The sequence below is a fragment of the Hyperolius riggenbachi genome, chromosome 12, assembly GCF_040937935.1.
Source record: "Hyperolius riggenbachi isolate aHypRig1 chromosome 12, aHypRig1.pri, whole genome shotgun sequence".
Taxonomy (NCBI): Eukaryota; Metazoa; Chordata; class Amphibia; order Anura; family Hyperoliidae; genus Hyperolius; species Hyperolius riggenbachi.
Genome location: NC_090657.1, coordinates 51673666 through 52246308, shown reverse-complemented (window position 1 = coordinate 52246308; position 572643 = coordinate 51673666). Strand labels below are relative to the sequence as shown.

At 44.5% G+C, this 572643-nt stretch overlaps 4 protein-coding genes across 16 annotated transcripts; 1 reads left to right on the top strand and 3 right to left on the bottom strand.

The window, feature by feature from the left end:
• Positions 1–14190: 14190 nt before the first annotated feature.
• Positions 14191–16910, bottom strand: LOC137541259 (uncharacterized). Its single transcript, XM_068262468.1, has 2 exons — positions 16424–16910; positions 14191–15555 (listed from the first exon to the last, which is right to left on the bottom strand). The coding sequence occupies exons 1-2, from the start codon at positions 16448–16450 to the stop codon at positions 14200–14202; spliced, it is 1383 nt and encodes a 460-aa protein (XP_068118569.1). The 5' UTR covers positions 16451–16910; the 3' UTR covers positions 14191–14199.
• A 24381-nt stretch (positions 16911–41291) lies between these two features.
• Positions 41292–129938, bottom strand: LOC137540851 (ras-related protein Rab-37-like). 3 transcript variants are annotated; one of them, XM_068262022.1, is made up of 10 exons: positions 129744–129938; positions 121396–121506; positions 71934–72044; positions 69397–69438; positions 64841–64907; positions 58040–58092; positions 52301–52366; positions 46919–46975; positions 46738–46814; positions 41292–44253 (listed from the first exon to the last, which is right to left on the bottom strand). In XM_068262022.1, exons 1-10 carry the CDS (start codon positions 129801–129803, stop codon positions 44145–44147), a joined length of 753 nt encoding a protein of 250 aa, XP_068118123.1. In that variant the 5' UTR covers positions 129804–129938; the 3' UTR covers positions 41292–44144. The 3 variants fall into 3 exon arrangements, with proteins under 3 accessions (XP_068118123.1, XP_068118125.1, XP_068118124.1); XM_068262024.1 differs by lacking the exon at positions 71934–72044; XM_068262023.1 differs by lacking the exons at positions 121396–121506; positions 129744–129938 and adding an exon at positions 92144–92286.
• A 128048-nt stretch (positions 129939–257986) lies between these two features.
• Positions 257987–321082, bottom strand: RBM39 (RNA binding motif protein 39). Of its 5 annotated transcripts, none has more exons than XM_068263947.1 (20): positions 320956–321082; positions 320782–320864; positions 314783–314826; positions 313490–313571; positions 293610–293670; positions 291823–291872; positions 283080–283277; positions 279068–279139; positions 278940–278990; positions 277469–277586; positions 274841–274993; positions 270449–270586; positions 270292–270357; positions 270010–270214; positions 269830–269907; positions 269678–269710; positions 264497–264623; positions 262184–262289; positions 260386–260464; positions 257988–258860 (listed from the first exon to the last, which is right to left on the bottom strand). In XM_068263947.1, exons 5-20 carry the CDS (start codon positions 293658–293660, stop codon positions 258760–258762), a joined length of 1626 nt encoding a protein of 541 aa, XP_068120048.1. In that variant the 5' UTR covers positions 293661–293670; positions 313490–313571; positions 314783–314826; positions 320782–320864; positions 320956–321082; the 3' UTR covers positions 257988–258759. The 5 variants fall into 5 exon arrangements, with proteins under 5 accessions (XP_068120053.1, XP_068120048.1, XP_068120051.1 ...); XM_068263950.1 differs by having other exon boundaries at positions 321005–321079; XM_068263952.1 differs by lacking the exon at positions 320956–321082 and having other exon boundaries at positions 257987–258860; positions 320782–320858.
• Positions 321083–321165: 83 nt separating this feature from the next.
• Positions 321166–567295, top strand: LOC137542203 (rho GTPase-activating protein 39-like). Of its 7 annotated transcripts, XM_068263945.1 has the most exons (13): positions 321167–321262; positions 335298–335423; positions 364421–364701; positions 377652–377672; positions 470663–471094; positions 508468–509710; positions 520810–521362; positions 529087–529179; positions 538704–538777; positions 553787–553986; positions 556964–557055; positions 558363–558532; positions 564894–567295. In XM_068263945.1, exons 5-13 carry the CDS (start codon positions 470706–470708, stop codon positions 565086–565088), a joined length of 3009 nt encoding a protein of 1002 aa, XP_068120046.1. In that variant the 5' UTR covers positions 321167–321262; positions 335298–335423; positions 364421–364701; positions 377652–377672; positions 470663–470705; the 3' UTR covers positions 565089–567295. The 7 variants fall into 7 exon arrangements, with proteins under 7 accessions (XP_068120041.1, XP_068120044.1, XP_068120047.1 ...); XM_068263940.1 differs by lacking the exon at positions 377652–377672 and having other exon boundaries at positions 321166–321262; XM_068263941.1 differs by lacking the exon at positions 377652–377672 and having other exon boundaries at positions 321199–321251.
• Positions 567296–572643: the final 5348 nt, after the last annotated feature.

Below are 572643 nucleotides of genomic sequence, written 5' to 3'. Positions count from 1 at the left end.
TGCTGGTTGTCTGCCGTTGCGAACACTTACGTGGAAGCACTCAGACCTTAGTCAGATCCAACAGTGTGTTTGAACCAGGAGGACCTGGGAATTCACACTGAGCCAGATTACTTCTGTTTGTTATTGTGTTATTATTCTGTTATACCTCAGACTAGTTCCAGGGTGTCGAGACCACGGACCTCACACCCAAGACTAGGGACTTGTGTTACCATTCTGTTATACCTCAGACTAGTTCCAGGGTGTCGAGACCACGGACCTCACACCCAAGACTAGGGACTTATGTTATCATTCTGTTATACATCAGACTAGTTCCAGGGTGTCGAGACCACGGACCTCACACCCAAGACTAGGGACTTGTGTTATCATTCTGTTATACCTCAGACTAGTTCCAGGGTGTAGAGACCACGGACCTCACACCCAAGACTAGGGAACTTGTGTTATCATTCTGTTATACATCAGACTAGTTCCAGGGTGTCGAGACCACGGACCTCACACCCAGACTAGGCATTGTTTGATATCTGTTATGACTTATTGCTTTCCTGACTGTACCTCTGATCACTGATTCGGTACCTTGCATATCTGATATTCCGTTGCCAAACCCTGCTTGCCTTGGATACAGAATCAGCTTTCTGTCTTTGTACTTTGTCTGTCCGTGTGTTGCCGACCTGGCTTGCCTGACCTCGAGAGCTATCTCTCCCCTTAAGAGATAGTCTCCGGATCAGATAGTGGCATCCACCTTCTGGTGTCACTCACCCTCTGGTCCTTCCTACCTCCAGCCTGACTCCACCCCTTGGAGAGTCTCAGGCTGCTGGAAGGTTCCTGTACTCTCTAAAGCAGTATTGCCTATACTGCCTAAGATCATCTGCTCATCATGTGTGTTTCTCAAAGTATTACTGTTACACCAAACACTCTTATATACATAGGTGTCCAGAGGTTAGTATTATATCTGTATTATTGGCGATTCTGCAGATCATCCATAATCCGGTAAATATCTGCATTCTTGGTGATACTGCAGATCACCAATAATCAGATTCTCTCTGCGTGCTGACACCGATCGTTACAATTGGTCTGTCACGTGAAATTCCAATAAAATTGATTCATGTTTGTGGCAGTAATGTGACAAAATGTGGAAAACTTCAAGGGGGCCGAATACTTTTGCAAGCGACTGTACGTTCACTCTGTTGCCAATACTCTACAGGTGGCCCAGGGACCACTGTTCACTTGGGGGAGGAACTGGGAAGTTTGCTAATGCTATTAAGGTGGGTTCAGGAACTAAGAGGGGCACATTTTTTGTTAGGGGAGGAGGTGTGAAATTTTTGCCTAGGGCTCCACTGTCGCTAGACCTGGCCCTGTCTGGGTTTCATCCGTCTTCTGCTGCAGCTGCCCACTCTCACACAGCCGCTGTGCAGATTATGCAGAACATGTCCTGTGCTGCAAATTCTGGTGGATTCTGTTAGTAGGTAAACATGTTACTCCCGGCCCGTGCAGGCACCCCGCCTTTGGCAGACCTTATTATTTGTCCATCTCCCACAGCACATACTTGGGCCTCTTTCCCTCTACATGCAGTTTGAGCCAATCATCGAAAAGCATGCAGTTTGCCGATTGCAAGGACATTGATGCGGTAATAGTAAACCATGGTGAAACATTGCCACTAGTTCTCTGTGAATGCTGAATTCTTGGTGTGATGCGGTTCAGCCCAGAGTTGCTAAGTCATCCCTTTAAAGGGAATCTGTAACTTTCATTAAAATAAAAATTAGGTTCCTGCTCTGTACAGCGGACCTGATCGGGCTCAGCTATTTCCGCCAGAGCCCTAGGGGAAAGCCACTACTGCATCTGCCCGCACCAGAGACAAGCGGGCTTTTGGGGATCCCACCGCTGGACCAACTCTGCTGAGGAGTACAGGGGAAACCTCTTTAGGATCCAGAGGCTTCTCCCTCCTGTGGAAATACCCCCCAGGGGCACTTTTTTTGCTTTAGGTACACTTCGAATACTGACATTTCTAAGTTATGAAGGTTCTGGGGCTAACTAACTAACATCTAACTAGCCACAAGACCTTATAATTATGTGTGTAAATCTAGCCATACGCTGGTCAATGTAACCAAAAGATAGATCCCTCTGAGATCATAATCTGAGCAGAGAGGGATCTATCGGATCGGATCCATCCACACACTGCACATTCATTTATTAATAGACTTCAGAATGAAATCTATCAATGCAATGCAATTATATGGCTGCCGATCTACCTCCACTCCTGACTCAAATTATCTTCCATCTAATACAATTGTTCAATTCAATCTATTTTGATTGAAAATCGATCTGATGGTCAATTGGGCATCAATTTCTACCATGTTTGGCTGTAAATTGACTGGAAAATGTTGTTTTGTATGGACAGCTTCTCGAGGTACGTATCTCTCCCCGCTGCCCCCCGGGATACTTACCTTGGGACTAGGAAGCCTCTGGATCCTGATAAGGCTTCACTGGCTACATGCTTATTGCAGGGGTGTGACTCAAATGCAACTAAGGCCTACAGTGTGCATAACAGCCAGGCAAATGGCATTGTTTAAAAGGTATGGCAGCATCCAAATTCCTCTCACTTCAGGTTCTCTTTAACACAGCTGATCAATTCTCAACTTAGTCAGGAGAGTACTTTGCAGTGTGAACAGCATGATGATACTGAGCCATAGAGCCTGTCATTAACTACATCAGATGGGCTGCTTAAAGGACTCCCCAGGCGAACAGCGAAAGCTATCTTCACTTACCTTCTTCCCGGCCCTAGAAGTCATTTGAGTCCCTCTCCGCAGCTCTGGTCCTCCTCGCTATCCCACTGGCCGCATGTAAGGATCGCCGACCAATTGATGGATCGGCGCTTCTGTGCATGAGAGCACGCTTGCACATTACCGATGATGTGGGCACATTTGCACATGGGTGCTTGCATGCACAGAAGCGCCGACCTGCGGATGGCACCGAGGAGGACCGGAACTGCAGCGAGGGACCCAAATGACTTCTAGCTGTTGGCAGAAGCCCCAGATATGTAAAGATAAATTTCGCTGTTCGCCTCGGGAGTCCTTTAAAGAGAAACCGTAACCAAGGATTGAACTTTATCCCAATCAGCAGCTGATACCTCCTTTCCCATTAGAAGTCTTTACCTTTTCTCAAACGGATCATCAAGGGGCTCTGTATGGCTGATATTGTGGTGAAACCCCTACCACAGTGTGATGTCAGGACTATGGTGCTGACATCACACCGTGAGAGTCTTGTTGCATTGTGGGAAATAACAGCTGTTTCCAACTGCCCAAAAAGCAAGCAGCAGCTACTTCCACTGACATCACCTGCCAGCAGTAAAAATGTCACCATGTGATAAATGTCAGAATGTAAATCGGGGAAAGGAAAGATTTTACAATGGGCAATGACTGACTAAATCATTTATACATAATTATTGTAAAAAATTAAGCAGTTTTGTTCATTACGTTATTTTCACTGGAGTTCCTTTTTTAGATTTATGGATAACATCTCACAAACCGGAATATTTAGCTGCGGCAGCCTCTTCTCCCATAAAAGAGGCAACAGTTGTGTAATCTGCTCGCTCAGCTGCCTGTTCTCTGGATCTCCTTCTTTCCTACCCGAGAGAGGAGGGTGGTGGAATATTTCAGTTTTCGAATGCAAATTTACAGAACTCCATGGGAGGACAAAGAGCTGTCTCATCACTTAGAAGCTATGTGACAGCGAGGGGAACAGAAGGGCTGGTGTTTATATTACTGCGTAATTAGTGGAATCAGCGCTGGGACTTTGCTCCCCGGATTAATGAGCAGCTTAAAGTATCCATGGAATGCTGGGAGGAACATACACACCGTGCAGACAGCGGCAGAAGGCCGATAACGTTAGCCAATGAATGACCTAGATAATTTTACACTACTTCAATAACCCTCTGCATTTTTCATGCTTCAATAGGGTTAAAGGATAACTGGACTCTTCATAGTTCAGTTCACAGGATAGATTTAAAGGAGAACTCCATCACCAAGTGTCGTTGGATCAGGTGCTGGGCCGCTTAAGGGGCACTGAGGAAAACTTAAGTGGGGGCCCCCATACCCCTTACCACCAATAGTTCCCCCCATGATAGTGTCCCCCTCCCCCACTGATAGACACTACCCCACTGCCCCCCCAGAGCTGCTGCACATTAGCTGCATACTCACCTTTCCCGGCGGGTGGCACCATCCATGCAGTCTGGTAGGGTCCAGCAGTGCAGGGGCCACTGCAGAGGTCCGGATGCCTTAGGCAATTGCCCCCTTCGCCTGTATGATCGATCAGGTGTCCAGCACGTTACATTTGTAATTCATACCTTTTTAATTCATGACCAGCATTTGAGATCCAAGCTTTACACCAGCAAGTGCAATTCAAGGTGCCGGATGCAGTGATGTAAACCACGCCGCCACTGGACTCTAGAGCCGTGAAGACATGTTTTCTGGAGTGAGAAATCGCTCCACTTTATCTGGCAATCCGATGGACGAGGCTATGTTTGGCAGAGTCCATGAGAACTGGACTTGCCTGGCTGCATTGTATGGGTGATTATGGTGTGAGGTCTTTTATCTGGGTTTGGCCCCTTAAAGAGAACCCGAGGTGGGATTGCATTATGTTAGTGGGGCACAGAGGCTGGTTGTGCACACTAACACCAGCCTCTGTTGCCCCATGGTGTGCCTCCATGTCCCCCCTGCGCGCCACTATACCCCCGTCCGTGAGGAGTAAAAACGGATACTGATGTAGGTAGAGGGAAGCCTCTGGACAGTCAGGGCTTCCCGTGTCCTCCTCGCACCCAAGGTTGCCGAATATGTTCTTTTGGCCAAGCTCAAGGCCGGATTTATACTTTTTCTGCCCCAGGCCAACTTTCTTGCAGCCTCCCTTCCGTGTGCAGCCCCTTCCTATTCCTTGTGCAGCCCCCTCTTCCATGTCTAACATTCATGCACAGCAGCCTCCTTCAGTTCTATACAGATCCCTTGGGCAGCAGCTCCCTATTTCCATGTGTTGCTCCTTATTTGCAACCTTTGTATTCCATTTGCAGCCTCTTCTTCCATATGCAGCAATCTCTCTTGCATGTCCAGCCGCCTTTTGGCCTTCTGTCACCCAAGGCCTGGGCCTTAGGGGCCTTTCCAGAAATCTGTCCCTGGCCACGCTCCCCTTCTTGCATGAGCATGGCTGTAGTGCACCTGCGTGAGTATGGCTGTGTCTACTCATAAAGCAGAAGGTAAAGGCGAGGAGGACAGAAGCCTCTGGAGGAGCCAGAGACTTACTTCTTCATAATTACCTTTTTTTTTTTCCTCTAAGATTTCACCTTGGTTCTCTTAAAGAGGAACGTCAGCCTAAACAACCATACCGTCATTAAGGTACATTAGTTATGTTAATTAAAATAGATAGGTAATATAATCTCTTACCCACCCTGTTTTAAAAGAGCAGGCAAATGTTTGTGAGTTCATGGGGGGGCAGCCATCTTTTTGGTTGAAAGGAGGTGACAGAGAGCATGAGACACAGTTCCAACTGTCCTGTGTCCTGATCACTCCTCCCAGCTGTGCAAAATTAGCCTTCAAATCTCAAATTCAAAATAACAAATTTGCACCAGAACAGCAGAAGGAGAACAACAACATCAGAAATCCCATCATGATTTGCACAGCATCAGGGGAAAAATGCCTGGTCAGTTTTCTTCTGTGCAGCTAAAAATGAGGCTTGGGTAAGAAAAACAAAGTTCTGATGCCGTGAAACTGTTAAAGAAACACCAAGCCTTTTCAGTGCTGCTGAGTAGATTTTTAGTCTGGAGGTTCACTTTAAAGTCCCTTACTCACACTAGATGGAGATCAGCCGAACAGCCGATAGCGACCACCTCTGTTGAGAATCTATCATGTATACAGCGGCCCCTGATGCTCCCAAATTAATGAATACATTTCCATTAATATAGATGGGATAATAAGTATTAGCACAAATTCCACCTTGCATTGAATGAAATGCCTTCTATTCTACCATAGCGTCCCACAACACAAAAATGTTACTACTTTTCTCCGCCTCATGTTTACTTCTTTGCCCATGCTAATGTACAATATTTTTGTTAGTCAAAAAAAGCAAACGTACTCAAGAAAGCCAATTAATTTTACCAAAATTTGGAATCTGCTCAGAATTTGGTTCAGAAGCCTAGAACAAAATAAATCATTGGAAATTGTCAATTTTGCCCATCCCAACTCATGGGTTTTGCACAAACCCAAGAATAAAAACTGCGTTGACAAACAGGTCATCTATGTAAAAAGTAAACATCATTTAAGTAAGTTTATTATCCTGCAAAAAGCTTATTTAAATCTTTTGCCTGGACTCCTGCTTCATGAATGAGGAAGAGCATTGCAAACATAGAAGTGAAAATGTAAGTGAAATTGTAAAGGAGAAGTTTGATAAAAAATAACAGTGAATGGAAGAGGAAGAAGAACAGTCACATTAGCAGGACTAGGGTGGGAATCGGATGAGGGCAAGTGACTGGGGTCAGGAATGCTGTTTGTAAACTTCCTGTGCCCTGGCTGCAGATGAGGGGACTGGTGACATTCCTGCCTTAGCACGCTCTGTGTAGGTTTGATGAGCAAATTAGCAGCCTGCCTCTGAATTGCAGAAGATGATCTAAAGTTCTTTTGATGACCTTATTGATAGGGCACTGCAGTAATCCAGGCGGGGAGATACAAATGAAATAATTAGTTTAGCTAGGTGGACTATAGGCACAGGCCGCACTTGTGCCTGTGCTCATTAATGGCCAGGATCGCGCCCATGAGAACATATTCCACAAGGCTTGTCAAATATGTTCAGAGGGTCCCAGTGTTGGGAAGGTGGGGTTGAGGAAGATGGGGAAGCCTCTGGACTACCCAGAGGATAGGAGGAAATATTATGACGGGGGAGGGAGGAGGCAGCACAAGACCACCACAGAACATTATAAGAGAGGGAGGAGTTAGCACTAGATCACCAGGAATTATTATAAGGGAGGCTCCACTAGACCACCAGGGATTATTATAAGGGAGGGAGGAGGCGGCACTAGACCACCAGGGAATATTACAAGGAAGGGAGGCGGCGGCACTAGACCACCAGGGATTATTATAAGGGAGGGAAGAGTCAGCACTAAACCACCAGGGATTATTATAAGGGAGGGGGGAGGCGACACTAGACCACCATGGATTATTATAAGGGAGGGAAGAGGCGGCACTAAACCACCAGGGATTATTATAAGGGAGGGAAGAGTCAGCACTAGACCACCAGGGATTATTATAAGGGAGGGGGGAGGCGACACTAGACCACCATGGATTATTATAAGGGAGGGAAGAGGCGGCACTAGACCACCAGGGATTATTATAAGGGAGGGAAGAGTCAGCACTAGACCACCATGGATTATTATAAGGGAGGGAAGAGTCAGCACTAGACCACCAGGGATTATTATAAGGGAGGGAAGAGTCAGCACTAAACCACCAGGGATTATTATAAGGGAGGGAGGCGGCGGCACTAGACCACCAGGGATTATTATAAGGGAGAAAGGAGGCGAATAATGTATAATTGGAAGAGTAATAGTATTCATTTAATACTACAACAGGGGCAAACCCAGGATTTTCAAGGGGGGGTTTCCTGAAAGGTCTCCCTCAGCCACGCACAATACAGTATAATAATATGGTAGGACATCATGCTGGGTACACATAATGCAATTACCCGTCCAACTAACATGATCTGACAATTATTTCCTAAATGTCCAATTTGCTCCCAATCGACAACGGGATTGATCAGGAGCAGTTTGGATACAGATAATAATGAGGACAGCCGACATTGGTAATAAAGGGGAAAGTGAAGCATTCACACAGCAGGGGCACAGGGCTTTGCTTATACCTGACTCTGTTAAGTTTCCCAGAGCTGCTCCATGCTCTATACACACACTGCTGCTCCATGCTCTGTACACACGCTGCTGCTCCATGCTCTGTGCACACACTGCTGCTCCATGCTCTGTAAACATGGTGCTGCTCCATGCTCTGTACACACGCTGCTGCTCCATGCTCTGTACAAACTCTGCTGCTCCATGCTCTGTACACACACTGCTGCTCCATGCTCTGTGCACACGCTGCTGCTCCATGCTCTGTGCACACGCTGCTGCTCCATGCTCTGTGCACACGCTGCTGCTCCATGCTCTGTAAACACGCTGCTGCTCCATGCTCTGTGCACACACTGCTGCTCCATGCTCTGTGCACACGCTGCTGCTCCATGCTCTGTAAACACGCTGCTGCTCCATGCTCTGTGCACACACTGCTGCTCCATGCTCTGTAAACACGCTGCTGCTCCATGCTCTATACACATGTGGCTACTCCTTGCTCTGTACACACTCTGCTGCTCCACACTCTGCCGCTCCACTGCACCAGCACTGGTCTGAGGGGGGATTCTGGGCAGCTGTAATCCCCCCTGCGTTTGCCTATGTACAAACCAGGGTTACCAATTAGGCAACCACTGTCAAAGCAGGTGGGGAGATTGTCCTGATCCCACTCAGGATTAAAAAGTCGCTCTCTGTAGTAGAAGGAGGAAGGGTACAACCCTCCACCAAGGGTGGACTTGATGTAGATAATAGGACAACAGAGGCGCCAACAGGATAAAAAACACTAAAAGAACTTAAAAACCCATCTTGGTAATAGAGGAGGTAGTGGTGGACTTACCTTCTCCAAGCAGAACATACGACTGTGGATTTTCAGTCAAAACAATTTTATTGGATACTCCAAATAAAGTGCAACGCGTTTCACGTTGTACAGACCCGCTTCATTAGGCAATAACAGATAGGAGTAAACAGCATCTGCCAGTATCATCAACACAGAGGCGCTCAGTGTTGATGATACTGGCAGATGCTGTTTACTCCTATCTGTTATTGCCTGGTGAGGCGGGTCTGTACCCCGTGAAACGCGTTGCACTTTATTTGGAGTATCCAATAAAATAGTTTTGACTGAAAATCCAGTCGTATGTTCTGCTTGGAGGAGGTAAGTCCACCACTACCTCCTCTAATACCAAGATGGGTTTTTAAGTTATTTTAGTGTTTTTTATCCTGTTGGCGCCAGGGTTGCTCTCAGAATTCGCAAATTCAAATTTACCCGTAGTATTTTTTGATGAATCCAGAAGTTGAATTCGAAGATCGATACCGATCACGAATTTGAATTCGATTGTATCAGAATTTCACTCTCGAATTCATGATTACGAATTCGGATTCAGCTACCGTCGTCCAAAACACGCCGACTTTAAGGGTTAAAAGCAAAGCCCCCTTAAATGCCAGAATCACCAAATTTGCAGGTTATGTTAAGAAGAAAAGTGGGAGCAAGGGGAATTTTTTTTTTTAAAAAAAAGACCTCATACTTTTTGAGAAAATCGATTTTAAAGTTCAAAGAAAAAAACGAAATCCACAGTGTATGGCTTTCACCAATGGGAGAAATATTTGCAGACGTGCTTTGACTCCACAGATCCGTGCACATCAGATCCCTCAATAGATGAACGTCCAAACTGAGTCAGCACCATCTTCTGTATAAATAAGCTCTTTTATTAATTTAAAAGCATAATGGCAAGCATATCCAGCTGGATATGCTTGCCATTATGATTTTAAATTAATAAAAGAGCTTATTTATACAAAAGAAAAAAACAATACATTTAAATGCCGGTCAATGACAGATCGTGAATCTGTACAAGTAATCCTGCGCTCACATGTATCTCCTCCACTCCGTGGTAGTATTATATATAAAAGAAAGAGAAAAACACAAAACATAGCATAATACTGTTTCAATGATCTATATCTTTTATACAGTCCCCAATGCCTTGCATGCACTCCTAATTCCACCAGCGGTCAATTATCATAGGCCTCCACCGTGTGACACCATCTGCCGCACCACAACCAACCGAAAGGACCCTGTGCAGTAAGTACTCAGTCAACCCTGGCAGAACGTGGTACAAACAGGCACCTCCGCAGTGATTACTCCACTCATAGGGTCTCACAGGTCCTCACCCTCCACTGTGGCTGCCCAAGCACAGACAGCAGTAAAAGCACAGACCCACGAGCTCGAGCCACCTCCTCCTGTGTGTCGGTTATTAACCACCACCACTAGCCTCTCACCTTTCAGGCCGCTGTCCAAATTATAAGACAGCAACCACACTTTAGGTTTTTATCCCCGGCACTCTCCTCAGCGTTTCTTCAGCGGTATAAAAAATCTCCCAGAATAAAATCCATCCAACCTAATGATGTGAGGACAGCTGGGGCATGAGGCTGGCTTCTGCTGCTGGTCCTGGTGGAGGAAGCAAAGGATGGCTTCTGCTGCTGGTCCTCCTCCAAGTAGACACACAACCACATATGTGGTCAGTAGAAGCACCAGGCACATGTGAAGAATCCAGAAGTTGAATTCGAAGATCGATACCGATCACGAATTTGAATTCGATTGTATCAGAATTTCACTCTCGAATTCATGATTACGAATTCGGATTCAGCTACCGTCGTCCAAAACACGCCGACTTTAAGGGTTAAAAGCAAAGCCCCCTTAAATGCCAGAATCACCAAATTTGCAGGTTATGTTAAGAAGAAAAGTGGGAGCAAGGGGAATTTTTTTTTTTTAAAAAAGACCTCATACTTTTTGAGAAAATCGATTTTAAAGTTCAAAGAAAAAAACGAAATCCACAGTGTATGGCTTTCACCAATGGGAGAAATATTTGCAGACGTGCTTTGACTCCACAGATCCGTGCACATCAGATCCCTCAATAGATGAACGTCCAAACTGAGTCAGCACCATCTTCTGTATAAATAAGCTCTTTTATTAATTTAAAAGCATAATGGCAAGCATATCCAGCTGGATATGCTTGCCATTATGATTTTAAATTAATAAAAGAGCTTATTTATACAAAAGAAAAAAACAATACATTTAAATGCCGGTCAATGACAGATCGTGGGAAAACCAGGATTACGACCTGGTAATTCTATTTTTGACAACCCTCCAGGACAGTGACATTGAGATTTGGGCTCCGCCCCCCAGAAACAGGAAACACCCAGCGTGAGCTCTATAAATCTGTTCCCAGGTATCCACACCTCAGTTGTGCACAAGACCTGAACCTAGTCATACTGGATACCCTAATACTTCTTACCCACATCAAAATACATGATGCTTAACGGGTGGGAACTAAGGACTGTCCTGGAGGGTTGTCAAAAATAGAATTACCAGGTCGTAATCCTGGTTTTTTCGTCCAACCCTCCAGGACAGTGACATTGAGATGATAAACAAGGAATCACCCACCTTAGGGCGGGACCACAGCCTGTAGAACTTTCCTCCCGAAGGACTGTTCTCCTGCTGTCATCAGATCTAGACGGTAATGTCTGACGAACGTGTTGACACTCCTCCATGTTGCTGCCCGGCAGATCTCTGATGCCGATGCCCCAGCTCTATAGGCCCAGGAGGTTGCCATAGCTCTAGTAGAGTGTGCTGTGATCTCTTTAGGTGACTCCAACTGCCTCAATTTGTAAGCTTCCTCAATACAAACCTTGAGCCATCTTGCTATCGAAGCTTTGGTCATTTTTTCTCCCACTTTATTTCCAGTGAAATTAACAAATAACCTGTCTGTTTTCCTGAGTTGCTTCACTCTTTTTAAGTATATTAGTAAGCACCTCCTTACATCCAGCTTGTGCCACTGCTTCTCTTTTGGATGAACTGCTTTATTGCAGAAGGTAGGCAATATTATCTCTTGCCCCCTATTAGACACTGATGATACTTTAGGTAAAAAATCAGTTACCGTCTTCAATATCACTCGGTCTTCAAATATAGAACAGAATTGTTCATCACTGCTTAGTGCCTCTAATTCGCTTACTCTTTTTGCAGAGGTAATCGCTACTAAGAATATGGTTTTAATTGTAAGATTCCTTAACGAAATTTCTTCTAGAGGTTCGAATGGCTCTTCCATAAGTACATTGAGAACTAAAGATAGGTCCCACCTAGGACATGATTTCTTAACTATTGGCCTTGATCTTTCTACCGATTTCATAAATCTGATCACCAGGGGATCTAAGGCTAATTTCTTATCAACGAAAACAGAAATTGCTGCTACTTGTACCTTAATTGTACTTAAGGCCAAACCCCTCTCAATTCCATCTTGCAGGAACTCAAGAATTGTCGGTAATTTATTGTCTTTAACTTTATTTCTCTTTTTCCAGTCTAAAAAAGTCTTCCAATACTTAGAATAGATCGATCTGGTTACTTTCTTTCTGCTATTCAGAACCGTCTTGATCACTCTGTCTGACAGGCCCTTGGACTTCAGAACATCCCTTTCAGAAACCACTCTTTTAGATGCAGATTTGGAACATGTACCCATCTGTGTTCCTCTTGATCTAAAAGTAATTCCTCCTGAGGGAGGAGTAAAGGATCTTTTTTCAGCATTTTTAGTAACAACGGGTACCATGATCGTTTTGGCCAATCTGGTGCTATTAATATCAGAGTCATTCTGGACAGTTTCAACTTCTGTAATACAAGAGGAATCAAGGGGATTGGTGGAAAGGCATATGCTTTGCTGAAGATCCAATCTTGGGCCAACGCATCTATTGCACATGCTCCCTTCGGATCTGGAGAGAAAAACCTTCTGCACTGAGAGTTCGTCTGATTGGCAAAAAGGTCTATTTCGGGCCACCCCCATCTGGCCGTTATCATTCTGAATACTTCCGGGTTGAGCCTCAGCTCGGAATTTGACAGTCTTTGTCTGCTTAGAAGGTCGGCCATTCGATTTAATGTCCCTTTCAGATGGACTGCTGTTAATGATAGCAGATTCAGCTCTGCCCAATCTAAGATCTTCAGTGACACTTCTAGGAGTTTTCTGGACCTTGTCCCTCCTTGTTTGTTCAGATAGGCTACTACTGTTATGTTGTCTGAACGAACCTGAAGATGATGCCCCTTTAAACACTCTGATGCTTGTAATAGGGCCATATGAACTGCCTTCATTTCTCTGAAGTTGGATGACTCTCCCCTTACTGGGTCTGTCCATGACCCTTGCAGGTATAGTCCGTCCACATGGGCTCCCCAACCCATCAAACTTGCGTCTGTTGTTATAATCTTTGTTGGAGGAGACCGCCATAGTCTTCCTAACTGAAGATTTTTTATATCCATCCACCAAGGCAGTGATTCCTCTACCCAGGTTGGTATTGATAACACGCTTTCTAAATCGCCCTGATTTCTGTTCCAGTTTTCCAGTAGCCAGTTCTGGAGAACTCTTACGTGAGCCATTGCCCAATCTACTGCTGGTGCTGTTGAGGTTAGAAGACCCACTATACTCATGCACTGCCGTACTGAGATGGTGTCTGCCTCTAGAAGGCTGACTATTGTCGACTGCACTTTTGTCACCTTGTCCTCTGGCAAGAACAGTCTTTGAAGGGGTGAATTTATTATGAACCCCAAAAATTTGATCACCTGGGATGGATCCAGATGTGACTTTTGGTAATTTACTAACCAACCCAGGGTTTCTAACTGACCTAACACCCTCTTCAGATCTCTTTGAAGCAGTACCGCATTGTCTGCTAGAACTAATAGGTCGTCCAGATAAGGGATTATTATAATGTTCTGGAGATGAAGATTTCCTACCACCTCTGCCATTACTTTCGTAAACACTCTTGGTGCTGAAGATATTCCGAAAGGAAGGCACGAGAATTGATAATGCAGCACTCCACCGTCTCCTTGTACACTGAATCTTAGGTACTTTTGAGACTCCCTTCTGATTGGGATGTGCCAATAAGCGTCTGTCAGATCTATGTTCACCATAAACACGTCTGCATTCAGTAAGTTCCTCATCGTATACACAGTTTCCATTCTGAACTTTTCGTATACAATAAAGGGGTTTAGTGGTTTTAAGTTCAGAATCATTCTGAATTTTCCGGTTGGCTTTTTGATCAGAAAAATTCGAGAATAGAACCCTCGGTTTCTTTCCTGAGGTGGTACCTCTTTTATGACATTTCTGTCCATCATGTCTCTTAGTAATTCCTGTAATGCCATCCTGGCTTCTCTGTCTTTCAGCATTAAAGTCTTTACAAATCTCACCGGGGGCTTTTTTATGAATCTTATCTTGTACCCGTCTTTTATTAGGTCTAAAATGAATTGATTCGAGGTTATCTTTCTCCACTCTGGATAAAAGCGAGATAACCTGCCCCCTACTTTCAGCCTGGCGTCACTGGTGCTTGCTTTGGGGCTCTGCTGGCTTATGCAGCGGAGTCCTCCTAGGCCCTTCCTTATTAATTGGCCAAGTCCTTCTTTTTTGGACCCCTTTATCTCTCGCCTGGTTATTGCGGCGAAAAAAGGGCCTATTCGGCTTGAATTTCTTTTTCTTCGGAAATGATAATTTCCTGCTTGCCGTCTTCTCCAAGACTTCTTGGAGCTGAGGGCCAAATAACAGATCCCCCGTAAAGGGTAGATTACATGCCTTAGACTTGGACGATTGGCTACCGTCCCATGTCTTGAGCCACAGATTTCTGCGGGCATTATTAACTAGTGCTGTTGTCTTTGCTGTAACTCTTAGTGACTCTGTTGAAGCATCAGTAACATAATTATTAGATTTCTTAACAACACTCAGAGCTTCTAAAATGTCCTTTTTAGGAGCATCAGTTTTAACTAATTCTTCCACCCTCTCTATCCATAATAAAGTGGTCCTAGAGACACAGGTGGTGGCTGCAGCAGGCTTAAAGTTAGTTACTGCTGCTGTATAAGCTTTTTTAAGTGACAAATCAATTTTCTTGTCTGCTGGGTCTTTAAGGAAACCCAAATCCTCAAAAGCAAGTTCATTCTCCCTATTCATTAGACTGAACGCTGCGTCTAACTTGGGACAACCTTCCCATAGTTTTGCATCTTCTTCTGAAAAGGGGAATCGCTTTCTAAACCCTCTGGAAATAAAAAGTTTTTTCTCTGGGTATTTCCATTGCGTATTAATTAGGTTTTTTGTTGAGGGATGTACAGGAAAATTTAAATGTGGTGTGGGATCCATACCAGAATATAATTTATCATGTATGGACACAGGAGCGGGAGTGGTCTGATTAATATTCAAGGTAGTGTGAATAGCCCGCACTAATTCATCAGTCTCTTCCACCGGAAATCTGAATCTTGAAAACATAAGTTTCTCATCCGTATCACTTTGATCTGACATATCATCCTGTGATAAATCCCTGTTAACCTGTCCTCCAGGAAGAACATCCTGTATTTCCTCTTCTTCTTCTTCATCTGAAGAAATTAAACGTCTTGTAGTTTTTACAAGAGCTTTTCTTGGCTTAGGATTCTCCTTGGGAATAACTGCCACAGGAGGTACCACAGGAGCTGACCCTGTAGGCAGATTTTCCCTGAATGCTCTAAATGTCTCTACCATTTCATGCCTCATGGTAGTCATAAACTCTTTGCAGGAGGCAGTATTCTCTTCATTAATTAACTTTGTAATACATCCTTGGCAAGATGCTTTTGTCCAGCTAGTTGGCAAAACAACCTTACAGACAAGGCAACTCCTGGACCTGTTAGAGCTATCGGATAAGTCCGAAGTCTCCTGAAAAACATATGAAGAGAATAATACCATGAGATTAATTACTATAATTCATTAAAGCCTGTAATTAATCACATAAATCCTCTCCTGAACAGATGTGATGTTTATTCATATATACTCTGTGTATATAGTGAGCTGTTTACCAAAAAAATGAATATCATTATCTGTAAAATAAGCTTAAGTACAGCAATCAGACAGATAATTTAGGATGCATATCAATTCAAGTGTAGCTCATCTAGACAGAATGTAGATGCATACAGCTGCTAAAATGTATTGCAGGAGAGAGAGAGGAAAAAAAAAATTTTTTTTTTTTTTTTTTTTTTTTTTTAAACTTAATATATTTGGTGATACTGCACCAATAAATCCCTCCTGCAAACTTAGAAGGAAAACATCCAACATCATATGCAGCTGACCCAGTAACCAGCTCACTCCCCACAATGAATGCACCATGTAGTTAACATTCATTCAGGTAGCTATGCAACAATTACTTATGCAAAACACATTGAGCTGCACAAAAACCAATCAGTCACATGTGAACAAATGCTTTTCTGAACTATCAGGACTTTTACAATACTTAAACTGGTAACAAACATCTTGCTCCATTTAAGTAATCAAATCACAAAGTAGTCTAACATGCTTTTTCTGATCTATTAATTAAACTTAAGATCAGTGCAGTTATCCATGTTTAACTGGTTTTAAACAACAATGTGCCACCACAAAAAGACAGCTTCAGCAAATATCCTTGATCTAGCCACTGTCATTCATATGCTGACTAAATACATCTGAGCAGCATAATCAAACCTCAGACCAGTGCGGCGACCAGTCAGACCGTGATCAAACGCGGCTCCCCACAAGATCTCCGCCGGCTTACCTGATCCTGAAGTTTTCGTGCGTCCATCCTCGGCAAAGGCCAAACGCTAAGTGCCACAAGGAACGCACACAACGCTGTTTTGCAGCCGCGCAAAATGCGGAAGTGAAGTCACTCGTCGGCGGAAGTACCGCTAGACTGGGGGCAAAGCCATCCTTCCTCCGTGCAGAGCCGATATTCCCCCACCGCTGCGTCCAGGACCTCCGTCAGGGCTGCTCCGCGTTGTCCTCCCTCTAGCACGCACAGCCGCTCAGGTGGCTGCTAGAGGGGAAAAACCTGTTTAAGCAGGTAAGGAGCTTTCTGCTGCAACAATATTCCAACCCTCCAGGGTAGTGAAGCAGGCTCCCTCAGGGAACTATTACCAGCCTCAGCACTCCCAGGCTGCTGACCAGCTAGCTCCCTTTACAGAGCTCATGTTCCCAGGGAAGGAAACACACAACTGAGGTGTGGATACCTGGGAACAGATTTATAGAGCTCACGCTGGGTGTTTCCTGTTTCTGGGGGGCGGAGCCCAAATCTCAATGTCACTGTCCTGGAGGGTTGGACGAAAAATATTTCCCAGCAGTTAATAGCAAAGGCCCCTTACATCCTAGCAACACCAAATTTGCAGGATATGTTAAAAAGATAGAGGGGAAACAATATTTAAAAAAAAAATAAAAAATCTATTTTTGGGGAATGTTCTGAGTGTGGGAAATCTGAAAAAAAAATGGCATGGGGTCCCCCCTCCTGAGCCTCTGTAACCCCTTGTCCCCCATGCAGGCTGGAATAGCTAGAATTCGGAGCCCCGACCGACTGGGGCTTCGCACCCTGAGCTATACCAGCCTGCATGGTCCATGGTATGGGGGGCTCTTGGTGAGAGAGGCAGCCAAGCCTTCCCCTCTTCCCCGAGCCCTTGTCCAATCCATGGACAAGGGGCTCTTCCCCACCTCCAGTGCCCCAGGAGGAGGTGGGGGTGACGACTCCCTGGGGGGGGGGTTCATGGTGGCATCTGGGAGTCCCCTTTAAGAAGGGAAACGCAGATGCCCACCCCCCTCCCAGGAGAAATGAGTATAGGGGTACAAAGTACCCCTTACCCATTTCCACAAAGGGTTAAATGAAATAAAAACACAACCACGTGAAAAGTATTTTATTATTCTAAATTAATCATAAATACTTACCTGTAACTTTAAAAAAATGTTCCCACGCCCATATCCTGATCCAACCTATACAGTATCCTCCAATCTTGCGATCTTCAATTAAGTTGATTGAAGATCTCTCCTGGCAAGAACCTATGCTATACCATAGAATGCGTCCTGCCGACGCATAGCGCCGACTCCTGCTGTTCTCCCCGCCTCCTCACCTCTCATGTGCTGACTAATAGGACTCCTGTCCCTGCCAGTCTCTCACACAAGTCAGAAAGTAGCCCTCCTGGAGTCTAGGGACTGTCAAAAACTTTAACTTGTATAACACCTTATCCACACATGCAGTCATAATAACAATAGGGAGAGACCAGACAGATGTTTGCCCACAGACCCTCCAGGCAAGCTCTGCATCATGCTGTGTATATTTACCAGCTTGCCTGTCCTCTGATTGCACTTTTTTCAGCTAGCCTCAAGTTTCACATTGCCTTGCAACAAACCCAAATACACCAGACCTGCCCTAAATCACTGAATAAAAGGCCGCCTGGGGGGAGATTGCCCCCTTCCCCCCTGGCCAGTCTGCCCCTGAACTATACTGGATACCTATACTGGAGGCACCTACCTGGCTAATCTATACTGGGGGCAATTATACTGGGGCACCTATGCCTGGCTACCTATACTGGGGGGACCTATAGCCCACTACCTATACTGAGTGCAACTAGACCTAGCTAACCTATACTGCAGGCACCTATACCTGGCTCCGGCACGGGGGGGGGGCAATTTTTACACTCTCGCACTGGGTGCATTTTAGCCTAGAAACTGCCCTGTTTACATACACCAATTAACATATACACACGAAGCTTAAAATAAAAGGGAATAATTATAAAAGGTTTACTTAGCCAAAATGCAGTCTATGTGGGGATATTTCCTTCTGGGAAAACAAATGCAAAGTCCTTGGTTTCAGAAGAATCATAGGCCTTTAGGTATATTTTGTAATCCAAGCAGATGTTACAGTTCCAAGATGGCTGTTAACCACATGGTCCTGTGGTTAGCAGCAGCAGGCTCTCATGAAGATGGGATTTGGAGGACTGAAGTCCGCCTGCTGGCAATGTGCTTTTGATGAAGCTTGTTTGGGGTTGTGGCAACGCCTGCCCCCTCTGAATTATCCACCAATGACAGTCCACCTCCTCCTATGAGGATTTTGAGCTTAAATGGTAAAACACTGTAACTCATAAACTATACATGTAACATGTCATATTGAGGTGGATAGCAGATTCATACTTGTCAGAAAATACCAATTAATATGACATCTTGCATGAGTGCGTTAGGCTATCCTGTCCCCGAGAAGGGTCGTACACCAATAACCGGATGGGTTATGGTTATGAATTTTATATCAACACATTGGGCAGATTTTAACGAATAAGACTATATTAATTTCATAGCTGTGCTATACACGGCTTTCATTTAACAGACCGAAATCAAAAACCATATGCATTTAAACCTGTTCCCCAGCGGTGCCTCTGTGTCTGAGGTTGGCAGTGGACCCCTAGGGAGCTAGCTTCCTTTGGCTTCACCTGGATGATAGGACCTGTTGGTGCTCAATTAGCAGCTGAGTGTGACCAGCTAGAACAACCTTTGACATATTACACCAGGCTAGGATTTTACACCCCTTGGCTGGCTAATTAACAAGTCATTGGCCAGCAAGCAATTCCTTTTCAGTGTGGGTGATGGGTTTGCTTTCACTCAGAAGAGAAGGAAAAGACATCTGTTGTACGTCTAAACAGAAAGTGACATTCTGCTCTGCTTTGCTGAACGATACCGAATCACTAAACGTCTTGACTTCCACATCATTCATGACATAAGGATGGTAAGAGGGGGCACTAGACCACCATTATTTAATATTATAAGGGAGCGAGAAGAGGGACACTATACCACCAACATGTACACACATTCTATGGGCAGGAAAAGGGGAGGGCTAGTGGGTTGCACCCCACTGTGGGGACTACAAAATTGTCAGCAGTGGATTGCACTACAGGGGACACTGGAATACAACATGAATGACCCTGAAAAGCCAGAAATCCATAGAGTAATTAACGCTGCGGAAAAGATCATAGGATCTCTCCTGCCACCTAGATCTCCTTCACACTGCCAGAATGAACACGAGGGGCAACAGGAACTCACGCGACCCCTCCCCCTCAGGCAATCGCTTCTTCGATCCTCTTACACCAGACCGCCGTTTTGGAAACATTGCCTCCAGGACCATCAGTCGCAGACGCACTTTCTTCCCCCAGACTGACTTCCAACTGAACTCCAGCCCCCCCCCCCCCCAATCAGGCTGCAACACTCTAGCCCTTGGGAAGCATCACCTCACCTGTCTCCTGGACTGTATGTGACGTCCACTCTGGACTCCTATGCAGACCTCTCCCTACACCCTAACTCATGAACTGTTTCTCTGATCAGTGCATAATTCTATTGTCTGTACCATGTATATTCTCATGTCGACCGTGTGTTGTCATTTATTGCTATTGCTGCCATTGCCATGTGTACCACATACAATTCCGAGTACGTCATTCGGCATACTTGGCAAAATAAAGATGATTCTGATCAGGGCTGTGGAGTTGGTACAAAAATCATTCAACTCCGACTCCTCGGTTTATGAAAGCACCAACTCCAAGTCCAGGTACCCAAAATTGCTTCGACTCATTTTTACAAAGGCTGTGGATTTGGTTCAAAAATCATCCGACTCTGACTCCTCAGTTTATTGAAACCACCAAATCCAGGTACCCAAAATTGCTCCGACTGTTTGACACCAACTCCACATCCCTGATTCTGATTCAGAATACATTATGGGAACGCTGAAATATACTGTGCTATGCTAATGCTATGCACCCTGAAACAGAATTTCATGAATACAGAGGGTGCTGTATTTGGCCTTGTACACTAGAGGGCATCCAAGGCCTTTGCCTAAACAGCCTGTGCACAGAAACAGCCCTGCTTTGTTACATTATTATTCCTACATTAATGCCATTAGTCTGCTTCTCCTGCTACCTCCACACTCATTCTACTAGGCAAATCAGCCAGCTGGCTCGAGGGCAGGCTGGGCAGCTGCTAACTTTTGGAAGGGCGAACAGTTTAAAAGTTAGAAATAGCAAATATTATTACTATTCAAAGCGCTAACTTATGACACTTCATGATGCTCTTTTATTTACATAGCATCTAAGGGACAGAATTGAAAATAAAGGGGGAATGAGATTTTTGGATGCCACTCATCCCTGCGTCATTCACAACATGCAAACGTGACTGGCTGGCATATTAAAGACTCCCATGGCTTTGTAAATCAGACTCGCTGTGTTTACTGAGCCTGGAGCACCTTGTTGTACCTGTCATAATCCACCCATTCATTACAGGCTGAGCGTGAAAGCCCAGGAAATACAGTTAGTGTTGCTCAATTTCTAAATGGGATTTGATTATAAGAATTCTGCCTTCAAGAGGAACTGTAACCAAGGATTGAACTTCATCCCAATCAGTAGCTGATACCCCCTTTCCCATGAGAAATATTTTCTCAAATAGATCATCAGGGAGGTCTTTATGGTTGATATTATGGTAAAAACCCCTCCCACGGTGTGATGTCAGCACCTAGGTATTGACATAACTCTGTGGAGCCTTGTTGCATTGTGGGAAATAACGTCTGTTTCCAGCGGCCTAACAACCAGTATTTCTCTCTGACCAAATGTATAACTATAAAAAAAAAAAAACCTTTTAGCCATTGTTAAGAGGGTGTGGTTATAGATAATTGCAGTGGGTGCTGTCTGGTTTTTTTTTTTTTCCATGTCTGTCAGTAGTAAAAAGTTGCAAAAATCTTAAGATGTAAAATACATGTAAACATATGCATATAAGAAGTATGTTTCTTCCAGAGTAAAATGAGCCATACATTACTTTTCTCCTATTTTACTGTCACTAAGGCTGGTTTCACAGTGGGACGTTACAGGCGCACGTTAGAGCAGCCTGTAACGCAGCCCACCGCACAGTACTGAAAAATCAATGGGGCTGTTCACAGTGCGGACGTTGCGTTACATTGTAACGCTGCGTCACAAGACAACGTACTGCATGCAGTACTTTGGACGCGGCTGAGCCGCGTTAGACTGCTTGCACATGCTCAGTAATGTTGGGGAGGAGCGGAGAGCGGCCAGGCACATGGCTAATTAATATGCACTGCACGTTATGACGTGCAGTGTTTACTTCCTGGAGCAGCCGCTCTGTGCGGCGATTGGCCGGCGGGACCACGTGATGCCGCATGCGCACAAGAGTGCGCATCACGGCATCACTGACGCCAGAGTGAGCTGCACAACGCGGCTCACTCTGACGTCCAGATCCAGCACCACCAGGCGTTGAGTTAGGGGGACGTTATGCGACCTTAACGCCCCCTCTAACGCAACGTCCTGGTGTGAAATTAGCCTTACAGTAAGTAGCAGAAATCTGTCAGAACCGACAGGTTTTCAACTAGCCCATCTCATCATGGGGGATTCTAAGTGTTTTCTTTATTTTCAAAAGCATTTCCTGAATGGCTGCTGCTCCGTCCAACTGCCAAATAAATGTGCAGTGAGCAGGCTGTCCAGCATCTCTTTATAAATCTTTTTCAAGAATTGTCTTTATAAAGAATAAAGGCCATGCTAAGAATCCCCATGAGGAGATAGACTAGTCTAAAACCTGTCAGTAATGTCAAATTTCTACTACCTACTGTAAGTGACAGCAACATAGGAGAAAAGTAATTTATGGCTCATTTTACTCTGGAAGAAACGTACTTCTCATGTGTATGTTTACACTTGTATTTTACATTTTAAGATTTTCACGACAGTGGTCCTTTAAGTATTTATTTTATTCTTTCCAAAAAACTAAAACTCTATAAAAAGAACCTATATAAGAATGCCGGCTGACCTCCCTCTACGCTTGCATGCCATTTTGGCAGTTGTACTGAGCAACTGTCGTTTAGCAAGTGCTTTTTTTTCTTTTTTTTTTAAAGAAAACCCTGAGAGTCCTTATGAGGAGATGGACTAGACTAAAACCTGTCAGCTCTGTCAGTTTTTTACTGCCTACTGTGACAGTGAGATGGGGAAAAATGTAATTTATAGTAAACAAATGTACGTTTTATACATATGCACACACATGCATCTTTAGTTTGACAATGCTTTGCGATAATGGTTCTTTAATATTGTGTGTGTGTGTGTGTGTGTGTGTGTGTGTGTGTGTGTGTACAGTGTGTGTGTGTGTACAGTGTGTGTGTGTGTGTGTGTGTGTGTGTGTGTGTGTGTGTGTGTGTACAGTGTGTGTGTGTGTGTGTACAGTGTGTGTGTGTACAGTGTGTGTACAGTGTGTGTGTGTGTGTGTGTGTGTGTGTGTGTGTGTGTGTGTGTGTGTGTGTGTACAGTGTGTGTGTGTGTGTACAGTGTGTGTGTGTGTGTACAGTGTGTGTGTGTACAGTGTGTGTGTGTGTGTGTGTGTGTGTGTGTGTGTGTGTGTGTGTGTACAGTGTGTGTGTGTGTACAGTGTGTGTGTGTGTGTGTGTACAGTGTGTGTGTGTGTACAGTGTGTGTGTGTACAGTGTGTGTGTGTGTGTGTGTATGTGTGTGTGGTGTGTGGTGTGTGTACAGTGTGTGTGTGTGTGGGGGGGGGGGGTGCACCTCTGCCTACACCCCTGATTCTAGTCTTGAATTATTACAGGCCAACGAAAACCAATTCTGAACAGGGCAAGTTCTTAAAGTGTACTAGAGCTGAACAATTAAAAAGATTTTATACATACCTGGGGCTTCCTCCAGCCCCATCAGCATCAGGAACCGGGTCCCCACACTTCTGTCAGTCTGAGCCAGTCTAACGTAAGCAGCCACTGGAGAGATACATAGAACATAGAGGGCGCACTTCTCCTGCGTAGCTGGCCGTGACCGACGGCAGTGACGGGACACGGTGCCCAAAACTGCGGCGGCGGCGTGGGAGCAATTGGAGCAGATGGGGCTGGAGGAAGCCCCAGCTATGTATAAAATCTTTCTAATTGTTCAGCTCTGAGTCCCTTTACGTGCAGTAATGTCATATTGACAGTGATAGACAATGAAATGAGACAACAGCTCACCAAGGATGTGAAACCAGACAAGAAGTTTGTAAATTAACAAGAGCAGAAACACGTATGGCAAAAACACCTAAAAGAACAGTGGTGGCTCCTGAACTGCCAATCATTAAAGAGACTCCGTAACAAAAATTGCATCCTGTTTTTTATCATCCTACAAGTTCCAAAAGCTATTCTAATGTGTTCTGGCTTACTGCAGCACGTTCTACTATCACCATCTCTGTAATAAATCAACTTATCTCTCTCTTGTCAGACTTGTCAGCCTGTGTCTGGAAGGCTGCCAAGTTCTTCAGTGTTGTGGTTCTGTGATGCATCTCCCCCCTCCAGGCCCCTTTCTGCACACTGCCTGTGTATTATTTAGATTAGGGCAGCGTCTCTCTTCTCTCTTATCTTTTACAAGCTGGATAAATCCTCCTCTGAGCTGGCTGGGCTTTCACATACTGAGGAATTACATACAGGCAGAGCTGTCTGCACTCTGCAGGAAGAAACAGCCTGACACTTCAGTGGAAGATAGCTGCAGGGGGAAAGAAACACACAAATGATCTCTTGAGATTCAAAAGGAAGGGTGTATACAGCCTGCTTGTGTATGAATGTATTTTCTATGTGTGGACATACTGTACATCAACATACTTCCTGTTTTGGCGGCCATTTTGTTTGTTTATAAACAAACTTTTAAAAACTGTTTTTCACCACTTTTAATGCGGCGAGGAGTGGCGAAATTGTGACAGAGGGTAATAGGAGATGTCCCCTAACGCACTGGTATGTTTACTTTTGTGCGATTTTAACAATACAGATTCTCTTTAAGGTTGACCAACAGACAGCTCTCTCTCTGATCTGAGAAAGATCTGTTGGCCACCATAAACTGCAGATTCCCGATTGATTTTAGCATGAAATCTTTCAGCATTCAGCCTCATGACACCACTTCATCACCCACAACCACTGTCCCATAATGTACATGTAAACGCCCCCCCCCCCCGTAATAATACTTGATCTGCCACAGTCTGCCGCTGTTCCTGGAATCCTCTTGGTTGCCATGAGGGGCATGTGTGTGACATCACGCACACGTGCCCTGCGTGCAATGCGCCGGAAACCACGTGGTGCGCAAATCCAGAAGAGGAGTGCGGACACAGCGGCAAACAGCAGCAGGTATAGTGTTAATGCGGGGGCACCAGGGGTGTACAGGTACATTAGGGGGGACAGTGGCCGGGGACAATTACCGCACGCAATTACCGCCACACACCTGATCAAGCATGTCGACCTGAGATTTTCCAGCATGTGCGATCGATACATGCCACCAATTTTTTCCCAAAATGAGTTTGCTTTGTCGATCGATCATGCTTTTTATGGTGGCCCCGATTTTTATCCAGTTTGATAAGAATAGATGGTTGATCGGCCGCCAAATCTACAGATGCATGGCCACCTTTAGTTCCATCCCTGAATCTGGTCTGAAATCAATTTCCACCAATCCTACCAATAGCCAGGGCCGTTTCTTGGGCAGTGCGGGCAGACCGGCAAGTAGAAGGGGGGCACAGGCAGAAGGACATAACTGCTAGGAAGTTGGTGACATGCAGCCAAAGAAAGATCACCAGCACAATCACCTTCCTCGACTCCTCCTGGACTGCCTGCGTCAGACGTCAAGTCATCATCACGTCACCACCACGTGATGACACCTGATGTCCTGTAGCGGTACTGCAGGCACTCAGTGCGCGGCACCCATGGAGAAGTCGGCTTTCCTCCTGGATGAGCGGCTGGTCACTAGTAAGTAGGCAGATCTACTTGTGACCTGTGGTTGTGTGACTGTCCCTAAAGAGTAAGGGTTCGCAAGTCCACGGGGGGGGGAGGGGGGGGGGGGGGGAAGGGGGCGCAATTTTTACTCCATCACCCTGGGTGCAATTTAACCTTAAAACTGCCCTGCCACTAGGTATCATAATTTGTGTTTGTCTACCCCTCAGACCATCATGAACATGGGCAGACCAACAGAAAGGAGCAGTGATCTTAGATATGGGGGTAGTAGGGAAATGAGAGAACGTGGCTACCTAATCAGCCGTTGCACAACAAAGCTAATTAGATATTTTGGTTTCTTCTTTTCACATTATTGCAGCTGGGCAGCAATCCTTTTGCTAGTGGATGTGGCAATCATTCAACTGAGGCCCTAACTCAAGTTTTTTTTACTGTTTCTTAGGGTAGTATGTTAATTATTGACAAATATTGTTCATGTTATTGTTATTAAGTTTTTTTTATTATCTTTCTGTAAAGTTCATACAGTTATGGACGGCAATAAATAAGCATCATTCCTACATTAATTAGAATGAGTAATTCTTTTACCTCATGACCTGAACTTTAAGTTCCAATGAAGTCATAAACAATGATAAAAACATGTCTGGCTTTTCCTTCTCTGCTAGAAAGGTGTTTCTTTGCCAGCTGTGAGCGCTCTCACTTGCTGTTTGGATGGCACCTACTGGTGAGACAGAAAATAAGGATAAATATAAAATATAGCATGAACAGGGCCAAAAAAATGTGGGAAATGTGATCTTTTCTACTCCCTTCAAAAAAGGAAAGAAAAAAAAATGTGTATAATTTCACATCTTTTCAATGACTCCAAGGCTGTAGCGATATGGTGATCCTGGGTCCTCCCTGGTCCCTCGCTCAATTTCATGCACAATTGCACGCAGATTCCATAAGGCACTGTAGACACATGCCTACGGGCGCTTTATGTTAGATAGGGGGCGCCTCCTCCTCAGATCACTGACCTCCGTAGCTTACAGTCTAATCCCTGCCTCATATCACTGACCTCAGGCACTTACATGCTAATCCTTGTCTTATGTCACTAAGGATGACATTAGACAGGGACTTATGTGTAAGAGTGTAAGGACAGTTAGTGACAGAAGGCAGGAATTAGGGTTCAGAATATTTTACTTGTGGGTGTGGCCTGTGTTCAGGGGTGGAGTTTAGGGCGCCAGCATGCCTGTGCCTACTACTGGCCTCTGAGTTTCTTTACACTATGCTACACTTTATCTCTCTGTTTTGTTGCACTTGCGTATTGAATTTATAGGACTGTCATTTGCTTTTTACAAGTTATTTATTTACATGCTTGTTTGAGACAACACTCTTTATTATTCTTTTGCAAGCATATGCATTCAATTTATTGCTGCATATTATTTTCCCGCTGTTGATTGGTATTTGGGGATTGGTGCTTTGTTACATTATTGGAATATCGATCTATTGGCTTTGGATTGGGAAGATCCTATATACATTAATATCTATTTTTGAAGTGTACACTTTGTCGTTGTGGTCACCATCCCAATCACCAGCAGATGTTTTTTTTAATATTGTGTAATTATTATTCTCAATAAAATATATTCATTATTTTGTACCGGATTGGTGCTGTTGAGGGTAATAAAATACATTTGTATGTGTTGCCCATAGTAACTAGTCTTTCTCTTTTCATTTCATAAACTATGCTAGAATAAAAATTCCACCCACAGTCTGGTTGCTATGGCCAACCAGCTTAATTGGTGGACAACTTCCTTGTATGGGCAAGCATCATGTGCCACAGTGTAGCGATGGGCAAATATGGCCATCTTTGTTTTGCCATAATTGTCACAAAAATCACATTTTCGCGCACAAGGATATTTGCAACAATATATGGCTATGAGAAAACTTATTTTCATCAGATGCATAATGCATTGAAGTCTATGGGCATGAGGAAAAAAACGTACCCTCTCCACTCCTAACACTAACCTCGCCCCTCTCCACACCTAACACTAACCTTCCCCTCATGCACACCTAACACTAACCTCCCCCTCTCCACTTCTAACCACCCTCTACTCCTAACACTAACATCCCTCCTCTCCACTCCTAACACTAACCTCGCCCCTCTCCACACCTAACACTAACCTCCCCCTCATGCACACCTAACACTAACCTCCCCCTCATGCACACCTAACACTAACCTCCCCCTCTCCACTTCTAACCACCCTCTACTCCTAACACTAACATCCCTCCTTCTCCATTCCTAACACTAACATCGCCCCTCTCCACACCTAACACTAACCTCCCCCTCTCCACTTCTAACCACCCTCTACTCCTAACACTAACATCCCTCCTCTCCATTCCTAACACTAACCTTGCCCCCAAAGAAACCCTTCAAAGAGTTTTGGATCTCATGGAACCCATGTATTAGTGGAAGGAGTTGGGATTTATTTTGCAGGCGGCACACTTAAAAAGCAGGTGTGGCTAAAACTTTATTAACTGTAACAGCCTCATTGCCCCCATTCCACATTCCCCCTCTATAGTGCTTTCTATTACAGTAACCTGTGGTGAGGTTTCTTATTATAATTCCCACAATTATGGTGCACCCTTATAAAAGGGATCTTTATTATACTGCCTTACTATCATACTGTTTTTTCTATTACTTCGCTCCTTATTATACTGATTCTCAATTTAGCTCTTCTTTGTATAAAGGAGCCAAGGAGGTACTGAGGCCAGTCTCACCAGAGGGGGAAATGCCAGGGGACCCTTGCAATGTCCCCTGGCAGAAGGAACCCTGGTTGAGGGTCTTGTTTGCAACAAAAGAACTCCTGCTCACAAAACACTACCAGGTAAATGAAACATTTGTAATACTTTATATATGTGTAATTCAGTATATGGCAAGGTTGTCCAAAGTCCTGCCTGAGGGACAAATGCAGCCCACCAAGCCTTTTTTTCAGTGGCCCTCAAAGCTCCTGTGAGATTTTTACATTGAATGCAGACCACGGGCTGTTGCTGAGGCACCATATGCACCAATGTTTAGGGCTAACCTGTGTCACCACTCTGCCTCCCCCTCCGCTCTCCTGCAGTCCCATTGAAATAAGTATAGAACTACAAAGAAATGGCCGCCGGAGTGCATACTCAGTTTACAATGGAAAACATCAGCTATTTTTTGTAGTCCTATAGCGATTACTATGGGACAATGGAAAATGGCCGCAGAAGTCCTGGTGGAAAGGGAGGAGAAACAGATACATGGACCTGGACTTGATGAGTGCAGCAGAGCCACTAAACAACTCATTAGCAGCCACCACTGCACATTGAAGGGGATATATAGACAGCACACATGGCATATGGTTTATTTCCCATAGAAATGTTTTATTGGACAAAACTATAATAGGCATACTGTGCCTAGGGGCAAGCAGAAAAAAATGTTGTTTAATTTTGCTAGTTCGGCCTCCTGGCTATCTGAAGACCGGTAATATGGCCCTTAGTCCGAAAAGTTTGGTCACCCCTGATATATGGTAAATTGGATGATCCATTCACTTTAAAGAGGTGCTGTCAGCCATACTATCTCAGAAAAAAAAATATATAAACACTTGCTCTACTTACATATGTATTGCACTGTCCACATTTATTTTAATGATTTTTCTATAGTAAAAATCCTTCTTAGGATTCTGCATTTTAACTGTGCCTATTTTGAATCCTGATGTAATTTCCTCCCTTACTCTCCTCTGCCTGACTGTGTATGCATTGCCCGCCCTCCTCCAAGTCTTCAGGCACTCCCACCCAGCTCTGCAATAGAAAGTGCACTGTCTCAGCATGAGAAATATTGGCCAATCAGAGAGGAACAGTGGTTGTGGGAGGGGAAAACAGGAGGGAAAGAGGCTTCAGCCAATCAGGTTTAACTTCCTTTGTGCGGCAATGTACCAAATAAGAGTCAGGTAAACTGGGGAATGATCATTTATCAGCAAAAAAAGTTATAGTGATTTTTAACTTTTGGATTGCCTAGTTAGCATCCTTATTACTTGTTTACCAGATAAAATTAAAGAAGTGATTTTTGATTTAATGCCAGACGATTATACTTTAAGGCCAACCATATTAAAATACGTGTCACAGGATAAACACTGGCCAGTGCATCATCTGACTCTCGTTTGACCACATTACAGTTTCTTGTCTATTTTATGTAAAAGGTGCTACAAGCTTATAAACCATCGCTATAAATAAAATATCTGGACTTACGTCCATGTTTGTAACGATCACAAAGGACACCTGCATTTGCAGTATGTTGTACAAATTGGATCCTGTATGCTGGTAAATGATTTATGAAATCCTCTGAAAATCTACATTCTTTGAATTATTGATGGAATATGTAGTCAGAAACTAATCCAAAATAATGATGCACTAGATGACCTTAAAGGATACCCGAAGTGACATTTGACACAATCAGATAGACATGTGTATGTATGTACAGTGCCTAGCACACAAATAACTATGCTGTGTTCCTTCATTTCTTTCTCTGTCTGAAAGAGTTAAATATCAGGTATGTAAGTGGCTGACTCAGTCCTGACTCAGACAGGAAGTGACTACAGAGTGACCTTCACTGATAAGAAATTCCCCTTTTTATCTCTTTCTTGCTCTCAGAAGCTATTTTCTGCTAGGAAAGTGGTTTATAGTTTGAATTTCTTATCACTGAGGGTCACACTGTAGTTCCTTCCTGTCTGAGTCAGGACTGAGTAAGTCACTTCCATACCTGATACTTTCAGGCAGAGAAAGAAAAAAAGGAACACAGCATAGTTATTTGTGTGCTAGGCACTGTACATACACATGTCTAGCTGATCATGTCACTTCGGATATCCTTTAAAACCAAAGTTCAAGCAGATGTTCTACATGTGTTTAATATAAAATTATTTTGAACAGCTCGCTTACCTGCCAAATTGTGCAGGAACAGCATGCCTAGCTACTGAATTGTGCAGGAACAGCTTGACTACAGTGGGCAGCGCAACACTGGGGCACTGCCCCCTCCCCGGGAATCACTGTGCCCCTCTTAGTGCCGTAAACCCCCCCACAACCTGATCAGATACATACAGCCTCGTTCACACTCAGTGCGCTTCTGTCCGCATTTTATCAGCACACCAATGTTACAGATTGTTACATATTGCTAAAAAGCGAACAGATGCGCACTAGCGTGTACAGGCAACTTTTCCCATGCTTCAGCAGCATACAGTGAACAGGATAGGGTCTGTAAAAAACTCTCCATGTCAGCCTGAGTCTATGCAGACGTTAAGTAAACCAAGGGTCATATCTACTTGCCATAAATACCTCACAATCCTTTCAAGATCCCTTGTAATTAATATATATGGATGACACAGGAATAGAGTCTGAAGAAGGCTTACAAGATGAAAGCTTACTATTTTCTTTTAAATTAGCCAATAAACTAGAGCTTGTATTTTATGGACAGGAAGTTTGGATTCAGGATAATCTTGAATCAAAACTTCCTGTCTGCAAAATACAAAAGCTCTAGTCTCTTGCAATGCTTAGCTACTAGGATACCGAATTTCACACACAGTGCTTCTCTCCCTGCTGCCTCTTCCCGCTCCCCTTGCTTGCAGTCGTGAGACACAGGCTGGGGTCTGGAGTGACTTGTCCGTGATCTGTCCACACAGGAGCAGCTTGCTAGCAAGTGAGGATTAAAGGATACCTGAGGTGAGAGGTATATGGAGGCTGCCATATTTATTTCCTTTTAAGCAATACCAGTTTCCTGGCTATCCTGCGCATCCCCTGCCTGTAATATTTTTAACTATAGACCCTGAACAAGCTTGCAGCATGTTAGGTGGTTCTGGCTGTTCTAGCAAGATTAGCTGCATGCTTGTTTCTGGTATAATTCATGCATTACTGCAACCAAATTGACCAGCAGGGCTGCCAGGCAACTGGTATTGCTTAAAAGGAAATGCATATGGCAGCCTCCATATCTCTCTTGTTTCAGTTGTCCTTTAAAGTTTGCTAGCAAACTAACCAAGTTCTTCTGTAGCTAACTTTTCTTCAATAATAGCACCATCATTTGGACAATCTGATCTGCTCTAAAGCCCTGGAGTTCTTTTTGTGATGTTAACATATACATCATTGCTGAACTAGTTAGCCTTAATTTTAGCACTCGAGTTGGGCAAAAAATATCTAAAGTTCGCCAAAAAAACAAAAATGTTGAAGCTGGTGGCTACCTAATGAATTCTGCAGAACAGTATGCTTATCTTATGAATTCTGCAGGGACAGCATGCCTAACTCCTGAATTCTGAATCTCCGCAGAAGCAGATCAATGAGATGCAAATATTTCGAAGTTCATGCTGGATTATGTAAATTGTTATGCAAATATATGCAGCTTGAAAGTATACCAATCAAGTCCCACCCAGATTTAAAACCATTGGTCCATTTTCAAGCTCCATATATTTGCATAAAAATGTACAAAATCCTGCATGAACTTGGAAATATTTGCATCTCATTGATCATCCCTATATATGACAATGGTAGGGAGTAGATTGTGAGCCCCAATGAGGGACAGTCATTGACATGACAATGTACTCTGTACAGTGCTGCAGAAGATGTCAGGTCTATAAATAATGAATGTTTGAATGCAACATGTATCGAAAGGCATGATAAAAAGCTGCATTGTCCTAGTTCTGTGACTGGCAAAACACTATAAAACCATACCTTGCCATCTTTTAATAGATCAAGATTAAAAAAAATATGTTCCATATTATGTAAGCATCATGTATAACATTGTAGAGCCAAACTCACAACATCCTCTTACACAATGCTAGTTTACCCATAAACACCTTCACACACGGTGCCTTGTCCAATATTCAATGTCACTCATTTTTTTTTCCATTTTTTTGTGTATCAACTTCCTGCTAACCAGAATGATTTTACATTTTCGTGCCCAGAATGGTTCTAGGCTTTAGGACTCAGACACTAATCCTGCAGCCCTCCAGCACCCACCAGAGCCATATCATCCACAAGGCAAACCTAGGCAGTTTTCCAAGTCCTGGGGAGACTCTAGGAGCCTGGTGGATGTTAGCCCCTTCCAAATCTTATTTTCAAAAAAAGCCAGGTGACCATCAGCAGTGGGCAAAAACTGCTATCTTGCCTAGAACTCCATTTTATCTTAATCCTTCTCTGGCACCCATTGTTCAGTTCCTAGAATGTCTGACCCATTGGAAAAAAATAATAGTTTCTTCCAGTTGTCTTCTTCCTGTTGATGCGGAAGTGAGTGTGCAACCAGGATCTGAGTCCCCTAGCACTAGGGATGGTCATTGAGATAATAAATTAATATATTAACCACTTCAGGACGAGAGCAATTTTCACATATCAGCGCTGATTCCATTCATTTGCAAATAACGTTATTACTACTTATGACACCTAAATGATCTACAGTATATATTGTTTTTCTCAGGACAAATTAGGCTTTTAGTCCAAGAAAAGAGAAGATGATGGGCATCTGCTGCATAAAAACCCTTTATTGTGGTGGGTAGACACAGTGGTTACAGCAGTGGGGGGAAAAAAAGTGATGTCTGACAGCTGTTTCGCAGAGGTGAATTCTGCTTCTTCAGAGAAGTCTCTTGGTCTCTGAAGAAGCAGAGTTCACCTCTGCGAAACAGCTGTCAGACATCACTTTTTTCCCCCACTGCTGTAACCACTGTGTCTACCCACCACAATAAAGGGTTTTTATGCAGCAGATGCCCATCATCTTCTCTTTTCTTGGACTGCAATTTGAACGTTTGTGGAGCACACTGCAGGTAAGACCACTTGTGGTTATATCCTCCCTGCTGCATTTAGTGCCGGTGCTTTTTTTCTCACTTTGCATGAATCAAATTAGGCTTTTAGTGTGAAAAAATAAGGCAATTACTAAACAAATTTTTCAATGGATTTTAAAGGGAAAATAAGGGGAAAAAATAGAAAAAAAAACCACACTATTTCTCCAATTACATCTATTATATAGTTAAACCTACAAATTGCTTATCCATCCTGGTTATTATAACATTTAGATTATGTTCCTTGTACAATGTATGGTGACAAGAGTGTATTGTGTTTTTCCTCATACACTATCAGTGATTACAAGACCCTTTTAAAAAAAATAATAGTAATATACCCTCATGGCATACATATTTAAAAAGCCAAGTTCCTAAGGTAACATACGTTTTTTTCTTTTATATTCTGTCACTTTGTTTTCCTTTTACAAGTCTTTTATTTTAGTACAGAATATGCAAAAATGTAATTGCTTTTGATTCTGTTTGTGACTAAAAAAAAATACACAAGACATGGGCCTCAAGCCCTCAACCCTAAAACTTTCTAAACTCTATTCTACTGCTTATCACAGTTAAAATGTTACCACATATGTCTCTTGTAGTTTTGCTAAGGCTTTCCCAAGTTTGATCATAATTTTGAAAATCACTTTTTTTATGTAGGATTTAGTTTTTCCCTACCTATTTTTTATGTGACATGGTTGGAAGCTTTAAGACACACCAAAATGTATTCTACAACTTGTCACGGTTAAAATGATACCACATGTGCCTCATTTACTAACAAACTGGGGATGCACTCTCCACAACTATACTGGACAAATATATCTGTCCAGTTGTCATTAAAGGACTTACGAGGCCAAAATGGCTAAAAAAAAGCTAAGTACCTTTAAGATGTTTAAATGCACGGAGGACGCCGTCCGCGCCCTCCGTGCAGTTCCGCCGGGTCCCCTTCCTGTGATCGCCCCCCGTGCCGATCGCGACCCCACAGGCCGGGTCGGGCTCTCGTTCCGCTCCCAATATGGCCGCTTCCTCTGGCCGCGGCTGCGCAGTCCGCCTGGCCGCTATTGCGGCTGCGCAGCTCTACGGCCAACCCCCCGAACCACGCACTGTAGCGTGGATCGGAGGGGTTGGCCGTAGAGCTGCGCAGCCGCACTAGCGGCCAGGCGGACTACGCAGCCGCGGCCAGAGGAAGCGGCCATATTGCGAGCGGAACGAGAGCCCGACCCGGCCTGTGGGGTCGCGATCGGCACGGGGGGCAATCACAGGAAGGGGACCCGGCGGAACTGCACGGAGGGCGCGGACGGCGTCCTTCGTGCATTTAAACATCTTAAAGGTACTTGGCTTTTTTTAGCCGTTTTGGCCTCGTAAGTCCTTTAAGTAGTTAATTAATTAAAATACATTTTGAATTGATGCAGCGTTATGCAAATTTTGTATGCTAATTTATGCAGCTCGAACATGAACCAATCAAATCCTGTTGAGATAAAATTTGATTGGTTCATGTTCAAGCTGCATAGATTTGTATACAACATTTGCATAATACTGCATCAATTCAAAATTATATGCATATCATTTATAATCCCTACCTAGCACTCTTTTTTGCTCTGGTGCAACACACTCCTGCCCTCCAACTGGTGCAGAGGCCTGCGCCAGAAGTACTGGACCAGCTTAGCATGCTGGGCTGCTCAGAGCAGCTGCCTTCTCAAATTTACAATGATATCATCATGCATGAAGGCAGGGCCCAGGGGAGGCACAGAGGAAGATACAGATTGGTCCCCTCACAAGTGAGAGTCGGGGGGGGGGGGGGGGGGGAGGGGGAGCAGAAAAAATATATATAATAAGATAATAAGACCATTTCACAAGGGCAGCTGCAGGTAATGCATTCACCACTTACTCCCATGCAGGCCATATCTACTGACTGGGAGGGAGAAGGCGCCCCAAAAAAATAGGTGGTGGTGGATGGATGGTATATCTATATTATGTGACTAAAAATAGCAAAAAAAATATAAATAATAAAAATGGCTCACCTCAAAGGAAGGGGCAAAGCCAATTTTAAAAAAAGGTTTATTATTTATCAAACACTATCAATGATAACTCGTTTCACAGAACAGTCTTCTTCCTCAGATCAAATACAAAGCAGTGTCTTCAGAGCGCCTAAAAAATATCTACTACTGAGTTATTCCTGGTTGCCATGCCCACTTAACCAGTATTCTATGAAGAATCATCTTTTCTTCAACATTTTGTTCTTCAGGCCACGTTCACAGTGGCCGTTCACGTTCCCTGTGACGGCAGGAATGAATGTAACACAACGGATGTGGACAGCAGCGCCCAGAGGTGTATCCAGGGTGGTGAAAGGGGAGCTATGTCCTTGGGCACAGCAATGTGGGAGCGCTCAGTAGCCACTTCTGGTTTGCCAGTTTCTATGGGCAGGGGAGCGCACACAGCTGGAGCTACTGCAATATCTCACCTCTTCCATCCACGTGCCGCATATATTTTGTAAACCACAAACTGGAACAGAGGTGCCAAAAGAGTAAAAGCAATCATTTTAAAAAAGGATAAAATGGGAGGTAGTGGTGGACTTACATCGCCATAGAAGATGTAGATGTGAGTTTAGTTCAAAAAACTTTAATTCATAACGCTACAGTGCGACTTGTATCTACTCCAGTCTTCTATGGGGAGGTAAGTCCACCACTACCTCCCATTTTATCCTTATTAAAATTATTGCTTTTACTCTTTTGGCGCCTCTGTTCCAGTTTCTTCTTTACATTGCTAGTCCACCCTTGGTGGAGGTGCGTTTCCCCTTTTTGTCTTTAGAGAGCGAATATAACGTGAGTGGAGTCAGGTTTATACTCCCCACCTGCCTTTACAGTGGTTGCCTTTATGTTGTCCCATACCTCTGAGTATAACTACTCAATTTTATTGACTGTTTGCCAATTGTGTTATAATCTGCACCATCAGGGGCTCTCGGTTTTCCTTTTTGTCTCCTCATATGCATATATTTTATCTCTAGGCATCCCATATCATGGTAACAGTGCCTTGTATGGGAATATGTTCTCGCAGCAGGCACAAGTAGGGCCTAAGCCTGTGCAATAGTACAGAGCCCCTCAAGCACTGCTTTTTTCTCTGTGCCCAAGCGTCTTTATGCTACTGCGTATGCTTTACTTGTGAGAACAAGAAGAAAGCTCCAGCAAGCAGCGGTGGGGTAGTGCAGGATTGATTGGAGATACCTCTAAGATCATCCAGAGGCTTCACTGTACTGACGTACACAAGTATCTTATTTTTTTACCCTACAAGTATGCTTTAAGGCTCTGTACTCCAAGGAGAGAGGAGGATCCAACTAGCAGAACATAATCCCCTCCCTTCATTAACAGCACTAATAACGACCTCAACACACACCTCCAAGACAACCACTGCCTTGCTAAACAAAAACTGAGGGTGAAAGTCTTGGACTGCCCAAGCATGTCTTCAGACCTAAACCTTATTGAGAATCCATGGGGCAACCTCCAATGGAAGGTGGAGAAGCGCAAGGTCTCGAACATCCACCAGCTTCTTCAGTGAGGAGTAGAAGAGGATTCCAGTGACAATTTGTAATGTTCTAGTGAACTTCATGCCCAGGAGTTTAGGCAGTGCACTGAAAAATAATAGCGTGCACACAAAATATTTACACTCCTACATTAGTAATCACTCATGCTGATGGTTGTGCTAAGTCGTTTATTGAAATATAGGATTACACTATGTTCACAGCTGGCTCCTGCACAAGTGAGGAAGTACTAAGCATGCACACATACAAGTATGTACTTGCCCACTACAATGAATTGCTTGTAAACAGAATAAGTGTGCATTTTTTAATTCTCGAAACACCGACCCAGAGGCTGATCTGGGGTAGGTACATTTTTAAAATGGAGTACCTGCATGGGCTGGATTTCTGGAAAGGCCACAGGCCTTGGGTGGCTGCAGCCCAAGGGGGCACCTGAATATTAAAGAAGTTGCTATATGTGAAAGAGGAGGCTGAAAATGGGGAGCAACACATGGAAAAGGGGAAACTGATGCCCGAGGGAGCTATACATGAAAGAGGGACAGTACATGGATGATACATATGGAGGAGGGGAGCGGCACATGGAATGGGAGGGGCACTGCTGCAGATAAAGGAGCAACGTCATACATGTCCTAGGGGCACAAAATGTATAAACCCGGCTTTGAAGACCTGAGATTCAGTATCATCTAGTGACCAAATGAGATAACAGGCGAGAAAGATGATGCCAGTTCGAATCTGCAGGTGATAAGTATATAGAATAGAGCAATAAAAGTTGAGTGGCGGTGGGAATAGGAAGGAAAGACATCTATACAACAAGAACATCTCCCTACAAGCCCAAAACATATTCTGGAAATGGTAGAACTTAGAATCAGGACTAAATACTGTTCAACGTAAACTGATAAGTCCTCTCCAACTATGGCCTCAATATTTTGTCAGAACATGGCTAGAGAATTTGAGCCATATATGTAGGTTTGCGGAGTGGAGGAACACAGCTAACCAATACAAACCCTGACTCAGAAAAATTCCTTTGAAGTCAAGTAATAATAGAACCTCCAAGGAGCTTGGCCATCAATTTCTGGTGTTTAGATATGGTGTCTACTTCAATAAACGCCAGTAGCGCCACTGAGATTCCCGGGAGGTCGGGCAACACCCTGGCAGTCATTACAGTAACCTGGCTTCACGGAGATGTCAACAAGACATATTGCCTAAACATGGAATGAAGAGTCTGAGGACATATTTACAATGTAGCAGAGTAAGAAATGCACACGAGTTCTGGAGTAAAGTAAAGCCAAGTTGTAGGCCTAGAACGGGAAATTCTGTTTTCATGTTGACAATTCACTGTTCACAGAGCAGGGGGTCCAGTGTGACATTTCCACTGCTTTTTCCAAGGGCAGATCACAAGCACAGCTTTATATGCCTGAGGAAACTCCAAAGTGAATTAGTGTAATCCCTCTGATGTAACCTTGTCTAATGCTAGGCATCAGGTGTCCATACACTAGGGCTCAGTCACACGGAGGGCCCTTTTCCACTACACAGCTGAATCGCAAAATCGCTAGGGTTGCTACTTTATCATGAGAAGTATTTTCCACTATAGTGATTCAATTCGTAAATCGCAATGACTTTCTGGAGCGATTTTAAGAGGGATAATACAATGCAAATGAAAAATCACAATCGCATAACAAAATTAATGAAAAATTGCAATCGCTGGCATTTGTGATTGCAATTGCTAGTGGAAAAGTGCTCTATAAGCGCTGATCTGAGCACTTTGTGATTGATTAGCGCTTTGAGCACTTTTTAAAAATCCCTCCCATTCATTTATTAAAATTGTGGTACATATCGCAATCACGTTAAAAAAAAAAAAAAAAAAAATCGCAGCAATTTTTCAAGTTAATGGGAACGATTTTTAAAAAGCATTGAGAAAGCGCTAATCACAAGCGCTCAGAAAAGTGCTTATACTGTGGCTGAGCCCTTACAGATGGGCACCTGACATGGTCAAAAGATCAATCCCTCTCAGATCAAAGAGAAATCAATTCCTGCCACACATGGCCCTAATTCTCAATTCCCCAATAGATTTCAGCATGTAACCCAATTCAGTGACCATTTTAACCACTTCTCTACCACAGGTTTTTCCCCCTTGAAAAACCACGGCAATTTTCACATTATGCTCCTTCCATTCATTCACCAAATAACTTTACTGCTATTTATCATATCAAAATTACCTACACGTTTTTCCCCCACAAAGTAGGCTTTTTTTTGGGGGGGGGGGGGGGGGGGGGGGGTACTTTTTGCTAAGAATTATTTTATTTTTTTATGCATTTTGAAAATAAGAGATTTGTAAAAAGTCATTATTTCTCAGGTTTCGGCAGCCATTATACCATAGTTTAAAAATAAAAGTGCTACTGTATGGCACTAATATTTTATTTGGAAATAAAAGATGTATTTTTTCTATTTAATGTTTTTTGTTTTTTTTTACACTATATAAATAATTCAAAGCCCTTATTTGCCAAAAGAACAGTAATATATCCACATGACATACCTATTAAAAAATCCAAAAGGTTTAGTTTAGTGGTGGTTTGTTTTTTTTGTTGCTTTTTTTAAATGATGGGGTTTTTTTTTTTAGAAGTTTATCTTGGTAACTATGGGGTAAGGGTGAAAGGGGTTAATATTTAATTTTGTATATATTATAAGGTATGTGAGTGTAGTTTTATTTTTGTCCACTTTTTTTGTGTACTGTAAAACAGCACACATGAAGTGCTGTGGATGAGTGTTAGACTTTCACTTTTGTAATGAATACCAGCATCTCATTCACTACTAGCACCTTAATTGCCTTTGGGAAAAAATTTCCCGTTCACCGATCGTTGGGACAGCGACAAGAATGCACACAGGTGCAGTCACAAGTGGCAGTGAAAACAATCAGATAGATGTATTCATCTGTATATGAAGTATCTGTGTATTGATATAAGAAAAACAGGCTTATTATGCTGGATTACTATAATATGAAAGACCTAGGCTAAGACAGCTCAATTGCATAAATAAAAAATAAATAAAAAGGTTCAAACGTGACAAAACTTACAAAAAGCTAAAATGTATATCAAAAATATGTGTACTGAGCAGTTTTTGTGAATGAATCTGAATTCTCCAAATTTGATATTTGTTTTCCAAGTTTTGGTAGCGCAAATTCCTATAGTCAGTGTAGGAGTTCGTATCTACATTCTTGAAAAACGTTTGGATTTGATGGTATGTTTTTTGATATATAAAGTTAGGTCTTGGAAATATATGGTTAGTGTATCTCTAGTCACGGTAAAGGATCGTCCCCAGGCTTTGTTGATGAGATCGACAAATTAGTGTATGGTTTCTCTGTACCCCTCCCAAATGATTATGATATTGTCTATATATCACCCGTAGTGTAAAATATTGTTGGAAAATGGTTTATGGGTAAGAAATCATTTTTCGAACAGTCCCATAATTAGATTTGCGTATGAAGGTGCAAAATTAGCCCCCATGGCTGTGCCCTGGATCTGTAGGTAAATATAATTTTGAAAGGAAAAAAAATTATGTGAGTGTATGAATTGTGTAGCACGTAGGAGAACGTTTTTTTGATGAGTGAGGATGGTGGAATCAGAATAGAGAAAATGAGCTATAGAACAGAGACCAATATTATGTTTAATGTTGGTGTAAAGAGCGGATACGTCCAAAGTGACCCAGTTAGGTGTTCTAGTAAATTACTGGAATAGCAAAGAAAAGAGGGTAAAAGTGATAACATTTTTAAAGGAATGATGTAGATATTCATATGTAGCAGATATGATGGGGTGGCCAGGGTGGATGGTTAATAATTTATGGATCTTCAGAAGGAAGTAGAAAAATGGTAGTTGTGATGGGAGGTGATGAGAAAGTCTTTCCTGTTTGGAGAGAATGCCTTCTGTTAAGTTGAAGCTACACAAAGGATACAATTTAAAATACTGGTCACCTCTTCTCAGTCCAGCTTACAAGACTTCTCTCTATCCTTTCCCCTCCTTTGGAACACACTCTCTCTCTCTACACATACGCCACTCACCTATACTTTTATTAGACGCAATCTGAAAACTCACCTCTTCAGGCAAGCATACTCTCCTACCTAGGTCACTGCCCACCGACGACCATTTCTACCACTCCATATACTGCTTCTTTTTAACTAATGTCCTATACCTTAAACCTTGACTGTAAGGTCTTTTGGCCAGGGCTCTCTTCCCCTTTTGTCTCACAATGCTGTGTAATGGGTGTACATAGCCCCCACCACTGTAAAAATATGTAGTTAATTTGTTCACTGCATTAGCCGTTATCCACTCGTCTTGTATTAACTGTTGTATTGTTTATTTTGTTATACCCTGTATGCTGTTGTACAGCGCCACAGAAGATGCTGGTGATATATAAACTAATAATAAACCAAAGAGGAGGATCTGCAGAGTAGGTTGACTTAAGGAAGTTTTGATTATTTTCTTCTGTTGGGAGGTTAGAAAAGAATATTTATAAAAAAAAATTAGTTTGTGCAAAAAACACAGTTGAGACAAAGTGAAACGAGAGGAAAGCCACAAAGAACAGTATTCTTTATTACATCAAATGTAAACAAGCAGTGCTGTGCAACTTCAGCAATACAAAACAAGGAGAATCCTAGAAAAAGGGAATTCAGGGTACCATACACACACACACACACAACCAAACACGCAAACTTCCATGTAAAACTTTGTTCAACTATTTTTGGCACAGTAATGAGATGCTACAGTCTTTTAAAGATCTGTTATGTCTGCCTGATCCAATTAATTAATGGAGTTAAGACTTTATTCTAAAATACAGTAGGCCACAGAAGACTGTGTTCAAGTTGACTGTCACAGAACAAAGTCTGGACCAAAGTCTTTATTTTAGGACACCAGCCCTGTCTTTCAAAGAGTGCAGCAAAATAATTAGCTGATGTCGAGCAGGGGAGGAGTGGAGAAGATGCACAAATTAAGCTAATGGGAACTTACAGTATTCTTGTAAATAGGTTGTTGTAAGAGAAAGTAGCACAACTGTATGGAATCCACCATTGCACAATGACCATGCTGTGTTGGTCCTGCAGACCTGGGATTGTCCTCTAGCATCTATAGACAGCCCTCTTGGGGTGAGGGAATTTGACACGCAATCATGAGTAAGGAATGTACCCACAATGCGCATTTCAGCTCTCCTGCTAACACAAGCTACGGCAGGCACATTTTAACAATGAATATCTGCAGGACAATTGATCAGGGGCTAGCACAGATTTCCCCATTAGTTAAATTTTCTGCTCAACACTAAGGGCAAGCTGAAAAACTGACTGGTTAGTGTGATTTTTTTATTTTTTTTTTACCCCTAGACTAGCTGGCACCAGAGGCATCTGCTTGCCGGTAGAATGCCCTCAGAGCAGTGGAAGAGTGTTTACACTTCCAGCAGGTCAGTAGCTGTAGGTCTAACAAGGGACAGACTTGAAGCTTAGTTTGTTGCTGGTCACGTGACCAATACCAAGACACTAGTCATGTGATCTCCACTGATGCAGGAAGATTGCTAATCAGTGGCTCTGCCTAAAAAAAGTAATCTATGCTGAAAGTCATCCCCCAAGGGAACCATCACATGGATGACTAGTGCTAGCTACCGTAGGTCAATGAGACACTAAGCAATTGATTGGTCCTCAAAATGATAATCCATAGTGCTAGCTACTAGTTATCATTGAGGACTTAACTACAATATAGGTCTACTTGCAGCAACTAATTGCCATCAACTCTGGCAACGATGCTTTGACACCATGAAGGGGGTCTTTAGTAACCATAAGCTTTATAGTTTGGTTTTCACATTTCTGAATGAAATTAATCCTTTTAAATTGTGGCTTTGGCAGGGTAGGGTGGGTCAGCTCACTCTTTCCACCTATAGCGGATGCATTCCACATCGTGTTCCATCTATTCAATACTTCCTCCTTCAAACCTGGGAGGAGGAAGTATTGGAGTGATGTGGAACACTACTGAACACAACATGGAATGCATTTGTTATAGACGGCAAAAAGGGGTAGTTAACACCTTCCCCCACTACAAGTTTAAAGGCTCCGTTTTGTTCGGAATGTGGAAGTGTCTTGTGTCCTGTGCAAGACAAGGTGAAATCCACTACTGTCCTATACAATGCTGCAAGTCCAAAGACTTAAAATTAGAAAAAAAAAATACAGTAAGTAAAAATGGGACAGAGGCTGTGTAAGAGGACAACACTGGCAGGCAGACAGGCTGGTGGACCTGTGCAATAACCAAAAATTTTTTATTTTTCCCTGTGGAGGATTGGGGGGGGGGGGGGGGGGAATATTGGCTAAAAGATGGAGATAAAAGAAACTAAAGGGAAAAGCAGCTTTACTCAAAGGCTCCTCCAAAAAGTGATCACTGCCTGTTTAGCAACACTGCATAGCCAAGAGTTTGCAGAGGGAAAAGCAACTGGTAACCCAATCACATTTTCTGAACCAACTGAAAACCTCAGCATTAGTGACCGGAGATTGTCTGTGCCAGTTGATATCCTACTAAAAAATAAGGCAACAGTCCATCCCTGCACAAAGATGAAAGCAAACCTATTTATTTTTTATTTTTTTAAGGCTCAGTCCAGCTCAAACTGGCAATATGGTTATGGGGTGGCTGTCTAGCTCTAATGCCCACTGGCTTCATGGTATTTATAAGTTGGGGGTTCCTAACAAAGTCTGCCTGTAAGGTTAAAACTCTGCCCCTTTCAAGTGGGCCCCATTCTACTGTATAGCAACTCAGCAGGTGGGCGGAGCTAGAACCTCAGATACAGTATTTTTTTAATTCATTACACCTCAACCTCTCAAAATTAAAGCAGATTGACCATTTAGATATGACAACTGGTGACACTGAGTGAGGTTATACTTACCTATCCCCTTTATGGCAGCAGTCTAAGGGCATACCTGATTAAGGTCTCAGACCTCATTCTGTGGTGTAACCATACACTGTACAACCAGTGTCTGCTAAGGCTTCAAAAAGAGGCCCACAATTGATGTCACATGACCTGGGGTTTACAGTCATGTGACTGCCATAACACCACCCAGGTGCTCTGTTTCTCAGACATTTCTAATACATCCATTCTAAATTCTGGCCTGTTTTACCATATGGATTGTAAACCAAAAAAACTAAACAAAACATGTAACAGTTTCATCTCCAAACACTCCTTAAAATATTAATAATAGTATGTGGCTAAGAGGTCCTAAAAAGTCCTGAGTAAAACCACTTGGAAGAGCTCTGCTCATCCCCCAAGTCTTGGCAGTTTTAAATAATTAGTTTCCCAGTAATGTGTCCAGAGGTGGTTCCCTTCATCATGGGGTAAGAACAACCTCCAGACAACTTGTCCTGGGAAGGGGGACAACGGGCTTTCGTGACGACCCAGTTCATAATGAGAGGAGACCACAGCATGGGTTCTTCTTCTTCTGTGACTCGATGTATTCGTGGATCTGGAAGCTCGGCTCATCTGGTTGGCTGGACCTGTGCTTCAACTCCCTGGGTGGAGAAAAAAAACACATTGCACAGTGAACATTTCATTTACTTTTGGATAAAATAAAATTGATGTCCAACAGCTGTATAAACAAAAACAAACACAGAACATTTATATCGCTCTTTTCTCCTGGCAGACTCAAATTGCCAGAGCTGCAGGCACTAGGACGCGCTCTACAGGCAGTAGCAGTGTTAGGGAGACTTGCCCAAGGTCTCCTACTGAATGGGTGCTGGCTTACTGAACAGGCAGAGCCGAGATTCGAACCCAGGTCTCCTGTGTCAGAGGCAGAGCCCTTAAAGCAGTAGGATCAGCCATACTGTTCCAGGGAAAAAAAAAACACATATATAAGTAGATAAATACTTGATCTAGTTACATAACACATGTATTGTACTGTCCACGTTTTGATTTCAGTGAATGCTGTATAGTAAATTACGAGAATTCTGTTAGTGGTGGGGGCCATGTCTGTTGCCCACAGTAAAGGCTAACTCGTGATGTCATTTCTGCCCTTTACTTTTTTTTCTTGCCTCCTCCAATCACTGAGTCACCTCAGCCTTGCTTGTAAACACAAGTCAGTAGGGGATCAGCTTTCAGATAAGCAGCAGACAGGGAAATAAAGGGAAGAGGAGGAATATATTATAGATAAAAAGAACCCCCAACATGCAATTCTTTGGCACTGACTACTAAAGAGCCAATGCTCCTAAGGTATATAATAACTCCAAATCTTAACAGCAGAAAATGTTTTGAAAGTTTTGAATGCAGGATTTGCATCTTTCACTTAATACACTCAGACCAGTTGCTGTTGAAATTTGATTTTTATGGTGACGATACCGCTTTAAAGAGACACTGAAGCGAAAATAAAAATATGATATAGTGAATTGGTTGTGTACTATGAATAATTACTAGAAGATTAGCAGCAAAGAAAATATTCTCATACTTTTATTTTCAGGTATATAGTGTTTTTTCTAACATTGCATCATTCTATAATATGTGCAGATTACACAACACTCAGCATTCAAAATGAGTCTTTCAGAGCAGTCTGAAGTAATGACCTCTCCTCTAGCAGAGGAAAAGTAAATAGTCCAGGAACAGTTGAGATAATAAAAGTCAGATAACAGCTCTCTCCATGACTAACTTGGTCGGAGAGCTTAATGGCTTGTTTGCATAGAGATAACAACTGGAGTTTCTCAACTCTTCCTGTACTGGAAACAATTACACTGATGTACCTGATCTTAATGTTTTATTTCTTAGCTGTGCTACACATACAAATCATAATATCATTTTTTTTCGCTTCAGTGTCTCTAAACATTACACCATCCAGCAACCTTTGTGCTGTCCGTGGCTATAGCCCTCAAGTGCTTGGAGTTGAAGGGCATGCTCAGTAGGCCACTCTGGAGCATTAGGCAGGGAGTCTTACCCAAGGACTCCTTACTGAATAGGCACTGGCTCCAACCAAGATTCACCCCCTGGTTTCCAATGTCAGAGGCAGTACAATATCGAAACCAATCTGCAAATTCTACAAATAAGACATGGACATTTCTACTTGTATCCTAGAAATTTCTACTTAATCCCTAACTGAATGGTTTCCTAAAGCTATGTACACGCAGGCAATAGCTATCACCCAAAGGTAATGGGAAATGGTAACATTTCAAATACATATTTTTAAGAAGGGCCATATTTCCCAGACCATAAGACACCATTTCTGGCCCAAAATTGGGGCCGCTGTTCTGCTCTGTAACTGGAGAAGACGGCCTTGAGGGGGGGGGGGGGGGGGGAGACCACACCTCTGTTATTGGGGCTAATCACTGCACTTGCTGAGCCATTCAGTAAGTGCTTTTGAATAGAAGGAAACCCTTGAGAGTCCCCATGAGGAGATGGACTAGTCCTAAACTCGTCAGATCCGTCAGATTTTACTGTATACTGTAAGTGACAGCAACATAGGAGAAAAGTCATATGTAGGGCATTCTGCTTGTGAACAAATGTACATTTTATACAGATACACGTGCATTTTACATTTTTTTGTGATAGGATAAACCCGTGAGCACCAGCCCTACGCTTTTTACATAGCGGTTTGTCTAGTAAAGACATAGGCTATATTAGATTTTTGTCCAAAGCAGGGAGCACCCTTTTTTGCTTGTAAGCGCATACATTTTGCTGCATATGCGCTTTTTGTTTTTATGTGTTTTGCTACATAGCGAATTTGTGCGTTTCAACAATTTTGCTTGTGTGCTATTTGCTTATCGGTCTGGCTCCTGGGGACTATAAGAAATGCATCACCAGATAGGATTTACATTTAAAAAAGCATGCGCATAAAATGCAATACATTTGCGTCATGATAGGCATACATCGGATACGAGACACATGCGGTCTGAGGAAAGAAGCAGAAAACTGCGTGCATTTGTAGTTTTGGATTTCTTTCCTGCTAAAAAGTCAAGCCCATTACAAAATCGCATGCGATTCCTAGTGTATCATGTAATTCAGCAAACGCTTACCTTGCTACAGCCATAAACGCCAGCTCCACATTTAAACCTGTCTTGGCACTGGTCTCCATAAAGGGGATGTCGTACTCCTACAATACAAGCAGGTAAAAGGTAAACAGCAAAATCAACCTGCTCTCTGCTGAAGATACAGTGCTGATAAATACATATTACTGTACAGAATGTAAACGCCAACCTTCGCCAGAGACGCCCCCTCTTCTGTCCGGACGACTCGGGAGCTGCTCATGTCACACTGCAAACAAGACAGCACAAAAGCCTTCAGAAGAAAAATGTGCTCTGCATACCCTACGAAAGCGCCAACAAGTCCAAAACAATCAAAAAGGATCTCATGTCCAAGAACTGCTGATAGCATTTAGAAATATGTAAGTAAAAGTTCTCATTCCTGAAAAGAGTACATTCCATTCATGCACGTTTACCCTGTAGGTCATGTTTCTATGTTAAGTCACCTTTTTAAAAGCCCATTTTCATAAACTATTTTTCGCATCCATTTTTTTTCTGCAATATTGCGCAACATCCTTTAAAAAAAAAAAAAACTTGTTTAGGACTCACACCACCCATGGCAATCACTCATTTTTGAACGACCCAGGGGTCCAATTAAATCATGGAGGATCGTTTTGATCCTGATCGACTTCCGGGGGTTTTGCCACGATTGTGTAAATAATAGTTTACATGATCGTACATTTCCGATGCCATGTCGATTCGGCCAGATGGGTCAGGGAACAATTGTTCGTGGTGGAGATCCCCAATCCATTTGGCCGTGATCTGCCACTGGATACTTGGCTTAAACTATAAACTGAAGTTGAGGGTCATTAAAGTGTACCTGAGACACAGAAAAAAAATAAAGTGAATAAAAAAAAAATTATACATACCTGGGGCTTCCTCCAGCCCCCTTCCGGCTGATCAGTCTCTCACCCTCTTCCTGGGCCACCTGGATCTTCCACTAGGCAGCCTGGAAATTCCACCAGTCGGCATAGGCACAGTCAGGCTGCGCACGCTCGCCTGTTCCGCCCCGACGGGCAGAATTACCAGCCCACCTACAGGGGGATCCAGGCGGCCCGGGAAGAGGGCGAGAGACTGATCAGCAGGAAAGGGGCTGGTGGAAGCCCCAGGTATGTATAATATTTTATGTGTTTCTAACTCTCAGGTTTCTTTTAAGGTCCGTAGAAAAAGGGAGGGGGGGGGGGGGGAGGCACTCAGACAACTGCTGTATTAAACATCCATAATTCCATTAATGTGCTGCAAACAGTACACCTCAGAAGATAGCTACGTGCTCGACTGGCAGTGCAGTCCAAAATAATCCAAGATGAGAATTTTTTTTTGGCACTGTAGCTTTAATAAATACTTGCATACAAACATGCAATAAAGTGCAATGCAAGTGCTATAGCACACTTGACATGTAAATTTCCATGAGTGTACTTCTTGTGGGCATTCTGCTGGGGTTGGAGGAGGCAGCTGTGGGCACCAGAATTACCAGCCCACCTAGAGGAGGATCCAGGCACCCCAGGAAGATGGCGAGAGACTGATCAGCTTGAAGGAGGGGCGGAGGAAGTCCCAGGTATGTATCATTTTTAACATTTTTCTGGGATCGAATCTGCTGCAAATCGTTCGCGGTAATCGCAGCCGCCGATCCGATTTCCTCCCGAAATAGGATCGGTCCGTCGATCGCGCCGTGCGGGAAATTACCCTCGATCGCCCGCGGGTAGGGAGAGCGTCGCTAGCGGCGGCCGATCCGATCAGGTATACATTACCTGACGCTGGCTCCCGGGCGTCTTCTCCGCGCTGCACGGCTCTGTTCCGGCTCCATCCATCACGGCGCTTCCTGTGTCATTGCAGTGACCAGGAAGTTCAAATAGAGGGCGCTCTATTTGAACTTCCTGGTCACGGAGTAACACAGGAAGCGCCGGGATGGAGCCGGAACAGAGCCGTGCAATGCGGAGAAGATGCCCGGGAGCCAGCATCAGGTAATGTATACGGGGGGGGGGGGGGGGGGGGAACAGGCGGCAGGAGCAGCTCAGCAGATGGTGAATCGGTTTCAGGCTGAAATCGATTCACAATCTGTTTGCAGTAAAGGCAGCCATACGATCCCTCTCTGATCAGATTCGATCAGATAGGGATCTGTCAGCTGGTCGATCTAATGGCACATCGACCAGTGTATGGCCACCTTAAGAGGTCTCTTAAGGTTCATTTAACCCCTGCAATATGACAAAACTGAGTAAACAAACTGATCACGGCAAGTTTATCTTTGAGAATTTTTTTTTCCTTTACTGCAGTCAAAGACATCAGCAGGACTGCCAGGCAAGTGGTATTTATTAAAAGAAAAATATGGGAGCCACTATATACTGCTCAGTTCAGGATCCCTTTAAAGGATCTGCTGCCGATGTGGTGCCAGATACCACAGGACACCTTCAGGGGTTTTGAAGAGGCTATGCCTAGGTGGGTCAGAGATGCTCTATTGACGCAAGGGACACTTGCACAATGCTATGCAAGTGGTTATAAAGGGGAACTGAAGTAAGAGGTATACAGAGGCTGCCATATGCATTTCCTTGCACAATGCTATGCAAGTGGTTTTAAAGGGGAACTGAAGTAAGAGGTATACGGAGGCTGCCATATTTATTTCCTGTTCCTGCTAATCAATACCAGTTGCCTGGCAGCCCTGCTGGTCTATTTCTCTGCAGTAGTATCTGAATAACACCAGAAACAAGCATGCAGCTAGTCTTGCCAGATCTGACTTTAAAGTCTGAAACACCTGATCTGCTGCATGCTTGTTCAGGGGCTATGGCTAATAGTATTAGAGACAGATGATCAGCAGGGCTGCCAGGCAACTGGTATTGCTTAAAAGGAAATAAACATGGCAGCCTCCATATACCTATCACTTCAGTTCCCCTTTAAAAGGAGTGGTCAGCCATAAAATGCTGCCCCCTGATATACATACCCGGGGCTTCCTCCAGCCCCTTGCAGCAGACATGTCCCATGCCGCATTTCCACTCACAGCCGCCGGCTTGGGGTCCCTGCCGGTACAGAGGCAGTACTCCGCTAGTGCGTCTGCGCAAGTGCCGCTGTCAATCAGGTCCATGTTGTCCAGTGTACTGCGCAGCCGCAGTAGTTTTGTGCCTGCGCAGTACACTGCGGACAACATGGGCTTGACTTACAGCAACACTCGCGCTGGTGCACTGGAGGACAAACTCAAGGTTGCCCTCTGCACCGGCGGGGACCCCAGGTCGGCATCTGCGAGTAGAGATGTGACGTGGGACATGTCGGCTGCAAGGGGCTGGAGGAAGCCCCGGGTAAATATATCAGGCATTTTATGGCTAACAACTCCTTTAAAGTGGACCTGAACTCTTGCACAGGACACAAGGAAAACAGGGAAATGCACCTTGTATGTATTTAGAGAGTTTAGCCTGTTTAATTCCACCTCATTTGTGTCTAATCACTAGTTGTAATTTGATCCCCCCGTGTCACATGAGGGCCATGGCAGATAAGGCAGATAAGCTCATTTGAAAGCTCAAGATGTTAATATATCTGCTTCCATGAATCAGGAAACAAAAACAATGCAGATTTATTGCAGGATTCTTATCAGCTGTAACAAAAATGTTTTTTATTTGAAGATTATGATGCTGTTGCACATTTTTAAGCCCCATGTACACCATACAATTTTTTGTGTGTATCGATAAGTCCGATCGGGATTTGATTAGATCGGTAGTGTGATTGATTTGCCATTGTTTTGCAATGACATTCGACCACACTATCGAATCGAATCCTGACTGGACATGTCGGATTGAATCGAATCGCACCACAAACTATACGGTGTACATGGTGCTTTAGACCAGAGAGGAGGTCTGAGTTCAGGTCGATTTAATGAGTTGACTGATCAGGATACATCGCTGTGTAAAAAAATGTCTATTTATACATACACTTGCGCCCTCTAGTGGATGTCGCTAAAAGCAACCTGTGACTTTCTAAAATCCAGAAAAGTTAGATAATTGCCGCAGTAGGGGACTTTTCGGATCCCTCTTGAGCCCACTGCTGGTTGCAGACATCCTGTTTTCCTTTGCGGCTATGCTCCTGTTCATGGACGAGTGTGGCCACACTGCAGGACCTGCACAGCAGTATGGAGCCGCTTGTTTACGGAAGGAGAAGCAGTGCAAGAGCGGCTCCGTGTTATCGCACAGACCATTTTGCATACAAATCCACAGCGCTTGGTACTCAAATCGGCATCTGCAGTAACCCCACAGTGCTCAAAAGCATATTTCCACAGTGACCATCACCAGAAATAAATTGAGAAAGTTCACTTCTCCATCCAAGAATCACAAACATTTATTAGAAGCTGAATCTACATCACATATACAATGACTTACTTCCAGGGTCCTTTTGACAGGGACCCTTAGTAGTTAAAAGCTTATAGTGTAACCCAGTACACATTTAAAATCCCAAAAACGATCTCCTATAAGTTGCCCAGTCTCCAGTTCCTACCGGTTTCGGCCTTGCGCCGTCATCAGGGAACAGTGATGTAGATTCAGCTTCTAATAAATGTTTATGTGATTCTTGGATGGAGAAGTGAACTTTCTCAATTTATTTCTGGTGATGGTCACTGTGGAAATATGCTTTTGAGCACTGTGGGGTTACTGCAGATGCCGATTTAAGTACCAAGCGCTGTGGATTTGTATGCATTTTTCTTGGAACCGATTGTGGATGTGGTTTATCCTGAGCAGCTGGTGGAACATACACATGAGATAACGTTTGGATCAGCACCTGTATATACTACAAAAGAGACCATTTTGCGCCTGTGCAATGCGGCCGCACTTGTACACAGATGGAATCGCAGCTGCGCTAACCTATTTCACAAGCCCCTGTTGAACAGGTTTGAGGTTCCCAGCACTGGAACAGTGCGTTTGAGGGGAATGCGGCTACATAGTAGCAAGGAGAACCTGTCCCACCGCCAAGTTGAGGTAGAGTACGAAGCTCCTGCCACTACTCCCCAATCCAGGGCTGGGCCCTCTTTGGCAACACCTCCCCCCGGGAGTCACGCTATTGTTACGCCCCTGAGGGTTTCATTTCAGACTTCATATGCTTCTCATTTGTGTTGAACAGCAATAATTTACATTTGAACGTCATCCTATTTCAGTCAGGAAAGGATATCAAATGCATGAAAACAGGACAAGCTGTGTTGAATAAAATGCACCCTGGGATCTACTGCAAAAATCTAAACTGCATTTTGAACATGCCTCTTAAGTGCTTTATAAAAAATTTAGATCAAAGGCAATAAATGAAATAAAAAATGCTGATGTACACTAGACCTATGACATTACCATGCTAAACAATATTAGCTGGTCTTTTTTCTTTTGAGATGACATGATTCGTGTACATATACCACAGCCCTACAAGTGTTTGCCTCAGAGTAACCTCAGGAAATGCATAGCGATTGTATCCGCGCATCGGCCATGCTGCAGCTTGTGCACAAGTCAGTGTGATTCAGCTATTCTGCACGTTATGTGCAAAACTAAACCATGCAGAGTTTCACAATTCAGAGAATGGCAGGCTGGCAGGAAGTTACACTCGCCTTGTTGCCAAGCAGCATGATGACCACATCCTTGTGAGCGTATTCGTGCACCTCTGTAAGCCAAGCCTGGGAAGAAGAGAAAAGAAAAAACATTTGAATTTTTTTTGAGCTGGTAAGATAAATTAAAATTTAAAAAAAAAAAAAAAAAAAAAAAACACCCCAAGGCGAGATATATGGAGGCTGCCATATTTGTTTCCATTTAAACAATAATAATAATCCGAACATTTATATAGCGCTTTTCTCCTGTCAGACTCAAAGTGCTCAAGAGCTGCAGCCACTGGGATGTGCTCAGGCAATACCATTTGCCTGGCAGTTCTGCAGATCATATTGGCTGCAGTAGTATCTGGATCACACACACTTGAAACAAGAACGCAGCTAATCTAGTCAGATTGTTGTCAGAAACATCTTATCTGCTGCATGCTTGTTCAGGGTCTATGGCTAAATGTATTAAGGCAGCCATACACTGGTCGATTGCCACCAGATGGACCAGCAGATAGATCCCTCTGTGATCTAATCAGATCAAAGAGCGATCTATTGGCTGCCTACACTGCAAACAGATTTTGAATCGATTTCACTACGAAATCGATTCACAATCTGTGGAGCTGCCACCAGCATACATTACCTGATTCGGCCGGCGCGAGTTCCCCGGTCTCCGCTGTCTCTTCTCTGCACTTTAGCTTCACTTTACTTCCTGTCAGGGGAAGTTTAAACAGAGAGCGCTCTACTGTTTAAACTTCCCCCGACAGGAAGTAAGGGAAGTCAGCCGGAGCCCAGCACGGAGAAGGGACTGCGGGGACACGCGCCGGCTATACAGGTAATGTATTGCCGCTAGCGTCAGTCATTCGAACGCCGCTACTGACGCACTCCCGACCCGCCAGCGATCAACCAAAATATTCTGCGCGGACGGATCGATTTCGGACGAAAATCGGTCGATCGGTCAGCGTTTGCGCACCGATTTCATAGCAGATTCGATCACAGTGATCGAATCAGCTGTGTATCGGCGGGAAATCAAGTGTATGGGCACCATTAGGGGCAGAGGATCAGCAGGACTTCCAGGCTGAGACAGGTGAAAACGGCGCTGGACATTTTGGCAGCGCCTTAGACTGTAATGCGATTTACAGCTATAGTAGATAGCAGTGCTCAGAGGGAAATTTGGGTGTCGGCAAAAGACTGAGCACAACTTACGAGAAAAAAAACAAAACAGTGCAATTCAGCAGTCAGCAGACTTCCATCTTACCCAGAGTCCATGGCGGCCTGGAGGGGGAATCGTAATTTACGCCGCCGGAAAATTGCAATAGCAGGGTGAGCTATTTTTGCATGTTTACCTCACAGGCAACTTGCATAATTTAACATAAATAGGACAGCCTAAATATGTCAGTTACTTCAGATTCCCTTTAAGGGGCAGTATAGAGCTCATGTTTATTGTTTGCAACATTTACTGCCTTAGGAAAGGACCATCTCTAACCTAATCTAAGCCAATAAGCAGAGTATCTCGAGTAACTGAGGGCAAACGAAGAAGAGGACGATAGAGGTCAAGATGAATAAACAGCATATGTGAAGCTATGAACATACCTATGCAACAGCTGAAAGAAACAGCAATTGCCAGACACAAAGTGAATCAGAGATGAACTTTTACTCATTGCATAATTGTGTTCCTTTCCTATTGTTTATAGGGCATTCTTCAAGCCAAATACTTTTTTGTTTTTGTTTATTCAAGCTACAAACAAGGCTGGGACCCCTCAAACGCTCCTTACTGCCACCACTAGCTGTTGCTAGACACGTCCACTCAGCTGTCGAGTGTTCAGCGCCCAATCCGCGTTTTCGTATTCAGGTCAGCTTTGCGCTTTAGACCAAATACGGGAACGCCACGCACATACACACACAGTACAGTTGTACAGTAACCCGGCACAATCAGGCACTGACTTGTAATGCAAGTTACACTGTCGTGCAGCAAAAGCACTAACAGTCGTTCCGAACGATACTGTTCGCCACTCTGCTGTCGAGCGCAAAAGTGCCCCATACACACAATGCAATTACAATCTCGTACGGTAGTGTTGCCCAAACGTACAAACAGGCATGGACTTACACAGTTACACTTCAGTCTCTTCTAGGCTATGAGTGCTAGTTTAGTACAGCAGAAGTCAAACTTATTAAATAACGATTTAATATTCCAGGAAAAAGTGGAACAATGCAGAAAATAATATATACAAAAGATTTACAAAAAAACAGTAAAAGTTACAAAAGTAAAAAGTTGCAAGGATAAAAGGTACAAGGATACACACAAGGCTATTTGCTTACCCAACATAAACAGGGATCAAGATAGAAGAACCTTGGACTTGGTTTTTGTGGACGGACCCAGTTCTGGTTGGACCAGGAGCCACTTAGCTTGGACCGGGAAACCAGCTTCAGCTACCGTCAGGAGTGGACTGATTTTAGGTATCTGCTCCTGCCTTTTATGTTGGAATATTTGCCTTGAGGCTGCAAGCCCGTTTGGACGGGGGAACTAGTTTAATTAAATCTCAGACATAATTAAATTTCCAGAGGTACAAATTGTATCAAAAGGACTTCAACCCTTCACCCATTTCCAGTAGTCTGTCATGTAAATTTCAAACATTCCTGTTCCTATTCACCATCAGTCACCTTCAGGTGCAAATGTAGTGGTCATTGACAAACAGACCATCACACCTGAGACAGCAGATGGGCTAGAGGCCTAATGAGCCATTTCCTTGCCTCAAGCTAGCAATTCCAGGTAACAGCTTCCTTCTAGCAGACAATGGTAGGGTTAATTTACATGTACATACAGAACTCCAGGAAGCCAGCTGCTAGCCTGGCATACCTACATCTCTGACCTACCGTAATACACAGCAGATAGAAAAATGAAAATATATTTCTGTATTATCCCAACCTTATAACTAGCTGCTATATCATGACAGAGGGGGGGATTAGTTTTTTTTGCTCAAGATGCAGATAAGCCTGTCTCTGGTTAATGTTTACAAACAACATGACTGCTGACATTGTATCACAGGAATAATCAATCATATTATGTTAAAGCTGTATGCAGCTAGATTTGCTGTGTAAACTATGTAAACTTAAGATAAGATATATAGACAAGTTACTTGTTATAGTTAGTTTTTCAACTCGGATCCGCTTTAAGCATATTTAACTACATATGGTCATGAATAGGGATGATCAAAGAGATGCAAATATGTCCTAGTTTATGCTAATTTTTATATTTGCAGTTTGAAAATGGACCAATCAATTTAAACCCAGGTTTAAACTGATTGGCCCAACTTGAAGCTGCCTATATTTGCATACAAATTTGCATAAATTCAGAAGTATTTGATTCTCCATCATCCCTAGTCATGAAGAGTCGAAGCAAAGTACTCTGAGGAGGAGGAGTATTGGAACCCAATATTCTATTATGAACAGCATCTCGTACCCATTTTACCAGGCACCATTTTAATTGTGCTACACAGCAAGACCAGTTCACAGAATGGACCAACAAACATGTTGAAAGGGTCCATGCTTTCCTGTGAGCCCATTCACTCATGGCCTTTTAGGTATGCAGTTTTGTCTGTTGCTTTACTCAGGTACAGGTCTCGGACGGTGAGAACGTTTGGGACCCCACTCGTTTTGCGCACCAGTGCGTTAGTTTTGAAATGTATTTTTCCCACAGGTAGGTTAGCTCTCAAGTCACATACGGTAATGGTGGTAGGACGGGGGTGTGGAGACCGGCTGGCCACACCACCACTGCTACCACGTAGATAAACGTATGCCAAGTTCAGTCCACTGATGGACAGACGTGGTCTATGCTCAGTGGCACCTCTGATCTAACTGCTGGATGATCAGAAACTACCAAAAGGCATCATCGGGTGTGGAGGTGAAATCAGGTGGCATAGGACCAGCCTCGTTACTACTACAGGCAGAATGGTGGAAAGACCAACATTACGATAGAGGGACTAAGTGTGGCCGATTTAACCACTTAACGACCGCCTAACGCCGATAGGCGTCGGCGGGTCGTTAGTGGTACAGCATGGAAACGGCTCCATGCTAGTTCACGGAGACTGTCTCCGTGAACAGTGTGCGAGCCGCCGATCGCGGCTCGCACGCATAATGTAAACATGCGGGGAAGAAATCCCCGCTGTTTACATCACACGGCGCTGCTGCGCAGCAGCGCCGTGACGTAGATCGGCGATCCCCGGCCTCTGATTGGCCGGGGATCGCCGGCATCTGATAGGCAGAAGCCGATCCTATCAGGCGCAGGACGGACTTCCATCCTGCGCATTACTGCTGTAGAGGGAGAGGGAGGTAAGCGGAGGGAGGGCGGAAATGGCTGCGGAGGGGGGCTTTGAGGAGCCCCCCCCCGCTACTCCGTAATAGCCGGCGGCGAACAGACTCCCTCAGCAGGACATCCCTCTAGTGGGGAAAAAAAAAGGGGGGGGGGGGGGGGAAGTCTGATCGCCCAGCCACAATCCTGATCGGTGCTGCGGGCTGTAGAGCCCACGCAGCACCGATCATTAGAAAAAACCCTGGTCCTTAAGTGGTTAAACATGATCAGTGCCGGATTTACCATATTGCGCTGTAGGTACATGCCTACAGGCGCCTGATGATGGAAGGGCAGCTACCTCCCCTCAGAGTGCCTCCCTCTCTGCTTCCCTATGCAGAGTCCGAGTGGAGTGTAAATGAGACATTCCTCACCAGACTCAGCATTCCACAGATGAGATCTACCTTCAACTTAGGGCACCTCTACCTACTTAACCTTCCTGGCGGTAAGCCCGAGCTGAGCTCGGGCTATGCCGCGCAGGAAGATATCTCAGCCCCTGGTGGAGCGATTTGCTCCATTTAAAATGCTGTACGCGCAGCTAGCACTTTGCTAGCCGCGCGTACAGCTTGATCGCCGCCGCTCTGCGGCGATCGCCCGTACGCAGCGGCGCAAGAGGGCCCCCCGCCAGAGCCCTGCGCTGCCCGGACCAATGAGTTCCGGGCAGCGCTATGGGCTGGATCGGAGGTGTCTGACGTCAGGACGTCGGCTGACGTCCATGACGTCATTCCGATCGTCGCCATGGCGACAGGAGAAGCCAAACAGGGGAGTGCGTTATATACGCGTTCCCCTGTTTGCTATTGATGCCGTAGAGGGACACATGCGCCCTCTAGTGGTGTTTCATGTAGCTACCACTCTGGTAGCTTTACATGAAACACAAAAAAAAAAAATTTAAAAAAAAAAGGATTTTTGCCATTTTGTCAAAAAAAATTAACCGCCAGGAGGGTTAATACTTTGAGTCACCTTTTGCTACTTAATACTGAGAGTACACTTCTGGCCAGGGCTGTGGAGTCTGTACAAAAGTCATCTGACTCCAACATATGAAACCATCGACTCCGACTCCAGGTACCCAAAATTGCTCTGACTCCACATGCCCCTGTAGGGCTGTGGAGTGGGTACAAAAATCATCCCACTCCCAACTCCAGTACCAAACAATTGCTCCGACTTCTCGACTCCACAGCCCTGCCTCTGGCTACTCAATATGTTGGGCAAGTGAATTAAGAGAGGAGTGACAGCTGGGTCAGCCAGGTCCAGGACACCTGCGGTGCGGTTTGGCTGGGGTCTGTAGGTTCACGTAGGGCAAAGTCTAGTGCACCAGGACATCTGTGCCTATAGTCTCATGTGATTTAATCCTGTGCCTGTACGTGATGGATGCAGAAATACTCATGTTAGGGAAGAAAAGCGTTTTTGACACTTACACGTATGTTGTTGAAGGACTGTCTGTTGGTGACATCATACAACAGGAGCAGAGCTGCGAAGGGGGGGGAAAAAAAAAAAAAAAAAAAAAAAAAAAGGATGAGTTACCACTGTGAAGCTACATACATATTTTAGACTTTTGCCTAAAACAATCAATGATCCTTTTTAGTAGCAAAAACGTATATGTACTTAAACGCTGTCCTCTTTCATACACAGCTTTTTCTTCCAAAAACGTTGTTCTGAACTATACAGAAAAACATCTTTCTGTACTTTTTAGTAACTGCAGTATATTAGTCCCTATTTATTTATTGTATTTATAAAGCGCCAAAATATTACGCAGCGCTGAGACCAGATCATGAGTACAAGTTAATGCTTAGTCACTGGATGGGAGCAGGGAGATTAAGCAAGTTAGGTTCACTCAGATGCATAGCATGGGTTCACAGTAATGGAGGTGCATGATCAGGTAGGACACAAAAGGAAGAGGACCCTGCCCAAAGGCTTACAATCTAGAGGGAGAGGTAAGGACACAAAAGGTAGGGGACCAGAATTCAGCTGTGGGTTTAGAGCACTTGTGAAGGGTAGTAGGCCAGAGTGAAAAGGTGAGTTTTGAGGGCCTTCTTGAAGATGTTGAAGGAGGGGGCTGCCCTAATGGGTGGAGGTAGGGAGTTCCATAGTGTTGGAGCAGCTCTTGAGAAGTCCTGGAGGCGTGCATGGGACTGGGTGATGCGGGGGTGGTCAGGCGAAGATCATAGGAAGAGTAGAGTGAGCGGCTAAGTGTGTACCTCTGAGTATGATCGGAAATGTAGGTTGGACAGGTTTTGTGGACAGATTTGTAGGTCAGAAACAGTATATTGAATCGGATTCTGGGCTGGATAGGAAACCAGTGGAGGGATTCAAGGAGGGGATCCGCCGTGGTGGAGCGAAGGGTGCAGTCGATAATTCGGGCTGCCGCATTAATTCATGATGGACTGCAGTGGGGCTATTCGGGTTATAGAGAGACCAGACAGAAGGGCATTGCAGTAGTCAAGGCAGGAAATTATGAGAGCATAGATGAGGAGTTTGGTGGTGGCAGAGGTCAGGAAAGGGCGAATCTTACAGATGTTACAAAAGTGGAAGTTGCAGGACTTTGTGAGGTTTTGGATGTGGGGAGTGAAGGAGAGTGCGGAATCCAGGGTGACACCAAGACAGCGAGCTTGAGAGGTAGGGCAAATGGTAGTGTGGTTAACAGTGACATGCACATCTGGGAGGTTCATGGATGGCAGCAGTGGGAAGATCATAAATTCTGTTTTGTCTAGATTTAGTTTCAGGAACCTAGTAGACATCCAGGAGGAGATGGCTGATAGGCAGGAGGAGACCTTGTCCATGGTAGTGGTGGATATGTCAGGTGTGTGGAGGTATATCTGGGTGTCATCTGCATACAGATTGGTTAAACCCATGGAGGACATAACCTTGCCAATGGAGGATGTGTATAGAGTGAACAGTAGGGGGCCAAGGACCAAGCCTTGGGGGACTCCCACTGAGAGGTGGTTGGGGGTGGACGAGGACTCATTGAAGGCGGTCGTGAAGGAGCGGTTGGAGAGGTAGGATGAAAGCCAGGTCAGGGCGAGATCGTGAATACCCATGGACTGGAGGAGTAGGGGATGATCTACTGTGTCAAAAGCTGCTGAAAGGTCAAGGAGGAGGAGAATGGAGTATTTACCTTCAGCTTTAGCTAAGGCAAGGTCATTGACCACTTTGGTGAGAGCAGTTTCGGTTGAGTGGGCCAGGGCCGCCATCTGGAGGGGGGGGGGGGGAGGGGAGGCGACGACAACAATGAGCCCCGTGACGGGCCCCCGCCCGCCTGAATGTCCTGGGGGACATGAGATGACACTGGGAGTGGGGGGAGGGGACATTGATGACACAGGGGAGGAGGCTAGGGGGACATGAGATGACAAGGGGGGGAGCTGGGGGGACACGAGATGACAAGGGGGGAGCTGGGGGGACACGAGATGACAAGGGGGGAGCTGGGGGGACACGAGATGACAAGGGGGGAGCTGGGGGGACACGAGATGACAAGGGGGGAGCTGGGGGGACACGAGATGACAAGGGGGGAGCTGGGGGGACACGAGATGACAAGGGGGGAGCTGGGGGGACACGAGATGACAAGGGGGGAGCTGGGGGGACACGAGATGACAAGGGGGGAGCTGGGGGGACACGAGATGACAAGGGGGGAGCTCGGGGGACACGAGATGAAATGGAAGCTGCGGGTCAAGAGAAGATATGGGGAGCTGGGAGGACATTGATAGAACTGGGGGACGAGAGGTGACACGGGAATGCTGGGGGGACAAGGTGACAAAGGGAACCTGGGGGGACAAGATGGCACAGGGAGATGGGGGGACATTAATGACACAAGAGGATGCTGGAGGGACAAGAGATGACATGGGGAAGCTGGAGAGACAAGAGGTGTCATGGGGAAGCTGGGGGCACTAGAGGTGACAGGGGGAGCCAAGGGGCACGAGGGAAGCCGGACACAGACCGACAGAAAAACAGAGGCACATGAGGTGACACAGAGAGGGACAAAAGAGACACGGGCTCAGAGTTAAAAAAAAGGCCGAGAAGAGACAGAGGTAACACAGGGTAAAACAAGTGATACAGGACAAGCGGACAAAAGAGAAGAGATTTTTGGACCCTGTTGTCATGATAGCATCATGCAAGTAGCCAGGCTTACTCTCCACATATCAATCACGAGTAACCACGGTGGTTACTCTTGATTCAAATTAGCTCTAATTGCCGCAGCTGAGCGGCTAGATGCGGCGGAATTACCCAGAACGCCGCTCTCCGCCTAACGTTTCAACGAGGTGCAAGCGTACGAATAGACGTTTTGCAAGCCTCGCTATGGAGGCACTTCCTCCTTCCGGCTTGGAGGAAATGCTCCATAGCGAGGCTTGCAACGCTTCCATTCGGACACTTGCACCTCATTGAAATGCTGGGCAGAGAGCGGCGTTCTGGTTAATTGGGTTGGGTTTGGTCAGAAGAGTTAGAGTAAGGCATTTGAGGAGGGTGCCTGTGAGAGTAGGGTTAGGTTTAGCTGAGTAAAATATCGGTAATATTTACTAATATTTTACTATTGTAATTACCACTGTTAATCATAGAATATCAGTAAACGTTACGGTTTTCTATCTGCAATTCCCCGGCGCCCAAGTTTTTATACCTATGCTGTTTGTTTCTTACTCACTACAGCACCAAGGAAGATGAGGAGTTATATAAAAAAGCCGCTCCAACACTATGGAACTTCCTACCTCCACCCATTAGGGCAGCCCACCCCTACAACATCTTCAAGAAGGCCCTCAAAACTCACCTTTTCACTCTGGCCTACTACCCCTCACAATTGCTCTAAACCCACAGCTGAACTCTGGTCCCCTACCTCTTGCGTCCCTACCTCTCCCTCTAGATTGTAAGCCTTTGGGCAGGGTCCTCCTCCTTTTGTGTCCTACCTGATCATGCACCTCCATTACTGTGCATCCATGCTATGCATCTGAGTGAGCCTAACTTTTCTAATCTCCATGCTCCCCTCCAGAGACTGACTAAGCATTACCTTGTACTCATACTGTGCTGTGTGATCTGGTTTTTTTGTATTCCTGTGTTGTCATATTGCTGTATGTGACCCCTAAATATTGTCTGTAACCTAAATTAATGTCCAGCGCTGCGTAATATGTTGAAGCTTTAGAAATACAATAATTAATAATAATAAAATACTACAGTCAGAGCTAGAACACAGGAACACAGGGTGCTATAGCACATTCTGCCACTAGGTGTCAGGTAGCTCACGTCCAGGTAACAGGCACTGGGCATGCAAGAATTTTTAAGGGGCTTTCTAAAACACACAGATATAAAAATCTGTGTGCTTTAGCATGCTAACTAAAATCAAAATTAGGGAGTCTCACCAAAGAACTCCTTATTGAAAAGGTAATGGGTACTGAAACTGACATAGGAGACCTAGATACAAAGCAGCCCTGAACTCAAAACTTCCTCTCTGCTCTAAAAGAGAAGCAACATAACATTTGAAGAAAAACCATTAGTTACAGCTGAATCAAATCATACAATAAATCTGCAAAGTGTCTACTTCCTTCTTTCATGGAAGCAGACATAGGGTTAACAGCCTGTGTTTACAAATTAGCTGCTCTGCTGAGGCAGCCAGCTGAAATAGCTGAGGGTTCAAATTACAGTTGTGATAAGTCACAGATGAGGGGGAATTAGACAGGCTAAACTCTCTAAATATATTTAGGGTGCATTTTGGTTTTCTTTCTGTCCAGTGCAAGAGTTCAGGTCCACTTTAACCATTACACTATCCAGCCACTGTAGTTGAGGTATGGGTGGTAGGGGACAACCTGGAAGGTTAAGATTTGGATGGAAAAGGGTAGGTCGAGAAAAAAAACAAAGTCTTGTAAAAGTAAAACCTTTTAATGGCTAACTGCTAAAGTTAAATGATGCAAGCTTCTTGGGATCTAGTCCCCTTCAGGCATATTTCCAGATATTAGCTGAAGTAAAACGCTGATGCCGGAAAATAGTAAACGTGTAGATGACAGTTGTGCTGGTTGCGGTTTAGTAGTTAGATGTCAGGTGATCAGCAGGCTGGAGCCAGTGAGTTTATGCAAGCAAACATGAAATCTAGCAGATTTCTGAAGATCATGAAGCCAAGTCAATCATGTAACATAAGGAGTCATGAATCCTATTCCACAATTTAAACCTTCTGTTAATGTCTTAAACATTTTCATAAATTTGTACTCTGAAATCTTTCTTGCTTGTTCATTTTTGAAGTTACTCTTAAAGAGAACCTGAACAGAAAATAAAAAGTCAAAATAACCATCCACAGGTCATACTTACCTCCTGTGCGGTTTACTCCTTAATATTTTTCTCCTCTCCTGCGTCCCATTTGTCCACTGTGATTAATGGAATTCTCCATCCTCCATTTTAAAAATGGCCATTACCCCATAACAGCTTCCTGGTCAGCACACTGTTAAACTGTAATATCACCCGCTTGAGCCATAGGGAAAACTGACATTACCTTGCACATTCAGTTGTAACTGACAGCTGCTGATATATAACTGACAGCAACTGGTATATTTCATTCCTGACAAAATATTGTCAGAACTGGAAGGGATCACTGTAATAAGAAAATGGTGAGCTTCCGAGAGGAACGGACTGAGGTTAGTATGTAATATTCATTTGCAGTTACGCTACGTGTTTATTTTAAACAATTTTACTCACTTCAGGTTCCCTTTAAGAATAAATACTTTGAGATCTTGCATGCGGTGTTCTGGCTCACACAAGTGTTGGAAAAGGAAAATGTTTAAGACATTAACAGAAGGTTTTAATTGTGAAAGGAAGCAAAAGACAGGAGGAGCGCTCCGTAGTGTGATACCGTTTAATAAAATGAAAACTGCGCAATAAAAGATACACTTACTAGATGTGTATGAACAGTAGGCATTTAAAATTGGCATATAGCCCAGAATAAAAAGGACATCCCCTCTTGGGGATGTTAACTGACGAAGGCGTGGACACGCCGAAACGCGTCTTGACGTAACCTGCACACAGTCACCCCGAAGGGACACCTGTCATCCATTTATCATCTGGATCCTTGCTGCCGCTGGCCACTGCAGCTTCAGGTTTCGCTTCCAAGAGGGGATGTCCTTTTTATTCTGGGCTATATGCCAATTTTAAATGCCTACTGTTCATACACATCTAGTAAGTGTATCTTTTATTGCGCAGTTTTCATTTTATTAAACGGTATCACACTACGGAGCGCTCCTCCTGTCTTTTGCTTCCTTTTCCAGTAGTCCGCTCACAGCCGAGTGTTTGAGGAGCTGCCAGTGTGTGATCAGTCTGCGGTCCACTTTGACCTCTCACCTGCGTTAGCGCAAGATTGCACATCTTTAGGTTTTAATTGTGGAATGGGATTCATGACTCCTTATGTTACATGATTGACTTGGCTTCATGATCTTCAAAAAACCTGCTAGATTTCATGTGTGCTTGCATAAACTCACTGGCTCCAGCCTGCTGATCACCTGACATCAAACTGCTAAACAGTAACCAGCACAACTGCCATCTTTGTGTTTATTATTTACCTGCATCAGTGTTTTACGTCAGCTAACATCTGGAAATATGCCTGAAGGGGACTAGAGCCCAGAAAGCTTGCAACATTTAAAGAGGAACTCCAGTGAACATTTTTACTGTTGGCAGGTGATGTAGCTGCTGCATGTTTTTTTGGCAGTCCGAAACAGCTGTAAACAGCTATTTTCCACAGTGCAGCAAGGTTCTCAGACAGGAAACTGCCAAGAGTATGTACTTTTCTTGTTTCTTGTGGGAGTGGTTTCACCACAATATCAGTCATACAGAGCCCCCCGATGGTCTGTTTGTGAAAAGGAATAGATTTCTCATGTAAAAGGGGGTATCAGCTACTGATTGGGATAAAGTTCAATTCTTGGTCGGAGTTTATCAGTTAGCCATTAAAAGGTATTACTTTTACAAGACTTTTTTCTACCTGCATAATTTGCTTTGCTAACACGAAACAAACATTTTTACTACCATCATGATGGATAAGGGCAATGCAGTGAATTTGGTCAGGATTTATGGCCCAAGAATTTGTAATGTTCTTGTCAAAGTAACATTAGGCTGACCACACACAGCATCTTATTCTGCAACACCGGTGTAACCGTCCCCAACAGTAATGGGAGTCAGACCTTCACCATAGTCATGATCAAGTAGTCATAGGTGTTTCAGATATTTGGGGGGGGGGGGGGGGGGGGGTGTCATTAGTGACTTACCCTGTGCATCCCTGTAATAGGCATGAGTCACACTGCGAAACCGTTCCTGGCCCGCCGTGTCCCAGATCTATGGGATGACAATTGTAAAAGTCACAAAAACATACTGATATGGAGAGACTGATCATACATTTGTGTGTTTGAAGTAGATTTGCCTGCAAATGCATTTCCAGGAATATTCCACTCCCCTCCATCTTTATCATACACACACTGGATGGTTCTCGGAGGAGATCCGGGTGACAGAGGGTGGGAGTACGGTGGCCTCAGTGCTACGGAGAGATCCAGAGCGCCGGATCACCTCAACTGAGCCCACCGTTCCCCTTCTTACCCCTCCTGCACCATTGTGCACGGCATAGTCATCCCTCCATAGCAACAGAACAGGTCACTGGCCTATATGCTAATGACACATCTTGCCCCAAACGGTCACCTGCTGGAATCAAATCCTGATCCCCGCAGGTGATGAGTTAGGCGTGGTTCCCACTTAAATAGATGCAAAGTGACACGGTTAAATAGAAGACTAGAGGCCATCAGAAAGCGTGGGGCTTCCCAATGGTTTACAATAGACCAATATCCCCCCCCCCCCCTGGCAACACAGAGGATTTTCCTAGGTCCATCCTGAACAAATACTCCCAAGTTGCTGAGGATTCTCATTGGTCTTTTATAAACCAATGGATAGCCCCATGCTTCTGTCAGGCACTGATTTTTTTAGTTTATTTTTTTTACACATGGAAGCAGATCCTATTTTTTTTCCTCAACATTAAATTTTTGAACAAAAAGGCACATACAATGTATACGTACCAACACCACACATTAACAAAACCAGAGCACTCTTGCATTCAGTGAAACTTCACAACGATTCCTAGAGTACTTTTGTTACATTTATGCACAAAATACACAACCAAGCAAAAGGAAAAAACTAAAATAAAATTAAAGGACAAAAAAAAGAAAGGAGGAAAAATAAAGATAAACTATGCAGATCACAACATGGGAAGATTCATAATATGCACGTAAACCATCTAAACAAGAATCCCAATAGGCCTGAACCTAGGGCCCAATATACCCAGATAAATTCAAACTGTACCTTTGGCCAAGTTTTTCACAATTACATCCATACATAAAATCTTTCAGGGTTAGAATTAGGCCACATACACACATCAGACCATAGTCTTTGGAAAATGAAAGATCACAGACCAATCTTACCACCCTTCATGTAGTATGAGAGCCATACCTACACAGTCTTTTCTATGGAGCTGAACTCCACATCAGAAAAAAATCTTTGCAAGATGCTGCGCACACAGATTCTGTACAGACACAAAAGATCAGTATCTGCAAAAGATCTGTTCCTGCCAAAAATCCATTCCTGCAAATTGCAATGATAGTCTATGAGATCTGCAGATCATCATACACACATGATTTAACTGACATTCATCTGCAGATCAAGCAATCATCTGCAGATCTGAAAATCCATCCTGGTGGATCTGATCTGCAGATGAATGTCAGTTAAATCATGTGTGTATGATGATCTGCAGATCTCATAGACTATCATTGCAATTTGCAGGAATGGATTTTTGGCAGGAACAGATCTTTTGCAGATACTGATCTTTTGTGTCTGTACAGCATCTGTGTGTGCAGCAACTTGCAAAGATTTTCTTCTGATGTGGAGTTCAGCTCCATAGAAAAGACTGTGTAGAGTATGGCTCTTATACTACAGGAAGGGTGGTAAGATTGGTCTGTGATCTTTCATTTTCAAAAGACTATCGTCTGATGTGTGTATGTGGCCTTACCCTAGCCTTCCACTCAGACCAGACCTCATGAGAACAACCCAGGCTGAAGTCAAGGTTACCAAACAGACTCCAAGCTGGACCACTCCCTAACGATCCAGAGTTTAAGCAAGAGCTTTCAAATCTTTACCGAGTCCCCAATATTAGCGGGAAGCTGGGAAAAGTCAACCACAGTCCTACGAGTCCACAGTACTCCCGCCAAGGGCTGACCAGAGAGATTTCCAAATCTATCCAGCGAGCATGCCCCTTGGGAAGCATCCAGTGGAGAAGTTGGGCCAAGTGGAGCAGATCCTATTTTTTTATAACAGGACCTGCTTCTTGCGTTTCTCGGAGGTGTAGAAAAAAACATACTGAACAAGGACAGTTTCTATACATGTGGAAACCGAGCCTTATTGTACATGCGCAAGCAAAGTTTATAAGTGGGGCCCAGATATTACCTAGCCACAAAAAGCAGATGCCACTTAGAAAAAAAAAAAGTGAGGCTCTACCCAGCATTACTATATAGTTTTCCCTCATAGGAACTTCGGTGAGTATTTCTGGAAGACAACACAGAAGAGACTTAGGCAGGGAACACACTTGTCTTTCAGTTTTCTGCACGCATTTTTCTACGTACTTTTTCTGCACACCAAGTGTATTTCTGTGCAGGAAACGTGCATGTTTTTTCACAGAAGCTGATGTAATTGATAGAGAAAACTGACAAAATTGCAGTTGTCATGCACGTCAGTTTTTTTTCTGCGCGCGAAAGTGTGAACTAGCTTATTGATTAACATGAGTTCTCCGGTTTTCTGTGCAGAAAACGCGCATGAAAACTGTCAAGTGTGTTCCCTGTCTGAATTATACACCCACTCTCCACTCCAGCCTCATCATAACAGCCCCGCCCCATTCACCCCAACAACAGGTCTCTTCAGTCACAGGTAGAAACTGAGGGGGCTTCATAAATCAAAGCTTAGAGGCGATAGACATACAGAGAGGCAGTCAGCAGTTCGGCAAACACTTGACAGACACTCGCTGCTGTTTTGCATACAGTGCATAGAAACAAAAAGGTCAAGAAACAATGTGCAGGAAATGGCACATGAGATGAAAGACAATACAGCCAGCCCGCTCTCTTCCTGCCAACCTAAATATACTGAGGTTCTGGCACGGCACCATCTACACATACAAGACACAGCAAAACAATTCAGCTGTGGGCAGAAGCTCTGCATGCCTGCCACAGCAGTTACCACAACTCTATGGGCGACACACGAGACAATCTCAGCACATCACTAATCTGCTCAGATGAGAGATTAAAGAGCAACTGTACAGAATACAATGCAATAAAATTGCTCTTTTTTCAGTATTCATTTATAGATTTAGTCAGTGTTTGCCCATTGTATAATCTTTCCTCTACTTAATTTAACCTCCTTAGGTAAGCCGCCGTGGAGGATTGCTCAGGCCCCGCTGGGCCAATTTGCATAATTTTTTTTTGATACACGCAGCTACCACTTTGCTAGCTGCGTGTAACCTCTGATCGCCGCCGCTCCGCGCTGATTCGCTGCTACCCACCGCGTTATAGGGTGCCCCCCCCCGAGACACCGTGTGCTGCCTGGCCAATCAGTGCCAGGCAGCGCTGAGGGGTGGATTGGGACTCCCTCTGACGTCACAATGTCGATGACGTCGGTGCCATGGCGACGGGGGAAGCCCTAAAGAAAATCCCGTTCAGAGCGGGATTTCCTGATCGCCGGAGGTGATCGGAGGGGGTGGGGGGATGCCGCTCAGCGGCTATCATGTAGCTAGCGCAAAGCTAGCTACATGATTTAGAAAAAAGTTTTAAAAAATAGTGCTGTGCTGCCTCCCTGGCGGATTTAATTGACCGCCAGGGAGGTTAAAGGAGTCATCAATCAAAACAAGCCAACCCCCCCCCCCCCACACACACACACACACACCTTGGGCTTTCTCCAGCCCCTTGCAGCTGACATGTCCCACACGCAGCCGCCAGCTCAGGGTACCTGCCGGTGCAGTGGCCGACCTCTACTGCACCTGCGCAAGCGCCACTGTCAATCAAGTCCCCACTGTCTGCGGTGTACTGCGCAGGCACAGTAGTTCTGCACCTGCGCAGTACACTGAGGACAAAGTGGGCTTGATTGACAGCGACCTCAAGGTCAACCCTCTGCACCGGCGGGGACCCCAGGCCAACGGCTGAGCTGCGGTGTGGGACATGTCAGCTGCAAGGGGCTGGAGGAAGCCCCGGGTAACTAGAAGGGGGGGGCTTGTTTTGATTGATGACCCCTTTATTTTCTGACATTTATTACTGGTTTGACATCTTTATCCTAAAGATAAGGGTACTGAAAGTTCTAAAGCCAGTAGTAAAGATCTCTGGCCTCCCAGAATACTCTGGGGGGAGAATTCTGCATAATAAATAGCCTAGGCTAAGCCTCCCTGGGAGGGCAGGGCTGCATACCAATAAACAATATATAGATATAGGAAGTGTGATGCTGAAACCAGGAAAATTTACATAAAAGTAGACATCCTAATTGTACCAATTAGTATCCTAGTAGGCATCTCATACGGTATGTGAAAATATAGAACAGGCTGTCAGGTTTTTTCCACGCATGCAATTGCTGTTGCGAAAATGTGCATGAAATGGAAACTAGCTCATTCACAATCAGTTTTTATACAAATACAGAAAAGTGATAACCTAGCCTCAGTCCCATTGGTTTTGCCCCTTTATTGTTCCGCAGGGATGCCTTACCAATTCGGCTGTACATATGTGCAGTATAGGCGAGTTTAAAAGCCACTTACCTGCAAATTCACCCTCAGGTCATCTACTGTAATGATCTTGTTCTGGACAGAAAATAGAAGTAAAAGGCTGAATTTTTGTATTCTTACAAATAAGGATGAGCGCGCGAATGCGAAATGCATTGTTGCCTGAGGTGGAACTAATTCTGGCTGCGGCTGCACGTGGGCTGCAGATTGAGGTGTTAACTTGCCTACGTTACTGCCTCTAGTTGCTGTGCTCTGCGCTGCACTCCATCCTCCCAATACTTCCTCCTTCACAGAGTAAGTTCTTCTGTGAAGGAGGAAGTATGGAGAGGATGAAGCGCAGCGTGGAGCACAGCAACCAGAGGTGGCGACGTAGGAGAGTTAACCCCTCAAGCCACAGCCACCAGTAGTCAGGTTTGTTTACCTCCTGTGGAACTGCATTTTGCATTTGCCCTTCATCCTTAATGACAAACAAGAGAGGCGGATATTGATTACTGTGTAGAGTGGCGTAATCAGAAAGTTTATCTTATGTGATGTATGTGGTAGAGAGAAGGGTAATAATAAACAAGAAATAAAGTGAAAGGGCATGGTTCAGTGCAACAAGAAGTGTGAAGACATTCCCTGCCACCACTAGCCTCCACTTCTGCGGTCCGCCAAGATGGATCGCCTAGCCCAATTTACTTTGTGGGAACTTCCTTTTGAAGTTCTTGCAGTAAACAGAGCGGTCCTGCGCATGCATCTGCCCCACCCCCCTCTCCATAGGAAAGTACATGCCGCTCTGCAGGAATCAAAAAATGTGTCTGCACATCGATTGTTCCATAACTGCAAACCAAAATGTGGACCAGGCTGAACTGACATGCGACTAGATAAACATGGGTACATATAATACTGCTCCTGCTAATAGCTATTCTGTGGTCCATTTTTATTTCTTCATTGCAGGGGAAACAAACAAGTGTTCCATGCAACTGATGCGGTCAAACAGCAGCTCTCCTGAAAGTAAACAAGACTAAACACTTCCGTTTGGTTGCTAAAACACTACAGACAACATTTTTGTGCTGAAAAGTATGAGATTATTGCTGATTATTTCAGATTCTATTATTTCAGACCATTCTAGCTCATGGCTGCTGTTCAGCCCTCAGTCTTAAAAATTAAGCCTTTAAACTAAAAATAGGACTGGAAAACTCAAAGAAAGGTCTATTTACTATTAGTACTACAAATACAGTTACAGTAATTCTCACAAATGTATGCCTGGCGTTCTATTAAGATCGCCAGGCAGGCTGCGGGAGGGTTTTTTTTAATAAAAAAAAAAAAAACTATTTCATGCAGCCAACTAAAAGTTGGCTGCATGAAAGCCCACTAGAGGGCGCTCCGGAGGCGTTCTTCCGATCGCCTCCGGCGCCCAGAATAAACAAGGAAGGCCGCAACGAGCGGCCTTCCTTGTTTTGCTTACATCGTCGCCATAGCGACGAGCGGAGTGACGTCATCGACGTCAGCCGCCTCCGATCCAGCCCTTAGCGCTGGCCGGAACTTTTTGTTCCGGCTACGCTGGGCTCAGGCGGCTGGGGGGACCCTCTTTCGCCGAGCGGCGGCGATCAGGCAGCACACGCGGCTGGCAAAGTGCCGGCTGCGTGTGCTGCTTTTTATTTGAGCCAAATCGGCCCAGCAGGGCCTGAGCGGCAGGCTCCGGCGGTACTGGACGAGCTGAGCTCGTCCAGACCGCCCAGCAGGTTAAGTTAAAGTGTACCTGTAGGGAAAAAAGTGCCTCAAATAGATACTCACCTCAGAGGGAAGCCTCTGGATGATCGCCCTTCCACCCCACCGTTCCAGCGCTGGGACCTCTCCCCCATAGTCCTTGACAAGGGCTTATCGACTGACCGATGACACTGCGCAGGCTGTCTCACACCTGCGTTGAAGCATGGAGACCCTCAGGCTCTGCTTTTTCTGCCAAGCATGAGCAGCTCAATACTACTGGGCAGGCGCAAGCTATTATGCGCCTGTGCAGTGTGGCCACACTTGTTCACAGATGGGAGCTTAGCCACAAACTTTCAGAAGGTCCTGGCAAGAAGCAGTGGTGTGGTCTGGAGGAGGACGTGGGAAGACTATGAAGGATCAAGAGGCTTCCCTCTACCGTGGTAAGTATCTAACTTTTCCCTTTTCTAAAGTCACTGGCTTTATTTAAGTTCAAAAGTGCAGTGACCTCCCGGTTCAGGTTACTGGGGCAGCAGACATGCTTCCATCCTAACCAAATATAATCCCAGAAGTGTTTTTTCCCTCCCGTTCCTAAACTGAAGCCAACCACTCAAAGATTTCCAGTAGCCTATTCATCAGCAGACAGTATGGCTAGACCATGATGAAGAGAAGTGATCTGGGAAAGACTGGTGGATGGCCAAAAATAAAAGCAGATTAGCAAAAGTATAGGAATAGTGAAAAGCGGATTGGTAGATAAGATGAAGGTCTTCAGCAAGCTCAGATATAGCAAGGCCCAGGCCCAATACAGCAATGATGTGCTCAAGGCACAGAGGTATGATAAGATATGAGGAATTTTGAAGGCCATATGAGCTAAGAGGGATCCTCACCCGGAAATCTATGCCCACTGTGGCCAGGAAGGTGCCCGAGACAAAGGCTCCATCTTTAAACTGGATAAGAAAACAAGTCTTGCCGACACCAGAATCTCCAAGCAGCATCACCTGCGAGATAAACATCAAGTGGCATTAATGTCACGCCACAAATTTCTCCTGCCATGGACTGGTTATAACATTAGAAGGACAAGCACATCACCATCCCGGAGTTACAAGAAGAGGCGAAGCCCAGAACATAAAACTTCTGCAGTAGTGCCTGCTAGAAACCCACAGTGTTATGGATGATGCCTCTGGAAAGGCCAGGCAACCCTGAAATTCAATGTGAACTGCTAAATAAATATATTAAAAAAATAAGCAGATACTTACTCAAGGAGAGGGAAGGCTCTGGGTTCCATAAAGCCTTCCGACACATTTCTTGGTCCCCATTCCAGCTCTCTCTGCCTAGGAGGCTTCAGAAGACCGAGTGCTCCTGAAGACAGGGTACTCCATACTGTGCACGAGTGATCACCATCTCGCATGCGCAGCTTGGAGCTGCCCGTCTTTGGGAGGACTCGGCTCCCGAAGACTTACAAAGTCCTCCGCAGCGGGGGATTCAAAAAGGGGGAACCAGCACTTAACGGAGGGGACTCGGAAGGTTCTATAGGACCCAGAGCCTTCCCTCTCAAAGAAACAACATTTTCAGCCTCATTTCTTCTATCCTATAAGTTCCTATACCTGTTCTAATTTGGTCTGGATTACTGCAGACTTTTCTAGTTGCACTGCCTCTGTAATATATCTAATCTTTTCTTTGTCAAGCTTTTGTCAACCCAGGGAGGAATGGGCTGTCTCTGTTGTAATGAATGCAAGTTATGCACGCCCCCTGCAGGCTCTGTGTGCTTTGTTTACTCCTCAGTTTGTGAGGCTGAGGGGGGAGGGAGCTGCCTGCCACATGCTGAGAAACTGTGGGAATCGCAGACTGGAGTGCAGATAATTCACAATGTAATAAAAACTTGTGGTATACTGCAAATATTAATAATATATATTTACTTTTATATACATTTTGAGCGTGCATAACCACACCCACCTGTAGCACAGTTAAGCATATAAATGAGTGAAGCACAGAGTTCAGTCAGTAGCTAGTAGAAGGTTACCGTATATTCCGGCGTATAAAACGACCCCATGTATAAGACGACCCGGTGTATAAGCCGACCCGGTGTATAAGCCGACCCCCCAACTTTTCCAGTTAAAATAAAGAATTTGGCATATACTCGCCGTATAAGACTACCTTTTTCACAACATGCCTCCTCCATCCTCCTGGCCCACCCGTGTATACCTTTGCAAATTACTGTGTGCCGCAGTCATCCAGGGGAGGGAAAAAGAGATCAGGGTTTGATTTTTAAGAGCGGGGTGTCAGTATTGTGGTAGACAGAGCTTACCGGGTGCAGCAGCCTTGGAGGAATGGTCCGCTCGTGTCCTCGGTTCTATGTCCTCCACTGTCCCCCTGCATCATTTATGTCCACGTCCCCTGTGTTTGAAAATTCAAAGCTGCAATACCATAGCAACTTGCGAGCAGCCGCTCGAGTGGGTAACACGGCAGCTTCCTGATTCCGGGTCACCTGAGTGGTGACTTGCATAGGAAGAGAAACGGAATTGTGGAGCGCACGTCACCAGTCAGGTGACCCGGAATCAGGAAGCTGCCGTGTTACCCACTCGAGCGGCTGCTCGCAAGTTGCTATGGTATTGCAGCTTTGAATTTTCAAACACAGGGGACGTGGACATAAATGATGCAGGGGACAGTGGAGGACATAGGACCGAGGACACGAACGGACCTTTCCGCCAAGACTGCTACACCCGGTAAGCTCTGTCTGCCACAATACTACCACCCCGCACCTGACACCCGGCGTATAAGACGACCCCCCACTTTGCAGAAGATTTTCAGGGTTTAAAAAGTCGTCTTATACGCTGGAATATGCGGTAGGTGTTTTTAATTTCCTTTTTCCCCCATTTAGTTGACTCTTGGGCTATTGGAATGGTTCCCACTAGAACGCTAATGAAAACTAGCACTTTTGCATGGTTAGAGTAGGACTCACCAGATTGGGGACACTTTAGCGTAGTTGGTGAGCTTAAAAGTGTTAAAGCGTAACCAAGAGCCCCTGTCACTGTTATCCTGTTGTGTGCTGCAGCCCGTGTGTGCGTGTAATTATATACATACATACATACATACATACATACATAAAGAGGAATCCAGGAGATCACAGTGACTCGATTGGTATGTTTTTTATTGTACAAATCGGACAGTACAGATTCTCTTTAAAGAGGAACTCCAGTGAAAATAATAAAATGTGTAATAAAAAAAGTGCTTAATTTTTAAAATTATGTATAAATGACTTCGTCAGTGTTTGCTCATTGTAAAATCTTTCCTCTCCCCGATTTACATACTGACATTTATTACATGGTGACATTGTTACTGTGGGCAGGTTATGTAGCTGCTCCTAGCTGTTTTGGCCGTTGGAGACAGCTGTAAACAGCCATTTCCTGTCTGTGAACCTTGTTACATTGTGGCAAACTGTCAAAAGTACCGCTGTCCTCAGAGCTTCTTGTGGGAGGGGTTTTACCACAATATCAGTCATACAGCGCCCCCTGATGGTCTTTTTGTGAAAAGCAATAGATTTCTCATGTAAAAGGGGGTAACAGCTACTGATTGGGATAAAGTTCAATTCTTGGTTGGAGTTTCTCTTTAAGTATCTGCTTCATTTTTTAGCTATTCCCAAAGACTTTAAATTAACCTTTTCCAATTTTAAACTATTGTTAAAAAGGACTTCTGACGAATTTATGGACTTGCATATTACACTTCACGGTTATGAAAGTGAAGCCCGTTTCATAGCTTTTTATTAGTCTCATATTTTCTACATAGTGGGAATACGTAATATTTTGTGTTGCTGTAAGTGCCTAGCTTGTAGCTACGACTACAGAAATGGGGCAATACCCATACGCAGCCTACTAAGTGCACCCCGTGCACCCACAAGGCCGTGCACAGCAGCCATGACCAAGAGCATTCCGGGGATGCAGGGTTTGGAGAGAATGTGAACTGTGCATCCCCAGGATGCTCTCAGCCACAACTGCTATACACAGCGATGCTGCACAGAGAGGACATGTAGATATTGTGCATGCGTCCTGGAGAACCCACCAGAGTTCCAGAAGAGGCCTACAGCAGCAATAAAGGAGGTAGGCAGGACACAATATGGAGCCTGGAGGGATCATGAGGTAAGTATGTCTTAATGCTTTCTTCACCATCTCAGTACATAGGCCACAAGGATCAATCCTATCCCCTCTGCTGTTTGCAATCTACATGTTGCCACTCGGCACACTTATCCAACGACATGGCCTGACGTACCACTGCTACGCCGATGACACACAGCTATACCTGTCCTTTAAACCTGGTGGAACAGACCCTACCCCAAAAATAAACTCTTGCTTAGCTGAGCTACAGGCATGGATGAATGATAACTGGTTGAAACTGAATGCTGACAAAACTGAGGTCCTGTTTGTCCAAAGCCAGTGCCCGCCATCAAAACAGCTCTATCCTAAAGCAACACCAATCAGGATTGGGAATTCAGACATAAACAGCTCCAACTTTGTGCGCAGCCTTGGCGTACTAATCGATGGGGAATTGAGTTTCAGAAACCAAATTTCATCTGTAGTTAAATCCTCCTTTCATCTGAAGAACATTGCAAGGATTAAACATCTGATTCCCCCAGAGGATCGCCCAACCCTAGTCCACGCCTTCATCACATCATGTCTGGACTACTGCAATGCCCTTTATGTTGGCCTCCCCAAAAAGGACCTGCGTCGCCTGCAATTAGTGCAGAATTCTGCTGCCAGATTGCTAACAAACCAGCCTCGCCACTGTCATATTACACCGATCCTTCGCTCACTGCACTGGCTACCAGTAGAATGGAGAATACTCTTCAAGATTGGACTGCTGACATTCAAATCCCTGCACAATCTGGGCCCTGGATACATGAAGGACTTGCTGAAGCTGCACCACACCTCTCAACCTCAGATCAGCAAGTTCTGTAAACTTGGTCACTCCCAGAGTGCACCTCAAAAAATCTGGAGATAGAGCCTTCTGCCATGCTGCCCCTACTCTCTGGAACTCCCTACCACACCCAGTAAAGACAGCACCATCCCTGGAGCTATTCAAATCCAGACTGAAAAGCCACCTGTTTAGCCTGGCATTTCCAGATTTATAAAATGTCTTCCTCTGTACCACGATGGTCTGAGCCATGCTTATGCGCTTTGAGTCCCACGGGAGAAAAGCGCTTTACAAATGTTATTTGTTGTTGTTGTTGATAATATATAAAGGAAACTTGATGTGTAAGGCATATGGCAGCTGCCATATTTACATCCTTATCAGTTGCCTCCTGGCAGGCCAGCTGATTATTCTGGCTGCAGCAGTGTCTGAAACAAGCATGCAGCTAATCCAGCCAGACTTTAGTCAGAAACGAGAGCTTCATGCTTGTTCAGGGTCTATGGCTAGAGGTATTGGAGACACAGGATCAAGAGAACAGCCAGGTGATATGCAATGGTTAAATGAAACAAACACGTCAGCCACAATATTCCTCTCATTACTAGTTTCCTTTAAAGAAGAAAAAATGTTGGTTAGAGATCCCCTATAGTTAGCCCTGTTGATAAACGTTACACACTGTGACAGTCTCTAAAAACAAATAACGTCACTTAGGAAGAACTATGCCCCAGACTATTGGTGGTAAATGAACCTGGTTACTTCTGCTTTTAAAAGCTTTATGAGTCATGTATAGAGTACATTTCACACCACATCCCCAAATGCACACAAAACGCATCCAGTGTGACTGGTCCCTCCCAAATGCAAAACATCTACCTGAAACCGCACACCTGCCACGTCCCAACCCAGCCAGACTGGCCTTCAGACAACCAGAGGGCCAGTGAAAGGAGACATGTGGATGGACAGTAGGACAATACACTGAAGACTGATCATTCAGAGTATGTCCATATAAAAAATGTGGCTTGCTGGTTTAGGGGACCAAGCAGGAAATCTCATAGGGAACAGTTCTCCAATCCCAGCACCCTTCCCTGCAGAAAGCGTTGCGATTAGCTGAATAGTGTGGGCATATTTTACTATGGATAGTAAAAGGACACCCGAAGTGAAAATAAACTAATGAAATAAAGGATTGTATCTATCTTCCTTCTCCTAAAAAAAAAAAAAAAAAAGGGACTTAGATATTCCAGTTTTATTTTATGTTTAAATCTATTTAAGTTTTAAACTGTTTTATTGTTTTTGCTCAATGGCACATTCATTGAAGTATGCCAGAGCTAAAATCTATGAACTATTGACCCTTTTTATCGCTTTCCTACTCTCAGAAGCCATTTTCTGCTAGGAAATTGTTTTATAGTTAGAATTTCTTATCAGTGAGGGTCACACTGTAGTCACTTCCTGTCTGAGTCAGGACTGAGTCAGCCACTTACATGCCTGATATTTAACTCTTTCAGGCAGAGAAAGAACACAGCATAGTTATTAGTGTGCTAGGCACTGTACATACACATGTCTATCTCATCATGTCACTTTGGGTATCCTTTAAAGAGACTCTGAAGCAAAATAAATTTGCTACATTTACCTTATAATTCGCTTCAGAAGTCTCATCAGCGCTAAACTGACGCATTACTCCCGAAAAACGAGGGCTGCAGACCCCCCAAACCCCCGGGCAAACATCCATGACCAACTTGGTTGTGGATTGTGCTGCCCTGAGAGGCAGAGCTATGAGATGTAGCTCTGCCTCTCCTGCCGTCAATCGCGACACGGATCGCGGCCTCTCCCCGCCCCTCTCTGTTAAGGAAGAGTGAGAGGGGCGGGGAGAGGCGGCGATGCGTGGCGATTGACGGCAGAGTTACAGCAGAGAGCTCTGCCCCTTCCAGGAAGCGCTGGCCTTAGCCCCCCGTCCCCCCCAGGGATTTGGGGGGTCTGCAGCCCTTTTCTATCGGGGGAAAATCCGGCGGTTTAGCGCAAATGAGACTTCTGAAGCGAATTATAAGGTAAATGTAGCAAATTTATTTCGCTTCAGAGTCTCTTTAAGGGCTCTGCCTCTGAAAAAAGGAGGATCAGGGTTCGAATATCAGCTCTTCCTGTGCACTGTGTAAGCGAGCACTTTTCAATAATGAGACCATGGGCAACACTCCCTAATGCTGCTACTGCCTACTGAGAGCCACTAGTGGCTACAGCTCTGGTGCTTATAGTGTACCAGGAGAAAAGCGTGATGTAAATGTTCGGTGTCTGTCTCTACTACAACCTGACAGCCGTTTGTGATGGTGCTGTCCAACCAATTATGTAAGTGGAATTTCCCTATGAGATTTCCTGCTGGGTCCCCAAACCAGACTACTGATTGGAAATTTTACGGCGCTAATTTGGGCACAGTGCATATAACGGCTTTGCCATTACCGTTCAACCTGACACTTGTACACCTAATACTGACCCCCACCATATACCTGTTAAACCCCCCCCCCCCCCCCCCATCTACACAGTAATTTACTCCCTACGTACGCCTAGCACCCTTACTTGTGCCTGCACAGCGTGGCCCTGCTTGTAAATGGATGGGAGCATGGCCCAACATATTCAATAATATGTTGAATATGTTTGGAGCTCCAAGCACTAGTTCGAGGGCGAGGAGGATTGGAAAACTCTCTAAAGCAGGGCTGTGGAGTCGGAGTAATGTTGGGTAGTCGGAGGTCTCAAACTGAGGAGTCGGAGTGAGATGATTTTTGTAAAAAAAAAAAACTCCACAGTCCTGATAAGAATTAGACTTAGGAGTTGGAATTGAGGAGTCTGAGTAAAATTTGGGTACCTGGAGTTGGAGGTTTCTTAAACTGAGAAGTCTGAGTTGGAGTCGGATGATTTTTGCACAGACTCCGCAGCTCTGCTCTCAGGTATCCAGAGACTTCTAAAGTATTTGTCAAATAGAAAAGGTTGGTGTGGCACTTCCCCTTTAAGAGATATTATCCACCACATGAAAAGTTAAAACTGGTGCTGTTGAAACCACACCCACCTCAGTGGATCCTAAAAAACTGAAGGTGTAAGCGGGGTTAAAGTGATCAACACAGAAGCCATTGTGGACTGACTGTCAATATCAAAACTCTGGGCTCAGCTCAAAGCAGATCTGTGCTGCAAACCAACTTCTGCCCCTGATGCAACTACTAAGTGGTTTGGTCCTGAAGCCCGACTTCTTTGCAATGGTGTTGACCCTCATGCTAACAATATGCAGTGAGGGGTCAGCAAACACCTCTAGACAGAGACCCTCAGATTATGGATTACATTCTGCTGCTATCACATGAATGACCACGGCATATCTCCCAATTTACTCAATAAAAAGGGACACAAAATGCTGGGTAGGGACTACAGCAATCAGCACGACAGACAAGGTCCAACACTGATCTGAAGAGGACACTGTGCCAAATTGTATCCTGCAACAGCACCATCCAGCAGCAGCCACTTCCATGTCAGACTATGTCCTATATTGGACCTATAGAAGTAAATGACAATGTCAGCCATAGCCGATACAGCATGGGTAAGGGTTAGCACAAGGCAACCACTTTTTGTATTTTGACAGATCTCTCCATTGGACCAAGAAGGACAACAGAGAGAAAAAGTTTTAGAAGCTACTGGATTCTGGTCCTTTAGTCAGTAAACAGTCACAAGAGACTGACATATGGATGAAAACCATCAGTAAGCGGTGTTGGCTCACACAGCAGAGGAGGCCCAGAAATACATGGAGACCAGACTGCTGACACAAGTTACACAGAAGTTACATGGGCCACTTGCTTTCTATGTGCCAATCCACATCTGCGTTATCTAGAAAGCACTTCCTGTACTAGGAGACTCATTTCCTTATTTCTTCACGTGCACAAGTAACCGTTGAAGCAGTGCAATCATGTTGCTACTTAGGAAACCATATGCTCAGTCACAGCACAGGGAACTAGCATACAGCTCCAGGCACACCAGTTCTCCCAGCCCTGTGCAGTACTCTATGTCAGCTCAGTATTATCTGTCATATAAGCTCCTCGATAAGCGGATGTCAGATGTGGAAAAAAAAACAAAACCTTTCTAACACTTTCCAATGCTGTTTTCAGACCACCCATGTTCCCACCCCCAGCAATTTTACATCCACTGTGGAGGGGGGGCGGGGGTGTATGAGGATTGTGAGCAATCTGCCTGTGCTGCTGCAGGGGGTGCCAGTGGGCTCTCTACTTCCTCGCACTGGTGCAAGTAGGTGACCGGTCCATCAGTGGAGGGGAGTGGCCTGTACGCAGCACAGCGTGGTGTCTAAGGCGACCAAAGTTTTGGACTTTCTCTGAAACTTTGATGAGTAGCCAGTAGGGATGTTCAATGAGATGCAAATAAGTCTAAAATGATGCAAATATATGCAGTTTGCAAAAGGACTAATCAGTTTAAGCCTTAAATTGATTGGTCCATTTCCAAACTGCATACATTTGCATAAAAATTTGCATAAATTTGCCTCAACTCTGAAGAATTTGCGTCTCTTTGATCATACCTAGTAGCCAGACGCAGTGTTATATAAGATCCAAGTGTGGCACAGGCATTGGGAGCCCACATAACACATGGCTTAGCGAGAGCCAGTGGTGATCAGTTTCAAACAGTCAGACACTGACTGGAAGAGGTTGAAGATGTGTTGAATTATTCCCAACAGCACCCCTAACGACATCCATTATGCTACTTGTCCGACAGTGGAGCCAAATGGAAAAAAACCACCACTGTTGGACCAAGTCAGACATTGGTCTGGAGAAAGGGTTAAAAGGTACTTCAAGAGAACCTTTCATACACATCACTATGGAAGCAGGGGGGGAGGGGGGGGGGTATCTATAACCAAAGTCCACATTTTCATTAGTCAATGCCTCATGATCAATATTTACAGCTAATCCCCCCCCCCCCCATTTTACATGGAGGTCAGCAAGCAACTAATCAAATCATTCCATTTGGATGCACAGGCCATTCATTAAGTAAAGCACCGCCATAGACCGCAATGTAAATTTGTGACTTTCATGCCGGGGTAAATTGGGCACCAGGGTTTTCCCATAAGTATAGAACTTAACTTTGGGTGCCATTGTAACAGGTCAAATTTGACCACTTCCATGTAGGACAGCTTACCTAAACAATCTGTTTATGTTATTCAAAATCTGTAGGTCCTCATTCTACGTGGAGGTGGTAAAATTGGCCAGCGATCGATTGGCAAATCAAAATTGGATGCAGTATGCACCCTCACCAGGACACTATCGGCAAGGCCCTTGTAGGTTTTTCTTGCGTTTTTTGGGTTTTCCTTTTAAAGTCTCTTGAAAAACTCATAGCACTCTTCTTGAATAAAATAATATTAACATGTAACAGATCTCCTTGCTAACATCGTAACAGAACTACGGGTCGGTTCACTCTTGCTTTAAAAATGTATCCGCGGCCCCATTTTTTGGCCCAGACCAAAACCGGAGCCACGGATTCCAATGTTAAAAATAGCGACCGTCTTCACACACTTCAAAACACCGGATCCGTGGCCGATCTGGGTTGAAAAACTGAACAAGTCGTCTGAATTTTCAGGTTTTTCACGGACCCCAGATACACGCAGGGGCAATGAAAGGCAATACAAAAACGTATCTCCCTCTACACAGAGAACTTTTGCACACAAAACAGAGGCAAAAACTGATTGCCTACTGCCTGCTCCTCCCCTCAACATCTCTTATCCAATAGAAACACATGAAGAAAGGACATACGTTTAAATGGACTGGAAACATATGCTGCAAATCAATTTTGCATCAGTTTTTAGAAAAACTGATCCGTTTGAAACGGATCCGATCTCCAACTGGACAAGTGTGGACCGAGCCTTAATGACAATCCCCAGATTATACATATCACCCCTTTTCTCTTTAGCATCTAGAACAGGGCAGCATTCCTCTATGCCACCTACAGCTTGAGTTTGTCTCCTCCCTCCAGCAACTAGAGGGTGCTGTGCTTTAGATGGCTTCTGCATTTCTATGCACGACCACAAGGTGGCTGGAAGGGTTAGCAGTATAAACCTATACAATTTACACCGCAATTATAGCAATTGCAACTATTCCAGAACACTGCTAAAGGTGCCCAATATTGATCCAATTACCCAACAATTGACGCAAGATTGATCAGATGCAGTTAATAGTGCCGATTGATGGCAAGTGATCATTCCGTTGATCCAAATTTCTTCAGAATTATTCTTTGTCGTCTGATTGGATTACTCGTTTTACCCTTCGCTAGTGGGCCCGAATGATAGTTTCCATTCAATCGCAACGATGGGATCGGACAGTCGATTGCTCAGGAAATTGATTCATTACTGGGCTCCTTAAAGGACAACTGAAGTGAGAAATATATGGAGGCTGCCATATTTATATCCTTTTATACAATACCAGTTGCCTGGCTGTCCTGCTGGTCTATAAGGATGCAGTAGTGTCTGAATAATGCCAGAAACAAGCATGAAGCTAATCTTTCAGATCCAACCATGATGTCAAACACCTGATCTGCTGCATGCTTGTTCAGGGTTTATGGCTAAAAGTATTATAGGTAGAGAATTAGCAGGATTGCCAGGCAACTGGTATTGTTTAAAGGAAATAAATATGGCAGCCTCCATATAACTCTTGCTTCAGTTGCCCTTTAAAACTACCATGATTGTTGGAAGGGGACACGTTTTCACTAAACTACACACCATTTCTTGTTCCTGGCAATGCCCGTATAAGAGCGGTCAGGCGGAATGCCCTTTAGCAGACAGCGCTGATGTCACAGGAGGATAATTCCACATCATCCAAACAACAAACATGTCACATTGTTAAACCCCCTAACATAATATTTACTTATGATTGTGCAACTATTTCCATGAGGGTTAGACAGAGACAAGTGACAACTCAAGACGTGTTGTAAGCTTCAGATTAAAGCAGGGTTATGTTCAAATGTAAAGTGCTTAGCCAGGTACACACTATGCAATTAAAACAGACATGAACTCAGAACTTCCTCTCTGCTCTAAAAGATAAGCAACAGCATAATAACACTTTAAGAAAAAACATTTGATTCGTAGCTAGGTAGATGCAGGTAAGGCACTGATTATGTGTAAGTAGCCTCAGAACCTGTAGATAACTTAGATGTGTCAGTAATTAAAGGGATGAGGTGTGTGTGTGTGTGTGTGTGTGTGTGTGTGTGTGTGTGTGTGTGTGTGTGTGTGTGTGTGTGTGTGTGTGTGTGTGTGTGTGTGTGTGTGTGTGTGTGTGTGTGTGTGTGTGTGTGTGTGTGTGTGTGTGTGTGTGTGTGTGTGTGTGTGTGTGTGTGTGTGTGTGTGTTAAGGGATTTACAGTATTTGATTCCCCTATCTCCATGTCCAAGTGATGGCACGTCATTAGGACAGAGGTGTGGAGTTTAAACCAAAATGGTAACCAAAATTAAAGTAAAACCTGGTGGTGTCAACCATTTATTCTGTCCTGAGCAATGTCTTGAGTTTGCTTTAAAATGGACCAATCCCGTGAAGGTGGAGTTCAATTGGTCCACTTTCAAGCTGCATAAGTTTAAATACAAATTTTGGATAATTCTGCATAGACTCAAAATTATTTGCATCTCACTGACCATCCCTAATGAGCACTACTTCACAAAGAAGCCACACTAAAGCCTTGTACGCACGCTAGAAGGTTCAAGGCCAAGGTAGCCAACCTTGGCACTCCAGCTGTGCTGGAACTACAAGTCCCATGAGTCATTGCAATATTCGCTAAACTCAACCATAAGAACAAGAACCACCTGACAATTAATTGGAAAATTCAGACAGCTCTAAGCATAACTCAGGGAGGCAGAGGCATGATGGGATCTAGGGTGTTCACACCCTCCCCGACGCATCGCTGAGAAATCCGGAGTGCAGAAGCATCTGGCTGACAGCATTGTCCCATACACCCCTCCTGCTGTAAGCCACTACATCTTGCACAGCGTCATCATCCCTCCTCCTCCTCCCGTCATAACAAGAGAACCCAATGCTTGCCTGTAGGCTAGTGATGTATCTTTACAGCGCTCTGCCACAAACTCTGAGGGGTTGAATTCCGATCCCTGCAGGGGACTTTTTTTTTCATGTGCCTTTACACATAGCGGTCAAAAATTAGACACAACCTCTAATAACGAGTTTGTCCACCTGATGACAGCTGATATTCTTCTTGGCATGGACTCAACATGATGCTGATACCGTTGCTGAGGAATGTTAGCCCATGCTGACATAATGGCAGCTCTATTTGGGTCAGATTGGATGGTGGCCTTTGCAAACTTTGAAGCGATCTTTCGACTTTGTCCCACAAATGCTCAATAGGATTGAGGTCAGGAGACTGAGCTGGCCATGGAAGCAGGTTAAACTCTGATGTTCCTCAAACCAATTTGAGACCAATAGAGTATAGTGTCAAGGGCACACAACAGGTGTTTTACTATTCTTCTGTGATACCAAAGGAACACTTGATTGTCTCCTGCTGCTAAAGTCCATCCTTTACAAAGTCCATCTTCTTATGTGATGGGATATGCTTTGTGATGCGCCTGTATTGAATTCAGCTTTAATTTGTCATGTTGCCCTTCTGTTGCTGCAGACTACGCGTGCCTATGCCATGAAGTTTTTTGGTTCCAACTGCCTCTCTCTAAACACCCGAGATACTGTTGAGAAAATCCTAAAAGAGTCAAAGATAATAGCTCTAACAGCTCTTCTTGCACAGACGATCATCCTCATTCAAAGTCACTTAAATCTTTCATCTGACATTAACTTCTGTGATAACTACGTGGTCTGAAGCAGAGCATTCCTTATTTAAGCAACTCTGCCCTATTACATCCCTCTAGGTCACTGCTGGACTGGTTTACTTTCAAATAAGGGGTGTCTAATTTTTTGGCCACTAAAAGTGCGTACACACGCACGACAGCAGCCAACGACGGGTCCGTCGGCAGCTCCCGCTGGGCGGGTTTTCAGCAGACTGTAGTGCGTGTGTACGCACTGTCGACGGACTGATAAGGCTGTTCCTGAACGATCCGCCCAGCAGATCGTTCGGGAACAGCCTTATCAGTCCGCCGACAGTGCGTACATACGCACTACAGTCTGCTGAAAACCCGCCCAGCGGGAGCTGCCGACGGACCCGTCGTTGGCTGCTGTCGTGCGTGTGTACGCACCTTAAGTATATATAGTCCTGTCTGACTATTTAGTTTAGTGGACAATAAGATTACTCCTTCAGATCACAGTGACTGGAACAAAAGCCATTTCTAACCAGGGCTGTGGAGTTGGTACAAAAATCATCCGACTCCAACTCCTCAGTTTATGAAACCACTGACTCCAGGTACCCAAAATTACTCCAACTCCTCAACTCCTTGGTCTAATTTTTACAAAGGCTATGGATTTGGAAAAAAAAAAAAAATCATCCGACTCCTTAGTTTATTGAAACCATCGACTCAGACTGACTCCAGGTACCCAAAATTGCTCCGACTCTACAGCCTTGTTTCTAACACACAAATGTGAGTATCAAAATTGGCGCCCAGGTCATTGGTTTAGTTTAGATATTTCTCCTGCCCAGAGTTGACTCCAGCAGCAAGGTGGCTGATTCTAGATTGGTCTCATGGCAACAGGACAGTAAAGAGAATACTGCTGCCGAGAACAGATTTGCGTTTGCGCTCAGCTTTGCACAGTCTTGCTTGGTTGGAGACCAAAATGGAAAGAAAATGGAAAGTTAAAGGACAGAAAACACTTGCGTAGCTCTGATCTTGCTCTATGGCAATTTTATGACGAAAGTGGAATTTCCTTGTAAAAGAAGATGGAGATAAGAGGAACTGTGGGTGGCCATGATGGTCTTTCTAATAATACTCTGCACCGCTGTGGTGTTTTGTGAGTCTCTCGGCTGGAACAGTTTAACAGAGCAGGAATGTTACTGGAGCGTCATCTTTGTCACAGCACGCCTCATCTGCATAGCAGCCCCAGGTGACACCATTCACACCAGGGGAGGGGGGGGGGATGCAGTGTGAGAGCTGGGAAACACTGCATTTTATGGAACGCATTTATTTAATTTTAAGGAAAGAAGGTGCATCATCAAAATACATAAGTAACAAAGGTTTAGCTACTGCAATATATGATGTAAAATCAGTAAAGGATCAATGTGGAGGAAAAGCTCAATTACAAGGGCTTAATTGGGAGGGCTGAGGTAACATCGTTCAGTTTCCCCGATGACCTCGGCCAGTGTCCCCCCAAGTGTAGGTGTCCGCCCCCCCCCCCGCATTAGTATGTCATCAGTGCAGGGAGAGTAGAATGATGGCTCTCCCTACTGCTGCTACACTTAGAGACACTGAAGCGAAAACATTTTTATGATATAATGATTTGTATGTGTAGTACAGCTAAGAAATAAAACATTAGGAGCAGATACACGAGTCTAATATTGTTTCCAGTATAGGAAGAGTTAAACTCCAGTTATCTATGCAAAAAAGCCATTGAGCTCCACGACTTTCAAAGTCGCAGAGAGCTCTGTCTTCTGAACCTTATTAACTCAAGTGTTAGTCATTGTATTGTTTTTTTTTCCTGCAGAGAACAGTTCAAAAGTTCAATGGCCTGCTCTGTGAAATCATTTAGAATGCTGAGTGTAAACTGCACATATTAGAGAATGATGCAATGTTATTAAAAAAAAAAAAATCTATATAGCTAAAAATAAAAATATGAGAATATTTTCGTTGCTACTAATGTTCTACTAATTATCTGTACTGCACAACCAATTCATTATATCATATTTTTTTTCGCTTCAGTGTCACTTAAAATACCATTTCCCCTCTGAGTCATTGCAACACGGAGGGAGGTGTAATTCAGGGTCCATCGACCGCCAGAGCCCTGAATTACTGTTAATGTTAAGCATAACAGTGCTGCTATGGGGCACCAAAACCACCTTCTTTTGTCTCTACCCCAGCCAACCCAAGCCCCCCGTGAGTGTTGAAGGCTCACCTGTCACAATGGCATGACTTTGGGCCTCCTCCTGTGTCCCACTGGCATCACTGAGCACCTGTACCAAGTGACGCCAGCGTACGTAGTGATGTCACTACATATACCCTGTCCCATGGTACAGGCGCTTGCAGTGACTACAAGAGGAGGCCAGGTCTTGTGTCAGCAGAGAGGTGAGCCTTCAGCACGCTCCACATGGTGGCACTCACTGGTGGCAGATCAACAGGTGTATTCCCACCTTTTGGCTTCAAAGCTTAGTATGCAAAGTATATAACCCTGGGTATAAAATCATCCCTATCCACATCCTAAACTGCCTGCCAATGACCATGAAGTTAGCACCCTACACGGAACTAGTTTGTAATAAACTGAACAAACCTCAGAGCAGAAATTCCATAAAACATTTTCTGAATTTTGGTAGCTATAAGCTTGTAGAACGCCGGTCTGCATTTCTGTGATATTCTGGTAAAAACAAGACTAAGAAATGTTGTCCTGTGATCACCCCGAAGGCTCAGAAAAACAAAAAAGTGAGTCACCTGTTTCTAGTAAACCACAACTCCCAACATGCTGGTGTAAGGACTAGCTGAAAATAGCACCTCAAGCAGATTCCACTTTCCTTCCCCTCATACCAGTATGTTCCAATAATGAAAAAAGGAGGCAAAAATGATTGCGCATAAAATATTGTCAAAGTAGGCGTGGCAACCAAAAATAATCCAGAAAGTCTAACCTGCCCCTGCAGAAAACTTTCTGTAATTGGTGGGAAAACTGGGAACCTCCCTGCTCTTCTGGAAGATAGAGAAGGAGTTAAACCAGGCTGAAGCATGCATGCTCACAGGCTGTGCATGCACAGTTGGGCTTAAGGGGCCCATACGTTTAACGATTTTCCCGCCGATATACAGCAGATTCGATCACTGTGATCGAATCTGCTGTAAAATCGTTGCGCAAATGCTGACCGAACGATCGATTTCCACCTGAAATCGATCGTTCCCATCGATCCGTCCGTGCGGAAGATTTCGCTCAATTGTCGGCAGGTCGGGAGTGCGTTGATGGCGGCGGTCGTATGTCCGGCAACCAACGCTAGCAGTAATACATTACCTGATCCGGCCGGCGCGTATCCCCGCTGCTCCTTCTCCGCTGGGCTCCACTTCTTCCTGTCCCGACAGGAAGTTTAAACATTAGAGCGCACTCTACTGTTTAAACTTCCCTGGACAGGAAGTACAGTGAAGCTGAAGCCCAGAGCAGAGGACAGCGGAGACCGGGGGACTCGCGCCGGCCGGATCAGGTAATGTATGCAGGGGGATTGGCGGCAGTTTCACAGATGGTGAATCGATTTCATGCTGAAATCGATTCACAATTTGTTTGCAGTAAAGGCAGCCATACGATCCCTCTCTGATCAGATTCGATCAGAGAGGGATTTATCTGTTGGTCGATCTGATGGCAAATGGACCAGTGTATGGCCACCTTTAGACTGGAGAAAGTTACAGGGCCAGTTGCAGGTGAACAGACAGGCAGAAGAGGACGGCGTGAGAGTGATCAGGCCAGAGGGGGCTGGAGAAAGCCCCAGGTATGTATATTTTTCATCTAAGGTAAAGTCTGAAGTATTAGGGGCTGCCGTCAGAAGACCGGGACAATAAGCACCGTTAGCACCAGCAGCGCAGCGTCAGGGCGAGGATTCAGCACAGAGGCATCAGGCTGGCAAAACACGAGTCACATCACAGTGGCAGTTATTACTGCAGGCCAGGCCATATGACTAATCAATTATCTATCACAAATATCAAAACCACATTCTTCGCTTAGCTCACATGATCAACTGTGGTTATAGGAACTTCCCTTTCAATCCCCAGATCAGAAACTTTTTACAAGTGTTTTGATGGTCACTTTTTAGGTCTATTCAAAATACTTATTCACGGGAGAAAACTTCAGCCAGGTTTTTTGCAAAGCCTGTTGGGCGCTCAGAAGGTAATTTGGGTGCCGGCAAAAGGCGGAGCTAAAAAAAAATAAAAAAATTAAAAATAGTGCAATTCAGCCTCCAGCAACAGCTGTCAGCTGAACTGCATCTTTCCCCTGAGTCTATGGCGGCCTGGAGGGGAAATCGTAATTCATGCCGCAAGGAAATTTGCAATGGCAGGGTGAGCCGTGCTTCGGCTTCACCCTGTGCCCAAATTTTCCCGATGCCCTATTTGCATGTATGCTTCTGCGACCTCCGCCTGTATACTTTACCTGCATCCAGCAGAGGACAGGTCCCTGCTACTCCAGCGCAGCCCCGCTCAGTACAGTCTATCCCTTTGCGACTCCTGATGCACGTCACATGATGTGCAGACATGGGAGCTGCAAGGAGATAGACTGTGGACAGCCTAAGAGAGAAGTGAGGACCTGTCCTGTCGCCAGAAGTAAAAAAAAAAGGTCATGCTCTGCTGATGCTGTTCTGCTTTACCTTGGGGGAAAGGGGGGAAGCGTGTGGGAAACACATGGATAACCAATACTCCTATGAGGGGTGGTAACTGCTACCTATTGCAGCTATGTGAGTAGAGAGGTGGGCGCAAAGGCTACCTACTAATGATGGAGGTCAGAAACAAGGGGCGGGGGGAATCAATGAGATCAGGAGGTGGATGGTCCCGTCTGAAATTCTTTAATTATGCCCCCTGCATGCTTTAGAAGATAAGGCTAAAATCAATATCAACGCATATGCGTTCTTCATGCGTTTTTATATTTATGCAAATCACTAGAAAGACAACAGGAAGTGGAAATACACCACTAAACAATTTTTATTTTATTTTATTTTTTGGGGGGGGGGGGGGACGCATAGAAAACGCATACCATTGCGTTTCCATTGACTTTCATTATGTGCATTTTTGATGCATTTTTGCATATTATGCAACAAAACCAGCGTTTTTGCAAAGGCACATATGCTTTTTTATATGCATTTTTTTTCCTGCAGCCCATAGACTTCATTAGCAGCAAAAATGCAGTGTTTTCCACAACGCTAGTGTTTCTGCTATGTGTGCACCTAGCCTAAATGACAGCTTGATCAATCAGAATATCCATTAATAATTTGCTCCCAAATTTGATTAGCCATGTGCAAAGATGGCTCCTGTACATGAAAATAATTTGCTCATCTCAATTGCATTATTTATTCCCCTATTTTTTTTTTTTTTTAGGGCCACACTTTAAGCACACGAGTCTAAAGACACTTAGGCAGGGTGCACACATTGCGGAAGCTGCAACTTTTTTGCATACAAATTGTTCAGATACTGCTACGTTCCTTTGTGTTTCACACGGGTTCTTTCAGAGTAGCTAATGAAAGCCAATGAGAATTCGCATGCGGCATGCAGACTTATGTTGCAAGATGTACATTTTTCTCACTCATGCGAAGCCCAGGGTTCTAATCTCTGCTCTTCCTGTTCAGTAATCCAGATCCTATTCAGTAAGGAGATGTTGGGCAAGACTCTCTAATGCTGGGTACACACTGAGATTTTCTGGTCGATTTACTGTCACATCGATTATTTCCAACATGTTCGATTTGCTTTTCGATCGTTTTCCGAGCATTTTTCGATCGATTTCCGTGCACTTTAATACACTGCTACCGTCTATAGAGTGAGCCCTAGTAGCTGCAGCTCTGGTGCTTTGAGTCTACCAGGAGAAATATAATGCCAATGCATTACCACAAGACATGCATGTTAACAATGAAGCATACTTTTCTTGGACTGCATGCAACGTGTGGATAACGTGCATCACTGTTTTCTTGTTGTATCCCTGCGATTACAAGGAATGCAACACCAACTGTGAGCCTAGCCTAAAGATGGCCATAAACTATACAATCCTGATTGAACAATCACATTGAACAAGGACCAGCGGAGTGAGAATACTTTGGACAGTTTAGGTAAGATTTTGTACCTGAAGTGTAATGCTCGGCATACACAGCTCGTTTCTGCGCCGGTATCGAGCCAGCGGCTTGATGCCGGTGCAACACCACTCGTCCGCGCGTGCAAGCGGATCGATCCCCGCTCGTCCCTGCGGGCACTTCCTGCTCAGCGCTTTGTTTTTGCCTATTGTCCGCCCGCGGGGATCGAGCCGGGAATAGATCCCCCGCGTGATCGGACATGTCGGAAATTATCAATCGAGCCGTCAGCGGCTCGACTGATAAGAAGAATCTGGGCCGTGTATGCCCAGCATTAATTGGCCACACATACACCATACAATTTGAGACTCACATTCAACTTTTCTGATTGCAGCATTTCAAAAATCTGACCAATTCTCTCCCTCAGCAGTTGCGAGCCAGTGAAAAGACAGCCAAACTCTCAACTGCTTGCTGATGCCTGGTAACTGCTCGCTGAGCGTGCAGTTCAGCCACCTGTGGAAAAGGGCCCTAAATTGCTGCAGAAGATGTTAGCGTTATATAAATACGTGATAATAATAATATGGTAGGACACAGGGCAGTGGAGTCGGAAAGTCTGAGTCAGAGCAATTTTGGGTACCTGGAGTTGTCAGAGGTCAGTGCTATATAAATACATAATTATATGGTAGAACAGACTAGGACTATGGTAGGATTAGAGTGTGAGCTCCTCTGAGGACAGCCAGGACATGACTATGTACTCTATAATGTGCTGCAGAAGATGTCACCGCACTGCGCATGCACCGAATGGCCAAAGATACCGGGTCCTTATGGAAAATCGAGGAGGCGGAGGACAGCACTGAGGGAGCAATTAGGCCGGAGGGAGCTGGAGGAAGCCCCAGGTATGTAAGATTTTTTTTTATATATTAATCTCTGGGACACTTTAAAACTATCCCTGTATATCCACCTGCTTACTTTGAGCTTTGCAGGAGTTTGCCCTCCCATTCACTCACAGTAATATACAAACGGGACCTGCATCCCCCAGTGTGTCTATGCATCCTGAATTCAGTGAGAAGAGCCTGTGTGTACAGACTGACCAGAGAGAGGAAAGGATCGCACTGCTGGTCACAGCAATCACACTGCCTGACATTCCTGCACAGCACACAGTCTGCAAACTTCACCATTCATCTGCTTGTGCTGAACACCATGCTTCCTGCTTGCTTTACACTCCTGCTTGCAATGCAGCCCCCAATGCCAGGGCACGCTGGGAGTTGTGGTGCCACAGCAGCTGGAGAGACACAGGTGGGGACCTGTCACCCTAACACACCCCCTGCAGCGATCCTGCACACAGCACGGCACGCACACAGCACCTTGAACACCGCATCGTAGTCGAAGCCTATCTTCTTCTGGCTGCCCGGTCGCCCATTAGCGAAGCCCCGGAGCTCCCCGTTCATCGCGGAGGACAGTTCAGCGGGTCACGACTCGACCCGAACCAGGAACTGGGCGGAGAACACGCCGCACGATGTCCAGCCAAGGGGTGCGGCCGGCAGCCGGGGCACGCCTTGTATAAAGGAAGGCACGCCCACTTATGTTAAAACTCTCCGTATGGCCCCTCTCCCTGTCATGCTCAGTGTTGTCATAGGTAGCTGTGTGTGTTGGAAGCTGTAGGCTTAGTGACTGCTTGCTTTCAGGACTGCTATATAATACTAAGGACTGGGGCGTAGCAATAGGGGATGCAGAGGTAGCGACCGCATCAGGGCCAGAGGGGCCCCGAAGGGCCCTCCCTCAACTACAGTATTAACTCTCTATTGGTCCTGTGCTCATAATAATCACTTCTATAGATACTTTGAATAGTGGTAATCATTAACAAACTGCTCCCCATCTGCTTCTTGCACTTCTGACACTGTAGTTGCCATTGGCAGGTTTTAGTGTGCCGTATCAATTTTTTTGTATAGAGTGCTTGGAGGGGCCCCAACGTAAAACTTGCATCAGGGCCCACAGCTTCTTAGCTACGCCACTGTAAGGACATAATAATAGCTACTAGTCTTATGCTGGGAATAAACGGTTCGTTTTGAACCGTGTAATCGAGCCGCTGATGGCTCGATTGATAATTTCCGACCTGTCCGATACCCCGCCGGATCGATTCCCCGCCCGATACCGCGGGCAGGACAATAGTAAAAAAACGAAAAGAAGATAAGCTGCCTGCGGGGAAGAGCCGGAATCGATCCAGGCGCCCGCGGGGACGCGCCGGAATCTATCAAGCGACTCGATACAGGGTTCAAAATGAACCGTGTATTCCCAGCATTACTTTACCTGTCACCATGTGATCAGCTCTGTTTGTCATCCTGGAACTTTTCAGCTAGCAATGGGCTTCTCTACAGGCTGACCCAGGAATAGTGATGTTGCGAACTGTTCGCAGCGAACCGGCCATAGAGAATGACCTGGGGGTCATTTCCGCATTCTCATATTACGCATTACTGTGCAAATGCTTTCCCTTCGGCCACACGTCCTTGATTGGTTGCGCGCCTGCAGCCGGGAGTGCTGTTCGCATGTGCATGACGTCACGCAGAGCACTCCCAGCTGCAGGCGCGCGACCAAGGACGCGTGGCCACTGAAAAAGCGTCTGCGCAGTAAATGCATAATATGATGAATGCGGAAATGACCCCAAGGTCATTCCCCATGGCCGATTTGTCGAACATCTCTACCCAGAAACTACCCTGTCCACTATCAACACTCAGTCATGTACGTTATACAGATATCACAAAAATGCCCCCGAGTACCCATAGTTTGAACAATAATTGCACACAAAGGGAACTGTGCTCATGTTAAAGCGGACCTGAACTCAGAACTACCTCTCTGCTCTACAAGATAAGCAACAGCACAATAACCTTAAAGGACTTACGAGCCCAAATCCTAAAAAAAAGGTCTGTACCTGTATGCCGTTTGAAGGCACGGAGGACGCCATCCGCGCCCTCCGTGCAGCTCCGCCGGGTCCCCGCTGCCTGTCCTCCCCCCGGCCGGACGCTACGTAGCGTGGATCGGGGAGGGAGGCCCTAGAGCTGCGCAGCCGCACTCGCGCCGGTGCGGACTGCGCAGCCGCGGCCTCCTCCAGCGGCCATATTTGAGGAGGCAGCAGACCCAGACCCGGGCTGGGGGGTCGGGGTCCGGCCGGGGGGAGGACAGGCAGCGGGGACCCGGCGGAGCTGCACGGAGGGCGCGGATGGCGTCCACCGTGCCTTCAAACGGCATACAGGTACAGACCTTTTTTTTAGGTTTTGGGCTCGTAAGTCCTTTAAGGCCTCTTGCACACTGCAAGTGATTCAGATTCCGCTTTTTAATCAATTTTTACATCCGATTCAGATTCCGATTTGCAGTTTGCTCCCTGCACACTGCAAATCGGAATCTGAATCGGATGTAAAAACTGATTAAAAAGCGGTATCTGAATCGGAATCACTTGCAGTGTGTTAGAGGCCTTAAAGAAAAATATTTGTTGCAGCTGATACCTATAATAAATCTGCAGTGTTACTACTTCCTGCTTTAATGGAAGTAAACATACTGTTAACATTCTGTACTTTCAAATTAGCTTATCTGCTGTGATAGTCAGCTGATGCTGTGGAGAGATCAAATTACAACTTGTGATTAGACATAAATGAGGGGGAATTAGACAGGCTAAACTCTCTATACATACAGGGTGCATTTCTCTCTGTTTTCTTTCTGTCCTGTGCAAGAGTTCAGGTCCACTTTACAGACCGCCAGGTCACAATTGAGGGAATCGCACAGGTTTTATGGTCCTTCCGCACTTTACACATTGTTTCTATAGAGACAAGACAAATTTCCCAAACCGTGGAGCTGGCCAAGTATGTGTCACCCACATGGAGGGGTCTGACCACCTTGTACCCATGCATGATGAAAAATCGCTCTGTCCAGGGGCGCAGTTCACTCTTCAGTATACTCTATGGCACGTTGTTAGGGCTGAATATCATAGTTCCCCGAACCTTAGCGGCGCTGGCATTCGTTGCTTAGGCAATAACGCAGCTCTCTTCTTTCTCTGCTTCCCCCCTCCCTCTGTGTCATTGCAGTGGGCAGTCAGCTCTCACACACCTGCCACAGGCTCCCGCGATGTGTCCCTCTGTCTTCAGCACCAGCCGGCTGCTCTCTGACGCCTAATCTACAACATATCGCGTAATCACCTGAGGTGCAAAGGAACCAGGAAGTAGTGAGCAGCTGACTGGTGCTAAACACAGTGACAGAGGGACACATCATGGAAGCCTGTGGCAGGTGAGCAGGGCAGTTTCTAGGCTATAGAGCTTCCAGGGCGAGGGTGTATAAATTTCCTCCCCCCCCCCCATAGACTGGGCACACTAATGCGATGCGGTAGCATATAGCTAGCCAGAGGTAGCCCTCAGTATTAGCCAGAGGTAGAGCCCCCCCCCCCCCATATAGGTAGCCAGATGCAGTCCCCAGTATGAGAATAGGTAGCCAGGGAGCCCCCCCCCCCCTCCCGTAGGTAGCCAGGGAGCCCAGTATGTAGATAGCCAGAAGTCCCCCCCCCCCCCCCCCCGTTTAGCAAGAGAGCCCTCTGTATATCAGAGAGCCCCCATTTAGGTAGCTTAAGAGCCCCCCGCCCCATGTAGTCAGAGAGCCCCCTGTTTAGCCAGAAAGTCCCCCAGGTAGTCAGAGACCACCATATAGTCAGAGAGCCCCTTTTTAGTCATGGAGCCCTCAATTTAGGTAGATTAAGAGCCCCAATATAGCCAGAGAGAGGCCTACCGTTTAGCCAGAGAGCCCCCTGCCACCCCATTTAGCTATTCAGAGAGGCCCCTGTATAAGCAGAAAGCCCCCCTGTTTATCCAGAGAGTCTCCAAGTTTTGCTAGAGAGCTCCTGTTCAGCCAGAGAGGCCCCCATTTAGGTAGCCAGAGAGCCCCCCCCCCCCCCCCTGTTTAGGTAGGGAGAGAAATCCCCCATGTAGTCAAAGACCCCCCACTTAGCCAGAAAGCCCCCCATGTAGTCAAAGAGCCCCCCCCCCCCTTTTAACTACAGTCCCCCTTTAGGTAGCCAGGGATAAGACACATTTAGCCTGAGAGCCCCCCCCCCCCCATGAGCCAGAGCCCCCCATTAGATAGAGCAGGGGGGTGGCGCAGCAGGAGCAGTGGGCACCTGTATGTAGCCAGACTGCAGGAGGGTGGGGAGGGCGCTTGATGAGTGGCTGCAGGAACATAACTCACTTGTCCGAGACACACACGCGCTGCCCGCATCTCCCTTCTCTGCTTCTCTGCTTCCTGATCACTGGTAAAAGCGCCCCCTGTGGTCATGCTGTTACCAGTTAGACAGAAAGCCGAAGAGCAGGAAGGGAGATGTGGGCAGCGTGTGTGCATTTTAGACAAGTGAGTTATCTTCCTGCAGCCACTCTGCAAGCGCCCTCCCCACCCTCCTGCAATCTGGCTACCTAGAGGTGCCCACTGCTGCTGCCGTGTAGCAGAGCTCTGGGCGAAGTCCCGTTCTCCCTGCCCCTGCAGGTGAGTGAGAGCACTATTGCCGGTCAGGTGAGCTGTAAGAGGAACCAAGAAAATTGTGCCATTGGCAGACCGGCCAAGTTTTACGTTTTCGCCGTGACACTAACAATTTGCAGCCTCTATCACGGCATCACAGGGCACTGGTCAAATGTCCCGACCTCTTCACAGAGCAGGAGAGTTTGCAATGAACTGTTTCACTGCCCAGAGTCTTTGCAGAGAACACTAAAATACATGCATCACATCCCACTCTGCAGCTTTGCCTCACGCTGAACTTCATCAGCAGCACAACAACATAAAACTCCAGGCTCAGCAAGGAATGTCTTTGAAGTTGAGAGAGAGTGAGACGGGGATCTCTACCCTTGCTATCTGGTTACAGAGCATCTGAATAGTGAGGCGGATATTTTATCTTTCAATATGCTTGTGAAGTGCTAGAAATCCTGTATGGATCAATCATATTGGTTGCATTCCTCTGTGCTATTGCTCTTATTAATAACCCATACCATGGCACAAGATCCTTAATTAGGGATAGTTGTGCGATTTTATGCACTTACAGCCCTGGAACTAGAGTTATGCACTTGTAGAAACAATCGATAGTGCAATTTTCTTGTGCTGCAGTGGAGATGCAATACTCCTGCCACAATCCACGGCAACGTAAAAATAACAAACTTATGACCCTTCGGCAGGGTGCGCCAACAGGGTCATATGCATAGCGCCACCCTCCCCCTCCCGAGGTGAGTACCCCCCAGGGGAACTTTTTGATGGTACAGTGTCTCTTTAAAGTGTACCTGAGGTGACATGTGACATGTAGAGATGTAGAGAACATGTGTATGTACAGTGCAAAACATATTAATAACCAGGCTTTATTTTGCTGCCTGAAAGAGTTAATTTTTAGGCATGGAAGGGACAGCTTCTGTCTTGTCTGTACCTTGTCAGGAATATAATAAGCATCACTGATAAGCAAATTACAGCCATAAAAGTTTTCCAGGCAGAATACAACTTCTGAGGGCAGGGAAAGATAGAAAAAGGTCAATAGCTTATGTATTTTTACTCTGGGACACTTAGTAGGCTGCCACTGAGCAGAGACAACAAAACATTCAAGCTACTTTGTACATGTTTAAATATAAAATAAAACCTGGGGAAATCAAAAAAAGGTAATTTTTTAGGAGCAGGAGGATAAATACAATTGTTTATCTCATCAGTTTATTCTCACCTTGGGTTCACTTAATATCCTTAGCCTCCCTAGCGTTCTGGACGAGCTGAGCTCGTCCAGGGACGCTAGAGGGCGCCGCTCAGGCCCCGCTGGGCAGATTTTGATAATTTTTTTTCAAACACGCAGCTAGCACTTTGCTAGCTGCGTGTTTGCTCCGCTCGCTGCCGCTCGCCGCCGATCCGCCACTACCCGATGCGAAAGAGGGCCCCCCCCTCACAGACCCCGTGTGCAGCCTGGCCAATCGCCACCAGGCTGCGCTTTGGGGTGGATCGGGAGCAGGGCCAGGCCGAGGCATAGGCTGGAGAGGCTCCAGCCTCAGGGCGCAGTGTAAGAGGGGGCGCAGAATTCATCCATGGGGATACATGGCAGTGACTGCAAGCCAGATAACTACATATTAAGGTGTTGGGGAAGTTGTGGGCCCTGCGGCGCCTCTTAGTCTAATAGCAATCATTGTGTGAGGGCCGGGGTGGGAGGGATGGAGGGGCGCACTTTGGTGTCTCAGCCTTGGGTGCTGGCGGACCTTGTCCCGGCTCTGATTGGGAGTCCCTGTGACGTCGATGACATCACTTCGTTCGTCGCCATGGCGACGGGGGAAGCCCTAAACGAAATCCCGTTCAGAACAGGATTTCCTTATGGGCGTGATCGCCGGCGGCGATCGGAAGGGTGGGAGGGAGGGAGCAGGAAGGGGAGAATCATGTAGCTAGCGCTAGGCTAGCTACATGATTAAAAAAAAAATCGGGAGCAAAAAACCCTCCCAACCCAATTAGAACGCTCAGCAGGTTAAAGAACTAGTCGATTGGCATAGCAGGTTTTATGCATGCATACGATCATAACTGGTTTTGATATAGTGAATATCAAACTAGCTATCCCTTTATAAAAGTGGTGGTCATTTCAGTTGATTGATTGATTAAAGAGTACCTGGGGCGATAAAATAAAAAAATGCATAAAAAGAGGGAAGCCTCTGGATCATGCAGAGGCTTCCCACAACCTCCTGCCCCCCACCATTGCCAAGCGCAGACCCCGAAAGAAATCTGACAAGAGGTTGTCAGACTTGTGGTGGCATCCCTGCTCCTTTTCATGCATTACCAATCAGCTGTACTGCACCCAGAGTAGGATCATGCACCAGGCAACCTAGGCAAGTGCTTGGGTCCCAGTGGGCAGAAAGGGGTCCACCTGCCATCTTCAACCTCTTTCCACTTCAGCTTACCAAAAGAACCACAAGGGGGCCCCAAATCTACTACCTTGCCTAGGGTCCCCATTACACCTTAAAGAGACTCTGTAACAAAAATTTGAGCCTTATTTCTTCTATCCTATAAGTTCCTATAGCTGTTCTAATGTGCTCTGTCTTACTGCGGCCTTTCCTAGTTGCACAGTGGCTGTGTTATCTTTGCTATACGATCTAATCTTCTCTCCTCTTTTGGCTCAGGCAGTCAGGCTGGAATGTGCTGTGCTGCTTGTGATTGGATAGAAGCTATACACACCCTCTCCAGGCCCCCTGCACGCTCTGTATGACTCACACACTGAGCTACTCTCAGCCTATCATTTGCTATGTCTTTTGTTTGTAAACACTGCATAAAACTGACAATTACAAGCCAGGATTGCAGCAGGGAGTGGCAGAAACAGCACAGAGGGGCACAGGAGAGCATAATGAATAGAATGGTATGCTTTTTATTGTAAGAATTTTACAGTACAGATTCTCTTTAATCCATCTCTGATATAATAGACACAAACTGCGCCTGCCAAACCAACTGTAATGCGATAAAATAAAATCAATTCATAAAAACCAATGCATAAACTGTCCACAGTGTACTAAGTTGTTTTCAGCGAGTATTCGCTATCACAAGTCCTTGGTTCACAGTCAATGTTAAAGTGACAGCGCTCCTCTTCCTTTCTAAAATTAAACAGAAACATATAGCCGCACATAGTGCATTACTGCAATCATAATTCAACACATTTCAAGGTCCCCACACGTGCAAGAGTGCCCAGAAGTGCTCCACTCGTGATCTCTATCCCCCTCCACGCTAGCAGCTCACCAGATTGACACCACCTCGCTTTCCAGGTGTGTCTCGCATTTAGCCTTAGAGCGGCCAACTCAAATGACAGTTTCCACACGATTCTGGCTCTCAGTTAAAAAGATCCACATTTAATGATCGATTTCCACATGTAAAAATAAAATAAAAGCATACATAGCGTAAAACAGTCTATTGACAAGTCTAGGCCTGCGCAATATCAGCGCACTCACGTATGTATGGGAATAACAGGCATCTCGGGCTTCCTAGCCCATCAGTAAGTCTCCCCCACTGGCGGCACCGGCGTCCCGATATTTCCGCTCCTCGTGGCAGCCTATTCCCTCACCGTCCGTGACTCTCCGTATGCCCGGTGACGTCAGCGCTCCTGGTCACGCCCCGTGACCAGGAGCGCTGACGTCACCGGGCATACGGAGAGTTACGGACGGTGAGGGAATAGGCTGCCACGAGGAGCGGAAATATCGGGACGCCGGTGCCGCCAGTGGGGGAGACTTACTGATGGGCTAGGAAGCCCGAGATGCCTGTTATTCCCATACATACGTGAGTGCGCTGATATTGCGCAGGCCTAGACTTGTCAATAGACTGTTTTACGCTATGTATGCTTTTATTTTATTTTTACATGTGGAAATCGATCATTAAATGTGGATCTTTTTAACTGAGAGCCAGAATCGTGTGGAAACTGTCATTTGAGTTGGCCGCTCTAAGGCTAAATGCGAGACACACCTGGAAAGCGAGGTGGTGTCAATCTGGTGAGCTGCTAGCGTGGAGGGGGATAGAGATCACGAGTGGAGCACTTCTGGGCACTCTTGCACGTGTGGGGACCTTGAAATGTGTTGAATTATGATTGCAGTAATGCACTATGTGCGGCTATATGTTTCTGTTTAATTTTAGAAAGGAAGAGGAGCGCTGTCACTTTAACATTGACTGTAATCCATCTCTGACTGCACCTGCACAAGTACAGCCACGAAGGTGCAGCTTTTTATTGGTGTTATGCTGATAATGAACACCTTTATATGTGCTTTGAATAGTTTCTCTTTACATTCTGACATTTATTACATGACGACATTTTTACTGCTGGCAGGTGATGTCACTGGCAGGAGATGCTGCTTGTTTTTTTTTTGTATATCAAAAAACAGTGAGATAGAGGGGACAAGTGGGTATGACCCGGTTGAGCACAAATCACAGATAATCAGTATTATATCAGAAAAACTTTATTCATACAAATATATAAATATCATAAAAAAGACCATAATGTTTAAAAATGTGCCCGCCCCGCACCCCCAAACATCCTCCCCACTAGGATGATCAGCTAGCTAATCCGACCCCACTCTCTAGTGTATACCAACATAGAATCTGATCAATAAGATAGTGTTTCACCACCCAAAATCCTGGTTGATAGGAAACATGGTAGCATGCCCATCATTTTAGATGGAACCATTATTGTGAAGAAACATTGGATGTCAATCCTCTGACAAGTCACATCCGCTGCATTGCAGACACTACAGGAGCACATCAACAGCACATCCAGTGCGATCAGTCTGTAGGATAATGATCCAGTTAGTTGGCAGCCATGCACCTAAAGTTCCATGTGAGGTGGGGTTAGTGTAGCAAAATATAGCATCAGCAGTTCAGCAAGCGTGACCCATCCAGCCCTGCACAGGCTTGCAACAAACGGGTCAGGTAAACATGCAATGTTATGGTTAATCTGTCTGGCACCAGCCTGATTCACCAACAGCGTAATTCCATGCAAAAGCCAAAGCCAAAATACAGCAGGGTTGCTTAGCCACAGCCGCTAGTCATGCAAAGATGCTGGTCCAGCCAAAGGATAAACACATGTGTCTCAAGATACACCCTGTGTCAGAGCGGCCTGCTCCGTGTAACTGGGATGCAGGTATAAGAATAGCATCAGGCAGGCATGCTGGGCAGAGTTCATGTCCCAGAGGGACTGGCTTACGTGTCCCAAGAGTGGCTGATGGGGTCAGGCTGGAGTACTGGTGTGTCCAGAGAGTCCACGGAGTCCGAAGACCATCACTGAGTCCGCATGTGGGAGAAAGATGGAGGCCGGGACGCAGCACATGCGTCCTCGACCGGTTTCGCCGGACTTCCGGCTTCTACTGGAGGCTGTGCGTCACTACAGAACCTTCCCCGCTTGGAGCTCTTATCCCTCCGGCGCCGGCCAGGCGTCACCGACGGGCCGGCCACGCCCGCCCACCCAGGCGGCCAATGCCGGGCGGATGGGCGGGGCAGGCAGACACGACGGCAGGTCCCCATAGCAACCCACCGGCGCGTCCGCCACACCCCGCCCAGCCGCCCGAACGCCGCAAACGGGGCGAGCGAGGCGGGCGGACAACGCGGCAGAGAGCGGCCGGACCGAAAAGAACCACGCACCGCCCCCAGCCGCGACATCCACCAGGCCCCACCCGCCCCAAGCGGCACCACCAGGGGGGACGGTCGAGGCCGGCGCAACTGCAAGCCAGGCCGGGCAGAGAGGGGAAAGAGCCCCACCGAGGTATCAAACAACAAATGTAGAAAATAAATTAAAAATGAAAAATGTATGGTGAACCCCAAAGGAAACTTAACAAAACGAAAAACAGACAATAAATAAAGCTAACTTAGGTAACAAACGGATTGTTGGTTAATATAGCCCAAATCTAGAGTTTAAACGAAGAGGTATATCTACTTGCACACCTCCTTATATTATAGATGCACAGGGCATCTCTAATCGTACAAATAAGATTTTAAGTTTAATAATCAGGGCTGGACAATGAAAGAGAGCGGGGGACACCCTCCCCCAAAAGGGTGTAGTTAATACACCCGCAGATGTGAAACTCGAGCACCACAGACACGCCGGTGCGCCTGAAAAGAATCAGGAGCATCAGACAGGGAGAAAGGAGGCATAACTGGTGTTTTCATTAAGACCTGGAGGTGTCGTAGCCTCCAGATCAAAAATCCATCTAGACTCACGTTGTAACAGCAATCTATCCATGTCACCACCTCTTGGGGAAGCATGAATACGATCAAGACCGATAAAACGCATCCTGGCGGGATTGCCAGCATGCATGGTCTTAAAATGCCTGGCCACCGGGGTAAGGTTGGACGCATTTTTGCTCCTTATGTTGGTCACATGATCAGAAATTCTGGCACGTAATTCACGTTTAGTTTTGCCTATATAAAATGCACCGCAAGGGCACAGTAACAGATAAACTACCAATGTGGTGCCACAATTTACGTAGTGAGCCAATGTCCACTCCCTACCATCCGGTAGCCTTACACTTCGTCCAACCTGCACATACCTACACATGGTGCAACCACCACATGTGTATGTGCCCAGTGTCTTACAATGTTTCGCTGTCACTGTAGGATTCACAAAATGGCTACTGACCAGTCTATCTCTGAGGGAAGGAGACCGTCGAAACGAGAATAAGGGTTTTTCAGGGACATATCTACCGAGCCTGGTATCATTGGTGAGAATATGCCAATGTTTGTTGACTATATGACTGATTTGTTGATATTGAGCAGAAAATCTAGTGCAAAAGCGCACAACGTCTCCACCATCACGTGCCCCTCGGAACTTGTCGGAAAGAAGAGATGTGCGGCTACTTGCGTCCGCCCTCTTGAATGCCCTTCTGAGAGTACCCTCAGGGTATCCCCTTTCCCTGAACCTGTGCCTCAGTTTATTAGCCTCAATCTGGAAGGTGTCATCATCTGAACAATTCCGCCTCACACGTAGATATTGTCCCATTGGTATCCCTCTCACGGTATGGGTGGGGTGAAAACTGTCTGCCCTGAGGAGAGAATTAGTAGCCGTCTCTTTTCTATAAAGCCTGGTGGACACTGTTCCCCCCTCCCCCAGTGATATAATAATGTCAAGGAAAGGAATCTCAGAGGGGCTCCATTGCATAGTAAACCTAAGGTTCCTCGAATTGTCATTCAGGGCTCCTATAAATTGCTGCAGGAGGTTGGAACCTCCTGTCCAAAAAATGATGATGTCATCGATGTACCTGTGCCACGCAAGAATGTGGCACAGGTACATCGAGAGGCCATCACTCGAAAAAAGCTCCCGCTCCCACTCCCCCAGGTACAGGTTTGCATACGACGGGGCACAAGTTGTCCCCATCGCCGCACCCTGCACCTGTAGGTAGTGGGACCCCTCAAAAATGAAAATATTGTGAGTAAGTAAAAACTCCAGCAAGGACAGTAGAAAACCGTTGTGCGCCGTGCACTGTATCCCCAGCTCACTAAGGAATACTCCCACAGCCCGGACACCAAGTTCATGAGGAATACTTGAATAGAGAGCCTCCACATCCATGGCCACCAATAGCGTACCTGGAGGCAGCTGCAGTCCCTCCAATATCCGTAACAAATGCGACGTGTCACGGACATATGAAGGGAGAGACTGCACGTGTGGCTGCAGGTAACGATCGACATAAATACTGGCCTTTTCAGTCAAAGACCCACGACCTGACACAATTGGACGGCCAGGCGGTCTTTCAAGTTTTTTGTGGACCTTAGGTAAGGCATAAAAGGTCAGCAAAATCGGTTTATCAACTTTTAAAAATCTAGCTGTATTTTCATCAATTACTGTTCTTGCCATAGCATCATCAATAATCGCAAACAAATTACGTTGGCATGAAGCGGCCATGGATGCGGGGACTCTCCTATAACAGTCACGCCTGCCCAGAATCTCCATGCACATATTCCTGTATAGCTCAACCGACATGACCACCACATTGCCCCCCTTATCAGAAGGTTTGATAACCCATCTACTCTTATTCTCAATTATTAGGTTAAGGGTGTCACGTTCAACGTTGTTCAAATTGTCAGAGGACGTTTTTTGATTTTTTAATTTCATCAAATCCTTTTCAACGACATTAACGAAGGTTTTGAGATTCGGACTCAGGGTGAAGGGAGGGAACTTCTTAGATCTATTGTGCAAGCCAATGTCGTCCAGCTTAGGCAAGAAATAACGGGGACCAAAACCGAACGTGGCGGCACCCTTCCCCCCACGTGGCCTCAGGTGTGGTCTCAGATGCTAATTCTTGTAACTACTGAAGGGCGAGTAGATCCTCATCCGACCAAGGTCTGTCATCCAGGGTCGTAATTGATTGTTTGGGCATATCACCAAACATAGATTGTAGTAGAAGTCTGCGTCCAAATAGATGCAGATCCACCACTGTTTCAAAAATATCTGCATTGTGGGTAGGACAAAAACCCAAACCCTTGGATAACAGAGTAAGGTACGACTGAGGAATCGTCTCACCCGTCAGATTAATAATCTGTAGACCATCTGAACACGGCTGCCGCCCAACCGACAGGGAACCACCAGTTACCTCGCCGGACACGCATTGGCTAAAAAAGAAGAAGATGATGAAACGGATGACGAGGCTGATGCAGAAGCTATTGGGGTAGTCGAGGTGTGGGCCGGGTCTAATAGACCCGCCGCCACTGCGACCATTACTGTGTCCCCCAGATCTCCCTGGCATGATGGACCGTTCTTCTTAGATTTTTTCTCCCTTTCTTTTTGTTTTATAGATCTAGAGGGGTCGCGTCCCGACCTCGTGTCGTGTTTACGCGAACCCTCCCCTGCTGATATAGAACTATCTGAAACTGTGCTCACTGGTTCCACAGAGGAATCAGATTCCCCTGTTTCTGAAGGACGCGGTTGTGGGTTCGCTCCCGCTGGACCGCGAGGTTTAGGTCTCCCTCTTGGAAACTTACGAGGGGGACCGTTCCAAAGATATGCAGTACCCGTTTTATAGGCTGTTCTGTCTCTAAGCACTTTCTGATCTCTCTGCACAACGAGCTTTTTATTGAATTGTGTTATGTGTTTTTCTAATTCATCACTTCTGATTTTATAGAGTGGATCGCCCTTGAAGGGTGCTAGGGATTCAGATAGTTTATTGATCTCTAATTCTAGCTCTGCCAAGTCATCCGTGTCCAACTCGTTCATAAGCGTAAGGCAAATTTTTGCACAACATTCAAAGTTTCTCTCCCATCTTTTCTTAAAGTCCTCACTCAGATTGCGCCGGTGTGGAAACACCTGAAAGCGCAACCAAAGGGGGGCAAATTGGTCATCTAAATAGGTTTTATTGTATTTGAGATTCCACCACAGTCTCGATTTCCTCTCATACAGCCTGGTCAATTTCCTGAATCCTCCATTGATAAGTTGTTGTGCGTCCCTGTTACCCTGTGTCTGCGAGCACTCACGTTCCACCTCTGCAAGGAGGGTGTCCCACCGCAACATTGCCAATTAAATACCAACAAAGAAAACCAAACTCATAGAAAAACCCCCCTGGCTCTAAGAGCCAGATTTAAACCCGTGTAAATGGGGTATTAATCTCCTAGGGGATATGAGTTTGTCACATCAATTTGTAGACACTCGGGCCATCCCACTGGTTCAAATGTATATCAAAAAACAGTGAGATAGAGGGGACAAGTGGGTATGACCCGGTTGAGCACAAATCACAGATAATCAGTATTATATCAGAAAAACTTTATTCATACAAATATATAAATATCATAAAAAAGACCATAATGTTTAAAAATGTGCCCGCCCCGCGCCCCCAAACATCCTCCCCACTAGGATGATCAGCTAGCTAATCCGACCCCGCTCTCTAGTGTATACCAACATAGAATCTGATCAATAAGATAGTGTTTCACCACCCAAAATCCTGGTTGATAGGAAACATGGTAGCATGCCCATCATTTTAGATGGAATCATTATTGTGAAGAAACATTGGATGTCAATCCTCTGACAAGTCACATCCGCTGCATTGTAGACACTACAGGAGCACATCAACAGCACATCCAGTGCGATCAGTCTGTAGGATAATGATTCAGTTAGTTGGCAGCCATGCACCTAAAGTTCCATGTGAGGTGGGGTTAGTGTAGCAAAATATAGCATCAGCAGTTCAGCAAGCGTGACCCATCCAGCCCTGCACACTGTTTTTTTTTGGCAGTTGGAAACAGCTGTAAACAGCTATTTCCCAAAATGCAGCAAAGTTCAACAGACAGGAAACTGTCAGGACCTTACAGTTCCCAGTGGGAGGGGTTTCACCACAATATCAGCCATACAGAGCCCCCTGATGATCTGTTTGAGAAAAGGAAAAGATTTCTCATGGGAAAGGGGGTATCAGCTACTGATTGGGATGAAGTTCAATTCTTGGTCACGGTTTCTCTTTAAAACTTTATTTTCTTACTCCATATTACACATTTCTGACACTGCAGCTGTCTATGGTAGATTTTGGGACTCCATATCAACAGAGTGCTTGGGGTCTCTGTCACAAGCCCCCTAGTGGCCAGACCGCACAATGCCTCCCAATCGGTTTCAGCACACAGACCATGCAATCTGTGGTCGCAATTGGTGTGCAGAAACCGCTGGGATTTTGGCTGCAGACGGACTAGAAGGGAGCTTGTGAGTTACTGTAATACAATTTCCACACTATTTCAGGGTATAACTGCCACCACTCCTACAGATAGGAGTAGGAGTCCTAACTATACTGAGACTAATACCTGCAAATAAAACGGTTAAACACACATTTTATCTATCTACCAACAATAGTAGCGACTCTTCAGAAGCTAGAGTTCAGTTTGTGCGGCTGAATAGCAGGGGTAGCTGAACAAATAAAATGACTTTATTATAAGTGCAATATAAATAATTGATATATACAGAAAATCATTAACTCAACAATTATGGAGACAATCGTAGCACAGTATAAAGAAATAAAAAGGGAAGAAAATACTTAAGTTCGTGTGGAAATATGTCCTTTCTGGAAAAACACGTGCAGTTCTTTGTTTCAGTTCAGGAGCCAAAGTTCAGACAAGATGGCCGCTGCCCATCGTCAAGGCAGCAGCAGGCTCACATGAAGATGGAATTGGAGGAAAGAAGGAGGAGGCTCTGGCAAACACTTTTGAATAAACCACAATTTTGGGTGGAGTCTCAGGTTCAGCCCAAGGGCTGGACAGGGTGCGGCTAACCTCCTGGGTGGGTTTCTAGTGCCCTCCAAATATGACAGTTTTCATATCTCGGCTTACACTTCCTACACATACATAACAGTCACGGATTCATATTCCTCAGAATATGCCAGTTCATATGACATCAAACATGGGTGCTTTCGCATGCCCGGTTACAAAGTAGCGGAATTCCTCGGGTTCTGGGTATGTCAGTGGCCTCAATTTAATATTAAAATATTCACCAGATCCGGACCAACAGAATGAGATAACTTTCATACCTCTCCTATGAACGGTATTCCTTAAATCGGCTGAAAATCATAAACTCCATGTATTTCTAAGCTGTCTACATGCCTCCGGTGAGTCTGAGCCCTTGCTGTGAGGGAAGCTCCCTTTGCTGGGGCTCACCAAATTGTATCTTTTCCAAATGGCAGTCTCTGACTTAGCTGTGATCTGCCTGTGACAGGAAATCCTTTGTTCCTTGCTAATTAAACAACACCTTGGGACAGTCACAGACAGAAGAGCTTCATGAAAAGACTTCCTCTAGCAGCTATGAAAGTTAGATTTCCAAAAGAAGACCCCCCTAGACATAAAATCTTGATTTGGCAACGCAACGACAATCGGTTCAGGAAACCGATTGCGATTGCGTTTTCCGGTCTCACGGCTCTTCCGTGACACAATGTAGAACTCCCACCGGGGCCCCAAGCTTCTTAGTTACACCACTGGGTGCAGCCATACTTGTGTGGACACAGTATGGAAAGCAGGTTGTTTCAGCGCACGGCACTCAGCACCGGAACTAAGCACCGCTATAGCAGCAATACTATAGTGCGCGGGGAGTGTAAGGGTAATGCAGGGTTAGCCTGAATTACATCTCCCTCTGAGTTGCGATGACTCGTAGGAAGAATAGTATTTAACGCCGCCAGGGATTTGAGCATCGTTCGCCTCACCCTGTGCCCAGCTTACCGGTGGCGTAATAATAAGTACGCACAGTACGGCCACGCTCGCACATAAAGAGGAGTGCAGTTGTGAAATTAAAGAGGGTCAGTCAAGGGTCATGGCAGTAGGAACAAGGAGGACACAGGAGGCCTCCTGAGGCTTCCATCTACCTAGGTAAATATCTGTTTTCTTGGCCAAGGTACGCCGGGTTACTTCAAGAATAAACTTCGGTCTAAATCTGCTGACTGAAAATATGATTGTTAACTAAAAAGCGCACCATTAATGGGCATCATAATCAGGGGCGTAACTAAAACTTACTGGGCCCCCCTGCAAAAATGTGGAGGGGTCGCAGCATGAGGGGATAGCTTGATAGCACATCGGTGGGAAGGGGGGATGCCCCCCCCACCTCGGGCTCTCCCCTCTGCGCTCCACTCCAGCATTGAAAAGTGCATTTGCAGGCGGTGGGCAGCGGCAGATATATACCTTCCTTGCGTTCCAGCGCTGATGTTTCTCCCTCTAGTGTCTGACGCAACTTCCTGTTTATACAGGAAGTAGTGTCAGAAGCTAGAGAGGAACATCCATGGAATGCAAGGAAGGTATGTATCTGACGCTGCCCGCCAGCTGCATACACACTATTCAATGCTGCAGGGGAGCGCAGAGGGGAGAGCCCAAGGTGAGGGAGCAGGTTCCCCCTCCCCATCGACATGCTACCAAGCTCTCCCCTCATGCTGTGACCCCATCCAGCCCCCCAAAATGGCCCTGAGCGGCCCCGGGGGGAGGGGGGGTGTCACGGAACAGCCGTAAGAAACGCAGGCAAATCGGGAAGATTTGCGCAGTCAATTTTCTGATCGCTTCTTGGTTAGATTTGCCCAGTCATTGCAGCAACAGAATGACATTCCTTCTTTTAAAAGACAGTTCTTTTTTCTCCTTTTACCAAATGGCAGGAAGCTTCAGCAGAGTGTCCCAGGCACCCAGCTGTGCTAAGGGCCCATCCATCAGATAAGTAGCCTGACAGAACCAATTTAGAGGAAGGACAGTGAGACTCCCTGGCCCCGATCACAGCAGGGAAGCCGACACGTAGCCTGCTGTCCTAGCTTCAAAGAGCCTTCAACTAAAACTGACCTGCTGTTACTCCTAGATGTATATAATATTCCATAAACTGCTATTTGTGTCATATTTACTGCGTTGCCAGGCTGGCAGGCCCTCCAAACTCACAGAGCATGCCGGGCCTTGCCAGGCGCTGGTACTGAAAAAGTTTCAGAACATTCTGAGGAAAGGGCTGTGTAACATCTGCAACTATGGCGGCTGCGGACATGCAGGGTATACCCGCAGCCACCTTTGTTCCCTGTTCACAGGCCTCATCCGTTCCGTCGGCGTCTAGCACGCCGGGAACGGTACTGTCTCTTGCTCATAGGGTCGCTGTATCGCGCGGGCGCGCGCGGAGACAGGACCTTTATGCTGGAAGAAGGCGCGTCAGCTGACCTGCCGGTCGGCTGACGTCAGAGGTGACTTACGCCACTTGGATTGGTTGATTGGTAAGGGGCGCGGCTGTGAGCTCTCCTCGGCTTCTTAAGCCTTCACTGGTCATTGGCAACTTGCCTGCTGTTGCGAATACACTCGTGTTAGCGCTCAGACCTTAGACTAGTATCCGGTGTGCTTTGATCTGGGAGGAAACCAGGGATTTCACACAAGACTAGGACTATTATTATATAGTATTACTGATTACCTGTGTATGATTCTGGCTATACTCTGACCTTGCTATTGCTTATCGTTTCTGTACTTCTGCCCATCTGATCTTGCTGCTGAACCTCTGCCTGATTATCTACTACTCTTCTGCCTCACGATTCTGTACTGTATCTGCCTCTCTATTGCCGAACCTTGCCTGTCTGACCTCTCTACTCACCAGTGGGCCCTCGCCACTGGTGAGGTGCTCTTCTGAACGTACCCACCAGCTCCTCTGGCGAGGTTTAGTTTAAACTATTCAGTTACTGTGATTGATAGTGCTTTACCAGCTCCTCTGGTAAAGTCTAGCCAAACTATACAGTCACTTTTGCAGATAGCACCTTGCTGATAGTACCCACCAGCTCCCCTGGTGAGGTCTCATTAAACTATCAGTTACTCTTACAGCTAGTACCCACCAGCTCCTCTGGTGAGGTCTAGCGTTATTACAGATTGTGCTCACCAGCTCCTCTGGTGAAGCCTAGCCTTGTTGTTGCGGAGAGTGCTCGCCAGCTCCTCTGGTGAGATCTATCTATTTATTCTACTGTGCACCAAACGCCATACACCTTCATATATCTGCATTCTATACTTGCATTATTGGTGATACTGCAGATCACCACATAATCAGGTATAGAGTCTGTATTATCGGTGATTCTGCAGATCACACAATAATCAGACGTCTGAGTTGCAACACCCAATCGTTACAGGCTGCCAGTTAGGCAGTTCGAAAGTGCCCTGATGATACCACAGGGGTCCTACCCCTAATGTTTGGTATCAGGGTGCTGGGTAAATCGGGACGGATCTGAAAATGTTAGTAAATCTGCCCTGACCTGTACGGTTCTGAGAGATAGAGCCCATATATGGTTAGATATGATTTTTGGTCCACAGGGGAAGGGGGAGGACTCATCTCATGTTCTAAGGGGGTGTGCCCTACTGGATCACGGGTATAAGAATGGCAGAGGACCCAAAATCAATGTCCTCCACTTTGAACATCATCCTGATTACATCCTTGCCAGCTTGAGGACATGCTGGCACCTGGTTTGTTTGGACTTTGCTACTGAACTGAACTGAACTGAAACCAAGAACTTTATGAGTTTTCCCAGGAGGACATATTTCCACGAACTCTAAGTATTTTCTCCCTTTTATTTTCATACTGGCTATTAATGTTTCTATGATTGTTGATTTTAATAATTTTCTGTATATATTAATTATTTATATTGCGTTTTAATAAACAACGCTAACGTCATTTGTTTATTCAGCTACCCTGCTATTCAGCCGCACAAACTGAACCCTGACTTCTGAAGAGTCGCTACTATTGTTGCTAGCTAGACAGAATAGATTGTGTTTAACTGTTTTATTTGTAGGTCTAGAATCAGCCAGTCAGTGGGCTCCTATGTCCCATGATAACAGAGGTGGTGGCAGTTATACCCTGAAATAGTGTGTAATTTGTATTACCGTAACTCACGGGCTCCCTTCTAGTCGGTCTGCTGCCAAAATTACCAGCGGTTTCTGCGCACCGATTGCGACCACAGCTTGCATGGTCTGTGTGCTGAAACCGATTGGAAGGCATTGTGCGGTCCGGCCACTAGGGGTCCTGTGACAGGGGAACCGCTCAGAATTTCTGCAGGGGGGCCCGGTGATTGCTAGTTACGCCCCTTATTTACACTTTAAAGGGAATCTGAAGTGAAAATAAGCTTATGAGATAATGACTTGTAGTGTAGTACAGCTAAGAAATAGAACATTAGTAGCAAAGATATGAGATATCTCATATTGTTTCCAGTACAGGAAGAGTTAAATTGGACCTGAACTCTTGCACGGGACAGAAGATAAACAGAGAGAAATGTGCACTGTATGTATGTAGAGAGTTTAGCCTGTATAATTATCCCTCATCTGTGTCTAATCACAAGTTGTAATTTGATCCCTTAGCTGTGTCAGCTGACTGCCACAGCAGAGAGGCTACTTTGAAAGCACAGTATGTTAAAGAGACTCTGTAACAAAATTTTGAGCCTTATTTCTTCTATCCTATAACTTCCTATACCTGTTCTAATGTGCTCTGTCTAACTGCAGCCTTTCCTACTTGCACTGTCTCTGTAATAAATCTTATCTTCTTTCCTCTGTCGGCTCTGTCGGGCTCAGGCTGGAATGTGTGGAATGTGCAGCACTGCTTGTCATTGGCAGAAGCTTTACACACCCCCTTTCAAGCTCTGCATGAGTCACACAGTAAGCTGTTCTCAGCCTATGATACTCTGGTTAGAAGCCAGTCTTTTGTTTGTAAACACTGCCTAAAACTGTTAATTACAAGCCAGGATTGCAGCAGGGAGTGGCAGAAACAGCACAGAGGGGCACAGGAGAAAATAAGGAATAGCATGGTATGCTTTTTATTGTAGAGTACAGATTCTCTTTAACAGTATGTCTGTTTACATGAAAGCAGGAAGTAGATAGTGATACACTGCAGATTTACTGCAGGGGGCACCACAAAGCTAGTTTTAGCTCACTGTACTTTATGGAATTCTTACAGCCAACTGCTAGCTCCACCAAGAAAGAGATGGATAGTAATTTGAACACATAAATGGCACTGCTGTGCAAATTGTTGCAACTCTGATTGGATTTCCACAGGATAATATTTTAACCTGTAAAGACCCAGGGTATACATAAACACTATCATGTTTATAAAATAGATACACACCCCTCAAAACAGTTATTGGAAGTGTTTGTTATATGGGTTCAGTGAATTTGGGCCAGTGAGATGTATATGGCCTGTTAATTATTTGCGTATCCTTGACAAATTTATTTTGAGAAACAAAATTGTTTCTGTGTAAACTACTGTATCCATTTCCTATTGGTGCTCAGAAAAGTAATTGATGTAAGTTATGATCTTCATGTTCACCAGATAGGGGTAAGGAGCGTGGCGCGCCAAAATAGCCAGTAACAGCCCAGCTTAGTGACACAAAAGGTTCAATATGCTTTGTAAAGCCCATCAGAGAATGTTAGTGCTAAAAAATCACTAAGAATCATATCCATAATTATAAAATGCCGAAATAAACTCCAAGAATGTTCGGCTGCATTGCAGCTGCCTTACTAAGCTACTCCTGCCGCTCCTGCTTTCACTCACCTCCTCCTATGCTGCTCCATCCCTATATGCAAATATGATGTATCCAACAGAAAGAACCAAAGCGGGCACCACTTCCTCATAAAATCCCTTTATTTCCAGTTGGGCATAAACAGGTACAGAGCAGTGGGGGTATCAAGTGCCTGACAGCTGTTTCGCTGGTTACACCAGCTTCTTCAGAGGCAGAATGTACCTCTGAAGAAGCTGGTGTAACCAGCGAAACAGCTGTCAGGCACTTGATACCCCCACTGCTCTGTACCTGCTTATGCCCAACTGGAAATAAAGGCATTTTATGAGGAAGTGGTGCCCCGCTTTTGCTTCTTTCTGCTGAATTTGACAGGTGTTTTGGGTGAGCACGCTCCCTGTTCCAGCTCCGGTTGATCTGCCCTGCTACATTTGGTGCCAGGTACTGTTTCTCTTTTTGATATGCAAATATGATGATATAAGTGCATGTTTAGGCCACAGAGACAACCAGGGCTGCTGGGCTGTTGGGGCCCCTTCTGCCCCACCCTTTGCATCAATATTGGGTTAGAGGACTGAACACATAGCAGGTGGGGCTGGATAGCATGTGTCCTATGGAGTGGGTAAGTAAAAAGAGGGACACAAAAAGCAAAGATGTTTTCATGATAGGTAAATGATTTTTTTAAATGTAACTTCCAGCCCTCCCCTTTAAGGGCCCTTTTCCGGTGCCGTGCGATCACGTTTTCTGATTGCAAGGGCACCACAATAGCATGGTAATACCAGTAACCTTTTTTCCACTGGTGCATGCAGCATTTTCTGTGATATTGTAATAAGCCCATTCTAGGTTTTTTTAACCCCTACGCGATCGCATGTAGTTTTAAAATGTCCTGTTTGCCCCTGTTACTGGACAAATGGACGTTTAAAATGTCGCCTGGCGTTGCTGTCGCTAAGCATATGCGCGCTCCAGCCATGTGTACCCACGGGAACAGACACATTTATGATTGGTGAAGGGGAGCAAGTGTTTTCTGACCCAATCAAAGCGCCTGTAAGGTAAAGATCATGGATTCAAGGAAAAGCCTATGCTCTTTCCTGTAACAACACTGTCTGTGTGCTTTGAACTCTGTTCAAAGCACACAGAATAGTGTGTGTGGGGACATCTAGTGGTAAAAGAAAGACAAAACATAAAAATACATATTTTATATTAAAGTTTACACTTTAAACATTAAATTTAAAAAAATTTAATTCCTCCATTCTCCTCCCCTGCCCCCCATAGTTACCAAAATAAAACACCTATTAAAATAAAAAAGTGACAGCATTTAAAAAAAACATAAATAGCTACGTTAAAGGAATACTTAAGGAAAAAAAAATGATCTTTTCTCACCCGGGGCATCCCTCAGCCCCCAGAAGCTGGATGGTGCCCTCGCAGCCCCGCTCCGATCGTCCTGTCCCCGCCGGCGGCTACTTCCGGGTTCGGCGACAGCCGCCGACAGGCTGGGAACGCGGCTGATTCTCCGCGTTCCCAGCCGCTTTATCACCCTCTATGCTGCTATAGCAGCATAGAGGGTGATATAGCGGCTGTATCAAGCATGGTGATATAGCGGCTGTATCAAGCATGGTGATATAGCGGCTGTATCAAGCATGGATTCTCCGCGTTCCCAGCCGCTTTATCACCCTCTATGCTGCTATAGCAGCATAGAGGGTGATATAGCGGCTGTATCAAGCATGGATGTGGAGGAGGAGATGGTGCTTGGTGGCATGTGCATGTTATTTTTCATGTGTCTTCTTTGTCGAAGGAGGCAGTTTTGGGTCCATCCCCTTCTTGTGGGCCGTCCCTTAAGAGGGCATTATCACACCATTAAAAACTAACAAAAAATAAACAAATTAAGATTCCCGTTATAACAGTGATTACTTTGGATACTACAAATAAACAAAAATCCCCCCAAAAATATAAAAAAATAAACACAAAACACGTGTATTTACGATGGAACGAAAATGGCGCATGCGTTACATTTTAAAAAAAAATTACTGAGCATGTGCAACACAAATAACGCAGCAGATTCATTGCTCAACGCCCAGCATGCAGCACTTTCTAATAACGCTACACGTTACACACTAACGCAACGTGTGCACTGTGAATGTCGCACAGATTTAGTATTGCTGTGCGTTAGTCTGCGTTGAAACATTTTCTAACATACAACTTTAACGTCGTACTGTGAAAGAGCCTTTAGGGTAAAAACCCCTTGGTGGTGAAATGGTTAATAGTCGCCTCAAACCATCATTAAAAATGTACTTATTTTACATTTTTTAAATCGCTATCGGCATCCCAGCACAATTTCGATGTCAATCACAATTTTGGGTGAAAAAGGACCCTTACCCACCCCTAGTACCCAGTTCTGGCAAGGAAGTATAAGGAACGTATCTGTATCTGGTGAAAGTTGCGGCGAGAGCCGGGCTGAGACCTCCACTTCCAGGTCTCTGTGCTTGTTCCCCACTGATGACGTGTCAGCTGGAACGCAGGCTGCACTTCCTGATAGGCGGAGGGCGCCTTCTCAGTACGCCCTCCGCAAAGGTAAACAGTAGTGCAGTGTCAGCTGATATACAGCTGACACTTTGGCAGGATGTACTGCTGTCTGATTGGATGTGCGGAGTGTAGCCAGGCCACTATTTGGAAGAGAGTTGTATTTAAATGTGCTGAGTGCTCCCAGTCATCGCCTGTGATAGCATACCTGTGGCTAGTTGCTGGGTGCGCACTCTTACCTTTGTTATTGTTCTGGAATTGACCCTTTGCTTGTTACCTGGATACTCTTGTCTGCTGCCTGAACTGACCTTTGCTTGTTACCTGGACACTCTTGCTTGCTGCCTGGACCAACCTTGCCTGTCACTTAGATCCTCTGACTGCCTGTCACCATTGTGGGCCTCATTCTCATCATCAAGGTATGACTACAGTTTAACACTTGTGAACTCTGTTGATACTTGCCTCAGTGGGGCTCTGGGGGTTATTGTCCACTCTACTTCAGTCTGTATGCCTAGACTGGGGACAAATAAAGTGTCCTGTTCACGCAGAGGCTTGTCTATAGGTGAAGAACGTGGGCCAGGCTCAGAGTCACGGCACTAGATTGGGGCATAGGGACTGATTGTGGACATAACCTGTCAGGCCTTACGGGAACATTCTTTGTAAACCACTTTGAACACTTGGCTTATTCGTTTTGGAGAAGTGGGAGTGGCTAATTTCCTGTCTGTGGTGTTCCTGGGAATGAAGCAGTAGCACTACTACTTGACATTTTAGCTTTGTCAACACTGGAAAGAGTCCTTTGTGTTTGGCAACAGTTCTGCTCAGGAAGTGGAACACAAGTCAAAACTGAAAGTTCTCATGTTTATCTGTCACAATGCGCCGTGAGAGCACAGAACACTTTTTTAAAAGTCCAGTTTATTGTTTTCCTTGAAAAAATGCAAAAGCCTAGGCTAAGGAAAGAGTCAATAATTTACAGTTTTCTACTGCAAAGTACAGTTGGGATCCTGAGCAAAGCATAAAAATGGAAATCTGAACTTACCTGGGGGTCCCTCCAGCCCCCGTAGCACGCAAGGTCCCCTCTGCATCCTTGGGTTCCCTCCGTGCTCCGGCTATTAGGTGCACAACTTCACCCAAAAGTGCGGTTGACTGCGCATGCACACCTGGCTTGACCGCGTGCCCGACTCTGTGAGCGTTCTGCACAAGCACGGTTCAGTCTTTTGAGAACCGCACTTGCACTGAGCATTCACAGGAACGGGCACGTGATTGAGCCGGGTCACGCGTATACTTCAGGAGAAGTCGTGCACCTAACGGACCTGCCAGTGGGGGCACAGAGGAGACCCAAAGGACACTGAGGGCTATGAGGGGCTGGAGGAAGCCCCAGGTAAATTCAGATTTCCATTTTTATGCTCTTCTCAGGGTCCTGTGAGAAAACGCGGAAAAGCCGCCGCAGGTGCTCAGAGCAAGGCGGCTGATTCCGCGTCTAACGTGGCAGTTTGTGCGCGTAGGCCTACATCTGCTAGTATGGCTGAACGCGGAGAAACCGCCGCATGTCCTGAGAACAAGACTACTGAACCCGCGTCCAAAGCGGCGGTTTGCACGCATAGGCCTACATCTGTCAGTATGGCCAAACGCGGAGAAACCGCCGCATGCTCTGATAGCGGTGCGGTTGGTTCCGCGTCCAGCACGGTGGGTGGTACACAACACATGGCTGGTGTGGCTGGGACTGATAGTCCCCACAGGTTCAGAAGGACGCGCGCGCTGAGAGGCAGAGCTTTTATGACAGCTAGAAGAGAGTCAGCTGACCAAGCTGGTCAGCTGACAATCCAACCAGTTCCCATTGGTCCAGCACTTAGGGGAGGCGCTGGAGAGCGCTGTACTATATATACTGGGTGCTGGTCATTCTCTGGTTGTCTGCCGTTGTGATCACTACGTGGAAGCACTCAGACCTTTTTGTCAGAATCTGTGTTATTCTCTAGACCAGTTCCAGGGTGTTGATGATCACGGACCTCACACCCCAGACTAGGAATACTGTATATTATCTGTGTTATTCTCTAGACCAGTTCCAGGGTGTTGATGATCACGGACTTCACACCCCAGACTAGGAATACTGTATATCATCTCTGTGATATCTCAGACTAGTTCCAGGGTGTTGATGACTACGGAGCTCACACCCAAGACTAGGGACTTGTACCATCATTCTGTTATACTTCAGACTAGTTCCAGGGTGTTGATGATCAAGGAGCTCACACCCAAGACTAGGACTTGTACTATCATTCTGTTATACTTCAGACTAGTTCCAGGGTGTTGATGATCACGGAACTCACACCCAAGACTAGGCATTGTTTATTATCTGTTATGACCTTCTGCTTTCCTGACCACTCTTCTGATCACTGATTTGGTACTTCGCTATTTCTGATACTCTGTTGCCAAACCCTGCGTGTTTTAGGATTACCGAATCAGTCTCCTGTCTATGTACCCTATCTGTCTGTGTGTTGCCGAACTGGCGTGCCTGACCTCGAGAGCTATCTCCCCAGTTAAGAGATAGTTCACATATCTGTTAGTGACACCCCCCCCCCCCTGGTGTCACTCACACTCTGGTCCTTCCTATTCCCAGTCTGGTCACTCCCTTGGGAGTTCTCTGACCATAGGAAGGAACTTGTTCTTTGTGCAGTATCCCTTACTGCTTCATCACCTGCTTGTCAGGTGCGGTCCTAAAAGTATTACTGTTGCACCAAACACTCTTATCACTCAGGTGTCCAGAGGTTAGTGATATATCTGATTATCGGTGATACTGCAGATCATCAATAATCAGGTATATATCTGCATTTTTGGTGATACTGCAGATCACCAATAATCAGATCCTCTCTGTGTTACACCGATCGTTACAGGTCCCTTTAAAGAAATATTCCAGGTAGTGCCAGTTGAAAACATACCACCCAACTGCTTGAGACAAGAAAGAGAGACATTTTTATGACACAACCCTGAAACATCTCTAATCTTGCTCCCACCACACCCGGAGAGCTGGCGCTGTGTGCCGTTACAGTGAATTACAGTGATATCAGGAATCATCAGTGGAGAGTAAAGAGGCGTGTCCAGGGACAGGCTACCACTTCCTCTCCACCCATATTCGATGTTCTGCTAAGTCGGAGATTACGGCTGTGTAGTGCGGGGGCCACAGGGCGCGCTGGACTTATGTCAAAGCACCGCACGTAAGTCAGGATTAAATGTATGCAACAAATATTGAGTTCAGGGGTGCTTTAAAGGGAACCTGAGATGAGGGGATAGAAGAAATTTATACATACCTGGGACTTCCTCCAGCCCCCTTCAGCCTGATCCATCCATCGCCACCATCCTCCGCCTTCTGGATCTTCTGTAAGGGCTCCTGTACGTTCGGCCAGTTGGGGCTTACTGCGCATGCTGCGAGTCTGCGCCGTGTGCTCCCCGTCGCGCTTTCATGCCTGTCAGTGTTCTGCGCCTCTGCAGTACTACTGTGCAGGCACAGAACGCTTCCAACAATGGGAGCACGACGGGGGAGTGTGTGCAGATGCACTGCGCATGCGCCGACTGGCAGAATTTACGGGAGCCCTTACGGAGGATCCAGAAGGTCGAGGACGGTGGCGTGGGAGTGATCAAGCCAAAGGGGTCTGGGAGAAGTTCCAGATATGTATACATTTTTTCTATCCCCCATCTCAGGTACACTTTAAAGTATGGAAATAAAGTTGGGAGTCAATTAAAGTTTACGTGATAAAATAAATGTGTACAGAATGTACAGTGGCTGTGTTCTTTTACTTCTTTTTCTGCCTGAAAGAGTCAAATGGCAGTTTCCCTCCAGTCGGGAAGGACTACAGCGTAACCCTCACTGATAAGGAACTACAGCCATAAAACTCTTTCCTGCAAGATAACAGCTTCTGAGTGCAGGGGATAGATAAAAAAAGTCAATAGTTCATATATTTTAGCTCTTGGACACTGAAAGACTGTGTAAAATGCTGTATCATTCAGACGAGACAATACAAAAATGAAACCTACTTTTACTGATTTCAAACATAAAATAAAACTGGGGATTCTTAAAAAAAAAAGAAAGAAGAAATCATTTTTGGGAGTAGGAGGATAAATGCAATAATTTATCTTATCAGTTTATTTACACCTCAAATTTCCTTCAAAGTGTACTTGTGAGTAAAAAAAAAGTGCAAAAAATAGATAAAGTACTTACCTTAGTAGTAGAAGGAAGCCTCTGGATAGTCCAGAAGTTTCCCCCATCCTCCTACAGCCCACAAATCCATTACTGAATCCCTCTGAATATCTTTGCGCTGTCATGCTCCCATCCATGTACGAGCGCGGCTGCACTGCAGAGGTACAAGGATGGCCAGTGCCTGCATAGTACCACAGAGCCACTCATGTACAAGCAGCGCCATGCCACTGCGCAGTCCCTGGCTGTCATTACACCTGTGCAGTGTGGGCATGCTAGTACATGGACAGGAGCATGGCTATGAAGAAGAAGAGGGTCCTGGCAACCAGCGGTGGGCTGCAGGAAGATCATCTAGAGACTTCCCTTTACTGAGATATCTAACTTTAGCATTTTTTTCCTCACAGGTTTACTATAAAGATTACCCTTTTTGTTTTTAAAGCTGTGAGGCAAGTAATGCATGTTGCTGTTATCTGCAGACTCAGTGTGCTGCACTGTTTTCCCTTCTCCCTCATCCATAGCAACAGAATGTATTGCTAGCCCATAGGCTAGAGACTCGTCTGCAGAGAACTCACCCCAATAAGTCGCCCAATGGTTTGAGTCCCGATATCTGCTCATGCTGAAATCTATTTGTAGCGTGTGACAGGAATCGAACCCTTTCTGATCAGATTCCGATCATAGAGGGGTCTATCTTTTGGGTGTGTCGGGTGGCCATGGATTAAGCTATAGCCACCTTCACATGGGTACGGTCTTTGAAAGAATCCTGGCTTAAAGTGAGGGATCACTGAATAGATTCCTTGTAAAAGTGTTGTAAAATAGGAGTGGCTAGGAAGGTCTCTCAGACAGTGCAGTGTGTGAGGGGAATTGCTGTTGCTGAGGTAACCAACACACCTGCTGTATTGATAGCAGCAGGCTCTGAGGAGGAATTCAGCAGGGGGGAGGAGCACATCACAAATCATGTATAGCCTGCACTCTGCAATCATGTCTAGCCTGCAGTTCTACATCTGTGGGATTTAAGAAGAATCTTACTATCATGCAGAACTGTTCTCCCTGCTGGTTAGAACAGATTAAAAAGAAAAAAACTGTTGGTAATGCGTTGATAAATTTCCCCCTGTGTCCTATAGTGCCTTCCAGTTCCTCCTACGGTTCCCGCGCTCCACCGCTGGCTCCCGTGTTAGCAGTCTCCACCGCGAGTGTGCGAGATTACATGCTTGAGCATGCGCAGTATGGAGTGGCCCATTTTCAGGAGCACTCGGGCTCCCGAAGCCTGCCAAAGCCTCCCGCAGCGGCAGAGAGTGCAGTCTCCAACCTATCGGTTAGAGACTACTAAAGGGGAGCCAGTGGTGGAACTTGGGGACCGTAGGAGGAACGGGAAGGCTCTATAGCACCCAGAGTCTTCCCTCTCCTTAGGTGAGTATCTTCTTTTATTTTTATTTAACTGCAGACTCCCTTTAAACACAGACAGACTGCTTATAGCTTATTGTATGCAAAGTTGTCTTACCGTGAAGCCGATGCCCACTGTGGAAGTGAAGGATCCTGGGATGAACTTGCCTTGATCAAACTGTACTAGTAGCGACGTCTTCCCGACCGAGCTGTCCCCCACCAGGATAGTCTATGAAAAATGCAAAGCAAAGACGACAGCAGTCATTTAAAGTCAGGGTAAGGGCCCCCATTTGCACTTGCTTCATTTCGATCCGAAGATCGGATTGCTGGCGGTTTGTGGATTGCAATCAGGGCCGGTTCTCTCATGAAGCAAGGTGAAACATTTGCATCAGGCGCAGAGATTACAGGGGCAGCATTTTTGTAACATCCTACAGTCAGAGTAGGAGGAGAAGCGGGAGCGAGAGGGAGGTGAAGAAGTCATTATTGGGGAAAAGCAGCTTGTTGTGCTGTGTGGAGTCTGGCAATGAGTGAGTAGGGGGGGAGGAAAGAGAGCAGCAGTGTTTCATTTGACTTGAACAGCAGAAGGGAGGTGGCACTGTTGTCCTGACTGCAGAGGCGGCACATCCTCACAAGTTTGCCTCAGGCAGCAAAAAGTCTAGAACCGGCCCTGATTGCAATGGTACCATGACTAACATGTAAATTGCAGTGTTGTCTTTTCCACTAGTGGGATACATTTTTCACAGAATTGCTGTCTGGCATTTTTTGTGCATCTGCGAACCTATTCAAAGTATTACAATCGCAGCAATAGGATTGTAATCACTTTTTTTAGTGGAAAGAGGCCCTAAATCTCTCCCGCAGGGACACTGAAAGCAGAAAATAATAAAAAACAAAACAAAAATAGAGTCTCTAATTGTAACACACTCATTTTAATATTAAAAAAAAGTTATGACGTGAGCTACCTTTAAAGAGGAACTCCAGTGAAAATAATGTAATAACAAAAGTGCTTCATTTTTACAATAATTATGTATAAATGATTTAGTCAGTGTTTGCTCATTGTAAAATCTTTCCTCTCCCAGATTCACATTCTGACATGTATTACATGGTGACATTGTTACTGTGGGCAGGTTATGTAGCTGTGTCTAGCTGTTCTGGCTGTTACAGACAGCTGTAAACAGCCATTTCCTGTCTGTGAACATTGTTACATTGTGGCAGTTTGCCCAGAGTACCGCGGTACTCAGAGCTTTTTGTGGGAGGGGTTTCACCACAATATCAGTCATACAGCGCCCCCTGATGGTCTGTTTGTGAAATGCAATAGATTTGTCATGTAAAAGGGGGTATCAGCTACTGATTGGGATAAAGTTAAATTCTTGGTCGGAGTTTCTCTTTAAAATCTCTAGCTTAGGTGGCGAATTGGCGATATCTGAATCTGCCTCATGCAATACTATGGACAGCAGCTCTAAGACTGGGGCAGGGAGGGACCGCACTAAAGCAGCTAACTTACGGGCGCTAGGAGCCGCTACCCCCCCCCCCCCCCCCCGCAATGCGCGCACATACGAGTCCTGCTTGCTCGTTCCCCACCACTGTCTGAAGTATATGGACACGGGAGCTGCTTGCTTGGCAGTTGGAAAAAGCTGTTATTTCCCACAATGCAAACCTCTGTGAACCACATACAGCAAACTGTCAGATCCGGCCCTGTGTCCTAACTGCCCTGGCTGCGCACATGCTCAGTACAAAAAAGCCAGGGACACACAACCATTCAGTTGATGACGCAGGGACACTTGCATTTTATTGTATAGGATAAAAGCCTTGCTGAGAATCCCCTATGAAGAGATGGACTAATCCAAAACCTCAAAAAACTGGTTCACACGACAGTCAGGGGTCCCGGAATCTGCCACAGACCAGGACCCCTAAACTACCATGCGATGCCCAGAGGGAGATACAGGTGAGCCCTGGACCTCTCACCACCAGGGGAATCACCCTCACTGCCTCTAAGCTGACATAATCTACGATTACGTCCGATCGAAGTCTCCCACCTGAATGCTGCTAAATTTATGCAATACATGCAATTCCTGCTAGATTTGATACGGCAGACAAAGGGTGTATAACACTGCACCTGATGGGTGACAGGCATGTGTAGATCAGATATAAGGTAGGAATGTGCTAGCTGGGAGTGTGCATTTGCTTTTTGTGCTTTAGTCCCAAACCTGTCGCTTCTGTCAGATTCTGACAGATTTCTACTGCCATAGCACCCCTTTAAAGTGTGTTGCACATTCCAAATAACCAGCAGAAAGCAGTAGAGTGCAATTTATTTCCAAAGCACAGAGGCCAAGCATAGGCCTAAACAGTATACTGGATCCATGCATCCAGTACCAGATCCATGCAGTCCTCACCACAGTGTATTTGCAGATGCCCCCAGATATAGATAAGGAAGACAAGCTTGGTCAAAGAAAAGGCCAAAATGCCAGCCAAACACACTGATATGTTATCTCTCCACTCCAGTAAGGTCCATGTGATCTCCAACGGCAACCTGTAGTACAGGGGCGTAACTACAAATCACAACCCTTCCCTTGCCTCCCCTAGGTTACCCTTCCCTTGGGATCCATCATACAAGGGTCATAAAACAAGTGTGTGTGGCCATCAGTATCTTCAATCTTGTAACGTGTGTAGCCACAAAAAACACCTGATCTGGAGTATCTGAGAAAGGGAAGGTTAGTTGTTGGGCCCTCCCACACCTCCGGACCTCCGGACCCCTCTGCAGTTGCAGTGGCTACTCCTCTCTAGTCCCGCCCCTGCTGAGTTGTTGAGTTACTGTGATGAGCACACTCCAAATGAGGCCTCCCATAGAAGATACAGTATCGGCGCAGTTGATCACACAGGCAGCATGCAAGGGAATACACCATGTAATTGGCCAAGTTGTGCAATGATCCGACAGCGCATCCAGAATGTCTGTTTCTCTGCCAGTACGGCAGATCAGAAGCATAAGTGTCCAGTGGCAGGGATCAGCTGAGCCTAAAGGGCTATTATTATTTAGTACTTATATAGCACCAACATCTTCCACTGCGCTTTACAGAGTATACTGTCTTGTCACTTAACTGTTCTTCAGAGGGGCTCACAATCTAATCCCTACCATAGTCACACTGTGTGTATGTGTATGTACAGTATGTATCGTAGTCTAGGGCCAACTTAGGGGAAAGCCAATGAACTTATACTGTATGAGCTTGATTCACTAACCGGCGCTAAGTGTTAGCGCCGGAGTAAAAAAAGAGTTTTCCGGCGCTAAGCCAGTTAGTGTGCCTTATCTGAGGTTAGTGTGCCTTATCTGAGGTTAGTGTGCCTTATCTGAACTTAGTGCCTCTATTTGCATTCCCCGGTTCCAGCGCAGGTGCAGTTGCGGCTTTCTGATCGGGCTCAGTTGGAAATAGCCGAGCTCGATCGGGTCTGCTCTACTGCGCGGGTGCGAGTCGCCTGCGCAGTTGAGCAGACCTGATTGGGCTCAGCTATTTCTGCCTGAGCCCAATCAGAAAGCCGCTACTGTGCCTGCGTTGGATTGCAGTAAGTAAATATGTCCCTCCCTGGTGGTGAAGGGCCTCCAACGCTGGATCATCGTGACAGAAGAGGATGGGGAAGCCTCATTAGGATCCAGAGGCTTCCTCTTCCCGATGTAAGTATCCCCCCAGGAAGGTTTTTCCTTCTTACAGATTTTCCTTAAAGGACAACCGAGGTGACATGATGAGATAAACATGTGTATGTACAGTGCCAAGAGCACTAATAACTAGGCTGTGCTCCATTGTATCTTTCTCTGCCTGAAATAGTTAAACATCAGGTATGAAAGTGACAGTTTCTGTCCAGGTCCGGACCGGGTCGGACTGAGTCAGACTATAGCATAACCCTCACCGATAAGTAATTACAGCCATAAAATATTTTCCTGTAAGTAAATGGCTTCCTGGAGCAGAAAAGAGATAAAAGGTTCAATAATTCATAGATTTGAGCTCTGGCATACTTCAACGAAGGTGTCATTGAGCAGAGACAATAAAACAATAAAAGCTTAAAAACTAGATTTAAATATAAAATAAAACTGTGGGATATCTTAAAAATTCATTATATAGGAGAAGGAGGATAGATACATTTGTTTTCTCACCAGTTTATTTTCGCTTCGGATGTCCTTTAAAGGAAAGGTTCAGGGAGGGTGGGTAAAAAATAAAAATCAATTTCCACTTACCTGGGGCTTCCTCCAGCCCGTGGCAGGCAGGAGGTGCCCTCGCCGCCGCTCCGCAGGCTCCCGGTGGTCTCCGGTGGCCGACCCGACCTGGCCAGGCCGGCTGCCAGGTCGGGCTCTTCTGCGCTCCAAGGCCCGGAACTTCTGCGTCCCACGCCGGCGCGCTGACGTCATCGGACGTCCTCCGGGTTCTGCGCCTGCGCAGTAGAGCCCGGAGGACGTCCGATGACGTCAGAGCGCCGGCGTGGGACGCAGAAGTTCCGGGCCTTGGAGCGCAGAAGAGCCCGACCAGGCAGCCGGCCTGGCCAGGTCGGGTCGGCCACCGGAGACCACCGGGAGCCTGCGGAGCGGCGGCGAGGGCACCTCCTGCCTGCCACGGGCTGGAGGAAGCCCCAGGTAAGTGGAAATTGATTTTTATTTTTTACCCACCCTCCCTGAACCTTCCCTTTAAGTTATAAAGAATAAAATCTTACTCTAAACAGTGCCACAGAATTTGTTGGCGCTTTAAAACTCAGTCATAATAACAATAATAAAAGGAGCTTTTGTACTGTATGTTGGGTCTGTGGCGTTTCCCACAGAACGGCATGGCTGCTGATCCCAGGCAGCCTCAGAGCTGATAGACAAGGCTGATAATGCAGCTAATGATCGGGGTGAGCAGAGTGACATCCCTGCCTGTGCATATTACACACCTTGTCATTATTGTTTGCTATGGCAATAGCCTCACATGGCAGCTCTGCAAGCAACTGAAGCAATTATCTATCACCAGCAGCAAAGTGATCACTTAGTGGCAGATGATGTGTGTGGGAGAGGAATGAGAAAACAATCATCAGTGCAAAATCCCCAGCCAACATCTAACAGGAAGCATGAAAGATGAATAGGAAGCACACTACAGAGAGCTGCCCAGCTCATTACCAGGAAGGCCGAGTCACACCAATGTGCTTTTAATGGGACATCTTTGGATGACTATTTTATTATAGCCATCTCCCATTTTACATAGCTGCTCTGGCCCGTACAGCGTGACAGTTATCAAAACTCCATGTTATATCCCTCTGATGTTTACACAGCCTGCTTTTTAGAGGCTACGTCCAGAAGACCATGTGCACTCCCGCAGCCGATCACGCGCGAGCACGCGCGCTCCTGGCCCGCGGTTCATTAGCCGAGGAATCAATGAAGCCGGTCATGGTGCCCGATCAGTGATCCCTTTCCCCGGCAGAAAAAGCGACGGCTTCTCTCGGAAGCCTCGCTTTTTCTGCCTCTTACGTCCCTCTAACCGTACATGTTACGCTTAGAGTGACGTAATGTAAACAAACTTATGGCTGCCATCTTGTGGCCAAATAGTAAAACTACACCTACATGTAAAAAAAATAAAAAATAAACACATATTTACATTAAAAAAAATTACAATTTACATCCCACCCTCCCAAAAATACCCAAATAAAATGTTTAATTAAAAAAAACAAAAAAACATTACATTTAAACAAAATGTAAATATTTACCTAAGGTCTAAACTTTTTAAATATGCATGTTAAAAATAACTTTTTTTTTTTTTTTTTAATTATAAGCTTATAAATAGTGATGGATGCAAAACGGAAAAAATGCACTTTTATTTCCAAATAAAATATTGTCGCCATTCATTGTGATAATTTAAAGGGAACCTTAACTGAGAGCGATATGGATGTTTCCTTTTAAACAATACCAGTTGCCTGGCAGTCCTGCTGATCTCATTGACCAAAGTAGTGGCTGAATCACACACCTGAAACAAGCACGCAGCTAATCCAGTCTGACTTCAGTCAGAGCACCTGATCTGAATGCTTGTTGAGGGGCTTTGGCTAAAAGCATTAGAGACACAGGATCAGCAGGAGAGTCAGGCAACTGGTATTATTTTAAGAGGCAAAATCCATATCCTTCTCAGTTTAGGTTCCCTTTAAGCGGTTTAATACCCGGAACTATTAGGCAAATACAATACATGGATTTTAATTATGGAGGCATGTATTATTTTAAAACTATAATGGCCGAAAACTGAGAAATAATTATTTTTTTCCGTTTTTTTTCTTATTCTACCTGTTAAAATGCATTTACAGTAAAGTAGCACTTAGCAAAATGTACCACCCAAAGAAAGCCTAATTGGTGGCGGAAAAAACAAGATCTAGATCAGTTCATTGTGAGAATTAGTGATAAAGTTATAGGCTAATGAATGGGAGGTGAACATTGCTCGGATGCATAAAGTGCTATGTACAAGCGCTAAATTAATTTCGCCTGAAACCAGAGCAGGATCATCCACAAGGCAACCTAGGCAGGTGCCTGGGAACTAATGGGTGACAGTGTACCCAACTTCCACTTTCTCTGACCCCACTCCCACCTCAGATTACCAAAAGAACCATGAGGTGGAGCAAAAGCTATTATCTTGCATAAGGCCTCAATTCCTATTAACCCAATAGCAGCTTTAAAAGATTTTTTTCTGTTTGAAAGCTGTAGGTGCACTTTAAACCTCTGTCAGCAGATCTTGTTTTTCGTGTGGGTTTTTCTACATGCATTTTCTGCACACCATGTGTGTTTCTATGGGTGAAAACACCCGTTTTTTCACAGCATGTAATGTAATTGATAGCAGCTGTAATACACAATTGTCTTGTTTTGATAACTTTTGTAGTGATTCTGCTGCCACCCAGTGGTTGAAACAAAATCATGAATCTTTCAGCTTTGTATTACTTGAATGAGTTCTGCTGCCATCTACTGGTTGAAATAGTGAATTGCATATGGGCCAGGCTGTTAATTAACTGCATGTGAAAATAACTACAGAGCAGGTAACTTAACTACAGAGGAGGTAACTTAAGGACAGAAGTGATAAGATAACTCTCTCATTGTGAAAACCTATCTATACACCATTATAGTGAACCAGAGACAAAGCTCCCTCATGTATTTTACCATAGAAATCAGTGGGAACATTAGAGAAAACATTTACCATGCTCTCTGTTCCATCCTCACTGCTAAAAGTGTCTGTTATCTAGCTGAGATAAGAATCCCGGACTGAGCATTGAGTCTGGCTTTGCTATAATGACTCAGCTATAATGATTCCTGAGCAAAGCCAGCAGGGGGCAGGCTTGGACTTGAAGACAGCAAAGAACACAGTCTCAGCTATAATTATTCTGTAGCAAAGCCAGACCGACTGCTTAGTCGGGATTCTTATCTTAGAGGTGATAACAGGCAAATTAAACAGAGAACAATGTAACAAAGAGCAGATTAGGTGTTTACTGTCATGTTCCCACTGATTAATAAGGTAAAATACATGAGGGTGCTTCATCTCTGGTTCTCTTTAATAAGGCAAGATCGATGTGTGGTGGTAAGTTTTCTCTTGCCTTATTATCGCCAGCATGATCTTAGTGAATTGAGGCCATTTTATTACTTAATTCTGATAATGTAAAATATCGGTAATCTTTACCAATATTTTACTATGACCTAACCTAACCCTACTCTCACACAGAACCCTCCCTCTACTGATGCCTTAAAGGAATACTGTAGGGAGTTCGGGAGAAAATGAGTTGAAGTTACCCGGGGCTTCTAATGGTCCCCCGCAGACATCCTGTGCCCGCTCAGCCACTCACCGATGCTCTGGCCCCGCCTCCGGTTCACTTCTGAAATTTCAGACTTTAAAGTCTGAAAACCACTGGGCCTGCGTTGCCGTGTCCTTGCTCCCGCTGATGTCATCAGGAGCGTACTGCACAGGCACAGACCATACTGGGCTTGAGCAGTTCAACTCATTTTCCCCCGACCCCCCTACAGTGTTCCTTTAACACCACCCCCCAACCCCCCCCCCCCCCCTCCCCCAGCGCGTTAGTGCCTAACCTTAACACACACCTGCCTCCCACCCAGTGCTGCCTAACCTTAAACCCCCCTGGTGGTCCATTACCTTAACCCCTAAGGTCCCTCCCCAGACTCCTAACACTAAAGGCACCCGGGGCTAATTGCGGCTTTTATCATTGCGGCGCCCTTCTTTGTTCCTGCTTTGGATCCTCCCCCTCTCCATAGGACAGTACATATATCTTAGTGGAGACCCACGTTTAAGTTGTCTCTGGCTATCAGCAGACTGTCAGCCGACACAATCCTTAAGGACTGTACACTCTAATGTCCATGCAGGGTTTATATCATAATTTTCTATCTTTTGGAACCAATGACACAGGTTTTAAACGATCATATACTGTACTTAGCTCCATTCAAAGATACATTTACATTCCTTCTAGTTTCCTTGTACCCACCTTATGCTGAAAATCCAGGTTATAGCTGGACGATCGGTTTCCCTCTGACTGCTCTTCCATTGTGTTCTGTGCCTCTGCCGCTCTTGTCTTGTGTTAGAAGCAGATAAACCTCCGCAGCATCAGCACCAGCTCTGATATTCATGCACAGGTCAGTGCTCACACATGTACCTCGCTCCTGTCGTCATCACACACAGAGCTGCGCCTTGCAGTGAGCAGGAGGAGGAGGAGGAGGTGATAGGCGAGGCTGTTATCCCCATCTGACTGTTACATAAACTCAGCCTTGCCAGGGATGGGGGAGGCAAACTGTAATACAGCATCTCTATTACACCCACAGTCTCATTCATTTCTCAGGCATCACATCCAGGTTTCCGCTTGCTGCTGTATATATGTGTGTTTTCCTGTCACAGTGGTTGAAAGGGTAATTTTACCTTTATTATTATTATTGTTATTTATTTAAAGAGAGAGCAGCAGCATCTTCTGCATCACTGTACAAAAGTACAAAGCTGACAATAGTGGGGTGGGGTGTTAAATATGTAATTTTAAGATGAACTGTAGTGAAAATAACGTAATAAATAAAATTGCTTATTTTTATTTTATTATTTTTTTGCAATACTCATTTATAGATTATCTAGTCAGTGTTTTCCCATTGTAAAATCTTTTCTGTCCTGGATTTACATTCTGAAATGAATCACTGGTGGTGACTCTTTAGTCCTGACATATTCAGCTCTATGCATAGAACTCTCAGGAAACTAACTTTCCGCAGAGGGAGACATGGTTGATTGGCAGTTAGAAACAGCTGTTATTTCCCAGATGCAACGAGTAAACTGTCAGGACCTTGGTCATGACATCACACTGTGGGAGGGATTTCATCACAATATCAGCCATACAGATGTCCCTGATGAGCTATTCTAGAAAAGGTAAAGATTTACGTGGGAAAGGCGGTATCAGCTACTGATTGGGATGAAGTTCAATCCTTGGTTTAAGTTCCTCTTTAAAGCGGGATTGTCACCATAAAAATCAAATTTCAACAGCAAATGGTCATAGTGTATTAGGTGATAAAGATTCTAATCCTGCATTCAAAACTTTCAAAACTTGTTCTGCTGTTACGGTTGGAGTTATCACATGCCTTAGGAGCACTGGCCCTTTAATTGCCATTGCCATTGGCTAGCAAAACAGTTGTATGCTGGGGGGTCTTTTTATCTATAATATATTCCTTTTCCCATGGCCACACCCACATTCTGGTGCATGGCCACACCCATTTTTCAGATGCAGTGCCCAAAAGGGCCCTGGATCTCTTAGGATCCTAGCAACGCCCCTGCTCCCCACACACCTAAATTCCGAATGCCTTACAGCTTGTTAAGCAATTTGGAATGGCTCTGGTCGTTGACTAAATATAGACAAAACTGAGGTGCTATTCTCTAACCTAACTAAGCCACAAGGCCAGCACCTGGCTAGCTCATTAGGCATTTCGATACAAACTAAATATATAACCTATTTAGGAATCAGTATCTCTGCTGATCCGTCTGACCTTTTTCAAATTAATATTTGTCCAATGATAAATAAACTTAAACAGGACCTAACATCCTGGACCTCTCCCTCAATCTCCTGGACAGGTAGGATTCATGCAATTCGCATGACCCTCCTCTCTCGCATATTGTACCTTTTCCACTCCCTTCCTATCCCAGTGACACAGCAAGCTCTCTCCGATCTTCAACGTCACATTGCTAAAAATGCCTGGGTGGGCAAACGTAGTAGAATTTCTAAGGTGGTGATGCATTGGAGCAGGGAGAGAGGTGGATTGGATCTCCCAGATCTCTACAACTACTAGAGCAACTAGGATTGCCCAGCTTGCCCCTATTTTCTTCCAATGCATGTGAAAATAACTACAGATATTGTCATATGTTAATTTCTGTGTGGACACCATCACTGTCAACAAAAGAATTACGGTTTACCCAAATCATAAACCATGGATTACAAAAGAACTCAAGGAACTTCTAAAGAATAGAAACAAAGCTTTTAAAATACAGGACAAAGAAGCACATTCTTCAGCCAGAGCAAGTCTGAAAAAAGGCATACAAAATGCAAAACTTAAATACAAACAAAGGATTGAGGAAAACTTTGAAAATGACTCAAACCCAAAGAGGATGTGGCAAAGCATTCAACTATTCACAGATTACAAAAAGAATAGCACTCAATATACACTGGACAATAACATCCCCAGCCTAGCAGAGGAACTTAACAACTACTTTGCTAGATTTGAAAAAGACAACAATCGGCCTCCAGTCAACTTTGGGCCCACTACAGACTCACAGCCTTTAATCTTTCACATACATGAAGTGCAGCAAGCACTCACAAATATCAACACCAGGAAAGCTGCAGGTCCTGATGGTGTGCAAGGACGTGTGCTCCAGGCCTGTGCTGGTCAACTAGCGAAAGTTTTTACACAAATATTCAACCTCTCTCTGTTCTTGGGTGTAGTTCCATCATGCCTTAAATCTACAACCATTGTGCCAGTCCCAAAAAATCCTAGGATAACCTGTCTTAATGATTATCGACCAGTTGCTCTAACCCCTGTCATCGCCAAGTGCTTTGAACGACTGGTAGCCACACACATCAAGGCCTCCATCCCAGCAAATCTAGATCAACACCAGTTTGCTTATCGAACAAATAGATCGACTGAGGATGCCATCTGTGTAGCTCTCCATGCTGCCCTCTCACACCTGGAAAAGCCCAACTCCTATGTTAGGATGCTCTTTGTTGACTACAGCTCAGCATTTAACACCATTGTACCTAGCCAGCTGACCAACAAACTCCATGCACTAGGTCTTGCTCCCTCCATATGTACTTGGTTATTGGACTTCCTTACTAATCACCCTCAAACTGTCAGACTAGGAAAATACCCTTACCCTGAGCACTGGCATGCCACAGGGCTGTGTATTAAGCCCTCTCCTCTATGCACTTTTCACCCATGACTGCCAGCCTATCCATACCTCAAACATAATTGTTAAGTTTGCAGATGATACGACTGTCATTGGGCTTATATCAGACAATGAGGAAGCTGCATACAGAGAAGAAGTTAGGAACCTGACTGCATGGTGCGACATTAACAACCTGTTATTAAATACAAAGAAGACCAAAGAAATTATTCTGGACTTTAGGGCCACCAAAAAGACCACTCACCTACCGCTAATGATCAATGCAGCGGCTGTGGAGAGAGTTTCCAGCTTCAAATTTTTGGGAGTCACCATCGCAGAGAACCTGTCCTGGGCTGAAAATGCTTTAGCTCTAACTGGCAAAGCACAACAACGCCTCTACTTTCTGAGAAAACTAAGGAGCGCTAACCTCCCACAGAAGCTGCTGGTTAATTTCTACAGATGCACTATAGAAAGCGTTCTGACCAATTGCATGACGGCCTGGTACAACAGCTGCACGAAGGCTACTAGAGAAGCCCTGCAGCGAGTTGTTAAAACAGCAGAAGCCATTATTGGCACTGAACTACCATCACTGGAACTTTTGTATAATACTAGCAGCGTGAGAAGGGCCAAAAACATTATCAAGGACAACACTCACCCTGGAAATGCCTTGTTTGAGCTCCTTCCATCAGGTAAACGTTTTAGATCAACCCGCACACACACAAACAGACTGAAAGACAGCTTTTTCCCATCTGCCATAAATTTGATGAACTCTGAATCCTCTCTGAAATAATTAACACTGTGTACAAATTGTTTAAATATCTGTTATACCTGGCATATGTGTATAATTTCTTCTCTTCCTTGTTACTATCACTATGTTCCCTATATGCACCGTGGGGTTGTCATGAAAAGTAATTTCGTTGTGTTACACAATGACAATAAAGTGAATTGAACATAATCCCCATCTATGTGTGCAAATTGAAAACAACTTGCTGGCCCCTCTTAATCCTGGATCACTTATCTGGTCTACCAAAACATCAATATCCACAATGAAAACCATTTCTACCAGCTCTTATCATGCTCTGTCATTATGGTATAAAATCCACTACGCTAAACACCTTTAATCAGCCCTCCCTCCACTTACCCAAATTTTCAACAACCCTGCGTTCCCCCCGGGGTCAGTGGACATGGGTTCATTTAAATGGTGGAAGTCCAGGGGCCTCCTTCTCCTTAAACATTTCCTGATTAATGATAAAATCCCTTCCTTGGATCAATTTAAAAAAGAATACCCTTTTCCTCCTCTCTGAATTCTTTCATGCACTCCAATTGCATCACTACTTGAGATCATTAACCCGTAACCCTAAAGGTACTCCCAGTACCACTTACTTTGAACATTGGTGGAACATAGGCCCCTGGAAGGTGGTTTTATCTCCTACCTGTACTCTGTATTTTCTCAACCGATTGAGGCATCTAAATTCAAATCTATGCTTATGTGGGAATCCAAACTAGGTCAAACACTATCTATCTCACGCTGGTCTAAATGTTGTCTCACTATCAATAGAGATAGTAGTTACTTCTCTCATATCGAGACTAGTCTGAAGGTCCTTCACAGGACATATATCACTCCTTCCATTTTACATAGAATAGACAAAACTAAATCTAAGGAATGCTTTAGAGGTTACGGTAGAGTAGAAGACTGAGCCCACATCTGGTGGTTCTGTCCCTTGGTTCAACGTTTCTGGTCGGAGATTTCCGCCATTATTAGCACAGTTCTGGAAAGGACTGTCACCATTGACCTGTTTATGTTACTAATGGGAGATAAACCAAAGGGCTGGAAATACCCTCCTCATCGTATGGCACAGCATATAGCCAAGGCTGCCAAGTTGAATATAGCCAGAATGTGGCTAACTACTACATTTTTCAGTTGATCTTACTAAATTTATGCGTGCTCAAACACCAAGTTTAACCCTTACAAATCTGGCTTTGCAAATCTGGCCTAATTGGCTTATCATGAGGCATTGCTCATGCAAATATGCATTTGCTTTCGCATGCCAAACTATGCAGGATCAAAAACCAATACCGCAAAGCAGTTGCCCTGCGGGAATTAGTTCATGCTACATTAGCACTATCCAGGAGCCCCACGGGGATGCTTCCCAATGCCCCCATACAACCGGGGGGCCACGGGGCTCTCTCACAGCCTGGGGACTACAGCGGCACCCCGGAGGGGGAGGCTGGGTGGCGCAGGCGACCCCCCAAGCGTGGCCAGCGCCAGGGAGGGCCGTCTGCTCCCACCTCCCAATATTAAAAACAGGCACTTACCTTAAGGTCCATTGCGTTCTGCTACATGAGCATAGACTTGGCGGCACCACATGAGAAAGGAGTGAAGCAGGGGTCACCCCAAGCTTTGGAGCTCAGGGCTGGCTTACACACAACACTCCAGAGGGGGGGGGAGTACAGGCACAGACAGCTCACCCCAGGGCTCACACCACCTAGAGCAAGCCATCAACCACCTGCCTCCAAAGGATACAATTATGAAAATGCTTACCACAAGAGAATTTATGCGTGCTCAAACACCAAGTTTAACCCTAACAAATCTGGCTTTGCAAATCTGGCCTAATTGGCTTATCATGAGGCATTGCTCATGCAAATATGCATTTGCTTTCGCATGCCAAACTATGCAGGGTCAAAAACCAATACTGCAAAGCAGTTGCCCTGCGGGAATTAGTTCATGCTACATTAGCACTATCCAAGAGCGCCACGGGAAGGCTTCCCAATGCCCCCATACAACCAAACTATGACCCTGCATAGTTTGGCATTTAAAAGCAAATGCATATTGCATGAGCAATGCCTGAGGATAAGCCAATTAGGCCAGATTTGCAAAGCCAGATTTGTTAGTGTTAAACTTGGTGTTAGAGCACGCACAAATTCTCTTGTGGTAAGCTTACTAAATCTATCATGACTGACATCCTCATTTCTGAAATGCTGGTCGCAATACCTAACTATACATCTGAAATATTCACTAAAACTTGGCTAAAGCCCTGGCTTAACTATGTTGACAACTCAGGTCTCCATCCTCTGGTTCTTGCCTCATAACTACTACATGTCCTTATTGCGTCATATTGGTATATGAACATATTTCTGTCCACTCCATTTTAACACCCTCTATACTTACTGGTGTCTCTATTATAACCCATATCCCACTTGGAGCAGTTCATACCAATTTTGATAATGTTTTCTTATTATTAATGTTGCTAATTAGCTCTCTTCATTCTCTCTTCTTTCCCCTTTAACTTTTTTTTTCATTTATTTTCACTTGTTGTTCATGTAATTTTCCCCGAGGAGGAGTGTTTATGCATTTCTTGTTAAACTGAACTTATTGTTCAATAAAACCTATTTGAAGCTAAAATCCACACATATATTTGCCCATTTGTCCCAGTTATTGAAACGTTTAAATTATATCCCTAGTACAATGTATGGTGACAATATTTTATTTGGAAATAAAGGTGCATTTTTCACATACAAATAAGAAGTACATTTCTTCCAGAGTAAAATGAGCCATGAATTACTTTTCTCCTATGTTGCTGTCACTTACAGATGGTAGTAGAAATCTGACAGAAGCGACAGGTTTTGGACTAGTCCATCTCTTCTTAGGGAATTCTCAGCAAGGCTTTTATTCTTTATAAAGATATTCCCTAAAACGGATTAAAACAATGATGCTGGCCAGCTTGCTACACAATTTTTTGGCAGTTGAACAGAGCAACTGCCATTCACTAAGTGCTTTTGAAAATAAATAAATCCCTGAGAATCCCCCAATGAAAAGATGGACTAGTTCAAAACCTGTCGCTTCTGTCAGATTTTCACTACCTATTGTAAGTGACAGCAACATAGGAGAAAAGTAATTTATGGCTGATTTTACTCTGGAAAAAAACGTACTTCTTATTTGTATATGTTTGTATATATTTTAAATTTTAAAATTTTTCGCCATAGTGCCCCTTTTATTTGGAATACTGTCACAATTTTTGAGGTAAACCAATCTGTAACACTTACAGAAATATGTAATGTGCTCATCTGATTTAAAAAAAAAGTACAATTAAAAATAAATTTTATTTTTCTGATCTTGATAAAAAAATATTAAACATATTAAATGTATTTTGCTTTTGCTTGTAACATCTAACATGCTTTTTATAACCTTTGACTTAATAAATAAATATTTTCTTAAAAGTGGTTTGTCTATGGTAGTAATTGTAATTGGTGCTGATAAATAGATTTTACTGATGGGAAATGGTCTCCAGGTATCCCGGATAAGTGATGCCATACCTAAGGGACAAGTCCTCCAGGACTCAGCCTGTAGCCTAGAATGCTTAAAAGAAATATGTGTCTCTTTGCATAGTACTATCTGCCCTAAATATATTAAAGGATGAATCATGTTATGTTTATTTCCCTACAACAAGAGGTAATTATTGTAGGCAGATGAAAAGAGTAATGAAAAGCTATGTCCATGTCCTATCTTTATAAACTTTATGGGCCCAATATAAATTCTCTTTTTCTCCAAGTTTTCTCCTACGTGATATTTTTACATCTTATGAATAAAATGACTTTTAAGCCTCTAGAAAGGAAGAAAATACTCTGAATTTCCAGACAGTAGTTTTCCACCTACTGTTGGCTACAATTACTAGGTAATGCCTAATGATGTTGATCCAGGGATTTTATCTGATTTTATCTGATTGCCATCTGGAGTCGGGAAGGAATTTTTTTCCCTTTTGGGGCTAATTGGACCATGCCTTGTAAGGGTTTTTCACCTTCCTCTGGATCAACAGGGATATGTGAGGGAGCAGGCTGGTGTTGTACTTTGTTCTCTGGTTGAACTCAATTGACGTATGTATTTTTTCAACCAAAATAACTATGTAACTATGTAACTATGTTTGGTGCTTTGTCAGTTGCAGTGCTGAAAAGTTAAATTTAAATAGAAGATGAAAAATTATCTCCTCGGGAGAAAACTTAGAATAAAAAGTGAATTGTATCGGCCCTATTTGGTGATGTTTAGTGATCATCTTGTTGAATATGACTTACTGGCAAAAAAAGCTGATTGTGATTGTGATGTTGGCACACCAGGCCCATTTGTAACAAATGCCTCTCTGAGTTCTTGTAGAGTTCATGTCAAAATTTCCCAAAGCTGCCTATGTCCCCCAACTTGCGAAGAGAAGGGACCCACCACCGTCTTCAAGTTTGTATTAAGCTCTTTTATTTAAGGCATAAACAGGATACAGTAGATAGGGCAAGCAACGATGAAGTTTCGAGAGGCGCTTCTCTCTTTAGTAAGTCCACATGCCCTTTCTATGTCCCCCAACTTCTGCAGAATCTTTCTCCTTGTGTGTTTGATCCCCCCCCCCCCATAGATTAGATAGACTTTTAAATGATCTCTCCTTATCTGTTTTAACTCAGAATTTATCACTTCTTGAAGTGTCTACTTTCCAAAATGGGGTCATTTGTGGGGTGTGTTTACTGTCCTCGCATTTTGGGGGGTGCTAATTTGTAAGCACCCCTGTAAAGCCTAAAGGTGCTCATTGGACTTTGGGCCCCTTAGCGCAGTTAGGCTGCAAAAAAGTGCCACACATGTGGTATTGCCTTACTCAGGAGAAGTAGTATAATGTGTTTTGGGGAGTATTTTCACACATACCGATGCTGGGTGGGAGAAATATCTCTGTAAATGACAATTTTTTAATTTTTTTTACACACAATTGTCCATTTACAGAGATCTTTCTCCCACTCAGCATGGGTATGTGTAAAAATACACCCCAAAACACATTATACTACTTCTCCTGAGTACGGCGATACCACATGTGTGGCACTCTTTTGCACCCTAACTGCGCTAAGGGGCCCAAAGTCCAATGAGTATTTTAGGGGCCCTAAACCGTGAGGAGTAGTCTTGAAACCAAATGTCGCAAAATGACCTGTGAAATCCTAAAGGTACTTATTGGACTTTGGGCCCCTTAGCGTACTTAGGGTGTAAAAAAGTGCCACACATGTGGTACCGCCGTACTCAGGAGAAGTAGTATAATGTGTTTTGGGGTGTATTTTTACACATACCCATGCTGGGTGGGAGAAATATCTCTGTAAATGACAATTGTTTGATTTTTTTTACATGCAATTGTCCATTTACAGAGAGATTTCTCCCACCCAGCATGGGTATGTGTAAAAATACACCCCAAAACACATTATACTACTTCTCCTGAGTACGGCGGTACCACATGTGTGACACTTTTTTGCAGCCTAGGTGCACTAAGGGGCCCAACGTCCTATTCACAGGTCATTTTGAGGCATTTGTTTTCTAGACTACTCCTCACGGTTTAGGGCCCCTAAAATGCCAGGGCAGTATAGGAACCCCACAAGTGACCCCATTTTAGAAAGAAGACACCCCAAGGTATTCCATTAGGTGTATGGCGAGTTCATAGAAGATTTTATTTTTTGTCACAAGTTAGTGAAAAATGACACAAATCAATTTCCGCTAACTTTTGACAAAAAATAAAATCTTCTATGAACTCGTCATACACCTAACAGAATACATTTGGGTGTCTTTTTTCTAAAATGGGGTCACTTGTGGTTGTGGGGTTCCTATACCGCCCTGGCATTTTACGGGCCCAAAACCGTGAGTAGTCTGGAAACCAAATGTCTCAAAATGACTGTTCAGGGGTATAAGCATCTGCAAATTTTGATGACAGGTGGTGTATGAGGGGGCGAATTTTGTGGAACCGGTCATAAGCAGGGTGGCCTTTTAGATGACAGGTTGTATTGGGCCTGATATGATGGATAGGAGTGCTAGGGGGGTGACAGGAGGTGATTGATGGGTGTCTCAGGGGGTGGTTAGAGGGGAAAATAGATGCAATCAATGCACTGGGGAGGTGATCAGAAGGGGGTCCGAGGAGGATCTGAGGGTTTGGCCGAGTGATCAGGAGCCCACACGGGGCAAATTAGGGCCTGATCTGATGGGTAGGTGTGCTAGGGGGTGACAGGAGGTAGAGTGACCAGACGTCCCGGATTGCCCGGGACACGTCCCGGATTCGGGGTCCGCTGTCCCAGGCTTAATGAGGTCCCGGGAAACGTCCCGCTTTGAGCAGCGGGACGTCCCGGCCTCGGGACTCTGGCCACTCTCTCCTCAATGAACTGGCAGCGGCGTCTATAGACGCCGTGCCAGTTCATTGCCCGCAGCCCCGCTCCAGCCTCCTCTTCCGGTGTCTGTTTCCGACACCAGCAGGCGAGCAGGGCTACGGCAAGATGGCTGCCGGAGCCCTGTACTGGAGACCTATTTGTGTCACTAGTACAGGGCTTCGGGCGCCATCTTGCCGTAGCCCTGTCAGCGCGGGAGACCAGAGCAGGAGGAACAAGACGGTCCCAGGACGGAGCAGCGCGCCAGAGGCCGGACACTTCTGCCAGGTGAGTAAATGCTTTCTTTTCCAGGTGAAATGTTTGCCCGCATTGTTTCTTTTCCAGGTGAAATGTTTGCCCGCATTGTTTCTTTTCTGGTGAAATGTTTGCCCGCATTGTTTCTTTTCCAGGTGAAATGTTTGCCCGCATTGTTTCTTTTCCAGGTGAAATGTTTGCCCGCATTGTTTCTTTTCCAGGTGAAATGTTTGCCCGCATTGTTTCTTTTCCAGGTGAAATGTTTGCCCGCATTGTTTCTTTTCCAGGTGAAATGTTTGCCCGCATTGTTTCTTTTCCAGGTGAAATGTTTGCCCGCATTGTTTCTTTTCCGGTGAAATGTTTGCCCGCATTGTTTCTTTTCTGGCGAAATGTTTGCCCGCAGTGCGTTTCTTTTCTGGCGAAATGTTTGCCCGCATTGCGTTTCTTTTCTGGTGAAATGTTTGGCCGCAGTGCGTTTCTTTTCTGGTGAAATGTTTGCCCGCAGTGCGTTTCTTTTCTGGCGAAATGTTTACCCGCATTGCGTTTCTTTTCTGGCGAAATGTTTGCCCGCAGTGCGTTTCTTTTCTGGCGAAATGTTTGCCCGCATTGCGTTTCTTTTCTGGTGAAATGTTTGGCCGCAGTGCGTTTCTTTTCTGGTGAAATGTTTGCCCGCATTGCGTTTATTTTGTACTGACATGTTGCCCGCATTGCGTTTATTTTATACTGACATGTTTGCCCGCATTGCATTTATTTTATACTGACATGTTGCCTATTGCGTTTATTTTCTGGTGTCCGGGGTAACTGTTACTGCATTTATTATTTAATGGTCATAGATGGCTATGTTTGCTGCTTTGTGGTTACGGTATACTATTAGCATCACACAGTTTCTGCACACCCATGATACAAAGTCTCATTTGTCCACATCATGGCGTAAACACTGCTTTCTTATGCCTCGCTGTTACATCATTACGTTAGCTCCGCCCATACAATGTCATGGCCACGCCCATTTTTTCCTCCCCCAGTCTTCGCCACTGCACGCTCCTCACTCCTTCCCACTCCCCCCCCACGCCCCCCTCCCCGTCCCAGGTTGGACCCACAAAAATATGGTCACTCTACAGGAGGTGATTGATGGGTGTCTCAAGGTGTGATTAGAGGGGGGAATAGATGCAAGCAATGCACTGGCGAGGTGATCAGGGCTGGGGTCTGAGGGCGTTCTGAGGGTGTGGGCGGGTGATTGAGTGCCCTAGGGGCAGATAGTGGTCTAATCTGATGGATAGCAGTGACAGGGGGTGATTGATGGGTAATTAGTGGGTGTTTAGAGGAGAGAACAGATGTAAACAATGCACTTGGGAGGTGATCTGACGTCGGATCTGCGGGCGATCTATTGGTGTGGGTGGGTGATCAGATTGCCCGCAAGGGGCAGGTTAGGGGCTGATTGATGGGTGGCAGTGCCAGGGGGTGATTGATGGGTGGCAGTGACAGGCGGTGATTGATGGGTGATTGACAGGTGATTGACAGGTGATCAGTGGGTTATTACAGGGAAGAACAGATGTAACTAATGCACTGGCGAATTGATAAGGGGGGGTCTGAGGGCAATCTGAGCGTGTAGGCGGGTGATTGGGTGCCCGCAAGGGGCAGATTAGGGTCTGATCTGATGGGTAACAATGACAGGTGGTGATAGGGGGTGATTGATGGGTAATTAGTGGGTGTTTAGGGTAGAGAACAGATGTAAACACTGCACTTGGGAGGTGATCTGACGTCGGATCTGCGGGCGATCTATTGGTGTGGGTGGGTGATCAGATTGCCCGCAAGGGGCAGGTTAGGGGCTGATTGATGGGTGGCAGTGCCAGGGGGTGATTGATGGGTGGCAGTGACAGGGGGTGATTGATGGGTGATTGACAGGTGATTGACAGGTGATCAGTGGGTTATTACAGGGAAGAACAGATGTAACTAATGCACTGGCGAATTGATAAGGGGGGGTCTGAGGGCAATCTGAGCGTGTAGGCGGGTGATTGGGTGCCCGCAAGGGGCAGATTAGGGTCTGATCTGATGGGTAACAGTGACAGGTGGTGATAGGGGGTGATTGATGGGTAATTAGTGGGTGTTTAGGGTAGAGAACAGATGTAAGCAATGCACTTGGGAGGTGATCTGACGTCGGATCTGCGGGCGATCTACTGGTGTGGGTGGGTGATCAGATTGCCCGCAAGGGGCAGGTTAGGGGCTGATTGATGGGTGGCAGTGCCAGGGGGTGATTGATGGGTGGCAGTGACAGGGGGTGATTGATGGGTGATTGACAGGTGATCAGTGGGTTATTACAGGGAAGAACAGATGTAACTAATGCACTGGCGAATTGATAAGGGGGGGTCTGAGGGCAATCTGAGCGTGTAGGCGGGTGATTGGGTGCCCACAAGGGGCAGATTAGGGTCTGATCTGATGGGTAACAGTGACAGGTGGTAATAGAGGGTGATTGATGGGTGATTGATGGGTAATTAGTGGGTGTTTAGGGTAGAGAACAGTCGTAAACACTGCACTTGGGAGGTGATCTGACGTCGGATCTGCGGGCGATCTATTGGTGTGGGTGGGTGATCAGATTGCCCGCAAGGGGCAGGTTAGGGGCTGATTGATGGGTGGCAGTGACAGGGGGTGATTGATGGGTGATTGACGGGTGATTGACAGGTGATTGACAGGTGATCAGGGGGATAGATGCATACAGTACACGGGGGGGTCTGGGAGGGGGGGTCTGGGGAGAATCTGAGGGGTGGGGGGTGATCAGGAGGGGGCAGGGGGCAGGGGGGGATAAAAAAAAATAGCGTTGACAGATAGTGACAGGGAGTGATTGATGGGTGATTAGGGGAGTGATTGTGTGCAAACAGGGGTCTGGGGGGTGGGCAGGGGGGGGGGGTCTGAGGGGTGCTGTGAGCGATCTGGGGCAGGGGGGGAGAAATCAGTGTGCTTGGGTGCGACATAGGGTGGCTGCAGCCTGCCCTGGTGGTCCCTCGGACACTGGGACCACCAGGGCAGGAGGCAGCCTGTATAATACACTTTGTAAACATTACAAAGTGTATTATACACTTTGTATGCGGCGATCGCGGGGTTAACATCCCGCCGGCGCTTCCGTATGGCCGGCGGGATGTTGCGGCGGGTGAGCGGAGTCAGGCGGCGGCGGAGGATCGCGTCACGGATGACGCAATCGCTCCGCCCATGCCCCTAAAAGGACCGCCGCCTCTGTGGGTGAGCTGGTCTTTGCGGGCTCCACTTCCCGGCCGCCCCTGTGCGTTAGGCGGTCGGGAAGTGGTTAAAGGGTATTTTACTGTATTGATATGGTGTGACATATCACCTAGGAGATAACTTAGGACAAAAAGTGAATTGGACCGTGACCTTTTTCTCCTAAGTTTTCTGATATTTTTACACTATAAATAAAATGACTTTTATACCGACCAACAAGCAAGAAAATACTATTTTGATAGTACTTTTTCACCTAGTTTTTGGTACTTATTAAATTACAGAGTGCCAAAAATTATTTTAAACAGGTGATGAAAAATCATCTCCAGGAGAAAACTTAGGAGAAAAGGGGCCTGATTTAATTGTCTTTTACTCATAAGTTTCCTTCTTCTAAGAGACAATTTTTCATCTTCTGTTTTCAGCACGCTTTCATTGAAAAGTAAATACTAGTGGATGAGAAATTACTATCAAAATTATTCTGTTTTCTTGCTTGCTAGTGGCTTAAAAAGCATTTTATTGCTTAGGTATGTAGAGATCACCTAGGTCTAGGAGAATACTTAGGAGAAAACGTGAATTGAATAGAGGCCATTATAGTTTAGGTGATTGATAAGTAACGAGACATATGTTTTGTGAATCAGTTGATGTGACTAAGTTGTTTGAACTGAGTTGGTTTTTGTTTAACGTAGCAGTTTAAATATTTCAGATTATCCACTGAACATAGACCTCTTGACCAATACAAATACACTTCCACAGAAACAAGGCTGCAGAATCATCATTTTACCAGCAACAAACAATGAACGCACCTCAACCTTGAAGCTGGAAGTATAAGAAATATATAGCATGGCTGTATCCTCGGTTTCAGCCTCGGAGGAAATTGCCTTGGCAAACACAACGGAAGAAGCTACATTTGTCCTGCTTGGATTTGGAAAACTTCACAATTCAGTATTGGCCTTCATCATTATCTTAACAATGTTCATCACAACCTTGTTTGGAAACCTCACAATAGTAACTTTAGTGTTAAGTAGTCGTCGGCTCCATACCCCCATGTACATGTTACTCTTGCACTTGTCCATATGTGATGTTGTATTTACCACTAACATAGTTCCTAACATTCTCCTCTCAGTTCTTAAAGGTGTGATTAGAATTTCTATACAAAAATGTATTTCTCAGTTTTATGTGTATGGAGTGTCCGTAGTAGCTGAATACCTTATTCTTACGGCTATGTCCTATGATCGCTATATCGCCATCTGTAGACCCCTGCACTACACCTCCATTATGGATGTTAGCATGTGTGTAAAGCTGGTTGGCCTTTCTTGGCTTGCAGGAGGCTTAATAACGCTAAATACTGTCCTTATTATTTTCATGCAGCCCTTCTGTGGTCCTAATATCATTGATCATTTCATTTGTGATATTGGCCCTCTTTTTAAGCTGTCCTGCTCAGACTTATTTTTCTTTCAAGTTTTTATCTATGTGCTTGCCATTCCCTCACTACTCACTCCATTTATGTTCATCATTGTGACCTATATCTGCATCTTCATAACCATCAGCAAGATCACCTCCAAGGAGCGGAAGGAGAAGACCTTCTCTACCTGTAGCCCACACCTGACCTCAGTATGTTTGTACTATGGGAGCCTCATCACCATCTATGTTTTTCCAAACAGGGGACAGGAAATAAGTACAAACAAAGTTCTGTTTCTTCTCTACACAGTGATAAACCCATTATTCAACCCATTTATTTATAGCATAAGGAATCAGGAGATTAGGAAGCTGCTAAGATGGTTGTTTTGGAAAAAGAAAAGACCCTAACTTTAAAGAGAACCTGAGGCAGAATGGTAGCATAAAAAAAAGCTTAGCACCGTCACTTCTTGGATGAATCTGCACCACTTTCCAACACTCCCTATGGCCCTGTTTATCCTCCACGGCCATAAGAAAACAAGTACTTCCAGGTCCCGGCACATCTGTTATAGGATGAAAACCTCGGAAAATGAGCTGAGGCAGGCAGTGAAGGGGCATTCCTAACGCTGGTGTGGGCATAATGCAGAAGTGCCCTTCCAGAAAGGACACCCCTTTAGCTAATGGGTGATCAACAAGCTGCCGAGGCCAGGGGGAAGACAGCAGTGCAGAGAGAACACAGAGGTAATATTATTATTATTTATTAGATTTATATAGCGCCAACATATTACGCAGCGCTGTACAATAAATAGGGTTACAGACAATGATAACAGGGGTGACAGAACAATACAGGTAATAGACAAATACAACAATGCAGGTAATAGCAAAAAGATACACAACACAATGCAGACAGTAGTACAATGCCAGATCATAAACTGGAGTGGTAGTGGTAAAAATTACAAGTTCCAAATTCTGGGTAAAGTGCACACAGTCAAGTATGATACACAAGGGGAGAGGGCCCTGCCAAAGGCTTACAATCTAGAGGGAGGGGTTCGTGACACAAAAGGAGGGGGTGCAGCTAGAAGTTATTGGCAGAAAGGATTAGGGCTGTGTTGAGTTGATTTAGGCCTCCTTGAAGAAGTGAGTTTTTAGTGCTTTTTTGAAGGTGTAGAAGGTGTGAGCGATCCTGATGGGCAGTGGGAGAGAGTTCCACAGGATGGGGGCAGCTCTAGTGAAGTCCTGCAGTCGTGCATGGGAGTGCGAGATGCGTGGGGTGGTTAAGAGGAGGTTGTTGGAGGAGCAAAGTGGGCGGCCAGGTGTATATCTGCTGACCAGGTCAGAGATGTAGGTTGGGCAGGACTTGTGTATGGATTTGTAGGCCAAACATAGGATCTTTAAGCTAATTCTGAAGTGAATTGGAAGCCAATTAAGGGATTTGCCTAGGGGAGTCGTGGAGACAGAGCGGTGGGAGGAGTAGATGAGTCTGGCTGCTGCGTTCATGATGGATTGTAGGGGGGCTATGCGGTTTTGAGGGAGGCCTGACAGGAGGGAGTTGCAGTAGTCCAGGCGGGAGATGATCAGGGCGTGGACAAGGAGTTTGGCAGTGTCTGGGGTCAGGAAAGGCCGGATCTTGGAGATGTTGCGTAAGTGGAAATAGCAGGCCCTAGCTACGGTTTGGATGTGGGAGGTGAAGGAGAGGGCCGAGTCCAGGGTGACATCCAGGCAGCGGGCTTGTGTGGTTGGATGAATGATGATAAATGTGATAAGGTCCCATACCTCTATGTCCCATTTATTTAAGAAAATCAACCTCAGGTTCACTTTAAACAATATATGGCCTATTTCTTTCACTAAGTCCGAGCTTTGTATGCTCAGACTCAGTTGTTTCCACTTTCATTTTGTGTCTTGCCATCTTGTTAATGGTGCAGAAAGATAACTTTCTAGATTGCTAACAACTAAGTTTATCTCTTTACAGTACACAATATTCACTACATTTTTGTCTAATATAATTCAAAGTGTAAGATGAGGGAAACTCAAAGACAGGAAGATAACAGAAGAAACCAAGCTATAATATACAGTAGTACCGAGTTTTCAAGCTAGTGTGAGATGAGTGTAGAGAAGAGTGAGGTACAAAAAATGGGTTGCCAACACAAGCAAGCAGTCTGTAGGATGATGAGAAGAATCAGCTTGTCTGGGGTGAGTTGGTTCACAAACTGGACATAAAATACTAACCTCTGTTTAAAGTGAACCGAGCATAATTTTTAACACCCAGTGCAGCTCTATAGCAAATTAAAAATGCATTCTAAAAATGTGGTTTATTATTAAAAAACCTTTCGTTTTACCTCATCTTTTTACATTTAAGGGTTAAAATACACACTTCTTGCGTCTGTGAAAGGACCTGCGGACGGAGAGAAACAGATGATGGAAGGCAGATAAGAAATTACCTCATTAGACTTAATTACCACAAACAAACTCTGAGCCTTCCCCATTGTACTTCAAACAGAAAACATACCGGACGCACTTGAAGAATTTCACACCTAGACTGGATTAGACAGCATAAAAGCAGCAGGGGTTTTGAACTCCTGAAACATGGCAGCCCTTTCAGCAATTTGAAGCCAGGAGCTGCTTAGATCACTTTAAAGTAGATAGATACTTGGAGGAAACAGAGTTACCTATTGGAATAAAATAAGTAGGAAGCTAAAACATTAATGTAAGAACTAACGTACCTTCAGAAAGACTCGAGCCTGTTTAGCCTTAAAAGGTTTTACGAAAGACTGGCATTGATTAAAATAACTTTTACCCAAGGTCTTCAATAGGTAGGCAAAATCTTGGCCTGGTGAACTAGACAATAAACTTGCCGGTACAGTAAGGCTTCATCTGGGCATCTGATCCTCCAGAGGTTTACCACGTCCTCCTCCAGACCACTGCCAGTCACTGGGACCCTCTTGAAGTTTGCACCCATGCTCTTTTTCATGCACAAGTGCAGCTGTATTGTGTCTAGGTAATAACAACCATGCCTGTGCACTACAACAAACAAAGTTGCTCAGCTTAATGCACAGGAACGGCCATACTCTTGTAGGTGCAGTACAGCCCACGCTCGTACACGGTGGGGAGTGTAGCCATGCAAACATATCCGACAAGCTCTTGTTGGACATGTTCCAGGGGTCCACATCCAGCAACAGTGGGTGCCCGGAGGAAATAGGAGGCCTCTGCAGGATTCAAAGGCTTCTCTATTCTTAGGTAAGGATCTAATTTTTTTTTAAACCGGCTCGGGCACACTTTAACACCTTCACTGGAAGTGCGTGTTCACTTTAATACAGTAAATAAATCATATTCCAAATGGTATACAAATCAATTTACTAATTAGTAATTTAGATTTGCTAAAAGAGCTGAGTTTGGTGCATTTTTGTTAGTTTGCAGTCAGCTAGGTTTAGGATTTTGTGCCAAGAATCTAAGGCTGAGATGCTGTCCAATCAACCATGTAAATGCATTATTAGGTATCCAGGCCGGCCCGCCCATAAGGCGGGGTGAGGCGGTTCCTCAGGCGGCAAAGTGGGGGGCGGCACCTGTACTTGTAAATAGTAATTTATTTTTTTTTGTAAATACGTGTTTATTTTTTTTTTAAATGTAGATGTATTTATACTTTTTGGCCACAAGATGGCAACCTTGAGTTTGTTTACATAACGTCATTCTAAGCGTAACATGTACGCTTAGAGGGACGTAGGGAGGATGTAGGAGGCAGAAAGAGCAGGGCCGGCCCGCTCATGAGGCGGGGTGAAACATTTGCCTCAGGCGGCATTTCTGGGGGGGGGGGGGGCGGGCACCCACCTGTCTATGGGTGCGGGGGGCCACCCGCCGAGCTTGAGGAGTAGCGGGCAGAAAGGGGGTATTGGGCCTAGCGGTGGGGAGGGGGGTCAGACCCCTCCCCTCCCTCGCCTGGGTCCCCCGATCTGCTCTCCCCTCCAGCTTTAAAAAGTGAAGTACCAGCTCTATGATTAAGAGGCAACGGGCGGGGATCACTTACCTTTTCTGCGTTCCAGCGTGCGCTCCACTGACGTCACTTCCTGCAACGCCGCCCGCTGTATTGTAAGTGGACGGCGTTGCAGGAAGTGACGTCAGTGAAGCGCACGATGGAACGCGGAAAAGGTGAATTATCCCTGCCCATTGCCTCTTAATCATAGAGCTGGTACTTCACTTTTTAAAACTGGAGGGGAGCGCAGATCGGGGGACCCAGGTGAGGGAGGGGGGGCGTCCGACCCCCCTCCCCACCGCTAGGCCCAATACCCCCTTCCTGCCCACTACCCCTCCAGCACGGCGGCCTCACCACCCACGGAACGGGGGGGGGGGGGGATTTTTTCGAATTTTGCCTCAGGCGGCAAAAAGTCTAGGGCCGGCCCTGAGAAAGAGCGAGGCTTCCGAGAGAAGCCATCGCTTTTTCTGCCGGGGAAAGGGATCAGTGATCGGGCACCATGTCCCGATTCACTGATTCCCTGGCTAACAAACCACGGGCCGGGAGCGCGCGTGTAGGAGCGCGATCGGCCACGGGAGCGTGAAAAAAATTATGATATAATGAATTGGTTGTGTAGTATGGATAATTACTAGAACATTAGTAGCAAAGAAAATATTCTCATATTTTTATTTCAGTTATATAGTTTTTTTCATAACATTACATTATTCTCTAATATTTGCAGTTTACACACTACTCAGCATTCTAAATGATTTTACAGAGCAGGCAAGTGAACATTTGAACCCTTCTCTGCAGAGAAAAAGAATATACATTGACAGACACTTGAGATAATAAGCTTCAGAAGACAGAGCTCTCTGCGACTTTGAAAGTCATGGAGCTCAATGGCTCTTTTGCATAGATAACAACTGGATTTTCTTAACTCTTCCTATACTGGAAACAATATTCGACTCGTGTATCTGCTCCTAATGTTATATTTCTTAGCTGTACTACACATACAAATCATTATATCATAATATTTTTTCCCACTTACCTGTCACAATCGAATCCCTGCCATAGCCATATATATGTACATGTATGTGTAGTGTACTGTATGTATCTTAGTCTAGGACCAATTGGGGGGGGGGGGGGGAATAAAAAAATAGTTTTCTTTTTCAATAATGTGGGTCATTTTTAATTAATAAAAAAATAGCAGCAGCAATCAAATGTCACCAAAAGAAAGCTCTATTTGTGGGAAGAAAAGGAGGTAAAATTTATTTGGGTGCTAAGTTTTATCACCGAGCAATAAACCGCTAAAGTTGTGAAGTGCCGAGTAAAAAATGGCCTGGTCACTAGGGGGGTATAAACCTCTGGTCCTCAAGAGGTTAAATAACATTGACAAAGTGAAACTAGCTGAATACCTATCATCACCTCTGATCTTCTAAAAACAGCCTCAGTGCAGTAACTGTTCTCAGATGATCGGGATGGTGGAGATCAGGCATGTATCTAGAAATCAATATTAGCAGCTGGACTGTGTTCAGAAAACTTTATTAAATGTGTGCTCACAACCTTCAGCTGCCCTCTGCCCGGATGGTTAAATTATTCTCCTCCAAGTGGTCAGACCCACCATATGGGGAGTCTTGATCACTAGCTCTTCACGTCATCTTGTTAAGGAGGGTGATAGGAAGAGTAGCCTACTACAGATGGTCAATGAAATGCAAATAAGTTCTTGCTGCTTGCTGCTGCTTGTGCATATCTCTTAAGTGGATTCAACAGCCTTACATGCTTGACAAAGGACATACAGTGGTGTGAAAAACTATTTGCCCCCTTCCTGATTTCTTATTCTTTTGCATGTTTGTCACACTTAAATGTTTCTGCTCATCAAAAACCGTTAACTATTAGTCATTGAACACAAAATGCAGTTTTAAATTATGGTTTTTATTATTTAGTGAGAAAAAAAAACCTCAAAACCTACATGGTCCTGTGTAAAAAAGTGATTGCCCCCCCTTGTTAAAAAATAACTTAACTGTGGTTTATAACACCTGAGTTCAATTTCTGTAGTCACCCCCAGGCCTGATTACTGCCACATCTGTTTCAATCAAGAAATCACTTAAATAGAAGCTATCTGACACAGAGAAGTAGACCAAAAGCACCTCAAAAGCTAGACATCATGCCAAGATCCAAAGAAATTCAGGAACAAATGAGAACAAAAGTACTGTAATTTAGATCTATCAGTCTGGTAAAGGTTATAAAGCCATTTCTAAAGCTTTGGGACTCCAGCGAACTGCAATGAGAGCCATTATCCACAAATGGCAAAAACATGGAACAGTGATGAACCTTCCCAGGAGTGGCCGGCCGACCAAAATTACCCCAAGAGCGAAGAGAAAACTCATCCGAGAGGCCACAAAAGACCCCAGGACAACATCTAAAGAACTGCAGGCCTCACTTGCCTCAATTAAGGTCAGTGTTCATGACTCCACCATTAGAAAGAGACTGGGCAAAAACGGCCTGCATGGCAGATATCCAAGGCGCAAACCACTTTTAAGCAAAAACAACATTAAGGCTCGTCTCAATTATTGCCAAGACTTTTGGGAAAATACCTTGTGGACCGAAGAGACAAATGTTGAACTTTTTGGAAGATGCGTGTCCTGTTACATCTGGCGTAGAAGTAACACAGCATTTCAGCAAAAGAACATTATACCAACAGTAAAATATGGTGGTGGTAGTGTGATGGTCTGGGGTTGTTTTGCTGCTTCAGGACCTGGAAGGCTTGCTGTGCTAGACAGAACCATGAAGTCTACTGTCTACCAAAAAATCCTGAAGGAGAATGTCCGGCCATCTGTTCGTCAACTCAAGCTGAAGCGATCTTGGGTGCTGCAGCAGGACAATGACCCAAAACACACCAGCAAATCCACCTCTGAATGGCTGAAGAAAAACAAAATGAAGACTTTGGAGAGGCCTAATCAAAGCCCTGACCTGAATCCTGTTGAGATGTTGTGGCATGACCTTAAAAAGGTGGTTCATGCTAGAAAACCCTCAAATAAAGCTGAATTACAACAATTCTGCAAAGATGAGTGGGCCAAAATTCCTCCAAAGCGCTGTAAAAGACTCGTTGCAAGTTATCGCAAATGCTGGATTGCAGTTATTGCTGCTAAGGGTGGCCCAACCAGTTATTAGGTTCAGGGGGCAATTTCTTTTTCACACAGGGCCATGTAGGTTTTGAGTTTTTTTACTCACTAAATAATAAAACCATCATTTAAAACTGCATTTTGTGTTCAATTATGTTATCTTTGACTAATAGTTAATGGTTTTTGATGAGCAGAAACATTTAAGTGTGACAAACATGCAAAAGAATAAGAAATCAGGAAGGAGGCAAATAGTTTTTCACACCACTGTAAGTTAGGATATGAGACTATGCTAATGCAATTATTGGAGATACCAGTGCAGTGTAAATCTGGATATCAGTGTTATGGACAATATGAGAGACATATAACACCGTTTTTATAAGCATGCTATTTATAGTGGTACCACGTTTTTTTGCTCTCTCTATACTATTTGGTGCGGGTGCACCCCTTTTTTTGTATAGTAGTCCAGCCAATCAATAGTTGCCATTTAATTCTAAGGGCAGGGCATATGTTAAGGGCTCGTTTCCACTATCGCGAATCTGCATGCGTCCAACGCATGCAGATTCGCACATGTAATGCAAGTGAATGGACCTGTTTCCACTGTAGCGTTTGCGTGGTGCGTTTTTATGAGCGGGGAAAAAACGCACAAAAGAGCCAACGAATTCGCCTGCTAGTGGAATGCATGCGAATCGCCGCTAATGTATTTAATAGGGAAATCGCATGCGTTTTTTTACGCGTTATTTTACGCGATTACGCATGCGATTCCGCATAGGAACCAATGTAAATTAACACAAGCAGTGACATGGTTAAAAACGCACATAGCCTAACCTATGCGAAATCGCATGCGTAATCGCGTAAAATAACGCGTAAAAAAACGCACCTGCATGCGATTTCTTCTGCGGTGGAATCCAGGCGATTCCGCACCGCTGCAGTGGAAACGAGCCCTAAGGACATGGCCATATAGTTTAGATTCCTCTGTTGGAGTTTGGTTGGTAGCCAATCGGCGTTCTATTCATGTATCGATCCCATTGGTCTCTACAATATTTTGTTACCTCTGTGAGTGTATATTTTTATTTTTACCTGGCAACAGTGAATAATTTTGCTGTGAGCTGGGATACCTCACATACTTTACTAGAGGGACATTGATGTACCACTGTGGTTGACATATGGTTGGGTTTAGATGGGTTAGGGGAAGGTGGTGGTCCTTTGGGTTGTACAGCTATTACTGATTTATGCTATTTGGAATTTTTTAGAGATTCTATTCAATAAAGATTTTCTACTTTTTGAAGAAACAATCTCACAGTTTATGTATTATTATTTAGCAATTGGCAGTGTGCAGTAGATACTGGTTGGTTCATTTTAGTTTTTGTTGGTCCTAAGGTAACTATGTATGTTTTTTTTTTATTGTATTTTTTTATGCAAACGTTTAGTGTAATGCTGGGAGGGCATACTTTCTGACCACCCAGCACAACAAGACTAAGTAGCTGGATAATGGAAGAGGCTCCACAGATGGACACAGGAGTAATGAACAAGGAAGCAAGATTGCCCAGAGCAACTGCAGCTCTGGGCCGCCTATCAGGCTAGATGCTATGTGACACAATACATAGCGGACATAGTCGGTAACAGGCTTGGGTCATACACGTTAATTCAGATGTCAGTCGTATTGGAAGGATTAGGCAGATTTGTAGTCAAGAGGCAGGCAAAGGTTGGTACACAATACAATATACAATATTACAAATAATACAATACTGACTGACTAGAGTACATATATATTGTACTGATGCGCAATATATGAAATGTAGCTCTCAAATAACTCACTAGCTAAGCACAAGTAATGACAATTAACAAGACAGACAACAGACAGACAGACAGAATGCTCAGCCAATCTAGTCGCTGTTTCAGCAACGGCAACATTCACACTGAGATAGACAAGACTAACAGGTAGGATCATAACTAATGGCAACCGTTGCTATAGTTCGTCATCAAGAACAAGGCAAGAACAAGGCTAGAAGGAATACTACCAGTCACCAACGTGGTGCTGGCAGAATTCAAACTATCAGGATCAGAAGGACTTCACTGACCCCCGCAGGTCAGCAAACGTCCAGCGGACATGAAATTACAGAGCAAGGCATTATACATTTTTACAATAACAACTTTCACAGCAGAGACCCAACGACAACTCAGAGAGCTGAACGCTATGTGGGGCGGAGTCTGAAATGGGAGGCAGACTTTTATGCTGGCATCAGCCAATGAATGCAGGTATGCATACAAGTATGCAAATTCCCACATAGCTGAATGGTAATCATTCAATCCTGAGCTGGCTTGATTACCATTTGCTAGCTGAGAGACTATCATAACAAATACATGCAGAACTATGCAACAACTTGCATGTAGGAAATCCAGGGCTATCTGGCTGCAGTTCAACTGCAGCAAACCATAGGAGGAATCCTGACAGCATCCTGAACTGCTCTGAACTGCAGAGTGATTGCAAATGACAATAAGACTCACTGCGAATGCGCAACCGAATGCAAGCAGACAAGTCAGAACTGCCCCGTCGCAGCTCCACTGCAAGCGACAGAACATGCTACAGGAGAGATCCTGACAACGAGGTAAGGAGTTAAGTTTAAATCATGTGTAGGTCTGTAGAAAAATAAATGTACAGTATGTAGGTGTAATTTTACTATTTGGCCACAAGATGTCCTCAGTCATAAGCTTCCTGCGTGTGATTTTAGTACGCAAACAGGAAGAAATACATGAAAGTGTAATTTACAGTGTTTACAAATGACCACAGGCATCTCATTGACACGGGACCTAGATCAATGAATGGGAACTGCGGTCCCATTCATTGATCGTCAGGCTAACGAGCAGCAGTGAGAACGAGTGTGGGAGGGTGCGTACAAGTGAGCGGCAGAGTACGTATAGCTACACCCCTGAGGCTAAGTTTTTAGGGGCGTAGATATACTGTACTAAAAACATTAAGTCGGGAAGGGCCAACAAAAGGGGACTCTTTCTAAAGTATATACGCATTATTGAATGAGATAGAAAGCCCGGCAGTCTCAATTCAGGAGGGTTGGGAGAAAGATCTGGGAAGGACTTTTACAGTAGACCAGTGGAAGAGGATAACAATTATGGCAAGTAGATCATCCATATCTATAAGCGGACAAGTAGGGGGTTATAAGGTGTTTGTGAGGTGGTATTATACACCAGCGAGACTGAGTAGGATGTACCCAGGTACCTCGAAGCAATTTTGAATAAAGAATTGATATATAAGAAGTTTTAGAATTAGGAGATATGCACCTTAAGTAATAAGCACAATTTATAAATTCATATATTAATATCAACACTGTACAGATTTTTGTAATAAAGGAATATGTATGTATTGTAATATTTAGAAAATTTGGAAAAAATTAAAATAAATATATAAAATAAAAAAAAAACATTAAGGGGTTAAACTGTTTGATTATTTACTGTATGTTGTGCACAAATCATTTCTAATTTGATATTAATGCTCTGTCTAAACCCGGACCTAGCACTAGAGTAGTCCCTAGGGGACCATGAAAGTGACTAAATATTTGTATGCAGATTTATTGTGTAAATTGAAGTGTGGATTTGCCTAATACTTGGTTTTATGAAATTCGAAAAATATGCTAAATGAATTATTTAACCACTATACGACCACTCCACGCCAATCGGCGTGAATGCGGCGACAGCCCTAGGACCGCCTAACGCCAATTGGCGTGCAGTCCTAGGGTAGAGTTTGCAGGGGATCGCGCAAACCGCTGTTTTTTTACTCCATACAGCGCTGCAATCCAAGGCAGCGCTGTACTGGGGACAGCTGTGTGACACGGCTGTCCCCCTGGTAGGCTCGGGGGTGATCCGCTGTCGGAGGCTGAAGCCTATGACAGTCGATCACAGTGATTGGCTGACGGGGGAGGGAGGGAGGGAGGGTGGGAGGTATGTAAAATAAATTAAAAAAAATATGCAATTTTATTTAAAAAATAATAAAATAAATATTTGTGTAAAAATAAATAAACATTGGTGGAGCGATCAGACCCCACCAACAGAAAGCTCTGTTGGTGGGGAGAAAAGGGGGGGGGGAATCACTTGTTTGCTGACATGTGCGGCCCTGCAGCTTGGCCTTAAAGCTGCAGTTGCCTATTTAGAGAAAAATGGCCTGGTCTTTAGGGGAGTTTAAAACTGCGGTCCTCAAGTGGTAAATAAGGAGGTTGTGAATTATTTATTATAGAATGGGGCTATTTTTTGGTCATTCTTTTGCTTTTGTAGTTTGGTCTATTTTTGATGCAATACTCATGGATTAGCGCAAATAGCCGCTGACCTGTTGCCAAGGAGACAGACGCTTTTGTTTAGGCTGCCCAGCTGGAGGTGCTTCTGGCTGTTTGGTGGCTGATGACCTTGACACCCAGACCAAGGTTCAGGGAGGTGAAGCGGAAGGATGCAACGTGAGTATGCTGCTAGAGTGGATATTGTTATAAACTGTTCTTATATCACCTTGCTTCGACACCACCGTCTCACAGACTGTGAGATCACTTGACTCTCCACACAGCAAACAGGAGATAGACTTTCTCAGGCTTCTTCAATGTTTACGTTATTTATTCAAGTCACAGAAAGACAGATAGATACAGTCATCATATCCTGGCCATGCCAATCTTCATGTTGCGTTACAAGCTCTTGATTAGACTCCCTGCTGAAGTCAATCAGGTACCTTCTTCCTAACTACGTTACACTAAACTACCTATGTACAGCATACATTATATCAGATTACAGAAAGGAAGAACATGCTTAGAGGTCCCAGTCGGCCTTGCGAGCTAGTGCGGAAGGAAGAAGCAGAATGCTCTCTCCATCGCTCACTCCGGGTTTAATACCGACTAGGAAAGAGTTAAATATGACATCATCTTCGCCACCCCCTAGATCAGATTATTGGTGGACCCACTCGTGGTGTCATCATACCCACCTACTTGATTAATAATCAATGAGGCATTTGACCTAAATGCAGGAATGTGGATGTTTAGTAAATATGGCCGATGTTTACTGTTCCTGTGGTGTACGTGGAGGTCAGAGTAGGCCGATGGCCTTCTTTTAGGAACATGTTCTCAGTATCTGCGTGTATCCTCTGCTACACGCAGACCCTGAGATGCCTCTGCCTGCATCACAAAACCTCTATTGATTTTAAAGGCATACACTGCGGACAAGCCTTTTACATAAAACTCAGGCCAAGTAACTGAGGCCTACTTAAATTATAACAATCCCCCCTAAAACGGCTTGACCCGCAGATCCCAGCGTCTGAACCTCCCAGTACCTGGTTTCTTTCTTTTATGTTTCACTTTTCGATGTTCGTGCTCACACAACTTCTCTGCTCTCGGTGGTTACCCCTCGAAGAGAGAGAGCACGACCTCTTGGTCTTCCTGTAACCAGGCTCTCTGGGGAGGCCCTACTTCTAAATCCCTCTATACCACATGCTCAGCATTTGCGTCACTTGCGTATCACTCACAAACTTGCATGACCACAGAAAAGTGAAACTCGTTTGGTTGTTACTCAAGGGAGCAGTGCCAGGTGCCTTCTAATAGAACGCCTTTATACAATCAGCTCCATCACAGGTACTACTAAACCTATACCCGTAACCCTGTATATCTCTTAATTTGAAAATATTGGTTCAGGAGATTGTTTATGAGGCACCAATCTCTGGACCAGGTTCATTTGTTTTACGTAATTTTAACACGCAACCTCACCTGGATAATGATGCCTAACGTTGTCTTCCCCATCCAGACGACCAGTGGGTGTAGAAAAAACTTTGGAACTGCAGAGGCCCCGTCCGAGTGTCCCTGGAACATCACCGGAACCTTTGTCCACCAGGTCAGACTGGCACTCACCTGCTCATTTTTGTGTTCTACCTCGTTAAGATCACCTGTATCATGGTGAAATCTTACCTCTAACTTAGTGTACTGTTTGTTTAACCTTTGTAACAAAATGTGGTCGTCTTGGATCAAACCCTGTTCCCCTTTGTCCCATGTCGTGTTCTCTTTCAGGACGGGAACTACCCGTGAAACTTTGCACTTTAGAGTTCTCTTAACAATTTGAGAAACAACGTCATCCAACCTGGATGACTGGATCCATATGGGATCTCCGCTCCCACAATATGTTCCCCTTGGAAAATCTCCCTTATCGGAACAATTATGAGAATATACCTTGAATGTATCATTAGACCTTATGTTAAAAAACCAAACCTTTCCTTCAGCCACCGGAACTATCGGTTGGGCTTCAGGGTGGATCTTTTGAATGGTATCCTCGCATTCTGCGTTCTTGAGCCTGCAGGCTTCTTCACTAAATTTGACTTGCCCCGGCCAACGCAGGTACTTCTGCAAGAATTGCCCGCATGAGGACAACTCTACTTGCTTCACCTCCCCGTCTAGCACCAAAAAAGGTTGACCTCTCAGGTCCTGGTGTGAGACACAGGTTGAGGTGGGAACTAAGGAAGTGGCGGTGCCTAAAGGAATGTTGCACCGTTTCCCTTTGTTCACCTAAACATCTCGAAGCTGCCATGCAAAAGATCCTTCTCCAGAAAAATCGCTATACCTCCCCTTGTCCAATCTCAGTTGGACAGGATCTTTTAGCATCTCCCTGACAACATATGTCCCCAACTGTCCTGATTGGACCTCTTCCCCCCTTATGTCCCGAGGCACAATATGTACCTGAGGTCGGGAAGACTGTACTCTCGGCAATTTTTCAATTAAGAGTACCTCTTCACTTACCCAACTATCATGAGGATAAGCTGCTGCATATGGACTGTGTAATATCGTCCCCTGTTGTGACCCGTGTGGTGTGAATGGGGTTCCCTGTGTTGGCGTTCCCTCCCCCGGGACCGCTCTCCCCACCCTCTTTGTCACCTGGAAATGTGGCTTGATCTCGATTTTTACTTCTTGTTTCGAGAACCACCCACCCTCGGCTTTCCAGCCTTTACGTGTGTATAGTTGTTTCAGAGGCACTCTCTGTTGGTAGCTCCAGAGTGTGATGTTGTCCCCCGCGTCTCTCCGGCAGGAGAATTGACACCTCCTACTCGTTCCTCTCCAATCTGGAACCATCTCACTCTGCATAACCAAGACAAGGTACCCCTGAATCACACACTCCACCTTTTGCACGTACCCATTGTACTGCAATGTACCTTTTAACAAACCTTTGGATCGGTGCGTCGATTCCGGGAGTGTGGTACTCAATAGCAGATTTATACTGCCATTCAATTCCCACTGCCCGCACACCTGACCCTTCAGACCTTTCACCCCCCTTGTGCCCTGAAATTTGTTTTCTCCTGGCACAAGTGCTCTTTTCCTCCGTCCCTGCATGGTCCATCTGTGCCAAGCGGAGGGAGGTGTGAAAGGATTAGTACCTTTGTCACCCAACATTAACATGCTTGGGCCTTGCATTCTCATTAACCCCTTATTATACATGAGAATGTCCTCTCTTCGTTCTCCTAGGACGGAATGGCAACCTAGGATCACCATCAGCACGGTACTCTTCATTATAAAAGCACCACCTTGGGAAAGAAAAACATTAGCAATTTGCACTATGCTTTGCTCAGTCAGTTTTTTTATACGTTTTCCGATCTCAGGAACCTCGGTTTTTAGTCTCTTTCCAATTTCAGAAATCTCGTGTTTTAGTCTCTTTCCAATTTCAGGAATCTTGTGTTTCTCCAAACTTAGATTGGCATCTGGAACCTTTCGCTTATCCGACTGACATCTCCATCTTTGCTGCCAGCACTGCAGCTGTCTCGAGTCCATATTGCCCAACTCCTGAAATCAAAATACAAACAAATCAATTCTTATTAATGATTTGGGATTTGCCCTGCGGCTTGTACTCTTTACACTTTAAATTGATCAATATATACCGTAATTGATCTCGTTGCTTTATGGTTCTCATGAACTCTGTTTACTCTTATTGGTAGATTGGAGTTAAACTTCACCCCCCTACCTCAGTACTATCCTCAGTACTTACCTGTTTAAAATATGCTCCTGCGGACTTCACCTCTGGAAGCTCTCACCTCATTGCAGCTCACTCCACATCCCCCCCTATCTGTCCATGCGCGGCCGTCGCATGCACAGATTACGGATGCCACACCTGTTGCTGCTTTGCAGGTGAGCCTGCAATGCTCTTACTCATTTTCGCATTAACTTATCTAGAACTTCATCGCGATACCAGCTCTGCTAGAAGTTCTGTGTGTTGTACCCTCTGATCGATGTTTGCCGTGCCACTATCTAAACTGCAAAAAAAAAAATGGCTGCCTCCCAGTAGGAAGGAGCATTTAACACTTAAACTACACCGGGTGCCGGGCTAAGCATACCAGCGTCACATGCCTGTATGCAGATCCCTGACTGCCCACGTGGCAGGTAGTCACATGGCAAACACTGTACTGGTACACTGTCACTCTGCACATGGCAATTCTTTCATTTGCATAATTACCCCATGAACTGCTGTCAGTTCTTGTTCTTTGTGCTACAATTGATAGGAGCTGGAAAAAAACATATTTGACCAATCAGTGGACGAAAAAAAAACGCACAAAAAAACAGCCCCAGCCCAGCATAGACCTCTTAGTCAAGCTCTGGCCCTGTCCACGACAAAAACCGGAAAAAAACGTTACCGCTCTGAAGCAGCGGCGACGGAAACCCGGATTGGTCAACTCCCTTTTTTCCAACCTCCGGCACCCCCCTGATGCACTGTCCCCCCCCTATACTCTATTGGGAACTCATGCTGCACCACCCATTAAGGTGCCCCCCTTACAGGAATAATCCCGTAAGCAACTCAGTACAGACACTTTCCTGACCTGCACTGCTACGTGTGTCCCTGCACCTAGCTGGGACACACTTCCTATCTGTGAGCCTGCAACTTGCTTGGCTCACGTATGCGGACACTCCCTGTGTCCAGACTTCTTCTGAGGAAATCATCTGGAAGCCAAGAAACTCAGTAAAATCTCTCTACTGTCCCCACTCTGGACCCCCCTCCCACCAGCTGCTTCCGTGCACGGCGCCTTGTGCACAGCTGTGACATGGGACGTGGGATCCCCCCCAGCACATCCTCCCCCCTGCCATCGGGCGTGCCTATCAGTGGGCGCTTCCCGCCCCCTCCCCTCCTGATACATCATGCAGATGGGAGTGGCTTTCTCAGAAACCCGACGCCATGTTGAATCATGGCCTGCCAGCCAAGATGGCTGCTATCAATCTCCCGTAACAACCTCTTAATCCTATGCACCTTCAGAAAAAAACAGTTAGAACATACATAGAACATACAAGGCATAGTATGCACACTAAACATTTCAGCATATATATTTCTTGGATACCTGCAAAACAGACACAGCCGCGTGTGAAATTTCCTATCTCCTTCCCAGAAAAAAAACCCGCAAATCATCTTGGACATGTAGATGGAGGAAAAAAAAAAAACATGCACCCAACCCCGTGCACTCAAACGCTTCCTACAGGACTCCGATCTTATGACGGCTGAAAAAAAAACATCCTGAACAGAAGGAATTCTCCCCAACTACACCGAAACTTTACTCATATCATAAACCTTTGCCTGGAATGTGGAGTGACAGAAGCTGAACAAAACTTCCAGCTGCTAGCAGATATCCGCGGACACAAACCTCAACCGTGCTTCCCCCAATCTGTAGAGAGGGGGGTGGGAGGATACCCTGTATTGGCCCCCCTTCCCACTAAACCAACGCTCTGCGATCCGCAAGAAAAAAACAAGAAAACCCATGACACTGAATCATGCTGAAATTACAGAAACATCACATAGCACTAACTAATAGCACTGAACTGGAACCAGCTTGCAGAACATCTCAGAAACACCCCTATGGACAGGGGAAAAAAAACATGCTGTCTCTCTTTCACTTTTCTCATTACCAGTCTCCTCTCTCTTCCCTCTCTCTCCTTCTCCTCTACTACTCGAAAGCCTTAGCCCCCCCTTATCTCTCCTGCGGGGGACACCCATATCTGGCAAACCTCCCAAACTCACGCTGGACACACGGGAGAAAGAGAAAGAACAAACAAAAACTGCCCACAACAGCCACTAGCACAACCCGAGAGAGAGAAAAAAAAACCAATACAGGAAAACCAGTAAGAACACACACTGGAAACCTTAGAGAGAAAGCACTGCTGAAACAAACTGTCAACATGTAATACCACACACTTGCATTAGAATTAAACAAATGAAACACTATACTTGCCTGGCTCTACAGACTTGTACCGACTTCCAATCCGATCAGCTGACGGCAAGTTTTTTCCACGAGTCGATGGACCTCGGTGAGCGTTTACTGAGCGTTCTCTCAGTGGATTCTCTGGTCCCGAAGGTAACTTGCTCAAAACCTCTGCCTGGGATACCTCACCACGGAATCCTTTGTTCGGCTAGATTGCGTGTACATTACAACCCAAATAAAACAGGTCCATGACTTGCCGCTGATCATCACTCGGATTGCAGTCCGTGTGTTGGCCTCTCTAGTGGCCTCCCACACATCACTTATCCTCTTGATAAGCTTTCCAGTCCGCGTCAACTCCGCTTGTGTCGCTGTGGAATATCTTGAAAACTAGATAACAGACTGACATCTGGCCCGGTCCTTGCCTGCCTTTTCTGCTAGACAGCGCAGCTGGGTTCACGGCACCACTGTTATAAACTGTTCTTATATCACCTTGCTTCGACACCACCGTCTCACAGACTGTGAGATCACTTGACTCTCCACACAGCAAACAGGAGATAGACTTTCTCAGGCTTCTTCAATGTTTACGTTATTTATTCAAGTCACAGAAAGACAGATAGATACAGTCATCATATCCTGGCCATGCCAATCTTCATGTTGCGTTACAAGCTCTTGATTAGACTCCCTGCTGAAGTCAATCAGGTACCTTCTTCCTAACTACGTTACACTAAACTACCTATGTACAGCATACATTATATCAGATTACAGAAAGGAAGAACATGCTTAGAGGTCCCAGTCGGCCTTGCGAGCTAGTGCGGAAGGAAGAAGCAGAATGCTCTCTCCATCGCTCACTCCGGGTTTAATACCGACTAGGAAAGAGTTAAATATGACATCATCTTCGCCACCCCCTAGATCAGATTATTGGTGGACCCACTCGTGGTGTCATCATACCCACCTACTTGATTAATAATCAATGAGGCATTTGACCTAAATGCAGGAATGTGGATGTTTAGTAAATATGGCCGATGTTTACTGTTCCTGTGGTGTACGTGGAGGTCAGAGTAGGCCGATGGCCTTCTTTTAGGAACATGTTCTCAGTATCTGCGTGTATCCTCTGCTACACGCAGACCCTGAGATGCCTCTGCCTGCATCACAAAACCTCTATTGATTTTAAAGGCATACACTGCGGACAAGCCTTTTACATAAAACTCAGGCCAAGTAACTGAGGCCTACTTAAATTATAACGGATATAATCAGAAGCAGTGTTCCCGCCACTTGTTACAGCCTCAGAAGAAGTGCTTTGCGCGAAACAACTGCCAGGCTAACTGTGCCCAGCACCTACGATCTTCTGCCTTCTACACCAGCACTGTTATGTGTTATACTGTTTAACCACTTCGGGACCGGCCACCTAACCCCCCTTAAGGACCAGGGCATTTTGCGGTGGAGGGGGTGCGCGTGTTTGGGGGGTCGGGCGGCCGGATCCCGTCTGTGGTGTGCTGGGCTGTGTGCAGGGGTGCCTCTAGCCATTTTGTCACTCCAGGCGAGAAAACCTGTGGCGCCCCCTACCCCCGCGGCAACCCCCCCTATGGTGCAGCACTAACGTCACACAACAGCAGATAACATGGCCAATTCTGAACATGTTCAGATATATAATAATAGCATATGCCTCATACAAATCAAATTCAGATAACTTGTTCCCCACGGATCAAATGCAGATATGTCAGCATAGGTCAAATGCACATAGCACATCACCCACGCATCAAATGCACATAACACATGCCCCACAGATCAATGCATGTAACACATCCCCCACAGATCAATGCACATAACACGTACCCCGCAGATCAAATGCACATAATATGTCCCCCACAGATCAAATGCAGATATGTCCCCATTCATCAAATGCACATAACACATTCCCCACAGATCAAATGCACATAGCATATCCCCCACACATCAAATGCACATAACATGTCCCAATAGATCAAATGCAGATATGTCCCCATAGATCAAATGCAGATAACATGTTCCCCACAGATCAAATGCAGATAACACATCCCCCACAGAACAAGACAAGACATAATTTTCCACATAAAACTATTTCATGTATCATGTCTGCTCTTAAAGACACGCGACAGCATAAGAACCTTTACATTGAACCTGAGACGAAAAGAGTCTCTGGTTCTACACTTACCTGGGGCTTCCTTAAGCCCCGTTAGGGATGCTCGTCCCTCGCAGTCTCCCTGGGTGTCTCCTGCAGTTGTCCCAGAAAACATGGTCGAGTCGCGCTCCATCGCACATGTGCAGCCCCACCAGGTGTGCTCCCGTCCCTGTGCTTGTACTGCGCAAGCGCAGATAGGTCGCCTAACGAAGTGTGACTCGGCCAGACAATCGCGGGTGACAGGAGTCACCCACGGAGATAGCAAGGGATGAGCAGCCCTAACGGTGCTTAAGAAAGCCTCAGGTAAGTATTGTACCAAAGATGCTTCTTGTGACTCGTCTCTGGTACACTTCACACAAAAAACATTTGTTACAGGGGATAAAAATCTAAAAATAAATCTGCAGTTTCTACTTCTTAATTCATGGAAGCAGAAACACATTGTTAACATCAGGGCTGTGGAGTCAGAGTTGGAGCCGGGGCAATTTTGGGCACCCGGAATCGGAGTTATTGATTTCATAAACTGAGGAGTCGGAGTTGGCTGATTTTTGTACAAAATCCACATCCCTGTTAAAGAGAGACTGAAGCTTGTATAAAACTTGCTTCAGCTCTTATATTCAGCAGGGGCATGTGTGCCCCTGCTAAAACGCCACTATCCCACGGCTGAACGGGGGTCCCTTACCCCCCAAATCCCCTCGTCTACTCACTGGGATCTCTTCCTGATTGAGGCAGGGCTAATGCACGCAGCCCTGCCTCTAAGCGCCGTCTATCAGCGTGCATCTCCGCCTCTCCCCCGCCCCTCTCAGTCTTACTTCACTGAGAGGGGCGGGGGAGAGGTGGCGATGCGCCGCGGATAGACGGCGCTTAGAGGCAGGGCTGCAGCCGTTAGCCCTGCCTCAACAGCAGCAAAATCTACGACCAAGTTGGTCGTAGATGTTGCAAGGGGGGGATTTGGGGGGTAAGGGACCCCCGTTCAGCCGCGGGATAGCGGCGTTTTATCAGGGGTACACATGCCCCTGCTGAATATAAGCTCTGAAGCGAGATTTATTCTCGCTTCAGAGTCTCTTTAAGTATTAGACTAAGGAGTTGGAGTTGAGGAGTCGGAGCCATTTTGGGTATCCGGAGTCAGAGTCGTGATTTCATAAACTGAGGAGTCGGCAGATTTTAGCACCGACTCCACAGCCCTGGTTAACATCCTGTGCTATCAAATGGAGCTTATCTGCGACTGCCATGGCAGTCAGCTACAATTAGACACAAATGAGGGGGAATTAAACAAGAGATAGAGAGAGAGAGAGAGAGAGAGAGATATTATATTTTACAGGGTGCATTTCTTTATGTTTTTCCTTCTGACCTGTGCAAGAGTTCAGGTCCACTTTTTTGAACAAATTTCTTTATCGCCTAGGATGCTGTGGCAGGTTTACCTTAGGCTGCCTGCACTCAGGTTGCAGCCACTTGTTTGGAGAGCCGGGGGAGCGGGGGGAATACACGCACACACCGGTGACCCGCGGGGCCAAGAGGGGGCACACACAGTCAGTGCCTCAGTCGATCATCTCCCCTAAGGCATCTGGCACCGGCGGCGGCTAGTCACGCTGCTTCCAGGCAGGGGGCAAAGTTAGAGGCGGCGCCGCAAGCAGGAAACAAATCGTGCGGCTACTGCTATGGAGTCTGGAGAGGGGCGGGCCAGGCGATGAGGAGGAGGTGGAGTGGGTGGGCGGCTAGTGACAGGAAATGCAGTGAAGCACACTGCTTTCCATATCTATTGGCTGGACGAGGGGCGGGCGGGCATAGTGGCGGCAGCACGTTGTGTAAACAACCACGATCCCTGGATATGACTCGACAGGAGGAGGCAGCACAGCTAATAGTAATAGCAGTGTTCAGCCGCAGTCTCCCCCCGCGGCAGCGCCCCCCCCTTCATGCCGCTCCAAGCCGCTGCCTGTACCGCCTGGCGGTTAAGGCGCCCCTGGCTGTGTGTCCCCCATGGTGGCCAGGTGTCCCCCTGTAGCTGGAAGCCATCACTCACCTTCCAGGCTCCAGCGATGAGCCGCAGAAGCCAACGCTTCTCCAGCCGGCATCTCCGCTCCAAATGACGCTCAGGTCGGGTTGCGGCTTGATGACGTCATCAAGCCGGAACCTGGCACTGACGTCAGACGGAGCAGAGATGCCGGCCAGAGGGGAGGGGGGCGCCCATCGTCGCTGGAACAGCAGGGAGGTGAGTGGATCCTCTTCTTTTCCCCCCTGCCGCCGCCGCTGTCAAGGTGATCACTACGATCCGACGGCGATCGTAGTGATCACGTGATCAGCAGCCATACGCGATGGCTGCTGATCACTGAGGGGAGATGCCAGCTGTCATATGACAGCTTAATCTCCCCTCTTGGGTGCGCACGATCGCGTCGGGAGCGATTTTTAGCGCGGACGTTGAATCAGCGTCCGGTCAGAACGGTACCACCACCTGCCGGACGTTGATTCAACCTACAGCGATCCACAATAGGTTAAGTTGATGCACAGACTGTTAATCTGTATTGTGCACCCTGTTACCATTAGAAGGATTGTCAGCAATGCTAACCATCTCCTCTTTGTCCCTTTCAATTGATTGCTGCATTTCTGGCCAGAGCACACTATTGTACCTAGCAGTGCGGGTCAGCAAAGCTGACTATTCATCACTCCTCTTTACCGTAGTACCAACAGGTTCTTTCCTCCTTTCCTTAGCTCTATTATAATTCTTATATCCTGTAGGAGAACTCTGTGGCAGTGATGATCGTCATCAGCTGATGACAAATACGTAAAATTTGGCATACATTTTCGCAATTACGCATATGCGTAATTACAAATTGTTAATTCGATTGAATTCAGGAGTAAAGTTAATTGCATATGGCAGTGGCGTACGGAGGGGGAGGTTACCATTACCCAGAATCCCCCCTGTGATGCCTGACCTGATGCTTAGAGTCCTGTGTTACACACAATCGGAAACACAGCAAAGCAGCAGTGCCTGCAGAAAGTATGAGCGACTCATCAGAGTTGATGACGCATCTTCATTCAGAACACTTGCCAGGTATCTGTTCCTGCGAGTCAGATGATCTCCTGCAGAGTGTGTGTTTACACAGGGCGGGCTGCTCAGCAAAGTGGCTAGCGTCTGCTACAATGCAGCTCCCTCCTCCCCCTCCATGAAGCAAGGTAAACTGCCTTATCACCACCTCCGTGGAGGGATCTGAACTGCCTGTCCCTGTGTTAATCTCCCAACCTAACTGTACATTAGAGATGGCCCGAACGGTTCGGCCGCAAACTTATTCACACAAACTTCGGTGGTTCGCGTTCGTGGTGAACCTCGAACTATATGCTAGTTCGACCCGCCCCCTATACTACATCATGAAGGTCAACTTTGACCCTCTACATCACAGCCAGCAGACACAGGATAGCCTATCAGGCTACACTCCTTCCTTGAGCCCCCCCCCCCCCCCCATAAAATGCAGGCAGCGTCAACCTTTTCACTCACTCCTGTGGCTGCAGTAATTAGAGAAGGGAGAGAACCTGCTGACATAGGGAAAGCTTAGTTAGGCTTGTTAGGTTGCTCATTCTTGCTGATACTTATTGCTAAAAAGCACTCCTCATCCTCAACAGCTCTTTTGAGAGCTAATGTTTTTCTTGTGATCTATTTTTTTTGTGTGTGTGTGTGTGTGTCCCACAGACACTTGTGTTGCATATACAGCCCTGTCAGTCAGTCGCAGCTGCTGGACCTTGGCCCCTTGGTAATTCCTACTGTGCTTCTGCCAGGCCCAGCACATTCAGTGACTACCTGTGTGTGACAGCTGCACATTTGTAATACCAATCACTGCATACCCACCTGTTCAGTGCACTTACCTACCTACGTCAGCGCACGCTGTGTTATATACCACCAGTCACTGCACCTGTTCACGGTACCTGTGTGTGTGACAGCTGCACATTTGTAATACCAATCACTGCATACCCACCTGTTCAGTGCACCTACCTACCTACGTGAGTGCGCGCAGTGTTATATACCAGTCACTGCACCTGTTCATGGTGCCTGTGTGTGTGACAGCTGCACATTGTATTGATACCAGACACTGCATACCTGTTCACTGCACCTGTGTGACTGCACATTGTGAGAGTCAAGTCAGTGCATACCTTTCACTTCATCCCCCCAATATGGGCAAAACACGCTGAGACAGTGGCAGGCCATCCGGCAGGTCTGTTTGAGGTCATGCTGTCGTGATTTCGTGTGGCCCTGGACCAAAGTACAGTGTTCAGAAGGCGCGTGCCATCAACCCCCAAGATTGTCAGGACGTAGTTGACTATTTAACACAGAACACCTCATGCCTCATATGAGGCATGACATATCTTCCTCCTCCTGCTCTGATTCTGGCACCCCACTTATCACTAAGTCGCCGCCACCACCAAAGTGCAATTACCCCAGGGCTCAGCGGTGTGGAAATTTTTTGGTGTGTCTGCCTCAGATGAGAGCAATGCCATCTGTACTCTCTGCCACCAAAAATTGAGCCGTGGAAAGACCAAGACCTGCATAGGGACAACTTCCTTACGAAGGCACATGATGACAAAGCACAAACTGCAATGGGATGACCACCTAAGGAAAAGCAGCACACAAAGCCACACACCGCAGTGGAAGATACCAGGCCGCAATTGTTTCTCAAAAAAGGCGATACCCAAACTGTACCATGATGTTGAAAGGCAAGTGGTGCCATCTCTGGCACACAGCGTTGGGTCAAGGGTCCATCTGACCACGTGGTCTGCAAAGTCAGTCCTCACACACAGCATTTCTGCCTGCATGCCGTGTAACTGCCTGCCCCAAGACTAAGTCGCTCCCCACACAGCATCTCTACCTGCAGGCCGCTTGACTGTCTTCTCTGCCACCACCAACAGGGTCCAGGACTCCAGGCGGATTCCTGATTTTTGGCCGCTATAATAATTTTTCTGGTGCGTGTACATGCCTGCCTAATTTTTCTGGCTGCACTGCGGCTGCACCAACAAAACAAAAGGCATGTACATGTGTCAATTCCCGTTCGTGATCGTTACCTTGCTGCGGTGAAGGGGCTTGCGTATCACAATGAAGCAATGACCGCCGGCTATATGAGTGTCTCGGGGGGGCACACCCAAGACAATAAGGTTGTTGCTTCATTGTGGACAGACCACATTCGATCAGCTGGACAGTCACTGTTGTTCTGTCATTGAGCTACCTCAGCCCGGCGACCATATGAGCTTGAAAACCGCTATCTTCTGCACTCTGGCCATGGTGCGCACCAGTCCAGCATGGCCGTCACTACACAAACAGCTGTGTGCGGTGCGTTACACAGTGAGTTTGGTGTGTCAGTGAGAAGCAGTACACTAATTACACTACCTGAGTGATGTATACACATGCAAGATGTTTTAAAGCACTTTAGGCCTCCAATTTAGCATGCAATGTGATTTCTGCCCTTAAAACGCAGCTGTGCGTCAAATCTGGATTTTTCCCTGGGACTTTTGACGTGTATTCCACTCCGCCATGCAAAAACTTTTGTGGCCAGCATAAATGTTTCTAGTTTTCAAAGTTCGCCTCCCCATTGAAGTCTATTGCGGTTTCGAAAAGTTTGCGCGAACCGAACTTTTTGCGGAGGTTTGAGTTGGTTCGAGACATCTCTACTGTACATGTGTTTGGCTGGCTAAATAGTAACTTTTATTAACTTGAAAGCTCTGTAGTATATATTCAAACTCCATCTTTCTCCCCTTTCCATGTGCGTCTGCTTGCCTGTGTGTGTGTGTGTGTCTGTCTGTCTGCCTGTGTGTGTGTGTGTGTGTGTGTCTGTGCCCCTGTGTATCTGTCTGCCTGTGTATGTGTTTCTGTCTGCCTGTGTGTGTGTGTGTGTGTTTGTGTGTGTGTGTGTGTGTCTGTCTGCCTGTGTGTGTGTGTGTGTGTGTGTGTGTGTGTCTGTCTGTCTGTCTGCCTGTGTGTGTGTGTCTGTGAGTGTGTCTGTGGCCCTGTGTGTCGGTCTGCCTGTGTGTGTCTCATGGGCTTCCTCTCCCATGTGGCTCTCTCCCTCTGGGTCTCTACCCCTCCTCCATGTGTTTGTCTCTCTATCTCTTTGATGTCTCCCCTTCCATGTAGCTGTTCCTTTCCCATGGCCAATGTCACTGTCTTCCTGTGACACCACCAAGGGTCACAGCATGTCACACCTGCAATGTGGCTTACTCTCACTTTCTGCGTCACATGGGGTTTTCCCTCCACCTCTGTCAATATTCCTGCTTCATATGGCTGTTGTTTGTTCTGTGTCACTATGTGGCATACCCTTGTTAACCTTCCACTGACTTGTCCATACTAGGTTTATCTCCCTTTCCTCTCTCGGGGAGTTGTTTCAGTGCTGTACCCCATTCAAATTTGCCGCTTCCAGAAGCCCTCGGAAACACTTGTGTCCTTGAGTGCTTTCCGAAGGTAGGCAGCTCCATAATACACGAGCACGCTTTTGTGCATGAGCAGCATGGAGCCGCCTGTCTTCGGAAGCAGGGGACATAAGTGCTTCTGGACCTTTCAGGAAAAATCCTGCGTTTGCCCCTTTATGGGCCCATGGGTTTTCTCCTAGGAGATAATTTTTTATCTTCTAGTTAAAATAACTTTCCAGTACTTTTCAACTAAAAAAAAGTACCAAAATGTAAATTAAAAAGTACAATGAAAATTATTTTGAGTATTTTCTTGCTTTCTGGTGGCTTAACCTTCCTGGCGGTAACCCCCACTTTGCTAGCTGCGTGAGCACACCGATCGCCGCCGCCCCGCGCCGATTCGCCGCTATCCACCGCGCCGCACCCCCCCCCCCCTAGACCCCTTGAGCAGCCTGGCCTATCAGCGCCAGGCAGCACTGAGGGGTGGATCAGGACTCCCGATGTCGGTGATGTCATCCCGCCCCATCGCCATGGCGATGGGGGAAGCCCTCCAGGAAATCCCGTTCCTTGAACGGGATTTCCTGATCGCCGGAGGCGATCGAAGAGGCTAGGGGGATGCCGCTGCACAGCGGCTATCATGTAGTGAGCCCTAGGCTCGCTACATGATTTTTAAAAAAAATTACAAAAAAACGGCTGCGCTGTCCCCTGGCGGTTTTTAATAGACCGCCAGGAGGGTTAAAGGTCATTTTATTGACAAGTTTCAAAATATCACCTAGAAGAAAACTCAGGAGAAAAAGTTAATTGCATATGTGATAAAACACATTTTAAACCACCAGCAAGCAAGAAAATACTCAAAATAACACTGGAGAAAATGTGATTGCATAGGGGTCATTGGCCCAAATGCAATTAACTTTTTCTCCTGAGTTTTCTCCAAGGAGATATTTTCACACCTTATCAATAAAATATCTTTTAACCACTTTTGCCTCCTGGACGTAGTACCTACGTCCAGGAGGCCACGTGCATGCGCGCTCCCGGGCCCGCAGTTTGTTAGCCAAGCAATCAGTGAATCAGGCTATAGTGCCCGATCACTGATTCCTCACCCCCGCAGAAAAAGCGACAGCTTCTCTCGGAAGCTTCGCTTTTTCTGGCTTCATGCGTCCCTCTAAGCGTATGTTACGCTTAGAGTGACGTCATGTAAACAAACTCATGGCTGCCATCTTGTGGCCAAAAAGTAAAACTACAACTAAATGTAAAAAAAATTTAAAATGCACATATATTTACCCCAAACAAATACTATTTACATCCCACCCTCCCAAAAATACCCAAATAAAATGTTTAATATAAAAAAAACAAAAAACATTACAATAAAAAACGTAAATATTTACCTAAGGGTCTAAACTTTTTAAATATCAATGTAAAGGTGAACTAGATCTATTTTTTTATTTTATTTTAAACTTGTAAATAGTGATGGATGTAAAACGGAAAAAATGCATCTTTATTTCCAAATAAAATATTGTCGCCATACATTGTGATAGGCACATAATTTAAATGGTGTAATAACCGGGACAAATGGGCAAATACAGTACGTGAGTTTTAATTATGGAGGCATGTATTATTTTAAAACTAAAATGGCTGAAAACTGAGAAATAATTAATTTTTTCCTGTAACGATTGGTGTCAGCACGCAGAGAGAATCTGATTATTGGTGATCTGCAGTATCACCAAGAATGCAGATATATACCTGATTATTGATGATCTGCAGAATCACCGATAATACAGATATATTGCTAACCTCTGGACACCTAAGGTATGTGAGTGTTTGGTGTAACAGTAATACTTTGAGACATGCACCTGCTGAGCAGGTGATCAGAAGCAGCCTGGAATACTGCTTTTGAGGACACAGGAACCTTCCAGCAGCCTGAGGCTCTCCAAGGGGTGGAGTCAGGCTGGAGATGGGAAGGACCAGAGAGTGAGTGACACCTGAAGGTGGATATCACTATCAGATCTGGAGACTATCTCTTAAACGGAGAGATAGCTCTCGAGGTCGGGCACGCCTGGTCGGCAACACACTGACAGATAAAGTACAAAGACAGAAAGCTGATTCGGTATCCTAGGCAAGCAGGGTCTGGCAACGGAATATCAGATATGCGAGGTACTGAATCAGAGATCAGAGGAATAGTCAGGACAGAAGTAAAGTCATAACAGATATCAACAATGCCTATTCTGGGTGTGAGGTCCTTGGTCTCTACACCCTGGTACTAGTCTGATGAATAACAAATAGATAACACAAGTTCCCTAGTCTGGGTGTGAGGTCCGTGGTCTCTACACCCTGGAACTAGTCTGAAGTATAACAGATTGATAATGCAAGTTCCCTAGTCTGGGTGTGAGGTCCGTGGTCTCTACACCCTGGAACTAGTCTAAGCATAAACAGAATAACAGTACAAGTAATCTGGCTCAGTGTGAATTCCCAGGTCCACCTGGTTCAAACACACTGTAGGATCTGACTAAGGTCTGAGTGCTTCCACGTAGTGTTTGCAACGGCAGACCACTTGAGACTGGCCAGCAGTAACTATACTGTATATGGAGTAGTGCCCTCCGGCACCACCCCTAATTGATCAACCAATAGTATCCTGCTCTGAAGTCAGCAGATCGGCGTGATCAGCTGACCTCTCCTTGCCCAGTATAAGAGTTCTGCCTCTCAGCGCGCGCGCGTGTATTCCTAAGCCTGTGTGCACTAACAGACCCAGCCACACCAGACACACGCTGCCGCGTGCAAACTGCCGCGCTGGACGCGGAAACCAGCCGCCTTACTGTTGTTACATGCGGTGGCTTTTCCGCGTTCTGCCCTGTTACCAGATGACGCCTCCGCGTGCAAACCGCCGCATTGGACGCGGAAACAGCCGCCTCCTCAGTAGCACACGCGGCGGCTTTTCCGCGTTCTCTCACATTTCCGTTTTTTTCTTATTCTTCCTGTTAAAATGCATTTACAGTAAAGTCGCTCTTAGCAAAATGTACCCCCCAAAGAAAGCCTAATTGGTGGCGGAAAAAAACAACATATAGATCAGTTCATTGTGATAAGTAGTGATAAAGTTATAGGCAAATGAATGGGAGGTGAACATTGCTCGGATGCATAAAGTGAAAACGACTGAAGGCTGAACTGGTTAATAACTCACTAAGCAAGGAAATACTAAAAAATAAGTTTGATATTGCTTTTTACCTACTGTTTGGAACTTTTCCTTTTTAAGTTTCTGAAAAGTTATTTTGTAAATAAGATGAACAAAACTCAGGAGAAAAATCTAATTTCATATGTAACCCCTACGTAATTCTAATTTCATATGTAACCCCTACGTAATTCTCATTTCATATGTAACCCCTACGTAATTCTAATTTCATATGTAACCCCTACGTAATTCTCATTTCATATGTAACCCCTACGTAATTCTCATTTCATATGTAACCCCTACGTAATTCTAATTTCATATGTAACCCCTACGTAATTCTAATTTCATATGTAACCCCTACGTAATTCTCATTTCATATGTAACCCCTACGTATTCAGTTATAAAATGCATTTTAAACCACCAGAAAGCAAGAAAATTCTCAAAATAATTTTGATATACTTTTCCACCAATTTTTAGGTACTTTTTCAATTGTAAAATGTGCAAAAGTTATTTTAAAGAGAATATAAAAATTATCTTCTAAGAGAAGACTCAGGAAAAACTGTTAATTGCATATATGAAAATGGCCCTTATTCAATTCACGTTTTCTCCTAAGATATATTTTTTTCATTTTCTGTTTAAAATAACTTTTTTTTTCACTATTCAATGCTTTATTAAACCAAAGATTCAATAAAAGTACAAACATGTCTTCATCAGATAAGGCACATATACAGTTTCATATAAACATAGATAGGTTAACTGTATCAAAAACTGCTATACAATTTGTGCAAGGCTAAAGCGGATATTAGAGTGACCGGGGATCTCTACACCCAGTCTAAAGGGCTGCTTGGCCCAGCCCGTCAGTAGGAGCAGAGAGGACTCCCAGGCTAGCAAGGAGAAGGAAAGGGGCAAGGAACATGAGTAAAGAGATAAGTGGTGCATCTCAGACTGTTGCAGATGGTGTTTCTTGGGTGGTGACCAACAACATCCTCTGTGGATAAGGTGAGTTTAAGGCCCCACTCTCTGCTGGAACTCGTCAGATAGTTTGAAGTGATGCCAGACTGCCCAAGTAATATTGAATTTTTCTAGTTTGTCTGCGGCTGCTGATACCAGTTCCTCCATCTCTGCAATCGCGTCAACCCTGCGGACCCACTCAATGAGAGATGGGGGGGTAGGAGATTTCCAGCGAATTGGAATGAGCGCCCTTGCGGCGTTGATCAAGTGGATTAGTATGGATTTCTTGTATGCTCTAATGGAGGAGGTGGTATCATGCAGAAGGAGGCATGCTGGGGTGAATGGAATTTTGTCGGTTGTGATGTGTTCCATTAAAGAGTGGGATGCTTTCCAGAAGTTGTGGATGATTGGGCATTCCCAAAAGATATGGATAAGTGTACCTCCAGGAGCTCCACATCTCCAGCACTGGTCTGGAACAGAGGGGAAGATTTTATGCAGAACATGGGGCGTCTTATACCAGCGCGTTAGAATTTTGTAACCAAGTTCCTGAATGTTAGAGTTTAATGAGCCTTTATGGTTAAAAAGGATGATTCGTTGCCATTTATCATCATCAAATTTTAGCTTCAGGTCTCTTTCCCATTTATCTTGGAATCTAGTATGTTCGTCCCAGTTTGCCTCGAGCAATAATTGGTATATGGAGGACACCAAATGTCTGTGGGGGCCTTTACTAGTCACTAGGTTTTCAAATGGAGTAAGTGGTTTGGACCAAACTTTCTTAATTTTGTCACTGTTAAGGTAGTGAGAAATCTGTAAGTATTGCCACCAAGTCAGGGGGGTATGGGTCTCTGATATTGAGTTAACCACTTCCCGACCGCCGTATGTACAATTGGCGGCCGGGAAGTGCACCCCGCAAGGACCGCCGTATTGACAATTGGCGGCGGTCCTTGTAGGGGCATGGGCGGAGCGATCGCGTCATCAGTGACGCGATCCTCCGCCTCCGCCTGGCGCCGCTCACCCGCCGCAACATCCCGCCGGCCATACGGAAGCGCCGGCGGGATGTTAACCCCACGATCGCCGCATACAAAGTGTATAATACACTTTGTAATGTTTACAAAGTGTATTATACAGGCTGCCTCCTGCCCTGGTGGTCCCAGTGTCCGAGGGACCACCAGGGCAGGCTGCAGCCACCCTAGTCTGCACCAAGCACACTGATTTCCCCCCCCCCCTGCCCCAGATCGCCCACAGCACCCATCAGACCCCCCCCTGCCCACCCCCCAGACCCCTGTTTGCACCCAATCACCCCCCTAATCACCCATCAATCACTCCCTGTCACTATCTGTCAACGCTATTTTTTTTTTTTATCCCCCACCCTGCTCCCTGCCCCCTCCTGATCACCCCCCACCCCTCAGATTCTCCCCAGACCCCCCCCCCCAGACCACCCCCCCTGTTTACTGTATGCATCTATCCCCCTGATCACCTGTCAATCACCTGTCAATCACCTGTCAATCACCTGTCAATCACCCATCAATCACCCGTCAATCACCCCCTGTCACTGCCACCCATCAGCCAGCCCCTAACCTGCCCCTTGCGGGCAATCTGATCACCCCCCCACACCAATAGATCGCCCGCAGATCCGACATCAGATCACCTCCCAAATCCATTGTTTACATCTATTCTCTCCTCTAAACACACACTAATTACCCATCAATCACCCATCAATCACCCCCTATCACCACCTGTCACTTTTACCTATCAGATCAGACCCTAATCTGCCCCTTGCGGGCACCCAATCACCCGCCCACACGCTCAGATTGCCCTCTGACCCCCCCTTATCAATTCACCAGTGCATTAATTGCATCTGTTCTTCCCTGTAATAACCCACTGATCACCTGTCAATCACCTGCCAATCACCTATCACCCATCAATCACCCCCTGTCACTGCCACCCATCAATCAGCCCCTAACCTGCCCCTTGCGGGCAATCTGATCACCCACCCACACCATTAGATCGCCCGCAAACCCGCCGTCAGATTACCTCCCAAATGTATTGTTTACATCTGTTATCTTCTCTAAACACCCACTAATTACCCATCAATCACCCATCAATCACCCCCTATCACCACCTGTCACTGTTACCTATCAGATCAGACCCTAATCTGCCCCTTGCGGGCACCCAATCACCCGCCCACACGCTCAGATTGCCCTCAGACCCCCCCCTTATCGATTCGCCAGTGCATTAATTACATCTGTCCTTCCCTGTAATAACCCACTGACCACCTGTCAATCACCTGCCAATCACCTATCACCCATCAATCACCCCCTGTCACTGCCACCCATCAATCAGCCCCTAACCTGCCCCTTGCGGGCAATCTGATCACCCACCCACACCATTAGATCGCCCGCAAACCCGCCGTCAGATTACCTCCCAAATGTATTGTTTACATCTGTTATCTTCTCTAAACACCCACTAATTACCCATCAATCACCCATCAATCACCCCCTATCACCACCTGTCACTGTTACCTATCAGATCAGACCCTAATCTACCCCTTGCGGGCACCCAATCACCCGCCCACACGCTCAGATTGCCCTCAGACCCCCCCCTTATCGATTCGCCAGTGCATTAATTACATCTGTCCTTCCCTGTAATAACCCACTGACCACCTGTCAATCACCTGCCAATCACCTATCACCCATCAATCACCCCGTCACTGCCACCCAACAATCAGCCCCTAACCTGCCCCTTGCGGGCAATCTGATCACCCACCCACACCAATAGATCGCCCGCAGATCCGACATCAGATCACCACCCAAGCGCAGCGTTTACATCTATTCTCTCCTCTAAACACCCACTAATTACCCATCAATCACCCCCTATCACCACCTGTCACTGTTACCCATCAGATCAGACCCTAATCTGCCCCTTGCGGGCACCCAATCGCCCGCCTACACGCTCAGATTGCCCTCAGACCCCCCCTTATCAATTCGCCAGTGCAATATTTACATCTGTTCTCCCCTGTAATAACCCACTGATTACCTGTCAATCACCTATCAATCACCCATCAATCACCCCCTGTCACTGCCACCCATCAATCACCCCCTGTCACTTCCACCCATCAATCACCCGCTGTCACTGCCACCCATCAATCAGCCCCTAACCTGCCCCTTGCGGGCAAACTGATCACCCACCCACACCAATAGATCGCCCGCAGATCCGACATCAGATCACCACCCAAGCGCAGTGTTTCCATCTATTCTCTACCCTAAACACCCACTAATTACCCATCAATCACCCCCTGTCACTGCTACCTATCAGATTAGACCCCTATCTGCCCCTAGGGCACTCAATCACCCGCCCACACCCTCAGAATGCCCTCAGACCCCAGCCCTGATCACCTCGCCAGTGCATTGCTTGCATCTATTCCCCCCTCTAATCACACCTTGAGACACCCATCAATCACCTCCTGTCACCCCCTAGCACACCTACCCATCAGATCAGGCCCCAATTTGCCCCGTGTGGGCTCCTGATCACTCGGCCAATCCCTCAGATCCCCCTCAGACCCCCTTCCGATCACCTCCCCAGTGCATTGATTGCATCTATTTTCCCCTCTAACCACCCCCTGAGACACCCATCAATCACCTCCTGTCACCCCCCTAGCACTCCTATCCATCAGATCAGGCCCAATACAACCTGTCATCTAAAAGGCCACCCTGCTTATGACCGGTTCCACAAAATTCGCCCCCTCATAGACCACCTGTCATCAAAATTTGCAGATGCTTATACCCCTGAACAGTCATTTTGAGACATTTGGTTTCCAGACTACTCACGGTTTTGGGCCTGTAAAATGCCAGGGCGGTATAGGAACCCCACAAGTGACCCTATTTTAGAAAAAAAGACACCCCAAGGTATTCTGTTAGGTGTATGACGAGTTCATAGAAGATTTTATTTTTGTCAAAAGTTAGCGGAAATTAATTTTTATTGGTTTTTTTTCACAAAGTGTCATTTTTCACTAACTTGTGACAAAAAATAAAATCTTCTATGAACTCGCCATACACCTAACGGAATACCTTGGGGTGTCTTCTTTCTAAAATGGGGTCACTTGTGGGGTTCCTATACTGCCCTGGCATTTTAGGGGCCCTAAACCGCGAGGAGTAGTCTAGAAAACAAATGCTTCAAAATGACCTGTGAATAGGACGTTGGGCCCCTTAGCGCACCTAGGCTGCAAAAAATTGTCACACATGTGGTACCGCTGTACTCAGGAAAAGTAGTATAATGTGTTTTGGGGTGTATTTTTACACATACCCATGCTGGATGGGAGAAATTTCTATGTAAATGGACAATTGTGTGTAAAAAAATCAAACAATTGTCATTTACAGAGATATTTCTCCCACTTAGCATGGGTATGTGTAAAAATACACCCCAAAACGCATTATACTACTTCTCCTGAGTACGGCGGTACCACATGTGTGACACTTTTTTACACCCTAAGTACGCTAAGGGGCCCAAAGTCCAATGAGTACCTTTAGGATTTCACAGGTCATTTTGCGACATTTGGTTTCAAGACTACTCCTCACGGTTTAGGGCCCCTAAAATGCCAGGGCAGTATAGGAACCCCACAAATGACCTCATTCTAGAAAGAAGACACCCAAAGGTATTCCGTACGGAGTATGGTGAGTTCATAGAAGATTTTATTTTTTGTCACAAGTTAGCGGAAAATGACACTTTGTGAAAAAAAACTATTAAAATCAATTTCCGCTAACTTGTGACAAAAAAATAAAAACTTCTATGAACTCACCATACTCCTAACGGAATACCTTGGGGTGTCTTCTTTCTAAAATGGGGTCATTAGTGGGGTTCCTATACTGCCCTGGCATTTTAGGGGCCCTAAACCGTGAGGAGTAGTCTTGAAACAAAAATGACCTGTGAAATCCTAAAGGTACTCATTGCACTTTGGGCCCCTTAGTGCAGTTAGGGTGCAAAAAAGTGCCACACGTGGTATCGCCGTACTCGGGAGAAGTAGTATAATGTGTTTTGGGGTGTATTTTTACACATACCCATGCTGGGTGGGAGAAATACCTCTGTAAATGACAATCTTTTGATTTTTTTACACACAATTGTCCATTTACAGAGGTATTTCTCCCACCCAGCATGGGTATGTGTAAAAATACACCCCAAAACACATTGGGCCTGATTCACAAAGCGGTGCTAACAGTTAGCACCGTGGTGAAAAGCCCTTTATCACGCCTAAACTCTGTTTAGGCATGATAAGTTTAGGTGTGATAAGTTTAGGTGTGATAAGTTTTTAGGTGTGATAAGTTTAAGCACCAACTGGGCTAGCACCGCAGTGCACAGCTGATCAAAAGTTTTGCGCTAGCAAAGTCTGGTGCACTGTGCATAGAGTTTAATGGCGCTGCTTTGCGTGCGGGACTTTGCGCGCAATCTAAACTTATCTAAACTTAGCATGCCTAAACTTATCATGCCTAAACTTATCATGCCTAAACTGAGTTTAGGCATGATAAAAATGGTTATCACGCCTAAAGTCTTTAACTGGGTTATCACCGCTTTGTGAATCGAGCCCATTGTACTACTTCTCCTGAGTACGGCGATACCACATGTGTGGCACTTTTTTGCACCCTAACTGCGCTAAAGGGCCCAAAGTCCAATGAGTACCTTTAGAATTTCACAGGTCATTTTGAGAAATTTCGTTTCAAGACTACTCCTCACGGTTTAGGGCCCCTAAAATGCCAGGGCAGTATAGGAACCCCACAAATGACCCCATTTTAGAAAGAAGACACCCCAAGGTATTCCGTTAGGAGTATGGTGAGTTCATAGAAGATTTTATTTTTTGTCAAAAGTTAGTGGAAAATGACACTTTGTGAAAAAACACAATTAAAATCAATTTCCGCTAACTTTTGACAAAAAAATAAAATCTTCTATGAACTCACTATACTCCTAACGGAATACCTTGGGGTGTCTTCTTTCTAAAATGGGGTCATTTGTGGGGTTCCTATACTGCCCTGGCATTTTAGGGGCCCTAAACCGTGAGGAGTAGTCTTGAAACAAAAATGACCTGTGAAATCCTAAAGGTACTCATTGCACTTTGGGCCCCTTAGTGCAGTTAGGGTGCAAAAAAGTGCCACACATGTGGTATCGCCGTACTCGGGAGAAGTAGTATAATGTGTTTTGGGGTGTATTTTTACACATACCCATGCTGGGTGGGAGAAATACCTCTGTAAATGACAATCTTTTGATTTTTTTACACACAATTGTCCATTTACAGAGGTATTTCTCCCACCCAGCATGGGTATGTGTAAAAATACACCCCAAAACACATTGGGCCTGATTCACAAAGCGGTGCTAACAGTTAGCACCGTGGTGAAAAGCCCTTTATCACGCCTAAACTCTGTTTAGGCATGATAAGTTTAGGTGTGATAAGTTTAGGTGTGATAAGTTTTTAGGTGTGATAAGTTTAAGCACCAACTGGGCTAGCACCGCAGTGCACAGCTGATCAAAAGTTTTGCGCTAGCAAAGTCTGGTGCACTGTGCATAGAGTTTAATGGCGCTGCTTTGCGTGCGGGACTTTGCGCGCAATCTAAACTTATCTAAACTTAGCATGCCTAAACTTATCATGCCTAAACTTATCATGCCTAAACTGAGTTTAGGCATGATAAAAATGGTTATCACGCCTAAAGTCTTTAACTGGGTTATCACCGCTTTGTGAATCGAGCCCATTGTACTACTTCTCCTGAGTACGGCGATACCACATGTGTGGCACTTTTTTGCACCCTAACTGCGCTAAAGGGCCCAAAGTCCAATGAGTACCTTTAGAATTTCACAGGTCATTTTGAGAAATTTCGTTTCAAGACTACTCCTCACGGTTTAGGGCCCCTAAAATGCCAGGGCAGTATAGGAACCCCACAAATGACCCCATTTTAGAAAGAAGACACCCCAAGGTATTCCGTTAGGAGTATGGTGAGTTCATAGAAGATTTTATTTTTTGTCAAAAGTTAGTGGAAAATGACACTTTGTGAAAAAACACAATTAAAATCAATTTCCGCTAACTTTTGACAAAAAAATAAAATCTTCTATGAACTCACTATACTCCTAACGGAATACCTTGGGGTGTCTTCTTTCTAAAATGGGGTCATTTGTGGGGTTCCTATACTGCCCTGGCATTTTAGGGGCCCTAAACCGTGAGGAGTAGTCTTGAAACAAAAATGACCTGTGAAATCCTAAAGGTACTCATTGCACTTTGGGCCCCTTAGTGCAGTTAGGGTGCAAAAAAGTGCCACACATGTGGTATCGCCGTACTCGGGAGAAGTAGTATAATGTGTTTTGGGGTGTATTTTTACACATACCCATGCTGGGTGGGAGAAATACCTCTGTAAATGACAATCTTTTGATTTTTTTACACACAATTGTCCATTTACAGAGGTATTTCTCCCACCCAGCATGGGTATGTGTAAAAATACACCCCAAAACACATTGGGCCTGATTCACAAAGCGGTGCTAACAGTTAGCACCGTGGTGAAAAGCCCTTTATCACGCCTAAACTCTGTTTAGGCATGATAAGTTTAGGTGTGATAAGTTTAGGTGTGATAAGTTTTTAGGTGTGATAAGTTTAAGCACCAACTGGGCTAGCACCGCAGTGCACAGCTGATCAAAAGTTTTGCGCTAGCAAAGTCTGGTGCACTGTGCATAGAGTTTAATGGCGCTGCTTTGCGTGCGGGACTTTGCGCGCAATCTAAACTTATCTAAACTTAGCATGCCTAAACTTATCATGCCTAAACTTATCATGCCTAAACTGAGTTTAGGCATGATAAAAATGGTTATCACGCCTAAAGTCTTTAACTGGGTTATCACCGCTTTGTGAATCGAGCCCATTGTACTACTTCTCCTGAGTACGGCGATACCACATGTGTGGCACTTTTTTGCACCCTAACTGCGCTAAAGGGCCCAAAGTCCAATGAGTACCTTTAGAATTTCACAGGTCATTTTGAGAAATTTCGTTTCAAGACTACTCCTCACGGTTTAGGGCCCCTAAAATGCCAGGGCAGTATAGGAACCCCACAAATGACCCCATTTTAGAAAGAAGACACCCCAAGGTATTCCGTTAGGAGTATGGTGAGTTCATAGAAGATTTTATTTTTTGTCAAAAGTTAGTGGAAAATGACACTTTGTGAAAAAACACAATTAAAATCAATTTCCGCTAACTTTTGACAAAAAAATAAAATCTTCTATGAACTCACTATACTCCTAACGGAATACCTTGGGGTGTCTTCTTTCTAAAATGGGGTCATTTGTGGGGTTCCTATACTGCCCTGGCATTTTAGGGGCCCTAAACCGTGAGGAGTAGTCTTGAAACGAAATTTCTCAAAATGACCTGTGAAATTCTAAAGGTACTCATTGGACTTTGGGCCCTTTAGCGCAGTTAGGGTGCAAAAAAGTGCCACACATGTGGTATCGCCGTACTCAGGAGAAGTAGTATAATGTGTTTTGTGGTGTATTTTTACACATACCCATGCTGAGTGGGAGAAAGATCTCTGTAAATGGACAATTGTGTGTAAAAAAAATTAACAAATTGTCATTTACAGAGATATTTCTCCCACCCAGCATGGGTATGTGTAAAAATACACCCCAAAACACATTATACTACTTCTCCTGAGTACGGCAATACCACATGTGTGGCACTTTTTTGCACCCTAACTGCGCTAAGGGGTCCAAAGTCCAATGAGCACCTTCAGGCTTTACAGGGGTGCTTACAATTTAGCACCCCCCAAAATGTCAGGACAGTAAACACACCCCACAAATGACCCCATTTTGGAAAGTAGACACTTCAAGGTATTCAGAGAGGAGCATGGTGAGTCCGTGGCAGATTTCATTTTTTTTTGTCGCAAGTTAGAAGAAATGGAAACTTTTTTTTTTTTTTTACAAAGTGTCATTTTCCGCTTACTTGTGACAAAAAATAATATCTTCTATGAACTCACTATGCCTCTCAGTGAATACTTTGGGATGTCTTCTTTCCAAAATGGGGTCATTTGGGGGGTATTTATACTATCCTGGAATTCTAGCCCCTCATGAAACATGACAGAGGGTCAGAAAAGTCAGAGATGCTTGAAAATGGGAAAATTCACTTTTTGCACCATAGTTTGTAAACGCTATAACTTTTACCCAAACCAATAAATATACACTGAATGGGTTTTTTTGTATCAAAAACATGTTTGTCCACATTTTTCGCGCTGCATGTATACAGAAATTTTACTTTATTTGAAAACTGTCAGCACAGAAAGTTAAAAAAATCATTTTTTTGCCAAAATTCATGTCTTTTTTGCTGAATATAATAAAAAGTAAAAATCGCAGGAGCAATCAAATAGCACTAAAAGAAAGCTTTATTAGTGACAAGAAAAGGAGCCAAAATTCATTTAGGTGGTAGGTTGTATGAGCGAGCAATAAACCGTGAAAGCTGCAGTGGTCTGAATGGAAAAAAAGTGGCCGGTCCTTAAGGGGTAGAAAGCCCTAGGTCCTCAAGTGGTTAAGATCCATTAGCGGTTTAATTTTACCATTGCAAATAAAATCTTTAACCCTAGGGGTTGAGAGGGTCGGATGGTTAGAGAGGAAGGGGATCTCACGAGCTGGACAGAATTCCGGGTTGCGTAACAGTGGGGTTAGCTTGCTGGGGTAGGTGGTCAGACCAAATTTTGAGGAATTTTTCCGAATGCATGAGGTTGCTGCATCAATTAGTGGATTGACCAAATCCCTGCTTGCCTGTTTACTAGGTAAAACCCAGCCGATGACTGGGGCAGGGGTTGAAGTGAAGTCTTGTTCAACTAAAACCCAGTGTTTTGTGTCCAGCTCGCTAGACCATTCCACTACTCTGGATAGTTGTGATGCGATGTGGTATTTGCTTAAGTCAGGGAGACCCAGGCCCCCACATTCTTTGGGCATACAGATCACCGCTCTCTTAAGGCGGGGTGGTTTGTTTCCCCAGATGAATTTAGAGATTTGTGTTTGGAGGGAGCGCAGATATGATGGGGGAAGTGTTATCGGGAGGCACTGACTAACGTATAGGAACCGAGGAAGCAAGTTCATTTTTACAGAGGAGATTTTTCCAAACCAGGAAAGACAAGGTTTTTTGGTCCAGCTAGTCAGATCACCAGAGAGGGCCCTACCCAAGGGTTCGAAGTTTAAATGGAACAGCTCAGACAATTCACTGGGGATAGTGATTCCCAGATATTTCAAGGATGATTTAGCCCATTGGAAGGGGAAGGACTGTTCACATTGTAGAGCTAGCTCTTGTGGCAGGGAAATATTTAAGGCCTGGGATTTGGAGAAGTTAATCTTTAGATTGGATAATATACCAAATTCCTGGAACCTCGCCATCAAGTTTGGTAATGAGATTAAGGGGTCCTGCAAAAAGAATAGGAGATCGTTGGCAAATGCCGCTACCAGATGTTCATTTGTATCTATTCTCACTCCCTTAACTGAAGGATCTGATCTTATGCAGTTGAGGAAAGGTTCCAGAGTTAAAATATATATGAGTGGTGAAAGGGGGCAGCCTTGCCTGGTCCCATTTGATATTGTCAAAGGGGATGACAGTATTCCATTCGCTTTAACCCTGGCAGATGGGTTTGAGTAGAGTAACCCGATCCAGCGGATCATGGGCTCGCCGATATTAAGGCATGACAGGGTGGCTCGGATATAATCCCAAGCCACCCTGTCAAATGCCTTCTCTGCATCTGTGGACAGAAGGAAGGTCTGCACTCCCTTTTTTTTAGCCAGAGAGATAATGTCAATCGTACGGAAGACATTGTCTTTAGCCTCCCTCCCGGGGACAAAGCCCGCCTGGTCACCTGTTATCGAGTTGGGAATAAATGGAATTAGTCGATTTGCAATGATTTTAGCCAGGATTTTTGCGTCCAGGTTCAGCAGCGAGATAGGCCTGTAGCTTGAACACTGTTGCGGATCTTTCCCGTCCTTGGGGATCACAGTAATGTGAGCCTCAAGGAACTGGGGGGATGGGACAGTAGTTGAGTTAGCGGAGTTGAAAGCTGCTATGAACCTGGGGGCGAGGATGTGACGGAAAAGTTTGTAGTACTGAGAGGATAGGCCATCTGGGCCAGGTGCTTTTCCAGCCTTGAGTGCAGAGGTAGCCATAAGGAATTCATCCTCAGAAATGGGTGCTGAAAGCGTTTCCCTATCGTCAGTAGAAAGGTTAAAGGGACGGCAGAATTTGTTTAGGAAAGCCTGCATCTTAATGGTTCTTTCCGGGCCTCTGGGGTCAGACGACCCCACTGGGTACAGGTTGTAAAGTTTCTCGTAGAATTGTCTGAACTGCTCCACTATATCCTCTGGTGAGTGGACCCTCCTCTGAGTTTTATCTATAATGGAAGAGATGTTTGTTTTAAGGACCTGCTTCCTCAGAGACCTGGCCAGCAGTCTCCCAGGCTTGTTGACAAACTCATAGAAGATGCGCTTGCTCCAACAAACCTTCCTTTTTGCCTCAACTAAGAGATACCTAGATAAATATACTCTGGCTGTGGTCAGTTCCTCCATTCTATCTACTGCTAGGGATTGTTTGTGAAGTCTCTCAATCTCGTTTACTCTGGCTGTCAGGTTCGCTATAGCTTCTTCCTTTTCTCTTTTGAGTAGGGCGCCCATGCGGATAAGCCTCCCTCTGATCACCACCTTGTGTGCTTCCCATACAGTGAGTGGCGATGTGTCTGGGGTTTGGTTGATAGCAAAATAGTCAGAAAGAGCAGTAGATATCTTCTCTACTCTTACCTTTTCGGCTAAGAGGTGTGGGTTTAGACGCCAACACCAAATTTTAGTCACTCGCTCAGGGAGCTGGAGGGTGAGAGATACTGGAGCGTGATCTGAGATGCTTTTAACACCAATTGATGTTGATTGTATCAGGCTCAGGTCTCTTTGGGATAAGAATAGGTAGTCGATGCGTGAATGCTTATTGTGTATTTGAGAAAAGAACGTAAAATCCTTTTCTCTGGGGTGGGTGATTCTCCATACATCAACAAGAGATAGTTTCTGCAAGTGCGATCTGATCGTTTTCAGGGATCTGTACGATAGGATCGAGGATCCATTAGAGCAGTCTATGAGTGGCTCCAGGGGCACATTTAGATCTCCCCCCAGAATCAGTATGCCTTGCATAAAATTAAGTAGTTTTGATAAGGTGGTGATCAGAAAGGAGGCCTGTTTTACATTAGGAGAGTAAAGGTTAGCTAGAGTGATAATTCTGTTGTCTATTTTACCCTTCACAAATAAGAACCTTCCCGCGGGATCTTGTTGAACCTCTATTACATTAAAAGAAATGTTTCGGTTGACAAAGATCGAGACCCCTTTTGTCTTTGTTGTATCGGAGGTAGCATGGAACGCCTGGGGAAAGCGCCCATCAAATCTAGTTGGGATATGACCCGAACGTAGGTGTGTCTCTTGGAGGAGGGCAAAATTTGCCTTCTCCCTTTTCAGGAGATCAAATATCATCGTCCTTTTTTCAGGAGTATTCATACCGTTTACATTTAGTGACACCGTTTTCCAGGTGAGGAACCCAGTGTTGGTGGCCTCCATGTTTTGATCATGTGTACCCATGTTCCAATATACCAGTGTCGGATAATGTGGTAGTAGTGAAAGATTTAGCAGGGTATATGGTTCCAAGGCGCCCAAGCTGTGCACCCCAGAGTGTACGACACTCTTCCTCAGGGAGAGTGGGCCTTCACTGCAGTAATTATCTGTAGGATAAGCCAGAAGGCAAGAAGGAAAAATAAAGAAAAGAAGGAGATAGGAGGAAGGGAGATAGGGTGGGGATAGAGACAGTAACCTATCTGATGTGGAAGCTCGAGAACCAGGCATCCCACGTGAATACAGTATGGGGTACTGCACTCACCCAGTGTGTGGGTAACCTTCTCAGTGTGTAGGATATACACACTGTTGTGGGTTGTGGAAAGATACCGAGAGTATATGAGCTAGTCTCATGTGTGTCTCCACTGCACAGTGCAGGAGATTTTACCTGAGTAAAGATCCGAGCAAGTATAATTCAAACTAAACAATAAGTGAACTATGACTCAATAGCCTTAACAAGACCTCAGGAAAATGTGCCCTCAAGGAAGTACAAGTCTCCCTCTCCCTCCGTGAGCAGGGCCCAGAGTTATATAGAGAAAAATCAAGCATGCTTTTAACAGTAACCCACATCCTGAGAGCTTCATTGTGATCAGAAAAAGAGGAGCAGATATTAAGCGGCATATTCATATCTAGCAGACAAACTCTGGGCAATGCAACGTGATAACATCAATCCCCCCCTTCCCCCCCCCCTCCCATCAATAGCCCCCTGTCCCAAACATAAATATATAACAAAACTGGAGTATGCAGGGGTTGTTATCAGATGTGTAAGGTAACCAGTAGAAGAGTAGCCGGTGCCATTAGGGACATTATAGTTAAGTCGTGCTAGGAGCCCCGCATCATAAAGGGGGATCTCTCCGAGGGGGGAACAAGCATGTTAGGGCCTGGGGGGCCTTGGGGGACAGAAGAAGAGACTTTGCAGAGTACCTTTCATCACTCGCCACCAAAAACTTCGGAATTACGTGAGGAGACGGAGGTTCTCCTCTGTGTTAGCCCGGATTCCGGAGGGGTATGGGGTAAACCGGCCGATTGGGAGTCCAAAGGTGTGGGAGCGAAGTCTCCTGCGGATGCTAACTCGGGGATCGACATCTCACCGTCCCAGTTTGGGATATCCACCGATGACAGGCCCAACTCGGTGCAGAAGTCGGACAGGCCTGCAGCAGATCTAAGTATGGCCAGACGATCACCATGCATCACCGTTAGTGCAAACGGGAATCTCCAGCGGTAGGTATACCCTTTGTCACGCAGCAGTTGGAGCAGCGGTTTGAGGGCCCTTCTTTTGGCCAGGGTTATAGCTGAGAGGTCCTGGTACAGGGCAATGGGGTGGTCGTTAAAGCGGATTTCCTCGTTGTTTCTAGCGGCTTTCATTATATCTTCCTTTTGCTTGAAGGATTCAAGACAGCATATGATATCCCTGGGCTTATCACTTTCTAGGCCGCGAGGTCTTAGTGCTCTGTGTGCCCTGACAAGTGGGAACTCGGATTCTGCCGGGAGATCCATCAGGTTTGCAAAGATCGATTGCAGAGCAGGTTCAATCTGCTCTGTGGTGACTGTTTCGGGGAGGCCTTTCACCCGAATGTTGCACCTCCTGCCTCGGTTGTCCAGGTCCTCTAAATGGCGGGAGTGGGCCGCAATTCTAGCATTCTGGCCTACCGCGAGCCTGTGGAGCATAGTGATTTGTGACCCCTGAACTGTGTCTGCGGCTTCTAGGGCCTGCAGTATCACGCCAAAGGCGGCTACATCTTGACGTACCTCTGCTATTGCGGACTGGAAGGACGATTTGATGTCCGCTGCCATCGCTTGGAGGTCATCTATGGTCAGGGCCGCTTTTTTCTTATCCTTCTGCAGGTTGGTGCCTGTGTTCGGCGGTGACGCCGTATTGGAGTCTTTGACGGGCGCCATCTTGAGTTTAGATGGGTCCGTGTTAGCGCCGCGGTGTGAGCGGAATATCTCCGGAATAGTAGGTCCCAGTGAGGATTGTGAGAGCGTTAGGTCTTCCTTGGAGGCTAACTGCTTGCGGGTGCTCCTCATAGCTCGGATGGTGTCAGGTAAAAGGCTAGATTTTAGATGCTTCGAGCAGTTGTGACACGAGAGCTCAGAGTTAAGCGGCCATCTTGCTCGGGATCCAAGCCACGCCCCTAAAATAACTTTTTAGCACACATTATGAATACTGTTAAAACCTATATAGCATCCCAATGGCAGCAGAAGACTCTGTCCTTTCGTTGTGTCCTCGATCACATCCATGCTACAATGTTAAATGAAAAGATCAAAGCTAATCTGCTGGACAGGATACACCAAATTGATAAAATCTGGTTGCCCTGGATTCAGGCTACCTCTTCTGCTGATGCCCAGTAGATTTTAGATTCTTTAAAAAAAAATATAAAAAAAAAAGAATGATGATAGACCTCACGCACTATTGTACCATCAATCTTCCATGAAACATAGCAATTTGTGTGGCACAGTTCCTGGCTCGGTACGGGTGTTTTTAATTCATTTCATTTTTTTTGTTCATTTTTTCTTTTATTTTCGCCTTTTCCTTTTTCCCAAGTTTAGACTTGTTTCAACTTGTTTAACCCTCTGGGGGATAATCCCGAGCTGAGCTCGGGGTAAGCCGCCACAGAGGTTTTCTCAGGCCCTGGTGGGCCGATTTGCATAATTTTTTTTTTGTTGCACGCAGCTAGCACTTTGCTAGCTGCGTGTATATACCGATCGCCGCCGCTCCGCGCTGATTCGCCGCTACTCGCCGTGCCGTGCCGCTCCCCCCCCCAAGACCCTCTGCGCAGCCTGGCCAATCAGTGCCAGGCAGCGCTGAGGGGTGGATCGAGACTCCCTCTGACGTCACGACGTCGTTGACGTCGATGACGTCATCCCGATCGTCGCCATGGCGACGGGGGAAGCCAAACAGGAAATCCCGTTCTGAATGGGATTTCCTGTTTGCTTTGTATGCCGGAGGCGATCGGAGGGGGTGGGGGGGATGCCGCTGCACAGCGGCTATCATGTAGCGAGCCCTGGGCTCGCTACATGATTTAAAAAATAAAAAAAATTTAAAAATAGTGCTGCGCCACCTCCTGGGCGATATAATTGTATCCCCCAGGAGGTTAAACGCGTTTCAATGTTTATGGCATGTTATTATTGACCTGAAAGCTATTATAAAAGTAGTTCAGTAAATTGATAAAACATTTCCCTACAATATCTTACAGCAATAAGCATGTAATTAAGATCTAGTTACAAATGCCGTTGTATTTTATTCTGACTACTGTATGTATTATGCTGGATTGTTCTGAAATGTTCACATTATTTCTCTATGAACAAGCTACTTTCAAATAAAATTTATTGAAACTAAAATAACTTTTCAGCATTTTGCAACTGAAAAAGTGCCAAAAGTAATAAAAAAAACTACTGTCAAAATTATTTTGTGTATTTTTTTGTTTGCTGGGGATAGAAAAGGCATTTTGTTGACAAGGTTTGAAAATATCAACTTGGAGAAAAAAAAGGAGAAAAAGTGAATTGGATATGACTCCTTGGCCCATATGCAATTAATTTTTCACCTGAGTTATCTCCTAGGAGATAATTTTCAACATCTCTGTAAACTAAATTTTCAGCATTCTACAAATGAAAATGTACCCAAAAGTTGGTGAAAAAGTACTATCACAATTAATTTGAGTATTTCCTTGCTTGTTGGTGACTTCAAAAGCATTTTATAACAAGTTGTAAAAATTATCACCTAGGAGAAAACTCAGGAGGAAAAAATGAATTGCATATGGCCCCTTGTATTTAAAATAATTTTTCAGCACTTTTCAACACGTAGGTGAATAAGTACTATCAAAATTATTTTGAGTATTTTCTTGCTTGCTGGTGGTTTAAAAGGCAATGTATTGAAAAGTTGTTAAAATATCACCTAGGTGAAAACTCAGCAGAAAAAAAGTTAATGTCATATGGACCCTGATCTTAGTTACAATAGGAATATCCAACTGCCGTTTCCTTAAATATTTTTCCATCCTGGTATTGTTTAACACCAAAATCTGGATGTATGTTGAGGAAAGGGTTACTCCAGAATACTCAGGGAAAAAAACAAACATTTCTCTGTATCTGATCTGACTCCAGCAAGAGGGTTTCCTCTGTTATTATTTACAGTAACAGCGCAATTTCATACTAAGTGTGGTACCCAGGTCTATCTGCTATAAAGAATCAACTTTGCAAAAACTCCATATACCCAACCAAAAGTACTGAGAAGTTAAGATGTAATGACATAAACTCATCAGTGTTCCCACTGCTGCTTTACATGTTGCCTTAAAAAAATAATAGGATGACCGATTTAAAAAAAAAGGATATTTTTTAGTAATAATCAAGATACAAATGTAATTATTTTAAGTTGGCAGGGTAGATATATTTTGCTTAATAAGCTGTTTAAAACATTTCCCCTTACAAAACATTAGGAATATATATTTATATTTTCATTACACCTGTTTGTTAGTGAAATGGTACTAATTGTAACCGGTGGTGGTAAATATTATTTTACTGATGGGAAATGGTCTCAAGGCATCCCTGACAAATGTTTCTATACCTAAGGGACAGGTCCTCCAGGGCTCAGCCGGTAGCTAAGATTGCTTAAAAGCAATATGTGTCTCGCTGCTTAATTATATGTCCTCAATATATTGAGGGATTTCCCTACAGCTAGAATATTGTATGCAAATAAGATCAATCACGGGAAAATATATCTGAGTTATCCTTTATAATAAAGTTGAGGTTTAGTGTTCACACATGGCCTGTGTGTAACAACTGCCTGAGTTCTTGTAGAGTCAAGTTTAAAACTTTTACAAGGCTGCCTATGTCTCCCAGCTTCTGAAGAAGCCGTCTCCTTTGCATTTGACTTTTCCCAGCACCAAGAATTTTATAGAGACCTAACTGCACACTAGGAAGGCAGCGAGAAATTACATAGTTATTTAAGTCGAAAAAAAGACTTGCGACCATCGAGTTCAACCAGGATGGTCCGGTGTTAGCCGTGGAGCAGACATCAAGCCAACAAATGTTGATCCAGTTAATACCTTTTTTACCAACACTTGCTGGTTTGATGTTGGCAGAACCGCACAATATATGAATAAGATGTCCATAGTGCTGCAATGATCCTTTATGCTGCAAAGCTAGGTAGGTGTTTTTGCAGTTGTTAAACATCAAAATGTAAAGGTATCAGATCGCCCAGTGAACAAAACAAGGCCAGATTTATCATTTTTGTGCCCCTAGGTCAAGTATGTTGTGACCCCCCTTGCTTGTGCAGCAGCGTCCCATGTGCAGCCCCTATTCTATGTGTAACATGCATTTAGTGTAGCCTCTCTATTTCATGAACAGCTCCCTCGGGCATCAGTTTCCCTTTTTTCACGTTTTGCTCCCCATTTTCAGACTCCTCTTTCCTATGTAGCAACTCCTCTTTTATGCTCAGGTGCTCCATTGAGCTTCTGCCGCCCAAGGCCCGGGTCTTTGTGGCCTTTCCATAAATTCGGCCCCATGAACCCATAACCCTCTTTATCTCTACAAATACCCATCCATAGACCTAGGGGTCCAGAAATATAATTTTGCCAGTGAGAGACAGTAGCCACCCCTTACCCTTGCTGGAAGTACGGGTAATATTTAGTATGGCTGTATGTTCTGTTTTAGCCTTGGAGGAAATGACATTGCCAAACACAACAGTAGAGGCTACATTTATTCTGCTCGGATTTGGGAAACGTCAAAGTGCTATATCAGTTTTCATCATGTTTCTCATCTTCTTCATAACTTACATCGCAACATTGTGTGGAAACCTCACAATAATATCACTGGTTTTAAATAGTCACCAGCTCCAAACCCCCATGTACACATTACTCATGCACCTGTCCATATGTGATGTTGTGTTTACCACTAACATAGTCCCTAATATACTCCACTCAATTCTGGAAGGTGTCATCAGAATTCCTATTGAAACATGTGTCTCCCACTTTTATGTGTATGGCGTATCAGCAACTACTAAATGTCTTACTCTTATGGCTATGTGCTACGATCGCTATCTCGACATCTGCAAACCTCTGCACTACAATGCCATCATGAACCTTGGCCTTTGTGTTAAGCTGGTTGGCCTTTCTTGGCTTTCAGGAGGTTTAACAACGTTGAATACTGCCCTGATTATCTTTATGCAGCCCTTTTGTTGTCCTAAAATAATTGACCATTTCATTTGTGATGTCGGTCCTCTCTTGAAGCTGTCCTGCTCAGACTTATCTTTCTTACAATTTCTTCTCTATGTGATTTCCATTCCCTTTCTTATCACTCCATTTGTGTTCATCATTGTGACATATATTTGTATCTTCATAACCATCATCTATATTGTTCCGATGGTGATGAGGCTCCCAAACAGGGGACAGGTAATAAGTACAAACAAGGTCCTCTTTCTTCTTTACACGGTCACCCCATTATTCAACCCATTTATTTATAACACGAGGAACCAGGAGATATGGAAAGCTGCTGAAAATGTTCTTTTGGAAAAAGAGGAGACTCTAACTTTCTACACCATATGGTCTCCTTCTTCCACTAAGTCCTGCCTTTGCCTTCTCTGACTAGGTTGTTTCCATTTTCATTTTGTGTCCACCTGCCTTGATAGCAAGCTGGGAGAATATCCTTCTGCACCAACTCATTTACTTTTTTTTTTACAATACAAAATATTTTCTACGGTTTTGTCTAATGTCTTGTTGCAAATTGACTGTAAGATGAGGAAACTTCAAAGGCGAAAAGATAACAAAAGAAACCAAGAGCTAATATGGTGCAGTGTTTCACGCTAGTATGGGGTGAATGCAGAGAAGAATGGGGCATACAAAACTGTGTTACCAACTCAGGCAACCACTCAATAATCAGATGAAAATTAACTTGTCCTCATTCGGAAAAGGGAGAAATTCTATTTCATGGACCTGAAACATGAAACACTATACTGTCTGGTTTGATGTTGGCAGAACAACACAAAACATGATAATATAAGATAGCTAGTGGAGGTGCCTGATGAAATAAAATAACTAAAAAAAGCTATAAAAAAAGTGAACTTTCAGGATAGACACAGGCCTGTTCAGGCACAAAAAGCTTTTAGACAATGTATTATGTGCACTTTCCTTCATCAGGTCAAAGTTATGCCTAACTATAGCTAGAATTAAAGCATATTTTCTAATTTCCTACGCTATTTAGACACCTTGTTTTGATGAAGTGGATGTTAAAATAAGCGAGTCATCTCCAGAAAAGTGAAGTTCAACCTCTAAAATCAGTAAAGCTGCATGTGAGCAGTAAGTGTCTTTCTGTCCACAAATTTCTACTCTCTAGCCATTTACTGCTCCCTGGTCCTGCATCTGTCAACCCGATGATGTCATTCATATTTTTTTCTATATCACTAAGCTGATTGATATAATACAATAGAAAAAAATGACATATACACACTTTTTTTTAAATAATGAGAGTAAGCAAAGGCACTTCTGTTTCTATTCATTCCATAGAATGGGTTTGCCCCACCCGCACTGATCTTCTGACAAAAGCTCCTGCTGGAATTAAGAACTGCCTCGGTGCTGTGCAGATAGTGCTGATGTATAGCTGCTTTGCGCATCTGCAGGAGCTGTTCTCAGAGGATCAGCAGTAGCGAAGGTGAGGCATGTGTCTAAGAAGCATAACTAGAAGATGGGATGTGTCCACAGAACTTCATTAGATGTCTACACACAAACTATAGCTGCCCTCAGCTTGTGCTGGATGGAAGGTCAAATTAGTCTCCTTGTAGTGGCAAGAGCTTCCAAAAGAGGATGTCAGTGTCTTCTTGAACAGCAGCTCTTCACATCATCGTGTTGATAAGGATTAAGGACAGAGTTGTCTTCAGAAAAGGTAAGAACTCTTAAGCTGCAGAACAGAAATTAACACCAAGGGCTGAGACACACCAAAAAAGCTCTCCAAACGCTAGAGGTTTCAAAAGCTCTTCCCAATGTAATGCTATGTTGTTTTTTTTCACAAAACCTCATCGCTCCAGTGTGCACAGACACATAGGATAACATTAGCAGGAGGTTTCAAAAACTCAAAACGCTCAGAAAAACTCCTCGGGTGTGCACCAGGCCCAAGTAAGCATTTGAAATCTACAGCAGGCAGATGCAGAGCAAGTCCCTAATAGTACTTTGTATGTCTGTCTTAGCCTTGACAAAGGGGACCGGAATGGCCCCGAAACGATCGTGGTGTACGGTCAGATAATTGTATGTGTGTGATGGGACAATAAATGGTACACTGTTCCTGAACAAGCCCGTGAGCAGAACTCTCCTTTGATTTTGTTCATCGCATTGCACATTTTACCGTTAGGAAACTAGAGTAAGGACCACAGTTAAAACAGGAGGCTTAATGTGCCATTGTAGCTTAATGTGTATTTGTTTATACTTAGACTAATCCTGTTTTTAATGATGATTGGAAATCGTGTTTTTGCAGGCCTGCCGGGGGTGACCCAGATTTTTTCCCACTTTGTTTGGTTTCGTGTTATTCTAGATTTTTGTGTTTTCTGTTTATTTGACTTTTTTCACTCTTTCTTTCTTTGTACACCGATTTTTCCTTATTAGTAAGTGATTCATCTCTTTGTACACTGATGTTTCCTATGAATTAGTAAGTGATTCATCCAGCAAATTCTCTTATACTTTGTGTAGAAAAATATTGAATCCTGCCCTTTAAAGAGGAACTTTAGAGTGTAATAACATAATGAATACAATTTATTTTATTACACTACCAACGTGTACACATGCTGGACGTTTTAAAGCACTATATTCCACAAATGTAGGAATGTACTGTGATTTATGCCATTTAGAGATTAAAATACGACTCTGCGTCAACTACATAATTTTTCGTGGAACTTTTGCCATGGATCCTCCTTCAGCATGCCACTGTCCAGGTGTTAGGGTTAAGGGTTAGGCGCGAGATGAAAATGTTCACTACAGGAGTGCTGCTTATGGTCTAAATGAGTGGCACTTCAATTCACTCAGGTGACACAGACAGGTAGCAAAAGAAAAACTCAGCCCTTACAAGGGCTATTGGGGAAGGTAATGTAACACTTGCAGTGATGTTCACCTGTCTCCTCTCCTACAACAGCTGAAGTGCTCTGTCTGGACAGTGGACACACAGAACAGCAATATAAATAGCAAGAAAAACACTACACTGCTTCACACAGCCTGTAAAATGGCTGCCATGCTGGTGTTTTTATAGGGGGGGTGTTGTCCAGGAGGGAGGGATAGTTGATTGGCTGCCATGTGTCTGCTGAGTCTGGGGTGAGGGGTAAAATTTTGGCTCCCTGATGATGTATGGGGGAGGGGGGAACGGACGGTCGAACACACCATGTGCTTGCCTGCCGACGAGAACATGCGTTATTCGCAAGGAACTGTCTGCTGACGAAGAGTTCGGACCATCCCTAGCAGGATTGGAGAGCTATGGGCATCATGCAATAGCCTAACGAGTGTCACAAATACTGCATTCAAAACTAAAGCAACTTTAACCCAAATCTGAGGAAGAGCAACACTACTGTGAACATGCTAATCATTTTTTTTCAGTTATGTGTCCATGCTAGACCTTACTCTTCAGAAATATAAACCGGTTTAAGTTATATTGGGTCATAACGTGTTTGAACCTAACAACTTATGCTGTGAAATCAAGGGAACTGTACTCTGTGGGAGCTCTAATATCTGCATTTAAATAGAAAAAAAATCAACTTCAGTTAGAGTGTAGAAAAAGTTCATGGAGTTCTTCACTTCTATTCATTTAATTTTGGAAAATCTTATTCCGTGCTCAGAATGCCTGGACTCTTCTAACCGGTGCTCCCATTTCCAAGTATAAAGAGGTGCAGTAATTAGGACTAGAAGATCTTCCACGTTAAATTATGTATTTTTTTACTGTCTTAATCTCATCCCCTCCTTTTCTGAACCTTATCTTCTGACAATTTGTCTTCTGAAACTATTGTCTTTCCTGAATTAGCAATCAGTATCAATCACCTGGAGGTGAAAACGAGCCAGGCTTAGGTTGTTATTACCGGTAATCCTGAGCTTGGTTTGGCGTGACCTTTGGGTACGTTATTGCAGAGAGCTTAGCAGAGCTGAATATATAACTCACCTCTCCGGGTTCTGGACACTCACAGCTCTTCAGCTTCTCTTCTGAGACTTACCATTTCTATGGTGAGATCAACATCTGACACATGATGACAGACAGTGATCTCACCTTAGAGATAGAGCACACCCATGAGGCCAAGACATGCTACTTTTAGCCAAATCCCAAGGTGGTGAGTTCTATATACTCTGCTGCACTCTCTGCATAGGGGAGTGGGGGGCATCTCTGGCAAGTGGCAACCTATACTGAATAGGGGGACACTCTCTGGCTACCTATACTGAGAGTGGAGGTGGAAGAACTCTCTAGTTACCTATTCTGAAAGAGGGGACCCTCTGGCTGCTCTCTGGCTACCTATTCTGCGGGAGGTGGGAGCACTATCTGGATAGCTGTATTGGGGGGAACCTCTGGCTTTTTATAATGGGGGCACTTTCTGGCTACCTACACTGCGTGGAAGGGGACACTGTCTGGCTACCCATAATCGGGGAGCGCATTCTCTGACTATCTACACTTGAGGTACCTCTCTGTCTATACCTATACTGTGGGAGCACTCTCTGGCTACACATAATGGGGGGGGCTTTCTGGCTACCTATACTGGAGGAACTCTCCAACTACCTAAATTCGTTCTCGCTGGCTAAACTGAGGGGCTTTCTGGCTGCCTATATACTGGTGTCTGATTATGGTAGGATTTTAAAGCAGAAAACATTGCACCAATTTTAGACTCTAAAATCCTGAAATAATCAGAACGCCAAGAACTTTAACCTTCTGCCGCCCGCGTCACGCCAGTAGGCGTGGCCGCGGTGGCAACCCCAGGACCGCCTAACGCCAATTGGCGTAAAGTCCTGGGGCTCTGTTTTGCATGAGATCGCGCGCATGGTGCGCGCGCATCTCATGCTCGGAGGGCGGAGCTCCGCCCCGCCTTCAGTCTCCGAGCGGCTATTGCCGCTCGGGAGACTGTTAGACGGCGATCACGCCGTCTATTTACTAGGTGCAGCGCTGCGATGAGCAGCAGCGCTGCACTGGGGACAGCCGTGTGACACGGCTGTCCCCATGGGGGACAAGAGAGCGATCGGCTCTCATAGGCAGAAGCCTATGACAGCCGATCGCCATAATTGGCTGGCTGCTGTGGGGAGGGAGGGAGGGAGGGAATAAACTTAAAGAAACAGGGGTTTTGAACAAAAAAAACAAAACAATAATATTTATTTAAAAAAAATAAACATAGGGGGAGCGATCAGACCCCACCAACAGAGAGCTCTGTTGGTGGGGAGAAAAGGGGGGGGGATCACTTGTGTGCTGAGTTGTGCGGCCCTGCAGCTTGGCCTTAAAGCTGCAGTGGCCAATTTAGCTAAAAATTGCCTGGTCACTAGGGGGGTTTAGCCCTGCAGTCCTCAAGTGGTTAAACATAATCAAAAGCTGTGTGCTGTTCTTGCTTATGGCATGACTGTCTGGTGGCAGCCTGTTAGTTGAGCAGAAGCACTCAAAGAGGACAGAACCCTCTTTGAGCACCATGAAGAGTACGAGCAACATGAAGAAGAGCCTCATCAACAAGGCAAAAGTCATACTGCAGTCTGAGCTGCTGATGAAGATGGAAATCCTTGAAGAACACAAATACATCTGAATAAAATATTATTAAAAAAAATCCTGGTTAATATGCTTCAGTACCCACCAGTAGTATGTAGAGTATGTAGGATAATAAGCTTCAGGACCCACCAGTACTATGTATATAGGATACCGCAGCTTACTGTCTTAGCTTAAGTATCAACTTAAGTATCTTTGCATCAACTCTATTAAAGTCACGCTGCGAGTACTATAGGGCACCACTTGGGTACCACTATTTTGGATGTAGTTATAGAAGTTTAGATTTAGTGATGTAAGCATATCCGTGTTTCAGACTCTACTTTGCATGTTGTAAAACAAAACTGTCTTATGAAATACTACAATCACCCGATTTAAAAAACGTGCAAATAAAATGTATATTTTTTTAGACACAAAACCACTAGATCGATTTAGCGTTTGAACAGGAACTCAACTGCTGTGGGAGGGTCACTCCAATGCACCTGAGCAGCTTCACAGTGTGGGGTGTGCAAGGAATCTGAGTGAGAAAAAGAAGCGCTCTATGGTGCATGAATCCAAAAGTTTTAATGAGCATATAAAAGTAATGCACATCTGACAAAGGCGTAGCAATGCCGAAACATGTAATGATGCTGAAGGCATGTTGGAGGCACGTGGGAACTAGGACCTGCCCACCCTGCTGAAACCCGGAAATCCCTTCCATCTGTACACCAACGCTGCTGACCATGGCGCGGAAAGAGGAGAAGTACCGTACGGTGGAAGGAACGGAAGTTCACTGTTTTTAAAGCGATTTTACTTCTGAATCTTGTAAGTGCATTACTTTTATATGTTCATTAAAACGTTTGGATTCATGCACCATAGAGAGCTCCTTTCTCTCACTCAGATATTTTAGAAGTGTTACAGATAAAAATATAAAATACTGTAAAATAATAAGGAATGATATTCCTTAATGTCCAAAAACAGATTATCTGTCTTTGAACATTAAGGAATATCATCATCGTTTTAAGCAAAGTAGTGCATTGGCAGTAGTAGGATTGGGGGAATCTCTGAGTGTGTGTGGGGGGTGTGGTGAGATTGCTTCCTGAAACTATGCTGATGGCCATTTGATTTGTGATCTACGGTGGTGACATTCAATTAAGTTTTAATAATCTTTTATAGTTGATGCTATTTTAGGCAGATTATTGTTTTTTATTCATTATATTGATTAAAATGGAATAATTATTCTATTATAGCGCAGGAGTTCAATTGTGTTTTGTATTAGCAATATATATTGTCAAAAAATAAGTCAATATTTTCATAAAAGCTGTTTGTTAGTGAAAGAGTAGTAATTATAACTTGTGCAGCTAAATATATATTACTAATAGGAAATGGCCTCATGGGATCCTTGATGAGTGTTGCCATTCCTGAGTGACAACAAATCCTTGAGGACTCAGTCCGTAGCCAAAAGTGCTTTAAAACAGCATGTGTCTCATTGCCTAGTTATTTGTTCTGATTACATCGAAGGATGAATGTTGTTTAGTTGTTTTTTTTCCTTATAATAAGAATATAGTAAATAGATGAGAACAATGATGGAAAACTATATGTGAGCCCTACTTTTATAAAGTCTATTTGTTGGCATGTTATCTTGTTGAATAGGACATATTGTGATGTTGGCACATCAGGCATGTTTGTCATAACTGCCTCTCTGAGTCCTTGCAGAGTTACCGTATCTTCAAAACCCACACTGTGCTGTCTATGCCTCCCAGCTTCTGAAGAATATTTCTCCTTTGAGTCCTGACTGCATATTATTAAGTGAGTGAGGTATGGTCCAGCGTTAGATCTGCTGCTGTCAAATCAACCAATCTTGATTCAGTTGACACTCTTTTCTTTACCTGAATCAACATTTGCTGGTTTGATGTCAGCAGAACTGCACAATATGTGACTCAGTTGTCCTTAGTTATGAGATGGTCCTTTTTGCAGGAAACCTGTTTTGGTGTCTTCAGTTAAGAGATAATTTCCTCCCTCTGCTATGTAAACAGTATTGTTTAAAATCACACTTTAAAGGGTGGCCTAGGGTAAAACCTATCCCTCTTCACCTACACAAAATACACATCCTGTCATAAAAGGATTCAGAAACATAACTTTGCCAGTGAGAGACAGTGACCACCCTTTACTTTTGCCAGACGTACAGGTCATTGTTCCCATGACTGTATGCTCTGTTTCAGCCTTCGAAGAAATGACTTTGGCAAACACAACAGAAGAGGCCACATTTTTTCTGCTCGGATTTGGGAAACGTCAAAATTCTATATCAGTTTTTGTCATGTTCATCGTCTTCTTCACAATTTACATCACAACATTGTGTGGAAACCTCACAATAGTGACTCTAGTGTTAAGTAGTCACTGGCTCCATACTCCCATGTACATTTTACTCATGCACTTGTCCATATGTGATGTTGTGTTTACCACTAACATAGTGCCCAACATACTCCTCTCAGTTCTGGAAGGTGTGATTAGAATTTCTATACAGAAATGTGTTTCCCAGTTTTGTGTATATGGAGTGTCCGCACTTGTTGAATGTCTGCTTCTTATGGCTATGTCCTACGATCGCTATCTCGCCATCTGTAGACCCCTGCACTACACCTCCATGATAGACCTTGGCCTTTGTGCCAGGCTGGTTGGCCTTTCATGGCTTTCAGCAGGTTTAGCAACTTTGACTTCTGCCCTGGTTATCTTCGTGCAGCCCTTCTGTTGTCCTAAAATCATTGACCATTTCATATGTGATTTTGGCCCTTTGTTGAAACTGTCCTGCTCAGACTTAACTTTCCTACAGCTTCTTCTCTATGTGCTCTCACTTCCTTTTGTTTTCATTCCATTTGTGTTCATCATTGTGACATATATAGGTATCTTCATAACCATCAGCAAAATCAACTCCAAGGAGGGGAGGGATAAGACTTTTGCTACGTGCAGTCCACATCTGACTTCCGTGTGCATGTATTATGGAAGCGTCATGGCCATTTATATTGTTCCAAACAAGGGACAGGTAGTAAGTACAAACAAGGTCTTGTTTCTTCTCTACACAGTGGTGACCCCACTATTCAATCCATTTATTTATTGCTTAAGGAACCAAGAGATTAAGAAAATATTTTGGAAAATGAGGAAACGCTTAGTTTAAAGAAATTGGCCTCAATTCACTAAGCTTTATCAACCACTTTATCAAACGTTTTTTTAATTTACCTCATGGGTAAAACCTCATTTTGAATTCACTAAGGTGTTATATATTTATCGAATGTTCTATCAATAAAACGTTCAATAAATCTATAATAACACCTTTGTGAATTCAAAATTAGATTTTACCCATGAGGTAAATTATCAAACGTTTGATAAAGTGTTTGATAAATCTTAGTGAATTGAGGCCTATGTGGCCTCCTTTTTCTACCTTTGTCCTGCCTGTCTCGGACAGTTATTTCCATTTTAGTTTTCTGTCTGACCACCTTGTTAGCGCACTAGGAGAATCTCTTTGTTCTCTAACTCCTTTACATACCAACATTTTCTACAGTTTTGTCTAGCATTGTAGGACAAACTGATGGTAAGTTGAGGAAACATCAAAGACAAAAAGATAACAAAAGAAACCAGGAACAAAAAGCAAAGTCCCCATTATCTGCAACTCAGGCAACCAGAAGTCTCAACTAACGTGCATGCCTGAGGGGGAAAACGGGGACAGAAGTTTTGGAGGCTTTTAAGGGCATAAACTACTTACCAATCCTCCGGGCGCCATCTTCTATGCGTCCTGCAGCTCCCAGTGGCTTACCGGCGTCCATGCACGGCATGTCACCTGACCCATAGGGAGACATATGGAGGACGCCAGAAAGCCGCTGGGAGCTACAGGAAGAATAGAAGATAGTGCCTGGAGGATCAGTAAGTAGTTTCTGCTGCACGGGGCGAGGTTTGTGCTATTTTTGGCCAGCAAGCACTCGTATCTGGCATCAGGGTGTCCAGGTTTTGGTCTAAAATTAATACTTTTTTAACGAGAGTGTTTAAGAGAGCCATCCTCAAAGATCCTTGGATCCTGATGCTTAGTTATAAATCAGATTGTGTGAAGCATCCTGAACACAGATTAACCTAGCATATTTCCAATGCCGCTAACTCCCATATAGCCGCCTCCTGGCAATTTTGCTTTTTCTCCTATGCAACGGTCCTTAAAAATATAGACACTACTATGGTCTCTGAGTGCATTAATGCTAGAATAGCGGATAGGGTTGATCCCTTTGAGTTAAATCCAAGGATGCCCGGTTTTATCAGAAGGTCCACTGCTTCTGGGGCTTTATATAGCTAATATTCTTTGTCTTCTATTATTGGGATAACCTGCAACCCTCTGACAATGCTGGATAGTGATCTTCACCTACCTATGCATATGTATTTATTTGCTATGTAAGTTTCTGTCTTAGTCTATGTTTGGACTCTTTTTGTTGTTCTTTTTGCTACTCTTTTCAACCATATCTGTAAAATTTGACTTTTTTGCAAAATAAAGAGATTTTTAAACCTAAAAAAAAAGTACATAAATAGTTACATTAGAGACTTAGGGCCATATCCTATTCAAGGTGATAAGTAGCTTGCAGATGCGAGCTACTTATCACCTTGCCATCGCGCGAGGATTACCGGCAAATCCTATTGCCCATATCCTTCGCGCGATGGCCGATCGTTAGGGAGCATTACGCAGGCGAAAGCCTGAGCGATGCTCCCTTTTACCGAGCGATGGGGAGTGAGGTTTACGCTGTGGTGCTGTCCATCAGCACCACGGCCTCACTCCCCACACATGCACACTCGCCCGCCTAACATCCGCCGCCATCTTCCGCCGCAGCATCTGGGGGTCTCCTTTAATAAGGAGACCGCCAGAGCTCCCCGTCGGGTCGCCGCACAGTTTAGAAGCCCCCGCGCAGCTCTGCACCGGCACCCCTGTTGGCATACATACCGCCGCAGATCACCCGCCGCCTCTCGCCGCAAAATCCGTCGCGTAATTACAGTGTATCTAACACTGTAATTACTGTCCGCATAGAAGGAGCCCGGGCAAAGCATCTTTGAATCTGCAGCCTGGGCTCCCCATTGGTCCACTGTCTGAGCCATTTTATTGGTTCAGACAGCGGACCAATGGGGAGCCCAGGCTGCAGATTCAAAGATGCTTTGCCCGGGCTCCTTCTATGCGGACAGTAATTACAGTGTTAGATACACTGTAATTACGCGACGGATTTTGCGGCGAGAGGCGGTGGGTGATCTGCGGCGGTATGTATGCCAACAGGGGTGCCGGTGCAGAGCTGCGCGGGGGCTTCTAAACTGTGCGGCGACCCGACGGGGAGCTCTGGGGGTCTCCTTATTAAAGGAGACCCCCAGATGCTGCGGCGACGACGTGCATTAGCTAGTTTAGACCTGCTTTTTGCAGGTCTAAGCTAATGCTCATGTCTGTCGGGAAGCATCGCTTCCCGGAGACATGATAAGGGTAATTGGATTCGGTGTTAAGAACCCGCTGGGCGATTATATCGCCCAAGCGAGTTCTTTTCCGCCTGGGGGGGTCTAAAGTTTAATTAGATTAGGCGATGCCCCCATCGCCTAAGTTAAGAACTCGCCAGTGCTTAGCGCTGGCGAGTTCAGGAATAGAATATGGCCCTTAGATTGTATACTATCTATGTCATGACTGAGGGTATATTACTGTTATTTTTGAAAATAAGAGCTTATAATTATTGATCAGGTCCAAAAAACACAAAAAAGAAGACATACACCTTTATTTCCAAATTATATTTCGTCACCATACATTATACTAGGGACATCATTTAAACAATGTAATAGCTGGGACAAATGGGAAAATAAAACGTGTGGGTTTTATTTAGAGTAGCATTGTTTATTTTTTTTAACTATAGAAGATGGAATTGGAGAAATAGTGTATTATTTTCATTTTTTTTTCCTTGTTTTTTTTTTCCTTTAAAAAGCATAAAAAATAAAGTAATTACTGAAAACAAGTATCACCCCTAAAAAACCTAATTTGTGGAGAAGATATAGATCATTTAGGTGTGATAGGTAATGATAAAGTTATTGACAAATAAATAGGAGGAGTGCTGAAATGTTAAAATTGCTTAAGGTGAAAACAACCCAGGGGCTGTAGTGGTTAGGTTCTTTCTCCCACTTACAAAGAGAAGGATAACATAGTTATATTTTATTGAAAAATAATGTTATACTTATTGGACATTAAAATAAAATGTAAGAAATTCTAAATGTCTTTGCTCATGGACAAATTTAACTTGGAATACACACAGTTATGGAGAACATTTTGTAATAACAGCTTTCTCCCAAATCTGAAAGTTCAATTTTGGTAGAATTAGTTTTAGAGTAGAAAAAGGGAATGTTAGCCTTATGTGAGACGTTTGGCCTATGAGTATAACTAGTAAGTAAATCCTTTCAGGTTTTAACCATTAGGGATTTGCAACAGATATTGGTATGGTTATTTTTCAATACAATTATCTCTATACGCCCATCTCCTATTAGTATTATTAAGAAACCAGACACTGAGTTGATCAAGCATAGTAGCTTCATATAAGAAATTTTAATCTGGAAGTCCTATTCTACAACGTTTTGGTACCATTAACTTAGCTAAAGCCACCCAAGCCTTACCCTTTATATTAATACACATGTTCCAATTGTATTTATTGATATAAATAATGTATTAAGTGTAAGGATTTGAACTATCCTAAATAAATATAACATTTTCAGTAAGATAATTATTTTAAAAAATATTAATTTTTTTTTGTAACCATGACAATTCCAATTTAGACATTTATTTTAATTATTTGTCAATTATAGATGTAGGTAGAAAAAAAACAAAGTCTTGTAAAAGTAATACCTTTTAATGGCTAACTGATAAAGTTAAATAATGCAAGCTTTCTGGGATCTAGTCCCCTTCTTCAGGCATATTTCTAGATGTTAGCTGTAGTAAAACACTGATGCAGGGAAGCTGCATGAAGATGGCAGTTGTACTGGTTGATGTTTAGTAGTTAGATGTCAGGTGATCAGCAGGCTGGAGCCAGTGAGCTTATGCAAGCAAACATGAAATCTAGCAGATTTCTGAAGATAGTGAAGCCAAGTCAATCATGTTACATAAGGAGTCATGAATCCCATTCCACAATTTAAACCTTCTGTTAATGTCTTGAACATTTTCATTAATTTGTACTCAGAAATCTTTCTTGCTTGTTCATTTTTGAAGTTACCCTTAAGAATAAGTACTTTTAGATCTTGCATGCTGTGTCCTGGTTCACAGAGGTGTTGGCCCACTGGTCTGTCCATTTTACCCTCATTAATTTTAAAGCGGTGATGGTTCATTCTTGTGCGCAGTTTTTGTCCTGTTTCTCCTATATAGATTCCTCTTGAGGGGCATTTCATGCAGCGTATCATGTATACAACATTGGATGATATACAAGGAAAATTGGTCTGATATTAATGAGGGTAAAATGGACACACCAGAGGGCCAACACTTCTGTGAACCAGGACACAGCATGCAAGATCTAAAAGTACTTATTCTTAAGGGTAATTTCAAAAATGAACAAGCAAGAAAGATTTCTGAGTACAAATTTATGAAAATGTTCATTAACAGAAGGTTTAAATTGTGGAATGGGATTCATGACTCCTTATGTAACATGATTGACTTGGCTTCACTATCTTCAGAAACCTGCTAGATTTCATGTTTGCTTGCATAAGCTCACTGGCTCCAGCCTGCTGATCACCTGACATCTAACTGCTAAACAGCAACCAGTACAACTGCCATCTTCATGCAGCTTCCCTGCATCAGTGCTTTACTACAGCTAACATCTAGAAATATGCATAAAGAAGGGGACTAGATCCCAGAAAGCTTGCATTATTTAACTTTATCAGTTAGCCATTAAAAGGTATTACTTTTACAAGACTTTGTTTTTTTGCTACCTACATATATTGTTTGGCTAACACGGTACAGAAACATTTTTACTACTATTGTCAATTATAGGAAATAGCGCCATATGATTAAATTTGTATGTGTGAGATACCAATGAAATACCTAAGTAGTTTAAAACATTTTTAACGCAGATGAATTAATCGTAAAGGTATGCTATCAGGGATCCATTGGCTTGGTTGTCATTCATTTTATATTAAGAGGCCAAACTGAATTGCTTCATAGTACTCAGAAAATGGTATAGGGATTTCAATGGATCAATACAAACCAAGATCATGTTGTCTGCTCACAAGGAAACATCAAATCTGATTCTATTTGCCAGGATTTCCATTATGAAAACAAATATAACTGAAAATGAGGACAGCCTTGTCTGCTTCCTTTTTTTTTAAATAAAAGGCCTTGACATGGCTCCATTTGCTTAAAGAGGAACTCCAGTGAAAATAATTTAATAAAAAAAGTGCTTCATTTTTACAATAATTATGTATAAATGATTTAGTCAGTGTTCGCTCATTGTAAAATCTTTCCTCTCCCAGATTCACATTCTGACATTTATTACATGGTGACATTGTTACTGTGGGCAGATTATTTAGCTGTTTCTAGCTGTTAGACAGCTGTAAACAGCCATTTCCTGTCTGTGAACATTGTTACATTATGGCAGTTTGCCAGGAGTACCGCGGTATTCAGAGCCTCTTGTAGGAGGGGTTTCAGCACAAAATTAGCCACACAGCGCCCCCTGATGGTCTGTTTGTGAAAATCATTCTCTTTCTCATGTAAAAGGGGGTATCAGCTACTGATTGGGATAAAGTTCAATTCTTGGTTGGAGTTTCTCTTTAAACTCTTGCACTAAGATTGAAATAAAGAGTTGTAATGGCATCACTAATGTACCCAGACAAACCAAATATTTTATTGGTTTCAATTGTTTTTTTTGTTGTTGTTTTATAAAAGGAAATAATCGTACATGCCGTATAATGCAGGAGAATAACTATAAAGTTACCATCATAACTTATACTGGTAGGTGATCAGAGGCGCCAGCAGAATAAAATTAATATAAAATTGTTAAGAATTGCCAGGAGGGAAAGTGGTGGACTTCCCCTCAATAATTAGACACCAAGGTCTGTCATCGAATCAAACAAATACATTTATTCAATAGTACCCCAAAATCTGCAACGCGTTTCGTGGGAGCAGACCCACTTCTTCAGGCAATAAAACGGGGACAACAAACACAGCAATCAATGTGCAGTGAATTTAGCACCTCTGTGACAGAGGTGCTAAATTCACTGCACATTGATTGCTGTGTTTGTTGTCCCCGTTTAATTGCCTGAAGAAGTGGGTCTGCTCCCACGAAACGCGTTGCAGATTTTGGGGTACTATTGAATAAATGTATTTGTTTGATTCGATGACAGACCTTGGTGTCTAATTATTGAGGGGAAGTCCACCACTTTCCCTCCCGGCAATTCTTAACAATTTTATATTAATTTTATTCTGCTGGCGCCTCTGATCACCTACCAGTATACTTGAGTCCACCCCAGGTGGAGGGGAGACCCTACCCCATTTTTTCTGATCTACAGAGAGCGACTTCTTAATCCTGAGTGAGGACAGGTCTAATCTCCTCACCTGCCTATACAGTGGTTGCCTGAGCGGTAACCCATGTTTGTGAGTATAACCATCTCACCTTTTCATTTCCCTTCGTATCTCTGACATACTACACCATATTGGGCTCTCGATTTCTCTCTTTTTTACCATCATAACTTACATCAATGCAGGATGTTGTACATATGAATGAGGCAAAGATTACCGTGCAATAATAATACAACAGTCAGTTTACAGTTAACATATGGTTCCAGTTTAGAGTAGTTTAGTAGAAGAGGAAAACAACATATCTAGTATATTGTGTTGTCTCATTGAATCAGGTATGAGACTTTTATTCAACTGGAACAACCACCAGGCACTTAAACTTTGTAACAACAGAAAAAAAGGGGGGAGGAAAAGGGGACCAGGATGAGAAGTATTTTAATGATCCTATAGCTCACATTTTAGGGTATCGATAGTTTTATACCATAGTGTTAGCCGTAAAATAAAAGGATTGCTAGAACGGTAGAGAATAGATAATAGTTTGTGGGTCATAGCTAGGGTCAGACCTCAAAGAGAAGGTTAGTTCAGTGGAAAAGTTTGGTTTCAGGATAAATCTTAAGCCATTAACTGGCTTTTTGAAGGAAGGTAGGTAAAGAGTTGGTTCTGACGGCAAGTCTTTTTTTCAGCATGCAAACAGAAGTCTACCTTGTTTATAACTTCCTGTAATGTAGTTATACATCCGGATTTCCAATTCTCAGCTAAGAGAAAGGCAAACCAAACAAACATTTTTACGTCACCTTGAGCATGATTAAGGGACCTGTAAACAAAAAAAAATTGCATCTTTCTTAAAGAGACACTGAAGCGAAAAAAAATATATGAAATAGTGAATTGGTTGTGTACTATGAATAATTACTAGAAGATTAGCAGCAAAGAAAATATTCTCATATTTTTATTTTCAGGTATATAGTGTTTTTTCTAACATTGCATCATTGTATAATATGTGCAGATTACACAACACTCAGCATTCAAAATGAGTCTTTCAGAGCAGTCTGTGAAGTAATGACCTCTCCTCTAGCAGAGGAAAAGTAAACAGTTCACTTATAGTTGAGATAATAAAAGTCAGAAAACAGCCCTCTCCACGACTTTGAAAGTCGTAGAGCTTAATGGCTTTTTTGTATAGAGATAACAACTGGAGTTTCTTAACTCTTCCTGTACTGGAAACAATTAGACTGATGATTCTGATCTTAATGTTTTTTTTCTTAGCTGTACTACACATACAAATCATAATATCATAATTTTTTTTCCGCTTCAGTGTCTCTTTAAGTTGCCCTCCAAGCTTCACTGTCCCTCTCTAGTGCTGTACATATTTTCCTCCCTTTTTTATTTTTCATAGCAACATGTCCTTCAAGCATGTGGTGGACTTCCCTTGCCATTTTGTAGCAGTTGGCCATGGTGGCTTGGCTGCAGTGGCCAGGAAAACATTGGAATGCTTCTCTATTGACTTGATGGGCATTATGGAATAGCGTAACAAGCATAAAGAATTTCCACTGAGTTCTGAAGTTTTGATCAATCTGCATGACTGAATTTAACACAAATGCAACTTTAATCCAAATCTGAAGAGCAACACTAGTGTGAACATGCTAAATACTGCTTTTATTAAAGAGGCATCATGACAACATATAGTAGAATAGAATTAATTATTAAAGGGAACCTTAGCTGAGAGTGAGCGTTTAAATTACAGTGCAGGTAGATGTGGGCCCAGCCGCCGCCACCATAGGCTACAGAAAGAGAGCAAGAGACTAGTCAGACAAGGCAAGAGGTCGATACCGGGAGATCAATACAAATGCAGGAGGCAAGGAGCTAGGAACAAGGATGGGTGACCAGAGCACAAGGTCTACACAAAATGATCTAGCGATGTTCTTCTACTAGAGGCAGCCTTAAATACTGCACAATGGTCAGGTGACTGAATTAGGCAAAGCAGTATGCAGCAAATACCATGGCAGAGCAGGCAACAACTGCCAATGCTGAGTGGGCAGAGAGGGATATAAGTCCAAAACAAAACCACAAGTCTTTGGAGACTGAGCTGCTGGACACTGGAGAACCTGGACAGTAATTGACTTAAAAGAGTCACGCAAAATAATGGGCTTGATATCAGACTGCAAACCATCAGTCAACAGGCTGGAGATCATCAGATGGAACCACAGGCTGGCAGCAACTTGAGCACCACCAGGAATAACACTGAACTGGGCACCATTAGGAAGAATAGAGGACTGGATGCCCTTAGGAGCAGGAACAGCAGACTGGATGCCATCAGGAGCAGGAACAGCAGAATGGATGCCATCAGGAGCAGGAGCAGCAGACTGGAAGGCATCAAAAGAAGGAATAACAGACTGGAAGTCATCAGGAGCAGGAGCAGCAGACTGGAAGTCATCAGGAGCAGGAACAACAGACTGGAAGTTATCAGGAGCAGGAACAGCAGACTGGAAGTCATCAGGAGCAGGAACAACAGACTGGAAGTCATCAGGAGCAGGAACAGCAGACAAAGTCTGTAATAGCTGAGCCACAGTAGAAGTCCATAATGGCCATGTTGCAGCAGGAACACAAGTCTGTATCAACTGGATAGCAGCCTAAACAGGAGGAAACTGAATGCCAGCATGAGCATGTAGTAAATGAGCATCATCAAAAGTCTTTGCAAACAGGATGCCAGCAATAGCTTGCGGGGAACTGGGTGCCTAAAAAAGTCTTTAGAGAATGCATGCCAACCAAAGTTTGCATAAACTGGGGGTCAGCAGAGGACCATGAAACTGGCTGGATGCAAGGCTGAGCATCAGGAAGCTGGACGGCAGGAGGCCGGAAAGCATCCGGCAGAACATCAGGCTGGACAATGACCTGGAGACCAGCAGGCAGTGAAACATACTGCTTAGTTTCAGGCAGGACAGCAGCAGGTTGAACAACTTCAGACAGTGAAGCAGCAGGCTGAACAGCTTCAGACAGGGAAGCAGCAGGCTGAACAGCTTCAGACAGGGAGGCAGCAGGCTGGTGAGCTTCAGACAGGGAGGCAGCAGGCTGAACAGCTTCAGACAGGGAGGCAGCAGGCTGGTGAGCTTCAGACAGGGAGGCAGCAGGCTGATGAACTTCAGACAGGGAAGCAGCAGGCTGAACAACATCAGGGATCTGGACCGTTGACTGAGCACCTGGCTGGGCTGTTGGATGAGCACCTGGCTGGGCCATTGGCTGAAATCCCAATGAAGCCTGTGCGGGCTGGAGCAATGCCTGTGCAGGCTGGATGCATAGCTCTGCGGGTTGGATGCAAAGCTCTGCGGGCTGGATGCAAGTCTCTGAGGGCTGGATGCAAGTCTCTGATGGTTGGATACAAAGCTCTGCGGGCTGGATGCAAAGCTCTGCGGGTTGGCACACTGTAGAACAGGCAGACTGACACACTGTAGGAATGGCAGGCTAGCACATTGTTCAGTTGCACAAATACATGCAGACACATACTCCTATTCTTTCTCCGTGTAAAATTCAATGAAACCTTTCCTATCCCTCTTAAAAAAATTAAACAAATGGTCAATCTGATCGGAGTTAAAAATTAATGGTTTCTTGATGGGTAATATATTTTCATGCTGTCTGACTGCTGCGGGCTGGATGTTCTGCACTAAATGAGATGCATTTATTGAGTTAAAGGAGAAGAACAACAACCTGAGCTCAGGATTTCTTTATAAGCAGAAATGAAGGCAGAAGCCGGTTGATGCTTACAAAGTCCATTCGCACGCAAAGATTCAACTCCTTGCAAACATCTGGCCACAAATTCCTCACTCTGTGTACTGTAAAAAGCAATAAAGCCTTTTCTGTCATCTCTTAAATACCCATAATAAGCATTAATCTGTTCAGCAGTCATATCAAAACTATCTTGACCTTTGCAGATTCCTTGATCAGTAGAATCATTCAAAGCACTCATACATGCACCCACATATGCTTTAACAAGGGAGTAGTCAGACAAGGCAAGAGGTCGATACCGGGAGATCAATACAAATACAGGAGGCAAGGAGCTAGGAACAAGGATGGGTTTACCAGAGCACAAGGCCAACAGCACAAAATGATCTAGCGATGTTCTTCTGCTAGAGGCAGCCTTAAATACTGCACAATGGTCAGGTGACTGTTTACAGAGTTCCAGAGATGAGGTGAGACCTCTGCTGGTGGACAGTGGAAGTTCCTGTAAAGTCCATAGTGCGACACCAACAGCATGACAATGGTCAGGTGACTGTTCACAGAGTTCTAGAGATGAGGTGAGACCTCTGCTGGTGGACAGCGGAAGTTCATGTAAAGTCCATAGTGTGACACCCGCAGGAATTCAAACAGCAAGTAGCATGACAGTCATAGACTTTCATTCTCCTTATTGCAACATCCAGGCTCTGAATGAGCCGCCGAAGTACCGATTTTTCCATCGGGGGGCCCCGGCTGCCCGGCCTCCTTGGGGCCCCAGTGCTGAAAAGGAGGGGGGCACAGCGCATGAAGGGGGGAAAGTGGGCACAGAGCGGCGGGGAGGGGGGGAAGCCCCCCCCTTCCCTCACCTAGGGCCCCTCTTCCACGCTCCCCCCCCTCCAGAATTTTAGCCAGCCAGCGGAACGGCTTACCGAGAGCGATAGCTCTGCGTGCCGCTGGTCTGGTCTTCTGCACTGACAATGTCCAATCACGCTCTTGCAGTACTTCCTGTGAGAGCATGATTGAACAGGGCAGTGCAGGAGACCAGACCAGCAGCGGCATGCAGAGCTCTCTGATTTTCCCGGTAAGTGATTCCTGCTCGCTGCCTCTGCTGGCTGCAATTTTGGAGGGGGGAGCACGGTAGGGGGGACCCTAGGTGAGGGAGGGGGTGAGACTTCCCCCCTCCCCACCGCTCTGTGCCCACTGCCCCCCTTTCAGCATGTGGGCCCCCACTAACTGGTGACCTGCCTACCTAAACTGGGGACACCTATAGACCTGGCTATATCTATACTGGGGACACCTATATACCTGCCTACCTAAACTGGGAAATCTGCCGGCTGCCGCCAATCTGATTGCATTTTGTGGGGATATCTGCTGCCAATCTGATTGCATTTTGTCGGAAAATCTGCTGCTATTTGACTACTTGATGAATCATGAGGCATGTAACTACTTGATGATTTTATCTAAATGTATCTTGTCGGACCTAATCTCTGTGAATAACACCGCTACTTATTTTGTGGGTTTTTTTCAAGTCTGCCCATGACCCATCATGACCTCACCCATGTTCCAGTGCGTGGTGACACCCATTTAGTTTTGTAGCGGCGCGCCGCATGTGGACATATCCCTATTGGAGACTGTCTTCAGAAGTGCTCAAAATCTATTCCCTACCATAATCATGCAAGTACATGTGTATGTGAGCCCAAAATGGGGGGAGGGGGGGGATGGGATAGGGAGGGGGGCCCCAGGCTGAAACTTTCTTGGTGGGCCCTTAGTGTCCCAGTCCGACCCTGGCAACATCCCAAAGATTTAGGTGGTTTAGCTGTTCCTAACTGCTATTTATATTATCTTGTAGCTCAGCCATCTCATCTATATGATGAGTTTAGAGAAAATAAGGAATCTATACACGTTCTACTCTTCTCCTGCTTAGCAGTATCGCATACTGACCCTTTTTATAATGTGTTAAAGGGATGGAGAGGCACGGTGAAGAAATCCTCTTTACTTGTCACGTTGGTACAGATACTTAAAGTGTGGGATTGCGCTCACAAATACTTATGTATGAAAGATACTTTCAAATTTACCTCTCTTTGGGAAAATTGTTCTCTGGCTGAGTTGCTTAAAGGAATACTATCAATACCCAAGTGTTCTAAAATGACAGTGTGCAAATAATGTCTAAGTAGCTGTGTAAACATTTTCCTACTTTTCATGTTAATTATCAAAGGCAAAAACTGTAATTTATTGAGGGTAGGATTTACCTATATTGGGACAAATCAATTGCAGAAGGGGTGTCTGCTTCAATGCACAGCCAGAGTTGCATATCAGACTACAGAAAGAAAATATCAAACTCTGAAAGCAAAAACAGTATGAAAAGCTGTGACAATTAGTTACATTTCCTCTGCTCTCTTCAGACACTTCAGTCAGAAACACAGGGCACAGGAGCTGCAGCTGTTCTCTCTGTCACACACAGAGCTACACATAGGGTTAACTGATCAAGTGTGAGGGGAATTTCCCCTCTCCTCATGGCTCAGTCAGCCGTCAGTTTTGGCGTCAGTAAAGTTTGAAAGTATTCTGATAACAGTAAACAAAGAGGTTGCTACTAAAATGTATACACCAGTACTTAGCAGCACTTCCCAAACAATTCCTGTGTCAATTGAAAAAATATGTGAATCGATAGTATTCCTTTAATTAGATGGTATACATTGGTAGATAAATAAAGGTCTGTTTGATAGTGGAACTCTGAAATAATTTACTCAACTTTCTACAGACTTCACTTTACCGGCCACAGCCCTTTATAAATACTTAAGACTAAAGTTAGCCATACACTGGTCGATTTGCCATCAGATTCGACCAACAGATAGATCACTCTCTGATCGAATCTGATCAGAGAGGGATCGTATGGCTGCCTTTACTGCAAACAGATTGTGAACAGATTTCAGCCTGCAAACCATTCACAATCTGTTGTGGTGGTGGTGGTGCTGCCGCCGCTCCCCCCCCTCGCATACATTAACTGCTCCGCCGGTGCGACTCCCCAGGTCTCCGCTGTCTTCTCCGCTCTGGTCTCCGGGTCCGGCATGCTTCACTTCCCCCTGTCTGGGGCCTACTGAGGTCGTGTCCACCACCTAGCCAATGGGAGTTGAGCTCTCTGCGCTCCACTGACATCAGAGCCCCGCCGAGATCTGGAGGTTTGCGCCTCAGCGTGGATCTCAGCGTTCTGCCGCCATAGGCGGCAAGATCTTACAGCAATACTTTTTTATGTTTTCTTCTGAAACTATTGCCCTTCCCCAAATAGCATTCAGTATCAATGACACGTCATGCTTTTACATAATTAACTGTAAAAAATAAGGTGTGGCTTCAGAATGGAGGGGCAACATAGGTCCCTCCACATTATGAGTTTGATCTTTCCAACAGAAGATCATGGCCTTTGAAATAGAGGGTAAATACAGCCCTCCCTATGAATGAAGAGTTTTGTGCTCACTACTAGTGGGCATGGCGCCAAAACAAAGGAAAAATAATTTATGGTGGAATCTGGAAAGTTCAGATGAACATCCCCACTCAGGGTAATGTGCATGAGGATCTCTTACACATTGCCCCAATATGTACAAGCTCAATGAAACATATAGGGCTTGCTAATATTTTAATATGAAGTGTTTGGGGTTCTTCTCCAATGGATGGCCTATTCTGGTTGAGTTCATATACGGAGCTGGTGTCACCCAGTTAGTTGAGGACAGACCCTCTTCAGGCAGTATGAAGACTGCAAGCAACATGAAGAAAAGCTCTCTATCAACAAGACAGAAGTCATACTGTAGCAAAGGCTGCTGATGAAGATGGAGGTCCTGGGGAAGGACCTACAAATATCAGTATTTCAGCCTCCTGTGCCTTTTATTGAATCTAACTTTCACCCACTAGCCCATATGCAATTAACTTTTTCTCCTAAGTTTTCTCCTAGGAGATATTTTCCTCATCTGGATTTAACCACTCCCCCTCCACCAGGATGAGTAACTACGCCCCTGCAAAATGCCACAACTCTGTGCATGGGCGTAGCTACTACATCCCTCCCCGCCGCACGTTCCTGCTTGAACACACCCCTTCCGCGCGCTTGTTACCGCCGATCGGTACCCGCTAGATCAATCTAAGTCCCCTTGTGAATGACCGCCATTCACAAAACCCGTCCACGCTTCACTTCCTAATAGAGTGACCGGTGAGGACATTTTGTGACCAAAAAGTAAAATTACATCTACATTTTTTTCAATAAAATACCTTTTTTAACTTTATTTTTATATGTGAAATAAACTCCTGACCTCCCACACTCCCCATTAACTACCAATATATATATATATATATATATATATATATATATATATATATATATATATATATATATATATATATATATATATATATATATATATATTAAAATGCACCTTTATTTCCAACTAAAATATTGGTGCCAGACTTTGCACTAGGGAAAAATTTGAAACGTTGCAATAACTGGGACAAATGGGCAAATAAAATGTGTGGATTTTAATAATGTTAGCATGTATTCTTTTAAAACTATAATGGCAGAAAACTGAGAAATAATACATTTTTTCTTTTTTTTTCTTATTATTCCCAAAAAACGCAGTTAGAATAAAATAAATCTTATCAAAAAGTATCCCCCCCCCCCCCCCCAAAGAAAGCCTAATTGGTGGCGAAAAAAACAGGATATAGATTGTTTCATTGTGATAAGTAGTAATAAAGTTATAGCTGAATGACTGTAAGGAGCTCTGACAGGTGAAAATTGCTCTGTGTTTTTAAGGGGAAAAACCCTTTCGAGGTGGAGTGGTTAAAATACATTTTCAGCACTTTGCAACTGAAAAAGTACCAAAAAGTAGGTAAAAAAGTACTGTCCACATTATTTTAAGTATTTTCTTGCTTTCTGGTAGCTTAAAAGGCATTTTATTGAAAAGTTTAAAGATGTCACCTAGGAGATGTCACCTAGGAGAAAACTCAGAAAAAAAAAGCTAATTGCATATGGGAGACTGTCAATGTGCATGAGATCTTAGGAGACCCCTACATACATTGGCCATATTGAGGGTGCCTGTCCTATTGCTCCAAATTAGTTTTCACCAGATCACAACATAAACCCTCATTATTATGATCAGGCATTGCTCCAGGTTTGGAGATTTTCCCATGAGACCTTGTGCCACCCTTTTGTGGATATGGAGTTTATGGAACAGAGGTGGGTTATGTCACTAAAAAGCAAACCTCACTTTAAGAAAAAAATAATAATTCTCAGTTAATAAGCTACAGAAGGTGTTAAGGGAATATCAGACATCTAGGTCTTAATATCATATACCATATTAAAATCTAACCTACAATTGAGTCGAGTCCTAGTGGATTTACAGATCCAAAATGTTTCGCGTTTGAGTAGCAATCTGTGTAGATCACCTCCTCTAGGCGAGCACATGACCCTTTCGACTCCCTGGGACCTGTAACTGGACATGTCCCCTAAATGAGTACGTAAAAGTTTTAACACACAAGAGATATTAGCAATGTAAGCACTATATCACGCTGATACGTGATGAGGTAACGTACAAGTGTATACACAAACAGTAGTACGTAAAGCATAGTCAGGATCAGGCCGTAGTCGTACACAAAGTCAGAGGTATCGAGGTACAGAGTAGCAAGGCAATATCATAGTCAATAAAGAGGCAGGGTCATACAAATAAGTCAGATGTCAGTCGTATTGTAAGGATCAGACAATAACGAAGTCAGGGACAGGCCGAGTCGAACACGTGTATTAGATGGCAGTGGTACAGAAGGACGAGACAAGAGCGAGGTCAAGAGGCAGGCAAAAGTTGGTACACAGATAAATATACAATAAGATGTTACTTCAATATATTACGATAATAAATAATATAACTACAAAATACAAGACTGACTAACTAAAGTACATATATATTGTGCATCTACACAATATATTAATGTAGCTCTCGAATCTCACTAGCTAGGTCAAGAACCAGCGAACTAATTAGTATTAAGGCCAACGAGCAAGTGAATACTCTGGCCTTTTTTTTTTTTTTAAAGAGAATTTTTATTTATTTTCATAAACAAATAACTCTTAAAAGAGCTAAAAACATAACAAAAACATTCCCAAAGTAGTGCAATTCAAGACATTAGATATATCGAAGATACGGTGAGATCCATTTCCAGAAGATAAAATTAAACGTACATTTATAAACAAGAACAAAGGTAAACAAATGATTGTATCAAATACGATTAGAGAATAACATGTGGAATGTGGTATCATCATCATATATGGAGAAATTATAATACTAGATCCTGGACAGAGATATTGATATCAAGGTTTGGGATTACCTTATCCATAGAGTCCACCCAGGCAGACCAAACTTTAGAAAACTTATTTGGTTGATTGCGAGACTGGTAAGTCAATTTATAGAGTGGCAGTACAGAATTTACTAATCGCCTCCAGTCAGTCATATTGGGAGGATTATTATTCTTCCATTTAAGGACAATGGACTTTCTGGAATAGAACAGCAAAATTCTGATAAATGCTTTTTTCCGTTAATACCCTGAATCATGCCCAACATACAGACTTTAAATGAGTGAGCAACAGGGAGATCGAGAACGTCTCTCAGAAAATGAGTCACTGATTTCCAATAGTTATTGACTTGAGGGAAGGACCAGACACAGTGTAAGAAATCTGCTGAATCCTGGCCACATTTAAAACATTGGCCATCGTGTAAGGGACCCATCCGCATCAGTCGGACTGGGGATAAATAGGGTTGATGGAGCCACTTTAATCCAATTAACCTATCACAGGCTGCCATGGTAGTTTTCTGATAATTGTCTGTTAAATCTAGCCAATCTCCCTCCTCAATATCATCTACCACATGAGACCATCTCCCTTTAATAAGGTTAAATTTAACTGAGGATTGAAAGGTTACTAAAAGTTATAATGTTTAGAGATCTGTTTGGATCTATCCTTTTGCAATAGTAATTTCTCTAAACCCGAAGGGGCCAGGTCCACGCCAGTCAACCCAGTCTGGGCCGCTATGGCGTGCCTGAGCTGGAAATATCTGAACATAGATTGCCTGGGAAGACCAAACTCCCCACAGAGTTGAGAGAAGTCTTTAAATTTCCCTTCAGAAAAAAGTTGGTGCATGTATTTAATGCCATATTGGATCCAGAATTTCGGATCAGGGATTGAAAGCAGGTCAGGGAGATTTTTTATTAAACCATAGGGGAGAACTATAGGATACGGGAGTAATGGGTTCACCCAGAAATTTGAGTGGATTTATACACTTTGATGGTGTTTTTGTATGAGAGAAGTTCCACCGCCCCAATTGGGAATCTCATATCTATAGATGGCTCCGCACAAGGATTTATATGAGGATGCGAAGTCCGCTTCTAGTGCTAATGTTGAGTCCCGCCTGATGCCACTCAAGAATACTCTGGCCTTAAATACCCAGGAGGCAGAGCACAAGCCCAGCCCCCAGAAATGACCGCACCTCCTGCAAAAAGGTGTCAGCTGATGACATCACTGGTGACACCCCATCAGACACGCCTCCTCAGCCTATAAAGACAGCTCTGAGCTGTGCGCGTCCTGCCAGAACCAACACGCAGACCCACAACTATAGGGGAGCCGGCGATGCCATCATTCTGATTCACGTCTACAGGGAAGCCGGGGATGCCTTTGATCAAAGAGGAAGAGGAAGCTTGCTCCAGCTGCTCCAAACTATCAGAGCAGTTTACAGAGATCACACCAGGTAAGTTTGTTACACACTATTTCTAATACATCTCCCAGCTCCATTATAGTGTTCCGAGATTCTTTGACGCAAGGGTCGGGTGGTGCAGCCAATATATTGGAGTTCACAGACCAGACATGTGATCAAATATACCACATTACAAGATTGACAGTTAGTGTACTGTCTAATATCATAACTCTTGTGGTTGGAAAATGAAATAATCTCACCGACTGGTCTATTGGGGCCGCTTTGGAGATTCTGCTATCATCTCATGTATTGCATTAGAAACTTTCTCTTATTGCATTAATTTCGTTCATGATTAGGTGTAATTGCAGCTTGGTGCTAGTTTGTGTGTTTTAATGTGTTTGATGCTTTTGTCGTAATATGAATTTTTTGTATAGTGGCTGACGCCATTTTTATATTCATTTGCATGTCTCTTTAAGACAGGGGTAACACCTTTGGTAGGTGTCTACCTGTCTATATAACTTGTGAAGCAAATTCATCTGTAAGCTATGATTAAGGAGCCATACCTTGCTCCAATACGCGTGAGCTTTTAACCTCCCTGGCGTTCTATTGATTGCGCCAGGGTGGCGGCGCAGTGGTATTTTTTTTTTTTTTTTGTTAAACCATGTAGCTAGCCTAGCGCTAGCTACATGATAGCCGCTGAGCAGCGGCATCCCCCTGCCGGAGGCGATCAGAGCAAACAGGAAATCCCGTTCAGAACGGAATTTCCTTTCTGGCTTCCCCCGTCGCCATGGTGATGATCGTGATAACATCACCGACGTCATCGACGTCGTGACGTCAGAGGGAGTCCCGATCCACCCCATAGTGCAGCATGGCACTGATTGGCCAGGCTGCGTAGGGGTCTTGGAGGGGTGGCGTGTTACGCGTCGGGTAGCGGCGAATCGGAGGCGATCGTCGGCGATCGTATATAGCGAACAGCTAGCAACATGCTAGCTGCGTGTTTAAAGAAAAATTATGAAAATCGGCCCAGTAGGGCCTGAGAAATCCACCGCGGCAGTAATGGACAAGTTGAGCTCGTCATTACCGCCAAGGTGGTTATGTGTATCATGTTTGAATGAAGATTTATATTGCAACCCAGCCATCCGGAGTAGCGGGATATCCTTCCTTGGCAACTGACTGTATGTGCAGGGCCGGCCCGCCCATGAGGCGGGGTGAGGCGGGTTCCTCAGGCGGCAGGAAGTGGAGGGGCGGCACCAGGCATTAAGAGGAAGTGCCTGTGCCTGGTTCTTGCCGCCCTCTGGAGAGACTGGACTGGTCTCTGTGACTGGAGGAGTGGCACTGTGCTATCGCCGCCGCCCGCCTGGCCGCCTCAAGTGCTGCAGAGCCTGCAGTGAAGTGTCCGTCCGACCCTGCTGCTGCTGGCAGTGGCTGAATCGGTGAGTCCCTGGCCTCTGGCTGCACAGACTGTGACGCGGGCGGCCGCGGCGCACCAGCCCTGACTGACGTGCCGCCCACGCCCGGCCCACCCACCCACCATGCCGGACTTCCGAGTCCTGAGGCGGGCGGCAGCTCTGCGGCGGCGGCCTACTAGGTCTAGGCCTCTGTGAGGCTTTCCTGGCTGCACGCTGCCTCCGCCTGCAGAATCCGGAAACGGGAGTCTGGAGGAGTCACGCTGCCTCCGCCCGCTGCCCATGTCACGGTCACTGAGTCAGTGCTACTGCCCGTGACCGTGACAAATTGAGCCCGCCGACGCCCCACTCCCCCCCCGGCCTTGCCCGCCCAGAGATGGAGCATGGAGGAGCAAGCCCGCTGCCCTCTTGCCGCCGGCGCAAGATGGATGCTGGGCTGGCCTGCCCTCCGCCATCATCGTCGCCGGACCCCACACCGCACCATCCCCGGTGAGTCAGCTTTTGCTGCGGGCTGCGGCTGCCTCTGGGCCTCTGGCTGCTGCTGGGGTCGGATCGGGTCGGATTCCGTTTTTTGTATTGTATCTTTGTTTCATGTATGTGTAGTCAAGGGTGATGAGGAGGGCTGGGGAGGAGGATGATGAGGAGGGCTGGGGAGGAGGATGATGAGGAGGGCTGGGGAGGAGGATGATGAGGAGGGCTGGGGAGGAGGATGATGAGGAGGGCTGGGGAGGAGGATGATGAGGATGGCTGTGGCTGGGGAGGAGGATGATGAGGATGGCTGTGGCTGGGGAGGAGGATGATGAGGATGGCTGTGGCTGGGGAGGAGGATGGCTGGGGAGGGGGAGGATGAGGATGGCCGTGGCTGGGGAGGATGAGGATGGCCGTGGCTGGGGAGGATGAGGGTGCCTGTGGCTGGGGAGGATGAGGGTGCCTGTGGCTGGGGAGGATGAGGGTGCCTGTGGCTGGGGAGGATGAGGGTGCCTGTGGCTGGGGAGGATGAGGGTGCCCGTGGCTGGGGAGGATGAGGGTGCCCGTGGCTGGGGAGGATGAGGGTGCCCGTGGCTGGGGAGGATGAGGGTGAGGGTGCCCGTGGCTGGGGAGGAGGGTAAGGCGTGGCTGGGGAGGAGGGTAAGGCGCCCCCCGTGGGGGGGGGGGGGGGGGGCGCCTTCACGATCTTTGCCTCAGGCAGCAGAAAGTCCAGGACCGGCCCTGTGTATGTGGCAACCAATTCCCTGCTCCTATATGGTTCCACCAATGTGAGTTGCAGCGGCTCTTCCTTCCTTCCTTTCTAATAAGCTACTGTAACGATAGGTGTCAGCAACCAGAGAGAATCTGATTATTGGTGACCTGCAGTATCACCAAGAATACAGATCTATACCTGATTATGGATGATCTGCAGAATCACCAATAATACAGATATAGTACTAACCTCTAGACACCTGAAGTGTGTAAGTGTTTGGTGTAACAGTAGGAATTGAACCACCGGGGTAGCAGGTGGTCCAATAAGTAGAGAAAGACTCTACTGCAGTCAAGGGCTCCAGGAGGGAGAGTCCCCGACTGGTTTTGCAGCAGGGCCCCCCTCTGAGGAGCAGGGGACCCCTGCAGGAGGACTGAGCACCCAAAGGTTGGGTGGCAGCCAGAAGGGTCAGGCAGGCCGGGTCGGCAACACACAGGCAGATAAAGTACAGAGACAGGAAACAGATTCGGTAACCAGGGACAGGCAGGGTCGGCAACAGTAGATCAGATGTGCGAAGGTACCGAATCAGAAAACAGAAGAGAAGTCAGGAGAGATACAATTCATAAACAGATATCCAATAATAGATAATAGGATAACAGAGGCGCCAATAGGATAAAAAACACTAAAAGAACTTAAAAACCCATCTTGGTAATAGAGGAGGCAGTGGTGGACTCACCCCCTCCAAGCAGAACACACGACTGTGGATTTTCAGTCAAAACAATTTTATTGGATACTCCAAATGAAGTGCAACGCGTTTCACGGGATGCAAACCCGCTTCATCAGGCAATAACAGATAGGAGTAAACAGCATCTGCCAGTATCATCAACACTGAGCGCCTCTGTAGATATCCAATAATGCCTAGTCTTGAGTGTGAGGTCCGTGGTCTCACACCCAGGGACTGGTCTAAGGAATAACACAGATGATATACAATATTCCTAGTCTGGGGTGTGAGGTCCGTGGTCTCTACACCCTGGAACTGGTCTAAGGAATAACACAGATGATATACAATATTCCTAGTCTGGGGTGTGAGGTCCATGGTCTCTACACCCTGGAACTGGTCTAAGGAATAACACAGATGATATACAATATTCCTAGTCTGGGGTGTGAGGTCCGTGGTCTCTACACCCTGGAACTATGCTAGAGAATAACACAGATAATAATACAGTGAACTGGCTAAGTGTGGATTCCCAGGTCCTCCTGGTTCCACCACACTGAAGGATCTAACTAAGGTCTGAGTGCTAACACATAGGCATTCGCAACGCCAGACAACCAGCAACTGAACAGCAAGAGATATATATAGTAAAGTGCTCCACAGCGCCGCCCAGCTCCCATCAACCAATCACCCGCTGAGCTGGGATCATCTGACCGCCTCGATCAGCTGACCCTTCTCCTATTGGCCAAAAGAGCCTGTCTTGCGGCGCGCGCGTAGCTCTCTATCTGTGTGCACTACTATGTCCAGACAAACCAGAAGCCTGTTGCCGCGGGGAAACCGCCGCTCTGTGCGCGGATTCCGCCGCCTCACTGCCAGAACGCGCGGCGGTTTCTCCGCAATCCGTCACAGCTACGGTACCCAATGGAAGTCAAACAGCAGGTACTTCAGGCCCCATCTTGGGCACCACAATTTAAATTTAGGTAAGTCTATTACAGTATAAGTGAAGATATAGTAATGCAAGCACATCAGTGTACTTACCGCCACTTTGCATCTTGCAAATATGCATGTTGTAAATACAAAATTGTCTTATGAAATAATACGATCGATCACCTTATTTAGAACTGATCTAGATACAGGTATAAATCACAGAAAAAAATATTTTAAGTTGGCAGTGTAGATGTATAATAGTTAATAAGCTGTTTAAAACGTACTGTATACCTTAACATTTTAAAAATATATATGGTATATTTTAAGAATAAGAAAACATTTTCATTAAAGCTGTTTGTTAGTGAAATGGTGCAAGCATTGGTGCTGATAAATAGGTTTTACTGATGGGAAATGGTCTCCAGGTATCCCAGATAAGTGATGCCATACCTAAGGGACAAGTCCTCCAGGAGCCTGTAGCCTGTAGCCTAGAATGCTTAAAAGCAATATGTGTCTCTTTGCATAGTACTATCATAGTACTATCTGCCCTAAATATATTGAAAGATAAGTTTATTTTTCTGCAGCAATATTATTGTCTACAGATTAGTACAACAATGGAAAACTATATCTGAGTTCTTTTATCAATTATATGCTGATGTTCAGTGGTCACCTTGTTGTATAGGACCTATTGTGATGTTGGCACATCGGGCCTTTTTGTAATAACTGCTTGTCTGAGTTCTTGCAGGTTTAACTTTGAAACACTCATGGTGCTCTCTGTGTCTCCCAGCTACTGAAGAATCTTTCTCCATTGCTTTTCCCCACACCAGAGTATTTTATAGAGTCCTAACTGCACATTATAGAGGGAGTACAGTATGGTCCGGTGTTAGTCGTGTAGAGCAGATCTGTTGGCATCAAACCAACAAATCTTCATTCCGTTTATACCTTTTTGTACCCGAGTCAACATTTGCTGGTTTGATATTGGCAGAGCCGCCCATTATGTGACTAAGTTGACCTTAATCCTGAGCAGTGGCAGACAAAGCCAACAGTGGTCCCCTGTGCAGAATAAATTAAGGGACCCCGTGTGAGTGGCCATAATCCTATCAAATTACGGTTGGATCCAAGTAATGTCGATAACATAAAAGTACATGAGTCTAAGTTACATTCTTTAGGCCCTCTGTTAATGTAGCGCACGTTTCGTACTTGTGTATCACTAGGTCACAAGCAATATCACTGTTCCCTTCTGGGTTTCAAAGAGAAATACACAGAGAAGAGCCTACAGAATAATCCTGCCCTAACTGTGGTGCAGCCTAGAGGGCATGGGGCCCCTGTGTGGATGTCCTACACGGGCCTATGTCCGCCTCTGGTCTTGAGATCCTTTTTGCAGAAAAGTTTGGCTAATGTCAGTTAACAAATCATTTCCGCTCTCTGAAAAGCAAATAGTTTTCTTTAATATCACAATTTAAAGGTGCCAGATTGTCCAGTGAACACATAGCCCTCCCCCACATCTACAGACCTAGAGATTCAGAAACCCAATGTATCAGTGATAGGCAGTGACTACTCCTTATTTTTATGGAAGCACAGGCACTATTTAGTACGGCTGTATGCTCTGCTTCAGCCATGGAGGAAACCACTTTGGCCAATGCAACCGAAGAGACTACATTTATTCTGCTTGGATTTGGGACACTTCACAATTCAGTATCAGCCTTCATCGCCATCTTCATCATCTTAACAATATATATCACAACACTGTGTGGAAACCTCACAATAGTGACTCTAGTGTTAAGTAGTCACAGGCTCCATACCCCCATGTACACGTTACTCATGCACTTGTCCATATGTGATGTTTTATTTACCACTAACATAGTTCCTAACATACTCCTCTCACTTACGGAAGGTGTCATCAGAATTTCTATTAACAAATGTATTTCCCAGTTTTATGTGTATGGAGTGTCTGCACTTGCTGAATGTTTTATCCTCATGGCTATGTCCTATGATCGCTACCTTGCCATCTGTAGACCTCTGCACTACACCTCCATTATGGACCTCAACCTTTGTGTTAAGCTGGTTGGCTTTTCTTGGCTTGCAGGAGGATTAGCACATTTGAATACTGTCCTGATTATCTCTATGCAGCCCTTCTGTGGTCCTAATATCATTAACCATTTCATATGTGATGTTGGTCCCCTGTTCAAGCTTTCCTGCTCAGATGTTTTTTTATTTCAAGTTCTTCTCTATGTGCTCTCCATTCCCTTTCTTATCACTCCATTCATGTTCATCATTGTGACATATATCTGTATCTTAATAACCATCAGCAAGATCAACTCCAAGGAGGGGAAGGAGAAGACCTTCTCTACCTGCAGCCCACACCTGACCTCAGTGTGTTTGTACTATTGGAGCCTTATCACCATTTATGCTATTCCAAATAGGGGACAGGAAATAAGTGCAAACAAGATTCTGTTTCTACTTTACACCGTGGTCACCCCATTATTCAATCCATTTATTTATAGCATAAGGAACCAGGAGATGAGGAAAGCTGCTGAGATGTTCTTTTGGAAAAAGAAGAGACTCTTACTTTAACCTCCCTGGCGGTTAATTTTTTTTGCCAAATAGGCAAAAATCCTTTTTTAAAATTTTTTTTTTGTTTCATGTAAAGCTACCAGAGTGGTAGCTACATGAAACACCACTAGAGGGCGCATGTGTCCCTCTAGTGCGATCGTCGCCGGCATCAATAGCAAACAGGGGAACACGTATATAACGCGCTCCCGTTTGGCTTCTCCTGTCGCCATGGCGACGATCGGAATGACGTCATGGATGTCAGCAGACGTCCTGACGTCTGACGCTTCCGATCCAGCCCATAGCGCTGCCCGGAACTCATTGGTCTGGGCAGCGCAGGGCTGTGGCGGGGGGGGCCTCTTCTTCTGCCGCTGCGTGCGGGCGATCGCCGCAGAGTGGCGGCGATCAAGCTGTACACGCGGCTAGCAAAGTGCTAGCTGCACGTACAGCACTTTAAATGGCCCAAATCGCCCCACCAGGGGCTGAGATATCTTCCTGCGCGGCATAGCCCGAGCTCAGCTCGGGCTTACCGCCAGGAAGGTTAAGCAATGTTTAGCCTCCTTCTGCAAAGTCCTCCCTTTCCATCTTGGACTCCATTTGTTTCCATTTAGTTTTGAGTCCATCTGTTTTGTTAGCAAGCTGGGAGGTTATCCTTGTGCACCTTTTTTGGAGTTCAAAATATTGAACTATTCTCTATAATTTTGTCTAGCATTTTTGTTCAAAAGGAGCATACACATCAGTTACTAAAGTTGCTTGTTGGGTATCAGGAGCCAAAGGCCTTGGGTGACATCTGTGGGCAGGGTTTGACAGACGCAAGTCATCTGTGTAGCTGACGATGCATTGTATTGCTGTGCGGGGGGGGGGGGGGCAGAGGGATGAAGGAGAAACAATGTCACATGGTAGGCAGGGGAGTGGTGTGCACCAGTGTTGCCAACTCATCCCTTTAATTACTGACACATATGAATTATACAGGTTTTGTGGCTAGGTAGATGCAGTTAAGGCACTGGTTATGTGCAAATAGCCCCAGAACCTGTATAACTTAGATGTGTCAGTAATTAAAGGGATGAGTTGGCAACACTGGTGTGCACACTGGGATCAGCCATCATGGGGAGGAGTTGTTACAAAAGGTGGAGCACCTGCAGGTTGGGGGTTGCGAGCCTCTGTACACACGCCTGATTAACAGCTGAGGCAGTCGTTATTGACTTCCTCAGCCAACTTTAGTCAAGCGTGTGTACAGGGCTCAAAATGAGGAGATCTCAAAGGCAAAAAGATAATAGAAGAAACTGGGAGCCAATATGATGCAGTGTGTTCACACTAGTGTGGGATAAGTACAAAGAAGAATGAGACATGCAAAACTATCTCTACTACTGCAATCTACTCAGGCAACCACTCTACAGGAATATGAGAATCAACTTGACCTTACTCAGGAGATGGGGAAAATTCTATTTAATGGACCTAGAATAGAAAACACCAGACTCTAAACAAGGTAGATAGACACTAACAGGTGGTGGAGGCACCTAGTGGAAAAGAAAAGTATATATGTGTGTAAGAACTAAGAAGTAGCAGGGCTGGGACAAGATTTTCCAGCACTAATGACAGAGATTCCAAAGTTTGCCACAACCAAAAAAATGTGCCCGCTGCGGTATGAGTAGCAAATGTGCACCCAGTATTAAGTAAGTTACCCCATTATAAATAGCCCCCAGAATTCCTCCACAGCTCAGCGGATCGTTCAGAAACAGCCTTATCAGTCAGACGACAGCGTGTACACACGCGCATACTATCGACTAAAGACCGCCCGGCGGGAGGGTCCAGCGAACCCGTCGTTGCATTTGGTAGTGCGTGTGTACGCACCTTTAGGGCCTGTAGAATGCTGAGTAATGTGTAAACTGCAAATATTAGAGAATTATGCAATGGTATAAAAAAAAGCTGTATGACTGAAAATAAAAATATGAGAATATTTTTTTTGCTACCAATCTTCTAGTAATTACCCCAACTACACAACCAAGTCATTATTTCATAATTTTTTTCCGCTTCAGTGTCTCTTTAACATATAAAATAAATGTTGTTGTTTAACGCATTATGATAGTATTTATGGGGGCTTTGCTATTACTGCTAAAGTCTGCGCAAAATTGCATGATGAAATTACAAATTGGATTATACAAAATCAGCTGAATTTCCAAATCATAATTACGTATGGCCATAATTGAGAAAATGTGAGCAAAATTTAACTTCATTGTAATTCGCAGATTGCGATCTTCAATAAGCATTATTATATGGATGCAATTAGAAACTTAGGGGGAAATACCTAGCATTGTTTATTAAAGAGACTCTGTAACAACAAAAACCTCCCCTGGGGGGTACTCACCTCGGGTGGGGGAAGCCTCCGGATCCTAATGAGGCTTCCCACGCCGTCCTCTGTCCCACGGGGGTCTCGCTGCAGCCCTCCGAACAGCCGGCGACAGAGCCGACTGTAGCTTCAATATTTACCTTTGCTGGCTCCAGCGGGGGCGCTGTGGCAACTTTCGGCACGGAAATAGACGGAAATACCCGATCTCCGTCGGGTCCGCTCTACTGCGCAGGCGCCGGAAACTTGCGCCTGCGCAGTAGAGCAGACCCGACGGCGATCGGGTATTTCCGCCTACTTCGGCGCCGACAGCCATCAGAGCGCCTGCGCAGGAGCCAGGAAGGTAAATATTGCGTCACGGCTGTACGGAGGGCTACAGCGAGACCCCCGAGGGACGCAGGACGGCGTGGGAAGCCTCATTAGGATCCTGAGGCTTCCCCCACCCGAGGTGAGTACCCCCCAGGGGCCGTTTTGTCGTTACAGTTCCTCTTTAAGATATGTTTACTTAGTTATTATATTCAAGAATAGAACCTTGAATTCAGCTACAAACTACTGATAAGCTATTTTGTGGATCCTATATTATAAAATTGTGATGACTGTTAAAAGATCTGGAGAGATTGCATTATTTTTTTACATAAGCTAAATATTTCCATATGAAGTACTAAGTGTTGTGTTTCATTTCAAGTTACCATTGACCTATACATTTCTGTTTATAGCTGGACTATTGGTCCACTTTAAGTTCATGAAATTGTGCGTCTCTGGAGTTAAGGCTCAATAGGCCTTCTGTCAACCTGTGTCTTCCCTGGAGGTAACCGATATACACCCCTAGGCTGCTGCAGCCTAGGTCGTTGGAGACTACGTCAAATATCCAACCATGTGTCACCTGGTGGTGACAGACACCTGCCAGGAGCTGTGGGATGTGAAAGTTTGGGCAACATTGTTAATTGTCAGGATTTTCCTGTATAAATCGTTGGTTGTTACGATAAAAAAATGTCAGTTAAATATATCATATAGGAGACACACACAGTGATATTTGAGAAGTGAAATGAAGTTTATTGCATTTACAAAAAGTGTGCAATAATTGTTTAAATAAAATTAGGCAGGTGCATAAATTTGGCTTCATGTACCCTTCATGGGCCTGTACATAACATATGTATTACACTGTCCACGTTTTGATTTTAGTGATTTTTCAGTAGTAAAAAAAGAGAAAATCCTTCTTAGGATTCTTCATTTTAACTGTGTCTATTTTGAAGCCAACCCTTCCTGATGTCATTTCCTCCCTTACTCTCCTCTGCCTGATTGTGTATGCATTGCCTGCCCTCCTACCAGTTCAGGAACTCCCACCCAGCTCGGCAATATAAAGTGCATTGTCTCAGCATGAGAAATATTGGCCAATCAGAGAGGAACAGAGGTGTGGCAGGAGAAAACAGGAGGGAAAGAGGATTCAGCCAATCAGGCTGCAGTAGTTAAGTCTGAGAGCAAAGTAAAGAAGCAAAAAAAGACAACCCAGCATGCCTTGCAATTTCCTTTATGCGGCAATGTACCGAATGAGAGTCAGGTAAACTGGGGAATGATCATTTATCAACAAGAAAAGTAATATAGATTTTAACTTTTGGATTGCCTTGTTAGTATCCTTATTACTTGTTTACCAGATAAAAATAAAGAATTGATTTTTGATTTTAAGCCCGACAGTTACACTTTAAACATGGTGAAACGTGGAGATATGATTTGCTTTTGGACAAATCTGGAATTGGACATATAGTATAAATAGTTTTTTGGTTGTTGTTTTTAAAACTGGACATATATACAGTATGTCTGCCCTCATACTACTGGCCAAAACAACTACTGTGCAGATGTTTCAAGTTCGCGCAAAACCGTTTAATTGCGCGCAAACACAAACATTCGCGTGAAAACAGCCGTGCTAACAGTTAGCACTCTTTTGTGAATCAAGCCCCATGTATCCCTGTATCCTGCTTCTTATCAGAAGCTTTTTTAGTAGATCTGTGAGCTATGTGGATGGCTCTGGTTTTAGGTTTTTTGGGGGGTTTCCCTAGGGGACCATGACTTGTGAGGTGAGTTTGTTTTATGGCCCCCTAGATAGCTAAGCTTTTCCTGGGAAAGAGAAGGATTGCTTGGCAATAAATACGAGCATAAACAAACACTCACAATCCCTAGAGCAGGGCTGTGGGATGAAAGAGCACTGATTTTCTAAAAGCAGGCTAATGAATGTAAAGGGGTACTCCAGATCAGATTTTGTGTGCATTTTCATGTGCTTGCCGCAATGGTGTCCACAAAATCGTGACATTGGGTCACTCATAACATGTTTGAACAGAGAATTATATTGACAAGTCGAGTGAACCGTTCCCCAAGGAAGCTCCAATGTCAGCATTTTTTTTTACAAAACAGACTCTTCAGGTGAGTAGAAATGTCAAGGAGTTCTTCAATTAAATTTTTTTACATTTCGGAAGAGTAACAGAAAACCTTATTCTATGTTAAGAATGCCTGGACTAAAATATCTACCATTCTAGAGCGTAACTAGAAAACAGTGAGCCCCCCTGCGAAACACTTTGGGTGCCCCCCACTCCACCCCTTCACAGTCCCGCCTTCTGACTCTGCAGGCAGCTTGAGCCAGTGAGCCATTCTCTGTCCAGACACAACTGCAGGCAGGCTGTGTCACAATTGCAGTGGTGACAAAGCGTCCTATTCAGTCAGGAAGATGGGAGATGTGGGACCATGCTGCATGCTTGAGGGGGCCGGGCAGGCCAGGCAAATGAGGAAGTAGCAGCCAGGGACACTGCAGCCCAGCCCAAGTCTGCCAGGTTCTAGTGCCTGCCCGCACCACCACAGCTGTACAGCATACAGCCTGAGCCAGTGCCCAGCACCGGATACAGCAAGTAAATGTAAAATAAATGTATAAGGGCTTGTTTCCACTTCCGGTTCTGCGGGTACGCAGACGAATCCCATCAGCCATGCCATGCACAGCTATGGGTTTCGCAGCCTCCCGCACCATTTCGGATGAAAATGTCGGCCGAATCACTAGCACAAGCGATTCGGCCGGCGGCGCCATTATACCCTATGAGTTTCCCTGCGGGGAAACTCTACAGATTCGGCGCGGAAACCGTGCCAGTGGAAACTGGCCCTTAAGGTTTCTGCGCCCACCCATGTGTTAATTTATGTACACGAGTGGGTGGCAGGCCCCCTGGCCCACCCGCAGTTGAAGACACTGTAGGGGCGATTGTTACGCCCCTGCTACAGTATTATTCCCATACTTTCTATCTCCTTCTATTTTCTGAATCTGAACTTGTGACTTTTTCTCTTCTGGAACTATTGCCCATACTGAAAAAGTACCTTATTTTTTGGGACTATAAGACGCACTGGACTATAAAATGCACCTAGGTTTAGAGGGCAAAAACCAGGGAAAAAATATACTAAACCTGGTGCTTCCATGATCCAGGAGCGTCTTCTAGATGTTCTCCTCCCAATTATTGTCCACCTCCTGTTTCCCCTTTGTACCCGCTTCTGTGCCCCCCCTTTGAGTCTCCCTTCATGTTTACCCTTTGAGTTCTCCTCTGTGTACCCCCTTGGTGTCCTGTTCTGCTGTTTGCCACTTCCTGTTTCTGCTTGGTGCCATCCCCAGACTTCCACTGCCTGAGGAAATCACATCAAATGGCTTCATGGGCGGGCCGGGCCTGTACATAACATATGTATTACACTGTCCACGTTTTTATTTTAGTGATTTTTCTATAGTAAAAAAAGAGAAAATCCTTCTTAGGATTCTCCATTTAAACTGTGTCTATTTTGAAGCCAATCCAGATGTAATTTCCTCCCTTACTCTTCCCTGCCTGATTGTATATGCATTGCCCGCCCTTCTACCAGTCTTCAGGAACTCTCATCCAACTCTGCAATAGAAAGTGCATTTTCTCAGCATGAGAAATATTGGCCAATCAGAGAGGAACAGAGGTGTGGCAGGGGAAAACAGGAGAGAAAGAGGCTTCAGCCAATCAGGCTGCATTAGTTAAATTTGAGTGCAAAGTAAAGAAGCAAAAAAAGACAACCCAGCATTCCTTGCAATTTCCTTTATGCGGCAATGTACCAAATGAGAGTCAGGTAAACTGGGGAATGATCATTTATCAGCAAGAAAAGTAATAATGATTTTAACTTTTGGATTGCCTGGTTAGCATCCTTATTACTTGTTTACCAGATAAAAATAAAGAATTGATTTTTGATTTTAAGCCTGACAGTTACACTTTAAACATGGTGAAACGTGGAGATATGATTTGCTTTTGGACAAATCTGGATTTGGACATATAGTATAAATAGTTTTTTGGTTGTTGTCTTTAAAACTGGACATATATACAGTGGGATGCAAAAATTTGGGCAACATTGTTAATTGTCATGATTTTCTAGTATAAATCGTTAGTTGTTACGATAATAAATGTCAGTTAAATATATCATATAGGAGACACACACAGTGATATTTGAGAAGTTAAATGAAGTTTATTGCATTTACAGAAAGTGCGCAATAATTGTTTAAATAAAATTAGGCAGGTGTATAAATTTGGGCACTGTTGTCATTGTATTGATTCCAAAACCTTTAGAACTTATTACTAGAACACAAATTGGTTTGGTAAGCTCAGTGACCCCTGACCTACATACACAGGTGAATCCAATTATAAGAAAGAGTATTTAAGGGGGTCAATTGAAAGTTTCCCTACTCTTAATTTTCTCTGAAGAGTAGCAACATGGGGTTCTCAAAACAACTCTTAAATGACCTGAAGATAAAGATTGTTCACCATCATGGTTTAGGGGAAGAATACAGAAAGCTGTCTCAGAGATTTCAGCTCCCTGTTTCCACAGTTAGGAACATATTGAGGAAATGGAAGACCAAAGGCTCAGTTCAAGTTTAGGCTCGAAGTGGCAGACCAACAAAAATCTCAGATAAATAGAAGCTACAAATGGTGAGAACAGTCAGAGTCAACCCACAGACCAGCACCAAAGACCTACAACATCATCTAGCTGCAGATGGAGTTACTGTGCATCAATCAACCATTCGGCGCACTTTACACAAGGAGATGCTGTATGCAGAGAAAGCCTTTTCTCCGCCCACAGCACAAACAGAGCCGCTTGAGGTATGCTAAAGCACAATTGAACAAGCCAGCTTTATTTTGGAAGAAGGTGCTGTGGACTGCTGAAAATAAAATTGAGTTATTTGGGCATAACAAGGGGCGTTATGCATGGAGGAAAACCAACACAGCATTTCAAGAATAACGCCTGCTACCTACAGTAAAATATGGTGGTGGTTCCATCATGCTTTGGCGCTGTGTGGCCACTGGCCAGTACAGGGACTGGGAATCTTGAGGGACGCAAGGATTCCACTCAGTATCAGCAGATTCTGGAGACTAATGTCCAGGAATCAGTGACAAAGCTGAAGCTGCGCCGAGGCTGGATCTTTCAACAAGACAATGACCCTAAATACTGCTCAAAATCCACTAAGGCATTCATGCAGAGGAACAAGTACAATGTTCTGGAATGGCCATCTCAGTCCCCAGACCTGAATATAATTGAAAATCTGTGGTGTGAGTTAAAGAGTGCTGTCCAGGCTCGGAAGCCATCAGACCTGAATGAACTACAGATGTTTTGTAAGGAGGAATGGTCCAAAATACCTTCAACCAGAATCCAGACTTTCATTGGATCCTACAGGAAGCGTTTAGAGACTGTAATTTCTGCAAAAGGAGGATCTACTAACTATTGATTTCATTTCTTTTTTGTGGTGCCCAAATGTAACTTTCGCATCCCACTGTATATGTCCAGTGGAGTTTTTTCCATTTTTTTTACCTTATTTTCCTTTGAAAATAGCATAGAAAATAAGGTAATTATTAAACAAAAATATCACCCACTAAAGGCCTAATTTATCCTGCAAAAAAAACAATGTGTAGATCATTGAGGTGTGATAAGTAGTAATAAAGTTATTGGCTAATGAATAGGAGCAGCGCTGATATGTGAAAATTCCTCAGGGGCTGAAGTGGTACTTTTAAACTACTTATACAAAACTGTAACATTTAACCACGAAAAGTATGTAATACAAAACAGTACTGTATATTTTGTACATGAACACAACTTTGTTTGCTTCTTTGAAATATTGTAACTCGAGTCGTTTGTATGTAGGGGACTGTCTGCATTGTAAAATAAGGAAATCTGTTCATAAAAGCTGTTTGTTAGTGAAAGAGTGGTAATTATAAATTGTGTAGCTAAATATATACAGTATTACTGATGGGAAATGGCCTCAAGAGATCCTTGATGAGTGTTGCCATTCCTGAGTGACTACAAATCCTCAAGGACTCAGTCTGTAGCCTAGAATGCTTAAAAACAGCATGAGTCTCATTGTCTAGTTATATGTTCTAATTATATCGAAGGATGCACCCTGTTTAGCTTATTTCCTTATAAGAATATAGTAAACAGATGAGAACAATGACAGAAAACTATATCTGAGCCCTACTTGTATAAAGTCTATTTGTTGGCATTTTATCTTGTTGAATAGGACATATTGTGATGTTGGCACATCAGGTGTGTCAGAACTGCTTCTCTGAGTTTTCACAGAGTTATCTTTATAACCCTCACAGTGCTGTCTATCAGAATCAGAATCTATTTATTTCACCAAGTACAATGTGAGCTGTACCCGGAATTGATTTTGGCACAAACAGGGTCGGTGATGGTACAGTCACAGAAGAAAAAAGTACATGTAGCATACAGTAGGTACATTTGATATACAGTAGATACATACAGTGTCTGCAGATACATACAATAGATACCTACAGTAGGTTCAAAACTTATATAGCTATTAAGAAACAATTGGGTACAGTCTTTTATATAGCAAAAAGGGCCAAAAAGCACAGTCCTTTTTAGGAGGCAGTCCACCTTGCCCACTTAGATCTTTATTACTTTATAGGAAGGACTCAAGATTTACAAAAAAGAGGAAATTGAATGCTGTTTTCTGGTACAAAAAACTTTTTCATATAAACTTTATTAATACATATAGCAAAAAATAGCAAAAGCCATTAAAAACAATATCTTTGGTTCCATATAGTCAGTCTTCGTGTAATCATGTAATCAACAATATCAAAACACCAATGACTAAGACTGATAGTAACAATACTCTGGCTTGGCTTGATATTTTAGTTGCAACCCTTGATTGATGTATATGTTAAAAGTGGCAACGACACGTTCGTTTCAGGCAGTTTTACTAAACAATTATGCCCTTCTTATTATGCTATGTATAGGTCTTCCAACATAGCAGCATCCTCTTGCATCACGCCTTGGAAAGCCCTGGTGTGCATCTGGTTGGTGCAGATGCCCATATGTGTATATACTTCTTTGGCTTTTTTTGCCCTATAGTTGAGCCTTGCAGATCTGTGTGTTACGGCCCGACGAAGGGCATAATTGTTTAGTAAAACTGCCCTAAACGAACATGTGTCGTTGCCACTTTTAACACATACATCAATCAAGGGTTGCAACTAAATTATCAAGCCAAGCCAGAGTATTGTTACTATCAGTCTTAGTCATTGGTGTTTTGATATTGTTGATTACACGAAGACTGACTATATGGAACCAAAGATATCGTTTTCAAAACTTATATAGGCATAGATTATAGAGTGTAAGGCATAGGTAGAGGAGCCTGTAGAAAGATAGACCCAGCATTTGAAAATATTCCTCCTTTGAGTCCTGACCACACATTATTAAGCGAGTGAGGTATGGTCCAGTGTTGGTCATAGATCTGCTGATATCAAATCAACACATCTTGATTTAGTGAATTCTTTTTTCTTTACCTGATTGACTGGTTTGTTGTCAGCAGATTTGCACATTATATGACTAAATATGCCCATATATCACTGCATATTACGGTCCAATCAACCTTCCAAATCATTTTATTGAATCGGGAAAGAATCAGTGCTGCTACATGGCCGCCCGATCGCCCTTTTGATTGTTTTCCAAAAATCAATCAAATGGATCAATCAGGAATGCTGGAGTTCTCAGGCACAAGAACTAGACCGGGTGCACGGCAGTAGCGGTATTTGATGTCATGACGATTGACAGATCCAAGAGACCCCCGGATGGTGTACATCTCCACCACCCTGTGCCTGTGTGCAGTGTTTTAAAGTGTCACCTGTCTGTCGGTTTAACTCCTGGCCTTTTCTGGCATCTGCCAACAGTACGAGTGACGGTTCCACATAACACTAGTGTGATGTCACATCTGCCGAGCCACATGGTAATGGCGCTCTTGGTGATCTCTAGCACCAGAGGAGGCCAGTAGTTGCTCTGACAGGCAGGTGAGACTTTAATACACTGAGTACGGGCACGGGTGGGACATTTTACTCTCGGGCAGGCCGAAATGCAATAGTCAAATCGCTACGCAGTGTGTGGGCAGGCAACACGCCCTTCTCTGATCAGATTCAATCAGAGAGGGATCTATCTAATGGTCGATCTGACCATATATCAAGTGATGTCTGGACACCTTAAGTTATCCTTAGTTCTGAGATGGTCCTTTCTGCAGGAAAGCTGGGCTGGTCTCTTCACTTAACAAATCATTTCCTCTATCTGCAATACAAACAGTGAATATAGTACTCTACACCTCTACAGACACCCACAGACCTAGGGGTTCAGAGACATAATTTTGCCAGTAAGAGGATGTGACCATGCCTTACCCTTACTGGAAATACAAACCATTTTTAGTATGACTAAGCTATATATCCAAAGCCAGATTATATTAACCAATATGGTTGAATTCTACTGCGCCTGGTGGACACCTTTAACATGGCAGTTGTTCCTTGCTGTATGATCCTGAAGTCATGTGACAGAGTAGAAAGTATATTTTCTGCAAACAGGAAGTAACAGCTCTGTATGTCTGTGCAATTATAATTCTTGCTGGCCATCAATTTCTGCCACTGGGCATGTGCAGTATTGACATTTGGCTAGGGGTAGAGTTTAGTGCTAGATGTCCGAGAGGGGTACAGGTTAGTGTTAGACATAGTGTTAGGCATTAGAGTGGATGAGGTTAATGTTACACAAAGAACAGGAGATGTTAGTTTTAGGAATCAAAAAAGGGTAGGTTACTGTTTGGTGTCCGAGAGGGGAAGATTAGTGTTAGAAAGGGGTGAAGACAGGTAATGTTACCTGTCGGAGAGACAGTACACGTTGATGACATAGGGCAGCAAAAATTGTCATTGCACCAGCAGCCATATTTACTCTTTACTGTTGAATCCACATCCATTTATGCTTCATTCACGCCAAGCATCATCTGTATGTCAAATAGAGATGTTGCAAACCCGCATTTTTTTGTTTGCGAACGCAAACTTGCGAAAAAGTTCACGAACCGGTGAACACCGCCAACTGCAATAGACTTCAATGGGCAGGCGAACTTGAAAACTACAGACACTAATTCTGGCCACAAAAGTGATGGAAAAGATGTTTCAAGGGGTTGAACAAATGGAGGGGGGCATGGCGGAGTGGGATACAAGCCAAAAGTCCCCGGGAAAATTCCAGATTTGACGCAGAGCAGGGTTATAATCCCTAAAGGGCAGAAATCATATTGTATTCCTAAATTGGAGGCCTAAAGTGCTTGAAAACATCTTGTGTATACATGGATCAGGTAGTGTAAGTAGTGTACTGCTTCACACTGACAGACCAAACTCACTGTGTAATGCACCGCAAACAGATGGCCGTGCTGGTGCGCACGTTGGCGAGAGTGCAGGTGATGGTGGCTTTCTAGCCCATATGGTCGGGCTGAGGTAGCTGAATGACAGAACAACAGTGACTGAGTGTCTAGCTGATCGAATTTGGTCTGTCCTCAATGAAGCAATGACCTTAGTCTGACTGACTTAGTCTTCGGGCAGGCCTGACTGTGCTTTGCAGACCAGGCATCCATGGTCAGATGGACCCTTGACCCAACGCTGTGCACCAGAAACGACACCACTTGCCTTTCAACATCACGGTACAGTTTGGGTATTGCCTTTTTGAGAAATAATTGCGGCCTGGTATCTTCCACTGCGGTGTGTGGCTTTGCTTTTGTGTGCTGCTTTTCCTCAGGTGGTCATCCCATTGCAGTTTGTGCTTTTTCATCATGTGCCTTAGTAAGGTAGTTGTCTCTATGCGGGTCTAGGTCTTTCCACGGCTCAATTTCGGTGGCAGAGAGTACAGATGGCATTGCTCTCATCTGAGGCAGACACACAAAAAAATGTCCACACCGCTGAGCCCTGGGATGATGCCTTTGGTGATGGATGCCGACAGAGTGTTAAGTGGGTTGCCAGAATCAGAGCAGGAGGAGGAAGATATGTCACGCTTCCGTGAAGAAGCTGAGGAAGATGAGGTGTTCTGTGTTAAATAGTCAACTACGTCCTGACAATATTGGGGGTTGATGGCACGTGCCTTCTTCTGAACACTGTACTTTGGTCAAGGGCCACACAAAATCACGAAAGCTAGATCTCGAACAGACCTGTCAGGTGGCCTGCTTCTGGTTCTGCCTTTTGTTTTGTCCATATTAGGGGATGAAGTGAAAGGTATGCACTGACTTGACTAATACAATGTGCAGTCACACAGGTGCAGTGAAAAGGTTGCAGTCACTGCTGGTATAGCAATGTGCAATCACACAGGTGCAGTGAAAATGGATGCACTGACTGCTGGTATATAAAACAGCGTGCGGTCACACAGAGGTGCAGTGAACAGGTATGCAGTGACTGGTATATAAAGCTGCGTGCTGTCACACACAGGTGAAGTGAAAAGTATACAGTGACTAGTATTACAATACAATGTGCAGCTGTCACACAGGTGCAGTTAACAGGTATGGACGGACTGGTATATAAAACAGAGTGCGGTCACACAGAGGTGCAGTGAACAGGTATGCAGTGACTGGTATATAAAGCTGTGTGCTGTCACACACAGGTGCAGTGAAAGGTATACAGTGACTGGTATTACAATACAATGTGCAGCTGTCACACACACAGGTGCAGTGAAAGGTATGCACGGACTGGTATATAAAACAGCGTGCAGCAGTCACACTAGGCACTGAATGTGCTGGGTCCTGCACAGTATAGCAATTAGCAAGGGCCAGCTGCGACAGACAGGGCTGTATATGCAGTGTCAGTGGGCCACACACACACACACACACACACACACAAAAACACATCACAAGAACATTAGCTCTCAAAAGAGCTGTTTTTGGTGGTGCTTTTTCAGCAACAAATATAAGCAAGGAGCAAGCTAACAGACCTCCTAACTATCGCTTTCCCTATCTCTCCAATGTCTCTCCCTTCTCTCACTAATACTGCAGCACACAGAGTGAGAAAATGGCAGATGCTGCTGCCTTATATTAGGGGGGGGGGGTTCCCAGTCTGATTGGCGGCCATGTGTCTGCTGACTGTGATGTAGAGGGTCAAAGTTTAGCCCAATGATGTAGTATAGGGGGCGGATCAAACCCCCATAAAGCTCGCGTTTGGATGCGAACGCGAACCTGCGTTGTTTGTGCGAATAAGTTCGGGACATCTCTAATGTCAAACCTTTTCTTTACATACATTTGTAAAATATAATGTATATTTGGTTGTATTCGTCCATTTTCTTCATGGTTCTCATTGCTCAGTAATTTGGGAGTTACCTCTCAAATGTTTTAAGCTCTGTACATTTGTACTCTACCCATTTGTTCATTATGCCATTTATATTTGCCTGTTGTATATGTTCTCATCCATAGTTACTGATGCAATGTTTTCCTGATCTGCAGTAATCATTCTTATGTCAGATGTTGCCCTCTATATTCTTATGCATATCTTTTATTTTATATAAGAGGGGGTATCATAAAGTTTTAAGTATACTTGGAAGCTATGGTACATTGATTAAATTTTGTCAGTCTCATAATTTTGCACATGAAAGGAAAGGGTAAGCACTGCTCACCACCCCACCTTGATAGCCAGGAGCAGGACCTCAGGCAGCCAAGCCCCATGGATATTGTGAGAAGGAAAGAAGTATCTGCTGCCCTGGCGTTCTAAAAGTCCAAATTTATTGGCAATTAATAAGCTAGACATGCACAATAGCTTTTTTCATAATTTTGCACACACTACTATAACTAAGACCAGTTTCATTGATGGTCATTTGAATAGTCGTTCATCTGTCTTAGGGAATTCAATACTTTACTTTCTTCACTGTGGCCGCATCGTCCATCAATGATGGTCTACCAGGTATTAGCTCGTCTGTGAGGGACGTGACCAGTTTGGAAATTGCTTTTCCAACTCACAGTAGTGTAATAAGATGGGCAATCTTTTCCATAAATTGCCATCATTTCATCATGATTTTTGCCGGGCACTTTTACCCTTCAAATACAGGAACTTTATTATGCTGTAAGCCTCAATCTATTCCATCTCACACTTCTGGCACAATCTGTAAAAGAAATAAAGCTGATTTTTTTCTACACCACACACTTAGGGACCAATGAGGACACTGACAAAATTTAATAAACATGCCATAATAATGATGATAATTAAAACTTTATAATACCCCTTGTATGCTTTATTCTATTAAACCAAACTCTTGCATTCCATGTATAGTCTGATACTATGCTGTTGTCTGTGTTTACAGTTTTAAGTCCTTTTGATTGTTCACATTGAACAAGTTACTGGAACTTCCACAGTGTGGTGATTGAAGGGCAAGTAAACTGCCTGTCAAGAATTATTCTGCACAATAAGGGGAATAGGACAATGGCTGTATGCTCTGTTTCAGCCTTGGAGGAGGTAACTTTGGCAAATGCAACAGAAGAGACTATATTTATTCTGCTTGGATTTGGAAATCTTCACAATTCAGTATCAGCCTTCATCATCGTCTTCATCATTTTCTTCACAATTTATATAACAACGTTGTGTGGAAACCTAACAATAGTTACTCTAGTGTTGAGCAGTCACCAGCTCCATACCCCCATGTGCACATTACTCATGCACTTGTCCATCTGCGAGGTTGTGTTTACCACTAATATTGTTCCTAACATATTTCGCTCACTTCTGGAAGGTGTCATCAGAATTTCCATTGAAAAATGTATTTTTCAGTTTTACGTGTATGGAGTGTCCGCAGCTACTGAATGTCTAATTTTTATGGCTATGTCCTACGATCGCTATCTTGCCATATGTAGACCCCTGCACTACACCTCCTTGATAGACCTTGGCCTTTGTGTCAGGCTGGTTGGTCTTTCTTGGCTTGTAGGAGGATTAACAACTTTGAATACTGCTCTTGTTATCTATATGCAGCGGTTCTGTTGTCCTAAAATCATTGACCATTTCATATGTGATTTTGGCCCTCTGTTGAAGCTGTCCTGCTCAGATCTATATTTCTTGCAAGTTCTTCTCTATGTGCTCGCCATTCCCTTACTGCTCATTCCATTTGTGTTCATCACTTGGACATATATCTGTATCTTCCTAGCCATCAGCAAGATCAACTCCAAGAAGGGGAGGGAGAAGACCTTCTCTACCTGCAGCCCACACCTGACCTCAGTCTGTTTGTACTACGGAAGCCTCTTTACTGTCTATGTTGTTCCAAACAGGGGAGAGGTAATAAGTACAAACAAAGTCGTGTTTCTTCTTTACACAGCTGTGAACCCATTATTCAACCCATTCATTTATAGCATAAGGAACCAGGAGATTAGGAAAAGTGCTGAGATGTTCTTCTGGAAAAAGAGGAGATCTTTAGTGTAAAAAATATGTGTCCTTCTGCTTCCACTGAGGCATGCATCTGCATTTACCGAAAAATTTGTTCCATTTTAGTGTTTTTGTCGAACATCATAGGTCAAACTGACTGTAAGATAAGGAAACCTCAAAGACACAAAGATAAAATAAGAAACTGTGAGCTAATACAGTGCAGTATTTTCAAGCTAGTGTAAAATGAATGTATGTTTCTATAATTCTTGATTTTAATGATTTTCTGTATATATTATTTATATTGTATTTTTAATAAACGACGCTAATGTCATTTATTTGTTGGGCTACACCTATTATTCAGCAACACAAAACTGAACCCTGGCTTCTGAAGAGTCGCTACTATTGTTGATAGCTAGATAAAATAGTGTGTGTTTAACCGTTTTCTTTTTGCAGGTCTAGAATCAGCCAGCCAGTGGGTTCCTCTGTCCCATTAGAACAGAGGTGGTGGCAGTTATACCCAGAAATAGTGTGTGAATTGTATTACCGTAACTCACAGGCTCCCTTCTAGTCGGTCTGCTGCCAAATTCCCAGCGGTTTCTGCGCACCGATTGCGACTACAGATTGCATGATCTGTGTACTGAATCCGATTGGAAGGTATTGTGCGGTCCGGCCACTAGGGGGAAAGCCAGCATCATCCCCAGGACTGAACTCCTAAAACATAGGCAAAACCAAAAAAAGGACCGTGTCCCTTTGGTTGTCACCTAACAACCCACACCTGGAAATTTTAAGAAGGATTGCTAAGGAACTTCATCCCATTTTACACAAGGATCAGCCTGAGAAAGATATTCCCTAAACCTCCCCTTTTGTTATATCGGCAACCACACAATCTGAAACAGATGATTGTCAGGAATTCTTTGAATAGGCCTCAACAAAACGGAACATCACCCTGCTGACAAAAAAGGTGTGGGACCTGCAGACACATTTACTCCACTGGCAGGTTAACGATACCAGGTTCACAACAGGAGTACAGAATACAAGGCACATTTTCCTGTGGTTCCACCAATCTGGTATATCTGATCATGTGTGCTAAATGACCCAATGTTATGTACGTGGGAGAAACTGGAAAACTCTGCACAAACGTATGAATGGACACAGGCAAACTATTAACGATACCAAATCTGAACTCCCAGTTGCTACACACTTTCGTTCCAACGGACACAGCGTGTATGATCTTCGTCACACTGCCCTGAAGGGTGGCTTCAAAACGTCAAATGATCGATTAATAGCAGAAACAAAATTTATAAATTGGTTCAAAGCAGTGGACAAGGGCTTGAGTAAGGACAAAAACTTTTTATATTGGTATGAGGCTGGTGATATTTAAACTCTTTCTCAGCCTGTATTGCTAAACTTGTGATCTCAAAATTTATGATACCTCTGTGTCAGTCCAACTCCCAGGTCTGTGAGCATGGTGTAAACAAGGATCCTTATCTCAGCTAACAACCTCTCACCCCATTTAGATGTTCTGTTTCACTTAAGGCATCTCAATGACATGTATTTATGCTTGAAAAAAAAAAATCTGTTTTCCCTTTTGATGTTGCATGTATATAGCTGTCTGTACCATCAGCCTTCAAACAAACAGTATGTAAGCCCGACGAAGGCTGCAAGGCCGAAAGCTTGCTTATTCTTATTATTTTTAGTTAGCCAATAAATGGTATCATCCTGATTTAAAACTTCTTGTACTAAAGAGGGTGACATGCTAAATTGGGTTACCAGCACAGACAACTATTCTTTAGGCAGATGAGGAGAATCAATTTGTTCATATTTGGGTGCAAGAAACCCAAACTATTGGTATCACTATGAAAAATTATATTCTACAGGACTGGGACATAAAATACTAATGTCTGACTGAGGAAGCTAGACAATAATGAGAAGAAGAAGAGGCACCCAATAGAATACAAAAATTAGAAACTTAAAAAAATTGTGTAAAATATTTGTTACCTTCAGGGAAGACACAGGCCTGTTCTACAGCAAAACTTTCATTTCGGCTCAAATGACTGGAATGTACTATTAGAGAACGTGTGCAGCCTAATAGTAAATTTCGTTTCAAGGGTGTTTATTAGATCAAAAACACAAGAACAGGAATATTTCAAAGAAGAGATTTCCCCACGCAGGAGGAGTAACTACATAAAATACGATAATGAAAAGTAGTGGAATGAAACATTCCATAAAAAAAAATTTAAACTAAACACATTTTAGATTTATAAGAATAAGGGAAGGGAGGGAAAGGAGGGGGAGGGAACAGGGGAGTTATAGAGGCATGGATAAGAGCGGGTGACCCATGGGTGCTATGCACAACATGCCGATGGGTCTCAGTGGTGGAAGGGGAAAGGAGAGGAGGGGTAAATTATTAAACTGGGAAGCCCCAAGCCTACCTTCTTTTTATAGAGGAAAAGAGTGGTTCTGGGTTCTCTGGGAAGGAACGTCCCTCGTAAGAAGATAATATAAGTATGGTATGTTATTTTGTAACATGTGGAAGAAATAGGTGGAGACCTTAACTGGATGCAGTCTAAAATAAAGACATATGAATTGAAGGGTTTGGGGTAAGACAGACATTTTTGTCACTTTGGTATATATCGGAGCCATGATAGATGAGAGGATGACCAATTTTAGGAGTAGCAAGATTAGTATATTTACTAGCTAGTAATGATGCCACAAATGGACATGATAAGTATAAGTTAAAGGACAGCTGAAGTAAGAGGGATATGGAGGGTGCCATATTTATTTCCTTTTTAAACAGTACCTGTCCTGCTTGTGCCTTGCTGTCCTGGTGGACTTTTATGGATCAATAGTGTCTGAATCACACACCTGAAACAAGCATGCAGCTAATTCAGTCAACCTTAAGTCAAACAGTCGATCTGCATGCTTGTTCTGGGTCTATCGCTAAAAGTATTAGACCCAGAGGCTCAGCAGGACAGCCAGGCAATTTGCATTGTTTAGAGGGAAATAAATATGGCAGCCTCCACATCCTTCTCACATCAGTTGTCCTTTAATCAGACCTCTAAATTATCTGAATATGATGTTGAGCAGGTGAAAGAGTAATTAGGTTGTAACAATGACCACATGGCTAAATCCAGGTTTGTAATGATCACCTAGAAATCCCCAAGAATTGTTGTAGCACAGCAAATAAATTAGGAAAAGTGATGTGGGATTGGGTTACAAAGGTCAGGAAGTTTGTGAATAAATTAAGTTTATGAGGGATGCTCATTTCCCACGATTTCCTAATTTTGTCGCCAAACCTGTACCAAGGGATCTATGGCTAGAACAAAGAGGGTAGGGGACACCCCTGCCTCTTACCTTTCTGGATACCAAATACTGAGGATATATAACAAAACATACTTGGGCTGTAGGATGAGAATAGGCAACTTAGATCCCTCTATTGGATAGTATCCATAAAATGGTGGTGTTACTTTCTATACCTTCTATTTGATACCCTTTTTGTGGCCTATGTTTTGCATGTCTAACCACATGAGCTTCCTTTACAGGTTCACAATAATGATATAAGTTCGTTTTCCGACAGGAATAGGAGGCGCCCGTGTGGTGTATTAGGTGTTCTCTTCATACAAAGAGACTCCACTCGATAAAAGGTTACGACGATTTATTTTAGCACAATAGACAACGCGTTTCGCGGTCCAAGCCGCTTCCTCAGGTCAATAACAGGTGCTTTTTTTTTTTTTTTTTTAAACAAATAAATGAAATCACTAGAAGTATATAAAACATAAATATAGACATACAATAAAAATATGATATATAGAAGTTACAGCCACGAACCATTAGGATCTATGGGGACCGGCCCTTAGTCGTGGCAGTTGTGCCGTAAAAACAAACAACACACATGATAATAATAACAAGAAGATACTTCAAATAATTGGCATAAAATACTATAACAGATGTGATGGATCTAGGTGAAAGGGATGTATGTGTGAGTGGGATCCATATCTATAATGGGATGGGTGTGTAACTGAAGTACTCCGTTGTACGGTGCACTACAAGGCGGAGGATGCCGGGGGAGGGGGAGGTGGTTATGGGGTGGACTGTTACTGTAGGTCGAGGCCTGGGGGGAGAAAAGAGAGTCTAAATGCCAGTTATAGGCTATCAGTTCCTAGTATAGGGAAGGATCCAGTTACGGAGAGCCTATATATCAATTATGGGTATAGGGATAAGGTCCTAGTATAGGCAGGGTCCGGCTGGAAGTATCCTACGAGTACTAGTGGGTATGTAGGGCCCCCAGGAGTAATAGGAACCTGATAACTATGTGGGGGACCCGGAGGGGGTATATGGTGAATGTGGAGGTCGCTAGAACCCATGTTAAAATATCGTCTGCTAGTGGGTTCTCTGTGTGAGGATCCCTGGGGTGGTATCCGAAAAAATTATAAAGGTTGTAGTGGCCAGATGGGGACCCTGTGTACGGACACGGAGGGTCTCTTACCTTAAGCTGGGGTCCGGAGAACCAGAGCGCCAAGCCGAGGGCTCTGCTGAGTGAAATTTAAATAATGTGTATTGCGGAAGTGAAATTGGCCGGCCAGGGGGGCGTGGGTGAAGTGGGGACCTATCGGAAGGGAAGGGGGCGAGGTCTGGGTCCGTATCTCAAGCCGATTGGTGTGACGGCTAGAGGACGGAGCGCAGTGCGTATCAAGACTCGCATTCAACGCGAGTGTACGGGGCTGCTAGATGTGAGGCTCTACGTCGGGGCTGGGGGCAGGACGCATGCGCTAAAATCCTAGGCCGCCATGTTGGTCTATGGCAGGCCTGGCAGTGTGACGAGGGGGGCAATGGGATACCAGAGGAGAGAGAATTTTTATTCCAAAGCAGTCTGGGACGCCAATGGGTATATAACCAATTTGTATAGCTCCACGTACTAAGGGATAATATAAGTCAGGGACACATGGGATGAGAGAAAGGGAAAGTTGATTAAAAATTAGCTTGAAAGCTTTAACACCGATAACCAATAGTGTGAAAGTTTTAACAAGGGTAGCAGCTGTTTTAAAATTGCATATATTCCATATATATTGGGGATATTATGGGATTTACAGACGAGTCTACACATATACAGACAGATACATAGTCCAAATGACAGAATAACAAATATTGTTCAAAGCTAGTTCCGAAAACTACACGGTCAGTCAGATCTGCTGAACTACTGCCATCTCATGGACAGCTAGGGAACTGTATTAAAAACTAGTATTACATCTCATGATTATTTAGTTTGAATGGAATTAGCATGAACCATTAGTACCGAGACTATAATCTTGCAACTACATGTATTCCACATATTGGAAACCTTATTGTGTCTTGGAAGCACATGTACAAAACATATATATATATATGACAGATTTTTGTTGTGGTGCTAATTCTCAAATCATGTGTCTGGCAGGAGTATGGGCGTAATTGTGTTCCTAACATCCTAGGCTCTTATTACTCATTTTATTCCATCTGGCGGTAAAGGACGAATAACTCTATGGTGTATGTATGGTCCAAATGTTGTAAGGGGACTAGGAATATGTTACAGCAAGGGGAGCGGTGGACCATTTGGACCATACAGCATTGACCTGAGGAAGCGGCTTGGACCGCGAAACGCGTTGTCTATTGTGCTAAAATAAATCGTCGTAACCTTTTATCGAGTGGAGTCTCTTTGTATGAAGAGAACACCTAATACACCACACGGGCGCCTCCTATTCCTGTCGGAAAACGATCTTGTATTACCCCACTCGTGGGGTTCTTCGTGACCTACGAGAAGCGAAGCCTTTTTCTAAGGAGCAGCGACCAGCGATCATAAAGACCGAGTGGGGACGGGACTTCCCTACACGCCCGTACAAGTGGTTGCCTTAAAGCAACCTATACTTGTGAGTATATTTGTTCTTAATTTTAACTTCCTTACTTGAGGATAATACACCATAAGGGCTCCTGGTACCCTGCGGGTTTTTTCTCTTCTCTACACTGACCAGAATGTTATAAGTTGTAACCTGGTTCTTGGAAACTACATGGTTGGGAGCAGGCTATTAACCTCCTTGCCGGTCTAAAAATTCCGGCAAGGAGGCAGCGCCGCACTTTTTATTTTTTTTTATTTTTTAAATCATGTAGCGAGCCCAGGGCTCGCTACATTATAGCCGCTGAGCGGCGGCATCCCCCCACCCACTCCGATCGCCTTCGGCGGCATCCCCCCACCCACTCCGATCGCCTTCGGCGATCAGGAGTATGCAGGAAATCCCGTTGCGACCGGGCGGGATGACGTCACCGACGTCATAGGGAATCCCGATCCGCCCCTTAGCGCTGCCTGGCACTGATTGGCCAGGCTGCACAGGGGTCTGGGGCGGGGGGGCGGCTCGGCGCGGCGGGTAGCGGCGAATCAGCGGCATTCACGTACTACACGCAGCTAGCAAAGTGCTAGCTGCGTGTAGGAAAAAAAAATTATGCAAATCGGCCCAGCGGGGCCTGAGAAATCCTCCAGCGCAGGTTACCCCGAACTGAGTTCGGGATAACCGGCAAGGAGGTTAATAAAGCGGCACAAAATACACACAGGGAAGTAATTGCACTTCTGCTTGCAAAACAATTGTTAATCTATTGCAGTTAGGGTTCGCCCCAACTTAAGGATAAGTCCCCCCTACCAAAGTGTGTTCAATATTAGTGTGTATTGCGCAATGGGGGGATCTAAAAAAGAAAGGGCGCAGACTAGAAAGACAGTGGCGTAAATCAGGGACTGGGGAGCACAAATCTAGCCTAGTTCAACACCTCAGACAATACAAACAAGCAATAACCAAGAAAAAATCAGACTTTATCTCGCACAAAATATCTACAGCCAACAACAGAGCTGCTCAACTCTTCCACACAGTGGAATCACTCTGCAATCCTTCCTGCCTAAAAGCCCCAACCACATACTCCAGGGAAAGGTGTGAAGAATTCTCTGCCTTCTTCACAAACAAGGTGTCTACCATCCGTGCCAGCATTACACCAACAACATCAATTGACCACTGGACGTTGCATATGCCTACTACCGTACCACCATGGCAAGTCTTTGACACTCTGAGTGTAGAAGATTTTGGAATTCTCATTCAAAGTCTTCGCCCCACTACCTGCGACCTGGATCCTGGCCCAACTGGATCCTTAATGCAGTGCCCAGCGCTGTTCAGGCCAGCACTTCACAAAATCACTCAGTGCTCCTTGCAAAGTGGACTTTTCCCAGAAGAACTAAAGAAAGCAATCATAAAACCCCTCCTGAAGAAACCATCACTAGATCCTGATTCTGTAACCAACTACAGACCTGTGGCGAACTTACCATTCCTATCAAAAGTTATCGAGAAAGCAGTCGCCAACCAGCTAGAAGCCAGGCTTACAGATAACAACATCTTTGATACTTTTCAGTCAGGATTCAGGAAAAGGCACAGCACTGAAACAGCATTAGTCCGAGTAATGAATGATCTACTTACTGCAAGGGACAAGGGTGATTGCTCAATTCTGATTCTTCTTGACTTGTCAGCAGCATTTGATACTGTGGACCATGAAATACTAATCCAGCGACTGAAGAATTACTGTGGCCTAAGGGGTACTGTTCTTAGCTGGTTTCAGACCTTCCTATCTGGCAGGACACAGCAAGTATGTCTAAGCACACACTACTCTAATCCAGTGCCACTTGCCTATGGAGTTCCACAGGGTTCTGTACTATCACCATTACTCTTTGCAGTCTACATGCTCCCACTGGGCAAAATAATCCAGAACTATGGTTTAGGATACCATTGTTATGCAGATGACACACAACTGTATCTGTCCTTCAAGCCTGGCACCCAAGACCCATCAGCATCCATAAATGCGTGTCTAGTGGATTTACAAAATTGGATGAACACCAGCTGGCTGAGGCTGAACTCTGACAAAACAGAGGTGTTGGTGGTAGGTGGTCCACACATGATGGATAACGTTCAAAACGCTCACCACCTCAAACTAGCAATTGGGGGAGATACTGTACAGTATAAAGACTCTGTGCGAAACCTTGGGGTGATCCTGGATGGAAATCTAAAACTCAGACAGCAGGTATCAGCTGTCGTCAAGTCTTCCTTCTTCCATCTAAGAAATATAGCGAAAATAAAACACCTAATCCCAGCTGAAGACCTACCTGCCCTGGTTCACGCATTTGTATCCTCCCGCCTAGACTACTGCAACGCCCTGCTAATCGGATCTACAGATAAGGTTCTGCGCCCCTTACAGCTAGTACAGAATGCTGCAGCCAGAATCCTAGCCAATGCCCCCCGCAGCTCACACATCACCCCAGTACTGCAAACTCTTCACTGGTTGCCAGTAAAATGGAGAATCAATTTTAAGATCTGCCTGCTGACATTCAAGGCTCTACACCACATGGGACCCAAATACATAGCGGATCTATTGGAACTTTATGCCCCTCCACGCACCCTCCGCTCTGCCAACAAGATGAAGCTGGTTATTCCCAGGATACACTTAACATTTGGTGCTCGGGCCTTTTCCTATGCAGCCCCTACTCTATGGAACTCACTTCCACAATCAGTACGAGAGGCTCCTTCTCTGGACAGCTTTAAAAAAAGGCTAAAAACTCACCTCTTTTCCCTAGCCTTTGAGACTGCATAATGCAGGGTCACAGCGCTTTGAGTCCCCAGGGAGAAAAGCGCTATATAAATATTATTGTTATTGTTATGTAAAGCATACTTGCCAACTTGTTCTGTAAGAACTGCATCCTTTCTGCCCTCTTGTAACTTGGCAACATCTCTGCCACATTGTGCTTATACCGAGGGTCTAGTAGTGTTGCCACCCAGTAAAGGTCTTTCGAATTTTTTTTTTTTTTTTTATACGGGGGTCCCTCAACAGGCTGAACAGCATGAAAGACCCCATCTGCACAAAGTTGGATGCCGACCTAGTAGTCATCTCCTCCTGCTCTTCCTCAGTGATGTCAGGTAAGTCCTCCTCCTCCCCCCAGCCACGAACAATACCACGGTAAAGGTAAGCAGCACAAGCCCCCTGCGATTGTTCTTCCGCCTTCTCCTCCCTCCTCTTTGTGGTCAACAAATCTGGTTCTGCTGATGTTTGTTCCCACTTTCCCTCCTCTCAGTCCTCTACAGCTTGCTCCTCCACTCTACGTATGTCACGCTCCAGGAAGAAAGCGTATGGGATCAGGTCGGTGATGGCGCCTTCGCTGCGACTCACCAGGTTTGTCACCTCCTCAAACGGACACATGAGCCTGCAGGCATTACGCATGAGCGTCCAGTACTTTGGCCAGAAAATCCCCAGCTCCCCAGAGCCTGACCTTTCACCATAGTTGTACAGATACTCATTGACTACTTTTTCCCGTTGTAGCAGGCGGTCAAACATGAATTCGTTGAATTCCAGCGAGTCGGGCTATCGCAAATCAAGCGCCTCGCTGGCAAGTTCTTTCTGCGCTGAATATCGGACAAGCGTGCCATGGCCGTGTAGGAATGCTTGAAATGCCCACACACCTTCCTGGACTGCCTCAGGACCTCCTGTAAGCCTGGGAACTTACACACAAATCTTTGCATTATAAGATTCAGCACATGTCATGCATGGCACATGTGTCAACCTGCCCAAACTCAAAGCTGAAATGAGATTGCTGCCATATTCACACATCACGTTGCTAATCTTCAGTTAGTGCGGGGTCAGCCACTGATCCACCGATTTCTTCAGAACGGCCAAAAGTGCTGTTCCAGTGTGACGCTTTGAGGCAAGACATGTCCAAGATGGCATGATACCATCGTACCTGGCCCTGGGGAGCTGGGGTTATGCAATTTGATTTTATGAATAAACTTAAAAAATTGTGAAACTGTAGAAATAAGGCAGGCAGAGTAGTAAAAATCCAAGCAGAGGTCAGTGCAGGCGGCAGGCAGAGTAGTCAAAATCCAGGCAAAAATCGGTAACAGTAAGGCAGAAGCACTTAGCTCAGAAACAGTTGAGGACCAAATGGCTATACTGTCATCCTGTGCTTTCAAATGAGCTTATCTGCCATGGCAGTCAGGTGACACGGGGAGAGATCAAATTACAACTTGTGATTAGAGACATATGAGGAGGAATTAGACAAGCTAAACTCAATCTATAGCACGTCTCTGTTTTCCTTCTGCCCTGTGCTACACTACAGTTGCACTTTAAAAATAGTTACCACCCCCGATGTCACGCCACACCACCACACTGATTGGCCGCCGGGTCACCAGAAAAAGAAGAGCAGGGATATTGGGATCCCGGCGGCCGGAGAAAGCAGAGGACAGCCGGGGTGAGGGGTTGGAGTCCTGCTGCACAGCGCCGATCGCACACGGGACTCCATAACATCCATTAAAGCAGGAAATTCACTACCCCGAGCTGAGCTTGGGATTACCGCTTTGGGCTATTTTTTCCTACCCTGAGCTCAGCTCGGGATTACTGCCAAGGAGGTTAAATTGATATATTTCTTATTTTCAAATATCAATATGACGGAAAATGAACCAGAATAGAAAGTGTCAGTGTTTTTGGGGTGTGGAAGGGGTTTGGCTTAAAGTGAACCAGAGACTAAGCACCCTCATGTATTTTACCATATATATCAGTGGGAACATTAGAGAAAACGCCTACTCTGCTCTCTGTTTTATCCTCACTGCTAAAAGGGTCTGTTATCAGCTGTGATAAGAATCCCAGATTGAGCATTCAGTCTAGCTTTGCCAGGATTGATTATTGAGTCATTATTGCAGAGCCACAAGGGGGCAGGCTTGGGCTTGAAAAGACCACAGAGAAGACAGACTCAGCTATAATCATTCCATAGCAAAGCCAGACTGAATGGTCAGTCAGGGTTTCTTATCAGAGGTGATAACAGTCAGATTAAACAGAGAACAATGAAACAAAGAGCAGATTAGGTGTTGTCATGTTCCCACTTATTTATAAGGTAAAATACATGCAGGTGCTTCATTTCTGGTTCTCTTTAGAGACACTGAAGCAAAAAAAAAATAAATAAATTATGATAATGAATTGGTTGTGTAGTACAGCTAAGAAATAATGCAATAGAAGCAGAGACACAAGTCTAATATTTGTTTCCAGTACAGGAAGAGTTAAACTCCAGTCATCTATGCAAATAGCCATTGAGCTCTAGACTTTCAAAGTCTTATGCCTCATCCAGACCAGGGCTTTTCAACCTGTGGTACGCGTACCACCAGTGGTACTTTGCTGCTGCCCAGGTGGTACATTTTAAGTTTGCCTGCCACCTTAATTGCCTGTCTGCTGCTTGTCCTGGTCCTCCACAAAGTTCAGCTCGCCCTCACATGCTACTAATGCAATATGTAGGCTATCAATCTGATTTTAACCCTTTTCCCCACTAATACTTCCTGTACCCCCCCCCCCCCCCCCCACACACTTTTCTTAAAGTGTACCTGTAAGAGGAAAAGTGCACCTGGGGGGTACTTAAATCGGTAGAGGGAAGCCTCTGGATCATAAAGAGACTTTCCCTTTCTCTTCAGTAGAGGAGATCCAGCACTGGGACCCCCCAAAGATCTCCTTGTTGCCGTGCGCGTATGCGCAGTAGCGGCACTCCACTCGGCGGAAACAGCGGAGCCCAATGTACTGTGCAGGCACATTGGTGGTACTTAGAACATTTTCAGGCGATAAAGGTGGTACACTCAGTGAAAAAGTTGAAAAGCCCTGATCTAGACGGAGCGTTCCGGCAGCTCGATTAGCCACCGGATCGCCTCTTCCGCATCCCCACCGCGTCCCCGCTCGCCGGATTCGATCCGCCCTCATCCCCGCCGCTTATCTTCCGCTCGATTCCCTGCCATTGTCCCCTCGTGGAGAATGAGCAGGGAATCGGCGGTGGCGAGATCCGACCTGTCGGATCTTATCAATCGAGCCACATCAGCGGCTCGATTGATAAGCCAAATCGCCGCCGGATCACTACGTGTAGACGTAGCTAAAAGGTGGCCATACACTTATAGATTTGCAGCAGATTCGATTAGAGAATGATGCAATGTTATAAAAAAAAAAGCTGTAAAACTGAAAATAAAAATATGAGAACATTTTTTTTTTGCTACCAATGTTCTAGTAATTATCCGTACTGCACAACCAATTCATTATATTATAATTTTTTCCGCTTCAGTGTCTCTTTAACCTTCCTGGCGGTAAGCCCGAGCTGAGCTCGGGCTATGCCGCCGGAAGGCACCGCTCAGGCCCCGCTGGGCCGATTTGCATAATTTTTTTTTTCCTGCACGCAGCTAGCACTTTGCTAGCTGCGTGCAGTGCCCGATCGCCGCCGCTACCCGCCGATCCGCCGCTATCCGTCGCGCCGCAGCCGCCCCCCCCCCCCCCAGACCCCGTGCGCTGCCTGGCCAATCAGTGCCAGGCAGCTCTATGGGGTGGATCGGAATCCCCTATGACGTCATGACGTCGGTGACGTCATCCCGCCCCGTCGCCATGGCGACGGGGAAGCCCTCCAGGAGATCCCGTTCTTTGAACGGGATCTCCTGATCGCCGGCGGCGATCGGAGGGGCTGGGGGGATGCCGCTGAGCAGCGGCTATCATGTAGCGAGACTTTGTCTCGCTACATGAAAAAAAAAAAAAAAAAATTTAAAAAAAAGATTTGCTGCCCCCTGGCGATTTTTTTGCAAACCGCCAGGAGGGTTAAGTGTCCCTCTTATCTTAAAAAGTTGGGAGGCATGCCCGGACTAGTTTTCAGAGAATACTACAGCACGCTTTTTTTTTGCCACACCTTGCTAATGTAATTATGTCAGCTCTTATCTATGCTTCTTTTGGAACCAAATTCCCCTTTGTCCCTCCTTCCACCTCATTTTTTTCACTTTTAAGGGGCCCATACACCTAACGATTTTCCCGCCGATATATAGCAGATTCGATCACTGCAGCACTAACACAGATTGTGATCAACTTCATGCTGAAATCGATTCACAATCTGTTTGCAGTAAAGGCAGCCATACGATCCCTCTCTGATCAGATTCGATCATAGAGGGATTGATCTGTTGGTCGAATCTGATGGCAAATCGACCAGTGTATGGCCACCTTTAGATTATATATAAAGATCCATGCAATGAAATACATCCTTTTCCTCTAAAAGGTTTACTTTTGAAAATGTGCTGTTCTGGTATTTTCACTGATTTTTTTGCTGATTAACTCATAAAACCTGCCTAACTGGAGGTGTGTCGTTTCAACACTTTCACATGTGAAAAGGAGTCCATGTTTCTCACCGTTACCAAGAAACCTCCAGCCGATTTCAGGCTATTTTCACCCCATTTTCCTTTTCTCTGGGTGGGAGAGGAAGAGAGATCATTCGTCAGTCACTTCCTGCTTTAATTGGCAGGAATACATTCTCTGTAATTAATACACAGCCAATGACAAACCGAACACGAGAGCTCTCTTGATAAGTAATGTGCTAGAAAAATGTTCATCAGTCTATCTCATGCCACTGGGTGGTTCATAACTGTATAATGAAGCCAATACTTAATACCAGGTCACTAGAAATCTGACAATAGAGCACTAGAAAGTTTGTGGTCTTTCAGTGCACAGGTATTTTGGAACATTACATTAGTTGCATGTGACTTCAACATCTTCAAGAAAGCCCTCAAAACTCACCTTTTCACTCTGGCCTACTACCCCTCACAAGTGCTCTAAACCTACAGCTGAACTCTGGTCCCCTACCGTTCGTGTCCTTACCTCTCCCTCTAGATTGTAAGCCTTTGGGCAGGGTCCTCCTCCTTTTGTGTCCTACCTGATCATGCACCTCCATTACTGTGAACCAATGCTATGCATCTGAGTGAACCTAACTTGCCTAATCTCCATGCTCCCCTCCAGTGACTGACTAAGCATTACCTTGTACTCACTGTGCTGTGTGATCTGGTTTTCTATTATTCCTGTATTGTCATATTGCTGTATGTCACCCCTAAATATTGTCTGTAACCTAAATTACTGTTCAGCGCTGCGTAATATGTTGGCGCTTTATAAATACAATAAATAATAAATAATAATGTGACCACACACATTCTCATGGTCCACTCTACCTAGTTCCAGGGTATGTTTAAGCTACATAGTGCCAGCAAATGCAAGAGCTATGCAACTACATGCTGCCAAACACCTTTCAAGCCAGTAACAGGTGTGGGGGGGGGGGGGGGGGGGGGGAATGACAGCAGGAAAATATAGTTAGTGTTGCCACACTTCTGTGCTATGTGCATATTTCACAATATTACCTGCCTCTTGTGTACCACTGTTTTCTGCATCGCTGTCATTCTTATATATACTCCATTCGTAGAGTCTCTCAACCCTCCTGTACTCCTTGGAAAGCTGGCCAACTAAGCCAGCTTTCCAAGGAGTAAAGGAGCCTGCGCATGCCAGTTGCAATTTTTATGCACTACGCAAGCGAAGAATGCTCCCCCGCCCACGGGAACGTGATCAAGAAGGTGCTCGGCCAGTATAGTAATGGAAGGGAGTAGCGTGGAATGCCAGCAAGGCAGAACTACAGGCTAGAAGAAGCCCTAAATAACAAAGTAAAAACATAACAGAAAAGTAAAAAAAAAAAAAAGGGAACATACTTGCATCTGTAGGGGTCAGCCTTTTCATTCTCAAGAGACTTCCCCAATCCTCCATGACCTGCCATCGCCGGCCGGGAACCTCTATCTTTGCGGCCAACCTCCCCTCCCTGTACGAGTGTGGCAGCATTACACAGGCACCAATGGGTTTGTGCCTAGCCGCTAGTGCACTGAGAAAAAAAGCTGTACACAAGCAACTCCATGCTACTGTGCAGGCCATCCTTTGTGCCTATGCAGGGCCGGCACACTTGTACAAGGAGGGGAGTGTGGCCGCAAGAACTCTTCGACATTCATGTCGGATTGTTTGGAGTAGGGTTCAGGAACCTTTGTGGCCTTGAGTATTTTAAAATTTAATTCCGTGAGATCCATACAATATGTATCAAACTAAATAGAAGAACAATTGGAGCGGCCGTTAGTTTTGGGGGAAGCACGAGTAAGCTGCTAGTGCATGCTACAACAGTAGCGTGCCTACTTTGAAAATGTTATTGAGTTTCCTGAGTGGCACAGCGTAGTGAATCAACCTCTACTGATTTGTCTGCGAGCCAGATGTAGCCATCAAAGAGCCACATCTGGCTCCCGAGCCATAGGTTCCATACCCCTGGTTTAGAGGGTCTCAGCACAGAAGGAAGAGTCTCAGGACCATCCATAGTCTTACCGCCTAGTGAGGTAAGTATAACTTTATTTTGTTTTTATGCTGACTAAAGGTGTCCTTTAATGTGCACTAGCCACTGAGATCAGTGGAGTGCCATCTTCACGATTACAAAAGTCAAGCTGAATCTTAAGTTCTCCACAAACCTATTTGATGTATATAAAAGAAAACAACTTTTTTTCAAATAATTTTATTTTTTGAGCGATTCTTTACAAAGATAGTTGAAATATGAAAGTTGTTGGATAGAAATATCAAGCTGTCTTTTCAAACACACTAAAATTAACAAAAAATATATAATTTCAGAGCTCACAGAGCTTAAAGAGCAAAAGATTATATGCAACCAGACAAAAGGTCACTGCGTTTCCTGGCAGCGATGTGGCTCCCAACAACAAGTTTCAAAAAGAAAAAAAAAATAGAAAATAAAAAAACCGTGCCTGGGAACACAGCTGAGATTTTGTTTGGTATGTAAGAAACACCATGACACTATGTACAAAATAAATTCACAGATTGAATGTAAAAGGAACGAGGATTACAAATTTGCTGTTCCACGCTTCCCTGCAAATTTCCTCATCTACATTTTGGTGAAGAAAAAAAATGATCGCTAATCTTCTGTAACAGAGGTCCTCTGGCTTTGGAATCCTACAACATGTCAGGCATTTTTGTTTTCCACAGTCCCGCACTGCCCATCATCTTTATCCTCTGGGCCAGGTCTTCTGGGATGTAAGGCAGCACAGCAAAATGAACGGGGTTGAATGCCATTTAGCCAATACATTGCATTCGTCCTTTATTTTAAGGTATTAGACTGTACACAAAAAGTTACGCCCCTTCCACTTCATGTGGAGCTAAAAAAAAAAAGAAATCTGAATGACAAGCTCTCTCCTCTTTTGCAACTGGGTGGAGAAAAAAACAAAAAACAAAGAGCTATGTACAAAAACAGGTGCTGTGAGATTCATCGACGAACGGGAAACAGAAGTTGAGTGGAGGTCATGGAGTCTGGGAAGAGGCTGTGGTAAGTTGGAAGTGGAACATATGCAGCTGTAATCATCTTACCTATGGGTTAGAAAAAACAATGAGGATTTAAAGCGGAACTCAAATCTCAAAATCAAGTTGTTTCACATGTAATGGTATTATAATAATGGACAACTGAAATGAGGGATATGGAAGCTGCCGTAATTATTTCCTCTTAAACAATACACATTGCCTGGCTGTTCTGCAGATCCTTTGGGTCTAATATTTTTAGCCATAGACCTTGATCAAGAATGCAGATCAGGTGCCCTGACTGAAGTGTGACTGGCTTAGCTGCATGCTTATTTCAGGTGTGTGATTCAGACGCTATTGATGCCAAAGAGATCAGCAGGACTGCCTATCATCTGGTATTGTTTAAAAGGAAATGCACGTGTCCGCTTTCATATCCCTCTCACTTAAAGTTCCCTTTAAAGTGGACCATTCAAATGATAAAAAATATAAAAATCTACATAAACACTGTGGCAAGAAAACAAGAAAATGCACCCTTGAAAGTTTAGAGTAATTTAAACTTATGAGCAATATAAACTAAGCTTACGATAACCAGAGGTTACCTACTGTGAAATCTACATGTCTGCATGCTTAGCAGTTAAAGATAGGGGAGATGGAGAGGACATGACAGTAAGCTAGTAACATGCTGGTCAGTGAAGTTGTGAATCATATCACAGGACTAAATAGGAAGGCTTGAGAGATCCAAGGTGGAGAGACTTCCTCTTAACTGTACATGATGCTTGAACATAAAGGTTGCTCCACCACTGGTCTATATGTGCTATCCCTATTAGCAATACTATTATTTCTAGTAGTTCTGGATAAATTCCAAAGCTTTCCCTGAAGGTAATCTCTGATCATGCATTATATTATAGGGCATGAGTAAATAATCCAAGCAGTTAAAAAAAGGGCAAACAGAACGCTTGTTAATTTGGGCTCCCCCATAGCGCACAATGTAATTATTGGATACGGTGGCCCAAAGGGGTAATTGACAGCTGGGCATGCAATATTGTAGTGGTATACAGCTGCTGCGGCAGAGTCTGAATCGCCCCTCCAGAGCTGTTACTTTGGGCACCAGGTGCCTGATACGGTCCATTGCTGCTGTGGCTCTGCAGCACCAGCTCCATATTTTGCATGCCAGGCACCTGAAATAGTGCATAGCTTCTATGGAATGGGCAACCGAAGTGCCACAATTTACCAGAGTGACCGCAATCTGGCTACTGTAGCCACTGATGCCATTGCTCCAGGATTGGTACTAAACTGCTGCATTTTGTGATTGCAACACTGCTAGATGGACCAACTCCCATCAGGAGTCACTGTGAAAACGCTATGACAATCATAGGCGATCGGCAAGCATTGCCAAAGCGCACCTAGTGGATCCCAGCCCTTAGGTACAGGTCATGGGACAAGGGTCAAGTTAGGAAAACTAAGTGGGTTTGAAATTCTTTGAGAGAACCCAGAAAATTCAATTTGTGAAAATATTCATTCTCATCTTTTACAGGCAAATTAGTGCACCACAAAGTCACAGAATCCAACATACCATGTGTAAATGAATGTTACTTACCAGCAAACCACCTCCCATGCAGGGCATTTACTGCCGCTATCGCAGCTGCTATAGTTGGACATTTGACATAAACATTTCCCTGTGAAAACATAGAGATGATTGTTGAAAGTTTTTGTAATGAACAGAACCCCATTTCTAAGCTGAAAACAATGTAGCCCCCAATCACGTGCTCCTTGCCCAATTTACTCAAATATTGGGTGTGCTGGCACCTGATGCAATATATTTTAGTGACTTAGCGAGTGGGGTATAAAATGTTTCTTTCAAACTGCTGTCTATAGATTATAACTTAATGAAATGTTTGGCTCTTCCCTCAGACTGTACCCTGCAGAGACTGGAATTATCAGTCTGTTGGGGTCATGGGACTGGGTTTCCACTGCCCCTTTATCCCACCAGACTGTGCCTGAATGCCTGGAATATATAAAGGGCTAAAAGACACCAAAAAGCACACCATCAAAAAGCAAGGCAAAATATAATTTTGCCGCCTTAAAAACAGAAGGTATTTCTGTAATACAACATTAAGTGAGCAACCTGGGTTTCCCATGATGCATCACTCCTGAATATGCAAATCATCTCTCTGTACTTGAAAGCCAAGCTGCATATCCAGCGCCGCTGGTGTATAGTGGACCTTCAGCCAATATTTTACAGAGCGACATCAATCCAACACGTGACTAAGCACCTGGAACCCTCTCAGCCACTTGTCGCTCTCGGCCGCTGCATTGGTGTAGCATCACAGCAGTTCTGTCTCACAGTCTAATGCTGGGGATACATGGTACGATTCTGTACAGTGTATCGAGCCGCTGATGCTGGGAGCTGATCATTTCCGACAGGTCCGATGACCCGCCAGATTGATTCCCCACTCGATTCCTGCGGGCGGACAATAGCGGGGAGTCGAGTGGAAGATAAGGAAGTGCATGCTGAGACGAGCGGGAATCGATCCGGACGGTGATGGGGACGCATCGGGAGTCGATCCGGCGGCTAATCGAGCCGCCGGGTCGGCCAGTGTATCCCCAGCATAAATGGTGGCCACACACACACCATACAATTAAAAGATCCAATTTTATAGCAATTCCATAAATAAGATATGTTGTCCCAAAAAATCAAAAGCTTTTGTTCGTTTTTGATTAAGAAATTTTCTATTTTTGTTTTTTTATATACTGGACATGTTGGAAAATTCAGACCGATTTTTTCAAGAATTATGATGTGTGATGGATTGTGAAATTGTATTCAACCAGAAAAAAAATTGTATGCAACTATTCAGTACATACCAAAATGTATTAACTTTCTCACCAACCAATTTTTTTCAGAGCTTTTACGATCTTTTACCCGGAATAGTGGCAATCTCAAAAATGTGTGTGGTACCTCAAAGATTCTGATCTAAACTTCTGATTAATTGGAATGCTCAAAATTAATAAAATAGAAGAAATTGTACCTGTGTGGCCACCTTTATTTTAGACTCTTTTCCCCTAGTCGACTAATGCAGTGTTCCCCCAACCCTGTTCTCAAGGCCCAACAACAGTGCAGGTTTTGTGGAAATCTACAGAGGTAGTTAATCAGCTCTGCTGAGCCACTAATTACCTCACCTGTGCATGTTTGTGGTTTTCTTCAAAACATGCACTATTCGTGGGCCTTGAGGACGGGGTTGGGGAACTCTGGACTAAGCAATGCCCCACACAACACAGTGGAGCTAATAGGAGGGCACACAGACACATGCTGGCATTAAGCAGATGACCATAACAGTGTACAGATGACAGACTTTTTCAGTTGCCCGTTCCACTTTAGCTATTTATAAGAAACATACCTGCGGTGAACTTTTGTCTACATAAATGTGGACAACTCCTCCATGCTTGTTGCATTCCTCAATGACATCGTCTTTAATTTCTTGGTCCCAGCCTGGCTCGTCTTCCCTGGATGACATATAGAAAAGAGACAACTTGTAAAGAAAACCTGGCCAACTGAAGCTAACAAAACAAAAACACACATCAAAAAGACTTAACAGTGATAATTTCAGATAAGAGCCTAATGCTGGGAATACACTGTTCTTTTTGAACCGTGTATCGAGCCGCTCGATAGATTCCGGCGCGTCCCCGCGGGCATCCGGATCGATTCCCGCTTGTCCCTGTGGGCGGCTTCTTATCTTTTCATTTCTTACTATTGTCCTGCCCGCCGGTATCGAGCGGGGAATCGATCCTGCGGGGTATCAGACAGGTCGGAAACTATCAATCGAGCCATCAGCGGCTCGATTACACGGTTCAAAACGAACCATATATTCCCAGCATTAGGTACGCACTGAAGACCCCTCATAACCAGATTTAATAATGAGACACAATGGCTGTCGCTCTTTCTGTGCAGTGCTAGGGGTCTCAGGATGAAATCTCAGCCAAGACACTTCCTGCTTGGAGTTTGGATCCTCCTCCCCTATTTTGAGGAGGTTTCCTCAGGCTTCTTAGAATTTATTCAAAATCCCACATACGTAACCCTTGAAAAAAAGCCTGTACACCAGCTCAATGTCACCCCGAGGAGGATCAGTAGCTTATCTCTCATGCGACCTATCAGGGGTGAAACTCTGCAAGAATGTAAGTGGGTGAGAACAAGGTTATCGCTGGTCTCTTGCCGGAAGTGACCCGCAAGGCAAATCGCTGACCAAGCCGGGACATCGGGGGACTGCTGTACTCATGCTGGATTCTTGGCAGAGGCAGTAGTTATAGTACCATCTGGTGTGCATACAGGCCTTTAGGGCTCGTTCACATCTAGGGCGTTTTCTGCCTTTTTTTTTTTCAAGCGCAATGATTCTCTGTGAGAATATATCATATCAATGTAACAATATGGGAAAAAGGAAAATATAGGCAGGCACCAGGCGCTTGCTGAGGATGAGCTCTATAGGCTGTACCTATGATGGTTGTGCTCACGGAGAATTCAATCACCAGTATAGGAGGAAGAAAAGTCGGAGCACCAGCTCATGCACATAGGGGTTTAATGGCAGTCGTATAGGCATACAGGCAATCCAGCAAAGTTACAAAGGAGAGATACCGGCCTATCAGCTTCACGGCAACTGCCGCTTCTTCAGAGACCACAGATATCAACATTTTCACAGATATGCAGCTATATACATACAAAAATACATAACTACTCGCCACTCCCCACTTACAAAAATACATAACTACTTCACCACTCCGCAAAAGCGGTACCTGTACCATTTTTTGGGGCGACTTTTCTCTAACGGCAGGTATAGGACAAGCGCTAAACGCTCACAAAATCACTTTATGTAGCGATTGCGCTCACGGTTTTAAGAATAAACACATTGTATTTATTCTTTTTCAGGTCAAAGAGTTCACTTCCGGACTGATGTCAGGAAGTGACAAAATGGACTTGCTCTGCAAAAGCGATTTGCACAAAATCGTAGCGCGCTGAGAGGGGTGAACGGGAAATCGCTAAAAAGAAAAAAAAAACAAAAATCGCTGCGGTTAGATTTCGATTTTAGATGTTAACAGAGCCTTAGACTAGGTTAGGAATATAAAACCATGTTGGTAATTTAACTATAAGCCCCTTTGTTCGAGGTACTCTAAAGTGCTGTAGAATGATCACTATGTAAATTACAAAAAATAAATAAAAAATAAAAAAAACGTCACTGTGGAAATTTGGAAAAAAGCAAGAAGGATTTGGCAATAATATAAATGAATATGGCTTTGGGGTGGGAGTGCAACAGAACCCCGATTAAGGGTCATTTTCCTCTACAAACTGCAAATGCAATTTTTCTGTGATTATGTTTTGTACTGGTTCCACAGACACAAAGTACAAAAAATGCACCAGGCAGGATAATTTTGCGGTGTGCGGGAAAAAAATGCAGATCGCAATTGCATAGCAGTAATGAAAAAGGTAACCTTGCAATTTGAATCATCTAAAGTTCAGATTTGCTTTTATCACATCCAGCTTTAGCACATCATAACTAGCAAATCAAAGCCTTGCATATCTATCACGTGACCAAAACTTATCACATGCTTCTCTAGGAGTTCTCCTAGACATGACCATAACTACTTACAGACTTTCTATATAAAATATCTGAAAAATAAGAAATACTAGTCAGAAAAATAAACACACTGTGGAAAATACTTACGTTTGAGGGTTGAACATGTTTGACAATTGGAAGCACTGTGTAGCCAATGGCTGAGTTGTTGGCGGAACAGGTAGCGTGGATGCGGTCAGTGAGATGGCGGCAGCAGAAGCGGCAGCTGCAGCAAGAGCTGTGGGAAAAGCAAACAAACTTTAGTTACAAAACAGAAAACTGTTTTTAGATTTAAGGCCTGGTTCACATCTGCGCTTTTTATGGACTGTAACCGGAACGTATACTGTAGAACTGGAACGGATGTGAGAGGATCCAATGTTAACCTATTGGACCATTCACATGCGTCCGCTGGTACGGATACATTCCGTACGGTAGTCTGTTCCCCGGACCAAAAAAATGCATCAGGCCCTAATTTTCCAGACAGTTCTGCCCAGCGGAACGGAACCAGACAAAAAAAATGCTTTTGCATTAGGGCAATGGAGAACGGAACGTTTCTTCACACTAGCTGGTGGCGCAAACATGAGCGGCGGGTAACGTGAGGGAGGCCGGCGGTAGAGGCTTCCGTCTTCTGCATCATGTGACTAGTCACATAGCCTCTGCCACTAGGTATGTATTTGCTGACAAACTGAGTGAAAACAGATCTGATGCATTGGTGATCAGATGAGTTCACAATCTGTTTGCCAATGTGCACAGAGCCATCCGGATCCGGTGAAGCGGAGACTGGATCCGCTCACCGGATCAGTTTGGCTCATATTTTCTTAAGTGAACCACGCCTTATTTTAATCTCAAATATGCCCAATTTACCATAAGTTTAGGATTCTGGCTGATTGAACAAAGTAACAATGAACATTAAATGGCAGATGAAATTCAATGTTGAAAAATGTAAAGTCATGCATTTTGGTCATACCAATGGTCTAGCACCATACAAAATAAATGGGATACAGTTGGGGACATCAAACTTGGAGAAGGACCTAGGAGTACTCATCGACAAGTTAAATAATTGTATTCAATGCCAAGCCGCTGCAGCTAAAGCTAACAAAAGTTTGGGATGCATTAAAAGGGAAAAAAACCTCGCCCCTCTAACTCTCTACTAAGGCCACATCTGGAATATGGAATTCAGTTCTGGGCACCACATTACAGGAAATATATTGCATTTTTAGAGCAGGTACAGAGACTAGCAACAAAATTGATACGTAGATTGGAAGGTCTCACTTACCAAGAAAGGTTAGATAAACTGGGTTTATTTAGTATAGAGAAAAGACGCCTTAGAGGGGATCTAATTAACATGTATAAATACATCAGAGGGCAATATAATAGCTTGGCGGATGAGCTTTTTGTCCCTAGGCCTTCTCAAAGGACTAGAGGACATGATCTGCGCATGGAGGAAAAACGTTTTAGCCATTTATTTAGGAAAGGGTTCTTTACAGTAAGAGTGATTAAGATGTTGAATACATTGCCACAGGAAGTGGTTATGGCAAATTCTATACCTGCATTTAAAGGGGGCTTAGATGCTTTCCTTGCGTTGAAAGACATCCATAGCTACAATTACTAGGTAATGCCTAATGATGTTGATCCAGGGATATTATCTGATTGCCATCTGGGAGTCAGGAAGGAATTTTTTCCCTTTTGGGGCTAATTGGACTATGCCTTGTAAGGGTTTTTCACCTTCCTCTGGATCAACAGGGATATGTGAGGGAACAGGCTGGTATTGTACTTTATACTGGTTGAACTCGATGGACGTATGTCTTTTTTCACCCCAAATAACTATGCAACTATGTGACATTTTAGAAGCTTAAAGTGACACTGATGTTAAAAACAAACAAAACCTTACGATATGACTTGTATGCGTAATACGGATAATTAATAGGACATTAGTAGCAAAGAGGAGTCATTTTTATTTTCAGTTATATAGTTCATTTTGTAATATTTGCAGTTTACAAACTACACTAGTCATTTTAAACTATGAAACAGAGCAGAGCTAATGACCCTTTGAACTTCACTGCAATAAAACCTCATATTTCCCTTTTTCTTTGATGTATAAGTGATTCAGAAAACAGTACTGAGTTCTACCAAAGTTGGGTCAGAGAGCTCAGAGCGGCTCTTTTGCATAGATAACAACTGAGGCAGGGAACACACTTGACTGTTTTCGTGCGCGTTTTCTGCACAGAAAAACTGAGAACTCATATTAATCAATGGGCTAGTCCACACTTAATATGTTGTTGGCGCGCAGAAAAAAAAACTGACATTCTGCATCCTGGTTCTGCACATTTTGTCAGTTTTCTCCATCAATTACATCAGCTGCTGTGAAAAAACGTGCGCGTTTTCCTGCATAGAAACAATTGGTGTGCAGAAAAAGTGTGCAGGAAAACGCGCGCACAAAACTGAAAGATAAGTGTGTTCCCTGCCTGAAGTTTCTTAAATCTTAAGAATTTGAGATTTCTTTGCTACTAATGTTTTCTTTCTTAGCTGTACTAAACATACAATTCATTATACCATAAGTTTATTTTCACTTCAGATTCACTTTAAAATAAATCCAAACAAACCTTGGTACTTATCCGTTAGCCGGGCACATCCTCTAGGTGGCGACAAAACTCCACCAGAGTTACATCTTTCCCTACAATCCATGTCGGCCTGGAGGGGGAATAGTAATTAGCGCCACCTGCCGGATGCGCCCGGCTAACGGATAAGTACCCAAACCTTTTCTACACTTGAGCCAAGCTCTGCCATAATCTACATACACAAATATAATAGTGCAGTGTCACCTCATCTTATCTTACTTGCCAGGGCTGCAGAATCTGCGGTGCGATGAGGGCCGCTATCTTGCTAGGGGATTACAGTTTTTGAACAGCTATCACTACTGCACGATTGCTAGCAGCTGCTACAGACATAGCATAGTGTTATCTCTGCCTCTGATTATTATTATTTATTTATTTTTAATGTTATGCTGGGTACACACTATACGTTTTTCCGCTCGATAGATGGATTTGATAGATCATTCTCTACATGTCCAATATTCCTTCAGATTGATGGTGCGCTCGATTTCTTATAGACATGAATGGAAAAAGATAAGAAAAACAAGCGGAGGATAAAAGACCAGAGTGCAAAATCGAGCGGAAAAACGCATCATGTTTACCAAGCATTTAGACGTCAAGATCTGGGGTCAGTCAGTTCTGTCACATCAGAGATTTGACAACAATAAAGGAAACTTCTAGTGAACACATAAGTAGCTGTGCAAAAAAAAATAATATTTGCAGTTTACAAACTACACTCTGCATTTTAAACTGTGGACCAGAGCAGAGCTAATGACCCTTTAAACTCCCCTGCAGTAAAATCTTGTCTGAAGTTGTCCTTCACTGTTTCTTTGATGTAGAAGTGCTTCAGAAAATAGCACTGCTCGCTGGCTAATTTAGTCGGAGAGTTCAGAGCAGCTTTGCTACTAATGTTCTATTTCTTAGCCGTACTACACATACAATTCATTATCTCATAAGTTTATTTTCACTTCAGACTCACTGAGTGTAGAATCATTTCACAGGGAAGCTTACCCATAGCTTTTATTTGCAACAGAGTCCCTAAGTTCAGGTGCAATTGAAATGCATTGCAAGTGTATTATCAAAGAAACAAGGTAGAAAGAAAGATGCGGCCATGATATTTTGTTCTAATTGTAATGTCTAATTTCAAGAAGAGTATTTTTATTTTGTGATTACTGTTCCATTAAGTGAATATGCTTTGAATATTTGCATGGCATGGTAGTTATAATGAGGTTTGATTGCAGTAGACACAGACTGTGCATACACTTATGGTTATTTTGTGATCTGCATACAAATGGCCAGAGTGAGATAGGACTGTCTATGGAAAAACCTAGCTGCTGTAAACAAGGTTTGTCTTTTCCAACTTTTCTCTGAAGACAGGGCTGAGAGGCAAGGCTGACTACCATCCCCACAATATACAGCTGTTAGAGGCGCATGCCTGGCCATAGTGCAAATATTCTTACACAGCTACTGTCAGCGAGAATCATTTCCCCACACTCATCCTGAATGGTCATCCAGAGGTTGTATGGACTGTTTAACATGTCAAGCATTGTACCTTATTTAGAAGCTATGCTTGGCAGAATCTCTACTCCCCTATAACTTAGGTTCCTAGCACAATGCATGGAGGCATACAGGACTTGAGGGCAGCTTTATGTCTGTGTAAATAAGCAACCCTAATATATATATATATATATATATATATATATATATATATATATATATATATATATATATATATATATATATATATATATATATATGTTTATTTTATATTATATATTTTATATATATATATATATATATATACACTCCACAGAAACTTTAAAAACGACCAGAACTCCGAACTTCCTCTCTGCTCGAAAAGATAAGCAACAGCATAATAACCTTTAAAGCAAATTGTTTCTTTGTTACAGCTGATACAAATCCTGCAATACATCTACTTCCTGCTTTCATGGAAGCAAATATTAACATCCTGTGCTTTCAAATTAGCTCATCTGTCCTGGCAATCAGCTGACAGCTGAGAGATCAAATTACAACTTGTGATGACACAGATGAGGGGGAAAATTAGACAGGCTGATCAATCTAAATACATACAGGGTGCATTTCTCTATGTTTTCCTGTGCAAGAGTTGAGGTCCAAGCAGCAGTAATATTGCCGTGCACCGACGGCACAAAGCAATATTGCTGTTACTATTGCCAGCAAAACACTGCTAACGTGCTTTGCTAAAGTATCATAGTTTAAAGTATCATGGCTCGCATTACCGTAGTAACCATCACATTTCCCTTGGGTCATGCTAACTGCACAATGCACAGTACACTGCTGGCAGTTGTAATAAGGATGATGTGCTGTCTGCGCACAGCAATACTACCGACATTTCATGCATCCACCCCAGTCTGCCTCAATCTTGCAGGTAGGGTGCTGCATCATACTTCAGAGATGGGATGTAACCAGGATGTCCTGCCTACACAGTCCTATGCAAGGGGAGGTTGTGGCCTGGACAGCCAGACTGCTGATGAATGTGAGGAAGTCTGTTAGGTTCTTCAAAATGAGAAGCACAGTGTATAGCTTTACCTTAACAGCAAGGTATTCCTAGCTTATTTTAGAAGGAAACCACTACTTAATTGCTTTGTTGAGGTTAAAACAGCCAAGAAATGTTGCTACACTGAAATATTAAAAATAGAGAAAAACTACACAATGTACAAACCTTCGCTTTGCTGTGAAATTCTGGTCTGGAGGTCTGCACAAGACAAAAAGATATGCATTCAACTTGAGGTGTAAAGATATAAACTGAACTCATGCAGCAGTAACACACAACAGGAACATGGCAGTAAGTGTAGACTTCTCTGTTCTACTCACCTGCTACAGCTCCAAAAGCTAAAGATCCACTCATCTGTAAAGCCTGCTGGGCAGCAGGAGGAATCTGCAAGCCAGTGCCTGAAAGAGTAAAGTCTACTGTAAGAACTAGTATACATGCAAATGAATGCTGACATTTACCAAACTCCTGTTAGCTTGTCACCACAAAGAAGTTTCTCCTACCTTCAGCCAGTCTTGCCATAAGCTGAAGTCTACCAGTAGTTCCCAGATCTATTCCCGTCCTCTCAAGTTCATCGCTATCCAAAAATGAGCTGGCGTTGGATGCGTCTGTGCGTTCCGTCACATGACCAACCTTCATGGGCCGCCCTGCTAGCTCAAAGCCGTTTAACTGTTCCAGGGCTTTTTTGGCACATTCAGAATCTGCAAACTGCAAAAGCAAAAACTTATCAATTTGAACTTTCTACCAAATGTTTGGCTATATAAATACATTGCTGGTACACTTACGGTAATAAAGCCATATCCCTTGGAGCGACCAGTCTCGCTGTCCATCATAAGCTGGATGCTTTCAATCTAGAGGAACAAAAAGTAGGTCAATGGAAATAAGGTCACAATCCACAGTAACGCATAGTGTAAAAAAAAAAATTCTGTTTTGTATACTTACTCTACCAAATGGTTCAAAAATTCCACGCAGCATGTCTTCCGTTATATTAAAGTGTAGGGAACCAACATACAACCTCATTGGTCCAGCAGTACCTTTCTGTAAATTATTGGCCATTGCGGCAGCTCTGTTCTTCTCTGCCTGTGAAATAGAAAGTATAAGGAACAAACATGTTAATTAAACACACACTGCCTGCTCCACAAACAATGGGAATATTGCCAACAGCTACTTAGCATGAGGCTGAATCAGACCTAATATAACCTATTTGTGAAGCGTTTGCAATTTTGCATTCCACACTTGCGATTATACAGTGACTGCGATTCTTATTCAGTGAATAAGAATCACAATCGCTCCTAAAATGCTGCATGTTGTGCGTTTGCAATTGAGGCAAATCGTAAAAATGCTGCAGTATGAATCATCCCATATGGATACATAGTGCACAACACTTTGCTGATTGCAAGTGATTGGCAAAACATCCCAGTGTGAACGGGCCTTTAAAAGCGGATCAGAGATGAAAAACTAATTATAACAAGTAACTTGTCTATAGATCTTATCTAAAGTTTAGATAGTTTACACAGCAAATCTAGCTGCAAACAGCTTCAACAGTTTATGAGGATTTATTCCTGTGATGCAATGAGAGCAGCCATGTTCTGTTTGTCACATTATACACAGGCAAGCTGCTCCGCATCTCCAGCCCTCAGCCTGTGAAAACTTCACTCCTCTCCTCCTCCCCTCGGCCATCTCTGGCTAGTAACCTCCTCCTCCTGCCCAGACTGAGCTCCCATAAGCCCTTGCTACTAAGGCTCAGAGTACCAAGGCACTATGGAGAAGCTTTGGGCGAGGCTTGTTTCATTTATAGGGAATTAGAGTATTAAAACAAAAACAAAAAAGTATTTGGCTTAAGGAATGCCCTATAAACCTATATGAAAGGAACAATTATGCAATGAGGAAAAGTTTATTTCGGATCCACTTTAAAGCCTCTGGTATTTGTTATACATGCCCAATTGAACAAAGCAGTCTTAGGGCTACTTTGCACTACAAATCACAAAAGATTTTTTTTTCACCAAGCGATTTTACAGCAATTTTGTGTTCCTATACTTATGACAACCGCAATGGCTCAAGAAATGCTGCATGTACCGCTGTTGAGCTTTGGGCACAATCGAACCGCTGTAGTGAGAACACCTTCATTACATTGTCATAGCACTTTGCTGATTACCGACGACCAGCAAAGCCCTGAAAACCCGTAAAAAAAAAAAAGTGCTGCATTGTGATCTAACCAAAAAGTAATCAGGGAGAAGAGAAGGGAATGAAGAGGTAGGTGACTATTCAAGCTGAGGGTTAGGCTCGTTACACACCAAAAGCGTGCAGGAGAACGGCTCCTGCACGCGCTGCGGCGTGTCGTCGGGAAACTCCTGTGCGACGCTGAGTAGCAGCGGTGGTAGTTAATTACCCCGAAGGGGAAAGGCGATTCCCGACGATAAAATCCGCCGGGACGCGTCGTACCGCAACGTATCGAAACGCAGCGTCGGGTGTGAAAGGTAAAAGGAAAGTCTATGGACTTTCCATTTACCTTGGTTAACGCAAAGTATAGACTTTGCGTTAAAACGCCAGAAGTGGGCTCTGGTGTGAAAGAGCCCTTAAAGAAATCCTGAACTGAATTAAAAAAATAAAAATAAATAAATAAAAAACCCTCAGTAGTGGGAAGCCTGGGGACAGTCCAGAGGCTTCCCAGATCCCTCCTGCAGCGCATCGTTCCGCTGCTGGGTCCCTCTTAACCTCTATGACGTTCTATTAAGATCGCCAGGGCGGCTGCGGGAGTTTTTTTTTTTAATAAAAAAACGATTACAACTGAAAGTTGGCAGCATGAAAGCCCACTAGAGGGCGCTCCTAATGCGTACTTCTGATCGCCAGAACTAACAAGGAAGGCCGCAATGAACAGCCTTCCTTGTTTCGCTTCCCGCGGAATGACGTCATGGACGTCAGCTGACGTCCTGACGTCTGCCGCCTCCGATCCAGCCCTTAGCGCTGGCCGGAACAGTTTGTTCCGGCTGCGCTGGGGGGACCCTCTTTCGCCGCTGCACGCGGCGGATCGCGATCAGGTAGCACACGCGGCTGGCAAAGTGCCGGCTGCGTGTGCTCCTTTTTATTTGAAACAAATCAGCCCAGCAGGGCCTGAGCGGCACCCTCCGGCGGTAATGGACGAGCTCAGCTCATCCAGACCGCTAAGGAGGTTAATTTGTTCTCTGTGGGCATAGCTATGGACACAGCATCTGTACTGGACATGCTTAAGCATGGTCCACACATGCCCAGTAGAGGGAAGGGCTGTTTGAGTGGTTTTCCACCAAGCATCAATGGATTCCCTCTGCTGGGCATGCTCAGACCGTACTTGCACATCCTCAATGTAGATATGCATGCCCAGGGCCATGCTCAAAGCCATAACAAATAGAACAGGATATAGAGGGATCAAGCACTGGAACTGTGGGCTGTAAGAAGAACCCCCTGGACTATCTAGAGGCTTCCTACTACTGAGGTATTTAATGTTTACTTTTTTCCATTTCACTTCAATATTGCTTGAAGCAGTGAATGTTTACAGTGAATATATTATTACTAAACACTGTACGCAATATAGAGCAGGACTTCAGAATCGGCAGGCAGGTCAGTGAAGGACTCTTATCCAGAGAACTAAATCACTGAAAATGTAAACATGCAGTGCCAACAAAACTGAATGAGCACTCTGGTGTCATAGGCATATTACTCACTAGGTATTGAATATTCTTTACCTCATATGTTATTGATTAGATCCAGGATTGATTGATTAGACCCCCCCAGTCACTGCTCATATCCCTCAATTTATATATAGATTGGTTTATATGGTCTTAGACTCGTGTATTTTGTTGCAATTAATTTAGCTTATGTCAGTGGACTCTGAATCCAACACTGGGGCAAAGGACAGATCATAATAATCCGTATGCAAGGTCAAACACACAACGTCCTGTGAAACCTAGACCTGAGCTCATCAGATTGCACCATATTTAATTATGTACACCCCTAACACACTTCTTAATGATTATGTACACCATCTACTAACTAACCCTTCCCTCAAATGAATAAACATTAACTGTTAAAGGGATACTGTAGGGGGGTCAGGGGAAAATGAGTTAAACTTACCCGGGGCTTCTAATGGTCCCCCGCAGACATCTTGTGTTGGCGCAGCCACTCACCGATGCTCCGGCCCCGCCTCCGGTTCACTTCTGGAATTTCAGACTTTAAAGTCTGAAAACCACTGCGCCTGCGTTGCCGTGTCCTCGATCCCGCTGATGTCATCAAGAGCGCAGAGCGCAGGCCCAGTATGGTCTGTGTCTGCGCAGTACACTCCTGGTGACATCAGCGGGAGCGAGGACACGGGCGTGCAGGCGCAGTGGTTTTCTGACTTTAAAGTCAGAAATTCCAGAAGTGAACTGGAGGCGGGGCCGGAGCATCGGTGAGTGGCTGCGCCAACACAGGATGTCTGCGGGGGACCATTAGAAGCCCCGGGTAAGTTCAGCTCATTTTCCCCCGACCCCCCTACAGTATCCCTTTAAGTCATGTAACTTATAAAATGAAGGGCTGCGTCCCCAATAAAGGACTTGTTAATTATGAATCTTATAGATATGGTCTCCGTGTCTCTCTGATTCAAGGTTTCTAAATGCATGCATAGAAGCTGATTAACAATTAATTCGGATCACTTGGATAAATCCATCAAAGCGGTGTTCCCCGCTATGTCACTGGCACAAAGCTCTACAGCACATAAGAGACTATAGAAATTACAACAGTAGTAGCAAAAAAACTACTCTAATGTACCAGTTATCACAGTACCAAAAAAGTACTATACTGGTGGTTTAAAATGCATTTTATTTACATGGTGTGAACATATCACCTAGAAAAAAAACTAAGGAGAAAAAAGTTAACTGCACATGGGTCAAGGAGATCATTACTTGGTATGTTTATTTATATTCCCATTTTCCTGAGACTACCCAGACTTTAATACCACCGTTGTGGAGCTGAAAGGAAACTCTTCTTGTTAGTGCAAAAACACCTCAGTGATAAGAGGGTAAACGACTAACCTAAGCTTCTGCCATTCAACATTACACATGGGTGGCTTGGGGTAAAGAAAGGTACTGGCATTCATGAAAAAAACGTAGGGATGCTCAGGTTTCATTATTAGAAAAGTATTTCGAGAATTTGTGGAAATGAGAAGGTCTCTTTTCCATGTTCACATGCGAGCAAATAAGACTGAAAGGTGCTTTCTAGCCACATAAAAGCAGCAGAAATATTACTTATGATCAGGTTTAAGAATCTGGGCATTATGTTGAGAATTCATGCCTGATTTAAATGGATTCTGTTAAAGGAACTTACCTGAGAAGCTTGCACTATGATAGGAACTCCCAAGACTCTCTGCCCCGTCAAACCAATTGCTAGGGGAACCGAACACACCTCAACAAATTCTACGTATGCAATGCCCTTGGAGCGCCTAGAATTTCTATCTGAAATCATCCGCACATCTCGGACCTGCGAAGAACAATACATATTTGTTTTATGATAAAAAGGTAATAAAGTTGAACTCCAAATAATCAATCACTCAATCCACTCAAAAGTTCAATGAAAAACAATTGAACACACTAGGATATAGAGTAACTGTTTTTGTCTGGCTATATAACCCTTGTGCAACTGCATATATACGCAGGAAAAGACAACTCCACCACTAAGGGCCCTTTTATATTAACCACTTGCCGACCAGTGGCTTTCTGGCTGATCTGTGCTGCGTAGGCTTTCCAGCCCGCAGCACAGATCAGGTTTTAGCCAGGGCGATCAGACTTATCCCCTTTTTTCCCCACTAGGGGAATGTCCTGCTAGGGGGGGGTCTGATCGCCGCCGGCTCTCTGCGCTTTGCGGGGGGGTGGGGGGGGGAGGGACTCTTCAAAGCCCCCCTCTGCAGCGTTTTCAGCGCTCCGTCCCTCTCCCTTCCCCTCTGAGCTGCGCAGGACGGATATCCGTCCTGTGCATTGTAGGATAGGCTTCAGCCTATCAAATGGCGGCGATCCCCGGCCAATCAGAGGCCGGGGATCGCCGATCTGCCTTACGGCGCTGCTGCGCAGCAGCGCCGTATGATGTAAACAGCGGGGATTTCTTCCCCGCGTGTTTACATTTTGTCGGCGAGCCGCGATTGGCGGCTCTCCGGCTGTTCACGGAGACAGCCTCCGTGAATGGACATGGAAAGGCCGTTTCCATGGAAACTTGCAGACGACCAGTTTACGCCAATCGGCGTTAGCTGGTCGTCAAGAGGTTAATGCGATGGTATGTGGTTTTTCCATAGCCGTGCATTGTTAAAACGCGTATAGTGTGAATGGAGCCATAAGAAAACATGGGCACTACTTTGAAAATTAGTTTTCTTTCAGTTATAACAGAGCAACTGATTAAGTGTAAAAAGGGGCCTAAATGTGTTATTACGTGTTAGTACACATTTTTTCCATAGCAGTGCATTGTGAAAAGGCTTTCAGTTACGCCGTGAGTAGCGGGAACTGTGTCATAGGAAAACATGGGCATTACATTAAAAATCATTTTTCTTTCAGTTTTAACTGAGAGCAAATGATTAATTAATTGTAAAAGGGGCCTAAGCCAGTATTACTTCCTTTCATTGCTTAGTAGCTTGGGATGATGGTCATTAACCTACACGGTGCTGCTCCTCTGACATCCCATCCATATGGGATCGGCCATTTTCCCCAGGAGGGACCACAGCTGTGCCACTTTTTGAAGTTCCCCTTAAAGTTGCATGCCTGCTGCAACACATGCTCGTAGATTTAATCCGTGGACATGAGTCTAATATCCATGAACTACATCTCCCTGCAGCAGTCACAGGACTTCACCACGAACTTCAAAATGCATCACGCCTGAGGTCTCAGATCCCATGCAGATAGAGTGCGAGAGAGAGTGAGAGAGAGAGCGAGAGAGAGAGCGAGAGAGAGTGCGAGAGAGAGTGCGAGAGAGAGAGCGAGAGAGAGTGCGAGAGAGAGTGCGAGAGAGAGTGCGAGAGAGAGAGAGAGTGCGAGAGTGCGCGAGAGAGTGCGAGAGCGAGAGAGAGTGTGTGTGTGTGTGTGTGTGTGTGAGTGTGTGAGAGAGAGAGAGAGAGAGAGAGAGAGAGAGTGTGAGAGAGTGTGAGAGAGAGAGTGTGTGAGAGAGAGTGTGAGAGAGTGAGCGTGTGAGAGAGTGTGTGAGAGAGTGAGAGTGAGCGTGTGAGAGAGTGTGTGTGTGTGTGTGTGTGTGTGTGTGAGTGTGTGTGTGAGAGTGTGTGTGACAGTGAGTGTGTGAGAGTGTGTGTGTGTGTGAGAGTGTGTGTGTGTGAGAGTGTGAGAGAGAGAGCGCGCGAGCGTGTGTGTAAGAGAGTGTGTGTGAGAGAGTGTGTGAGATATTGTGAGAGAGCGCGAGAGTGTGAGTGAGCAAGAGAGCGAGAGTGTGAGAGAGTGAGGGAGAGAGCGAGAGTTTGAGAGAGAGTGAGGGAGCGAGAGTGTGAGAGAGAGTGAGGGAGCGAGAGTGTGAGAGTGCACACGCACGCGAGAGAGTGCGCGAGAAAGAGAGCCCTGCTGATCCTCTGCCTCTAATACTTTTAGTGCTAGACCCTGAACAAGCATGCAGCAGATCAGGTGACTCTGACCTTATTTTCAGAACTGACAAGATGAGCTGCATGTTTGTTTCTGGTGTGATTCAGACACTACTGCAGCTGTATACATCAACAGGGCTGCCAGGCAACTGGTATTGATTAAAACTGTTCTCACTTCAGGTTCTCTTTAAGCTGATTGCGAGTCCATCAGGATCCCAAAACTGGCTGGGTAAAATATGAAATCTGTTGGCAAGATAACATTTGATATGCTACATTTCAACTGTGTATTTAGCTAAATGCCTGGAGCTCAACTTTAAATCAACAGACTCAGCAAAGTCAATAAGTAGCATAAAAAAAAAAGCAGCTGGAATGCATCAGATTACGCCTACCTTTCCTACAGTGGAAAAAAACTCTTCAAGGTCTCTTGGCCGGATTCTTGCTGCTAGCTGCATGCAAAACACAGTGCGGGCATCTCTCTCTTCTGGTGTAAGATTATCGATTGGTTCTCTGAAACGGGAAACAGTGAAAATTAAAGCCATTCTGCTTTCTCCATAGCCAGGCTAAAATAGAACAGTCAATAACGATTACTAGGAATGGTGTTCATTGAAATTATGATTTTCAAGTTACGGTGATACAGTTTCCTCTCTTCTCTAAGCCTAGCCAAAAAAACTTTAGCATTCATATAGTGCTAACCTCATCCGGAGAGCTTTTAAAGAGTATATATAGTTATGTCACTAACTGTCCCTCAGAGGAGCTCACACCTTAACCTCCTTAGCGGTAACCCCGAGCTGAGCTTGGGGTAAGCCGCTGCGGAGGATATCTCAGCCCCTGGTGGGGCGATTTCTGTTCTGTAAATTGCTGTACGCGCAGCCAGCACTTTGCTAGCTGCGCGTCCAGCTCGATCGCCGCCGCTCTGCGTCGATCGTCCGCACGCAGCGGCGGAAGAGGGCCCCCGCCAGAGCCCTGCGCAGCCCGGACCAATCAGTCCCGGGCAGCGCAAAGGGCTGGATCGGATGGGTCTGACGTCAGGACGTCCATGACGTCATTCCGATCGTAGCCATGGCGACAGGAGAAGCCAAACAGGAGATCGCGTTCTATACGCAATCTCCTGTTTACTTTTGTTTCCAGCGGCGATCGGACTAGAGGGACACATGCGCCCTCTAGTGGTGTTTTATGTAGCTACCACTCAGGTAGCTACATGAAACAAAAAAAAAAAGTGCAATGCAGCCTCCTTGGCGGAAAAATTGAACCGCCAAGGAGGTTAATCCCTACCGTGGTCATATGCTTATTGTAGTCCAGGGCCAATTAAGGGGGACGTTAACTTATCTATATTTTTGGCATATGGAAATAAACTAAATGCAGATGGTCCACTGGCTGGGATTTGAACTAGGGACCCAGCATTTTTGTTTTGAAGGCATTTCGAAGTCCATTGTCAGCATTGTGTGGTCCAACCATAAAGTTTGACTGTTGCCAGAGGGAGAAGGAAAGGGGGAGGGTTGTAAGACGTGGCATGGACTCCAATGGCACCTGATTTAAGCTTCAGTAGAAGGTGTTGAGGACAAGGTGGGATGTGGTATGCCACAGTAATCATAGTAACATGGCAGAGGACGATTTACAAATTCCACTTAGAGGCAATAAGATAGGATGCAGGTTGTTAATGTGACTGAACAATGGACCCCCCCCCCCCGTAGCATCAAGTGTTCTATCCTGGAACTGATCACTATTGTGAGCTATGCATGTTCCATTCTATTTTATACACACACAAATGTCTTGCATCAATATTTCACTGCACGGATATAACTCATCTTGAGCAACTGATGCTCTTCTGGCTGCTGGCCAAATTAGTAAAGGCATACATACCTAACAGGGCTTTTCTCTCTTTTCTGAGGGCTCCTGCTCTTTGACCTACGCCTGAAATAAAAAAACACAGAGTTAGGAGATGACAAAATTACAAAAACTGCAAAACTGAAATGGAAACATTCACATACCTCAGTTTCACACCGCCATGTGGTATTCCCATCTTCCCACGCATGGAGCCACCACCAAATTTCGGTCCAGAGCTTAAAAAGGGAGGAGGAAAAAAAAATTTAAAAAAAAAAACAAAAAAAACACTTTTTTAAATTTAGTACAATTTTATGTGAAAACACTTAGGGCTTATTTCCACTGGGCGCCAGATCCGTTTACGAATAAGATGCAGCACCCGTGCTGCTGCAAAGCCGCAGCCTAATCGCTGTAGCCATGCCATGCACCACTATAGGAATTCAGATGCATGTTGTGAAAAACTGCTGCATGCTGCTCAGAATCACTTTCCTGGACTTTTACTCTATACTAAGATCCTTCTAAAAAAAAAAAAAAAAATTGATTGCACTACTGGTGTAGTGGAAACACCGTGAAGCATATCTGTTCTATAAATTCTCCAAATATTCTACAATGCTGCCAAGAATCGCACCAGCATGCGATTTGGTAGGTTTCAGAGCAGTTGGGGACAGGCTCTTGGGGGTGGCAGCTCCAGGGCTTGACTGCGTTCACATATGGTGTTACATGCTGGTTCTGGGGCCCCGGGCAGTGAGAGTTCCCGGGGCCCCAGGCTGGCTTGTGCACCATTGTTTTTAATTTTATTGTAGATTCCCATGCAGTTTAGTTAGGAGGGGGCCAGATGAGAGGGAATATCCTGCACGCTTGTGCCCCCTGCTGGTCATATAGCCATTGTCTATATGCAACTGAAGCTCTCTCTAACGATTGGCTGACCTGCTCAGCGTCTGCTTGATTAATCACTGCAGACTAGGTGTAATGTGTGTGTGCACTTCTCATTGGCTTATAAGCAGCCTGCAGGCTTTATAAAGCAGCAGAGGACTGTTTGGGAGTGAGTATTTCCCTTTGTGTGTTTGGTCAGATTGGCAAGCTATTGTCTGAATGCTTAGTATTTGGACTGAGTGGAAACGAGCCTTAAAGAGACTCTCGACTCCCACAAATGAAATGAGGTTTTTACTTTAACTATTTCACATTCCTGGACGTGAAACTCACGTCCAGGAAGCCATGTGCGCTCCTGCGCGTCCACGCGGCCGATCGCGCGCGTGCACGCGCGCGATCGGCCGGCGGTTTGTTAGCCAGTGAATCAGTGAATCGGGCAACGGTGCCCGATCACTGATTCCTCTCCCCCGCAGAAAAAGCGACAGCTTCTCTCGGAAGCTACGCTTTTTCTGCCTCCTATGTCGCTCTAAGCGTACGTGGTACGCTTAGAGTGACGTCACTGTAAACAACTCATGGCTGCCATCTTGTGGCCAAAAAGTAAACTACATCTAAATGTTAAATAAAAATAAAAATACACATATATTTACAAAAAAAATACAATTTCAATCCCACCCTCCCAAAAATACCCACATAAAATGTTTAATTAAAAAAAAAAAAAAACATTACAATTAAAAAAAAAAAAAAACACAAATATTTACCTAAGGGTCTAAACTTTTTAAATATCTATGTAAAGATGAAATATTTCTTTTTTTTTTTTATTATAAGCTTGTAAATAGTGATGAATGCAAAACGGAAAAAATGCACTTTTATTTCCAAATAAAATATTGTCGCCATACATTGTGATAGGGACATAATTTAAATGGTGTAATAAACGGGACAAATGGGCATATACAATACGTGGGTTTTAATTATGGAGGCATGTATTATTTTAAAACTATAATTGCCGAAAAGTGAGAAATAATGATTTGTTTCCGTTTTCTTCTTATTCTTCCTTTTAAAATGCATTTACAGTAAAGTGGCTCTTAGTAAAATGTACCCCCCAAAGAAAGCCTAATTGGTGGCGGAAAAAACAAGATATAGATCAGTTCATTGTGATAAGTAGTAATAAAGTTATAGGCTAATGAATGGGAGGTGAACATTGTTCGGATGCATGAAGCGAAAAACGACTGAATGCGAACTGGTTAAAAACCTCATTAAAGCGGATCTGAGATAAAAAACTAACTATAACAAGTAACTTGTCCATATATCTTATGTACAGTTTAGATGGTTTAAAGAGAACCCGAGGTGTGTTTTAAGAATGTTATCTGCATACAGAGGCTGGATCTGCCTATACAGCCCAGCCTCTGTTGCTACCCCAAACCCCACTCTGCACTCTGCAATCCCTCATAAATCACAGCCATGCTCTGAGGCTGTGTTTACATCTGTAGTGTCAGTCTCAGCTGCTCCCCCGCCTCCTGCATAGCTCCGGTCCCTGCCCCCATCCCTTCCCTCCAATCAGCAGGGAGGGAAGGGTTGCAGGCGGGGACTGGAGTTCTGCAGGAGGCGGGGAGAGCAGCAGACTGACACTATAGAGATAAACACAGCCAGCTCTGACAAGCTGTTTGTCAGCAGCGTGGCTGTGATTTATGATGGATTGCAGAGTGCAGGGGGACCTTAGGGGGGTTTGGGATAGCAACAGAGGCTGGGCTGTATAGGCAGATCCAGCCTCTGTATGCAGATAATAATCTTCAAACCCACCTCGGGTTCTCTTTAAACAGCAAATCTGTCTGCATACTGCTTTAATAGCATATGATTATTTCTTCCTGTGATACTATGACAGCAGCCATGTTTGTAAACATTTCACAGAGGCAGGCTTATCTGCACCATCAGCACTCAGACTGAAAAAAACCTAATCCCCCCCTCCTCCTCTCTGCCTCCAAAATATCTGGCTAGTAATACCTCCCCCTCCTCCTGCCCAGACTGAGCTCCCATGAGCCCTTGCTACTGCCTTGGCTCTATGAAAACTGTGGGTGGGGCTTATTTAGATTATAGGGAATTAAAACAAAAAAGTATTTGGCTTGAGGAATGCCCTATAAACTATAGGAAAGGAACACAATTACGCTATAAGTAAAAGTTCATCTCGGATCCACTTTAACATTATTGCCCCTCTTAAAGAGGAACTCCAGTGAAAATAATGTAGTAAAAAAAGTGCTTCATTTTTTACCATAATTATGTATAAATGATTTAGTCAGTGTTTGCTCATTGTAAAATCTTTCCTCTCCCAGATTCACATTCTGACATTTATTACATGGTGACATTGTTACTGTGGGCAGGTTATTTAGCGGTTTCTAGCTGCTCTGTCTGTTACAGACAGCTAATAACAGCTATTTCCTGTCTCTGAACATTGTTACATTGTGGCAGTTTGCCAGCAGTACCGCGGTATTCAGAGCCTCTTGTGGGAGGGGTTTCAGCACAAAATCAGTCACACAGCGCCCCCTGATGGTCTGTTTGTGAAAATCATTGTCTTTCTCATGTAAAATGGGGTATCAGCTACTGATTGGGAAAAAGTTCAATTCTTGGTTGGAGTTTCTCTTTAAAACGCGTCTGAAAACACCGTCATTCACCCAAAACTCTCGGGGTTACATCGCAGGCTCCTTCCACATATAGGCAGAGCAGCATTTTCCACTGACACTGTGCAAAGCATGATGGGATTTCTGATGAGGTTCTGCTGTTTTGACGCAAATTTGTTTTTTTACAGTTTGAATTTGACATTTGAAGCCTAGTGTGTGCAGCTGGGAGGAGTAATCAGGACACAGGACAGTTGGAACTGTGTCTCATGCTCCCTGTCACCTCCTTTCAACCAAAAAGATGGCTGCCCCCATGAAATCACAAACATTTGCCTGTTCTTTTAAAACAGTGTGGGTAAGAGATTATATTACATCATTAACTTAATGTCAGTATCTTTGTTTAGGTTTAAGTTCCCCTTTGAACAATTTTCTGAATGCCTCTGCACCAGTCCCCAGTAAAACAGAAAAATAATTTTAAATGCTCTCTCCTGAATTTCAAAGTCCTGACCAACCTTGGCCCTAGTCAACTTACAAAATATCAGAACCATACTACAAAATCTATCAAAGTGTGAGGCACACATCAGATTCCTGTCAGGTTTAATCTGACAAATCTGATGGTCAAATCTGGTGGGAATCTGTAAGTGTATGGCCACCTTTAGTACACAAAAGTTGGGGGAGGGGCAAAAAATCCCCCTAAACTTACTATGGGCTGCGGTAATGGCCTCCTCTGAAGCGGCGTTCTCTGCTCTTTGAACGGCTCCTACGCCGCTCCTTACTGCGACTACGCTTTTTCTCTCGGCTCCTGCTCCTTTTCTTCTCCCGTTCCTTACTGTGCTTACGAGTCTTGCTCCGGCTGCGCTTCCTCTCGCGACTGCGGCTCCGGCTCTTACTCTTCTTTTTCCTTCATGAAAGGAACAAGATCGTTATGACACAGCATTTTTTGAACTTCACCCTTACCTGATCAGGAAACTGCCGCTGCCCATTTGATTCAAAATTACCTATTAATTCTTCACAGCTGCGGAAGAATACATCTACAGTTATGAACAGATACCACACTGAAGAGAAAAAAAAATAATTTAGAAAAATAGCAAAATGCCATTGAAAAATATTTAATCTACCTTGTATACCCTCCTCAATTTAAACTTCAACTGATACTTCTGGGAAGTGTTGGGAAAGGTCTGAAAATTGGAGGCAGCATTCAGTATAACCAAGGCGGGCAATTTATTACTGCTAATAACGTTAAGCATATAGCGTACAAGAATTATGTTAGTATTGTAACAGAACAGTCACCTGCAGAGTATCACACTCAACCCCTGAACATGTGTAACAAAAGAAAAGTCGGTGTCTGCCATTTCCAGAACTTATTCGCACTACTGTGACTGTATAGAACGGACATGTGATTGGCAAGCGTGAATATGTGCTTCTCCTGGCAGTGATCAAGGATTGTATCTCACTTCTGTGTGTATGTGATAGTCTCAGAGCATTGCCACTGGTTTCCATGCCAGAATGATGCACTGACAATTTCTGCATTCTGCAAAAAAAAGACAGCAATGGAAGCATTACTAATGTTAAAATGAACAATCTTAAGGGAGTGGTAAAATACTTGATAACAGATTTACTTACCTGGGACTTCCTCCAGCACCTAGATTCCTTAGAGTCATTCACCACAGTTCTTCCCCTCAGCCACTCTTCTGGGGTACCCTCCTTAGTAGCCACCGACCAGGCGCATGCAAGCGCCACTCAGTCACGTTCTGCGCAGGCCAGCAAAGAACGCTGCTGTCCACAAGACTGCAACCGCAAGCGGCGCATACACATGCTCACATAGTAGCTGCGCTACTGAGGGGACCCCTGAACAGTGTGCAGGCGGAAATGCGGTGAGGGACACAGGTTTCTAGGGGCTGGAAGAAGCCGCAGGTAGGTATGAGCTCCGGATGAAATCCAAATGAGTTTCATTCGGATTTCATCCTCTCAATTAGTACAGCTGAGCGGGTGTGTGCGGGGGTTAAAACTTACCCAGCAGCCGTCGTCTTAAACACTTCCTCCTTCCGGGTTAAAGGAGGAAGTGTAGTAGTCATGTGACGCAGCTTGGAAACGGGGTAAAGAAGAGGGCTGCTGGGTACGTTTAACACCCGCTCAGCTGCACTAATTATGAAACTGATTCAGATTTCATCCGGAGCTCATCTCTACCTGCGGCTTCTTCCAGCCCCTAAAAGCCCCTGTGCCCGGAAATCATCACTGGCCCCAGGTAAGTAAATCTGCCATCAAGTATCTTGTTTCAGGTTATCCTTTAAGCTGGACATAGACAGGAAAAAGTATGGGCTGTGGAGAGAAGACACAGCAGGAAGCAATAGTAGATGGGCCAGAGAAGCTCTGCTGCGGCCTCGATCAGGTTGAAATCGAACGCAGCTAATGACACACTTCCAACCCACCACAGAAGTAATCGATTGATTCTCTTTGGGAGGCAAAAAAATCAATCATTCAGGAATTTCTTGCTTCATCAAAAAATATGAACTAGTGTGTAGTTTAGCTAAAAGACTGCAGCAGTGGGCATTATGTGCTCCCATACTTAAAGGAGTTCTGTAAGGGGTTTCTGAGGAGAAAAACAGACACTTACCTTGGGCGTCTATCAGCCCCCTGCAGCGGTAATGTCCCACGGTGGCGTCCTCCCATCTGCCGTTCGCCGCCGCCGGCCCCGGTCTAGCGTATCATGGGATCCAACTGTGGCTGCGCTACAGTGGTCGCGCACCCGCTCGCTTCCGCCTGCGTCATCGGAAGCTTACTGCGCAAGCGCAGTACAAGGCTCCATTGCTGCGGGGAACGGCGGATGGGAGCAGGACGGCGTGGGACATTAACGCTGCAGGGGCTGATAGAAGCCCCAGGTAAGTGGCAGTTTTTCTCCTCAGAAACCCCCACAAAACCACTTTAAAGTTTAAGAGTCCACTGGAGTATGTTCCAGTAATGGGGTATAATGCATAAAAAAATGTCTGCTTGTAGTGAAATTGTACCAGGGTAGAAAAGGTTCCACTTTAACGGAAAATCACCAGTCACAATTAACTGGTTTTACGCACATTGCCGAAGTTTTGCCACTTTAAACGTTCCACTTTTAACATTAGTAACATTTATTGCAGTTTATGGAAAAAATAACGGTTGCACATATGAACTTCAAAGTGCAATAGTTGAATAAAAGAATGTACATGATTGAGTCACCCTGGGGAATAAACCACTTGTGTGTGTCTGTGTGTGATGATAGACTACTGTGCTCTAAATTGTTCCCATTTCAACAGGGGTGTCAAACCCAAATACAAAGTGGGCCACAATTGTACACTGGGAACTAGTTACTGGCCAACCTCAATGTCTACTGCCCACCTTTCTCCCTCATGTTCCCTGGTGTCTAATGTCCCCCACCCAAATCCTATACAGTTCCCTGGTGTATACTGGTCCTCCCTCCCCTATACCGTTCCTTAAGGTTTAGTGCTTTCCCCCTACCTCCACCATATGGCTTCCCTGGTGTTTTAGGGCCTTACGCCCAATATAGCTTCCCTGGTGATCTAGAGTGGGCCAAACATAATGCAAAGTGGGGAAACCACTTAAGGGTCAAATGCAATGGCTCTAAGGACCATTTGTAATGCAGAAAGCAAGAAAACCATAATAAACCGCCATGCTGAAGCCCTGTGCAGACAAACTTCTGATGGATGAAATGGTAATTTGGCTTTGGCCAATAGTTATCTACACAATGCCCACCCTTTTGTGGCGAACAAAGCTGGGGAAACTGGCCACCTCACATATTTCCAGACAGTAATTTGGGGACTTGCTTCCATGGAGGAGGGGGGGGGGGGGGGGAACACTGGCAGCAGAGCTGCCAGCCAAAATGTATCACAAGTGATTTAGTCCTAACAAAGAATAATGGCTATATGGGGCTAATGCTGGATACACACGGTGCGTTCGTGCCAGGGCTGTGGAGTCGGAGTCGTGGAGTCGGGCAATTTTGGGTGCCTGGAGTCGGAGTCGGGAAAAAATGCACCGACTCCGACTGAATTTGTAACTGTAATTAAAATAGAAAATATGATAAAATGTTCTATTTCTCAGATAAAAAAGTCATTAAAAATAATGTATATATACAGTAATAGCTGTGCTTAGTCCACAAAAATGAAATAAACCAATCAAAATTAGTTACTTGTGCTGCTTCAATAAAGCAGTCCCCGTATTTTTAAGGTCAGATATACAGATCTGATTGTGACTGTATATATGATGTGTACACAGGAATCTCTTATATATACGAAATAACATCTATGCTGTAAGAATAAAGCCTGATGTGTAGCTGTGTCACTAATAGAGATGGTCAACGAGATGGAAATAATTATGCATCGATGCTGATTTATGCAAATGTATGCACTCCCTTTGCTGATGAAATCAAATAATTTGATATGTTGTTAAAATTTGGTTTGGTGACTACAAATTAAAGGGTACCTGAGATGGATGAAAAGTAACGTTTTATACATACCTGGGGCTTCCTCCAGCCCCCTTCAGGTTAATCGGTCCCTCGCTGTCCTCCACCACCCGGATCTTCTGCTATGAGTCCTGGTAATTCAGCCAGTCAGCGCTGTCCGGCCGCATGCCGCTCCCACAGCCAGGAACATTCTGCACCTGCGCAATAGTGCTGCACAGGTGTAGTATGCTCCTGGCGGCGGAGTGTGTTTATGCGCACTACGCCCGACGGGCTCAAGTACCTGGACGCATAGCAGAAGATCCAGGTGGTGGAGGAGGACAACGAGGGACTGATTATCCTGAAGGAGGCTGGAGGAAGCCCCAGGTATGTATAAAACTTTAATTTCATCTGTCTCAGGTTTACTTTGTTACACAGTAGTACTATACTCTACATATGCACTCCCCACAGAGCTGCAGGGAATCCACTGAGAATGCTGTGCACATTGAACACAGAGGTGTTGTCTGTTTACAATCTCCTCATTCCCCTGCAGAGTACCTGCACATCACTCTTACATGTACCCACACTTACATTGCCTGGGGCCTGATAGATGTTCTTTGTTCCGGTTTGTACCTTTTACAAGTACTCTTACCAAGGACTAGTTTTAGTCTAAAGGGAATAAATATAGTAGTCTACATATCCTTCTCACTTCAGTTGTCTTGTAAAATTCCTAAGCGTTGGCAGTTAAGAGACGAATTTCATGTTACATACTTTTAATCAACAAAATTGTAATATGCAAATTAGAGGAGTCGGAGTCGAGGAGTCGGAGTCGGTGGAATCCTAAACTGAGGAGTCGGAGTCGGTGGATTTTTGGACCGACTCCACAGCCCTGGTTCGTGCACTCGATTTTCCCGTCGATTCGTTTATTTCCAACATGTCCGATTTGGATTTCGATGGATCGTTAGGTCGATTCGCATGCAAAGTATGCCGAATCGACCTAACGATCCATCGAAATCCAAATCGGACATGTTGGAAATAAACGAATCGACGAGAATCGACGGGAAAATCGAGTGCACGAACGCACCGTGTGTATCCAGCATAAACTCTAAATGATTGTGCTGCTTTTGTAACTAGACATAGGGAAATTGTGGCAGTAAAAATGGTTCCTATTTAATACAAGAACCTGCTATAAAAGTTTCTAGTTAAGGTTAAAACCCATTCAGGTGAATGTAGAGTACATTCCCCAAATCCCAGTCCACTGAGCCCAGTTAACCACTTCGCCATATCTGGACGCATATATCCGTCCAGATAGGCAGTGGTGCTGCAGCCGTGTGTTGCGCGCGATCGGGCGCGCGCCCGCGCGCGCCCCTGCTACCTCCCGCTGCCCCCCCGATCAGTGAATGGGAATATAATTCCCATTCACCGATCCAAGTCCCCGGCAGAAATACCGACGCTTTCTCATCAGAGAGCGTGGTATTTCTGCCCCCAGGAAACAACTTCTCTTCATTTTAGTTCCTAGATGCGACATCGTTCGCATCTAGGAACTTTTTGAATGTGGCCATCTTGTGGCTAAATAGTAAACTGCACCCACATACCTGTATTGAATAAAAAATACATTATTTTACATCTAAAATTGGCTATTTACCTCCCAAACTAAAATTACCCAAATACATTTTTGTATTAAAAAAAATAATAAAAAAAATTACAATTAAAAAAAAAAAAACTACATAAATAGTTACCTAAGGGTCTGAACTTTTTAAATATACATGTCAAGAGAGTATCTTATTACATTTTTTAAAATTATAAGCTTGTAAATAGTGATCGACGCAAATTGAAAAAATGCACCTTTATTTCTAAATAAAATATCGGCGCCATAAATTGTGATAGGGACGTAATTTAAATGGTGTAATAAGCGGGACAAATGGGCACATAAAATGCATGGGTTTTAATTACTGTAGCATGTATTAATTTTAAACTATAATGGCTAAAAACTGAGAAATAATGTTTTTTTTCCATTTCTATCTTAATCTTCCTGTTAAAATGTATTTACAGTAAAGTGGCTCTTAGCAAAATGTACTACCTAAAGAAAGCCTAATTAGTGGCGGAAAAAACGAGATATAGATCAATTAATTTTGATAAGTAGCGATAAAGTTATTAGCGAATGAATGGGAGGTGAACATTGCTTGGATGCATAAGATTTTCGAAGCTGTAGGCTGAAGTGGTTAAAGGAGAATCCATCAGTGGCTGCAGTATCTGTCACTGCTTTTAAAGGGAATGTATAGTGATTTTTGCAGTTTTTCATTTATTATGTTTGGCACACTAAAAAAAAAACCCCAGTTTTAATCAGTAAAATATCACAATTTTTTTTCAGAGCTCCATCTGCTGATGAAACAAGAAAAGCCTTATTATGCGACAGCTAGATGGGGAACAACTGGGCCTTATTACAAGGCTGCAGTCTGCAGACTTGGCAACAAATAAAAAGTTATGATATCTATGTGCAGAAGAACTGATCTAGTATGCTAAAGATTATCTCCTGGTAACCAAAGTATCCTTTTTACTATATTACACTACAGAAGTGTACAACAGCATGGGGTGAAGATAGTGACTCCAGGAAGACTATACACAACTACCTCATGTCAGTATGCCAGATAGCATACACCACAGCGCATATTGTCAGAATTAGAGCCACTCACTAGTTGACATCTGTCCCTGCCTGAAACTTCAGCCAATGAGGTTTTGTGCAGTCACTTCATCTGGGGAGCCTTATGACAAAGCTGTAAGGGCATGTACACACTGCTGCGCTTTTAAAATCACATGCTTTTTTAATCGCAAGGTCTTTTGAAAAATCATGAAAATCGTGCAGATCTGTACAAACTGGTGCAATGCGTTTTTTAAATTTTCATGCAGGCTTTGCAATTTAAAAATCGCTTGTGATTTTAAGAAAGCAGCGCAAGCGCAGCTGTGTGTACAGGCCCTTAGACAAAGCTGTACTAGGTTTCCATTTGTGCGATTTTTTTCCACAAATGTTCACAATCAAAAAAACTTGCATGTACATGAAAACCAATGATTGTGAATTGGCTAGTTTCCATTTCATGTGAATTTTCGCATGAAATTGTATGGACACAAAAAAAAAACCTGACAGACTGTTATATACTCTTGCAACCTGCAACTGATTTTACATACATCATGCAAAACAAAAAACCACACCGAAAAAATAAAATAAAAATAAAAATAAAAAATAAAAAAAACAAAACAAACAAAAAAAAAAATCGGTACTTATCCGTTAGCCGGGCGCATCCGGCAGGTGGCGACAAAACTCCACCAGAGTTACATCTTTCCCTACTATCCATGTCGGCCTGGAGGGGGAATAGTAATTAGCGCCACCTGCCGGATGCGCCCGGCTAACGGATAAGTACCAAAAAAATCACATTCAAATGCAAATTTTTGCAATCGTATTCTTAAGATGGCCACTAACGATACAATCTTTTTCATCCAATCTTACCATTTTTATGTAATATAGGGTAACTGCCTAAATTATCCATTCAATACATTCACACAATTTACCCTTCTACTACATAGATTTGGTAAAATTGGATGAAAAAGATTGGATCATTAGTGGCCACCCTTACTAGAAAAGGAAACACATCACGTTACTAGGCAGAATATGTAACCTACAACCATTGTCAAAATTTGCTTAAAAACGCATGTAAAATACTAGGTTTGAAAACGCAATGCTACAATGAAAAATTTGCCTAGGCTGGGTGACACTTAACTGCATGCTGTGGAGTTTAAGTGTGGAGAAGCTTCTACCATAGCTGTACAGCTTGAGCTGTTTGCTTATATCTGTTTATTTTTTTTTTTATTTGCTTGTTTAAACATGGTTTAATAAGCTTGCTTATTTATGGAAACAAATTTTTTTCTTCTTTCCTTAAAGTAAATAAGTCTGGCTTTCCATGTAAGAGGTTTTTTGGTCCCTTTGAGCCCCTTACAATATCCTTGTGGTTCTGGGTAACTCTGTGCTGTCTGTCCTACTTCATATTTTGAAACAGCTGTATGAATGTTGAGTTATAAAAACCTCATTATGTTCTAAATGTAAACCTGAATAATTGAAATTACCTTTTGTTTTAGGAAAGCAAATTTACAATTAGCAATTCTTTTTTTATAAGAGGGCTTTTTGATCACTTTAAGCTTCTTACATCAATCTTTCATATGAGCTTGCTGCGAGAGTAAACAAAAATCTAGCAAGGTAGGGGAGTATACCTGCTACTCCTGAAGCATGTACCATCACTCCATGCTGTTCTAAAGGACCATTTTATCCAGTGATCTCACCCCACAAGTAGAGTTGGTGGACAATACAATGGTTCCCAGAACACAATCACAGTTCTTCAGGAGACAAGCACCTCTGCTGCACATAAGTTCATAATGCATTACTGCTGTCAGAGGACTAGGAGGTTACACAGTAAAGATACAAGCAACCTTTACTGCTCAGTTCATCAATATTAGAGATTGTCTACTGCAACGATAAGGCGACCAATGTTACATTTTACAAGCACTGAACACTGCAATATTTGCACATAAAAAAAAGGTGCTAAAAAAAACTAAATGTATAAAAAGCAAAACTGCACAATCCCTTTAAAAGAAATATTTCCGTTCCCACAGATAATTTCAACAATGAACAAGGCCCATACACAAGACAAACATCTGATCCAGAATCAAATGTATATTTGACTTGTTCAAACATTTTCATCCTGACTCAAATGGTGGATTAACCTGGATTTGCTTTTCCATGCCCAACACTGCTTTAACTACTCCATGTTAAGCTGTTGGTAAGATTTCCGCACATGAACTCCCATCGTCCTATCTACAGACATAAATAAGTGACCTGAGAATGCATGTTTATGAAGAAACTTTTGCAAGATATTTCAGTGGCTGGCTTGTGCTAATAAGCTCTGTAACCAGCTAGCAAATTCTTCCACGGACAGTGGTACAGCATTGCAGATATAAAGAACATATTTGTACTCACTTCTTACTGCGCTCTTCATGTCCATTTGCACTGTTCAGTTTGTTCTCGTCCTAAGCAAGGTTGATAGAAGAACATCATGAGGGCGAGGAGGAAATATTTCAAGTGGGTAAAGGGTAAAGGGAATAGGAATGAGAGAATAAAAACATATTTAATGACTAGGAAGCTAACAAAGTATGTGTTGGAAGGCTACAAAAAAAAGGGAAAATATACATGGGAATATTTGTTTAAAAGCACTCCACTACGGATGTAAACAGTGGATTGCATAGACTATGATTAAACTAGTAGTGCAACTTGTTTTTAGTAGTCTGTGCTTAAATACATGTTGTAGAGCATCCTGTGACTGTAAAATGCAACGGTTTTAGCTACATGTGAAAGATAGTATTGGTTTAAGCAATGGTTGGGGGTGCTGTGGTCCTTGTGATGAGTACCAAGGCTATCGTTTGCCTAAGCCCCAAGTGGCCACGCTAGCAGCAACCACTATCCATTTCCTGTGACCGATGCCATTCCTGAGATCTTCGCCCATTTTCCTTGGAGGGTTGGGACTGTAAGAGCTTGATGCCACCTCTGTCACACATCACGCCCTGAAGCAAACAGGGATTCACACTGCTTTAGTAACGTCGACTCCCAAGAAAAAAAATATATCAGCAAATATGCACCTGTCCAACCTACACAATCCCCTACAGCCACACCTAACATGAAATCACCCAGGCTTGACTAAAAGGCTTTAGCAGCCAAACTATTATGTTTAGGGGATACTTAAAAACTTTAGGCACAATACAGAAATACAAGTCTAAGTAAACAAATATGGTGGATAAAAAGGCCATAACAGGGGTTCAAACAAAGCTACTTAAATATACACCACTTCATTGTGACCAAATTATTATAAACTGGGCGGGTCTAGCATGCAAATTATTTAACGTCCAGTTGAAAGTAATGGGTATACACCTGCTTTTCCAAAATAGGAACTCTGCATTTAATGTGTACAGCTATGGTATACATTACAGTTTGAACCCTGGGGTTTACAGAACCTGAGAATGTTGCTAAACGTATAGCTCAGGACACCATAACAGCTATATAACATTATGGCAAAAAACAAAAATAAAATAAAAACAAAAAAAATGAGACAGACTAATAAGTGGGAGGTCCAAGAATTTTGGTCACTTTTTATAGTTATTTAGAGGCTGGATGCTTCCCACTCTCCAGTAAAGAATTTTCACCAGTTTTTATATTAAATTCAAATTTAAAAAAAATTAAATAAAAAATACATCATTAAACATGAGCAGAATAAAATCTGCTAGAACTCTCCTCTTCGTGGCTGGTGAAAAATGGATATTCTTGGAACCCCAATTCTTTTTTTTTAATTATTATTTTTTCCCATAAATCACTGCATTCACCTTGTTGCTTTGCCAAACCGAGGCTCGGCAGGTCAAAGGTAAGACTCTTTTTTACCTAGGGGACCACGGTACAGCGATACGTCACTCAATTACTACCTTATGATTGACAGTTCACACTGGAATCAAAGGTGAATTCATGGGAGTAGAGGTGATATATCGTTAGGCAAGTCTACAAAAAGAGATAGATGGGCATTTATTTATCATGCTGAAGTCAAACTACTGCACATAATCATCACAATAACAGCAAATATTTACTTTTCAAAGTTATGTAACAACTCCAAGGGATAAGTCACAAGAGCTCCAGGGGTGTTAGTTTACATTTCTGCAGTAGTCTCTTTAAAACTAATAACTACTATGTGTTGTAAATAAAGATAGGTAGCAGATCATTCTCACCTTCCTGTAAGGAGCTTCCAGCATAGCTTCTATGTCAAAATCATCAGCCATTTTGATTGAACTAAGAGAAAGAGAAAAAAAAGAAAAGGTTTGTTAATGTACTATAGAGTCATATGACTTCTAACAGTTTCCTCCAAATCTGCCGTGCATCTATACCGTCATGTTCTCTGGGTAGCCTTACATATACACATACCTATGTATAGAGGATAGGACTAGTATATTACACTTCAATTTTGCAATTAAAGTTTATTGAAAACTTAATAGTACAGATCTGTAGTACATGCATGACGTAAATTTACATACAATAAGTACAACTGTAGCTTAGTATAACTTAACAACCAGAACAACACTTATAGCAGGGTATAAAGTTTATATCTTATGGTATAATCATAGTATTCAGAGAACAATACTGTGTAGTCCTTCAAGACAATAGTTAAAAATGCTTATTCAAAAATATCACCTCAGAATAGTCCTAAATACCTATGGCTAAGTATCCAGGGCTAAGCCTTGCAAAATTAACATCGTCTGCCATCTATCACGCAAGGAAGAAGAGTATAGGAAAAGTACAGGAAAAAGGGAAAGGTAAGTGTCAAGTTTAATCATTGCACATATGCCGTTTATATTCCTCCGTGCATTGGAACTCGTTCCAGGAGGACCAAGTCAAAGTGTATTGTTCCGCATTGTCTAGTGACAGGAGAATCATGTGTTCCATGGTCTCTATGTTGTCTACTTTTTTCAGCCATGATCTAACTGAGGGAGTGAGAGGAGATTTCCAATGGAGGGGAATCATGGCCCTAGCCGCGTTGACCAGATGAATAACAATAGATTTTTTGTACATTTTTATTGAGTCAGGAGTAGGAGACGACCAGGAGCAAAGGCAATCTTATCGCATGATATTTTTTCTATTAAGCGATGTATTTCAGTCCAGAATGGGACAATCTTAGGACAAGCCCAAAACACGTGTAGGATGTCACTTCCAGGTGAGCCACATCTCCAGCATGTATCCGGAGAGGTAGGAAAAAAAAAGGAATAAAAGCTTTCCTTCTTTCAACTGACGCTGAAAAAGCGTTTGACAGGGTGGCCTGGGACTTTATACGGGCCAGCCTGTCAAGCCTAGGACTAGGAGATTCCATGTGTAAATGGATAGGCCTTCTCTACACCAATCCCACCGCTAGAATTAAGGTCAACGTGCTCCTTTCGGATAGGCTTTGCATTACCAACGGAACCAGACAGGGGTGCCCCCTGTCCCCCCTAATATACATACTTACCCTTGAGCCATTTCTCAATGCTATCAGAGCAGACCAAAGCATTCAGGGAGTGTTTGTGGGCCGCACCCATCATGTGGTAGCTGCTTTCGCAGACTTATTTTTTTTTTTTGCGTAATCCTTTAACCACTCTCCCAAACTTAATACAAAAATGTAAAGATTTTGGTAACCTCTCTAATTTAAAGATTAATTTCCACAAATCCCAAGCCTTAAATATTACTCTAGACTCGAATACTGTTTACTTATGCAAAACCAATTTTGCGTTTCAGTGGGCATCTGACTTTATCAGATATTTGGGAATCAACATTACAGGCGACCTCAAGGGGCTGTTTGCAGCGAACTTTCAAAAGATTGGCCTAACCCTACACTCCGATTTACAAAAATGGGGGACACAAAATCACATCTCATGGTTCGGAAGAATGGCCTCAATTAAAATGAATGTCTTGCCTAGAATTTTGTACATCAGCCAGTGCATCCCAATAGAATTGCCACCCAATTTTCTAAAATCGCTCCAGACACAAATTAATAAATTTATATGGGGGAACAAACCTCCTCGAATAAGCAGATCCACTTTATCTATCCCCAAAATGTTGGGGGGTATGGGTCTCCCAGACCTCCAGAAGTACCATATGGCAGCCCAGTTATGCAGAGTGGTGGAATGGGCTTCCCCAACCACCTCAAAACTATGGGTAGATATAGAACAAGTGACGGCAAAATGTAAAGTGGCAACCTTAGGCTGGGTAGATTACCCTCAGGTTAAACAATGTGCATGGAACAATCCCTTAATGGTCGCATCTGTGAAATGTATGAGACGCCATCTGCGTAATATGGGGTTTATACACAGCCCAGGCCCCCTGAACCCCATATGCTGTAACCCTGCTTTCACACCAGCAGGAGATATCCCCTTTATCTCTACATGGGAGGGAGGCGGTGTCCCGCGAGTAAGGGACTTTCTGACACGGGACCAAGTCATGCTCTACCAAGAGATGTCCTCAATAAGAGAAAACACTCCCTTATCTAAATGGCAGTACTTTCAGATAAGACATTTCTTGCAATCCTTGCTTAAAAATTCTACCTGGACATCTGACTTGACCGACTTTGAGAAATTATTGATATGTACTGAGCCACATAGACATTTGGTCTCACAGATATACCAAATGCTTGTGTCAACAATGATCCCATCTAAAATTAAATTTCAGGAGGCCTGGGAGAGGGATTTGGGGAGGGAGCTGGACGAGGAGCAGTGGCAGAAAATTTTCTTGTTCAATCACAAAGGCTCATTGAATGTTAATATCCAGGAAATGGGCTTCAAGATCTTATCAAGATGGTACAAAACACCCCAGATACTACATAAGATTTCCTTGCATAGGCTACACTTCAATTTTGGTGACAAATTGCCATAAAGACCTTGGCTCCCTGCCAAGCAACCTGTTCTGCCAAGGACACCTGAAGTGAGAGAGAGATGGAGGCTGCCATATACATTTCTTTTTAAGCAATACCAGTTGCCTGGCGGTCCTGCTGATCCTCTGCCTTGAACAAGCATGCAGCAGATCAGGTGTTTGACTTTTGTTACATCGGAGAAGATTAGCCGCATGTTTTTTTTTCTGGTGTAATTCAGACACCACAGCAGCCAAACAGATCAGCAGGGCTGCCAGGCACCCTTTATTGTTTAAAAGGAAATAAATATGTTAGCCTCAATATACTCCTTGCTTCAAGTTCCATTTAACTTTTGGCCATAATTTACAAGCCAAGTCTGATTACCTGCCAGCCTGTGAACGCCTGGTCACACACACTGTAAAGAAGCCCAAAACAATAAAAAACAATCATTCAGGATGATCGACGTTGCAACTATAGGTAAGCCCTTAAAGGATGTTGTCTATTATGACTATTTGCAGTTGGACTAAGCAACAATGTTTTGTCTATACACATCTCAGCTATCCGCCGAGTGCAAAAAAAGCATACAGAGCTGCATTTATACTGGCATCACTGCAAAGACTCTAGCCAATTTTCTCTTGTTTCAAAGTAATTAATCTGATTATAATAGCCTTCTGTGAAAATACTTGTTTTCCCTTATATGACTGGGAACTGGTGTGTGAATGGACCCTATAATGCCAACCAGAACAGCCTATGAATCTCTATGGGGAGAGGACGCAGACATCCACGAAAAGGATAGGGTCACCTGATTCTGATAGCTTATCTCTGCAATGTCCCCTAATACACTGCTGTAAGGTCCCATCCACATACAATAAATTGTTCTGAAACATGTTAGCATACGAAGGTCTCACGCATATAAGACGTTGCTGACATTTACCAAGGTCTCTCTCCCAGCCCAAAACCATACAGGCTGCTCCATCTACCTGGGAAATATTTAAAAGTGGTTAGGAAACATGACTTTGAAAGCACAGTTCACTAAAGAACAGTTAAAGCGGACCTAAACTTCCTCTCTGCTCTAAAAGATAAGCAACAGCATAATAAACATTTTTTTATACAGCTGTTAAAAATCCTGCAATACATCTGCAGTTTGTCTACTTCCTGCTTTCATGGAAGCAGACATAGGGTTAGAATCCTGTTAGGGAAGCAGACAGAGTTAACATCCAATTAGTTCTCTGCGGTTGCTGGTAGCTGAGGAATCTAATTACAACTTGTGAATAGTCACAGGTGAGGTGGAATTAGACAAGCTAAAGTTTCTCAATATATACAGGGTGCATTTTCATAAGTCTTTCTTCTGTCCAGTGCAAGAGTTCAGGTCCACTTTAAAAATGACCCAGAGATGAAAAATAAAATAGTAATAACAAGTTTTATACATACCTGGGGCTTCCTCCTGCCCCATCCGCTTGGATCGCTCCCACGCCGCAATCCTCTGCTGCCCGCAGCTTTGGGAACCGGGTCCCCCCCACATCAGTCAGTTAGAGACAGTCTAACATGAGAGGTGCGCTGTTTGCGTAGAGGGCGCACTTCTCATGCGCAGACTAGCTCCAACTGATGTGACGAGACCCGGTTCCCGAAGCTGCGGCGTGGGAGCGATCTGAGCAGACAGGGATGGAGGAAGCCCCAGGTATGTATAAAATTTTATTTATTTCAGCTCTGGTACACTAAGCCATGACATACACACAAGGAGATTGAAGCTGGCAGTCTGCATAAGCATGCAGTGTATCCATATACACCTAACGTTTGCATCTCCAGACATACACTTCGGTGGCCGGGGACAAGCTAGACATCACCATGGGAACGTCAAACCTGCAATACTAAAAGCAGCAAGAAGGATGCTTTCATACAGACTGGGAAGGAGGGGCTACGGAGCAGCCCCCTATAGATTAGTAAATCAACACTCCTATCCCTCCCCCCCTTGTGTCCCAGGGTCCCCTCCACTGCAAATGCAGACCTCGCCAAGTCGGCATCTTCTGCATCTGCGCACGGCCACACAGCCTGGAGCCAAGTACTGCACCTGTGCAGAACGCTCCCGTTCATGGGAGCATGACCGCACACTCGTGCAGGCGTACAAGATGTCGCCCTGAAATTGAAACGGAGGGGACACCAGCTGGGAGCAGACCTGTGGCGAGGGACAGAGATACCAGGGGCTGGAGGAAGCCCCAGGTAAGTAGATTTTGAAACCCCTGATGTATCCTTTAAGTTAACCAGGCAGGATAATTATCCAGCATCATTCATGGATAAGATGCTAGTGAAGAAGCCTCCTGTGGCACTGAGCGCCTGGATACATTCCATATACACTAGTCTCAGTGAACACCAGCTCCATAACCACTGTGCTCATTTATATAATAGAGCTTTAAAAGAGCTCTACCTTCTACAAAAGAATGGAAAAAAAAAAGCAGATAGCTCACAGTTTAAGAATGTGCCAATTTTTCAGCTGCCTAAAATATAGCATGATACTATTTCATAACTAGTCTTGCTTCAAAGTAATTCATTTTTATCATGTTGGCTGCCCGGCATCTCACTAAAATGCTGAAAAGCATTTGGCGGCTTCAGGCGCTCACTCCAGAAGGAACAGGAGATTGCGGTCCTAAACGGCCCTAGAAGCAACAAGTCGCATCAAACGATTGCATTATACATATTAAAGAACTGTATCTGGTTACATCATAGTATTAAGCTGAGGTGAGCCAGACGGAAGCCCATTTCACACTACAGACAGACAATTTGATCAAATTATTGAAATGCAGTTTTCCAATCACTAGGATTGGAAAAAGTATTCTAAACTGCGGTGTGGCACCCTCACTAGCGCGAGTGGATTCTCTGCAATCAGCAACCGCACTGTATGCTGCATTTTTTTGGTGCAATGCCGTTCAGCCCCATTCAATGGGACTTCGAAATCAAGCCAAAAATCAAATTGCAAACACACCGGTCAAATATGTTTTTCCTGTGCACCATGTTTTTTAAAGCGGGATTGTCACCACAAATTTCAACAGCAACTGGCAAAAGTGTATTAAGTGATAAAGATGCTAATCCTGCAATCAAATTTATTTTTTTACTGTTATGATTTTGGAGTTATCACATAACTTACAATGGGAAGAGAGGAGAGAATGTCAGGACTGCTGTCAATTGCTTTATTGTGCTCTTGAAGTAGAAATATTTGCTGCATAAGGTGCATACATGGATAAGTAACATACCGGGGGTGGCTGCGGGCAGGGTGGGTGCAGGGAATGAAGAGCCTTACTGCCGTTTCGCACAGGTTGCGCTTCTGCGGTATGTAACTTATTTAATCATGCATGCACCTTATGCAGCAAATATTTGTACTTCAAGAGCACAATAAAGCATTTGACAGCAGTGCCGGCGTTCTCTCCTCTCTTCCCGTTGCATAGATACTTAAGATCGCCAGGGCACGCTTCTGATATTGCCAGTATACCGGACACCTGCATTTACACCACCCTCTCATAAAATGTTACTGCAGTGCTTCCACTTTCTCCCCATTTGATATATCACATAGCTTAGGAGCACTGGCCCTTTAATTGCCATATGCTGGCAAAACAGTTGCATGCTAGGGGGTATTTTTATCTATAATATATTCCTCCTCTTCCCTTTATTTCCCCCTCCTAATGACATAAGACAGTGCACTACCAGTATAGACCTCAGTGGGAGTGTCTGAAGACTCTGGGAGGGGGGCGTGTAACAAATACACAATTACCAAGATGAGGAAAAAAAAATGTGAGGGAGGAAATGTATAGTGCAAAGTATCGCTAGTATAGTGCCCCAGTACAGCTAGTATAGTGCCCCAGTACAGCTAGTATAGTGCCCATGCGGACCACCACCAGACTCGCATACAAGCCGACCCCTCAACTTTTTAACCACTTTTTGGGGGTCAAAAATTCGGCTTGTATGCGAGTATATACGGTATGTGTTTTTTATTTCTTGGTTAGCATGCAGTGTTCTCCCCAGGATCTTTTAGCCGAGCGCTCCACCCGCCTAGTTTTGGTGAGCACCCGGTTGTCGTGGGCTCACCACCTCCTATTCTGTAAGCAGAGTTGCACACAGAAGCACCGGGCGTGCATTCTCTCATCGCGCCCCACCCGGCTACTTTTTCATGCCACCCGGCAACTTTTTCATGCCACCCGGCTGGAAAAAAATTCTGGGGAGAACACTGGCATGGGTGTCATTTGTTCTTTAACGGCGTTAGGCGGTCGGTAAGCTGGCAGCCCCAGGACCACCTAACTCTGAAAGGTGTCAAGTCCTGGGGCGGGGTTTTGCAGGAGATCTCTGCTTGAATGACGGACCTCCACTCCATCAGTCTCCTAGCGCCGATCGCCATTAGGAGACTTATGACGGCAAAACCGCCTTCTGCTTACATTGTATAGCGCTGTGATCTACAGCAGCGCTGTACTGGGGACAGCCATGTCGCTTGGCTGTCCCCTGGGGAGGCTCAGAAGCGATTGGCTCTCATAGGCTGATGCTCGCTGTCATTGGCTGGCGGGGGAATAGGTAAATTTTTAAATAAATAAACATTGTGGGAGAGATCAGAGCCCACCAACAGAAAGCTCTGTTGGTGGACAGAAAAGGGAGGTGGGGGTGGATTCACTTGTGTGATGCGTTGTATGGCTCTGCAGCAAGCTTTTGAAGCTGCAGATCTCAAAACGTAAAAAAAATAGCCAGGTCACTAGGGGGGTGTAAGCCTATGGTCCTGAAGTGGTTAAAGTATGTAAGGGCCCTGACTGATCAGCAGGTTCAATTTCTGCCCACTGGGAATACATCAAGCATAAGGCTTAAGTGATTATTTATTGATCACACCGTAATTCATGTTATAACAGTGTTCTAGCCTTCATGCCATTTAATTAGCCGGCTTTCCACATGATTTTAGTGGACATTTTTAAAGGAAACCTAAAGACATTTTAACTTACTTGCAGCCACCCTGCGCCCGCACCGGGACAAACCAATTCCTTCAGTCCCCCACCACGACCCAGTTTCGTTTTCGGCGACTCAGCCAGTCGATTGACACTGTGCCTGTGCAGCCTTGATCGTGCTACCGTTGCCGGAAGTGTCCTGCACATGGACAGCACGAGATTCTCGTACTGCGCATGCACAGGACGCTTGCAGCCAGGGTAGCACAGGTGTAGTGGCTACTGACTGGCTGAGTTGCCGAAAATGAAACTGGGTCGTTGTGGGGGACCAGAGGATCGCTTGTCCCGGCACGGGCACAGTATGGCTGCAGAGGGCCGGTAGAAGCCCTAGGATGAACTGGCTTTTTGTAAATGGCTTTAGGTACCCCTTTAAGTACAGTGTAATACAATAAATGGTGAACTTGTACATCATGTATATCTCACTATAAATACTGTATGTGATGTATCAAATTTAATAATTAAACCACACTAAACAGAAGGTTAAAAGGTGCAAATAATTAAATGCACACTGTATGCAGCTTGGAACTGGTCTAATCATAATTAGGAGGAAGTGCATATGATTGGACCAAGTATAAGCTGCATACAAGTCACATTACATTTGTATGCAAGCAGTTTGCATCTCAATGAACATCTCTCCTAAGCAACACTTGTGCTATTCACATACAATCAGTTTACCATGGGAAAAACATCACAGATAAAACAAACAGAGCTAGTACAAAACTCAAACCTTCCAAAGTACAACGTGTACCCTACCAGACAGCCACAGAGAAAGGAAAGTACACCACAATGTTTTTTATAGAGCTGTGTTATGTTAACCATCAGATTGAATGTTTACCACAAAAAAAAAAAAAAAAATTTGCAACGTAGTATTTAAACAGAGTGCTATAATTGTAAATGCCAATTCTTTAAAAAAAGACAACTGTAGCAAAATGTATATGAAGGCTGCCATATTTATTTCAATTTAAGCAATACCAGTTGCCTGGCTATCCTGCTGAGCCCCTGAACAAGCATACAGCAGATCTGGTGTTTGACATGGTCAGATCTGCCAAGATTAGCTGCATGCTTGTTTCTGGTTTGATTCAGATACTACTACAGCCAAAGATCAGCTAGGCTGCCAGGCAACTGGTACAGTCGAAAACGAAATAATAATGCAAATATTTGTATAGCACTTTTCTCCTGTCGGACTCAAAGCACTCAAGAGCGACAGCCACTGGGACACGCTCAAGAGGCCACCCTGCAGTGTTGGGGAGTCTTGCCTTGAACTTAACAAGTAAATTATCGAGCCACTGCCGTATGGCAGCCTCCATACCCCTCTCATTACAGTTGTCCTTTAAAGCACTAGTTTGGGTTTAGCTTTCATTTTTTCTTCTGCAAAATATAGAAACTTATGGCTGCCACAGCTTGGATGTGCTCAGATCCTCAACATGCAACCTGTTCTCAAGCCCCTCTACCCAGTTTTCAAGGAGTCATGGCAAACAAAGTTCCTGGGATTTGTCCAGTCTGTACTTTTTTTTATTATTATTATTTTTTTATTTACACACAGGATTCTTATTTTGGTGAAGTGGTTTTGAAGCAGGGCTGTGAAGTGGGTACAAAATTCAACTGGCTCATACTCCAGGTACCCAAAAAATTGATCCGACTCCACAGACCAGTTTTAAAATTTATGTTTAGCTGCTACTAGAAGTAGGTAAAATCTTTCAACATGAACCACTGTGCAATACGCAAGATGACATTTGCAGTAAAAGCTAGATTATGCCAAACGTGTTGTGGTGAGTTTTAAACGATACGTCCGAGGTGAAAATAAATAAATAAATAATTTACTTACCTGGGGCTTCCTCCATCCCCTGGCAGCCGATCTGTCCATCGCCCGGGCTCCCCTTCATTGGAAATGCCGGCCTGGAGTATTCTGCACAGACGCAATACTTCTGCGCAGAACACTTCAGGCTATGTAAGCACAATCGCGAGGTCAGCATCTCCAACAAAGGGGATCCCGGGACACCGGAGCTGCGGTGAAAGACAGATCAGCTGCCAGGGGCTGGAGGAAGCCCCAGGTAAGTAGATCTCATGTTTTTCTTCATCTTTGACGTATCCTTTAGGCTGGTTTCACAGTGGGACGTTACAGGCGCACGTTAGAGCAGCCTGTAACGCAGCCCACCGCACAGTAATGAAAAATCAATGGGGCTGTTCACAGTGCGGACGTTGCGTTACATTACGCTGCGTCACAAGACAACGTACTGCATGCAGTACTTTGGACACGGCTGAGCCGCGTTAGACTGCTTGCACATGCTCAGTAATGTTGGGGAGGAGCGGAGAGCGGCCAGGCACATGGCTAATTAATATGCACTGCACGTTATGACGTGCAGTGTTTACTTCCTGGAGCAGCCGCTCTGTGCGTCGATTGGCCGGTGGGACCACGTGATGCCGCATGCGCACAAGAGTGCGCATCACTGACGCCAGAGTGAGCTGCACAACGCGGCTCACTCTGACGTCCAGATCCAGCACCACCAGGCGTTGAGTTAGGGGGACGTTATGCGACCTTAACGCCCCCTCTAACGCAACGTCCTGGTGTGAAATTAGCCTTAAAGTAAAACTGAGGGGGAAAAAAAAAAGGGAGTTAGATACTTACCTCAGAGGATCCAGAGGCTTCTCGATTCCTCCTGAGCCCACCGCTGGTCGCTGGGACCCCCTTTGTGTCCGCACTACTATTCTTGAAAAAGCACGGCTGCACTGTGCAGAAGCAATGATGGCATACATCTGTGCAGTAGCACAGGGATGTTCATGCACAGCGGAAATAGCCATTAACGAGCTGCTCTGTGCTAATGCGCAGGTGGCCCTTGCGTCTGTGCAATGCAGCCATGCTCTTCTACATGCGACAAATAGAATAAAGAGAACCAGAGACGAAGCACCCTCATGTATTTTATCATACATATCAATGGGAACATGACAGTAAACACCTACTCTGCTCGGTTTCATTTTTCACTGCCCAGTCTGCCTGTTATCAGCCCTGATAAGAATCCCCAACTGAGCATTCAGTCTAGCTTTGCCCCAAAGTGATTATAGCTGAGTCAGTCTTCTGTCTTCAAGCCCAAGCCTGCCCCCTTGTGGCTCTGCTTTCCTTCTACGTATCCTCTTAGCAAAGCAAAGCCAAACTGAATGCTCAGTTGGGGATTTTATCAGGGATGATAAGAGGCAAGACTGTGCAGTGAAAAATGAAACAGAGCAGAGTAGGTGTTTACTGTCATGTTCCCATTGATATATATATCAGAGCTGTGGAGTCGGAGTAATTTTGGGTGAGTCGGAGTCGGGGAAAAAATGCACCGACTCCTAATGAATTTAAACTGTAATTAAAATAGAAAATATAATAAAATGTTCTATTTCTCAGATAATAGTCATCATAAATAAATTATATATACAGTAATAGCTGTGCTTAGTACGCAAAAATGAAATAAACCAATCAAAATTAGTTACTTGTGCTGCTTCAATAAAGCAGTCCCGTATTTTTAAAGTACCACATCTGATTGTGACTGTATATTTGATGTGTACACAGGAATCTCTTATATATACTAAAAAACATCTATGTGTAAGTATAAAGCCTGATGTGTAGCTGTGTCACTAATAGAGATGGTCAATGAGATGGAAATAATTCTGCGTTGATTCTGATTTATGCAAATGTACTCTTTGCTCATGAAATCAAATAATTTGAAATGTTAACATTTGGTTTGGTGACTACGAATTAAATGGTACCTGAGAAGGATGAAAAGAAAAGTTTTATAATACCTGGGGCATCTTCCAGCCCCCTTTAGGATAATCAGTCCCTCGCTGTCCACCTCCACCACCTGGATCTTCTGCTATGAGTCCTGGTAATTCAGCCAGTCAGCGCAGTCTGGCCGCATGCCGCTTCCACAGCCAGGAGCGTTCTGCACCTGCACAATAGTGCTGCGCATGTGTAGTATGCTCCCGGCGGTGGAGTGTGTGCATGCGCACTATGCCAGACTGGCTCAAGCACCTGGACTCATGCTTCATACACACTTGAGATCAGGGCTGTGGAGTCGGAGTCGTGGAGTCTGAGTCGGGCAATTTTGGGTGCTTGGAGTCGGAGTCGGGAAAAAATGCACCGACTCCGACTCCTAATGAATTTGTAACTGTAATTAAAATAGAAAATATGATAAAATGTTCTATTTCTCAGATAATAGTCATGAAAAATAATGTATATATACAGTAATAGCTGTGCTTAGTCCACAAAAATGAAATAAACCAATCAAAATTAGTTATTTGTGCTGCTTCAATAAAGCAGTCCCCGTATTTTTAAGGTCAGATATACATATCTGATTGTGACTGTTTATATGATGTGTACACAGGAATCTCTTATATATACTAAATAACATCTATGCTGTAAGAATAAAGCCTGATGTGTAGCTGTGTCACTAATAGAGATGGTCAACGAGATGGAAATAATTCTGCATTGATGCTGATTTATGCAAATGTATGCACTCCCTTTGCTGATGAAATCAAATAATTTGATATGTTGTTAACCACCCTGGCGTTCTGATTAAATCGCCAGGGTGGCTGCGGGAGGTTTTTTTTTAAATAAAAAAAAAACTATTTCATGCAGCCAACTGAAAGTTGGCTGCATGAAAGCCCACTAGAGGGCGCTCCGGAGGCGATCTTCCGATCGCCTCCGGCGCCCATAATAAACAAGGAAGGCCGCAATGAGCGGCCTTCCTTGTTTTGCTTATATCGTCGCCATAGCGACGAGCGGAGTGACGTCATCGACGTCAGCCGACGTCCTGACGTCAGCCGCCTCCGATCCAGCCCTTAGCGCTGGCCGGAACTTTTTGTTCCGGCTGCGCAGGGCTCAGGCGGCTAGGGGGGCCCTCTTTCGCCGCTGCTCGCGGCGAATCGCCGCAGAGCGGCGGCGATCAGGCAGCACACGCGGCTGGCAAAGTGCCGGCTGCGTGTGCTGCTTTTTATTTCATCAAAATCGGCCCAGCAGGGCCTGAGCGGCAGCCGCTGGCGGTGTTGGACGAGCTGAGCTCGTCCAGACCGCTCAGCTGGTTAAAATTTGGTTTGGTGACTACAAATTAAAGGGTAACTGAGACGGATGAAAAGTAAAGTTTTATACATACATGGGTCTTCCTCCAGCCCCCTTCAGGCTAATCAGTCCCTCGCTGTCCTCCACCACCCGGATCTTCTGCTATGAGTCCTGGTAATTCAGCCAGTCAGCGCTGTCCGGCCACATGCCGCTTCCACAGCCAGGAACATTCTGCACCTGCGCAATAGTGCTGCACAGGTGTAGTATGCTCCTGGCGGCGGAGTGTGTGCATGCGCACTACGCCTGACTGGCACAAGTACCTGGACTCTAAGCAGAGGATCCAGGTGGCGGATGAGGACAACGAGGGACTGATTATCCTGAAGGCGGCTGGAGGAAGCCCCAGGTATGTATAAAACTTTAATTTCATCTGTCTCAGGTTTACTTTGTTACACAGTAGTACTATACTCTACATATGCACTCCCCACAGAGCTGCAGGGAATCCACTGAGAATGCTGTGCACATTGAACACAGAGGTGTTGTCTGTTTACAACCTCCTCATTCCCCTGCAGAGTACCTGCACATCATTCTTACATGTACCCACACTTACATTGCCTAGGGCCTGATAGATGTTCTTTGTTCCGGTTTGTACCTTTTACAAGTACTCTTACCAAGGACTAGTTTTAGTCTAAAGGGAATAAATATAGTAGTCTACATATCCTCACTTCAGTTGTCTTGTAAAATTCCTAAGCGTTGGCAGTTAAGAGACGAATTTCATGTTACATACTTTTAATCAACAAAATTGTAATATGCAAATTAGAGGAGTCGGAGTCGGTGGAATCCTAAACTGAGGAGTCGGAGTCGGTGGATTTTTGGACCAACTCCACAGCCCTGCTTGAGAGAACAGTCTTTGGAAAATGAAAGATCACAGACCAATTTTACCCCAGTCCATATAGTATGAGAGCCACACCTACACAGTCTATTCTATGGAGCTGAACTCCCCATCAGATAAAATCTTTGCAGGATGCTGCACACAAAGGCCTGGTGCACACCAAAAACCGCTAGCAGATCCGCAAAATGCTAGCAGATTTTGAAAAGCTTTTTCTTATTTTTCTGTAGCGTTTCAGCTAGCGTTTTGCGAAGCGGTTTTGCTGTAGTAGATTTCATATATTGTTACAGTAAAGCTGTTACTGAACAGCTTCTGTAACAAAAACGCCGGCAAAACCGCTCTGAACAGGCGTTTCAGAGCGGTTTGCGTTTTTCCTATACTTAAAGAGACTCTGTAACAACAAAAAGATCCCCTGGGGGGTACTCACCTCGGGTGGGGGAAGCCTCAGGATCCTAATGAGGCTTCCCACGCCGTCCTCTGTCCCACGGAGGTCTCGCTGCAGCCCTCCGAACAGCCGGCGACTGTGCCGACTGTTCAATTCAATATTTACCTTTGCAGGCTCCAGCGGGGGCGCTGTGGCTGCTTTCGCTCCGAAGGAGGCGGAAATACCCGATCTCAGTCGGGTCCGCTCTACTGCGCAGGCGCCGGAGACTTGCGCCTGCGCAGTAGAGCGGACCCGACGGCGATCGGGTATTTCCGCCTCCTTCGGAGCGAAAGCAGCCAGAGCGCCTGCGCAGGAGCCTGCAAAGGTAAATATTACGTCACCGCTGTACGGAGGGCTACAGCGAGACCCCCGAGGGACGCAGGACGGCGTGGGAAGCCTCATTAGGATCCTGAGGCTTCCCCCACCCGAGGTGAGTACCCCCCAGGGGCCGTTTTTTCGTTACAGTTCCTCTTTAACATTGAGGCAGAAACGCATCCGCAATCCAAAAAATGCCTCACCCCGGGAGGATTCGTTTCTGCAAAACACCTCCCGCTCTGGTGTGCACCACCCCATTGAGATACATTGACCAAGCGGATCCGCAGCCGCAAGCGGCTGCAAAAACGCTGAAAAAGCCGCTCGGTGTGCACCAGCCCAAAGATGTCTGTACACATTCAAAACATCATTATCTGCAAAAGATCTGTTCCTGCAAAATATCCATTCCTGCTAAATGCATTCATAGTCTATGAGATCTGCAGATCATCATACACACCTTGTTTAACAGACTTCATCTGCATATCTGGCAATCATCTGCAGATCTGAAAATCCACCCTGGTGAATCTGATCTGCAGATGATTGTCTGTTAAACCAAGTGTGTATGATGATCTGCAGATCTCATAGACTATGAATGCATTTTGCAGGAATGGATCTTTTGCAGGAACAGATCTTTTGCAGATAATGATCTTTTGAGTGTGTACAGGCATCTTTGTGCAGAGCATCTTGCAAAGATTTTATCTGATGGGGAGTGCAGCTCCATAGAATAGACTGTGTAGAGTATGGCTCTCATACTACATGAAAGGGGGTAAAATTGGTCTGTGATCTTGCCTTTTCCAAAGACTTTTATCTCAAGTGTGTATGAAGCAATAGTCATAGCAGAAGATCCAGGTGGCAGAGGAGGACAGTGAGGGACTGATTAGCCTGAAGGGAGCTGGAGGAAGCCCCAGGTATGTATAAAACTTTAATTTTATCTGTCTCAGGTTTACTTTGTTACACAGTAGTACTATACTCTACATATGCACTCCCCACAGAGCTGCAGGAAATCCACTGAGAATGTTGTGCACATTGAACACAGAGGTGTTGTCTATCACCCATACACCTGGTTCAGATTGTACATGACGAATAGCCTCATTTCCCTGCAGAGTACCTGCACATCTCTCTTACATGTACCCACAGTTACCTTGCCTAGGGCCTGATAGATGTTCTTTGTTCCTGTCTGTACCTGTTACAAGTACTCTTACCAAGGACTAGTTTTAGTCTATGACTAAAGGGAATAAATATGGCAGTCTCCATATCCTTCTCACTTCAGTTGTCTATGACTAAAGGGAATAAATATGGCAGTCTCCATATCCTTCTCACTTCAGTTGTCTTTAAAATTCCTAAGCGTTGGCAGTTAAGAGACGAATTTCATGTTACATACTTTCAATCAACAAGATTGTAATATGCAAATTAGAGGAGTTGGAGTAATCCCAAACTGAGGAGTCGGTGGATTTTTGTACCGACTCCACAGCCTAGATAGATAGATAGATAGATACCAGTGGAGGAAATAATTATTTGACCCCTCACTGATTTTGTAAGTTTGTCCAATGACAAAAATGAAAAGTCTCAGAACAGTCATTTCAATGGTAGGTTTATTTTAACAGTGGCAGATAGCACATCAAAAGGAAAATCGAAATAAGTAACCTTAAATAAAAGATAGCAACTGATTTGCATTTCATTGAGTGAAATAAGTTTTTGAACCCCTACCAACCCAGTGTCCTCCCCAGGCTCTTTTAGCCGGGTGCTCCACCCAGCTAGATTTGATGACCACCCGGCTGTCATCGGCTCACTTCCTCACCTCCTCCTATGCTGTAAGCAGAGTTGCCCTGCATTTTCAACTTGACCCACCCGGCTACTTTTTCATGCCACCCGGCTACTATTTCATGCCACCCGGCTGGAAAAAAATTCTGGGGAGAACACTGCAACCATTAAGAGTTCTGGCTCCCACAGAGTGGTTAGACACTTCTACTCAATTAGTCACCCTCATTAAAGGAAAACTTAAGTCAAATAAAAAAAAAAATGACATTTACTCACCTGGGGCATCCCTCAGCACCCCGAAGCTGGATGGTGCCCTCGCAGCCCCGCTCCGATCCTCCTGTCCCCACCGGCGGCTACTTCCGGTTCGGCGACAGCCGCCGACAGGCTGGGAACGCGGCTGATTTTCCGCGTTCCCAGCCGCTGCTATCACCCTCTATGCTGCTATAGCGTCTATATAGACGGCTGCTACTTCCGGGTTCGGCGACAGCCGCCGACAGGCTGGGAACGCGGCTGATTTTCTGCGTTCCCAGCTGCTATATCACCCTCTATGATAGATAGAGATATATATATACGCTATAGCAGCATAGAGGGTGACAGCAGCTGGGAACGCGGAAAATCAGCCGCGTTCCCAGCCTGTCGGCGGCTGTCGCCGAACCCGGAAGTAGCCGCCGGCGGGGACAGGACGATCGGAGCGGGGCTGCGAGGGCACCATCCAGCTTCGGGGGGCTGAGGGATGCCCCGGGTGAGCAAATGTCATTTTTTTTTCTGACTTAAGTTTTCCTTTAAGGACACCTGTCTTAACTAGTCACCTGTATAAAAGACACCTGTCCACAGAATCAATCAATCAAGCAGACTCCAAACTCTCCAACATGAGAAAGACCAAAGAGCTGTCCAAGGATGTCAGAGACAAAATTGTAGACCTGCACAAGGCTGGAATGGGCTACAAAACCATTAGCAAGAAGCTGGGAGAGAAGGTGACAACTGTTGGTGCGATTGTTCGAAAATGGAAGGAGCACAAAATGACCATCAATCGACCTCGCTCTGGGGCTCCACGCAAGATCTCACCTCGTGGGGTGTCAATGGTTCTGAGAAAGGTGAAAAAGCATCCTAGAACTACACGGCAGGAGTTAGTGAATGACCTCAAATTAGCAGGGACCACAGTCACCAAGAAAACCATTGGAAACACATTACACCGCAATGGATTAAAATTCTGCAGGGCTCGCAAGGTCCCCCTGCTCAAGAAGGCACATGTGCAGGCCCGTCTGAAGTTTGCCAATGAACACCTGAATGATTCTGTGAGTGACTGGGAGAAGGTGCTGTGGTCTGATGAGACCAAAATAGAGCTCTTTGGCATTAACTCAACTCGCTGTGTTTGGAGGAAGACAAATGCTGCCTATGACCTCCAAAACACCATCCCCACCGTCAAGCATGGGGGTGGAAACATTTTGCTTTGGGGGTGTTTTTCTGCTAAGGGCACAGGACAACTTAATCGCATTAACGGGAAAATGGACGGAGCCATGTATCGTGAAATCCTGAACGACAACCTCCTTCCCTCTGCCAGGAAACTGAAAATGGGTTGTGGATGGGTGTTCCAGCATGACAATGACCCAAAACATACAGCAAAGGCAACAAAGGAGTGGCTCAAGAAGAAGCACATTAAGGTCATGGAGTGGCCTAGTCAGTCTCCGGACCTTAATCCAATAGAAAACCTATGAAGGGAGCTCAAGCTCAGAGTTGCACAGAGACAGCCTCGAAACCTTAGGGATTTAGAGATGATCTGCAAAGAGGAGTGGACCAACATTCCTCCTAAAATGTGTGCAAACTTGGTCATCAATTACAAGAAACGTTTGACCTCTGTGCATGCAAACAAGGGTTTTTCCACTAAGTATTAAGTCTTTTATTGTTAGAGGGTTCAAAAACTCACTCAATGAAATGCAAATCAGTTGCTATCTTTTACTTAAGGTTATTTTTTCGATTTTCCTTTTGATGTGCTATCTGCCACTGTTAAAAAAAACCTACCATTGAAATGATACTGTTCTGAGACTTTTCATTTCTTTGTCATTGGACAAACTTACAAAATCAGTGAGGGGTCAAATAAGAGTGTGTGTGTGCGCGCGCGTGTGTGTGTGAATACATGATGGTGCTTTATCTCTGGTTCTCTTTAAAGGGGCACTATGGCGAAAAATACCAGGCAGCTCTGCCACCATAGTGCCAGTCTGCTGTCCCAAGCAAGGTTCTACTGAACCACAGCATTGAAATATCTTATTTGGAAGCCCAATAGGGACTAAAAACTTTAACTAGATTTGCACTTTAATGTATGGCCATGGGTTACAGTAAATAAAACATACGCAAAATAGAAAGCCAACAAGCAGATAAATATGTGCAGTAACAATGCAGAAAAGCCAGCATAACAAGTAAAACCTGCTCAGACGTGTGTGATAGTGCTACCGTGCTCCAAGTAGTGCACATTTCACTAGTCCCTTAAAAAAAAAAAAAAGGACACTTGCGTTGGGTGCGTGCGTGTGCGCCCTGCCAGTGTTTCCGGCTTTGCACATCTATGCAGCTGGTCAATTCGGATGCAGCCGGCATATGGATGCGTTGCCATTTTCTTCCTCCTCCCCGTGGGTCCCCTTCTTCAAGCCACATCCTGCCCGATGCCACCCTAAGCCTGGTCAGCTGCCAAGTCACAATAGCAGTGACTGGTGGCAGAAGACTAATATTTAAGACCTCTGCCTCTCTCAGCTCTTCCTAATTCAGTAAGCTAACACCTAATCAGAAAGGAGTTCTTGGGCGAGACTCCCTAACGGCTACTGCCTGATTGCGCTCTAGTGGCTAGCATGCAAGCACTTTGAGTCAGACAGGAGAAAAGCACCATAAAAATTACTGGAATTATTATTAGTGTGTGTATATATGTACAGGTAGTCCCCGGTTAACGAACGAGATAGGGACTGTAGGCTCGTTCTTAACCTGAATCTGTGCTTAAGACGAAACAATGTGCCATCTCTGTCCCCTTTGCATTTTATGTGCCCCCCTTTGCCTCCAGTGTCCCCCTCTGTGCCTGTTTATCCCTCTGTGCCTCCGTTTGTACTTCCTGCTGTGCCCCCTCTGTGCAGCCTCCTCTTTGCCCCCTCTGTGCTGCATCTGTCCCCTCTGAGCTGCATCCTCTTTGCCCCCCTCCCCCCCGATAGAGTCCAACGCTGTCTCTGTCCTCCTCTCGCCGCATCCAGCTCCCTCTAGCCGCGCACAGCACCGCTTCCTGTATGTCACATGACATATCGGAAGTGAAGCCGTGCTGTACGTGGCAAGAGGGAGCTGGATGTGGCGAGAGGAGGACAGAGACAGCGTTGGACTCGTTCGGAGGCGAGTCCAACACTGCTATGGACATGCGCCGGCACTTATGGGAAGTTTGAAGCCGCTTCTTCAAACTTCCCCCATGAGGAAATGACGACATCGTGACAGGATCGGGCCGGTTGTAAGTTGGGCGTACGTAACCCGAGGACTTCCTGTATATATATACACAAACACACACAATTGTTCCATCTCACTTTAAGGGCTGGGATCCACAACGTGCTCTTTGGCATTGGATCCAGATGGCAGAGGTCCCACTAGCAGCGTTTCTATCGCAAATCGTTGCTTGCATCAGTTTGGTAGTAATCATGGAGCGATTGCATCAGTGGCTACAGAGGAAAATGCAGAGGAAGCCCCTGACAGGAGGTGAATTCACTGATCTCAGCCTCCTGTGAGGCCTAATAACAGTTGATAAGACTTGAGAAACAGCATTTTTTTAAGGATTCAATGCATCCTGTAGTTATACAGATCTTCTCACAAATTTCTGAATGAACTTGATGGTATACTATACCTGCAAAGGCAGTCTCCTAGCAATGCTGTTCTTTGAGCTGAGGGACTTGTGATTTTTATACTTGTGGAAAAAGGTAGGATAACTGTATGGGCAAATTAAGAGAAGACAAACAAGTTTTTACTTTATGATGCTCCAGACTGTATTTCCGCTTAAACTACTTTTAGCACTTTTTCAGTTGCTAGGTGCTAAATATATACTGTGTAAATATGAGAAACCATCTATTATGAAAAAATGCAGAGGAAAAAGTTATTTATATTTTAACGCATACCTAAAGCAGGTTCCAATTAAATACTAACCTCAGTAGAGGAAAGTCTCAAGACACCCAATCACCATGTAGCCCACCGTTCCAGCACATGGTCACACTAAGCATAGTCAGCAACTACTTGTTAAAATATGCTTTTGTGGCCGTGCATCCATTCTTATACAAGCAGAACCATACAGCACAACAGTGCATACGACCCGCATATGCCTAGCAGCACAAATACACTTGACCACGACTTACCAAGTGCTACTGGGCATTAGCAGACTGGTCTTACTTGCCCATAACCAGAGTGGTGCTTTTTGCACACCATGAGGAGTGTGCCCACAGTGATGAAGAGGGTCCATGCCATCAGTGGTGGGCTTGGAGGATCTAGCAAGCCTCTGGGTCATCCAGAAGGTTCCCACTACTTAGGTATATATCTTGTTTTGAGGCCAAGTTCAAAGTGATGTGGTGAAATGGCCACTTTGTAATACAGCTTAAAGCATTGCAATGCACCACCTATGCGACATTCACAGTGCAGCGGAAGCGTTGCGGCATCATAGCGCACTACAGATAAGAGTAAAAGTGAGGCATACTGACTAAATGACACTGACAAACTGCTTCACTGTAGCTGACAATGCAAGCATAAAGTGCGGTGCCGCTGTCCCAAACCGTTACTGCAGTCACAGGGAACTCAACTGCCACTGAATGTAGCCTACAACTTTTTCCTACTCAAAGGTTTGCTTTAATTACCTGAGGTTGACACTTACACCTTAGCACTTTCTAGCTTTCTTTGATTGGTTGCCGTTGTGCATAAAACACAGGACCGGTAGGTGAAACAGTTTCTACAGTCCTTGATAAGTAGATGGCATAGAGGGAATCATTTTCCCCAGCAGAGGAATTTCATTTTAAGGCATCATTAAACTGGCACATAAGTATTAGACACCTTGTATTTCAGAGTCCACTAGATAAGAGAGTACTGGACAAGGCCTAATGAGGATTAAATATTAACAACATATAGTTAAGAGACATGAGGAAAAAGCAAAACCTACCACTTACTGCGTGGCCTCTGTCAGCAATAAATACAAGATACGCACTATAAAACAAACATAGGATACAAACTGAAAAACACCAATAGGATAATAAGAATATTTTAAGAAAGTAAAATCAAACCACTATCATGAGCTTTCTATTCCCTGTCAAACGCAATTAGACAAGCAAATAATCTATTTGCTGGTCATTAATAATAGTGCAGATAATATATAAAACTTATGTAGTTGTGTGTGAAAACAAGCAACAGCTGCTATTAAAGGCTTATAGAGTTTGCTCTCGGATTGCACTAAATAATTCAAGACATAACACTTAATCACAACACATGAGCTTGTCAATGCTTAATACTGCACATAATTTCTAAAAATATTACAGTCAAATAACAGCTGCCACTATGGGCTGCTTATGTCCCTCCAGATCAAATCAAGTGATGATAGATGAGCAGGCCTACTGAGAATCACATCTGAATGTTAGCTAACTATGTATGGACAAAGCTTTAAAGCCCAATCTACACGATACGATTCTTTGTGCGATTCAATTTACGATCAGATTAAATCCGACATGTCCAATCAAGATTAGATTCGATTCAATTTGCCATTGCAAAACAATGGCAAATCGAAATGAATCGAATCCTGATCGGACATGTTAGATTTATTTGGGTCGTAAATAGAATCGTAATTGTGTGGATGGGGCTTTGTTTTCACTGCTGTAACCAACATATGAGCGAAAATCCTTAACTTCCTGTCCAAAAAGGAAGTCCATATATAACTACAAAGGGGATAAAGACTTACACAAAACTGAAAAGTTTATAAGGTATAAGCTCTTCTAAACTGCCACTATCCTGTGGCAAAAACGAGGGGTTTATACCCCCCAAATCCCCTCTCCTAACTCCGGGGAGCGCTTCCTGTTGAGGCAGAGCTTATGGCTGTAGCTCTGCCTCTTAGCGCGTCAATCCCCGCTTCTCCCAATCCTTCACAGAGAAGGGCGGGGGAGAGGTGGCGATCCGCGCAGCAATTGACGCGCATGGAGGCAGAGCTGCAGCTGAAAGCTCTGCCTCCCGGGGCAGCAAAATCCACAACCTAGAAAGTCGTGGATTTTGCAGGAGGGATTTGGGGGGGGGGGGGGGACAAACCCCTTGTTTTGCCACAGGATAGCAGCGGTTTATCAGGGCTTTTAGTTCTTGAAGCTACAAGTTAAAAAAGTGAATTTAGACTTGCTTCAGAGTCTCTTTAACTGGTTATACTGATTAGACTTGTTGACCTTATTGGATAAAAATGAAGAAGGGTGGAGCTGCCAAAAAATAAATCTCTTAGAGTATACATTATAAAGACAAATACATGAGGTATCTTACCTCTCCATATGAACCAACCCAGAAAAGCAAGGGTTTGGATCAGGTATGGCTTATTCAAGCACAATTTAAAAAGACAACGCATTTCTTGGGTCTCTGTCCGCTTCCTCAGGTCAATAATCTGCCTTAAGAAATTCAGTTTGCAGTCGGGGCACCAAAATTAGCCTCTCTCTAGCTTTGCTAGGCTATATTTTTTTGATTGAAACCATTTTAATCAGGTCACTATTAATAGCCTAGCAAAGCTAGAGGTAAGCTAATTTTGGTGCCCAGGCTGCAAACTGAATTTCCTAAGGCACTTTACTGACCAGAGAAAGCAGGCAGAGACCCGAAAAACGCATTTTTTTTTTAACTGTGATTAAATAAACCTTATATGAGTTAAACCCTAGTTTTTCTGGGTTGGTTCGTCGGGAGAGGTAAGATATATCATGTATTTATGTCTTTAAAACATATACTCAAGAGATAATTATTTTTGGGCGCCTCCACCCTTCATTAGCCACTACACTTCCTTTGGAGGTGTCCTTCCTATTAGTGTGGGGCCATCCACAGCCAGTAAGGACCCCAGGAGAGTGCTCACCCAGTTCTGGCAGGACCTGCAGTACTGAAAGGGGAAGGTGTTCTCCCCGTAGGCGAAATATGGTGGTTGCAGCTTCTGCAACCCATAGTATATCTACTCTTGTATTCAGTGTTCTCCTCAGGCTCTTTTAGCCGGGTGCTCCACCCGGCTAGTTTTGATGAACACCCGGCTGTCATCGGCTCACCTCCTATAAGCAGAGTTGCGCACAGAAGCACCAGCCCTGCATTCTCTCATTGCCCCACCCGGCTACTATTTCATGCCAACCCCCTGGAAAAAAAATTCTGGGGAGAACATTGGTATTGATCCTATGACACTGCACCATTCGGCTCAAGGTCTTGTCTGTCACACAGACTACCATGGCTCCCCCACAGCGACCGTTCCTACTTCTACGTATTATTGAATAAAAAAAACATCATGCAAGCTGATCAGCACATGAAATATGTTTACATTACAGCTGCTATTATGCCCAGTACTGTATGAGGAAGAAAAAAAAAATAGCCTGTGACAACAGATGACTAGCACATACTTGTATAAAGGCAGAAAAATCAGCGCCAGATGTCACAACTGGCAGCACAGGAGCCTTAGGGCTGGTTCAGACGGACGCTTGCAGAGCGTTTACTGCCAGCGGTCAGGGCTTGGCGTTAAACGCTCCCATTCAAGTGAATGGGAGCGTTTGTACCAAGCTTTTACGCGCGTTTGCACGAACGCAGCGTTCGGGTCCCGATTTTCACTGGCGTTCAAGGAGCCCCTGGAAGCTACAAGTTGCTTCCAGGGGCGGTTAACCGCGACGGGTAATGTCCCCCTAGGGGAAGAAAAAACGCGACCGCATCTGAACGCAATGCGAACGCTGCTAAAAGCCCGAACGCATTGACGCCGCGACGCCAACTAACGCGACGCCTCCAAACGTCCGTCTGAACCAGCCCTTATGCTGGGCATACACTGCTCGATCCGGTGGCCAATTAGCCGCCGAATCGGCCCCCACAGATCGATTCCCGCTTGTCCCCGCTGGCGCTCCTTTACAGCTGCTCGATTCCCCGCCATTGTCCGCCGGCGGGGAATCTATCCGGCAGGTCATCGGACCTGTTGGATATTATCAACCGAGCCATCAGGCTCGATTGATAAGCCTACCCAGTATGCAGTGTATGCCCAGCATAAGGTGCAAGGACAATCGTGCCTCTGGATTTGCAGATATTCAGAACATCAAAAAAAAGTAGTGAAAGTTCCAGGCACCGATTGATATGCAAGTCACTTTTTTATTTAGCTTCCAACACCATCAAAACATACATGCGTCAAACCTCAAACCTTTGGCCTTACAGCCGTTTCACAGGGAAGCCTGACGAAGATGACTAGAACATACACAGCATATATTGGTGCTGAATAAATCTAAGGGATAACATATGGTAAATGCATTAAAAGCTTCTCTTCGTTATCCATTAAGTTAGCTCCCAAAAAGTCTGATCACCTCTACAACAGAGCACGTCAAGTTCAGAAACTTAGCTGTCAGTTTTATTACTTTCACTTTTCAGAATGAACTAGTCCTACATAAAGTTATACTTTTAATGTCACACCTTAAAGGGAAGGTTCAGGGAGTATCCGAAAAAAATAAAAATCCCCATCCACTTACCTGGTGCTTGCTCCAGCCCGTGGCAGGCAGGAGGTGCCCTCGGCGCCGCTCCGCAGGCTCCCGGTGGTCTCCGGTGGCGCGCCCGACCTGGCCAGGCCGGCGGCCAGGTCGGGCTCTTCTGCGCTCCAAGGCCCGGGCACTTCTGCGTCCCACGCCGGCGCGCTGACGTCATCGGACGTCCTCCGGGCTGTACTGCGCAGGTCGAGCGCGCCACCGGAGACCACCGGGAGCCTGCGGAGCGGCGCCGAGGGCACCTCCTGCCTGCCACGGGCTGGAGGAAGCCCCAGGTAAGTGGATGGGGATTTTTATTTTTTTCGGATAGTCCCTGAACCTTCCCTTTAAATTAATACATGTATAAATATATTTAAACGACAACTGCCACTGACGGGAGACTAACCACACACACAAAAAAAAAAAACCACTACGGCCCATAAAAACCATGATTCATAAAGAGATCAATACTATAGATGAACATTCAACTTCTCCAGTTTTTCAATGAACAGGAACTTTGCACAGAGCTAACCAAAATTTAAAAGCTACTGAGCAGTCAGTTAATCATTACCTTCCAAATCTGATAAGTTCTGTGCAAAGATCACATGCACATTTTCCCTTACTCCAGTGCTTAGAAATGCAAAAAAACAAAACCCTAATAAATTTAAGAAACCATGTCAACTCAACACAGGTATAGCAGCTGGAAAAGTACCACATACACACACCTGCAACTAAGGACTACACATGAACAAAGATAAGCAGATGAGTAAATCTACAATGCTAAAATGTTTAGTTACAGTAGGCAGAATATCATAATTATCTTTCAAAATAAACTTCTGGCTATAGTAAACTCAGTCCCTGTGTCCCAACCATGTGCCTGTATGAATTTAAAATGTACAACAAATCCTGGTATACGGCAATAAACTTCCAATTGAGTATATGTCAGAACCCCTTTATAGTAGACTCCAAAGGACCTGGCCAAGTAATTTACTGCATCAGGATTCATCACACATTGTATATTCATACAGTTGCATGCAGGGTTGTGGAGTCTAGGTAAGTTTAAGGAACCTGAAGGGCCCGTTCAGACTACAAAGTGCGGACCGCAACGCATGTGGACCGCAATGCGTACGAACGCACGCCATCCGCGTTCGTATGCGTTGCGTGGCTGATCCCATCACTGAAAAGTGAATGGGACAGCCGCGCGTTTTTTTAAAATCTGCGTGCAGCATGCGTTCCTGGACCGCACAGGTCCGGAACGCATGCTGTGTGAACATCAGACATTGCACTCTATGCAATGTCTGATGTCCTGCGTGTCGGCCCCCCGCACGCGTTTCCAAAACGCATATGGAAACGCGTGCAGTGTGAACGGGCCCGAAGTCGGAGGTTTCATAAACTGAGGCGTTGTATTATTTGTGTACTAACTCCACTGCCTTGGTTGCATGGTCGGAACCCGGGGAATAAGTTACAGCAGAATTCCTTTATAGTTAACTTCAAGGGACCAGGAAAAATAGTTTACTATATCAGAATTGCTCATACATTGTAAATTTATACATACATTTGCTGGGACATGAGGACTGAGTTTACTATATTCAGAGGTTCACTAAACCAGACTTAACTATGAGAGTTTACCATAACCAGATTCTACTGTGGTACTTGGACAGGTTCCTTGAACTTAGTCATAGAATAGAATCACTATCGTAAACCCCAATGGACCAGGAAAATTAGTTAACTATATCAGAATTGGTCATAGATTGTGTATTTACCCAGACGCATTTGCTGGGGCCTGAGGACTGAGTTTACTACAGCCAGATGTTTAGTTTACTATATTAGAGTTTACTATAAGGAAATTCTACTGTAAGGCAGGGGACACTTATTATCTTTCAGTTTTCTGCATACATGCATACATTTTCCACACACCATGTGTGTTCATATGCAGGAAAACACGCACATTTTTTTCACAGCAGCAAATGTAATGGATAGAGAAAACTGACAAAATGTGCAGAATGTCAGTCAAGTGGCCTGACCAATACATGTATGTCTAAAAAAATATTTAGCAACAGCTTTCACTAAAAAAGTGACATATATATTTGTGAGTGAGTATATATATATATATATATATATATATATATATATATATACACACACATCCACACGAGCTCTGACGAGCCACATGGCGACCTTCAGTGAATGAGGCCCGCTGGGAGTCACATGTGGAGGTCACAGGCTGGGGAGGGACACAGTCCAGCAGCACAACGTGGTGAGACTGAGGAGAGGATCCCCTCACACTCTGATGAATACCCCATCCAATACCACTACCTTATATGACTACAGACATATGCCGTAGCATTTGTATGCTATTCTGTCGGGTATGCTAAAATGTTGGAACACATGATGTGGGCACAATGGAGCCCGTCACCCGCTGTACGGGCAGCCCGGGCCCAGCAGCCGGCTCTGGGTCACTCACCTTACGGGTGGCCCCTGTAGATGCGGGCGGCTCACCACTAGGCCTCGGCCTTGTTTATGCTCGGAAGTAAAATGGCGTTAGATCTACAAAGAGAAGAGCGCGTCGTTACTCAGCCTGGCAGAGCGGGGGGAGTGTGCGGGCGCCGGGGGACACAGGCACAGCTGAGGGGGGTACCTGGCCTCGGGGTGGGGTGAATGTGACGGGACACCGCGTAATGGCAAACCTGCGACTCCCCGAAATGGCGGCGGCCAGGTTCCTCTCAGCAGCGACAGCAGAACAGGGTCTACGACGGAAGCGGGCAAGGGCGCACGTGACTCCAGGAGAGGCGCCCTGACTGGCTGCGGCTGGTCACGTGGCAGGCTGCTATAGCGAGAGCTGAGTGAGCTTGTCTTCCCGCCTCGCTGCTGCGTGTGAGGAGAAGAGGAGGACTGAGTGAGGCATCCGCCAGAGGAGGGTTTGGGTGGTCTGAGGTCTCTACTCGGTGAATGGGGCATTATTTGTAAATGTATATAGTGAATAGAAACCCTAAACAAGAAGTGAGGCTGGGACCAGCACCCATAGCAACGAAGGAGACAAGTCTGTTTTCAAGACAACAATAGGAAGACACACCCTATTCACACCTTTTGTTTGCAGATACCAAAAGAATTCACGAACAAAGAAAATCAAATAACCCTCTTGGACTTGCCCTACAAAAAAAAGATATACTGAAAACTTTAAAGCGGGATTGTCACCAGAAAAAATACAATTTCTGCGGCGTTAGTGCGGTGGGAAAGCCGCGTTGCCCTGTGGTGTCTCGTTCGGAGATGGAGGTTCTGCGGCCGTCGTCTTCCCATCGCGATCGCCGTTTCTCATCACCGCAAGGGGACATGTAGCCGCGGCGGCTAGCCGACCCTGGACGTCGCATGCAGCTTCTAGGGCCGGCCAAAACGTCGCATTAAATCGGGATCGGAACGCCATGTTTGCATAATCACCAGTAACAATACGATGCTAAATGCTCCCATTCACTTGAATGGGAGTGTTTAGCTGACGAGTCCTGAACAATTGGCGGTAAATGCTAAGCCATGACCAAGAATTTAACTTCATCCCAATCAGTAGCTGATGCCCCTTTTTACATGAGAAATCTATTCCTTTTCACAAACAGATCATCAGGGGGCTCTGTATGGCTGATATTGTGATGAAACCCCTCCCACAGGAAACTACGAGGAACATGGTCCTTGCAGTTTCCTCTCTCTGAACCTCATTGCATTGTGAGAAATAGCTGTTTACAGCTGTTTCCAACTGCCAAAAAAGCAAGCAGCAGCTACTTTCAGTGACCTCACCTGCCAGCAGTAAAAATGTCACCAAGTGCTAAATGTCAGAATGTAAATCAGGGAGAGGAAAGATTTTTCAATGGGCAAACACTGACTAAATAATTTATACCTAATTATTGTACATTATTTACACTGGAGTGCCTCTTTAAGTGATAAAGATGTTAATCCTGCATTCAAAACTTTTTCTGCTGTTATGGTTTGGAGTTATCACATACCTTAGGAGCACTGGCCCTTTAATAGCCAATGCCATTCAGTTGCATGCTGGGGGTTCTTTTTATCTATAATATATTCCTCCTCTTCCCTTTAATTGCCTGCCTAGCTGAAACATGATCCTCTGCTCACTTGTGTTTACAATCTAGGCTGAGGTGACTCGGCGATTAGAGGAGAAAATAAAAAAAAGGGAAGAAATGACATCAGTATTTAGCCTCAAACTGTGGGAAATAGACATGGTTTCCACCAGGAACATAATTCTCTTCATTTACTATTTAAAATTCAATGAAATCAAAACGTGGACAGTACAATACATGTGTTATGTAAGTAGATCAAGTATTTATCTACTTATATATGTGTTTTTTCCCCTGGCATAGTATGGCTGATCCTCCTGCTTTAAAATAACTGTTCAAATTGAAGTGTAAAGGTAGCCATACATCAAGCGATTTGGCATCCAATTGACCATCCGATTCAATTATTATAATCAAATCGGATGAAAATCGGTACCGCAAAGTGCATGCCTGACCGACAATGCGACCAATTTCAGGACGATATTGGTTGCATAAGTCGACCGCGCATACTGCAAAATGATAGGGTGTGTAGCAGTAACAGTGTGCAATTTTGGGACGATCGACGAAACCCCCGGCGCTGTCCTCCCTAATGTTAACTGTCTCCCCTGGTGCCCAGTACATGTTATACATTTACCTTTCCACCGCCCCCGCTTGTCCCTGCTAGCTCTGGGCGCACTCCACTCTCCCCTTGTGGTTGCCTAGTAAGGGTGTGTGTATGATGTCATACCCGTGGCCACGTTACTAGGCAACCACATGGTACGCGTGTATGGAGAGTGGAGTGTGCCCGGGGCCTGCTGAGACAAAAGGAGGTAATGGACAAGTAATGTATAACGTGCACTGGGCACCAGGGGGAACATTAGGTAGAAAGTGCCGGGGAGGCGAGGAGGTCGGATGCGTCGTCACAAGGCCGATTCCAGATCAATTTCGGCATGAAATTGATTGGGAATCGGCCTGCAGTGTATCGGCAGCCAACAGATCTCTCTCATCAGATTCGACAGAGAGATTTGTCTCTTGGTCGAATCTGCCCATCACTAGATGTATGGCTAGCTTTAGATGACACTATCAATCTTTTAAAGTTATTTGTATAAAGGGATGTTCAGAGAGGTAATGAGGGCAGTTTGGCTGTGTTCCAAATTGAGCTGAGAACAGACATTTATTTGTATCATATTTTTATCATCCTATTTTATATATAGGAGCCATTCACACTTAGGGCTAGTTCACACTACGTCCAGAACTGTATCCGTGTCTTGATTTTTTAAAACTGGATCAAACCCAGAGACACGGATAGCAATGTTAAAAATAGCAGCCGTTTTCACCCAAACAAAAAACTGATCCATACGCGTTTGATGGGACCCATTTTCAAATCCGTTGCGGAGGATATGGATTTGCAGCATTTTTACAGAACGCATATGGATCTAGATACATGCAGGGTAGTGGCAGGCAATAGGAAAACGGATCCTCCTCTACACAGGCCGTTTTGGACACATGTGTCCCAGCCTATAGGGGAGAGAGGGGTCCCGCCATGCTGGAGGGTGATAGCAGGCAGGACGGGGGTGTCAGCGGGGACGCCCCCTCCCTCACCTGGGTCCCCCTCTACCCCCTCCAGCTAGTTTCCTCAAAAGTTGTTCCAATGTAGAAGAGCGGGGAGCTTACCTCCTCTTCCTACTTCCTCTGCTCGCCGCGTCACTGCCTGCAATGCCGCCCTCTGAAGTATAGAGGGCGGCATTGCAGGCAGTGACGCAGCAAGCCGAGGAAGTAGTAGAAAAAAGTCAGAAGATGTGAAAGGTTGGTGCAGTAGATTTCAGATTGATGGAATACGCCTGAAATGAAATAGAAAACTTGATGTGTTTACGAGAAGACTGACAAGAATGGAGTGTGCCTTAAAGTTTAAGCAAACTTGAACTTAAGATATACCTATGAAATAATTAATTGAATGTGCAGTAGTGATAGTATTTAGAACTTATCTGTAGTCTAATATTCTTATTTTTAATTTAAAGGAAACGTCTAAGCTTAAAAAAAAACAAGATCCACTTACCTGGGGCTATCTCCTGCCCCTGGCAGCTTATCTGTCCCTTGCCACAGGTCCGCTCCAAGCCGGTGTCCCGGGTTCCCCTCCGTTGCAGATGCCAACTTTGACAGGTCAACATTTGCGCCTGCGCACGGCTGCACCTGGGATCTTTACTTGATCCCTCAGGTGACACTGCAGGGCTGATGCTAGCCTGCGGGGGGCAGAGGAAGGCTGATGGAGAGGTGCAGTAGTGATGCCATGCAGTGGGCGTGGCTGAATCAATGTGCCAGGCTGATTAGTGGCTGAGGTGGGTCAGGGGCTGCGGTACACACACTGGATTTTCAGCAAAGGCAGTTATCAGCCACCTCAGGCTGAGTTTCATCTAGCGTGTATACAGAGCTTCATCTTTACTAGAGGTAGACAATTTGCATCCCTTATATTTACTTAGCTTTATTGCTCTGTCTCTCTCTGAAGCAAAGGGCTTTCCACCTTTTATTGTCCTGAGCGATCTTGCTTATCTCAGTCCATGTTGTCCTTGCATTCTTTATTTCCTCCTCCACACTTCCTCTCCAAGATGCTTTTGATCTCCCTCTTATTTTTTTGATCTCCCTCCTTTACCTTGGGATTCCAAGAGAGTCTGAAGTGAATTAAAAACAAAAAAAACAGATAATTACCTAATAAGAAAGGCTCTGGGTCCTAATGAGCCTTTCCGTTCCTCTCACGGTCCCCAGGTTCCACTGTTAGCTCCCTAGCTTAAGACTTCTTTCTCAGTGGCGTTGTTCTTGCGAAGATATGTGGCCAATCCATTTCCACTTCCTTTGTTTGATGCGTAAACCCACTGGTTCTTCTTTGGCTCTCTCCCACAACTCTTTGAAATTATATTTGACAACCAATGCCTTCTAAGGCATGAACACTAGGAATCCAGCGCAGGCGATTTGGGCGCAGGTGGCGCCATAGACCGTAATAGGAATTACGGCTGTAGTGGCACACAGTGAGTAAGTTTGGCGCTGTCAGAAGACGGAGCTGAAGTTACTTTTAAAACACTGTAATTCGTCCGCCAGCAATAGCTACATCATTAGGCTAAACTTTGACCCTCTACATCACAGTCAGCAGACACAGGGCAGCCAATCAGGCTACACTCCCTCCTGGAGCCCCCCCCCCCCCCCCTAATAAAAAGCAGCAGCATCTGCCATTTCCTCACTCTGTGTGCTGCGTAGGTAGTGAGAGAAGGGAGAGAGGTTGCTGCACAGATTAGGGAAAGCTTAGTTAGGCTGTTGTTAGGCTTGTTAGCTTGCTCCTTGCTGAAATTTATTGCTAAGAAGCACCCCAAAACAGCTCTTTTGAGAGCTGGTGTTCTTTTTTTTGTGTGTGTGGCCCACTGACACTTGCATATACAGCCCTGTCAGTCGCAGCTGGCCCTTGCTAATTGCTATACTGTGCAAGGTTTAGCACATTCAGTGACTACCTTTTCACTGCACCTGTGTGGGACAGCTGCATATTTGTAATACCAGTCACTGCATACCTGTTCATGTTTACTGCACCTGCGTGACAGCAGCACGCAGTGTTATATACCCATCACTGCACCTGTTCACGGTACCTGTGTGTGTGACAGCTACACATTTGTAATATCAGTCACTGCATACCTGTTCATGTTTACTGCACCTGCGTGACAGCAAGCAGTGTTATATACCAGTCACTGCATACCTGTTCACTGCACCTGTGTGTGTGACAGCTGCACATTGTAGTGATACCAGTCACTGAATACCTTTCACTGCATCAGTGACTGCACATTGTATTATACCTGGGAGTCAGTGCATACCTTTCACTTGAATGGATGGCAGACTTGCCCTCCATAACAGATTTCCGTTAAAGGCAAGTGGTGTCATCTCTGGCACACAGCGTTGGGTGAAGGGTCTATCTGACCACAGATGCCTGGTCTGCAAAGCACGGTCAGGGCAGGTACATTACGTATACAGCACATTGTGTCCTTCCTTGGATGTGTGGTGGTAGCCGTTTCTCAGGCTTCCACTCCGGACCGGAATCGAACCCTGATTCCCCAGCCATTATGCTGCAGAAAGTACCAAAGAGAGTTGACCACACAGTTAAATGGATGGCAGACTTGCTCTCCATAACAGATTCCCGTTAAAGGATTTCAAGTGTACAAGTGTACTCATCAATATACAGGGCCTCAAAAGAATCCTGTATTTCTCGTCACTACCTCCCCGAGTCGAGACTTGCGTGCCTTGCCTGCTGCCTTCCTTGGATATGTGGTGGTAGCCGTTTCTCAGGCTCCCACTCCGTACCGGAATCAAACCCTGATTCCCCAGCCGTACCCTTGCTTTAACAATGGTAGAGAAAGAACCATCGACAGTCTGAGCAGCGAGGAACCCCTGGACTACTAGGTGCGCAGGCTTGACCTGTGGCCACACCCAAGATAATAAGGTCGTTGTTTCATTGTGGACAGACCAAATTCGATCAGTCACTCTTGCCATGGTGCGCACCAGTCCAGCACAGCCGTCACTACACAAACAGCTGTTTGCCGTGCGTTACACAGTGAGTTTGGTCTGTCAGTGTGAAGCAGTACACTAATTACACTACCTGATTGATGTAGACACACGCAAGATGTTTGAAAGCACTTTAGGCCTGCAATTTAGCATTCAATGTGATTTCTGCCCTTAAAACGCTGCTTTGCGTCAAATCCAGATTTTTCCCCGGGACTTTTGGCATCTACAGTATCCCACTCATCCATGCCCCCCTCCAGGTGTTAGACCCCTTGAAACATCTTTTCCATCACTTTTGTGGCCAGCATAAATGTTTGTAGTTTTCAAAGTTCGCCTCCCATTGAAGTCTATTGCGGTTTGCGCGAACCCGAACTTTTGCGGAAGTTCGCATTCAAGGTTCGCGAACCTAAAGTCGAAGGTTCGAGCCATCTCTACTCCTCAGCTGTCTCCTGCGAGCGGTGCTGTTGCACCGTGCGGCGCATTTACATTTGGGTCTATTGTGTTTGTCAGTCTATTGTGGGTCTATTGTGTTTGTCGGTCGTCACAATATTGCACCTGAATCAGGTGGTCGATCAGTCCACAATATCACTAGATGTACAGTGGCTTGCAAAAGTATTCGGCCCCCTTGAAGTTTTCCACATTTTGTCACACTACTGCCACGAACATGAATCAATTTTATTGGAATTCCACATTAAAGACGAATACAAAGTGATGTACGGGTGAGAAGTGGAACGAAAATCATACATGATTCCAAAAAATTTTTCCAAACATTTTTTTACAAATCAATAACTACAAAGTGGGGTGTGCGTAATTATTCAGCCCCCTTTGGTCTGAGTGCAGTCAGTTGCCTGATGAGTGCTAATGACTAAATAGAGTGCACCTGTGTGTAATCTAATGTCAGTACAAATACATATGCTCTGTGACGACCTCAGAGGTCGTCTAAGAGAATATTGGGAGCAACAATACCATGAAGTCTAAGGAACACACCAGACGGGTCAGGGATAAAGTTATTGAGAAATTTAAAGCAGGCTTAGGCTACAAAAAGATTCCCAAAGCCTTGAACACCCATGGAGCACTGTTCAAACGATCATTCAGAAATGGAAGGAGTATGGCACAACTGTAAACCTACCAAGACAAGGCCGTCCACCTAAACTCACAGGCCGAACAAGGAGAGCGCTGATCAGAAATGCAGTCAAGAGGCCCATGGTGACTCTGGACGAACTGCAGAGATCTACAGTTCAGGTGGGGTAATCTGTCCATAGGACAACTATTAGTCGTGCACTGCACAAAATTGGCCTTTATGGAAGAGTGGCAAGAAGAAAGCCATTGTTAACAGAAAAGCATAAGAAGTCCCGTTTGCAGTTTACCACAAGCCATGTGGGGGACACAGCAAACATGTGGAAGAAGGTGCTCTGGTCAGATGAGACCAAAACGGAACTTTTTGGCCAAAATGCAAAACACTATGGGCTTGATTCACAAAGCGGTGCTAACTGTTTAGCACGGGTGTGCTGAACAGTTAGCACGTGAAGTGCCGTTTGCGAACTTTTGCACGCGCAAAGTGCCGCGATTCGCGGCAAATTGCGCGCGCAAAAGTCAGCGATTGCGCGAATCGCTGCACTTTGCGCGCGCAAAAGTCCGTGAACGGCACTTCACGTGCTAAATATTCAGCACACGCGTGCTAAACAATTAGCACCGCTTTGTGAATCAAGCCCTATGTGTGGTGGAAAACTAACACTGCACATCACTCTGAACACACCATCCCCACTGTCAAATATGGTAGTGGCAGTATCATGCTCTGGGGGTGCTTCTCTTCAGCAGGGACAGGGAAGCTGGTCAGAGTTGATGGGAAGATGGATGGAGCCAAATACAGGGCAATATTGGAAGAAAACCTCTTGGACTCTGCAAAAGACTTGAGACTGGGGCGGAGGTTCACCTTCCAGCAGGACAATGACCCTAAACATAAAGCCAGGGCAACAATAGAATGGTTTAAAACAAAACATATCCATGTTGTCACGGTCACTTACCTGTCTGGACGAGGCGGCTGGCACTTACGGATGCTGCAGGTGTCCTGGTGCATGCTGGTGGGTCCCTTACGGGTCCTGGCAGGGTGCACACTGGGCTCCGTGTGTGGCAGTGGAGACATCGGCGCTCGGCGACGCTGGTGTGATACTGTGCGCATGCGCGCCCGAAGGGCCGCCTGTTCATGCATCTTTTATGGGTTTGTGCGTGCGTTTGTTCGGCGTGATTGCGTCTGGTGTTCCGCGTCATCGCGTACGGACGTACGCGTCATAGCGTGCGTCCGTCGCGTCATCGCGTGCACCGGATGCGTCATTGCGTGCAGACGTTCGCGTCTTCCCGCCAAACGGCCTATTTAAGTCTGGAGAATGCCATCATTCAGTGCTGTAGTATTGCAGCTAGTTTTGGTGTGTGTTCCCGTGCGTGATCTTTGTATCTGCCTGTTCCTGATCTCATGTTGCTGACCCTGGCCTGGCTGACTTCCCGACTTGCTAACGACTCCTGCTACGTACGACTGCCCGCTCTGTTGCCGACCTCTGCCTGTCTGAGTACCCGTCTGTTGCCGACCTCTGCCCGTCTGAGTACCCGTCTTGTTGCCGAACTTCTGCCTGTTCACGGATCCGCCTCAGTATCTGCTCCTGCTTGGAATCAAGTCCTGAAACCCGCCTGGAAGCTGAGTCCTTGCACCTCCAGACTCAGCACGCGGGAGCGCTTCAGTTCCTGTCTGGTGACACCATTGGATCTGCTAGCGCTCCTGCACCGTACTAGCTGTGGAACCCTGTTCCCATTCCAGGGTACAAAGCTAGTGAGTGGCAAGAGCAGCTGCCCTCAGCACATCGGTCTCCAGCTCCCAAGGTACGTCACAAAAATACTACAGCCAAAGATGGAGACCGCTGAGGCAGCAAATGTACTGAGTACCTTATGCAAACAAGTTACCGCACTCACGGAGGCCATTAAAGAACTACAAGCTGGTCATGTGCAACTCGAAGGCCGGATTAATACCCTGCGTGCTGGGGAATCTCCGTCACCTCCTGCTTCGGCACCTCAAGTAGTTCCAGTACCTGCCTCTGATCCAGTGGAACCGGTTCCTGTGATCCCTGCAGTAAACCCGGAACCTCGAGTACCTACACCAGAACGCTTCACAGGGGACCGGTCCAAATTCTGCTCCTTCCGCCATGCATGTCAGCTCTACTTTGCACTGCAACCTCGCACCTTTTCTAACGAGGAAACAAAAGTAGGATTTATCATTTCCTTACTACAGGAAGAACCACAGTCATGGGCCCACAGGTTAATGGAGCAAAAACACCAGTGTTTAAGTTCTATGGAGCAATTCTTTACTTCTATGGCAGTGTTGTACGATGATCCCCAGCGTAGTGTTACAGCTGAACTTGCCATCCGCAACCTAAAACAAGGTCGTAAACCAGCGGAGGAATACACTACTGAATTCAAACGTTGGGCATCAGATACCGACTGGAATGAGTCAGCCCTGAAACATCAATATCATCTGGGATTATCTGAGTATCTGAAAGATGAACTGGCTCGAGTGGGAGTACCCAGTACCTTGGACGAATTGATTCCCACTGCCATTCAGATAGACCGACGCTTTCGGAGAGAAATCAACTAACTGGAGAAATCAATGCCCTGCTCTGCCCGTACTTCTTGGCTTCCTGTAAATCAGTCACCATCTCCGATCTCTGCTTCCACTGATGATCAACCTGAGCCCATGCAACTTGGAGTCATGCGTGCCCCATTAACCAATGAAGAAAGAACCCGCAGGCGCCAGGGAAATCTATGCTTTTACTGCGGAAATCCGGGATATTTTCTGAGGAACTGTCCAGTTCGTCCAGCGGGTAAGGAGTATCTTCAGAAAGCTCAAACTCCACCCAAGTACACCCCATCCACGGCTCATACTCATATTTACAGATCACAGAAACCTGGAATATCTTAAAACAGCTAGAAGACTGAATCCCAGACAGGCCAGATGGGCTTTGTTTTTCTCAAGATTTTCATTCCATATTACATATAGACCTGGATCGAAGAATACTAAACCCGATGCCCTTTCTCGTATGTTCCCGGATGATCAGCCTCAGGTCAGTCCAGATACAATATTGTCCAACAAGAACTTTTTGATCATGCAACCAGACATTATAAAACAGTTACAACTAACACCAACAGATATCTCAGAGGAAGTCAAATCTAATCTTGTCCAGAAACAGGATCTTTGGTATCATTTGTACCTGAAGAAACACGAGTAAAGGTATTTCAACTCTGCCATGACCACCAACTAGCAGGACATTTCGGATTTTCTAAAACTTTGGATTTGCTCCGAAGATACTTTTGGTGGCCAGGACTCAGGAGGGATTGCAGGATGTATGTCTCAACCTGTACTGTTTGCAACCGCTCAAAAGGAACCCATCTCAAGTCTTGGGGTTTGTTGGAGCCTTTACCCATTCCTCCAAGACCTTGGCACTCCATATCCATGGACTTTATCACGAGTTACCTAAATCAAGTAATTGCAACACAATCTTTGTGGTGGTTGACAGACTTTCGAAGATGGCGCACTTTGTCCCAATGCAAGAGATTCCAACAGCACAAATAACCGCTTCAACTTTCATTAAGGAAATAGTCCGTCTTCATGGTATACCAGCAGACATCACTTCGGATAGAGGTGCACAGTTTACTTCCAGGTTTTGGACGGCCCTCTGCAAGATGCTGAACATTAAACTTTGCCTTTCTTCAGCCTATCATCCACAAACCAACGGCCAAACAGAACGGACTAACCAAACACTGGAACAGTATTTAAGATGTTTTTCCTCATGTTCACAGGACAATTGGGTTCAGCTGCTTCCAGTAGCAGAATTTGCCTACAACAACTCCGTTCATTCCTCTACACAACAGTCTCCATTCTTCGCCAATTATGGTTTTCACCCATCATTTCTACCAAACTTGATTGCAGAGACTCCTGTTCCTGCTGCTGGAGAATTCATCAAATTATTACTTCAGAATCATACGGTTTTACAGAAGTCCATGGCACTAGCCCAAGCAACATTTAAGAAGAAGGCAGATGATCAAAGGAGAGGTGACTCTGATATGAATCCAGGGGACTTGGTCTGGTTATCATCAGTTAATCTCAAACTGTCTTGCCCGTCAAAGAGATTGGGACCAAAATTCATCGGTCCATTCCCCATCAAGAGGAAGATTGGCCAAGTGGCCTATGAGTTAGAGTTACCCAGTAATCTGAAAGTACACCCGGTATTCCATGTATCTCTATTGAAACCTGTTCTCAAGGATCCTTTTCCTGGCCGAATCATGGCCCCTCCTCCACCTGTCTTGATTAATGGAGAAGAGGAGTTTGAGGTGGAGACTATTATGGACTCCAGAAGAAGAGGGAGAGGCATTCAGTACCTAGTGAAGTGGAAGGATTATGGGCCAGAGAATAACACATGGGAACCAGCCTCAAACCTACATGCTGATCGCCTGATTAAGGAATTTCATCAAAGATGTCCTGGTAAACCAGCTCCAAGGGGGCATCCGGAGGCTGCCCCTTAGAGGGGGGGTATTGTCACGGTCACTTACCTGTCTGGACGAGGCGGCTGGCACTTACGGATGCTGCAGGTGTCCTGGTGCATGCTGGTGGGTCCCTTACGGGTCCTGGCAGGGTGCACACTGGGCTCCGTGTGTGGCAGTGGAGACATCGGCGCTCGGCGACGCTGGTGTGATACTGTGCGCATGCGCGCCCGAAGGGCCGCCTGTTCATGCATCTTTTATGGGTTTGTGCGTGCGTTTGTTCGGCGTGATTGCGTCTGGTTGTCCGCGTCATCACGTACGGACGTACGCGTCATAGCGTGCGTCCGTCGCGTCATCGCGTGCACCGGATGCGTCATTGCGTGCAGACGTTCGCGTCTTCCCGCCAAACGGCCTATTTAAGTCTGGAGAATGCCATCATTCAGTGCTGTAGTATTGCAGCTAGTTTTGGTGTGTGTTCCCGTGCGTGATCTTTGTATCTGCCTGTTCCTGATCTCATGTTGCTGACCCTGGCCTGGCTGACTTCCCGACTTGCTACCGACTCCTGCTACGTACGACTGCCCGCTCTGTTGCCGACCTCTGCCTGTCTGAGTACCCGTCTGTTGCCGACCTCTGCCCGTCTGAGTACCCGTCTTGTTGCCGAACTTCTGCCTGTTCACGGATCCGCCTCAGTATCTGCTCCTGCTTGGAATCAAGTCCTGAAACCCGCCTGGAAGCTGAGTCCTTGCACCTCCAGACTCAGCACGCGGGAGCGCTTCAGTTCCTGTCTGGTGACACCATTGGATCTGCTAGCGCTCCTGCCCCGTACTAGCTGTGGAACCCTGTTCCCATTCCAGGGTACAAAGCTAGTGAGTGGCAAGAGCAGCTGCCCTCAGCACATCGGTCTCCAGCTCCCAAGGTACGTCACACATGTGTTAGAATGGCCCAGTCAAAGTCCAGATCTAAATGCAGTCGAAAATCTGTGGCAAGATCTGAAAACTGCTGTTCACTAACGCTGTCCATCTAATCTGACTGAGCTGGAGCTGTTTTGCAAAGAAGAATGGGCAAAGATTTCAGTCTCTAGATGTGCAAAGCTGGTAGAGCCATACCCTAAAAGACTGGCAGCTGTAATTGCAGCAAAAGGTGGTTCTACAAAGTATTGACTCAGGGGGCTCAATAATTATGCACACCCCACTTTGCAGTTATGTATTTGTAAAAAATGTTTGGAATCATGTATGATTTTCGTTCCACTTCTCACGTGTACACCACTTTGTATTGGTCTTTCACATGGAATTCCAATAAAATTGATTCATGTTTGTGGCAGTAATGTGACAAAATGTGGAAAACTTCAAGGGGACCGAATACTTTTGCAAGCCACTGTATATGGCCAAGTGATTGACTTGAGCTGCGTCTTATCAGTTGTTTGAACAGTAGCAAACAACTTTTTTTGGTTTGTTTCAACAACAAAAGTTGTTTGATAATTGTGCATTTAAAAGACTTTTGTTGAGCATGTGCCTTTGCACACACTAGATTAAAAAGACTTTTGTTGAGCATGTGCCTTTGCACACACTAGATTAAACTTGGTTGATAACACCCGTCTCGGCCAAGAATATGTATAATGAGCCCCGATTTTCCTCGGTATGACGGCGAGTGTTCCTCATGGCAAATCCACTCGGCCAAGGCCATAGCTCTCCATACTTGCCCTGCCCTCTTTGTGATGCTCCAAGTTCGCAGCTTTGTCTGCCCTCATATAGCAACAGAACACATCGCTAGCCTGCAGACTAGTGATGCATCTGTATAGCCTCGGTCCCGCACTGTTGTCCAAGGGATCCTTGATCCCTGCTGGGTTACATGCCTTAAAGAGAATCTGTATCCATGCAAACTTAACAAAATAAACATACCAGCCTGTCTGCAGCGCTCTCCTCTCCCCCTCTGCGTCATTTTCGCCGCTCCCCGCCGCTGTTTTGAGCAGTAAATCACACTTTTATTGCTTGTTTTGTAAACAAGCAATATGGCCGCCAAAACCGGAAGTTCGTCGGGCAGAGCGTGTGCCCGCTTCCAGGGAGTGTGCATGAGAGCCGTGCACGAGAGGAGCGCAAGTCTAAGCATGCGCTGTAGGTCCTCTCGTGCTGGCTCTATCTCAGCTGCCGATCAGCCTATCAGGGTCTCAGAGCCGGCTGCAATACACAGAAGCAGACCATTGATTCACTCTGCACAGCAGCATAAGTATTGCAGCCGGAGATTCTGATAGGCAAGTGTATTATTTATATTATTAGTAATGTGTAATTAGTAATCAGCTCTCTACCTGGTCTGCAGCCTCACAGCCAGATAGAGCAGAGACTTCCTAATGAAACTCACGGGAGCGAGCATAGAGGGGCGTGGAGGGAAGGCCTGCCTAACAGCTAAACAACAATGAAGAGTCAGCCCCTTCCAGAGACGGCACGACAAGTACGACTGAAGAGAGATAAGATGATTGATTACACTGACTCTGCAGCTACAAAGGGCTGCAGTAAGCCAGATCACATTAGATTTGCTTTAGGAACCTGTAGGACAGAAGAAATACAGCCGAAAAATTTGTTACAGAGTCTCTTTAATGTAATAACAATTACAATGCAAAAAAAAAGTAAAAAGTGGACACAGGAAGTACCTACTGTATGTTTATCTCATTGTGCAAAATGGTGGTTCAGGTACACTTTAATAACTCTGCTGAAAAACAAGAGAGAGACTGAGGTAAAGCATTCCAAAATGAAGGTGCAATAGTATAGAGGAGAAATCTTGCAGACCACAGTGTGAGCTATGAAGAGTGACAGTAAAAAAGGTTATTTACAGTTGTGAGAACTTTAGATCGTCAGTGTTAGATGACATTTTTGAATTCAGTCATTACTTTACATTGCAGGTGTGCAAAGAATCCAGGGGGTGCCTTCTACCAAGATCAGCTATATGACCTCACAAACATCTCCCCTCTTACCAGTAATTCAGTTTGCATCTGCTGAAGTTCAATGGACAACTGCATTTGTGAATTGTGAGTACTTTAATTTAAGGGAATATATATTCATTTTTACTTTATTAGCATAAGTAACATAAATATTGTTTTTAAAGACCAATACCTTGGCAGGGGAAGCCTCTGCATCATCCAGTGCTGGACCCTCTGGAAGGTCACAGCCTTGCTCCTGACTTGCGCCTGTGCAGTAGCATGGAGTCACTCAGACTTGGCAGAAAAAGGAGAACATAGGAGAAAAGTAATTTATGGCTCATTTTACTCTGGAAGAAACATACTTCTTAATTGTATAAGTTTACATATATTTAAAATGTTTAGATTTTCACGACAGAGGTCCTTTAAAAATGTGATAGCGTGACCAAAAACATTTAAGATGGAGTCAGTAGCAGACTCTATGGGCGGAGTTCCTTTATATCACATTGATGTTCAAACTGCAAGGGAGCGGGTACAGACCAAATTTTGTGGAAAGATTGTAGCCTATAGAAATGACGGTGTTAGGGTTCCTTGTTTAAAGCGGACCTCCAGTGTTAGTTTCATATTCATTGGGTGTTTTTCTCCTATAAAGGTATAATTACCTACAATCAGAGCTGATCGCCGCCTCTCTCAGTCTTCCTTCACTGAGAGGGTCGGGGGAGAGGCGGCGATTAGCGCTGATTGATGCGAATGGAGGCAGAGGTACAGCTCAAAGCTCTGCCTCCCCAGGCTGCAAAGTCCACGACCAGGAAAGTCGTGGATTTTTGCCCCGGTGTTTGGGGGGTTAAACACAGCGTTCTGCCATGGCATAGCGGCTTTATAGATGGGGTGATAGTGTAGAAGGGGATTGTTAAAGTGATCTGAAAGCCAGCATTTCTACTTTGCTCTAAAAGATTCCTCACAGCTTGAAAACTACTATCCCAGAATTGTTTTAGCAGAACATCACTGAAATGGTTAAACAAAGCCCTTTGTCCTGCTATTCAGCTTCAAATCCGCATCCAAACTAGTGATAACAGTATCTTTGTTTACATTCCAATGTTGTTACAATGGTCTTGATTCACAAAGCGGTGCAAACTGTTTAGCACGGGTGTGCTAAACAGTTAGCACGTGAAGTGCTTTTCGCGGACTTTTGCGCGCGCAATTTGCGCAAGCCCAATGTGTGTAAACACAGTGTAACAAGTTAAAAGGAACTATCTGTGCTTCAGACACACACACAGTTCAGAATAGCTCATTAAAATATGTTAATATATAATAAAAAGCAGTTTGAATAAAATTCAATGACAGATTTTAGGGCATGATAAACTACACTTTGGAAACTTGTAATTTGTGAACAGACAATATTACTTTTGCACAAAAGCAAATATAACAACTGCATGAGTAATACAAAGTAGGAAAACACATTTTTATTGAATGTTATGTCGGAGTTTAGACCACTTTAAATAACAAGATGAATTTTAAGAGGCTTCAGAGTGATTTCTTAGGATGTATGAGACAATTCTGCACTGATTTCTAAAAACCTCCTAATATTTTATCTCAGACACTCTTGATAAATGTCTCCCCTAGACTCGTCTACAGCATATGTCCACTCTTCTTTACAGGACTATTCCAGCTTAGGCAAACAGAATGACCGTCCAAGTCATTCCACAGACCTCCTGTCATTTACAGACACAGAACATTTATATTGCACTAACCGCCACTACAGTGCTGACCGTTGCTTCTACCTCCCGGCCAGTGAGGTTTGTGCTGTGGGGCTGTCTTTCAGCATCATGGCACTGGTGCCTCTCTCCCATGTAATCCTCCACACTTGCCGCTTTATTGCCGTGCTACCCGATGCATACTCCCAACGTCTACCGCACCTCTTCCAGACCCACCACTAACTGCCGCTACAGTGCTGTGGCTCCCAACACACTCACCACATCTGCCGCTCGCCATTGCTTAATGCTGGGCTCACCGACAGTCTCCTGACATCCCTGCACCTCTTCCAGACTCGCCACTAACCACCGCTACAGTGCTGGAGCCCCCAACACACTCCCCACATCTGCCGCTCGCCACTGCTTAATGCGGACCCAAACCAAAAATGTTTTTAATTCAAAATATTTAGTTGCACCAGTCTGACACATACAAAGATAAATAAACACTCCTTCAAGCCTATGAGCATTTCAGTGCATGCTTTTCACCCTTCTCTTTTTATAACTAGGGTTATACAGGTGGTAGCCATTAGCAATTCCTCCTTTGCCGGACACCTCCTACTCCACCAATCTGCCGGATTCTGTCCCGGCAATATGAAAGGAAGGGAGGGGTTCCTCCAATAAATGTAAAATATTTTATATTTGTCAACATGCAGATGAAAAAAGGCTGCTATTTATTATTATAATTTAGAAAATAGATTTTATTTTTGAAAATCTTGTATTTTTAATTTGGGTGCACTTTAATGCTGGGCTCACCAACAGTCCCCTGACATTCCTGCACCTCTTCCAGACCCGCCACTAATCTCTGCTACAGTGCTGGGACCCCCAACACACTCCCCACATCTGCCCCTCACCACTGCTTAATGCTGGGCTCACCAACATTCTCCTGACATCCCTGCACCTCTTCCAGACCCGCCACTAACCACCGCTACAGTGCTGGGGCCTCCAACACACTCCCCACATCTGCTGCTCACCACTGCTTCATGCTGGGCTCCCCAATAGTCTCCTGACATCCATGCACCTCTTCAGGACCCGCCACTAACCGGTGCTACAGTGCGGGAGCCCTGACACGCCATTCACAGCTTGCCACTGCTGTATGCTGGGCACCCCGTCACTCTGCTGATGTCTGCACACGTATGCCAATTTCCCCTGGCACCGACCACCAAAGCTTCCCAACCCGCTGGGACCACAGCAGCTACCGATGATCTCCGCCACTATTCACTATAATGTAAAATGGGAGCCCTGGCAGAAAAAAAGCATTTTAAAGAGAATCTGTACTCTAATATTCTTACACTAAAAAGCATACCATTCTATTCCTTATTTTCTCCTGTGCCCCTCTGTGCTGGTTCTGCCACTCTCTGCTGCAATCCTGGCTTGTAATTAACAGTTTTAAGCAGTGTTTACAAACAAACTAACCAGCTTGTGATAGGCTCACATAAACAGAGTGTGTGAGTCATACAGAGTGCAATCACAAGCAGCCCTGCACATTCCACACATTCAAGCCTAAAGGTCCGTACACACGCCGGACTGGAGGCAACGACGGGTCCGTCGTCACCTCCCGCTGGGTGGGCGTTCCAGCGACAGTCCGGCGTGTGTACAGTCTGTCGGCGGACTGATACGGCTGTTTCTGAGCGATCCGCCCAGCGATCCGCCTTTAGCCCGACAGACACAACAGAGGAAAGGAGATAAGATTTTTTACAGAGACAGTGCAATTAGGAAAGGCTGCAGTAAGCCAGAGCACATTAGAACAGGCATAGGAACTTATAGGATAGAAGAACTAAGGCTGAAAAATTTGTTACAGAGTCTCTTTAAAAGTTGCCACCACTAAGTGGACCAATGAGAATCCTCTTCAGGGATTCCCAGTAATAGGGAGCTTTTGCCAGAGCTTCCATTTTACGTTGTTATCATTTAGTATTTATATAGCACAGACATCTTCTGCAGCACTGTATAGATTATAATGTCAGTTATCATGCGGTAACGCGTTGCAGACTTTGCTTTGGGATTGCGTCATTCACAGATTACGGTATGTTGTAATGCAAGTCAATGAGTGATGTAGTAAGTATGCACAACGGGAGAGAGGTGTAATGCGGCGTGCATTACACGGACCTGCGGGAATGCCAGCACTTATAATGTATCCCCAAATCCCCAAATCTATGTATCCCCAAATCTATGTCAGCAGCAACAGAGTGACCCCAATATATGCCAGCACTTATAATGTATCTGTGCCGACATTGTGGCCTCAATCTTTGTCAGCAGTCATGGTGTATCTTAAAGAGAACCCGAGGTGGGAATTACTTTTACTATTGGGGCACAGAGGCTGGTTGTGCGCACTAAGACCAGCCTCTGTTGCCCCATCGTGTGCCTCCATGTCCCCCCTGCTCGCCGCTATACCCCCCGCATTGCTGGCTGTGTCGCCAGCTCAATGTTTACCTTGCGCTGTCAGTCAGCGCCGCTCCCCCGCCTCCTCCGCATCGGCGCCACCCGCCGCGTCACTTCCCTCCTATCAGCGGGAGGGAAGGGACACGGGCGGGTGCGCCGATGCGGAGGAGGCAGGGGAGCAGCGCTGACTGACAGCGCAAGGTAAACATTGAGCTGGCGACACGCTGCGTGTCGCCAGCAATGCGGGGGGTATAGCGGCGAGCAGGGGGGACATGGAGACACACGATGGGGCAACAGAGGCTGGTCTTAGTGCGCACAACCAGCCTCTGTGCCCCAATAGTAAAAGTAATTCCCACCTCGGGTTCTCTTTAAAATCTATGCCAGCAGTGAAAGTGTGGCCCCCAATGTGCGCAGCATAGTGTAATTTGGGAATATTTGCAGATCCACTCAAGTCTACCCATACATTTAGTCAAAACGTTTTATAAATAATCCTCAAAGAATAAACTCTTATCAATTGTGGACACAGCATGCATTGCTTAAAAACTCCCACAAGATGGCAGTATTGAACTTATAAGAAAAGTAGCAGGCCAGTTGTGGAACTCATTTAGATTGTGTATATACTGCACTATATTTACAAGGTCTGCTTCACATCCAGGCCCTCTGAGAGCCCAAATGAGGCACGGGCAATTTCACATTGTGAGGCCCCCTCATTCCGTAGGCAGGGAAGGGTAAAAATGTTATAATGAAAACAATGATGTAAAGAAAATGAGTACAATTTATTGTGAACAAGATTATTCTGGCCATGTTAGTGCGCTCATAGCATCAAAAACTGTACAAAGTACCCTACTGTACGGGACACTCTTTTATTTGCGCTAACATCAATTGGTATAGAATCTGAAATCAGATCACCTAAATCAGTAGTACTGCATTGTAACACTTGAACATCCCAATATACAAAGGCAATTCTTGTCTCCTTCTTTTCTCCTGAGTGTTCTCCAAGGAGATGTTGTTTCATGTTATATTTTGTCCTTTAATAGTTATCTCCTGCAAAACTATAAAAAACTGCTATCTGAATAGAGTCTGAGAATAACAGGACACGCAGATTAGTTGCAGTACAGCTGCAAGAACAACAAGATTATCTTAAAACACAAAAGGGTGACGCAGGTGCCTTAGTGTTGATAATTCTGCATAACTTTGTAGCATCTACAAAAATGGACCTACCACTGAAACTTGAGGGACCCCACTGTTAACAGTTTTCCATTTTAAGTACGAGGCATTTACCGGCAATTTTTGCCTTCTGCTACGCAACCAGTTCTCTATCAACGTACTGTACACACATTTTCACCTAAGCCTTGTATTTTCATCTTCCGCACCAGGCTGTTGTGGGTTCCAAACATTGTTCTGTCATAATGTGTAGTGTGTTGATCTGATCTATGATTTATTTTTATAGAAGCCAGCTCGTTCTCTTCTAAGTTTTAAGTCTTTCATTCTATCTAGTACAATTCTTTTGAACATTATGCTAGGGGTGGATAGTGGAGTGATTCCCCAGGCAGTTATCACACACCTTTTTTTGGCAACTTTTACAAGGACACACTTTTTCTGATCCAATGGGATTTGATGCTACTTCCAGACTTTCTCAAACAGGGATTGCAAAAGTACTACTAAAATGTCCATGTTTTTCTTCTACTATTTCTGCTGTACTATCAAGCCTCAATGATTTCTTCTTTCCTTGGTGTTGATATTTGGGTTAGGTTTAGAGATGGCCCGAACGGTTCGCATGCGAACTTATTCGCGCAAACAACGCGAGTTTGTGATTGCGATCGAACGTGAACTTTATGCGAGTTCGACCCGCCCCCTATACTACATCATTGGGCTAAACTTTGACCCTCTACATCACAGTCAGCAGACACATGGCAGCCAATCAGGCTGCACTCCCTCCTGGAGCCCCCCCTTATAAAAGGCAGTAGCGTCGGCAATTTTCTCACTCTGTGTGTTGCTGTTTTAGTGAGAGAAGGGAGAGAGGTTGCTGCAGAGATAGGGAAATCTTAGTTAGGCACTTGTTAGCTTACTCCTTGCTGATATTTATTGTTAAAAAGCACCCCAAAACAGCTCTTTTGAGAGCTTCTGTTCTTGTGATGTGTTTTTATTTTTGTGTGGCCCACTGACACTTGCATATGCAGCCCTGTCTCGCAGCTGGCCCTTGCTAATTGCTGTACTGTGCCAGGCCCAGCACATTCAGTGCCTACCTTTTCACTGCACCACCTGACCTGTGTGACTGCTGCACTGCACATTGTATTATAATACCAGTCACTGCATACCTTTCACTGCCTCTGTGTGACAGCACGCTGTTTTATATACCAGTCCGTGCATACCTTTGAACTGCAGCTGTGTGACAGCTGCACATTGTATTGTAATATCAGTCACGGCATACCTTTCACTGCATCTGTGTGACTGACCACACACTGTTTTATATACCAGTCCATGCATATCTTTGAAATGCACCTGTGTGACAGGTGCACGTTGTATTGTAATACCCATCACGGCACACCTTTCACTGCATCTGTGTGACTGACCGCACACTGTTTTATATACCAGTTTGTGCATAACTTTGAACTGCACCTGTGTGACAGCTGCATATTGTATTGTAATACCAGTCACTGCATACCTTTCACTGCACCTGTGTGACTGACCACACGTTGTTTTATATACCAGTCCGTGCATACCTTTGAACTGCACCTGTGTGACAGCTGCACATTGTATTGTAATACCAGTCAGCTGTTTGCGGTGTGTTACACAGTGAGTTTGGTCTGTCAGTGTGAAGCAGTACACTAATTACACTACCTAATAAGATGTATACACACGCAAGATGTTTTAAAGCACTTTATGCCTCCAATTTAGCATTGCAATGTGATTTCTTCCCTTAAAACCCTGCTCTGCGTCAAATCCGTAATTTTCCCCGGGACTTTTGGCGTGTATCCCACTCCGCCATGCCCACCTCCAGGTGTTAGACCCCTTGAAACATCTTTTCCATCACTGTTGTGGCCAGAATTAGTGTTTGAAGTTTTGAAAGTTCGCCTGCCCATTGAAGTCTATTGTGGGTCGCAAAGTTTGCGCTGAAGCTTTTTTCCTTAATTTGTAAGGATGACACCAATGTTTTATCTTTGACTGAAATCTTTTTTTTTGCATTGCTTTTTGGAGAGCATTCCAGTTATGTACAATGTTCAAAGGTATTCTGGTAGCTAATTCAGCTTTTTGAGCCTAAAAACAAGGAACACCAAGAGCCCCAATAGTGTAATATGTACTGGTAAATGGTTATTAAATAGAGTAAATATTAATACTCACAAACCAGGGTTCCCATTAGGCAACCACTGTAAAGACAGGTGGGGAGATTTTCCTGACCCCACTCAGGAATAAGAAGTCGCTCTCTGTAGATGAGAAAAAGGGGGTTCAACCCTCCACCCAGGGTGGACTCAATATTATGCAGGAGAACAGAGGCACCAAAAGGATAAAAGGAAGCTAAATGAGCTTAAAAACCAAATTCTTGGTAAATAGAGGAAGTTGTGGTGGACTTACCTCCTCCAAGTAGACACACACAATGACTGTAGTAAAGACAGTCAATATATTTTATTTATGAACTCCAAATATGCAAAGCGTTTTTCTCAGGTTTGATCCCGCTTCATCAGGCAACAACAACGGAGCAATAGCATATGTGGTCAGAAGAAGAGCCAGGCACAGAGGTGAAATAAGGTGAAATAATAGCAGTTATTCAGGCTTCAAAAATGGAAAGAGTCCAGGGCCAGACAGCTATACGGCCCCTTTTTATAAAACTTTTCAGAAAGAGTTGGCTCCAGTGTCACTAGAGGCTTTTAATTCTATTTCGCCCTCTACAGCCTTCCCTCCCCAGGCCCTACAGGCACATATCGTTGTCCTCCCTAAGCCCGGTAAAGACTAAATGGACTGCGCTGGCTTTAGACCTATTTCACTTATTAACCTGGATATTAAGCTTTTTGCGAGACTGATTGCAAATAGGCTACAACCTTTTATACCTCGTCTGGTACATGGTGACCAGTCCGGATTTGTCCCTCATAGAGAACTAAGGGATAATGTCCTTAAAGTTATTACACTGATTGAGCTTGCCCAACGTACAGGGGTGCCTAGCTGCCTGGAGTCCATTGATGCAGAGAAGGAGTTCGACAGAGTTAATTGGGTGTTTTTAGAACTGGTCTTGTGTCAGGCCGGCCTGGGGTCGGGTATGGTTGAAAAGATCATGTCATTATACACTGCCCCGACAGCCAGAGTAAGAGTAAATGGCCTACTGTCGGACGCCTTCAGCATTTATAATGGTACCAGGCAGGGGTGCCCCCTGTCTCCATTACTATATATGTTAATCATTGAGCATTTTGCAAATGCTGTCAGACAAAATCCCTCTATAATGGGGCTATGAACCCGGACTGGTCATCATAAGATATTTTTGTATGCAGACGATGTGTTGCTTTTTATTAGTTTACCGAAGATCTCGCTTTAAAATGTTCTCTCGGAAATTCGCAGATTTGGAGATTTGAGTAATTTCAAAATAAATGCCTCTAAAACAGAAGCCATAAATATTAACTTAACACAAAAACTGTTGACAAAACTGAAAACTGTTTTTTCTTTTAAATGGCAAGTAATCCATATTAAATATTTGAGAATTTATATTCCTTCTTGTCTTTCTGACCTTTATGCATTAAATTATATTCCACTGTTACACCAGGTCTCAAGGGCAGTGGCGTAGCTAAGGAGCTGTGGGCCCCAATGCAAGTTTTACATTGGGGCCCCCCAAGCACTCTATACTTAACAATTGATACGGCGCACCAAAACCTGCCAATGGCAACTACAGTGTCAGAGGTGCAAGAAGGGAATGGGGAGTAGTTTGTTAATAATTACCACTGTTCAAAGTAGCTATAGAAGTGATTATTATGAGGACAGGACTAATGGAGAGCTAATACTGTAGTTGAGGGAGGGCCCTTCGAGGCCCCTCTGGCCCAAGGGCCCCGATGCGGTCGCTACCTCTGCACCCCCTATTGCTACGCCCCTGGTCAAGGGACCTAGCCTCTCCCACATACGGAAAGCCTTCTTGGTTGGGAGGAATTAATGTGCTTAAAATTGACATTTTACTCATCTTTTAGCATATAATGCAGGCAGCCCCCCTTGATATCCCAAAAGCAATTTTCATGTCGAGTCCTGTTACTTCTAATTTTGAAAATCTGGGATTTCCTCCTGCAGTCAGAGTTAAAAGTTTTTTGGGCCTTAATAGAAGGGACTGGCGAACAATGGGGAGGAAACACCCCTCCTATTACGGAATTGTTGCCCGAAAGCATCAGAAATTCTGATCTCTTGGAATGGCTACAATATCAGCAATTATGTAGCTATGTTAAGTCCCTATCTCCCTCGTCTCACATGATGAGGTGTTGCACGGCCTTTGAGAAGCTGTGCGTCGCCCTGAGCATGTTTTATCAAAAATCTATAAGATTCTTGTGGATGTCTCCCCTAACCAGCTTAGTCATATCTGTTTACAATGGAAAAAGGACTTAGTTAAACAGTTTTCATCTAGTGACTGGAGAAAGGCTCTGGCCCTGACGCATAGGTCCTCAAGGTCGAGTAAAGTGCAGAAAAGGAACTATAGGCTTTTGACTCGGTTGTTTCGGACCCCAGCTCAGATCTCTAGATGTCGAGAGGGGGTTTCGGAGGCCTATTGGAGATGCGGGAAGGAGCCTGGGGATTATTTACATATGTGGTGGGGATGTGACTGTATTACCCATTTAAGGAGGCTCGCATTTGAGTGGTTTGAGAAAATGAGCCTATGCCAAATAGCCCATTCCCCGGAAATTGCACTACTTTCTATGTTTCTGGGCTCAGTAAAACATGCAAAAGGATCTATTCTGGGTCACCTGATGTCCTCAGTCAGGTATTTGATAGCTAAAAATTGAAAGATGAATGTCAATTTGGGGGCGGTAGAATTGTCTGAGGCTATCAATGACACAATGAGGATGGAGGAATTGGTTTTGTCGGCTCAGAATCAGACGGCTAAATTCCATAGTCAATGGGCTGCTTGGCTGGAGTTCAGGGAAAACTTGGTGGAGTGAATTCTGTTAGTGTAGAGTGGAACCTCGAGGCGGAGAGGTTATAACTATACCGGGTATGGAATAGTCTGATGTGTTATCCAGTTTGAAACGCACCCCCCCCCCCTTCACCCCTTTTCTTGTTCCCTTGGGTCTGAAGAAGTTCATACCATCATGGTAATAGCTGTTTAGGAGATAGTGGGTTGTGCACTGCAGTTCCAGTGGTTAAGGTGACTGCTGATGGTTCCCCTCTTCACCCCTCCCCGTGGCCCCTTTTCTTTCTCCTTCCCTTCCCTGGGGTTGAGGGGAGGGGGATGTAAATAGCCCCAGGATTTCTGATTAGCTAAGGATTTTCCTTTGTATTAGTTCTAAGGTGGAAGCACAGTGTTGTTTCTTGTTTTTTTTTCGTTTTTTTTTTTTTTTTCTTTTCTATATACTTCAGCCTACAGCTTCGAAAATCTTATGCATCCGAGCAAGGTTCACCTCCCATTCATTCGCCAATAACTTTATTGCTACTTATCACAATTAATTGATCTATATCTTGTTTTTTCCGCCACTAATTAGGCTTTCTTTGGGTAGTACATTTTGCTAAGAGCCACTTTACTGTAAATGCATTTTAACAGGAAGATTAAGATAGAAATGGGAAAAATTCATTAATTCTCAGTTTTTGGCCATTATAGTTTAAAATTAATATATGCTACAGTAATTAAAACCTATGCATTTTATGTGCCCATTTGTCCCGCTTATTATACCGGTTAAATTACGTCCCTATCACAATTTATGGCGCCGATATTTTATTTAGAAATAAAGGTGCATTTTTTCAATTTGTGTCCATCACTATTTACAAGCTTATAATTTTAAAAAATTTAATAAGACACTCTCTTGACATGTATATTTAAAAAGTTCAGACCCTTAGGTAACTATTGTAAAGTTTAGAGGGGTCGCAGCCAGCACGCAGTACACAGATGTATAAAATAAAGTCCATTTATTGTGCAGTAGAAGAAAAACAGCTTCAGTTCAGCAGTAACAAGTGGGAAATAAACAGTCAGCTTACTTCAGCTTTGTAATAGAAAGTCCAGCAGGTTCAAACAAAGTTCCATTTCCATCAGGCCAATACCATATTACCAACCGACCAGGGTATGGTTTGGCTTCCATCAAGTGCTCCAATATTCCTTGTTAGGAGATTCCGTAGCAGACATGCTACTCCTCCAACACCTCTCCTCAGACTGCCTGTGAGGCTGCTTCTTATGCATAAATTTGCATCTCATCAATACCATATTAGTGAGGCTCTCAGCCCCACTGACAACCAGGTGTGTACCTAGGTGGGATGGGAAGGCCCGCCCTTCCTTCCCTCCCATCCCAGGAGTCCGGCCCTGAAAAGAAAAAAAACCAAGCAGCAACTGCTTGCTGCCAAAATCCGGACTCCTTTCCTAGGACCACACAAGGTTTTAAAGTGACCATAGTCCAAATACCGGGGAAATGTACCTCCCATCTACTACCCAGCCCCGATGGCCCCTACATATCCCCCCCCCCTCTGCCTCAACCCAGAGGAGGTGGAGGCACATAGACCCACTAAACAGTGGACTCTGGAAAGGGCATCAGCGTTCTGGTGCACTTTACCCGGCCTATGTTCCACCACATAGTTGAATTCCTGGAGAGAGAGAAACCACCGGGACACTCTTGCATTTGTTCCTTTGTTCCTTTTCATCCAAGCTAGCGGGGCATGGTCAGCGATCAACCTGAACTTCCTACCCAATAAATAGTAGCGCAGGGAGTCCAGGGCCCATTTTATGGCCAAGCATTCCCTCTCCACTACCGCATAGTTTTTCTCAGCGGCCGTCAGTTTCCGACTGAGAAAAACTATGGGATTTTCTTCTCCATCAATCACCTGTGACAGAACCGCCCCCCAACCCAACATCTGAGGCATCTGTCTGCACTACGAATTCTCGAGTGAAATCGGGGGCTACCAGGACAGGGTGACTACACAATGCCGATTTCAGCTCCAAAAACGCTTTTTCTGTCTCTGCCGTCCACTGTATCATCACTGACTTCCGGCCCTTGGTCAAGTCAGTTAAGGGAGCTGCTAGGGTAGAAAAATTGGGAATGAACCGTCTGTAGTATCCCACTATCCCCAAGAAAGCTCGAACCTGTTTCTTACTGAGGGGGCGGGGCCATTCCTGGATTGCCTCAATTTTATTAATTTGAGGTTTTACCAACCCCCTTCCGACAATGTACCCCAAGGATTTTGCTTCCTCCATGCCTAGGGCACATTTCTCGGGATTCACTGTAAAACCCGCCTTCCTTAATGCATCCAGGACTGCTTGAACCTTTGGAAGGTGAGACTCCCAGTCTGAACTAAAAATTACGATGTCGTCTAAATAGACCGATGCATATCTTTGGTGTGGACGCAACAATCTGTCCATAACTCTTTGAAATGTGGCAGGGGCGGTCTGTAACCCAAACGGCATTCTCTTGTACTGAAAATGGCCCTCAGGTGTGGAAAATGCCGTTTTCTCTCTGGCTTCTTTGGCCAAGGGTATTTGCCAATATCCTTTGGTCAGGTCTAACGTGGTTATGTAGCAGGCTGGGCCTAACCTTTCTATCAGTTCATCCACACGTGGCATGGGATAGCCATCAAATTTGGAAATTTCATTTAATTTCCGGAAATCATTACAGAATCGCAAAGTTCCGTTTGGCTTGGGTACCAACACAATCGGGCTTGACCATTCACTCTGCGATTCTTCAATGACGTCCAATTCCAACATGCGTTTTACTTCCTCTGAAACAGCCTTTCTGCGGGCCTCCGGAATGCGATAGGGCCTGACAAACACTTTAGCCTTGGGCTCAGTAATAATGTTGTGTTCAACCATATTAGTGAGTCCAGGCAAATCAGAAAATATCCCCTTGTTTCTCTGGAGAGTTTCTTTTACCTGTTGGACCTGTGATTTGGAAAGAGTGGGGGCTACTTTCACATCCTCAATGCTGATTTGGGGTACCACACTCACACCCACCATAACCGGAGCGGTCTCTCTCTCTCTCTTTCCAGGGCTTTAACAGATTGACATGATAAAGTTGATAGGGTTTCCGTCTCCCTGGCTGATGTACCTTATAATTCACTTCCCCCACTTTTTCAATGATCTCGAAGGGACTGTGCCACCTGGCCAAGAATTTACTCTCCACGGTGGGGATCAATACTGCCACTCTATCCCCCACCTGAAACTGCCTGATTTTTTGCGGAGCGGTTATGTACCCGACTCTGCGCTTCTTGGGCTGCCTGTAAGGGTTCCTTGACAAGGGGCATCACCTTGGCAATACGTTCTTGCAACTGGGAAACGTGTTCCACCACACTTTTGTGGGGACTGGACTCACTTTCCCATGTTTCTTTTACCAAGTCAAGCAACCCTCGAGGTCTGCGCCCATATACCAGTTCAAATGGTGAAAAACCTGTGGAGGCTTGAGGTACCTCCCGAACAGCAAACATCACCGCAGGCAATAAACAATCCCAATATTTTCCGTCCCTTTGAACAACTCTTTTTAACTTAATTTTTAAGGTCTTATTAAACCGTTCAACCAGCCCATCTGTCTGAGGGTGATAAACAGAGGTTCTCATCTGCTTGATCTGGAACAGTTTACACACATCAGCCATAACTTTAGACATAAACGGGGTTCCTTGGTCCGTAAGGATTTCCTTAGGAAAACCCGTCCGAGTGAACAAATTAAATAATTCTCGGGCGATAGCTTTGGACGTGGGTTTTCTTAACGGAAAGGCTTCCGGGTAGAGAGTAGCATAGTCGAGTATGACAAGGATATATTGGTGCCCCCTGGCAGACTTTACCAATGGCCCCACTATATCCATGGCAATGCGCTCGAATGGCACCTCGATTATTTGCAAGGGCACCAAAGGGTTTCGAAAATGGGACACTGGCGCGGTTAACTGACAGGTGGGGCAAGAAGAGCAGTAATTCTTTACTTCGGCCTTTAACCCAGGCCAATAAAACCTGTCAGTTATCCGCGCCTCCGTTTTCTCGGCACCCAGGTGACCTCCCAATGCTTCATTGTGAGCCAAGTCTAGTACCATCCTCCGAAACTCTTGAGGCACTAGCAGCTGCTCAACAACCTCTTCTCTGACCTTTGCAACCCGATATAACAGATCCCCATTAACTGCAAAATGAGGGAATCTCTCCTCTGCCCCAGGTTCCTGGGAAACTCCATTTACAACAGATACCTGTTCTCTAGCATGGCAAAGAAATGAACAGCGCTACTTAAAAACAGATGAGTGCTTACCTGCAAAAAAGTGCACACCCCACTCATGGGATTCAAATACACAATGAGCATACACATGACCTGTCTACCACTTGGAGGATGTTAGTTTCCACTAACAATTTGCAATTTGTTAGGTACTCGTCCCTCCCACTGTCGAAGAAGTCTTTCCTCCATGGGAGGGGACCTAACACTAACTAAATTCTACCTATGCATATGCATAGCCTGGGCGCGCTACCAGTAAAATTGAGAATTGCGCAAAAAAAGTGGGATCAGCGCATCACCAGGCCGCCTCTGAATGGCCTCAGCTCAGAGATGCGCTGAGCCCCCCCAGAAACTGCAAACGCACCTTGAACCCAAACAGAGGCTCTGCATATACACCAAAGGAAAACTATTAAGTGGGAGCAGCTGACCAGAAATAAATCAATCAAACATAGCAAAGAAATGAACAGCGCTACTTAAAAACAGATGAGTGCTTACCTGCAAAAAAGTGCACACCCCACTCATGGGATTCAAATACACAATGAGCATACACATGACCTGTCTACCACTTGGAGGATGTTAGTTTCCACTAACAATTTGCAATTTGTTAGGTACTCGTCCCTCCCACTGTCGAAGAAGTCTTTCCTCCATGGGAGGGGACCTAACACTAACTAAATTCTACCTATGCATATGCATAGCCTGGGCGCGCTACCAGTAAAATTGAGAATTGCGCAAAAAAAGTGGGATCAGCGCATCACCAGGCCGCCTCTGAATGGCCTCAGCTCAGAGATGCGCTGAGCCCCCCCAGAAACTGCAAACGCACCTTGAACCCAAACAGAGGCTCTGCATATACACCAGAGGCGGCCTGGTGATGCGCTGATCCCACTTTTTTTGGGAGCATAGATTGGGGGGAAGATTCCTCATCATCCTCGCCCAACATAACCTGTAATGGGGAATCATCCTCCCCCCCCTCAGTAACCTGCTCAGGGTCCCGACAAGGATGGTCAGTCACATTTTCATCCATTTGCAACATTACATCATCATTTTGCAATAATACATTATCACTTTGCAATAAATTTTCTGCAACATCTTTGTCCAGACTTGGTGCATCAAGTTCTCTAGTATGGGGAGGAGGGGCTAAGTTATTATCAGAATCCTTAAATAACTTCCCTTTTACATTCTCCCATAGTTCCCAAAACAGTGGAAAGTCTCGACCCAATATTACTGGACACATTAGGTTTCTTACTACTCCGACGGCGTGAGTAATTGTCCCACAGTCAGTTGAAATCGACACTGGCACCACAGGATAAGTCTTTGTGTCTTTATGAATACACACCACCTTAAGCGGCTTTAGCACAGTGTCAGTTGTTCCAATCAGATCAGCGTGCACCATGGTTACCATACTGCCTGAGTCCAGCAAGGCTTTAGCAGGTACCTGGTTCACACTAACGGGGCACACAAAGCTCTCCTGGCACTCTGCCAGGCATACCTCCTGGGCAAAAAAGGATACCCTCCGTAGCACGTCACACTGCATGGGTTTCTCCTGCAGTGGACACTGGGCTCTGGTATGGCCCCAGGCAGAACATCTCCAACACTGGATCGCACCTCCCTTCCGAGGTGTAGCAATAGCAGGTGGCAACCCCTTAGCGGCTGTTGGGAATACTTCCCTGTTGCTGGTGATGCTGGTTGCGGGGTTCCGTGAAGCACCCTTTCCAGAGTCAGGGAACCTTGCAACACGGGATAAGATGGGGCCCGCCTGGCCCTTTGGAGAGAGTAGATCTTCCACTACGGTATATCTCTCCACCAGCTCCACCAGCTGCTCCGCTTTTTTGGGGTCTGCATGACTGACCCATCGCTGTAGTCCCACTGGCAGGGCACGCAGAAAACGATCCAGCACGAATCGCTCCACCATCTCAGGCCTGGTAAGTACCTCTGGTTGCAGCCACTTTGTCGCCAGTTGGATGAGGTCATACATCTGCGATCTGGCTGGACGATCCATCAGGTATTGCCAGCTGTACACCCTCTGTGCCCGGACCGCTGTGGTTACACCTAGTCGGGCCAGGATCTCTGCCTTTAGTCGATCATAGTTGAGGGCGTCTGCAGGGTTGAGATCGTAGTAGGCCTTCTGGGGTTCTCCTGTCAGGAACGGTGCAAGGATACCAGCCCATTTGTCTTTCGGCCATCCTTCCCGCTCTGCTGTCCTTTCGAACGTTTTCAGAAAGGCTTCCACATCATCTGTGGGTGTCAGTTTCTGCAGAAAGTGACTGGCTCTCACCATCGCCTGGTTGCTAGGGGCAGCTCCTGCTGTCTCTCTCCCCTGGGCCAGCTTCTGCACCGCCTCAAGCAGTATTTTGGCTTGCGCTTCTGAGGCCTCTCGCAGGGCTTCCGTGGCTTGCTGTTGAGTCACCATACTCGCATGCTCTGCTGCAGCTGCACAGTTGCTAAGACCATTTGTTTCACCAATTCCTCCATCATGCATACAAGGAGACTGGCCCTTTAAATGTCACTTTTTAAACGGAACTTTTTCCTGCAGTGCTGCGCTGCCCGCATCCGAGCACCAGTTGTAAAGTTTAGAGGGGTCGCAGCCAGCACGCAGTACACAGATGTATAAAATAAAGTCCATTTATTGTGCAGTAGAAGAAAAACAGCTTCAGTTCAGCAGTAACAAGTGGGAAATAAACAGTCAGCTTACTTCAGCTTTGTAATAGAAAGTCCAGCAGGTTCAAACAAAGTTCAATTTCCATCAGGCCAATACCATACTAACAACCGACCAGGGTATGGTTTGGCTTCCATCAAGTGCTCCAATATTCCTTGTTAGGAGATTCCGTAGCAGACATGCTACTCCTCCAACACCTCTCCTCAGACTGCCTGTGAGGCTGCTTCTTATGCATAAATTTGCATCTCATCAATACCATATTAGTGAGGCTCTCAGCCCCACTGACAACCAGGTGTGTACCTAGGTGGGATGGGAAGGCCCGCCCTTCCTTCCCTTCCATCCCAGGAGTCCGGCCCTAAAAAGAAAAAAAACCAAGCAGCAACTGCTTGCTGCCAAAATCCGGACTCCTTTCCTAGGACCACACAAGGTTTTAAAGTGACCATAGTCCAAATACCGGGGAAATGTACCTCCCATCTACTACCCAGCCCCGATGGCCCCTACACTATTTATGTAGTTTTTTTTTTTTATTGTAATTTTTTTTATTTTACTTTTTTTAACCCCCTTGGCGGTATGAAAAATACCGCCAGGGGGCAGCGCAGCAGTTTTTTTTAATTTTTTTTTTTTAAATCATGTAGCGAGCCCAGGGCTCGCTACATGATAGCCGCTGCTCAGCGGCATCCCCCCAGCCCCGCCAATCGCCTCCGGCGATAGGCGATCAGGAAATCCCGTTCAAAGAACGGGATTTCCTGGAGGGCTTCCCCCGTCGCCATGGCGACGGGGCGGAATGACGTCGGGACGTCATTGGGAGACCCGATCCACCCCTTGGCGCTGCCTGGCACTGATTGGCCAGGCAGCGCAGGGGTCTGGGGGGGGGCCGCGCCGCACCGGATAACGGCGATCGGGCGCGCGGCGGCGGCGATCGGGGTGCTGGCGCAGCTAGCAAAGTGCTAGCTGCGTCCAGCAAAAAAAAAATTATGTAAATCGGCCCAGCAGGGCCTGAGCGGCACCCTCCGGCGGCTAACCCCGTGTCACACACGGGGTTACCGCCAAGGAGGTTAAATAAAAAAATGTATTTGGGTAATTTTAGTTTGGGAGGTAAATAGCTCATTTTAGATGTAATATAACGTGTGTATTTATTTAATAAATGTATGTGGGTGCAGTTTACTATTTGGCCACAAGATGGCCACATTCAAAAAAGTCCTGGATGCGAACGATCACGCATCCAGAAAGGACAAAGAGGCTGGGGAAGCTCTGTACGGGCAGAAATACCGCGCTCTCTGATAAGAAAGCGTCGGTATTTCTGACGGGGACTTAGATCAGTGAATATATTATGTATTATATTCCCTTTCACTGATCGAGGGGGGGGGGGGGGGGCAGCGGGAGGCAGCGGGAGCGCGCACCACACGGCTGCAGCAGCAGTGCCTATCTGGACGGATATATACGTCCAGATAGGGCGAACTGGTTAATAATTGTATGTTATTAATTCTGACCTAATAAAAACTATGATATTTAAAAAATAAATATCTGCCATGTGCCAACTGACATCTAATCTTTCCTTCTCTGCTCTCTGAAGCCTAGTTTGCATTTAGACTTCCTTGATTTTGGTCCATCCAGTCTTGACAGAGTCATAGTCATACGCTTCGGGCATCCAGTGCATCAAATCCATTCATCAGCTTTATTCTGAATACAACTTTCTTATCCTGGTCTTTGAGTTTCAATATGTTGTATCTTCTAGGTTGCCCTTGGGATGTTGGCTTTCATACTTTAATCTTCATTGGAAAAAGGGCAGTAACAGAATGATGGTCACTCCCCACATCAGCTCCTCTCCTTTTGCGTACATCTTAGGGCCTGTACCCACTACGCGATTTCTACAATGATTTTTTTGACGACTGACGGATTGTTGAGTGACAAGTGACCATTTTCACGATATTGTGACGTGGGTACAGGCGCACGATTGTGTGAACGGCGTTTGCTGACGCGCGCCTATTATGATCACAAACACTGGTCCACATGACAGCCCAGGGGCCCCAGGTCTCTCTCACTCACTGGGGCCCCCAAACCACCATGCGACACCTAGAGGGAAGTGCGGGCAAGCCCTGGACCTCTCACCTCCAGGGAACTCACCCCACCACCTCTAAACTGAATGCCAACTGCAACAAACACAATTGCTAACTTCCAGTCAGAGCAATATCCTGCCTCTATCTGGCCAGCAGACGCTTGTCAGCCAATCAGGTGCACTGTCATACACCCTTTGCCTGCTGTACCATACCTAGCAGGAATTACATAGATTAGCATTCAGGTGGGAGGCTTCGGTTGGACGCAATCGTGAATTGCGTCGTTTAACAGGGACGCCCCGTGTAGGCACATCTTCCACACGGTCCCCTCCCTAACCACTCACCTGTCAACCGCATCGTAGAAGCTGCAAAAAATAAAATTTAAAATCACAAACACTGGTCCACATGACAGCCCAGGGGCCCCAGGTCTCTCTCACTCACTGGAGCCCCCAAACCACCATGCGACACCTAGAGGGAAGTGCGGGCAAGCCCTGGACCTCTCACCTCCAGGGAACTCACCCCACCACCTCTAAACTGAATGCCAACTGCAACAAACACAATTGCTAACTTCCAGTCAGAGCAATATCCTGCCTCTATCTGGCCAGCAGACGCTTGTCAGCCAATCAGGTGCACTGTCATACACCCTTTGCCTGCTGTACCATACCTAGCAGGAATTACATAGATTAGCATTCAGGTGGGAGGCTTCGGTTAGACGCAATCGTGAATTGCGTCGTTTAACAGGGACGCCCCGTGTAGGCACATCTCCCACACGGTCCCCTCCCTAACCACTCACCTGTCAACCGCATCGTAGAAGCTGCAAAAAATAAAATTTAAAATCACAAACACTGGTCCACATGACAGCCCAGGGGCCCCAGGTCTCTCTCACTCACTGGGGCCCCCAAACCACCATGCGACACCTAGAGGGAAGTGCGGGCAAGCCCTGGACCTCTCACCTCCAGGGAACTCACCCCACCACCTCTAAACTGAATGCCAACTGCAACAAACACAATTGCTAACTTCCAGTCAGAGCAATATCCTGCCTCTATCTGGCCAGCAGACGCTTGTCAGCCAATCAGGTGCACTGTCATACACCCTTTGCCTGCTGTACAATACCTAGCAGGAATTACATAGATTAGCATTCAGGTGGGAGGCTTCGGTTGGACGCAATCGTGAATTGCGTCGTTTAACAGGGACGCCCCGTGTAGGCACATCTCCCACGCGGTCCCCTCCCTAACCACTCACCTGTCAACCGCATCGTAGAAGCTGCAAAAAATAAAATTTAAAATCACAAACACTGGTCCACATGACAGCCCAGGGGCCCCAGGTCTCTCTCACTCACTGGGGCCCCCAAACCACCATGCGACACCTAGAGGGAAGTGCGGGCAAGCCCTGGACCTCTCACCTCCAGGGAACTCACCCCACCACCTCTAAACTGAATGCCAACTGCAACAAACACAATTGCTAACTTCCAGTCAGAGCAATATCCTGCCTCTATCTGGCCAGCAGACGCTAGTCAGCCAATCAGGTGCACTGTCATACACCCTTTGCCTGCTGTACCATACCTAGCAGGAATTACATAGATTAGCATTCAGGTGGGAGGCTTCGGTTGGACGCAATCGTGAATTGCGTCGTTTAACAGGGACGCCCCGTGTAGGCACATCTCCCACACGGTCCCCTCCCTAACCACTCACCTGTCAACCGCATCGTAGAAGCTGCAAAAAATAAAATTTAAAATCCCAAACACTGGTCCACATGACAGCCCAGGGGCCCCAGGTCTCTCTCACTCACTGGGGCCCTCAAACCACCATGCGACACCTAGAGGGAAGTGCGGGCAAGCCCTGGACCTCTCACCTCCAGGGAACTCACCCCACCACCTCTAAACTGAATGCCAACTGCAACAAACACAATTGCTAACTTCCAGTCAGAGCAATATCCTGCCTCTATCTGGCCAGCAGACGCTTGTCAGCCAATCAGGTGCACTGTCATACACCCTTTGCCTGCTGTACCATACCTAGCAGGAATTACATAGATTAGCATTCAGGTGGGAGGCTTCGGTTGGACGCAATCGTGAATTGCGTCGTTTAACAGGGACACCCCGTGTAGGCACATCTCCCACACGGTCCCCTCCCTAACCACTCACCTGTCAACCACATCGTAGAAGCTGCAAAAAATAAAATTTAAAATCCCAAACACTGGTCCACATGACAGCCCAGGGGCCCCAGGTCTCTCTCACTCACTGGGGCCCCCAAACCACCATGCGACACCTAGAGGGAAGTGCGGGCAAGCCTTGGACCTCTCACCTCCAGGGAACTCACCCCACCACCTCTAAACTGAATGCCAACTGCAACAAACACAATTGCTAACTTCCAGTCAGAGCAATATCCTGCCTCTATCTGGCCAGCAGATGCTTGTCAGCCAATCAGGTGCACTGTCATACACCCTTTGCCTGCTGTACCATACCTAGCAGGAATTACATAGATTAGCATTCAGGTGGGAGGCTTCGGTTGGACGCAATCGTGAATTGCGTCGTTTAACAGGGACGACCCGTGTAGGCACATCTCCCACACGGTCCCCTCCCTAACCACTCACCTGTCAACCGCATCGTAGAAGCTGCAAAAAATAAAATTTAAAATCACAAACACTGGTCCACATGACAGCCCAGGGGCCCCAGGTCTCTCTCACTCACTGGGGCCCCCAAACCACCATGCGACACCTAGAGGGAAGTGCGGGCAAGCCCTGGACCTCTCACCTCCAGGGAACTCACCCCACCACCTCTAAACTGAATGCCAACTGCAACAAACACAATTGCTAACTTCCAGTCAGAGCAATATCCTGCCTCTATCTGGCCAGCAGACGCTTGTCAGCCAATCAGGTGCACTGTCATACACCCTTTGCCTGCTGTACCATACCTAGCAGGAATTACATAGATTAGCATTCAGGTGGGAGGCTTCGGTTGGACGCAATCGTGAATTGCGTCGTTTAACAGGCGCGCCTATTATGACCAGAGCCGAGACAAGGTCTTCCAGCACTCAAGGCTGAGACACCAAAGTGCACCCCCCAACCCCTCCACCCCTGCCGTCACACACTGATTGCTATTAGTCTATGAGGCACCCCAGGGCCCCCAACCCCCTCAACACCTTAATCTCTAGTTATCTGGCTTGCAGCCACTGCCATGTATCCCCTTTTCTTATTTCTCTCTGCCTCAAACACAATAGGAGAATGATAGCTGAGTGAGTTGTGCGCCCCTCCTAAACTGCGCCCTGAGGCTGGAGCCGCTCTCACCTCTGCCTCGGCCCTACCGTGATTATGACCATCACAGCAGGTTGGATCTTTAAGATCTCCGATTACTCGTGCGCTAAGTGCTGTGATCATTTGAACTCTTGTTTGCGCCTGTCGTGTGCTGCCACATGTACCCGCCAGAAGGAATATGGATTGGGGTATGCTCATCATGGGGGGTGGGGGGGGGGTCCCTGGGTTCCATCTTCCTGCATCGTCAGGTGAGTATTCAGCTAAACAGAGATCTTCTCCATTTCCTAGTTATGGCTATGTGATCTATCTGATTAGTTGTTGTACCATCTGGTGAAACCCAGGTTATCTTCTGACACCTTTTGTTGTGAAATATGGTGCCAACTATCACAGGAACACAGCGACTGAGGTAGACTAAAAAAAAAAAAAAACAACCCTTGCTACTGGCTAAGTTAATGTCCTAAAATGACGACTGCATAGTAAGCTTTCCACATTCCTTCTCATCAAAATAGATAGGAAACTGATCGCTTGGACATTTAAGTGGCATCAATTCCCAGCAGATTCAATCACAGTGATCAAATCTCCAAACAACCAAATGGCAAAATTGATGTCTGTATGGCCTGCTTCACTCTCAAGAGTTATGCTAGGTACACACCATACAATTTTCTGGCACATTTACCTGCCTTATTGATTATTTCCAACATGTCCGATCTGAATTTCGATCGATTTTTGATCGATTTTCGTAGACGTGAATGAAAGTTGATCGGAAAAATAATCGAAATTCCGATCAGACATGTTGGAAATAATCGAACACTGTGAGATATATATAGGTGGGTATGGTCCAACCGAACAAAAACCACTAAACTCTATTTAAGAGAATATCTACAAAAAACTTTATTAAACATTGTATCAAAACATGATCATTAAAAATGTGTGCCTCCCAGACCTCCCGGAAAAACCATCCACCCCACCTGATGAGCCCCTCCCCTGCCGCCCCCAGTCACCCTTGCCCAGAATCAGGCCCCTAATTACCATATAAGCGAATAGCAGTGAAGCATGTGCACCTACCCCACTGCAAAAACTCTATTGCTATTAAAGCCATCTGAGCTCAGACTCTTAATGTCCAATCAGCGAGTAATTACATCTGGTCCACACATTGATATTGAGTTGTGAACCAGAAGGGAGACCTAGTCATCCCAAACGAGATCAAATTATTGGACAGACGACCAGTTCAATGATGATGCAATATCTTCCAGCAGTAATTTGATGTATTCACAGTATATGCCTCACGCATAGGAGCAAACAGCCAAGAGGTATATGAGCCAGGACCATGTCAGTCTCTAAAGGCATTAGGACAGAGAAATCCAGCAGGAGTAACAAACCACAGCGTCATGGACTTTTAGTTTGCCCAGCAACAAAAGGCATCCATACATTCATATTCCCCACATAGGGTGATGTATACATATCACGTAGCCTCAGCACAGTTCAATTGGGTTAGTAACAGCATAAGCGGTGTAGCAAGCAAGCCTTTAGCAGCATAGATAGCTCTTACATGTACTGCGATTCCTCCCTGGGATCAGCCGGTGGTTGCCCACTGGGCGGCTTACATTTCCTGTGGCTGGGTAGTCCCCACAAGCTGGTCTCCGACTTGAGCTGATGGGCTGGATGTTAAGTAGGGCCGCCGGGTGAGCTTGGTGCCAAGGTGTACGGCCAGGTGGCCAGGCAAGTCCCAGGTGAGTGGTGCGGGGAGGCCGAGACGCAGCACATGCGTCCTCGACCGGTTTCGCCAGACTTCCGGCTTCCTCTGGAGGTATAACACTTCCTGTGTCGCCTCCTATTTATTCCCCCCAAGACCCGACGAGAGCAGAGAGGCCAAACCACGCCCGCCCCCCCCAGGGGCCAATGCCGGGCGGGAGGGCGGAGCCAGCCGACACCACGGGCAGGCACCAATCGCCTGCCCGGAGCGTCAGCACAGCCCCGCCCGCCCACCCGAACACCCGCCGGGCGATGGGGCGGGGCAGGCAGACACCACGCGAAGGCTGCTAAGCAACCAACATGGCGCGTCCGCCAGGCCCCGCCCCCCCGCCCAGACATGCCGCCGGGGGGGGGGCGGACGAGGACAAGCACAACACCAGCCCACGCCAGACCAGGAAGGGGAACAAACCAGGAACAACCAGGTAAACAAATCCCAAATCAAACCTCAATACAACATATAAACACTAGATTTTAAATCTCAAATACCCAACAAGCTCATCTTGTTACATAGTGGCGATAGAAGCATCCTAACTTTATTTATTTAAACACCCAGGGGCTAAACATAAATCGCGACCTGTATCAATACAGGCCGCGCATCTACACTATCCTGGTAGGAGGGCATAGATCAACCCATAAAATGGCAATGCCAATACCATAGTTACACTAATGAGCGTCTGGCGATGCGCAGCGGCAAACCCCCCATCCACGGGGTCCGCAGAGTACTTCACAAGTACACAGGAAAGTCAAGGAAATAATCGATCTGGCAGGTAAATCTACCAGAAAATGTAATGGTGTGTACCTAGCATTACGGTAATCTTTCAGTGGCTCATGCAGGAGCTGAAAAGAGACCTGCTCTGTAGCTAAGAACACTCACTATGCTGCCACTCTTGCTGGAGAGACCTCTGGGTCACATGACTGACATCAGGAAGTATGGTGCTTAAAGTGGATCCGAGATAAACTTTTACTCATTGCATAATTGTGTTCCTTTCATATAGTTTATAGGGCATTCCTCAAGCCAAATACTTTTTTTGTTTTAATACTGTAATTCCTTATAAACTAAACAAGCCTCGCCCACGGCTCCTTTTGTACCTTGGCACTGTAGCAAGGGCTTATGGGAGCTCAGTCTGGGCAGGAGGAGGTCACTAGCCATTGATTTCCGAGGCAGAGGGGAGGAGGGAGGAGCAGAGGGGACTGAATTTACACACAGGCAAGCTGATAGCATCTCCAGCCCTCAGCCTGTGACAATGTGACAAACAGAACATGGCTGCCCTCATCGTATCACAGGAAGAAATAATCATAAACTTTTGAAGCTATTTGCAGCTAGATATGCTGTGTAAACTATCTAAACTTTAGATAAGATATATAGACAAGTTACTTGTTATAGTTAGTTTTCCATCTCGGATGCAATTTAATGGCACAGTTATCTATTTACTGTAGCTTTCTTAAAAAACAATTAAAAATCTGAGAGGGCGAACTACAGCTTGAAAGTGTCTGATGCACTGTCAGATCTCAGCTGGATGGGGCTTTGTTGTTATTGCTAAGAGGAGCACTGCAGGAAAACACAAGGGATGCATTAGCTACAGCCAACCGTATGGCTTATTTTCTGACATGGACAGCTAAGGACAGTACTGTAGTTGCATAAGGCAGCTGCTGCTGCAGAGGGCGCCACAGTACTACGACAAGTGCACTGTTCTTTTTGGAATATTCATATACAACTGCTAAGTACATTAAAGTGGACCTGAACTCAGAACTTCCTCTCTGCTCCAAACGATAAGCAACAGCACAATAACCTTTACAGAAAAAACATTTCTTTGTTACAGCTGATACAAATCCTGCATCAAATCTGCAGTGTATCCACTTCCTGCTTTCATGGAAGCAGACATATTGTTAACATCCTGTTTTTACCAGTTAGCTTCTCCACTGTGGCAGTCAGCTGACACAGGTGAGCAGTCAAATTACAACTTGTGATTAGTCACAGATGAGGGGGGGGGATAAGACAGTCTGAACTCTCTAAATACATACAGGGTGCATTTCTCTGTTTTCCTTCTGTCTTGTGCAAGAGTTTAGGTCCACTTTAAGAGAAGAATGGGATCGATGATGGCACCCCTGATTAGCATAAAAATGCACGGCGAGTGCTATTAATCTGATAATTGATCTTATAATTATTTGGGATTTATGCTATGATGACTCTGAACAGCTCTGAATCTAGGACACCATTCACTGGAGACACAGGCCACACACACACTGTTTTGGTTGCTGTCCTTTATTTATAGATACTGGTATGTCATGCCACCCATTAAAGCCCCACTCCAGCAACAAAAAATGTTCTCCTGTACCGATATAGGCATTCATGGAGCTTGTGTTTCTCTGTGTAAATGCCCTATGATTAGCTAATGTCAAATAAATCATTTTTACATACCTGGGTAGGTGTCAGTAACATTGCCAGGGCAAAGTATTCTGGGCCCGTGCCCCCAAATATTTACAAGGATTCCCCAGTCATTCTGCTGGACTAAACAGTCTTGGTTCCTATTTGTGCAGGTCACATTTGTGGAGGCAGCACAGCTCTGATTCTCCCATATGCCCAGTCTGGTGTATGCCGGACAGGTTTCAGAGATACAGAGTAATATGCACTGTGCCACTACAGACAAGGAGGCTGATGGCAATGATATGGGGGGCACGCTGCCTGATTGTTATTTGTCTCTGCGTATGTATGTGGTGGGGAAGGGGGGGGCAGCACTCTACCTAATTATATTGTTTGAGGGTCACACACTGCTTAATTATGTTATATGGTGGGGTCCTTGCTGCCTGATTACGTTTGAAGAGACTTTCTGAATATTTGTTTTGAGGGGGGTATCTGCAACTTAACTGTGTTTGCGGAGACATTCTTTTTATATGTTTGGGGGTACAGAATAATAAAAAAGTGCTTCATTTTTACAATAATTATGTATAAATGATTTAGTCAATGTTTGCCCATTGTAAAATATTTTAAATCCCTGATTTATATTCTGACATTTATCACATGGTGACATTTTTACTGCTGGAAAGTGATGTAGCTGCTGCTTGCTGTTTTGGCAGTTGGAACCAGCTATTTCCTACAATGCAACAGGGTTCACAGACAGGAAACTGCCAAGAGTACATACTCAGTATGTCTTTGTGGGAGGTGTTTCACCACAATATCAGCCATACAGAGCCCCCTGATGGTCTGTTTGTGAAAAGGAATAGATTTCTAATGTAAAAGGGGGTATCAGCTACTGATTGGGATAAAGTTCAATTCTTGGTCAGAGTTTCTCTTTAAGTAACTTTGGTCTTAGTTCCTGTGTATAATGTGTCTTACACCTGCAGGCAGTCTTCTATGATGTCATTTCCTGTCCTTCTATAACCAGCAGCCACAACATTCTTGACACTGATAATAACAGGTTGACAATAGGGTATTGGAAGAAAACAAAACATCACTTATCAGATGTTACAATTCGTACTGAAATGCGCCATTATATTATCCAAGGTTGAAACCTGCAGTGAGTTATCCAATAAAATCTAATTGCTTCATTCCTTAAATAACATTACCGCACAGCTTCCTCCTCTGACAGAAATTTGTTTCCTTTGATAAAACGTGTTTGGTTCCTAAAACTGACAAATTGTTTTGATGAGTTGCAGGACACGAATGAACATAAGTAAAAAAAAATAAACAATCCAAAACAAGGTTGTTTTCTTAATTAGAGAACGAGTGCTTGCCGCACGCAGAGGGTGATTTTTTTTAAGGAGTACTGTAACCTGTAAAAAAGAGTTCAACTTACCTGGGGCTTCTACTGCCAAAACAGTAAACCCCCCACAAACACCCACTTTCATTAACCCCCTTGTCCCCGCCGTGGCAAACAAGGGTAGGAGTATAGTACTTCATAATGATGTTTAAAGTAAATCTGAGACGAATAAAAAGAAAAGTTTAATACATATACCTGGGGCTTCCTCCAGCCCCCTTCAGGCTGATCCATCCCTCGCCATACTAAGCCACCTGGATCCTCCGCTAGGCTGCCGGATAACTTTGTAAGTCGGGGTGTAGTGTGCATGCGCGGCCCGTTGCTGGTAGCCCGGGCTGGCGGCTGTGAACGGAGCTTTCAGCCTGGGATAGACAGCTGCAAGGGGATGGAGAAAGCCCCAGGTAAGTAAATCGTCTTTCCTTTAGTTTGCCTGATGACTCCTTTAACCTCCTGAGTGTTAAGCTGCTCAGGAGGTTTGCCAGTTTGTGCCCGCCAGTCCCCCCCAGAGATCTCATGCCTGATAACCCTCTAGCTACCACTAGGCTAGCTAGTACAAATGCCCGGCACCCTCTGATTGCCGCCGCTCCCCCGTTAATACATTACCCAGCCTGGATCCAGCGATCGGCGCAGCCTCACCGCACAGCTCCGGTCTTCACTATGGGGAGGATCGCACATGATGTCGCCAACATGTGCAAACCCGATCCTCCTCATATAGAGACCAAAGCTGTGCAGGGAGGCTGCGTGATCGCTGGATCCAGGGGGGGTAATGTATAAACGGGGGGATCGCGGAGGATCCAGGGGTGCCGGACACTCTTACTAGCTAGCCTAGTGCTAGCTAGAGGGTTTTCAGCCATTGGATCAAATTTTTTCTGCATGGGGGACTCCTGGGGCCACAGAGCGGTATGCCTGACACAGTGTCGGGCATACTGCTAAGGAGGTTAAGTGTTTTTCAGACATTCGTTGATGCTTTTAGTTAACTATGAATACTTATTCAGGTTTATTTATATATGATTAATCATAGTTTTTGTCTCAAAACTTACTATAATAGATATAATAGATCTATAATAGATTGACTATGACATGAGTACTCCCTAAGTACAGCTAAATGATCCCCTGGTTGTACGCTTACCACATGTTGAGAACCTAAAACATAAACTTTATATTTCCAATTTCAGCTCCGGTTCGCAGGAACTTGGTTCTGAACAGCTCCTAGGTTTATTGCATGCTAAAGCCTCATGCTCATGCTAGATGAAACTAGGAAATGGTATCGTCCTGACTCAACTGAGGATCTAGCATGTTTACAGCAACCCTCGACGCCTCGGCCAGCAATCAGCCCGGGGGATGGACTTGGCTGAGAGCATTCACAACCTATGCACCAGTGGCGTGCATGGAGTTGACAGAAGAGCCGCCCTGGGTTTTCAGAGATGGACACCACGTGGAGGCTGACAGAGGACAGGTAATGGTTAAATGCACTCATGGGGGGCACATCTATACATTGGGGAGCAGCGGCGGGGGTTTCGTCACTCGTTCCGAAATCGGCCGCCGCACATCCGATCAACCAACTTCGGCCCAAAATCTTTCATCAGGTGCAATCAATGAATGCGACCAATTTCTGCCCGAAATTGGTTGCATCGTTGGTCGGGCCTGCACTTAACGGCACCAATTTTCAACCAATTTGATAATAATAATCAAATTGGTTGGTGGATCGGCCACCAAAGTCAACCGATGTATGGGCACCTTTATACTCACAGTCAAGTTGATATTGCATCTGTATGGTAACTGGATATTTAAAGTGAACACTGTAAACCTTCGCTGAATCTTCGCTTTTTCTTTAGTAGATTACACCCATGGAATGCTTTCAAGTACCATGTTTATGAGAAGAATATTGAGCTATATAGAGCAGGAGTTGATACCACAATCCTCCCACTTTCAGCAGCTCAGTGTCTGCAGCTCTCATCTTTTTTCTGTACAAATGTTTATAGCAAAGCAGCTGTAACTTCATGAGTTTGCAGTGACATCTGAGCTCACTACACAGCTGTTGGTCTTTTTCCACCTACATTGGTGGTATGGGGAATCTGCCATCAAGTCCTAAGTGATGGAAGCAGGCATTGTGTAACCCACTGAACTGGTCTGGAAACCAGCAAACGGCAAGTGATTCAGAAGCAGAACACATCAGACATCACAACTGCATGGCAGCTATCGATTGACCGTGTCTTAAAAAAAACTGTTCAGAAGGTAGGAGCACCTGTAGGCTTTTTTCTTCTGAACACCTTTTTCAAAGACCCTATCAATTGATCTGAGGAAACGGGCAGAGGCCCACGAAACACACCATCTGTTAAAGTGTATGAATGAAAACTTGTTTGGCTCACTCAAGCTGTTTTCTTCATTGACAAAAAATGATTTTTCCAATTTTTTACATTGTTTTTAGCCATTTTACTACTTTTTTGGGGTGCTTTCAAACTCTTAGTAGAGTGAGAACCCGAGTGAGAGTCGGCCCTCCTCACATTCCTTATATTGTGGTTGCTAGTGTAGCAACCCATATTTGTGAGTGCCACTCCTGCTATTGAACTATTTGGGCAACCCCATATGCGCTAATGCAAAATATTGGATATTGGGCGCCAAAGAAGAAATTTGGGCACCCGATAAATAGAGTGCTGGGCCCGTCCAACCAAATTTTTTTCATGTTGAGAATTAGTGTTTCAATAAATATAGTTTCGAAATTCATTTTGAGAAGGGGGTTTTAGGTTTAGGTGATTCTCCTGCTCATCCCATTTTCCAGGCACTGGAAGAACAATAAAAGGGAAAATGGATGGGAACAGGAAGAACATGGGTGTAAAGTTGATGTGGTGAGGAATATTTCTCTGTAAACATGTATAATTCAGGGGTCCCCAACCCCCGGTCCGCGGCCCAATACCGGTCCGCGGGACGTGTTTCGCCGGGCCGCCGCTACATCCCCTGTCTCTCCTCACACTGCAGTTACTTTCTCAAACATTCAGTCCCGCCAAGCCCTTTTCAGTGGGTGCAAACACTCCCTTATTTGGGTATTACTTTAACGCCCTCATACTCAGGGGCGTAGCAATAGGGGGTGCAGAGGTAGCGACCGCATCGGGGCCCTTGGGCCAGAGGGGCCCCGAAGGGCCCTCCCTCAACTACAGTATTAGCTCTCTATTGGTCCTGTGCTCATAATTATCACTTCTATAGATACTTTGAATAGTGGTAATCACTAACAAACTGCTCCCCATCCCCTTCTTGCACCTCTGACACTGTAGTTGCCATTAGCAGGTTTTGGTGCGCAGTGGCAATTGTTATGTATAGAGTGCTTGGGGGGCCCCATTGTAAAACTTGCATCAGGGCCCACAGCACCTTAGCTACGCCACTGCTCATACTCCTCCCTTTTCGCAGCTAATTACCCCCCACTCCTCAAATCCCTGTCGGCCTTAACCACTAGCTGGTCTACCCACCCCCTTTCCCGGATAGGTAAAATCAACTCAATCAGAATGACATACTTACCGAACTCTTATATTATTTTCGAACCCTTCCAGTTAAAGTCCCCGATCACTATTTACGTATATTTCAGAGCAGAATCATGACCTTTATCTGGGGCCGTAAAGGTCCCCGAGTTCGTAAATCAACTATGCTCATAGACTTGATGGTGGCCTTAGTGTTTCACACATTAGCTCTTACTATAAAGCAGCTGTTATCAGCCAACTCACTCGGCTCTTCCAGTCCCAGGAAACCCCTCTGTGGGGATTCCTGGAAATCCCTGAGTGTGCGCCCCTCCTACCTAGCACCCTACTATGGCTCCCCTCTAAACTAAGAACTCCAACGATGAGCCCTCCTTTGAAACACAGTCTCCAAGTCTGGGATTCCATACACTATTCGGCCAATCTACAATTACCCTACCTGCCATTAGCACCTCTCACGGGAAATCCCCTTTTCCGTCCTGGCCTGGACAGTCCGGCATCATTCTCCTGGTGGTCGGATCATGGCCTAACCCACGTAGACCACCTTCTTACCCCTAGAGGCGTCTGCTCGTGGTCCGAACTCCAGGAAACAAAACAAATCCCTAAAACGGAGTTCTTCCGTTACCTCCAACTGCGACACTGGATCACTACACTTATAAAGGATTTGGATTTCCCGCTTAATCTCACCCCCTTCGTGAACATCTGCCTCCGTCGCCCCAACTCGAGAGGCCTCATTTCCTCTGTTTATGCCTTTTTAACTGGCCCGAACCCCTATTCAGCGTCTAGATGGCAATCCGACTTAGCAGAAACCAAAGACAGAGAGGTCTGGCTGGACATTTGGGGAAGAATATCTAAATGCTCTAATAACCTGCACACGATAGAATCGGCATATAAAGTTCTGACTAGGTGGTACCTGGTCCCAGCTAGAATAGCTAAGGTATTCCCCTCAGCCAATCCCTTTTGTTTTCGGGGGTGTAGAGTGACAGGGGACATGATGCACATTTGGTGGTCTTGCCCTCGCCTCATCAGATTCTGGAGTCGTGTCTTTAAGCTGTTGTCCAGTTTGTTCCACAAGACAATTCCTAAAAATCCTTGGCACGCCCTACTACATGCAAAAATTGAGATATGCCAAACAAAATAAATTAGCCTCCTTAGTTTCTCGGCGGCTACAATGACCATAGCAAATAGTTGGAAGAAACCTTCTGTTGGCTTTGAGGAAGTTAAGGCCAGAATGAATTCCTATATGGTCAACGAAAAACTCACAAGTATACTCCGGGACACCCATAAATCCTTCAAGAAAATATGGGAACCTTGGATCCAACTGGAACACCCAAACATGGAGGAAACATTAATAACCAGGCTATGAGATGGACCCTTTCTTCTTTTCTATCTTTTCTTTTTTCTTTTCCTCTTCTCTCCCCCCTCTTTTTCTTTCCACTTCTCCTCTTCTCTGCCGCATTCCTACCCCTAGCTCGCATTACTCCTGAATAGTAGGGGTCTCGCTCACTGCCTGAGCTGACCTCCTAGGCTTTTCCCTACACCGGCCTCCTCCCCCCCTCCCCCTTTCCCTCCCTGGCCGGTTCCTATACCCTCCCACTACCATGGCATACCCCAGACAGTTGGTATAATCCTCTGAGGTACATTTACCCCCTTGCAGTCGCAATTTCCCCATACCCCCCCCCCCCCTTGATCCCCACCGGGCTTGCTGGCCTAGAACCCCGCCTCATTATCCTTTGTATAGTCTGTTTTCCCTGTCCGTATATGTACTTCTGGCAATTTAGGAACAGAAGCTTTTGTTACTTTCAAGTTATATGACCATTTTGTTATCTATGATCACCCTGTGTACAAAATTTTGTATTATATGAGCTTTACCCTCCTTCCTTCTTGTTGTCCGATGTTAATGTAAAATTTTCAAAATTTTCAATAAAAACTTTAAAACAAAAAACATTCAGTCCCGCCCCTCCGATCTCTGATTCTTCATTAGCCAAAGTGCACGGTGTCAAGTGCACGCGGCTACATCACGCTGCTCTGCCCCGCCTCTCCTCTCTGGAGTGCTCAGCGCGACTTCAATGAAATTTCCCTTCGGCCGTGCAATGAGGAAGCCCTGCCCCCTCTATCTATCCTCCTCCTTTCATTAGCCACTAGTGCACGACATCACGTGCACGTGGCTAGTGGCTACATCTCCTGCCGCCTCATCTTCCGCCGAAAGAGTTGAGCAAAGTAGTCACTACTTAGTAGTGTGACTACTACTTAGAAGTGTGACAAGCCGAGGGATCAGTATCAGAGCGGGTGTCCCTGCATCTCTGCATCATACCATGGCAGTGGCTACTGGCTACCAGTAGGCATAGCTGAACAATGGAGCACGGCTAGTGGCAACAGCGGAGGACATTTGAAGATTGGTGACATGTATTCAGCAGTAGCTGACTGGACCTAGCAATTGATTATCAGCGATGTGCCGAACTATTCACAGAAAATAGTCCCTGGGGAATGACCTTGGGGTCACTTCTGTGTTTATAAGCTTCCATATTTACTGCGCAGACACTTTCCCGGTGGCCGTGTGTCCTGGAGCGTCCCGCTATCCCGAATTGCCGGGCCTGGGAAAGATTGTCTTGCGTCAAAGCAGTCCTCGGGATCGAAAATGTTGGGGACCGCTTCTGTATATTGTAAATGCATGACTAAAATAGACTACATCAGACATACATGCTGTAATGAACACAATAGTCCACAGCGACCTTATATTCCTGCAGGAAAGACTCCGGTCCTGTTAATGCTGAGCACACACATACCTGAAGGAACATACTTATCAGAGGATGTATTCTAGTGTCATAGTCCGACATTGTGAGGTATATGATAGTTCCTATGGCTCAATCCCGGGAGCTGTATCGGATTGCTGCAACCATCCTAATCTTACACTGCGCATGTCTAAGAACAGGTCACTCCAAATTGACCATATGTGCCATCATCCCCTTAGGTCAGAAATGAGCAGGACTGTGCTCTACACTCTACAGCTCTTCAACCTAATGGAACCAACGCTCTTGCTGTGTGCCGTTCTCTCGCATGTGTTCGTACACTGCAACTCAACTGAGGTGTGCATGATCCACCCAGAAGTCCCTTGTAGATCGCAATTGACACAATAGGCATTTTTTGCTTCCAAAAATTTCTGCCCAACTCACGTAAAAATGCACGGACCTGGAAGCACCTGTGAATGGTGGTTTAGTGTGGGCTGCATAGTTGTGGGTGGTGGCTTAGTATGGGCAGTGACTTAGCGTGGATGGCGCAGTTGTTGGCAGCAACTTTGTGTGGCAGTGGCTTAGTATTGGTGACCCAGTTGTAGCCAGTGGCTTAGTGTGGGCAGTGACTTATTGTAGTGGCTTAGTGTGGGCGGTGGCTTAGTGTGGGCAGTATCTTAGTGCAGTGACGCAGTTGTTGGCGGTGGTTTAGTGTGTGCAGCGGCTTAGTGTGGGTGGTGCAGTTGTGGCCAGTGGCTTAGTGTGGGAAGCGACTTATTGAAGTGGCTTAGTGTGGGCAGTATCTTTGTGCAGCAGCGCAGTTGTGGATGGTGGCTTAGTGTGGGTGGCGCATTTGTGGACAGTGGTCAGTGCGGCGGTTGTAGTGTGCGCACTAAGCATGCAATTCTTTTGAGAATTGGGGCTTTCTTGGTATTTTATAAACCAGAGATATCAGTTGAACATGCTTGGCAAATGCTTGGAGAGATACAGGGCCTTCATCCGGGAGGACCAAGGAAGCCTTGATGAATGTTTCTGTGGCTTTCTATACATCTCTGATCGAAAAACATGAATCATACTATTATGTAATACAGTATCTGTACACCTCTTTAGTTAAAATTGTCTGGACTTGTGTAAGTTATATAAGCAGCCTTGGAGTGTACGGACACTGTAGAGACAGCTCTACGGATAGGAAACAATGCAAGCTTTTATTTCAGTTATTCTTCCAATGTGTTACGGAATGTGGCTGCCGCATTCTGTAGACTGCGCAGGACTTGTGAGTAGTATCCTTGCAAGGCAGCAGCCTGGTCCGCATGCCGCTCATCTCACGTGTTTGCCAGCTATACAGCTTTTCTTATAGACGTGCCAGTCGCGTACCAGAAAAACCAGCTCGACCTCAGTCACAATTAAATACAATAATGCCATGAATAAGTGTGGGAGTAACAAGTTTAAACAGATTTGTTTCTTACCAAACAAACACTGGAGAAGTTAGCTCACAGTTTATTTCTCATGCATTTAAAGTGTAATTCTGCCTCAGACATTTTAACTTAGGAACCTTTTGTGCTGGAATCTATCCCTCCCCCACCCAGGAAAGTTTTGGTTGGTGGCCCACCACAAAAATTATAAGGCACCTTCCTTTTTTAAATCCCCCCCCCCCCAACACACACACACGTTTTAGGCAGCCAGAGGTTCCCCCAGTGTTAAGTAGCCCTCCTGTTACAGTAGCCTGAGGTACAAACCAATATTATATATACCCAGGTGGCCCTGTATAAGTAGCCAGAGCCACCCAGTATAGGTGGGTATGAAGTAGTGCTCCCTCAGTATAGGAAGTCCCTCCAGTATAGGTTGTCAGATATAGCAATTCATTATAGGTAACTAGAGGCACCCCAGTATTGGTAGCCAGAAGTAGCCCCCCAAGTATAGGTAGCCAGAAGGAAATCCCCCCTCCTTCCCCCCCCCCCCAGTATGGATACCCAGAAGTAGTGCCCCCCAGTATAGGTATGCAGAAGGAACCTCCCGTATAGGTAGCCAGATGTGACCCCTCCCTCCCATGCAGAGTAGTGGCAGAGGAGCATAAGAGAAGTGACTCACCTCTCTAGGCTCACTCCATGCCCTCTTTAATGCTCCACTGCAGCTACTCTGCTCCTCAGGAGTCTCCATAAAGGCCTCCTGTGCCTACAGGCCACATAGCAGTAGCTATGGCTTCCATGGTGACAGGGGCGTAATATAGGGGCGTAATTTAGCTCCTATGGCAAACACTGGCCCTCCCTCAGTATAGATGGTGGTAGGTTTCCCCCAGTATAAGTACCCCCCTTACCCCAGTATCCCCTCAGTATAGGTAGTAAGAGGTGTCCAGCAGTATAAGTAGCACCCCCTCCCAGTATATGTAGTGGAGAGATCTCTCTGCCTAATGATTTGGCTTTGTGCCCCCCCCCCCCCCCACCGCCGTGCTAAAGTCCCCCAAGTTTCGCGACAACATTTGTAGCTAACTCAGAGGTAAACACAGGGTAGAGGGATTCCCTGTTCAAAACGCCCGCCAGGGGCATTCCTACAGGGTTCCCTGGCCGCACCTCCTTCCGCTCCCCCGCCTCCCTGCACGCTATGAGAGACACACAGTCATGCAGCATTGTGACCTATAGGTCATGTAAGTGAAAGTGGGCCATTGCGGCCCACGGGAGCGGCTCAGCCCTGCGGATCGGGTAGCCTACTTTTTTTTTCCATTTTTAAATTACGTTCCTCTTTAAAATTAATACAGTACTTTTAACTGGCGGTCTACTTGCTTCCATAGCATTCCTTAAAGTGTACATGTGACATGATAAGATAAACGTGTATGTACAGTGAAAAACATATTAACCTCCTTGCCGGTTATCCCGAGCTCAGCTCGGGGTAAGCTGTGCAGGAGGATTTCTCAGGCCCCGCTGGGCCGATTTCCACAATTTTTTTTTATTGCACGCATCGGGATTATGTCAGTGACGTCATCGCGATCGTCGCCATGGCGTCGGGGGAAGCCGAGCAGGAAATCCCGTTCTGAACGGGATTCCCTGCTTGCAAAGTTCGCCGGCGGCGATCGGAGTAGGTAGGGGAATGCTGCTTGTCAGTGGCAATCATGTAGCTAGCGCTAGGCTAGCTACATGAATTAAAAAAAAAAAAATTTTAAAAGTGCTGCGCCGCCCCTTTGCCGACATAATTGGAACGGCAAGGGGGTTAATAACCAGGCTGTTTTTCTTGTTTTATTTTGCTGCTTGAAAGAGTTAATTTTCGGGCATGGAAGTACCTTGTCAGGAATATAAACATCACTGATAAGCAAATTAAAGCAGTAAAAAAATTCCTGGTAAAATACAACTTGTGAGGGCATGTGAGAGATAGAAAAGGGTCAATAATTCATGTATTTTAACTCTGGGACACTTTAAAGACTGCCATTGAACAGAGACAATAAAACATTCAATCTACTTTGTAAATGTTTAAATCCAAAATAAAACCAACGGATATCTAAAAAAAGTCATTTTTCGGAGTAGGAGGATAAATACTTTTGTTTATCTCATCAGCTTATTTTCACCTCGGGTTTACTTTAAAGATATCAGTGTTCTAGCTTTTATGGTGTCTCTACTTTCTAAAGCCAGTAATGCTTTGTAAATATCTAGTGTGCGGACACTCCCTAAAGCGTTAGTGAACTCATAACAAGCGTACATTAATGTAAGGTAAAACTTCTAGTAAGTTAAAATGAGGCTCTGATCATTCAGTGTACTCGGATTACTGTTCAAACGAAATACAAATGCATTACCGGATTCTCAGTGTTTGCAGATGTTAACAACGCTTCGTCTTGGAGCACACTAGGCAGTGCAGAAAACCATGCGTTTTCAGCATTGTGCATTTTTTCATGCATTTTTGGTGTGTTTTTTGTTTTGCGTTTTTCAATTTTACCCTTTATTAATTGTGAAAAATACAATATCATATTTTTTTTTTAAAAAAAAGCATAAAAAACGCACATAAAAACGCATTCCTCTGTGTCTCCATTGATATACATCATGTGCACTCACATGCGATTTTCACAATTATGCAGCAAGTTGTTTTGATAAATGCACACTGTAAAACACACAAACATGCGTTTTTACATGCGGCCCATAGACTTTCATGAATACGTTTTCTGAAGGGTTAGCACTTCTGCCTAGTGTGTTCTTAGCCTAAAACAGAGGGATTATAATGAGTGTAGAAAGTCATTTTACCAACAAAGGCCTCAATTCACGGAGCATTATCAAACGTTTATCAAACACTTTATCAAACGTTTGATAATTTACCTCCTGGGTAAAATCTAATTTTGAATTCACTAAGGTGTTATATATGTATCCAATGTTTTATCGGTAAAACATTCGATCCATATATAACAACTTAGTGAATTCAAAATTAAATTTTACCCATGAGGTAAATTATCAAATGTTTGATAAAGTGTTTGATAAACGTTTGATAATGCTCCGTGAATTGAGGCCTTTAGCAGTGGGGACAGTTTTAGAACACATTGTTCAAGCAGTACACACTGCATTTTGTTTACTATCAGTATACTGTACATAGTGGGGTTGAAATGCCTGGATCTAAAAAATAATAAAATATATAATTCAACTATGTTGCGGGCATCATTTTGAAGTTTACACACAGTTAAAGCGGAACTGTAGTGAAAATAACACAATGAATAAAATTGATTATTTTTTATTTTTGTACAATATTCATTTATTTATCCATTGTTTAGTCAGTATTTACTCATTATCCAGGTACCGGGGTGAGGACCTTGGCACACATATCACTCTTCTTTGAAGCCTCAAGTGGTGCTCCTGGATACTTGAAATATACTGCATTGTACCTATCTCAGTAGAGCACCATGGCGGATACAGAGACAGCAGCAGAGGACACTTTTTATTATTCAGGAATCCAGGCTGCACCGATCCTGGCGTCCATTGAAACTGGTACACCCTTCCTCCTGAAACCGGATGTTAAACCACTCCAGGTGGAGTATGAAACCCTGAGGAGATCTAGGATTAATCTGGAAGTCCATGCTAAAACACTTGCAGAGTATTGCAGGGCACGCAGGATACCTCGTGCAATTTGTGCACATGTGGCTCCCCTGCTCTTTCCTAAGGACACGGACTTCTGTGATGTGTGGGTGAAAATATGGAACAAGGCCTCCTATGATGCGATGCTGCACCTATTGTAAGGATCCAGCAAGAACTGCCGACCTTGGATAGCAAGGTGGAACCTATCCTGAAACAGATCAAGGACTTGATGACACACAATGACTATACCAAATTTATGGAGACAATGGAGAAAAAGCTGGCTGAGTATCTCAAAACTCAAGAGGAGGCTAAATGTTCAAAGTCCAACCGTGACAAGTCATATTATGTGTCTGGATATGTCTATCCGTGGCAGAAGCAGGTCACTTCCACACAGAACAGACCCCAGCGTCGACAATGGAGGATTTCTGGTAGAGGCCATCCTGGTGGTGCAGGCTCGGGAGTTGGATCATCTGGCTCTGAGGACATGCTTACATCAAGGGATAATTCTCCGGCTCGCCCCCAAGATGGAGGGAATGGAGGGGGGGGGGGGGGGGGGTGCGGTACCGGCGGAGGACCCAAAAACAAACCTCCCAGGAACCCGATGAACCTCAGGCCCAGGAGGGGCAGATGAATAGTGGCAACCTGGTGGTAAATATATCCTCCTATGTACTATCTGAAGTGGAGGAACATGTGCTCAATTTTGGTCTATCCTTTTTAGCCCTACCTTTTTTCCTGACTTTTTTAAGCCTGAGCAGGATGTATTTTGTTTTTTTCGCTCTCTGAAACTTAAGCACTATTTTAGTGCAATACCTGATTTCCCTAGAGACTCTGGGAGTACAGGTCATTATGTATTATGACTGAAGGACTCAGGCTTACGTAACACGAGTACTTTTACACCTTCTAGTCATGCTATCATTGATAGGTACATTGCCAGAGTGACGGAAGACCTTTCTGCTATTGAACGGGACTTTAAGTGTGGACTGTTCCGTGTATCACACAATTTGTCCAAGAGTGAGAATCTTGCCCTGAAAGCTTTACAAAATAATGATGATATCGTTATCTGTCCAGCTGATAAAGGGGGTGCAGTAGTTGTGTTAGATAAGAGTCAGTATAATGGAGAAATTGAAAGACAACTTTCTGACACATGTCTATATGAGGTATTACAGTGTGACCCTTTACCCAGGACACAGAGGCGCATTTTGGGTGTTCTGCGGGATGCTCTTGCCAGAGATTTAGTTGATAAACCATTGTTCAGTTTTCTACAGCAGACCAATCCCACTACGCCACATATATATGTCCTTCCAAAGATCCATAAGACATTGCATTGTCCTCCGGGACGTCCGATTGTGGTGGGAGTGGGATCGGTTTTTGTTCCTCTGGCTAAGTATCTTGACAGACTCTTACAGCCCATTGTACAGACCCTGGATTCATATCTCAGGGACACTAATATGTTTCTAACTAAATTGAGGTCCCTGCCACCTCTTGATGAGAGTGTGGCTTTGGTCACACTGGATGTCGAGAGCCTCTACACCTCCATCCCACATGATGGGGGTGTAGAGGCGGTAGACTGGTACATCATGACACAGACAGATTGCAGTCATGCCCAACGCAGATTTCTGATACAGTTACTGGAAATTGTCCTCCAAGAGAATTATTTTGAGTTTGGTGGGCGGTTCTTTGGACAACTACGGGGGACTGCCATGGGTTCTAACGTGGCCCCCTCCTATGCAAACCTGTTTATGGGGTTATATGAAGAAACCTTTGTGTATCTGAACCCACTGTACCGCCGACACGTCCTCTGTTGGTGGCGGTAGATAGATGATGTGTTTTGCATATGGAGGGGGGCGCGTCGTACCCTGGATGAGTTCATCCAGGAGATCCATCGGCAGTGCTTACAGCTTATTGCAATTTAGAGCAGATACCATTTCTTGATGTTTTGGTGTGTAGCAGACAGGGGATTATTTGTACTGATTTGTATATAAAGCCAACAGACAGGAACTCCACCCTTCACTACGGGAGTTTTCATCCTGATGGGGTGAAGGATGGGATTCCTGGAAGTCAATTTTCAAGGATAGACAGGATTGTTAGACGTGCTGAACGCAAAATTGAGCTATCGGATAAATTCCGCTCTAGAGGGTATCCATTGGAGACCCTACAAGGGCAGAGATGGCGGCGGAGACAGAACACTAGGGGGATACCCCGTACCCCTTTTGTATCGACTTATAATATCTGTAATGACGTCGTGGCTCGGTCACTACGTAGACATTGGCATCTCCTTCGTGATGGCTTTCCGAGGGTACCGGAATTCAGGTGCCCTCCTATGATGTCCTTTCGCCGGGCCCCTACCTTGCGTGATAAACTACAAGTTAGGTTGGCACCACCGGTACAGTCTCGCACATCTAGAACAGGCATGTTCCCCTGCTTGTCCTGTCATATGTGTAATAGTATCATAAGAAGCAATAGATTTCAACATCCTACTTTGGGCACGGAGTATCATGTCAGAGGTCATTACACCTGTGACTCTAATCATGTGGTGTATTTGATTAAATGTCCTTACAGTTTCATATATATTGGCATGACTACTCAGTGCCTCAAGATAAGGATTTTAGCCCACAAATCAGCCATTAGGAATGGCACGACAGGACAGGCAGTGTCTTATCATTTCATTAACTTTGGACACAATGTTTCCCAGCTGAGGGTAATGGCCATTGACGGGGTGTCACCACAATGGCGAGGAGGAGATAGGCAAAAAGAATTGTTACGCACAGAGGCAGGGTTGATCAGGAGATTGGATGTGATGGGGAGTGCAAGACTTAATAGAGAGTTGGACTTGGGCTTCTGTGTTTAATGGCTGGATGGTGTAATGGTTAAGTGCTCTGCCTCTGACACAGGAGACCAGGGTTCGAATCTCGGCTCTGCCTGTTCAGTAAGCCAGCACCTATTCAGTAGGAGACCTTTGGCAAGTCTCCCTAACACTGCTACTGCCTATAGAGCGCGCCCTAGTGGCTGCAGCTCTGGCGCTTCTCCGCCAGGAGAAAAGTGCGATATAAATGTTATTTGTCTTGTCTATTTGTCTTTAATCTGTAGTGATCCCTGTCTTTTGGTTCTGAGTTAAATAACTGTATTTATATTCTTCTAGTTTGAACATAGGTTGTTTTTATTTGTATCTTTCAGACCTACATGACAGCGCAGCAGGTGAGACTGGCAGAGTTTCCCTTTAACTTCGCTGTGGTAGGGTGAGTGCTGCTGCTTCTATACATTGTGAGCGTCTATGTTGCTATAACTACATGGGCGGACTTCTCGGCCACTCCGGCACCACCCACCGCTGTGATGCGGAGGCTGTTGTTTCATTAGGAGGACAGTGGGGGCATATGATTGGCCGTCAGCCGTCAGCTGTTTGGAGTCATCTGACTTCTCACATGACTCCGACGTCACGCCGCTCACTTCCGTGGATGGAGGTGGCGGCTTCTGCTTTGATGCGCTCTTCCCCTGGTTTTATACAGCGAGGAGCTCTCTGGCTTATCCTGATTGGTGAGTGACCATTTAAAATAATAGTGAGCTATTGGTCTGTGAGTGTTGGTCAGTCTCCCATCAGGTCCTCCTGGAATGCGCTCTCATGATTGGTCACTGGGCCCCAGGTGGGCGTGTTTTGTACTATATATATGTGTATATGTGTTACTTTGTGTTATATGATCATTGCAACTTGGCCTGAGAAGGCCGAAACAGCGGTCTGTTGTTGCTATCATCCCTTCACTGATTAAACTCTAAGAGCTATAATACACTGTGTGGTGCCTTCATGTGAAACTCTCCCTAATTACAGTCTGAAATGTCTCACAAGTGGCATCATCTTTAGTCCTGTCAGGTGCGTAATGTTTGTTTATGGATAGTTCTAAAGCCAGTACAAAATATATTTACTCGAGTATAAGCCTAATTTTGGGCCCAAAAAAGTGGCCTATACTCGAGTCAATTCTCTGAGTAACCCCCACAGTGCCCCCACAATATGCACAGAGGTGCATCATCTGAGAGAGGCCACACACTTGATATTTCCATGGGAGGTCCCAGCTAACCTCATCTCAAGTTGTAGCCTTGGAAGGCATACAGATTAGTGAGAATCTTTGCATTCCTATATCAAGTTTTAGATACATGACTATAGTGGCTCTGCATTCCTTGCTTTATCTTTATGCCAGCTTAAAATCTGCAATAGGAGTTCTTTGCATGTGCATCTCCATTGTAGGCCTATGTTCTGCATTATTACTGCAATCTGCTGAATTTATGCTGCTTTTTATTCTGTCGGCCATGGCTGTGAGTGGCGTTGTGGTTGTGGCTTTGCAACTCCCAGCTTATACTCGGGTCAAACATTTTTTCCAGTTTTGTAAGGTAAAAGTTGGGGGTCAGCTTATACTCGAGTATATATATATATATATATATATATATATATATATATATATATATATATATATATATATATATATACAGAGGGTGCTGCAGCACACAACAGGAAAATAGTGACAGGGGCTCTTGGTTACGCTTTAACGCGTTTAAGCTCACCAACTGCGCCAAAGTGTCCCCGATCTGGTGAGTCCTACTCTAACCAGGCAAAAATGCTAGTTTTTATCAGCGTTCTAGTGGGAACCATGCCAAAAGCCCAGGGGTCAGCTAAATGGGAGAAATGAAATTAAAAACACCTCACCTGCTACTAGCTACTGACTGAACTATGAGCACCGCTCATTTATATGCTTAACTGTGCTAGAGATGGGCGTGGTTATGCACGCTCACAGGGGAAAATAATATAAGCCAAGGGATGAGCAGCACAAACCGAATTTTATGCAATACTATGCAAAGTATGCACGCAGCACTGGAGAACCCCAATCTCCATAAGAAATATATAAATACAGAGGTATTCATAGTATTGCATAAAATTCGGTTTGTGCTGCTCATCCCTTGGCTTATATTATTTTCCCCTGTGAGCGTGCATAACCACGCCCATCTCTAGCACAGTTAAGCATATAAATGAGCGGTGCTCATAGTTCAGTCAGTAGCTAGTAGCAGGTGAGGTGTTTTTAATTTCATTTCTCCCATTTAGCTGACCCCTGGGCTTTTGGCATGGTTCCCACTAGAACGCTGATAAAAACTAGCATTTTTGCCTGGTTAGAGTAGGACTCACCAGATCGGGGACACTTTGGCGCAGTTGGTGAGCTTAAACGCGTTAAAGCGTAACCAAGAGCCCCTGTCACTATTTTCCTGTTGTGTGCTGCAGCACCCTCTGTATTTATATATTTCTTATGGAGATTGGGGTTCTCCAGTGCTGCGTGCATACTTTGCATAGTATTGCATAAAATTCGGTTTGTGCTGCTCATCCCTTGGCTTATATATATATATATATATATATATATATATATATATATATATATATATATATATACCTGGTCTCCCAGAATGCTCAGGGGAGTGTGGGGGGAGGGGGAATTTCACATAGCTAATCAACCTAGGCTTGGCATCACTGGGACGGCAGGGCTGCATTCATTATATGGCAATATATAGATATAGGAAGTGTTTTATGACTGAAGTCTGGCTGGATTAGCTGCATGCTTGTTTCAGGTATGTGATTCAGCCACTACTGCAGCCAAAGCGATCAGCATGACTGCCATACAACTGGTATTCTTTAAAGCGGGCCTAAACTTTTGCACAGCAGACAAGGAAAACACAGTTGGCTCGAAAGAAAAGTATGACCATAGAAATAATCGGTGTCATGGGCGTAGCAATCACCCCTATGACCTCTGCCATTGCAGGGGGGGCCCAGAAGCTTTGGGGCTCCCTCCTCCTCCCTCTCCCCAACTGCAAGTGCAGCCAATTAGCAAAGAAACCTTCCCGTTCACTCACAAATATGTGTATAGGCGCGTGTGTCATTTCTTCCAGCTTCCAGAGGCTGCTTTACAGCAGAACACTCTCTGCTGCCATTCTCTGGCTCCCGATCCCGTGGGGTTCTGGGACAAAGGGGGCCCCATGTATCATTTTTACAGGGGGGCCCTATTAAGTCTAGTTACGCACCTGATCGGTGTGATTAGAAAAATGAAAAGGAGTCTTTTGCTAGTTGCCTCTTGATGACCTGCGTGACTTGAGGTTTGGCGAGGGTGTGTGTTTTTTTACCCAAATACATCAGGTGCCCCTCATCCCAGAAAGTTGGGAGGTCTGTGAGAATTTCCCTACCTGTAAACATTAGCAAGCAAAAATCAAAACAGGGACAAGGAAATCAACAACAACAATAATAAAAGTTCTATAACTGTTTCCCCTGCGTGACTCCTGCCCTTGGCAAGTATAGAAATATGCACAAGAGGACAGGCAGCATACTTATATATCATTATATTTTTGATGGGAGGTTTTCAGTACAGATAAAGAGATAAACAACATTCCAGAGTCAACAGAGAATGCCATGTAAGGCTTAACAAGAACAACGGCAACAAAAAAGTTCTATAAGGCTTTAGTGAGTCAACTGACCTATTAAAACGCTGTAAAACCAGGATGGGGAAGAGGAAAACCAGAGCAAAGGCCACTGAAGGGCAGCTATGAAAAGTGTGTGTAAAATATGCAGGAATGATATCCCTCCCTTCCTGAGGGGTTACAGTAGAGCTCAATGTATTATGTAGTATGTACAGTAATACTACTGCAAGGCTGCTCTGTACCCAGAACCGGGTCTCATTTATATGCCTGTTGTCGTGACCTCAGATATTTTTGGCCATGGAGCTCAAATGTTGTATCTAAAGAGAACTCTTCTTTGAAATCTTTTATTTTTCTATTATATGTTCTGCTGTAAATGACTGCCTCCTTTCCCAGGAATTTTAAGGACATTGAACAATAAAGTTGAGTGCACACAAGGCTGACTTTTGACATGTTCAACCTATGCAGCCTCCGTATGCTACCATGAAAGGAGGGTGCCATTTCCCTTCTGAGCAGTTACTTGACTCCCTCTTCTGCCCCCACTTCACATAATGGAGTGGCCAACAAAAGAAACGGAACTGTTTCTACACTGTATGCAGGCCCGGCCCGCCCGTGATGCCAAGTGAGGCGACTTCCTCAGGCAGCAGAAGTCTGGGGGCAGCACCAGGCAGAAACAGGAAGTGAAGAGTGTGCCTGGCCAACCTATACTGGGTGTACCTGTACCTGGCTGACCTATACTGGGGCAATGTACAGTACCTAGCTACCAATACTGGGGCCACCTATACCTGGCTACCTAGCTATACTGAGGGTGTTTTGGGGGGCTCACCACAGCTATTATGTGCAAATTGTCAGATACTGTGCGTTCATTCCAATTTGGGGGGGGGGGGGGGTATCCTCACAAGTTTGCCTCAGGCAGCAAAAAGTCTAGAACCATCCCTGCCTGTATGAGAGTATGGCAGAGATTCTGGTAAACTGTACAAATGTCCTGTATGATTTAAAGCCCAGCTCTTTTTTTAATTAACTTTCCCCCTAACTAACACCAAGGAGGGCATCCCATTCTTAAAGGATACCAGAAGTGACATGAGACATGATGAGATAGACATGTGTTTGTACAGTGCCTAGCACAAATAACTATGCTGTGTTCCTTTTTTTCTTTCTCTGCCTGAATGAGTTAAATATCAGGTATGTAAGTGGCTGACTCAGTCCTGACTCAGACAGGAAGTGACTACAGTGTGACCCTCACAGATAAGAAATTCCCCTTTTTATATCTTTCCTGCTCTCAGAAGACATTTTCTGCTAGGAAAGTGTTTTATAGTTGGAATTTCTTATCAGTGAGGGTCACACTGTAGTCACTTCCTGTCTGAGTCAAGACTGAGTCAGCCACTTGCATACCTGATATTTAACTCTTTCAGGCAGAGAAAGAAAAAAAGGAACACAGCATAGTTATTTGTGTGCTAGGCACTGTACATAGCCATGTTACATAGTTATTTGGGTTGAAAAAAGTCATTATGTCACTTCGGGTATCCTTTAAAGGAAAAAAAGTGCCCCAAATAGGTGTTCACCTGAATCAATTAAAGCCTTTGTATAATCCAGTGGCTTCTCCGTCCTCCTCCATTGGCCCGTTCCCGAACTGTCCCCTCAGCCAAACCATTGATGAGCCCTTTTTAGTAAACAGCAGGATAAGAAAAAGAGTGGAGAGTGAGGCTAACACAACCCACAGTTAATGCCAAAATTCATAAAAATATATTACTTTATTGTATCAAAAAGACAAAATAGACACACAAACAATCAACATTAAAAATTAGCTGGGTGGCCACCCCACGACCATGCCGGTACCTTCTCACTCATACTAACACAATAAGTTCTGAATCACTGGATCCAAATAGAGAAATCAAAAACAAGATTCCGGTTGCTCTTAAAGGGGCCGACTGGAAAGACCCATACGCACTATGTTCACAGATATAATTCCAAGCATCAGCTGTATTGAAGAACATTGGCTGCCAGCATGACCAATAATTGGTAATAAATGATGTGCTGAACTGTATATTCAAGCTATCTGGGTAATGTCTTTCAATAATGCACATAAAAAAGCGGCATAGCCATCAAAGGCGCATAAGCAGCCATGCAAGCCAGAAAGCCATCAGAAGCACGAGCAGCGGTGCGAGCCAGAAAGCCAGCTTTCCATGCAAAATGTCAGTTTTATCTTACCATCCGGATGTCATTCATATATGGCTATACAACCTTGTTGTCTCAGGTGATTTAACCAGGTCCGTGATGGTATTGATCTCCTGTGTCCAGGGTGCAGGATGCCGGCCACTGTAGCTATTATATAGAGGGTCTTTGAGTTGGTATCAACCAGATAGGTCCTCCAAAGGGGAGTCTCTCCAGCCTCAGGTGATCGTGCGATTGAGTGCATAGGCGTACTGCCGGTCGAAATCCAGAAGTGTGCGGTATAACTCGGCAGGTTAGCGGGGACACAGCGTCCAGCTAATGAGCCACGCCAGGTCCACATGACATGTTTCGCTGGTAAGCGACCAGCTTTCTCAAAGGAAGCGTGGTGAATGGCCCCATGCAGCGGCAGGAGCCTTTTGAAGGACGCCGCCGGAGCGGCGGAAGTGCGTCAACTCCCAGCAGCCACCACGTCCGCCGCACGTCGGCCGGAAGCCGGAAGACACACCACCTGCACTCCAGACGACGCACAGAGAGACGGGGGGACACTGTGCCCCACCCCCAAACCGCCGCGCGTGGAACGCAGGATGTTAATAACACTGCGTCCACCACGGGGGAGAGGGGGGAGAGTAACAGGAGCGCACATCAATCAGGAAAAAAAATTTTTTTTTTTGCAAAAATAAATAAAGTTCAGCCAGAGAACATACTTGCTCGCTCAGCACTATTACAAAAATTACAGAACCCGAGTCAAATAGATAAGTGGCCCAAATATCCCATAAACCGATTCATGAATTTAACAATAAAGTATAGCCACAAACATTGGCCATACTGGGGCAACCTAAGTACATTATACGGTGCCCATATAAATAAGGGGAGGATGGGGGGTCCCTAAATATAGGACACCCCCAATCAAAACCTTCATCAACACCTCAAGGCTACAATAAGAATATATGCAGCCAGAGAGTAAAGGGAATGCGTGAATGAAGCTGTGGGGTACCAACAGGTAAACACAGGCATGGAAGGTACCCACAGTCACACAGGTCATCAGAGTGGTAAAAACGTCGAAAAGCCAAAAGACTCGTTGAGTCCTGGAGGCTCGGTCGCCGCCAACTCGTAAATCCACCTGGTCTCCCTCTGCAATAGAAGGCGATCCAGGTTACCACCACGTATTGAACCGTGTATACGGTCCAAACCGACAAAGCGGATCTGATCATATCTGCCGCCATGCATGGTCCTGAAATGACGAGCAACCGGAGTCAATACAGACAGGTCAATTTGGCTGTTATCTTTGTTTTTCTTTTTTCCCCGGGACTGGTGATATGCTCACCGATCCTGGACCGAAACTCCCGTTTGGTCTTTCCTACATAGAAAGCTCCGCAGGGACAAATCAATAAATAGACGACCAATGTGGTCTCACAATTTACAAAGTGTGCCAAGGACCATTGTCTGCCATCCGGCAGCTTCACATCTCTTCCCACCCTCACATAGCGGCAGACAGAGCAGCCTCCGCAAGTGTATGTGCCTGTGACACGGCAATGCCCCGAACCTGCACCTGATCCCTGGAAGTGACTCCTAACTAGGAGATCACCCAGGGAAGGGGCCCTACGGAAGGACAAAGCAGGTCTGGGTGGCATCAGGGGGCCGATAAGGGGGTCATTCCGTAGGATGTACCAGTGTCGTTGCAGGGCATGTGTAATCTTCGAATGCTCAGTACAGAAACGTGTGACAAAACGTGGGGAGTCATTTGATTGAACCCGGGTGGATGGTTTACTTATCAAAGAGTCTCTGCCACTGCACCGTGCACGTTCATAAGCCTTTCTCAAACATCTATCCCCATAACCCCTTGCTCTGAATCTGGAACGTAGGTCTTTAGCCTCCCGCTGGAAGGTCTCATCCCCTGAACAATTCCGTCTAATGCGGAGATACTGGCCCGTGGGGATGCCCCTTACTGTGTGGCGGGGATGGAAGCTGTCTGCCCTAAGCAGGGAATTTGTGGTCGTGACCTTCCTATAAAGGGAGGTCATTATTCTACCAGAATCATCCACAGAAATTAATAAATCGAGAAAGGGGATGCTCGTTCCTGAAAACTCAGAGGTGAAACGGAGGTTACGGTCATTGATGTTGAGAATCTGGATAAATTTCCTTAGATGGGGCATGGTACCTGACCATAGAATGAGGATGTCATTTATGTACCTGTGCCATGATAATATATGGCACAGGTACATAGAGAGGGCCTCACTGGAGAAAATCGTCCTTTCCCACTCCCCCAGGTACAGGTTGGCGTACGAAGGGGCACACGTAGTGCCCATCGCCTCGCCCTGCGCCTGGAGGTAGTGGTTCCCCTCAAAAACAAAATAGTTGTTCGTTAGCAGGAACTCCAAGATTGAGGACAAAAACATACTATGAGGTATGCATTGTACACCAAGTTCACTTAAAAAAGTTTCAACGGCCTGTACGCCCTTGTCATGCGGTATGCTAGAATAGAGGGCCTCCACATCGAGGGCCACCAAGATTGTGCCCACTGGTACTTGTAAATCATTCAAAATTTGTAAGAGATGCGATGTATCCCTAATATAAGATGGCAGAGCTTGAACGTGGGGTTGCAGATGTTTGTCCAGATATATACTGATTCGTTCAGGGCGCCCCATCTATCCAGAGGGATAGATGGGGCGCCCCACACCTCAAAGATCAAAGCTTGCTCTGGATACATCTATCCCCATCTATCCCTCTGGATACAAGAATAATACCACCTTCAAGCATCCCAATTGCCGCTTAAGTATCAAATAGCGGCAGATGAATATCAGTGGAACGCAAGGAAGTGGATTGAATTGTTGGCTGGAGCGCAGACGGAAGTGACGTCGTGCTTATCCACCATCTGACCAGAAGTGAACCGCCGGACTACGCGAGAGGCTACCCGGTGGAGACCGGCGTTGTGTGAGTAGGCCGAGAGCGCTCGGAAGGCGCGTATGCAGGAGCCATTAACTGAATTATATTATGGGAACTGAGCGCGTATTTATTGGACTCGCCTACTACGATCCACAGGAGGGTGAGCTTTCTCTTGCACGTATAGCAATACCAGCTAACGGGTTGTCCATTGCGGCTATTGGATCCCATTGGACCCTGTGGATTTTTAATAATAATATTGAGAATATCATTGGCAATTTGTGTATATTTATGGAGAATCTCTTTTAGCAATTTTACAATTATCACTACAGACCTCTACCATTTTTGTGTCCTATGTGTGCACACGCTATTTTTAGACAAATTGATAATTTCCAGTATACTCTGGTGTGTATGTGGACTGTAGTTGTAAGTGACGTGTAGATGTGCAATATTTTTATATGGTCCTTCTCTTTCCTTTTTTATGAAATAAATGACACATTGATTATATACCCAGTGCTCCTAATTCATTATATATAATTGATCAGCCTATAGGTGGGAATTAGGGGGATATCCCGCCAGATAAGGAAGCAGCGGGTAGAAGTTATTTACCTATTGTGATTGGGTTTATGTGAGGTGTGTCACTAGAACCCCCCATTTTTAGAGTCATCTATTATACTAGCAGCGCCCCTTGTCGTGTTTTTCATAACTTTAAAGAGGCACTTAAGTCTAGAAAAAAAAGTGAGTTTTACTCACCTCGGGCTTCCCTCAGCCCCCTCCCGTCCCCGCCGGCGACCACTTCCGGTTTCGCCGTCAGGACCCGACATGCATGGGAACGCAAAGATTATTCGCGTTCCCAGCCAAAATATCACCCCCTATACTGTTATTGCGGCCACCTGGCCGCATAGGGGCGATATTTTCGCTGGGAACGCGAAGAATCACTCGCGTTCCCATGCCTGTCGGGTCCTGACGATGAAACCGGAAGTGGTCGCTGGCGGGGACGGGAGGATCAGCGAGACACGGAGGGGGCACCGATCGGCTGCAGGGGGCTGAGGGAAGCCCCAGGTGAGTAAAACTCATTTTTTTTCTAGACTTAAGGTTCACTTTAAGGCCCCTTTTACTCTTGCCCGATGCATCGCCCCACGTTATACTTCCCCACAGCAAGGGCTATGCATGTCTGTTTTTACTTTCCTGGGGCTTCCTCCAGCCCCTACAAGTCATGTGTCTCTCCCCACAACTCCGGTCTTCCTCCGCCTCCCGCTTGCAGCCTCTGAACCCCGGATGGGTCGTCATCTCCTATGCATTTGCAGGCGCACACCCACTTCACCAGGAGTGCACTGCGCCTGCGCAGGTCCCCAGGCCAGACTTTGGACATGCCTGCTTTAGGTCATCCACAAAAATCCTTGTAATTCTGGCTCTCCGTAGCTTTACTGGGCAACCTGTAACAGCCTTTTTTTAACAAGCAGCCAAAACCAGAATGCGTTCCAGACTCCACTAACAAGCGATCATTCCTAAACTACTGGCAGAAAAGATTAAATAATTTTCTTTCCACCTGGAAGTATAAAGCTTATCAAAGATCCTAGAGAGAGTTGTTGGTTTTTGGACTATATATAACCAAGTGTCAGTTTAAAGTTTGCATACCGCGCACAGCAGATTCATTTCAATGTATGACCTCATTGTCTCACTATTCTGTAACTGGAGCTGTGCTTTTTTTTCCTTCTCCTGCCTTTCATGATTTCTCGTGGACACGATTCTGCTAAATTATTACAGAACAAGTCTTTCATAGCCAATATTCTCAAGGTCTGAGGCTTTTTGGAAACTGTTTTTATAATGAAGAAAATACAAAAGTGCTCAGCTCATCACAAAAAAAGGTATAAAACCGAGTTTGGCACAGTACATGTGTGGGGTAATGTCTGCTGAAATCTACAAGATTCCCATTCTGTTAGAATACTTTGTGTATGTACTGTAGTTGTTTATCACCAGCAGGCAGCCACAGGATGCTGGGGTCCTGGACTCATTTTCTTCCAAGTGTCTCATCTGCTTGGAGTTGATGTGTTCTTCTCATGCTTTAGTGGGTTTCCACCCACAACCCTAAATCTAAGTACAGCAGTGTTCTCCCCAGGCTCTTTTAGCCGGGTGCTCCACCCGGCTAGTTTTGGTGAGCACCCGGCTGTTATCAGCTCACCCCCTCCTAGTCTGTAAGCACAAAAGGAAGACACGGCACTCAGGAGCTGTGTGCAGCAACAAGCTGTAGTGAAGCAGGCAGTACCCTACATGTTTCGGGCGGAGCCCTTCATCAGGTGTAACGCCCCCCCCGTCAACACAGGCAATTTATACCCACCCCCACTTCCTGGGGGTGGGTATAAATTGCCTGTGTTGATGGGGGGGCGTTACACCTGAAGAAGGGCTCCGCCCGAAACATGTAGTGTACTGCCTGCTTCAATACAGCTTGTTGCTGCACACAGCTCCTGAGTGCCGTGTCTTCCTTTCGTGTTTACCTGTTTGATTGCTGGTGTGGTGGACCTGCATGACACTGAGCACCGGCTGGCCGACTTATTGTTGGTTATACCTGAGGTGAGGTGATCTCTTCGTTTCTGTCCTAGTCTGTATCAGGATTGAGCACAGAAGCACCAGCCCTGAATTCTCTAATCTCGCCCCACCCGTCTACTTTTTTATGTCACCCGGCTACATTTTCATGCCACCCAGCTGGAAGAAATTTCTGGGGAGAACGCTGGTACAGGTAATCCCTGGTTAAAGAGGAGCTGTCAGCCCTACTATCTCAGAAAAAAGAACACATCTATAAGTAGATAAATACTTGCTCTGCTTATATAACATATGTATTGCACTGCCCACATTTTTATTTTAGTGATTTTTCTACAGTAAAAAAAGAGAAAATCCTTCTTAGCATTTCCCATTTTAACTGTGGCTATTTTGAAGCCAATCCTGGTGTCATTTCCTCCCTTACTATCCTCTGCCTGATTGTGTATGCATTGCCCGCCCTCCACTATACAAAGTGCATTGTCTTAGCATGAGAAATATTGGCCAATCAGAGAGGAACAGTGGTGTGGGAGGGGAAAACAGAAGGGAAAGAGGCTTCATCCAATCAGGCTTCAATTAGTTAAGTCTGAGGGGAAGTAGAGAAGCAAAAAAGGACAACCCAGCATGCCCTGCAACTTCTTTTTTGTGTACCAAATTTTGTGTGTACCAAATAAGAGTCAGGTAACCTGGAGAATGATCATTTATCAGGCAGCACAGTGGCATAGTGGTTAGTGCTCGTGCCTTGCAGCGCTGGGTCCCTGGTTCGAATCCCAGCCAGGTCAACATCTGTTAGGAGTTTGTATGTTCTCCCCGTGTCTGTGTGGGTTTCCTCCGGGCACTATGGTTTCCTCCCACCTCCCAAAAACATATAGATAAGTTAATTGGCTTCCCCCTAAATTGTCCCTAGATTAATATATCCACTACACAATATAGACATAGGACTATGGTAGGGATTAGATTGTGAGCTCCTCTGAGGGACAGTTAGTGACAAGATTATATATATACTCTGTACAGCGCTGCGGAAGATGTCTGCGCTATATAAATATTAAATAATAGTAATAATAATTATCAACAAGAAAAGTAATAGTGATTTTAACTTTTGGATTGCCTGGTTAGCATCTCTATTACTTGTTTACCAGATAAAAATAAAGAATTGATTTTATGGCTTTTTTAAAATCAATTTTCTCAAATACTAAAAAGGTCTTTTTGAAAACATTTTATTATTTGTTCCACAGAATCAAATTTCACATTTTCAGTCAAATTTCATATTTTCAGTCAGTTCCTATCAGCGGGTCGTTCGTTGGGGACTTCATGTACACACTTTTCACTTGGTTGAAATGATCGTTCCTGACCGTTTTGGCTGGAAATCTGAAGTGTGTACAGATGTCCAACGACATTGCTAGCCACCTCTTTTGCAATTAACCAGAATGGATCGCATACCCTGCTCCTTGTGTTGTGCTTGAGCATTAAAAGAAGTCCCAGTAGGGGAGTGCAGCTCATGCATATACCCCTTTTCACTCATCATAGAGCAGAACATGGTGCTCAGCCAGGTGCCAAACAGAATATATGTACAGCAATTGTTACCTAAGGTGCCACTCGAAATTACCTTTACAAATCATTTAAAAAAAAATCTGAAGGCTTACTACTAAGAGGAACTTAAACCAAGGTTTGAACTGCATTCCAATCAGTAGCTGATACCCCCTTTCCCACAGGAAGTCTTAACCTTTTCTCAAACAGATCAACGGGGACATCTGTATGGCTGATATTGTGGTGAAACCCCTCCCACAGTGTGATGTCATGACCAAGGTCCTGACAGTTTGCTGTCTGTGAGCCTTGTTGTGGGAAATAATGACTTTTTCCAACTGCCATGCAAGCAATATCTCTATTTGTGCATAAAACTCTCAGTAACGAACATTCCGTACAGATCACCTGGTGGGGCTAAACATGTCACCACCAGTGATAAATTTCAGAATGTAAATCAGGGTGAGGAAATATTTTACAATGGGCAAACACTGACTAAATAATCTATAAATTCTTATTGTAAACACTTTTATTAATTATGTTATTTTCACTACAGTTCCCCTTTAAAATATGTTTGAACAGCACAATTATTATTATGTATTTATATAGCGCTGACATCTTCTGCAGCACTTTACAGAGTACATAGTCATGTCATTGACTGTCTTCTGAGGGAGTCGCTATCAGACACTACTGTAGCCTAATAGACCAACAGGCCTGCCAGGCAACCGGCATTGGCTAAAAGAAAATAAATATGGCAGTTTCCTTATTCCTCTCATTTCAGTTCCCCTTTAAAACTTCTGCTTTCAGTGTATCTTGAACATGCGTGACACCCGTGTGCTTTCTTAATCCGAGTGAGCACGGATTGAGTGGCCATTTTTAATATTTAATAAAATAGTGAATGGTTTTACGCTATGGAGGGATACATTTTTTATCTTTGAGGTACCAACTGGGAAGGTGGCCTTCTAACGACCCTGCAGGCTTATATATAAACCCAGTCTTGGAGAAAGGTCAAGTGGAACTTGCTTTACTCTCCTTTGGCGGCATTGAGCACGCTATGTCCATTGTATTTTAAATAAAAAAAATCAGCCTGCCAGCGCCGATCGCTGGTTGGCAGGCTGATCGCTGCAGTCCCCTGTTTACAGATGCCCGTCAAATCACTCTCCTTGCGAGATGACACCGTATGGTGGCGCGGAGGAACAACAGAGCCACTCTGCCGCCACCAATCTGCGTTAGGCGGTCGGCGAGTGGTTAAAATAATACCTTTCTCTTTTTCTGTAGAATATGAGAAACACTGTAAATTCAAAAATAGCTTTATATATTTTATAGGATAACCATGCTTCCACTAGAAGTGTAAGAGTTGCAACATAGATGTCTGCAAGCTTTGTGGCAGCTTTTAGTGACTCCAGCTACCCATTGATTTACATACATTCCGCCACCTCTGTGACACTGTGGAAGTCCGACGGTAATGCGCTGTTGACTTTGCGGCGGGTCACCTGGCACTTCCTGCACAACGCGTAGCAGTGTGTTAGGCCCCATTGCCTTGCATTGGTGTTGAGTTAGGCCCCGTTCACACTTGCAAAAACTGGAATGGATGTCCGGATCCGTTCCGTGCGCATCCGGACCGGATGCGTACGGTTGCACTCCGGATCCGATCCGTTTGCATCCGTTTTTTCATCAGTTACTGATCCGGTTGATATCCGGATCCATTTTTAAAGAGATAACAGACTATATAAATTCTTGGGGTCTGGGAGGTCTGCAGAAGCCCTGGGGTCATTGTTGGAGACAGCCTGACGTGTGGAGACCATCCTTGGATATAGAGACTGCAGTTTGGACCATGGATCCAGTGTTTTTGTACTCATTTTACCTGGGAATTGTCTCCTTTTTGATTTTTACCTATACTATGTGGGAAGAAGGCGTGCCCCTTTGCAGGAGATGGTGGGTGCACCAGGCAGGTAGTTGCTGCACCTGTAAAATCAGGTCCTCAGGTGTGTAGGGCCTCACCTCTTCGTCTGACATGCTGCCAAATATCTCCAGCCACAAGTCACTGCTGCTCCACTCCTCAAACGCTCGGCCCATGTACCATCCAAAATGGCCGCTATGACCATAGAAAATGCATAGGAAGTGGGTAGAACGTCCAGATTTTATAGCCAGTGTGTTGCCTCCTTTCCGTTTCTCATTGGTTTCAGCTGTGCGGATGGTGCAGTTAGGATCCGGTCCGGGTGCAGCGGCCGGATCCGACATGCGTGAAAAATAGAGCAAGTTGGAAAAGTGTCGGGAGTCCGGATCCGATCCGGATCCGGTCCGCGTGGAATGGACGAGTATGTACGCATCCATAGACTATCATTGGATTGCCAAACGTCCGTTCCGTTTGTACTGTATACGTTCCGGATCCGGTCTGGAAAATCCTGACTGCTAACGCAAATGTGAACCGGGCCTTACCGTGCAGCAATGCAAGGTAACCCAAGGCACACTAGCATTGCAAGTTTAAAAGAGGCCTTAGGCTTTGAGTCTATTGTTAGAAAGTGGTAAGTAGATGGCTGGATATAACTGTGTAAGTGCCTGTGGCTCTTTTCTGCAGGGACCAAAATTTGCATACCACTGGAGCCAGCTAATACTTTAAAAGACAACTGAATTGAGAAGAATATGGAGGCTGCCATATTTATTTCCTTTTAAACAATATCAGTTGCCTGGATGCCCTGCTAATCTATTTGGCTGCAGTAGTGTCTGAATCACACCAGAAATAAGGATACAGCTAATCTTGTCAGCTCTGACAATAATGTCAAAAACACCTGATCAGCTGCATGCTTGTCTATGGCTAAAAGTATTAGAAGCAGAGGATCAGCAGGATAGCCAGGCAATTGGTATTGTTTAAAAGGAAATAAATATGTCAGCCTCCATATCCCTCTCACTTCAGTTGTCCTTTAAGATTATAGAAACCTTGCATCATAATCGTTAACTCTTTCTTGTGGTAGCTTCAAAAAAGCATCCGGAGCAGCTGTGCTGTCAAATGACATGTCTTCTGCTCCTGGGGCAAACAGTACTGACTGCATGCTTTTCCTCAAAGGAGTATAAATACATTTAAATGTTTATGTCCAGATCAATGTCAGCAAATAGCGCTTTTGGGTTCCTCATGGGCAAGGGTGCTTCTCTTGGCTCAGTAGACTTCTGCATAAACCCTGGTGAAATAAGGTGGGAATTGTGACTATATGCTTTGGGCTATATCCCAAAAACATACAGATAAGTTAATTGGCTTCCTCCTAAATTGGCCCTAGACTATGATACATACACTACAATACACACTTCATACATAGACATAAGACTATGGTAGGGATTAGATTGTGAGCCCCACTGAGGGACAGTTAAAGTGGAACCAAATTATAAATACAAGATTTCAGAAATAAAATCTATTTTCTAAATTATAATAATAAATAGCCGTCTCTTTTCAGCTGCATGATGACAAATATAAAATATTTTACATTTATTGGAGGAACCCCTCCTTCCTTTCAAATTGCCGGGATTTTTCCGGCAAACTGGTGGAGTAGATGGTGTCCGGTAATGGAGGAATTGCGAATGGCTGCCCCCAGTATAACCCTAGCTATGAAAAGAGAAGGGTGAAAAGCATGCACTGAAATGCTCATAGGCTTGAAGGAGTGTTTATTTATCTTTGTATGTGTCAGAGTGGTGCAAGTAAATATTTTTAATTAAAAAAATGTTTGGTTTGGGTCCGCTTTAAGTGACAAGACAATATATATACTCTGTACAGCGCTGCGTAATATGGTGGGGCTATATAAATACTAAATAATAATAATATTAAAGAAAAGTCCATAATCTTGCAACTATTAACAGACATTTGTAAAATATGACAGCTGTTTGTAATATCAAATTGTTGGTGTGGTCCGGGATAAAATCCTGCAGAAGAGCAGTCATTATATAGAAGTCGCTTTCCATTCTCTAAGACCTCCCACGAGTAGCAAAGAGCAAAAGTGAGCCAAAAGTGTCATTCTTTTAATTGCTTATTGCTGCCCAAGGCCTCTTACCTACCCAGTATCTATTCACAGCTTAAAGAACACCTGAACTGAAAATTAAAAGTCAAAATAAACATACACAAGTCATACTTACCTCCCGTGCAGCCACCAATGATTGCTTGCAGGAGGGGAGCGCTGAGAGAAGAGCCTGAGGTGAGGGAGGGGGGGGGTGGATTTCCCCCCCTCCCCACCGATCTGCGGCCACAGCTCTCCTCTTATGCTGCGACCCCTCCTGCCCCCAAAAAGTCCCTGAGCGGGCCCTAGGGGGGGGGGGGGGCTTTCTAGGTACGCCCCTGACTACTACCATACACTGCACATCAAATTCCAATAGATTCCAGCAGGGGATCTATTAAAAATCAATCAACCTGCAAAGCTGCACTGTTTGATGCAGTGCAAAGGTATAGGCCATCAATCTGCCAATGCTTTTGCCCTGCCCCAAACTACCCCAAAATCAATAAAAAATTGACCGATCTGACATTTTGCAGAATAGATTTCCAGAAGATGAATCAAATCTGCAAGTAATCGAATGAGAAAAATCATTGGACTACTCTGGATTTTGCCATTAGGCATAAACAATGTTTATTGTTTGTTTTGAACTACTTCTCAGGACTACAATGGTTAATTTGCATATATTTAGCAGTGATGCACTGGGAGACATTTCAAGCTCACTCCAACCTGAATTATCACAAATTCTTTCTGTGTTAAGAAAGCAAACTTTTGTTTTCCATGCATTTTAGTAAGGGGGCTTTTAGGACCATTGTAGCCCCTCACACACTCCAATGAGTTCTGGTTCACCATGAGCTTGCTGGTTAGTCTGTACCTCTGGGTGTTTCAAGTCCTATTCTATAGAGCCAACTTAATCCATGCCATGCACTGATGAGGATCAACCAATCTGAAACAGTATGTATGCATGTTGGATTATTATGGCTTTGTACTGATTACAAGCTGACACATCATTGCATTTCAGCGGTTCTGGAGGTGTGTTTAGCTTCTAAGGGCAACAATGGTTAATTTGCATATATTCAGCAGTGATGCACTGGGAGACATCTCGGAGCTCACTCCAACCTGAATTGTTGCAAATACTTTCTGTTTTAAGAAAGCAAACTTTTGTTTTGAACTACTTACAACACCTTATATACAATACTGTAACATGTAACAACAGAAATATGTGATGACAAAATCACAAATGTACATTTTGTACATGGAGGTAACATTGGTTTGTATGTATGAAACGTTGTAACTTGAGTTGTTTGTTAGTGGACTGTATGTACTGCTTTATTTTTGTGATAAAAGATAAGCTATTATGAAATTTTGGAGATGCCCTGAGGTTTAAAATCGCTAGAAATTCCACGTACCTCCACGATTCCACGTACCTCCTGATGCAGGACAGCAAATATTTGGATTAGAATATTTACTGAGCACAGAAAACAATGTGTTTCACAGGCCGAGCCCACTTCATCTGGTATCAGTGCCTAATGGCTTTACCAGTAATGTGTGAAGAGATAACCTATGTACACAGAAGAGTTTTTGTTGCCTGATATATGGTAATCATCCCTGATTGTCTCAGGTGAAAATCCAGCATGAGATCAGGTGTCCCCCAGATCATTGGTCGTCCCTTCATTAGTGGTGTAGGTATCACCGTGGCCAGGCCGAGGCAGAGGCAAGGAAGGCTCCAGCCTCAGGGCGCAGTGTAGAAGAAGGCGCACAACTCACTCAGCTATCATTCCCCTATTGTGTTTGAAGCAGAGAGAAGTAAGACAAAGGGATACATGGCAGTGACTGCAAGCCAGATAACTAGAGATTAAGGTGTGTGTGTGCGTGTGTGTGTGTGTGTGTGTGTGTGTGTGGGGGGGGGGGGTCTTAGCATAATAGCAATTAGTGTGTGACGGCTGAGGTGGGAGGGCGCACTTTGGTGTCTCAGCCTTGGGTGCTGGAGGACCTTGTACCGGCTCTGACTGTAGCAGCTGCTATGGAGCCTGTAGTCACGGGGAAAGGGGGGGGGGGTTGTTTGCAGCGATATCGGGGTCCACGGCAGGAGCTCATGGAGACCCGCAGAAAGGAACACAGAGGCCTTTTCACTGGTGGTCTGGAATTTTATGATTTTAACTACATACACTGGGATGTGAAAGTTTGGGCAACCTTGTTAATTTTCATGATTTTCCTGTATAAATCTTTGGTTGTTACAATAAAAAAGTCAGTTAAATATATCATATAGGAGACACACACAGTGATATTTGAGAAGTGAAGTTTATTGGATTTACAGAAAGTGCGCAATAATTGTTTAAATAAAATTAGGCAGGTGCTTAAATTTGGGCACTGTTGTCATTTTATTGATTCCAAAACCTTTAGAACTAATTATTGGAACTCAAATTGACTTGGTAAGCTCAGTGCCCCCTGACCTACATACACAGGTGAATCCAATTATGAGAAAGAGTATTTAAGGGGGTCAATTCTAAGTTTCCCTCCTCTTTTAAGTTTCTCTGAAGAGTAGCAACATGGGGGTCTCAAAACCACTCTCAAATGACCTGAAGATAAAGATTGTTCACCATCTTGGTTTAGGGGAAGGATACAGAAAGCTGTCTCAGAGATTTTAGCTGTCTGTTTCCACAGTTAGGAACATACTGAGGAATTGAAAGACCACAGGCTCAGTTTAAGTTAAGGCTTGAAGTGGCAGACCAAGAAAAATGTCGGATAAACAGAAGCAACGAATGGTGAGAATAGTCAGAGTCCACCAACACATCAAAAGGTTGTGGCAGGGCACTCCGTCAAAGTAATGCTGGGTGCTTGATACTGTGAAATAGGCAATGTCTCCTTCAAATCAGCAATCCAATGTATCAGCACACCACTCCAGATTAATCACGCTCTTTTACTGAGCCATGTATGTCCACAAGGATAATAATGGTAACCACATGCCTTGATAAAGGGGGACCCTGTGTGACCCCCGAAACAATTGCCGGTTTATTATCCTTGTGGACATACATGGCTCAATAAAAGAGCGTGATTAATCTGGAGTGGTGTGCTGATACCTTGGATTGCAGAGTCCATCAACAGACCAGCACCAAAGACCTACAGCATCATCTTGCTGCAGATGAAGTCACTGTGCACTATTGGGAGCACTTTACACAAGGAGATGCTGTATGCGAGAGTGATGCAGAGGAAGCCTTTTCTCCGCCCCCCAGAGTACAAACAGAGCCGCTTAAGGTATGCTAAAGCACATTTGGACAAGCCAGCTTAATTTTGGAATAAGGTGCTGTGGACTGATGCAACTAAAATTGAGTTATTTGGACATAACAAAGGGCGTTATGCATGGAGGAAAAACAAAACAGCATTCCAAGAAAAACACCTGCTACCTACAGTAAAATATGGTGGTGGTTCCATCGTACTGTGCGGCTGTGTGGCCAGTGCAGGGACTGGGAATCTTGTCAAAGTTGAGGGATGCATGGATTCCACTCAGTATCCGCAGATTCTGGAGACTAATGTCCAGGAATCAGTGACAAAGCTGATTCTGCCCCAGAGCTGGATCTTTAAACAAGACAACGACCCTAAACACTGCTTTAAAATCCACTAAGGTATTCATGCAGAGGAACAAGTACAACGGTCTGGAATGGCCATCTCAGTCCCCAGACCTGAATATAATTGAAAATCTGTGGTTTGAGAACTGTCCATGCTCGGAAGCCATCAAACCTGAATGAACTACAGATGTTTTGTAAAGAGGAATGGTCCAAAATACCGTCAACCAGAATCCAGACTCTCATTGGAACCTACAAGAAGCATTTAGAGGCTGTAATTTCTGCAAAAGGAGGATCTGCTAAATATTGATTTCATTTCTTTTTTTGTGGTGCCCAAATGTATTCACCTGCCTAATTTTGTTTAAACAATTATTGCACACTTTCTGTAAATCCAATAAACTTAATTTCACTTCTCAAATATCACTGTGTGTGTGTCTCCTATATGATATATTTAACTGACATTTTTTATCATAACAACCAACGATTTATACAAGAAAATCATGAAAATTAACAAGGTTGCCCAAACTTTCGCATCCCACTGTATATATAAATATATATTCTGTTGTCATTTCAATGAAGGTCACAGTACAGTCATACAGTCATTTTCAAATGATAAGCTGTTCCTCCAACAATATTTTAACTCCAGATTCTTAATCTTCAGAAAAAGGAAGCAGATGGCAGTCTAAAGTTTGTTTGCTTTTCTATGAATCATAAGAGAGAGACATAAAGACACACTGAACTGATGTGACCCAAGAAATATAGTAAACATATACATTACCGGGAGAAAGAATGTAGTTTTCCTTATGCTGTGGTCACACAAGCATTTCTACTGGGATTCTCAGCTCCAGTTTAATTTTGGGTGGCTTGGGGTTGGAATTTATCCCATGTTATAATTTCAAAACCATCTTTGACTCAGACTGGTTGATCTTCTAGCCAGCACGGTGGTATAGTGGAACGCACTCTTGCCACTGGGTCCCTGGTTCACATCCCAGCCAGGGCACTAACTTCACAGAACACACAAAATGGGAGGAGGGACCCCATGTAGTGTACAATGACTAAACATGGGTAATGAAACAATCCTTCCGTGCATGCAGATACATAAGACACTGTACTGAAGACCTGAGGAAGCGGGCAGATCCCACGAAACGTGTTTTCTTTTCCTGTGTCCATTAAAATTATTATTGTTTGACCTCCTACCTGAGGTAAGATTGTTTCGTTACCCATGTTTACCTCATTGCATACTACATTGAGACACCTCCTCCTATTCTGTGTAAAATGTTTCCCTCCCTCGGGGTGTTTCACTGTGATAATTATCCAGTGGTCCGATTTCTGTAGTTCTCTTCCTAGAATTATTTTAGGTATTATTATTATTATTATTATTATTTAGTATTTATATAGCGCCGACATATTACGCAGCGCTGTACAGTGTATATATATTGTCTTGTCACTAACTGTCCCTCAAAGGAGCTCACAATCTAATCCCTACCATTGCCCTATGTCTATATTATGTAGTGTAAGTACTGTAGTCTAGGGCCAATTTTAGGGGGAGCGAATTAACTTATCCGTAGGTTTTTGGAATGTGGGAGGAAACCGGAGTGCCCGGAGGAAACCCACGCAGACACGGAGAGAACATACAAACTCTTTGCAGATAGTGCCCTGGCTGGGATTCGAACCAGGGACCCAGCGCTGCAAGGCGAGAGAGCTAACCACTACGCCACCAATAGGGGTGAGAAAGGCATGTCTCTATTTTTATATGAATTTATATAGCACTGACATCTTCCACCACTGTTAGCACAGTACATGATCATGTCACTGACTGTCCCTCACAGGAGCTCATAATCTAATCCCTACCATAATCATAGTCAGATGTCCCTATCGTAGTCTGAGGCAGATTTTGGGGATGACAATCTAGTTATTAGTATGCTTTTGGGATGTGGAGGAAACCACAGAGGTCAGAGGGCAGCCAGACAGACCTGTGAGGAATGTACAAGTTTTATCCAAATAGAGGCATGGCCAAATTCCTAACCTGGAACTATAAGTGTTGTAAGGCTATATTGATATACATATATACTGTATATATGTGTGTATTTGTACATTAAAGTGACAGTTCCCAGGCATCCGGCAGACATGCAATCCTCGCCTGTGGTGGATATTAGGGATTTTACTGTACATATATATATATATATATATATATATATATATATATATATATATATATATATATATATATATAAATATATATATATATATATATATATATATATATATATATATTGTGATGGTCAGAGCAGATGTCTGCTCGTTTCATTTGCAACAACGCTTTTTTGCATATTAGTATAGGATCCAGGGCTGGCATGTATTGGGAGAAGGGTGGGCCATACACGCCACTCCTCCAAGTCCAGGCCTGAGTCTGGCAGACGGAGGGCTAATTGGTTCACCTGCTGCAAGTTGCATTAATTGCTTAAATAGCTGCAGCAATCAGTATGCAGTGGGCTGTATGTGGAGCAAGCAGGCTCCGGAAAGGCTGTGCAGCCGAGAGGGCTGCCAGGCCTGTAGCAGCAGGGAAGCTGCTGATGCGGAAGTGCTGGAGCGGGAGTTGGACTCCAGTACTGGTAAACCAGGAGAAGCCTGGAAAAGGTGAGCGGCACCAGGACTGCCATTAGGCCCGTGGCAGTGTGGCTGAAGAAGGCTGTGTATTTTTTGTTGCTGTTTATGGACATTGTTTGACTGACAATAAAGCTGGATTGTTTTATTTTTACCCTAAAAAGACTCACTGGCTGGTGTGTTGTGACCCTTGATGCTGCTGACATACTCTACCAATGAGTTAATACACAGTATCACTATTAGTACAACATCCTTTTCCAGTTATAACAGGTTTTAAACGTGAAGCAAAGCTTGACACAAGTGTCTTGCAGCGATCTACGGGTATCTTAGCCCATTCTTCATGGGCAAAAGCATCCAGTTCAGTCACATTCCTAGGCTTGCGCGCTGCAACTGCTTTCTTTATGTCCCACCAGAGGTTCTCAATCGGATTTAAGTCTGGTGACTGTGATGGCCACTCCAAAATGTTCCAGCCTTTAATCTGCAACCATGCTCTAGTGGACTTGGAGGTATGCTTGGGATCATTGTCCTGTTGAAAGGTCCAATGTTTCCCAAACCTCAGGTTTGTGACGGACTGCATCACATTTTCACCCAATATCTCCTGGTACTGAAGAGAATTCATGGTACCTTGCACACGCTGAAGCTTCCCTGTACCTGCAGAAGCAAAACAGCCCCAAAGCATGATTGACCCCCCGCCATGCTTCACAGTAGGCAAGGTGTTCTTTTCTTCATAGGCCTTGTTCTTCCTCATCCAAACATAGCGTTGATCCATGGACCCAAACAGTTATAATTTTGTTTCATCAGTCCACAGCACAGAACACTACCACAAAAGTTTTGGGATAGTGTTCTGTGGACTGATGATAAAAAAATTACACTGTTTGGGCCCATGGATCAACGCTATGTTAGGAGGAGGAAGAACAGGAGGAGGAACTCAATTTTGGAACTAGAGATAGACCTCTTTAGTGAGTTTTGCTTATGCTAAGCTTACTTGTTACGTTAAAATGACCAAACTTTTTGTGAATATTTTTGCAGAGTAAAATATTTTGTAGCAATAGTTCAGTGAATATGCATGAGCTAAGTTTTTATGTGTTCCTCAAGTTCCTGAGTTTTTTTTCATGTTCTTTTGAAGCTTAATCTGTTTTAATTCAAAATTGCATTCCGTTTCCAAGGACAACCATATTATTCAGGACATACATGGCAGGCTGAGGAATCTGTCAGCCCTGACCCATCTCCTGTTTTGTTTGAACACTTCAATATAACAGCTGCTTTCTCGGCTGCCTTGCGGATCTCATTCCACATCAACTGCCTGGCAACCAAAGCAACCCAGTCGCCTTCCACTCAGTCCCTCTCAGGACAAATGCCAGCCACTCCAAGGAACAGGAGGAGGCTTTCATTGGATGCTTTTAATTAGGAAGCCATTGTAACTCATTCAAAGCAGTTTATTGCCTTAGTGCACTCCAGTTTTTGTAATTGCATTTTGTAGAATTGTAGTTATAAATGTTGTGCATTTAAACGTATAGTTGCAGCAGATAAATAAATTCTGATTCTGATTTTGATTCTGAGATCACTGATGGTCACTTCCTGTAAACTCTGCTGTCTCGAACACCGGTGGTACTGCAGGTGTGGGCTGTCCCAAGGTGTGGACACACATGAAATTATTGTTGGGGCCGATGTGCTAGCCTGCAGCGAGGGAGGACGATGCGTGGTCCATGATGGAGTGGCTTCCAGTGGGCGGGCTGAGTGGGAGATGAATGGGGTGCTTGGGCATCGGATGTCACTGAAAGGAAAACTGAACCGAGATTAAAAAAAAAAAAATTTGGATACTCCCCTAAGAACAGGGAAGGCTCTATGGCAGTGGTCCTCAAACTAAGGCCCGTGGGCCAAATGCTGCCCCCTGAGGCTTTTTTACTGCCCCCCCCCCCCCCTAAACAAAATGTATAACTTATAGATGCAGCTCACTGCACCTTTAAATAGAATAGCAGTGCTGGCACCACCCATCAACATACTGTAGAAGCCAGTGAGCAGTTATGTGCTGGCCTCCAATCCAATTCTGCATCAGGTGACACTGCTGTCCAACTGGGCGGCAGGTTGTCACCTGTGTATGCTTCACTGTCTGGTGCACAAAGATGTTCTTCGGGCGTCACATGACTGAATGGCTGCTGCTGGGAATTCTCCTCCGGGCATGATTGGGGGTATCAATACCTAAATTCAATGTAATGTTTTTCAACATAATATTATGCATGTTCCGGCCCCTCAGCAGTCTGAAGTATGTTGACCCGGCCCTTGACCAAAAAAGTTTGGGGACCCCTGCTCTATGGTATCCAGTTCTCTCTGCTTCCCCTTGTTGCACTGCTGGGCTCCTCGTTGAAGTTATCCACCTAGAATAACAATATGTCTTTAGCGGTTCTCAGAGGGCTTCAGAAGTACTTGTGTCCCCCGAGTACTTTAAAAAACATGTGGATCTTTACTGCACATGCGCAGTAAGGATTTGCCCGTCTTTGGAAGCACTCAGTACGCGAGTGCTTCCAAACCTTCCGAGGACTATCAAAGGCGTGGAATTTGAACAGGAGACAGCGGTGGAACAAGTGGATACACAGGGCCGGATTTAGGTCAAGGCCACCTAGGCCATGGCCAAGGGCACCACAGGAGCAACGACACCAATGCAGCAGGCTAAACTGGTGCAGCATTTGCATCCTGGTAATTCAGCCAGTCAGCGCAGTCTGGCCGCATGCCACTTCCACAGCCAGGAGCGTTCTGCACTTGCAACTGTAAGGAATACATTAAAATCTATTGTTTCACCTGAACTCTTGCGCAGGACAGAAGGAGAAATGGAGAAATGCACCCTGTATGTATTTAGAGAGTTTAGCCTGTCTAATTCCTCCTCATTTTTGTCTAATCACCACTGTAATTTGATCTCTCAGCCGTGTCAGCTGGCTGCCTCTGCAGAGCAGCTAATTTGTAAACACAGGATGTTAAAGCTAAATCTGCTTCAATGAAAGCAAGAAGTAGACACACTGCAGATTTATTGCAGGATTTGTATCAGCTGTAACAAAGAAATGTTTTCTTTAAAAGATTTTTATTCTGTTGCTTATCTTTAGAGCAGAGAAGTTCTGAGTTCAGGTCCTCTTTATTAAGACATTTAAATAATTGTTTTAGATCCTTTTGTAGTACTTTTAAAACCAACGGTTTAATAAGATTGCTTTTAAAACCTGTATATGTCTGCCCAGGTTTAGCTTTGGGTTTTATATCAATTTAATTTTGGGTTTATCAATTTAATCACTTTATTTAAATGCACAGATAATGCAGTTATTAAATATGAGAGTTGATGAACAAAAAATGTGAGAGTGAACCAAGCCTTTAAAATATACTGAGAGCTATTTGGTTAGATAGCCAACATCCACAGCTAAAATGCAGTGGGGTAGCTAAGGAGCTGTGGGCCCCTATGCAAGTTTTACATTGGGGCCTCCCAAGCACTCTATACATAACAATTGATACGGCGCACCAAAACCTGCCAATGGCAACTACAGTGTCAAAGGTGCAAGAAGGGGATGGGGAACAGTTTAAGGATTTCCACTATTCATAGCATCTATAGAAGTGATTATTATGAGCACAGGACCAATAGAGAGCTAATACTGCAGTTGAGGGAGGGCCCTTCGGGGCCCCTCTGGCCCCGATGCGGCCGCAACCTCTGCGCCCCCTATTGCTACGCCCCTGCTAAAGTGTACAGTTGATCCCCTACTTACAAACTGGTTCTGCTTTGGGAGATTGTAAGTTGAATTTACTTGCACGTCAAGTCCTGTGTTAAAAATGGAGAAAAGTGGAGAAATGATTTACTTTTGAACAACTCTGGATTTAAAAATATAGTATAAACTACTGTATGTTGTTTTCAGGGCCCATTTACACTTGAGGGATTAGCAGGTGATTCCCGCTAATCACCAAAATGCAACCACTTTTTAACCTCCTTGCTGGTTATCCCGTGCTCAGCTCGGGGTAACCTGCGCAGGAGGATTTCTCAGGCCCCGCTGGGCCGATTTGCATAATTTTTTTTCCTACGCGATCGCTGCCGCTCGCCGCCGATTTGCCGCTACCCCTGCGCAGCCTGGCCAATCAGTGCCAGGCAGCGCTGAGGGGCGGTTCGGGATTCCCTGTGACGTCCTGTGACGTCATCCCGCCCCGTCGCCATGGCGACCGGGGAAGCCCTGCAGGAAATCCTGTTCTCAACGGGATTTCCTGCATACTCTGATCGCCGAAGACGATCGGAGTGGGTGGGGGGATGCCGCCGCTCAGCGGCTATCATGTAGCGAGCCCTGGGCTCGCTACATGATTTAAAAAATAAATAAATAAAAAAAAAGTGCGCCGCTGCCTCCTTGCCGGATTTTTTAGACCAGCAAGGAGGTTAAAGCACTAGCGCAATAGAAAGTATATGGCAGTGATCTCACTGCCGCAATTGGCGACGATCGTGGGCATTTTGTGATTAGTGCCAATTTCAAAATGCGTGACATGCAGCATTTTGCTGTGATTCTGGAGCGTTACAGAGTGGTACAGCGCTTAATAAAGCGCTGATCGCGATCGATCTGAATCGTGGAAGTGTGAGCAGTGATGTTACCACGCTAATCGCCCGCGCAAAATGGTAGCGCTAAGCACTACCGTTTTGCGATTTATGATGTGAATGGACCCTCAATGTGCTTTTAAAGTTTAAAACTTTAACTTTAAGTTCAAAACTATTTATAACAGTTTATACAATGCTGTAGCATTTGACAGACAAAATAAAAAAATAGTATTGTAACAGTATTGTATATTTTGTACATGAAGACAACCTTGTTTGTATCTTAGTCTGAAACGTTGTAACTGGTGTCATTCTATAAAAGCCAGATGAACATTTGGATTTGTGCTTCTTCTCCCGTGAAAACTATCCTCTAGGCTTGCAGGTTAATTCATTATGCCGTATACACTGATTGCATAGTTCTCTCATTTCACTGAAACAGCTCAGACCCGTCAAGACATAATCCCCACAAAATGAGGGCTGTGAGCTTATGGTGCTATCCAATTACCCCAATAATCAAGCAATCAGATAAGCACCCCACCCTGACTAATGTGTATATAAGGACCTTCTTAGATCCCTTACGTGTTTTCCAGTAGTTGGTTGGCCAGATGGTTGTTGTAATTTGTCTTGTTATGCTGCTAAAAGTTCTCGGGGTTCTTCTTTATAACTTTGTTTTGATCAGTCGCTTGACTGAAGCCTCTTCTGCCGATTGTAGTGTTTCACCTCTCTGTATAGTCTTCTTTGTTGTATAAAGACTCTGTCTCCAGGGTCATCCTCTTCTATATTTTCAGATCTGTATAGTAGACAAGTCACAGAACATTTATATTGCGCTTTTTTTTTCAGAATCAGAACATCATAATATTTTGCGGAGTCATGACTGGAATTGGGTTTGGCACAATACAAAGCTCAAGTAGAGGATAGGTAGATAAATAGGTACAGTACATGGCTCACAACCATGCAGTTACCAAGCAGAGAAACAACAACATACAAGAAAAAACATACAGGGCAGAATTCAAATTGTGACACAAGAGGGACCGATCAGTTTAGTGTGAGAGTAGGGTTAGGTTTATCCATAGTAAAATATCGGTAAACCTTACCTATATTTTACCATCAAACTCCAGTAGTTGAATATCACTAATTTTACCCATATTCTACTACCGGCAATCTCCTGCACCTTTTTTTTCCAGGCACCTTTTTCATGTTTGCCCTCGTGGCTCCCTTCTATGTGCACCCCTCCAGTTGCAGCCTCCTCTTCCCTGTCCAGACACCCCCTTCGGCAACAGCCACCCTAGGCTCCAACCTTTTTATGCCTTTCCATAAGTCTGGCCCTTTTAACACTAACCACTTACCCAGCATGCTATCTTGTGCTCTGTTCAAATATGTATTAAAAATTTAGCCTGAGCTCCCATTTCAAGTTATCTCTGATATCCTCTATGTGAGAGCGGTAACGGAAATGTTTCCATCGACACCCCAGCAGCTCTTCCAGATAAGCAGAGTGCTATATTACCGATTCTCCAGCCACCAGATGTTATGGAATATGTCAGCTCGGCAGGCAGATCTGACTGACAGGCCTTTATTTTACTTCTGAGCTCTACAAAGAAAAAGACATGGCAAGTTTCATAGCCCCAGGCGAGAGATATAACTTAATTAAATCAATGTGTGTATTGGAGACCCCATGTAACTGTTAATTCAAATGTAGAGTGCTCAGACTGAGCTGCCAGATGTTTGTTCCTAACACAATTCAATCAGCCTGCTAGACTGCTCATTTGTTTATGAATGCCTTTATAGCTGTTAATTAGCAATCGCACACTAGGGGGAGCTGCAATGTGTTTTGGTGTGTTCCCTGTACAAAAGCTACTGATCATGATGTTACAGCATGTTAAAAGACAACTGAAGCAATGCTGGGAATACACTTTGGCCTCAATTCACTAAACTTATCTCCTGTCTTTAATAACTCTTCTAGAGTTGTTACCATGGTGATAAGGCATGTAGTATTCAGGAAACATTTTACTCAGGCAAAGCCTAAAGTTAACTCTTCTGTCTTTAAATTAACTCTCCAATCCTTAAAATAACTCCAGAGTTAAAGACAGGCTGTTAATTAGCTGCATGTGAAAATAAGTACAGAGGAGGTAAATTAACTACAGAGGAGGTAAATTAACTACAGAGGAGGTAAATTAACTACAGAGGAGGTAAATTAACTACAGAGGAGGTAACTTAACTACAGGAGAGGTAACTTAAGGAATGAAGAAATAAGATAGCTCTCTCACTGTGTGGAGGTAAGTTTTCTCTTGCCTTATTATCTCTAGCATGATCTTAGTGAATTGAGGCCAATGAATTTTTTTGGCAAATGGCTCGATAGATAACTTCCAACAGGTACGATCTGATTATTATCTGTTTTTCTGATCGATTTTCTCATACAAGTGAATGGAAATCAATAGGAAAAAACGATCGGAAAATCAGTTAATCTGCAGAGAAAACTCATTGTGTATTCCCAGCATAATAGGGATCTGGATTGTGCTGTATTTATTTCCTTTTAAACTATGCACATTGCCTGGCTGTCCTGCTGATCATCTGCCTCTAATACTCCTAGCCATAGACCCAGGACAAGCATGCAGATCAGAGGTTTCTGACTGAAGTGTGACTGTATTTGCTGCATGCTTGTTTCAGGTGATCATGTGATCCAGACAGTACTGCAGCCAAAGAGATCAGCAGGATGCCAGGCAACTGAAATAAATACGGCAGCCTCCATATCCCTCTCACTACAGGTTCCATAAAAAGACAGCTGAAAATGCATTTATGTAGCTCATACACACGCAGATGTCACGGAAGATTTTACTTTCTAGCAAGAGATCTGATTGATTTTTAGCTCTGATATAGAAGAAAGCTAGTGTACACATGTAAGCAAATTTTTTTTCAAATGTAGTTCATTTTTCTGATTGGATATTGATTGGAGATGAATCGAGAGAAAAAATGTTAGCAGAAAAGTCTAGGTGATCAGACATCGATCGGACATACAGTACACATGGAACGACGGGCAGTATTTAGATCACTCATTTGCAGTTTGTTTGATCTTCTCAGGAAGTGGGGATATATTTTATTATTTATTTATTGTACTTAATAAAGCGCCAACATATTACGCAGTGCTGGACATTAGTTTCGGTTACAGACAATATTTAGGGGTGACATACAGCAATACGACAACACAGGAATACAAGAAAGACCAGATCACACAGCACAGAATGAGCACAATGTAATGTTTAATCAGTCACTGGAGGGGAGCATGGAGATTAAGCAAGTCGAGTTCGCTCAGATCCATAGGATGGGTAATGGAGGTGCATGAGTAGGTAGGACACAAAAGGAGGAGGACCCTGCCCAAAGGCTTACAATCTAGAGGGAGAGGTATGCTGGGCATACACGGCTCGATTTTGGCGCTCAATTCCGCGCCCCATTGTTTTCCGCACTCGATTCTGCAGGCGATTCTCTTATCTTCCGCTCGTTTTTCTCATCTTTTCCCATTGTCCTCCATGCAGAATCGAGCACGGAAACGATTGGGCGGGAGATCGGACATGTCGGAAATTATCTATCGAGCCATCTTAATGGCTCAGAATCGAGCCGTGTATTCCCAACAGTAGAGACACGAAAGGTAGGGGACCAGAGTTCCGCTGCGGGTTTAGAGCACTAGTGAGGGGTTGTAGGCCAGAGTAAAAAGGTGAATTTTGAGGGCCTTCTGGAAGGTGTTTAAGGAGGGGGCTGCCCTAATGAATGGAGGTAGGAAGTTCCATAGTGTTGGAGCAGCTCTTGAGAAGTCCTGTAGGCGTGCATGGGACTGGGTGATGCGGGGGGCGGTTAAGTGAAGTTCATTGGAAGAGCGGAGTAAGCGGCTAGGTGTGTGCCTCTGAGTAAGATCGGAAACGTAGGTTGGACAGGTTTTGTGGACAGATTTGTAGGTCAGACACAGTATCTTGAATCTGATTCTGGACTGGATAGGAAGCCAGTGGAGGGATTCACAGAGGAGAGCCGCCCTGGTGGAGCCATATATATAGATATAGGAAGCGTTTCTGATGCTAAACACAGAAATTACCATAAAAGTGGGAATCTATGATTTACTGCATTCTATTATATGTTGCTACAGTGCCTCTTTAAAGGTGGCCATACAGTTATCGATTTGGTGGCCTGATCAACCAACCGGTTTCGCTAATTTTATTGAATCTAGTGTGTTCCAGTATGCACAATTGACAATAATATCTGTGTAAATTGCATGAATTTGTTCATGGAAGATATATGTTGATTTTACAGGAATCAGTTACTGTTCAAGAAAAGACAAGTCACAGAAGATTTATATCCTGGCAGATTCAAAGCACTTCAGGTGCACTCCATGGGCAGCCAAGTGGATCGCCCAATAAAGTTGATTGTTAATAGCTTGATGCAAAATCCCTAGATGTATGGCTACCTTAATACTCTAGCCGTAGACCCTGAGCAAGCATGCAGGTCAGATGTCTCTGGCAAAAATCTGACAAGTTTAGCTGCTTGCTTGTTTCAGGTGTGTGATTCAGACACTACTGACTAAAAAGATCAGCAGGACTGCCGGGCAACTGGTATTGTTTAATAGGAAATCAATATGGCAACCTCCATATCCCTGTCACTTCAGGTGTGCTGGATTCATTCATCATAAAGTTAATGACAATATTATAGGATGTCTGAAAACCCTTTCCATTTTGTTGCCTGGCCACCTCTTTAATTCAGACATTAAAAGTAACATATCAAAGTCCATTAACACATTTAAACATCTAAACAAACGAGGCTGTCTTTTGTTACTAGCTGTTCTAATGGTAAAGAGCATGCACTTTGGTATTTCCACCCCCATTGTCAGTTTTGCACTAAACAGACAAAAGGGTTTGTTAGCGCCTTTGTGCCAGGAATTGTTTTGCAAAGGATTCTGGGAGGGGCGATAATAAATCCGGGCAAGTTATGGAATGTCTTGTTTGTTTTGGACATTCTAAAACTCTTGATAATACACTGACATTGTTTCCCTATGGTATTAGGCTCTCCCGTTTTAAAATGCAGTAGCTGTCATGTGATTATTGAATTTTGCTAGGTGTTTTTGTAAGGGAATTTTGCAGAGAGATAAGTGACAATGACATCTGCATGGGACTTTCATAAGGGACTTCCCCTTAACTGACGCTGATGTGTTAAGGTGGCCACTAACGATCCAATTTCTAGCAAAAAATCGTTCGAGCGATCAGAAATTCTGATCGGATTGGTTGTAAATAATCTCCATTGGTGGACACAATCGATTATGAACGAGTGAAAAAAATGTCGTCCGAATGAATTTTCGTCGAACCAAAATTTGGATTTTCTTGTTGGTCGTGATCTATAGGAAGCAAAGATTGGTTCGTTGATGGTGTAGTGAACGATTTCACTTCCGATCAGAATTTCTGATCGCTCGAACGATTTTTCGCTAGAAATTGGATCGTTAGTGGCCACCTTTAGTGTGATGATTTCCGATGTATTATCTGAATTCCAGTTCAGGAGTTGTATGATGAGTGCAGAACTGTAAGGAATCCTTTAAAGGCCACTAGGAATCGCAGCTGCGAATTTAAATTGCGCAAGCTCTGTGTACTTCCTAGTCCGATACGTTACGCAGGGCCGATTCTAGACTTTTTGCCGCCCGAGGCAAACTTTTGAGAAACCGATGACCGACTGATTAACGCTTTTTTTCCCTAAATAATCTTTAGTATTCAGGTATTTACCAGGTGTCCCAATGTCCGCTTCTGTATGTAGCCCAGCCCCCTAATGGAAGAGGTCATAGGTGCTTCTCTTGGACCAATCATAGAAGCCCCTGTGACCCCTTCTGCTAGGGGGCGGGGCTACGGGCGGAAGCCAGATATCGGGACATTCGGTAAGTATAAATAACTTTATTTAAAATTCTAAACGCTCCCCTCCAAATGGCTGCAAAATTGCTTTTTAAATCGATTTTGCAGCGCTTCTATGCACAGCAATGTTGAATGTCACGTGATTATCTCTAATCGCAATCGTATTAGTGGGTTCCCATAGATTTACTGTAACTACATTGGCAAGGGTTTTTTGGAATTGTCGGCGATCCAAAACTGCTGCCAAAATCTCCCTAGTGGGTCCCAGCCCTAACTGCCTAATTTTACTGAAAGGTGCAATAAGAGTGTGGATATTTTAAGTTGAAGGGGAACACCCACAATTCCAGCCAGAGGTGTATCTAGAGGGGTGCAGGAATGGCTCATGCCATGGGCGCCACAGCACCATGGGCATTATGCCTGCCTCTGTGCTGCACCCCCATGCCTGCCCCTGTGCCTCCCTGTCACTCAGACCTCAGATCAGATTAATTCTGTTATCTAGGAAACATAACTTATGTAAGTAGGGTGCACTTGGCTTAAGGGGCCCATACACTCAGCCGATTAGCGAAATTGATCGATCACAAATCGATTGCCCGATCAATCGATTTGCAGCCGATTTCGATCGATTTCAATCGATCTGACATGCTGGAAAATCTAGGTCGATCTGATGAGATTGCTTATCAATTTGCATTGGACCTAATGGAAATCTGATGGCAAAAAATGCCATCAGATCGACTTTCAATAGATTTCATACTGAAATCTATTGGTAATCTGTTCCTAGTAAAAAATGTTCCTAAACACATCAGATAGATCAGAAAATCTATCTGCTGATCTATCTGCTGCTAATCTAACGAGTGTATGGCCACCTTAGGTGTTAGAAAAGAGGACAGAGGGAATAAAGGTGACCATACACTGGCCCGATTCCCGGCCGTTTCGACAGCAGATTCGATCCTGGGATCGAATCTGCTGCCAATCGTTCGCGGTAAACGCCGCTGACGATCCGATTTCCTCCCGAAATCGGATCGGTCCGTCGTTCGCGCCGTGCGGGAAATTACCCTCGATCGCCCGCGGGTAAAGTGCGCGTCGCTAGCGGCGGCCGATCCGATGAAAAATACATTACCTGATGCGGGCTCCCGGGCGTCTTCTCCGCATCTTCTCAGCGCTGCACCCGCTCCATCCCGGCGCTTCCTGGGTCACTGCAGTGACCCAGGAAGTTCAAATAGAGGGCGCTCTATTTGAACTTCCTGGTCACGGAGTGACACAGGAAGCGCCGAGATGGAGCAAGAACAGAGCGGTGCAGCGTGGAGAAGATGCCCGGGAGCCAGCGTCAGGTAATGTATGCGCGGGGGGAGGACAGGCGGCAGGAGCAGCTGAACAGATTGTGATCGGTTTCAGGCTGAAATCGATTCACAATCTGTTTGCAGTAAAGGCAGCCATACGATCCCTATCTGATCAGATTCGATCAGATAGGGATCTGTCAGCTGGTCGATCTGATGGCACATCGACCAGTGTATGGCTGCCTTAAGAAAAGATATTTCCCAAAAGTAAGACAACCTAACAAATGAATGCGAGGAAGGCTGCTGTTTTGGAGGGAAAGGGGGCTCTGACCCGAGGTGGGGGGCGCAATTTCAGTGTTTGCCATAAGCTCTATATTACCCAGATACACCCCTGATTCCAGCAATGATGAGAACAGAGCCAGGCAGTGGCGTAGCTAGAGATCATGGGGCCCCATAGAAAAACTTTAATGGGGTCCTCAGATGTAGGCACTCTTGAACAATGCCGCCTGCCCCTACCCTATGGATGTGACTTAATTGGACAATTTACATTCTCGTGTTGTCTTCACTGTATATAGTGCATGGCCCCATAGCATCTGCTATGGCTGCTATGGCTATTGCTACGCCTCTGGAGCCAGGAAGTGTGACAGTGAATTCTTCCCATTATAGACCATGAGAGATTTAAGAAGCCAGTATTTAAAGGAGAGGTCCAAGCAAAATAAAAAAAATGAGTTTCACTTACCTGGGGCTTCTACCAGCCTCATGCAGCCATACTGTGCCCTCGTAGTCACTCACTGCTGCTCCAGTCCCCTGCTGGCAGCTTGCCGACCTCGGAGGTCGGCGGGCCGCTCGCGTACATTTTTACGTATTCCCGCTAGTGCAGGTACATTAACACATACATTTTTACGCGTTAGTGGTGCAACGCGTAAAAATGTACGCATTGCACCACTAACGCGTAAAAATGTATGTGTTAATGTTCCTGCACTAGCGGGAATGCGTAAAAATGTACGAAATGCGGCCCTCTGAGGTCGGCAAGCTGCCAGCGGGGGACTGGAGCAGCAGTGAGTGACTACGAGGGCACAGGATGGCTGCATGGGGCTGGTAGAAGCCCCAGATAAGTGAAACTCATTTTTTTTTTATTTTGCTTGGACCTTCCCTTTAAAGGTATTCTGAAGTAAGAGGGATGTGGAGGCTGACATAATTTTTCCCTTTTAAAGAAAGTAAATTGCCTGGCTGTCCTGCTGATCCGCTGCCTGGAATACTTATAGCCATAGACCCTGAACAAGCATATGCAGATCAGATGTTTCTGACTCAAGTCTGACCTGATTAGCTGAAAGCTTGTTGTTTTTTTTTTATTTTGAGAATATATTTTCAAAAATACATATTGTGTTTTCGCAAAATAGTCAAAGGAAATACACTGATGTGAAAATTTGCGTAAATCGCGAAAAATCTAAAATATTGCAAATGATTTTCAAAGGCATTTTCGGTCGAATTTTACATTATTTTCACGACCATGAATGCAAAAAGAATATCGGCATTTTCGCTCATCACTAATTCAAACACTGCTGTAGTCAGCAGGGCCGAGACAAAGGCGAGAGAGGCTTCAGCCTCAGGGTGCAGTGTAGGAGGGGCGCAAAACTCAGCTATCATTCCATTGTGTTGGCAGTGACTGCAAGCCAGATAACTAGAGATTAAGGTGTTGGAGACCCTGGGGTGCCTCTTAGTCTAATGCTGGATACATACCATGCGTTTCCGCGTTCGATGCGGCCATCGATTTCCGACATGTCCGATTCAAGCTTCGATGGAAAGTTAGGTCGATTTGCCATACTTTACATGGCATTCGACCTAAAAATCATCGAAATTCGTTCGGACATGTTCGAAAATAATCGAATCGACGCGTATCGACGGCCGCGTGGAACGCGGAAACTCATGGTGTGTATCCAGCATAATAGCAATCAGTGTGTGACAGCTGGGGTGGGAGGGATGAAGGGAAGCACTTTGGTGTCTCAGCCTTGGGTGCTGGAGGACCTTGTCTTGACTCTGAGCAGGGCTGCCAGGCAACTGGTTTTGTTTAAAAGGAAATAAATATGGCAGCTATCATAACCTCTCCTTTAATGCATCAAGTTGCCTTCCGATCAGTTTTCTATAAAATCTGATCACGTATGGAGTAACGTGGTACATCAGTTGCTGTTCAATCAATCGCTTATTGGGGACTGATTGATTGTTTGCCAGATCAAGACGCTGCCAACCCTTGTATGGCATACTTTAGTGAGTCTGTTGCAGCACTATGGAAAATATGTCAGTGCTGCATACATTAATATTAATGATAAAACACAAGACATGCCACATACTGTATTCACTCCACAGAACTAGAAAGGGTGCATTCTTCGGACTGCTGAAATGGCTGCTGGGTGTCAAAGGTCCGAGGAACAGGATATTCCGTACATCCCCACTGCTCACTCTTTCAGGTGTTATGTAGAGATCTGTTAAACAATATGACTGTTTAAATAATAAAAGTGTGAAAACTTAGCCTAACATCAAAGTTATGTCCTGAAAGCTACCAAACATCAAAGTTATGTCTGCGCTGTTCACTGAAAGAAAGAAAGAAAAACACATGCACAGAAAGCTGAAGGCAACAGGCGTGCGAGCGAGACGGGCACGGAAGGGCCATGCATGTGGAGTTGCCCACGACTCCTGGAAAAGTCATGCAGCTAACAGAACCACCAGTGGAGGAACGGAGGGAGCCCAGAGGATGCCAAGGAAACTCACGGACTACGGGAGGGGGGGGGGGGGGCGGATTGAAGCCCAAGGTAAGATCATATTCCATTTTTAAGTTGTGTTCAGGGTCCCTTTAAGGGCCCTGCCTCTGACACCGGAGACCAGGTTTTGAAGGTTGGCTATTCCTGTTTAGTAAGGCAGCACCTATTCAGTAAGGAGTCATTGGGCAAGACTCCCTGCTACTGAGCGCGCCCTAGTGGCAGCAGCTCTAGCACTTTGAGTCCACCTGGAGAAAAGCGCAATATAAATGTTATTTGTCTTGTCTTGTCATCTACAAATGCTTCCCTCTCCTTAGGTAAGTCCTCTTTAAAGTGGGTTGGTAAGCCCCAGAAACCAGCATCAGCTATGTACACGCGCGAGATTAAACCCATCCAAGGTGGCCAATAACGACCACTTCTGCCAAGAACCTAGCGTGTGTAAATTGGCCTACGTACGCGATTTCCCGTTGGGTTCTATTGTGTCGCGGCCGCTGTCCGGCACATATGCCATGCATCAGAAACGCATATAGCAAATCTGGTTTTTATATGCATGATGCAGTGTAAACAGGCCCACAAAGTAAAGATATCGAAAAGTAATGGGGAAAACTAAAAATGTGTCTGGAGGGGAGGGGAAATGAAATTGGAGAGCATAAACTATATTAATTGGAATGTCGGTTGTTCCCTAAATGGGCACCTTTAGATATGATCGTAAGTTGTATTCAGAAACACATGCTTACTTCCTTCAGAGCCTTCCCACGCTGTCCTCCGGTCTTCCGCCAGTGCCTAGGACCCTCCTTAACATCATGGCCGCGATCCTCCCCTGGCACGAGCGCAGCCAACCTGCACTGGCGCAAGCACAGCAGCCACACGTGCGGCTCTGGCTTACTGTACTGGCACAGAACGGCCCCACTCATGCTTGAAGAGGAGTCTGGCCCCATCAGATAACAGAGAAGCCTTTCTCAGCAATCTTTGGAGGGTGTGGGAGATGAGTACTGCTGCCTGCTGCCGGACTCTGCCTGGGGAACATCCGGGGCGCCCCAGAATAGATCCGGGGCATGTGCCATTGATCTTTGGGGCTAGCAACGCCCGTGGCCAGGAGCATTCTCTGACGCTCAAAGATTAGAGGCTCCCAGTGCAGCACAAGAGGGACGTACGGAGATTATTATTATTATTATTATTTATTATTTATATAGCGCCGACATATTACGCAGCGCTGTACAGTGTATATATATATATCTTGTCACTAAGGGAAGCTTCACCCCACTGAGGTAAGTATGTAACTTTTTTTTCAATCTTTACTATTATTCATTGATTCACTAAACTGATAACTCATATCACAGCTACGCTAGCGTTTTCACGCGCAATCGCGGATTTGATATGAGTTATCACGGTTTAGTTAATCAAGCCCATAATATGATACTATAATTGCTCAGTAAACAAATCCAGCCATACACTAGACAATGTTTCCCTGTATGAGTAAAAGTCGGTTATTGAACATTGATGATTTTACCACCATGCGCCTCTCTGATAGGATTCAACAGAGTATTGATTAGATAGCTGATAGTTAGGCTTTATGCAATACAAAATGAAGTGAATTTGAGTCGTTTAAATAACGGTCTGGCTTGATCAATTTGTTTGGTCAAAATCAGTAGATAAAAGGTCCTAGTTTTTAATAGATATTCATTTGATTCAGTCTTTTTATTGTCAAATGTCTAATCTATTAAATGTCCACTCTATTAAAATGTTACATAATGTACCCCTACCCTTACTTTCTACAAGCAATGTGCATTTTACTGAAGAATTCAGAAATAATGAATTGCTGGACTTGTGTTGGAAAAATGTAGTAGCTCTAGTGAAAATAACGTAATAAAATAGATTTTTTTTTTTACAATATATTTTACAAATTAATTAGTCAGTCTTTGTTGTAAAATCTTTTCTCACCCTGATTTACATTCTGATATTTATTACAAGTGGTGACATTTTTAGTCCCATCAGGTATAGCTGTGCAGAATGTTAGTTTACTGAGAGTTCCAAGCCAGCATAAAATATACCTGGTGTCCCAGAATGCTTTGGGAGGAGAATTACGCAGAGCTAAACAGCCTAGGTTAAACAACACTGGGAGGGCAGAACCACAGACCTATGTAAGATGAATGAAGTGTTTCTGATGCTGAACAAGGAAAGTTACCAGAAAACTGGGTGTCTTAAAGGACAACTGAAGTGAGAGGTATATGGAGGCTGCCATGTTTATTTCCTTTTAAGCAATACCAGTTGCCTGACAGCCCTGCTGATCCTCTGCCTCTAATACTATTAGCCATAGCCCCTGAACAAGCATGGAGCAGATCAGGTGTTTCTGACTTTAAAGTCAGATCTGACAAGACTATCTGCATAAAAAAGAAACTTGGAGGGCGCTTGTATGGGTTCTCTATATAATACTTATTCACCCGCTGCTAACCAATTAAATGTGGGCTCCCACCTCACCACACATGGGATATAATTAGTTTGAATCAAAAAACAGGTTGCGCTGGGCTAGTATATAGCTGTGTTTCAATCCTAATACACTTGTAAATTCCTATAATCAGACCATAAATGGATCATAAATTCATAAAAGTATACTTTAATATTTATACTGCAAATAAAACTTTCCTATTTCATGAACATGATATAAAACCTCTAAAAAACATACAATTCATAGTGTCATACATATGTACATATAGATACCTGAATTATCAAATATCATAGGACACTTCCACATACATACATTCTTTCATACTCGGACCATCCAATGTGTGCAAAAAAATTTTTTCTTAAAATTTCTTAAATTGAAAAAGATTAAAAAAGGTTGAAAAAAGGGGGGGTTATGCCACTGATGTGGTTAGGTAAAAATTAGAGAGACCTTTATCTGAAGAGAGAGAATGCTTGTTTGAAATTGTAAAAAGTATCTGGAGGTAATCTTCAGAAAATGCTCTTTAGTATTCCCTGGTATCAGTTGCAGAAATACACTTCCTCAGCCAGGGTTATCTTAGATTGATAGTTTTGTTGTAAACAGATAATAGCTGCCGCAATGGGATCTCTTATCAGATGTACAAAGTGCGTCTGACAATAGTTCCGTAGTGTAAGAGTCTCATATGGCAACAATCCATGCGCGTAATTCAGAGGGTACTCACACTTCCCATCGGGTGCTTGATGCTTGAATCCACAGGTTCGGGCTCCGGCCGGCTGCTCAAGGCCTGTGTCAATGGGATCCACTCGCCCGTAGAGTTGCACTATGCGTTGCAATGACGAAGGGTAGTGCTTCCGGGCGGCGGCTTGTTCACTTCCGGGTGACGTCACCTACTTCTCACAGCTAATGTTGTAAGGTTGCCTGGTTACCGTAGTAAGGTATTTGGTCTAAAGGCCTGATTAGACGTTTCCAGGCTCCGATAGCGTCAATGCTATATCACCTCTTAGCATGTGATGCGTAGAAGAGTGGGCTTCAGATGTACAAAGTGCGTCTGACAATAGTTCCGTAGTGTAAGAGTCTCATATGGCAACAATCCATGCGCGTAATTCAGAGGGTACTCACACTTCCCATCGGGTGCTTGATGCTTGAATCCACAGGTTCGGGCTCCGGCCGGCTGCTCAAGGCCTGTGTCAATGGGATCCACTCGCCCGTAGAGTTGCACTATGCGTTGCAATGACGAAGGGTAGTGCTTCCGGGCGGCGGCTTGTTCACTTCCGGGTGACGTCACCTACTTCTCACAGCTAATGTTGTAAGGTTGCCTGGTTACCGTAGTAAGGTATTTGGTCTAAAGGCCTGATTAGACGTTTCCAGGCTCCGATAGCGTCAATGCTATATCACCTCTTAGCATGTGATGCGTAGAAGAGTGGGCTAACGCGTTTCAGCGGTCTCGGCCGCCTTTCTCAAAGCCAGTCTTTAGTGAACTGCCCGCCATACTGCATTTTGATTCAAGACTATCTGCATGCTTTTTCCTGGTGTTATTCAGATCTTCCTGCAGAGAAATAGACCAGCAGGGCTGCCAGGCAACTGGTATTGATTAAAAGGAAATCAATATGGCAGCCTCCGTATACCTCTTACTTCAGTTCCCCTTTAATAATTTACTGAATTATTATTATCATTATTGATTTATAAAGCACCAACATATTCCGTGGCTCTGTTCAAAGTAAGAAAACAAGCATCGGCTACATAATGATACAGACAATTATATACATCAAATATGGACACTGGTACAGAATACAGAAATTGTGATTACAATTACAAATGGAACATGATGAATAAAATGTAAAACAGAGTGCAAGCTAAAGACTGAGGCCTCGTTCACATTGCACACGTTGCCGTCTGTATTTTGGCAACATATGCGGGAGGCAGAACCGCATGAACCAACAGAAGTGCATAGACTGCACTGTCTCAGGTTCACATTACATGCGTTGCATACCGGTGCGTCCGCTAACGCATGCTGCACGCATTTTTTAGCAAAACGCGCGGCTGACCCATTAACCCCCTTTCTTTCCGAATTTTAGGGTCTTAAAGCGGTGCAATATTTTTGCACCCTTTCAGACCTTAAAACCTGGAAAAAAATCATGCTGCTAGGGAGATCTGCAGCAGCCTAGCAATCACTCACCTCCCTGGGCTCCCGCGCTGCAGTTAGGCCTCCATCCTCCAGGTGGAGCTGCAACTCTAAAGTGAAATTTGTGAAAAAGTTGAGATCTCACCAGCAGGAAGCAGAGCCCCAGAGGAGAGAAAGAAGAATGCCAGCCGACGTCGGGATCCCCGGGAGGTATGTAGAAATGCTCCCGCTGCGTGCACTGCTCGGCATACAGCCTCCAGCGGCCACCCCGAGCAAAGGTCGGGATCACCGCTCTTAGCTGTGGTTTTCCGCCCCGACCCTAGCTAGGGATAACCGCCAAGGAGGTTAACTACATGTAATGATCTGCTCAGCTGCCTGTGCAGGCAGGCAGCCTTTTGACCACTGTTCAGGTCTGCATTCTGCAGGTCTCTGGAAGAGAGACCTTTTGTCAGTATTGCAGCTTGCTGCTGAGGAATTTGCATATGTTTGTCATGCAGATTGCCTAGCCACATCCCTTGTGGGCTTGCTCTATAAAGAGCTATATTTCCCACAGTAAGTTGCTGGTCATAAGAGTTAGATCCTGTGTGACACTCGCCGGGAGTGTCAGCCTTGCTCTTTGTTGAAGATTAGCCTAGAGTAATCCCTGGAAACTGCACTGGGCAGGTTTCCTTAGTGCAGTTAGGATTGCTTATCTGTTTTGTTTGTCTGTTGCGATTGTCCTGTCCCAGCGGTGGTCGACAGGAAATCGTTCTGTGTGTCTGGGTGCTAACCGGAACAGCGGTTGTTACTGGTAGCCCCGTCTGATCTGTTTCCCTGGATCGCACTAGCATCCTGCGCTAGTGCTGTGGATCCTTCTGTTCTGCTACTCTGTACCTGGATCGCACTAGCATCCTGCGCTAGTGCTGTGGATCCTTCTGTTCTGCTACTCTGTACCTGGATCGCACTAGTATCCTGCGCTAGTGCTGTGGATCCTTCTGTTCTGCTACTCTGTACCTGGATCGCACTAGCATCCTGCGCTAGTGCTGTGGATCCTTCTGTTCTGTCTTCCTGGATCGCGCTAGCCACTTTCGCTAGTGCTGTGGATCCTATCGTTCGCTTATTCATGTTTTCGTGTCTGTCTTGTCTGCTACGAACGCTTGCTGGAGGCTCGGTGAGGTAACCGTTAAGCAAGCGCTCGCGTCCTCTGTTTCATGTTTGTCTGTCAGTGGTTAGTTAGGCGTGTTTGTCTCTATTGTGCTTATCACGTGGAGACCGCGCATAAACGCGTGCACTGTTGCGAATGAGTGCGGTGTTCGCGTTTAGCTAGCGTTTGTTATTTTCCGTATCTCCTCATTGTATGATTTGCTGTGCCTTTGCTACTCTCGTGCTCTGCCTTGCTGTAACCTTGTGTCACGTCTGGTGATCGCACCTCTCGCGATCGCGTTCCTATTTCATATCTGCTGTGGTGTGTGCACCGTCGCGGGTTGGCGACTGGTTTGGTGCACACACATACAATCTGTCTCTGTGCTCATTCTCAATCGCCTCTCTTGCGATTGCATTCCGTCCCTTCGTACAATCCCTGTCTGGCGTGTGTGGTAGGGCAGAGGAGCTGTTCCTCTGCACTCCACAGCTCCCCCTGTCGACAGGGATTTCCCTCTACAGGTGCATTGCACCTTCTGCTGGGTTCCCGCAAATTATACGTTTGTGGAGGATTTCCGCAGTGTCAGCGCACACGTCTTGTGCGCTGATAACGGAGAGAATTCCACAATCGTTACACTACAATGAATGGGATCAGCCATGCAACGCATATAAACGCAGATTGCATGCGATTATACACATTGCGTTCCGATCGCACGGCCATCTGCGGGTTGTAGTGTAAACAAGGCTTTATGCTGGGAATACACGGTTCGTTTTTTTAGGTGATTAGATGGTTCGATAGATAATTTCCGACATGTCCGATCTCCCTTTTGATCCTTTCGCCACTCGATTTCTGATAGAAGTGAATGGAAAAAGATAAGAAAAACGAGCGGAAGATAAGAGAATCGACTGCAGAATCGAGCGGCAAACACGATCGAGAGGAGAAACGTATGGCAGAAATGCATCGTGTATTCCCAGCATAAGTAACAAATTCCAAGACACAAAAAGGTGAGAGAGCCCTGTCCATGCGAGTTTACAAGCTAAAGGGATTGTCGGACTCTAATGCTGGGAATACACGGTTCGTTTCTGGCTCTCGCTTCTCCTCTTGATCGTTTTTGCCGCTCTATTCTGCAGTCGGTTCTCTTATCTTCCGCTCGTTTTTGTTATCTTTTGCCATTCACTTCTATCAGAAATCGAGCGACGAAAGAATCGAAAGTGAGATCGGACATGTCAGAAATTAACTATCGAACAATCTAATCTCCTAAAAAACGAACCGTGTATTCCCAGCATAAAGGCATTGTACTTTATGTCACTACAGAGCCTCTTTAAAGTGCACCTGAGTTGCACAATAAGAAAAAAATTACCTGGGGCTTCTTCCAGCCCCTCCCTTGCTTTCCTTATCTGTCACTTAGCTCCTCCGGTAAATGCCCTGTTATCCTTGGCAGTCAGGGTGTACTGTGCATGTGCAGCCCGGATCAGGCGCGACGGGGAGCACGAGCAGCTGGCCTGCGCCGACTGGCGAAGATAACAAGGCATCTACTGGCGTAGCAGGACGGCGAGGCACCGATTAGCTGGAAGGGGGCGGGAGGAAGCTCCAGGTAAGTATATATTTTTTTCTTATCATTCATCTCAGGTGCACTTTAAATAGTTTTTCTTTTGATGGTGTCCCTCATCTCCATCCCCCCAAAAAGTTGGGAAGTATGTCACAGTCGTAGACATGGCCGCTATTGCTTTTATATGCATATCATTTTTCTTATATACTTTTATATCAAATTTTATATACATATTGGGTTTTTAAAAACTAATCATTATCCAAAGCATACAAGGAGAAAGAGATGACTGCTGGGCAGAAAGGTTAAAGTTTCCCTTGGAGTTCTGCTTTAGTTCTGGTACTATTAGGTAATACAGCTTCCAAGAGAACCTCGTCATACAGGTGTTTTTTGCTTTGTGACAGAATTAACTATTTTGTCGCTTGATAGCATGCGGTGAGGTGATGCAGCCTTCTGGCAGCTAAAGGGTAAACACCCCCTCCTTTTGTACAGGGTAATAATGCCTGCCTAGCTCACTCTACACACTAGTAGATGGGGGAGGATATACTGGGACTGGGAGTGGAATCAGATTACACATCCTGCCTGAGAAGGGAGAGCCTGAGTCACAGAGGCAAGGGGTGGGGGGGAGCTTTGCAATGCTATCTCACTTGTCCATATCATTGCTGAGGAATCACTACTGATTTCACGGGACCTGGGCAATCAACAGGTCATGGAGGACATCTACCTCAGCTTGTAAGGATTCTGCTTTGGACCATGTGAGGGATACACACGCAGAAATGGCTGAGAGGTAAGGCTGGATCTGTGTGGGACAGAAGAACAAGTCTGTTGGACATTCTGGGCTGTGTGTGCAGCTGATAGTGTGGCTGAAGTTCCCAAAGTGTGACAAAGCACTACAGGGGGCTGAGTTCCCAGGACTGCTTTGCTCCAGACAGAGCTGATCCTGGAGGCTCTATTTGTCTGAACTTTATTGCTCTGGTCCAGTATACAGTGGCCAGTCTCCTAGCCTGGCCAGCACTTTCTATTCTACTCCCCAAGGTCTTATATTGTAAACCACACTAGTGTGTGCTGTAAACTTTGTTGGTTTCAGTTGGTTGCTCTGTGCAGCAAGGCTTGTGAGTGTTTTGCTATATTATTATGATCAGTTGTGAGAGAGTAGTTCTTAGGACTATCAATAAGAGATAACTTATAGTTTGTTTGTTTTTCGACTATCAAACATCTTTATTAAAAGTGAAGATTTACTAAAAGTCAAAATTACACACTTGTTATAGTTTTTGTTTTTTATTCTGTATGTACTGTAGGGGTATGAATTTTTTTGGACATAATAATAGAGATGTCTATGTGCTTTTATGATGATTATACAGCGTTGACCTATTTCATTGCACTTCACTGAATACAATTCATTCACATCAGTCTGTGTGCCTAATGGAGCTTGTGTCCCTCCTGCCGTCGCATACATGCAGTAGGGACGGTAGTTAATATCTGGATGACAACTTTTGTAGTACGGTTTTAGGTTATGGGAAGTAGAAAATGTAATTCAAAGGGATATGTATGTCCACACAGTGTCCTATGTCCTACAGAGGGAATCGAACCCATGAAAACGTAGAGTGAGAGGAAAAATAGACCAGGGCTGTTGTTCCTAGCAACAGGTCCAAAGTTACTTGTCCTTCAACATGACTGGGTATGATTAAGGGAAGGGTCTATGTTCGTTAACTGGATATGTTGCCTATAGCAACATTCAAGTCTTCTGTTTCAAAGGAAACGACTGAGAGACGGAGAGACAAGCCGTGTGGGTGACATCTGGTGCTAACATGGCGCACCTGCTTACAAAGGCCAAGCACTTTAAAACTTCTGACTGAAAGAATCTGGTTGCTAGGGGTAACCGCTTTATTGAGTTGCCGATACACTATACAATCTTTGTACAATTTTGCCAGCATCTGTGTACTATAAAACAGCAACAGATCGGATATGACTTGGGATATTTCAGCAAACCCCGAAAGCTCTGTACACACGCTAGATCTCGGTGTCGGAAAACGATTGGTACCCGACGGTTAGCAAGGAGCAAACGATGTCGGCGCACATTTGAATTCAGCAATGGTCTGTCGATCGAATCGTTACCAAAAGCCTGAGAATGAGGCTCCGGAAGTGCAAGATGTGCAACATGAGAGTACTTTGAATGGAGCGACTATTGTCTGAAACGATCCACCAGGACGGGTCGATCGACTTAGCTGATAATCACACTTTTTCAACATTGGGACACTTTTATTATTTTTTTTAGATGGTTCTCACCCAAACCGTCAATTATCGTTTTTTTTTTTTTACGACCACGATCTTGCGTGTGTATGGAGCTTAATACTACAGAAGACATGATAAGATTGACGATATTAACTTCAGCTTGTGTAGCGTTTGTGCCAATTACTAGAAATCTCCCCCATATAATTCAGTTGGTATTTGTAAATACGGTAATTGTATTTTTTTTTTACCCTCATATTTCCTTAGTGTCAGTTATTAGAAAGGGCCTCCATAGAATCTAGTTGCTAGGGGGTAACTGCTTTACTGTGCCTTATTTTTTCTCCTTGTTATAGTTGCTGAAAGGGGTTTACGCAGAGTTTGGTTGCTGGGATTAGCTTATTACTCTGGTGTTTCTTTGTAACAGTTATTGGAGGTCATATACAGAATTTGGTTACTAGGGGTAACAGCTACCACTGTTTCTATAGTTTTCATGCTGTCAGTTACTGGAAGTGACTTCTGCAGAATCTGGTTGCTAGGGGTAACAGTTCTACTATTCCCACGGTTTTCATTGTGTCAGGCACTGGAATTCACCTACGAAGGTTGCTCGGGGTAACATCTCCTCCGTGTAATTTTTTCTTCCAGTTAACTTTGTGCCAGTTACTGTGAGTCACTCGTGGCATGTGCTGGTTCTGAGCAATGGAGTTGTTTTTGCTCCAGTATTGTCATCATATTAGGTATCTTTTGTCACATATTCACCAGTAGAAAATGAGTGTTGGAAGGTCCCAGTGTCCTTTGCTAAGAAGACTACTGGGGCTTCTATATATATATATATATATATATATATATATATATATATATATATATATATATATATATATATATATATATATATATATATAGTAGTTATTTGTTATTACTATCATAGTATAGTTGCAGAGTGGCAACATACTAAACAGTGTTGTACATTAAATTGTTAAGGAGTATTGTATAATCATTTTGTTGTGATAAGTAGTGATGAAGTTATTGGCGAATGAAAGAGAGGAGCACTGAAATGTGAAAATTGCTCTGGTCCATAAGGGGAAAAACCCCGTAGTGGTGAACTAGTTAAAAGCATGAGAGAGTCACAGAAACCTGACACAAGAGAGGAGGAGGCACGTTCCATCAGGTGTACAATCTTAGGGTGCTCACACTTACAATTACTGTTGCCTGCAGGGATTGAGGCTCGATCCCTCAGGCAATAGTTCTCGGCTGAGTGCTGTACAGTGCTGTTCTGTTGCTGTGGAAAAGGCACGACGGGCAACACAGCTCAGAGTGGGAAGGAGCAGCACAGGAGCCTCAGCCTGATAATCTGGTGCACTGGATCTGTCGGTGAAGCATCATCAGGGCCAACACACACACACACACACACACACACACACACTAGATTCTCGGCAGAGATGGTCCCGACCTGCCGCCTCACACGAAAACCATGTGGGCTTGTACTGTGTACTTAGTCAGGCAGAGTCAATCTTAAGCTAGGTACACGGATGAGGCGGCCATTAAAGAGAGCCGTAGGTGGGCTCAAAAAATGCACACAAAAAAAAAGTAGACTACCTGATCCGCGGGGCTGAGCGGATCAGGTAGCCGCAAAAAACGCCGCTCCCATGGGTCACAGTGGCCCACTTTCACTTTTGTGACCTTTGGGTCAGGTAGCTGTAGTGAGAGATTGTGTGTCTCTCAAAGCGTGCAGGGAGGTGGGGAGAGGCAGGAGGCACGACCATAGAGAGGGAGCTGCCCAATGGCAGCTCAGGAAACCTTGCAGGAATGCCCCTGGCTGAGGGTTTAAACAGGGAATTCCTCTCCCCTGTGTTTACCTCCGAGATAGCGACAAACATTGTTGCTAATCTCGGGGGTCTATAGCGCGTGGGGGGGGGGGGGGCAGAGAGCGGCGGTTGGAGGACACAGAGCCATGTCATTAGGCAGAGGCTCTGTGTCGCATCTGCCCCCCGAAGATCCGATCGGGTTCTGTTTAAGGACCAGCTCTACCAAGAATGTAGCATGATTCCGGAGTATCCCGACATTGCCTAAATATTTGGCATTCTGGATATTTTGCAACACTAGCATCCTGCCGACCTGCGACTGCATCCTCACTACTCTGCCATGTGTCATGTGTCTTTCCTCCTCCCCTTCATAGCGCCTCTAGGCTAGTGATGCATTTGTACAGCGAATAGATTCATTTTAGTAATTTTTTATTTTAATGCATTGTGACTGTAATTTTACTCTTACTATCCTGGGCTACCAGAAAGTGATACATTTGTTTATTTACATTTGTTTTTACCAGGGCTGGGGAGTACAAAAATCATCAGAGTCCTACTCCAGGTACCCAAATTTGCTCAGACTCCTCAACTCCAACTCCTTAGTCTAATTTTTACAAAGGCTATGGATATGGTTCAAAAACCATCTGACTCCAACTCCTCAGTTTATTGAAAACACCAACTCCAACTCCAGGTTCCCAAAATTGCTCTGACTTCGACTCCAACTCCACAGCCCTGGTTTTTACTTTTGTCATTACGAATGAACATGGCCACTGATCGGGGTCATGTCCATTCATTCCAGGCACTTCAATTGGCTTGAGAAACACATGTTCCCCTTCACCAATCACTGCCATGTCAATCCCGCTGTGAACGAGCGGCAAGAGCACCCGCAGCAGCAACACTGGTTGAGTATATGCATCCATATAGACTAGCGCAGATAGTCATCCAAATAGGAAAAAGTGGTTAAAATGGATCCGAGGTGAACTTTTACTCATTGCATAATTGTGTTCCTTTCCTATTGTTTATAGGGCATTCCTCAAGCCAAATAATTTTTCGTTTTTGTTTTAATACTCGAATTCCCTATAAACTAAATAAACCACACCCACAGGTTTTCAGAGAGCCTTGGCAGTAGCAAGGGCTCATGGGAGCTCAGTCTGGGCAGGAGGAGGAGGAGGAGGTGTTACTAGTCATTGATTTCAGAGGCGGAGGGAGGAGGGGGATTAGGTTATTTTCACTAGCTAAGTGCTCAAGATACAGGTAAGCCTGCCTCTGTGTAATGTTTACAAACAACATGGCTGCTGTCATTGTATCACAGGAAGAAGTAATCATTTTCTATTAAAGCTGTTTGCAGCTAGATTTTCTATGTAAACTATCTAAACTTTAGATAAAATATATAGACAAGTTACTTGTTATAGTTAGTTTTTCATCTCGGATCCTTTAACTGTGAAAGGTTTGCCATCATTTTGCCTCCTGGTACCAAATGCAGTCAGATTTCACCCAAGCCTGTACGAAAAGCGATTCCTTCACTTGCTTTATACTACTTGCTATACTGCAGCGCTGTTTGACTTCATAAATTTTTTTCTTTTTTAAATTCAACTTGGGGCACTATGGGGAGCAAAAAAATGTAAAATGTAAAATACATAAGTACATATATACTTACACTTGTCCCTGAGTAAATGCACCATAAACTTTTTGCTCCCTTTGTATCTGTCACTTACCGGCAGATTTTTTCCCCACTATAATAGAAAAGTGATACAAATGCTTATCGGCAAGTTTTTGGATTAGTTCATCTCCGCATGGAGGATTCTCAAAGTTTTAATAGTTTTTAATGCTAGGTACACATGATACGTTTTTCTGCTCGATTTTCCACCCACTCAATTTTTCCGCTCGATTCGCTTATCTTCCGCTCTTTTTTCTTATGTTTTTCCATTCGCTTCTATGAGAAATTGAGCGCAGAATCGATCGGAAAGGAATATCGGACATGTCGGAAATGATCTATCAAATCCATCTATTGAGAGGAAAAACTTATGGTGTGTACCCAGCATAAAGCATTGCTTGAGACGACCTGCATAAAGATATTGTCTGGCCTGCCTACTCATGCCCACACAATTCTGGCTGTTGGACTTTGCCACTGCCATTAGAGGAGTGCCTTCGAAAATAAAAGAAATTGTGAGAAATGTCAGATGAACTGGTCCAAAACCTGTCGGTAAGAGATTCAGAGTTGACAGATATAATGCCTACTGTAAGTGACAGCTACATGGGAAGTAAAAACATGTGACAAATGTACATCTTATGTGTGTGCTTAAATACATTTAGATTTTACAGTTTTTGGCTATAGTGCTCCCTTAAGTGTAGCTGATCTGACGTGTGATGTAATGAGATAAACACATAGGCCTCAATTCACCAAGCTTTATCAAACACTTTATCAAACGTTTGATAATTTAACTTATAGGTAAAATCTAATTTTGAATTCACTAAGGTGTTATAGATTTATTAAACATTTTATCGATAAAACATTTGATAAATCTATAACATTTTACTGAATTCAAAATTAGATTTTACCCATGAGGTAAATTATCAAACGTTTGATAAAGTGTTTGATAAAGCTTAGTGAATTGAGGCCATAGGTACATCTAGTACTAGCCCTACTAGGAAATTGTCTGAAATCGCTTTCTGTTTTCCTATACAACAAGTTGCTATGTATGCAAATGAGGCAGCCAAATAGAAAGTCGAATTTAGTTCCATGTCCTGAAAAGTAAATAGAAGGAAAAACATGTTTATCTGGCTGAGGAAACAATGCTGATAAGGTTTTAGAGTCATTACTTCTGATTGTGTTGTAGCTGAATTAAGCAGATTTCAGTTAGAACTCACTTATAATAATATGAGACCCTGTTCTGTGTTAAGGCCCTCACACCCCTGACTTAAGTGGACCGAGGCAGCCAATAACGACCACCTCAGTCGATAATTAGGCTTGTGAACGGTAGGCGGCCACCCCCAACATCCAACCTGCAAGCTATCCACCAGGTGGATCTACTCATCCCCAGAGATGCCAATCCCCCGACGATCCTATTGTTTGTTCCCCTGCCCGCTGCATGATGACGCAAGCGCTGCTCATCGTCCCTCTGTCGTCCTCGTGCCCCTCCATAGCAACACAGCAAGTCGTCGGCTACACAGCTGACGTGTGTGCAGCCCGGCCCAGCGATGATGCCCTCGGGGATTAGGTCCTGATATCCTACAGGCGACATCAGTCAAAGGTGTGTACGCACCTTTACAGATCTATGTGTGTACAGATTGACATTGTATAAAAATCAACAGCGGGGACTGAAAAATTGTTTTTATTGTCATAAGTTCAGCTCTGCTTTAAAATGAAGTAAGAAAAAGCAGAGGTGTTGCCCTGAATCTGAATTTGTAAGGCTGATTTATATATATGTCTCATTTGCGTTTGCTTCTTATGCCTGTTATTACCCTTTGCTTGTAACTTACAAGGTTTCATTATAGCCAGGCTACACTGCCATTATCAAATTATAGGTTGTGCTGTTATGGGGATTATATAAATTGAGGTTGTACAACTCCTAAATGGTCTCACAAGCTCTTCCCTGGCCACACTGTGATGTTCTGGAAGACGTACCTTTGAGGCTGATGGTTCGTGACAGACCTTTTTGGGGAAAGGGGGGGGGGGTGGTAAGGGAGGGCTTGTCTGCACTTTGGCAACTTTTGGGGGTTGAATCTCACATGTGGGATTTTAATTTCTTCTGTGGAAACAGCAGCTGTAAAACTGATTAAAGAGGAAGGGAAGGAGTGTTAGCTGAGCAACAGGCAGGATTTCAGGGCTCACTGTTGTGCCTTGTTAAACAAGCTTGGACTAAGCCTTTTTTTAGTAGAATGTAATTGTTACGCTTTTCTTTTCTCTTATAAAGCCCTTCTTTGGTTAACCACCTTGCTGCTAGTCCTGACTGATTTTTGGACAACGCTGATCCCGCTCAGTATTATTGGCTTAAGCAATTGTTCGTTTGGATGCTCATGCACAGTCTGTGGACTCCTGTTTCTTTGTGTTTGGGAGCAGGGAGCAGGCGATCTTTAATTGGTCTGTGAGACTTTTTTGGATGCCTCCTTGTTTTATTGGTTGAAGAGCTCCCATCAGAGCTGATTTATCAAGGGCAATGCAAAGAAAACTGGAGAAAAAAAAACTGGAGCCGCTTCCAAAAGTCACTTATTATAACCTTCTTTCATTTAAACCTGGAACCTGATTGGATGGTTGCACTGAGACACGTTTTCCAGTTTTATTTGATCCTTTGTTGATAAATCAGCCCCTCTGCATCTCTCACCGCTCCCACTTATATTTTCTATAGGTAGTATGGTGCTACCCTAAAGACCTACCAAATTAAAAAAAGCTAAGACCATGGCTAGTGCTTACTAGTTCACCACTACCTTGCGTAATCACCCTTCCTTCCTCTTTTTCTCCATAGATAGTGGGGTGTGCAATTCCCTCATCCCAGGTAACTGTGCCTGTGTTTGGGCTGGGACCATGGCATTCCTATCTAGCCCAGTGGCCCTAGCTGGCCATAGAGTAACATTAGATGGCGCATTCATGTACTCAGGCCACCTAGTGTTAGTAAAGGAATCAGCACTATCTCTGCTGTTTGTTTTCTTCTTTAGGTTAAGAAGGGCTCTAAGCTATGTATATGGAATAATAGATTTTCATCATTCATAATGATTGTTTGTGATTATTTCAGGTAACGCTGTACTGTGTGCACAGGTGACTCTAGCATTGGGCACCTTCCCCTTAAGCAGTTAGCTATGGTAAAAAGAATCTTCCTGCTGTTGTTGTTGTTGAGTCAATCGGATGCCTCATGCGTATTCTCCGCTCTCCATAGGACAGACCAGACTGCTCTACAAGCAGCCAAGCATGACTGTATGAGGATTATTTACAAACTGTCACCAGAAAAGTTAATGAAATATTGTTTCCGGTGACAGAACGCCTTGTGTACTTGGTTTTAAAGATAACTCAAAGCAAGTTAAGAGTAAGATAACACATAGCCTCTGGATGCTGTAGGTGCTTCCCATGCCCTCCTCGCTGCAACTCGCCAAGGTCCTCCAGGAATATCAGGACCGCGCTCCTCCTCTGGCACAAGCGTGGCTATGCTGCACCCGTGCCTGCACAGCAGCTCAGATCTGTTTGCTGGGCTCCTACCTGAAGAGGAACATGGCCAATCTTCATTCCGACAAGCCCTTGTCGGAATTCTTCAGGAGGGGGTTCCACGCTCAGCAACGGGAGATCGGAGGATGGTGTTAGAAACATCTATAGCAGGGATGCCAAACTCCAGTCCTTGAAAGCCTCACACATTTTTGGTACAGCTTGATGAGATTGCATCCGGAAAGTGTGGTTCATCAAGTAGAAGACATTTTTCCATTTCTCAGTCCATCCTAAATACTGGCTTGGATATGGCCTTCAAGGACAGGAGATATTGATCTATAGGATCAATACCTCGGATCTATAGGATCCAGAGGCTTCCTTCTTCTTAGGTAAGAATGTGTTTTTGTACCCATGGTTCTCCTCAGATTCACTTTATAGCAGTGGTTCTCAAACTTTTTTGGGTGAGGGCGTCCTTGATGGCTTTGAAATTTTTTCAAGGCAACCTTCGGCAAAAACACCTTCTGAAATGCCATTATGACCCTTCCTAAGTAGCGTCCCCCCTCTAAGTAGTCAGTAACTGCCCCCCCTGGCAGCTACCCCCCTCCAACTTCAACCATGGCTGCTAGGACTTAAGGTTAACTGGGGGGTAATGCAGCTGCATTGTATATCAACGTGCAGTTGCACTGCCTGATGAGATTGCACAAAGAATGGGGATGCATGCTGAGGCACCCCTGGGAGGTGCCTAGGGCACACCAGGGTACCGCGGCACCCAGTTTGAGAACCCCTGCTTTATAGTAATGGCATGTCTGCCGCCATTATTTGTTGCTGTAAAACCTCTGAGGCTCTAGACATTGGATTGTGATGTGAAGCCTGTGTGGATCGTGCACTTGGGGTTGAGGTGCTTTGAGTTGCACAGAGGGTGTGCCTCTAACTCACTGCTGAAAGCATTTGGAGGGCACCCCTGTGGTGCTTGACCTTGGACTAGAGAAATGGCTTGGCATGGTTGATAGCTTCATGAATTCTCTTTAAAGCATAATAGAAAGTATCTGTTGTTCATGGACTTGAGCCATTCATATTCAGAGCAACCTATTCATGGAGTCACGGCACTGCCAATGAACAGGCTCGGTGCCAATGCTCAAGTAATAGCAAGTGGCACATGGTGTTTTTGTCTGCGATATTCCCTGCGAGAGTGCATAAAAGATGAATGTGGATGGACTACGTAAAGGGGACTGTTGTCATTTTGAACAAATTGATGGTGTTGTAGCGTTATTTGCAGACATGCTTGTTTGGTGAGTAATTTGGCGTGTCTCACACTCTAGGCTGGCATGGTTGAGTTTACCTGGCACTACAACATTATAATGCAGTGACTGTATGACAACTGAAGGCCTGCTAACCATATAAAACTGATTTCAGCTGTTATTATTGTAGCGTGATTAAAACGGGGCCTGACAAATACCAGGAGCCAAATAGCCATTGAACCATAAAAAACTGCAGCAGGCGTATAACTTTTTAAATGTTTACTCTGATCATGAATGGACCTGACTTCTGAATTGAGTATTCATTTTTCCATGTCTGATAGAGGATAAAAATAGGTATCTCTTTGCCTGAGACAGCATGATCCTATTCCTGCCCAGTTAGTCAACTTGCAGTTCCAACATGTGGAAAAATACAGAGAGCCCGTTTCACTAAAAGTACGTACATCCAACCAACTGAACGACCAACTCATGTACATACTGCGCGCGCAAGCAAAACGACGGACTACAGGACATAGTAGCATTCAGTACTAGTGCGTAGTTCAAATGATATAGTACACATGTGGCAAACTGCACAATATTAGCCCAACAGTCATGTGAGTCGGCCCGCCAGTTGGCACATTGCCTGTTATCAGTAGCTCTTCTAGTGGTTTGCCACTCATACACATGCCTGATTGTCAACTAGAGCAGTGTTTCTCAACATTTTATTGGTATGTACCCCTTTTAAAACCCTGTACTCACCAAGTACCCCCTAGCATAGTAAATATTATCATAAGTACCCCTTGACAAATATACATTTAATTATAGTACATGCTAATTGGTTCTAAACAATGTCCAAGCATTTACGGTTGCTTTATATTAGCTAAAATACTAATTTAGTGATGTTTAAATAAGATTTATCATTTTCTAAAACTCTAAATTTGTTATTCTTGGTTAAATATATCAAGTCCGAGTACCCCCTGGACCCATCAGAAGTACCCCCTGGGGTATGCGTACCGCATGTTGAGAACCTAGGAACTAGAGGACCAAAATCAGACAGCAATCAGGTGGATTGGTTGAGCTTTAGTATGGGCCTTAGGGCATTTACAGTAATTCCTGATGCCGGGAATACACTGGTCGTTTTTGCGGCAGGTAGATGGTTAGATAATTTCCGACATGTCTGATCTCCTGTTCAATTGTTCCCGCTCGATTCCTGATAGCGGTGAGTGGAAAAAGATAAGAAAAATGAGCGGAAGAAAAGAGAATCGAAACGACCCGTGTATTCCCAGCATGAGGATCGCCAGATTGTATGCTCTCAAGACCAGGGTCCTCTTCATAGTGTTTCTTGTTTATGTTGTACTTTACCAAATGAACATGTACCAGTATTGGTGATGTTTCAAACCATACATCAGTTATGTCTGTATTGTGTTGCTGGATGTCCTGATTGTACAGTGTGCTTAACTACCCATGTGTCTATGGTCCCCGCTATTAACAGTTTTGTATTATGTACAACGCTATGGAAGATATTGGTGCTATATAAAAAAAATAATAATCATAAATGATGCAACAAACATGGACTCAATGTTGTTTTTAAAGAGTATGTTGTTATAAATTTAGGAACACAGTCTTATATTTAGTTCCCACACTCCTCTTCATGCATGGCACGGCCATACTGCACCTGTGCACTAAGTCAAAACCACTCGTGCGGGCACAGTACGGCTGCACTTGGGGGGGGGGGGGGGGCGTGTGGCCTCACAAGCATATCAAACAAGCTCTTCACGAATATGTTCCGGGGGTGACTGCCCCGCAACGGTGGCTTCCCTCTTTGTTGGTAAGTATCTAATTTTTTTTTTTTTTTACTGCTTCGGGTACACTTTAAGGTCACTAATTGTCTAGAGGGACATTTAAGCCTCAATTCACTAAGCTTAACTCCTGTCTTTAATAACTCTTCTGAGCTGTTTTACAGTTATCACAATTATATCACCATGGTGATAACTGTAAAACAGCTCAGAAGAGTTATTAAAGACAGGAGTTAAGGTTAGTGAATTGAGGCCTTAGTGTCCCTAATGTTCCTATAATAGTTCTAAAGCTTAGGGAAACTATGTAACCTATCGCTATGTTTTATGGTGTGGAAGGAAAATAATTTTCTGGAGGAAATTTACACAAGCATGGTGAGGACACCTAAACACTGAGGGATACCTAGCACCGGACAGCAACAAGTTCTTGCCACTTAGCTGCCATGCTGTGTTGAAGCTCTGGGTAGAAATTCTTTGGTTGGCTGGTCAGAAATCCCTTATACTGTCACTTCCTGCACCACAGAGTTTCACACTGTCACACAGCCAGCTTTCCCAATACTTCAGTCATTGCCCTGCCCCCTTACAATCTGGACAAGCAGCAGCTCCTCTCAAAGTCCTCTGTTTTCAAGTCAACATCATGTGACCAAAGTTGAACAGTATTTCTAGATGCAGAAATCTGCTTTGACACTAAATGCTTACATTTGGGCACTTTGGTTTCAGAAGCCATTAGTTTTTGTTCCGAATTGGTCTTTGAAATTGACATTGAAATTATATTTGATTTCCCCACCATGTGATGGTTTACACAACGACACCTATCTGCCTCTAGTATATTGATGTCCTTGTCCACACTGAGACCACTACTGTGAAGTGAATTTTTAAAGCTCTCTTGTGACTATTGATTTGTGTCCTTAAATAGCTGTCGCTGCTGTGCTGCCTAGACATGCTCGTTTAAAAGCTGTCTTTTTTTTGTTAAACGAGTTTGTGCTCAATGACACTCATTGTGTTATTTTGCACGTGATCAGCTATTTGGCATGTGTGCTTTTTGAAAGGCAAGAGCGCCTTACTTCCTGTTTCCTTCAGGCCCTTCTTACCATACTGTTTAATCTTTGCAAACTCCTGAAGGAAAACTCATGACGGTCTTATGTGACCGACAAGTCACTCAGTCCAGCAGAATGCAGTGTTAAGTCCTGGCCTGGGTGACCTCCCAGGCTTAAAGCAGAATTCTTGATGGTGGAGTAGAGTTGATTAAAGTGGACCTGTACTCAGATCTCCCTCTCTGTGCTAAAAGATAAGCAACAACATACCTTAAAAGAAAAATATTTCTTTGTTACAGCTTATACAAATCCTGCAATAAATCTGCAGTGTGTCTAGTTCCTGCTTTCGTGGAAGCAGACTGAGGGCTGGTGCACACCAGAGCGGTTCTGGAGCGTGTTTTTAAAACGCGTGCAGGGGGAAATCCGCTTGGCTAATAAAGTGAATGGGATGGTGCACACCAGAGCGGGTCGTTTTTCCCACAAACGCAAACTCGGGGGCTGCAGCATTTTTTAGATTTCTGAGGCATTTCTGCCTCAATGTTAAAGTATAGGAAAACGCTAGATCAGAGCGGTTTTCCAGGCGTTTTTGTTACAGAAGCTGTTCAGTAACAGCTTTTACTGTAACAATTTATGACATCTGCTACACAAAAACGCTCCAAAAAAGGCTAGGATTGTTTAGAAAACCTCTCTAAACATGCCTAGAATCGCTCTGGAATCTGCTTCAAAAACCTCTAGTGTTTTGCAGATCTGCTAGAGGTTCTTGGTGTGCACTGGGCCATACTGTTAACATTCTGTGTTTACAAATTAGCTGCTCTGCCATGGCAGTCAGCTGACACAGCTGGGAGATCAAATTACAACTTGTGATTAGTCAAAGTAGAGGGTGAACAGTCACCCTGGAATTTAAAAATACAAATGGACACCGGGAGCCCAAATGGTGCAGTACGTCACAAATGCTGTGAGAAGCAAAACAATATAAACAGAAGGTACTCACAAAGGGAGGTTGCAAAGGAGCAACCAACCACTGCAGGCAGGTGGAGATCAATAAACCGACTCCACTCGGGGGGGGGGGGGGGGTCCATGCTAGCCAGGTATAGTCACACTTTTTGAGAAAAAGGCCCGAGGGGCCCGTAAACTGGGTCCAAGTTTATCCCAAACCATATCTTTAACATTTGAAAAACCTGATCAATGTATCTCACACTTGTTTCATTTTTCCCCAATTATGAACAAAAGATTGAAAACTCTAAGGGCTGGTTCACACTTGGCGCTTTTTCAGGGCTTTGCTGATCTCCAACGATCAGCAAAGCGCTGCTACTAATGTATCCCTATGGGAAAACACATTGGCGTTTGCGATTTCGATGAATCGCAAATGCACTGCATGCAGCGTCTTTGGGCCAATTGAGCTGTGATTCTCGTTTTATTGACTGGAATCACAAATGCAAATCGTGCAAATAGCTATATTTTCCCACTGAATCGCGATTGCGGACCCGAACGCGATGGCCAGGAGGTGGCAGGAAAGCGCCCAATATGAACCGTCCCTAAAAAAAATTGCTTGGGTCTCTGAATCAAAAAAATCACATTCAATCCTAGACCATTCAACTTTCATAAAAATTGTTAAGAAAAATCAGACACTCCTGGGCAAAAAATAAACACTCTGTAGTATTATGGATGGCAATACAACTGTCCAAATTTAGCTCTTGGAAAGTTATGTTGAGTGAAGATTTCAGGTGACCTAATGCAACTGTGTACAGTCCTTGAGGCTGGCCTTGTATTAAAGTGTAGTTAGAGAAATGCAGAAGGGAAACAATCCCCGGGCCCCTTTTTTTACAGGCTGTCCCCTACTTACAAAGGGTTTGGTTTGCTAAGGGCATTACAGTTGAGTCCTGTGTTATGGTGAAACGATTTACTCTTAGACAACTCTGGATTTGGACATACAGTACAACATAAGGAATGTTTTTTGGGTTGTTTTCAGTGTGTTTTTTATTTATTTTTAGTTTTAGAGTTTTTTTATTGACAAAAAGTCAAAGTTTACAAACCGTATTACCTAATTGTTGCTCCTACAAGCTGCAGTCTAAGGACCATACTGAAAACAGTGTTCACACAATACAAGCACAGGGATCCAATGAACGGTGCAGTTAGAGTTCAATTTATTTTTAGCTACTTACTAAAGTTTATACAATATTGTAACACACAATAACAAAAATATGTCATAACAAAAACAGTATTGTATGTGTGTATTTTGTACATGGAGGCTACTTTGTATATCTGAATCTTTGTAACTTGGGTCGATTGTAAGTAGGGGACTGCCTGTAATGAGTAACACTGGCCCCAAGTTAATGTTTATGTTTTATAAAACTCATGCGAAAAGGTTTGGATCTTCCAGTTTTGATGGGATGGCGAAGAATTGGGAGTTGGGACTTCTGTCATTTACTCAGTTGCTTCCTGTGTCTCCCCATTTCTCCACAACAGTCTCACATAAAGACACAGTGAGCACTTAGGCCTAGTCCACACTAGGTCCGGAAACGTATCCATGGCTCCGTTTTTCAGCCCTGATGAAAAACGGAGCCCCGGATACTAATGTTAAAAATAGCAGTCGTCCTCATCCAAGAAAAAAACGGATCCGTCTGCGTTTGCAGGGACCCATTTTCAAAACCTGAACGGAAGATCTGCTGCATTTTCACGCAACGGATTTGGACCCAGATACACGGAGCGGTAATTGCAGGCAATGGGAAACCGGATTTCCCCCTACACAGGCACATTTTTGACACAGAAACTGATCCGTTTCTGTGTCAGCTGGGGAAGGGGGGGGGGGGGGGTAGGGGGCCGCCATGCTGGAGGGTGATAACAGGCAGGACAGGGGTGGCAGCGGTCGGCGGGTCCCCCGTCCCCGCTACCCTTCCAGCTAGTTTCAATCGTTTAAAAATAGTTTAAAATCAATATAATGTAGCAGGCGGTGAGCATGGAACTTATTTCCTTGCGGCCCACTGCTGCCGCATCACTTCCTGTAATGCCGCCCTCTGATGTTCATTGGACGGCATTACAGGAAGTGATGCGGCCAGCAGTGGAGCGCATGGAAGTAAGTTCTACGCTCGCCGCCTGCTACATTATATTGCTACAATGTGGGGAGCACCATCCCCTAGAAAATCAATATACCACCCCAAGATATGAGTGGGGGTGTCTTAAATACAGCTGTAGTGTGCAGAACGGTCAAAAAATCAAAATCGTAAACCAGAACCTCAAGCAATGACCTCAAAATAACCGCACCAGAACAGTATAATCAAATTATAATAATATAACATCCTTTATTAGAAATTACAAACATTAAAAAATCTTTAAAACATGATGGGGAAACAAATAAGCCCACAGTATCGGAGAACTGGCGGAATAATAAAGTGCTAGTGACAATAATGCAACCTTTCAATCATCAATACTATAACACTGACCGTGCATGACCTTACAGTGTTCCACATAGTGGCATGTAGACAAAGAAACATATATAATGTGTACAATGATATTCCAAATTCAATGTAGGAAACAGATGAACAAGTGGAAAAAGAGTGAACAACATAAAAGAAGGGGGGTAGAGGATTACCCCTGAAGTGAAAAACCAAATAGATTACAGTGACTGGAGACAACCGATAGTGTGCACATAGGTATAGTGCATAAGGAATAGGATGAGTAGATCAAGATGGTGGAAAGTAAGAGCAAGTCCAAGAATCCCAGAGTGATGAATAGGTTCCTACCAGTATAGTTCCTCCACGGGTCCCCACCGCCGCTATCGCGATTCGCCACCTATAGTGTGGCTTTTTCGAAGCTTCGAAAAAGCCACACTATAGACCCGGGTGGGGACCCGTGGAGGAACTATACTGGTAGGAACCTATTCATCACTCTGGGATTCTTGGACTTGCTCTTACTTTCCACCATCTTGATCTACTCATCCTATTCCTTATGCACTATACCTATGTGCACACTATCGGTTGTCTCCAGTCACTGTAATCTATTTGGTTTTTCACTTCAGGGGTAATCCTCTACCCCCCTTCTTTTATGTTGTTCACTCTTTTTCCACTTGTTCATCTGTTTCCTACATTTGAATTTGGAATATCATTGTACACATTATATATGTTTCTTTGTCTACATGCCACTATGTGGAACACTGTAAGGTCATGCACGGTCAGTGTTATAGTATTGATGATTGAAAGGTTGCATTATTGTCACTAGCACTTTATTATTCCGCCAGTTCTCCGATACTGTGGGCTTATTTGTTTCCCCATCATGTTTTAAAGATTTTTTAATGTTTGTAATTTCTAATAAAGGATGTTATATTATTATAATTTGATTATACTGTTCTGGTGCGGTTATTTTGAGGTCATTGCTTGAGGTTCTGGTTTGCTACATTATATTGACTTTAAACTATTTTTAAATGATTAAAACTAGCTGTTGGGAGAGCGGGGAAGGGGGGACCCAGGTCCCCACCACTTTTGTTTACAAAAATGGATCCGTTCTGCAGGGCACAAGTGGACCTAGCCTAACACGAGAGGGTGACAGCAATAAAATACTGGAGAAGATTTTTTTTTCCCTAATCATCAACATAAGAGTTAAAAAAAAAAAAAAACCTGTGTCCCTGATGAAAAAGTGAACCCCACTCCACTTCCTGTCTGTGCCAAGTGTCACAGGGGCTAAAGGAGTACAAAATTCAAAAATAAAAGTTCAAAATTGGGACAATAAACCCTAATGGTAATTAATTATGTTATAGGACAACTAAAAATAAAAATTTATGGAGGCTGCCATATTTACTTAATTTTGGGCAATACCAGTTGCCTGGCTGTCCTGCTGATCCTCTGCCGTCAAAGCCCATGAACAAGCATGCAGCAGATCAGGTGTTTCTGACATTATTGTCAGATCTAACAAGATTAGCGGCATGCTTGCTTCTAGTGTGATTCAGACACTACTGCAGCCAAATAGACCAGCAGGGCTGCCAGGCAACTGGTATTGTTTAAAAGGAAATAAATATGGCAGCCACCAAATACTTCTCACTTGTCCTTTAACCTATTCATTTTAAACTAGTTCTTTAGACTTTCAGTATATAATATTTGAAACACGAGGTTATAAGCAGGATGCAAGTTTTTTTGTTTTGTTTTTGTCTTTGGCTCTTTCACAACTTGTTTAAGGCCTGTAACCCATGAACCATTTGCTTGCAAAACAACAGCCTGTGACACGTGGACCAGCTGTGTAAACGCTCTCACAGGGACCTTATTCATCAACATGTCTGCAGGAAGAGCTGTTCTTGTTGCCTGTACCATCCAGCTTCTCTTTCTTTCCATTGTACCAGTACTGTATTTGACAGTAAAATGTGAATCAGATTGGTTGCCTTGCCAAATAGGAACTTGTCTTGTAAGTTTATATGGCCTCCTGAGCTGCACTGTACATGTGGTTGCCATGTGTCTAGGATCACCCTTCTAACACCCCTTTTGCCAGCTACCCACCATTCATTGTTCCAACTCTTTAGTCAACATCATTTAATACACACCTTTAGTCAATGCTAAATGTAATTGTGCCTTCTTTAAACAGAAGGTATTTTCAATGAAAGTGTACCTGGGATAAGAGTTGTGGGTGTATTTATACTTACCTGGGGCTGCCTCCAGCCCCATGAGGTGCGTGGGGTCCATCCCCATCCTCTCCGGCTATTCCTTTCTCTTCTAAATCGTCTCGGTAATCAGGCCAGATGCGGCCAGTCGTGTGCGGGCCGGCCGCATGCACTCCCCTGCTGTGTTCCTGTGCGTCGGAGCTTTCTGTGCCTGCGCAGACGCAGTACTCCCGGCTGCGGGACCCCACACACCTAATGGGGCTGGCGAAAGCGCCAGGTAAGTATAAATACACCCGCAACTCCCCTCTCAGGTTCTCTTTAAGTGAGCAACCGTGGTTTCCCATGATGCCTCACTCCTGAATATGCAAATCATCTCTTTATGGCCCTGAGTGCCAGGCTGCACATCCAGAACCGCTGGTGTATAGTGGGCCTATAGCTAATCAATTTTACAAAGCCACACCAATCCAACATACATACAGCCTGTTTTAGCCTTGAGGTCTTCATCGCTGCATGGCATGGATTGTTATGGGATAAGGCTTGGACCAGTACTAAGGAATAACCAAACAGCTCATAGTAACCCAGAACCACTAGGAAAATATAAAGAGCTAAAAGAGACCATCTTTAGTCAACAGCATGGTCACATGACCTTAATTGCTCCATGCACATTACAGTATTTATTTTTTACAGACAACAGGCAGTCTATATGCCTTATCACTTTTTTGATCAATAAACTGTCTGAGATCAATTGGAAGTTGATAGCTCAGGTATGATGGGTGAATCAACACACTATTAATCAAAATGATTGAGCCTTCTAGAAAGCTTGGCCCGTGCATGCCCTGCGTAATCGTACAGTTTGTGGAATAAAACATAGAGTTGATTTATGGCCTTCACATTCTCACTTCTCTTCTGTGGCATGAAATATGCAGTATTCTGGAGGCAAACGACAGACCACAAACAAATACCGGCCAGCGCAACGTGTATAAGGCTCTGCTTGTGTAAATATTATGTGGAGGTGACATTCTTTTACAGTCACTTTTGCCAGTATGATTTCTACAGGCTGTGGCCATTTTCACTGTTGCTAAGTGGAGAAGCATGTCAAGCACCTGGATGAGGACTAACATACTGTATGCTTTCCTGGTCACTATAGATCAATCCTGCTAATGCAGGAGTTAAACAACCTTTTAAGGGGAATCTGAAGTGAAAATAAACTGATGATGTAATGATTTGTATGTAGCATGTGGCTGATTTGTATGTGTAGTCCAGCTAAGAAATAGAACATTAGTAGCACAGATATGAGTCTCATATTGTTACCAGTACAGGAAGATTTGAAGTGGATCCGAGATGAACTTTTACTCATTGCATAATTGTGTTCCTTTCCTATTGTTTATAGGGCATTCCTCAAGCCAAATACTTTTTTGTTTTTGTTTTAATACTCTAATTCCCTATAAACTGAATGTGATGATTTGCTCAGCTGCCTGTGCAGGCAGGCAGCTTTTTGACCATTGTGTAGGTTTGCATGCTGCAGGACTCTGGAAAGAAGAGCTTCTGTCAGTTTTGCAGCTTGTGCTTGCTGAGGAATTTGCATACGTTGTCATGCAAATTGCCTGGCCACATTCATTGGAGGCGTGTACTATAAGTACTATGTGTGTCCCACAATGCTTTGCTGTTCATAAGGAGTCTTCCTGTGAAACACTCTGGAGAGTGTCAGCCATGTTCTTTGTTTGAAGATCAGCTTAGAGTAATTCCTGGAAAACTGCACTAGGCAGGTTTCCTTAGTGCAGTTAGGATTGTTTATCTGTTTGTTTGTTCTGTTGCTGTTGTCCTGTCCCAGCGGTGGTCGACAGGAAATGGTTCTGATCTCTGTTCTTGGAGTATAGCTGGTGCAGCGGTTGCTACCAGCTATCTCTTCTGTTCTGTTCTGTCTCTTGGGATCGCGCTAGCCACTTTTCGCTAGCGCTGTGGATCCTTCTGTTCTGTCTCCTGGGATCACGCTAGCCACTTTTCGCTAGTGCTGTGGATCCTTCTGTTCTGCTACTCTGTACCTGGATCGCACTCGCTTGTCGCTAGTGCTGTGGATCCTATCTCTCGCTTGTCCCTGTTGTCGTGTGTCTGTCTTGTCTTCTACGACCGCTTGCTGGAGGCTCGGTGAGGTAACCGTTAAGCAAGCGTTCGCGTCCTCTGTTTCATGTTTGTCTGTCGATGGTTAGTTAGGCGTGCTTGTCTGTATTGTGCTTATCACGTGGAGACCGCGCATAACCGCGTGCACTGTTGCGAATGAGTGCAGTGTTCGCGGTTAGCTAGCGTTTGTTATTTTCCGTATCTCCTCATTGTATGATTTGCTGTGCCTTTGCTATCCTCGTATTCTGTTCTGATCTGCCTTGTGTCACTTCTGGCAATCGCCTTTCTTGCGGTTGCGTTTCTGTTTCGTATCTGCTGTTGTGTGTGCGCGGTCGCGGGGTGGCGACTAGATTGGCGCACGCACATACAACCTGTCCCTTTGCTCGTTCTCATTCGAAATCGCTTATCTTGCAATTGCGTTCTGCGCTTCGTTCAATTCCTGTCTGGCATTTGTGGAGGTACAGAGGATTGGTTCCTCTGCACTCCCCAGCGCCATCTGCCGACAGGAATTTCCCTCTACGGGTGCGTAGCACCTTTTGCTGGGTGCCTGCAATTATACGCTTGTGGAGGATTTCCGCCGTGTCAGCGCACGCATTGTGCGCTGCACACGGAGAAAGTTCCACAATAGTTACACTGAACAAGCCTTGCCCACGGGTTTTCAGAGAGCCTTGGCAGTAGCAAGGGCTCATGGGAGCTCAGTCTGGGCAGGAGGAGGGGGAGGTGTTACTAGCCAGAGATTTCAGAGGCAGAGGGGAGGAGGTATTAGGTTTTTTTTCAGAGGCTGAGTGCTGGGTGTAATGTTTACAAACAACATGGCTGCTGTCATTGTATCACAGGAAGAAATAATCATATTCTATTGAAGATGTTTTCAGCTAGATTTGCTGTGTAAACTATCTAAACTTTAGATAAGATGTATAGACAAGTTACTTGTTATAGTTAGTTTTTCATCTCAGATCAGCTTTAAGACACTTCAGTTGTTTTCTATGCAAAAGAGCTTCTCTGAGCTCTCCGACCAAGCTTGGTTGGCTACAGTGCTGTTTTCTGAAGCGCTTATCTCAACCTCTCAAGTCTCTCACTCTCACTGTTTCTGTTCTGTTTCAAAGTTTAAAATACAGGGTATACTATGTAAACTGCAAATATTAGAGAATGATGCAATGTTATAAAAAAAAAAAGCTATATGAGCTATATATACTGAAAATTAAAATACAATACTCTTTTTCTTTGCTACTAATGTTCTATGAAGGATCATTATATCATACTTTTTTTCGCTTCAGTGTCACTTTGATGGGTAAAGCCTTGTGCACGATCTGGATGATACTTGGCTAAGGCAGCCGATAACGACAGACTCTGACGAGAATCTAGCATGTGTGCCCCTAATGCCCGCCGATACCTTGTCCAGTGATCAGCCTGGCGGATCGATTTGGCCAAGAGCTGTGTACTTCCCACTCCCGTGCCGCTCTGTTGGCCCGCTGCTCCCTGTATAGCAACAGAATACATTACATATTGCTAGCCTGAAGGCTTACAACGCATCTGTACAGCCTTGGCCCTGCAATGTCTCCCGAGGCATTGGGGTCCCGATCCCCGCCTGGCGACATGACTTGTACCTTGTGTACGAGGCTTAATTCTAGGCACAGATAATGGCTCAGTGCAGAGGCTGAAATCCAGTAGCCAATTTTTATTATTATTAAGAATTGTTCTCATTAAATCTTGAATTTGTATACAAATCTGTGTGTAAATGTCCTCTGCTATGCTCTCTGACCCAGACTCTTGTATGAATATCATCATCAACAACAAATGGCATAAAGTATTATGCTAGGTACACACCAGACAATTTTCTGTTAGATTTACCTGCAACATCGATTCTTCGATCGATTTTCTTAAATCAATTTTTTATTGTTTTGATCGATTTTCATAGAACGGAACGAAAATCGTTCGAAAAAACGATCAAAAAAACATTGAAAAAACGATCCAAATTCAGATCGGACATGTTGGAAATAATCGATCTGGCAGGTAAATCTAACAGAAAATTGTATGGTCCTGAACTCAGAACGTCCTCTGTGCTCTAAAAGATACACAACAGCATAATAACCTTTAAACAGAACAAAAAAAAAATTCTTTGTTACAGCTGATACAAATCCTAAAATAAATCTGCAGTGTTTCTACTTCCTGATTCATGGAAGCAGACATATTGTTAACCTCCTGTGTTTTCAAATGGCCTTATCTGCCATCTCTGCCATAGGCAGTCATGTGACATAGGGGAGAGATCAGATTACAACTTGTGATTAGACACAAATGAGGGGGAGTCAAACAAGCTAAACTCTCTAAATCCATACAGTGTGCATTTCTCTATGTATATCTTCAATCCTGTGCAAGAGTTCAGGTCCACTTTAAAAGAAAATAAACATGTCAGCCTCTGTATCCCTCTCACCTCCGGTTCCCTTTAATGCTGGGAATACACGTTTCGTTTTTGCCTTCGTTTTAGCCTTCGATTCGTTCGGTAAACGAATCGAGTGTTGAAAACGTATGTGAAAATAGTCATAATCTCATTATAGTTTCGATTAATAGACCGCAAAAACGAACGACTAGTGATCGAACATGTTTGATATTATCTCTCTTTATCCATCTAATCGAGCCATTGGTAGGCTTGATGGCTGTTCAGATCGATTATATATTCGTTTATGCCGTCCGTCCCTGTACTACGTTTCGTTTCTTTGCAGCCTTCGATCATTGGAAAAACGAAACCATCAGAATCGGGGAAAAAAACAAAACCGTGGGTGGTGATATTAACCGTACGGTCGATTATTTCGGGATCGAAAAGGACAAAAGGCACAATCGAAACGAAGGTTTAAACGAAGGCAAAAACGAAACGTGTATTCCCAGCATAACTTGTCTTGAAAATAAACTGCCCTTTGATGGGATGCTATGGGCAGCAAGCAAGCCTCTGCTTTCTGTAGTCTTGATAGACAAGTCTCAATCTCCGAACGTCTCTTCCTCCAAGACACTCCTCCGGCCTTGTATTATGTGCTTATTTTCAAGTCTTCACAATAGGAGGGGAGAATGAGGATTGTGGATCGGGTTGTGTCACCCCCTCATCCAGGGCCTAGTCAGACTTGTCTCAAAGGGTCATCTGGTTCTAGGCTTATGTAGGATTTCTTTCTCAGACTTTGCCTGAAGGAAAGATTCTCAGAAGTGATTTAAAAGGAAACATGAGCTTTAACTTGCTTGCATGTACAAGTAATTAAGAACAGAGCGCATTGAACATGTACTCTTAAAATGACAGTTTGTGCCTTCTTGTAAGAATTTAGAGAAAATTGTATCTGTAACAATTTAAGTCTCCGCTTGTTATGGACTTCTATAGTCATAAAGGCTTTTCCGTTCAGGCTTGCTGATCCCCTATTTTTACATTGCTTGTCTTAACTTCTTATCAGTGCATTGTAAAGGCTTGTTCACACACATGCAACTTTTCTGCCCAACTGTCATCCAAACTTGGTCTGTTGGACGATAGGTTGGGCGTGTGTACGTGTGGCAAACGACTAGAGGACCGACTGATAAGAGGTGGTTTGCCCGATCCAACCACTGGATCAATTGACCAACAATCGCGCAGGTTGGCCACGTGTGTACAAGTCATTTGAATGACTTGTTTTTTTTAATGTGGATTTGGTGCACATGCAGGATTTAAATGAGTTGGTTGTTTAGTTGGTCAGCGTGTGTGTATGTACTGGTTATGCAAATAACAGGTCGTGCAGTTCGTCATGTTGGGCAGCTGGTCATTATGTTGCACGTGTGTAGGAATCTTTAAGCTCAAAGTGGAAAGTCTTGTACACATGCTAAATAAACCTCGCACTATGCAGCCAATAACGATTGCTTCTGTGGAGAATTTTGCATGTGTACAGTGGCTTCTAATCCCCTCTGGTGCGGCGGGAAGCAGTGGCCTGGTGTATTGACATTGGCTGAGGGCATTGTTCTCCACACTCACCCCGCCCACTCTGTGATGCTTCTTGCAGGCACTTCTCCTCCCTGCATAGCAACAGAATGCACTGATAGCCTAGAGGCTGACTATGCATCTGCACAGCCTCGGTACTGCACTGACACCTGAGGGATCTAGTCCCTATCCTTGCTGAGTGACAGTCCTAGTATGTGTGTATGAGGCTTATGCTAGGTACACACAGTATGTTTTTCCGCTCGATTTTCCAATTCTCCGCTCAATTCTGCAGTCGATTCTCTCATCTTCCGCTCGTTTTTCTTATCTTTTACCATTCACTTCTATGAGAAATCGAGCCAAAAGGAAAGAATATCGGCCATGTCGGAAATTATCTATTGAACCCATCTATCAAGCGGAAAAACATATGGTGTATTCCCAGCATTAAAGGTGGGCTCCCAAAGGTAAGACTGACAACCTTCCCCCCCCCCCCCCCCTTTTTATGGAGTGCCTGACTTATCTGCTGTCTCACATGATAACAAATGCTCATAAAACCGCCAGATAACAAATGTTCCCTCATGCTGGGCATAGACGGCTCGTTTTTGAGCCATTAAGATGGCTCGATAGATAATTTCTGACATGTCCGATCTCCCGCCCGATCGTTTCGCCGCTCGATTCCTGATAGCAGTGAATGGAAAAAGATAAGAAAACCGAGCGGAAGATAAGAGAATTGACTGCGGAATCGAGTGGCGAAACGATCGAACTGGAGAATCGAGTGGCAAAAAAGAGCCGTGTATGCCCAGCATTCGGAATACTTGAAGGAACACTGAAGGCATCTTATCCATCCTCTCACAGCTGAGATCAGGAGGGACATAAAGAGTCCACCTATTTGGGTCCTTATTATGTTTTGAATATTCAGATTAATAGCAGGATAAACAGCAACCCCAAGCGTGTGATGCTTTGTACACAGTGACGTTCTTCATTGCTCTCACTGCTTTTTCCACCTAAGACGTTCTGACATATCTTCAGTTTGTATCTGATTCCATGCTCTGTGTTGGATTAAACATTAGCATTTCTGAGTGAAGTCCGTAGATATCACGTAGGTTGAATCACGCTGATGAAATGTTCCTGAAACTGATCTGTATGGTCACACTGCCTGTGTGGCCACCTTTAGGCAGTGGCCAGCCTCGTTTATCCGATTAGGCATTGCAGTATCAACAGTCATCCCCGGGTGATTTGTGTCTGCCCTGCAAGGCCATGGTGAAGACATTCCTCTCTTCCAGCTGACCTGGCCCATTATTGCTTTACCCCTGTGTTATGGATCATCCATCAGCAGAATGTGACACCATTATTTGGCTTTTTTTTAAACAGGCGAATGATGCATCTGGGTGGAACTGGGAATTCTCTCTAGGGAGTTCTCACCTCTGGAATCCTCGAGGGTTATAAGAATGCAGAACGTGATTCAGCTTCCCGGTAACCACAAGAAAAAGAACTGATGCACCAATTTAGCCAGCATTGTCTTTTAAAGAGTGGATATTGAGAGGACAGGTACTCAAGGTATTCTGTTAATAGTGCCTTAAAGAGAACCCGTGGCGGTTCCATGGGAAGCAGATGGGAAAAACAGAGGCATGCTCTCTGCCTCATGACATGCCTCTGTGTCCCCACACCATCCGCTCTCTGCCCCCCGACACCTCAACCCCTCCCCCCCGTGCACGTTATAGCCCCCCGAGATTAGCGTCAATATTTGTCTCTATTTCGGAGGTAAACCCACGCCAGGGGCATTCCTACAGGGTTTCCAGAGCTGCCATTGGGCAGCTCTCTCTCTCTCCCTGGCCACGCCCCCTGCCTCTTCCTCGCCTCCAGAAACTGGAGTGCCTGGAGGAAAACCACACAGACACAGGAAGAACATACAAACTCCATGCAGATAGTGCCGTGGCTGAAATTCAAACTAGGGACTCAGTTCTGCAAGGCGAGAGTGCTCACCACTACTCCACTGTGCTGCCCATTGGTGTGATGTACTGTGTACATTAAAGAGACACTGAAGCGAAAAAAAATATATGATATAATGAATTGGTTGTGTACTATGAATAATTACTAGAAGATTAGCAGCAAAGAAAATATTCTCATATTTTTATTTTCAGGTATATAGTGTTTTTTCTAACATTGCATCACTCTATAATATGTGCAGATTACACAACACTCAGCATTCAAAATGAGTCTTTCAGAGCAGTCTGTGAAGTAATGAACTCTCCTCTAGCAGAGGAAAAGTAAACAGTTCAATTACAGTTGAGATAATAAAAGTCAGATAACAGCCCTCTCCACGACTAAGTTAGTCGGAGAGCTTAATAGCTTTTTTGCATAGAGATAACAACTGGAGTTTCTCAACTCTTCCTGTACTGGAAACAATTAAGGTGCTTATACACTCGTCAGATTGGCAGCAGATAGATAAGAAATGCATCTGATGATCTATCTGATGCGTTTTTAGAACATTTTTTACCAGGATAGAATTCCAATAGATTTCAGTTTGAAATCTATTGAAATTCGATCTGATGGCATTTTTTTGCCATCAGATTTCCATTAAGGCCAATGCAAACTGATAAGCAATCTCATCAGATCGACCTAAATTTTCCACCCTGCCAGTTCGATGGAAATCCATCGAAATCGATCGAAATCGGCCGTCGATCGGTCGATTGGCCAACCGATTTGCAATCGATTGATCGATCGATCGATCGGGATCGATCGGTCGGCCAGAAAATCGGCTGAGTGTATGGGCTGCTTTTAGACTGATGTATCTGATCTTAATGTTTTTTTTCTTAGCTGTACTACACATACAAATCATAATATCATCATTTTTTTTCCGCTTCAGTGTCTCTTTAAAGAGAATCTGTATTGTTAAAATCGCACAAAAGTAAACATACCAGTGCGTTAGGGGACATCTCCTATTACCCTCTGTCAGAATTTCGCCGCTCCTCGCCGCATTAAAAGTGGTTAAAAACAGTTTTAAAAAGTTTGTTTATAAACAAACAAAATGGCCACCAAAACAGGAAGTAGGTTGATGTACAGTATGTCCACACATAGAAAATACATCCATACACAAGCAGGCTGTATACAGCCTTCCTTTTGAATCTCAAGAGATCATTTGTGTGTTTCTTTCCCCCTGCAGCTATCTTCCACTGAAGTGTCAGGCTGTTTTTTCCTGCAGAGTGCAGACAGCTCTGCCTGTATGTAATTCCTCAGTATGTGAAAGCCCAGCCAGCTCAGAGGAGGATTTATCCAGCTTGTAAAAGATAAGAGAGAAGAGAGAAGCTGCCCTAATCTAAATAATACACAGGCAGGGTGCAGAGAGAGGCCTGGAGAGGGGAGATGCATCACAGAATCACAACACTGAAGAACTTGGCAGCCTTCCAGACACAGGCTGACAAGTCTGACAAGAGAGAGATAAGTTGATTTATTACAGAGATGGTGATAGTAGAACGTGCTGCAGTAAGCCAGAACACATTAGAATAGCTTTTGGAACTTGTAGGATGATAAAAAACAGGATGCAATTTTTGTTACAGAGTCTCTTTAAGTAACACTTTGCTCTAAAGGTATGCTCTGGCAGTGGCAGCAGGTGCAACTACAATAGCAATTGCTATTTCACTCTTCCCTAATGTCTGACATGGCCCAGGAAAGGCTTGCTGATAATAGTAGACTGATTATACAATATGTATACCAGGTTTGCTGCATCGCTTATTTCTCCCCTCTGTTCTTCCACCTGCATGAATACAATGTATTTATTCCATTGGTAGCTACAATCAGTGCAGACAGAACTCTCTCAGTCTTTAGGATGTATGCTCACAGTGGTAAATCAGAGAGGGGAGCAGCGTGTCTCGCGTACAATTCCTGCGGCTGTGTTGCTCATACGGTGGCATGTCGGGTCTTGTCAGTAAGATACACCACCCCTGTCCTGTGCTCTCTTGTCTGCAATATTGTTTCCTCCTGGCGGATAATCTATAGGTAAATCCCTGCATACAGCGGGGGACTTGGGAGCTTTTTGTCTTTGTCGTCCAGCTGTGTGTCTATTCACCTAGTCTGTTCCAAGTTCAAAGATGGCTGTGCTTAAAACAGTGAGCTTACAAACAAACTTTGGAATTGGATGAGAAAACTGGAGTACAAAAGTCTTTTCTTTTTTTTTTTTTGCTTACTGAAGGTGTGGTGCCCTGTGAGTAGTTATGTAAGCTAAAACTTCAAAGAGATATCAGATGATCATCACTGAATCTGGTGGCTTATCTGTACAGCCAGAGATGGATTAAGATATAATGGAGCTCTAGGCAAGATAGTATATTTGGGGCCCCCTTGTGGTCCTTTTGGTAAGCTAAAGTGGAGAGAGGTCATAGAAGGTGACAGGTGGGCCCCTTGACACCCACAAAGCCCCAAGCACCTGCCTAGGTTGCCTGGTGGATGATCTAATTGCATCTCACCAGCAATACAGGCCTGCATTGTCCAGAGGATTCCCCCTCCTGTGGTAAATAACCCTGAGTTGGGGGAGGGGGGGGGGGGGGTCCAGAGTCTCTTTAAAGAACAAGTGACACCCATGCTGACCTAGAAATGAAAAACACATATATAAGTAGATAAATACTACTTCTACTTACATAACAGATGTATTGCGTTGTCCGCGTTATGATTCCTGTGAATTTTATAAAGGAAAAGCAGAGAATCCTATTCTAGACAGTTTCCATCTTTGTTACCTTTGAATGAAGCTAATCCTGACATCACTTCCTCCCTCACTCTTTTTTTCTCCTCTTGCTAATTGTGTATTCGTTACTCGCCCTCCTCCCAGAGTCTTCAGACACTCCCACCGAGGTCTATACTAGGAAGTGCACTGTCTTATGTCATTAGAAGGCGGGGAAATAAAGGGAAGAAGAGGAATATATTGTAGATAAAAAGAACCCCCAGCAACGGACTGTTTGGCAATGGCAATTAAAGGGCCAGTGCTCCGAAGGTATGTGATAGCCCCAAACCGTAACCTCAGAAAAAGTTTTGAATGCAAGATTAGCATCTTTATCACTTAATACACTCAGACCAGTTGTTGTTGAAATTTGATTTTTATGGTGACAATCCCGCTTTAAAGGAATACTTAAGTCTAAAAAAAAAATGATATTTACTTACCCGGGGCATCCCTCAGCCCCCTGAAGCTGGATGGTGCCCTCGCAGCCCTGCTCCGATCGTCCTGTCCCCGCCGGCGGCTACTTCCGGGTTCGGCGACAGCCGCCGACAGGCTGGGAACGCGGCTGATTCTCCGCGTTCCCAGCCGCTATATCACCCTCTATGCTGCTATAGCGGCTGGGAACGCGGAGAATCAGCCGCGTTCCCAGCCTGTCGGCGGCTGTCGCCGAACCCAGAAGTAGCCGCCGGCGGGGACAGGACGATCGGAGCGGGGCTGCGAGGGCACCATCCAGCTTCAGGGGGCTGAGGGATGCCCCGGGTGAGTAAATATCATTTTTTTTTTTTGTTGGCTTAAGTATTCCTTTAAGGAATCCAGTCCCCTGTTCCCTGAATATTCTTTGATCTCTCCACTGGTATACTGAGATGTTTGGTAATCTCTGGAGGTGACTTTGTAAATCGGACTTGCAGTGTTGTGCTTTGTTAGGCTTTGACAGAAACAAGTGTGTTGTGAAAGTATATATTTTTGGGGGATTCCTTAGTAGATTATAACTGAAAGTTCTTAAGACAGCCAAAGCCTCTCCCATCAGTCATGGCGGTTGCAGAATGCCCAACCAATAGAACTGAACTGATTCAAAAGCTTGGAATTGTAACCTTTTCAGTTAACCAGCAAGAAATTGTATTTAAGGGACCACTCCAACAAAAAAGCAAGCAGTATATCTATTTTGGCAGTTAAACTGCTGTTCAGGAAATGCTTTTGATAGAAAGGAAAACCCTGAGAATCCCCCATGAGGAGAGATGGACTAATCCAAAACCTGTTGGTTCTGTCAGATTTTAACTGCCTACCGTACTTTTTTCACTGGAGTGGCGCTTTAAAGGACCACTCCAGCCAAAAAAAGAAAGCAGATAAAATCTGACAGAACCAATAGATTTTGGACTAGTTAATCTCCTCATGGGGGATTCTCAGGGATTTCTTTGTTTTCATAATCTTTTCCTGAATGGCAGTTGCTCAGTCTAACTGACATAATAGTGTGCGAGTGAGTAGGGAGGCTGGATGGCTGGTATTTTACTATTTTGGCAGCTAAACAAAGAAAACTCTGAGAATCCCCCATGAGGAGATGAACTAGTCCAAAACTTGTCGGTTCTGCTAGATTTTAACTGCTTACTTTTTTTGTTGGAGTGCTTCTTTAAAAGTAACCTAGGCAGACCCACAACAAAAATAAACATCATCACTTTATAGAGTAGCTTACTGCATGCTATCGGTGTGCTTCTCATCCTAATGTGAACATTAGACTAACCAGTCAGACTATTCTCCGGGGGGTGAGGGGAAGGAATAGTGCTGATTACTTTTTCATGCTCTTCATAACAAAAATAACATATTTTCCTGGAACTGGGCTTATAGTTTGGTACCACTTTAAAAGCATAGTTCCCCCTGTGTCCGTTAGACATGCTTCCCTTTGTTCTCTGCACTTTCTGGATAATTCTGTAAACACATAAAGTGGTAGAGGGGACGGTGTCCGTTGAGAGTGTTTGTAAAATGCACATTCCTGGCACAGGATACAGCCTTCCAATATGCTGGAGCCGTTCCCAGGGTCTCTCTCTCACTGATCTGTCTTCTGGCTGGAGAGGGGCCTGAAGTTTGGAATAAAAGAAAGGAAATTGGGCTATTTGTGGCTTTTTAATTTATTTATTTTTAATCCCTGCCTGACATTTGTAATGGGGAGCATTAGGCACAATCGTGTGCAGATGCGCAACGCGTTTATGGAGAAGGAAAATGTCCTGGCTAATTTATTTTCATGTATTAGTTGATCCCACTTTTATTCCCCTTAAAGCGATGGATAAGTGCTGTGCTGCCACTGGCAGTGTACTGATATACTGTGAGCTCTCAGCAGCAGAGCCGGTACAAGGTCCTCCAGCACCCAATGCTGCAGCACCAAAGTGCACCCCTCCCACTCCAGCCGGCACACACTGATTGCTATTAGACTAAGAGGCTCCCCAGGGCCCCCAATACCTCAATCTCTAGTTATCTGCCTTGCAGTCACTGCCATGTATCCACATTTCTTATTTCTCTCTGCTTCAAACACAATAGGGAAATGATAGCTGAGAGAGTTGTGCACCCCCCCCCCCCGCCACCTACACTGCGCCCTGAGGCTGGAGCCTCTCTCGCCTCTGCCTCGGCCCAGCTCAGCAGGTCCTACTGGGTGACAACAGCGCAGAAGAAATACATTTTGGACTTGTTCAGTATAGTTCAAAGACAACTGTACACTTTAGCTACTCACCTAAGAGGAGGGAAGGCGACGGAATCCCTTAGAGCCTTTGTGTTCCTCTCTGCGTTCCCTAGTTTGCAGGGCCAGGCCCCCGTTTAAATCTCCAGCCGGCTGCGTGTTTGGGCCTCCTTGGGAGTATTCGGAACTCTGAGTTTTTCTAGAGGTGAGCGGCTCCGTATTGCTCTCTCGCATGCGCAGTACAGAGCTGCTCATCTTCAGAAGTACTCAGATACCCAAGTACTCCTATGGACTTCTGAGGAGACCTGAAGGCCTCTTTAACATTAAAGTAGGAGGCTAGAATGGGGCCCTGGCGGTGGAACGAGGTGATGCAGAGAGGAACAGGAAGGCTTTAAAGTATACCAGAGGGTCTTCCTCCAGCCTCATAAACAGGTGTGAGTCCCTCGCCGTCCTCCTGCGGTCTTTAGTTCAGCCACGGTAACAGGCTTAGTCGGGTCCAGTCTGGGTCTTCTGTGCACGCGTGGACCTCCTGCACATGCGCAGTAGACCAAGACTGAGCCAGTTACTGGGGCTGATCGCGACTGAACGGCAGACTGTGGGAGGATGGTGAGGGACTCACACGTGTTTATGAGGCTGGAGGAAGCCCCGGTTAAGTATCGATTATGCCTATGTTTAGATCTCTGGTACACTTTAAGGCTAGCATATCCAGAGTCCAGACCATGGGCCAAATGCCACATGCAGGGGCCAGCAGTAATAACAGCCACTGATTAGCAGCTGCCACTATGGTATGAGTTATTTCCTGTGGAAATGTTTTATTTGACAAAATGACATAGACCTGTACCTGATGGTAGTCGGCATAAATTTCAGCCCCCTAGCGCTCTCAAGAATGGTGATATGGCCTTTGGCCTTAAAATGTTTTGGACACCTCTGCTATAAGGCTGTTTTCCCTCTTGTTCTGTACCAGCAGGAGCCAATGGTCCGACTGTAGCCCGGGGCAGATGCACTCGCCCATATGCTATGTGCGGATCCACTGTCCCCCCCTGTGTCTTCACTGTCCCCCCTGTGTCTCCGATGTCCCCCCATGCCTCCACTGTGCCATTTATTCATCACTGAAAAGGCCCCATGCAGCTCTAACAGCTCTTTTTCAGCACTCTGAAGTTGAAAAATTACCAAAAAGTAGGTGCAGAAGTACTGTCAAAATGATTCTGCTTATTCTTGCTGATGGCTACATTAAGGGACCACTATCGCTAAAATGCTAACATTTAGAATACATGTAAACCCATACAAATGAGAAGTATGTTTCTTCCAGAGTAAAATGAACCATACATTACTTTTTTCCTATGCTGCTGTCACTTACAGTGGGTAGTAGAAATCTCACAGAACCAACAGGTTTTGGACTAGTCCATCTCCTCATGGGGGATTCTCAGCATAGCCTTTAATGTTTATAGAGACACTCTCTGCAAAGGATTTATACAAAGATGCTGGCCAGCCTCCCTGCTCACTGCACACTATTTTTGACAGTTGGACGGAGCAACTGCCATTTACTAAGTGCTTTTGAAAATAAAATAAACCCTGACAATCCGCCATGAGGAGATGAGCTAGTCCAAAACCTGTCGGTTCTGTCAGATTTCTTTTACCTGCTGTAAGTGACAGCAGCATAGGAAAAAAAACATTTATGGCTCTGGAAGAATTATTTATTATTTGTATGTGTTTGCATGCATTTCAAATTTTTCACCATAGTAGTCCTTTAATAGGATGTGAAAATATCAAGGAGAAAACTTGGAGTAAAAAAGAATTGGATGGGGCCCATTGTGTGTTCCCTGTTCTGTTCTGCAGCAAGGGGTCGTAGTAAACATGTAATACTCACATTACTGTAATTTCAGTGCCAATGCACTTTGGATATGGGCACTAAACTGTGTTCCCCCTCCCTACTAAGCTGCTCTTTCAATAAACAGAAGGAACTGAGTTCTGATGATTATCTCAGAACAGGGACAACAGGAGTTGGGAAAACATGAAAATCGACATGGCCAGACTTGTTTTGCCGGGGCAAAGGTGTACACGTACCACGTTCTTTTACAGAACAACCATTATGCCCTTGACATACAAGGTCAGGATGGCTCGTAATTCTGTTACAGGCTTTGACATCTTCCTGCTCTCTCCAGCGGCTAATGAATAGCAGTTTGCACTGCGTAGGTCATATGTTTCCTGTATGGCTGATGAGCGAGGCCCTGGATTAATGTGCTGGTGGCCAGGAAGTGGTTAAAGGGAATAAAAACAGGAAAATCCTCACAATGTGCAGATGGATCTGGGGAATTTCTGCAAGCAGTGCTGATGGCCAATCCCTTGGAAGCGGTAGTTTTCCGTCCCGCCGCACGGGGATGAACCTTTAACCTATTAGAGACATCCCATTCTATTGAGGACTTGCTTGCTGCCAGTAGATCTGGTTTTTGTTGGATTTAGGATGGAAAAGTTTGTTTCTTTGACATCTGGCCTGTCTGTCGCCGCCGGCTTAAAGCTCGGATCCCAGCCGAGTTCTTGCTTCTGGAGATAGATCTTTGTTTGGCTAAGTTGTCCCAAGTCTTGGATTAGTTAATTGCAGACTGACCATGGTGCCAGAATAGGAATACAGTACAGTTGATCTGGAGCGCAGAGGTCCCCAGCTCTGTCTGCCACAGATAGTGATAGCTGAATACTGCGGAAATGCAGATGTTGTTGGAGTACAATGATGGCTGGCATCCTGTAAACCTTTTAAAAGACATAGAAGCTGTATTTTGCGATTTATTTTTTATAACTCCCCTCCCACCCACCTTTTACCCTATCCCTTTACATTCACAGGGATTGCCAGTAGAACCTCCTGACTGATTATCTGATCCCCTTCCACAACCACCATCCCTGCATCCAGCAACCTTCATGCTGGTCCAACAACCAGTACGGTGGGTTACTGGATAGCACTCTTGCCTTTCAGCAGTGGCGCCCATATCCTATTCACCTTGCTGCAAGGCACTGTGTATTAACCTGAGGAAGCGGGCTAGTACCCATGAAACGCGTTGTCTAGTTTGTGTTTTGAACAAATATTTTTCCAGTACTTCAAGTGTTTTTGTCATCAGGAGAGGTAAGAGATTACCTCCCATTCTTATTTTAACGATTAAAAGTTTATATATATTTTTACATATAGGCGCTTCTATCCTTATGAGCCAGCAATGGGTTACCTATCTGCATGGAGATTGTATGTTCTCCCCGTGTCTGTTTGGGTTTCCTTTGGGCACTCCGATTTCCTCCCACATCCCAAAAACATACAAATAAGTTAATTGTGTTCTTCAAAAAAAAAAAAAAATGCTCCTAGACTACGATGGATATTTGACTGCGGTAGGGATGAGATTGTGAGCTCTTCTGATGGACAGTTAGTAACAAGACTATGTATACTTAGTAAGCACTGTGGAAGATGTTGGCGCCATATAAATGATAATAATAACACTGCACTCACTGCCCTTTTCCAGCATAATGGCTTGCAGCTACACCCCCACCACACAAGTTAAGTTTAGAAATCATGTTAAAATATAAGGTGGTGACCAAGGAACTGATGCTGCTCTGTGGAAGAAACATGTCCGAACATGGCCAAACCATGCTGTCTAGCTGTCGCTCACACCTCCCAATCAGGACGTGGGGAGGGCTTGGGCAGAATGCCACTGTAGGGCTTGAGATATGGATAGTCGGGAAGTTGGCCGGCCCAGCTTTTCCTTTGTACAACTGAAGGCGCATTTGCAAGTATTCAAACAAAGCGCTAGAATTGATTTCTTTATGTTTCCAAAAGGCCTAGGGTACATCCATAACTGCTAACTTCTAGCATACCTGTATTTTCCTAAAGTTGGCCACCAACGGTCCAATTTCTAGCGAATAATTGTTTAAGCGATCAGATGATTCTGATTGGATGTAATCAGATTGGTTGTAAATTATCTCTGTTGATGGGCACAATCAATTATGAACGATTATAAAAACAGTTGTCCAATTGGACTTTTGTCGAATCAAAATTTGAATTTTTTTATTGGTGGTGATAGTGATGGTGATTGGATGGGGATAGATAGGAAGCAAAGACTGGTTAGTTGATGGTGTAGTGAACAAAGTATTATATTTCCCTTCTGATCTAAATTATGTGATTGCTCAAACAATTTTTCGCTAGAGATTGGATCGTTAGTGGCCACCTTAATTTTACATAACCAAATAATCCAATTGCAAGACAGCTGTTTCAGGCAGTTCTGACTTTTACCAGTGCAAGGCTTTCAGGAATACATAGAGGAGTCATTTGTATGTTCACCCTTGAAGTGATGCATTGTGGAGGTAACTTCTTGCTATGCAGTAATAAAGGCCTGACACACCTGTCTACAAGCTGGATTATAAGGTTCTGCACCATAGCAGCTATAGGTATTCATTGAACCAGCTGTTTGGGACGGATTGCCAGGCTTTTTGTGGACATAAAGGAATGATTTGAATATTCACTCCCTGCCCTGAAGTTCAACTTTTCTTACTTCAGTGAAACTGAACACATGCAAATGCCTTCTGTTTTAGGAAGGCGAAACTGTATTTCCCGTATTGTGAGATGTTTCTTTCATGGGTCTGTATTCTGATCCAGGCAGAAATGTTGGAAGAGTTCCAACCTGCCTCATTGTAAGCAGCAGGCATGCATACCGTGCCCCTGGAATCTGTCCATTAGTCAGAGAAATGTTTCGGATACCCGCGATGTCAAATTATCTGTGGCCAGCTCTGATCTTTACTTTAAGGAACCCCAGATGGCATAATGCTGCGCATAGACTGCTAGACGACTTGTGCAACTTGATTCCCTTCATTTGTTTTACAAATGTGGCTCACCATTTGCTTAGGATTCTTACAAGGTGACACAGCGATAAAGTGAGGGAAGCTTCTGCTTTCTCTAAAGCATGGAAAACCCATGTATTGAATCATGCTGCAGTAATCTCCTTTTTACATGAATCCTCAGTATTACAGTTTTACTTAAATGACTAATACCAAGGTAATGAAACAGAAAGGGGAGGAGCGTCTCCAGGGGAGACACAGAAAACAATAATCAGCTGACAGATTCTGACTCTTTTGTGCTTCGAGGGGATTCTAATGGCATTGATTGGGCCAATGATTAGTCTGTGGCTGTGATAGCTAAAGTATTTTTATTTTTGACGCAGCTTTGTATTGGGAATCTGACAACGGTCCCCACATTGTACCTGCATCATCCACTGAAAGAAGTTGTACGCGGTGCGGTATTAGTCATGGAGTGAGGTTCTGTATCATGCAACGCTTGGTTACTTCCTTGTCCAAACGTTGCCACATACCAGTGATGGGACAGTGCCGGTCTGTGTCTTCTGTGTTTCATACTATAAATATGTTTTGAAACACTGTTTTAAATGTTGATTTATTAAGCACAGCACAGTATTAGCCACATGACTATGCTCCCCATATACATTCATATACTGTCGTTGCCATGCACCAATATTCAGTGGCTAAGTTCTTTAATAACAGTATAGCATCCAGGACTATGGAGTCATAGTCGGAGCAATTTTTGGGTTCTCGGAGTCGGTGAGAAGTCTGATTTGGAGTCAGATGATTTTTGTACCAACATCACAGCCCTGATAGCATCATCCATATTTATTGCAACCTCACACTCTAAAAATGCAGTATCAGGGATGGAACTGTACATGTTGAGCTTAAAATCCCCTTACTTTGACATTGTATTGCAAAAAACAATAGAATAAACTAATTATTGCAAGGAACAACTGCAATCCCACATGGGGTAATGCATCTTGTGCAAACCTCCACTGCTGCTCAAGAATGTATGTAAGAGTATTATCTTATGTACTTGTTTCATCACACACAACATTAGGGGATTTGCATGGGGAGGTACAGGAAATGTAGAATTTGGTTACAGAGATCCTGACCTATGGTTACAGAGATCCTGACCTATGATTACAGCGACCCTGACCTATGATTACAGCGACCCTGACCCCTTTGGTTACAGACTGCAGGTAAACGGGTACCAACAGTTGTGCAGAGGCTTCTCCGATCTCTTCAGAGTGTGTAAAGTTAAAATTGCATGATTTATTAGGATACTATTAGGGGCTGACAGCACTTTCACTTTGTAGCGCTCAGTGTTCTCCCCAGAATTTTTTTCCAGCTGGGTGGCATGAAAAACTAGCCGGGTGGGGCAATATGAGAGAATGCAGGGCTGCCGTTTCTGTGCACAACTCTGCTTACAGCATAGAGGGGGTGAGCCGATGACAGCCGGGTGCTCACCAAAACTAGCCAGGTGGAGCACCCGGCTAAAAGAGTCTGGGGAGAACACTGCACGCTGGGTCCCCGCTTCCAAACCCAGCCAGGGCATTATCTGCACAGAGTTTGTATGATCTCCCCGTGTCTGTGTGGGATTCCTCCAGGCACTCCAGTTTCCTTCCACATCCCAATGACAAACAGATAAGTTGATTAACTTTCCACTAAAATTGTCCCTAAACTATGAAGGACATGATAGGGATTACCATAGATTGTGAGCCCCTCTGAGACAGTTAATGACAAGACAATATACTCTGTACAGCGCTGCAGAATATTTAAGCGCCATATAAATAATAATAATTTACCCTTTAAAGTCTGCTTTTGAGTTAGCAATACTAAAATGCATACCTTGAGCCAGTTGACATAAGTAAGGCTTGAACATACTGAAAGCAATAAATCTTTGAACAACTCTGCCAGATGGCTTAAACATGAAATACTTTGCAATGCTAAATGAGCATCTAATCCCACATCTAAAACCAGTGTATCATAATATTTTTACATAGTGCAGCTCTCCCAAAGATTTTTAATAAAGCCAGAATTCTACAATTTGGTATTTTTTTTTGTATTATTCACCCAGTGAGGCGAGAGCCAGATGATGCGTTATATAGCGCTGCCTAATTTCTACGTTTTCCTTGGCGTACTTTATGAGGCTCGACCAGAAACTAACCACATGAATTTTTCTTAAAATAACAGACCGCAGAGTTGTCTGATTTGACATCGGTGTTAAGTTAGCAATAACTTACACATTTAATTGCAAAATGATGTGTGTGGATATGTCAGTTTCTCAGAATCCTGCTTAGAATGACTTTAAAAGGCAATAGAGTAACCATTGGGTTGTAAGGGTTTTTTTGTGTTCTTAACGTCTTATTAGTTTTCATGTATAAAAGAAATATACAAACAAAGAACAATGCCTATAAATAATAGCTTTGTTATTCACGCTTGCCCCGCTCCCACGTTATGTCACATCGGCGCTGCTCCATTGGTCCATCGCCTGGCCCGTATTGCAGTGGAACGCGTTATTAGCCTGCTGACTAACCACGCATCTGTACTGCCTCAGCCCATTGATGTCGCACGAGGGATTAGCTTCTGATCTCCGTTGGGCAATGTCCATCTAATGTGTGTATGGGCCTTTATATTTTGTGATGCAGCAGTCTATTATTTCACTGTAGATATGTTACATAGGCCATATTTAAAGCTTTACGTGTCTGCGGAGGCGCGATGACACAATGGAGTAGGAGGGGTAAGGTGGGCTGCAGTACACACACTAGATTCTGGGCATAGGCTTCCTTTACAGGCCGCCTTGGCTGAGGGTCATCTAACATGTGTACGAAGCCTTACTTGGAAGCAACGCTCCTCTCCAGTTCAGAGCTATAGAAAATACTGCCACCGCTTAACAGTGATCGGTCAGTTTTCATTTCAAAGGTTTTACTTCTTGCGCCATAGACTTTTCTGAACAAATGACACACATGGAGATGAGAATTCTGGGCAGTTTTATACACCAGTGGTTTCAATCAAGGTCCCTAGATGGTTCTTAGATGATGTAGTTGGTTGCGGCTACCTCTGTGGAGAATTTACGGTGGCCCTGATGTGTCGGTGAGAGATCCAGAGAGCTGGATCATCTTGGCAGAACGCATAGTTCTTGATCTTGCCTCTTCCACTCGCAGCCACTCCACCATTCATTGTCCTCCCTGTCCTCATCCATAACAGCGAAATGGTTAGCAATGCGTCTGTACGGCGCTTGGCCCCATACGGTCGCCTGAGGGATCTACAAGCCTTAAGTCGGGAAGTTTGGAATCAGGATGATACCATTTATTGGCTAACTTAAAGGATATCCAAGGGAAGAAATTAAATGCATGTGCAGTGGACCCATCCGGGGTCGGTGATCCTTAGAGGCTACCAGCGGGACCACGGAGTAGAGCGGAGCTTCGGTGAAGGACGCAAATGACTATAGAGGCTGGAAGAAGCACCAGGAAAGTAAATACATTTAATTTCTTGCCTTGGATATCCTTTAAGTAAGGCAATAAATGGTATCATTCTGATTCCAAACTTCCTGACTTAAGGCTCGTGCACACCCCAAACAAAGTGCACAGCATGACTGCGGGCATAACAGGTTCAAAGAACATTGTACTCACGTGGCCAACTGCACGATATCAGCCCAACAGTGGTGTGAGGTGATCCTCCAGATCGGTTGTGCAGAGTGTCGGATATCAGTCGCTCGTCTTGTTATTTGGCTACAATTTGTACACCGATGACAATCGGGTGTTTTGTTGAGCATGTGTACGGGCTTTTACTCACCCAGTATTCACTCAGTATTCCCTATCTGAAAACGTCTGTGTAGACGAGACAGGAAAAAAGGGCGCCGCACATTTGGCACCCCCATAGGCCGTAATGGGAATTATGGCTACAGTGGTGCTCAGAGGGTAATTTGGGCATCGGCAAAAGTCGGAGCATAAATTACAATAAAACAGTGTAATTCAGCCGTCAGCAATAGCTGGCAACTGAATTGCTTCTTAGCCCCGAGTCCATGGCGGCCTGGAGTGGGAATAGTAATTGACGCTGCCGGGAACTTTGCAATAGCAGGGTGAGACTTTTTTTTAGCTTTACCCTGGGCCCAAATTTCCTGGCGCCCTTTTTGCATGTATGCCTGTGTAGAGCAGTGCATTAAGCTGATATAAAGGCCTGTGTATTCGCAATGGCTGTATTTAAAAAAGGCATGCAATCCTTTTCATGTGTATACGTAGCTGTGTCAGAGTGTGATTTCCCGCTTCTTTACAGCATCAGCTCTCTTCGCCGTGATTGCAGGTTTGTTGGGACGGAGTTGCAGGCCGTACTTAAAGTGGATCCGAGATGAACTTTTACTTATTGCATAATTGGGTTCCTTTCCTATTGTTTATAGGGCATTCCTCAAGCCAAATACTTTTTTGTTTTTGTTTTAATACTCTAATTCCCTATAAACTAAAGAAGCCACGCCCACAGGTTTTCAGAGAGCCAAGGCACTTTCAGACAGTAGCAAGGGCTCATGGGAGCTCCGTATGGGCAGGAGGATGGGGAGGTATTACTAGCCAGAGATTTCAGAGGCAGAGGGGAGGAGAGAGGAGGAGGGGGGATTACGTTTTTTTTGCTCAAGATGCAGATAAGCCTGCTTCTGTGTAATGTTTACAAACAACATGGCTGCTGTCATTGTATCACAGGAATAATCAATCATATTCTATTAACCTCCCTGGCGTTCAATTTTCCCAGGATTTCTGTGCAAAAAGTGATAACATTTATTTTTAAAACTTTTTTTTTTTCTGTAACTTGCCAAAATGTGTCAAGCAAGGGTCTAGTATACAGTGCAGGAGAGTATTGATGTGTATGCACGTTTATACTGTTCACAGCATGTTTTTATGGACGGATATATCTGTCCATACCGCTAGGGAGGGTTAAAGCTGTTTGCAGCTATATTTGCTGTGTAAACTATGTAAACTTTAGATAAGATACATAGACAAGTTACTTGTTATAGTTAGTTTTTCATCACGGATCTGCTTTAAGCTTTTGTAAACTGTTCCCAGCAAGCCCCTAATTGGGAAATTGCTCTGTGTGCACGCTTTGTGAAACTCCCGCTATCTTGTGAAGCTGAGAATTGTGTTCATAGTGTGGCAACATAAGAAAGATCAGAACTCTGGTGGCCACATGTCGTTTCAGAACACAGAAAGCTGAATGATCTAGTGAGTACTATTGAATTATAGCAAAGTACATACGCACTAGAGGCCCCAATGTTCCGTGACCACATAAAACAGGAGGTCCCGGTCATAGCAGCCCTCTTGTGTGGATGTGTCAGGTCACATGATCCACACTATCCCTGTGAAGTACTGCTGCAGGCCTACAGACATGAATGTATTTCTCATTTATACACCACAGTATATCAGCCATTTTCTTCAACCCCATCCATCTCTAAAGGATTATTCACTCTACTGTTTAAGCCACAGTTGTACTCCTGTATTCACGCACCAGAGGCATTTTAACCTAACTTTATTTTGGACTGTGGGAGAAAGCACCAGTGCCAACATCTGCCTGTAAGTGGTGAAGCTCATTCGCTGAGTTGTGAAAGATGAGTTACAAACTAAGCCTCATATAGTGTAGTAATAACGGTAGGTACAATGAAGAGGTACTCATAAGTGTTGGTTGCAAGACCAGCTACCACAGTGTTAAAGAGGAACCTTAACCAAGGATCAAACTTCATCCCAGTCAGTAGCTGATACTTCCCTTTCCCATGAGAAATCTTTACCTTTTCTCAATCAGATCACCAGGGGGGCCTGTATGGCTGATATTGTAGTGAAACCCCTCTTATGGTGTTATGTCATGACCCCGGTCCTGACAGTTTGCTGTCTGTGAACCTTGTTGCATTGTAGGAGATATCGGCTGTTGCCAGCTGCCAAGCAAGCAATACCTCCCTGTGTTCATAGAACTCTCAGTAACGAACATTCCATACAGATCACCTACCTGGACTAAAGATGTCATTACCAGTGATACAATTCAGAATGTAAATCAGGGAGAGGAAAGATTTTACAAGGGGCAAACACTGGCTAAATAATGTGTAAATTAATATTGTATAAAATAAGCAATGTTATTCATATGTGATTTCACTACAGTTCCTCTTTAAGCAAGTGAGGTAATACCCCTCCTCACTCGGGTCCTTTGGTCTTCTGTGGGTGGGTCACACTCTAAGAAAAAAGGATTAAGGTTAGCTTTACAGTGGTCAGTTGCATTACACATGCCTTGTAATGGGTGGGAATGGAGACTGGACATGGACTGTAATACAAACCCTTCATGCAGCGAATAGAATAACGCAATCAGTAACGGCGCAGTACTGTGAACAGGCCCATAGAAGTATATGGGCAGTGAGATGACATGCAGAATTATGCTGCAACCCAACTGACCTCTGTGAATTAGCCCTAATGGTGCCCATACACGGTACAATAAAAACGTTCGATTTGCCTGTTAATTTTCCCAAAACGATCGAATCGAATGAAAGTCAAAAAGAATCTTTTTTTTTTCGATCAACAAAAATGAACGATTATCCTGTTTTTTTTTCAATAAAAATCTGATCGGGCATGTTGGAAAAATCTTTAAATATTAAAATATTAAATCTTTATAAAAAAAACTCAATCTAACGGAATAATCAAACTAAATGATCTAATCGAAAAAAAAAAAAATGTACCATGTATGGGCACCATAAGGACTCAAAGCATTATCCCCGTCTCAAAAAATAAAAAATGGGGGTTTGAGAAAGTGCATATAGGGATGGAGGAGGCGCCCCAAGATAAATTATATTTATTTAAACATTGTCTGGAAGTAGGAGCTCACATAAATGAGGTAAAAACGTAAAAGGATAAATAAACTCTTTGAGAGCTCATTCACACTAGAGGCGATTTTGGACTTTTTTAAGCGCTGACGATTTTTCAAAAGCGCCCTAAAAGCGGCTACACCATGCTTTCCTATGGTGTAGTTCAGATTGGGGCGTTCCGTGTGCTGTCAGTTGACATAAGCGCTGCATGGACCATTTTTAGGGCGATTTGTCCTGAATGGAAGATATAGGAAAAACCAAAACGCTCACAAAATTGCTTTGTGCATCGATTGCCTTTGCATTTTTAAGAATAAATACATTGTATTTATTATTTTCCAGATCAGAGTTCACTCCCTGACTTGCGTCAGGGAGAGAATTAAAAAAATCGCTCTGGAAAAGCGCTTAGAAACAAAAACGCATCACCCACCCAAGCACCAGGAAAGAAAAAAAATGCCTCAAAAAACTGACAACGCTAAAAGACATGTTATCGGAACGCAATGGGAACGAGGCCTTATTAAATGAGTTTTGTGAGGCTAATCCCAGTCCCCTCCTCCAAAGTGGCTGTAATTAGCATGTAATTCAGACTCTTTGACCACCACTGCTTTTAGTGTGGTCAGTTATAGGACCAATTCCACCAAATCTCGTACATGCTGCGTTGCCTGGCTTCATCAAAATATATTTGCTTCTAGCCACCTGTCTTTGGTGCAGCAATTAAACTTTCTGATTGTTATACACATGGCTACTCTGAAAACATCAGATCTGTGCTGTGCTTTTTGTGCCGTATGCTTTTATTTTGGACGTGCAGGCGTTGGGCTCCGACATTGTTTGTTCTGCAGACCCTGATTGTAATCTTAGCTAATCGTTAACTTAAGAGTAAACACGGCTCTTTGTCGGTGGAATAAGCTCACACAAACCAGGTCTCAGTCACTGCCAGGTGGGACAAAGCATTCTGGGAGTTCAGGGTGCAGAAGACAACGTTTTACAACGCCACCTGTTCAGTTTTACAAGTCCGTGTAGGAAAATTATTTTAACAACTTGCTGCCTTCATCGCATTTGGCTGCTACAACAATTTGGGTTTTAAAACAAACTGTGTCACAGGGCTGTAACCAACAAATGGAAAACGTTATGCTTTAAATTGTTCAAATGGGCCTGTGGCCTCTTGCCACAATTCACACTGTTGTTGTGGCTATAGACTAGGCCGGAATAAAGCCTGGTACACACCATACATTTTTATTGGCAGATGATTTGCCAATTTTACCACCTCCATGTAGTATGAGGGCCAACAGATATTGAATACTATGAGCAGATTGTGCAGGTAAACTCTCATACTACATGGAGGTGGTAAAATTGGTCAGTGGTTGGCCAATCAATATTGAATGTGTGTACCAGGCTTGAAAGTGTTCCCGAGGTGACAGCTTCCGTCTTGACGGTACCTTGTCGGGAATATAGTATACATCACTGATAAGCAAAGTACAGCCATAAAAGGTTTCCTGGCAGAATACAACTGACAGTGGCCTTGGGCGGTAGAGAAAACAAAGCCGGCCCTGGGTAGCTGACAGAGAGGAGACACTGGGGAAGGGGGTAGGGGGGTGGGGGGCGGTAGGTAGAGATGGAATACTAGTGGGGAGGGAGGAGATACAGGGGAGAGATAGAAAAAGTTCAATAGTTCAATAGACTGCCATTGAGCAGAGACGACAAAACATTCAATCTACTTTGTAATTTTTTTTATCTAAAATAAATCCATAGGATATCTAAAAAGTCATTTTTAGGAGTAGGAGGACAGATCCAATAGTTTATCTCATCAGTTTATTTTCACCTTGGGTTCCCTTTAAGTTATAGGTATGTAAACAAGCTGCACTTTTTGTGCCCTGAAATTCCCGAAAACTGGAACACCTTCTCAGTGTGGCCACCGGTGACAGTGATGTTATAATATTGGCCGATTTTGATTGGCCAGTCACTGACCAATTGTACCACCTCCATGTTGCATGAGGGTCAACAAATTTGGGTCTATTTTTAGATCTCTGGTACACTTTTCCAACAATTCAATGCAATTAAATGGTGCCACGTGCTCAAACGTATGAGAAGTGTTGCAAGACAGGAATTTTGGATGTAACAGTTAGGGGCTGAGTCTATACAGACATGGGGAGGAGTCTATGTGGGATGGGTGGCGCACAACAGAGTGCCACAGAGTGGGTGGGGTCCGTAGGAGAACAATGCCCTTGGTCGTATCGATCCACCAGTCAGATCACTTGCCGAGGCACAAAGGGGGATCAAGGACCGCTGCACACATGCTAGATTCTCAGTAGAGGCAAATCTGACCATCAGTCTTGGCCAAAAACCATCTAGTGTGTGCACTTGGCTTTATAAATGTAGTCAGCTAGCCTTTTGGTATCCTACAACACACTACATTGATATGAATGGGCACCATTACAATCAGGAGAAAGTCCCTTCCCTAGAGGTTTCACTGTCTTTCCAATGTCTGTTTTAAGTTCTTTCCTGCATAACTAAAAACATTTCACATAAATATGTTAAATAGCCCAAAGGCCTGAATAGTAAGCACTTTGCTGATGCCTGAACAGTTAGAATTGTACACATTAATGGCAGACTTTCCTTTGACTATAATCTGGGGATAATTTAACAAGGTGCAGGATTGCCGCATATGGCTTGAAGGATACAAGAGGTCACTTTCTGCTGTAGGTTTGAAGCTCAGATGTGACCATAGTCCTTTTGTGCGTTAAGTCCTTGTTTTGACTTGGCTGCAAAGCTTAGATTTATGGTTAATCCTTTGAGATGCTTCATACCACCAACTTTGAAGCGTGAAAGCACTTGGCTGACTTGGCCAGCAGGTTACGAGCACATGTGCATCAGAAATCCATTGCTTAGCCTTACACACATTCTTCTGATAATCTTCAACATTTGTAGGCTAGTCTACAAACTCTAACCACTCATTGGACAACTTGGTTTATTGATCTTTAATCTACCTGTCTATTGCCAAGTGAACCATAATGTGCCATACAGACACTTCAAAAAGTTTGATCATGTTTGTTTGACGTGACAGTCTGCCCAGCAACCTCTGACGACAAACACCTGCTTCTGCTTAACTACATGTAGCTCAGCTCCGTGGTGTCTAGTGGTCCCCCTCCTCCTCTACTCAGGTCCCTAGTGTCTAGTGGTCCCCCCTCACACCCCTAAACAGTTCTTTGGTGTCTAGTGCTTTCCTCCTCTCCCCCCCATATGGCTTTCCTGGCGATCTAGGGCTTCAATTCCAATATAGCTTCCCTGGTGGTGTAGAGTGGGCCAAACATAATGCAAAGTGGGGAAACCACTTGAGGGCCAAATTTGATGCCTCTGCGGGCCATAGTATGACATGTATGGCTTACCGCAATGGAATGACAAGTGTAAACGGATCCTATCAATAAATAGGATCCATTCAACTGTCAGTTTTTTGAAGCAGCAAAATGTTTTGCACTAAAGTGGGAACCGGGCCTTAATCATAGCCAGGGACACCAAGAAAGTTTAAATTTTATATGCATCCTCCTTTGTGAATTGCAACACTGTACAAAGTCTATGGACTTACTTTAGCCGGTGAGTCCAGCACCTTTGGAGTTTTCAAGGTATTGAGCGGTGTACCTGACTTTTGATAGAGATAAACCCTACAACTGGAGGCCTACACATGCCCGGGAAACATTTGTGCCTGGAAAGGAGTAGTGGGAAATGTAGACCTGCTCACACAAACACCTATCTGTATTGTTGTTTACAACCACTCACTGAAAAAAATAACATACTTTGACTTTCATGGAATCAAATATCAGCTGTTTGGTATGTGCTAATTAGTTTAGTTAGTTAATGGATGCAGTTGGAAGTCTCATTTTAAAATAGCAAGTTTGGACTGTGGTGTACTTTTGGGCAGCTTGTGTCAACAGATGAGAAGGTAGTGCTTACAGAACCTCACTGATCACTATCTTGTTTAGCAGTCCAATGTACAGAGTTGATGTGCAACATAACAGGTTAGCCTGGTCCAGGGTTGTCACTATCTTTACTTGTAATGTTTCTTTACCGAATAGAGGGGACGTTTGTAAACATTTTAAAACAGGCTCTAAAACTTGGAGTTGGCTATAAACCTAATGTATAGTATTTTTTTCTCTCTCAATACTAACAAAAATATGCAAATTTGTATCCGATAACCATTTATTTTTGCTTTTTTGAGTCAAAATCCTCAACATTGCTGATATATGCATCCCTAAATCAAACATTCTGAAGATCATGGATATCTTGGAACTTAAAGTTGAACAGCATAATGGGCAGTTTAATGATATAAAGCGATACTAGAGGAATGTGTGCTTGTTACTGAAAGCAAGTGGTCATCTTTCAACTATTTTTTCAAGAAGAACTTGAACCCAGGATTCCCCTTGACCACTCTGATGATGTTTTTCTCAAATAGATCATCTGGAAGGGGAGGGGGTCTTTGTGGCTGATATTGTTGTGAAACCCCTCCCATGTTATGTGATGTTAGGGCCATGGCCCTGACACATTGTGTGTCCGTGAACCTTGTTGCATTGTGGGAAATTAAATACAGCTGCTTCCAACTGCCAAACATGAAGTATCTCCCTCGGTGCATATTATCACATTGTTGGTGGGTATGTTTATAGATGATAGCAGTTTGTGCTGTCTGTTTCTTTTCATGAAAAAAAGAGTCAGGGTGGATTCAACAACATGAACGGATTACACAGCAAGATTCAATCATTTCTTGATCTTTCTTCTATGTTTTTGCTTCTCACTTAGCAATATATGAATTTTCCGATTAGTACTATGATTTGATAAAGTTCCTCATTCAGCTCAAGGTTTGAAAGTGAATTGGGTTACGGCCACTATGGGCAATAGAAACGTTTTCCTTTAGGACACTTTGCATGCATGATGCCAATATTATTTGCAGTAAAAAAACTTATGGTCACCTGCTGACTGTTCTTATTGTCTTTGCAGCTCGGACTGGGTGGAGATCATTGAGCCACGCTCCCGCGAGCGTATGTACGTGAACCTGACCACTGGAGAATGCGGTTGGGAGGCCCCTCCAGAGGTTACTGTGCGCCAATGTAATGAAAACCAGTGGTGGGAGCTCTTTGACCAGCAGAGTGGACGATTTTACTACTACAATGCTCTGAGCAATCAGACGGTATGGCATCGCCCGCCGCAGTGTGATATTGTGCCTTTGGCTAAGTTGCAAGCCATGAAACGTGCCTCCCAGCCCAGCCTTGTCTCACGATCCAGCCAAGAGCGGATCTCTCACAGGGGCAGCACCAGCAGTGATGGAGCCAACCTTCCCTTCGAGGTCCTCATGCTCCAAGAATCCGAGTATAGCAGAGATGGCATGAAGAGACGAGGAGACAGTATCGACAGCAGAAAGGATTCTGAAAGGTGAGCCTTTTACATGACATTTTATCTTCTTTTACTAGGCACAGAGAAGCAGTCTGCATTGCATTGCATGGACTCTTGAAATGACCAGAATTGGACAGTCCCAGTAAGCTCAGTATACAGAGATTTTCCAGGTCTGCTTAAAGCCTCTTGCACGCTACATGCGATTCCAATTTTTTTATATGTACCAATTTTTGATTCCGATTAAAAAATGTAGCAGCATGCAGTACTTTTTTTTAATCGGAATCAAAAATCGGTTCATATAAAAAATCGGAATCGGATGTAGTGTTGCAAGAAGCCTTAAGTGGACCCAAACTCTGTCACAGCACATAATGAAAAGTTTTTATTCCACATATAGTTGCTGTTTGTTTAGCCATATGAAAGTGTTTAATTAGTTCTTATCAGCAGCAGTGAATATCCTTCAATGTGGAGAGGCGGTTTTTCATGCACCAAACACTCAGCTAACTGGACAGAGCTTCAGCAGCTCCAATCATAATGCAGATCTGATCAAAACCAAAGAAATTATCTGTTCACATTTGGGCGTTCAAAACAATAATTCATGCATTTTGTAAATTTTGGTCCTAAAATTACTAGCTTCACAAAATATCATTATCTTTCTACCTGGGTCATAGTCCTGATCGTGTACTAAAGAGAAGCTGTCAGCCATACTATCTCAGAAAAAAAACACATATATAAGTAGATAAATACTTGCTCTACTTATATAACATATGTATTGCACTGTCCACGTTTTGATTTTAGTGATTTTTCTACAGTAAAAAAAAAGAGAAAATCCTTCTTAGAATTTCCCATTTTGTGGCTATTTTGAAGCCAATCCTGATGTAATTTCCTCCCTTACTCTCTTCTGCCTAATTGTGTATGCATTGCCCGCCCTCCACTATACAAAGTGCATTCTCTCAGCATGAGAAATATTGGCCAATCAGAGAGGAACAGAGTTGTGGGAGGGGAAAACAGGAGGGAAAGTGGCTTCAGCCAATCAGACTGCATTAATTAAGTCTGAGGGGAAGTAGATAGGCAAAAAAGGACAACCCAGCTTGCCCTGCAACTTCCTTTTTGTGTGCCAAATTTTGTGTGTACCAAATAAGAGTCAGGTAAACTGGGGAATGATCATTTATCAGCAAGAAAAGTAATAGGGATTTGAACTTTAGGATTGCCTGGTTAGCATCCTTATTACTTACCAGATAAAAATAAAGAATTGATTTTTGAATTTATGCCCAACAGTTACACTTTAAAGAGAACCCGAGGTGTGTTTAAAGAATGTTATCTGCATACAGAGGCTGGATCTGCCTATACAGCCCAGCCTCTGTTGCTATCCCAAACCCCACTAAGGTCCCCCTGCACTCTGCAATCCCTCATAAATCACAGCCGTGCTGTGAGGCTGTGTTTACATCTGTAGTGTCAGTCTCAGCTGCTCCCCCGCCTCCTGCATAGCTCCGGTACCTGCCCCCGTCCCTTCCCTCCAATCAGCAGGGAGGGAAGGGATGCAGGCGGGGACTGGAGTTCTGCAGGAGGCGGGGAGAGCAGCAGACTGACACTATAGAGATAAACACAGCCAGCTCTGACAAGCTGTTTGTCAGCAGCGTGGCTGTGATTTATGAGGGATTGCAAAGTGCAGGGGGACCTTAGAGGGGTTTGGGATAGCAACAGAGGCTGGGCTGTATAGGCAGATCTAGCCTCTGTATGCAGATAATATTCTTCAAACCCACCTCGGGTTCTCTTTAAGGCAGGGCGCACATTTTTTCAGTGTGATATCGCGGCCATTTTTTTTGTTTTTCTGATTGCGTTTTTGTTCGCATTTTCCACGCATGGTTTTTCATTTGCAATTTTTTACTTGGTCTGCGCTAAAATAGAATGGAATTGTAAATGCACACAGTATGTGAGGAAAAAAACAGAAGCTGTCCAATTTTTTTTTTTACTCAAATTTAATGAGAGGCAATTACTTGTAACAATACAAAATGCTCAGTGTAAGAACAATATAAAATATCAGCAAAAATATAATATAACAAAATTGTTAAAGGGACACTGAGGAGTGCCCGAATTTAAAAGACTGCACTTACCTGGGGCTTCCTCCAGCCCACCGTAGGCCGCGAGGTCCTCCAGCGTCCTGGCTCTTCTCCTGGCACAGATGTACGCAAAAAACAGATTCTCAAGCGGCCCACTGATTATCAGTGTATCTGCTGCAGTGAAACAGTTTTGTGTCTACTAAGAAACTATCCTCCATTAGGCTGTACTTTGTACTGTGCTGAAGTGTTAGGGACATCTGTGCAGAGGTGCTAGGCAGTGCGGACACACAGTTTTCAATGAGAAAGAAGAAAAATAGCATATTACACACAAACTATTCAAAAAGGAACCTACTGTACATACACACTGTACCCTGTTACTTAAAGAAAACCTGTAACATCAAAAAGTTCCCCTGGGGGGTACTCACCTCGGGAGGGGGAAGCCTCAGGGTCCCAATGAGGCTTCCCACGCCGTCCTCCGTCCCTCGGGGGTCTCGCTGCAGCCCTCCGAACAGCGGGTCCCGGGTCCTGTCCGGCGCCGCGCAGTAGAGCGGACCCGACTGAGATCAGGTCTTTCCGTCTACTTCGGAGCTGAAAGCCGCGACAGTGCCCCTGTTGGAGCCTGGAAAGGTAAATATTGAACAAGCTGATGGATTTGTTGGGCTGCTGTTCGGAGGGCTGCAGCGAGACCACCGAGGGACGGAGGACGGCTTGGGAAGCCTCATTGGGACCCTGAGGCTTCCCGAGGTGAGTACCCCCCAGGGGAACTTTTTGATGTTACAGTGTCTCTTTAAAGGATACACAAGATGACATGTGACATGATGAGATAGACATGTGTATGTACAGTGCCTAGCACAGAAATACTTATGGTGGGTTCCTGTTTTTTTCTTTCTCTGCCTAAAAGAGTTAAACATCAGGTGTGCAAGTGATAGTTTCTGTCCAGGTCAGATTATAGCGTAACCTTCACGATAAGGAATTATAGGCATAAAACACTCTCCTGGCAGAAAATGGCTTCTGAAAGCAGGAAAGAGATGAAAAAGTTCAATGGTTCATAGATTTTAGCTTTGGCTTACTACAATGAATGTGTCATTGAGCAGAGACAATGAAACAGTAGAAACTTAAAAAGTAGGTTTAAACATAAAATCAAACTGTGGGATATCTAAAAAAAAAAAAGGTAATTTTTAGGAGGAGGAGGATAGATACAAGTGTTTATGTCATCAGTTTATTTTCACCTTGTATTTACTTTAGGCATACTACAGGTGGAATTAGACTTTTGGGCTAGGTGCACACTTAGCAGAAACACTAGCGTTGCGGGAAAACGCTGTGTTTTTGCCACTAATGGAAGTCTATGGGCCACTGAAAAAATACATATAAAAAAACGAATATGCGTTTTCTATGCGTTTTGAAACATGCGTTTTTAGAAACGCATGTTTTGTTGGATAATCATAAACGCATCAAAAAGGCACACAATGAAAGTCAATGGGAACGCAATGGTATGCGTTTTCCATGCGTCATCATATGCGTTTTTTGTAAAAAAAAAAATAAAATTGCTTTCTTGTTATTATTATTTTTAATTATATTTATAAAGCGCCAACATATTACGCAGCGCTGCACAATAGATCAATGGATTACATACAAGGTAGGACATACAGGAAACTCACAACAAAACAAGATCATGCAAATGATTTGATAACATGTCAAATCATGTTTTCTGATGTATTTCCGCTTCCTGTTGTCTTCCTATTAATTTGCATAAAACACAATTGTAAAACGCATATTCATTTTGTGTATGCGAACCGCAAATGCATTAAAACGCACACAAAATGCTTGAAAAACGCATCTGCCGCAAAAAATCACGAACGCAACAAAAACGCGGTTAAAACGCACACAACATTAACATTAAACATGACATAATGCAGCCTTTCCCGCTATGTTATGTGTGCACCCAGCCTTATGCACAAAATACATTTCCCAGAATTATTATTCTTCATCAGGAGTACAGAAGTGAGAATGCAGTAATGACTGGCACAAGCGCCTCCGTCTCTTACAGCTGCCACAACTTTACTTTTCCCCCCTTAATATGTGGATTACCTGGCGCTTTGAAGTGCTGGAAGGATTTGCTCGCAAAGTACCCCCGTCCTGTGTGCCAGAGATCGCAGCCACACGCCCGGGACTCAGTCCTTCAGGACTTGGCAAACATACCTCAGAAAATAGTTTGTTCACAGCAAATTGGCAAATGGGATGTGATAATGACACCTTTTATAGCTAACAGATGTTTGATGCTTTCCCAGCTGTAAGGCAGCCTAGACCGTATTGGCAGAGCCCTGCCTCTGATCCCCCGATAAACCAGGGCAGATTATTTTTATTTCTGTAATATTTTTCCATACCAAGATCCGTAACAGACAATCCACATGTCCGAAGCCAGAATGCGTCTCATTGCCTTGAGTGAATCTTCACATAGGCCTAGTGCACACCAGAGCGGTTCTGCTGCGGTTTGCGATCCGCTTGCGGGTGCGGATCCGCTAGGGTAATGTATTTCAATGGGTTGGTGCACACCAGAGCGGGAGGCGTTTTGCAGAAACGCATACTCCCGGGCTGCTGCAGATTTTGGATTGCGGATGCGTTTCTGCCTCAATGTTAAGTATAGGAAAAACGCAAACCGCTCTGAAAAACGGCACTTCAGAGCGGTTTGCCAGGCGTTTTTTGTTACTGTAGCTGTTCAGTAACAGCTTTACTGTAACAATACATGAAATCTACTACACCAAAAACGCTTCACAAAACCGCAAATTGCTAGCTGAAACGCTACAGAAAAAGAAGAAAAAGCGTTTAAAAATCTGCTAGCATTTCGCGGATCTGCTAGCGTTTTTTGGTGTGCACCAGGCCTAAGACTGCTGCAACAATGGAGGCAGACTGAAACCAGCTGTCCAGTGCAGTGTACTTAGAGGTATTTGTTTCGGTATAAAGGGATATTGCGCCGAGCTCGCTAATATAATACAGATGCTGTGACTCCTACTGTATTTTGCCTGAGGAAGCGGGATGTATGGCCCGTGAAATGCGTTGCATTGTTTTTTTGGAGTTCCGAATAAATTGTTGACTGTCTGAATCGCAGTCCTTGCCTGTGTCTGTTTGGAGGGGGTAAGACCACCGCTGCCTCCTCTGTTTAACCAGTTGTTTTTTTAAGTTCATTTAATTACCTTTTATTCTTTTGGCGCCTCTGTATCTTGTACACTAAAGTGCAATACATATGTTATGTAAGTAGAGCAAGTATTTATCTACTTATATATGTGGGTTTTCGTTCTGAGATAGTATGGCTGACAGCTCCTCTTTCTGTGCTTTCAAATGAGCTTATCTGCTGGTGGCTTTCAGGTGACACATGGGAGAGATCAAAGTACACCATGTGATTAGACATAAATGAGGGGGAATTAAACAGACTAAATTCTCTAAAAACATACAGGGTGCATTACTCTCTGTTTTCCTTCTGTCCTGTGCAAGAGTTCAGGTCCACTTTAAAAGTAACCTTAACTCCAGAAAAAAAAATGAGTTTCACTTACCTGGGGCATCTACCAGCCCCCTGCAGCCATCATGTGACCTTGCAATCACTCATGGCTCCTCCGGGCCCCTGCTGCCAGCTAGTTTCATTTTTGCCGAGTGAGAGTCGGCGGGCCGCCATGCGTACCTTTGCACGCATTCCCACTGGTGCAGGAAGCTATCGCGGACATTAACATGTACATTTTTTCGTGTTACTGGTGCAACACATACATTTTTCCACATTGTACCAGTAACACGTAAAAATGTACTTGTTAATGTCCGATAGCTTCCTGCACCAGTGGAAATGCGTGCAAAGGTATGCATGGCGGCCCGCCGACTCAGAGTCGGCAACAATAAAACTAGCTGGCGGTGGGGGATCGGTGGAGCCATGAGTGACTGCGAGGGCACAGGATGGCTGCAGGGAGCTGGTAGAAGCCCCAGGTAAGTGACACTCATTTTTTTTAATTAAGGTTCCCTTTAAAGAGACTCTGTAACAAAAATTGCATCCTGTTTTTTATCATCCTACAAGTTCCAAAAGCTATTCTAATGTGTTCTGGCTAACTGCAGCACTTTGTACTATCACAGTCTCTGTAATAAATCAACTTATCTCTCTCTTGTCAGACTTGTCAGCCTGTGTCTGGAAGGCTGCCAAGTTCTTCAGTGTTGTGGTTCTGCTATGAACTCCCCCTTCCAGGCCCCTCTATGCACACTGCCTGTGTATTATTTAGATTAGAGCAGCTTCTCTCTTCTCTCTTATCTTTTTCAAGCTGGATAAATCGTCCTCTGAGCTGGCTGGGCTTTCACATAGTGAGGAATTACAGACAAGGGCAAAGCTGTTTGCAGGAAGAAAAGAGCAGCCTGAAACTTCAGTGCATGAGAGATGCAGGGGGAAAGAAACACACAAATGATCTCTTGAGATTCAAAAGGAAGGCTGTATACAGCCTGCTTGTGTATGAATGTATTTTCTATGTGTGGACATACTGTACATCAACCTACTTCCTGTTTTGGTGGCCATTTTGTTTGTTTATAAACAAACTTTTTAAAACTGTTTTTAACCACTTTTAATGCGGCGGGGAGCGACGAAATTGTGACAGAGGGTAATAGGAGATGTCCCCTAACGCACTGGTATGTTTACTTTTGTGTGATTTTAACAATACAAATTCTCTTTAACATACTTTTTAAACAAAATACAAATACAATATTTTTGCTGCATGAAAAAAAAAATCAATTCATGAATTCTTCAGGCAAACAGATTGTTGCTTTCAGCTGCTGCCTATCTCTTTATGAACTTCATCTCCAAGTACGGCAAGTTCTCCTTCAGAAATGAAATGTCTAATCTGCTATGATAAATGATAGGCTGGGCGGGATCGTGCTGCACCCGGATAGTTGGATGTTCAGTGACGAGAGAGACAGGAAGAAAGGTGAAGGGTGTGAACATCTCCATTCTTCCTCTTCTGCAGGCTGGTATCTGAGCAGCTTGGTTTTCACACTTGCCTATGCGTGCCTCTTTCACTTACACACACACATATATATATCAGGCTTGGCAGAGGCACAGAAAGCTGGCTGAGCAGAGCAGCTGTTGCTGAATTCCGTGCAGTCAGCAGATCTAGGCGTGTGTATCGAGCTCCCTGGCCTACAATGGATTCTTTCATAAAAGGCCTATAAAGTCCATCCAGAGCGAGAGGGAGAACAGACAGCTGCAGCATTGTCTGCCCTGCCACTGCTGAGGAACTCCAAGATGCTTTCCCGATACCATCACTAACCATGGCCTGAATTAAGCCTGACCACTGTCTAGAGTAACCTCAAGAATGAATTGATTTCTGTACAAATAATCCAGTTTCTGGTGCAATCAAAGCCCTGAACACACTGGGCTTTCTGTGGCGCGCTGGAGTTCAAAAACAATATCCTCTTACTTCTATAATTCAAATCAATTGTAATTGCTTGCGGTGAATGAATGCTACACAAATGTTCCAACATGGTGTTTTGATTACTATAGGCCACACTACTTACTTTCTACATTTCTTAATGCCTGGCTTGCTATTTTAGGGTAGTCCATAAATGGTTTTGGGTGTATCTTCAGACTCTTTACTTTTATAGTGCAACTTTAACCAAGGATTGAGCTTCATCCCAATCAGTACCCCCTTTCTCATAAGAAATCTTTACCTTTCCTCAAATAGATCGTCAGGGGGACTCTGTGATGTCATGGCCATGGTCCTGACAATTTGCTGTCTGTGAACCTCATTGCATTGTGGGAAATAACATTTTTTTCCCAACTGCCAAGCAAGCTATATCTCCCTCTGTGCATAGAACTCTTATTAAAGGACCACTGTTGAGAAAATCTTAAGATTTTAAATACATGTTAACACATGCACAGAAAAAGTACGTTTCCCTAAGAGTGAGCTATGAATTACTTTTCTTCTATGTTGCTGTCACATACAGTAGTTAGTAGAAATCTGACGGAACTAACAGGATTTGGACTAACCCAACTCCTCATGGGGGTTCTCAGGGCTTTCTTTATTTGCAAAAGCACTTAGTGAATGGCAGGTGCTCCATCCAACTGCCAAAAAAGTGTATAGTAAGCAGAGAGGCTGGCCAGCATCTTTGTATAAATCTTTATCAGGGAGTGTCTTTATAAAGAACAAAGGCCATGCTAAGAATCCCCCATAAGGATATGAACGTTCCATACAGATCACCTGGCAGAACTAAAGATGTCTCCACCAGTGATACATTCCAGAATGCATGCATGCGCCACTCGTCAACCCCCTCCCCCCCACCATATCAGCATAGCGTGTCATCTGCTACACAACTGACTCGTATGTGTGCAGCCCGGTCCAGTGATGTTGCCCAAAGGGGATCAGGTCCTGAACCCCGATAGACGACATCTGTCAAAGGTATGTACTCACCTTTAGAGTAGAAAGCAGTTGTAAAGAGGGATCCTTGTCTTAGTGAACTGGCTGTATAACAAAAACACTATCCTCCATTCATACATCTTTAGCTGTTTTTATTTCTGTCTGTCTTGGTCCTGTGTGTCTGTATTTTTGAGTCCAGAGGGTTAATATTGTCTTGAATGTAATTAGGTCACATTCTTTAGCACCAGCCCTTCCCCTGTTTAAGATTACTAGGATCACAGCTACTATTGTTAGTATTTTACTGAGGAAGTGACAGTTGTTTCAGTCAACCGATCTACAAGTCTTTTTTGTCTGAAACCTAATGCTGCTTTCAATAATCTAATGTAATGTAAAAAAACAAAAGTTATGTAATGTTATGTAAAAAACAAAAGCTATGGTGACTGGATGCAGAGGACACTGTCATCCTTATCCTTGCCAGCCTATCAGCCTGTCTACCCTCAACGTGTTGCTCTTGGCAGATCTGCAGTAAACGCTTTCCTATTTCCTATAGCTGTCAGCTTTTTTTCCTGTAGATAGTGTGTTAGCGCTGGTTTGGTGTTCCTCCAAGTCCTTTACATGCAGAAATGAAGGAGATCAGACAGGTCTGGAGTCAAATCAAATAAAAAATAGCTATATTGGCATGACCAAGGTTCATACAGGCATTGCCAGGGCAGGATTTACCATACGCCACTGTAGGCACGCACCCACAGGCGCCTGATTATTAAAAGGCGGCTCATTCCCCCCCCCCACCAAAGTCCCAAGCATAGTGTAAATGAGAGGTTACTCAGCCGATTTCCCGCCCACGAATTCGGATGTACTTTAGCAGCCTATAGAAGTCTATGTAAGGCATCCGAATTCGTGGCCGAGGTGAAATCTGAGGCCCTGCAGCATAACTCTGTGCATGACAGTCCGAAACCCATAGCCGTGCATAGCGCGGCTAGAGGGATTCGGCTGCGAGAGACGAGCAGCTGTGCCGGCAGCGCGTCTCGCAAGACGCATGACGGCACTGTGATGTAAATCGGTGCCTAATCATTGCCAAGCATGGGAAAAAGAGGTACATGGAAGGGGGTTGGATAGGGGTACAACGGCTAAGCAGTCTGTGAACATTTTTAGGTTTACAGTTAATGTATGCTCCTCTCAGTCTGTGGCATGCTGTGACATAGTGTGCACCGATTGTCACTGTGGATTCCTCCTCTCAGTCTGGCATGCTATGATATAGTGTACAGCGATTGTCACTGTGGATTCCTCTTCTCCCAGTAGAATGTAGAGTTGTCTCTTATCCTCTGATGTGTTAAAGTCTGGAAATAGTTCCATCAATTTCCTAAAGTAAGTGTTACTAGTTGCAGTGTTGCAGTATATTGGGGCAGTGCACCAGGAAGTGATCCTCATACTCAAGAGTCTTCTGCTCACAGTGTTGGCATGGTTGCATAGACCATTGGTTTGTATGTCTGTCTGTGTGTCCCATACTCGATTTTCAGGAGCTATCAAAATGTAGCAGGGAATAATTTTTACTTTAATGTTGCTAGTTTCCTTCTTTATCAGCTGAAACTGGTTTGGTTGCTTTAGGAAATTCCAACGCTTCAGTGTTTTTCAAACCTGCTGTGGTTATTTGTGTTTTAGGATAATGCAGGTTTTCATTTAGCATTGCCATTGAGGTGAAAGAGTCAGGCAGCTCTATGATTGAATGACTTACAATGTCCCATCACTGCCAGTTCTGCTTTTAAGCCACAAAAAGCTCTGGAATCCCTGTCCTTTGACTTGCATTGGGTCAGATGGCCCTTGAGGCCATGGCTAGAAGGGCTTGGCTGCTTGTAAATAGAAGGCTAGGAGGACTGTGGGGTTAAAGCACACCTGACCCAAGGTAAGCACAGAGGTATGTTCATGATGGATCTACATACCGCTGTGCTTTCTCCATTCCTTGCCTATTTCCCCCCAGTCCCTATATGGGACTTTTGGCTAGAGGCAGGCTTGCTGCAATGTTCCCTCCTATCACTCTCCCATACTCTCCTTTTCCCCGCCCCATTCACTCCCCTTAAGAGGAGGAAGGTGAAGTAGAGTAAGCATGATAGGAGGGAAGCTGGCATCTTTTTTGGAAGTCAAATATTGCAAGGACTGAGTACTGAAGGAGAAGAGGAACAGTTAACTCAGAGGTATGTGGATCCAGCATGAACATAGCTCTGTGCATAGCTTAGCTAGCTTTGCTTCAGGTCAGGTATTTGAGGGTTCCTGTATCCTGTGTCTCGAACCACCATAAGTTACCAGAACATATAGTGCTGGTGAGGAGACTCTTAAGAGTTCAGTGCATTGGAGTAGCAGGGAGGCTTCTTCATTCATGCGAGAGGCAGCAGACTGACTGTTGCATCCCTGTAAGTGAAATGTAAGCTTACCTTCTAATTTGGTGACATTTGTTAAGCCTCGTACACACGTACGCCGAATGTCGCCAGCTCGGGTGATAGTACGTGGGCAACACTGTACTAGCACGTCGCTAGCCTCTAGGCTGCAGGAGGGGCAGCGGAACAGTGTGGATGTGATGTCACACAGCGGGCGGAGTGAGTAAGAAGAACAATGCTCTCAAACAGGGATCAGCTGACTCAGTCTGGCGGATTGCCGTCTGATGTATTGGGGGGCTACTGTACACACGGTAGATTATCGTCAGAGGTGATTGTTTTTAGTGGAGTTTCATCTGGCACCTGTATAAGGCTTTAGTGTTTCAGTATTTATTGCGTTTTGCACTGTGACCATGCTACCAGTAATGTGCATTGTAAATGACACACATGTGCAGGTCTTGCTGTTTTAAAGAATATTTTTCCTTTGAAAATGGATTTATAGTTGGTGCCTTCCGACCTCTGTGGCCTGCATAAACCTAACCTTTTGCAGTATGTCCGCAGTGTTAGTGCACTCCCCTTAGCATAAAGAAAGCTATCATGTCTGAAGACAGGTGCTGGAGCGGAGCCCAGCGGACAGAAATAGAGCCTGGTTTGTGTCCTAGCTGGGGCGTGCAGCAGGTGCTCTTAGTAATTCAGTATAGAGGATGAGAGATGAATCAGAAGTGGCAGCTGTTATTTTTTGGAGAAGATGCCATGTTGGACTTGTCTGCAATCTGCATTATGCGCTCGTGGGATGGAAGGACCATATGTCTGCGCTTGTAGCGGGAACAAGATGACCACTCGTGTGACTAACATCGTTCTCGTCAGTCGAGCCTGGAGTCTGTGTTGTTTTCAGCAGGCTACTTCTGCTTTTTATTTGTGGAAGAACCATTTGTCTATCTTTTTTGTATTGTGATAGTTAAAAAGAGGAACTTTACTAGACATTGCAAGCTGTAGGTATTTACACATGTGATTTGTGGATGAGGAAACATGCAATGATTATGGCTTTGGCCTCGATGCTTTTAGCAAGTTCTCTTGGGGAGTTGAGGGGTAGGAAGACATTTCAACTGAGCGAGAATGGGAATCATATTGTGTTGCCAACTGTGGGGACTCCTCCGAGTGTGACTGGATATACAGGCCTGATCTATACACTGACTGTTCTGTGGACTACTCTTAGTGTGGCTGGACATACAGGCCTGATCTGACCACTGACAGTTCTGTGGACTCCTCTGAGTGTGACTGGACATACAGGCCTGATCTGGCTGCTGAATGTTCTGGGGACTACTCTTAGTATGACTGGACATACAGGCCTGATCTCACCACTGACTGTTCTGGGAACTAGTGTGACTAGACATACAGGCCTGATCTGACCACTGACTGTTCTGTGGACTCCTCTTAGTGTGGCTGGACATACAGGCCTGATCTGACCACTGACTGTTCTGTGGACTACTCTTTAGTATGACTGGACATACAGGCCTGATCTGACCACTGACTGTTCTGTGGACTTCTCTTAGTGTGGCTGGACATACAGGCCTGATCTGACCACTGACTGTTCTGTGGACTCCTCTTAGTGTGACTGAACATATAGGCCTGATCTGACTACTTAATGTTCTGTGGACTCCTCTAAGTGTGACAGGACATACAGGCCTGATGTGATCACTGACTGTTCTGTGGGAACGAGCACTTTCCGTACTTTGATAACGCACTTATATTCTTTGTACAGTACAGAGGGGGAAATTATTGCCATTGCATGCTGTTGAGGAGGGGGATATAACTTTTAGGATCGCTATTGTAAAAAGTTGTAAAATTTAAAATACATGCATACAAGTTGAAAATTTGTCCCAGAGTACAATGCACTATTAATTACATTTCTCCTATGTTGCTCTCACAGTAGGTAGTATAAATCTGCTAAAACTTGGACAAGACTATCTCTTCATGGGGGGGTTCTCTGGGTTTGATTTTCTAAAGCACTTACTGAATGGCAGGTGCTCAGTCCATCTGCCAAAATAATGTGTAGGGAGGTCATCCTTGTATAAACCCATGGTTTTATTTTATATTTAATCATTTACAAAGTAGATTGAATGTTTTGTTGTCTCTGCTCAGTGGCAGCCTATCAAGTGTCCCTAAATGAAAATACATGAACTATTAACCTTTTTCTATCTCCCCCTGTTCTCAGAAGTTATATTCTGCCAGGAAAACGTTTATGGCTGTAATCTGCTTATCAGTGATGTTTACTATACTCCCGACAAGGTACTGACAAGACGGAAGCTGTCACTTCCATGCCTAAAAGTTAACTCGGCAGCAAAATAAAACAAGTTAAACAACCTGGTTATTAATATGTTTTGCACTGTAAATACACATGTTTATCTCATCATGTGACATGTTGCCTGGGGTACACTTTAAGGGACCAGTTGGGCTGTGATCCAGGTCACAGGTAGTCATTTGATGCAATCAAAAACAGCTGTCTGTCATCCCATGTTTCTGGGAACCTTTAAGTTGGTCACATGCAGTACATCCACATCCAAAGATCAATATTCCCCAATATGCCCATCTGGGAATTAAAGGAACAATATCAAACCAAGTGTTCTAAAATGACAATTTACAAATAATGTCTAAGTAGCTGTGTAAACATTTTCCTACTTTTCAGGTTAAGTATCAGAGGCAAACGCTTTAATCCATTGTGTAGGATTTAGCTTTATTGGAACAAATCATTCTTAAAAGGGGTGTCTGCTTCAATGCACAGCCAGTGTTGTTTTTTTGCATACCTACAGAGTATTTTTCTCTGAAACAAAAAAAAAAGTATGAAAAGCTGTGGTGTCACAGACAATTAAAATTTGTTTTTGTTTAGAACAAGTTACATTTCCTCTGCTCACTTCAGACAGAGACTCAGGACACAGACAGCTGCAGCTGCTGAGAGTTTTCTCTCACACACAGGGTTAACAGATGCTTTGTGAGGGAACTCCCCCTCCCCTTATAGTTCACTCTGCCGTCAGATTTGAGCAGACTTGCCGTCATTTAAAAGTGAAAGGGATTTAATACAGTAAACACAAGAGATAAGCAAGTGAAATGTATACATCATTATTTACCAGCACTTCAGTAGCTCTCTCAATCCCAGGTTAAAAAAAAAACATGTTAAGCGATAGTGTTCCTTTAAGAATAGTGTGCCACACTGTAACCTCAGTTGTACTTGGATGTCAGGAGACAGTATCAGAATGAATCATCTGCTATGGTTTTGTGGTTACACATGTTATCAAGCAGTATAAAACCCACTGCTTCACAGATCCGCCAGGGTCTAAGGAGAACAGTATTAGGTGGTGCTGTGTCTTATTTATATATTTTTAGGAAATGGTTATGTGTATTGGTTTACAAACACAGTGAGTCACACCTTCCTGTTTGCACAGTTTAGACATAAATATATAACAATAGACAAAAGATTTGCTCCTGTATGTAGGCTTCACCCATCCACACTCATGAATCATCTTGTGTATGAGAGAGGAGCTTACAGGTTAATTCAGTAAAAAAAAAAAAATGACAGTGGCCCATAGCAAGCCGACAAAGAGACCTTGTCAGAAATCTTTATTGAACTGAAAACTTGCAAACAGTAGAAACTTGTTATAGTAAACTCCTATATAGTAAACCTCTGGCTACACTAAACTCAGTCCCTAGGTCACGACCATGTAAACTTCTGATACAGTAAATTACTTGGCCAGGCCCTTGAAGTTTACTGTAAGGGGCTTTTACTGTAATGGCTAAGAGATATGTAGAATGTGTATTTAAAGAGGAACCATAGTGAAACTATCAATTAATAAAAGGTTTTAGTTTTTTTTACAATATTTATTAGTAAATTATTTAGTCAGGGTTTTCCCATGGTAAAATCTTTCTTCACCCTAATTTACATGTACATTTATCACAGGTGGCAACATCTTTAGTCCTGGCAGGTGATCTCTGCGAAATGTTTGATTTCTGAGAATTCCAAAGCTAATGAAAATGATGCTTAGTCTCCCAGAATGGTCTGGGTGGAGAATTCAGCATAGCTAAACAGCCTAGGCTAACCGTCACAGGGAGTGCGGGGTTACATACCAATATATAGCTATAAGAAGGGTTTCTGATGCTGAAACCAGGAAGATTACTGTCAAAGTGGCTGCCCTGAATAATTGACTGCATTCTGCTATATGTTGCTACAGGGCCTCTTTAATACCTTCAGCACTGTGTAGGCACTGTAGAACCTCCAGAATCTGTATGCACACTGCTATCTGAGGGCTGGTGCACACCGAGCGGCTTTTTCAGCGTTTCTGCAGCCGCTTGCGGGTGCGGATCCGCTTGGTTAATGTATCTCAATGGGGTGGTTCACACCAGAGTGGGAGGCGTTTTGCAGAAACGCATACTTCCGGGGTGAGGCATTTTTTGGATTGCGGATGCGTTTCTGCCTCAATGTTAAGTATAGGAAAAACACAAACCGCTCTGAAAAACGCCTGTTCAGAGCGGTTTTGCCGGCATTTTTGTTACAAAAGCTGTTCAGTAACAGCTTTACTGTAACAATATATGAAATCTACTACACAAAACCGCAAAATGCTAGCTGAAACACTACAGAAAAATAAGAAAAAGCGTTTCAAAATCTGCTAGCATTTTGCGGATCTGCTAGCGGGTTTTTGTGTGCACCAGGCCCCAAGGAGGATGTGTATTCTCCTTTTTATATCAGTTATTGAGACTAATCAAGGTAAAAAAAATCAATATGAATACATTACAGATGCTGTTCCTCTATGGAGCTCATGTTGGAGGGCCTCATTTTGAGGGGCGTGTGGGTGGGGGCTGAATAGCGGTATGTTGCATCTAGCAGTATAACGCTTGCAGTTCAACCTATGCTTTGTAGAGTTCTTCTGAAATCTATTAATGCTGGGCATGCCATATAAGGAATGTATCCAATCTTACATCAAAAGGATCTAATAACTTGGTCACCACCAGAGTCCACCTCAAAACCTTTGGAGACACGGCCTTCTGTCATGCTGCCCCTACACTTTGGAACTCCCTGCCACACTCAATCAGGACATCTCCATCCCTGGTAGCATTTAATTCCAAGCTGAAAAGTCACCTGTTTAGTCTGGCATTTATGAACACCTGAATATTTCCTCTGTAGCACAGTCCAGCCTGCAACCCTCTATTGATCTGAGACATATCTATGCGCTTTGAGTGCTATGGGAGAAAAGCGCTTCACAAATGGTATTTTATTGATTGGTTAGCGCATCAGGGCGCCCATTGTGAGTCTATTCTGGCAGCGAGCGTCCAATAGCTTTTGGTCCTCCTTTAAAGAGGAGCTGTTAGGTATAAGGTCTCAGAGAAAATAAACACATATATCAGTAGCTAAAGATTGGCTGTACTTACATTACATATGCATTTCACTGTCCACGTTTGCATTTCACAGAATTTGTATATAGTATATGCAGAGATAGATGCTCCTGACAGCTCATGGCAGGCTCCATGTTTTTCTGTCAAATGTGTCGTCATGTCCTGCCTGCTTCCTGATCACAGATAAGCTCCTACTTGAACAACACAGTGTGCAGTGAATATTAATGAGCCATGTGGCTAGGAACAATAGCTGACTCCTGCAGAGTACTCTGCCCCGAGATTTATCAGTGCTACACGCTGGGCTGATTACAAGCTTCTGTAACGTCTCATTAGCAGCCGAGGGTAGGGCCCCAGAATGCTTTGCAGTTTAGTATGCGGCTTGCGTCCTTATGGGTCTATAACAGACTTGCTGATAAGCACACATCAAAGGTAACTGAGATTTTTATCTTCACTAATGGCTTTTGGGCTTCCTTCTAAACTGTTTAACACAGGAGAATAGAGGTTTAAATTAGCTTCTGCAGCCTGACAGTTACTCTTTAAGAGACATCTCCAAATGCCCTATTTTTATTGGTATGACTAATTGTTTTTCGTCCACGCTCATTTAGGTTTTTTTGGTTATTTTTGATATCACTTTATTTTTAGAACATAGTAGAACAGGTTTTTCACGTAAAAATTACTTCTTGTACTATTTCTGCTGTAGCTGAGCCTTTGCTTGAGCACTGAACTTTGATTCAGGCTTCGTGTGCTTTTGTAAATCCCTAATCCCTACTGACCTTAAACACCCTCCTCCTTCTTGCAGCTAATTACTACACATATTCCGCAAGAAAATAAAGCTAGCTATTGTCTGTCTGATGCCCAGCTTATGCTTTGTTTTTTTGCTTTTCTGCAGGAATACCCCTACATTTTTAATGGCAATTATATAATTATGTATACAGTGCAATGCAATAATCTCACACAGCACTGTATAGAATGCAATACCGACAGTAGTGGATAACAAATACTTAGTTCATAACTATTAATAAACGCAAACAGCAGAATCCCGGTTATCAGTAACTCAACTAACCAGCAGTCTCAACCAACCAGCACAAATCACCGGCAGTACTCACAGTGGTGAAGGGCAATTTCTTAGGCTGTTGGTTGGCTCTACTGAGCTTCAAGGACTTACGAGGAGACAATGAAATCAATCCTTACTTACTTTAGGCTTCTTCCAGCCCCTGGACGTCTTCTGGGTCCCTCGTCGCAGCTCCTGTGCTCGCCAGTGTCCCGCTGGCTGCCCGTAAGGTCGGCGCTTCTCCGCATGCGAGCGTGGTCTCTTGCACATGCATGCACCCAGATCATTCGACTGGTCCCTTTTCTACCTATACAAATTTGCATACAAAGGGTGGGCCGCGGCTGTACAGATGCCTCCGGGCTAGCGACGTGTTCTTCTGCTGTGCAAGGGGGGAGGAGGGCTTATTGTGCAATATACGAGGAGCATCACATAGTGGGCGGGATGAGTGGGGAGAACAACACTCTCAGCCAGCGCAGTTGATCCGCCAGGTTGATTGCTAACCGAGACACTGAGAGAGGTCATGCTAGATTCTGGGCAGAGGTGGCCCCAACTGGGCACCCCGGAGGGGAACCTTCTAGCATGTGTACAAGGCTGAGGGGATGGAGAGATTCTTTCTCTGTTGCAACTACTTACTCATGCTGGAAGAGGAGAGCCAGTGGGCAGCCCGTATAGAGTACACTAAAAGAGTACTGATTTGACGGTTGGTGTTTATGGGTGTTTCAGATGTTACAGCAGGCTGCAAATGGAAATTAAAGTTGTTAATAACATTGTATGACTGATGCAGCAACGATATGTTATTGCAGTATTTTAATCCAAAGAGTGCGTTTTATGTAAATGTCCATTATGATTGTCTCTGACAAATGCTGCAGGAACAGAGGGGGTCTCTGTACTCCAGACAATGGCTCACACCTACAGAGGAGGAGAGGCTGAGGAAGGCACAAGCATTCATTGTGGTGGAAACACAGACAGCCTGCACTATAAATAAACTGCCCTCCACCAAGCGAATGGTGCTAATCCTGGGAAGCCCGCGAGAGTGGCTGCTCTTTGTCACGGGATCCAGTGTTCAACACAAACCCAATTAAACAGTAGCGGAGCTAAACAGTGCAGATATGTAACGCAGGCAGTGCGGTGGCCATAGATGGGCAGAGAACAATGCTCGGTGAGGCATCTGCCAGTCGCCACTCTGCTGGAAACAACCAAACCGCCACTTGTTTCCAGCCTGGCTGTAGCAGCTCTCTACATCTGCAACAATGGCCTCACTGTGTGCAGCGCTGCTGGGGAGTCATAAGTGAAAAGGGCACTTCTATTTTCAGGCAGATTTGTCATTAGAAATGACACACCAGTGAAGTAATAGGGCTACCAGAAGAATTTGGGGTGTTCAACATCATGGGAGACTGCAGGCGGAACAAAGGCAATCTGTTGTTTGCAATACTGATGAAATGGATGGCACATCAGTCAATATGAAACAGACACTTTATTAAAGAGGAACCATAGTGGCAAATTATTCAGCATAACCAGTTTTATGTTAAATATCCTGGTTTTATCATCAGAAACACTTCCCATAGCTATAGATTGCTGTATATTGGTGTGTACCCCACCCTCCCACTAAGGCATATCCTAGGCTGTTTATTATGCGGAATTCTCCTCCTCCAGGTAACTCTGGGAGACCAGTTGTGTTTTTGTACTGGCTTTAGAACTCTCAGTAAATGAACATTCCGCAGAGATCACTTGACAGGACTAAATATGTGCCGCCTGAGATTTAAGAAAGTAAATCGGGGTGAGGAAAGATTTTGCAATGGGCAAACACTGACTTCTAAATCAATATAGTAAAAAACACAATTTTATTAATTTTGTTATTTTCGTTACAGTTTCTATTTAACCTCTTGGCGTCTGCGTAATGCCGATTGGCGTGAACGCGGCAGCAGCCCCAGGACCGCTCCACGCCAATTGGTGTGAAGTCCTGGGGCGGAGTTTTGCAGTAGATTGCGTGCGCCGATGCACCGCTAGGAGACTGTTAGACGCCGTCTATTTACTCTGGACAACGCTGCGATCTACTGCACCTGGGTGGCAAATAAGCGATCCACTGTCGTAGGCTGAAGCCTATGACAGCCGATCGCGCTGATTGAGGGAGGGAGGGTTAAAAAAATAAAACCAAAAATAGGGAAATTTATTGTTAAAAAAAGGAAATAAATATTTGTAAAAAAAAAATTAAACATCCCGGGAGCAATCATAGCCCACCAACAAAAATCTCTGTTGGTGGGCAGAAAAGTGTGTGTGTGTGTGTGTGTGTGTGTGTGTGTGTGTGTGTAGGGGGGGAATCACTTGTGTGCTGAGTTGTGCTGCCCCCCCCCCCCCCCCCCCAGAAATGCGCCTGTGGCAGGTTTTTCTGCTGAGGCTCTGGCCACCCCCATCTGCATTGCCATAGACCGCCCCCAGCTCAGCAGCCACCCCCCAGCTCAGCAGCCGTGGCCTAATTGGTGGCTGCTGAGCTGGGGGTGAGCAGCAACAACGCAGGCGGGGCTTCCGAAACACTTCAGAAACATGGCCGCAACTGCGTTTCTGAAGAGGGGGACGGAGCATCACCTGTGTAAGAATAACAGCCAATCAGGTGAGTAAGTAACTCTGAGACTCCCTTTCCCTCCCAATCCTGCATCATTAAGACAGAGCCTGGCATGACAGGCTCTGTCTTTTATGCTGGAGATACTCTTTAAGGGTGGAGTGACACGGAGGTCTGCAGTATCTACTTACCTGTACAGTACTGCAGCTGCAAGCAAGCCGAGTCCAGTCCCGTGATAAGAATACCAGGCATGCATTAATCCTGGCCTAAAGCAGAGATCATTAAAGAAAATTACCTTCCGCACCAGGAGCACCGATGGCCACCACCTTATGGAACCTTCCAAACCAGGCTGTACCCTTACATGTAGTGGACTGATTTTCCTTTGCGCTATGAAAGGACCCCTCCATAGCAATACCTGGGTAGCAAGGGGGGTGTTTTAGGGACAGCAAAGTAACGGGCTTAGAAGCCCACTTTAAACACACTCAAAAGTTTGTTTTTATGTCTATAAATAAAGTGGTATTTATTTTTTCTTCAGCCACGGCTCTATTTCCTGTAAAGCAGAACATAATAAAACATGCAATTAAAGGCTGACAATGACAGGAAGAGCTATCCTGGGGAGCAGGCGGTAAGGGAAAATGTGTTGGTGTGCTGGAAATGGTCCTACCTTAAAAAGCAGGGAGTGAGAGTAAGTGTGAGAGAGGGGTGCTCTGACTAGGAGAAGTCATAGGATAAAGCCATGCTGAGACACTAGTAGTAAACATTCAGAAGATTCCATCAGAAGGAAAAGGTTGTCCTTATCAGGAGTGAGACAATGCAGTGCTCATCCTAACTGATGTATCGACGTGGAGGTTAAGCGCACCAGAAGGGCGATGCTTCTGCTGCGGAAGGTAAGAGCATCAGGAGGGCGGTGCTTCTGCTGCGGAAGGTAAGAGCATCAGGAGGGTGGTGCTTCTGCTGCGGAAGGTAAGAGCATCAGGAGGGCGGTGCTTCTGCTGCGGAAGGTAAGAGCATCAGGAGGGCGGTACTTCTGCTGCGGAAGGTAATTTTCTTTAAAGGGTACCCGAGCTGACATAAGGAGATAGACATGTGTATGTACATTGCCAAGCACACAAATAACTAGGCTATGTTCCTTTTTTAATTTATCTGCCTGAAAGAGTTAAAGGATACCCGAACTGACATGTGACATGATGAGATAGACATGTGTATGTGCAGTGCCTAGCACACAAACAACTATGCTGTGTTCCTTTTTTTTCTTTCTCTGCCTGAAAGAGTTAAATATCAGGTATGCAAGTGGCTGACTCAGTCTGGACTCAGACAGGAAGTGACTACAGTGTGGCCCTCACTGATAAGAAATTCTAACTATAAAACACTTTCTTAGCAGAAAATGGCTTGTAAGAGCAACAAAGAGGTAAAAAAGGGTAATTTCTCATCAGTGAGGGTCACACTGTGGTCACTTCCTGTCTGAGTCAGGACTGAGTCAGCCATTTCCATACCTGATATTTAACTCTTTCAGGCAGAGAAAGAAAAAAAGGAACACAGCATAGCTAATTGTGTGCTAGGCACTGTACATACACATGTCTATCTCATCATGTTACATGTCAGTTCGGGTATCCTTTAAACATCAGGTATGCAAATGTAAGTTTCTGGCCGAGTCGGGACTAGGTCGGACTATAGTGTTACCTGATCAGTGTTCAATGATAAGGAATTACAGCCATACGACACTTCCCAAGTAGAAAATAGCTTCTGAGAGCAGAAAAGAGATAAAAATGGGCAATACTTCATAGATTTTAGCTCTGGCGTACGTCAATGAATGTGTCATTGAGAAGAGGCCATGAAACAGTAAAAACATAAAAATTAGATGCAAATATAAAATAAAACTGCAGGATAGCTAAAAAGGTCATTTTAGGAGGAGGAGGATAGAAACAATTGTTTATTTATATCATTTTTTTTTCACCTCGGATGTCCTTTAAAGTGACACTGAAGCGAAAAAAACTTGTGATATAATGAATTGTATGTGTAGTACGGATAATTAATAGAACATTAGTAGCAAAGAAAAGAGTCTCATATTTTTATTTTCAGTTATATTGCTGTTTTTATATAACACTGCATCATTCTGTAATATCTGCAGTTTACAAATGACACTCTGTGTTTTAAATGATGACACAAAGCAGAGCTAATGACCCTTTGAACTTCCTGGAAGGAAGACCTTCAGGTTGAGATAAGTGCTTCAGAAAATAGCATTGCTCTCTGTCTAAATTAGTCTGAGATCTCAGAGAAGCTCTTTTGCATAGATAACTTATGGTAAGTTTCTTAACTATTCCTGTACTGGAAACAAATATGAGACTCATATCTTTGCTACTAATGTTCTATTTCTTAAATGCACTTACACATAGAATTCATTATCTAATAAGTTTATATTCACTTCAGATTCCCTTTAATGATTTCTGCTTAAGGCCAGGATATAAAAGCATTTACGATCTGGAGAGTTGGTTGACCCAATGCTGACATTTGTATCTCAGGGATTCCAGCAACAACATTTCCACTCTTGAGTTTTTGGCTTTACCTACCAGCTATTACCAGTATAATGAATTCTCATGTTTCCTAGATCTCTTAGCACCGCAAGTCAAAACACCGGTGATGAGAAATCTCCAATAGCAGACCTTGCTGACTCCCTTCTAAAAATGCTGCTTGTATTAATGATCCTCTGGCTACAGTGCTGCTTACGTCTCTCACCTGAGTATTCAGTACTTGCCAAGTATGCAGATTCGGAATTTCAGAGTACCTGATCCACCAAGTTTGTTCCATGTGAATAATTCAGAAAACTTTATTGTGTAATCAGAATGTGGACATGAGCATTTCATAGGAGGTCAATGACAGCTTCTATATATCTCTCATGACAGTGTCACTTTAGGACAAGAATCTGAACAGCGTATCATTAGTGTACAAGTTGGTATGCAAGTGAATGCCATTAAAGGGAACCAAGCACCTGGTTTCTAATAGCTATAGGAGCTGCCACGTTCTCCACCCTAGCTGCCCATTATTTATCCACAGGTAAGGTGTGAAGATAGCATCTGTGACTTCTGTAAACTCTTTGAAGCACTGTGTCAAATCTGTCCACCCCATGAGGATGAAAGCTTTTTGTTTGCTCTGCTAATGTGTGCAATAAAATATTTACATCAGTCCTTATCTGCCTGAAAAGTCGGTGGTAGGGCAGGCCTCAGAATTAGGATAATACAACCCTCTGCTAAACTTATAAATGTAAAAAAAAAGAGGTAAAATTGAAGGTTGTTTTTATTGATGAGCCACATTGTTGGCATGCATTCTAAATGTGCTATTGAGGTGCCCTGGGTGCTAACAATAGTGCTTGGTTAATTTTCAAGGTAAAATTAAGTGAGAGACATATGGTGCCTGCCATATTTATTTATTTTTAAACAATACCAGATGCCTGGCATCCTGCTGATCTTTCTGGCATCAGTAGTGTTTGATTCACCCACCAACCCAGCCAGACTTCAATCAGAAACACCTGATCAGCATGTTTGTTCAAGGTCTATGGCTGAATTTTCTGCAAAAACTGCTGACTAGTTGTTATGGGAGAGCTTTGCAGGGTAGTTTCTAGGCTAATTCCCACCCATGGTAAGGGGGTAAAAGTTGATATAGGTGTCCCAGGTATAGGTAGCCAAGTATAGGTGCCCTAGTATAGGTAGCTAGGCATAGGTGCCCACAGTAAATGTAGCCAGGCATAGGTAGCCACCTATGTCTAACTACCTATACTGGGGGCACCTATGCCTGAATACCTGTACTGGGGGCACCTATGCCTGGATACCTATACTGGGGACACCTATGCCTGGATACCTGTACTGGGGGCACCTATGCCTGGATACCGATACTGGAGACACCTTTGCCTGGATACCTGTACTGAGGACACCTACGCCTGGATACCTGTACTGGGGGCACCTACGCCTGCATACCTGTACTGGAGGCACCTATGCCTGGATACCTGTACTGGAAACACCTATGCCTGAATACCTGTACTGGAGACACCTTTGCCTGGCTACCTATACCGGGGCACCTATATCTAGTAAACCCCTGTGATGACTTGTAAACCCCTGTGATGCCTACAACTAGTAAGCTTCTGTTGTGCAGCAGAGAGAATGAGGAGTGATTTCATAAGTATGCAAGAAACAAAATACCTAATGCTGCTGTACAAGGGATCAAATGCATTTTAGTTACCTGTAATCATTTAAATTAAATGATCTCATGAGATGTTTGGCATAATCTAGTAGTTAGGTTACCCTGTGTTTATCCAGAGAAGAATCTATAACATCCTTAGATAATAACATGGCTTCCTGAGTCCCTGGCATCTAGTTGTCTTGACTTGCCCTGTCAGATCGTTCCTGGGGAATGCTTGGAGTTGTAGATCATTCGTAAACATAATGCGCTTTGATTTTATCAGCGTAAGGAAGCTGTAATAAAAATATAACTAGGGATAGACAACCGAGTGCATTGTGGCTTCTGAGTTTGCTGAAGTGGGATTTCATTTTTCTAATACAATTGAACAAACTTTGGGATAGAGAAAAGGAGGGGTATGACCTGATTGAGTACAAACAACTATTATTCAAAATATACAAAACTTTATTAGACAATTGCTCATCATTAAAATACCAAAGATAAAATTCCACCATGATACCCCATCACCCCTCCGCAACCAGGCCCAATCTTCCCCGGATCCCAAAGCCCTCCCACTTACACCTTCTGCCAACCCCTAGGTGTAACTGTTAGATCATGTGCACATGAAAAAATATTATGGCTGCGCAGCCTCTGGTCAGAGACAAAGGGGGGGAAGGACAAAAAAAGGGGGAGCAAGCAAGTCCATCCAGTAGTGTATTAAATCATGAATCTCAATAGCTGCTGTCAGGTTCTACTTGAAAACATGCTTCTTAATGGCTAATAATGCTTCCTCCGCATCACATAGGATGCTGTATATGATGGATTCATGCACCCACAACTTAAACACCACAGTAGGGTTAACAACGTCTCCACCAGCTTAGAAAGCCATCTCCTCGATATATAACAGCTTAGAAAGGCAAGGCCTTTTCTAATACAAGAGGAAGTATATTGAGAAAGCTTTATTCAGGGTTGTTTAGTTGCACAGAGAAGTAACATTGGGGTGAATTACTTAGCTTCCTCTCAACTGAAATCTCCGGAGATCACAGTGGTGACCCTGCAAACCAGGACTTGGTTGCACTTAGGTGGCAAGAGTTTGCAACCCAACTGAGTCCACTTAAGATATCCAGTTATTGCACAGGATTTTCTCTGAACCTAAAGCCCCATCTACACGATACGATTCTTTGTACGATTCAATTACGATTCTATTTACGATCCGATTAAATCCGACATGTCTGATCAGGATTCGATTCGATTCAATTCGATTTGCTATTGCAAAACAATGGCAAATCGAATTGCATTGAATCGAATCCCAATCGGACATGTTGGATTTAATCGGATCGTAAATAGAATCGTAATTGAATCGTACAAAGAATCGTATCGTGTAGATGGGGCTTAACTTGATGTTTGAAGGTAACAAAGTTCATAACTCCTCATTGAATTTCTCCTTTAGTAACCGGCCACCACTGAATATTTCAGAAAAGCATGCAGACTTGAGAAAGTCTATTGTTTTCAGTCAGAATTAAAATCTAGGGCCCTAATTCACTAAAATGGCGATAAAGTGGCTGTGGGCTGTACAGTGTCCATAGCATTAGTTTACACTGATAGCTTAACTGCATGTTTGGCTCAGCCACAAACGAGTGCTATTCATTTGTTGTATAATGCAACCAAATGTTAGCATTTTTTGCCACATGTCTGATCTGAATCATGCAGCCCAAAAGGAACCCTGGGAAAATCCTACATAATTGGTGTTTATTTTGTATGTAGTGATAGAGAACAACTCCCACTTAATAATCCATTAGTTAGAAACTGCCCCCACATCCTGTAACACTTACCGGTATACAATTATTTAGAAGGATTGCGTAGAATTTTAAATGGGAACCGATGATAACAGTATTATATCATAGAGTGATACTGATCATGACTAAGGTCATTCACTTTTCTTAGTTCAAGTCTTACCACATAGAGCCACATTAGTCCTTGCCATGCATGTCTGAAACAGTCTGTATGCATGTGGGATTATTGTGGCTCTGTACAATTAACAAGCTGACACATCATTGCATTCCAACCATTCTGGAGGTGTGGTTAGCTATCAGGGACAACAAAGAGATGATTTGCATATTTAGCAGTGATGCATTGTGGGAGAATTCATATGCTCACTGCAAGCTGAGTAATTGTAAATACCTCTGTTTTAAGAAGGCAAATTTCTGTTTTGCATAACATTGGCAGCACGGTGGCGTAGTGGTTAGCGCTCTTGCCTTGCAGCGCTGAGTCCCTGGTTCGAATCCCAGCCAGGGCACTATCTGCAAAGAGTTTGTATGTTCTCTCCGTGTCTGCGTGGGTTTCCTCCGGGCACTCCGGTTTCCTCTCACATTCCAAAATAACATACGGATAAGTTAATTGGCTCCCCCTAAAATTGGCCCTAGACTACAGTTCTTACACTACATAATATAGACATATGGCAATGGTAGGGATTAGATTGTGAGCTCCTTTGAGGGACAGTTAGTGACAAGATGCATATATACGCTGTACAGCGCTGTGTAATATGTCGGCGCTATATAAATACTAAATAATAATAATAATAATAATAACATTTTAGTAAGAGGGCTTTGGGGTCCTTTTTAGCCTCTTGTACACTTACTTGCTGTGTCTGTCGCTTTTCTTAATTAACTTAAGTCTTATTTATTAACAAAACCTTAACACATTCATGATAAAATGTGTGGAAACATTGCACATTGCCATCTACATGACATTACATATTATACATCAAACATTAGTCCCCTCTAATTACTGAATTCAACGAGGAGGAGTAAAGGGCAAATGCTCCTAATGTGTGAGTGCATGTACAATACAGTATTAACATCTTTCACCCATATTTTGAAATTCTACGGCCATAAGTTTAACATATATCAATATGACTAATTGCACACAACATGTTTAAAGGGTACCTAAAGTCAGGGGCGTAGCAATAGGGGGTGCAGAGGTAGCGACCACACTTTTATATCACTTCTATAGATGCTTTGAATAGTGGTAATCATTAACAAACTGCTCCCCATCTCCTTCTTGCACCTCTGACACTGTAGTTGCTATTGGCAGGTTTTGATGCTCTGTATCAGTTGTTATATATATAGTGCTTGGGGGGCCCCATTGTAAAACTTGCATCAGGGCCCACAGCTCCTTAGCTATGCCACTGCCTAAAGTGAAATAAATCTGGCCAGTTTAACTTTCCTGGGGTTTCTTCCACCTCGCTGAAGTCCTCCTGGTCCCTTGCTGTCATTCTGCGCCGCTCCATTTAGTCGCTGCCGCCCTGCAAAAGCTGTCCGGCCACTGAACATGCCTTGCCGTCATTCTGCCCTGCTCCATTCAGTCGCTGTCCCCCTCCCAAAGCTGTCTGGCCACTGAATATGCCTTGCCGTCATTCTGCCCTGCTCCATTCAGTCGCTGTCCCCCTCCCAAAGCTGTCTGGCCACTGAACATGCCTTGCCGTCATTCTGCCCTGCTCCATTCAGTCGCTGTCCCCCTCCCAAAGCTGTCTGGCCACTGAACATGCCTTGCCGTCATTCTGCCCTGCTCCATTCAGTCGCTGTCCCCCTCCCAAAGCTGTCTGGCCACTGAATATGCCTTGCCGTCATTCTGCCCTGCTCCATTCAGTCGCTGTCCCCCTCCCAAAGCTGGCCGGCCACTGAACATGCCTTGCTGTCATTCTGCCCTGCTCCATTCAGTCGCTGTCCCCCTCCCAAAGCTGGCCGGCCACTGAACATGCCTTGCCGTCATTCTGCCCTGCTCCATTCAGTCGCTGTCCCCCTCCCAAAGCTGTCTGGCCACTGAACATGCCTTGCCGTCATTCTGCCCTGCTCCATTCAGTCACTGTGTTCCTCCCAAAGCTGTCTGGCCACTGAACATGCCTTGCCGTCATTCTGCCCTGCTCCATTCAGTCGCTGTGTTCCTCCCAAAGCTGTCTGGCAACTGAACATGCCTTGCTGTCATTCTGCCCTGCTCCATTCAGTCGGTGTCCCCTCCCAAAGCTGTCTGGCCACTGAACATGCCTTGCCGTCATTCTGCCCTGCTCCATTCAGTCGCTGTGTTCCTCCCAAAGCTGGCCGGCCACTGAACATGCCTTGCCGTCATTCTGCCCCGCTCCATTCAGTCGCTGTGTTCCTCCCAAAGCTGTCTGGCAACTGAACATGCCTTGCTGTCATTCTTCCCTGCTCCATTCAGTCGCTGTCCCCCTCCCAAAGCTGGCCGGCCACTGAACATGCCTTGCTGTCATTCTTCCCTGCTCCATTCAGTCGCTGTCCCCCTCCCAAAGCTGGCCGGCCACTGAACATGCACGGCCCCGGCCGCCTCCTCTTGTCACTTAGAGCGTTTCGTGCCTGCTTAGTAGCAATTTTTACTTACTGTGCAAGCGCAGAATGAAGCCCCAGGTAGGTTAAAGTGGCCAGGTTTATTTCACTTTAGGTTCCCTTTGAAGAAGACTCAACCTGTTTCATGAACCCAAAAAGCAAAGTATTGTACACTTTTTAAGGAGCAAAATCCCAACTTAGGGAGTTATTGGACAAGGCTTGTATCCTCTTTTTAAGCATATATATATATCTGTGAAGAATCAAACCACAAGTTCCATAAAGATCCAAGGTCAGTATGCGAGATCCAAGATGGGGACATACAGTTTAAATATCACACTAGGATCCATCCGTCTAGGTTGGAGTGCTCACAATAGAAATTGAAGAGTGCGCTAATGGAAAAAGTTTAAAAAATAAATCGTGGTGCGCTGGTCAATAGCACCTGTATATAAATGCAATAGAAACTCAATTGTAATCTTAACCGCGCTCACAGTCTTAATAAAGATGAGAAAGGTATGAACGTTACTGTCACCATCCAATGCAAAGTTCCAGATAAGGAGCAACACCAGATTGATACTGTCCAGATCAAAGCACAATAACCATCTTCATCTCAGACCATCACGATATTGCACATAGGAAAAAAGAGAGGAAATTCATAGCGTAACCAATTACTCACAAGGATCGCTGATACAATGCGCTATTGTCAGCGATCCTTGTGAGTGCAATAAGTCTATTTTTAGCCTTTTATTAAATGGTTTTACACTATTCCAAGTTGTCTTAAGTTTGCAGACCTGCAAGTTTTCAGTGACGTCCACTTACCCTCCAAAAAGCTGTAACATCTTACCTCCGGATATATAGGAGGATTGCTGGGTGAGTGCGGGCGCACAGGGGGGGTGTGACCCTGCACGGTGGAGTGAGGTGGAAGCGTTTCCGTGCTTACACTGGTTTGGTGGTGGTGACACCTTCATGTAATTGGTTACGCTATGAATTTCCTCTCTTTTTTCCTATGTGCAATATCGTGATGGTCTGAGATGAAGATGGTTATTGTGCTTTGATCTGGACAGTATCAATCTGGTGTTGCTCCTTATCTGGAACTTTGCATTGGATGGTGACAGTAACGTTCATACCTTTCTCATCTTTATTAAGACTGTGAGCGCGGTTAAGATTACAATTAGGTTGGAGTGCTATGGGTAATGTTCTCATGTCTGTGCTGTGGGTTGTGTGCCACAGGTGGCAGTGTTTGGCTCATGGCGCGGTTACTGCACTGTAGAAAACTGCCATATGCAACACTTAAAGGGCTGTGGTACATGCACTGGTCAGGCACTGGGACGATTGGTCACAGCTGCTTCTAGGTGACAGCAGATCCATGATATTAGTTGACAGTGGTGGCAATGCTGTCAGTTGTTTTTGTAAAACCTGCTATCTGCAGGACATGGATTACAGAAATGAGGAGTCAGACCTGATGTGCATATAACAGATGTGCGATTCAGATCACAGACAGTATGTAAGTAATGCAGTTAAGCACAAGACGCAGTACGCTGGTGATTCTGCAGGGGGGCCAGATAAGAATGGGGAAGCTGCCTAACCAGCAGGCAGCACAGCGAACTTAAACTTGTGCAGATGCTGATGAAAGGGGAGTACATGTAGACAATAGGCAGCCATGTGGTTCTCTGATATCTTCAAGGGAGTAAAATCAGTAATGCTTTATAATTGTTACAAATGCACTATCAATAGGGGCCTATGTAGTATACTTATAAGTGCAGCAGCTATCCCATAACATCCACAGGCTTTGGTCTCTGCAAATAGTTCCCAGTAAATGGCTGCTCCTGTCTGCAGATTTGTAAACGGGTCTGTTTACATCGCGCTGCCTCTCCATAGCACAGGGAATAGTCCCCTGGGCCTGTTAAACTATTGATTGAAGACTGAGTGAAAATTGGAATCAAGGGCCTTACAACAGCAGGAAAATAGTTTTGGCATTTGCTGCAGTCTGATCATTATCTGGGAATGGGAGGGGAGGCATTTAGGAAATTGTAGTAAATTGAGACCATATTCTGTCTTATTGAAACCAGGCTAAAGCTGGCAGCTCCTGTTGGGTCTCAGTGAATGTTAAAGTGAGACTGCAGCACATGTGATACGCATGTATCACTTCCCTTATAAAGAGTACTCTTCTAGTTATGGTGGTCAGGCCATTCTGGCTCTGCTCCCTGAACGTCCGCCTAGCACAGGCACTTCCTCTTTCTTAGGAACCTGCACAGGAAATGCCTTCTCCGGCATGTATTGGTTGCCCAGCAAGCCTGAACACTACCTTGAAATAGGAACAGAAAACATTGAAACTATGCTGACCCATTATCTTAAAGTGTAACTGTCGGGCATAAAATCAAAAATCAATTCTTTATTTTTCTCTGGTAAACAAGTAATAGGGATGCTAACCAGGCAATCCAAAAGTTAAAATCACTATTACTTTTCTAGTTGATAAATGATCATTCCCCAGTTTACCTGACTGTTATTTGGTACACAAAAAGGAAGTTGCAGGGCATGCTAGGTTGTCTTTTTTGCTTCTCTACTTCCCCTCACTTAACTAATGCAACCTGATTGGCTGAAGCCTCTTTCCCTCCTGTTTTCCCCTCCCACACCTCTGTTCCTCTCTGATTGGCCAATATTTGAAAAATCACTTCAAAAAGCACTAAGGCCCCATTCACACTTGCAAAACGCTAGTGATTTTGCTAGCGTTTTGCTCTGGCAATTTTTGTAGATTAATGCCAAAAATCGCCGTTCACACTTGGGGCGATTTTCCGCGATAGCGATTAGCGTTTCTATAGCACTAAACGTGATCGCCGGAAAATCGCCTGAAAATGGTGCAGGATACAAATTTTTTGGGAAGCGATTTGTGTTAATCGCAGGCGATTAACGCAAATCTCCCAAGTGAGAACGGGCCCATAGGTTTCTTTTGCACTAGCGCTGAAATCACCGGCAAAACGCTCAGGTGTGCTTTTACGTTTGCTTTTACGCTAGCGCTTTATGGTGTGCACTGGCCCTAAAATTGGGTGTAAGGTACTGTGTATTGGTTCCTGTCTCCCAGTGGGGTAAAAGGCTCATGAATTGTCCTGAGTGTGAACCCAGCCTTAGGCCCCCTGCACACTGCAAATCCAATTCGCGATTCCAATTTTCTCTGGATGTTATTAAAACAAAAAGCAAAACGCAGAAAAAACACAGCATGCAGTACCGATTAAAAATCGGAATCGCGTGTTAAAATTGATTAAAAACCGCAAATTGAAATCGCATGTAGTGTGCAAGTGGCCTTACAGGGACAGGAAAATAGCTGGTTTTTAGCACTTTTTTCCAAGAAAATTATACATAATGGAAAACGATAACTGTAACTAGGATGAAGGCTGAATCAGCAGAAGCAGCCAGGCTGGTACAAGCCGCTGTCACTAGGCTCACTGTATCTTGCTGCTTTACAAAGGTCCTGCATTGTCCAGCAGTGCCTGCCTTAATTTTGTTGTACCTGTATGCTGATCTGCTGCTCAGTTCTAAACGTTTGTTTTATGTTTAAAGTCCACTTCTGTACAAAGGTAAGCAGGATTCATGATACTGGTTCAGCCTAAGGGCCTGCTGGATCCTGTGAGTGAGTTAGGTGGGATGAGCTTCTACTGACAGTGGCAGATTTTCCAGTAGTGCTGTCAACACAGGCATACAGAGGAATGATCATTAGTCATCGGATACAGTTTGCACAGGGATACTTAAAGTAAATGGTTGGATACAAAGAAATCAACCGACAACCGACTTTATAACTGACATTCATTATTTGAAGTGATTGGATCTTTAACCCATTCGCGTTCCGTCGTTTTCACTTGAGAAATGTTCACCTCCCATTCATTAGCCTATAACTTTATCACTACTTATCACAATGAACTGATCTATATCTTGTTTTTTCCGCCACCAATTAGGCTTTCTTTGGGGGTTACATTTTGCTAAGAGCCACTCTACTGTAAATGCATTTTAACAGGAAATCATTATTTCTCAGTTTTCAGCCATTATAGTTTTAAAATAATACATGCCTCCATAATTAAAACTCACGTATTGTATTTGCCCATATGTCCTGGTTATTACACCGTTAAAATTATGTCCCTATCACAATGTATGGCGACAATATTTTATTTGGAAATAAAGGTGCATTTTTTCCGTTTTGCATCTATCACTATTTACAAGTTTAAAATAAAAAAATATAGAAATATTTCATCTTTACATTGATATTTAAAAAGTTTAGACCCTTAGGTAAATATTTACATGTTTTTTTTTTTTATTGTAATATTTTTTTTTTATATTAAACATTTTATTTGGGTATCTTTGGGAGGGTGGGATGTAAACTATAGTTTTATAATGTAATTGTGTGTTGTTTTTAATTTTTTTTACTTTTAGTTGTAGTTTTACTTTTTGGCCACAAGATGGCGGCCATGAGTTTGTTTACATGACGTCACTCTAAGCGTAACACACGCTTAGAGTGACGCAGGGGGGAGGCAACGGGCAGAAAAAGCACAGCTTCCGAGAGAAGCTGTCGCTTTTTCAGCGGGGGAGAGGAATCAGTGACACCATAGCCCGATACATTGATTCCGTGGCTACCGAATCCGTGGCCGGGAGTGCGCGGTAGCACGCATGGTTCCTGGACGTAGTTTCTACGTCCAGGAACCAAAATAGGTTAAATAACAACTGACCTGAGAGGGATATGGAGACTGCCATATTTATTTACCTTGAGGACCCTTTCACACCAGTGTGGTGCAGTATTTTTACTGCACCCCACTGCCAGGCAATGAAACGTTACAGCGCAACACAACAGAAGTGACGTTTTCCAGGGCTGTGTAGTCGGTTCAAAAATCATCCGACTCCTCAGTTTATGAAACCACCGACTCCAACAACTACAGGTACCCAAAATGGCTCCGACTCCTCGACTCCTAAGTATACTTACCAGGGCTGTGGATTTAGTACAAAAATCATCCGACTCCTCAGTTTATGAATCATCCGACTCCAACTCTGACTCCAGGTACCCAAAATTGCTCCGACTTCGACTCCTTGACTTCACAGCCCTGATGCTTTTACCTCATCCCCAATGCAGGGCCAGAACTACGTTACTGCTGCGGTGCTGCGTCGACCTGTGGCAATCTGCGTCGTCCCGGAAGTCATTTTAGTCTATGGTGACGAGTGAAAAAAAAAAAAACAGCGTAAAACTGTAAAATTTAAAATATGTGCAAACTTATACAAATAAGAAGTACGTCTCTTCCAGAGTAAAATGAGCCATAAATTACTTTTCTCCTATAATGCTGTCACTTACAGTAGGCAGTAGAATTCTGACAGAAGTGACAGGTTTTGGACCAGTCCATCTCTTCATAGGGGATTCTCATCAAGGCTTTTATTCTTTATAAAGATATTCCCTAAAAAGGATTTAAACAGTTATGCTGGCCAGTTTCCCTAATCCCTACACAGTTTTTTGGCAGTTGGGCAAAAAACTGCCATTCACTAAGTGCTTTTGAAAATAAATATATCCCTGAGAATCCCCTATAAAGAGATGGACTAGTCCAAAACCTATCACTTCTGTCAGATTTCTACTACAGTAACATAGGAGAAAAGTAATTTATAGCTCATTTTACTCTGGAAAAAACGTACTTCTTATTTGTATATGTTTGCACTTATTTTAAATTTGACAGTTTTTCGCTGTAGTGCCCTTGTAAGCACGTTGGAGTCGCGGCACGCATGCGCAGAAGTGTATATTAACAATACGCTTCTGCATACCCAAAGCAGGAAGTGACGGCAAGCGCACGTCACTTCCTGCTTGGCCGGTGTTCCCTGAAGGCCTGTTTTTGGCGGTGCGACGAACGAAATACACCACATCGCTAACGCTGCGTATAGTGTGAAACCAGCGTCAGACAGCCAGGCAATTGGCATTGTTTAAAAGGAAACAAATATGGCAGCCTCCATATCCATCTCAGGTCAGTTGTCCATTAAAAATATGACTTCTTTACCTTGGCTGTAAGGGTGTCAAAACTATTCTGTGATCATTTTGCTGTCTACAGGCTCCTTATACCCAGGACATGATTTCTTGGCCTATTTTTCGCGTCAATCAATGTTTTCCACGATATTGCACATCGCTTAGCGAAAATTTGTTAAACCATCTTTCACAATGCCAGCCACCCACGGCAATTATTCGTTTTCAAACGACTACCATGTTTGATCAAATCCCGGAGAATCGTTCCTATCCCCATTTATTTACCCCAATCATTTACATGATCGTTTGTTTCAACGGCCACCAACAATTCTTGCAGATTCAGCCTGATGGATCAGGGAATGTCGGTGGAGATCTCCGGTCCATCTGGCCGTGGGTACATAGCTGTAGCCCTCCTGTGCTTATTGTATGTCACAAGCCCGTCTTCTATACTATTTTCTTCATCCCATATATCTTTAATTGTGTCTAGCATAGTTCCTAATTGAGTCTCCTTTAGTGCATTTTAAGCATTTATGTCTCCCACCCCCGCTTTTATTCTTTGTCCCTAGGATTAAAGAGAGTGAGGAAAAAAGTTTTCATGACAAAGGCCTGATTGTCACCCTTAAACCCAGCGCAATCTATCAGGCTCTTATTTCCTGTTGTCCGTATTGGGGCAGGACCCACCCTGCTCAGCCTCTGCCAGACAATTGTGTGAGAATGGAGTTGGGAGCAGCACAAGAATCCCATTGTTGCCATAATCTGACAGCGGATACACACAGCTCTGACTGTGAAGGACTCGCTCAGGGCTGCCTGGCCTCCAGAAATCTCTGAATATGTTTCCTGGCTTCAGCATTCACTTGATAAATCTGATGTTTCCAGCCCATGTGCGTGTGATAATGTGCATGTCAACTGAATATTACAGACCGTAGCTATCCTTGGCAGTTCTCTTAAAAGAACAGGAGCGATAATTCTTTTTATATATGAATAATATACCCCTAGGGTGGAAGAAACATGAGGGTTGACACCAGGGCTTGGATAAGATTCTCCAGATCTACAGGCGGAGATTCCAAAGTGCGCCCCCTCCCCTGCCTAGTTTATATAGCCAGATGTGCCCCCGTATTAGGTGCCCCCCCCCCAGTATAGGTTGCCAAATATGCCCCCCCAGTATTAGGTAGCCTCCCTCCACTATAGATAGCCAGATGTGCCCGCCCCCCACCAGCATTAGGTAGCTTCTGCTCCCACTCCTCATATGCAGCAAACTTAAGCATGTCTTCTCCGCATAGCACACTCACAGCATCTTCTCTCTGACTCCTCCAAAGCTGCAATAATGAGCAAGCGCCACTAGAGGGCATCAGAGAGGAGAATCTGAACTGTGCAACATGGAGAAGATGCAGTATGCTGAAGGTTCCAGGGACGCTCTCAGGTGAGTTGTACCCTCACTCTGCACCACTCTGCAAATGGCCGGGAGAGTGAGGGCACTCTGGGAGGCACAGGAGCCCCTTCTGGGCTCTGCACCCAGAGGCTGGTGCCTTCCCAGCCTCTCCCTCGGCACGGCCCTTGTTGACACCATTTGGATTAATTTGACTTGTTCTAAAGGTAACATCTGTACGTGGACAGAGACAAGTTAGAAAGTTTCTCAGATTTTTATGTTTGTCCCTTATTTCTGTTGTAGTCTGTATACACCTTAGCCTACAGTGCAGGTATTGCGTGGAAGTTTCTCTATAGGGACACAGACAGCAATAATAACAATGTATAAAAGGGAAATAAAAACTTGAGATGCTAGCATAATATTGCCCCTGTTTAACTCTCTAGTAAGGCCACATCTGGAATATGGAATTCAGTTCTGGGCACCACATTACAGGAAAGATATTGCAGTTTTAGAGCAGGTGCAGAGACGAGCAACAAAATTGATACGTGGGATGGAAGGTCTCAATTACCAAGAAAGGTTAGATAAACTGGGTTTATTTAGTCTAGAGAAAGGACGCCTTAGAGGGGATCTAATTAACATGTATAAATACGTCAGAGGGCAATATAAAAGCTTGGCGGATTCGCTTTTTGTCCCTAGGCCTTCTCAAAGGACTAGAGGACATGATCTGCCCATGGAGGAAAAAGGTTTTAGCCATGTATTTAGGAAAGGGTTTTTTTACAGTAAGAGTGATTAAGATGTGGAATGCATTACCACAGGAAGTAGTTGTGGCAAATTCTATACCTGCATTTAAAGGGGGCTTAGATGCTTTCCTTGCATTGAAAGACATCCATGGCTACAATTACTAGGTTATGCCTAATGATGTTGATCGAGGGAATTTATCTGATTGCCATCTGGAGTCAGGAAGGAATTTTTTCCCTTTGGGGGCTAATTGGACCATGCCTTGTAAGGGTTTTTCGCCTTCCTCTGGATCAACAGGGATATGTGAGGGAGCAGGCTGGTGTTGTACTTTGTTCTCTGTTTGAACTCGATGGACGTACGTCTTTTTTCAACCCAAGTAACTATGTAACTATATAATGTAAAGTCTCAGGCTTTTTCTGTCTCTACCTAAAGAAAAGAAAGCTGTTTCTGAAGCTTATATGTACAGTGGCAGGGATACAGAGGCATGATGCAAATTTCTATATGTATAATTGCAGAATACAGACCACCAACGCTGGCCTTTCCAAAGACAGCCACTGTATGGGAGAGTACAATAAAAACATTTAAAAAGGGGTGTAAGTATTGGTTTGTCTCCATCAGGATATACTGTAGAGTCCCAGTTATCTAGAACTCAACTAACCAGTTGTCTCAACCAATCAGAACAAATCATCAGCAGCACTCAGTGGTGTAGGCCAACTTCTTAGGCTGTTTGAGAGCTCTGCTGTGCTTAAAGACTTTCCATGGCTCCCCAAGGGTAATATTCTTTCAATAACAGTATTTTAGCATTTAATACAGAATTCATGGTATATATAGAGTGGGGTATAGTACTATATTAGCTAGGCCTATATTTAGCATTGAGTCTCTAGCATCCAGAAAGCACACTTATCTGGCATCAGCCAATTCCCGTCGGTGATGGTAGCTTTTACAGTTTCATGAAATCAATGATTCATAGTTGCATGTATTGGTGTTTTTTGTATTAGATGTACATAGCTAAAATTATGGTTTTTTTTTGTTTCTTACAGGTGGCAGCCCGCACCTGGAACTAAGGCAGCCATGTTGGTGAAGGTCAATAGTCTGAGACAGATGCCTGGATCCTCCTCTGGTTCCCCGCTGCAGAGCAGCATGCCAAAGAACTCCATGACCAGGTCCAGTGGCTATGGTCAGGTGCCTCCTGCTATACAAGCAAAAACTTTTGGTGATCCCAAGCAATCCATGCAGGTGAAGAAAACAGACAACGGAGGATTTTGCCTTGTTTTAACCAAAGGGGCCACATGTCAATCTCCACAAAGGACTCCTACAGGGACCTTACAGCCCACTTCCCCCAGGTATGGCTCCCCGCCACCCATCTACGATGAGCCATCTCTGGAATCTCCGATTTACGATGAGCCTCCTGCTGAAATGGACTTTGAAAGTATGACTGTACGTTCAATGTCTCCACCCTTGTCTCCAACAAACAGCCTTCAAAGCCACTCACAGACACCAAAGCTTCTGCCCTACCCAAGTGTTCATCAGAATAAGCACAAGAGGAACCCTTCTGCAACAGAATACAGTCCAGCAGGCAGGGAGTACATAAAGCACATGGTCAATGTTGACCAATCCTCAAAACAGACTGTCTCTCCTACCGGGTCTCTTGATGTTTCGAGTAAACATCAGCCTGGACAGTTGGCTGTAAAGGATAGTTTCAAAAATTCTTGGAGGGTCTTTGAAGCAAATGTTCTCAAGAACATGGAAGCGCACCACAATCGTCAGAACAGCCTTCCCCAAGACTACCCTACAGTGATAAGCCAGCAGGACTCTGGCTACTCCACAGGCCCTTCTCCTAGTTTGAGGAAAAGGAAGGGTAGGAGACAGGGCACTGCTCAACCAAGGCCTGGTTCGGTGGGCAGCAGCAGTGAACTCAATGCCTTGAATGAGAAACTTATAGCAGAGATGAGATCGGTTGTTGGCAGAACGGCAGTTTCTCGGGGCAGCAAGGCTAGTTTGGATGCAGACATGATAGAAAACATTGCTCCTGACAGCAGTAAGGTGCGATTTCAAGGAGACTCTTTAAAAAATTCAGGGAGAGGGTCGAGGGATGATGTTACATCCAGCAGTAGGTCATTGTACAGACCCGGAATAGAGGTCCGAGACAACAATAAAATAGAAATGACTACTCAGCCAGAGGTGGTACGGCAAAAACGGACGTATGAGAAAATCGACTGCTTGGAGAAAAAAGTCATCAGCCAGACAAGTCTGCTTTCTGAGTCCACAAGAACCGCATCTCAGGTACGTCTGTCTCTATATGTATATTAATTGGTTTTCATACGGTACATATGGTCTGGTCTGTACCTGCTCAGGAGGATGAAGCCGCTCATGCACTGCTTTTTCCTCCATCCACAAGCGGCTTCATGCTACAGTGACGGCTCAGATTGTACGGCCGCGCTTGTACATGGCCAGGGGTGCGGCTGTGAAGAAGAGGGTCCTGACGAGCAGCGGTGGGGTTGAGAAGGATGGGGGAAGCCTCTGGATCATCCAGATCCTTCCCACTACTTAGATATGTATCTTTCTTTAGCTTTTTTTTTATTTCACAGGTTTCCTTTAACTTGCGTAAAATAAGGTCAGTGATAGCAGAATGCTGCTTTGTTAACCGACTCCAATGTGTGGTGCACTAAAGCAGACAGCAATCATTAACCTAACCGTGTGATAGATTTGATGTTATAAGATGGCTTGGTAAGAGTCATTTCCTGGTATAGCATACACAAGGCGAAGTGGGCCCGAACCAATTCACGTTTTCTCCTTCAGGATAATTTTCCATGATCTGTTTAAAATAACTTTTGCACTCTGCAATTGAAAAAGTACCAAAAGTAGGTGAAAAGTAGTCAACATGATTGAGAGTGTTTCTTGCTTGTTGGTGGCTTAAAGGACATCCGAGGTGAAAATAAACTGATGAGAAAAACAATTGTATTTATCCTCCTCCTACAAATGACTTTTTTAGATATCTCGCAGTTTTATTTTATAGTTAAATCTAGTTTTTAAGTTTTTACTATTTCACTGTCTCTGCTCAATGACACCTTCATTGAGGTATGCCAGAGCTCAAATCTATGAATTACTGACTCTTTTTATCTCTTTCCTGCTCCAGCAAGCCATTTACTAACAGGAAAATATTTTATGGCTGTAATTACTTAGCAGTGAGGGTCACACTGTAGTCGGACCCAGACAGGAAGTGGCACTTACATACCTGATGTTTAACTCTTTTAGGAAGAGAAAGAAAAAAAGGAACACAGCCTAGTTATTTGTGTGCTAGGCACTGTACATACACATGTCTATCTCATCATGTCACATGTCACCTCGGTTGTCATTTAAGGGCAAAGAAGTGGGATATGGAGGCTGCCATATTTAAACAATACCAGTTGCCTGGCAGCCCTGCTGATCTCTTTGGCTGCAGTAGTGTCTGAATAACAACAGAAGCAAGCATGCAGCTAATCCTGTCAGATTTTTGTCAGATGCATCTGATGTACAGTATATATGCTTGTTCGGGTTCTATGGCTAAAAGTGTTAGAGGTAGAGGATCAACAGGACAGCCAGGAAACTGGTATTATTTAAAAGGAAATAAATATAGCATCCTCCATATCCCTCTCGCTTCGGTTATGTAGAAATATCACCTAGGTGAAAACTTAGAAGAAAAAATGAATTGGATTGAGCCCAGTGACACATGACTGTGAGCAGCCAATCAGACATATACAGATCAATCACACGCCTCTGTGTGATTTCTGCAATAAGATAAATCTTGCTGACTTTGACCAGCAACATCAGGCTGCTTTATCCATCACTCTTCTGATTCAGATGAGGACATGAAAGCAGATCTATTTCCTCCTATAAATGTGCTTATCTACAGTCCTGTAGCAATAGGGGATGCAGAGGTTGTGACCGCACTGGGGCCTTTGGACCAGAGGGGCCCACTGGGGGTCCTCCATCAACCACAGTATTAGCTCTTTAATGGTGGTATGGTGGTAATGATCACTTCTGAATAGTGGTAATCATAAAGTGGAACTGAACTCAGAACTTCCACTCTGCTCTAAAAGATACGCAACAGCATAATAACCTTTACAGAAAAACATTTATTTGTTACAGCTGTAAGATCAAATTACAACTTATGCTTACCCAAGATGAGGGGGAATTAGACATGCTAAACTCTCTAAATACATACGAGGTGCATTTCTCTGTTTTCCTTCTGTCCTGTGCAAGAATTCAGGTCCATTTTAATAATCTGCCCCCCTCCTCTGGTTACACCTCTGACACTGAGGTTTTCCTTGACAGGTTTTGTTGCACCATATGAATTGTTATGTATAGAATTCTTGGGAGAGGCCCAAAGTAAAACTTGCACTGGGGGCCAAAGCTCCTTAGCTTCCCCACTGCTCATCTTCGGAAAAAAAAAGAGAACAGTTCTGCACTCACTGGAGAGCTGTGGGTATGACGGCCCCACAGATGAAGTCATCTAATTTGCATTGATTTTGAGCCATGACTTTCGGATAAAACTTCTGTTCATGTAACCTTATCCCCAGCTTTCTGTAATAATGAGAAATACAGGCGGACGCTTGTGTGACAGCCATAGAAGCTATTTTGTGCCAGATGTAAAAACATTTTACAAGATCTTGTAGCTGCTGTTCCAGTTAATCTACATTCATCAATAGTCAGAGTTCTGGGAAAGCAATCTGAGGCAGTCACAGCTCTTTTTGTGTGAATAAGCAGGACACTGAGGCTCTATTAATAGTCAGTGCCTGTGTAATAAACATTATTCAGACCCTTGTGCTGCTGATCACTGCTATAGACGAGCAGCAGCTGTAAGTGTCATAAATAATGTCTGTTCTTTATTTTTCCTGCAAGGTAATGTATGGGTATAATAACAGCAGCTTATACACGGTAAATGTACTTAGAGCAAACCCGATGTGAAAATAAACTGATTATGTGCACAGTTGTATCTATATAGTCCCAATCCTCAGTAGGACATTTCTGGAATCCAGTAGTCTTATTTTTGTGTTAAAGAGAACCCGAGGTGTGTTTAAAGAATGTTATCTGCATACAGAGGCTGGATCTGCCTATACAGCCCAGCCTCTGTTGCTATCCCAACCCCACTAAGGTCCCCCTGCACTCTGCAATCCCTCATAAATCACAGCCAAGCTGTGAGGCTGTGTTTACATCTGTAGTGTCAGTCTCAGCTGCTCCCCCGCCTCCTGCATAGCTCCGGTCCCTGCTCCTGTCCCTTCCCTCCAATCAGCAGGGAGGGAAGGGATGCAGGCGGGGACTGGAGTTCTGCAGGAGGCGGGGAGAGCAGCAGACTGACACTATAGAGATAAACACAGCCAGCTCTGACAAACTGTTTGTCAGCAGCGTGGCTGTGATTAATGAGGGATTGCAGAGTGCAGGGGGACCTTAGGGGGATTTGGGATAGCAACAGAGGCTGGGCTGTATAGGCAGATCCAGCCTCTGTATGCAGATAATATTTTTCAAACCCACCTCGGGTTCTCTTTAAAGGTTAAACACTTACCCTCATGTACCCGAGACAGTGAAAACAAACTTTGAGAACAATTTTAAGGTGGACCTGAACTCTTGCACAGCACACAATAAAAAGTTTTAATTCCACATATAGTTGCTGAAGACCTTCTTTGCGCTCTGTGTTTGTTTAGCCAGACCAAACTATTTAACAATGGGCAAACACTGACTTGATACCGTATATACTCGAATACAAGTTGACCTAGTGTATAAGTCGACTCGAATATTCGACCCTCTTAAGCTGGAATTTTTTATTGACTCAAGTATAAATCTACCCAGTAATGTTAATGGCTGAACTTGGGGCTCAGGAGGGATTAATGACTGCACTGCATACAGTATTGCAGCCATTATCTCCTCCTGTCCCTTAAAGTGAACCTTAAGCCAGGAAAAAAAAGAGTTTTACTCACCTGGGGCTTCTACCAGCCCCCTGCAGCAGTCCTGTGTCCTCGCAGCCACTCACTAATCCTCTGGTCCCCCGCCGCCAGCTAGTTTCGTTTTTGCCGACAGGCCCGTCAGGACTGGCCATGCGTAGTTTTTTCTGCATTCTCGACTGTAATTAGCACTATTGCGGGCCGCAACGCGTACAAAAATACGTGTTGAAGCATTACGCACGCATAGATATGCGGCAACTCGTATTTTTGTACGCGTTGCGGCCCACAATAGCGTTAATTACAGTCGGGAATGCTGAAAAAGCTACGTGTGGCCAGTCCTGACGGGCCTATCGGCAAAAACGAAACTAGCTGGCAGCGGGGGACCAGAGGATTAGTGAGTGGCTGCGAGGACACAGGACTGCTGCAGGGGGCTGGTAGAAGCCCCAGGTGAGTAAAACTCATTTTTTTTTCTGGCTTAAGTGCCTCTTTAAGTGCAGCCAATATCTCCTCCAGGCCCCCAAGCACTGCAATTATTCATTCCTTTTATGCAGCCCAGTATTTCCCCCCAGCCCCTTTCCTTGTTAACCACTTTAGGACCGCAGTGTTAAACCCCCCTAAAGACCAGGCCATTTTTCCCTAAAACTGCAGCTTTAAGGCCTCGTTGCAGGGCCGCACAACTCAGCACACAAATGATTCCCTCCCCACCAATAGAGAGCTCCCCAGATGTTTGTTTATTTTATTGTAAATATTTATTGCTTTTATTTTGTAATAAATGTGTTCTTTTTTTTTATTCCCCCCCCCCCCTCCCTCCCACAGCAGCCAATCAGTGCGATCGACTGTCATAGGCTTCATCCTATGACAGCGGATCGCTGTCTCGCCACCCAGGGGGGTGTCTTAGATCGCAGTTCTGACCAGTGATAAAAGAAGGCAGTTTCGCTGTCTAGCAGTCTCCGAGCGGCGATCGCCGCTGAGAGACTGAAGGCGGAGCGGAGTTCCGTCATCAGAGTAGGGATGCGCACGCATTGGCGCACGCGATCCCCTGCAAACTCCGCCCCCAGGACTGCACGCCAATCGGTGTTAGACGATCCTGGGGCTGCCGCCACGTCCACGCCATTTGGCGTGGAGCGGTCTTCAAGTGGTTAATTGTTGTGGCCAGGACTTTCAGACCTGTGTTTTCTTGGCATTTCCTTCCTTTAAAGTATCACTTACCACAGGGTAAATTGCTGCAAATGGGAATGTTACTATTAGTACACACATTACTCAGTGTGCTCAGTGTTGCCAGTGACTCATGTATAAGTCGACCCCCATACTTTTATGAAGTGAATCAGACCTTTCTAGACTTGTACTCGAGTATATTCAGTAATTTATAAATTAATATTGTAAAAAAAACAAGCAATTTTATGCATTACGTTATTTTCACTACAGCTACTCTTTAACCTGACCGTGTGGAATATCCCTTTCAGCAACCTAACACCCAAAATTCCACTTGTTTGGACTTTTAGTAGTCCTATTTATAGGTTTATCTAGTTTATTTAGATGTGTTTATTTAAGCAGAATTGTAATTATTGGCGCCTTTCTTTGTTGGGATGAATGCCTTGCTACTGACACACACTAAAGTTCCTTAGCACTTTTGTTTGTGAAAGTTCACCTGGGACCACCTCTCTGACCACAGCCTCATTTATATTCTCCTAAAACAGTACAGTAGTGACCACAGGCCCGGGCACAGGAGCTGTGTGGTTTCATGTGCTGCGGAGTGTCGCTGGAGGAATATGCACATTCTCACCACTGTGACTGATTAAACTTCTGCTACATCCGGCTTAGGTGTGGTGACTCTTTCCACGGCTAAACTCCTGCCAGGTAGCAAGAGGAGGTGGAAAATATTTTCACTTTAAGGGGCCTGTCCACCCAATACTGATATTTCTCTTTGTGGTAGATGCTGGAACAATAAATAACCTTGCTATGGATTCTGAAGCAAAATTCTGGGCATGGAGACAAGAAACCACCTGAAGGGAGAAAACCACAGACAAGGAGTTTTCTTTTTTCACAATTATGCCCTTGTCTCTCATGAATCTTCGTGTGTTATCAAGATTTGGTACGCTACAGATGTTCACTGAGATTTACAGTAATATTCTGCTGAGATTCAGGCCTCGTTTCCACTATCGCAAATCCGCATGCGTCTTGCGTATGCGGATTCGCATAGACAATATAAGTGAATGGGCCTGTTTCCACTTATGCGTCTGCGGGAGCGTTTTATTGTGCGGAGAAAATCTGCACGGAACACCCTGCAGAATTCGCCTGTGGAATGCAGGCGAATCGCACACAATGTATTTAATAGGGAAATCGCATACGTTTTGCCCATACGTTTTTTGCCATTAGGTACCAATGTAAATTCACGCAAGCAGTGACATGGTTAAAATCGCATATACCCTCACCTATGCGAATCCGCATGCGAATTCGCGGCAAAAACCGCGTGCGGAATCGCATCTGCATGCGATTTCATCAGCGGTGGAATCCAGGCGATTCCGCACCGCAATAGTGGAAACGAGCCCTCACTGATATTTGGTATTTGAAAAATATGCACTTAGATGTGGTACTGCAGAGATTCACTGAGACTTGGTATTCTACAGTCACAGAGACTTGGTGCTCTACATAGTCACAGAGACTTGGTGCTCCATAGAGTGAATGACATTTGTTATTCTACAGAGTCACAAAGACTTGGTATTCTACAGAGTCACCAAGGCTTGGTATTCTACAGTCACAGAGACTTGGTCCTATATAGAGTCACAGAGACTTGGTGCTCCATAGAGTCAATGACATTAGTTATTCTACAGAGTCACCAAGGCTTGGTATTCTACAGTCACAGAGACTTGGTCCTATATAGAGTCACAGAGACTTGGTGCTCCATAGAGTCAATGACATTAGTTATTCTACAGAGTCACCAAGGCTTGGTGCTCTACAGAGTCACTGAGACTTGGTATTCCACAGAGTCACTGAGACTTGGTATTCCACAGAGTCACTGAGACTTGGTATTCCACAGAGTCACTGAGACTTGGTGCTATACAGAGTCACTGAGACTTGGTATTCTATAGAGTCACTGTGACTTGGTATTCTATAGAGTCACTGAGACTTGGTATTCCGTAGAGTCACTGAGACTTGGTATTCCATAAAGTCACTAAGACTTGGTGCTATACAGAGTCACAGAGACTTGGTGCTATACAGAGTCACTGAGACTTAGTATTCTATAGAGTCACTGAGACTTGGTATTCCGTAGAGTCACTGAGACTTGGTATTCTATAGAGTCACTGAGACTTGGTATTCCATAGAGTCACTGAGACTTGGTGCTATACAGAGTCACTGAGACTTGGTGCTATACAGAGTCACTGAGACTTGGTGCTATACAGAGTCACTGAGACTTGGTGCTATACAGAGTCACTGAGACTTGGTACTCTACAGAGTCACTGAGACTTGGTGCTATACAGAGTCACTGAGACTTGGTGCTATACAGAGTCACTGAGACTTGGTATTATACAGAGTCACTGAGACTTGGTATTATACAGAGTCACTGAGACTTGGTATTATACAGAGTCACTGAGACTTGGTGCTATACAGAGTCATTGAGACTTGGTGCTATACAGAGTCACTGAGACTTGGTACTCTACAGAGTCACTGAGACTTGGTGCTATACAGAGTCACTGAGACTTGGTGCTATACAGAGTCACTGAGACTTGGTGCTATACAGAGTCACTGAGACTTGGTATTATACAGAGTCACTGAGACTTGGTATTGTACAGAGTCACCGAGACTTTGTATTCTACAGAGTCATTGAGACTTGATACTTTATAGAAAGCATTTTAAATTACTTATATATCTAAAAGACCTACCACACTGGGTGCTGCATACTCTACATCAAGCATCTTGTTCTCACACCTTTGTATGAAACATAAAAAAGAACCTCCCATGCACACTGAAGCAAATTTATTTTCTGAACTGTGAAGAATTAGAATTACATTCTGGAACATAATCCTAGCCTCTGCTTTTAACATGTTCCTTTCCTTCTCCCCTGCTGGAAAATGTATGTTTGTATTGCTTATTATCGCTGTGCAGATCTTTTCCACACTTCTGCATGCACAATGGAGTAAGAAGACAAATGATGAATCATACTCTGTTTACACTAACTCAGAGTTACTGTGCAGATGAAAAAGTGAATGCTGACTTCACTAGCAGCATGTTTTTTTGTAGGTGTGACTCAGAAACCAAAGCAGTAGGACAGCCAGGCAACTGACATTTACTAAAAGGCACAGCAATATGGCAGCCCTTGTGTTTTTGTGTGTTATGTGTATGTGTGCTTGCTGTCGTAGTTGCTTGCCTAACTTGGCTGTAGGGTGTATTTCTAGTTTGTCAGCACAGTATGTGACTTGCATTCCGAAACTAGAACAGCTTTAGACAAAGTATGTTGCTGAAATGCAAATTACTAATCCGGCCTTTCTGTATATTTTACTCTGGCTCGAGAAACTGTCAGTCACTCATTTATCTTTTAGGATCTCTCTCTCACACCCTTTCAGAGACTGAAGCCCTATACACTTGCTAGACGAAACTCGACTGTCCCCCGACACCTCGGCCAACGATACACCTGACCGATCACTGGCCAAGAGCATTATTCTTTCCTCTCACCCCGTCGCTGCGTGACCTTACTCGCATGCCACCCTTGCCCTACTTAGCAACAGCACGTGACATTAGCCTGCAGGCTAGTGACGTGCCTGTACCGTGTCAACTCTGTACTGTCGCCCAAGGGGTGGGGTAACGATCACTCGCTTTGGACTTTCCCCATGAGTGTGTACAGGGCTTAAATGTCTGCACACACTAGATAAAAAGTCGGCACACACAAAGGGCGGCGTCACTCAAACGACGATTCCTGGCAAAAAGAAACGACAAGTACAGTCGTTTAAGCTCAATTCACACACAAGGATATTCTAAATGATTATGTCATGTGGAAACTGCGTGTGCAGACGAAAGTCACATTTTACACGACAAGTGCGCATGGTGTGGAACAATGTCGTTTGAAAGACTTGTAGATTGTAGACACCGGCTGTATGACGTCTGCCTAAATTGATCCACCAGATGTTTATTCATCTAAATTGATCAGCCAGTTGGATTGGGCAGAATACCCAATATCGGTTGCTCAGTGTTGCTGTTTAACTAAATTTTTTAACAATGATTTTCCGAAATGGCAAAACTTTTAGTTCGTCAGATGTTTCAAACTGCTTTTATATGACGTGTGTACAAGGCTATATTCACATCTGTACCAGTGGTCCCCAAATGTTTTGGGCTGAGGGCCGGGTCAACATACATCAGATGCTGGGGGGCCGGAGTATACATAAAATGATAGAGAAGTCTTTGTGGGCCAGACAGTAAAGCACACCCAGGTGACAACCTGCAGTCCAATTGGGACAGCAATGTCACCTGATGTAGAATTTGATTGGAAACCAGCGAATTACTGCTTTCTTGCTTCAATGTCGATGGGTGGTGCCAGCACTGCTATTCTATATGCAGACCACCAATATTTAAAGATGTAGCTGATCGCATCTATAAGTAATACATTTTGTGCGAGGGGGGCGGTGAAAAAGCCTTGGGGGGGCCACATTCGGCTCGCGGACCTTCATTTGAGGACCACTGCTCAGCTGCTTTGTTACCTTGCCTAGTGTATTCAACCACACTCTCCTCTAGATTGTAAGCTTGCAAGCCTAAAGTCATTACCCCAAGTGTTTCTAGTGTCTGAGGTATTAATTCAATCCAGTGTTCCTGTAGTGCCCCCTTCCATGCATTAACATTACATGTATTTTTGTACTTCTTTTGCTATCTCACTACAGGATCACTTAAACACTATATTATAACCGCAAAATAATACAATATATATCACTTTCCTCATGTTCCTTCATTGTAAAACAGTATGCAGTGAAGGTGTACGCTTCTGAGTCATTAGCCTGTGTTCTTATGCTCATCAGCCAGCAGTGTTTTTTGAGGTTATAATTTCTGTGTTTGGATATAAGCCTAGTCAGAGTCTTGTATATTTGCCCCTCGAGGCCATGTGCTTAGCACTTGCAGATCCATTTCTAAATGAAATCTGAAAAATTGCTCATAGCACAGCAAGGCAAGTTAGTCCAGAGCAGCAATATTGCAACAGTTAAAGGGACACTTAAGCCAACTGAAAAAAATGAGTTTTACTCACCTGGGGCTTCTACCAGCCCCCTGCAGCTGTCCGGTGCCTACGTCGACTTGCTCCGATGCTCCTGGCCCCGCCAGCACCCACTTCCGGTTTCGGCGACAGGAGCCGACACGCCGGGAACTCGATTCTTTGCGTTCCTGCCAAAAAATAGTGCACTTTATGCTGCTATAGCATATAGCAGCATAGAGGGCGCTATTACGCCTGTCGGCTCCTGTTGCCGAAACCGGAGGTGGCTGCCGGTGGGGCCAGGAGCATCGGAGCGAGTCTGCGTAGGCACCGGATAGCTGCAGGGGGCTGATAGAAGCCCCAGGCGAGTAAAACTCATTTTTTTCAGTTGTCTTAAGTGACCCTTTAAACAATGTATGTGGTCAGGAGAGTGGCAGCCGATGACCTCCCGATTTAATTTTCTGGAATTGTTTAAGCTACGTACACAGAGCCAGATTTAGCACTAGGCACACTAGGCAGAAGCCTAGAGGTGCCAGCATGTTGAGAGTGGGCTGAAGGCACGCTGCCGTCACTAACCCCGGATCATAGAGAACTGGATGGGAAGACTGAATAGGACTGCCCATCCAGTCCAGCCAGTCCACTCTGGAGATGGTGAAATCTGCATTGCTCCAGAATTTAGAGCCTGGACACACACAAGTGGACAAATCAAGATAGTTGTAAACATTTTGCTCAGTTTAGAAGCTGGCTGGTACTTTTTAAGGAGCTGATGTTTTTATTTTATAAAGGTATATACTTTTTTGTTTTATTTTAGCATGCATTATGCTTGTAATTAAAGAATCAGTATTCCTTGATACAAATACATACCTGTCATTAAGGTGGACCTGAATTAAGAACTTACTCTCTGCTCTAAAAGATAAGCAACAGCAGAATAACCATAAGCATAATAAGGAAAAAAACATTTCTTTGTTACAGCTGATACAAATCTGGCAATAAATCTGTAGTGTGTCTACTTCCTGCTTTCATATAAGCAGACATAGGGTTAACCTCTTGCGTTTACAAATTAGCTGCAGTGCTGAGGCAGCCAGCTGACACAGCTGAGAGATCAGGTTACAGTTGCGATGAGGGGGAATTGGACAGGCTAAACTCTCGAAATAGATACCCGGTGCATTTCTCTGTGTTTTCCTTCTGTCCTGTGCAAGAGTTCAGGTCCACTTTAAAAAATACTTTTTGGAAGGTCGTTGTTTCATTTTTACTTGAGGCTTCAATCCAACTTATCTTGTACCATCTTATTGCAGAGTGGAACGCTGGAGGCCATTCCGACCTCTGACATGCGTGGACAGCTGACGATTGGATCCGCGTACCAGTTTCCTTACACTACTTTGAGAAAGCCACTTTCCCAAACCAGCATGGCAGACTGGGCCTCGAAGAACCTCAACATGCACACGCAAGGCATCTTCCGCAGAAGGCTCTCCATCTCCAACATGCTGTCTTGGAACGGTGGCTCCATCAAGAAGCCCATGCTGATCACCAGCAATCGCATCATCAAGAAAGAGGCCTGTGAGATGTTCAAGTTAGTGCAGATCTACATGGGAGACCGCCAGGCCCGGGTGGAGAAAAACAACGTTGCGCTGGTACTGGTCACCAAATGTTGGACCTTGCAGGGTTTGCGGGATGAGCTGTACATGCAGCTGGTGAGGCAAACCACCAACAACATGTCCTACAAGAGCCTGTCTCTGGGATGGGAGCTTATTGCCATCAGCCTGGGGTTCTTTTCTCCTTCTCCAAAGTTTCAGTCTTACTTGGAAGGCTACATCTACAGACACCTGGATGATGTCAGCGATCAGAACAGTAAGTGTTCCCTGTTTGTTTCTTACTTATTCAATCATCCTCATTCATTGGCTTTATGTTGTAACCATGTAGGTAAGCCGGTCATCAGTTTCCCAGTGTGTCCAATTGATAATCGTTTAGCAATCTGGGGCGGTCAATTGTTTCTCAAACTGATGTTGGTATCTGCATAGCAGTTCTTTTGGTCATGAGTACATGAAAAATGTTTCAGTTTGATCAGCAACCCACTGGTTTTGAGTGCATTTTGGTCAGTAAGATATACAAACCAGACTTATCATTTCTGTCTATTCAGTTTTACTTTCTTATCTTGAAATTTTAACTTTCTTTGAAGCAAACCTCCAGGAATTTGTATGAAGCGCTAGACGCCGCCTCCCTCCGAACCAATTTCACACGCTGAACAGAAGATGAATAGCCGTGGCTTTAGTTAAACAAAAAAATGTGGAGGTACCTGTTTTAGTAACTTAGTAGTTTCTAAAACAGAGACACCAAAATAGAATAAAATAAGTTTAAACCAGTTTAAATAGGGAGGTAGTGATGGACTTACCTCCCCGATTTAAACAGTCAATATTCAGTTAAAGAATTCTTTAATCGAAACACTCCAAACAATGCAACACATTTCAAGTGCATCAAGTGCAGTAACTGTTTTGATGATTTTAGCCAGCAAAAACACCTCCCGAAGGTTGCCGGCATAGGCACCCATAAAAATTATAGCTTTAGTGGGGAAATTTGTTATTTTATCATGTGCCTTCAGCACCCACATTTCCTCGTATAGCCGTAATTTCTAGGGCCAGCTAAGGCGGTGGCCAAACTTCTGTGGCACCTCCGGCACCCAAATCTCCTGCTCCACCGGGCAGCACTTCATAAGAACCCATATATAGATTGATGAGTGAGATCACTTATTTCAGCACGAGGAGTGAAACTCTGCAGTGTCCACAGAAGGAGACAGAACCGGAAACTTGGTTTGGAGAGCTCCCTGGTGGATTTCCTAACATATATAAAAAAGACAGAAAGTTGTTCAGTACATATATACCTGAATTACTGTATTCATTTTAATCTAACTGACCATTTAAAGGGCCACTATCACAAAAAATGTAAAATACATGTAAAAACATACTTTTCTCCCTGAGTAAAATGAGCCATAAATACTTTTCTCCTATGTTGCTGCCACTTACAGTAGGTGGTAAAAATCTGACAGACATGTTTTGGACTAGTCCATCTCTTTAAGGGGGAGAATTCTTGCATGGCCTTCATTCTTTATAAAGACACTCACTGAAAAGGACTGCAAAGTTGCTAGCCAGCTTCCCTGGTCACTGCACACTACTGTGTCAGTCAGATGGAGCAACTTCTATTCACTAAGTGCTTCTGAAAAGAAAGAAAACCCTGAGAGCCCCCCCCCCCCCCATTAGGAGATGGGTTAGTCCAAAACCTGTCAGATCTTTACAGCCTATTGTAAATGCCAGCAAGATGGGGGGGAAATAATTTATAGTACATTTTACTCTAGAATAAACATACTTCTTATTTGTTTGTGCGATTAAATTTATTTTAAATTTTATGATTTTTGCGATAGTGGCCCTTTAGTGCCAAAAGAGTCCCTGAGTCCCAGTTTTTATGCTTTCTAATCTGCGCATATACTGTGTATTGTGAAACGGTACTCATGACAGCTGGACCTTGTTATACGCAGTCTAGACTTACAGTGTTACAGTGTTGTAGATAACAGCCCTGATATATAAAGTCTGTCAGATGCTGTGCAGACCTGCAGTTTTATTGCCCATTTTATTGTCATTTTATTCCTGCAACATGCATTCTAACGCACAGAAAGTTTGCACGATATTGTGGCTTTTTCTATGGTATGATGAAATGTTTTAGTAAGGTCACTGCATTTTTGAGTCATTGCACTTCATCTATTGCTATGTGTAAATTCTGTGATTTGTTTTATTGGTCCAAGAGCAGAGAGCAAAGGCAGGGCAACACCTAGCAGCCAATCAGAATTTAGCTTTCATTGCTCTGAACTTATGACATCACTGCATCAGCACTTTGAACATTATCATCTTTCCGCAGCGATCTCTACTTTGCCTTATTAAAGGACGCCTGTAGTGAAAGGGATATGGAGGCTGCCATATTTATTTTCAATTGCCTGGCAGTCAAGGCGAGACAAATAACATTTATATTGCGCTGTTCTCCTAGCGGACTTAAAGTGCTTCAGTCCTCCTGATCTCTAAGGTAGGAGTCTCACTTGAACCCATGGAAAGATGGCAGCATTTTTCTGCGGACAAATCTCCATTTTTTAACTGGCAGCCAGCTGAGAACAGCTGACTGTTGGCAATAGGGAATCAAATGCGTTGTGCGTAAAAAGCAGCGGCGGCTTTTTTTCCCCCGTTATGGAAAATCAAGCATTGCTCCCAGTGCACGGCGATAGTGCATCTCGAAGCATTATGTGTGTTTCTAGTCAGACTTGGTTCAGATGATAAAATTATATTAGGTGTGATATTCAAATTAGTAATAATCAAATCATTACTTTTCAACCAAGGAATCCAAACTTTTTTAAACTTAGAACCAGCACCCCTAGCCAACCAAGTCCTAATTTACTGCATTCTACTATGTGTCACTACAGGGCCTCTTTACATCAGAGTCACTACATGCAGAGTCTATCATCAATCTCAAATGTTAGTTTTGGGTTGGCCTTACACCTGAAGTTGTCCTATTCATGTTACCAGCAGTTAACACCACCAGGTGCAATTAAGCAGCGCCCTGTTAGACAGAAGCAGACCGTATAATCTGCAGGAGCTCTGTAATCAGGGGGCAGCACATCCTTTATATAATATGGGTGGCTGTCTTCACACCGAGATCAAAATAGACAAAAAATTGTCTCTTGCTATTTATACACACTGTAATTACACAGCAGCATGTATGCTGCTTATGGGAGGAAACATTCCTGGAGGTCTGCGCTGAAAACAGCCGCTGGCCCGTGGCTGACTCGCTGTATATTTTTACACTTACTCATACAATTTTCCACTGGGAACTTTGAAAGGCTACTCCAGAGTATGAATTATTTAGCATATCATCAAATGATTACATATTATGTGTGGATTGTTGTTGTGTTGTTGGCAGTAAAGATTGCTACAAATTCTGTCCGGTTTCTGCGAGATGAGGGTTGATGTCCAAAGGGTACAGCTGTCAATGAGTCCTGCTTAATCGTTCAGCATAGCTTGCCTCAACCTAGTATTTTAGCATCAAACATGAGAGGATAATACTGATGAGAACTATGAGATATGTACCAATGCTGTGACTCAAGGCAAACGGAATGACTGTGGACCTTTCTACAGAACCACCCTACACATAGGTGTAGGGTAATCTTCTAAGTAATACCCAGTATATACTGTAGTTTGTGATGAGGGGGTTACTTGCCTCCTAAAGAAAACAACTACCGGTAATAGGTAAACCAGAGAGAGTTATTCAACTTGAGTTGCTAAACATCATACTTTGGGAAGAATTAGACTCGGCTACCTCAGGTGAAACAAAAGTTTGCCTTCTTAAAACAAAAGGTATTTGCGAAAATTCAGGTTGGAGTGAGCAAATGATGTCTCCCACGATGAATCACTGCTGAATATGCAAATCATCTTTTGTTGTCCCCGTAAGCTAACCACGCCTCTAGAGCCGCTGGAATGCAATGATGAGTCAGTTTGTTAATTGTCATTGCCACAATAATCCAACATGCATACAACAGACTGTTTCGGATTGGTTGATCCTCATCAGTGCATGACTTGGATTAAATTGGCTCTATGGAGTGTGAATATGCCAAATGGAGAAATAGGAGGATAGCGTGCCTCCTCTATACTTCTTCTGTTATGCTATTTGATTCGTCATCCTTCGGTATAAAGGAATTACCTCCTCTCTCAAACCAGGCCTTCTCCAACCCTGAGGAGGCAAGAGCTCAGATTTTATGAATGCAGATGAAAACATGGATTTGGTAGGCTTGTCTGTTAATATAGCATTAATGTTAGAATGAACTAACGTGGTCCACCAAGTAAATGAGCCTGTAGGACAGACTGTTGCTTTTGTTAGCTTCTTTTGGAGAGAATTCCACTGTACTACTCAAAGTTTTGAAGCAGATGGTTGCAGGTGGAGAACGTCTTCAGACCATAAGCTTGTCACATACAATATTAAGCATGACCCGTGTGAAGTGAACATAACATTTTGTGTAACGAGATTATATGTTTGGTGTCTTAACATGCTTGTGCCTGTGGTGGACTTGTTGGAAGATTGGCAATAGTGTTTTAACTTGATGTCGCATTGCGGAGGTTGCCTGTGTGTCATGTTTCAGTGCATGATGTTTACTCCTCACCTGTATTTAGCCGAAGCCTGCAGTTCAAAGAAAAAGGCTGATATCTGCTGGGCAGGTAAGAACAACAAGAGGGAATTACGGAGTCAGAGAAAAATTTCTCAGTTGCAGAATTATTTACGTTCACAAATTCCATGTTAGTATTATGAGTTTGCCCACATGCTTGGAATGTACAGCAGATCATTACACTGATTTAAGATGTGCATGCCAACGTTTTCACTTCCTCTGTAGTGTTCACCAGAGCTAGGAAGAAAATGAGATCCTCATATAGATACCCTCGTTAAAACTTACACATCCCAAGATAAAATTGTATAAAACAGCCGATGAACGACCATTCAAAAGATTCCTCTGCATACCTTCCATATAGAAAAATAAAATTAATTAATGTTTATTGAATCCTCGTAGAAAAATAGCAAAAATTGAACAGCATGCAAGCTGACGCGTTTCTGACCCTTCCGGGTCCTTAGTCGTAGCTGATGAACGACCATTCCATGATCAGATATGGAAGGTGTCAAGAGATGTGATATGAATGACAGAGGAAGACTGCAAACAAAATGCCAAATGATTGTTAACCAATAGGATTGCTAAACAATACAGGATATAGGGGGACGTGTCGTACACTTCATGGACACATCATTTAAAAATTGAACGATTATCTGCCAAAGTGATCATGTTGGCCGTTCAGAATGCCTGAGCACCATTGTGAGTTGTTTGTTTATCATGTTTGTGCTTTTGATTTTCAAACAACTTCTGAGTCGTTCATTGTTCATTTTTAACAATTTTTATTTCCCATGTGTACGAGGCTTTAAAGCCCAACCCCAGAAAATACATTTTATTTCATTTTTGATAGAATAGAAACAGAGAATTAGAATTATGCGGTAGATTTTTTTTGTTTTCTATGTCCGCATCTGAGAGAATTATTATCAGTCCTGACAAATCTCTCCAGAATCTTACATCAGATCTGCTGTAACTCGTTGATCCAGGACGAGTGTGAACAAAGACAGCAGTAAGAACCCAAAAGATCCCAATACTGTAGAAAACAGGTTCTGGGTGCCAGTTGAGCTGCAATGCAAAACACCAATTTATTCTATTCTTAGGTTTTATTGTATTTTTATTTTTTTTACTAACATCTCGTTTTGCAAACCTCGCTTGCTTCCTCAGAGACCAAACACCAAAAGAGTTGTTAGAGTGTAAATGAACCATAGCTCAGGTCAGAAAAGAGAATACTTACCTAAGAATGAGGAAGACTCTAGATCCTATAGATGCTTCCCATGGCGTTCTTCGGTCCCACGTTGCTGACCCCCAAAGATTTCCAACAAGGGATTGTCAGGAATCTGATCATACTGCACCTGTGTGGGTATGGCCATGCCTGGGCAGTAAGCCAGGGCCACTCGTGCATTAGTGGCTCCGAGTTATTACGCAGGTGCGGTCATGCTTGCACAGCCGCAAGGAGGAATCGGGAAGCCTTTATATGAGCCAGAGGCTTCCCTCATCTTAGGTAAGTATATCCTCTTTAACCACAGCTTTGGCTCGTGTTCACTTTAAGCCCTTTCAAGTTTGAGTAACAACTTAAAGTGAATCTGAAGTGAGTGGAATATGAAGGCTGTCCTATTTGCTCGCTATTTTAGAAATGTTAGTCACCATGCTGGCACGCAGGGTTTGAATCACACACATCTGACAGGCATGCAGCCGATGAGGTCAGGGAGTGAGAGTCAGAACACTTGACCTGCTTTCTCATTCATGTTTAGGGATTGGTTGGATTAGAGACAGAGACACCAGCACAACGTTCATGCAAGCAGGATTTAGGAATAGAAGTCACAAATGGCAGCCTCCGTATTCCTTTCACTTTAGGTTTCCCTAACAGCCATCTGTGCTATGACTAAAGCTACGTACACACGCTAGGGTAAAGCCACCTCATCTAAGAATCTAGCACAGGGCTGTGCAAACTATGCCATAGGACCTGTCGTCAGTACCTACCAGCTTGTCACATGATGCTGCTGTCTCCTTGGTGATTGCTGCTGGAAAGTGTGATAGGGTGAGTACTACCCAATCCTTCCCCGTGTTCTCATTTCCCGAAGGGAGGGAGACAATCAAGCCGCAGGCTGAACTAGCTGTGTACACCGGCCCCTGATCCCCCAGGAGTGTTGGCGAGTGTTTCACCTGGTGGATTCACTTGGCTAATCACTGGCTTGAGGGCATTGTTCTCCCCACTCACCCCACCTGCTCTGTAACACCCCTCATGCACCGCTCCGTAAACCCGCCTCCGCCAACATAGCAACAGAATGAGAAATCAAGTTCCAATCCCTACCGACATGTTCTGAAGGGAGTCACATGGTCTTCTAAGCAGCCACTGGTAACATTGAAGTGAGGAGGATGTGGCAGGATCTTTCCCTCAGAAGGTTGGTTGGAAATAAAAACGGTCATTTTATCCCACCAAACATCTCCTGGAGGAGAATCTATGGAGAGAACCAGCAAACGGAAATTATATTACATTACAACCAACCAATCCCAAATATTTACAGTTCAATGATCAAATCTATCTCATGATTCTCGCTGCATTTTCTGTATTTTAGATTTCTTTAGCATAAAGGGTTCATTTCTACTCAGAATTTACTCATGTATGCAAAAAGGACACCTAGGAAAAAAAGGGTGTCCGGTGAACCTGAAATGAGTTTTTTTCGGCTTTACTGGCTATATTTACCGTAACATTCATTAAAAACTTGTTTTCACTACCTTTTACTGCCCTTTCAGCTATCCTGCTTGCTTTTTTCCAAAAGTAATGTCATCTATGTAAAAATAAGTCCACTCAGCATAAATTACCGCAGGGCTGGACGCCGTCACTGCAATGGATTCATTAAATCAAATTATCGTAATTCATGCAGAAAATTCAGTGAGAAAACGTTCACTTCTCTGCCTACAGTCATGCTAAACCTGAACCCCCCCTTCTATGTATTCTCAGCACAACTACAATTAGGGATCAAAAGACAATCCAGGACGGAAGCTGTGGCTGTTCTTCTGAGCAAAGTGAAACACAGTCTATTAAATTTTTCAGTCATTACTTAGGAAATAATTGCTTGTTTATATAAGTTATTATGGTGTGGCTAGTCTATTGCAGCAGAAGGGATATTCTGACTATGGTTCCAAGTGTCCATGAGCATGCCCATTTCAGTCCAAAATCCTCTGGGACCTCTCTTCTGGGCTGGCTCAGCAGCCATTCACTGAGGGTATCCAGCTAAGATATGGAGAGCCGGAACCCCCACCGTTTTTCTGTAGAGGTCCTAAACTAAAGTAAAAGCCCTCTACAGAAATGACAGCAATGTACATGATTGCTTTCTTAAAACACAAGGTATACGGGCACCTATTATGTAATCTCCTCTTTCTCTTGCAGTTCAGCAGCGTATACAGGAAGCTCAAGAATTGAAATATAAGAAGAATTCTAAATCTCGGAAAAAGAGGAAGCAGAACATGGAAGAAGAGGAAGGTAAATATAGCTGCGGCCTGTCTTCTCATTCTTGTACAAAGGCCAGAATTGTCTGTGAGATGTCAGGTCCATGTTTCTGTCTGCTGTAGTGCCTGCCATTTGTTTGCAGAGTACTTTGATGTGTTGCCTGTATCTTTGTTGTGTGCACTAACCTATAACTGCATGTATTTGGTTACAACATGACACACATATTGACCAGGTGTCCTTCCATTGACAGAAGTTGATGGCACATTATCGCTAGAAGGTATTTACGTCTTTGCTTCAGCACAGATCCAAGAGGCTCACAGTAATGTGTCTTCACAGTGCAAATCATGCGTTAACTGGTTTATAGCCCAGGTGCAACCTTAAAGGGAACCTGTAGTGAAAAAAGTGCACCCATGGGGTACTCCCCTCAGGAGGGAGAATAATCTGGATCATAAAGAGGCTTCCGCCATCCTCTTCCCCAGTCTTGTTCCAGCGCTGGGACCCCTGAAGGGCCCATTCACACTTGAAAGGGGCAAAACAGTAGTGCGGTAAAATCACTGTACACTCTCCCAATTCCCGACATTCGTGATCGTCGCTTTTTAAAGCACTGTATCACGATCGCTCCAGAATTGCGAGAAAATACTGCAGGCAACACGTTTTGCGATTTCCCGTTAATTGCGAAACGCCCACGATTGGCGGCAGTGAGATCACTGCCATATGCAAATAATTGCGCTAGTGCTTTATCTACTTTAGGACCGCGTTGATTGAACTCTACGCCCTGTTTTGATGGCTATCCTGCTGCCAGGGCGTAGATTTCAATAGACCCACGCCGCACGTTTTCGTTGCTTTCGTCACTCCCGACGATCTCACCGTTGTCTCCCCATCGCAGCTCACTCACTCTGCCGTCTCTATGACAGCAGAGCCCTGTGAGCGGGTCAGGAGCCAATTTCATTGTCTCCTGACCCCCTGTCTTTCAATGTAAGCAGCTCCCATTGGCTTCCATTAATAGGCAGGGTCAGAGGCCAATGAAAGCAGTTCCTGACCAGCTCACAGGAACTCTGCTGTCATAGAGACAGCAGAGTGGGTGGCCCAGGTTCCCGACGTGCGGCGGGGAAGGCGATTGCGGCAAGTATGTGCGGCGATTCGACGGTATTCACCATTATTTCACCATTTCTTGTAGCAGCGGTCTCTGGTCCTTAAGAGGGCGGAGACCGCTGGTACTTAAGTGGTTAAAAAGTGCTAGCGTTTCGGCAATAAGCGGGAATCACCCGCTAATCACCATAGTGTGAATGGACCCCAAGTCAGCTTGTTGGCACTTAGCTCCATCCCCCTCGGCTTTCTTCCAAGATAGCCCCATCAGGTCCACTTTACCAGTGCGAGCCGTCTGCGCCTGCACACAGATCTAATTGGGCTTGGCTATTTTCTGCCAGAGCAGCACCAAGGAGGTCAGGGGCTGCTGTACACATGCTGGATTCCTGGAAGAGGTGGCCCTGCCCAGCCGAGAACTGTCTAGTGTATGTACAAGGCCTAAGCCATTGTGTCTATATTTGCACGTTAACGCAAATCCACCATGTTACATTGTTTTACATCACTACCAGCATTTATTGATGTTGCCTTGTAGTGCTGAGTTCCTGCAGAGCATGTAAGTAACGGAGCTGTAAGCAGATGCCTCAGTTGATGAAGAGCTGAAGCTGTGGGCATTTCTATAATTACTTCTGGGCACCCCAGTCATGCCTTAGCTGCACTCATATCCACCTCCACTGCTGAGTCACTGCTGGTGTAGGTGGAAGCCTGATTGGCACAAGCACTTTGCACAGTATTAAGGAACACATAAGTTCCACTAATATCTGCCGACGTCACCCTCTGGGAGAGCTGCCTGGGAGAGCTGAAACATGGCCAGGAATCACTTGATCGGGCTTTCAGATGGAAAAAAGGGAGGTTTGACAATTTTGGCCCCACACAGCTTATTGAATGTATGTGAAGTAGAAAAGGCATAACTAATAAAAAGCAACAGGTGCACTTTCTTGTACTTGATGAGACAAACACACATTTTTGAAACATATTAAACAACACATTTCTTATGTTTTCTTCCAGTGTACAATTCAAATCTCTGTGTCCTTTCCTAGCCACATATTGTGTACAGATAGGCTTTCTAGTTGCAGATGATCAGGTCATCTGAACTGAGAGTGATATGGTGGCTGCCTTATTTATTTCCTTTTAAACAATACCACTTGCCTGGTAGTCCTGCTGTTCTATTTTGCTGCAATAGTGTCTGAATCACACACCTGAAACAAACATGCCCCAAATTCAGTCAGAGCACCAGATCTGCATGCTTGTTCAGGGTCTGTGGCTAAAAGTATTGGAGGCAAAGGATCGGTAGGACAACCAGAAAGTCTGCATTGTATTAAAGACTATAAAGAAAAAAAAAATGGTCTTCAACTGTGGTAAGGAGACTAGACTATGACTATGGGGCAGGGATTAGATTGTGAGCTCCTCTGAAAGATGGTTGGTGACGTGCCTGTGGTCTAAGCCTCGTTCACATCATACGCGCTTCCGTGCGGATGTGGAAGCGCGTATGATATGCTAAAACGCAGGACCGGCAGAAGGGCATAGAGCGCCCTTCTACCGTTCACATCTACTGCGCTGCGCAGCAGTACGATGCGCTGGGAAGCGCTTGCATACTGCTGCCTGCATTTTGCCCGCACCGCAGAACTGATCCCATCACTGTCAATGGATGGGATCAGCAGAGCAGCGGTGCAGATGGCGTGTGATCGGATGCGCTGCGTTCCGATTGCACAGCCATCTGCGTTGGCTAGATGTGAACGACGCAGTGTTGGGGAAGATTTCTGCACTATATAAATTCATAAAATGATATATTTTTTGCTAATGCCTTCTGCCTGTTCTCCCCTCTTCCTCTCCAAAGTATACAGTGTACAGGAAATGTTTGCCAACTGCCACACAACACAATCATGAAAGATCATTTGAGGTGACAGCACTCTAGCATGTGTATGAGGCCTTACAAACATCCCGACTACTCTTCTGTATTATCACTGTGTAGTGCAGCCGAGGCAGTGCTCCATTCTGGTTTACCTACACTTGCCTCATTACATCATGCTGGTGGGAGAAGGGTTTCGCTGGAAATCAAGTGCTTCTTCAGGCAGGCCTGACTACACATCATAGCATCTCTTCTGTGCTTTCTGTAGAGGAATGTCTGCAGGGATTCAGCAAAGCAGGGGAGACCACAGAAAACGAACTGAAGTCTCTTACATGTAGATTACTGATGGGACCCTCTGTCCATCCATTTTTCTTCATTTACTTTATTCCTTTTCCCAGAATCTTGTTCAGTGGGGAATTTCAGCCCGTTACTTACAGCTTGGTGTTATGTCACGTTCAATTTCCCCCTGGGGAGTTTCCATTGTCTCTTCCCCATAAAGCTTTACATGTGTAATAACGAAAGAGTGAAATCTCATATGTGTAAAACGTTCCTGTTCTGTGCAGTCTGCCTGACGTACAGCCGTGTTATGTGATGCCCGTGACAGTGAGCAATGTCCTTAAAAGGCCAAGGCCTCAGATCAATAGCGGGGGAAGGGTTAAATCAATCCTGGAGAGTAAACTGAATGAGAAGGGCGCTGATAAGCTTAAAAATCAATGTTTTCAGATGAACTACTGGCTTGTTTAGAAATGTTCTTATTCTACCCGTGTATATTTTCTTTCTGGCTTGATTAAGCATGACCACATATCATTCTTTGACTAGCTGTCTCATTCAGAAACTTCTTCTTATTAAATGTACCGCTGAAGCCAAAAATGTGTAGCGAATTAAAGGGAGTTTGATGTGAGAAGCATATGGTTGCTGATATATTTATTTTCTTTTAAACAATACCAGTTGCCCGGCAGTCCTGCTGATCTCTTTGCTGCAGTAGTGTCTGAATCACACACCTGAAAGAAGCATGCAGCTAATTAGGCACCTCATCTGCATGCTTGTTTAGGGTCTGTAGCTGAAAGTGTTTGAAGGCAGAGGATCAGCAAGACAGACAGACGATTTGCATTGTTTAAAAGGAAATAAACATGACAGCCTCCATATTCCTCTCAGTACAGCTGTGCTTTAACCACTTCCCCGCCGCCCATAGGGCATAAAGTGGCCGTGTGCATGTATGTGCGTGCCCCCGCCCCCCTCAGCACTATTCCCATCCTCTGCTCTGGAAAACAGATTGTTTTAAAGCGTGTGTTTTGCACTGAACCTAGCAAAAACTGGGCGTTTTAAATGTCCAGTTACAGGAAGAGGTTAAACCCACGGTGGGCTAAATGACCTGTTACTCTTCTTCCTCCTATTGCTTGATGTCTTTGGGGTCCCTTCTATTCCCATGCTCCTTAAAGGACAACTGAAGCGAAAGGGTTATGGAGGCTGCCATATTTATTTCCTTTTAAGCAATATCAGCATGGAATCGTTGGTGATCTCAAAGATCCGATCCGCTGTTATTGCCACACGTCTCTAAACGTTGTTCGCATGATCGCGTGCCTGTACCCAAGAACATGGAAACAGTCACTCAGAAAAATTGTTGGGAAAATTGCATAGTTTCTACGGGCCTTTATATCAGAGCTGTCTCTGCTTTTCATGTTTTCTGTTATGGGTATTACAATTTTCTATATGGTGTTACTGCAGTGGGGTGAATCATTCCACAAGCATTTTACACATTGTGTAGATAAAACAGCAAATTCCATTTATAGCAGCCTGTACGTTTTCAAAATCTTTCCCACATTTCATATATCTGGAACACAAGATGCGTCTTCTTGCCAATATTACTGTGTAATTTTATATTGCCTTACAGTATAAAAAAGAGTGTTTCATTCCCATGAATCCAGCCCAGCCTCAAGCATTTTATGCACGATCAAAGCCAAACTCAGCACTGATCTAAAAATAAAGCTTTTAGCTATACGTACGAATGCAAAAATTGCTAGCGGACCCATTGCTGATATTACCCCTCATGAATCACTGAAGGGCAGGTCAGAGGGACCAAGCCGCATTATTTTGTGAAGAAAAGTCTACTCTGTTGCTTTGAATAAAAATGTTGCTTCTTAGCACCTACTTCCTGTGGGAGGCAATGCTTAAAGGGAACCTAAACTGAGGAGGATATGGATTTTTCCTTTTAAAATAATACCAGTTGACTGAGTCTCCTGCTGATCCTGTGTCTCTAATACTTTTAGCCACAGCCCCTGAACAAGCATGCAGATCAGATGCTCTGACTGAAGTCAGACTGGATTAGCTGCATGCTTGTTTCAAGTGTGTGATTCAGCCACTACTGCAGTCAAAGGGATCAACAGGGCTGCCAGGCAACTGGTATTGTTTAAAAGGAAACATCCATATCCCTCTCAGTTAAGGTTCCCTTTACACACAAATGACATGAGGCAAGTTGGGGAGAAGCTTTTGGAGTATTTGTATTGCATTTTTTGCAAGCATCTGTTGTTTCCTATGAAGTATTACCCCCGAATGGGAAACCACAGTTACTCACTCACTATAACCAAGAATTTAACTTCCTCCCAGTCAGTAGCTGATACCCCCTTTCTTATGAGAAATATATTCCTTTTCACAAATGGTTCATCAGGGGCTGCCACGATTCCCGACCTCCTCCGCTGTCTAGCCTGAGCGCCACCACTTGGCCCATGAACCATGTGATGATGTCACACACACGCACCTGGTGCCACACACAGGAGTGACAGTGGAGAAGGTCGAGAGTTGCAGAAAGCAGCCTGTGGTTTGTTACGGCCATCTTGTTATCAATCACTGTTATTAGACCGATTTTGACTTGAAATCGTATGAATGATTGATTGGCCAAGCTTGTTGCAGCACAGATTTGTATCTGATTCGATCATAAAATTATTGAATTGGATGGTGGATTGGTCCGTAAAATCGATAGATTATGGGAACCTTATAACAGTATCCAAAATAGTTTTACAACACCGCCTCCACTCGGCTCCTTCCCACCTAAGCGACATTAAAAGAAAAAATAGCTTCGGGAAGATGCGTTGAACACCATAAGACTGCCATCATCACCAGGAACTGTGGCCTAGGTTGCTGCACGGCATTGTTGGAAATAGGCACCATTCCCCCTGCTAGATGCTGTGCTAAAAAGCAATCGAAAGTGGACGTTGCATAAGACAGTCAGGATTACTGACAGGAGTGGAGGACAATGTCCTTGGTAAGTCAGTGGGCACCTCAATGGTTTTGACCGTATGACTTAGCGGTCACATTTTTTCAGTTCAAAGTTGCTTTAACACCATTTAGAAACAGCCTCATGATTCTGCCTTACCCTGGATGTTCGCCTCCATCGCGTATATTGTTCCGAAACTTAACAGGCTGAAACTTGAGATGATGGGATTTTCTTTTCAATCGCAATAACGACTGATGGGAAATAACCCAAAAAATTGCAGTCAGCTATTTATTGGACTTTGGAGACCTGAAACCATTTCATTTGCTGTAATCATTTTCATCCAATAGTCATTTGTTTTATGAAAGGCTTGCATATGTGTGCCTAGCCAAAGACATGCTTGGTTTTTCATACACGATGGAGCATGAACAGAGATTTCCTTTCCCATTTGGTCTGGTTCCTCTGCTATTTTCTTGACGTAGCTATTGTAGTTTTGTGTTTTGGTAAATGATTCCTGGAACTGGGCCCTTATTCAATTCAGTTTTCTCCTACGTTTTCTCCTAGGTGATATTTTCACACCTTATCAATAAAATGCAATGTAAAGAGACTCTAAAGTCCCCACAAAAAATCTGTTTATTTAACAAATATGTTTAATATGATTCCCCTAACTAAACCGCCGTATCCCCGCCGCTGTACACTATCTAAGTCCCCCCTAACTCCCCAGGGGGCAATCCGGGCAGCGCTTCCGTGAGAGGCAGAGCTATGAGCCGCAGCTCTGCCTCTCAGCGCGTCTGTCAGCCCGGATCGCTGCCTCTCATACCCCCCCCCCCCCACCCCCCTAGTCTTCCTTCACTGAGAGGAGCGGGGGAGAGGCGGAGATACGCGCTGACACACACGTGTGAGGCAGGGCTGCAGCTCATAGCTCTGCCTCACACGGAAGAGTAGAGGGCAGCAAAATCCACAACCAAGAAAGTTGTGGATTTTGCAGGGGAGAGGGAGGGCGACTGAGGAGGGATTTAAATAGATTACAGCGGTAGGAATGCGGCGGTTTAGTTAGGGCAAGCATATTAAACGCTTTTGTTAAATAAAAAGATTTTTTTTGGAGACTTCAGTGTCTCTTTAAGCCACCAGCAAGAAAGATAATACTCCTGATGTCATTTCTTCCCTTAACTTTTTTTTCTTTTCTCCTCCATTCACTGAGTCACCTCGGCCTTGCTTGTAAACATGAGTGAGCAGAGGATCATGTTTCAGCTAGGCAGCTTCACACTGCAGTCTGCTCAGCCAATCAGTGAGAAGCAGGAAGGTAGTAGGGGAGATGACAAGCTTCCCCTCTCTCACTGTCCTTGGCGATGGCACAGAAAAGAGCCTGGGGACTTAGAGAATATAATAACAGCAGAGAAATTCCTGAATAGATTGGAGAGCTTGTACTGCAGGGTGAGATTTCTGGAAGTATTTTAAAAACACTGCAGTGTTTAAATAGAATTTGGTTTTGTGGCTGACAATCGTGCTTTAACGTTTGGAAAAATGACTGAATTCAACAATAGATGACAACTCTAGTTTTTTACCACTTGCTGTATAGGAAAACAGAAAGAGACTTCACACAATTTTTTAGTAGAGCTAGTACTACAGGTTCCTATTTTTATCTCATTATGTCAGATGTGCTTTTTGTGACTACAGTCACTTTCCTATATCCTGTCTGTTTTATTCAATGAGACATTTTGTCCAACTATCTAGGGAAAATGTACATATATATATATATATATAATAAACATTAAATGGATGTACAGTTTCAGTGCCATGTGAGGGCTCTTTTCCACTAGGAGACGTCTCTTTTCAATCTCCATGTGATCAGACGGCGATTTGTCGGTTACGGTGCGATTGTGATGCATTTTGCATCCACAATTTGCAGGGGGGGGGGGGGGGGGGGGATCTGAACTGGAAATTGCAGAATTGTGGGGAAAACCACAAAGCAGTGTGACTACTATATAGTTTCCTGCGCTTCTACACAAAGTATGGGATATGAATTGCACAGAAAGTGAGTCAATACAACGATTGTGCTTGGGGAAAATCGCACCACAAATGGATTGTACTGATGGATACAGTCCCCCCAGTTTCCAGTCTTTTTTTTTTACTTAGCGTTTTGCGATGTTTTGCAATCGGGATGGGATCCCACAACCCTGGTAGTGGAAAAGGGCCCTGAAGCACATTCCTCTGGTGTAAGATTCCTGGGAAGACATTACACAGAAATGTGGGGAGTTCTCTTTCTAATCCCCTGTAGCTGCGGTTGTCATGACTGCCTTTGAAGCAGCACTTACGGTTACCACAAACATCAGAAGCTGAAAGCAAATATTTCTTGCGGCCTCCGATGAGCTTATAGAGCAGCGAGGAAACTCAGGTTGTGATTCTCTCCTGATGACAATGCTGCTAGTGACCTCACTGCTCAGGAATGCAGCAATTCACTCTGTCCACTCCATGTGCTCATCTCTCCAGTCATCAGTCACCAGAGTGCTCCAGTAGCCGACACATCTCCATCCACCGGGGGATAATGAAATGTTGGATTCCGAGCTCCAGCTGTGCGTCCAATCCCTAAATGTCACATACATCGCCAATAGTATCATCTCAGATTTATACAAGGTATAGATTTTGTTAAATGTGGTCAAGAGATACATAATACATCTAACTGGTGGGCAAGACCTGCCTTGCCAAACATATGGCTTTCAGGCTACAACCTGGTCTTTGACCCTGTAAACGTTTATGGCGCCACTATCTTGACTAACGCGATGTCGACTATTAAGGTTGCATCATCTTCTTTCAGATAACCGTTGTGGTATCTTCTGCCCCTGGGCTTTCTGAACCTCATTTACCTGGACAACCCATCACTTTGTTATAGCTATTCCATTGCATTAATGATCAGGGCACTGCCAGAGCTGGTTCTACATACAGTAGGCTCCCTGTGGAATATTAACCTGAGGGGGGGGGGGGGGGGGGACCTGGGGGGATCCAGTAGCTGGCTCGGAGCCCTGGGGCAATTTCCCAGTCTAAGACACCGTGTAAGACATTTTAACAACACTTATGTAAGCGAAAGTACACCGGTGCTTTATATTAAATTATAAAAGTCAAACCAGTGCTCTCCCCAGGCTCTTTTAGCCGGGTGCTCCGCCCGGCTAGTTTTGGTGAGCACCCAGCTGTCATCGGCTCACCTCCTCCTATGCTATAAGCAGAGTTGTGCACAGAAGCACCGGTCCTGCATTCTCTCATCTCGCCCAACCGGCTACCTTTTCATGCCACCCGGCTGGAAAAAAATTCTGGGGAGAACACTGCAAACTGAGTATAAAAAACATCTAGTAGTATTTTTTTTAATATTGTATCTTAAGGTTCTTTTGAGTTGTAATCTGATGTCTTCTGTTTATATTCCAGGTCTACCCATCAGCACATATTCCAGATACTGTTATCGCAAGCTGCAGAAAGTTGCAATTACTGGAGGGAAAAGGGTAAGTGTGAAATGATTATTTTAGTTCTTTTGGAATGAAATAGTAGGGGCTGTATGGCCCGCTGCTCCTGATGGATTCACTGCCATGTGTGTGAGGAGCTGCAAAGCCTGGAACACACTATAGGCAGTTTGTGGCCAAGACAGGAGAATCCAGTTTATGTACAACTGCCTCCTTGTGTTGTTTAGCAAACTAACTAACTCCAATGAATGAGCGCATTGTTCTTTTGTTGCCAGAACTTGCTTGCTCATGCACTGGCCTCACTACCTATCAGTGGGTACAGTACCCACTGACCAGCTATAGCATGGGGCAGCAGTTATTGTACTTGTGTACACACCTTCAAGAGGAACTTTAATCCACTATTCAACTTCATTCCAATTAGTAGCTGATACCCCCTTTCCCATGAACAATCATTACCATTTCTCTAACAGATCATCAGGTGTTCTGTATGGCTGATAATGTGGTGAAACCCCTCCCACAGTGTGATGTTATTGCCACTGCCCTGACGGTTTCCTGTCTGTGAACCTCAAAGCATTGTGGGAAATGCCAGCTGCCAAGCAAGCAGTATCTCCCTCTGTGTACGAACATGCACAACACACACGTGTTTGTGGGTGTCTATAGATAAGTGCAGGTGGTACTGTTTGTCTGTTTTTTTTAAATATCTGCCAGCATTCAAGATGCTGACCTGCAGACTCCCGGTGGATGAAACAACATGAAGGAATCACACTGCGAATATCAATCATTTTGTGATCTATCTTCTATCTTTTAACTTCTCGCTTTGCAATGTAACAATTTATTTTTTCCCCCTACTTTTCTATACTTTGGTAAAGTACCGCACCTCTTAAAGCCCTTGAATTCTATGCAGCACATGCCTTCTGTTGTCTCTATTTATAACAGTGGCAATTATCTGATGGAATATTTGAATTCTTGGGTGTACTTTGTGAAGCAAAATGTCACTACAGAATGAATGCGCAATAATAATAATACTTGTTACTAAGTTGTAGCTTCCTGCTAAAGCCGTTGGGATTTACTTGGTGACACGGAGTAGCAAGCAGACGTGCTGTAAGCCATTGCAGCCAATATGACAGAGCCACGCTCAGTAGCTCAGTCTAGCTCTGTGAATGTGGAGTTCTGACTGGCTGCTGTAACATGCTGCAGATAATTTGCACCATGTGTGTAAGAGAAGCTCAGCACTGTGGTTTTATCTTGCTGCATAGGGAAGCACAACAACAGGAAAAAGCACACAATGGCCAAAGCCACAAAGCCTCTGCTGGATAATTAGAAAGTGTGGGGTTTTCCCCCAAAGCGGAACCCCCTCCCGGGAGTTATTGCAGAAGTGAAAGGCCTTGTCAGATCATGTGACAGTGGACAGTGCAGCCATGTGAGCAGTATTGAATTATACTCTCTCCCCGTCTCTCAGTGAAACCCCACCTTCCCTACATGGAACCCTAAGATGCCCTCTTAAAGTGGATCCGAGATAAATGTTTACTTATTGCATAATTGTGCCTCTTATATATAGTTTATAGGGCATTCCTCAAGCCAAATACTTTTTTTATTTGTTTGTTTTAATACCCTGAGTCCCTATAAAATAAACAAGCCTCACCCACAGCTCCTCCAGCGCATAGGCACTCTGAGACCCATGTAGCAAGTGCTCATGGGAGCTCAGTCTGGGGAGGAGGAGGTTTTTCCCAAAGGAGGAGGCGTTTCCAGCCAGAGATATCAGAGGCAAGGGGGAGGAGGAGAGGGGAGTGGAGTTTTCACAGGCTGAGGGTTGGAGATGCAGAGCAGCTTGCCTGTGTAATAATGACAAACAGAACATGCCTGCTCGCATTGTATCACAGGAGCAAATAATCATATTCTGTTGAAGCGGTTTTCAGCTAAATTTGCTGTGTAAACTATCTAAACTTTAGATAAGATATATAGACAAGTTACTTGTTATAGTTAGTTTTTCACCTCTGATCCACTTTAACCATTTTTTTTAATATAATTCTTTTATTGAGAAGAAAAGGTTACATAAACTTTCCCACACAAGGGAGTGCATATTGATATTATTTTACATCTTTACACTGGAACATGTACAAGATTTGCTTAAAAATTTTAGATTTTGTAATATACTTACATCTTAGTCTTCTCTTTAACAATAACAAGCCATATTTCCCAAAGGCATTTATCATGATCTGGTATCTGGTATCCATAAGGACTCCTACTGCTGTAGATACTATAACATGTTTATTATGCTTGTATCAGAACAATGTTTTTTATCTCTAATCTAATCGAAAACCATTAACATCAAATCCAATGCCTCCTAAGTAGTATGAACACATCTCGTTATTAATATTGCCTCTAAATATCCTGCTGTCTATGTCATCAGGTCAACATAGTCCTGTGTATCCTTAAAATCTAGCCACAGAGCCCATTTAGTATAATGCTTATGGTATTGGTCTCTGCTTGTCATCACAGTATCTTCTATAGCTTCAATTTCATTAATCCTTGAGAACCATTCCCTTACCGAGGGAGCCTTGTCCGATTTCCATGTTAGCCGGAATTAGGCTTTTAGCTGCATTAAGCATATGTGGGAGTACTGATTTTTTTTTATAATTTTTAGATTTATTAAGATGAAGCAATATCTGCCAAGGCGAGTCCTCTACCTTCCATGCCGTCACCCTCCTGCAAATCTCTATTACTTGGAACCAATATTTCCTGATTTTTGGACAGGACCAAAATAAGTGCAGTATAGTACCTCTCTCCCCACAACCTTTCCAGCATCTGTCATTGTTACAGTTGTAGATTAGAGCTAGCCTATCGGGTGTCTTATACCACCTTCATCAGGATCTTGAAGTTACACTCTTGCATCCTAGTATTTATGGATGTGGAGTGAGTGTTACTTAAAATTAAGTCAATGTCAGCCTCAGTTAGCGTATCCCCAATTTCTCTTTCCTAAGCTCTCAGGTATAAAAGTGGGTTTTTCTCTTCCCGTTCCCTCAATAATTTATATAGAAGAGAGACTGCATGCCCTTTCCTCTGAGAGAGAGTATGAATAAGCCTACCCAGTCTCCTGCAGCATCATTATCATTTAGCTGTATATAGAGTGATTTGCACCATGCGTCGATTTGTCTTAGCCTCCACTCATCTAGTGGAAACCTACCATTCCTCTCTCTTAATTCCCGAATTGTTTTGATTCTATTGCCTGACCACATGTGTCTCAAGCACATGAGTTGGTCCTCCTTCCATGTGCCAAAGAATCCTTTTTCCAAGCCCGGTGAAAATAAGGGGTATCCCTCTAAGGGAGTGAGCAGGGAGATCTGTGGGTACCACTCATGTTTTGTATTCAAGAGGTCCCCAATCTTTAATGCTTGGTAGACCAAGGAGGGCATAGCTCTCAAAAGCCCCGCTGGGGTCGCGGGACCCATTGGGCCTTTGCTAAATCCCTTCCTGCTTATGTTTTCTCGAGGACTACCCTCCCTTTTAATGATAGACCGTATGTCCAGTCTAAAAGTCTATTCAAAGCGATAGCTCTATAGAATGTTTTAGGATCGGGAAGCCCTAACCCTCCATTAATTTTGCTTCTTATCAGGACGGTATAAGCCAGTCTTGGTGGGCGTTTTCTCCAGACGTATTGAATGAACAATGTCCTAAGTTTATTAAAGAAGTTTTTTGGTAAGCTGATGGGTATGGTGCCTAGGAGAAAGAGGATGCTTGGCATCACGTTCATCTTTAAAATGTTAATGTGGCAAAACCACATAAATTGTTCTCGATCCCACTTCTGTAGGTCTTTCCCCAAAGAGTCTAGTAGTGGTTAAAAATTAGGCTTATAAAGATTATTGAGATCTGCCGGGAGGTTGATTCCCAGGTATTTTAAAGCTTTCTCTCGGTAAGGGAATGGGAAGTTGCCCTGGATTTGCGCTATTTCTCCTGAGTCCTTGTTCACTGTTATAAATTCAGATTTGGACAAATTTATTTTTAGGTAGGATAGGTTACCATATGCTGATAATTCATCTAATAAATTGGGAAGAGAGATATGTGGGTGTTTGATATAAAATAGGATGTCATCAGCAAAAACTGAGATCTTATACTCTCTCTCACCTACCGTCGCCCCCTGGATATTGGGGTTTAGTCTTATGCTACGTAGTAATGGCTCTAAGGATAACACAAACAGCAGTGGTGATAGCGGACAACCCTGCCTGGTGCCATTTTTGATTGGAAAGGCCTCAGACAAAACTCCATTCGCTCTAACTCTCGCTGAAGGCAAAGAGTATAACGATCTGATCCAACTTAGCATATTTGCATGTAGTCCTATATGTTGTAGAATTTCGTCCATTGAGGACCAGTTCACCCTATCAAATGCTTTTTCTGCATCTGTGGAGAGCAGTAGTAAGGGTGAACTGGTCCTTTGTGCCCAGGTGATGAAATCTAGGGCTTTATTAGTGTTGTCTCGAGCTTCTCTCCCTTTGACGAATCCCGTTTGGTCTAATCCCACTAGTTCAGGGATATATTCACTTAGTCTATTAGCTATAGCTTTAGATAGCTTGATATCCAAATTTATCAGGAAGATCGGCCTGTAGCTTTGGCACCAGGCAGGGTCTTTATCTGGCTTCGGTATCACCACCACGTTTGCCTCCAAACTTTGGGAAGGGAAGGTATCTCCTTATGGTAAGTCGTTAAAAAATTTGGTGAGAGGGCCCAATAATAAGTACGAGAAAAATATATAATATTTTTTAGTTAGCCCGTCCGGGCCTGGGCTCTCACCATTGGGGAATGAGTTCAGAGTATTTAATATTTCTTTCCTGGTAAAAGGCTGGTCTAGCTCCTTGCAGCAATCTTCAGAGAGAGAGGGCATCGATACTCTTTGCGGATATGCCTTGATTTTCAGTCGTAGTATTTGGTTTCTTGTAACCGGTTCATTCTCAGCTATGCTGTATAATTTAACATAGTATTCTCTGAAGATTGCTGCAATCTTTTGAGAGTGGACTTCTATTTGTCCCTGTGCGTTTTTAATTTGGTGGATAAATGTCTTCTCCCTTTTTCGAGCTATAGCCCTTGCTAGATGTTTCCCACTCTTGTTGCCGTATTTTTAGGCTTTTGCTATCCATAGCCTTTGCTGTCTTTTAACTCTTTCCTCCATGGCTTTTAATAATTTCTCTCGCCTCTCTTAACTAGTCTACCTTTCTCCACCGTGCAGTGAACCTTGTGCTCCATTTCCAGTATTTGAAGGCTGTCCAACATGGACTGTATCCACTGTCTTTCTTCTCTCTTTTTCTTTGCTCCAATTGCCATAAGCTCTTCTCTCAGAACCGCCTTATGACTTTCCCAAATTATCCCTGCTGACATCCCCTCAGTATTTTCTCAGAAAAAATTCTTAAGCGTACGTGTTAAACTATCCATTGTCTCAGGGTCGTCCAATAAAGCTTAATTTAGTCTCCAGTGCCACTGACTTTTCGGTAGCCTCTCTAATACAATTTCTAACCAAACTGCTGAGTGGCCCGAGATTGTCATTGGCTCAATTCCACTTTAACCATTTAAGCCGCCAGCTGCTGTTGCACTGCTGTGCACGCACGTGTTGGCCCCCATTATCCCAGAGATCAGTGAATGGGAACATAGATCCCATTCCTTGATCTACGTCCCCAGTAGAAAGACTGACGGCATTTCATCAGAAGCAACCATCTCTCCTATATAAAAAAAATTCCCATCCTCCTTATGCTTCCTGGAAGTGAGCACTCTCACTTCTAGGACTAAACATTTTTTTTCGACTGTGGCCATCTTGTGGCCAAATAGTAAAACTACATCTACATACATTTTTTATGAAATAAACACATTATTACATTAACTGTTTACCTCCTTCACTAAAAATTACCCAAATACATTTTCTTATGAAAAAAAAAAGAATTACAATTAAAAAAAAAAAAAAAAAAACATAAATACTGGTAAGGGTCTGAACTTTAATACACATGTGAAGAGGGTATATTATGAAAAAAAAAAAATAAGCTTGTAAATAGTGATGGATGCAAAACTGAAAAAATGCACCTTTATTTCCAAATAAAATATTGGCGCCATTCATTGTGATAGGGACATAATTGGTGTAATAACCGGGACAAATAGGCAAATAAAATACATAGGTTTTAATTATGGTCGCATGTATTATTTTAAAGCTATAATGGCCGAAAACTGAGAAATAATGATTTTTTTCCTCAATATTCCTGTAAAAATGCATTTAGAAAAAAAACAATTCTTAGCAAAATGTACCACCCAAAGAAAGCCTAATTGGTGGAAGAAAAAAACAAGATATAGATCAATTAATTGTGATAATTAGTGATAAAGTTATTGGCCAATGAATGGGAGGTGAAAATTGCTCTGATGCATAACGTGAAAAATACCCGCGGGCTGAAATGGTTAAGGGAACCCCCTTTTTTCCCCTCACCCCAAATACCGACACTTTCTAACGCTACTTATAAGCTAAATATATTCCTCAACCCATTCGGACACCAACTCCTATCCGATGCTCACCTTTCATCATCTTCACCTATCAATTCTGCTTCAGCTCCAGTGCATAACCTATCACCTGCACTGTAATCTTCTTGCACTCTTGACTCCATAACCAAAACAGCTTGGAATGAGAGCCAGACAACCGGTCCATCTCCTCACCACCAAAGTAAGGACTTTAGTTCAGCACCGGTGCCCAAACAAATTGCCTCAAATTTCAAACCCGAACTGTTGCCGTAGGGATCGAGTCCAGATCTCAGCGGATGACAGTAATCGTAGCTTACTGTCATTTACAGTCACAGACAAGGCCTTATGTTTTTTATTTTAAAATAAGCTCAGATTTGCTTTTAAAAAGTAGGCGCCATCTGTAACTATTTTAGGCAGATTATCTGTCTAGTGCTGGGAACTTGTGTGACCCTGAGCCATAATCGTGTTGTTCTTCAATTCAGTGTTATTTCCAGTCCCAAAAAATGAGACTTTACAGCTTTCAATACACAATGAGGCTATCCAATAACCCGTAATTACATATAGCTAGTTTAATTAGATATTGCATTTGCTGAATGAAATGCACCATTGATGTCTAATGCTGCGCTCTGTGACATCAAGGTTTCAATTCAGAAAGCATTTCCGCATGCCATAATGCAGATAACAGCTGATTGTACCAAACATTTAGTGAAATGTCAATTCACTAAGGCTGTTACCGCATGGCAAGTGGAAATTTCCTACCAGTGAGTTAAATTACCAACTTGTGCAGTAAATACCTCAACACATGTCAGTAAATGTCAATTCACAAAGATATGAGCATGTGGTAAAGCCAAGAGAGATGTTCAGTATATATCTCCAGCTCTGATCTGTTGGAAAATAGCTAATAACATGTGATAGCATTGGCAGAAAGTGGAGAGCCAATAGGCAAATCCTCCCCCTCCTGCTTGATCCGTTGCACTAGTGGGCGGGACATGACAGTGGAGGAGAAGGAAACATTCAAAGAGGCTGCATCACTGCATCACTTTAGATGTGCAGATCTATATAGCTAGCATAGGTAGAGGAAAGAATCTGGGCACCAGCCACTGAAGATCACCGCACACCTTTAATACATCCCAAAACACCTGACAATAGGTAAAGTGAAGGCCTGACAGCCGTTTCACAGGAACAACCTGCTTCTTCAGGGGCAACAAATAACAAACTGTCACAGGACACAGGAACTACTAATGCAGACCAGTCTGTAGAGCCTGCTGCAAAAACCTACTGCACATTTCTGCATACTGAACAGGGCTTGGTGAATGAAAGCAACATTTTTCAGTAAATTACCAAACTTCTACCGCACCTGTGAAAATCATTGTGAAATTGGAGAAAAGGGTCTAAAATACCCAATGCGGTATTTTACAAACCAGATTTTTTTTAAACAAACACACAGAAGTTCGGTAATTTACCGTACAAACATGCCTCAATTCACGAATCCATGGTCGGTAAGTGTGACTTACCAGCATGTATCAGGTCGGCGAGCAGGCAGGGGAGCTGTGTGTAGGACTCAGAGGTTTTCCCTACAGTGCAACCCTGTTATCCCTTTAGATGTGCTGCAGCCACCAGGGGGAGCTCTTCTGTATGCTACAATACAGATAAGCACATCTAAAGGGATGTAGGTGTACCGTTGAAAATTTCTATCCTCTGCTTTGCTACACTGAAAGTCCCACCCGATTACCCTGAGAAGCATGGCTGTAAGGCTCTCCCTATTGGCTGCCTGGCTCTCCCCAAAGGTTGTCTGTCAAATCTAACGCACAGAGACAGCATGGGGAGAGCAACTTATCAGCTGCTTTTGGCTGGTAAACTTAATGCGGAATTTCTTGAGGCAATTACCGCACAAGACGGTAGTTTACCTCACTAGTCGGTAATGTTTATTTTCTGTGCGGTGATGGGTTTAGTGATGGGTTTAGTGAATTGGAATGTGGAAGATCATTGGTAAAATCAGCTGTTTTCAGCATTACCGAATGTGGTAATGCTTTGTGAATAGAGCCCAAAGTCATGTAACCAGCATTCGCAGGTCCGTGAGATGTCACTTGGGCATTCATCCGATATTTTTGCAAATGTGGGCTATTTAACTTGTATGGCCGGCAGGGGGAACAGATGCGCATAAAAGTTTGAAACCTGTCCGGAATACTTTCTAGTTGTCAGCACTTTCCTGTACAGAAGACGTCTTTGTGTCTGCGAGGAACAGAAGGTCTTCCTATGTCCCCATAATGAAAACGGGTTACGTTTGGGTAGAAATTGGATACGGCGTGTGTTTCAGTGTGATTATTTGCTCAGTGACTTGGAATTTAGCTTAGACCTTTTGAAAGTGGCAGCCTTTACAGAGCAGTGTAAACATCGTATTTCTAGGTAAATAAAGTGACTGTGACGTTTGGTTGCTCCGTGAAGTGTTAAGAATAACATTCTGGCTGAAACGGTTCCTCACTGCCCCATTATTTTCTAGGTGTAAACGATGATATCACAAATAATCTATTCCTCTGTGCTGCAGGTGAGCTTCTAGCTATTTTCAGGTCCTCTTTCTCGCTATATTTGATCTGTTCCATTATATGTGCTGCTTTACTATCAAACATGCACATTTTTAACCAATCAAAATGTAATGGCTCAAGGAGTAAAAAGGGAAACAGTAATAGCTTTTCATGACATATACAATGTGTGTAGTAAGTTGCAAAACTGTGCAGAACGGCGCAGGGAAATTTGGGCGCACCATGCAGGCCATAATGTGAATTACGGCTATATCAGACAGTCATAATATAAAAATAGCGTAATGCGGCCACCAGGAATAGCTGGCAGCTGATTTTCGTCTAACCCCCTGAGCCAATGGAAACCTGGAGGGGGAAATGTAATTAACGCCGCAGGGAGTTTAGCAGGAGCAGGATGCTGTTTTTGCATGTATGCAGTAAGGTGCTCATTAACAGTACGATTGATCGGATCGAGTACTGTTAATGATGCCAATCATTCTATCGGTCATTCTGCCTATCTGAATTTTAGAATTATTATTTTAGTGTGATCAGATTGCTTATCGTTGTCTTCTCCAGTGATCGTTTCCAATCTATTAATGATCAATCTTTCTGGAAAGTGGATCATTTATGGGCGCAGACACATTCAGACTGGTGTCCCCTAGCGTCTCATCCAAATGCCACAGCCGTCATTTAACACCCATCTGAACCGGCCCTTAAACAGTCACTGTGATATCAAGTGTGACATTATTAGAGAATATAAGGCACTAGGAAACGCAAGGAGGAAGTTCTTATATATTACGCCTATTTAGTTTGCATGGAAATAGTTCCATCTAGTTCTTGTTCACATAACCAGCCTCTGCTGAAAGCCAATTCGATTTGCGGAACACATGCTTGTCACAAGGCCACCATAATTATGTTAATTGTGCTGCCCCTTTTCCACTAATGCAGTTCAACCTTTCCCCACAGCATACATAGCGCATGCTGCATTTTACTGACGTTTGGGTTAAAGTTTTTGGGGTACGCAATTGAGTTCAGTGGGGGTCTGCAAGATGTCACTACATATACAGTAATCCCTATTCTCTGTCCTTCATTTAGGTGGGGGTAGGGTGGGTGGGGGGGATGAATTGCTTTCCCCCTATTTGTGTACATATACACAGTGGGCTATTAGTATATTTGATATGTCTGAGATGCACCTGATGATGTGAGCATTGATTCACGAATCAAATAGAGCAACATCCTACATAAATTAAGAGATATATATTGACAGTTGTGTACTCACTGCACTCACTGCCTCATAACAACCCTGTAGCTGTGCTGTGCACTTGATTTGCTGGTGGAGGGAGTATGACGGGTGCTGTGCTTGCGTCTACGTTGGCAGGCAATGCATCTGCTGGGAGGTATCTGCCCGGGTTGTATTACCTGGCCCTCAACCGAGGACTTCTTTAAAGGCCTTTAAGTGAGAATGGGGGGAGGGGGGGGGGTTTGAATGGGGAGTGCCTGTGGTGTGAAAGTATACTAAAAACACTGGTGGAGGCGCCCTTGATAATTAACAACTATGAACTGTTATATAGATGAGAAATGTAACGTCTTACCTTCTCAGAAGGACAAATCAGTAGTGAATGGCAAAGGTACATTTATTCGTGCACAATAGACAACGCGTTTCACTGGTTTTGGCCCGCTTCCCCAGGTCAATAAAAGTGCTGAACAGCTTTCGTCCAGGACCATGAGCGCCTTTGGGAAGTAAAAGGAAATACAGGGATACTGACTATGGTATGTGAATGTGTGTGTAGCTACAGACAGCCGAGGAGGAGATGAGAAGCTCTGGAGTGGTGCAGCAAGTAAAACAAAGAATAAAACAATCAGGAAAACTGTCATTACACTTTAACGGCATAGATGACCTCGTCCTTTGGATATATAATCAGATTTCAGAAACTTCTTGCTGTGCATCTCTTCCTGTTTTCTGTGTTGTTCTCTGTGGAACCCGAGACTTGAAGCTCAGATTTCATCGCATTGAGTAGACGGGGCTTTTCCACAGCGATCAGCTGTATTCCGTGCCTTGGGTAACTGGTCTAAAAGCAAGGAGTAAATAGGAGGGTAGTCTTACTGTATTTGTTTTACTGCAATCCTAAAATAACATTCTGCTGAAGTAACAAGTGGAAATGGTGTAACAAGTTAGACAGCTGAGTAAGGTGCACACACAAGGAGTTCTATGGGGAGTTTTTGGGGAAATCTATCATTCCAGTCAGTTTCCTGAAGGGTCGTCCATCACACAGAAATGGCAAACAATCATACACATGTGGACAGTGGCTTGCCTGCTGTACACATACGTACAGTGGCTTGCCTGTCATCTGTCATGCACATACAGTATGTACAGTGGCTCGCTTGTCGTCTGTGAGAGGAACTGATCATTTTGGCCAGCTTAATTAGCTGCATGGGGCTGGTCTTAGCCAACAAGACACTTCTTGCCCTCGCCAACACACGCTGAGTTCCATGCAAGCGAGATCAATATTTGAAGCGGACCTCCACACTGATTAACAAAATCCTGCAACCTTGCTGTAAAAAAGTTATAGTTGCCTGCGGTGCCTTGTCCTGCAAAGCCGTCCCGAAGACCCAACATCATTCGACTTCCGGTGCCTGGCCCCATCCTTAAAAGACCAGCAAGTCGGTTGTTACCTGGCTATTTTAGAATGGCCATCAGAATAATTCACTCCCAACCAATGAACATTTGTTCACTGATCGGGAGTGAATATTGCATTGTGTTTCTCGATTATTTGGTCCGATCGACCATCCAATTCGGTAATTTTATCAAATTGGATGAAATTCGGTGTTGTAACTTGTCCGCCCAATGGATGATTCGATCGATTTCAGGCTAAAATTGGTCAATGCATCATTCGGACATGCTGAAAAGATCTCACGTCAAAAAGTGCTTGATCAGATGTGCGGCGGTAACACTGTTTGATATCGTGTCAACCAACGTACACGACAGACCCCCAGCCGCTGTCCCTCAACGTGTAAAACGTTCATGCTGAAATCTATCGGTAATCGGTCTGCAATGTATAGACATGCAACAGATCTCTCTCAGAACAGATACAGATCTGTCTCTTGGTCAGTCTATCCATACATCACTTGGCACCTATGGGCACCTTAAGGCAACCAATCAGATCGTAGCTGTCAATTTCCTAGTGCAGAGTTGGGAATTTAGAATGGCATTACAGAAACTTTACTAGACAGATGTGTCCGGCTTTGTTTGGTCCAAACCCTGCTTGTTAAATCCACACTACACATACCGGTAAATAACACTGCAGTGAGGGGTGGGGGGAGTCTTTGTTTCCTGGCTTCACCTCAGATGGGCTCTGATCCTTCACTTGCGGTTTGATTTATTTTTTTCTCTCTGTTTCATTGTGGATTTTAACATCCCCATGTAAGGACATGTCATTAAGTCTCAGCTGGGGTGCAATTCAGAGCCCTGCACTCCTGCCAAATCTGAGCGTGCTGCTGTCACCGGCAGGCAGACCAGAGTGTGGGATTTGCAGACCTCTGTGTTGTGCAATATGTCATCCTCCGTATCCTGAGCTATAAGTCATGTACAGTACAGGCTACCCTCGCCTGCGTAACTCAGAGCTGCCAAATATCTCTGCGGACAATCCCAGCTATTAAAGCTCTTCCATATAATACACCTTGAAGGGATTTTAAAGTTTGATTCAGGGTAAAATAAGTACTGCTTTCTCCTTTAGGGCCGGTTAACATAGTCCTCGCTGCGGCGTTAAACAATGGCCGTGGTGCTTGTCACTCAAGTACTGTCCATTCAAACGTTTGGTACCGTTCGGTACCGTCATTCAAGCAAACGCCGCCCTTGATCCTGTCTTTTGCCTGCTTTGTTCATCCTGGAAGCTACATGTAGCTAAACTTAAAGTGGATCGGAGGTGAACTTTTACTCATTGCATAATTGTGTTCCTTTCCTATTGTTTATAGGGCATTCCTCAAGCCAAATACTTTTTTGTTTTTGCTTTAATACTCTAATTCCCTATAAACTAAATAAACCACGCCCACAGGTTTTCAGAGAGCCTTGGCAGTAGCAATGGCTCATGGGAGCTTAGTCTGGGCAGGAGGAGGAGGAGGTGTTACTAGCCATTGATTTCAGAGGCAGAAGGGAGGAGGGGGGATTAGGTTTTTTTCACAGGCTTAGTGATCAAGATACAGATACGCCTGCCTCTGTGTAATGTTTACAAACAACATGGCTGCTGTCATTGTGTCACAGGAAGAAATAATCATTTTCTATTAAAGCTGTTTGCAGCTAAACTTTAGATAAGATATATAGACAAATTACTTGTTATAGTTAGTTTTTCATTTCGGATCCGCTTTAAAGGGAACCAGAGAGGTTCAATAAAAGATTTTATACATACCTGGGGCTTCCTCCAGCCCCATACGCACGGATTGCTCCCACGCCGCCGTCCTCAGCTGCCTGGATCCGCCGGTACCGAGTCCCGTCATTGCCGCCAGTCAGCTGGCGGACGCGGCCAATTCTCCGCATCACAGGGTGCTCCCTCCATACAGGTACGCGTGCGGCTGCCTACTGCGCAGCCGCATGCGTACGTGTATGGAGGGAGCCCCTGTGATGCGGACAATTGGCCGCGTCCGCCGGAAGTGACGGGCCCGGTACCGGTGGATCCAGGAAGCGGAGGATGGCGGCGTGGGAGCGATCCAGGCTTCTGGGGCTGGAAGAAGCCCCAGGTATGTATAAAATCTCTTTTCTATTTTCATAAATCATTCCTCTCTGGTTCCCTTTAAGGCCTGTACCCACCCTGTGATTTTTCGCGTGATTCTTCTAATGACCGGTAATTTTTTAAGCGATAAGTGATCGTTTCAGTGATCTTGCGATGTTGGAACAGGCCGCAATTAAGCAAACGACGCCTTGCAATGTGCGGCGATAACAACTGTCATGGCGGGTCGGATCTTTAAAGGAAACCAGAGCTGGTATAAAGAAAACTTTTTATACATACCTGAGGCTTCCTCCAGCCCCATCCGCACGGATCACTCCCACGCCGCTGTCCTCCGATGTCTGCAGCTCCGATACCGGGTCCTGTCACTTCAGCCTGTCGGGGCCAGTATACTCAGGAGAAGTGCATCCTCTATGTATCCAGTGGCTGCTGAAGATATATACGCAAAGAGCACACTTCTCTTACGGCAGCAAGCAGAAAGATGAATTGGGGAACCTCATTCATCGGGAGGCGTCGCCGTGAGATTCCCCAATCCAAACGGAAGTTGAGTATTCAGCTTTAGAGGTAACTTTACTCTGGTTTTCTCTGTGCTCTCGCTGCACTTTCTGTATGTATTCTAAAAGGAAAATTAAACAGAGAAGTGTTGGTTTGACTTTTCGGAGCGCCGGCTGAGGGAACTGTTCTCGCCAATCACCCTGCCCCGCTGTGTGGCGTTCCCTGTGGGCATGGAGGCCAGCAACACCTGTACAGCCTTGTATTGAACATTATGTCTATGGTGGCGCCGAGATCAGGAGTAGCACAGGGAAGAGCGCGTGCCGAAATTACCTGTTTCGTTTATATGTGTGTACAAGGCTTCATTCCGCCTAATCGGGGCTCCTCCCCTTCACCTTGTGTTCCACCCATGTACTCCTTTACACCACCCTTTCTCAAGCATTTTATTCTGTAAGGAACTCTTTTGAAAAAGTTCAGATCTCAGGGAACCCATGCATAAATGTGACTTCAATAACTTGCATGTGTGTATACAATCAAAGCTTTTCAAATTCAATTAAATCTGTTTATGTCAGTGACCGTGACCCTCCGAACGACAAAAGGCTTTCCCATTAGGGTTACTGCCTGTCTGTTGTGAATATATACTGTAGTTGAGACAGACTTTGATGAGGTTTTGCACTGATATTTGATACTCCACATTTAAACAGATGCATTATAGTACACTACAGGCATGTCTCAGAACTGTTTAGGCGTGACCTGTGGTTTATATACCGGAGTTACTCATTGCAGTCATTTGAGGTACAGGCTGACCTTTTTGTTAAATGTCTTTTATTTTCCCATCTCAGGGTCTGAGGAAGCCAACGCTTGAAGAGATTGAACAAGCCCGAAGTGCCATCTTGACACCATCTCTGTTTGGCAGCTCCTTGGAGGAAATTATGGAGAGACAGAAGTCTGTGTATCCGGACCGCCGGTTACCATGGGTACAGACGCAGCTCTCTCAGCAGGTGCTGGCTCTGGGAGGAGAGCGGACCGAGGGAATATTTAGGTAGGTGCCTCCCAAGTTCTTCTGTGCCATCTCATAACTCCAGTAATTGTCATCATTTATTTTTTTGGTCAACACAGAAGATTTCCTGGGGCTGCAGCAAAAGGCAATCAAGCCCGTATAGTGGTAACACCTCCAGGGAAAAATCATTAGACATACCACAGATAGGTTGGTGCATGAGGTCCAGTCCGCTAGGGTTATTCCAATGCCTGTTCATTACACACCAAGAGCTCAGCACTCAGATGGTCAGTGGTAGTCAATGCCTATTTACTCCAGCTCATCCTCTGTGTCTCCTCCTCCTACATTATTTGGGCTTGCTGTAATTTCTTGGGTTTGTTGCACATCTAAATTATCACCCAACCCAGGGTTTCGACTTTAAAGCCTTTGTCAGGGGGTCCATGTTATTAGGCTTGTGATACCTGGGCAACAGATCACTAGTGACCAGTAACAAACAAAACATTTGTCTGCTATAATCTCCACTGACTCAGAAATAGAGTGAGTTCCATCTGATTTAAAGGGGAACTGAAGAGAGAGGTACATGGAGGCTGCCATATTTATTTCCTTTTAAGCAATACCAGTTGCCTGGCAGCCCTGCTGATCCTCTGCCTCTAATACTATTAGCCATAGCCCCTGAACAAGCATGCAGCAGATCAGGTGTTTCTGACTTTAAAGTCAGATCTGACAAGACTATCTGCATGCTTGTTTCTGGTGTTATTCAGATACTACTGCAGAGAAATAGACCAGCAGGCAGCCTCCGTATACCTCTTACTTCAGTTCCCCTTTAAGGAGGTAAAAAAAATAGGCAGTGGTTCAGTTGTGGTTCTTGCTATTTTACCTGGCCACCATCACATCACCCTCACAGTCATATCCAGTCCATACTGTGCACCGATGAAGGCCTGAATAGCCTGAAACAGCTCATGTAAAGTGTAAGGATTAATCTTATCCTTTCAGGAAGTACATGCTAAAGTGGAACGCTAGATGAAATGGGAAGAAACTTTTTTTGTATGTGAAAAGTGATATCCTTGTACCTTTACTCATCCATCATATCTTGAGGATGGTCTATCTGGACTATTTACATAAAGCTTAAAAAGTATCATCATTCAAGACAGTGATATTCTTGCATTACCATTGTCATTCTTATGTAATGGTAACATTATACATTAACAGCCTCTTTGTGCTACTCAACCTTCCCATCTCAAGCCTCTATTGAGATATTGTTTCAGGAGATTGCATCTAAGTTCCTCATACTTTATTAAATGTCTTTTTACACCCTCTTTTCTTATAGAAGAACTTGCTATAGGGTATACTATTATTCACTAACACCTTCCATTGTTGTAGCAAAGGCACCATCCAGTGCAAAACAACTGTCTCACTGGGCCAAAAAGAAAAGTCCTTTGATTGTGGGTGTAGAGCTCTTCACCTAAAATCCAAAAGTCCATGCACTCTGGGTTGTACAATCTCACCGCATGTGGGAATACAAGGTGCTACCCTTCCGCTACATATATTTAGTAAGCTTGTGCAATCAAGATTGTATATTTGATGGCGGTCTTAAAGGCTTTTATTGACGTATGTTAGTAATTAATGTTGTCGTCCGAATCCAGGGTTCCTTATTCGGAAACTTGGATAATGCCGTCCAAAGCAGTTCAGCACCATTACGATCGGAGACAGTCACGGAGTTGCGTCCTATGTGGTGCTTCACATGACTGATGCTTCCTCCTTCCAATCCAGGACTTCGATGCTTCCTCCTTCCAATCCAGGACTCTGATGCTACCTCCTTCCAAGCCAAGACTCCGATGTTTCCTCCTTCCATGCCGGGACTTAGATGTTTCCTCCTTCCAACCTGGGGCTTTGATTCTTCCTTTTTCCAAGCCAGGATTCCAATGCTTCCTCCTTTGCAATCTGGGACTCCTATGCTTCCTCCTTCCAAGCCAGGATTCCGATGCTTCCTCCTTCCAAGCCGGGATTCTGATGCTTCCTCCTTCCAAGCCAGGATTTCGAAGCTTCCTCCTTACAAGCCAGGATTCCGAAGCTTCCTCCTTCCAAGCCAGGATTCCGATGCTTCCTCCTTCCAAACCAGGATTCTGATGCTTCCTCCTTCCAAGCCGGGATTCCGATGCTTCCTCCTTCCAAGCCGGGACTCCAGTGCTTCCTCCTTCCAAGCCAGTATTCCGATTCTTCCTCCTTCCAAGCCAGGATTCCGATGCTTCCTCCTTCCAAGCCAGGATTCCGATGCTTCCTCCCTCCAAGCCAGGATTCCGATGCTTACTCCTTCCAAGCCAGGATTCCGATGCTTACTCCTTCCAAGCCAGGATTCCGATGCTTCCTCCTTCCAAGCCAGGATTCCGATGCTTCCTCCTTCCAAGCCAGGATTCCGATGCTTCCTCCTTCCAAGCCAGGACTCCAATGCTTCCTCCTTCCAAGCCAGGATTCCGATGCTTCCTCCTTCCAAGCCGGGACTCCAATGCTTCCTCCTTCCACACCAGTATTCCGATGCTTCCTCCTTCCAAGCCAGTATTCCGATGCTTCCTCCTTCCAAGCCAGGATTACGATGCTTCCTCCTTCCAAGCCAAGATTACTATGCTTCCTCCTTCCAAGCCAGGATTCCGATGCTTCCTCCTTCCAAGCCGAGACTCCAATGCTTCCTCCTTCCAAGCCAGTATTCCGATTGTTCCTCCTTCCAACCCGGGACTCCAATGCTTCCTCATTCCAAGCTGGACTCCAATACTTTCTCCTCCTAAGCCGAGACTGAGATGTTTCCTTTTTCCAAGCTGTAAAGAGGAAGCATCGGAGTCATGTGAATGCAATGTGGAACGAAATACGTGACACTCTCCAATCGTAATGGTGCTAAACTGCTTTGGACGGCATTATCCGGGTTTCCGAATAAGGAAACCAGGATTCAAACAATCCAGTACCTAGCCTCAAAACATCAAAACTAATAGCTGAGCTAGATTAATTTATTCTCTGTTCATTTAATGTACAGGGTACCGGGAGACATCGATGAGGTGAATGCACTGAAGCTACAGGTGGAACAGTGGAGGATACCAGAAAATCTTGCAGACCCCACCGTACCAGGTAAATACACCCATGTTTTCTGTGTATGTTGGGAATTTTAGTGGCTCATAACTGCATCGGTAGTGGAAGCCTAAGAAGCCAAGTCCGTGGCTGGGCTCACCAGATGCTACCTGTAATTGAACACACAGTTCCAGGACCTTGTACACTGCGAGGGTGAGTGGCCCCTTGGCCACACCCTTTCCCATGCTACAAAGCAAGATGTTGCATCTTTTCCCTGTTATTCTCTGTAATGTCAGATGCTTGGTTAGACTGAACAGCAGTCAGGATATCGCCGTTACCTTTACCAACTGTGACTTGTGCACAAAAGGCGAGTGTAGCTGTTTCTTTGCCATAAAGGTGATTTAAAATTGGGCGACAGAGCTCCACTGTAATGGAAAAATAGCCTAAACCTGATCTCCTGAAACGCATTCCCCTACTGCCATCACTATTTATTTATACACCTTATGTGCTTAGTTTCCTGTGGAAGATATAGCTCAATTAGCCCTGAGATTACTGTACAGGTTGCCATTTTAAGCAGATCTTTCTCATCACCTGCAGCTGCGTTTTCCACAGCTCTCGGCCGCAGGAATGCAGAGTTGATGGAATGGAGTCAGATCAGGTTAGAGAAAGTCCGTCAGCTCTTCTTTGATGATCCCTGTGTTGAAGCGTGCTGTTATCAAGTTCAGTCTTATAAGGAATCTCAGGGTGGTGATGACAAGCAGCAATGCTGGATGCTTGAGCAGGACATAAAGATTGCTCAGGAATCTGTGGCAGTCTGTGAGCTCACCTCCTGCTGACATGGTTACACTCCTCCATGCAGAAATAGAGGAACGCCTTGAGGCACTATTAGTGTCTGGAGAGTTTCCAAGTTTATTAGCGCCACCTGCTCCCCCTATTCCCTCCCCCCACCCTCCTTCCTGTCACTAGTAGATATTTGTCAGTATTAATAAAGCTGAAATATCTGTCATATTTTACCCCATATTACTAATCACATAACCTGTGACAAACTTTTCTGACCTGTGTCACGAATGTCTAGCAGACAGCAGGATGCCCATTCCTCTTCTTCAGACATCCATTTTGTGGCACAATTCCCTCCCCCAGCTACTATGCTAATTCACAGCGGTTGCTGGGTGGCCCACGGGAGGACAAAGCAGTTTCTGCTCTGTTCATAAGGAGAATATGTAGACATAAGCCTATAAGATAAGACGATAGAGGTACTTTTTCAACTATTATTGGACTTGTTGCTTATGCAAACTCTGCATTTTTATTGTATGTGACAGAAACTCAATATAATGTATTGTAAAGCTGTATGCTTCCTTTTCCCTTAGCATCCCTGCTGAAGCTCTGGTATCGGGAGCTAGAGGAGCCCCTCATCCCTCAGCAATTCTACAAGCAGTGCATTAGCAACTATGAGAACCCAGACTTAGCAGTGTCCGTGGTCCAGCAGCTTCCTGAGCTCAACCGGCTGGTGCTGTGTTATCTCATCCACTTCCTGCAGGTATGTCCACTGCACAGGACCATGCGTTTCTATGTATCTGCCCTAGTTACTTCGTGCAGGTATGTCCACTGCACAGGACCATGTGTTTCTATGTATCTGCCCTACTTACTTCCTGCAGGCATGTCCACTGCACAGGACAACGTGTTTCTATGTATCTGCCCTAGTTACTTCCTGCAGGTATGTTCACTGCACAGGACCATGTGTTTCTATGTATCTGCCCTAGTTGCTTCCTGCAGCTATGTCCACTGCACAGGACCATGTGTTCCTGCAGGTATGTCCACTGCACAGGACCACGTGTTTCTATGTATCTGCCCTAGTCACTTCCTGCAGGTATGTCCACTGCACAGGACTAAGTGTTACTATGTATCTGCCCTCGTTACTTCTTGCAGGTATGTCCACTGCACAGGACCAAGTGTTTCTATGTATCTGCCCTAGTTACTTCCTGCAGGTATGTGCACTGCACAGGACCATGTGTTTCTATGTATCTGCCCTAGTTACTTCCTGCAGGTATGTCCACTGCACAAGACCATGTGTTACTATGTATCTTCCCTAGTTACTTCCTGCAGGTATGTCCACTGCACAGGACCATGTGTTACTATGTATCTGCCCTAGTTACTTCCTGCAGGTATGTCCACTGCACAAGACCATGGGGTTGATTCACTATGACAAATACTGTGCCTTATCAGAGTTAACATGCCTTATCAGGGTTAGCATGCCCTGTCAGAGTAGCATAATGAGCGCTATGCACTTATGCCTGCTAATTGGCAATGACGAGAGCTCCACTCGTCCTGCCCTGAGCCCCTGCCGGTCCAATCACTTTAAAGGACATTATCCCAGCACTTTGATTGGCCCAACAGGCTGCCTGTCACTTGACAGGAAACTTGATAGGCAGCCTATTGGGCCAGTCAAAGTGTGGGGATAATATTCTTTAAAGTGATTGGACCCACAGGGGCTCAGGGCAGGACGAGTGGAGCTCTCGTCATTGCCAATTAGTAGGCATAAGTTCGTAACGTTCGCTATGTTACTCTGATAAGGCACACTAAAGGTGGCCATACACTTATAGATTTGTAGCACATTCGACCATCAGATAGATTTCTGTCAGATGCCTGTCAAGTTGAATCTGACAGGAATCTATCTGATGTGTGCCACACACTAGGAACAGATTTCCAATAGATCAGAATGAAATCTATTGGAAATCAATCTTAATGCATTATTGGACCATTAGATCCAATGCAACTCTATTGGCCATTGATCTGCTGCCAGTAGCAGATCGACCTAGATTTTCCATCCTGTCAGATAGATCAAATCGATCGAAATCAGTCACAAATCGATCGATGGTTAGATTTGATAGAATCGATCGATCAATGGCTGAAATCAACCAGTGTATGAGCCCCTTAAAGGACTTACGAGGCCAACTGTGTAAAAAAAGTTAATTACTTGCCTCTCCGTTTCAGGCACGGAGGACGCCGTCCGCGCCCTCCGTGCCGCTCCGCCGGGTCCCCCCGCTCATTATCCCCACGCTACGTAGCGTGGATCGGAGGGGTTGGCCCTAGAGCTGCCCGGAGGGAGAATGAGCGGGGGGACCCGGCGGTGCGGCACGGAGGGTGCGGACGGCATCCTCCGTGCCTGAAACGGAGAGGCAAGTAATTCACTTTTTTTACATAGTTGGCCTCGTAAGTCCTTTAACTCTGATTGGCATGTTAACTGTGATAAGACATGTAAGCTCTGATAAGGCACACTATTTGTTATAGTGAATCAACCCCATGTGTTTCCATGTATCTGCCCTAGGTACTTCCTGCAGGTATGTCCACTGCACAGGACCATGTGTTTCCATGTATCTGTCCAGGGACACCTAAACATCTCTAAATCTAAAACGCAGGGTGGGCTCTGTAGCATGCATCATTAACATGGCCATACATCTAGCAATTTCCTTGGCCCGATTGACCCAAAAAATCAGTGCCAGACATGTTGAAAAAAGAGAATCGAGTGGGAAACGTGCAGCAAATCTGGCGCAGAATCGAGCACCAGAAATGACCTGTGTATCCCCAGCATTAGATTTGACCCTTTGGCCTGGGTTTGAATCCCGGCTGAAGCTAAGCTAGTACATAAAACAGTGAGGAGTCTTTGGGCAACTCTCCCTAATGATCCTGGTTGCCCATGGACTGTGCCTTAAGTGGCCGCAGCTCTGAAGTGCTTTCAGTCCACCAGGAGAAAAGCGCGATATAAATGTTATTTGTCTTGTCTTGTGGCACCAAGGGCATGTGTGTGATGTCACATGTCACCACGTGCTACAGCACTTGCGGCACCAGGGTTGACACTGTGGGGGTGGCCAGGCAGGTGGTGGGGGCGGCGTCACTAGACCAATTCCTGATAGATTTCATGCTAAACTCTATCAGGGATTGGTCTGTGGTGTATGGGCAGGCAACAGATCTCTCTTCAATCAGATTCAATCATGGTCGATCTGCCCATACATTGCTAGATGTATGGGCACCTTTTACCAGGTGTACTGTGCCCCGGATTGCTTCCATTGGGTTGGTGATAACCTCCTGTGCTGGATACAGTTTGTAGCTTTGAGCGCAAATAGCTTTTCCAACAGGTTCAGTTTCCTGCTAGACAAGTTATCCTCTGAAAAGGACACATGAACCCAAAATACAGGTTGTGTAATGTAATGCAACTAAACATGACATTCCTCAACTTGTGAAGATACATAATATTGGAACCAATTTAGAAGAACTGAAGAAAGAATTGACCTTTATGCCATAACAAGTAGTTGCTTGGCCATACTGAGTTGTTTTTTTTTTTCCATTTCTTTAACCGATTCCGGGCGGCAGTGTTTGAAATCTATGCCCTGATATTCCTTCCAAGGCATCGATTTTAATCACTCGTACCACTCAGTTGCTGCTCCCATGTGCTCTGCTGTCACACTGACAGCAGAGCTTACCGTATCTTTCACAGGGTCAGGAGCCATTGGCTCCTGACCCTGTGATTACTGTGAGCCAATCACAGTGATCACAGTTCATGTTTTGAAAAAAAAAAAAGTATCTGGTCTTTAAGGGGCCAGAGATGCACGGTGCGAAAGTGGCTAAAGCCCCACTCCAGGCACAAATGTTTTCCTAAATCTATGGATCTACGTAGGCACGCACTGAGATGCAGACTTCTGTCTGTGTGGATGTAGCTGAAGTCAAATAAGTCACTTAGGTTAAAAAGAAACTCCGACCAAGAATTGAACTTTATCCCAATCAGTAGCTTATACCCCCTTTTACATGAGAAATCTATTCCTTTTCACAAACAGATCATCAGGGGTTGCTGTATGGCTGATATTGTGTGAAACCCCTCCTACAAGAAACTCTTGAGTACGTACTCCTGGCAGTTTCCTGTCTGTGAACCCTGTTGCATTGTGGGAAATAGCTGTTTACAGCTGTTTCCAATTGCCAAAACAGCGAGCAGCAGCTACATCACTTGCCAGCAGTAAAAATGTCACCATGTAATAAATTTCAGAATGTAAATCAGGGATTTAAAAGATTTTACAATGGGCAAACGCTGACTAAATCATTTATACATAATTATTGTAAAAATGAAGCACTTTTTATTACATTATTTTCACTGGAGTTCCTCTTTAAATGATAAATCCCAGACACTGGCCACTCCCTGTGCCACTGACTACTACTGCTATAGGCTGCATTGTTCTCAGGGATGTGAGTCAGTCCCCGCCCCCTTCCAGTTTAAGCAGCAGGATAATCCAATCCGAGCCATGGTAGCTCAACCCACACAGCCTAAAATGTGAATCCCTCCACTTATCTACTTCTGGTCGTGTGTTAAGCTGCAGAAGCTTCATTTGCATAGTTCTAAATATCATCTGGTTTCTTTTGTTGCCAAATGGGGCTTCTGAAGCTAAGAACCCCAAGTCTAAGCTAAGTCTAGTCACACATAAAGCCACTAAGTTGGAGGAGTAAAGAGCAGCCCCATTAGGTAAAACGGTTGCTTGGCTGGATGTGATTTCTGTTGGGCAGACTTTAAGGCGGTGGCACACAGACTGAGCTGTGTGATAAGATCAGAGGCGCGAGTCTGGAAAACTGCTACAGGAAATGGATGGTATAAGACTTCCCGACCAGGTGCTTTAAAAGTAATATATTTGACTTTGGCTAACCAAGCCACTTCTTCTATAGATTACAATAAGTTCTGCTAACTCAGCGTTAGGAAACAGTTTGTACCTGGAGTCTGGCTTTAATGGGCACCATGCTACACAAGTGCCCAGAGACATGGCAGAGCGTGCCATGTGCAGATACTTAACAAGGCGCCATAAATAGTCCTGTCTTTCTCCTTTAATTGCTACACCCAAACAGGATCCATAAGTGAAACAGATATGTGTGTAAAAGCGAAACAGATTAGGTTTTATTGGAGCAGCTTGTGGAGCTGGAAGTGTCAGAGTAGCCCATACTGGAACCAGCCGCTGCTGTGTGGATGGGAATTACAACCATGTGGTGGGAGGAGCTACAGGGCAGCCAGCTTGTCTTCTATACTCATTGTGCCCCTACTATTAGCAGTCTGCTTGTGTATATATGAAAAAACAAGCACAGAGCTTTTACAGTGGTGTAATATTAAAGCTAAGAATACCAAAAATAATTGTATTCAAAATCCTCACCCCACTGCCACCTACCTGAGGCTTTTTGCTTTTTGAATTTTTTCTAAGTAGACAACATAAAAAGCTCCCCCTCTCCTCTCCCACCCAGCCTGATTAGTAGCTGGAAGTCTGCGCTTTGAGGACTAATAGCCACTCTGAAAACACTTGGAAATTAGATAGACTGAGTCCACGGCAGGGGCGTTGCTAGCTCTAAAGATCAGTGGCATGTGCACCGGATGTCCCCCTGGCAGTGGGTGGCAGTACTCACCTCCGGCCGCTTAGTCTCCAGATTCTGCAGACATCTTCTCTTCCGAGCTTCTCCCCCTAGTATCTGAGAATGAATAAGATGCTAGAGCTCCTAGCGTCTGATTCTCGGATGCTAGGGGGAGAATCGCCAGCTACAGAGGATGACTTCAGACTTGGAGAGCCGATGGAGGAGATGAGTAGTTCCTCCCGCTGTGCTACTCTGCTGGGAAGTGGGGGGTCGGGGGGAGGAACAGTGAGGACACACACAACTATGCATGCTCCCTATGTTGGCTCAAGGCACTACAGCTTCCAGCATGTTACCACAACACCCAGAATGCCTCACAGAGGTACCACAACGCCCAGCATAACACCGCACAGCACCCAGCATGTCCCATTTATTTAAGTGACACTGCCTATTTATGTCATATGCTGCATGTTATCTTTTTCTGCATTAATGGAGAGGGCGGCTTCATCCAACAGTTTGCTGGGCCTGCCTACTTAGACCACTGAAGTTCACGTAAATTTGGCCCCACCCATGACCACACCCACATGCTGGTGCATGGCCACACCCATGCTTTGGCTGGAGTGCCTAAAAGTGCTCCTGGTCCACGGCGTTAGACTGACTGTAATGGTTTTGTTGATGGATTGTTGTGTTTTATCTCTACTATAATATATATATTTATATATCCATATCATCTTTTGATGGATTATAGATATATTTTTATGTAGTAATCAAAGTATTTTATCTTACTTAGTTTCGAATGTAGTTTCGAATGTGAGCATTCTCTGAATTTTATAAACAGACTTACCCCCAGCGTCAATACAGTGTGAAGAAATACCTTCCCTTCCTGTTGTGACACTCATACAACTCGGGCATATGTTTTAATAGTCCTTTGGTGTATCCAAACTAAAAATGCTTTGGATTGAATTCAGCTTTAAAGGGAACCCGAATATTGCTTAAAAAAAAAATGTCACTTAACTGGGGCTTACTTACCTGGATCTGCCGATCCTTTGGTCCCCCGCCGTGGTTCATTTTCTCTGTTCACCGGTCGCTGTCCTCTGCACCTGCGTGGCCCTGGCCATGCGCGTCCTCATTTTTGCTCCCAGCGCTGAAAGCATCCTCTGCAGATGCAGTAGAGATTTTCCTGTACTGCGCCTGGGCAGGACGCTACCGTCACGGTGGAGTGAACGAGGGTGCGCGCAGCCAGGGCCGTGCAAGCGCTGTGGGCGACGAATTGTAAGTCAGTGGTGAAGAAACAGAGCCGCAGCGGAGGAACGGAGGATCTTTGAGCGGTGCAGGACAGGACGGCTGCAGGGGGCTGGGAGAAGCCCCAGGTAAGCAAATCTCTTTTTTTTTTTTTTTTTTTAGCAATCATCAGGTCCACTTTAACAAGTGATTCTAACCCCCCCCCCCCCCCCCCCCTGCCCTTCAATTTTTATTTAGAGGTTGCATGAACACATTCTGAATGTATAACTTTTATTTTTGCTACACAGATTTTCTCTCAGCCTTCCAATGTGGGCACAACCAAGATGGATGTCAACAACCTAGCTATGGTCATGGCGCCTAATTGTCTGCGATGCCAATCTGATGACCCCAGGATCATCTTTGAGAACACCAGGAAAGAGATGTCCTTCATCAGAATGTTGATTGTCCATCTGGACACCAGTTTCATCCGCGGCTTACTCTGAGATTGAAGGCTGGGACCATCTCTGTAGCCTTCTCTGCTCTTTGTGTACATATATACATATATTATTCCTTCCTCCCGTGAGAGCTGCGTGGTGTGGTCCCTCCAGGGGTTGAGATGTCCCGTTGAGGAATCATGTACAGAAACTTCTCAGGATTCTCCTAGCACTTTCTCATAGTGGTTTAGCTGGCCTGTCGTCAACGCCATAGGTGCCAAAGGCACTGTAATTACCACAAATCTTTAATTTCGTGTGCTCTGCAAAACCTGTTTCATCTTGTCTGATCTCCAGTACTGTGAATTAATTTAATGCCTTCTCCTTTCCCTGCCTACATCTAATGTGTCATTCTATGAAGACTTCTTTCTTTACCCAGTGCCCTTTTACACTTAAGAGATACGTGTTGAAAAAACTTAAAGACTTTTATTTATATTTTTAACCTTCTGGAGGGACCATACCTATTAATATATTTATATAATTTTTTTTTTATTTGTGATGTTCTATCATAAGGTTTAAGATTAATTTGCAAGCACCGAAACTCACGATAGGAGGATGATGTCCCCTTGGTAATCATTTTCTTTATCCTTTCTACAAAAAGAGTGGCCAGTCATATGTCACATGACACCTGGAAATTCGAGGCGTGTAACTTTTCCAATGCCATTTTAAGAAAGGCTTTTGCTTGGCCAATAGAATCTTTAGATGTTTGTAGGTATCACCAGGTAACATTAAAGCAGACCTGAACAAAACGTCTCCCTACTTGATTCCGTCACTGTTGTGATTTACATACTAGATGACACCGGTTTAACAATGCAGAATATCATCTCACCTTGCTGGCCAGAGCTGTAGAATCTGTCAACTCTTTTTCATAATAGTGCACAATGCAGGCAGGGGTAACTAAGTAAGAGCCAACCTCTGCTTCAGACACTAAAGGGTTATCGCTGCCTCTGCTGCTTTCTTGCCTGAAGTTTGTTTACATTGCTGGGGCCAAGAAGGGTCAGATATTAATCTGAGGTGATGCTCCTGTTTTCACACTAGAGACTAGACTTTGTATGGGACAGAGCTGCAGCTGTGAAAACAAGAAAGTAACGCATACAATATTTTGTGAGGGGAGCTTAGCCATAGATTTTGTAAGTAGCAGAGTTCTTTAGTATTGATACAACTTAAAGCAAACCTTGGAGGTTTGAAATGCTCCCAAATGGATACTTACTTTAGGAGGTGGAAGCCACTGCACCCTAGATGCTTCCCCCCGTTCTCCTTCATCGGCTCGATCCAGCTCTGAAACCCCATGAAGCCTGCGCAGTAGCTCGGACTCACTTGAACTCTTGTGGAAAAAGCAGAGCCCAATTGAGTCTGTGCTATTGCACAGGCGGCTCCCAATTGGGCTCTGTTTTTTCCACCGTATCCCAAGCGTATTCATGCTAGTGCATATGTGCTAGCTGTCAACAAACAAAACGCTTTTTTTTTGGGGGGGGGGGGGGTTCTAGAGCTGGAAATGGTTGGTGGAGGAGGTCAGGGGAATCCTCTTGAGGATCCCAAGGGTTCCCCCTCCCGAGTTGAGTAGCCTATAGGGCCAAGTTTTTTCCCTCAATCGACATCATTGGGCCGAGGTTGTACAGATGCGTATTTAGCCTGCAGGCTAAGGACGTGTTCTGTTGCTATGCAGGGGGAGGAGGGCCAAAAGAGTGGGGAGTGGGTTAAACAAAGCTATCGGCTGTTGCTCAGAGGAATTGACCTGCCTGGGGGCAGCTCTACACATGCTGGATCATCGGCAGAGGCGGCCGTTATCGCTTGCCTCAGGCAAATTTAATATAGCGTGTGTACAGGACTTTAGAGGGATGTGTATGCAAAATAGACCTTCTTCGACAAAATGCCCACTTAGCAATTTTATTAAGTTTTACCCACCCAATTGGAGGCCAAGCATGTGGTCTGTATGTTGCATAAAGAATCTACCAGGGGGAGAAGGATACATGAGTGAACTGTACCCTCCAGTCATAGCTCCATAGGAATATATGGAGAACTCACACGAGGTGTAATAACACTAGCTTGGCATATAAGGCTCTTGTGAATACATGAAATTTGAAGCTTTGCTGAAATGGGAGACTGGGAGAGCCTTCCATACTACACAGCGGAGTCTCCAGCAAGCTCCACTTCCTAATGTGGGACTCCTGTTACCATAGGCTGTTTAACACCAAAAATAAATAACTCATTATTAGAAAGCCTTTGTATTTGATCTTAAATTTTAAGTGACGTTTGTGAAACTCTTTATGATCCCTCCAAATAAAACCTTTTGAGTGTAGCTAAGTTCCGGTATACACACTCACAAGCTTGTACATCTATATATAATGATGGGATTGTTCAGTGTGCCTCTTATTAGGCAGAATTAGGTAACAGGATGATGTAACGCAATCTGGCCTATTCAGGTTACTGTCTTCCTGTACAGCAGTTCAGACTATCTTCCTGTTTTCCCCTCACTTCATATAATTCAGCCTGAAGCCGGCTACTGAAAAACATGTAGCAGTAACTACTAGACCACTGTAGTTATTTGTGAGTCTGGTCACTCAGGTCATGTGACTATATACAGGTGAACCGAACTACCTTAAGTTGGCCACACACTGTTAGATTTTGTTTCAGGAGATTAGACATTAGATTTAAAATGCCAGATTGATCTTGCTAGAAACCATCAGGAGCATGTGTCATCAGGATCGCATAATCGAGGTGTGCCAGAGCTTTGTTCCGCTTCAGGCAGTACAAAGCTAGTGGCTGCAGCGGTGATATATGTAATAGACAAAACTTCGGCCGAAATTTTATCTAAAGGCTTGTACGCAAGCTTGAACAAAGTCGGCTGAGGCAGCCAATAACAACCGCCTCAGCCAACAATCAAGCAAGTGTACAGCAGCCCGCGGCCAACTTTTGAGGATGCCGCTCCCCTGCTGCATGATGTCACACGCCGCTCCTTTGTCCCTCAGCCCCACATAGCAACAGTTTGTGTCGTCAGCTACATAGCTGCCACGTGTCCGTACAGGCTGCCCCAGCAATATCGCCCAAGGGGGATCAGTTCCCGATCCCTGACAGGTGACACAAGTGTGTACGCACCTTCACAGTGCAAAGTGGTAGACTAGATCTATATCTGAAAGATATCAGTCTTCTACCTGATTGGATGGTGTGTAATTAGCCTTAGATAAATGAATGACACTAAAGCTGGCCATACACTTAATTATTTTTCCCATTGATTTCCAGCAGATTTGATCACTCTGATCAAATCTGTTGGAAGTTAATGCCCCAACCGACTGGCCCACTCAATTGATGATTTCAGACAGGCACTTCATAGCAAGACCAATTTCCTTAAAGAGAACGGTAGTAGCAGTAGGGTATTGTACCGTGTTAGCCATCAGTAAAAGCAAGAAGTTTTAAATCAGGATGATACCATTTATTGGCTAACTACAAATGAATAAGAATAAACAAGCTTTCGGCCTTGCAGCCTTCGTCAGGTTTATATCCTGTTAGTTTGCAAGCTGGTGGTACAGACAGCTTATATACATGCAACATCAAAAGGAAAAACAGATATTTTTTTCAAGCATAAATACATCATTAAGATGCCTTAATACAAACAGACCATCTAAATGGGGTAAGATAAGGATCCTTGTTTACTTTATTGCTCCCAGACCTGGTATTAGGATTGACCCAGAGGTATCGTAAATTCTTAGTTCACAAGTTCAGCTAGGGTGGCTGAGACAGTTCATATATCATCCATCTCATACCAATATAGAAAGTTGTTGTCCTTATTCAGACCCTTCTGCACAGCTTTGAAACAATTTATAAATTTTGTTTCTGCTATTAATCGGTCATTTGACGTTTTGAAGCCGCCCTTCAGGGCAGTGACACGAAGATCATCCATGCTGTGTCCGTTGGACCGAAAGTGTGTAGCAACTGGGAGTCCAGATTTGGTATCATTAATAGTGTGCCTGTGTCCATTCATACGTTTGCGCAGAGTTTGTCCAGTTTCTCCCACGTACATAACATTGGGGCATTTAGCACACATGATCAGATATACCAGATTGGTGGACCCACAAGAAAATTTACCTTGTATTCTGTACTCCTGTTGTGAACCTGGTATCGTTACCCTGTCAGTGGAGTAAATGTGTCTGCAGGTCCCACATATTTTTTGTCGGCAGGGTGATGTTCCGTTTTGTTGAGGCCTATTCAAAGAGCTCCTGACAATCATCTGTTTTAGATTGTGTGGTTGCCGATATGACAAGAGTGGAGGTTTAGGGAATATCGTTCTCAGTCTGTGATCCTTGTGTAAAATGGGATGAAGTTCCTTAGCAATCCTCCTTAAGATTTCCAGGTGTGGGTTGCACACCTGGAAATCTTAAGGAGGATTGCTAAGGAACTTCATCCCATTTTACACAAGGATCACAGACTGAGAACGATATTCCCTAAACCTCCACTCTTGTCATATCGGCAACCACACAATCTAAAACAGATGATTGTCAGGAGCTCTTTGAATAGGCCTCAACAAAACGGAACATCACCCTGCCGACAAAAAATATGTGGGACCTGCAGACACATTTACTCCACTGACAGGGTAACGATACCAGGTTCACAACAGGAGTACAGAATACAAGGTAAATTTTCTTGTGGGTCCACCAATCTGGTATATCTGATCATGTGTGCTAAATGCCCCAATGTTATGTACGTGGGAGAAACTGGACAAACTCTGCGCAAACGTATGAATGGACACAGGCACACTATTAATGATACCAAATCTGGACTCCCAGTTGCTACACACTTTCGGTCCAACGGACACAGCATGGATGATCTTCGTGTCACTGCCCTGAAGGGCGGCTTCAAAACGTCAAATGACCGATTAATAGCAGAAACAAAATTTATAAATTGTTTCAAAGCTGTGCAGAAGGGTCTGAATAAGGACAACAACTTTCTATATTGGTATGAGATGGATGATATATGAACTGTCTCAGCCACCCTAGCTGAACTTGTGAACTAAGAATTTACGATACCTCTGGGTCAATCCTAATACCAGGTCTGGGAGCAATAAAGTAAACAAGGATCCTTATCTTACCCCATTTAGATGGTCTGTTTGTATTAAGGCATCTTAATGATGTATTTATGCTTGAAAAAAATATCTGTTTTTCCTTTTGATGTTGCATGTATATAAGCTGTCTGTACCACCAGCTTGCAAACTAACAGGATATAAACCTGACGAAGGCTGCAAGGCCGAAAGCTTGTTTATTCTTATTCATTTGTAGTTAGCCAATAAATGGTATCATCTTAAAGAGAACCAGAGAGGAATAGTTAAAAGTTATTTATACATACCTGGAGCTTACCGCAGCTGCAGAAACCCTAATCGCTCCCACGCTGCGGTCCTCAGCTTCCTCCGTTCGCCGGTGCGGGTCCCGTCACTTCAGCCTGACTGTCTAGTCGATCGTAGCTGAAGTGCGCTCCTTGCGTACCTCTCCAGCGGCTGCTGGAGAGATATACAAACAGCGCACTTCACTGGCGTAGGCTGACCACGCCCCCTGGAAGGACGGGACCCGCACCGGCAAACGGAGGAAGCTGAGGGCCGCGGCGTGGGAGCGATTAGGGTTTCTGCAGCTGTGGGAAGCCCCAGGTATGTATAAATAACTTTTAATTATTCCTCTCTGGTTTCCTTTAAGCCCAATCTACACGATACGATTCTTTATACGATTCAATTACGATTCTATTTACGATCCGATTAAATCGGACATGTCCGATCAGGATTCGATTCAATTCGATTTGCCATTGTTTTGCAATGGCAAATCGAATTGAATTGACTCGAATCCTGATCGGACATGTCGGATTTAATCGGATCGTAAATAGAATCATGATCGAATCGTATAAAGAATCATATCGTGTAGATTAGGCTTTAGGCTTGGTTCAGACGGGCATCTGAACCAGTTGCCCGGTGTCGCATACCTTTTTTGCATTTGTCGGATTTCGGTGGCTTTAAGAGGCGACCAGTGTTCTCACCCCCGCAAGGGGACCTGGTAAATGACCCTGAAAGCAGCCTGTTGGTCCCAGGGTCAGCTTAAACAATGGGAAGAATAGGGATAAAAACGATGTGTTTGCGCAAACAACAGTAAATAGCGATTCAAACAACTGTACCGGCACTGCCCAGATAATTGCTGTGGCGGTAAATGACACACAGGTGTCTGTGATTCAAGCCTTAGATAGATGCAGCTGCCAGAGGTTTCCTATTGCACAATAGGCACAACATTATATACACAAAAGCCTCAGCGCTTGCTGTGTTAGCCAATCCAGATGCTTGCAACCCAGTGATGGCAAACCTGCAGTAACCTGGTGCCTAAGAGGTAACAAGCTGGAGATTAAGTTAGAAAGTATAATCAGTACCGTTTGAAATATCAAAAGTACAACCTTTAATGCGGTGAAAACAGTTAAGAGTGGATAGGTGCTTTTTATGCGTGTACACATCCAAGGGTCCTTGTTAGAGGGGCCCACAATGTGAGTACCTATCTACTGCTGACTGTTTTCACATATGGCATTAAAGGTTGTGCTTTTGATCTTTCAAACGGTACAGATTATACTTTTACGGTCACCAGTTTGTTACCTCTGGAGCATTGGGTGAATGCAGGTTTGATTTTGTTGGGTTGCAAGCATCTGGATTGGCTAACAATAGCAAGCACTGAGGTTTTTGTGTATAATAGTGATCAAAGCATTACAATGTTTGTGTATAATAGTGATCAAAGCATTAAAAAGGCTCTAGTCCATAAGAGGCCAGAGCTACTGTCCCCTACTGGTTTCCCTCCCATTCTGGCTCCCTGCAGCCTGTCAGCTCACCTATCCCTAGCATTGACGTGACATCACCCAGGCTCAGGGCCAACTTCTATCCATGCTGAAGCCACAACTCCTTAATAACTGACCTGTTCATTGACAGCTAAGACAAACTTGAAGAGGCAGGACAACAGCAATCAGTCACACTATGACTATGCATAAAGTTTTCTGAAGTGCACTAGAAAGGAAACACTCTCACATACAGCTTTCTGTATGGTGAGAGAACTGCTTCTGTTCAAGAAGAAAATGTAATTACTGTGATTATATAGTTCCACTGTTGTAAAAATGTAAACCACTGATTTGATTTTTATTTTGTTAATGGTTTTTTTGTATATTTTTAATAATGTTTTTGCGTGTTGGTATGAACGCTACTGTTGAATGCTTTTATTTCTGAATAAGCCTACATAGTAAATAATCCACACAAAACTGAAAAGCTAATATGAAATGGAGTTACAGTGTGACTCTAGACATTCTTTAATAAATTAGGAAGGCATAAAGCCTAGTTCAGAGCGTTATTCCTGTTTGTTTTCCTCACTTCTGTCAACATCACATGACAGGAAGGACAAGACACTCTCCACTTGTGATTCCGGCTGAGGTGCTGGAAAGACGAGAAAGTATTTCCATGTCTTGGTCACAGAGGTTGCCTGACTACCTTTTGCTAAAAATGCAACAGGAAGTGAGTTCGACTACCTGTTCTGACGATCCAAAAGGAAGTGAGGTGGACTACCTTCCT

Coding starts and splice junctions, on each gene's coding strand:
- LOC137541259 (XM_068262468.1), bottom strand. CDS start 16,450: ATGGACGCACGAAAACTTCAGGATCAG. Junction 15,556..16,423: donor CACGAAAACTTCAGGATCAG/GTAAGCCGGCGG, acceptor TATGTTTTTCAG/GAGACTTCGGACTTATCCGA.
- LOC137540851 (XM_068262022.1), bottom strand. CDS start 129,803: ATGGAAGAGCAGTCAGAGGGAAACCGATCGTCCAGCTATAACCTGGAT. Junction 72,045..121,395: donor CAGTGGGCATCGGCTTCACG/GTAAGACAACTT, acceptor TTTATCTCGCAG/GTGATGCTGCTTGGAGATTC. Junction 46,976..52,300: donor TCATGCTGCTTGGCAACAAG/GCGAGTGTAACT, acceptor TCTTGTTTGCAG/TGTGACATGAGCAGCTCCCG.
- RBM39 (XM_068263947.1), bottom strand. CDS start 293,660: ATGGCTGATGATTTTGACATAGAAGCTATGCTGGAAGCTCCTTACAGG. Junction 269,908..270,009: donor TATGGCAAGACTGGCTGAAG/GTAGGAGAAACT, acceptor TTACTCTTTCAG/GCACTGGCTTGCAGATTCCT. Junction 269,711..269,829: donor AGCTTTTGGAGCTGTAGCAG/GTGAGTAGAACA, acceptor TGTCTTGTGCAG/ACCTCCAGACCAGAATTTCA.
- LOC137542203 (XM_068263940.1), top strand. CDS start 364,670: ATGGACACCACGTGGAGGCTGACAGAGGACAG. Junction 364,702..470,662: donor TGGAGGCTGACAGAGGACAG/GTAATGGTTAAA, acceptor TTGTCTTTGCAG/CTCGGACTGGGTGGAGATCA. Junction 509,711..520,809: donor CCACAAGAACCGCATCTCAG/GTACGTCTGTCT, acceptor ATCTTATTGCAG/AGTGGAACGCTGGAGGCCAT.